This window comes from Plectropomus leopardus, chromosome 15 (assembly GCF_008729295.1).
Source record: "Plectropomus leopardus isolate mb chromosome 15, YSFRI_Pleo_2.0, whole genome shotgun sequence".
Taxonomy (NCBI): domain Eukaryota; kingdom Metazoa; phylum Chordata; class Actinopteri; order Perciformes; family Serranidae; genus Plectropomus; species Plectropomus leopardus.
The window spans coordinates 12,355,345-12,884,219 of NC_056477.1; the positions used below are offsets into that span (position 1 = coordinate 12,355,345).

General features: G+C 39.3%; 7 protein-coding genes across 8 annotated transcripts in view; 4 read left to right on the forward strand and 3 right to left on the reverse strand.

Moving 5' to 3' along the window:
- Nucleotides 1-23,989: 23,989 nt before the first annotated feature.
- LOC121954489 (cGMP-dependent protein kinase 1-like) lies at nucleotides 23,990-138,725 on the forward strand. Its single transcript, XM_042502005.1, has 18 exons — nucleotides 23,990-24,532; nucleotides 33,337-33,503; nucleotides 60,358-60,471; nucleotides 92,404-92,509; nucleotides 98,222-98,285; nucleotides 105,124-105,201; nucleotides 107,878-107,972; nucleotides 119,524-119,589; nucleotides 123,810-123,884; nucleotides 130,003-130,099; nucleotides 130,209-130,348; nucleotides 133,204-133,293; nucleotides 133,417-133,558; nucleotides 134,321-134,484; nucleotides 134,670-134,792; nucleotides 134,897-134,959; nucleotides 135,075-135,141; nucleotides 136,268-138,725. Exons 1-18 carry the CDS (start codon nucleotides 24,129-24,131, stop codon nucleotides 136,364-136,366), a joined length of 2,154 nt encoding a protein of 717 aa, XP_042357939.1. The 5' UTR covers nucleotides 23,990-24,128; the 3' UTR covers nucleotides 136,367-138,725.
- Nucleotides 138,726-141,426: 2,701 nt separating this feature from the next.
- LOC121954910 (dickkopf-related protein 1-like) lies at nucleotides 141,427-143,474 on the forward strand. Its single transcript, XM_042502653.1, is given in 6 exon segments — nucleotides 141,427-141,499; nucleotides 141,502-141,573; nucleotides 141,576-141,829; nucleotides 141,957-142,101; nucleotides 142,253-142,387; nucleotides 142,500-143,474. Coding segments are annotated over 6 exon segments (945 nt in total). The 3' UTR covers nucleotides 142,766-143,474.
- Nucleotides 143,475-188,436: 44,962 nt separating this feature from the next.
- LOC121954395 (protocadherin-15-like) lies at nucleotides 188,437-442,792 on the reverse strand. The gene is made up of 40 exons (XM_042501870.1): nucleotides 442,718-442,792; nucleotides 412,624-412,689; nucleotides 364,242-364,360; nucleotides 346,666-346,731; nucleotides 323,002-323,162; nucleotides 319,245-319,400; nucleotides 316,753-316,872; nucleotides 316,515-316,625; nucleotides 313,064-313,234; nucleotides 308,807-308,915; nucleotides 308,541-308,653; nucleotides 304,872-305,078; nucleotides 304,652-304,672; nucleotides 301,906-302,040; nucleotides 296,474-296,623; nucleotides 294,717-294,910; nucleotides 293,559-293,691; nucleotides 291,030-291,109; nucleotides 283,679-283,772; nucleotides 276,833-276,961; nucleotides 268,354-268,659; nucleotides 266,986-267,216; nucleotides 264,269-264,385; nucleotides 257,763-257,903; nucleotides 255,873-255,985; nucleotides 233,415-233,524; nucleotides 230,140-230,280; nucleotides 223,380-223,507; nucleotides 216,739-216,954; nucleotides 215,456-215,544; nucleotides 212,808-212,984; nucleotides 209,519-209,737; nucleotides 208,077-208,085; nucleotides 206,056-206,175; nucleotides 196,785-196,806; nucleotides 194,784-194,822; nucleotides 194,569-194,642; nucleotides 192,806-192,920; nucleotides 189,457-191,399; nucleotides 188,437-188,523 (listed from the first exon to the last, which is right to left on the reverse strand). The coding sequence occupies exons 3-39, from the start codon at nucleotides 364,330-364,332 to the stop codon at nucleotides 189,480-189,482; spliced, it is 6,528 nt and encodes a 2,175-aa protein (XP_042357804.1). The 5' UTR covers nucleotides 364,333-364,360; nucleotides 412,624-412,689; nucleotides 442,718-442,792; the 3' UTR covers nucleotides 188,437-188,523; nucleotides 189,457-189,479.
- A 24,289-nt stretch (nucleotides 442,793-467,081) lies between these two features.
- plek (pleckstrin) lies at nucleotides 467,082-473,580 on the forward strand. The gene is made up of 9 exons (XM_042502722.1): nucleotides 467,082-467,223; nucleotides 470,275-470,430; nucleotides 470,636-470,817; nucleotides 471,705-471,796; nucleotides 471,904-472,088; nucleotides 472,197-472,301; nucleotides 472,577-472,660; nucleotides 472,781-472,850; nucleotides 472,974-473,580. The coding sequence occupies exons 1-9, from the start codon at nucleotides 467,182-467,184 to the stop codon at nucleotides 473,111-473,113; spliced, it is 1,056 nt and encodes a 351-aa protein (XP_042358656.1). The 5' UTR covers nucleotides 467,082-467,181; the 3' UTR covers nucleotides 473,114-473,580.
- A 19,384-nt stretch (nucleotides 473,581-492,964) lies between these two features.
- Nucleotides 492,965-497,421, reverse strand: prokr1b (prokineticin receptor 1b). Its single transcript, XM_042501585.1, has 2 exons — nucleotides 496,955-497,421; nucleotides 492,965-493,670 (listed from the first exon to the last, which is right to left on the reverse strand). The coding sequence occupies exons 1-2, from the start codon at nucleotides 497,419-497,421 to the stop codon at nucleotides 492,965-492,967; spliced, it is 1,173 nt and encodes a 390-aa protein (XP_042357519.1).
- A 7,401-nt stretch (nucleotides 497,422-504,822) lies between these two features.
- Nucleotides 504,823-517,375, forward strand: LOC121954546 (filensin). Of its 2 annotated transcripts, none has more exons than XM_042502121.1 (8): nucleotides 504,823-505,405; nucleotides 507,461-507,521; nucleotides 508,013-508,108; nucleotides 510,838-510,930; nucleotides 513,267-513,374; nucleotides 514,409-514,629; nucleotides 515,595-515,686; nucleotides 515,920-517,375. In XM_042502121.1, exons 1-8 carry the CDS (start codon nucleotides 505,032-505,034, stop codon nucleotides 516,918-516,920), a joined length of 2,046 nt encoding a protein of 681 aa, XP_042358055.1. In that variant the 5' UTR covers nucleotides 504,823-505,031; the 3' UTR covers nucleotides 516,921-517,375. The 2 variants fall into 2 exon arrangements, with proteins under 2 accessions (XP_042358055.1, XP_042358054.1); XM_042502120.1 differs by having other exon boundaries at nucleotides 504,824-505,405; nucleotides 513,261-513,374.
- A 4,027-nt stretch (nucleotides 517,376-521,402) lies between these two features.
- Nucleotides 521,403-528,875, reverse strand: part of pcsk2 (proprotein convertase subtilisin/kexin type 2) — a 38,528-nt gene continuing 31,055 nt past the window's right edge. Inside the window, exon 12 of the mRNA XM_042502122.1 lies at nucleotides 521,403-522,716. Within this exon, the coding sequence (XP_042358056.1) occupies nucleotides 522,227-522,716 (490 nt within the window). The 3' untranslated portion in view covers nucleotides 521,403-522,226. The remainder of the gene's footprint in view (nucleotides 522,717-528,875) is intronic.

A 528,875-nucleotide genomic window follows, 5' to 3' on the forward strand; every position in this document is an offset into this window, starting at 1 on the left:
CCCTGGTCTTAAATAAATATGTGTGATACAATGCAAATGTTGCTGGATATTTGTAGGCAGATCAACTCTTGAAATTTCCAAGAAATTCTTGGCTTTAGGTTGATGGATAGCTGGCACGTAAGGACAGCACCTATGCGTGTTGCTCATGGCAACCACAGCAGCAGTGTGTGACCTTAAACGTGACTGACACAGGAAGCAATCATTTGCTGCATGACACTGTACCTACAGCACATGGCTCTAAAGGTGTTGATTAGCCTTCTTCATGCTGGTCATTGGACACATTTGCAACTCCCCGTGAAAGCCCACAATGAAAAATTCAATGTGGCTGAAATCAGAAACTGTTCCTCTCCCCATCATTATACACTGAGTCATAATCCCAACCTGATCTGGCTTTGAAAGTCCCATCAGCAGGGAATCAATCAATAGAGGATGATTTTGAAACATGGGACGTCACCTGAAAGCGAGCCTCCCTCCTGATATTTTCTCTTCCTCTGATTATTCTCAGTGGGTCGGTGAGTAGGGCTGATGATGATTCCTGTATTCTCGTGCTTCACATCGAGCCCCGCTGTCTGACTGCACGCGGATCATTTTCAAAAGCTTCAAAAAAGCCAAGAGCCGCCTTTGATCCAAGATGTCATTGTGACTTTTTAGCTTTGGGATGGCATTTGGAAAGGAGAACAAAGCTTTGGTCAGCAGAAGAGGAAATAGTGAAATGTCAAACTATATAGTTCAAACTATATAAAGTCTTATGTAACACTGTATGTGACTGTGACATTAGTTCAGTAAGTTACAGCGTGACCAGGGATAAAATAATGACCATATATAGAGTGATGAGGCTGTAGTGTCCTTGAGCAAAATACTGGAGCAGTGGAGATGCTCTTATGTAGTTCAGCAGAGCGCCGAGCACAAGGCTGAAGAGATTCAACACATCAAACAATCCTCAAGACCACCGTTACTTTCAATGTCTGAATCTGTAATCTTTGATATTCAAAGGAATGTTCTGTAGTTGCTCCATTCAGGGATTTTAAAAAAATGAAAAGTAGAGCCTGTAAAAGCACGTTCAGTCCCCATCTCATCTTTATTGTATTTTCTAAAAGCTGATTTATGTACCTGATCCTCTCAATGCCTCTCTGTTAAGTAATCGTGCTTTTATTTTGGCGTGGGAACATTCCCCTTTTTCTCTGCTATAAAACAGAAAAGGAAAATGGATTTTTGTGACAAATAGAGATCAGATAAAAAGAAATATATGTTTGACATTTAAAGGGGAACTTCAGTATTTTTCAAACAGGTCCCTATTTTCCCATGTTTTTGTGTGTAGGCGACTAATGGAAACATTTGTGAAATTGGTCTGGTGATGAAAGTGAGCAGCTGGCAGCCGCGAAACAATTTGCGTCCACTAATACTCACTTGTTTTTGCCACTGACAGGCTCTGATTATTACTCTAAGCATCTGACAACATTATGTCAAGGATCCCAACTGAGATAGAGCTTTTAATTTAACAGTAAGATCTTATTTGTTTAACCAGCAACAGCCCCAAAATTGTGATCAGCAAACCAACGAAACTACATTTAAATAAAATGAATGAATGTATGAAGAGTTAATTTCAACCAAATCAGAGATGGTGAATGTTGGAACAGTGGAAAGAGAAACAAAGATGTTTTCTGTGATAGTAAACGTGTTTCTTTTAACTCTGTTTGGTGATAGTGATTTCAGAGCTGTTTCTAGTTAAACAAAATATTACTCTTTAACTATCTTTTTTGGGATTCATTATGTTGAACCAGAAACCGGCCAAAAGTTGCCATCACTAATGATTAACAAATGTGGTTTGGTTGAAATAAACCCTTAATTCACCCAGTTAGATGTGAAAACATGCTGGCTCTATACGTGCTTAAACAAATGCTTATTCAAATCGAGTCTGGTAGTTTTGATGATAAGAGAGCAGATGAGTAAGTAAGTAAGTGTGTGTGTGTGTGTGTGTGTGTGTGTGTGTGTGTGTGTGTGTGTTCATGTTCGACGTGACACACTGCAAAACAAGTAAACAGTAGAAAACAGAATGGATAGAGGCCTGTGAAATCTTTATGGTGGTTATTTCTCTTTATATAACCCTTAATTATTCAGTCTCTTTTTTAAACCTTGTACAGATTAATTTGGATCAAGGTAGAGGAGCTGAAATGGATGCGTTCACCTGGGTGTTGTGTTACCATTAATGCAGACAGGAGCCGGAGGCCATAAATACCTGTGACTACTGCAAAATCATTTGACCCGGGATGTGAATGCTGATTGGACACATTCCCATTCCATTAAAAAGCCAATGTTAGCAGGTGTAAGTGTCTTTTTTTTTGTGTGCAAGAGAAATGAGACTTACATGGCAAAAAGAAGCATGCATGGTGGATGTAAATTTTTGATGCACAAATGCTCTCAATGGTAAAATTGCAGTTGTATTTTTGCCTGTGAGCTGCACTGGTTGTACTCAATACTGGACCAATTTCAAAAATTGTTGTACCTGTAAGTCACGTAGACACACACAAAAAAAACTGAAAATAGGGTCCAGATTGAAAGCTACTTAAGTTACCCTTTAAGAGTCAATGGTGGTAAAAATGAGAAAAACACTGCTGCTGAAATCTAACTCTGTATTGGATGTTGAGTGCGTCCACTGAGTGATGCTGTTTGTCTTGTTGAGCATGTACAAGGTCAAAGGGTTTCCATAATGGAGACCTGCACGGCTGATTTACTGCAGCACACACAAATGAAGAGTGATCACGCTTGGAACATGTAGACGAGGAGTGTTTCCTGGCAGCCATGCCTGACTTTTAACCAGATATCTCCAAGCGCTCCTTCAGGCTGACTCATCCACCAGTCTTTTTCACAGCGGTGAACAGTGATACACGCTCATGCAGAAAACACGGTCAGATTTTCACTGGGGGGTCTGCTCATACTGTACGCGTGTAATATAGGCACAGATTCATCCAAGCATCTCGTCTCGAAGAAACGTCTCGCTGTTTCTGTTAATATCTCCCCACTAACTCTCTGCCGTGATATCCAAGAAAGAGATGGCCACTCAGCTCGTACATATTACATTAGCGTGTAGTTGCCTCTGGAGGCCCGTCCAGTTATTCTGAGTGAGCTCCTCTGGCGCCATGTGATGTCGATTGGACATGAAGAGGGCAGCGCTAATACTAGGCAACTGCAACGAAGTGCTAACCAGGAGGAGCCGCAGATAAGATCTCAATCTCTCCTAATATCAATCAGGCTCTTCTTTGTTATGCAAATGTGGAAATTACATTTGCACGTAATCCACAGTGAGCCAGCTCCATCTTGCCGAAGGATGGTTTCTTGAATCAGACATCAAAGCAGATTGGCGCATTCAGCTGCCAAAGAAAATTACCCATGCCTTTTTTAATCACAGTCACTCAAATCTTTTCAACGAAACGACTGGTGGAAACAAACTCAACTGCCACGCACACCAACCTGAACAGGACAACAATGAGAGCGAGACAAAGAGATGGAGGAGAACAAAAGATGTTCCAGTGTGGTTTTATTTCTGTGGTGGAAGAGATCTCAGCTTGGATGTGACTGAGAGTGTGGGCTTTTTTTTTTCACGTTTTCCCACCACGGGCTCCGAAGTGACAGCTGAGACAAGACGCCGTGTCTCTCCTTCCCCCACTGTTAGCACTCACAGACACGGTGGGCAAATGTCTGTCAAAGATGTCAGACTTTTGTTTGAGTTTAACTGCATCCTCAACATCTCTATGTTCTCAGTAAAATCTCTGTTATTTGTTTTGTGTGTATCTTCAAGTATTTTAACAATTACATTATTTTATTTTATTTCTTTTATAGGTTTCAACTTAAGCGTGCTTTTACTGGATTATTGGTTTATCTATCGTTTGGTCTTTTTTGTTTTACTTGTGTGTTATTATCTTTTATTGGTCTATTTATCTTATTTTATTGTATGTTTAGTTCCTTTATCATTTTAATCAATTTGTATTGTCTTTTTATGGTCATTATTATTTTATTCAATTTTAACAATGTTTTTTTAATCACTTCTGACTCATGTCTTTGTATATTTTATAATTTACCTCAGTTACTATTTTATGAGTTTTTATTTGCTTTCTTTGTATCTTTGACTACTTTAACTTTGTATTATTATGTATTATCCTCTTTTAATGGTCTACTTTTAGTATAATTATTTCATTTAGTTTAGTTATTCTTAATTATTAATCTATGAAATTTTATATTTATTTTTAATGGATGTGATTCGCTTTTATGGTCTGCTGACGGCTTTGTTGTGTGCCTGCAACTTGTAGCTCGCACTTTGTGCAGCACATTGCGCTTCAACCTGGAGTGAAACATGCTATATAAAGATTTGCTTCTTAAAATTACATTTTCAATTATTCCTATCTTTTTTTTTTACTACTAGACAGTGTTCACTAACAGGTTCTTTAAGTGCTTACAGACACTATTTTTACTGCACCTTCCAGTTAGGGTGATGGTAAATGGTTTCACAGTGTGGGGGGATAGTTAACCCCGTGCAGTTTGTTGACATGCTGCAGGTGGTGGCCTGTTGAATGTCCAGCTGAGCCAGGAATGTAGAGGCCTTTTAGGTGCAAGGATCGACCGTGCAGACAAGAGCGGATTCTCCTACAGAGCTGATGCTACTACTATATGATATATGATGTATGATAAATCTCCAAGTCATTATTTGGAACACTAAAGCCCCACAGTAGACTTCAGAGCCACCTTGGCAGCCAGGCCCTTACGCCACATGTTGAGAGGAGTTTACTTCAATGACAGGCTAAAGATAAACATAATTGCAGCAAGCTAAGCTACTCTATCTGAGCACCCTTTCTCGTAGAGCCCTCGGGGTCTCCAACTGATTTATTGCGGTCCCCCTGGCCCCCTGTGTCTATCTTTAGCTGCGCAGACTTTTACAAGCTTGTTGAAGTGAAGGCGTGCTGTGACACTGTTGTTGGAGCTCGCTCCAGACGCTCGGGCCGACCTCAGCCGTACGGCCTTCCACAGGTTGTGCAAAGCTTGCTTAGATTGGCGGGAACCCTGCAGAGATAGGCATGTGCTGAGGAATTCAGGAGTCCAGTAGCTGATGTTTTTAGACTTCAGTGGCTCACAACTGCTACTGTCTTCAAGCTGCTCAGTGGTGGAACATAACGCAGCACATTTACTTAAGTTAAGTGAGAGGGTAACTTTTCTATTAGTCAATACGTTGTTTTTGATTTTTTTAAATCCTGCACAGGATATCTTTAAGTGCAATTTTTATGTACTTTTACTTCAATTTCCTTTTCATTACACTTTTTTAGTACTTGACAGCTTTAATTACTGCAATTTAATACATTTAAGGTCCAGTATGTAGGATTTTGTGGCATCTGGTGGTGAGGTTGCAGAACTGAAATTTTCTCCCATATGCCAAGGGTGTAGCAGAACTACAGTGATCAACTTTAAAACGCGAAAACACAACAGACTCTGTGGAAGATTTTGAACTACTGAAAACTGAATAATTTTCCAGTTTGGGATTTTTAGTTAGACATAATTACTTTGGGCCGCATGGTGGACAAGTGGTTAGCCACACAGCGAGCGGGGCTGGGTTCGACCCTGGGGCTTTCTGTGTGGAGTTTGCATGTTCTCCCTGTGTCAGCGTGGGTTTTCTCCGGTTTCTCCTGCTTCCTTCAGCAGTCTAAAGACATGCAGTTAGGTGAAATGGTGACTCTAAATTGCCTGTAGGTGTGAATGTGAGCATGAATGGGTTTCTATCTCTATGTTTCAGCTCTGTGATTGTCTGGTGACCTGTCGAGGGTGTACCCCGCCTCTTGCCCAAGGCAAGAGAGCTGGGATAGACTGAATTGAGGTAAATAAAATGGCATTTGAAGTGCTGTGTGCTGAGGTAGCAAGCTGGCTTCTAAAAGTGGATGTCATTGCTGATTCTGATTTCACGGTGTATTTTTACAGTGTGGTACTGCTATTTAGAGATCTGAATACCTTCTCCTCCACTGTAGCTACATGATACTTTGTCTTCTCCACATGCTAATCAAAAAAATAATGCAGGGTGTTATTGACAGCTGATGATGCAATCCACTTGTAATAAGGCTTGATGGCTGCTTTAAAATCAAGTTAGCTCAGGGATGAATTCATAAATACTTTGAGGATACACTCTAACTGCTCAGAGAGCTTTGAAGTGGGCAACATGGTGCTATAGCGGAGCGGAGCAAGCCTTTTATCTCACTGAAGAGGTATGATGTTCGTTTTCAGATGCTGCTATTGGTCAGAGTCTCAGCACGCCTCCTTTTCATTCATTCATCCATTCATTCAAACAGCAGAGTCTGCTGGAGGACAGCTTAACCTATGCGTGTTCAAGTGTTTAAAAATTAAAATCCTTGTTTCAAAGCTTCATTTTTAGTATTTTTGTCTACACAGATGCAGTGATTTTATTACTGATTTGTGTAGAAATGGTTTTAGACTTTCATCTTTTATTATCATTGTTGACCCATTTTGGTAATCCTGCTGTTGAACATTTTGTGATGAAGCTCTCCTGAAGTATTTATTCTGGTCTTAAGAGCCCCTAACGCCGGAAGAAACTTTCAATTCAAAGACTTAGAAAACTCATTAATTAATAAGCCTGCCTTTCCCCTGTAGTCGCTTGTTGTTGTTTTAAGATCTGTTCTTATTTATACTGTTATGCAATTTATTGTTTGTGCTCATTATTTTTCCACATTCCTGCTGTCTGTCTGTTCATTGTTTATTATTTTGCTTCTAATTTTAAGGTTTGTGAAGCCTTGTGCGTGATTTTTTTCAATTTAAATCTTCTACTTGAATAAAGTTTACAATGTCTGTTAATTTTAATGAGTGGAAAATTAAATGAGATCAAGTATTGACCTTGCTTTTATATAATATATCTCTTGCCCCTGCTGCTTATAGCTATTTTTTTTTTTTTTTTACTATTTTCTGTTTTTCTTTCTCTAATTTATTTATTTGTTGCTAAAGAAATCTAAGTGATATCAGACGTGATCAAAGCTACATAAAACATCTTTTCATAACATGCATTCACCTGAAGCTGAGTAATGGGTTAAGGTGACTGGTGAAAGCTTTAGAAGAGTCTTACTTTTTAGGAGGAACTTTTAACCTGCAGATTTTTTTTTTTTCATTTCTCAGTTTCTTTTGGAGCTAACAACAACAAAAACATATTTTCCAACTGACCACACAGTGTTCTCTGCCAAATAGAAGACATGTCAAAATAAAAGTGAAATAAGATGTTGGAGCTGACTTGTTTTTAACACTTCAATCTCCACAAACATTTTGGGCAGTCGTACCAAGCCCCGTGACCACCGTGCATTTTAGCAATCTCCATTGTTGTGCTTAAAATGTGCTTTGAATCAACATTGCTAAATATTATCATTATCACTCTGAATTTACCTGCTTAGTGATTGATCTAGTAACTTAAAAAAATATATGTATACCATGAAATGACATTAGATGCTGACTAACACTTTATAACTAGAAAACTAGTTTCTTCTCTTTTTTTAACTTAATCATTATAGACTTATATCTGTAGAGCATGTTTTTTTTTTTAATCATTATTAGAGTCACCAGACTTTTTTGGGGATATAAATGAACATAAATGTACAGAACTCTTCAGTAACTCCAAGAAAACTAACCTACATATACGTATATGTAATGTTTTAAATGTATTTTTAGATGGTTTGAGCACCATCGAGTGCCATCTAGTTCCATAAATACTGGAGAGAAGGCCGACATCGGTTGATTTCTCCAACACTCAGCAACTCACCCCAAAAAAACCTGGACTGATGAATAGCGCTATAGGTAAGAGGAAGGTTGAGAGAACCCTTAAATGGATAAGAAATCATCCTAAATCTGAGACTCTAACCAGAGGAATCATCTCACTGTATGTGAAAGCTTAGTGCGTTCTGATTTATGTCCTCACCATCGCAGAGGAAAGCCTGGCATAAAGCCTCCATATGGTATGGTTTACATCAGGGGGACTCTCAAACTAGCGTCCATTAAATGCATTCCTTGTTAACAGCCTGATAACAGCAGGCTTGTAGATCCCAGCTCTCCAGTCATGTGACTCATCAGTCAGGTGTGTTTACAGCTTATTACGCAAGAAAGGGACTCTGGAGGCAGTCGACCCCGCTTTGCAACACATGTTTTCCAGCTCCAAGAAAAAGTCAAAGCAGCTCATACTCTGAGGCAGTTATTCATCGCAAATATGAGCGCAGGTGACGACCTTTTTAAACACTTGCTTTCGCCAACACAAACACAAAGGAAGAGAGATGGAGAGTAAGGCAGCGTGAATGCATGTGTGAGGCTGAGAGGCTCGAGGTGAGCTAAAGATGTCGACGGGGTCATCTCATTTCACACAAAACCATCAATTACACCCCACCTCGCTTGCTTTATTAGTTTGTTGCTTTAGTGCAGCGGCTGCGCGGCCAGCTGGGGAGGGAAGACGGCTATTTGTTGTCTCGCAGGCTGAGAGATGAGAGGGATTCTCCACAGCTTACATAACATGACTCTTTTCATTCAATACATCCAGGCCTTTGTCCATTTCTCTCGATGGGTGTCAGTAATGTGTTGAGTGCAGAGATTTTAGCCTGATGATAAGATGATAAACAAGCTCTGATGACAAAGATGCCCTGAAAATGATAAATATCCATATTTAATGTCCTTCTCAACCGTTTGGTATAGCGCATTTTGAAATAAAAAACCAACCCAAAACAAAACAGTGTTTAACTGAACTCAAGCTGACAGAGCCGTCTCTACCATTTGGTTTAGGTGCATTAAAAGAAATACACTAGATGTCGCTGTGTTGTTAAACAATATACCTTCTCAGTTTGCTTCCTACAAGAAATTAGCAACAAGAAAGTCACACCAGGCTCTGTGTGGTGAGATTTTCAGAGGCAGGCATATTTTTTGACATGTTATAGTTTCAGAGATCTTACTGAACAAATTTTTGTAACTTAAACTAAAAAATTAAAATCTAATTTAGAGTCAAATACTTTTTTAAATACATGTTCTACTTAACAGTTTATTTGTCCTCTTATTGTAGAGGTAGTGAGGCTAAGCTAATGAAATTACAATGAATTACTTGCTAAGAAATAAAAAATCTTCTGATCATTGTTCATTCATCATATAGTTATATTATTATTTTTATTTTTTTTATAGCCATGCTTTACCATGTGGTTGAATTGGCCTTTTAAGGTAAAGGAAGTTTTGCTTTATTTATTTATTTATTTATTTATGTCCTTTAGATATTGAGTGTAATTTCTTTAATACAATAAAAAAATACAAATATTCATTGTTGTTAATACCATATATTTTCAAATAAAATAATAAAACAATATTAGTACTAAGTAATACTACTTATTCCATGGTCACAAATTAAAATATGTTGCCATAGTAATATATTACAAGCATTATAGCAGTAAATTATTCGTAATTTAGATTTTTTTTCCTCTCTGTTTTACAATTACTATGAACATTCATCTCAACCATTTGGTAGAGGCCTATATCTAAAAAAAAAACAACAGGGCATGTCAAAATAATAAACATCAATTTTTGTAACTATGACCCCAAGTACATTAAAAATGGAAAGTAATTTTTCATTGCTTTTTTCTGTAATGAAAACTTTAAGGGGACTTTTACACCACACAATATTGTCTGTAAAATAGGTGAATAAAGCCTGATCATCTTATTTACAGATGAGGTCAAAGCCTCCTCACACGGACACAACCATCAGTCGCCTCAGAGTGGTTAAAGCAAACACACGCAGGAAAGCAAAGAGTAAATATTCCGTCAAAAACAACCACAACCGCTTTTTTTTTTTGCTGCTCTTTGATGTTAAAGTGTCAGACAGCTTGGGACAGACGTGAAAAGAGGCACCTCTGTAACACCCAAGAATTATTACATGGAGGAGCAGGAAATAATCCTGTTTTGAGTCTCCATTTGCTCCCGTAAAATGCACTGATTTAGCAGCGATCTGGAGTGGATTTGGTGGGATGAGGTGAAGGATAAGACGACAATATCTGTCTGTCTTCTCCTGTTACTATGTGTCCGTTCTGTTTATCCATGAAGCAAACACTTTCAGAGCCATTTACTTATCTCAACTAAAAAACATCAGCGGAATAAGTGTGACAACAAAGCAAAACCACAATCTCATTTTCAAATATGAAATTGCTAATACCACTTTGTTTTACATCATCAACACAACAAGCACTGAAGTGAAATACCTACTGTGCTCAAGAAATTAATATTTCATTTCCCCAAACTGTTATTTTGAGTTGACATTTTGTTGACAAAGATGCAACTCTGAGACAAAGCCCCTCTGTCACAAGGTTGTTGTCAGTGTACAGTGGCCCTGAGAGCTCAACACAAAACTAAAGCATGGAAATATACGAAACATGGCAAAATAAAGAACTCATCTTCCTGAATCTGACAACACATATAGCATAACAAAATGTGTGGTTGATAGACAGACACCACATTTTCTTTTGCAACACAAAGAAATATAGAAACATGGAAAAACAAGCTCACACTCAACTACTATGTTTGTATATTTCCTCAGTTTATCTGAACTTGGAGGCTAGTATGGCCAATGCTGGTAAATGGCTGCAATAATGTGAGTCATTAAATCCAAAACCAGGCACTGTTTATAAACGGCACATCACAAAGACTAGAGCGACAGACGCTCAGCAGTGCGCATGTGTCGGCGTTTTGTGTATTTTGTGTTTACCACCAGCTACTCTGTCAAGAGTGGACGGTTTTATCTAGTTTTAAAGCGTTTTCTTATACTACACGTTTAGATCCTGGTTGTTTTACCATCATGTTTTAACGAGATCGACGATTTTAACCCTCGCACGGCTGGATCTTTAGTTTATCTGGCCCACTGGACTCTCTGGACTGCTGCTAGCTTAGCAGGTTTGTTTTTAGCCTGATGGCTAGGCTAGTTGGTCGCTTCTAACGAAACTTTTAAGCTTTTAAGCTCGCACAACTTCAATGGACAAAATGCTAGTCTGATGGCTGAGTGTGGATCCAAGTGTCGGTCATGTCATCTTACACAAAAACCCTCTGGGCTCCTCTGGCTGCAGCAACCGGCGACCAGTCTGAGACACTCGGACACTGATCTCATTCTCCCGTGGAAAGGATCCATCATTAACGGAAACCCGGAGCTTGAGGCTATTTCAGGGCTGTTCGTGGGAGCTGAGACCCGAGCAACGGCAAGTTCGACCCCACGTCAACCGGAGCAAAGGACTGTGGCCCGCCGGGATAAGCACCTCAGCCTCCCGCTGACGGAGAGGTTCAACATCTTGGACATGCAGGATTTTCCTCCACTGGAAGGAGGCTCCAACCTTTCAGCGGCCAAGTCCTCCACGAAGTCCTCCGCTTGAAGGAGGCTGTCAGGAGAAGCTCCGGAGGTCCCACTCGTCCGATGATGGCAGGGGACCCCTCTGCTGAGGACGCCACCGCCGCATCGCTGCAGCAGTCCACGTCAACAATCCAACATCCACAGCCGGTGAATGTGGCGCACAGTGCTACATCCTCCATCAACACTGGTGGTGCGTGAAGTCCAAGCAAACCGTTACCATCTGCTACCCGGTGTTAAAGTCTCCGGCTTAGGTTGTGCCATTCCCCACGTGCTGTCAGCTCACTCCTCTGTTAAGAAGGTGGTTGTCCACTTTGGCACCAACGTCACTGCACGGCAACAATCGGAGATGGCGGAAAAGGAGTTCACTGAACTGATGGAGTTCTTAAAAAACATTTTTATCTTGGGACCCATTCCAACACCGAGTGGAGGGGCTGAATGTTTCAGTAGGTTGCTGGCACAAGTGGCTTCAGGCTCAATGTCGAGCTCAAAACTCATCGACAATTTCATTTTTTTTCTGGCAGCATCCGTTTTTCAGAACAGACGGTCTTCATCCAAGTCGGTTGGGCTCACGTATATTGTCAGCAAACATTTTTCATGGCCTCTGTCCAGCTCACCTGCATGACTGTTTACAATCACCGGCACCTGTGACCTGCTCTGGATACTCACTCCTCATTGGTTATCAGTTCTACGCAGCTATCTATTGTAGTTAACACCGCCCTCCACAGGCAGGGAGGAGACATAACCGCTGCCATTCCTGTTAAAACCTTCACCATAATACATTTATGGTTATAACCAGCATCAGGCAGAAAAAGTATGCTCTCAGCGCGCAGCATCCCTATCTAACTTAACCCCAGTTGTACACCAGCCTCAAACTCTGCCTGATAATGTTTTTAGCAAGCTAAAGTTGGCACCATTAAATACCAGGTCTTTTTGTCAGGCAAGTCACTTTTAGTGAATGATTTCATTATTAAGGAGAATCTTGATTTTCTGTCTTTCACTGAAACTTGATTGAATGAAAAAAAATAGCAAAGCAGCTCTCATCAAATAAGCTCCCCCAAACTTTAATTTTATTAGTGAGGCCAGAGCACCTAAAAAGGGAGGCGGAGTAGTCACCTTATTTAATGATGTCCACCAATGTGAAAAGTTGTCATATGGGAGGTTTGACTCTTTTGAATATGTTGCACTTCAGCTGAGATCCACCTGTCGAGTGACCTTAACAACTATTTATAGGCCCCCTAAATATAATCCACACTTGTTGGATGACTTTTGTCAACTGCAGTGTGTGTTGATTCTGTGTGTTGATTCTGATTGTGATCTTATAGGCGGTGATTTCAGTATTCATACTGACAACCCCAAAGATGGCAGTGCTAAAGAACTCTTATTCATCCTGGACAATTTTTTTCTTTCCCAACATGTGACAAATCAAACACATAACAAGGGTCATATTTTAGATCTCATTATTTCTAAAGGTCTACACATTTCAGAGATGTTGCCCTTTCCGACCTCTACTGTGTCCTTAAAATGACCATCGCTACTGATACCAACAGAATTAAAACAGGGGTTATTAAAAAGCATTACATGAATAAAACACCTGTACATTTGTCAATGACCTTGTTAACCGTTTCAGTTCTAGTATTACGAATGCTATCGATGCCATTGCCCCAATGAAGACTTAAGTTGTCACTGGTAGGAAAAAAGCTCCTCGGAGGAATGACACAATTGCTAAAGCTCAAAAGACAGAGTGTAGATTGGCAGAACGTAGGAGGCGAAAAAAAACAAATTTCAGGTCCACTATGACATCTTTAAAGAGAGAGGAAACCTTTAATCCGTGTGAACTGAACCTTTGAGTTAGCACTTGTGAGGTTTTAACACTGCAAAAACCACAAGTCAGCTCCAGTACCTAAATGAGTGTCTGGATTATCTTGTTTTCTCAGTGTGGTTTTGTTGTTTGTGTTTTCAGCTTGTTTCTTAATGCTATGCATGCTGTTAAATTGGTGGTTGTGTTTCTCAAGTTGCCTGTGTTATATTTCTGTGCTTTGAGCTCTCAGGGCCACCGTACAGCACGACTGAGGTCATTAACAATGTTAGTCATCCAGCACACCTGGAAGATGACGGGAATGCAGCATTCCAACCAGTGACCCCTGACCTCATGTTCGCCTCACAGACACATTTCTCTTCGCTGTAACACCATGACAAGAGTGTATTCTCACACTCACTGTCAGGTCCTCTCCAGATCACAGTCCAGGTTTCTGTCAGTAGGCAAAGTGCGTTGAGTGCTGAGAAAGTTAGTGGATTGAGTAGAATTAAAGTAAATTCATCAACAGTTTAGTCAATCCATTATTTTTTTTAAAAAGTCATTTATTAAACTAAAACTGTCAAACATTTGCTGATATCAGCTTCTCAAATGTAAGAATTTTATTTTTTAATATATTGAGATTTTGGACCGTTGGTTGGAAAAACAAGTGATTTAAAGTTGTGAGCTTGAGCTCTGAAAAATCATGACAGACATTTTACATTTTATAGTTTTTTTTAATAGATGAATGGTAAATTGGTAGATTAATGGGGGGGGGGGGGGTTTCTATGTGGTCTGACCTTTCGTCCACACGCAAACTGCCCTTCAGGTCACTGAAAATAGGTCTTTTGCAAAACTCCTTCACAGTTTTTGGCTTGAGACATCAGAGTGCTCACCATTATCTATTCTGTGAGGCATCACAAACGAGGCAACATTTCATGCAATGGTGGACTTGACCATAACAGGCTGGCCTTCACTTTCTTAACAGTACTTTTTACATGTTTGCCAAAAATGTATATTTACTCTTCTACAGTATAGAGGATCAGAGGCATCTGGTAAAAGCTTTCTTTTTTCAGAATTAGCCAACATCCTCTTCTTCTTCTTTGTGTGATTGGATTATATTGCTGCCTGTTGGTTTGGTATGCTGTTGTAAGCGCATCAGTCTGGGTTTTTTGTTTTTAGTTGGACACATATTGGTTCTCGGTGGGTTTGTTTGTACACACATGATTCACTTTTACTACAACAATAGTGATTATATCCACTTTAAAGATGATTAGTATTCTCTTAAATAATCTGCAAGTCCAGTTGCCTCTGACGAAAGAATCTTCACAGAGATTCACTGACGAATTAATAATAAAAACAACTGTTCATAGCAACCCACCCCAAAAAATGGTTTAATACACCTGGTCCTCACCTATCTGATTCTGATAGTACTACATTATGCAGGACGGCAGGAAGGAAGTATCATCATTGCGTTTGCTAAGTCAATTTCCTGAGCTCTGGTTCTAGCTGTCTCCAGTGTGAGCCGAGTGATCAATCTGCAGCTCTGCATATGATATCATGTTACAATGTGAGACTACATCGATGCGATGTGAAGTCGGCGTATGATATTGGCGCTAAAGTGCAGGATTTGCTGTAGCGTTTTACGGGACTGTAGAGGCTCTGAAATAGATTGCCCCGGGCTAAAGCTTTCTCTCATCCTCATCTCAGGACGTCTTTTTCGCTCCGTCTCTCACCTTCTCCCAGCGCTCACATCACCTCTCCTGGGATGGCAGGCCCAGGCAGGCGGCCAGCTGGTGGTGCCTCACTGGGATGGCGGCAGAGACACTGAGAGCACAGTCAGATGTAGTATCAAAGACATCAGTGGCTCAAGGGGGAAGATTCTCCAGAGACACAGCAGTATAGCTCTCCTGCCATTGCACTTACAGTAATCCCCTCTAAGGTTTTCATACTGGCATGTTCGTGTGTGTGTGTGTGTGTGTGTGTGTGTGTCTGTGTGTCTGTGTGTCTGTGTGTGTGTCTGCAGGGATTTTAGCATTGTGAATGGTAACATAAATCTTTGCATGCAAGTGTGTGAGTGGGTGATAATGATGTGCAAGCATATGTCTGGGTATACCCAAGATGCCTCTCTCTATTTCTTCTGTGTGTGTGTGTGTGTGTGTGTGTGTGTGTGAGTGTGAGTGTATTACAGGAAAACAGTGACTAATGTCTGCCCTCTTCTCTTCCGTAAGCTGATCTGTCCCTGAGGCGAACGAGAGGGCACCAGCTTTTCTCTGCCCTAGAAACACTGCAAAGACAAGTGCACATACTAAACAATCATGAACTCAGTGGTGCCTGTGAACAGCCACTCGCGCGCACAACTCAGAACATCTATCTCCGGGTGCCATGAGGTTAACTTGGCGTCCATTACCTAACCCACAACATCCAAGGGAGATGACCCATGTAGTGCTCAGACAACACAAGCTCAAACTGGTAGTGCAGCATTACTCACTCTGTGTAAACAGGGGAATGGTCGAGTACGGATACACACAGATACACCTATTCGGGCACTGATGCTGATATAGAGATGATGTAATGAGTGTGTATAGGTGCAGGCGCTAATAGTAGCATATTGATTGTGGTACTAAGGTGAGATCAAAGACCTTTTAGATTGACGACATTCTGCATCTTTTTTTGTCCTAATGCATGAATGGCCTTTCCTTGAATAGGATGTCAGTAAGGTGCTTTTTCAGTGCAGCCATATTCTCTGTGGATATAGATAGGGTCGCAGGAGGTGACACTTAATTTACCACTGTCATAATAGGCGCAGTGTCTGCTGCATACATAATTAATCGATCACTGTTTTTCCACATTGATAACGGCCCGACCCGGGTCCTCACCTTGTCTCTGAATGCTGATTGCATTCACCATTACTGTGAGACATGTAACACACTCTCAGAGAGAAGCAGCAGTAAGGAAACAGATTATATGTGTCACATGTTGAGATCTACTTAGATCTAAACAAACCCAAATCCCAGAAAACATGTTGTTGTATTGTTACATTGCACGGAATTATGTTGATATCATGATGTGGTTAACATGTGGCTAAGTTTAGGCATAAAAACCACTTGGTATTGGTAAGGAAAAGATCATGTTTTGGCTTAAAATGCCCAGTTCTCGGGGTACAATCCTGGCATGAAAAGCAGCAATATTTCAGTAAAAAACAAGCATTTCTTTTGCGAATATACCTGCAGATATGTCGCTACAAAACCCTCACATTTGGAGCCTCAAAAGCTGCCATAAAACCACAGATGGGTCACTACAAAGAGACTTATTTGTTGCCAAAAAAGCACCTGCTTTGGAGGCTAAAGTTTGGAGCCTAGAAATCCACTGGAAACACAGCATGTGGTTGCCACTAAAAATTCACATTTGGAGCCTTAAAAAACACTGGAAATGTGACAGGTTGCTTTTAAACAGCAATGTTTGGAGCCTAAAAACAGCTGGAAAAACACCAATGGGAGCAACAAAACAGCTGTATTTGAAGCCTAAAAGGCCGCTGGAAACAGCAATGACTCACTGAAAACAACTAATTTCGTTTGTTGTTTTTTGGTGTGTAACAGTGGTCTTCAGCTTGGCGGGGGTCTCCTCTGTGCCACACTATCCACCATCCCCTCCACCTCCAGGTAACAAAGTCAGCTCACATATCACATCAGAACAGTACAAATGTAACATATTCTTGGTTTGCAGAAAGAAACAATGCCAATATTTTCCTCTGGCTACTTGGGTGTTATAACACTAGAATTGAGCTGGTTTTCAACAGATCTTACATTAGGGTCTACAACTAGTTACAATAGTAGTCTACTACATTTGGAAGAGGACAAGTTTTATAGGAGGAAAGAAAATATCAAATAACGTGTGATGAAACTCAACAAGACCCATAAAGCTATGTTTTCCAGCAACAAGCATTCATCTCTAACCCAGTGAGAAGTGGTTGGAATAATAAGAATACAAGCAGTAGACAAGGGTGAGATGTGTTGAACTACACCAGCAAACTGAAGATCTGTTCACTCTATTTTTAACTCAGAATTTTAATGAAACATCCCCCTAGCGCCCATGAGCTCCCTTTTTTCCCTCAATGAATTCATTGAGTTGAAACAGATTTAGGCAGTAGAATGAAAAATGGTGCATAGAAATGACTGGCTGGGTTTGGAGATTAATATTACAGCAGGAGAAGTGATGATCTATTACTGAACCCTCTTCAGTCCGCGCAGCATACTGAGGATGAAAGTGATGAGCGCTGTTGCAATTACTGATTACTCAAATCAGGAAGATAACATCTGTTGTGTAATTAAGTTTACTTCATGTTGGATGCACACAATAACAGCCATTTTTAATCTTCTGCTACTATGAATCATCCAGTTTTTATGGTTCTAGTCTGGATTTCCCATTTTGGACACTTTTTTTGTTTACCAAATGGAACAGAATTTAATGTCTCATATCCAACTTTGTTATTTTTTGCAAACAAACGTCTTATCATTTGAGTTCAGATAAGGTTGGATCAATCGTATATCACCTTGTTTTAAAAAAAGGTGCAAGTATCCTATAAATAAATGAATCTCCACATCAGTGGTGTGTCTATGGAGTGGCCTGGGGTGATGATTTGCAATCTGCCAATTCAGTTTGAACTGTCTGATGAGGAAACTGATTTTGTTCATAAGTGCAATTCAGTCTTAAACCTGAACATGCAAGAATAATGTCTAGTCTGACTAATTTTACATACAAATAAATTGATACAACCGTAAAAAAAAGTTTGTTTACATAGGCTTATTTAGTTTAATTTTGTTGGCACTTTGTCCTTGCTATTGTACTAATGACATTTAGAGGAACTATTTCTTTAATAAAGCATGGAAGCTTTATTTGACATTTCTGTGGTGTCACTCTGTTGTTGTGACTAGTTGGCCTATTTATATTTTAAACTAAAGTATAAACAGGAATGTAAAACACTGCAATGCTTGCAATTAAAGTAGATATGGTAAGTGGAGACAAGAACGGTGAATAAAAGCTATGCCAACGCGTGTGCCCACAGCACAGTGCCCTCGCTCGTACTTCATGCCACGCCTGCAAAAAGCCCAGTACCCACAGTGCAATTTTGGACCGTCTCAGACAAAAGATGACCAACGTGAAGGAAACGTGGCGAAATCTTCGGTTGTGAAAAGTGAGAGGTATTGATCAAAGACAGCCTGGACAAAATTCTGTCAGTGTCAGAAATTTGAGATGACCATCTCACTTCGTGTCTGCTGTTATGACCTACGTTTTCTAACCAACCAATAGAAATGCAGCATGAAATGACACACCGATTAGCTTAACTCTGCTAAATGCTAGTTGGCACTGAGAAATACTTTGATCTCTCATTGCAAAATTTGCAAACCAAGTTGGCCTCTTTTCCCCAGCCATGACTGCGTCAACACTCTCCTCCTTTACCTCTTCTTCAGATTTTTTTGCCACATATAAATGCTACTGTAGCAAGGGCTCGATCAATGTTTGTTCACATTTTTCTCGCAGCGTAGATAGATGACACGTGCTAATGGCATCTGTCCTTGTGCATTGACGTTGATTAACGTATATCGTAGCCTGTACCCAGCTAGCAATTTTTGGTTCTAAAAACGCTCTGAAAACGGTACAATGCAACCACTGCAACATTTTAGGAACGTTTTCAGGAGAACATTTTCTTTCAGTTCCCAGAACTTTCTTCTTAAAGTTAGTTAGTAAAATTCTCTAAAAACATCAAAAAATGTGAAAAATGTATTGTTTTTTTGTTAACAGATCACATTACATTACATCTTCATTTTAAAAAATGGTCTGTCGTCTCAATTACATGTTCTGAATGTTGCTTTGAAAATGTTCACCCTTTGTTCTCATGTAACATTATGGGGATGTTTTATAATAGAATATTCTATGATCTGTCACTTATCAACATCACCAAAATATCCTCAGAATGCTGCAGTTGTGTTACGTTGTAGTCAGCATTTAACCTTATAGGGACATTATTTGACGTGATAAGCATCCTTAAAATGTTCTTTAAGCATTAAATTAAAATGTTTTTTATTTGCCAGTGTTGTGTGAATGTCCCCCTGCTAGGCTTTGTCATCGTACAGTCAGCATACCTCAAACTTGATGTTCTACCCAAATTTAATACATCCTTGTCACACAGCTTGTACTAAAATGAGAAGATTACTGAAATGTCACAATCTGTAGGAAGTCAGTGCCCTTCTTGGGCAACCTCAGTAAAAAAAAAAAGTCTGGACACCCCACTGCTCCACAGCAACACTGATGAGCAACCTATAAAGCCCATTTGTCTTATTGCTTACACTTCGCTGGTGTGTGCTTCTATCATATATACAATATGGCCATTGCAAACCAGCTATAGTCCCGTCCACTGCTCTATGAAGGAAGAGCGGGTGCGGGACAATTGATTTTTCTGCAATAGGTCGGGGAGGTGATGTGGGGGACTCGTGATTGTGCAGATAAACAAATATTTGACAGCAGCAGCAGCAGCAGCAGCTCTGGGCTCCCTCTGTGGTGTGTTTGCAGTGTGAAAGGCGGTGAACTACAGGAGTTGTCTCCGGCTCTTTAGTGCCCAGTTTGACGGCCTGTCTGCGTCCTCGGAGAGGAAGAGCTGCTGTTATTGGTTTCTCAATGAAGGATCATCAGCGGCTCCCCGGAGGCTTGGTGGACTGTAGCGTAGCGCTGCTCTATCAACTGTCCGCTCCTCGGCTTTAAAAACCGCTTTGCGCCTTTATCCACAAATAAACAAGTGGGTAGTGAAGGGGATTCTCGGAGCATCATCATCATCGTCGTGCGCGTATTTAAGAGGGGCGCTTGTGTGCGTTTTCAGCCTACTGGGAGTTTTATCGTTTTTTTTTCGCGGAGATTCGCGGCAAAGTTTAACGCAGATTTAACATGAGTGACCTGGAGGACGACTTTGCCAAGATCCTTCTGCTTAAGGAGGAGAGGATACGGGACTTGGAGAGGCGCCTGGCGGACAGGGAAGACGAGATTCAAGAACTGAAGAGAAAATTGCACAAATGTCAGTCTGTTTTGCCCAGCGCTCAACTTATTGGACCGCGGACCCGCAGGGCGCAGGGCATCTCCGCGGAGCCGCAGACGCACCAGGACCTGTCAAGGCAGGCGTTTCGGAAATATGCCAAGTCCGACTGGTAAGAGCACTACTTTAGAGCTCCATTACGCCCATGTGCCGGCTTTGTGTCCTATCTTTAAATATCTCTCTGGTGGTTTTTCCTCTTCACTACCAGAAAATACTGTGAACAAGGAAGCTAAACTCTCTTTCTCAACAGAGATGCTCCTTTAAAATCAACGTGCATGTGCTGATAGCAACTCCAAACACACTCAAACACAAACACATAGGCTCTCGTCTTCACTTCACAAAGCTTTTCTTTCTGTTTCCCACCTTCTCTTTTTTTTTTCTAAGTGAGAGATGGAGACGTTTGCCATGAATGGGCGAGCACTTTCATTCTTGGGGCCGATGACGCAGCTCCAATGCGAGCTTCAGAAAGAGCCTCCTAATTGATCAGATCCATCACGGCAGTCCCACGGGACACAGACAGGAGGAAGTGCGATGCATTATTGGCTTTTAGTAGCTGGACGCTGAGGACCCGAAGTGCATGTCTGAGGATATTTAATACTCCATTAGAAAACGCTTTGTTTGACCATATGCTTCCTTCATCACCTTTAGGTGCTCGTTTTAGCTTCAGGGTACAGTTTTTCTGATTTTGAGGGCTTCAAATGAGATCTGGATAATAACCATATAAAAACTGAGCAAAGTGGTTTGATTTCTTTCAAAAACATGAGAAGACAACATCAACTCACCAAGACATGGTCCAAAAATTAAAAACAAACACACAAACAAACACAAAAAAGAAATTAACCTGAACTTAAGGAAAAAAAAGTTTAGAAAGGATTTATTTTATAATTTAATATTTGTTGCAGTAACATTATTTTAAATATACAGTTATTATAATTTTAAATATAGTTTTTTGGATCATTTTCCTATTTTTTTTTTTTTTTTAAAAAAGATCTCTAGTAATCCCCACTCTCTTTTTTAAAACTAATTTCAAGGTGATTTTCTTGTCACCTTCTACTAATTTCTTGCAATATGTGGGACATTTCTTGCCAAGTTAGACATTACCTTTTCCCCTCTATGTTTTTTGAAAGAAATTAAGCCAATTTGCTCAAGTTTCAAAGGGTCAAAAAAAGCTTGTGAAAGGTGTCTGAAACCCAGCACAAGAAACCTAACATTGATCCAGGTTTCAAAGGGTTAATCAGTTAGTAACTCACACTTTTCAATTTCTCCATTGGCTGTAATTACTCCAAGCAAAAAGTTTGACCTTTGTCTTTATCTTTTCTTCTCCATTTCTGCTATAACCATCCTATCAGGATAAATGACTTGCTAATATATTGATACCACACACACACAAGCGGAAACCAATCTGCTGACTCAATTAATGCAATAGACAGTGGGGTTAATTTTATTGAGATGGCTAGACAATTTCCAGTCTTCATTTGCATTAATAAACTGCAGACTGTGACTGGTCCTCATTTGCACTCTTTGAAGGACACACACTGTGCCTTTCATACAAACACAGAAGTCCACAGAAAGAGTCCTGAGGTAAGAAGTGAAACTGAGAATTAAGTACGGAGGTTATGAATGACCCGGGTTCATTGAGAAACAATGACCAATGAGCTGCACTCAACACAAAACTAATAAAGTGTACTCAGCCTTTCCACACTGTACATTTGATGACTTGATTTGATTTTAAAAATCCATAAAAAATTAAGGAAGATCAACTTGTCAGATTTCAGGAGCAGGGCTCATTCTGAAAATGGTCAAATTATCCCCAGCTGTTGAGGCACACTAAGTGCCTGAACGGGCCTTCAGTGGGCAGACTGCACATGGCCGCAGACACTGTGCAGTGAAACTGAAGTAAACCTATTTGCATTTGTTAAAAGCACCGGTGAGATGACGTGACCGGGGGTCCACCTACGCCGCCGTGCCCGCTGGGCCACCACGGGGTCAGAGACTGTGTGACCCCCATTAGAGTCAGGACGTGGCACCAGCCGGCGTCCCGCACAGCTCATCGGATTACCGCAGCATGGAGCAACGGATCCTGTTTCTATTGATCTGCATAGGAAAAGGGCTGAGCTGGATGGTTAGAGAGGTGAAATTTAAAGCGCAGAGGTGCTTTGAAGGACAGTGGGAGGGCCTTTTGATGATCGTAGGGTGCGGGGATGCAACATTGGACTGGAGAACTCTCCAGGCACCTGCAGTTTCCTGATATGAAGGAAAAGTTTGCTGCTGTGCCCTGTGCCCTCCTTCCCTTGACAGAGATAAAAGAAAATATGATGGTTTTTAATTGGCTCAGGGGAGAAAGGTTGGCTTTATTAGCACTTTGCATTCAGAGAAGAGCACAAGAAATCTCTTTTTTTGGAGAAAAAAATAAACAAAGCAATTATTTTAATGACTAAAAAAGACAACTGTTTTTTGTCGAATAGATGCCCCTCACAGTTGCTTTATCTTAAAGTCACAGAAAGCTTTGTAAAAACTCTGTAATGTCTGAAAACAGCATTGTTTGCTAAACTGCCGATGTGCATTTCTTTTTATTGCATATGCCATTTGCAATGATAGGACCAAATGCACATTACAATGTTAATTTATAACATTGTAAGATCATAAAGTGTTGGACATGTTTGCCTACAGAGCAGACAATGATGCTTTGTTGATGTTTGCCTGCTGCTTTCTCCCACCACAAGAGGGCAGCTGAGATCTATTATTAACCCAACTCTCCCTCCTCAGGGTTGTTTACAGGCAAAAAAAGATGCTTTTTACCACCACACCAAAAACACCTATCCTCTCAGCCAAAGAAATGTCCTTCATCCTGCTTTTTGTCCTCTCTGTGTCAGCTGGTGGCTCCTCAACCCTCTCAGCACAGTAATTGCTGCTTTAGCCTCAGTAGCTTCTATCAGATTGTCCTTGACAGTTTATCCTCCTCCGAATTTGTCCAGAGCGCGTGAGGCCAAATGCTGTTCAGCTGAGCTTTCAGATGACTCATTGGGATAATGTGGACAGACACCAGCAGCGCTCAGAGTCAACACACAACACAAGATTAAATGAGGAGCTGCTGTGGAGAATCGTGAGCATCATCAGTGTCTTTGGCATATTCATGTCTGCTGCTGAAGCTGGTTCACAATCTGTGAAATTATCATTTTTAGCACCTTCCCTTGTTCCTCTATGGAGTCTGGCACAAAAATGAAGAGATGCTGGGCAGGAACTTGGGTGAAATTGAATTATTTTTCTCAACTAAAGCTTAATTTTGGGTTTAACTCGCACCTTTGTCCATTGACAAAATACAAAACAAAAGCAATCTCTTTCCCCAGCAGACGTTAAAAACCCGCGTTGTTTATTTTTACACTCAGGTTCATTAAGTTTCCATCACCTTCAACTTCCATTACGGCTCCGGTGCTCATCTATTTGTAACTCAGCCGCCTCGGGGCGATCTGCTGAGGTATGATGACATGCTTCTCCGAGCAGTGGCTCTCTCGCAGAGTCCATTATTCATGTGAGACGCTCTCTCTCTGGAGTGGCAGACTGCTGCACTGTGCCACAGATTCCTGTAGGCGCCCTCCTCGCCATGCGCTCTCTCCAGGTCGCAGCCTGACGCACTCGGGGAGGACGGTCCTCCGCTGTCACATAGCCGAGGGAGGGAGCGAGAGGGAGAAAGAAAGAGAGAGAGGGCAAACTTTGCGTGATAGTGGTTGAGACGCTTTGAGGGCTCACCTTGGCAATCGCGGCCACCACCGAAAATACCTTAAAATTCCCAACATCCGCCTGTGAGGGACAGCGGCGAGGATTCCCCCCCTCAGGAGAGACGGGGACTGCATCCTCTGAAGCCGTTCATGCCGGATAAAGTTTACGAGCAGCGTGGTAGAGGAGAGGGAAAAAGGCTCGACTGCATAGCTTTCGATAAACTTATCGGGACTCGTCGCCAACCAGAAATGGGCACCTTGCGCGACCTCCAGTACGCGCTCCAGGAGAAGATAGAGGAGCTGCGCCAGAGGGACGCGCTCATCGACGAGCTGGAGCTGGAGCTCGACCAGAAGGACGAGCTCATACAGAGACTACAGAACGAGCTGGACAAATACCGCTCCGTGATCAAACCGGCGACCCAGCAGGTCCACAAGCAGAATGAGCTGCACGAGCAGCAACGGACGAAGAGGCAGGCAATATCGGCCGAACCCACTGCCTTCGACATCCAGGATCTTAGCCATGTCACCCTACCTTTCTACCCCAAAAGCCCACAGTAGGTGTCCACACTACAAATCCATCATATTCACCTTTTTCTTAAAACAACGATTATTATATTCTGCACCGGCTGTTGCGCTCCAGCATGAGTTCATTCAGCCTATGTCACCTTTCTGATTCCTGTGCGTAATGTTACTTGTGGCGCAGCAGCAGGTACGGCACCTGTAGCACATATGGATGATGAGATGGTACTCTTAAACACACACACACACACACACACACACACACACACACACACACGTGACATGCTCCCATCAGCCATGTAAATGAGAGCAAACTGTCATTAGTGACACTCATCAATAGGATTATCATAATCCCAGTGATAAAGGCTGAATATCAATACACCTGATCACAACCTCACATGTGACAGAAATTAAATGGCATCAACTGACAGGAATTGTAGGTTTAGAGAGCCGGAAGTGGCAGCTCTGCGTAATGTACCAGTGCCTATTTTATACAAGCTGTGACTCTGTGACAGGCAATCTTAACAGGCTCTCTGCATGTTTACCTTATGATTGGTCTCCAGCTCCTCTCTCTCTCTCTCTCTCTCTCTCTCTCTCTCTTTTCAAACATCTCTCTCTCTCTTTCTCTCTTTTCAAACATCTCTCTCTTGCTCAGCTCAGTCTGTATCATGAGGTCTGGCTCTCAAAGTGAAACTGGCACAAAAATAGCCCTCTGATGTGAAATAATCCAGCCGTCTGTTGGGTTTCTGGTGGACAGGAAGAATACCTACTCTTCTTTCTGTGAGCGCATTGAAAAATAGACAAAATTGAAGAATCTGGTAATTACCAAAAGTAGGTTTTCACATGCAGGGAATTTGCTTTGGTGTATTGGTGCATAACATGAAATAAATCCAGCTTGAAAAAGCACATCTGGATGTCAAATTCTTTAAAATGAGCAGAAACGAGTGTTTAAATTAAAATCATCGGCATATTATCTGCCTTAAAATCCATTATATGAAATATTTCTATCCTCTTGCTGGTGTTTTCAGACCTTGCAGAGCGATGTGTCAGATATGAATGCCATTATTCTCTCGACACGCAAACAAACAAAGCTCCAAGGATTTCATCAAAGAAGATTCAAAAATGAAGGGGATTATTTATCTGAGCAGGGAAAGGCCATTAGTCTTTGTTACACCTGTCAGCTCTGTGCTCAGAAAGCACACTCTTTTCTGGTGTGGTGTTTTTGTTTTCTTTGTCTCACAGAATAAGCGCGAAACCCCAGACTTGGGCTTGGAATGGCCGATGAGGAAAATGCAAAGCATTGACCATTTCATTTTGATAGCGAGCTTTTAATGCATATGCCTGTTTCCATTACGAGATTTTCCAAAGAGGCTTTTAGTGAGGCCAAAAAAATGATCAGAAGTTCAGCTTTTTGTCATATTCTTCCATAGTATTTGACAGATGATTGTACTGAAAAACTTCAATGGCAAAAACATCAAACTCCTCATGATTTCATGATTACTGAGCGAAACTGAAGGAAAATTTCAATGATGAAACTGCGTCTTATCAAAAAGTTGTTTGAACTTCCATCAAAGCCTCTAAACTGCAGCTTGAATGTTCTGACGAGCGTCTGCCACACCTTTTCACAACGGATGGCATTGTGTTCAACTTTCTCTCCTCTAATAAGCGTATACATAAACAAATTATGGCTGGAAAGCAGCAGACTGTTGAATGCAAAGTACGTGTTTGAGCCCTGTTCTCTTATTTGTTCTGCATTGTTATCGTTTTTCAGTCTGTTTGGACATCTGTGCGTGAGCAACTTGCAAAAATTCCTGTTTTTCTCCTGAGTTAGAGCAATTAATTTGAAGTTTTGTTTCTGCAAGACTCTCCTAACTTGTGTTATTGCTCAGTTGAGAACAACAAGGTTTTCTCTTTTAAAAAAATATGCAAGTGCCCTCGCCTGGATGAAACAGCTCCATTACACTTTTATTTTGTTTTGCTTATTGAAGCGATAATGCCTGTTGGATTTGGCTAAATGTTTAGATTTTTTCTCTCAATCTCGCCCACTTTATCTTCTTTACAGGACCCATAGAGCGTTCCTTACTCATTCGCTATCCATCCATCTCCCTCTGCCTGCCTCTTATTTCTGCTAGCCTCTCCCACTTTTCTGCCACCCCTCTCCTTTTTTCCCCCTAAAAGAGCATATTTTCTCCTTTTAAGGAAGGCTGAACTTGCTCAGCCCTAAACTTCACCAGTGGATGAAGGCAAATATATCATCCTCACAAAGGAGAGGCAGGCAGATGTTTTTATAAGGGTCTGGTTGGAGGATGTTGCTCAACGTTGCTATCAGAGGCTCAAGTCGGGGGGTCCAGATCAGAGTTGAGAGAGCCAGAAATCTCGTGTGAGTGAAGCAACAGAAAGAGGGTCAATGGGGCGCATTTCCAGAGGACTGCAGGTCAACTTTGGAAAATAATGGATTTCCAATTTGTTGCTATCTGTTTAGTTAACTATATGCAGAATTCTGCATGCATAAAATGCACAGAAATAAGCCTTTTTAAAAGCATCATTAGCTCAGTAAGGATCATAAGATCAAGATAAACATTATTGTCCCCTGAGGGACATTTATCTTGGACTACAGTATTTCACAAAGCCACATTCACAAGCGAGATGAGACACAGAAAAACAAAAGATAGTCTACACTGATGACAAGAACTGGATGTCAGTTACAGATGAGTAGGGAAAGTTATATGAGCCTCATGTATTGCACCTGCCCTATGATATTGCATCAGCCTCTGCGATCACAATGATAGTGCACAGTATGGTATTGTGCTAAAAAAAGAAATGTAATTGCACAGAGATAAAATAAGAAATAAATCAATGATAATGGCAAAAAGTATCAAATAAAAATAATGGCAATGTTCTTGCGCAAGGATAAAAGTGAAATAAAATCAAATAACGATAATAGCAAATATAGTATTGCAGCTATTACACAAGGACATAAGCATCATCACAGTCCAGGATGGTACTTCAGACCTGTATTAAGTAGAGCTGGTACTACTGAAACAATGCTGGGGTTAGCATTTATTTATTTGCAAAAACACAATTAAATATAAAAAACATTTATTTATCACAGCTGACTGTCATTTATTGATATTTTTACTAAACGTGCACACGTACACTGACAGGGTTAACTATAAGCATCACACAGCTGAAGCTACCCAATGGTTATCAACAGGTTTAACAGGTTTGCCGAGAGGAGAGCTGCACCGAAGACGGCTCTTCAGTGCTGAATCTAACCAGTGGAACAGAAGCAAGTTGTTGGAGCTATTACACTGTTTCTGCTCTTCTGATTCACAACGCTGTGTCAGGCGTTGTTTCTGATTCGGAGCCAGTGCCGACCCGAGCACATTTGGTTCCCTAGGCAAAATTCACATGCCTCAACTAAAAAATAATCATTGTTATCATTATCTGTTATATTTATTGTATTTATTACAAACAAGAGCTGATGAGAAATCCACAAATAAACAACTTAGCCGACACACAAAAAAAGAATGTCATAGTGTCAATGGTGCCCTAAGTAGCCCCCTGTGTCACCTATAGGAAGATCGACCACTTTGCGGAGTCTATTTTCGGAGCCTATTATGGTGCTTATTAATGTAGGTCTTTTATTTATCCATGACAGGGAAAACTGTCAAAAGCTGTTACCATGTCACAAAAAGTGCATGGACAGAACCTCAACCAAACCCCTTGGGATTAAAAAACATGCATAAAACACGCATGTTTTTTGTTAAATGTTATTTTTTAACAGCCCACGCTCCCCAGTCAAAGCTTCAAATATCCGTTGTTGAGTACTACCAAAGCTCCCGAGTCTGAAAAATGCTGTACGGTACAGTCCTATAATTAAAGCTAACTCCCTACAACCCAGTGAGAGCTGTCAATATTGAGTCTAAATCACCTTTTCCTCCTTCTGTAGTTTCTGCTGAAAAAGGGAGGAGATTCAGGAAGATTATAGATTGCGGGACGTGAATTTAAATATAAGTGCAACACTCCAGTCTTCTTTACTCAATTCCCCTGAGTAACTTGTTCTGACTGTCAAGGACAGAATAAAAAATATCTAACAAGAAATCTTTGGATCATCCTGGTTGCTGCAGTGTCAAATCTGTTAAAATCTGGGGGCTTTGCTTGGTACCCCACTGTCTCTTTCATGTCTCTCATATCCAAAGGTAAATACTGAAGAGGCATGTCCAAAAATGACAGGAAGTCTGGCACAATGATGCTGCTGTAGGGAAAATATTGTCTGAAAATCTGAGTTTTATGCTGTGTACACATACATGTAGAAAATTCAATATTCAATATAATATTCTGACCCGTCATTGAAATTAGTATCTCATTCCAGTGTTTTGTATAAATAGCTTAAGTAAGTAATCAGTGTATTCCCCACAGATTGTGACAACAAGCTAATGTTGGTCTTTAGTAATTTAGCTGCTCACTTTCATCCACAAGTATCACTGCTGTGAGAGATTAAAAGCACAGCTGTTTGGGGATCCACAGGCCTTGAAACCCTAATTGAAAATTCACCAGACTGTTGAATGCAAAACACGCATTAGCAGAACCTTGTTTTTGATATTTTAGCATGCTATTTTGAGAAACCAAAAGTCTTCACTCAGCTGATGGTGTAAAATCGGCGATGTGTAGATGCTGGCCAAGGCTGATCATTTATGTGCCAGCTATGTTAGCCGCCTTTTTAGTGCATCGCTGAGTGTTTTTCATCTGAAGGTGTGTGTCATTACAGACTTAATAATGTGTCTCAAGATTTAATGGAGATGCATTTGAGTGACCTTAAAAGTTCAATATAAGCCCTTGAGGAGACCTGAGACACTGACTATAAAACATCACCTTACATACAGATGAATGTGCAGAGGGGTTTGCTGTGCTTGCTGTTTGAAAATCACAGACATGCTCGCGCATACTGCTCAATACATAAATAAAAAAAACAACAAACCCTGGGCACTGCTGACAGTGTATCATGGCAGACACTGAAATTTTGGAGCTCAAACTTTGTGTAGCTCTGCGGTTTGTGCTGCGGGCGGAGAAGCATGTGTGTTATGGGAGCACCGCTTCATAAATGTCTTCCAGGTTATTTGCCCTTTTAGCTTTAAGCTCCTCAGGTGATCAGCGTCAACAATGCGCCCAGAAATCCGTCTCTGAAAAGGGCACAGAGCACAGAAAGGCAAGAGGCAGTTCTTCACTGCCTTTAAATCCTTCTAGCAGGGGATTGAGAGTGCTGTAAGAGCATAAAAGTTTAGCTCCTCAGGAGGGGACTCCTTGTTGGATTAACCTTGATACATATTATTAACCTCATTCGTCCAGCTGACATTCTGTCAAAAACGGCCACGCCACGCTCGCCTGAGCAACTCTGACTCTGGTGCTGACACACTTCAAAGGCGGAGTGACTTTAACTTGATGTTAAAGTTCACCTCAGATTTCATTCCTGTCTCTTGACACTTTGTTTGCTCTTTTGATGTTTCAACTATAGCAGCTAGCCTGGTGTCAGGGTTCCCCACACATTGTAACCAGTTTACAACTTTTCCATAGGCTCAAAATACAACTCTCTGTGTATATGCACTTCAAAATCATATGCGCAAAAAATGTTTTCCATGCACATTTTTTTTTTTTTTTTGCTGCACTATTTTGTTTATTTGTCTTTTTTTGGCACCACTGCTACGGCCATTCTCCTGGATCCGGATTCATTCAAAAGAAATCCAACTAACTTGTATAACTTGAAATTTGACATGGTCACAGTCAGAGTCATTTTGATTACATGCACCAAAAAGGTTTTTCATGCACTGTTTTGTTTTCTGCACTATTTGGTTTATTTGTCCTTGCTTGGCACCACCATCACATCTGTCTCTTGAATCTGTTCAAAAGAAATCCAACATTGACTGCTATAAGATTTTGTTCAAATCTGAAGACATCGTTATTGTGTTATTATATAATTTGAGCTGACTTTCTCTTTAATATTCTCATAAATAAAATAATAAATAATAAAATAATCATGAACAGGACTACAATGAATATTTCAGCAAAACTCTGATGGCAAACATGTTAATTTCATGAAAGATTAAAAATTAGGACATTTTAAATTGTTGTAATTTAATTTGAGCTGACTTTCCATGTGCAGTAATGTACAGTGAGATTAGCTAATATTTTGAGCAGACATCCAATTATTAGAATGTTTTGGTGAGGTTGCATATCCAACGGGAGATTTTATAGATTATGTTTAAAATGTCATTTTTATTTGGTTATTTTTGGTAATTTTAATGAAATGTGAGAATTTATTGCTACATGCAAGTTTTCTTTGTCCTTTTTTCATTGTGTGAGAAAATGGCCATGTGCTATGAGAGAATATGAAAGAAAAGTCAGTAGCCCTGCACAACAAATTTCCTGTAATTAGTTATGTTTACTGGTGCATGTAGAGCTGAGAATTATGTGCACAGCTCAAATTTTATATGCACTACCTTGCAGATATATGCATGTGGTATTTTGAGCCTTTTAACTTTACTTGCTCATTAGACATTTCCACCGCCAACTAGTTGCATATGCCAGAAGGCCAGATTGGCACATACTTCAACGTCAACATGAACATCAACTTTACCATCCCGAAGGAAATTTGATGCACAGCAGGCATCAAGACACAAAAAATACATGAAGGACTACATCAGAAAAATAAATACAGAAAATATAGAAATTCCCCAGCTCAAGTGAAAACAAAGATACTCCTACCAGTGTGAACCAGAAACAGACTGAAAACAGAACAGTAAATAAATGCATCATCAAGTCTAGTACAGTGCTGTGCAGCGGCAATAGATAAAATACAAAGTGATCAATAATCAAGGTATGATAAATAAATAAATAAGCAATAACAATCAAGGTAGGTAGGCACATAAAAGACAACAGGGTAGATACAGGTACTTCGCAAAATTTCAAGGTTACGCTCTTTCTGGGAGATGGAAAACCGCAGAGTCTGTACTTCTGGACTATTGGATTTACTGTAAATGTTTAAAAGTCGGTGTAAATTTATTTCTTGCTAAACAAGGTTTGACTTCATGGATATGTCTAATAATCGTTTTGCGAGCATCTGTGATACATTAATGAATTCAGATTGACTGCCGTAGTCTTCCCCCGTGCAAGTGGATCTATGACCCAACACAATGGTCACAATGTTGTGATCCAGATATGATTAAATGTCTAGATTAGGACACCCTGTAATTCATGCAAATGTATATTTGGTTAAAACAAATATTGGGATGGCACAATAGCTGTCTGGTCTATGTGTATCATGTGATACCAGTGACGTTTCAACGGTTACACAGCGCAGCACTTCATTTTCAATTATTAATACTAGGCACGTATTTTAAGACATCTTTTTTGGATTTTTATGAGCACATTTATTTTCAACAAGCTTTGTATAAAAACAATGCAGTTAGTATGTAAAAATAAACTTTCCTCCATCTTATCAGCGCCCACATCTCCCTGCTCATCTCCCAGCTCAAATCTGCTAGACAAAACGATCTTTTCCTAGGCTCACATTTTCGTATGGCCGCCACCACAGACACAAAGAGCATAGAGGCAGATCGAGAGAGACCCGCCCCTCTCTCTTTCTCTCTCTCAAATGCAGAAAAACTCAAACAATAAAACTATGCACTACTAATCAATTACAAACCAAGATTACGCAACTGCATGGCCTATTTCTCACCTCCAATGTTTTCAACATCTTAGCATGTTGTTTAACTGTAATTTGAGATTGTTTGTTACTAGTCGGCCTCCATATTGTCTCTGTGTCAAACTGAGCTTGCATAATGTCACTCATCAGCGGAAATGTTTATGGGACAGTGTAGGTTTTCTACTTCTTGAGCAAAAGCACCCTGCTTTTTCAGTTTTCTCAGGTGATGTGGCTCCAATTTCTAAAGTGTTTGTATCTTTCTACTGCATAAACAACCTTGTTCTGTGTAAAAAGACGAAACAAAAACATCCTTCCAGCAGTGAAGTAGCCAAAACAATGCATATCTAAAACTTTTCAAAAACATTCTGTGAATTCCAAACCATTTCCAAGCCTGGAAAACAGTTTTCTATGTTCATAACTTGCATGACCTTGGGAACTCTGTGGCTCTCATTTAGCTGTTGTCAACACACACATGTCCTCAGTCGATGGCACATAAATAGCATCTAATGTGTACTCCTTGAAGTCAATGATAATTTGACATAATGTCCCCCCATAAGCCCGCCTGGCAAAGTGCTCTGCGCGCCGAGCTGCACCTTGACGACGGCACATTAGCTTTACAGTTAATTACGTTCTCTCCCTCCCTGGCATAGTCACTGCAATAAATAAATAAAAAAATACTTACCTGTGGAATGCCCTAATGACTGCACAGTCTGAAGGCCTATTTGCTTTCAGAAGTGCACCTATGAATGGAAACAATCTGCTTCCATTACGCATAGATTTTGCTTTTTATTGACTTACAGCCTTTGGAGGGATAAAACAGTTTTACCTTGATGTCTTTGAAATGAAGATATGTTTTTTTTTCCAAAGCTACTGTGCAGTTTGAGTGCGATTTAATTAATTGCCTTAGAAATAATCAGCCTGTTGAACTGGTCAACACTCTTCACTGGATTTAACAGAATATTTCAATCTCACCCAAGGTTTTTGCTCGAGGTGTGTGTGTGTGTATAACATTTCCCTAGTCGTGATAATTTATTTTTGTAATTACCTAATTATGTCTTTTCACTTGAAAAAACCCCAATGCTGTATGAGTTTGTGCTTTTACAGTGATGGAGTTATTGTGTTTTACCTCATCTCCAGGTCCAAGGATCTGATCAAGGAGGCCATATTGGACAATGACTTCATGAAGAACTTGGAGCTGTCGCAGATTCAAGAGATCGTGGACTGCATGTACCCTGTGGAGTATGGAAAGGACAGCTGTATCATTAAAGAGGGCGACGTGGGCTCGCTGGTCTACGTCATGGAAGGTAAAAGCAGACATGCAACAAAGAATGAAAGTTGAATTACCCCAATAAGATGTTTAAAATTACTCCTTTTGAACACTTTCAAGTGGATCTGTATGGCTGCGTCTGGCAAGCTTTAAGAGCACTCGCATGACAATGATAGAAGAGAAATGAAAGGGCATTATTGATGGGTTTCTGCAGGGTGATGAGCCTAAATTCAAAACTTCACTTTGTGATGCTGTATGATTCACTCATGTCCCATTGATTTTTTTTTTTTTTTTGTGATGCTGTGAGACCGCTGAATCTCATTCTATTTTGCGCTATTGTTTCAGTATTTATTTTTTTTTTAATGAGCGTTAGGTGTGAGAGCTCTGATGACAGATGGGATTTGTGAAATGGCATTTTTTGCTACATGATTTGTCACAATGGAAACGGCTGTAAAGAGAGCCATCATTACTGACATTAGATTTGACCTCACGACGGCACGATATAACTTGATTTGTTTTGTTTTCTATACAAAGTTTGAAAGTTTGATCGGGTTCCGTAGGACGCTCAGTGTCACAGAGGCATTCACATAAAATAGTAAACAAGTTCACAGCGCTAACAACGGGCAGTGGTGAAAGAAGTATTCAGATGAGTAAAAGCACTAATACCACCCTGTGAAAATACTCTTTTACAAGTAAAAAACCAGCATTGAAAATGGTACTTAAGTATTGAAAATAAAAGTAACCAATGCAGAAAAGTCTTGCATACAAAACTCTCAACATTATTTTTAATAAAAAAGAGAAAAAACAAAATTAAATTTATTGAAAAAGAATAAATTATCCCAAGGTGAAAATTGTAAAAAGATAAATAAATAAATAAACACCCAAAAAACTCAAAATTACTAAATAAAGAATAGAAAAACACACCCCAAAACTCAAATTTACTTAAAAAAATAGAAAAAGACTTGAATGTTTCTCAGACTAGTTGTCAATTAATAGTCTGTCATTGGACTGATTGATTAATAAACTATTGTTGTGTACTCAGTTGCAAAATCTGGGGACCAAAACATCCTTCAAAGTACACTGCGCAGAAAAAAACGACTGGTAAAAAATCTTTTCTTTGTCTCATCAGAAATAAATTTGCTTATTTGGAGATTACAAAGTCCTGATCTGTTTCTCCTAAACCTCCTTATTAGGAAACAAGGAGTAAAAGAATAAATCAGGAGTTGTATTGTTTTGCTCACATACTTTTCAGAGGTTTTCCAACTCTGTGATCAGATGAAATACACAGATTTGAGACAAATTTCTGACATTGTGCAGGCTCATTTGTAAGCCAATCAAGTTTTCTTTTGGATCTTACTGTTATCTCAAGAGCTGATTACTTCAGACAAATAAAGCTTATTGCAGTGAGAGAGGAAAAAGAACATTTTAAGAACTTAAATTAGGATCAGGCTGAGACAAGAGGAGGGCTATTTATCAAGAGCTGATTTTAAAAAGTATGAGAAAAGGTCAAAATCTAATATTGATGTTATATTGAGCTCAGTTACGTCTAAGAAAAATAGACTGAGGAAAGAAGTGGTCTTATTTTGAACACTTTTCCACCTGAGTTGCATGTGCAAGCATTGAACAGGACTCATGACAAAAATCTCACATACTGGACTCTATGTGAGTTACCTCTGACGATGTCATATATAACAAAATGTTAATAACTTTAAACATCTCTACAACACTGCATTCGAGAAAAGGCAAACTATTTTTTGCTAAGAATGTAGTGTTAGATGTCCTGCCATGCCAGCAGTGGATCCGCTGTGATTGCATCCCTTTCAGAAGTTTTATAATCCAGCCTTGAACTGCAGTGTCTTTTTGTAGACTTTGAATTAAACACTGAATGTCTTGTGCAATTATTTATCAGTTTTCCGATTAAAAATGAGAGTTGAAAAATGTTTAACCTTAGATAAAATGCTGTGCTCGTCACTGTCACCATCCATTTAATCACAGTGGCGGGACAAACACAGCAAAGAACAACAAATGCAAATATACAAGAGCAACACTGCCATTTTCAGTAGGGAAAAGAAACGCTTTGGTGGAGACACTGCCTTATTGAGGAAACACCAGTGATTGTCCAACCAATGAGACTGTGGCTGAACAAGAGCATACCAACCAAATAATCGAGTTACCAACCAGAAGTCTACAGCCCTACTCCAAACAAATAAAAATATGACAGTATCCGAGGACTGTTATCCTGACAAAATTTAAGACATTTCCACAATAAATTAGTGCAGAAAAAAATCACCAGAATGAAGAAAATAGACTGCGTTCCAAATCTTTTAGTACATGCTGCAGCTGCTCTTACAAAGTACAAACTGTTGCATGCCGTATGCACACAATCATAACTTCTTCATGAGATTACACCCTACACTCTGACCCATACATATCCATTACCTTGGAGATAAAACAAATTGCCAGATGGAGGTCAATCCAGCATGTTCTAATAAAATGCAATATTACAGAACAAGAAAAGAATTACAGAACTAGAAGTGGTAGAATTGGAAGGCAGTGAAATGAAACATATTGCATAAATAAAGTGCAATTACTTTAAAAAAAAAGTTAAATAAATAGCACTGCAACCAAAAAAAGGATATTACTGCTTCAAGACCAGTGACACAAAACAAAGCTGTAAATACACAGCATGTTAATAGGCCAAATAGTACAAAGAGCCAAGTGCAATAAAATAGCGTCTGTACCAGAAAAAAGGGGGCTGGTGTGATAAATGAGGCCTTTAACATAGTCTTTAGGTCTGTACTTCAAATTAAAGTGTGTTTTTCACAAACTTGACACATTCATGAGCCACTTGTGGCCCATTTAGAGTGGAACGGTGACCCACTTACGGACCACAATCCACTAGTTGGGAACCACTGAGCTATGCATTTCGCTGTCATTTTTGTTTTCACATTATGTTCTTTTTTTGTCGCCTCTGTTAATCATTATTTTGTTCACCTAAAAAAGTAATATACCAATCATTATTATTGGACTGGTCATCAGTCTCTTGAATACACCGTCATCCGTCAATAAAGCTTCTGTCAGCTGTCAACGAGCTGCCGTCTGTCTGCAGCTCAGTGTAATGTATCTTCGCTGCACAGAGGATTGCAGGTCAGAATATTTAAAAAAGCATGCTGTCTTGCATGCTGCAAAATGCGACTGGATGTTGTAGAACATCCTGATATTTTTGTCATGCTAAATAGTATGGTAGTAAGGGGTATTGGAATGCACAAAAAAGTGTTTGATGCTCAAAATTTTCTGGCATAAGCCCCCAATATGGATTCCAGATATTTCAAGGTGGAAATACTTTCTTTAAAACCTAAACCACATTGCAGATCAACGACAGAGACAGAGACAGAGACAGGGGGAATAAATAAAGTGGTAATAATCTTCGATCTTGTTGGTTAGTTTATACACAGTGGCATTTAAAGGTTAATATTTAACTAGGAAGAACGCTGGTATTGATTGTTGCTCCCATTTTTTCACGTTGGCCATCTACTTTGATTATCGGGATTGACAGACAATACTGGGGTGCACCATTCAGATATATGTTGTCAGGAATAGATCTGCAGGAAGGTACAACTAAAATAATGACAAAAAAATAACTTAAACTTGGACCTTTTTTTAGTTAAACTCTCCCACAAATCTACATTTCTATAGAAACATACTCTGCACTTGGCTCTGATCGAAGAGAAGCAGGTAGAATTTATCACATTTAAAGGGCTCCCGAGACAGGCAGCGTCTGCATTTGGATGCCAGCAGAAGTGTTATGGCTGCTTTCAGTCTTCATCTGGTCTTTAGTGAGTCACTGTATCTGAATTCAAAAACCCTTTTGTGGTGCGTTGAAGAACCGTGACTTTAAATGTTATTGTATTAGGGAGATGACTCAGTCATATTGATCAGTTAGACTGGCAGAAATCTTTGACTGCATTTTGTCGACTAAGACTGAAATGAATACTCCCATCTTAGAAAAACAGATACGTGTAATTATATCAAGTATAATACAGAAAAAGCAGTGGGGTGAGAAGTATTTTGATCCCTTACTTTAGCAAAAGTATTACTCCCACATTGTGAGAATACTCCACTACAAGGCAAAAGTTATGTTTTCAAAGCTTTACTCAGGTAAAAGTATGTATAACCAGCGAAATATACTTTAAGTGTTAAAAGCAAAAGTAAGTGCTTTCTTTTTAAATCTGATGTTTTAGATTAATAATACAGCTGCAATAATGTGTATGTTCATTTTGCTGCTGTAGCTGTTTGAGGTTGTGCTCATTTATCTCCCTGTACTGTTGGGTAGTTAAATCAACAGCATCGTATTCTGTGAAATCATCATTTGTTTGTAGCTTGGCTGTCCTCTGAGAACAACATATCCGTAGAAAGTAAACTTCTCATGATGCCAGAAAAGCCTTGTTTTTAGCTTTATGACAATACATATTCCCGTTGATCCGAGAGGGTTTTTCAAGAGTTTATTCTGGGGATGCATGATAATATCAGCACGTCATTGGTATCAACAGATATTGGCTAAAAAAATTCAAATGTAGGAATCAGCCAACATGCTGATTTCTGCCAATATATCACAAACCCCTATTTATGTTTGTGTGTGTGTGTGTGTGTGTGTGTGTGTGTGTGTGTGTGTGTGTTAACATTGGAAACGTGAGCATGTTAACAGGCGAGAATGGCTGTAGATTGTTAGATAGTGTAATAGTCACAGGGGCCTTTTTTCTGCAGGTGTTAGTCAGGGAGAGCTGAGACGAAAAGTATCAGGGGAACAGTCGCAATACAGACCTTTTTTCTTGTAATATAAAAGTCAGAAAGCTGCTGAGAAGTCCACATGAGGTACACCCCACTATTGAGTCCAAAGCTAAAAATCAGCTCAATCAGAACCAGTTTGAATTACAGTAGAAAAACTGATTTTCACTCATTAAGTAAAAAATAGAAAACAGAAGTGTATTCCAATTTTAAGATCATATTTATTTGTCAAAGTCTGTAAATACATCTAATTCCAACCAAAGAAAATGGTGATTATACACTAAGATGAGTTTGAAGAATTGGAGCGATTTCATAAATCTATTGAAAGAATGATGTCACCTGTTGTCCTTTGACTGCAGAGAGCAGTCAGATATGTGAAGAGTCTAACATGTAACAGACATCATGCAAATTAGATGTAAAACACAACTGGGGCATGCACAGCAGTCGCCTGAGAGGAGAATTTGAATTTGGGGAAGTTCTCGGCACTGTAACAAAATTAGGGATTTAATGTGTTTGGGGCTGCTTGATTATGGCAGAAATCATAATCACAATTATTTTAATTAATGTGGAGCTCATAATTATTTAATCCTCAGAAACACCATGCATTTATTAACCTTAAAAAATGTTTCTTGAACTTTGAATATGATTTAACTAAAAAACTGGCTCAAGGTGAAGTGAGGAAGCTTGTGGTAAAGTGAACATGCCACAGCCTGCTGACAGTGAGTTTGCGCTTTTAGGAGGGAATGACAGCACATCGCTCTAACGCAGAGAAATGCTCTGGATCCATAAAACGACAAAAAGAGAGTAATGCTGCACATTAATCATTTTTATCTCGATAATCGTCTTCTCATGATTGTTGGAAGCCAAAATCTTAATTAAAATTAAATATTATTAATTGTCCAGCCCTAGATTGTGTCTTTACTTCACTGACAACCAATAAAATTAATTTTAAAACACATCAATCAATGCTCAGCAGTCTTCTGTTATCCAGAGGTTGTGGATGAAAACAAGGAAAACAGACTTCCCCAAAAACAAAGGCATGCGCCTCCAGATGCTGAGCCAGTGATCTAAAAGTCTCGGGTCTTTAACACGCATTCTGTAAGTAGTACTGAGCAGATTTATTCTCTCAAAGTCGACTGTACCAGAGGTGACTCGTCATGCAAGGTCGCAAATGATCAAGTGTCCCACAGACATGATGGATAGGAGAGAAAGAGAGAAACAAAAGATACAAATCTGTAAGAGAAATAATTGTTGAGGGGCTCTGTTGAGGGGCTCTGTGATTTCCTCTCTGACAGTGATAGAGGACGTAATTGAAAACAGGGCTTCAGTGCAACAGTGGTCATATGCCGCAAATATCAGATGTTTAGTTAATTGTTTCTCATTTCAGAATCCTGAGGGTAGACTTAACATATTTATCTTCAGCACTCTCTTGCTTCCCCAAACTCCTCTTTCTGCTCGTCTCATCTTTTTTTTTCTCTCTCTTGTCCCTTGCCTGCAGCTTTCACTCTGGACTTACTTTGCATAAAAACAAATGTTTAAAGCATAAGCCCAAGGGTTGACGACTTTGTGCCAAGGTCTGTGGAAGCCCATCACGGTCTGTGACTTTTTAATGTGCGCTGACAGGATGTCTGAGTGCGCTATGCCATGTCAAACACACAGCTGCGCCTGCCCAACATTGTACATCATTTTCCTAGCAAATGAAGTGCTCACTGCTCCGGCACCAGTGTCATTTCTTATTGAGACTTGGCAGGCTGATCATTAACGTTTTGCCACGGGGCTGACAGTGTTTATCATGTAACCATAAGAGGCACAAGTAAACTACACCAATACAAAAAAAAATATATAGCATATGAAGAACTTATTTTGCCGTGGGAGTCCAGACTGATTTTTCAGACAGTGTTCCTGTTTAAACATCCTCGGAGCAGTTAGCTTTTGTTGCAGATGCACTTGATAATTAAAGATCAGACAAAACAGGATCCTGGCGCTGGCTCGCAGCTATGATCAGGCTGCCGCAGCTGCCTTAATGAACATTTCCTGTATTTTGGTCGCATCCACTGGGCTGTAACTGACGGTTCGCTTTAAAAAACACTGATTGCAACTGAGACAAAAGCTCACGTTTCCATGGAGATGAGAGGGGTTTTTTGATTGGATGTGTCGTCCACGAAGACCCGTACAGGTGGCTAATGATGATAATCACATCCAATTACTATCAAGTATTTGCTTGACAGTAAAACCCCCAAGATTTCCTTCATAGTCATCATTCAACTCAATCTAATGGAAGTGTGTATGCTAATGCGCTCTACCTGTCATGATCGTGCTGCAGTCGGAGACACGGTTGACAATGTTACGACTGAGCTTGTTGAAGGTGTAACAAAGACTAATCCTCAGCTTTCAGAACAGAGATTTGATGATTAGCTTGAATTGCATAAACACAATGAAAACTGAGCTTAAACCAAAATGCAAACCTCAGAGGAGAATTTGACCGGTTTGGTTTAATTTGCAATAAAAATGGCGATTGTTGGACCCGTTGGTTGGGGAATTTTGTAAAAATAACTCACAGTAAAAAGTTCAGTGTTGTTAACCAGAAACATATCATATTTGAAGTTTAATTTAAGAATAAATTAAAGAGACGAAGCACATTTAAGTTGAAACAATCCATTGCTCCCCATTGCCTTTGAGTTGTGTAAAGGTGCCTCCTTGACATTTATGTCTGCAAAGAAATTATAGGAAAATGTCTAAAAGCTGCTGTGTAATGGGATGCACTACCAGCAAGGTAAAAACCCAAAACTAAGTTTTTATGAGCTGCTGAACTAAAAAACTGAGCTTTTAAGAGAACAGAAGTGAATACACAAGTGAGGAATCAGCAGAGAGCATTGGGGGAAACTGTGGGCTCTTTAAACTCAGTGTACTGTGAGCAGCAAGTATTTCGCTTATTTGACCAGACAAACTGCGGAGGGTGATGCTGAACTACTACCTTTTCCTCAAGAGCTGCAAAAATAAACCTCTGACATGCTGACATCTAATGTTTTTAGATAGCAACAGGCACTTTGTTAGTGCTCAGCCTTTGTTTGCTTATTGTGGCAACGATAGTTTTCTTGATCAATTGATTAATCAATTTTGTCTACAAAAAACTGAGAAAAGTCGGTTACAATATCAGAGCCTAAAGAAGCTAAAATAAATGTCTTGTCCAACAAGCATTTCCAAACCCCATAATAAAATTCACTAAAGCTGCAAATCCTCACATTTCAGAACCTGAAAATCTTGTTTTGTTTTTTTGGGCATTTTTGCTCTAAAAAAAAAAAAAAGAAAAGAAAAAAAAATATCACAGTAATAGCTAGACTCATCATTATAACTACTTTTAATTACTAATTTAATTCTTTTAAGTCCCTTCATAAAACATACTTTTATCTGAAAGCCTTCCCTGATTTCTAATTGAAGTTCTAATTTCCTTTAAACTGTCTTTTATTTCTTTGGTTTTATACAGTGATTTTTTCTGTTTTTCTGAAATAAAAATGTTATTCTTTTCTTTTATTTGATTTTATGACTTGTGTGTTTCATTTTGATGCCTTTTGAGGCATTTTGTAAAGCCATTTGTCAAAAAATAAAAATATTATTACTTTTGTTGGACAATATATTGCCCAGAGAATAACTGCAATAAATGTTGGTAATTTTAAGACCATTTTATACCACTGACATAATGATAATATAAAAGTATAATGATGCAAGTACACCCTTTCAGAGGGTAACAAACTTAATTTGACAAGAAACGACAGCAAAATGTGACTCAGCATAATTTTCTTTTCTATTAATTTGGCTGAGGTGCTGCGTCCAAGTCTTTTAATGGTTGGGAAACCTGGCTGTTTATTCTGGAAACATGTTGGCGGCTGTGGCTCTGTGAATCCCCAGCTCCTCCTGTCCACATGTCAAGGTATCCTCTGGCAAAATCCTGAAGCCCAAATTGCTCTTGATGGCTGCGCAATTGGTGTGTGAGTGTGTGTGAATGTTTAACTAGTGAGCAGGTGGCACCTTGTGTGGTAGCCTCAGTCACCAGAATGTGTGTATAAATGGGTGAGAGTGACAAGTAGTGGAAATGTGGCGCAAGACTCGAAAGGTGCGATACAAATGTAAGTCCATTTAAAATATTGGTTACATTTCTTTGTAAACCAACATGCATCTAAATACAAGGGCAATACCATGTGATACAATGACATAACATTTCTGCCGACCTTGAAAGGTCAATGATGTAATTATTGATGAAATGAGTATTCATTACAGCTCTAAAAAATATCCATCACACTGCCAAGCTGTCATTCTTAAACTGCTTACTTTTTTCCTCTAATGGTTCAAAACCCAAAGACATTTAATAAACAATCAGAAAAAAATATGGTACTATCAAATATCTCCATTTGAAAAGCTGGAACTATAGACTTGTTTTTACACACATGAAAAATCTTAAATTATAGCTTCAGCTCTAGTTATGGTGAGATTAGCCTTGAGATGGTAAAGTTTAACACTCTGAAGCCAATGTGGAAGTGCCAAAAAATGCAGTTCTTCAAATGGCCACTTGAGACTGGCTCCAAAAGAGCGTCAATCCCTCAAAGAAATAATGTATGCAGCCTGGTGGAAAAAGATTTTTTTGACTCAATAGCTAATTTCATAATCCATGTTAACTGTAATGTGGGGAATTTTTAATAACTCAACTGTTTACATTTCATTAAGGCCCGAAATGACAAATATTTAAGGGTCCTTATTTCTGCATCTCTTGCACTGTCAGTGCAGCTGGGTGAATGACTGTAATAAAGAATAGTACTTTTTACATTGAAAATTCACCAATAATTCACCAATTCTTAACCAAAATTTTCAAAGTGGACATTTTATATGACCCGAATTTGGGCAGAAATAACAACATCTACAAACAAAATAATATGTTTTTCTGATGTTAGCATGTAGCTACATGTAGCTGTGTATGTAATGTTAACATTTTTAGTATTGTGCTTGGAACAGATGATGATAGAAAGAAATCTGTTACAATCTGACATCAGCTTGTCTCAAAAAAAAAAAAAAAAAATTATAATTAATTGCTGGAAACAGAGTATTCGTAACAGTTTTACCTTATTTCAATATTTTAAACGCTGGCCAAATAATACTAATACTAACTACAGACATCGTAACATTATGTATATGACATAAAATAGGGGAAAGCACAACAGATCCCCTTTAACTGAACAGGCTTCTTCTGTGTGACAACTTTCTCGTGACAAATGGATATATGACTAGGTTTCCTGTTGCCAGCTTTTCATTTATATATGAATATTCTGAATATTCACTTAATATTCCTTCTTTGCATTTTATCTTTCACCCTGTGTGAGAAAAAGGTGCATCCAGGAAAAAAAAAGTCTAGCCAGGAGGATGCAGGCATACGTGACACTGACTCTAAATTATGTATTTTTGTCTATTTGTTATCTCTTAGGGAGAAACGAGCTGTCTGCCCTCATGTGTATATTTTCTTAGTTGTACTACGTGTACGGGGAGGGCAGAGTGAAAAGTGAGGAGAAATAGGGGTAATGTTACAGTATGAGTCAGCTCCAAACCCCAAGTGTTCACAGTACATTGACAGTTTCTTTGACAGGTTACCATATTCAATGCAACCATTGACGCACTGTAGACCATTTTATTCAGGTGCAGGTGTTGAGGGGATTTGAGAATATGCTCTAGGATTTGACACTTTCTCAACACAAATTGGATAGAGTCCCAATTATTTTATTTGACCTGCTGTTAGGCAAAGCAAATATAATTGTTTGACAGATTTCCTCAAGAAAACTTGAAGTTTAAGTGCGGCTCAAATAAAATCCTTAAATGTCTGAATATGACAGAAACAATGTGTTGTTTTGAGGCTCACGCTGAACCACTCCTGACAGTCATTTTTCTTTTCCTGCTGCTTTTACTGAGATATTCCTCTGAATAACAATGAACAGCAATGTTTACCCACTGTGGCTCCCGCTAGTTTCACTCCATAAGGAGAGCATTTGATGGATTTTGACTCCTTATCATGTGACACTCAAGACATGTGGTTGACATGATTGTGTGTAACATCGACACTGATGTGTTTACATGCATCTCTAATCAAATATAAACAACATTGGGAAATGAGAGCCACAGGTATCTGTTTATATTTCATTTCATGGCATATTTTATCCAGAAATAATCCCCCTTGGCTTCCACCGGCACCTTATCACCTCTCTGTCACCTTGTACTTTACCTCACAGGCTGAGTTATTAAAACCTGACATGAAAACAGATCTCCACAATGCAAAATTTTATTTGATTCATTTTTTTTTACTTATTAGAGAATCATCTGCCCTGGTATAAAATGTATTAAGTTCTCCCAACTAGCAAGAATATTTAAGGACAGATCACCCGAAAATCAAAAATACATTCAAAGTTTTTGTGAAGTTTGCGAATGGGATCAGCTAGAGATGATTGGTTACTTTATAAGTGTCAACCATTGGGAGCAGTGCTGGTCGAGCATCCCTAATCATTATTGTTTTGTTGTTGTTTGTTTGATGTTTGTTCTTTTTTTGTATTGTTTTTTTTTTCTCGCTGCATGTGTTGTTGTTGTTGTTGTTTGTGGTTGTGATGGACTCTGACTGTTGTTATCCGTGATCTGTGAAACGTACAGTGCGAACATTTTTTCTAACAAGTGGGTTGTGCAGTGACACGATTGGCGGGGTAATAGTTCCGACATAAAACTGCTCACAATACTGTCTGAGGATTATCTTAAGTAACCAGGTCATGATTTCTGGAAAGAGAAATCGCTGTTCAGTTTTTCCAAATGCATTGTTTTTATGCTTTGAGCACCACAAGCCGAATGCCATCTTGTTTAATTATATTTGAAGAATGCAAACATCTTTATGGCTGATATCTCCAACACTCGGCAACTCAAACCAAAACAATCGATATTGATAAAAAGCATTTTGGGGATGAAGCTCCCCTTTTACTAACCAGCACACAGCCAAAAAAACAGCCAGTCTGCCAGCTGACCAAGTATCGAGTTGGCCAATTTCTAAATCAAAATTAATGAATGTGTCAGTGTGAGCCTCTGACAGCATGACTCGTTCTCTCTCCGCTCTATAGGCTGGAGTCTTCGGGGAGATGCCCTCTGTGCTCACTGACCAATGAGGCAGAGTAAAAGGAGATGGGCTCCTCTCTCATCTTAAGCGAGTATAGAGATGTAATCAACAGGAGCGCCTGAGTGTGACTCAGTGTCAGAGGTGTGAAAGGACACGATACGTAAAGCAAATTAGAAGCAATAGCATTATCACTACAACTAATGCAGCCACTGATGTTTATAAACCGATGGGCTGATTATTATTGTGATATATTCGCATATTAATCAGCTAGTATGAAAATGGAGAATGCATTGGGTTACAAAAATGTGAGTGCACAAACCCACTGCAGCGCATTGTTGCCTGGCAACTTAACTAATGCAGCTCAGGAAAGTAAAATGTTGAGGCTCACAGATTTTGGCTTGATTGGCCCCAAAGAATACAGCCAACATTCAATACAACAACTGCTGCCTATTGTATGTTCACAGCACTGTACTGCAGCCAACTGTAGTTTAATAATGAACCTTAACCCTCTGCTGAGGCTCACAGTCACCCCGCAAGCTGAAAAGGCTTCTCAGGGAACTCAATTTCAACTGCTTGGGAATAAAATCGAACACCTCGACTTTGTGTAACATGGCATGCAGTACTATTATGACACAAGAATGAGTCACGTATAGCCGACGCTCTTCAAGGCTATGAGCTCTCATGATAACTCTAATGAGACCATCACTGGAGGTTTATTAAGGTGTCATCTGGGAAAAGGTGAGGGGGTCTGTAATTGGACTGACATTTAAACACTATCCACAGTTATCTCACACAAGCATCAAAACTAACTGTCAGGTTGAGGTGGTAGCTCCGTGTCTGTCCGCTTAAATGTGGTCACCTCCCTCTTTATAATGAAATAAAAGCAAGTACAAATAAACCAGATTGACAAAAGCTGCACGTTATCAAATGAAAACACATGTGTAATGACATTTTCTATGTTGCTGCTGCCTCGAATTTCACAGAGAGATATATATTAATTCACTCAGACCTTGAGAAATGTATACAGCCTGTGCATGTGTGTAATTCTTTTTATACTGACGGTAACTGTGGATGCATCTGGCATGAAAAATCGATAACCGTCAGTGGCGGTTCTGGCAAATTTGTTTTCCCTGGTGGGACTCCCCCGGCCCCCACCACTCCTCACAAAAAAAAAGCTAATAAAAGTTATGGCTAACACAGAAAACAAGATAAGAATATGTACAAATTTGCTTTCAGTAGTAGTTACATGTTATGCATGTGTTACAATAATCAAATAAGTTAATCAATACTCAATAAATAATGTAAATAAAAATTGCCAAAAAGAAACACATACAAACTAACTTTATCAAAAGAATAAACAATAAAATATGTGATAATGAAAAATAACAACTAAAATAAAACAAAAAGAAAAATGCAAATTACATTACGAATTCACTTTCTAATTTAACTGAAATTCTGGGCTGACACGGATACCAATATTTTCACAAAAATTTTGTTGATAGCTTATACAGGTGTTTTCATATTTTTGTGTCTTTTGTTTTTATGTTTTTATTTCTTCTTCTTTTGGGCCTGGGAAACCAAGAAATTTACATTATAAAGAATAACTGAACTGTTGTAAAGTAATTAAGCCCTTCATTACACTACCTTTAAATGAGCACAAATTCAGTGATACACATTTCTGAAACAACCATTAAAATAAATAATTCATTCCCATGGAAAACATTTTATAGCCTACAATGACTTTTTGGCTGATAGATTATTATACAATAAACGGCCCAAAAAAGATTCTTTTTCTCTGGGTGCAATTTTGTCACCCCCCTCGGGATGGCATCCTAGGTGGCCACCTACATAATGTATGGCAAGCGCTGCCACTGACAACTGTGCATTGTTGCAAAAATATTTCCTGCAGGCTGCAGGAAATATTTGTGCGATATGATTTCTAATTCAACGCTGAGATTTAACCAAATGCAAAGCCTCTGTAGATCTGTGCAACATCAGAAATTTATTTTTTATTCATGAAAAAGCAGTGAAAAGAGCAGAGAAATTGCAAAAGTTTTCTTTTGCAAAGGTTAAAACATCCACCTGCATCTGCTGGCATACAATAGCCTAATGATCTGAAATACCTCTATCAAGAAGAATATAACGTCAGCTAATGTGCCATTTATGCATGCGCGTGTTGCAGACTAATAATCTCACTTACGCCAAGCAGCGCACCATCTGCCCCAAACACCAAGAGAAAAAACTCTCTCTCTGGTGACTATCTTTTCTCATTTGCCCTCTCTGCCTCCAAGTTGTTCCCTTTTGTCACTTCCCCTCTCTTTTATTCTCTCCTTTTCACACTGCAGTTCAAGTTATCAATTCAAAATACAAAATCCAGCACGTTTCCCTCCATCACTCCACCTCCCATTTTACCGACTTTGACCCCAATCTGTCCTCTTGTCACCACCTTCCTCCACTTGCTCATCACTTCTTCTCTTCCTCAACTGTCTTCTTTGTTTCTCCTCACCTACCTGTCCATCTCACCTCATTCTCATTCTGCTTTTCTCTTTATATTCACCGCCTTTTTGTCCTATTCTCCACCCTTTCTTTTCCTCTTCACCGATTAGCCTGAGATGGCCTTTTGTTTTTTCTTTCTTACCCCTGAACACAGGAATTGATCTGCATTTTCACTCCACAGAGACCAATGAATGCACCTCTGAGCAAAATTAATGAGTGATTTGTGAATGATCCCTGAGCCTTCATCCCTCCTTTGTGGTTAAAGATGCTTTTGAGAGTTTCTCATTTGGAAAGACGATGAAAGCAGAGTGTGTGTGTGTTGGTGTGTGTGTTGGTGTGTGACATAAGAGGAGCGACAGAGGAGGAAGGAAAGGGAGACAAAAAGAGCTCACGAGCATCTTATGAGGCGAATATTAGGTACGAACTGCACTGTACTGCATGTTTGCTACCATGAGTACATTTTTCTCTGTGTGTGTGTGTGTGTGTGTGTGTGTGTGTGTGTGTGTGTGTGTGTGGAGGGGCAGCTATAGACTTGGAGTGATACTGAAAGTCTGCTGTGACTGGATAAGCTGTGTGGTGTTTGTCGAGGTTCAGACTGAGGATACAAGATAGGGCACGAATGCTACACTGATGGATTAACCCCCGTCACTCCTTGACTGCACATACACATGTTCTGTGTATGAGAAATAGCTGCAAAGAAAAAGAAAAATGTTTGTGTTGTATGCTCTGACGCTAAACAACATTGTTACCTGAGCACAGTGTGACAATGTCAAGCCTTGATGGTCAGAGTTTGTGGCTTTTATTGTGAAGGCCTGAATACAGTGAGCTGAGAAAGGCCAGTTTCATCAATCAGTGTCACTGAGTCAAGGTTTACAGGAGACTTTGAGATAAGGGCTTCTTTTAAATTACTCTTCTCTCACTGCTGACTTTTTTTATTGAGTCTCCTGTGTTAAAATTCATCTCTTTGATCTCTTTTTGAACTTTGATTGCCTCCGCCAAATACTCTCCAGCATGGGAATTGCCACATTTTCTTTTGTGCAAAGTACAAATCTCTCTTATAAGCGGACTTTGAGTGTGCGTTACATAGTGTTGGTGTGCGCAGATGCAGAGGCACATCGCTGTTGTATCTTAATTATCCCCAACCTTCCTAAAACTAAGAGAAGCAGCCTCATTTTAAGCTTATTAACAAAGATTTTTTCAAAATTACTGACAGGAATTTAAAGGGGTTTATAAATTCTTGGCCCGATAATGGAATAATTAAATTCTAGAGCCAGACGCATGAAGTTGCTTTCATTGACTTGACATCATGCACAGCATCTACACACTCTGATACAGTGGGTGGCAGTTTGCAATTTTTTAGTTGGCACTTAAAATTTATTTCCTTTATAAATGAAATGAAATGACATTAGAGAGCCAATTATGTCGCTGACAGTAACAGAGCTTTAGAGGAAGACAACACAATTTTAATTGGCAGCATATTGGGGTTTTTCCAAACAGCAGGTCGGTTCAGTTCAGTTTAGTTCAGTAGGCATTTTTTTGTGATTCCACTGCGGCTGGTTTAACCTCTTTGACCTTTGCAGCATCTAGCGGCAGCTGTAGACTGAGAGAAAAAAATCACTGAGCTGATTACAACATTTTTTTTGGGTGAAAAGTTTGTTTGTAATGTTACTTAGTGACTGAATTGATGACGTCAATCCATTAACAAACCTCAAATTGCAATATGACCACTCTATCTGTTTTTATTACTTCTGTTGGATGGCAGATACCTTTATAGCAATGAATGGATCTTCAAGCGTTTAAAAAAAGGATATTAATTGCGACTGGATTGTGTGAACAGCATATTCTAATCCTCACATGGAGAAAAAAGTATGTGAGCTTCCTTTGGTGTGCTCTGCCAGAACTAAACCCCTGCTCTTGCCTGTCAAGGAGTCAATGCACAAACCCGCTATTTTTAAATATCCAATAGAGAGAGAAACTGTCACTGCTGCCTGCAGCCCCATTCTGTGGACGATAAACTGAGTAAAGACTTCACTCTATATCACTGATGAACAAGGAAATACAGCGAGTGCTGCTGATGGAGCAAGCGAGTGACGACAACCCCGCCCACATGTAGTAGTACTATCTGTGGTGGAAACATTACACAGATTTGGGGTCTATGTACCTCTTCGTAGGGGTTACTTTTGGTTCCAAAGGTACAATACTGAAAGCCTGTGATGGAAACGGGGCTCATGCTCCCAAGGATACCAAGTCCAAGTCTGCAAGTTTTAATGCAACGAATTCTATGAGTTACATGAACTTCACCATAGCAATTAAGATGTATGGAAGGAATACAAAAGTGACAGTGCAAATTCAACAAGCATGTGGAAACTTAAGAAAGCTTACCAGAATCAGCTAAGAAGCTAAAGTAATTAGTGACAAAATCAAGGAATTTATGGCACTCTGTGGTACAAGACCGAGGATTTCACCAGCTAATGGTGCATTTGGCTAAAACTCTTCTACATTCATAGTTCCTTGTTAGTTAAAGGACGCGGGCGCCAGACATGAAAATGACAACTGAGCTAGTCTGACACTAGCAATGGCACCTGTGTTGCGCCACTGTGCGCCGCCTTGCACCGCCCCGCGCCGAGCATAAGATTAAGCCCTCAGTGTGCAAAGGCCATTAGTCTTGTGCACATTTATACTTTTATGCATGTAAATATACATTGTGTATGTTTGTGTAACTAGTTTTGTCCCCATTATTCTGACAACACTGACAGGGAATCCAAATTTACCCGTGAATGCCTCCTCATGTCGGCGGTAATACAGCGAGCGACTGAAATGAGAGCAGGCTGCGGAAATGAGAGAGGCCCATTACTGTAGCACTTCAGATGCCATATTAATCTGTATTCTGATGTTGACGCTGTCTAATTAAGTCTGGTCTGCATAAAAGAAACGCTACAGTATGCGTGCATGTCATGTACACTAACTGCTAATTACAACGCAGTGATTTGGTCTGTGAATACAAAATGATCATTTTCACTGCCCCCTGCTCGGGTTATCAATCAGCTTGTCAACACAAAAGCCATAATCGGAGTTTGATGACTGAGACAGTCGCAGTAAGGGAACTGGGACTATTATAATGTTTTGATGAAAAAAGAGATGAGAAGGGTTTCAGACGAGGGAATTTAACTGTCGTGTCTCTCCTTATTTGCCCTAATTCTCCCGCTGAATAAAAAGTAACCTTCAGAGTGATGCTGAAAGGCTCTAAAAGTAGACATCTGTTTCTACAGTGTGTTCTTGCTAAATCCCTGTCTCTAAGGTAAAATGATGTAAAAAGAATGAAACCAGCTGTCCCCCTGTATCCCATCGACGGCACACTTTTTTGTGTGTCTTTAGGTCTCACAAACCACTTGTACAAACACTGCAATGCAATTTCCCACCGTGCCGATGGCAGGAAGCACTGCGTGAGGTTGCCTCAGTTCAACTGAAAATGATGTGAAGTGCTCTCATCTCAAGTGATAGAAGTGCTCACCTATAGCATCAGGTGTCCGTCCTTGTCTTCCCGCATCTTCCTCCCCTGCTTTCCCTGTTGCTCCTCAGTGCTGTCTTCTTACATCTCTCACCCCACAACTTTCGCCTTCTCTCTGCTTGTTTCTTTTATCTTTGATGCTCCTGTGATAAAAAAAAAAAAGAGAGCATTTGACGTCAGCTAGTTTGCACGAAGAGCCAAGCCGTAGAGCAGTGAATATATACAAAGCTCACTGCTCTTGTCAATTTAGAAGAAATGGCGTGCACTCCAGCCATAACACATGAAAGCTGTGCTCTAAGTCAGTTGGCAAATACTTGACTGAACTTTATTTTGAATCTTGAATCAACTTCTAACTCAAGTTCTAGAGTTGAGGTAAGTTCTGAGAGAAAACAACTGACAGGACAACTAAAAAGACCAGCGAGAGCCCCACAGCATCCTGAATCACAGCTGATCACGTATGTGTCGGCAGAAGGGAAAATGTTTAGCTTCTTACTACGTTAGTGGATTGCCACTGCACAGTACAAGAACTGTAACCTCCCTCTTCCATCTTCAGATTCCTGAGGCTGCAGACTGCTCCACATGTTTGTTAGTGGAAAGCTCACGACAGTCAACAAGCACATTGTTTTGGAGTTGCTGTAGACCTGCCGCTCTGTGGAACGCGGATGGAGGACTCAGGATAAACAGGCTGCCGCCATCCCCCAACTCCAACCACATTATAACGCAGCTAATAGCTTAAGAGTGGTTAGGAGTGTAACACAGTTAACATGGCAATTTTAGCTCATTAATATCATCATTTATTGGCCCTGACTGCATGATGAAACGTGTTGATGCAAGTGTATGTTTATTTTGGAGGCTGCAGTCCTTGCTGTTGTTTAATTGTAACACATACAGAGAGATGTTTCTGTTAGCCAGCCATCATTGATATTAATGGGGTGGACAAAATAATAGAAACACTAGTTAGCAACACAACGGCAACTAGAGGAGGGAAGAGGGATCCTCCAGGACTGACAGACGTGCAATAGATGTCATGTCAAAAAATACATTTTTCAAAGTCAACAGCAGTGTCCCCTCAGCTGATTTTTTTATTGTGGCATCAAAAAGTGTGATAGTTACAATAAACAAGGCGGAAGAGCCGACCTGATGATTTAAAATACAGAACACCAACATCGCAAGGTGACAGTTGCAAAGACAGCAGTCTGAAAATATCTTCACATTTGCATTTCACAAGTCAAAGACACCTCAAACACTCTCTGTCCCTATTTTGGTGGTCACCAGCCATGCATCATCCTGCTGTTTGTATTCTTTCAGCCTGCAGTTACACACACGGGGATTCTCTGAAACAGCTACCCTCAGTGTTTGTCGTTCTCAGTACCAGGGAGCTTTAAATTTCATACAAGTCTCTCCCATTCTGAGCAGCTGGTCTGAGCCGCCCTCTCTGATTAATAACAGAACAATGCTTTTCTCTCCCTTTGTGTTTGTTCTTGCTGTTGGCTCCAGCTTACATCCGTATTTTCTTAAACTCTAGGGTTTGTTTTGTTTTTTACTGGGAAGAAAAATAATGCCTTGAACTTGAATGCTGCAGAGCAGCAAGTTCTCATTATTGAACCGTGGTCACAGTTCTGTGATTGGGAGGAATAACAAGCTGGGTTTTTTTTTTTTTTTTTCAAATTTTGATTAATTTAATAAGCCGTTAATTAGCCTCAAACCCAAACAAAACTATTCCGACATCCAGCCTTTTGAATTTCTTCTTACTGATTGTAAAGCAGAGCAGCTGCATTCATCTTAAGCTCTTTTTATTTTATTTTTCATTTTCTGATGTCTGCACACTGTGTTGATTCATGTGTCTCATTTTTTCATGACTGGGCAGCTCTGAATATTTGTTCTGCTGAAAGTGTTTTTTGAGAGGTCACATTGTGTTCTGTGAGAAACAAGGTGAAAACACAAATAGCTGCTCAGAGCTGAAGCACAATCAAAGGCCACAGCATCAGGGCTATTTATGTCAAACTGTTGAATGAGCTTCAGTTTATGAAATCTTTCAAACCATATCATTTTTTATAAAGAAATAAAGAGCAGATGTGATTTTTTAAACTGTTGAATTTTCTGAACCCTTTTTAGTTCCTAATGAATAGATCCCACGCTCAACCAAAAGAGCTTTCAGCCTCAGTCTTGTTTCTCACACGGCTTCTCCTCCACAAAGCCGTTCAAACGGTCAGACAGAACGTGACTGTTTTTCCTCATAGACAAATCGTTGCTGACCTGAAGTCACTTAAGCAAAGTGTCAACTTCAGTGTTGCACAACCTAAAACCGTCAGTGGTAATGACACCATTTTTTGCCAGTGAAAAAGCAGGATGTAACAATATTCTGCCTGATCTGCTATCAGTGCTCCGCCACTGCTGTAATGGATGGGGATAGGATCGCGTAATCTGACCCGAGCAGCGGCGGAAGAACAAGGCCTATCAAGATGGGATGGTGGTTGGATGTTAGCCCCTAGGGGTTTCGAACTCCCCCACATCCTGTTTCTTGATGTGCTGCCTGAAAAACATAAAAAGTATCAATGAGAGACAAAGAGGAAGATTTAAACTGTGTCCTGCGCCTGACCCATGATACTTAACTTTATTTATAGATGCAGCCTATAATGGCCTCAGTGTGATAGACTCCATGTGGAAATCAACGGATGTCCTTTTATCCAAATTTATTTGGGGGTAATAGAGAGACTTGTGTCACATACAGCTTGCAAACGCACAGTTGAGTGAAGTCATTTAAAAAACTGTCTTTATCTTTAATTTGATTGTGTAAATCGCAGCCATCAGGTTTAGTCTTAAAAGATCTTTCTTCACCAACATGACCATTTGTAAATCAATTAGTCATGCTGTGCTACCTTGTTTTTCTCACATGCCTCCACAGCAAACAGCAAATGTATTGATTTAGGTCTATTAACCCCTTTAACACCTGGATCTACATCAGTTTTACAGCTGCAGATGCCTTTTACAATCATTATAACTTTTGAAACCTGAGAAAGTTGGTTTGATTTATTTCAAAAATATGAGGAAAAACATAACTTGGCAAGAAAATTAGATATTAAAAAACTATATATAAAATGCCCAGAAAACTATAATTAAAATTGTCTTATATTATATTATATATAAAGAATGTCCACGTGGGAGGGCGACAAGTGACGTGAAAAGAAATGGCCCAAAAATGAGCAAGAAGTTAGTGCAAAATTACAAGAAAATCACCAGAAAATGAGAAAAAAAAAAAAATATATATATATATATATATTTTTTTTTTTTTCTCATTTTCTGGTGATTTTCTTGTAATTTTGCACTAACTTCTTGCTCATTTTTGGGCCATTTCTTTTCACGTCACTTGTCGCCCTCCCACGTGGACATTCTTTTGTATGGTTTGGTTAGACTGTAAAATTAAATTGCCCTTTTGGGATAAAGCTGTATACATGTTCTGCTGCTTGACACTATCTGCCTGGTGCTAGGCTGCTAGCACTTATTCAGTGTTTACAAAGGAGGTCCACTTGAATGGAAATGGTGGCACAAATGTAACATGGGAATTTCAAAATGAAGGAAGAGTTTAAAGATGATATCCAGATCTCTGTATCATTACACCACTATCTGTTACATAACAGGTGTACTGGAACTGGTGCTTTGGGATAAAAACATGGAGTAATGTAATGTATAGTAACAGTAATATCCATTTGTGCCGAAGCAATTTGAACCTAGAGTTTATAGTTTGGATTTGAGATTGTAAACAAATATCTTGCCGTTCTTGTACTGTGACTTTTTCGAGCTTTGACAACCAAGTAAGCCTTTTATCCTCTGAAGATTACTTTGCTGTGGCTACAATAATTTGGTAAAATTGTGAAATTTGGCCACTTGCCTCTAGTTGTCTTGGGGCTGTCTTTTCTAAAGTGTTAAGATTTGGCAGACGTACAGAGTTTTAACTTTTTTATGTAAGTTTAGAATTTGGAGATACTTAAAAAAGTGCTTTGGATGATCTCCAAATGTTCGTCTTATATCTTAAAAACTTAAAAGACTACCATTATTGCATAAATCTGCGACTTACTAATACTCTTGTCCGCCCACATCCTAAAGCCAGAGTGACTCGTGCCTAGAAAATGATTTTTAATTTGGTCAGATATCCTTCAGATCATGGAGGATTATTTTAATCACTCCAAAAAGAAGGTTAGTAGGAGCACATTTGCGCTGTCTCCTTATCTGTGAAGTCTTCGGCACCAGTGTGAGATAAAATCCGCCGAAAAGACAGCAGCTTTTTGATTTGGAATGCAGCCAGAATCACATCTGATCTCGAGCCAGAAGGAAGTCTGCTCCGAGGTCTGTCCCGATGCCCCGCAATGTGGAGTGCACTGCAGCGTGCTTTCAAATGGTCAGCCATTAACATTTCTACGGTGCCTCAGAAGACACACTGTGGCACACTGACAGGGAAAACCCTGATGGCAGTCAACATTATACATGTGGTATTTTATGCATTTTGAATTTTATGGCTTTAATTTGCCTTCAGACAGGACAGTAAACAGCTGCTGTTAAATGGCTCGGTGAGATGTAAATGTGCTGTACTTTGATAGCAGATCGACTGCCCAAGGAGAGGGCATGTATTTGCCTGTGGTGTTGCTATTTTAATAAGGTTTGAATAGAACATGCAGATGTGAGTTGAATTATAAGTGAATTTGGAGCCACCATAATAAAGAAGTGCGATAAAGCGGATTTTATTAGACACAAAAACGGGAAATGAGCTGGACCCCGTGTTGGCGTGGATACACGTGAACTTCTGAATAACAGTTTCTGAAAAAAAAAGACCATTACTGGAATTCCAATAATTGAATAATTAGATTACTTAATTTCCTAGCAATGTCCTCACAGCATAAAGTCAGTGAGTTGTCCAAACCGAGCACCATGCTCCCACTACTCGCCTCTTTCAGGGATTAATTACTTGGCCATTCACAGAAAATTATTAGTTATCTTGAGGCGTTTAATTTTTGCTACCTGATGCGTGCTCGTCATTGTTCTTTCATGAACCCGTCCACAAGACACTGTTGTTATTAAACCACAGAGCTCCCTTCATTGCACTTAATGAAGTTTGGTGTCTTATTTCCTTCTGAATGGGGCAGCTATTGTCTGTATTGAAGGACATGTATTGCATCAATTTCCATCTATTCATCACTGCAGAGACGTAATTTCTCCTAAAACTAAAAGTCCATGCTGTAACTCTTTTGCTGATGGACCAAAGCCAACGAGCTTTCTTTGCTTTTTGTGATATGACAAGGCTCAATGGGCACTTCCAATAGACAGTTTTGCAAGAATTGCTTTGCTAGGCAGCAGCTTGGTGCCATATTTACTTCCTGTCAGCTGATGTCTGTCACATACACAGCAGAACAACAGTGCAAAAGAACCCATTTAGAATGTTGAGAATGAATGTTGTCAAGTTTGAAATGTTTCTGCAAACCATGGATATGTTATATTTGTTTGTTTTCATATGTATGACCTGTGTGTATGACATGAATACAAGCTGAGTTTCTCATTACAATGAGCTTGACACCAAGCAAGACGGCTGAAAAAGCAACACAGAGCAGCAGACCACAGCTCTAGACCAACAAAAATGGGTATTTTTCACTGACAGAATATATAATATAATATAATATGCCGGGATAGTTAATAACACCATTGGCAAACGGTAAATGATTTGAAAGAAGATACAGTACATAGTATCCAATTCGATGACAGCATGGTTGTGAATGACACACCACACATGGCAGTCATGGCAAGATACTGAGATTTGAGTGGAGGGGAGGAGCTCTGCTACTTTAAACCAATGCCTCAAACAACAAAAGGTGACGACTTCGCCATCATTTTTAGGAAGCATTTTGAGGGATGAGAGACTGACTTTTTGATATGGCACACTGATTTTCAAGGAAATTAAAAAATTGCACTTCATATCATAAAGTAGCTGACCCATGCCTTAGAATGAGCCATTTTTATCTATGAAGTCGGTCCTTGACCATGGAAACGCCATGTTGTCACACAGTAGTGCAGAACAGACAAAACTTGTACATGCTCGGCACACGGGAGAAGTTGTCTCTTAATCCTATTCACAAGCCAAAACATGACGTTTTGCTTCAACTAACCAAGTGGGTTTTGTAGCTAAACCTGTTATCCATAACACTGTCACAACATAAAATTAAGATGAAAAAAAAACATAATGTTTGCAGTACATGTGAAATGTAAAAATGGCATGCATCAATGGTTTGCAGAAATGCCAAAATTATTCTGGCAGTTTGGTTAAGTCTGCAACTGATGATACTAGTCCTCTTCTTCACTCAGATGTCAACATGAACCCTTGCTACACCCGATTAGATAAAGCTAACAGACACACAGGACTGTCTTTAGTCTTTGAAAAACATAGCAACCATTGGGAAACTTCTTCTTAACAATTCATCATCTATTCTTTATCTATTACACCCAGATTAAACAGTTCATAAAAAAGGGCTCAGGGGCTTTAAGTGGTGACGAGTCATCACAACACCCTGATCATTCGCTGATTCGTCTGGCATATATTTGTAGGGCTCAATCGATTCTCAACGGCTGTTCTTCAGACCTAATTCTTGAGGCGAATTGAGCTCAGTAATTATAGCCTTTATAGACTTTGTACGGCTATCAAAATTATTTGGGTGATACTCGGTTCATGGAACACTTGTGCAGTTGCTCTTGTCAACAAACATCAGGGGTTCCCACTTTCCTGGGAGAAATCCCAAGGTGCACAGGAAGTTGTCTATTGTATTCTCATGAAAGCAACAAGCATGGGCTTGTTTTGGAAACTACAACCTACAATGAGTGTTTTCAAATATGTGCATCAAGCACCAAACTTGAAAAGCACAGCACCGTTGCTGTTTTTATCAGATTTAGACTCAACAAGTTTCTGAAAATGAGCAGTCCGGTGATTACGAGCCATTAATACAAAACTGAAAGAAGCATTTGAGTGAGAGACTTGAAAGAGATTTTTTGTGCATGTTTTTCAATCAATCTAAGGAAGCTCTTATGAATACTTAAGCGGAGAATAATGAAAGCTGCACAAGCACTGACAGCATTGTTAAAAAGCTCAATGAAGACATCCCAGTAAGTTTTTTGATCTCCAGTTGTTTCTTCATTCGTGTGGAAAAATTAAAGAGTGTTGTTGGAAGCTCAGGTACAAAAAAAGTCTGTCAAACACGGGCAGTGAAAACAGCAGGGAGGTAGACAGTAAGCTGAAGATTTTCGCTGCATGTATCATTTCATGCTGAGTGTTAATGGATGATGTATCGTCTACCATGGCGAAAAAGGTGCACCATCGTTCCAATGGGGTGGAAACAAAAATAATGTGGAGAAAATAATTTGTACTGAAACATGGTGAGTTTTTCGCGGCTTTTTGTGAAAGGAGTTCACGGCCCTCTCTAACAAGATAACGTGTCAAACTGTTTCCTCTGTGGATGACTCGCCTGCTTATTATCGCGCCATATTTCATCGGTAGCCTAGAGCCGACTTTAACTGTTTTCTTTGGCTTTTTTGCTCTCTGTGAATCAGAGTTGTAGTCCCGCTGGTATGCTGAGTTTCCAGGAAAGTATACATGCTTGATGAGGCTTGTCTAAACACAGTGGCAGCAGCCATCCCCCCCGACACTGGGGCAAAGAGCCTCTTACAGTGTTAAGAAAAAAAAATGGATTTAATTGCTTGAAGCTGGAAATGCTTCTCCGGGCTGCACGTAAGCGCACAGAGGGTGTTGAGATGCCTTCATGTGTGTTTTTATGCAAGCGATACTAGATTTTGCTTTGGACTCTACATCTGTAGCTCAATCCTATTCTTGTGAATGTGATATCTCCGGCGTTCCTTGAGGGAATTCCTTCAAATTTAGCACAATCGTCCACTTGAAGAAGGATGAACTGATTAGATTTTGGTGGTCAATGCAATGCAATGCAATACAATGCTGTGTATGGAGGCAACAGCAAAATGGCAATATAACTACCAAAAATAAATAAATTTGTTTGCATGCTATATTTAGAAGATTTTTACTGCTTTAACAGTAAATTTAGCTCCCAGAACAAAGGACTTGCTGGTCTAACTTTACCTCAGTGACTTAGTTTGTTTGATTGTGCTACTTTGTTTTTAAAGGGGTAGTTTAAATTTTACCAAGGTAACACAATAACTCAAGCTTAATATCAATAGAGGCAGCAAATGAACAGCAATTCTCGTGTTCTGCAAGGTAAAATAATTTTTTGACAATAAGAGTCTGGTGGCTTTCTAAGAATTCCCTGTTGGAAATCGCTGTCAGACGGCAAGGTAAAGCAGAGAAAATATTATAAATATAGTGTATTTTTAAACTGATACTGATTTTTTTAAGTGGCTCAAATACATTTTGCAGCAGCAACCCCGTCCCCAGCAGTACATCGCTTAGCCACCGTGGTGATACTTCTGCTTGCTTTATCAAACAGGAAGAATGCCGGTAGCTGTCAACTGTAGGTAATACAGTGACTATGGATAAGTACCTCATACAACTAAACTTAAAAAAAATATTGGAAAACCATCCCTTTAAGGCATGGCATACTGTGTCTGAGTTATGGAGTGTTAAGCTTTAATCAGAATTTTTTCACATTGCTACTGCTGCATTGCTATGAAACACGGCCTCGAACAGGCCTGGTAGGAGGCAAGTAGCCCTTGGAAACTCCACATTGCAAAATAATCTTATCTTTTTCCAGCCCAGTGAGTCAAGAGCACTCTGGCTGGGTGCCCCCAAAAATGAAGCAAAAGCCCTCCAACACCTATCATCCACTCCATTTCATCACCGAAACTTTGTTTGCTGCACATATTGAATGTGGCAAGCGGAGGCTTCGCACACCTGGGTAATCAGGCAGGAAAAATTAATGTGCAATTTGAAAAGCATTATGCTTAATGGCTGCATTTCTGTGCATGTTTCAGATGGGAAGGTGGAGGTGACGAAGGAGAGCCTGAAGCTGTGCACCATGGGGCCAGGAAAGGTGTTTGGAGAGCTTGCTATTCTCTACAACTGCACCAGGACTGCCACGGTCAAGAGTGAGTCTCCACAGACACCTGGAAAAAGCATCCCACGTGCTCACATCAGTCTGAATGTTTCCTAGGTGACAGATACTTTGACCTGTTAACACACAAGCACATCCACTAAAATCTGTTCTCTGGGTGAGAAGGACTAAAGGTCTGTCTGTCTGTGAGATAGCCCTACACAGAGAGGAGGATCACACAGTCGCTGTATCACACAGATAATACTGTACCTCGCTCATGATGAAACACTCATCTCCTCTCCTTATTTTCACAACACTCCAGTTAAGTGTCTATCAAGACCCCCCTGTGAGCTGAATGTCAAGGTCTCCTCTTTCAAAGCTCCAGCTATGAAGGATGCACAGTGGGTGAGTAGGTGGTCTTTCAGACTGGCGATTTGAACAGTCAGACAAATAGTGTAAGGAAGAGGAGACTGAGAGAGGACAGGACAGATGGTGGACTATGCACATTTGAGACCTAGTGTGTTCAAGGAGTGTGTGTCAGGATGAAAAATGTGTGTTTGCGTGAGACAGGAAATGGGAAATAGCTGGAAATGTGTCTTTGGATAGAATAATAAATAGACAAAAAGGTGAGATGAGATACGGTCTGGCGAGTGAAAGTGTTGTTGTGCAGATTAAATAAATCAATGTAGGTCAGCGTCTGAGTGAGTGCTCCAATTGGCTCTAACAGAAACATAAATCAGTATAATAACGAATAATTCCACTCACTGTGAGCAGGTTGGTTTTTGCATGTGACCCGTGGATGTGTGAACGCATGAAGGATGGAGGGGGGGGGGGGGGGGGATGCATGATTTGGATTGTGGAGGAAAACCGGGGTTGATGACGATGGCAGTGAGGTTGCACTCCCCTTACTGACCCCTTTCATGTCCTGTGATCCACTACCGCTGACCAGCCAACCTGACAGAAACTCCCAGCTCCCGTTGCTATGGCAACAAGTGCCCACAGGGAGATGAGCCAACTCTTATGGGATAAAATATTCCCCCTTCCCACAGGCGACAGTGTGTCTGTCTTTTTTTTTTTTGCTTTTGTATATTCTTTAGCCTGCCACCAGCCCACCAACATCCTGCTATAGTCCTAAAAGGTGTACGTCAGCGCTTTGCTTGTGAGGTGGCTGCTTCATAAAAAGTCTGCATGGAACAAATGATGTAATTGTCTACACGGGCAGAAGTGTGTTTACAGTCTGACAGGGTCACTGGCGATGCCTCAGAGGGTGTCTCTGAGGGAGGGTTGTCTTGATGTATGTCTCCGTACAAGAATGTGCTGAAGAATTCAGCCACCGCATAGGAAATTAGAGGGGACGGCCTCCGATGGAAATCATTCAACTACCTGATGAGTGCACATGGGGGTTCAGCATCCGATCAACTAATCTAATCTGCATGTAGAACCCTGCAGGAGGATAAATCTTCAGTGTAATTTCAATCTACGTTGTATGTTCTCATAAGTTAGAAGAAGAATAATTACATCTCGAAAGAATTAAGATGATGAACCTGCTAATGTGGACTGTGCACAGCATCCCCCCTCCTTCCTCTTCAGGTAACTCAAAATATAATGACTTTATTGCTAACTGTGATAATGGAGATATTACTGGAGTCTGCCGTCTATTCAGAAAACTCACAGAAACAATTAAGAGCAATTACGTGCAATAACTCATTTAGAGAAATGGCTTGCAGTTGATTTGAACACAGCGAAACCAATCAAGAACAACTCAAGGGTTTTTCCACTACAGAGTGTTTATGCAGCTGCAATAATGGTGGCATTTGCATTGCTTATTTCAATTGTGGCACAGTGTGCAACATGTTGTGGTGATAAACCAGCACAAATGTTTTAAACTTGAAACTTGAATCTTAAAGTCAGCATGAAAAAAGGAGATTTTATACATTCCAGTGGCAGTGAAATGAGCTTGAACTATTGTAGTCAAGCTGCTTTTATTGTAGTCTCCAGTAAGCATATTTTAGGCCATTTACTTTAAATTATTGCCAACCATTTCCAAAGCACACTCCAGAGTTTTGGATTTTTTATTGTGTCTTCAATGTCTTCCTCCAGGCATCATTTGGTTTCATTTTAGAACATTATAAAAAGCACTGACTTGAAACTGGCTTGGTTTCGGAAATTCATCATAGCGAGCATTGTGTCTGTCGGCTAGATTTCCAAATCCATCTACACTTACAAAGAAATAACATGGCTCTGACAACAACGAAAGCAGACACAATGTTCATCTCTATCATGCACTTCATTTAAAATTTTCTGCAAGCTGTTTGTCAAAACAGATAGAAACCACTGATCACCTGGAGAGAAGGTAAAACACATTTTTGGTAGTATCTTTTAGATTGGCAGTATGTATAGTTTACAGTAAAATATCTAAAATACAAAATTAGTGCTGTAGTCTGTTGTATTAAAATAATATATGAACAGAAGGCTCTGTAAATCACATAATGGATTCAATAAATCAACAATAGCTTTTTTTTCTCAACTGTTACAAAAAACTCTGTATCGAACCATTTTATAGTGCAAAAAATGCATTCATTTTTTCAAGTTCATTTTACCTCACAGAAACTGTGATAGTTTGTCAGTAATGCACTTCATTTTTTATTATCTGCAGGCTGTTTGTCAAACTAGGTTGGTATGAATAGAAACCAGTGATTGCCTAGAAAGAAGCCAAAACATAATGTATATATATATATTATATAGATATAATATATATTATATTAAATATATATATTATATATATATGTATATATATATATATATATTATTTATATAATATATCTATATATTCCTTTGGCAGTTATAAAACGAGCTGTATCTATGATTTATAGCAAAACATCTAAAATGAAAAATTAGTGTTGCAGTCTGTTAAATTATATTGATAGGTAAAACACATAATTAATACACCAAATCAGTAAAAACAGCTTAAACTTCTAAATTCCCCGAAAAAACAACAACTTTGTATTGGACCATTTTATGCAGTAAAAGGTGCAAATATTTGTACAACTACACAATTCTAAGTGGATGTTTTTCATGGATGCGACAAAATTGCAAGCTCTCTCTATCAAAAAAAAAAAAAAAAAAAAAATAGAGGTTTGGCTGCATTTGTATTAATTCTTGCATTTCCATGCAAATTTCTGGAGGCACTGACAAGGATATTCGTTTTCCATCAATCCTCCTCCTTTTCAGCCTTCAGGTGATTTCACGTGTGAGCACTTGCTTGAATTCTCCCGAGTGAAATGAAACCTATAAAGTAAGTTGGCCTCGACTTGAGCATTTCGAGCAGCACTTACTCCCGGGCTGAGCAGTGTCCCCAACAAGCTCTGCCAATCAATATGTTATGTTTTGTTTCAGGATACAGACACTTAAGTGTAGAGTTATGAACACAACTGGGGTTTGGCTCGGCCAGTCTTGGCAGATGAGGTGGGATTTCGCATGCAGCCTTGGAGAAAAATGTTGCCAAAGAGTCAGTTTACAAAACGTCCCCTTGCCATCAAATCCATATCAGATCATTTTCACATGACAACAATCGGGGCGATGCTGGCCAAAGAGAAGAGAGGAAGAAAAGGGTGGGAGTTAGAGACAAAAGAGAGAGGCGATAAATAAAGGACAGCAGTGACAGCAAAATGAGGGAGCCACCTCAAGGGAAGCTGGACAAAATTGGTATTTTTTTTGTCTGCAGACAGACAAGAGAGAAGGAGGATGGCCTGTTGCTAGAAAAGAAACACTATTTTATGGCATCAAAATGTCACTGTTTCATAAAGACTTGGACAGCATAACAGGATGCAATTCAGCATGCTGCGACAAAACTGTGCAGCAGCTGACAGTAGTAAGCATCACTGCCCCACTTGACAACAGCAGAAATAATTTAGATGATGTTGTTATGGCATTATATCTTAAAAGTAACCACTTAAGCTTTGGAATCCAGGCATATAGTTCTACACTTCAAAATCATGGTAAAAGGATTAACTTGACAACCAGCAATTATTTCCACGATTGATTATCTGTCATTTGTTTTCTCAACTCTTTGTTTGGTTTAAATGTCAGAAAATAGCAAAAATTGCCTGTAACAATTTCTCCAGCCCACATCGACTCTTCAAATGTCATAGTTTGCACGATCAACAGTCAATAACCCAACAATGTTCTGTTAACAATTACGAAAATCAGAAAAGCAGCAAGTCATCAGACTGGAGTAGTCATCAATACCTGCAGGTATAGTCTGGCATTTTTGTTTGAAAAATGACTTAAATGATTAACCTCTCTCTCTCTGCTAAATACTGTCATCATGTCTATAACTCCCTGTCTGCACTTTTGAACTGTTTACTTCTGCTCATTTGACCAGAGATATCTATCTATCTTATATCATTTATCACTGTAGCAAAAACTGCTGTTGCCATACGGAACGGTTAATGTTATTTCCCTTTTAGAACTTTTTTAATTGTTTGTATATAGTTTACGTACACACACAGCACACTGGTCACTAATCTTACTGTAGTCCGACTAGTTTCTATAGTCTCTGCCAACTGTCCTTTAACTGCAACATGTATGCAAGTCATAAACTTAAATTTTGTTGAAATCTGTCCGTCTGTCTGTCCGTCTATCTTTTTTAAGTTGTTTGTCAAACTACGCCGGTAAGACAAACTGGTGATCACCTAAAAGAAGGAAAACACTTTTTTTTGGAAAATGGTCAGCAGAAATGTAACAAACTGTATCTATGATTTATAGTGAAACATCTAAAATGCAAAATTGTGCTGTAGTCACTTAATTAAAATGAGACACTAACAGAGGGCTCTGTAAAACTCTTAAATGATACACTAAATCAGTAATAACAGTTTACATTTCTAAACAGTTACCAAAAACTTTGTATTGGACCATATTATGCAGCAAAAGTGCAAGTATTCGTCCAGTTACACGATTGTGGATGTTTGTCAGGAATGAGACAAAATTGCAAGCTCTCTCAAATTTTAGGATTGGCTGAATTTGTATTAATTCTTGTATTTTCCCACAAATTTCTGGAGGCACTGACAAGGATATTCATTTTTCATCAATCCTCCTCCTTTTCAGCCTTCAGGTGATTTCATGTCGGAGCATTTGATTAGATTCTCAGAAGTGAAATAAATCCTGCAAAGTAAGTTCGCCTCAACTTGAGCATTTCGAGCAGCACTTACTCCTGGGCTGCGCGGTTTCCCCGCTAATCAATATATTATGTTTTGTTTCAGGATACAGACACTTAAGTGTAGAGTTGTGGATCCTATCCATATATCTATTACTTTGCAGCCAATCTATTCAACAATCAACTGATCAGCTGAGCAGGACACAATAAAGATGGCCAAACATTACTTTACTTTGTAGGCTCTATAATTTTATCTAAACCTCAGAGCTAGCCATTTCTGCTACTGGGGATAATATTTGCAAAGAACTTGCACTGATAATCTTTGGTAAGTGAGAATAGCGTGTGTGTGTGTGTGTGTGTGTCATGTTCGATGTCACAGACAGGCTGGAGCACAGGTAAACAACGGTAGGCAGCCCGTAATTGCATCTTGCTGGTAAAGGGGCTAAAATTTCACCTGGATGTTGTGTTTCCATCAGTGCTCATTGGAGCCAGAGATGATAAATACCTGCAGAGTCATCTGAGGTGAATGCAGATTGTTAACTTTCTTATCACATTAAAAAGCCAGATGTTAGTGGGCGGTGGCTGGATTTTTGAGCAGTGGAAAGCAGCTTTATGGGGAACCAATCTAAAGGCTATCATTATTCTATAGCCATTACACTTTCTATAGCTTTTCACCACATTTCAAGGTCTTTCTGCAAAAAATGACCATGAGATTCAATAAAAAGAATAATTGGACCTTGATCAAAGGTTTTTTGCTTCCAAGGCAGAGAATCAACTTTAACCTTCAAATATAAATCTTTTTATTACAAGCAAATTAAATAGAAAACGAAGGAATAAAATTATAGCTTAAACAAATATAATATGTGATCATGGCACGCACACATAAAAAGCATATTGTTCAATCACAGTGGCTCCAAACGAGTGTCAGGAACCCTGACATTGTTTTGGATCAGTCCTCAGTCTGAGAGTGAGGTCACTGCCAGTCACTACTAACATAATCAGTGAGACTGATTATCTGTGTGCTCCATCTTAATGATAGTGGTGGAAAAAGCAGTCTCAGACGTCATTACAGAACCTCAGCTGTGCTCTCAGTGGGGATCACATCTAATGCACATGAATGCTTTAACATATGTGTAGATTATACTATCCGATTAATAACAATGTCATAATTCATCTTGAGAAGTACCCAGAGTATTTAAAGAGAGATCCAGATGAGGCAGGGGGGGCGCAGCATGTGTTTGAAAGGAAATCCTATTCAGCTCTAACCATCAAGCATACTGCTGGATATTTGCCTGCAGCAGGCACACAAACACACACACATTTCGCACACGTATTTCTCACTTTCAGTCACTCTCTGTCAATCACTCTCTGACACACATACAGAGCGAATGTTGTACAGTGCAGTCATTTTTGACAGGTATTATTTCATGATGATCAATGTCCAATATACGTTGGCTGGTTTTTACACCAGCACGTCTTCCCTGTCACGCTCCCGTGCTCGCTCGAGAATTAGCTTCAGCTGTTTAAAGGAGCGTGGGGTCTGCAGGTATCGGGGAAACACAAGCATGGCTAAGAAAATTGCAGTATTAAATTGGCTGTAAACTAAATGACTGGGGATTAAAATGAGAGCTGTTACATGGAGAACTTTTTTGCCAGCAAAACAAGCCAAAAGGGAGTGTGTTTTCTATATATTTGGAATGATCAGAGTTAAAAGCTTAATTTGTAGATTAAGTATTATCGTTGTCATCCTGGGGGTAATTCAATAAATGCACAGTTAGGTAAAGATGATCCCTATTAGCTGTTTTAGTGGGTTGTTAGAGTATTATGCATCCTATTACTGGAATTATTACAGACAATACAAATGAGAATGTGCACTTTATTACATCAGGACCTAGGACATAACTCCCCAAGAGGGGTTTGTGTCCCTCAGCAGGCCCCTCTGCAGACAGAGTGGCTCAGTTATTTTGTAATTATAATTTACTAAAACAATTTATCAACATATTTGCATTAAGAGGCAAAAATGAACACACAAATAGGATTACAAATTATTACTTTGCTGATTACTATTCCATCACAATAATGGGCAACTAACAGCTATAATTGACCGCCTCATTTGTGACACCAAAGAGTAACACCACATGGTGCAATTAAGAACATGAAAACTGATATAAAGTTTACAAAAATGTCAAAATAAACAGATAAATGATCGAAACACCCAGCTCAAAGTGCTACTTAAAGCAATATTATGCAAGTTTTAGTTGATCGTTAAGTCTCATTTCTAGGTCGCCAAATACAGACACGTTTGGTTGATGGTCGGACCAAATCACCAACCAAAAATGATAGTATATGACAACTTGGGAATGAGGCTCAATCAACTAAAAGGTGCATAATGTTGCTTTGAAGTCACAGAAACACAAATTCAAACTCAATCAAAGCTACTGTAGAGAGACCCAGCCTAAAAAGCAACCCAACGATCACCATGTCATGTTGAACAAAATCCACATTGATATAATTGAGTGTTAAATAACATCTAGATTAAAATTATTTTCAAAAAAACACATTTAGCAGCCCAGCTGCACAAAAAAACCCCACTGATGTTACATTTGTATATATAAGATTCATATCAGTGTTTCTAAAGTGAAGTAGAAGGAAATTGAAAAGCTGATTTTGTCATGGGGAGGTGGAGGGGATGGTGTGACACCAAGGCGAGACATCTGCCAATCTGCACACCATTGTTTGAGAACAATATACAATAACACCGTTGGTGTTTTGGCATCCCTTTGCTGCCTTTCAACCAGTGTTTGTGGCACATAACTTGGGTGTTTTTCACTGACACATCACAGCATTTCACAGTGACAATTGAGCCACCATACCCGGGCTTTTATTGTCAACACATGGCGACATTTCCCAGTGCTGTCTGAGCAGCATTTCACAGCAATTTCAGCCACTCAACACAGGTGATGTTCCACCAACACATCACAGTGTTTCCCAGCAGTGTTTGAGCTATCAAACATGAGAGTTTTCACAGACACCCTGAAATGGTTCCCAGCAGTATTTGAACTATGGAATCTGGTGTTTTTCCTCTGACCTGTCCCTGCTTTTCCAGCTGCTTTTGTGTCACCAAACATAGACGTTTTTAGCCAGAACCTGGTATTTTCCGAACAAGTTGTTTTTCATCTTTACCCGAGTATTGTGAAGAAACCTTAAGTTTTAACGTATATGCTACTAAATAATACGTAAATTAAATATAGCCCTGATTTCTGCACAGAGATAACAGTTTTTCTGGCATTGGTTTGAAATTTAGAACAGGACTGGTGGTCGATGATGGGGCACATCAGACTTGAAAGGTTAAGAATCACTGATGTGTTGCATGTGCCTGATGTACAAATGTATTCAATGCATATTGATTCAAACCTGTCCATACATATAATTATATACTATGCATCAGATATTCATCTCAAATTGACATTTCTTTTCTCGCAGTGATTTCCATTATTTGACATTTGTTCTCTATCTCTCCCCAAGCTAATGTGGACTTGAGATGGAAATTAAAATTAATATGGATGGCATCCATTCAAGCCATGACTGAATCTGTCCTTTATAATAGAGCTCTAAAAGCCTTACTGCCAGGAGTAAACTGGCAGTAAGACTATTATTTTTCCTCAACATGGGGGGGGGGGGGGGGGGTCTGAAAGCACCGTCAGACTCCTTATAGACAGCACAGACATGCATAACTACATACTCTCTAATGTTCGCGCAATAGGCTGCATTTTGCCAGGTGCAGTTATAGAGGTGAAACTGCCTTATAGATGAAACATGACAGCTAGCACAGGGCCAATGCTCGGGCATCAGTATTCATACACACAGGCGTGCTGCTAAAAAAAGACCCTCATATCATGGTATCACAGAGAGAAAATTAAGCCACAGCCACAGCATTGTCCTGGAGACCTCTGAGAATGGCCCTTGTGACAGAGTGATAGCTCAGCTGTTTGAAAACCCTTCCTTCCGCTGGGGAGCGAGCAAACAGTCGTCTTCCTAATCACTCTGAGAGAGGAGAGCGTGCATGTGAGCGTGTGTGTAAATGTGTGAGCGTGTGTGTAGGAGACTACGTCTGCTCAGTCTCAGGAATCACCCTGTTCGCAGTGAGTGAATCTTGTTTTGGCAGAGTGAGATGAGTTACAGGTTGGAGAACAAGACATAAAGTTAAACAGTGAGACTGGCGGAGGATGGCGGCTTTTGCTTGGGGACTCTGTTGTGTTTCGATAACACAATGTGTTGATTGTACAACTGTCAGTGTGCCCTCTGAGTCTCTTACTCTTGAACTCTTGTCACAAAGAAATACAGACTACCTACAAACCATTCTCTCTGCATTTTAACATTTTTCACACATATATACATATTTTTTTCTCTTATTTTCTTATGTCAAATTTAAATCGTATAAAAATAATAATGAAAATAATATTCTGTTGGAGGTGTCATTGAACAACACCAAGTTGGTAATCCTCTCTTTCTTTTTTCCCTTGGATCATTCTTTCCGTTTGTTTTTGGTTATGGAGATGTTCTATTGCGCAACATCCGTAACAGCGCCCCTTACAGTATAACAGGGATAACATCGATTGATCTTGTCAGTGGAGGGGAAAGTGTTAACAGTGCTAAACAGGTTTTGCGGTCAAAATTAAGCTTCTTAATCACCAGGGCGACCTGATGGGAGACCACAGGTTGGACACAATGTTTATTTAACAACATGTTCTGAAAACAGGACATGAATTTGCAAATCCTACTATAGCGTAAGAACGGCCCACTTTACTCTGCCTCTGATTGGCTTATCCTAAAATTCTTAGCCTAACCTTAACACATCCCAGTCCTCTGACCTAAACGTAAACAATGCAACCAACAAAGGCAACAAATACTAGCCACTAGGGATGATGAAAACAAATTGATGATCGTTATGAATTTAATTAAGAATTTAATCGAACATGTAAAATTTAATCGATTAATCACTAGGCCACGAAATGCTGTGAAAGTATATACAATATGTTGCTGTGAGGTTTGACCGACGACAAACGCACGCCTCTAAATGGATGGGTGTGTTTCAAAATGTAGCACTAAAGCTCAATTAGGCAATGTAGAGCCAAAAATGAAAAGCTGCTTTGTATTTCACATCTTTTTTTTTCTTTAAAATTTACCATTTAATTACTGGTTGATGTGTGTGTGTGCATATTAACGTTAAGCAAAATTAACCAAAATTTACATCATTTCTTTGACGCCAGCTTTTATGACTTCACTACAGCGCTACCAAGTCTTGGCCTCCTCTCACTCTCATGTAGGATCTGCAGCAGAATACCAAACACCAGCTATTTATCTTGCCAGCAGAGGAGAAAAGCAGCATTTTATACAATTTGTTTTCAGTGTGATTAAAATCAAGTGAGTGCAGAATGTAAAAGCACCCTCTGAACAAAAGGCCTCACTTCTGTGCTTTTTGAAAACCAGAGTGAGCACTTTCAATTCGCACTTCAAATGTGGCAATTTCCTATAAATCCAGCTGAACGTTATACACAGCTATGCAGCCTCCAACAAGGATAATATTTTTGCACAACATAGCTCTCATTTTAATAATTACCAGCCATCAGCAGCTACATTAGCCACATTTAGCATTCAAACAAACAGCATTATCTTGCTGGTGATATAATACAAGCATAATCATTAGTTTGCAGAAACACTTAGCAGCAGTTAGCTCCTCTCTTGTTCCTGTTCCTGAAAAACATTTATGATGATTTACAATGAGTATACGCCACTTTCTTTAATCAGCTGGAAGGCTTTTCCAGCAGAAAGAGCCATTAATGTAGCCATCAGTGGAGGCGTTTCGGTACAGTAGGCCACTGCGCTCTCTGCTGCCTGAAGGAAACAACCTCATTCTAACTTTACGTTATTCGGTTATGTTCAAAGATTAAGATAAACCAAAGATACAAGAAATTAAAGCCAGTGGAGACAGGCTGTTCATCTTGTGTAATCATCATTTTTTAATTTGAGACTTTGAGACTTGAGACTTGGGACTTTGAGACTACTTTCAAGTCACAGATACAAATGTGCCTAAAAATAGATATCAAAGTTTGAAAAACCTGGAGAACACTTGCAGTATTGTATCAGCTTAATTCATTTTATTTTATTTTATTTTTCATTAAATCATTGAGATAAGGTTGAAAACTGTGGAATATTTCTTAAAATGTACCTAATTTTAGACTGACAACAATGCTATGTTGCTGTAATTTATAAAGATGTGTATAAATATAGTAGTATGTAAAATATACTTCTGACTGCTCATCTTATCATTATGTTGTTACCTTACGTTTATGCAGTTTTTGTCTTTTACTAATTTTTTTAGAGTTGCTACACTTAGTTGACTGATTATCAAAAGAAAATTTATTGTCTACTAATTTCATAATCGATGAATAATTTCAGTCATTTTTAAGAAAAAATGTCAAACATTTACTAGTTCCAATCTAATTTCAATTATTTGTTGTTTTTACATTTTCAGATGTAATTACAATTTTAAGAAATTATTAAATTATTGGGTGCTATAACCCCTGATCTATTTTGACTCCTGCACTATTTTATGTCTTAGATTCTTCATTTTTTATTTGCAGGATTTTGCCTTTGTACATTTTTAATGAGCTTTGTTTAAAGGAGCCTAAGACATAATATTTTTCACTGCCAACACTTAATTGTTGTGCATATGCCAATAAAAAACTGTAATTCCAATTACGCACAGCATATAATAAATGAGAGAAGAGCCATGGTTGCAGGAGAGGGTGCACAGTGTACTGTTGAGTAAATGGACAGACGACAAAGTATTTTTAGTATACATTATTAAACCTGGAGGTTGAAAACCACAGCTGCTTTTAAAAGAAACAACAAATTACTCATTGTTGTGAACCGAAGGTGAGTGTGTGTGAACCGGAGCACCACCATTAGGTCGGGCCTGGCTGTGTAGGGTCGGCGATAAGGGCTCTAAGCTGGTGAGTGCACCTCATAACAAGAAGCACAGAGGCACCATTTACTGTGCTGCTGTGTCTTTTCCAATCATAGGCTACTCACCACAATTAGAGGTGTAACCAAGAGCAGGGAAGTGAGAGACTGACATACATGCAAATGCACCATAGATAAACATGCAAATGTAAAAATGAGAGAAGCGGTTTATGTAGGCATTACTCATCAGAATTCAGACAAGCAATAATACAAACTGAAAAAAGATAACTCATATATCTGAAATTGCACCAAGGAGAGCAAGAGGAATTATTAATTATTGTTAGAAAAACAACGCGCAGTAATTTGGCATTTGCTGTGACTGACGTGTCCAGATATTTTGTTGCCAAAGTCAAAGGCACAATCTTTCCATCACCTCATGCTGCTTTGTGCAGAGCTTAGGAGAACTACATCGCCTGCAGGATGAAAGTGTTTCACTGGATGAGCGAAGAAAATGCAGATCAGGGACAGAGAGAAGAAGAAGAATGGCATTGGTAGATAGAATTCCAGTGGGATGGAGCGAGGAAAAAAATCCTCTCTGTTTCCATGGCTGTCATGGTAACACTGTTGCCAGAGTGCAGCAAGAAATGTGGTGATGAAATGGTGATGGTGGCAGGGAAGCCCCCCACCCAGCTGTCTGAAGTCACGGTTGTCACTGCCTTTGCTTATTTTCTGTAACTTAGTGAATATGGCTTATTTTAGTTGGATGAAGGCATCCAGATTTGTGCTTTTGTGCGTGTGTGTGTGTGTGCGTTTGCATGTGTGTGTGTGCGTGCATCTGGACTGAGGGCCCCTGCTGCTGCTGTTGTCCTGATTCTCAGTCGGAGCGCAGGTGTGAGCCCGGAGCAAGAGGCTCTTCTGGGGCTCTAGAAGACTTGAAAGGTTAAAACACTCGAAGAAAGGCGACATCAGACAGCAGCAGTATACCGTCAGAAAACAGGCCTGCAGGTGAAGCATGAAACAATTGCTTCTCTTGTTTTATGCTAAAAAAAAACTGTGACAGTATGGACAGACTAATAATGGGAACATAAATTTTGCTAAAAGAACTAAAAGTGTCAAAAAAAGGACTCAGAAGTGAGTAGCCCCACCGTTCTTGTTGTTGACTTCAAAAGGTCATTTAGGCATGCTTGATGCGAGTGTTTCCAGGATGCTGGTGGGAACGTTGCTCCATGTGGTGAAGATGGCTACATGAAGGGCATCCACGGTCTGGAACTTTTTTTAACTACCTTTGCCATCCATCCCCAAATGTTCTCAATGGGATTCAGCAGGGGAACACGCAAGATGGTCCAAAAGAGCAACGTTATTCTCCTAGAAGAAGTCCTTCGTCAGGTGGGCATTGTGAACTGCAGCGTTGTCCTCTTGAAAGACCCAGCCATCACGGCACAGACGAGGACCCTCAGTCAAGAGGGATGCCCGCTGCAACATCTCCACATAGTCAGCCGCCGTTTGACGCCCCTACACAACCTGAAGCTCCATTGATCCATTGAAGGACAAAGCACCCCAGATCATGATGGAGCCTCCTCCACTGTGCCGCATAGAAAACATCTCCAGTGGGATCTCCTTGTCTTGCCAGTAACGTTGTAAGCCATCAGGAATGTCCAGGATAAATCTTTTCTCATCAGAGAATGAAACTTTCTTCCACCCTTCATTGTCCCAGGTTTGGTGCTCCCTTGAAATGTCCAAACGGGCAAGTTTGTGGCGTGGGAGGAGATGTCATCTTTGAAGATGTTTTTGGTTCTTTAAGTCCTTCTCTCACAGATGCCATCTTATGGTTATTGGGCTGCAGTCAGCATCAGTAAGGGCCTTAATTTGGGTCAAGGATCGGCCTGTGTCTTCATGGACAGCCCGTTCGGATCCTCCGGCTCAGCGCAGGTGAATTTTTGGGTCTATCACTTGAATTTTTTGTCCCATAACCCTCAGGTTCTTTTATGATATTTAAAATGACTGTTTTACTGTTTCCTTGGCATTGATGGCGTGTGGTGAGAGGCCTTGCTTGTACAGCTCAACAATCCTGCCATGTTCAAAGACAGAAAGCCTTTTTGCTTTTGCCATCAGGAGGTCATGACAGTGTGAATGTCTGACAGAAAATCACATGAAAGCCAGATTTCAGCATGGATTTTGACTTTTTAAGGATATGGTCTTAAGCTTTTGATCAGCTGATGAACAGCCTGTTTGAGTTTGAAGTTTTCAATAAATTGCCTACTTTCTATTTTTTGTCTCTTGCTCCTGTTTCTTCTTTTTGCATTTTGATGCTCTACTTACAACCTGGTTACGATCCACCAGTGCGAAATGCGAATACTTGGAATTTTCTGCTCCGAATGAGCAACCTAGCTCCAAAAATTGAAAATCAACAAGTGGCAGCAGATGTTTTGATCATGGTGAACTGCCACAAACAAATAAATGTGTGGGAAACACTGCTTCTGTTCAAGCTTAACTTGTAACTATGTCTTTTTGCATCGCTGGCAATGTAACACACATCAACGACATCAAATCCAGAGAGAAGGAAGTGCCGAGCCGAATTTATGCTGTTACCAGTAGAGTACTATAGAGAACAACATGGAGAGTGTGACAGAGGAGCTCTGCACCATAAATCGACAGCGAAATGATTTACCACCGTTTGATATGTTTTCCTGTTGGAAAGCTGCCTCAGTGGTGTAGCTATACAGTTACTGACGCCAATGTTGTTAATACAGCAACTGATAAGGATAGGTTGGTGATGTTTGGACACAAAAATACGATCTGATCACTCGCAAATAACAGTTCAGACAGTCTGTCTAAAAGATCTGATTTGAGACATAAATCTGCCTGCGGTCTGAAAGCAGCCCGATGAGAAAAACTATAATCCGCCCTTTACTCCTATTTAAGAAACAAAAGGAAAAGAAAAGCAAACAATATGAGATAAGACGAGATATGGCGAGATAATCCATTATTATTACCAAACTGGGGAAATCTGCTAAATTATTAGCTTGTTAGTAAGTTGGAAATTAGTTAGCTAGCTGTTACAGCTAGTCGTTTCTGTGGCAGTTATGAAAGAGTCTCAGGTGAATGACCACCTCCCTCTCAACTGGAGTAGGGCTTAAACGGATTTGTAAGCAAGTAGATTTGTGTGAAAAGATTGATTACAATCAGATCTGTGATGTGGCCAACAAAGGCCATATATGTGACTAAGTGTAAATAGAAGAGCCCCAAATCTCATCTGGATCTGATGCACAAGACACGTGACATGACAAGTGTAAATGGGGTCTCAGACGCAGATGGTGATGACTGGAAGATATTTCTCGGGAGGAACGTCAGAGTAAATCACCACAGATGAAACGGGAACATGTATGACTCAAACCTTTGGCTTTTTTTATGGACTTATTGATCATTTGAGCTTGATGATCTATCTATGGAAGAGCAATTCTGAAACAAGCTGTTGCTCACACAGTGTGGAAAATGTAGCCCTGAGAATCCAAGTCAATGAGTGTGGAAAAAGGAGGTTGTTAGAGATTAAAATGTGGATTTTAGTTTGAATTTGCCAGTGCAGAGATCACGTAAGTGTTCTCCAGCAGTCTACGATGCATATCATGTAGCCATTTGTTGCCAAAATGCTACACTCACTGAGCAAATCTGAGAGAGAAGGTGCAACTGACCTTTCATTCAAGAAGTACTTATTGTTCTTTTTAAATTGAATGAAAGAAATATAATCAGCAGAACATGCTGTATGTGAGTGCCAGCCAGGACAGGTTTAGAAGAGGAAAATACAATGCTTGATATAGAAGAATCTTTCTAATATGTGGAACGATATTTGCTTCTGTAGGAGTTTATACCTGCAAACTTGCCCACATTTTTTCCTGTCCAACCTGCTTTTGTCACAGTTCTCAAATAAATTTTGTTTAGCCGTTTCTTGTCTTAGTCGACCATGAGGCAGTAACTGACTGAGAGGCAATAAAGTTTCTATTTTCTTACCTCCATCCTCCCAAAACCAATCTTAATTTAATGTGGCATGATAAGTGGATGACAGTGAATGAGTTGCAATTTTTTTTTATCACGTATTTATATACACTATAATTATTCTGCACTCATTATATGTTAAGGCGCAAGCTAAACACACTACTAATAGAGATTAAAGACAAGGGATGGCCTTCAAATCATTGGACTTTTCAGTATCTAACGACTGCAATCGTTCCCTTGCATCAAAGGTGTAGTCTTTGATTCTGGAGAAAGACTGTCACTTGAACTCAACTACCAATCAAATCCCTACCATCAGTGCTCCCTCAGAAGCTCCTGTAATATCTCTGATGTTTTTTTTTTTTTTACATTTTACTTGGTGTAGCTCTGTTCCTTGTGGGAGAGGATGAACAGCCATCATAGTATTGCATGGCTCCATCAGGGCCACCTTTTTTACCATTTAGGCCCAAATCAGACAGAACGCCTTAGCAAGTTGCAAAACGCGAGGCGCACTGCCTTATTTGTTGAAGCTTTCCAGTCAAACAAAGCCCTTTTTGTAGATTTCTTTATCTTTTTCTAATTTATGTACTTAGCTTTAACACTATTTTGCTGTGAAGGTAACCCACAGATCTGTACCTAAAAATATGCGTAAAAATGGACGGGTGGAAGGCACTTGTTCTGGCTCTTATTGTGGGTAAAAGGTTGTTTTCCAATAGTATGTGAACACAAGTTCAAGTTTTTTAAACTCAAGGCTTTAAGGCAATCCTGTAAAAACGCAGGGACTCAGTAACACAAAAGTGGCGATTACAGAAAGCCACCCTAGGCTGTTAAAACACTCTGTCTGATCGGGGCCTTACAGAGCCAGAGCTGTGTGTAAACAGTGGATATTGGTTGAATTGAACAAAAAAAAAAAGTATGGGTTTTGAATCACAGGCCACTCCTTCTACAAAGTGCTTTGAGTGCCTTATTGTAACCATGAAATACATTTATCATACTCGAGTTGCTAAAAGCAGATAATATACGAGCCGATATTGTGGGAAAAACAAATTAAATATGTTGTCAGTCAATGTTTTGCTCTTGCATGCAGTATCGTTTTACAGATATATTCATCAAAAACATTTCCTCATTATGTTGAAAAAAAACATAATACAGGCAGCATTATGTGTCGCCTGAAACCTGCAGTTGAAAAAATATTATTTAGAGACAAAATATAATTTCAGGGAAACAGCGTTGTTCTTCACAGTGGAAGAACAAACAAAGCTATAAGAAACTGAAGGACATACTGTATAATGGTCCAACATGGGCATAAAGAGGGCGGATAAAAGATCCCTGTCAATATTTGCAATGTCACAGATCTGACAAAGCGGTGGGTGTACCGATGTTAAACTACTATGAGACTGTGCTAGTACTAGTTGCTACTATAGCAACTGTTAAACAGAAACCAACTGCTGGTGGCAGAATAAAAACACTTTGTGTGTGCCGAGCACTGGATTGGAGGTAGCGTACAAAGGATTAAGCAGACATTAACACTTTAAAACCTGGAGGAACATCGCTTTTCTCGTGCTTCTTTCCAATTCCTTTCACAAGTATTTAAACCTTTGAACCCATAGCAAATTGGGTTTTTAAAGTCACTTCTTTAAAAACATGGGAAAATAGGCATTCAGCAACTCGGTAAGAAATGTACCACAAATTGTGAGAAATTAATAAATTAAGTAAAAATATATAACATGTTAAATCTAGAGTAAAATGTCGAAGGAAAAAAGCAAAAAAAATTTAAAAAGCTGGGAAAAAAAAGCACTTTCCCCAGTTTTATTTGTCTATTTTTACTTTCGTCGTTTTTGAACTTTTTTTTTTTTTTTTAGATATGTTCTTCTCCTTTTCACTTATTTTTTGCTAATTTTCTGGGTCATTTCTTCTTCCGTTGCTTATTGCCTTCTCCCCATGTTTTTGAAGAAAAAACAACAAAAAAAAAAATATATACAATATTTGAAACATGGCAGAATTGTTTTTCCACACAGGAGCCCCGCACAGAGAAAGACATTTGTAATCTCCAGACCACTCATTGGTTTGATTAATGTTTGCATGGTTATGCATCTTTCCCTCCCATAATGAACACTTTCTTCACAGATTTCACAGAAACAGAACCGAATGTAGGACTCCTGCAGAGTAAAGAGGCCTCCTTTCAGAATAATTGCCGTCTCAAAGGAAAAAAAAAAGAACAACGTTGGCATACACACATATACAATGCGTTTGGGAACTCATGCTGGCGTGCAGTCACTAACTCACACACAGTCACAGAAACATGTATTCATCACATTCTGGCAGAGCAGTCAGGGGGAATTATCACTCTGGCTTCGCGCTGTATTTTTGGGTGCAGAGATTTGATGTTTTTGCCTCGACGGGTTGCAAAAACATCAGCTTTGACTGACAGAACGCCTGATGAAATTCAACAATGACACAACACGTTATTTTTTCTTGTCGTCAGAACAGGAAAAAGAAAACACTCATGTTTTTTTTGTGTATTTTTTTTAGTAATTGTAGTGTAGACAGTGTTCTCATTCAGTAGGGTATTATGTTGAGATATTACAGGGCTAAATCTAGCTGACAATGTGTGACAATGTGTGTTTTTGGCGTATTTGACTGCATGACAACTGTGATTCTGATTTCAGAGTGCAGGTTGGGTCCACAGAAGCAGCTATATAGAGAAATGTGACACCTGATGCAACCAGATACAACCTGAACAAGGGGCCTAAAAATAGCCTACTTGCTGATAAATAGCAAATACACTTCATTTCCTTTCCTCATTTGACTTTCTAGAGCCGGGCAGACAGAAATTTATCAGGTTATTTTAACTGATTTCCTCTGCAGCAAATCGTTTTTGGATGATTGTTTGTAATGATGAGGAAAACAAACAATTAAAATTTATCTCACAAACCAATAACCGAGAAAGCAATTTATGCTGAAAGGTACTTTTTTATTGGTGTTCAGATGCTGCAGCGGATAGCAAATTCAGTTTTCCTTATTCCGCCTATACACTGGAGCAGTTGTCCTTACTATTTACGTCATCAGCTCATGACACCATGAAATGAAGTAAGTGTAAAAAAAAAAAAAAAATCCTTTCAATGAAAAACATGTTGAACAAAAGGCAGGAGCCTGTTGAAAACTGACTGGGATGATTAAGAGCTCTAAAAAAGAACAGTATGTTAACAGAGTTTCGCTTACTACTTTCTTTGATAAAACACAGTTTTTTTGTTCCTTTTCATCTCTTCCATTTATTATCTCGTCCTCAAAGAGAAATTCCACTTTTTTTATTGGCCTATGACCTCCCCTTCACACTGTTTTAGACACTTAGATCCATGAAAATACATGTATTTAACCAGTTTTTACCATCATTCCTTTATTCCCATGATCAGAATAATTACCCACATAAATAGTGTTCACCCATCTTTCCCATCCATCAGAGGTGTAAGATCTGTTCACCGTGCACCATACATTACACCCTGCATCGGTGATGTATGTCAGCACTACTCAAGTCCATTAATTCTGACTCATAAGACTGAATTGCACTTTTCATTGTGTTGTAAAATATATCACCAATGCAAGAACCATATCTCCCGATTTCCTTTTTATATTCCTTAGGCAGTGTTTTCTCCGTCGTATTGAGCACAGACTTCCTGTCTACATATATCCCAACTCTGTTGACCATATGTTTTTACCCCTCTGCTATGTTTCAACTCATATTTAAAACCAAAAGGGACAGTTTACACTGAAATTGCAATTACATAGTTTTTCTCTTACCTGTAGGCATTGGCAGGCGGGAGAGGGGGTGGATGGGTCAAACAAACTCCGAACTTTCACCCAGGAGCTCACTGTTCATGTCCTGCATAAAACCAAAGAGTTATTTTAATAACAGTGTAGTGTGTTAGTATCCTCTGCCAGTGACAATGTCATGTGACGCACTTCACCTGTTGGTGCATTACGTTGATAAAAAATGCACTTCCTTCAAATCAAACCATGATGGTTTTTTTTTAAACGTAATCATCTGGGGTTTTTTTTACCTAATTCTAAGTTTGTTTTATAAAGACGCGTTGTTGTGTTTTTAACAAGCACAATATGAACATTTCTTGTAAAAGTAGATGTTTCTAGTGAGAAAAAAACAAACAAAAACGTGCAAATTGCTGTCCCTGAAGGTCCAGAACTAACACTCTAGGTACCCTCAAGCATCATAGGTTCACATGTAGGGCATAGACTGTATTTTATTTATTTATTGAACCTTTATTCAGTCAGGTTGGTCCCATTGAGATTAAGAATCTCTTTTTTAAGGGAGACCTGGCCAAGACAATCAGCAGTGAAAACACAAAGTTGCAGACAGAGACACACAAAGGGAGACAAAATACAATTCACAAGCACTAAAATAAGCATCAAAAGAGAAGTATCTATCAGTCAAAAGAGTATAAATTACGCCCTTACATATGCATAACCTTGGTCTTATTAAAATATAAATGGGTGAAACAGTAATGTTGAAATAAGCTATAGATGCTAGAAACAATTTTTTTGATTGACCTACTGTTGAAACCAGTCTCAGAGGTTGCTGTTTGGTGTAGAGCCACTGACCAAACATCACTAATTGATGAGTTGGCAGTGAGAATTGTCACCATTGAGGCTGAAAAGTCTCCAGGCTTCCACACTCAACTTTTTGACCGTTATGAGTACACCATCGGGGTACTCAAAGTGCACTGAATTTTGCCAGACTTGTCAGTGCAAACTCACTTATCCACACAAAAATACCAGTGTAACTACAGAAAAATGCAAATTGAGACACCGCAAAATATTCCTGTGCCAAACAGCAACAACCCTTTGATTGACATGATTTGTTGTTATCTGGAGCGTCACATGTCTTCAGTTTAGGTGATAGCGTGTCCTCTTATGACCGCTTTCACATCTCAGTGAATTCAAACGTAGAAAAGTAGCTGGCTTAATCATATGCAGACTCCAGCTGCCAGTTCTGCCGATGTTAGCCCCATGTGGGAGACACGACTCCATAGACTTGGAGCAGCAGCTGCTTGAGAAATATTGAGCTGAACGTCATGCCTCCCGCCATCCACCCACCATGCTCACCAGCGCTGTGTTATACAGAGCACAGAGGATAACCCGTCCTTTTTTATTACAGAATAAAGGATTTCATTGCTGTTATATTTGGTTTTTCCATTCCAGCAGCGGTGATAAAAAAAAGCCTTTAAAACCACCTATATCTAACAATGTCTACCTTAAAAATTAAATTGATAAATGTGTGGGAGTCATAATATTTACATGCATACCTATAACACTGAGCACAGACAGGTTACTCTTGTTAACGTTTGGTTGGAAACTTCCTGTCAAGGGCTGACTGAAGAGCAGTATTTCTGAGAGTGTGCTCCTAGCTTTTCCTGTCTTTCAGAAGATAAAAACAACATTTACCACTCATCTCTGTAACATTAACAAACCTTACTCCCAACCTTTATTCATCAATTATAGCTGATCTTGTTTGGAAGTTCATCATAAACATGCACACATTTAGAAAACTGGACTTTAGTTAGCTTAAATAAGAATGCCATTATTCTGAAGGAGAGAGGTTCATCTAAAGTCAGCTCTGACTGCAGATTTTCTCATGTGACTCATATTTGAAGCAAATCAGTAATCACTGTCAATCTTATGCATACAAAAACACTTTTATTTAAAAGTCAAATTCAGTTGACCTAATCGCCTTTTTTTAGCATCTACTAAAGTTATTCAAAGAGTAGCATGACTAGATGTGCTGTTTTTGTGACAATGTCTGATCATGACCGATTGTCCACAAACATCATTTGCATTAGCCATTACTAAATCTATGATAAAACGGTGTTGTTATCTGAAGTTCATGTTTAAATGGACAGTTTAACCCAAAATCAAAGATACTATTTAGCCTCTCATCTGCAGTACTATTTATCAATCTTGTTTTCTAGTACTATTTATCAATCTTGAGTTGCCATGTGTTGGAGATATCATAGAGATGTGTGCCTTCCCGTGCCCAAAAAAAGGCATTTGGAAAACCCAACAGCTATGTCTCTTTCCAGAAATCATGACCTCATACTGACGCTTAAGAATATCTTGTTTTGTCCTTGTCTTTATGCTGAGGGCCACTGACTTAATGTCAGTATTTGACGAAACCAGGTTGTCAATGGTCACCATTTTGGCTATGACCAGTGATTGTCTGTCTGTTTACAATTTTCCATTAAGAAGAAAAAGCAGCGAAATTATGCTATTGTCCTTTCCATTAAGTTCACAACAACTGTGTTCAATTTGAGACAACACTACTCTGTTGACATTCACACTCTACACAACTAAGTACATTTAGAACACAGTATACTACATGGAGATGTACGAAGTATCGCCAGCATTAGAAACATGGATCAGTGCAGCTGCGTTTACTACACCGTCGTATGATCATTTAAGGTTCAACAATAATAATTAGACCCATAACCATGAGGAGAATTACTCTGTTTTCTTTTTCTGAGGACTGCGTGACACTGTCTGGTTTAAATGACCTGTCCTTCTTTCTCACGCTCTAAAGAGCTCATCCAGATGTAATCAGACTTGGCTGATATTATTAATGACTTAGGGTGAAAGGAGATTACACTCTTCCACCCTGCAGCCCTGACAGCATCGCTCTCTTAACGCTTTCCAAAACAAGAAATGTGGTAGGCCTCGAAGGAGTAGAGTTCACGTGACGATGTGATTTTGTTAAGTGTGTATGTGACTGTGAGTGTATGAGTCTCAGAGTCAGTGAGGAGAGGATGGTTGATTTTCTCGTTTTCTTAGACATTACAGGAAGGAAAATGTTAAGTGCAGAAATTAAGGTGCATGAGACGGCAAGTCACAGATTTGACAGTGAGAAAACTTTTGATGGTGAGAACCAAGCCGAATGCCCTCAAACCCAAACATTAAAAAAATAGCGCAGGGTGACAATTCTTATGGTGGGTGCTCCCACTAATTAGTTCGGAGATGCCGCTCCTTTTCCCAGAGCTGTGTAACCCCAGGTTAATCATCTACAAGTGCTAAAAAGATAATTCACAGCCGAGCACATTCTAATAACCAACATGGCACCAAAGACACATGTTGATTAATATTTCCAGGGTTTTCTAATATATTTTTTTTCCAAGAATATATATGTTGAAACTATGTTTTTACATGTAACACCGGCTAACATGGTTGGTACATAAATCACTTGGATATAGTTAGGAAAAAGGTCATGCTTTAAATATCTGGTTTTGGTGGCACAATCACTGCTGAAAATTTTGCTGATATCTTGCTAAAAACAAGTTTTTGTTTGTTGGTCTCAGACAGTGGTCTGCAGCTTGCAGCCGCCTCACCTAGGTGTCACACTATCTACCATCCCCTCCACCTTACAATGACAAAGTCAGCTCATGTACATGTAATCACAACAACGTCACTTTGGAAACATTGATATGAGCCGTACGAAACGTATAATGCCAACTTTTTTCTTCTGACAATTAGGCTGTTCTTTGCCATGTGACAATGATTTGATGTTTTAAAAGAAACCCAGTCACGAGAAAAAATGTTGGTAGACATGTTAAAATTTTCACATTATTAAGTAGTGGATAATGCTGTGGTTAACGTGTTGTTTAGGCACAAAAACTACCTGATTGTGGTATGGAAAAGATCATGTTTTGGCTTAAAATACCTGGTTTTGGTGGCAAAATCCCCAACAGAAAGACAGCAATGTATTGGTAAAACTCAACCACTTTGGGTGGCACTATTCCTGCTGATGGATCACAACTATACACCAACATTTGGAGTCTAGAGCCGCTGGAAACACAGGAATGACTTCCTAAAAAAATCTGTTTTGTTGTTTGTTGTTCTCAAACAGTTGCCAGCTTGGCAGGCATCTCACCTAGGTGACACGCCATTCACCATCCTCTCCACGTCCCAATGACAAAGTCGGGTCAGTTCACTTTAGAAACGTAGATATGATACGTACGGAACGTGCAAATGCAACATATTTGCAGTTTTCAGAAACGTACAATACCAATATTTCCTCTGGCTACTGGGCTGTGTAACTGTAAGAGAGGAGGATCAACAGAAATCACAACTTCAGACTTCACTGTGAATAACATACTGCATTGTGTCAAAATACACATCATCATCTGTCATGATCTTATTATAGCGGGGCTTTTTGTACTCTGGAAAATGCATACAGACACAGCAGCAGGCAGATAATAATTGCAGATTTCCCTACACCTATTTAACAGATGAACGTGAGAAGAGAGGCAGCTTATTTTAGGAGTAATGTATACACAGTGACGAAGATCGAGCAATGTGTTAATACTGTGTTTGTAACAAATATATTTCTTGCCATCAGAGTGTACAAGTTGGCCTGCACAGTTCACTGCTTGAGACTCTGGTCTAATCTTTATTTAAGTACCACTTTCATGTAGCCCTGTGGTAATTTTGGAGAGGAATGTGGATTTTCTGCAGTGCAAATGGCAGATGCTTTATACTTAAGCTGAATCACTGCGAGCCAGGCATACACTGTTTTGAGTCATTTTAAACCCCACTAAAACAGATAGCACTCACAGCAAAAATCAAGATTACAGTCACAGAAACATATAAGTTTTAATGTTTCCAAACCCCCACGCTCTCTGCATGTAAACTGTCATGACCGGAATACAGAGGAGTAGTGTTGAGCTCATCCTATATTTATATAATTTAAAGAGCCAAAATTAGATTACAAGAACAAACACACATGGAGAATTTGCATAATGCCCTGGGCTGAAATCCAGTTACAATAATTATGACTAAGCCAAAGAATGAGTGATGCCTTGTCCTGCACTTTATCTCGTGGTGACATCCATGTGTATATTATCTCTCACTGTTTTCCTCAGGCTTAAACACAGATCTCCTCTTTTGGGACCTGGCATTTCAAAGGAGCCAGTTGTCCAGTTTTGGCACAAAGCAATCAAAACTATTGATCTTTTGTTGCAAATAATTGGGAGGAATTGAATTGAGAGGGATAACAATGACTGAATCAAGGAGACGGAAAGAAAGGAGGAGTGTGAACAAATAATAACGAAGATGTGCTCAGCTGTGGGCTATCAATAGCCATCCTTTACTCTGAGGTGGGATTACATTCAATTTAGAGGAGATTTCAGGGGCAAAGAGAAATACATGTTAAACAGTTGTAAGCAGAGTGTGTGTTGAGGTTCTGGTAATTTTAATTCAGGGAGCAAAATTTACAATTTTATGTCAATTGCACACTTCTCATGTACATATAAATATAGTCATTTTTTTACAGTAACTATCATCATTGTGATTTTAGATGTTTGAGACAATAAAGCGTAACACACATCTGCTGCATAAATGCATCAAAACACCTGTGCCCACTAAGCCCGCACACCAGCAGGTTGATGCACATCAAGAGGCCACTTTGGCACCATCAATGGGAGCACATTTTCCACAAAAGCAGCAATTTTATCACATTTGCTCCCCAAATCGACACATCCTGGCTACTGAATGTAATACCTCACTGTCTGGATCAAAGCATTTGTGCAAAAAGTGTCAACTAACAAACATCAGGTACTTTAACACTGCCTAACTCTGCCTGTGCCTGTCATTTTTTAGAAAAAGAACAGATGCATATTCATTAAACTTTTCGCCACCATATCCAATGAAATTTGCCAAATGATTAAGATCATGTTTACAGACTAGGACTGGAATATGATGTGTTACCAGCAGATAAGTTACAACACTCTACAATAACAATTCAATTCAATACAATCTGGAGTAGCCGCATAACAAAATATAGATACACTTGATTATCCCCAAATTATGTTTTGTAATATTGTATTGATTCATCAAAACAATGTATTGACTTAGCCTAGTTTACATGCACACATTTGTGGCCAGGGTTTCACTCACATTCATTTGTTTTGCCACGATTCAAACGTCACAAATACTTTTTAGATTTTTGTACCTAGAGAGTTCATAAGGAGCATATTTGGTATTTACATTTCACCACACTCTCAGAGTGCAGAGTGCACACTGGAAATGAATGGAGCAGCATAATGTCAGGTGCAGTTTGCATTTACTCATAAACAGCTGGTCTTCTCATGCAACAAATATGATCTGATCAGCTCTGAACTGAACAAAAGATCAGTTGTCCACCCCATGAGTCACAAACTCCTGCTGAGAAAAAAAAGAACTTATAGAGAACTCTGTCCTCCTCCGTAACACCTATTGCTAGCATAAACACAAAGAACTCAGTCATAAAGATTGCCATGCTAACTGTGACAGTTTACCTGATGTTATATTTTTAAAAATTCCAACTTATCATCTTGCTTATAGTATTGCAAAACATCACATTATTGGATCATAACCCCTGTATTGTGGTATGTATCGTATCAACAAATTGTGGCCAATATACAGCCCTAATGTGGAGCATCTGGCCTTCACAATGCTCAATACCATTTTTCCCATAGGTTACACAAGTGCCCCCCCCCCTTGTGGGTTTGATCTTGCATGCATTTACAGTCCACCACTGCAAGACTGTTAGAGCCCCAGTGCTCATCCCAAGAGAACAACATACTGACCAAAACCTTTCACAGACAACATCCTTGCATCTCTCCAGCACTGCCTGGGGCGTTATGTGCATCCACAAAGCTGTGAAGCTAATGGTCAGCAACCCATGAGCATTAAGACATTCATCTGCGAAACTCACAGGATAACTAGCTCCCCGAGTCTCACTGCAATTTAGTTGAGGCTCCGAATAATACGTTTACCTACTGCAGTGCGCTGCGGGCCCCCTACATATCTTATTTCCCAGTGCCCCACACTCCCACACGCCAAAACACTCCATTGCACACTGTATAGTGACGTCTAACCTCCCACTCTTGTTGCTCCGGGGTCAAATTAAAGGCTACTCTAATAATTTTTCTCTAGACCCATCTCCATATAGCCTGTTTGTTGGGCTCTGAGCTCACATTGGAGCAATTTGTAAACATCAGTCTTAGAGGAATAATCTCTCTGAATAAGTAAGACATAACCAGATCCAGATATGGTATAATTTCTTTATAAAAAAAAAAAAGCCTTGGAAAGCATGAAAGGGGGAAAAAATGAAATATTGTGGAACATGTCTGGTATCTGTGTTCCAATTCACAATGTTTAGTTTTACATTTTTCTTCAGATAGCTGTTTCCTTTTAATTTGCACATGCTCATGTGTACGTGCACAAAGCAGCATGTGTATGTTTACCATATCCATATGTGTACCGGATATCTGTGCGTGCTTGTACAGGATGTCTGCCTATCTGTGTATCCACACATCTTTTTCTGTATACATTAATATGTCCTGCTGTGCGTTTTGGGGTTCCCGCTCCAAGAAAGTGTCTCTCACTAAAAACAGTGTCAGGCTGTGTAATGAGGGCATTTCTCCTGAGGTTTGGCCCTATTTCTAAGAGCTGCCAAACTCTTGGTCTGCAAGGAAAGAATGTGGTGTCTGTGGGAGTGCATTCACCCACTTATGTGTACACACACACACACTCACACACTCACACATATATAAAAACACCTGGAGGATATGAGTTTGCCTGTTAACGTGTTAGCACGGGTGTGCACAGTGTATCAGCTCTAACATTAACCTTTAACTGGTCAGTACCCTAAATTATTTTCATCTAAAGGACTATTTTAAAATTGAAATATTCCCTACTTGTCATATTTTTGTCACTTGAGCAGAAGAGCCCCACATGTTAGTAAAATGATTCCTGGGCAGCCTTTTGTGTTGCATCCTAACACAAAATGGGTTGGCAGCAACAAGGGTTATGTTAGGTTAGGGGTTCAGGCAACAATACTTTTTTATTGTGGACGTCACTAAAAGAACACCTGGCTTTGAAACGCAGGTGGAAAGTAGGGGTGGGGGAAAACTGATACAGTACAGTATTACTATATTTTTGTGTGGCAATTTTGTATCAAAATTGAAACAGCTCTGAAAAATTCTGAGGCCACTCTTATTTTTTCTTCAATCAGCATCGCTACACATAAGACAGCCATTCTATTCCTTTTCATTTCATTCTAACACAAGCACACCTTATTTATTTGACTTATAGAATCACTGAATAGGTGAACCATGTGAACCAAATATTATTTACCAGTTAAAAGTATAAAAACCACTGCAGTAATGTTAAAGACCAGTGGAGAGAGTACAATACTATATGATACACTATGATACAATTTATGAGAAATCATGGTCATTCCACAAGATATTGAGTTCGGAATAAGTTAAATCATTAACATTGTCTTGTTTAAAAATGAATATTAGCTTGTTTTTTTTTTTTTGCATTATTCAAGGTCTGAAAATACTGCTTCTTTTTTGTTGACCATTTATTTTCTTCAAAATAAATGCTCCAAATGACAATATTTTTATTTAGAATTTAGGAGAAATGTTGTCAGTAGTTTATAGAATAAAACAAAAATGTTCATTTTCCTCAAACACATACCTATAAATAGTTAAACCAGAAAAACAGATAATTTTACAGTGGTCTCTTCAGTATTTTATCACTTAAGTATCGTGATAATATTGTATCACTAGGCCTCTAGTGACTGCCACCTCTTGTGGAAAGGCAGCAATGTATTGCTACAAACCCCCCAAGCTTTAAGTGGTAGATATTAACAACTATTATTGTTGGTTTTTGATCTCAAACACCGGTGCCCTTTGGTCAAAGCCCAGTGTTTGTTGGACCCATCCATTTCCCCTCCTGCCCACCCTGAGCGGACGTTCACGCTCTTTCAACAACATCCGTTGCTCCAAGCTTTTAACAATCGCATGGATGGGTTTACATTAGATTTGGTGGAAAGCCCTGTGCTTCTCACAGAGACGCTAAACAGTGCCCCTGGCTTCATTTAAGTGACACTGAAGACACTGTCCACGTGGCGTATTTTGACACCTGTGGGAACAGACTGCACGTGAAGTTTTGACAACTGGCCAGAATCATGTCTCTGTCTAAAAATTATCAAGTAAACCTCTTTTCCCACAAGGATCAAAACAACAGCTGATGTGCTATGTGTGTAAGTAAGTTTGCATTACATTTATTAACTGTAATAGAATCAGTCAGATATACACTATTAGGGAATGCCCATTTAACTACAGGCTGAGGCCTATGACACCTTGATTGCTAATCAGCTGCGGGGGGTGCCTCTCTGTAACTACGCCTGCACTGTGACTCCACTGCTGAGGACACCAAATGAAATATAATTTTACCCATGATCAATAAATACCACACTGTTATTAACAAAACTGAATTTTATCTTTAACTCTGTGAAGAAGTGTCACACTGGGAGGATGAGATGGAATGAAAAGCTTTTGCAACAGACACACACACTCAGACAAAACACCAAGTAGACTGACTCTTATCTGATGAATTTTCTTCTAATATTAATATATGTCCCTGCGGCCACAGAGCTCCTCTGGGATCTCCGGATTTGTTTTGGGGTCAGACTGGAGATTTTCTCTATCTCCCTTTTATTAGTCCTCACAGTCTACTGCATAACTGCACAATTGAGGTTGAAATGAGAGCATTTCTTGCTAAAGATAATGATACTGGGAGAAACCCCAAAGCCATTTTGAAATAATTATCTATGAGCTGCTATTAGCAAAGTACTGAATTCTGAAAGTCACCATACGGTGTGGCTCAGCAAGATGAAATATGGGGTTTTGACATGTTTTGTTACAAAGTTTCTGTCTCAACAACCCAATTTCTTCTAGAAAATGGGGATGAATGTGGAAATATAATGACATTCAGGTGTGGGTTAGAGGTCCATTGCTCTGATGAAATCCCACATAGTCTGGCTTCAACACAGCCGGCTCTCCTCAGCTGAGATCTGTCGAGGTGAAACATATTCTGATCAAAAGTGACTACAGAGGACCTCAGAGAAAGAGCTGTTGAAGCTCAAAACACTGAAAATGGCAAGAAAAGGAATTTCAAAAGACTCAGGCCTCCATCAATCACCAGCCAGGCAGAAAAATGAGGAAAAAAATGGAAGAGATTGAGCACCGTTTCTGATCTTTGAAGAACTGGGTTTTCTGAAAGGATTGCTGTGAGTGAACTGTACATTATTCAAGGAGGTGTCAAAGAGATGAAGCGTTACAGCGATGCATTCTAGGAGCCTCTTGCACTGACTAAATTCAATTAGAGATGTTCCGACACCATTTTTCCTTTCCCGATACCTATGCCTGAACTTGTGTTTTGGCTGATACAGAAGAGTGATCCCAAACCGTAACATTAAAAAAATTCAACAGCTGTATACTGTTAACGCTGTACATGTAGATAGAGCAGCAGAATACCTGGAAAGTGGAATTAATTGTGCAAGATCAAAAAGGTTGCTTTCTCTTCCTCTGTAGCAGCTGCTCTTCTGCAGGAGCTGCTTGATCGACAGATCAATTATCCACCCTGCGACTAAAAACCCTCCAACTGCTGCTGAGGAAAAGAGGCAAAGAACGTGCCAGCTCTACTTGTGCTGCATTCATGAACCTGCAAAAACATCCACAGAATATGTCCCCCTGTCATCACCACACATAGATTTTAATTCTGTAGGAAACACTGTATCATAGTTTGACATTTTGCTAATGGCTAACGTCATACTATACTAGAAATCAATTCTTCTTGGCCATAGCTGCAAGTGGCTGCACAGCAAAACTTGTAACTTGTGCGACTGTTTTAGAGCAGCAAAAATAATAGATTTCTCAGAAAACTCCAAAATATCAGGGTGAGAAACTACTTCAGAGTTTATCAATAAATTACATGTTATCGAATTGGTAGATAGACTTGTGTAGCTGCTGATACCTGATACAGAATTTTAGGCAGTACTGAAGGCATTTTTGTTACTGGTATTAGAATAAATTAAATTTTATCAATCCACAATAAGGAAAACACTAAATATGAGTTTGTAGATGGAAATTTACTACAGAGGAATTGACTGCTTTCCAAAGTACAGCTGCTGGTGTTGTGTCTTTATCTGGACGCTCCACGGAACAATGATCTGACAATGCTATATTTAAAAAAACAAACAAAACAAAAAACTCTTTAACTTCAATCTACTCCATGTGTAGAGAGAATTATAGTTCGGAGTTGATGCCTCGGGGAAAGCGTAGATTGTAATCACTGCTTGAACAACTAAGTCCAAATTGTTTCAGGAAATTGGACGGAAGAATATCAAGGGTAGCTGTTTGTGATTTGAAACTTAACAACTTTAGTCACACACTTTGATAATTGTCCTTAATGCAGAGAGCAATCAGTGACTCAAGGGCTTCAACTATTAAAAAAAAAAAACACAAAAAAAAAAAACTTGAGCATAGTTGAGTCAGACTCCTGACCTTAAACCAATTAAAATGCTGCAGCGTGACTTCAAACAAACCATCCATGCAAGGTGTTCCAAAAACACCAATTATCTCCAACTGCTGAATAAAGACTAATTGCCCAGGATACCTCCTGTTTGCTTTGCAGGCCTGATCGGCAGCTGCATTGGAACCCAGTTACTGCAAACAAAAAATAAACTAAACACAAAGGTCCACAGATTTCACAACCCTATTCTCTGTGTACTGTGTTAGTTTAAAATCACCCACACATGCTACATGCCAAGACACAACTATGATTCTTCTCACATCTCAACTTCAATATCAAATGCTTTAAAGTGCATAGGATATTCACTATAGGCTATCTATACTGTGCATGCATAAAGCATAATGCTGTTGCAGGTCATGTATAATGCGCACATTGTGTTGTTTTATTAATCTGCTTGCCTGAGGGTATAAACTGTCTTTCATGACATTGCTTATGTGCATTCTTCCTTTCCAGCTCTAACAAATGTGAAGCTGTGGGCCATCGACCGACAGTGTTTCCAGACGATCATGATGAGGACGGGTCTCATCAAGCACACAGAGTATATGGAGTTTCTGAAAAGGTGAGGAAGCTTGTAAATTGTCACACAATGACAGAGAAATGGCCCCGAATAGAGCTTTGATCTGAAATGCAATGAATGAATTAACCAAATGATTTCAGCAGAAATATGTGTGCGCTGTTTCTCAGAAGATTCCTTACTCCTCATTTTTTGAAATAAATTATACAACTCAAAATTAATAGCTGGTGCGTCACTAAAGGTGTCATTCATCCCGCTGGAAAAATACCTTTTACCTGTATAATCTTTATTTTATAGGCCTGTCTGGAACAGAGAGCCACGCGCCCTAACAACCGGAAGCCTATTATCACTTAAAAGGCCTGCATGGAGTATAGGATAAAAGCAAGACTCATCAAAAGCCAGAGGGAGATCAGTGTGCAGTGATCAAGATGCATGAGATGCAATTACAATGTAAATCTCTCTCGTCCCGTCTCTGTTCGACGCCCATGATTTCTGTCATCCACTTTGGTCTTCATCAAGTCAATTATGAAAATTATATCGGACTTTCTCTATATTTCATACGCCACTCCGTTTTCTCATGACTTTGTATCAGGGCTGATATCAGAGGCGACTCTATTGTCTTCTCACTTCCTCTCATATACGCACTGCACTGTATTTCTGTGTGTGTTAAAAGTTCTCAAATAAAAGCACACACTCTGCCTAGGATCATTTCGACTGAACTAAACCTCATGAATCACTGTGATCATGATCAGACTCTGACACTATTTGACAGAGTTGTTTCAAGCCAGGCAGGAAACCAGCTTCCCTCCTCCTCATACCTTAACTGCAAAATAGGTCGTATATCAATACCTTCCAAAACGACCTATTTGACTGTTCCAGAAATGACTCCTATGCAGGTTTCTTGATAGGTAACCTTTAAAGAGACAGTTCACCACAAAATTTGAAATACATATTTTTTCCTCTTACTGCTTGTGTTATTTATCAATCTAAATTGTTTTGGTGTGAATTGCCGAGTGTTGAAAAAATTGGACATAGAGATTTCTGACTGTTCTCCAATATAATGGATCTAGATGACACTTGGCTCGTGGAGCCCAAAGTGCCGAGAAGAATACATTTGAAAAACTAAAGAGCAATTTCTCTTTCCAGAAATCAATACTCAAGATAATCCATTGATTTTTTTTGGGGGGGGGGGGGGGGTTTATAGAGGAACTATGTTCTTTCTACCAAACTAAAATCGTCAACAGCATCACTGCGTAGAAGGAAACGTCGAAAGCTTGGGCGGTTTCATGGTATACCAGAGTATTTAGAAATCCAAAAGGTATGTTTTTCAATACCACCATAAAAAAAGCACTCCACTTTATTCTAAACTCATATGTGGTGCACAGCACGCACCACCAGAGCTCAGTCTCTGGTCTCTACTGGTAGAACAGGCAGCTGAGTTTAAAGACATTGCAACACCTAGTGGTGGAGGGATAGTGGTAGAATGTAAATAGCCAGCGGCCAGCAATGGCAGAGAGGGACCATGAGGAATAACAGCATGTTTTTTACATCTAACTTGGTAAATTAAGAATTTATTTTAACCAAACTGGAGCTGCTAATTGCTGGAACAATGGAATTACTAACTAGCAAGATTAGCAAGAGTAAGAAAAGATGGTTTGGGTGTTTTATTTTGCTTCTGTCGTTTGAATGAAGCGTGTTTTATGAAAAGTTTACGAGGCAATTAGGACTCGTCAGGCTTCCGTGACCAAGAGTAAGTTGAATTAAATATGTGTACAGTTGTATTTCTCTTTTAAATCTCTCTTTTTCAGTAAGTAGTGCATCATTTTATATTATCTATGTTGTGCAACTGCTGTTAGGGGTGGGGTGTTCGGTGTGAAATGTCCCTTTCAGGTTAAGCTATAGTTCTGTTTGGGAAATTAAACAATGCAGTTAATAATGGGAAAGATCACAGACATGGTTAACAAATACCAATGTTTACAGTTTTTAGTAGAAAATCTCTGATGTCAAAGATGCCTTTTTACATCCAGCCAGTCACTTCCCTTAGACCTTATGACTGGGGTATACTCAATCAGATTTAGTTAGTTTTGGCAGCAGTATAAGAATATTATACTACTGTTGCCCCTAATTCAGAAACTAGGCTGACATTATTATTCACAGTAATGCAAGATATTGCCACTTAGAAAGACATAAACACAAGTTGTGTTAAGCATTTGACCGACAAAAGCTGTAGTTTTTCTGGTGAGGACAGTCTCCCTGGATAGTTTAACAGTCTGTGACATTTGCAGGTCAGTCACAATAAAGCCTCTTCAGCCTTTGCTTTATCTGCACTACCCTTTCACACGAAGGAAGACTTCAAAGTACCAAAAATATATTTCCAACAAGAAAAAAAAAACACTATTTATCTAACTTTTATGTCTTGAAACTGAAGCAGCTATTTTAGTGATGGCTTTGACTAAAAAAAGACACCCACTATCTCTTTACTGAGTGCACGTACTGCATGGCAGCTCTTACCTCTCAGCAGCTCTTATGTAACAGTCCAACAGATAAGGAAATATTTAACAGATATACATACGTATTGCTTGGTTTGGGCTCACTATGTGTTTGGTTTATAAAAGGGTATCTGGGGGGGATCAAAGATTTATAGCAGCATTTCTTAATTCACAATACGCAGATAATTACATTTCTGCTTTGTTTCTGAGAAGTAGATCTAATAAAAGAGCTGTAGTTAGAGCACAAGAGCAAACACATGCTGGTCCCTGAATCCCAAACCCACTGTTAAACTGCTCTGAAATTATATATTTGCTCTAACAAGGTGGGGAGGAGGAAAACAGATGAAAAACTAACAGAAATCCCATATGGTACAACATGCAGGAAGTGAGTGTGTTTGTGAAGACCTTTTTTCATTACCTCTTGTACGTTAAATCACTCAAATACATTGCTTCAGCAAGAGTGACTGCAGGAGTACTGTCTAATGAACTGACAAGCATCACCTAGGTTCACAAAATGTAACACATTCTTATTCCCAACTTGTCAAATATAGTACTTTAATCTGAGGCCCAATGCTTCAAACTACAAAGCTCTAGGTGCCCCTCTAGTGCCAGTTTTGGACGTGTCAGAGCAAGTGTCAGTAATTTGTGTCATACGTCTATGGCCTGGCACCTTTTCTCCTAAATTTTACCAGACCTCAATGATGGTGGCTTGTCTCGAGTTTCCCTTGCTAGGCTAGTTATGTACTACAAATCCAAAAGTCCCAGTGGAAAATAGAGAATTTAACAGTGGAAAATGTGTGTAAAAAGGATTTGTTTTGCCAACTCTAGAAAGTTAAATTACCAATTAATGATGAATAGCCCACTGTCGAGCAGCCACATGGTTGTAAAACATATTAACAAATACATATTTAGATAAATAATGCTGATAATAATAATGTTGACTTATTTAGACTTTATGGGCTGTGTTACGTTAACTATAAGGCTCAAATATGTTTTGCAGCCCCAGACAGGTTTTTAAAATAATTTTTGGTCAAAAATGGCTCTTTTAATTGTAAAGGTTGATGACCCCTATGCCATACTTTCTTTTTCACGGTCAGTATGTCCATTAATTTTCCAGAATTCCAGCCATACAGAACAACTACCTGACATATGTATAAATACCCATATAAGAGCTTACTGAAATGTTAATATAAGACTTAAAATAAAATAACTTGAAAAAAGATGAGCTAAACAATCAAGAAGTTAATTGACAAGAGTGACTAGAGGTTTTGTGGTAGAGGAAAAGAACTCGGTGTGCCGGGTCTCACCGTAATTAACCAAGCCCACTATCCTCCATCTGGCTCACCGTCGTGGACTAAAGCATCTCTCATCTGTTCTACCAGGAGACCGGCAGTGTGTTGAATATCTTCCTGAAAACATGATCCCTGATGTTCTTACATAACTACTCTGAGCATGCTAAGAGAAGACCGCAACCGCCGTATATCTGGTGTATGCTCTGAAGAGGCAGGGACGCTATTAAAGATTTTATTTATTCATTTGACATAATTCCCACTGGACAACTTTGGATGTTGACATTTTCATGCAACTCTATGTGATGAGGCCCGGGTGCTGTCACCCAGCAGCCACCACATTCTGCACTGATGACGTTTCTTTCTTGTTTCTTGTCGGGGACACAATAGGACGCATTAGTGTTTACACTAATAAAAATATGTGGTCAAATGCATCCCAGACCACCTCAACAAGTTGAGTGATTGTATCACAATTCAACTAGGTGTATTTAGCACTGTCCTCATGTGATCAGATCATCTAAGGTGCACGTTAAAACCAGCTGTAAACAGACTGAGTTTCACACAAACACTGGTCTCTTGGCGAAATTCCTGTGTTTGTTTGACCCAGCGACCATCTTTCTCTTCCCCCGTTTCACAGACCTCCCCACTCTTTATACTATGCCACAGATGAGTTTGCACTGGATGATACTAAAGCTAAAGGGTGCCTTGTGCTTCACAATAACACACCCATGGCCACTGACCAAGCTACCATGTTTGACACCCAGGGAATGAGAATCTGTTGCAAAATGCATATTGTTGTGAATTGTTAAACATTTGCAGGCTATTTTGGTCTACCCACTGGCCCCTTCCAACTCAGATAAAAGTCTAGCTATAAGGCGTGGAATAAAAGCAGACAACCATCTGCCCAACTATTTGTGAAAAGGTACAGGAAATGAGCAAAGGGAAGCATTAATCAAACCCCTTCATCAAAGAAGTGCTCTTTTTTTAAGTTTTCTAGGTGTTTGCAAGATCACCACAGAATTTGCTTAAGATCGTCTTTACTCACAGTGGCACAGTGCCACGAGTGTAATGATGTTTCAAATTATCAAAAACAACACATCAGTGTGAGCGCACTTCCCCATTAGCTTTGTATAATTAATTTCCTGTCACACAATTAAGACATTGGTTTGGAAATTTACCACAACTGAGTCTTTTTGTTTGTGTCAACGGCTTTGCAGATCGAGGGATTGAAAGTCCATATGTTTCATGTAGAGAAGGGTCACCCGTTCACTGCCTAGCTGACTAACTAGTGCCTCTGTCGGAAAAGCAACAACATGAGGATCAACACAGTGGCTTCGGCCGGGGCTGGGGCAGTGTGTTTACTCACAGTGGCACAGTGCCACGAGATGGCTCAGATTACTGTAATAAAGCATGAAAAATGAGGGGGAGAGGGAGATGGAGAAAGACAGAGAAACAGAGTGTGTGTGTGAGAGAGAGAGAGGGAGATGAAATGGTGAGATAAGTCCTTTGTACACCAGCAGGGGTTATTTTCTCTCCTCCTTGATAAACATTGGGGCAGTTTTATTTAGTAGGCTTGATTACAGGCAGATAGTGTTCATTGAGGCTGCCAGGAAGTGAACCGAACAAACATTAGAGCACCATGCTGGTGTATTCAACCTCACGATCTGTTGCCCTGCTGTGTAACTAGACATGCTTCCCAGTTTATGATGAAATATTTAAATGCACATGTTGTAATACAATATATACATGCCAGCTCCCATAGAATAATATTGATTTTCAAGTTTCCTGTTGCCTACATGCTGTTCTCTTTAGATCAAAGGTCTGCTTTGATTCTGGTCAGCTCTTTCAAAGCCGACACTGTGCCTCCATTTACACTGCCTTCTAATTCTTTTTTTATCCGACAATGACAAAAATTGTTAATATATGCAATATGAACCCATTCTTCGATCTAAAAGCCTCTTCTTTTCTTTCTCCCACAGCGTTCCCACATTCCACAGCCTGCAGGAAGATATTCTGAGCAAGCTTGCCGATGTCCTTGAGGAGGTAAGTGTCTTGTTCCAAAGCCTGTGACATCTGCAGCACAAAGCAGATGTCACAAGCCCACTCCACATGTCTTAATGGATTTCCATACATCCACTTCTTCTATGGCAGTGAGAGCAGGGCGCAAGGAGAGGAATGAAGACAAATTTAGTGTGCTCTGAGTGAATGCAGGTGGATTTTTTTTCCTAAAGTGCAAATAGTTGGAATTGAAGAGGAATTGTTGCTTTTTAGTATGTGCACTCTGGTGATGTTGATCTTAATGGTTCAGTGACTAAATGACAGTTAATTTCATAGACCTGTTCAGGGATTCAGTATACTGCTGCCTGAAGCTATTTCAGCTTCTTCCCTTCAGTCAAAAATGAAGGGTGTAATCCATATTGACTAATGCCAGAGTAGTAACTGAATTTCAGCACTATATAGTTTCAAAGTAAACAAAAATATTATAATAAAAACCAAAAACATGACAGCATGCAGGGCTTCCCACGCATTAATTTAATTGTGGCAGCCTGTAACAGTTGAAAAATCTATTGCCATATACTGCTTTTATATTTTTCGAGCTGGACTGTCCATTTGGGGTGCTATTGAAAAACCTTTCCATTACTTTTCAAGGTTCCATGATAAAATGTGCATGACGATTTAACAATGTATAACATAAAGATAGTTCCATCTATAAAATGCAGTACAATTTAAAGGTAGTCGTGGGACAAAGCCTAAGAATGGAAACTTTCCTACATGTTAAATCACATTGTCACAACTTTATTTTTCTCTTATTCAAACATATCAGATTCAAACTCTATTCAATATAATTCCAGTTAGCTGGTTTACATGGAGGGAGAGACAAAACATTGGGAGACAATACAAAAACGTATGGTAATGAAAAACTAATGTTGTGATGCAACAGCATGTAAGAGCTACATCAAGTCAATCGTTAAAGAAGATATTTTGCCATGATGTTACATTATGTAGAAGGTAATCCACATAAGATTGCTCAACAGATCAACAGATCAGACCGCTCCACAAATCAAAGTCCCCAAACAGCTGCTGTTTACAGACCAACATAAACATTAGAATTTAGAGAGAAGACACAAAATGATAAAAAAGGGACACACACACAAATGCTGCTCCCTATCCTCTCTTTACCTTCCACCACACAGAAATACTGCAGGAAACACTGAGCACATATTGCAAAATGGACAGCAACAGCATAAATGGACCAAGACATTCAAAATCATTAGTTTGTCCTTTTAACTGTTTTCTTCACGCTGCTGATTGTGTATTTTGAGATGTGTCTCAATTTCTACCCATCTGCACACCACTTCATTTGATCTTTTTTCCAGCATAATTTAGTTATGCAAATCCATTCTCATTTACACTTTTCATGTGTGCTGCTAACATTTAGGCTTTCAATATGTTGAATTGCATTCCAATATGGCTTTTGGCTACATTTTGAGATTAGTCAGTGTCTTAATGTGCAATTATTTATGTAACACAGGCAAATTAGTTCCACATCCTTATGCTTTTTTAAGAACATTAAGTGTTCTTTAATGTTGAAAAAGGCAAATGACATTTGTTTTTATTAGAAATATATCTTCCATGTGAATGTAAATAATTGCCAAATAAGCAACTGCAAAAAAACTGCAATTAGTTCCTGAAGCACTAAAAAGCTAGAGAAAAAAACAGAAAGGCAGCTCAGTTTGTATGCCATAAGCTGATTTGACAGACCAGGCAACATGACCATCAATCACATTTAGAAACTGGACTGTGCTTGACTGCATCGCATTGTGTATGTGTGAAATATATGGCCAGTATCATCTTCTCATCATATCATCTTTGCATCACATCATCCAAGTGAAACTTTAAGAAATAACATTTGATTTATTCACACAATCAGTGGAGCTCTTAAGTGGAAAAAAAAAGATTGGGCAAAACCACTTTGGACAAATACAAAACCAAAAATTGCACAATTTTACATAATGTACTATTTCACATTTCCCTCACAGTTTAACAAGAGTGATAATCCGACTGGGCACAAAGATTTTTCTGTTTTCCTCATCTTGCTGATACAGTGTTCAATCAACCACTTGCATGTGCTGTATGCTCAACATGGCTATGTTTGGTAATCCTAATTTCACCACGTTGTCCTGTTGGTTTCATGTTTTTGTAATTCTCTCAGAAAAATGCACCTCAAAGCCTGTTCTTAAACAGGCACCATTCCCTCCAAATAACAAATACAGGAAGCCAAAACAGCTTCTTCTCTAAGAAGCTAGAAGATAGCCATTTCTGGAGAGCCACTCAACGTTAAATCTGATTATTGTTACAGGACATTTGGTTTATAACAATATCCTCGGCTGGTAGCCACTGAGGTGTTTAATCTCTCTCCTGTGACAGAGGGCAGACTTTCAAATATGTGCTGAAGAAGATAATCCACATTGTTCATGGTAACCACAGTTACTATCTTTTTTTAGAAAATATACTTCTGGCTACCATGAGCAAATGATGCTAACAGAACTTAAAAAACAGCCCATCAAATTGCAGCATGACAACAGGTAATCAAATTTGTGCAATTTGCTCTAATTTCCAAAGGCTATGGGCAGGTGCACTGTTGTTTTCCCACACTAAGGGCACTTGACATTACAGCTTGAGGCTATCCACTTGTTACAACAGCCTCTCGAGCCTTGCAATTAAAAAAAGCATTTTAAACTATTATTTACGGCCACTGATCTTAAACTGTAAAATAATGATTAACAAAAGCAACAACTGAGGATATACAGTATAATGCTATGCATCAATCCAGAATTACTGCTCACTAAAACAAACATTTTTCTGCAGGTGGGCCTCGGTGATATAAAAAGCTGTCATGTAACATGACTGCATGTTTGATCATTATCACACTGCTAAACTACCAATCCCATGGCAGAATGTTTGTAACTTGGATCATGGTACCATAATCTATTACTTATACGATGGTCAATGATAGATACAATATTTGCAGTACAGAAGAGCTGTGGAGGTCTATGGGGAAACGCAAATGGCCCTATCTAGAGCCAGTGTCTGGTTTGTCTGTTCTGGGCTACTGCAGAAACATGGCAGTGCAACATGGTGGACTCCTTGAAAGAGGACCCACTCTTAACAGCTCAATTTAAGGCAGAGTCTGAAGTTAACTTGTTGAGTCCCCCAGCCAAGGCGGCAGGCAGATGAAAAAAATTTACCCGTCACGCATATTTTACTAGCCAAAGTTTCATTAAGATAATAATGTATTATGTTAAAGGCAAACTTAGCAAATTTATTAAAATATTTTGAACAACTCATCACCGCAGCCTAGACATGTGAACGGTTTCCCTCTGGTAAGCAGTGCCGCAGTGTATCAGTCTAGGGCTCTTATTTTGAAAGGTAAGAATGGAAGAAGTGGAGCTTATTCACCGCTGTTTGACAACGAAAGAGACAAAAAAAGAGTTTGCTGTCTTGGTTCAAACTACGTGACCCTCCATGTTATTATTTCATAGCCTTCACAAGTTTGGGCACAATGCTAGCTAGCAGCAGACTGCCAGCCAATGATAGTTTAGCAGATCAGCTGATGTCCTGAACGGTAAACAGTGCCGCAAAATGAGGAGTGCTCAAGACAGTCAGGTTTAGCTGCACTGGCACAGATTTGTCAGTGCATTTGTCTGGGACACAAAGAGCAGAGCAGCAGCAAAGCTGTGCACCCCAAAACACAGCAGTCACTCTCAGCATAGAGGCTCTAACATGACGACTTCTGTTCAAACACTCACCTGCTAGTGTGGTGGATATTCTTCCAAGGTTTTAACAAACAGAAACTCTACCCGAATTTGGCACTTGGCTTGTGATAATTTTCGACCCTTATTCTAAGGTAATGAAAACACAACAATTCTTAGTTTCTGGTTATTATAGACCAATGAATACTTTTTTTTACATATCATGTTCCATTTCTGCCTATATATCCCCCTAAAGCCAACACGCTGAACCTTTAAAAAGGTAAGCAGGGTAACAGTGTGAGTTCAGTTCATCAGGTTCAGTCAGATGGGTGTTGAAGGCCAGGAGAGCCAAGAAAAGGAAATCTATTAGCCTACACATAACCACCTCTATGGCGAAGGACAACTCTATCAAGGAAAGAAAGAGGTTGTGGAAACATTGGTAGAGGGAGGCTGCAGGCAACGCCACCCACATCAAAACAGTGAGCAGCTGAATTGGAAAGTGTCAAATGGGGGAAAACATGCCTTAAGGGAACTGTGGGTAATGCAAGCAAACATAAAGCAGTTTCACAGATTCAAGACTTCTGTTGGTATTTTAATCTGAAATATTTTGACAACAACAAGCCTGTAACAAACACCGCTAGTGACCCCACAGTCTTATCAGACAACCTTCACATCCCCGTGATCAAATTCTCTTTAAACAGAGTGCAAACTATTTTGCCAGCAATTAAATTAATGAGATAATCATTTAGGCGTTGTGCAGGGGCGACATGTGTAAGTGAGCTGAGGGAATGCACACAATGTTAACCCTGTGAAAATTAGATGTTTTGCATGGCATTCAAGATATGCCTATAAATCTCCACTGATTAATGTGTTTGCACTGTTGACTGAGGGAGATATTAGTGTTAGGAAGTTGATTGAATTTGTGTTTATTAGCTTCATAGACTGTTGATTGCTGCTGCCGCCCCCTAATCAACCAATCAGTGGAGCGTGGTATTTGACTTGGCCTGTCAAAGGTTTCTTCTATTTTTAGAGATAAGTAAACATTTTCCCCTGCATGTGCAGAGGTAGTGTTGCAGCCAAGACCACCTTAACCCAGAGCAAGGCATGACAAAGACCAGAGTATATCAAGACAACCGAGACAAAACTAAGACTTTTCAGCCCAGTTCCCACTGCACAAAAAACCCCCAAAACAAACACCCATTAAAATATGGCTTTTATATTTCATGGGAAAGGTAACAATTGACATTCACACCCAGGTCAAACGACTCTGCAGTAGTCATGGGTATTTATTGGCTCTGTAGTTTTGGAATTACAATTCCCATGCACTAATTTCAGCCCCTTTACCTGTGAGATGCAATGCACACCACCACAAAACACCATCCACCTCCATCCAAGCAGTGCTCACATTAATTTCAAATGTAGCCTGCACTGACTTTGAGCCAGTCTACTGGCAATGAGAAAAAATTTAAGCGATTATCATTAATAGGTGTTCCCGCATTTAAAAAAACCTCACACTCACGCTAATTTTGGTGGCTTTCAGAGGTTGAGACCAAGGCAAGACCTAGACCAGACCCACACTGCATGACACACTTAGGATAAAATATGGAAAATGCATACCATATGCACTCTTTAAATTGTTCTGAAAGCTCCACATTCCCAAAAAAAAAACATCCACAGAAAACAAATTAAGGTGGTAAGAAATCAGTCAAGTTATTGGCTCATTTGTAGCAGTAAGTTTAACATCTAATCGCAGTAATAATGTAAGAAATAAATCAGACAATCAACAGGCAATGTAGAAATATTCCCATAGTCATGGTCTTGACCAGTCTTGAAATAAAGACTGAGACAAGACCAAGTAAAAATGCCCTTCAAAAAGTGGTCTTAAGACTGTTCTGTAGACCAAGACCGACTTTGAGTACAACAACACTGTGCAAAGGTCCTACAGTTTGGTGGTGCTGGGTCCCATAATGCTTAATCCATCATTGTGTCCTGTGTCTTGTCCTCTACTATAATAGATAATCTGGTCTGCAATAGATTTTTGATTACATAGAACATCTTTTTCCACTCACCTTGAGGACATGCTTTAGAAAAAACTACATTACAGAAATAAATAAACCGGAATTTCACGTTTAACTGCAACCTAGTATTAACAAGAAGCTCTGCTTCTGAGTGACACACAGCAGACATGAATTGCACACACGCTGCTGTGTGAAGTACAACTTAAGGTACCATTTCATCTGTGAAACGGTGTGTGAATAGAAACCTGGCAAATGTCATCTGAGCTGTGGAATGTGCTTAAAATCTAACAGGAGGTAGTGAGCTCTGTCATCAGTCTAGACTTGGTGCAGAATATTGTGCATTTTGCTGGAAAAAGTGAAAATCCAACCCTAGACTTGCATTAAGAAAAACACCATCTGATGCATGTTAACCAAAGGTGCTCATTTGGGTTTGTCTATGCTTCTTGTTCTACAGCTCAGTAGATCATTTAAAAGCTTGATATCGTTTTTTCTCCGTGTCACAAGAGGTTTTGCCAATCATATTAAGTTATGTCACATCTTAAGAATCACTTCATCCCTTAAGCAAAGGCATTCCTTATCTGGCACTCAAGGTTATTTTCATCACAAGATGTGAATGTGTGTGTGTGAATGTTTTTTTTTTCTTTCTATCTATGTGTGTTGTTAGACTGGCAACTAGTCCGGAGGTTGTGCTTAAGCAATGCATGCTGGGATAGGCTCTGGCGCCCATAACCCTGAACAAGATTAGCTGGTATAGAAAATGGATTGATGGATGGATTTTATCTTGGAAAGGGGGTCATGATTTGGCTTTAGATTTGATGCAGTAGTATTCAATTATTCACTCATATTCTTTACCTGCTCATTCCTATTCAAGGTCGCAGGACGTATCCAAGCGAGCGAGTGGGTGTGAGGATGACGAGACACCACGATTACAGCTTGCTTGTTGTATGAACAGGAAAAAGCATCTAATTGCAACTTATCTTACTGTAGCCACTTCAACCTTACTTCCTCTGAATAGTGCATTTCTCTCTCTGGCTAGAGACGACTCGCTCCCAAAGAAACATAGCATGCCTGCATAACACTTCTCTTCTTCTCTGTCTCCTCCTCTGACAGACACATTATGGAGATGGAGAGTACATCATCAGACAGGGGGCAAGAGGAGACACCTTCTTCATCATCAGTAAAGGAAAGGTGAGAACACTGCCTCTATAGCCTCCCACCAGATTAATCATCACACCATCGCAATGCAGGGCATCGTGACACCCATGGCAAAAGATGCCTAACTTTGAAGCTAAGCACTAGTATTTTTTTGGGCGGAAGTTGGCTTTCATCAATCATCTGGAGATAAGGGAGAGGCCGTCACTGTCATCATCTCGAGCAGATGCTCTGGGAGCATCTAGAAAAGAGAGTGGAGTCACTTTCATTTCACCTCTCTGTCATCAATGGATCTGGTCTTCACACTGAGCGCAGATGACACATTGTCCAGTCTGTCATCAGCACTGCTGGTGGGCTTTCATGTGCTTATTGTCCATGCCGCTTCTTTTCCACCTCATTTTCTCCCTGCTCATCATCCTCATCTTCTTTATCCTTTTCCTGCTCTTCCCTCTACTGTTCATGTTTCTCATCTACCCCTTTTACCGCCCTGTTATATGAAATGGCATCATGGACATCAACAACATAATTCTTAGTCTTAACCCTTTGAAACCTGGAGCAACACTTTCAGACAACTTTTACAAGTATTTAAAACTTTGAACCTTTGAATTTCTTTCAAAGACATGGGGAAAAAGGCAATATGCAACCTGGTAAGAAATTTTCCTCAAATTACAAGAAATTCTTAGATTTAGAAAATAGATTTTTTTAAAAAAAAAAAAAAAAGCTATGGAAAATTGTCTTGAGGAAAAAAGAAAAAAAGCTGGGGAAAAACTATATTTACAAATGTAATAATAACATATTTCAAAATTGTGTTACAGAATTATTTTTTTTTTGCTTTCTTTTTTGGTTTATTTTGTTTTGCCATTGTTGCCATTTTGTCAACTAATTTTCAGGTAATCTCCTTGTACTTTTTTTTTTTTTTTTTACCAATTTCTTGCAAATTTCTGGAACATTTCTTCTTTTGTTGCTTATTGACATCTTCCCATTGTTTTGAAAACAAAAAAAAAAAATCAAACCACTTTGCTCAGGTCAAAGTGAAAAACAGATTACCTCCTGTCTAGTTCTCTGACCACTGAAAGCACTTTTACACCACAACTCGCACTCACCCATTCACACACACATTCACACACTGGTGGCAGAGGCGACCATACTATGGACAGGCATCAGGGGCAATTTGTGGCTCAGCATCTTGCCAAAGGATGCCTTGACATGCCTACTGGAGGAGCCGGGGATTGAACTGTCAAACTTCCGTTTAGTCTTCATTGTTCAAGACTATTTTTTTTTTTACCAGGAGCCAAGTTATCCACAACAAAGAACGTAGTTTCACAAATCAGTGTCTCTTTGACGCTGTTCTGCTCGTCTGCGACAAGCCACTAGCCCAGCACCTGCTAATGTGTGCTCACTTTTTTCTGCTAACTTACGATCCAGACGTTCAGGAGATTTTTACTGGGAGCGAATTATCCAAAGAGGCCCTTTCCTCTCCAAAACAAACAGACCCGGTGATTTAAACCAGTACAATAACAGAATAAAGAAGTTTCACATAAAAAAGCAGTATTTTTCCTGAAATGGTTGTTGTGGAAAAGCTGTTAATGGTTGCTGACACAAAAATATGAACACCCCTCTCTAGAGGCAGTGTTCGGTCTGTCCGTTGGACCAGTTCCAAAGATTCAAAGTGCTTGCTCTAAGGTTACAAAAACATGCCGATTCTTATTTTCATGTGATTATACACAAATGAAAACTACTTATTACATCTTTTTCCATTCTTGCAAAAACATCCCCCTAAATCCTACACACTAGACACACCCACAAATGGTAAGATCTGTCTCAATAACTTTATCCACCAAATTCCGCCTCAGGTCCCATGATTGAGACAAATTCACTGCATTTTCTAACAGTTCACATGTCCAGGACATGACACTGCAAAGGATGAAGATACATTATGTTTCCTGTCTTTTTTTAATCACTCCTCTGACCCCAACCCACTTCACAAGGTCAGCACAACTACATCAGAAACAAATAATTGGACGCAGACATGAACACACACAGACACACACTGTACAATCCTGACCTTATCAATGCTTTACATACACAATCTGCCCTTTGCCCTACACCTTTTACCTCCTCTAAACCTCTCTTCTTCTTCTCTGTTTTTTCTCTGGTCCCACATGATCATATTACATCATGTATAATCACGCTGTCACTCAGGCGTCGACAGCGTTACATTGTGCCGGTGCTCGATGCGCTGCCACACCTGAGCAGAACTTGACTAATGGACGGAGACAAGATCCTTCATTAGGTGTAACGACCGTCTCCATTCACTTCACCTAAAATCTACTCAAGTGCCATCGCTTTGATTTGTAAAGTCTACCGGCGCAGCGCAGTGCCATCACTCACATGTCATCCAGCTAATGAAGTGGTCAGCGGTGCCTCCCAGATCCTCGCTGAGATGGCAGCCACCTTTTTCTAAAACGGTACCCATGCACGGAGATATCTGTCACAGCGTCTCCTCTCGCCTGTTTGTAATAATGTGATTAACCTGTCATTCTAAGGGCCCATATGCGTGTCACTTTCTTTTGGTATGACGTCTAAATGAAGTGACGCACATCTTCACAGTATTATACATCACCTCTTCTTTTTTCACTTTGTTTCCATCCACCTCTCTGTCACGCTGCTATTCCCTTTATCTCTTCTCTGCCTGCATTTCCTTTCCACCAGGTTAATGTGACCAGGGAAGACTTGCCTAACGGAGAGCCCGTCTACCTGCGCAGCCTCGGAAAAGGAGACTGGTTTGGAGAGAAAGCACTGCAAGGGTAAGATTGTTCCTAATAACACTGCCTCTTCCAATTTAAATCTTCTGTTCTCCTGCTGTTTCGGTCTCCTTCACTGTCACCCAGTTCTCTTCTAATTTTCACTCGCAACCTTTCTTTAATATCCTGGTTCTTGTACTTAACGTGCATCTATCCTTTCTAATTTGTGATCAGCCAGCCTCCAGCTCTTATCTGTCCCTGTTTTTTTTCCACCACTCACTCCTCTTGAGAGGCGTGATAACTTGCCAAGTGTTTGGAAATTCTTAAAGCCGGGGTGCATGTTACACAACTTCAGGCCTGATTTACTGTAGCTGTTCCAGACACATTTTTGAGATGTGACACAAATATTCTATCTCTGAACCAAAGAAAACGTGTTAAGTTTGAGCCGACCGGAAAGAGTCTGGTCTGTCATAGAAATCCAAATGTTTTGGGGGTTTTTTCTTAATCAGATTAGATTTTTTCTGCAACTGGAAATACTGTTCAGATAAGATTAAAGGCAGCTAAAATTTTTTAATGATTTATTATGGAATTGTATACCTAACTGATACAAGATAAGTGGTGTCTAAAGATGCAAGTATTTTACTAACAAACTCCTTTGCAGAAAGTACAAACGAGGGCACATACAATTACTGTGCCTCTTTCCCAAGCTCTACTTTTGTCCCAATCCAAAGAAAAAAAGTGTCTATGTTCAACTGACAGTGGAGATCCCTCAAAACTGCACCAACCCCTCTGTGCTGTATTTTGCACAAAGCTTTGTCCCACAGAAACTACAGGGGGAAAGTCATTCTTTTGAGTCAACTTAATGGCGTTCGACGGTCGTATAGTGTGCTCTCAGCTGGAGACTCATTTCATTTAGACAATATTATCTTCGCCTTTTTCTTTTGTCTTTTCTCCTCACTTCCTGTCTTGGTTGCCAGAGCATCATGATATAAAGGACATTGCCATGCTGTCCTTGACTGCATTAATGAATTTTCACCCTCTTATGAACATTTGTGTTGAATGTGTGAGCAAAGTGGCTGTTACTTACATAGCAGCTTGTGTCATTCCAGATACACATGTAATACACAGATATAAGACAAGTAAAAATAGTCTTCTGCAAGGATGTAAAGGTTTCATTTCAATACTGGGGGACACCCTTTAAAAATGACCTCCCACACATGACTGCAGGAACTCGTTGTTTGCATGATTCTGTTTAAACAGATCTAAAATAAGAACCACAACAGCTAGTGCATTCATTCTTGTTTAAGCAGTGAGCTAAGAGGCCTGTCTTCCCCATCATCATGTCATGACCTTTCCTACCTTTCCTTTCTTTACATGCCAAGAAAACAAAGCATTTGTCGTAATTATGGTGGTGTTTTCCCCTAATGGCCACAGGACTGTATATACAGTATATCGATCTAAAATAAAAACCATCATGGTGTGCACTTATCGCACAGGATGTGAATGTTTCATGCAGCGAGTTTATATACAAAGTCAGTGCAAAGACGCAGATGGATGTGAATTCACACGGGGCGGCATGATGGATGTGTTGGACACAACGCGATGGATGCAAAGACTTGATATTCGTGTCTTTGCGTCCATTGCGCAGATTAAAATTTTTCAACTTGAGCATGAAATTCACAGGACACTGTGTTGCGATAGCCTATACACATTGATATTTACTTATATTCTATATATTCCTATATTCGATATTCTCCTGATGTTACAGAGATTCAGAAATGAAGGATAAATTACATTGTTGTCTGTGGACACAGGGAGCTACACAAAAATACCAATGTGGGCATTGGCAGACCATTTCTGTTGCAGGAATCAAAGGGTTATAGGGGCGATTTGGGGATCCTCAGTGGTCAAGTGTCAAACACTTACTTTTCCTCCAATTTCTGCATCGAATTACATATCTTTAGCTTTGTCAATATTAAAGTCCTTTGCTACATTTAAGTTTTATTGGGTGGGACAAATGCACATGTTCTAAATATTAAGGGGGACGTGTCCCCTACGTCCCCACTGAAATCTATATGGTCCCCAGCAGTACAAACATCTACACTCCATAAGCTGGTGCCAGGGGTTTGTAGCTGTGAACATTACTGAAGCATGTTTGAAGTAACCGTGGTGTCTAAACTGCAGGGATCAGATGATTTACGGCTCCTGGTAACATTCAGTGCCATCTGAGCACTGAAATATTTTCACTGAAAGAACGCTTCAGTGTAATAAAAATATCTTATTCAGTGTCTGGCATCAAAGCCAGTGCCCTGCAGTGATATTTTTGTCCTGTCTTGTCATGACTGTGCGCCTCCATGCCCAATGCATTAGTTAAACCAAGGGAGGGCAGAGATAGAAAATATTCTGCAGTGTATTGTGTCTGTGAGGGGTCAGGTAGAAACAGAGACCATGGGCACTGTAAGAGCACATTTGAATGCATGCAAGCACATAGACAACAGTGTTAACATGAAAATAAATGGAGATGTCGCCATCTTGTGGCTGCTCAATGTGAGAGCCACCTTGAATTAGCTCTCAACCCCACAACAATAAAACCACAAGAGCATAGTAAACACTTAAAAACACAAAGAGACGATTTGAACCAAAGCAGCATCCTGTGAAAAATAAATGCTGAGTTATGTGTTGTCAAAACACACCAGGAATCATTGTTTCTATTTTCAAAAGGAAGCCTCCAGATGCTAGATGTGATGTTAGAGCGGTAGCTTGAATTGCACAGATGGCTGAGCTTTCCCCATATGTTAAAGCTCACAACCATAGGATATCAGAGATGACTGAGCATTAATATGCATGCAGAATATGGCACGGGAAACAGGCTCGGGAAGCTTGATCTCTTGGCAGTGGGAGTAGGTTGTTTCAAACAGAAATTTGATCCCGTTACACTAATGAAACGTAAAAACGTGCTGTTTGATGAATGAGAGCATGACACTAAGTACTAATTTATAACGGATTGAGCAGCTGTGCCGCTTTTGTGTTGAATTTTCCAGGACTTCTGGAAATTATTCGAACTGTTGCTTAAAGGGAGGATAGTAGATTTTCACACTAATGATTTTCCATGTGCTCACACACACACACACACACACACAAACACAAACACAAACACAAACACAAACACACACACACAAATGTACACACAGTGAGCCTCTATACAGGGTTCCTATAGCTTAAGGCAAGTCAGATTTAAGACTTTTTAAGACTTTTTCATGCCAGTCAAAATTAAATTAAAGACCAATTTTACAGAAGCCAAACCCACTATTCATGCTAATTTTGGTGGAAAAGGCATATTAGCTAGCTAGCAACAGCATGCTCTGTCAGTTTGTTTTCCTTTCCCCAAAAAACTGCATCTAATGTTTAGTGTTAAATGGTATCTGTGACAACTTTTGATAGATGCACAAGGCATTTTACAGTGGACTGCTTCAGCAACTAATGTCACATAGAGCATACGATGGACTTCATCTGTCTCCCTGACAGACACTACTTAACCGTTGACTTTACACCATATGACCTTTATGATGCGCCCACTTTTCAACAATCGAATCAAATTCCTCCAACAGTTCTGCATGTCTATCCTGTTTCACTCCGAAATATGTCATGATACTGAAGCTGAATTACTCTCAAACTGCAGTTTTGTTTGGACTTCAAATGTATCCATATATTTACATCAATACATTTGTAGTGTTTCCCAGAATAAAGGTGTGCAGTCTTGAAAAGCTGTTCAAAGCACCTTCAAGAGCAGCACGTTTTGTTTACTCAGGACAACCATATCTACATCCCACTGAAACAAAGTGCTCTCCACTCCTCGGGATCCGCTTGTTATGATCTGTTGTCACGAACTCCTTTTGTCTCAGAGCGTCTTGAGCGAGAGAAGCCTATTCAACTACACCTTTGATGGTGAAGGATGTCTCGCAAATTTAAATGATTGAGACGCTGGCCATCTTGGAAGCAGGGTTTTGATCAGAGGGCTCTTCTACAGGGCCGTCTCTGTAATTAGAAGTTAACTGTGTGTGTCCTTGTTCATGAAACTCAATAGCTCCTACTCAAAGGCTACTCTGTCCATCTGAAGACATCGCCTTTGATCGTTGAGGACAACATATTTACAAATCAAAGACGACTCTCCTGCCAGCCATAATGGTTTTGTTCGAGCTTGTGTGAGTGCTGGTGTGTGATGTGTATACATTAAAGCAGCTGAGAAATATCAGATTACATGTTTTCTCCGAAGGGCCGTACAGCCCTTAATGAAAAGGCTACTCATGTATAGTTTCCTGGATGTTCCAGGAAAAGATGAACTTCCAGTTTGAAACTGTTTGTACGTTGCCAACAACATCTCATGTCACATTCTTCCTGTGAAGTGTGAGCTTTTATTTGAGGTGTAGATCCATCAGTAGCACAGCCGATGTGCAGCCTGACCTCCTCTCCTGTTCGTAATCGTGTATATTTGTTCGGGTGTTCCAGCAGAGGATGAGAGATTGGTATAGAAAAAAAAAGGTGTGATGTCACCGACAGAAATGTGATTGGTGTCGGTGTCAGACAACTTTCAACAGCCCTCTGATAAACCTGGGAGAGAGGCTGTGTCAGTGTGGGCATGTTGCCACAAGTACGAGAGGGAAATAAACAGGAAGTCCACTTTAAAAGGTTAAGTGCAGTGCTTCCCAACTGATCCAAAAGTGAGTCATGGATCAATTCTGAATGAACAGCAGTTGACTCCTGAATGTGTCAAGTTTGTAAAAAAAAAAAAAAAAAAACCCTCTTTATTTTGAAGTACAGTGGATTTCCAGCACAGAGCTTTTATTTATTTAAAGTACCATTTCTGTTTATTCTTGCATTATTTATTTCTTTGTGTTCTAAGCCAGCATATGGTATACACACATTTTCATGGACAACATTTCAAAACTTTCCCATGAGTTTTCAAGGAATACGATTCCTATTTTAGAAAAGCATGCGCTTCAATGTCTCTGCGACACTTGTCAGCCTGGTTATGATGCTTTTCTACGCACATACACACTCAGGAGTGTCTCGCTTTCCATAACAAACACTACCACACTATGTCACATATACGCATAACCTGTCTTGAAGGGGAAGCCTCGGCTGGTATGAGTCACGGAAAACCTTTCAAGTTTTCATCCGGTACCAAGCAGCAAATTAGTTGTTTGACTTAATGTGCTTTACATGACATAGTATGCCCTTAGATGAGAATATTGCACATTGAAATGTTGATGCTGAAATGATAAATCATGCAGCCGTAAGTTGCTGCATATTATGGCTTTGCTATGTCAACAGCTAACTCATTGAAAATAAATTCGCTGTGACATTACGTTATGTGGAAGGTTATCCTCAGAGAATACACACAACAAAATTCATTGACTTTTCCAAATATTTCAATGATTTTTACTAATTCCATGACTGTAAAATGAGATAAAGAGAAATTCCATGAGTTTTCAAGGTTTTTCATGACTGTGGGAACCCTGGGTATACATTTGTGAAATAAAATCAATTATGTGGTAATTTATAATGCGTGGACCTTAAACTAACTGACTAAAGAGAAATCCAGACCCCAATGACTGGATCAGCTGGGAACCAGTGGTTTAAGCAGATTTCAGAACTGCAAAGCAATTCAAGTCTTTTGTGGCATTCTCGTATTGGAGAGAAAAAGAAGTAAAAAATAGAAAGGTAGGGAAAAAGCACTGATGGATTACAGCACAGCAGCCTTCGTCAGGGCCGTCAACAACTTGACGAAGGCTGCTGTGTTGAAACGCGTCAATATCTTCTTCCTGACTTTCTATTCTTTTCTACTTCGTTTTTTTTCTATGACACAAGAGTGCTTGTGACCATTTCAAAAGACCACTCCACCACGTTTAGGTAGCTGGTTCTTTTTGGCTCAGTTTTTTTCATCCAGTTTTTTTCAACCCCGAAATTGTTAACGCGAAAGCTACCAGACTCTGTTTAAGTAAACAATTATTTAATAATTGGAAAACAAGCTTCATTTGAACTTGACAGAAACAAAATAATATTCACAAAAAACATGGTGGCATGTCTTTTCACTGTTACAACAATCAGCTGCTGTGGTTCAGTTGAAATAAACCCTTAATTCACCCAGTTAGATGTGAAAATTTGCTTGCTCTATACACGCCGTGTTCCCCCACTGCTTCTCTGATGTCCAACCGCCTTCTCCCTCCTCTCCTGCTATTTTCAGAGTACTTTGTGTTTTGTGCTAATAAGCAAACATGACATGCTAAACTAAGATGATGAACATGGTCAAGCATCGGCATGTCAATAGCGTCATTTTAACCATGTCAGCATGCTTATGTTCAGATTTAGCTCTGCCTAACAGAGGCGATAGCATGAGTGTGGTAACCTGGTCTGTATGCTTGCACAGGAGTTTTTGGTCAATATATAATATAACGTGCAGCACAATGGTCACATTCACATGAATGCTATGTTTAAGAAGTGCTCGTCGGTCTGGATGTTATTTTATAGAATCATCCAACTCCCTTCACTCAAAGCCATACCCTCTGTCTTTTAATAGCTCAACCCCCATGAGACAAAGCATTAACTTTTGCCATTTGCGACTACAAATCTGTATATTGTCCTTGTATGTTCCTGTCTGTATCCACTGTATATTTTCCTTGTACATTGCTGCTTTATGTTCTGTCTGTATACTTTACTTTGCTCTAAAGCATACCATAGATTTTTAGGCTGAAGACATTTCCTATTATATACAGCTACTGCTCTCAGCTCAAACCATCACAGCATGAAAATCAACAATCAAAGATTTGAAGGGTTTTTTGGAGACGGCTTGAGAAGTACTTTGTCAAGTGAATCCCATGCTGCCCTTTTTGTTTTGGAAACATGCACAATTGTTGTGTTGTGATGCAGTTATGAACAGGGGCGGCTTCTTCAGAATTTCCCACAGGCCAAAAATGTATTTTAGGTGTTGGAACCCAAGAGGGGGGATTGAGGGGCGGGAAAGCTCAAAGCAGCAATAAGCTTTGAGAGTCAGCTGCAGCTATAGAGCCCCAAATTCACAAAATAACAACAATTTCACAAGTGTGCACCATTCTGGCAGACTGATCTGTCACCAGCAGAATGAGAAACAATGAATTCAAACACTGCTACAAAAAGCAACTAAAAAAAAAATCCCACACATGAGAAACACTGGTTCCCAGTGAGTGTTTTTCGCATGTTTGTGGCAAGCTTATACATGCAAGACTTGATAGTGACATTTCAACATTAAATGTTTAACAGTGTGTTCAGGTACTCTACCACGGGGATGCTCAACTTGCTTTGCTTGGGGGCCACTTTTGCAAAATGACAGGAGGCCAGGGCCAGTTGTCAGAGGATGTTAGCACGTTGCTACCATGATGTTAGGAAATGTTAGGACATTTCTAGGATCTTAGAACTTTTTTATGTTTTTAGGACGTTTATAAGATGGGAGGGTACTTCTGAGATTTTTTTGACATTTCTTGAATTTTAGCACGTTTCAAGGCTTTAAGGGAATTTCTTTGAATTTAGGAGGTTTCTAGTATTTTAGGACATTTGTAGGACTTTAGGACATTAGGGGCTTAGCTTGGACCTCTGTGGAGGAGTGCGGGAGATCCTCCGCTGGATCTTTTTGAATAAACAAGCTGTATTTTAATGCCATTTCATGGCTCTATTAAAGTATAAAAAAACAAGTCCTAGCGTGAATCACTTTTATTGTGAATTAGAAAATGGTTGGAGGGCCACCGGGCACCTTTTTGGAGGCCATGTTTGCCCTGCTGGCCATAAGTTGAGTATTACTGCTCTAACAGCATAGCTTGTGACTAAAATAATGATCAGCAGCTAACACTTTCATCTTGGATGTTGTAGCATGTAAAAAAGAGCACAAATGCACCAATCGGGAAGGCTTTTTAAAGCAATGTTAAAGCATACTGTTCCAGTGGCTTCCTGGAAGAGTAGGAAAAACATATTCATGAATGTAAAAATGTCTGGTATGCCTTGGAAAGTGGTCATACTCTGCAGTTACGTGGAAAATTCACAGTTTGTAGTGAATGGGAAAGAGCTGCACAAACACATGCACATTCATTTACTTAAGTACTTCAATACTGACCTGCAATGCGGCTTTCCAGGCCCACTTCAATACCTCTCAGTCACAGAACTGAAGCACAGATTATTGGCTATGTATCCCACAGCCACCTCTTGTTCTTGCCCCTGTCTTGACCCCAGCTTTACTTGCCTCACTGCAGCCCATAGCTACTGCCCTGCTCTCAGCCTCCAAGCCTGTACGTTATTTTCATAACCCCCTTCCCAGGACACCAGATCACTGTCCAATTACCAGGTTCATTTCAACTATCTACTGGAAATCAACACCACAGGCTCCCTCCTGTGCAAGTCCAAAGGACATTCCAGACACAGCATGCAGCTGCTTTTAGTGCGTCTCTGCCCGCGCATGTGTGTGTGCTTGTCTGTTTTCCAATGCGTTTCTTGTTGCGCTGCAATTAACAAGTGCAGAGCCATCTTGGGCTTACTGGATGACTTAGGCTCAGCGGCGTGCAAATAATTCATTCTGACAGATATTGTTTAGCGATTGTGTTTCACGTATAACAGAGCTAGTATCAACGCAATGGCACACTAAGTTGTTTATCTCGTCCACAGCCGAGCAGCAGGGGACAGGTGTAACAAGCTGCTCTCTAATATAAAACCCTTGAGGTCTCTTAAGGATGATCCATGCTTATGTAACCGTGATTCCAACATAGCCAAAAGTGTTGTGTTGTTTTGGTGTACCACTATGGTTAGTAAAAGACATAACACTGCGCACTTCCTTTTATGAGACAAATTAACTGTAACAGGTTGTGAGTGTCGCTGTAGTTTTAGCTCCCCATCACTAATGTGTCTGTTGGATGAGTTGCCTTTTGTTTGAATGTCTTTTAATTAGAAAATGTGAGGCAGAAATTTATTTGAATGGGACCTATGATGCTCATTTTCTGGTTCATTGTATTTTATGTTTCTTCTAAAAAATGTTTAAATACTTTAATGTTCAAAAAATACTCTTTTTTTTTTTTCCTATTACCGGCTGTACTGGAACACCTGTATTCACTCTTCGTCTGAAATGCTCCATTTTAGCGCCTGTCTCCTCTGAAACCTCCTTCCCGAAAAAGCCCTGTCTGCTGTAATTGATCAGCGTTTCTGGTTCTTTTGTATCCTAACATCTCAACAGTGTCATTGCAAAGTGAATGACTGTAACAAAGTGTACCTGCACTTTCTACTATCAAAAACTTTACAACTAGACATGTTTCAGTAGGAATATGAACCAATATCAGCGAGAAATTAACAACATCGGCAACAAAGATTACTTTTTTCCCTGAGGCTGGCATGACGCTACATGTAGCAGTGTACTTGCAGAATGGAAATTACTTGTAAAGCACCCCTTTCTCACATTAAAAATCCCCAATGAAAGCTTCTAAATCATCATCTTCACAATCAAGCATGTTCTAGTAGGAATCGGAGAGAAATGGACAACATCAGGAACCAAGATTACAGGTTTCTGTGATGCTACTTGCAGCAGCATGCCTAGGGCAGATATATAAAGATATGTATCAATCAGTATAAAGTAATAAAGTAAAAAGATATAAAGACATACATGTCACAAGCTGATGTGATCTTTTATCCAATGTAGGAAAAAATGTGGAAACAAAGCATCAAGAACAGTCCATAGATTGAGGTTTTTGGTCACAGGGATTACCTTTACATTCGATTATCTGGTTATTTGAAACTTTGGCCACATTTAATATGAATGTCTGACATTAGGGGTTGAACGATATTGGTTTTTCAGGGCCAATGCCTATACCGATTATTAGTACTTAATTAGACCGATAGCTGACATTTGGAACTGATATGCATTTCATTTACAATAAAAATGGATGCATACAATTAATGAGAAGAAATCAAAAGCTCATTCATGTTACTAGACATGACGAGGTGAATTTGCAAATGTAGTGGTGGTAGCTTTTGAAAAGCGACCTTACAGCTGTTGGAATATCATAAATGTCACAGCTGGGACAGTACAAGTATGTGTGCCTCAACTGACCTCAACAGAGCAAGTTGACTAACTACTCTGCTTTAGAAAATCTGAATAATCATCAAATTAAATCTATGTTTTGGGGGTCTCTTATGCTTCCTTTTATTAAATACACAAATCCAAAACTCTTCTCACCTCAGTGTGGTGTGTTGTTAACCATTGAGGACCCATTCCCACAAACCGTCACTCATCACAACTCTCATTCTCCAAACAAATTATCACATAATCAATATTAACAACCGTGGTGTAACACGTTGCCTTCATCCAGACCGGAACATTTGTTGTTCTTTCACCCATTAACCTGGTTACGAATACTGTAAGTGTGCTTATGTAAATGGTACTGAATGCTGTTGTGGGCAAACAGAGGAACAGGTGGAGCAGTGTTTGCCAGAGTATTGTGTTAAGAGCATGGATGGAGGCCATAGGAGCTTATCAGAGGTGAATGAAATACTGTATGAGCTATGCTAGTGGTGGAGGGCCCCAATAGTCAGTCTGTTAATGTATCCTTTGCCCCTGACAAACACTGCCTCTCCTCTCCTCTCCTCTCCTCTCCTCTCCTCTCCTCCCCTCTCCTCCTCACCTTTCCAAATGTGCTGTTCCCCCACCAGCTGTGACCTTTATCTAAAGGGGTCAAAGAGTGAGGCAGAGTGCATGTGCGTGCGTGTGTGCGCGCGCGTGTGTGTGTGTGTGTGTGTGTGAGCACGAGGAGGGGTGTGTTTGGAAGAGGGAAGGCAGAGGGAGTTGACATAGCATGAGGGGGAATTGTCACCTCAGCTCATTGAAATAGGTTGCTGTATTTCAGACCAGACACAGAGAGTGATTGTCAGCTACTGTTAGCACTTAAAATTGAATCTACTCTTTAGGAATCTAGAGCAGGAGCTTTTTATTCGCTCCCTATCGGGATATTAAATTCAACCAGTGTATGATACTTTTTTCCCCCCTCTTTTTCAAAAAGGATGGGACACAAAATAATCTGCTTAGGTCATTCCCTGAAGAATTTCCTGACTTTTTTGTAATATTTTAGTCTGTGTTAAAGTGGATAACACTACTCTTGGATTGGAGTTTTATATAGAAGTGCGACAGACGTGTCTTTTGTTGGAGGGCTGCCCTGGGCAGTGCGCTGGTTCAGAGCTTATCGCCGTGGGAGTCTGTGTGCAGAAAAATCTTTCACAGTGAAGGATGGATTCTTGGGATACGGACTCAGAGGACTCGTGTGACTGGGGCGACTCCTCAGAAGAATCGTCAGAGGAAGATGAACTTGATGTCAAATATAATAAAGAGTAATGCCAATCATGCAGTGATGTTTGTTGCCTGTTGAGAGTGATGTTTTTATTGTGTGTCAGAGCCATTTATGGAGTAAATGGAGGTGAATAAGACATCACTGATGTACAGATGTTAACGTTCTGACTGTTTCCATCACAGCTCTGATAAAACACTTCAAATGAATAATGATGAATGTGCCAATTTTTCTTTTGTTCCTGACTGTTTTATGATCTTTTTGTCCAGGGAGGACATCAGGACAGCCAACGTCATTGCAGCAGAAGCAGTCACCTGTCTAGTCATCGATAGAGAGTGAGTATCAATAAAGTTATTCCCCTCAGAATAAAATGACTGTTCTACAATGTCAATCCTTTTATTAAGCGTTAAAGTAGTACAAGAGCTGGGATGCACAGATTTATCAGCTGATATTCACCTTGTGGTGGAAAAAGTATTCAGATCCTAGTATTCAGATAAGTACCAATACCACACTGTAAAAATACTCCAAGTAAAAATCCTGCATTGAAAATGTGACTGAACTAAAAGTAAGTCTAATCAATAAAATGTACTTAAAGTATAAAAAGTAACGAACACAAAGAAATAAAAAAAAAGATTTCAAAAAAATTAATTAATTAAAAGTATTTAAATAGAACATCAAACAAAATAGAAATTTATTTTAAAGAAAATCATCCAAAAAACTTCAAGCTGTGCTTGTGTAATCTGTAGGGTGACTTCATTTATAACAGAAAATCATATCTTAGAAACTCTTGTTATTATTTTTATGCAAAAATCTTAACTTGTAAACTAAGTACAGCAGTCAGATAAATGTAATGAAGTAAAAAGTACAATACTTCCCTCTGAAATGTGGTGGAGTAAAAGTGCAACTTGGCGTGCACAGAAAATACTCAAGTAAAAGTACCTCAAATTCATACTTAAGTACTGTACTTAAGTAAATATACTTTGTAACATTCCACCACTGGCCAGCAGCCTATCATTAAATAAGATAATATTCACTGATGCAATGGCCGATGTTTTTCTGTTGTGTCACATCAATTTTGTGCAGGCTAAAAGCAAAGGCTCGAGACTAACAATGTTGTGTCATCCTGGGGAAAACAGAAAACATGTCTGGGATGCACAGAGATCTTCCCTGACGATACAGTAAACTCACACATCAGGGGACGCACCCTATTGTTTTTCTGATAATGCTCTATTGTGAACAACAAATCTGTGTTGACATTAGCAGGAGAAGAGCTGCTATATGATAGCTCTGAGCTGCCGATGGTCGCGACCAAGAGGTCACAGAGTTTGCATTGAGGTACATCATGATGCACTCAAGCTGTATCCACTAAAAAGGAGTTTTGGGCAAAGGTAAATTCTAACATTCTCATGATGTAATCAAATTTAATCTTGAAAAATGTCGTTTTTGGAGAGACACTTTAAAAGTCGTTTGGAGGAGGAAATTGTTGATAATTTCACAGCAATGTAAAATAGTACAATAATGTTTTATGTATTTTACTCACTGCAAAAGTTCACGTACTGATGATATTTCCTTGTTTAAATGAAAAAGAAAAATTACATGAAAAATTATGTACTTCCAGCTGAGCTGATGCGGGAGACACTGTGAATTGCTCTCCGGCATAACCCCCTAAACATGCAATTTTAGACAAGTTAAGTTTTTATTATTAATAATGACTTGTTTTTCTTTCCCTGGCACAAAAGAGGGAATACATAACAACAGTAAAATATCTGTCTGTTATAAGCAGCCTTCCAAAACTTGCCCTCAAATTCAGCCTTGCTCATGATAGTCGGGAAAGGACAATTTCTTGGAACAGGATCTACAAGTACAACTGAAACATCACCATGAACCTTCTTCTACACCTTCTGAACATGGTACACTTTAAATTGTCATTACTTTCAATTTCCAAACTCAAAAAACATCAAAGCTCTCGAGGAAATGTCAGATTTATCCCAAATCATCCATTAAATTACATTTCAACAAATGTAATAAATGTGAGGTGAGAAATAGATGCATTTTCAGGGTCATGCTCCCTGTAAACTTTCCTGCAGCGCCTTATTTAAATGTCTGCTCACAAAGTTTGGTAGTCATAAAAGGCAATCACGTCACTACCGAAAGTCTCGGTCTTTGATTCAGCTTTAAAGTTCAGGACCCATTTAATTCTCATGTAAATGTTTTCCAGACATCCAAAATTAGGAGATTTTCTTGTTACGTGACGCCAAGAAGGCATGTCTTAAATCCTAAATCAACTTCAGTGAAGTATTCAGATTTATGCTAGATTTGTGCAGGAACAAGGGTTATTTTTTTCCACTGATGCTTCTCAGGAGATTATCAAAGAGAGTTAAACCACATTTTCAGCCTTGCGTTGCAGTGACATTAAAAATGTAGATCTAGGGAGGTTTATATCAGGTCACTATCTAAAGAAAGTGTTCGTCTCTAAGCATCCCCGTCTCTAGCATTAAGTCATGGGGTGAGAATAGAGAGACAGATGGATTGGGCATCGGGAGGAGATGGTATCAGCTTACCCAGGGCCTCCCTCTAGCCTCAGGGAGCACGGCAGGCACAAATGGGCCTTCCTCAGAGCCAGCAGAGGGGATAGTGAGTGAGTCATCCAGTGCAGGTGATTACCACTGCCTTTCACTCTGCCTGTCATACAAGCTGCTAATGCTGTCACGGCCCACAAAACTAGCTCACTGCATGTGCGAGTGTCACCCACTCCAGTCAGATCTGCTGCACACTCGAGGTTATTTAAACATTCTGTGTGCATTAATTTATTTTCTATACATCCATGCATGTGTGATGCAAAACGAAACAGCACATCCTCAGACGTTAGATGAGGATAATTGCAGGAGCTGTGCAGGAGGAAAAAAAAGGGAGCAGAGAGACAGTTGGAACGAGATGGGGAATAAAAACAAACGGCAGGGAGTCAGCGACTCAGTGCAATAGACACTGTAAGCAGCCAAACATTTAAAGAAAGGCTCAGCTCGGAAACAGCCGCAGCTTACAGGCATTATGGTCTCAACAGGAGAAAACACCAGATGTATTACATCGTCTGGCTGACAGCTTGATGAGCCTTGCATGAAAACAGTCTCAGTTACTTGTTCTTTCAGGATGTCTGGAGTCTTTTGCATAGGCGGCCATACTTCAGGGAGAAATGAGCTGAAGCGTTATTTTTTATGTCCCCATGAGAACTCTGGAAGGTTATATTTTCTGCAAGTTAGCATATTATGTAGTTTATTATTCTGTAGTCGGCATCTCACTGTGATCTTTCTTTAACCGCCATTCCTCTATGCTCATACTAATGATAATTAAGTAAGTATTGTTATATCCAGTAAAAAAAACTTAAGTTTTATTATTAAAGGAGACCTCTAAACCAAAAATACAATGTTCCTCTTCACATTCATCTTGTGGCCGAAATACCAAAAAAAACCATTTGAAACACTCAGCAACAATGTCTCTTTAAAGAAATCATGACCTAGTTTCTCAAAATTATCCACAGACCTTGTTGTGAGCAGTTTCAAGTAGGAACTAATTTCTTTCTACCGAACTACACCCACATTACCGCACGGACAGAAATGTACATCAACTCATGGCGAGAAGTTTGTGCTTGTGACGGCACGAGATGTAAACATTAGTGGCGTCCTCTACAGCTGAGCTGTAACATTAACTAGCTCAATGGGACTAGCAGTATAGAACTATTTGTTAATGAGTGATTTGGTCTGCAGTTGTAGTTTGGTAAAAAAAAAAACACAAGGTCTGTGGATTATCTTGCATGAGCAGGTCATGATGAAAGAGACATTGCTGTCTGAAATGTATTTTTTTGGCACTTTGAGCACCACAAGCCAAGTGCCATCTAGTTCAATTATATTCGAGAGAAGGCAGACATCTCTACGGTTGATATCTCCAACACTCGGCAACTCACAAGAAATCAATCTAGATTGATAAACAATAATACAGGCAAGAGGAAAAATATGTATAATTGATTTTGGGGTCAACTTTCCCTTTAAGGCCTAAGAAGAACACGGTTGATTCTTGCAGTTAAATGACCTTAACTGACTTTGCTAAGTACAAAAAAGAACAAAAAAATTGTCATGGGGATCTTATGTCTAATGATAACCATAACCATCCTAACTTTTTTATCACTCAGCCCAGTATGTTTTCTGTTCTATAATTCATTCATTAAAACATTTATGCACAGCCTCTACTTTTGTCTCTAAAATTCACACTCATCCCCCGCCTGCTATCACACTATTTTACACCTCTTCGGGGTAGCTCTGTCTCGTCATCTGTTCTACAGTGTTTTTTAGAGGCTCGTCTCTGAAAGCAGACTGATGAATATTTAATAGTAACTGGCAGTGTTTTTTATGGCAATCTGACTATATATTGTACACACTCCTTATACAGATTGCCTGCAGTTTACAAACTGCATTCACTCCATACTGTAAGTGGACAATATGTGCCTGTGCAAAATAAATAGCCTTGGGCAGTTGGATGATATGATGTTATTTCTGTGTTGCAGTTCATTCAAGCACCTGATTGGAGGTTTGGAGGACGTGTCCAATAAAGGCCATGAGGATGCTGATGCCAAAGCCAAGTAAGATAATTCCACTTTAATTATTAAAATACTCACTGAGCAAATTTATCTTTTTGCTTTGTGCTTGCTTTTTGTTTTCGTTCGTCTTTCATCTTTATCAGCTAATTTTGCAAATGAATTTTCGATTTAAATAAACCTCTATAGTGTTGTGTCATATAATGACTGCCCGCCAGCTGCAACTTTTTATCATGGCACATGCTCTGGGCCAACTGTTAATGCATTGTGCCTTTAGGTCTGTTATATAACAACACAATACCCCTGTGGCCGGCCAGTAAGAAGATGCTATGACCTTCGTCTCTATTTCTGGAGGAATTAATATGTTCTCTATTTATCGTCGCTATGGAAACAAGAGAATAGCAACGTAGAAGGCACCTTGGCAATGAGGTGGGCATCTTGGGGTACAAGCAGCTACATATTGGCATAATCTGATACCTCGCTCACACACACGGTGCTATGTTGTGAGTCAAGGTGAGGAGAAACAAGAACCCGGTAATGACAGATTACAGAGAGCAAGAGCAGCTTATCACCCCAGAAAGGGAGAGAGCGACATGGACGGATGGACAGACTGAGTGAGGAGAGGCGGGGAGAGAACAAGATGGGTGACACAGCAAACTAGACTTCTGTCCGAAGCTTTGGATTTCTAGCTGACTGCCGAGAGTGGCAGGTCCGTGGCATTTAGTCAGCAAAGAGCAGACCATAACACCAGTTACTGTGTTGGACAAGGAGGAAAAAGAGAAGACAATGCGGGGGGATAATGGGAAGGGGTGCAGTGGCTAGCCTCTGGCATTAGCGGGATACTTCATTGATTTTCAACCAGCTTTGTATCAAAACAGTGTGGGTAGTATATGTAAATAAACAGCGGTAAATATTACTCTATCTAACCAGTGCCGAGCCCACATATCGCCCTTTCCTCCCCCGGCCAGATGACGTGTTTTGCATCAATTTGAGTCATACCGCGGAGTTCACTGGCTCTCCTGGGCTGTCTCCTTAACTTCAGGCTGTACTTCCGCATTTTTGTATTACGCAAATTTACAAATTTGCTTTTACTTAACAACAAGTGCTGCTCTCATCTATTGATGTGATATGAATGGATCGACAGATCCATTTTCCACATTGTGAGTGACAAACTGCTGTGGAGGAAAAAAAGGCCAGATAAAGAGTACATTTGCGTTGCGTTCAGAGCCGTAAAAACCTAATTATTTAGAGAAAGGACACTGAATGATACAAGGGACACACAGGCAATTAAAATATCGCCCGTCCCCGTCATCTGCTACCACCACACAGACACTATCATTCTGTGGAGAACACTGTCTCGCCTAAAATGTTTTTAGAATCACAATTGTGGCCGGCTGGCAAGTAACGACGCTGTGCATTCTGCGGTACTGTGCATTCTGGCATTTGTAGGGTTTCTACTTCTTGAGGAAAAGCAGATGCCACAGACCTTTTTCTCTGTCTTTTTGCATCTCTCTACTACATAGACATCCTAGTTTAATTAAAAGGCCATCTTTCCAGCAGTGAAGTATTTCTTTAAGCCCTGGCCAGGTCCCCTTTATGGCTTTCTACCACTGCTGATTGCCAGCTAATGTGTGTGATAGAAAGAGACCTGCAGTGTGTATTCTCTACCCCATTCCTCCTGTCACTGGCTCTGTAGGAAAGCTAGATTAAGATTGATTTTATGCAAATGAGAAACGAGTCATCGCCATTGTTTGTAACCTTATTATCAACCCTATTCTCCACAGAAGTTAATCTTAAAATATCGCCACTCTCTCCCTCTGCTTACTGAAATCTGTCACATCTAAGTCGTTTTCATCCTGACTGAGGTAGCTTCGCCGCCGCGTGCTGTGTGTGTCGCCTCCCCACCCAGCAGAGCACATTTGTTTCTTGCTGAGGGGAAGCCTGCCTGAGTCAGGATCCCACGGTGATGGAAACTATCTCTAATTGGTCACAGCGGATAAGCACCACGCAGGAGTACAGTAACTATACAGCAAACTACAGCTGCCCTCTGTGAGGTTGACAGGTCTTTCCTTCAAAGACTACCCCCGTGCTATTTACTAGATATATGTGCATATTTTTGTTGATCAAGCCGCCACTTCTCAAAGCAGAACCAATACATCCCTCTCTGCTGAAATGTGTTGCTTGTATTTCTGCATGCATACACTGATTTAAATATTTTTGGTGAGTGGAAGGCAAGGTGAGACAAAAAAATATAATGCCATAGGTGATATCCCTTATCTTAAATATAGATGCCTACATCTCCAGAACTTTACTCTAGAACTGGGGGTGTCCTGGAGCCAGATGCAGAAACAATTTGTACGCACAAAAACTATGCGCACAACTTTCCACAGACATAAACTGGAATGTATAAACAAAGAATGTGCAGCGGGAATGTGCTCACACATTCCTCAGATCAGGCATGCACATGATTTTAGCTGCAAGCAAAATAATGAGGAGGCAATTAAATATATGTTGAGAGATTAATAATCTTGTTTTCGTTTTGTTTCACTGATTGTGTTATTATTTCTGCGGGCTACACAGCGCTCTGTAAAATGTCAATCAGAGACACACTTATAAAGTTAATTTTAAATTATATATGAGCAACGGGTTTCATCTTTTTTTCTTGTCTTTTACAGTCATCTCCGTGTTAGTGATTACTTAATTTCATCCCGTGAAGTGCTTTGTAAAGTCAGTTTCAACAAAAGTGCTTTGAATGAATCATTGATCCTCCTTCTGTTGATGAATAATAATAATGATTTTGATTATACCACGATGACAGTTTGCAGAAATATGATGAATTAGTGGTAAGGATGCTGCTCTGGCACTGTTGGAGAACCTCGCCAATGTGACGCAGTTTCATTAAAATGCACTTCTTATCAAATTTATTATTGACAGCTTTAAGACGTGCAGGAGTGCACGCACAAGTATCAAAATGCAAACACATATTTCAGAGCATTTCTACATCCATCTATGGCAAAATGTGGGTGTGGAAATGAGACCAGTGCCCGTGCATCCAGCGCCACAATGGTCAAAATTTCTAAAACAGAATCAGGAGTATGTACAGCTTTTTAAACCTGGCAAAAATGTGTACATTTATTTCTGCTTTGTGCACAAGCTAGGGTCGTAATGGTATGATATTTTCACAGTACGATAACCATCTCAGAAAATATGTTTTTTTACGGTATTAAAGAATTATCACTATTATCAGTCAGAATGATTAAAGGAATAAAAACAGAAGGGTTAGATATGGTTGAAGAAACATTTTATGACTTTAATTGAAACGTATAACCATTTTTTGGTAGATGTGTAAAAAAAACTTTTTAAAATAGCTAATGTAAAGGTGGGATTCTCTGTCCAGTTGCATTTTTTTTTTCAATTCCGTAGATAAGCAAATGTACTCAGTATAATAATTGTCAACTTTTACATCATGGTACACCTTAAAACCAGTATACCACCGCAACCCTGGTGCAAACACAGTTTTAGTCGTGAATCTATACACAGAGTTTTATGAATGTGGTTTCTAGTGGCCCCTGGGTTGCAGCTCTGGCCATGACCTGCAACATCCCTGGTTTGTGTCTATACTCAGGGCCCTTGTTGCATTTCATTCTTGAGCTCTGTCTCCCCTCGTGCTTTCATCTGTCTTGTAGGGCATAAAATCCAATAATAGTAATTTATCCTATGTTAGGTCAAAAGCTTCTTTTGTTTTCTACTTTTTTGTCATCAGTTCGGTCTCATTTTCCTTTGAAAGTCTCAACAAAATGTCTCAGACCTCACTTTATGAAACTTCCAGATACACAGTATTAAGTATAAATATTTTACTTTTCACTCACTTCTAATCACAGCCCATCCAGCATGATGAAGACATATGAGAAAAAATGATCCCAGAATGACTCAGCATGTCCCATGCCTGTTGAGCAGGTGCAGGACTTCAATAAGCGAGAATTACTGGTAAATAAAAGTGACATTTAATGAGAGTCAGCTTATAGGACAGAGATGCCGTCTTCCCCTCTCCCTCAAGTCGGGCTAGACCAACGGAAATGAGGACAAAAGCGCACACACTCACACACACACACACACTCAGATACACTCACACACACTCAGATACACTTAGACACATGGGGATTGCATCATCTTTTTATGAGCTCATCCGTTCACTGATACCGATTATCACCCACTGGGGGGCTACTTGACCTGCAGTGGAACACTTTGTCTTGAAGTGCTATAGTTACAGATTTGCCAACAGGAAGTCACATGTCATTTCAACTTCATATAAAGGATCGTACAACAGTGTAAATGCAGCTAAGCTCTGTGTTAGTTTTTATTCAAGGTCATGTTTAAGACATCTATTCAAGGTTGATGTATGGTTCAAGTTCCACTGGGTCCGCTCGCCAGTATCATATCTTTCCTCTAGTGCTTTAGCCGTGTTGTTCTCTACCTATCTGAAAAAAAAGAATCCATATGAGTATTTGTGTTGCTGCTTTAGCAAAAATCTCCACTATTCAGTGGCTCCTAGAGAGCCTATGTGTCCTTGGTTGAGACACAGAGCAACAGGAAATGTTTTTTCTGTAACGAAACTCTCCGTTACAATTCACTGCAGTGAACTGATAACTTCACCAACTGGTTTAACGGTTGTCTTACTGACAAAACACTTAATCTTTCACACAGAATAGAATATTATAGGTTTATTCCCCTACTGCACACTTAAAACAATAGCTTCTTTTTGTGGTTGGTTATCTGATGTTCAACAGCTTTAAGTATTTGCTCCTTGCCATGATACTTCAAATGGAGCAACGCTGCCATCTGGTGGCCAAATTATACTGTTACTTTGTTTTGAAGACCTGCATTATTAAAAAAAAGATCCCCTCATTCCTGACCCCTTTATATCTTAACAGAATTTGCAAGTCCTCCCTCATTATGTGCACTCATAAGTCCATGCATGCACACGTGTCGGGCACCATGACCTTATTAATAATCCTGCCCCACAAGAAGGAATGCATCAGTTACATCTCTCCATCCTCTTGTTAAGCAGAGAGCATTTTGGGATTTGGAGTTAGATAAAAGGATCACCCATGAATCTTACATGCTACTAGTAGTGCCTATTTATACACAAACAACAGCGACTGTCCTAGTTATCTCATGTGTTTCTGAGAAATGCCGTGGCTCGGTTACCTGCCAACACGTGCCCCCACTGTGCCCAATGGTATGCAGCTTAGGGAAAAGCTTTTATTGTTCTGGCTTGCTGTGATGTATCTGGTGGATCTGCTGGAGTAAAATCCTCTTTCCACTGCTCAAATGGCCACACAAGCTGACAGTGAAGTATTGCCATTTTATTTATCAAATTAAAACCCAGAAAAGTACTTGTAAAATGAGTAATTGTTTAACATTTATATAAATCAAGTTAATCTCTGCTACGACACGAAGGAAGACTCCTTACTTATCTCAACGATTCTTCCTTGTAGGGGTATTTTTTGACAAATGTCTGTCTGTCTGTTGGCATACAGCCATGTTGTCTCTGTGCAAGAAAAGGCCTTGACGTTCTGTTCTGACTGACCCAGAAAAGGCTGTCCAGGCTCAGATCTGTCCTAAGCCCACTGATCCAGAGACTGAGCTGATGAAACTCTGTCTGGATCAAACAATAACCAGAGAAGACATGGGGCATCTGGGGATAAGGGGTGGACACGTGGAAACAATCTCGGCTGCCAGCATGTTCAGGTCTGCAATGGCACGTTGAGGTGTTCGATGGCAGAGTCAGTGCATGTCTTCAGAGCCAGCTTAGTAGCAAGCTCATGTGACCAATGTCCCATCTTTGTTTTTTCAAGAGTGGGGACAGGCTGGGACAAATAGTACGTGCTCAAAGAGAGGTCAAAGCGATGTACCAGAGAACTAAACTCAAACACATCCTGTTCACTTGCTCATATTTATACCTTCCACATCCTCAATAACATCCTTAATAGATTACTATGAGATAAATCCCCTAAGATTTACAAACAAATGAGCTCAAGGGGAGACGGATATTTTGTCTCAGGTTGTTGAAAGTAGATTATCTCTTCTTTCATCCTTCATCTCATCTCTAATCCTGTTCCCATTCTGTCTTTTTTTCCCCCCTCTTTTCCGGGCACCGCAGGTATGAAGCGGAGAATGCGTTTTTCTTCAACCTCGAGCTACCTGACTTCAACATCATCGACACTCTGGGGGTTGGTGGCTTCGGTCGTGTTGAGCTGGTAGGGAGCATTGCACTGTGACACTAATGTCTTTACAATTTTCTAACAGGCTGTGCAGGTTCATGCGCAGGCTGACCTTTGCATTGCTGTCTCTTACTTCTCACTGCAGGTTCAGCTCAAAAGCGACGAGCACAAAACCTTCGCCATGAAGATCCTTAAGAAGCGGCACATTGTTGACACAAGACAGCAGGAGCACATTCGTTCAGAGAAACTCATCATGCAGGAGGCCCATTCGGACTTCATTGTTAGGTACAACCTCCTGAACAGCATCTTTGATTAAATAATCTACTGCACTGGTTCCCAACCTGGGGCTCCTGACCCCCACTAGGTGTCACCAAAGCATTATAGGAGTCACAAGGCCTTTCTTTTTATATATATATATACACACACACACTATATGGACAAAAGTATTGGGCCACCTACAGGAGATTTTATGACATCCCATTCTAAATCCATAGGCATTAATATTGAGCTGGTCCCCCCTTTGCAGCTATAACAGCTTCCACTCTTCTGAGAAGGCTTACTACAAGATTTTGGAGTGTGTCTGTGAGATTTTTTGCCAATTCATCCAGATTTTATACACCTGTGGCAGTGGGACTGAATGAATAATAATACAGTAATAGTTAATAGTTAATACTATTACTATTAATACTATACTATACTATTATTAGTAATAACAGTTCAAAAAACATTAATATATATATATATATATATATATATATATATATATATATATATATATATATATATATACACACAATACAGAGACTCCTTTAAAAAGTTCTTACAAATTTCTTAAAGACTCATCTGTGATGCAATATTAACAGGGAATAATCGTCTCAAAATTCATCATAGTTGCTCATTTTACACAAATTTCCTGCGGTTAGGCATTTGGGTCTATTGTACGATTTATCAGTTGTTATGTAATGTTATTTTTATGCATTGAATATGATATGAAATATACATAAAGTACGGACATAGGAGGTAAAGAAAGGAATAAAGAAGGAAATTTGACTCAAGCTGAAGTACAAGTATTCTACTTGAGCATAAGTAAAAAAGTAGGTGAGTTAAAATGTACTCTAAACGTTGCTGCTCAACCCACACTTTGAAAAGAGAAGGGGCACCTTTCGACTACATGGCAATGTATGCCTACACACCATCGGAATAACATCAGCATACCCTTATGTCCACAACAACAGTAATTTTAATTTCTCTACATGGCACTTTGCCACCTGTATACAACCTACTACTAACCAGTCAAGCCTCATTAGAATTAACCATAAAAGAAACACATTTCAGATAAAAATGACCGCCAATGAGTAAAAAGACTACAGACACTGGCTGCAGCCACAAACACTCGCTAGGAAAGCCTGCACAATCTATACACACCACCGCACTGGAAATGCATTGCTATGCAACAGCTTGGGTCTTTATTGACTTCCTGTCACAGCAAAACAGCTCAACCGGAAATACAAACCGAACCATTTAGATCATCAAGTTTGAAAAGTAGCGCGCATGGCAGCGCGTTTTCACATTTTCATTTGGGAAGTGAGTTTAAAAAAGAGTTTGCTGTTGCACTCACCTGTGGCCTCGTGCACCGGAAAGTCCTCCCCAATCTGCTCCACTTTCAACTTCTGCACCTTCGTCCTCAACGCACAGCATTATATCCAGTCCACTCAGTGTCTCTGTCCCACTGTGCTCCTCAAAGGTTAAATGTTGAGCCAAATGCAGTCAAAGAAAACAGAAAGTCCTCACGCTGCTCAATGTAGTCCCGTTGAAGTATCCCGCGAGTACTATAGCATGTTAGGCTAGTCAAGCTAGTCTGCACCTGCATCACAACACTGTGTATATGCGCGTGCTCGCGGAGTGAAGCATTAAATGGACGATTAATTAAGGTAAAGGCAACATTTTTTAAACTATGCCATAACTAATGATAGCCACAGCCCTGGTGCGACCGTCGTTCCAGGTCCTTCCCACCGGTTGACCCGCAGCCCTTAAACGCAAAGATTTCAAACGCTTATATACGGTCAGCTGACCGGGTGCGCTACATATCTGTACGCCGGTGCAACGTTGAACACGTAACGGATACCCGTCATATAGTGTGCAGACGCCGCCTGCTCGGCGCACTGCAGGCGTACGCCAGCGTTCAAATGGTGCAGACCCACTGTCACCTCTTTGTTGCTCTGACTTCCCTGCGGCCACAGACTCACCTGCAGCTTCTGCTTCTGTCTTTTATTTCACTCCCACAGTGTGAACTGATTCATGCAACTTTTGTTTTTACTCGGTGAAGGATGCAACTAGAAATTTAGATTCAGATTCACTTGATTTTTGCACCTTATCATATTAAAAATACAAAAAGAACAAAATATCTTGGGTCTTGCTCCTTTGACCAGCACAATGATGTCTCACACAATACAGTGCTATTGTGGATACAATATACAGTGCACAGTATAAGTGATTAGTAATTTACAAAAATATTATCTTTGAGCCTTAATAGTTATTCAAATCCTGCACTTATATCAGATCCATGGACCGGATTCTTTGTCATGCTACTAAATGTCTCCTTGCACATGCAAATCAGGTATATTGAAACAATATAGATGGTGCCATAAGTGTAGAATGAGTGCAAGTGCTTGTGTCTACCAATGATATTCCTGAGAAACTGACCTATAAGATGTTTCTCCTGCTATCTTCTGATGGAAAATGGTCTAGCATCTTTTTACCTAAAGGAAAATAAGTCTACCCTTAACTCTATATAATGTATATAAGTATAAAGGTCTACTAGAATCAGCAATATAGTACTATTTCTGACCATTTAGTGACATTAAACGGCAGGTAACTGAGGCATTTTATGTAAAAATGCTTCATACACAACATTTTAATTAAATCTTTACATCTGAAAGCATGCATATAGATAAGATTGTAAAATTTAGATTATCTGTGTGTATAATGGTGTCAGCAATCATTCTGTGGGAGTATACTGTATATCAGCTCTTCTTTTGACTTTAAAATATTACTTGATGACACTTCTCCAACCAGATATTCATCAGATATTTTGATATTTAACAGCTGTTTGAGAAAACGTCCACTTTTTTTGTTTTCAGACTCTATCGAACATTCAAGGACAGCAAGTACCTCTACATGTTGATGGAGGCGTGTTTAGGAGGAGAGCTGTGGACCATTCTTCGAGACCGGTAAGCTCTGTTTTACCAGGTCAGATGAATTAGCTGAATTAGCTCTAATGCTAGTGACGCAAGCAGTGACTTACAGTGATAGTTCTAAAACCTCAAGTATCTTTTGTCCTGCTGTGTTTCCAGGGGTTCATTTGAGGACTCAACCACCAGGTTTTACACAGCGTGTGTGGTGGAGGCCTTTGCCTACCTGCATTCCAAAGGAATCATCTACAGAGACCTCAAACCAGAGAACCTTATATTGGACCACAGGGGCTACGCCAAACTGGTAAGAGATCAAAAAGGGCTTACGACCCAAGAAAACCTCTGGACTGCATTTTTTGTGTCTGTTTCTATGATGCTACGATGATCAAACACAGCTTGAACACTTGCCTCATGTTGGCAGTAAATAAAAGTATAATTATAGCATAAAGAAAGTAATTGAGGTTAAGTCAGGTTCTGTGTTTTTTGGGGTGCCGCCATTCCCTCCTCTCCTGCTGGAGAAACCAGTTTGTTGCTTTTGGCAGAGCAGCAACAAGCTCAACCCTTTCTATCAATCATGCCAAAGCATCAAGTGAAAACTGTAATGCTGACATGATTACACAATTTTCCATCTCTGCCAATATTATACATAAGCATGTACATACAAACCCCACTGAGCAATTTAACATTGAAAAGATGCCTAATAAATGTGTAGTATTCTTTAGACGTTTAGATTTCGGTTAGTCAAGGTTTCAAAGTGAAAGTTTAATAAATGTCTAGTGTGAACCGTGATGACAGAGTAAAAAGAATCTGAGTATATGACAAAAAATAAACTTTCATAACTTAAACATGGGTTATGCAGTACTTTTGTGAATTATTTACAGGTTTTATGTATTTTTAATATTCTTCATGATTATTTTAAAATATGGTCTAAAATCGGGCTATATGTAGCCAATAAATCCCAGTCTACAACAGCACTATAGCTTGAGGACAATGTTTTAATGATGTCTCTTGCTCAGCGGGAACAACCAAATTGATACAACAGGAATTCAAAATCCTGCTTTCTCAGGTCGACTTTGGCTTTGCAAAGAAGATCGGGTTTGGGAAGAAAACATGGACCTTCTGTGGGACGCCAGAGTATGTAGCACCAGAGATCATTCTGAACAAGGGCCACGACATCTCAGCCGACTACTGGTCTCTAGGAATCCTCATGTTTGAGCTCTTAACTGGCAGGTACACACAAGTCCGGGCATGTCGTCAAAACTAATATCTTAAGTGTTCCATGTGATGGCATATATGATATTACATACAACAACAACAGCAACAAAAAATAGAAACAGTTGAACGCCACTTGATTCAATTCTGCCACACTAATGCGTTTTTCACTCAGGATTAATATCTTTTCCTTTGTTATGCAGCCCTCCCTTCTCTGGCCCTGATCCTATGAAAACCTACAACATCATCCTGAGAGGCATCGACATGATCGAATTTCCAAAGAAAATTACCAAAAATGCTGCCAACCTAATTAAAAAGCTATGCAGGTGAGTGTCTGTGCTTCCAGCAATAGTTTAAACTCAGAGTAATTTATTTAAGTGGTCTGTGTGGTCTGAGTGGCTGAATCATCGTATGTTTTTTTTCCCTGCAGGGATAATCCTTCTGAACGACTGGGAAACTTGAAAAATGGTGTCAAAGACATCCAAAAGCACAAGTAAGCATGTCTATAACTGAATATAATCCACTTATTTTTAGTCATTTCTCTTTATAGAATAACGTGTTGTAAAACATGATTATGAAATTAAGAAGTCTTGCTGTTTTTTCTTCAGATGGTTTGAAGGCTTTAACTGGGAGGGTTTGAAGAAGGGGACATTGACGCCTCCTATTATTCCTAATGTAAGTAATCACTGCTGATATTTGATGTTTTTTGTGTGTGTTTTTTTGTTCTTTTATACAGGGTGTCTGTGGGTCCTTAAAAACGTCTTAAAGATCCAGCGTGTAGGATTTAGGGGATATATTGGCAGAAATGAAATATATATAATATAATAAAGATGTTTTCTTAGTGTATAATCACCTGAAAATAAGAATTGTTGAGTTTTGTACAAACCAAACACTAGCTCTAGATAGAGACATTCGCTTCTTCAAGTTGGCCACCTTAGTCAAGATTTTTTGGTGAAAAAGAAACCTAGGCAGATAACTCGGTTCCTGGTAAAAACCTTTTCAATGTCTGGATCTGAAGTTATCAGGGGAAAAAAGATGAGCAAACAACTGATCCGGGCAAGCAACCCGTCTGCGAACTACCAAACAGACTGAGAAAACTTATTAGTAACGTATTAAAACTTTTTTGTAGCGTGAAACTGCTTTAATCAGTGTCTTTTCTGGTTTGAATCACCTGGTCCGTTTGTTTTGTAGAGGCAAAGACCTCTGTAGATAATTCGACTCCTAGTAAAAAAAAAACCTGAACAATGAACACTGAAGGAATTCTAAAGGAAGGAATTTCTAGTCTGGTTGCAGTCTGCAATTCTCACCACTAGATGCCACTAAACCCCCTAAATCTTACACACTGTTCCTGTAATATAAGTTATAAAATAGTCTTAAATGTAAATTTAAATTTGTGAAGTTGTAATTCTTGCAAACATTTAATCTTATTTCATTTATCATATTTGATTTCCTTTTGTCAGAAAGAATCAAAATTTTCTGCACAGAGGACTACATTTCTGGTGTTACAAACCTTTAAATATACCACTGAACCTAATACTGTTTTTTTATTTTATTTTATGCTTGTACTTATTTGTTGGCAGAATGTAGATTTTCTTTCTTTAAAAACCACTTTCTTACACAAAGCTGACCTCTGCATACAGACCACTTAACACCTTACTTACATGCAATATTTGGAAAAGAAAAGCCCAAAAATCTGTCTCAAATTTGGTTCAAGTAGGCATAATGTTGTAGTCAATCGCATACTCACAATACATCTGCTTATTTGGTCCTTCTGTTAATGATTCTTCCATCTTTCCACCAGGTCACATCAGCAGTCGACACGAGTAACTTCGACAGCTTCCCAGAGGACAACGAGGACCCGCCTCCTGATGACAACTCCGGCTGGGACGTTGATTTTTGAAGTCCTCCTCTCCCCCTTAAAACCAAAAGAAACTCTTCTTTTGTTGGCTTGGAGGCCATCTCGACATGGACATGGTTGTGTTGTAAAAAAAACTGCTTTAAAAAGAAAGAGAGGAACAAGATAAATGGATGGATGGCAAACCCTCTGGGTCACCGATATGCCTTTATTTCACTGTGGCTCTGGAACAAGCATTTATAATGGGACTGCTGTAGCACTTCTTCAGTGTCGTCTTACACTCAGCTCTAAAGGCAAAGGCAAAGAAAGTGCAGGGATACACACATATACACACACAACACAACAGAGGCTGATAATGGAGCCAGTTTTTTTTTCATGTAACAGGGAAAGATGTTCAGCGGGTGGATGTATGTTGGATAGTTTGTCTTAGTTTCGGTTCTAGGAAAAATAAGAGTGTAAAAAATGTGGACGGCTCGAAAAGAGAGGAGGCTGATTGATTTTTTTCTGTTTTGTTGCTCTGCAATATTTGGTGAAATGTTTGAAGACTTTGGGGGAATGTGAGATGTTACTGCAGTTGCTCCAAGTTTTTTTGACATGCAGCTGTGATACTTTCCAGAGATCTACACACTACAATTTGCAAGTGAAACTGGTATCAAGTGCTCAAGACTAACCTGAATGTGACTGATTTTCTTCTTATTTAACATCCATAAGGCATACAGCATGTACGGTAAATAGTATTTGAATTTCTCACACATGAACACAAAATCGAATACTTAGTACACTTTCTATGAGATTAACCTACCTTGAAAAGCACAAGCACTGTGCATTCAGTGGAAAGAGACGTGACTCTTAAAGTGCCCTGCTAACAAATTTAATGATTCACACACCGACACACATGAAATGTCAGGCTAGTATTTCCATGAAGCAATGTGTCATTATGCACTTAAGACCATTAACTGAGAAAATCAGCAGTTACAGCTAATTTTAAGCTTCAGTAGATGAAGTCACACTGTTTTTTTTGTTCTTTAATACGCTTTTAATCATGCATATGAATGCTTCTCTACCTACATATTTCTTCGTTTTGTTTTTGAGTCACCCAAAATGCCTCGTCCTCTGTTCACCCCTGTATAGTTCTGACATAACTGTGAACATGGTTTCAGTGTCTTTGGTGCTGTTATTGGTAAATTATAATAAGCGGTGGTGAGATGACAGTACTGGTTATTGTTTTTGTAAAGTGATTTTTTTGTGCTTGATTTCTTTGTAACGTACTTGACTTCCTTTGGAAAATTGGAGACGTGTCGATTTGTAAACGAGTGAAAATTAGTTTGATATCACTTGATGACATATTACATTGTGCTGAGTGGTATTGTTAAGGTTTTTAAAAACAGATTCATCCATATAAATTAACCATCCTTCTCCTCTTCTCCACATTCACGCTATCCTAAAACTGACTTAACTTCATTTTATTGATAGTTTTAAATATCTCCTTGGAGACAAAAGGAAAACATATATTGTGTGAAACTTTGACCACTAGCACCATGATCTCTCATCACCTCTCACCTCCAAAAATCAGAGCATAAAATCAGAAGAAATGTAAGTGCCTTAAATCAATGGCATACAAAATTAACATCACAAGTCCTTTTTGATGCTGCATGAACACATATACACCTCAAAAAACGTATGTCCTCTTAGATGGCTGCTTCTCACCCTTTGTTATATCTAATAAACACATTAATCACCACGGAAAGAGAACTTTTAGTCATTTGACTGCTGACAAAACTGAAACTCATTTCCTGCTTAGCCCCTTTTGATTTATCTCACAGGAACATTTATGAACACTGAATTGATACAAATCTATCAGTGGCTGCAATGACGTGCTTTACTCTACATATCTAAAATGGTTTTATGAAGTCAATCACAACTGACTTGAGATAAAGCGAACTATAATTCATGGCTCATAGGGCTCATCCATCACCTCCATCATGAAATCTGAGCATGTAGAGATGGCAAGAATGATTTGCAGTTTTGATCATTTCACAGATTGGAAGACAATATCCCTCTTTACCACTGTTGACAATCTTTGATGGTATGATAGCATTAATCATCCAAATTTTATAACAGCTCATATCTCATCCCAGGACGCCAACACGCTTACATATAAATGATATAAATCATTGAGTGATGTTGATGGAGAGCTAAGAATGAGAGGAATTCTTAGTTCTGCGGGCGTACCATGAGTATTTTTGCTGTATTAAGGGCAGGTTATGTTTATCACAAAGCCTTATGTATGCCATCACTTTACAGACCACTGGTTTTGAGTCTTATATTGACCGCCTTCTGCAATGTTACCTGATATTTGCCTTGTGTTATGTTGTTTATTCTGCTGTAAATTAATTTTGCAGAGTGCCACCTGTAAGATTTTTAAAATTATAGAGTAAAAAACAATACTTTTGAGTGGTGTTTGTCTCTTAGTTATTTTAACCTTTGAAACCTGGAGCGATGTCACGTTTCTTGTGCTGCTTTCAGATGCCTTTTACAAGTATTTAACCCTTTCAAACCTGGATCAACATCAGGTTTGTTTTTCTGCATTGAGATGCCTTTCACAAGCTATATGACCCTTTAAAATCTGAGCAAAATTGGTTTGAGTTCTTTTGAAAACATGGGGGGGAAAGGCAATGACCAGTTTGTCCCACAAATTACAAGAAATTAGCAAAAGTTGGCAAGAAAATCACCTTACAATTAGTTTTTTACAGTCCAGGATTATGAGAAAAATACTGAAAATGAAAAATTGTCCAGAAAACTATATTTATAATTATAAAAAATAAATATTTAACACTATGGTGATATAACAAGCAAAATAAATACATTTTTGGGGGGTCATTTTCGTGTTTGTTTTTGTTTTTCAGTTTAGTTTTTTGTGTCAGTTTAGTTATTTTCAGGTTTTCTTGTGACTATATTTACTAATGTCTTGCTAATTGATTGGTCACATCTTGCTAATCTGCCAACTGTATTATCCTCATGTTTTTTAAAAATAAATAATAATAATTTAAACCGATTTACTCAGGTTTTAAAGGGTTAAACAGTTGAACCTGGAGCAAATTTTACCCAAAGACATGGGTAAAATGAGTAACTTGTAAAGAAATGTTCCACAAACTTACAGAAATTAATAGATTTAGCAAACTAATTGAAAAACTAGGGCAAAATGGCTTGTGAAAATAAAATCTAAGGAAAAACTATATTGATAAATACCACAATAACATATTTTAAAATATGTTGCAAATTATTACAATTATTACTTTTGTTTTGTTTTTTTGTTTTTGTTTTACTAAATTTCAGGTAATTTCATTAAAAATATTTGGATAATTTCTTCTTTTGTTGCTGATTGCCCTTTTCCCATATTTTTAAAGAAAATCACACCAATTTGCTGCTTTCAAAACAGCTTAAAATGAGTGACTGGGGAGACTTTGCAGTAGTCGCCACAGGAGGGAGCTGCAGGTAAGACAGATATTTCTCAGAGCCAGTTGCCTCAGCCTGATATGTGAACTGGTTTAGGTTGCCTGAGATATAATAATCGGTCCTAGAAGTTAATGTCATCCACTTACTGGTAAGTGCGGATGATTCAGCCTCTCTGGTCTCAGTGTTATTCGCACAACAAATCTGTTTGGGGGGACAGGGAAATGGCTTTAGCCATAACAACAGGGTGACACCTCTGGGAGATCAAAGGGGATCAAAGTGCATCAAAGGAGCTCACCTTACCAGCACTGACATTTAGTAAAGTGGAGATAAAAGCCCTACTTCAAAAGACATACAGCAATTCAAACGCGTAAAGTGCTACAGTGTTTGTCAGGTGTCTATGGCGCATCTCTCTCTCTCTGTCTCTCACACACGCATATGCACGCACATCCTCACACTCAAGCGAAACCTAAGTGACCGGCAGATGACGTCCAAGTGCAAAGATGTGACCATAGACGAAATAAATGGCTCGTTTCCATTACTTCAACACCTGTATTCCACTTGTTTCAGTCATTTCTTTAGAAAAAAATAGACATGGAGCAGACCACTGTGTTATTTCACAAAATACAAGAAAACATTCACCAAAACTTGGCTGTTTTCAGGACATTTCTTTCCCCACGGCTGTTATTCTTGCAGTGGAGTTGCCCAAGGGGGTCAGAGATCAGGGCAGATCAGAGAGATGCCTTTAATCTCAAAGTGCCAGTCATCCCTGAAAGGCCTTGCCACGGAAGTCCATTAATTCGGTAAACTTTTCACACCCCTTAATGGTCTGCATATCCCGCACATTGATGTCCGCCACTGGTGTAATCAAGCGCACTTTGGAGGATAATTGCCCCCTTTGCAATCACAAGGATCAAATGAAGTAGTTAATCGACGGCAAGTAACTTCAATCACTGTCTTCACACAGCCAAAGGGCAGTTAGGCTGCTTGAATGTCAAAGAAACGGGAATATCCAAACAGCTTTTAGAAAGAAAAGCTAGTTTATAAAGGGAGAACACTAGTGAGGTTCTGTCAAAATAAATTTGGTTTGGAAGTCATTAAAAAGGAATATATCAATACATTAACTGTTCGCATCAATATTTCTGGGAAAAAATGTTAATTTATATAAATGATTGATTAAATTAAAAAAAAACCGTTTTCGTCTCATATTGAGCTTTTTATTTTAAATTAAGATATCAAAATTTAACATTAGGACTATAGTCATTCTCTCAATGTGGCGAGATTGCTTTACACACATGTTCGTAAAACAGTGTGGAGACAAGCAGGTTAAAGCACAAACCTGGCAAAACTTGACATGAATAACACTCGTTTTATAAGAAAAATAACATATATCATGTATTCACTCCTTTATAATTGAAAACGTGATATCATATCATCTAGAAAAGCCCTTCGGGGTTATACTTTACTTCTAGCATGTGTTACTAGGTGATGGGCATTCAGACTCTGCAGGTCATTATCATTACACAAACATTGTGAAACGCAGTCCTGTCGGGCAGAATAGATGGCCATTTCCGTACAGTGGGGCTCTCTTTGAAATTCCTCCCTCCGCCTTTGTTGTGCACAGCGAGGGGCGGGAAGACAAACAGGTCCACATGTATAAAGAGATCATCCCAGGACTGGGAGTCAGGAGGCTCCGAAAGCATCGTGCCGAAACTCTCTGGAAACTTTTGGAATCGGGATTCAAGGCCGCTTTGGACTTTGTCTTACAGACTCCTTTTTTTGCAAAACAGAGGGATTTTTGTCGTGTTTTTCGTCGCAGAAGAATTTAAAGGGAAGATCATGCAGATACCGCCCGCGCATCGCTTTTTGGCTGTGTATCTCACGCTGTTTGGATACCTTGGGGAGGTCTACACCGGGACAGTTCTGGTGAACTCAAATGCAATCAAAAACTTGCCCGGTGTCACGGGAAGCAAAGGCGTCGACTCTGTCAGTCCAAGTCCACGAACCTCTCCCTCCGGTGGCACGGGGCACAAATCACCAGCAGACACCTTGCAGGTAAGGAACTCTCCCGTGCGTAAAAGTCAACTCCGTGCTTAATGATACAACATGCGTTCGTATACATTGTTATGTGATGTCTCAACACGTAAATGACGCGCTGCTTCTCTCATTCATTACATGATAGCAGTCAGGTGTTTGCACGGATGATGAAGACTGTGGAGGTGATGAATTCTGCAACGACGCCCGAGGCGTCTGCCTGCCCTGTCGTAAGAGCCGGAAGCGTTGCGCACGGGACGCAATGTGTTGTGCAGGAAACCGCTGCAGCAATGGTGAGCAGAGGCATCCTGTTTGAAATAATTTCAAAGTTGGGGATAATACTCTGATACTAAGGAACAGTTTACATGATATATTCATTAATTTAAATCTGCTCTTATGATAAATACAGAGTCTAAATGCATTTCTCTATTCTGACCTTTGTAGGTGTTTGCCAGGCAAATGACATGGATGGTACAGATGCATCCATCACCACTGGCTGGCACAAAAACAACAGCTCCATGGAGCATCATGCCAAGAAACCTCCCACTGCCCAGAGCAATCAGCCTCCTGCTGTTAAAGGTAAGTGTCATGATAAGATTATCAATTTCTCTTCTTGTAACAGCATAAGCAGTTGTTAGTGAGGTCTGTTCAATGTAACATATTTTTATTCCTCTCTTTCCTCTGTCTCCAGGCCAGGAGGGGGATACTTGCCTGAGATCTGCAGACTGCTCCGAGGGTCTGTGCTGTGCCAGACACTTCTGGTCTCGCATCTGTAAGCCTGTGCTGACTGAGGGCCAGGTGTGTACGCGCCACCGCAGGAAAGGCACCCACGGTTTGGAGCTGTTCCAGCGCTGCGACTGTGGCGATGGTTTGGCCTGCCGACCGGAGAAAGGGGAGCAAGATCACAGTGTCAGCAGGACTGCAGCCCGGAACCTACACACCTGTCAGAGACGCTGACAAAAAAGTGTGGACACACATAGACACACACACACACACAGAGAGAGCAAACCCATAAATCAGTCACAGACACTTCAGCCTTGCATACACCAGAGATGCTGACACACACACACAGACACACACAGAGACACCTAACACCTAAGACATCCTTTCCTGCCAAAGTTGCTGACACAAACAGCACCCGGAAGGATAGACAAGATTCCTGGAAAAGTGATACACCCAGAGGGATGCAACAGTGCAAGATGGACTGATCCAATTCCCCATCAACAGATGAGGAGTTGAAACTTAGGAAGTGACATTTCAGAAGTCTTGGGAAGATCAATTCATGTCGTCGGTAATGGCAGAGCTGTTTTGTTTCTCTTTTTATGGAACTTCGAGCCTCAGTTATTGCAGTAAATTACTGTATTGTAAATATTATCCTGAAGGTGGCACTTAAATGAGCTATGGAATCCTGTCAACACCAGTATTATAAAGACATGGTGCTGCATGCATTGTAAATTTGCTATTCTTAGAGCTATATCTGAAGCATCTGGTCTTGCTTTAAATTCTTAGGGATGTCTCGGATGACAGGTGAAACATCTCCAAGAAACTTGAGCAAGTCCACTTGTTGATGATGTAGCACTTAGAATTACCACGACCTGGATGACCGAGAATCTTCACCAACAACATTGTAAATTTGTTATATATAGTATTTTATTAAAAAATGTTATATATATTAAAAAAATGAATATATTTCTTTTAATTAAAGATCATGAGATAACAATACTCCTTTTTTACTGCATCTTATTTTTGGCAAGTTTCTTCTTCTCTTCTTCGTTATAAAGAAATGTCTTTCGGGTTTAAACAGGTTTTAGTCAAAACTATATGTGAATCTAAAATCTCCTGCTAGCAGTAAGGGTGCCTAAAAACCATTAGGTCCAAATTATTCACTTAACAGTTGATTCGAGTGGGAAACGATTCCTTCAAAACAGCAACCATCCCCTTCTGGAAAGCAAGAGTTATTTGAGCAATCACTTGGTGTTTAACTCGAGCGCAGCCCAGTAATTCACAAATTCAGTGGTTGAGCTGAGTGGATGGTTTAAATATTTGGTTTCCCAGTTATGCATCTCAAAAACCATTTACACACAATTGCTGAAATTTGTGCAAACACACTCACGGAAAAACACAACAAATAACACGCTCTGAGTCATTAGTGAGCTTCAACAGCCACATCCTGCTGTGGAAGCAGATGATGGTCCATCAGCACGGATGTCATCAGAGGAACATGAAAAACAGGACAGGATGCTGCTGTATCAAATGATAACTGCAGAGGGGTAATACAAAGTATGTGTGTCCTGGCGAGTGTTTGCATCTAACCCTTTGGTGTTGCTGGCTAGTTTCTAATTATAACTTCCCTGCCTTCAAGTGCAGCAGAGCAGATAGCTAGCTATCGCAAACTAAAACCCTCTAATTACTTCATCTTACTCAATCTACACAAGGATTCATGAAATGAAGGTGCACCGCAGTTTTTGTGATGCAACTTAAATTAAGGATCTCAATCTGCCCATTTGCACAGCACACCCAATTTCCTGGCTGTTGTGCAATGGATGTGCTCTAATGTGTAGGCTATGAATCCACCCAAATACACCTTGGTGCCTGTAATTAGGCCTGTTTAGATTAGAAGATGGCGAGGAAATTTACTGTACTTTCAGCTTGATTCTCATGTCAATCAAAAAGGAGGCACAAGTCACTCTTGACATCTGACCGAGCAGAATAACCTCTTCATCTGTTTACTTCCACAGACATTATTTGAAGTTTTGTCAAAGGAAGACAAGGTGAGGTTTACGCCGACTGTCAATGAGGATCAGTTGTTGAAAAGTCCACTAACGACATTTACTCAAGTGCTGTACCTAAGTACAGTTCTGAGGTACTCGTACTTTACTTGAGTATTTCTATTTTAAGCCACTTCCCACTTCCATTTCAGTACAGTTTAATGGGACACACTGTACTCTTTACTTTACTCTTGTCCATATTCCTCAGCTTATTCAATCTGTGCTTTTGTGTAGGAATATAGATGTAATATCATTGGGAAACCAGCTAAAAATAGGCTATGGACTGCTTTCCCATTGCCCAGAGAGAAGAGCTGTGTACACGGCTCTGCAGCAGACAAGTGTGCATTTTGTGTATGCGTGTGGGGGGTTTGTTTTGGTGTGTCTGGGCGACGTCACAGAAGGACCAGAGAACAAGTAAAGCAGTTACTTCTCTTTGTATATCTCTTACTTATTCAGTCTCTCTTTCAAACTTAGTGAAGACTAATTTAGAGCGATGTTTGACTGTTCTTGGTCGGAGATGGACAGTAATTAGTGGTGGTACATCATTGCATCTTGATCGTTAAGGAACTGACATTGAAACATGCTCACCTGGGTGTGGCGTTCCTTTTAATGCAGATCATAGTTGTAGGCAATAAATACCTGTGTCTCCTGCAGAGTCATTTGACCTTGATGTCAATACTTATTGTACTCATTCTCATAGCATTAAAAGGCCATATGTTAGCAGGTGTTAATTGTTTTTTTGTGCAGTGGGAATGAGGATTTAGACTGGTATTGATTTTGTAGGTAGGCCCTTTTTAGGTGGCTAAAATCTGTTTTATTGCAAACTCTCATCCACGAAAATGCATTGCTAGTGTGGTAGTACTTCCATCTGCCTCTCCAAACTCGGGGCATGCCAACTGCCATATACTGTAGGTAATACAAAGAAAAGAGATAACCTCATACAGCCCCAGTTCAACAAATAAAGGATCTGAACACTTGTTCTACATCTCTTGAGGAAAGATGGATTGACAGGAGGCGGGCAGACATACAGAGACACAGTCCATTTAAACAATTTAGTGTCCATTCTTCAGCGTAATTAAGACTAATGGGAGCATTGTCAGCAGTACAATATACCATGCAGGCTGAGCCAAGTCATGCTTGTGGGGGTCCTGGAATCCGTATGTGTGTGTGTGTGTGTGTGTGCGAGCGAGTGAGCCTGTCATCATTACACCAACCACAGGCTAACACAGGCCACAGGCATGTGCCCTAACTCCAGGAAGGCCGGGGTGTGTGTCACACACTCAGCTACGGTACATTTAGTAGATTCCAGAGAAACAACAGCAACAACAACTGCTTCCACGACAACAGACACACACAACTGTGTCCCCACATGCCACCTCACAGCTATTACACATATACGAACACATTTGCGCATGTCCACACATGTACACACACATTCACACACCCACATAGGGGAGAATCTTGGGGTGTGAGAGGCACACTCACCCAGGAACTGCAATCCTAACCAACAACATTTGGTGTTGTCATACCACAAGAATGAATCAGCAGTTCCACAACATGCGTTTTCATGCTACTGTACACTTCCAGAAACTGGAATCATGTAACTACAGCAAATGTTTATCTTAATAACATGCATGCATGCTACTTTTAATGAAAATACAAGATTAACACTTGTGTTTTATGTGTATTTTAATTGCAAAGTTAGCACAATCCATGTTCTGCTCCAGCTGGATTTATATGCATCAGGTGAAATGTAATATGATAACACTTAATGGGCAATAAAACTCAGAGCTTATTTGTTTATACTGCTGTTTTAAAATATGCTATCTCCCTTGCCGATCTAAGAGGCACAATAAAGCTTTTCTCTGCTTGAGTACCTGGCGTATCTGCCATTGTTATTCTAACATTGCTGCCAAACACTCTTGACAGACATCCCTGAGTTAGCAAACTCATGAGTGAACCATCAGAGATGAAAGGGTGAAGAAGCGAGGCAGTGTACACAGAGGCGATGCATGTTATTTTGTCAGATGAAAGAGATGGCATACTTCTGGAATGAGCATTCGGATCAAAACCAAGCTCTTATGTAAACAAAATTTCACAGGGAGGTGTCAAACTTCTGGGAGCTGGCACTGATGACTATATAGAGAAAAAGCACAATGCTCACTATTCATCTCAGTTGAATGACAATTTGCCTGACTGAGTATTGAGCAATAACGGGAAATCTCCCTGTCCTTGGGAAATAACAATTAAACAAAGGACAACTCATTCAGTACAATGCGTTGAGTGTGTGAATGCAGGTGGAGAACAGGTTTGCTGCACTGATTTAACTTCTGCGTGATGTCAACACAACAGGGGAAACAAGGGATTTCACAAAGTAAGGGGATGACGTATAGTACTTTCATTGGGTCTCATGTTACGTTTCAAGTAATTAATCAGTGACAGTTGCTCCTACGCACCTCCTACGAATTTGTATATTGTATTACACCTCTCTCCCTCTGTCTTTTGCTCTATCTTTGCAAAGATTTAAGCCCAAATGAGGGCATATTTTTTGTTTTTCAGAGTGAGATGTTAAGAACAACAATTATGTCTGTTACGCTGAAAACAAACCGAGCAGCAGTGAGGTGCAGCCTGCAGCAAGCTGCCATGTAATGTCTGTGGAAAGCTGAACTGCAGCAAAGTGCCACCAATCAAAGATCAATCAGTAAACGGAGTCCTGCAACTCCTATGACCCTGAATGTATAAAGCGCTGGAGGCAAGGCCCTGTCATTCCTATGGGAATTGCTCAGTGGTGCATGGATGCAAAAATAGTTCAACTGCCATCTGTAAAATTACCCAGATGATCGGTGCTACATCGCACTGTGTGGCCTATAAAGCAATTGCACTAAAGACCAATACCAGCCGAGCCATCTACTTCTGGTAAAGCCCTCCACTATCTTGAATGGGGATAAAACTATTCAATGTCAGGTTTTCTAGACTTTCTACATGTTATTGGACAGAATGGATCAAACCCTAATTGTTCAACAAGTCATTTTGCAGGGGTTGTGATATTCAAAAAATGTGTCCTCTGATTTATAGACTCCTCTTTCTCAGTGGACTTCTGTGTGTACTTATTACGCTTTAGGTACCCACCTACACATGGTTATGTTTAGGCAACAAAAGTGCATGGTTGGGATTGGGCTACAAAGGCATGGGGGGTTAGCTTCAAGAAACAGAAGCATGCGGTTACTTTAGGGAAAAAAAAATGTTTGACTCTACATTTATAGGGAAGAGTACACCAAGCTCACAGGTGAAGGTCTGGGGTTTGTTGGACCCATCCGCTGCCCCTCAAGCCTGCTCCATTGGGACCCTTGCAATTCTTATATTACGCAGTTCTCAACAGTGTTTCAACCTGATTTCATTCAACAGTGTATCATATGGCCATGACAGGTTCTGTCCAGCTATGTTACTAACAGACACTGCCCCTCCGCACATCATATGGCCACACTAACACTGCAAAAGGTGGCTTTTGGCATCAGTATGTTACAATGAAATCATCGACAAAGCAACAGTATTTGACTATTTTGGAATGAGAACAGTCGGGGCTAGTGTTTCCAGTCTTTATGTTAAGCTAATCTAAGCAGCTGCTGTCTGTAACCTCACCTAACTCAGAAAGAGGCGTAACTTCTGAAATACGTGTATTTCCCAGAATGCTGAGCTATTCATTATCAGCATGATGCTTGTGAAACATTTCCATTTAATCAGAAAACTGCGTGTGGGGCTTTCCATGGGGCGACCACGAGGCCCTGCCCGTCTCTCACTGCTATCCCAGGGACAGGGCCGTGACACTGGTCTCGCTCACTAAGGCAGGCTCATGAATGACTGGTTTGATCCATCCTGGTGTTCCTCCCATCTGCAGCTGACACCTCCTCTGTGGTCTCAGGTCCCTCTCTGATGATGTCATACCATGTTAGAGTCCCCGTTTACCACATCAAGGAAATTCGACTGCTCTGACTTCAGCTGTTCAGGTCCGTGGTTGGTGAGTGTGTTGGGCTAAAACAGAAACAAGTGGTCGTATTATATTGCCTAAGCTGGCTGTTATAGTAACACTGCATGAAAGCCCAAGTAAAGAGATACCTGACCACAGTACCCTGTGTTTTGCTATGCTCTGTTGCCTCCTAGACTCATGTACATGTTTATTTTTTTTGCTGGTGGTTTTTTCAGCAGCCAGCGGTGGAGGCACTTGGGGACCATTCAGGCACTTCACTTCATCCTCCAACACCTGTATCCTTCAGGTGGATTCCCTTACTCTCTCCAGCTCCTCCATGTGCAACATATCCACAGTGCTTACACAGCTGCGACCAATTCAGCGCAAACAAACAATCTGCCCATTGTTTATACAAATAATATCCCAATATGCCATGTCTGCCCACTTTGCCAGCAGATCAGGGAGCGAACAGATGCATAAGGGGGGTGGGCAGAGCTACAGCTGGGGATAAAAATGCCTACTTTTCATTATGGTTGGTCCAGAAGCTTGCTGCTGGCGGCATGGGGCTGGGGCTGGGGCTCGGACAAGGGCCAGGGCCAGAGCTGGCTCAGCTCCTGGCTGCTATGTTAAGTCTGCCTCAGCCACAACCACATTGCGCAAAGCTGCTTCACACATATAATTTACTCATTATTCATGTAGTTTTCGAAAAGAAGTCAAAAAAATATATTGCAGAGTGGGAGAGTTGGTGGAAAACTAACACGGACTGAGTCGCTGTTCAGTGAAAAATAAAGTTATATGCAGTTATATAACATTGAAAGATGGCAGGCTTATGGAGTCACAGTCAATTAGCAGAGCTGATTGAATAGAGTTAACCGCAGAAACCTTATATTTTAAAAAATACCTTATAGTACAGAGGAGAGACAGTTTAACCAATGACTGGCAAACCAAAGTATGAGTGCACGCCATCAGTGGCCATTACCGGTTACCATGCCTAATCCAATATGTTCTATGCAGGCAGACTACATTTTGTGAGTGGCAGGAAATAGGGGTCTCTGAGCCCTCAATTCATTTCATAAAACATCCTCAACAGGAGGTGAGCCTGTCTGTCTGAGAAATGGATGAATATGCCTGTGCTTAAGCGGGCGCATCAAAAAGTCTGAATGAAAAAGCCCTGACACACCAAGCTTATGGTTGGCTGTCAGTGAGTTTCAGTCGCCCTAATTGCTGCAGTGTGTCCCACACAGTTGGCCTTCAAAGGCCCTTGTCTGATTTTTTTTAACCAATTCAGCATGTTGAATTGGTGTTGGAGATGGTGAAGCTTGACAGTGAATGGAATTACTTAGATTGGCATTTCAGGTCAGGAAAAGTAAACAAAGAGCTTAAGTCAAGAGGGAGTGATGTCAAAACAAGCTACATAAAGGTCAAAAAAAAAATTCTTTAGTGTATGAGCTTTTTAGCAGAATCATTTCCCGTTTGTGTTATTGTTCACTGGTGCACCAATACATTCTCATCCCAAGTCATCACATATCGCCACTTTGTGTGACTTCTGCCGCATCTACATATTACACTCTAGGTATAACTTCTGCGTCTGCTGTTGATGTTCTGGGATGCTGCAGCCTGTGCTGGGATGTCAACAAAAACACATGGTTAGGAGTAGACTACAAGGCATGTGTAGTCAGGTTAAGGCAACAGAAGCAAGGGGTTAGGTTTGGGAAAAAACTTCATGGTTTGGCTCTACATTCGGATGGGCAGGAAACACTGACGTCCTGGGTGAAAGTCTGGGGTTTGTTGGATGTATCCTCCGACTCTCCCACCTGTCAGCCCTATAGGCACCCTTGCGATCTGTATCAATCATTACTGGCAGTGTTTCATCCTGATGCTGTCCTGCAGCGTATCATATGACCACGCTAGGTGTCATTCAGCTGTCAGGCAGCGTATCATAACAGCAGGAAAGGTTTCATCCAGCTGTAATACATACTGACGCTGCCTGACAGCATATCATACAGCCCTGCCAAGTGGCTTTTGACTTTCATATGCTGAAAGCACTGCCAAAGAGGCAATATATGATGACTTCAGAATGAGAACAGGGTGGGTGCACGGTAAATATCTTTTTTTCTTTCAACATCGGATTGTGTTCTTAATGGCTAACTAGTGTTATGAAAGTCCTCTGGTTTCCTGTTTTAAATAACAGTTACAGACATCTGCTGTCGGCTGGTATGGAGAGTTGTTTCCTCTCACAAAGGCACAGGTCATATGTGCTTGTTGGTGGTTGGTTGACACATTCGGCATGAGGCTATGCAACAGTCGGCTTCATCGTTACAAGTTCTTTGATGGTGTGTCTGGTCCTTAATAGCATACCCTTACTCAATAGGGAAGCACCCTATGAGACAATAGCACAGTAATGGCTCCAGTAGATCAAGCATTGTCCCATTAACAGTCATCAGGCCTTAATCAGAGCCTTTTTGCCACCTCCTTTCATCCACCCTGATCACCCCCCCCAGTCCATCTCTTCTCCTTCATTACCCAAACTCTTTAATGTCCCGACTTGTTTTCTATCCTTTAAAAAACACTGCCTTTAACCTGGCCAAAGAAAATGGCACAATCTCATTTGTGTCGGGACTTTGCAAAGGTGGAGTCTTTGGTAATAGAAAGAAAAGGAGGAGGCCGAGGCTTTGATCTCTCTAGGGGGCAAATGGATTGGATTGTCTTGCCCCTGCTGGTGGGGCTAAGCTGGAGACAGTATGAGTAGCAGGGGGTCATATCAAAGGTAGTTATCTTCAGAAGGTCTTCTCAGTGGCACATTAGTACACTATCTAAATGTTGATTTGTTCACACCAACATCTGAGGAGCCCTAAATGAGCTGACAAAAGGCAACACCCAGTGAATGCAAATGAGCAAAGTGGTCAAGTTCACTTCTTTCTTTGCACAACTCCTCTCCTCGTAACCCCCAACATTTACTGTTAAACCCACCCCAAGTGGACAACTTAAAAAGTCTCGATGTTAATTCCAAACAGCAAGATTTCCACAAATTACAGCTTGACTGAAATCTGCTTTATTTCCTTACGTAGTGCCTGATTCTTCTTAAAGCACCAAGCTTTAATAGTGCGGCATGCTCATTGTCTATGTTGTGGGTAAGGAAATGATTGGGAACACCCTATAGCCTCAACTAACAGCCATGTTGAGGTTGCCGACTGTGTGTGTGTTCCTCCGTTGTGGGTGGGAAACATCATATTACTGTCACTCTCACAGCTGACATTTTAGAGAAAGGTATAAATCATACATACACACTCCAGCATCCACTGTCAGCCACAGGGAGAGACAAAGGATTACGTTTATTGTGCATGACATCTCTCCCCCTAATTTTATAAACTGTGGACATCAAAACGTTCGCAAATACCCCTGCTGGTACAAACCACAAACTGCATATGTATCTGCTGGAAAATGTCACTGTTTCTTTAAAATCATCCCGACGCCGCAGGTCTCAAATTAGACAAAAGAATAGGTGGATATTGAAGAAAACCGAAGGATCCTTGGAAAGACAGGAACAATTGAAAAGTTTCTTTACAGCTGAGTGACTCAAGATTGAATCATAATGTGAATGCCAAGAGCTCTCAACCTTCAGCGCCGCTGCTGTTCTTCACCAGTAATACAGACGTCAAGGGATATATTTCCATATTTATTATTTCAAAGGCTGCCAGGCTTGTTAGAGCGAATTCTCAGCAATAACTATAAAAGAGGGAAAATTAGACTCCCTGCCTGGTGTCACAGTTCTCTGTGTGCATGGCCCAAAATGTGGGATTGCAAATAAGCATCTCTATTTTTAGGGACGTTAAGACCAGTAGCACCCGTCTGGGTCACTCCATATCATTAGAAACAGCTCCAGAGATGAACAAATTCTCCTGGCACTCAAACATAATTCTGGTCTTTAAGCCTATAGTACCATGAAGTCAAAGCCAAGTCTGAAACCTCCCTCCATACTTGGTGTTATTTTTGAATCTCTACTGAAATTTGGGTTGACACGTTGATTGAAAATGCCCACTATTTTGGTTATCTTGCGCATCAAATGTTCAACTCAGCACATTCCCAAGGGGCTTGAATCGTGCTCTGAAGCCTCAACCCCCACCCCCCTGGCCCCCGTAACTGAAATGTACATTTCAGCCTTTCTTCATACTCGGTCATTAACCATGCTAGCTGTCTTTTAGGCTCTTTTTCTTGTCTTTGGCCGTTTGTAAATATACTCACTTGACGGAGATTGCATTCCAAATTGGTACTCCAGTGTCTCTTTTGCATAATAGTTGTTGCGAAGGCATCTATTGTCTCATTTAAACTGACCACATAGGGTATTTTGGTGATGTCGGCAAGGGTTGGCTTCTCTACAACTCCAATTAGCATTCCTTCCAGATAAAACAATGATCACTTGAATACGCCTGAGCTAAGCTTTGCAGGAAGTGATCTAAAGAGCTGATAGGAACCCGTGATTACCAAGCAACTAACTCCAGTCCTCCATGCATAATGTTTTAATTCAAGATCACCCCCACCCCCCCACCCTGTTGTGTCCCATCACTAATCTTGTCTTAAGTTATCTTCAAACTACCGCTTTGCCTGTGGCTACAGGCCTTATCATTTATTGATTATGTCTCTTAGATTAAAGGACCTGCTTTCATTTCCACAAGAATGTGCCCTACTCTTTGTGTCCATATGGAAGCATTTGCCGGACAGATGGGTTATTTTCCCCTGTAGAAAAGGTCCCACTGGCCAGAAAGGGATTCACAGGGACTTGTAAGTAATGGTGCTGTTGATGTCCAATTGCTCACTTTGAAGTCCAACTGACCACAAGAGAGAACTATGAAAAAACACAAGGAAAAAAAAAACGTTTAAAAAAATCATGACAACAAGACAGTGAAGCTGAAAATCTCAACATTAATCAGCCAGTTTTCTTAATTCCTCCAGACAATTCAGGGCTGTCAAATTGCTGCATAATACACCCCCCCAAACTCCCCCCAAGCCTCCCAGACTTAATTCCATGTGCTGAGAAGCTGAATTGCCTGAATGTGGGTTACACACAAATGACGGACATTTTGTCTTGGGATAATTACTAATATGCCACTGTTGTTGCCCAGGCTGCCTGTATCTGGGTTTTGGTTTAAATGTTGGGTTTACTCTCCCTGGGCTGTGTGGTTTGCAGCAGCTTAATCACAAAGCCACAAGCATCTCAACCATTTTGATAGGAGCCAAGCTGAGACGGCTTCATATGTTACACTGTTTTTTGCTCAGCCTACATATAGCAGCCTTTTCTGCAGAGTCAGCAACAGGGCAGCTAAATTGAAATAGTTCATGTTGACAAATTGAAAATGTGCAAATAAAATTAAAATAAACTCGGGCAGTTATGGACTGTAAAATGTTACAGATTGTAAATCTAATGAGCAAGAGCTGAGGTTTAATTGTGCAGGAATGGAGAGAACATTTTAAAGGTTCAGTGTGTAAGATTTAGGGAGTTTTATTGGCAGAAATGGAACATAATATAATGAGTAAGTTTTGGTAAGTATATAATCACCTGAAAATAAGAATTATTGTGTTTTTCTTACTTTAGAATGAGCCATTTATATCTATAGGGAGCCGATGCTCATCTATGGAGATTGCCATGTTGCACTGCCATGTTTCTAGCCTCGAATAGGTAAACCAAACACTGGCTTCAGAGAAGGCCATTTGTGTTTTTAGATCAGCCAATGTAGTTAGAAGCCCATTGGCAACGGGTGGCGTTAGAGTTACACTGATTTGTAACGTGAGACTGCTTTATTCAGTATACCAGTATATTAGTATTCAGTAAATCATATCTTCATATCACATTCTCATCCTAACTTGTCAAATATCACTGCTTGATCAGCACCTTTCACATCTACATATGATGTGCTAGGTGTACTCCTGCATCTGTTGTAGACATGCAGGGACGATGTGTCAATTTACACCTGTTAAATGCATGTCTTCAAAATGCACTTATACTTTCACAGAAAGTTTCTGCTTGTTTGATGTATAAGTGTTTTTTTTTTTTCTTTCAAAATAAACACATTGTATTTAATATAATAATATAATAATTATAATAATATATAATAATTTGGCTTAGCTTTCATAAAGGGAGGGAACATCGGGCTCTCAGTCGAAAGTCCGGGGTTTGTTGGACGCATCCATTGTTGCTCCCACCTGCTCTATAGGGATTCTCTGGCTTCTTATATGGATGTTACCAGCAGTGCTTCAAACTGATGCGCCGCAGTGGAGTATACTGCTGTGACAGGTGCTGTTTGGCCGCATTATGAACTGACGTTGCTTAGCAGTGTTTCATACTGTATCATACACCACACAAGGTGGCTTTTCACCGAAATCACTGACCAAGCAGTGGTATTTGACATGTTTGGAATGAGAACAGGCTGACAATCCTCACTGCTAGATGCTACCACACCTTCCAAAATATCTTTTACATTTCACCTTCAAATAAACTCAGTGATTTTAATACACTTGGAGTGAAAATGCAAACATATTATTATCTCAGTTTCAAGAATGGTGATTCTAACAGTGTGCTGTGTAATACTGCTGTCCTTTGATGTTGTTATTGGGCAGTTTCCTCTTGTTTTTATGCTTAAACAAATGGAGTCAATGACAAGAACTGGAGCATCTGGAGACAGTTTCCAGATCAGCTTCAGGTTTGGAATAGAAGACAAGAAAGAAACCAAAGCATGGCTTAAAGATTAAAGCAGATAAAGTGATAAAAGATCTCTCAGTGGACAACAAGAACCACAAGCTTCTGTGAGATAACACAGATCACCAGTCTGTGCACAAACACACTGGCAGCTTTTCACTTAAGTGCTTGACTCTTCAGCATCCAAGTGTCCCGATCACATACAATATTTCCCAGCACACAGGTGTTTACCATCCCTTCCAAACAACCTTGTTTACAAAAACAACAGAGTTAAAAAAGGAGTCCAAAAAAAGTTACAGGCAACGAGGCAATTAACGCCTGTGTACCGCGCCGAATGCCTCAGCTCACTACTAATGGTTTGGGGCTGAGTACCAGGCCTGCTTTTTATTGAGCATTCTACTTGCAAGACGTCCAAATGTTGCCACAAGGGAGGTTTTGAAACATTGGCTCACTGGAGACACATAGTCTTTTTTGTTGTGCTGTGCATGTAATTTACAATCAAACTGATGGACTCAGAAAACTTGCTACTGTTGACTCCTGCGGTGCAATCACATAAAGTCACATTTTTTAAACTCGGTGCATTTTGGAGCTGTGAGACATTCAGCACGGTGCCAAGTTCAGAGGTTCAGTTTTTCCACAGAGGAGAATAGCTGATTCATTTGTGAAAAAAACAACTAATGAGTGGCTTGCTTGTGATAAAGCTAAGATAAAGTTGTTTCAAGTTTCTCTCCCTTCATTTTGCCACATGTATTTCAGACACATTCTCATCCTAAGTCATTATGTGCTGCCACTTTGCAGTGGACTTCCGCATTTACATATTACACTCTAGGTATCCTTCTGTGTCTGCTATACATGTTCTGGGATGCCAATACCATGATGTCAAAACAAGCTCATGGTGGGATTACACTGCACGCGGTTATGTTTAGGCAACAAAACCACATGGCGACCCATGCCGGGACATCAAAAAATGCACATGCTGCCATGGATGCTTAGGATTAGGGGAAGGAGGCAAGTTTAGGTATTGGAAAAAAAAGAAAACATATCATTAAGACAGGAAGCAAACACTGGATTCCCGCATGGAAGTCCAGGGTTTATTGGTCCCATCAACCTGCCCCATAAACGCCCTCACGCTCCTCATTTTACATTGTTACTGTTGCGTTTCAACCTAACGTCATTTGGTGGTATATCATGCGAATGTGAATGACATCGCCCGTCCACTTATTAGGCTGCTGTTATAGGTGCTATCCAGCTATCCGGCGGTGTATAATAACACAGCAACTGACTGGTGCTCAGCTGATGCCGAACAGGGGCATATCATGTTGACACAAGAGGTGGCTTTTGGCAACGGAATCATACGCCAAAAGCACTATCAAAGCGGCGGTATTTGACTAGATCGGAATGAGGACGGGTGTGCATTTCCCCTCAAATGTTGCATGGTTGTTCCTCTCATCTCTCTTTTTCATCCTTTCTCGCCTCTGATCTATCGCGCACATTGCGAGGAAGCTAACCCTTGCTCCTCAGAGATCTGTGAGTACATTGTGAGGAATGTGTGTCCTTCCTGACATTACAACGCTCTTTATCAACTAACAAGAGGAGTAGGAGGGGAGCAGAGAGGAAGAGGGGAGGATGTCGAGATGTTAGAAACAGTTTGGGAGCAGGGAAAGAAAAAAAAGAGAGCTCTTTGTGGCCGCTTATCTGACAGGATATGAAGCAACTCAATGGCTTTGGCATTTGGCAAAATAGCTTCCTTCAATAGGCATTCACTACACGAGGCATCCCTTGACATGAGGCCACATATGTCTGAGCAGCTGAGAGAGAGAGAGAGAGAATTTCAGGAAGAGAAAAGACAGCCAGAGGGTGTTTTAGAAGTTCCGTATTTTGTTAATTGCCCTCGATAAGATGCAGCAATTTGCCGGTAGTTGAGATGATTATCGATGGCAACAATTTAACAGATGTTGGTGCACTTTTACACACATTAGTCTTTCCAGTGTTGACTAAAGGACAGTTCTGACAAATGTATGAATTGTGCAGCAGTTCTGTGAGCAGAGGAGTCAAATTTAACTCACATCCTACACGGCACCAGACACACACACACACACACACACAGACACGCCACAATTTCTGAGTATTATTTTTGTTAATGGGATCTAAGGGGACATCGTTTTCCTGATGTGGTGTAATTGAAGCTGCTGTATTAAAGGGTTGTGTTCTCTCCTGCTGCTGAGACACAAAGTAATGCCAACCCCATCCCAGTTATTAACCCAGGAAGTCCCCACGGTGTGCTGCACTCTAATGAGAGAGGCCGATATGTATTTTATTTTTTCTCTCATTTAGATGTTGCCCCTTTGACCCCTGTGAAGCTTATTCAGTGGTGCACCTCTGTCCCTGTGGGAAACGGATGTCAAGATTCTCTTAAATGGTTCTTTTTCATCTTTTTTTTCTCTCTGAGCAAATTAAGAAAAAAAAGAACCTTCCTCTGACTTACTTTTACAGATTTTTCCTTTTCTGGTTAACCTTACACATTAAAATTTGTTTTAAATGTTTAAATGTTAAATGTTGTTTTGGCTGCTTTGAATTGTTAAGTTGTTGCTCTGAATTTGAGAAAACAAGTTGGATCATTACAAAATTACCACAATTTGTCTCCTCAACTTCAGTCAACTTAAAATTTTAAGGCAGTCGTAATTTTTTAAAAGTTAAAACAAATAGATTATTTTTACAGTGTACTTAATTTCGATTTTGGAATGGTAAATATTTGAAAGTGAAAGGAAATAAAAGAGAGACTTTAATGTAGGTTTCAACCCCTTGAGCTACCTGCCACCTGATCAGCAGCTTTACCTTTTGAACTTCATGAGAAAGATACACAGCAGATTTGCTGTCTTCAGGATTAGCCATGTCATCTCAAAGAAACTCGGTAATACCATCTCATTATGTGGTTAGAAGATGATTTGTATCACAGGCAGTCCCCATTCTGTCACTAAGTTACATTTCAATATCAAGATGTTTACGTATTTCTTTCTCTTTCGCCACAAAACACACATTTCTAATTAACTGAAGCTGCGGGTTTACTCAGAGTTTTCTTTTTTAATCAACAAATATTTTCCGTTCGTTAAGTGTTCATTTGCCAACATTTGCAGATAAATCTAGATGCCGCTGTCCACACCCGCTCTCAGCACAATAGGCCTTCTTCTCACAACACAACAGCTCCTTGTCTCTAAACAAATTAACACTAATGCATCTTAATGGGGTTGAAATTACAACCCCATGTTGCCCGAGGGCAATTTCTGACAGGGACTCTTCTTGTTTTTCTCAATCTAGCCGAACATCTGGAGTTTCCCATAATACACATTTTATTGGTCCTCTGGCTTGTTCTTCATTTTTCACCTGATGGCTGCATTTCATACAGTGCACATCCAGAGGAATGCCATCACTGTTGTGTATCCAAAGAAGAGATTAACTCTACAGCACTCAAAACACTCCTGATTTTCTCACACAGGGCAAAAACCAGCCGCAGTCGTATTGTTGCTTTGCTTTGATGTAGGACTTTGAGCCCTGACGGACGTATAATATCATTTACAGTCAAAATCAGGGGTGGTCTTTGCCGGTGTTAACAGCTCACCCTGCTTTGTGTCCCACTGATTCCGAAAGACTGGATTTTTCTCAGGCTGTTGAACGTTCACTGAATGGTTTAATTGCATACAGACTCAAAGAGATGGATTTTTGAATCATGCTGAGTAAAATATGGCTCCATCTGGATTTGATAAGCTCATAAATGAATGCCATCTGATGCTGATTTTACACTTTACACTTCAAACAATTACATTAATTCCAGGGCACCTACTATAGAATGAGTGCAGAGTGAAGAGGCAGTAATCATAGAGTAGACACGTGGTTAGAAAATATGCAGTTTCATATTGCGAATACTTCATACTCTCCAATAAAACTGGAAAAAGTTTTCTAAGAATAGAAAATAAATTAAATTGGCCTCTTTTTAAGTGAGAACCATTTGGATTCATCACAGGGATGGAAGGTCTCACCCTCAGAGAAAAAGGAGTTGAACCGTTTCCACTTTCTAATACCAAAAACAGTTTTTACCCAATGTTTGGAAACAACAAAAAACATTTGCCTAAAGATCATCTGGAATCCTTGACTCAATAACATTAACACACCGATAGCTCTGATCACACAAGTTCAAGAACTATGTGTCAAAACAGGTTGCAGGAGGAAGCATGAATCTATAATTATACAGATGGTATAATTACGAATCAAGCACGTATACAATTCATGGTATAATTATGAACTTCTGCAGCTATAAGCCACTAATGGGAACTGGGAGTGAGGAGTTATTTAACACGCAGACAGCGAATTACTGTGTAGGCCTCGTTAATTGGTTATGCCCCCAGTTTAAAACGCGAGCATGATAAGGTTGGCAGATTTATGGAGCAGCAGAACATAACACTGATGTTTTGGAGAAGCATTTTTCTGGTATCTTTTAACTGTGTTTACCAGAATAGGTATGTGTGATAGAGGGGTTGACCTCATAGCTTAGAGAATTTGGCTGAAAATAAGGAGGTGACGCAAGCCTCTTTTACTGCCTGTTCAAGGAGAAAATATTGTGCCGTTGTGCCGGCTCACTGTTCTGTATAAATGGTACCAACCCAAAAGAAGGGAAAGAGTTCTGTGCCTATAATCGCTAGGGGAAGTGGTAATAGCATCAAGATGGTGTCTGTGTAAACAGGACAGCCAGCAGGATGGGATCAGACGGGATGAGTGTGACGTTTTGATGACGAGTTATGCACAAAACCCACTGCTGAAGATTTACAAAGCAGCCAATAGCAGTTAGTGGCTAACTCCAAGAAGAACAGCGGCCGAAAATGTCTGGAGGTGAGGGAGCCCCTTATTCTCCAAGCAGAGGATCAGATCAGCTGCCATATAACAGAGATGACAAATGATTGTTATTTACACGTTATATTAATGTTATTGTTCAGAAAGCACTGCCGATGTATTTATATGCGTAGACGGTAGATAAAGATAGACAATGCACCCCGACATACCCCCTCTATGTTTAAGTGAAGCTAAAAAATGCTGCAAATGTCTGCTGCCATCTTGTGCTGGTGATGTCCTTTAGACCCATGGCGCATCTTCCATGTTGTCCATCTTTATATACTGTCTATGGTAATATGTTGAACGAGAGGTTGACTCATGACAAGACAGAGGTGTTGCACCTCTTTTTACTTCAGCGATGCTGGCATGCTATCTAAAATCGAACGCTGGAGCAGCCATGGTTTGGTCCTGTGTAAAAATGCAAGGGGGAAGCAAAGGAGGGACCCAGTAGCAGCCCTATAGCGCAACCCCTGAAAAAAGGGCTACAGATAGCTGTGTTGTTTTACCGCAAATGATAAAATCTGCCACCATGTGTGATACTGAGACTTTCATACACAACACGATGAAAAAACAAGCTGTACAGAAACAGCCAAACGATTAGCTTTGTGGTAGTAAAAAAGGAGAGAAAAAAAAGCATTCGGATCACCAAAGCAGCTTGGTTTTGTATGGAAACAACTGTGGCTGCATGTTTGGTTCTCATGGAAGCCACATGACAGGGAGGTCATGAGAGAGACAGCAGGCCCGGCACTGTGTGCGATCTCACCACACTCGTTCCCCCACCGCACTTTTGATGTTTCCCTCCTCAACTTTTATCATTTGCTCCCCGAGAGACCCCGACTCTCACTGTCAGGAAATCTCACACACACACACACACACACGCACACACACACACACACACACACACACACACACACACACACACAGAGGCTCACGCACAGCTTCATCTGAGCAGCAGCTTGGCTACTGCCACCCATTTCCAGCTTCACAAAACTATTTTAACAAGCAGAGAAATCATTTAGCGGACACTTTCCTGGATCATAAAACACCAAATGATGGCTTTGGGATCCTGTGTTTTTATTGATCTGTGCTCCCCGATCAAATGTATACTTCCTGGGCCAGGCCTGGTCAGCATGGAGGAGAGGAAATGGAGAGGGTGTAGAGGATGAGGATGAAGGGGGGAGATGAAGTAGTGCGGGGGTGCTCATGTGAGGCTGAAATGTGATCCGGAGCCTGTGTCGCATTAGCCTTAACGGGCCGTGTGGCAGACGCACTGGCACCACAGAGCGGAGAAGACGGGCGGCGGAGAAGGAGGAGGAGGAGGAGGAGGAGGACTAGGAGGAAGACGAGGGAGGCAAATCGCTGGACACCCTGACGCAGGAAAAGTATGCGCAGCTAAAGATCAGGAAGGAATGCCATCATCTCTACTGGAGGGTTTTCTGGCACCTCCCCCAGAAAAAGAGACAACAGAGAGGGAGAAAGATGCTTATCCCTCGATCTAAGTCACCTTTGCACCCACAGCACACACATCATCACACATCCCCTGTCAGCCTGTCATCCCGCAGGGTCACGGTCAAGCTGGCGCTCCCTCTCTCTGTGTGTCATGTTGTCTCTCTCCTGCTCTGTAATTTCCTTTTTTTCCTCTCCTCTTTCCCGGAAAGAATGTGTCTCCTGTCGCTCCACCAGTCAGTGTCAGGGGGCTAAACAGCCCATTTCGGTGTCTGACTCAGTTGCGGAGTCCCAGAGGTGCCTAAAGGATTCCAAGAATTCCAACTTTTGCACCCAAGACTGTGACGCCACCTCAGGGAATGCCATAGAGATCATACCAGACACTTCCTGCACACACTCGGGATTCATCTCCTAGCAGCAACATGACTCCCTTTCATGTCCAGATGATAAAATTTAAGGGTGAACAACAAATTAGCCTCACATGAGGCATGAGTGGAATATTCAAAACGCTCTTGCACATGCATGACTGTGAATGGAAGAGTGATGATGACAGAGAGGGCGAGGGAGCACCAGAGGAAAGGAGAGACAGAGCCAGAGTGAGAAGAGTGGAGGGGGTAATGACTAGGTCTGCTCAGGACAGAGGAGGCGACAGAGGGGGAAGCGTCTCCGATCGTCTCCTCGTGGCTCCTCTTTGGCGTCTGTGATCCTCGGACCCTTCACGCAATCTCCCTTATTACAAGGCTTCCCCTCTCCACACGGGCACCACTACAAAATGGAGCAATTACATTTAATTAGGCTGCAGAGGGTAGCTACCCTGCCCCATCCCAAAACCTCAGAGAAGCGCAGACTTCAGGTAACACAACGGTCGGGGAGAACTTCAAAGAGATGCAAAATTACAGCGCCATTAGTGGAGCCACCACAGAACTGCTGTGAAGCCAGGGAATCATTTGACCCAGAGAGACAGATTCAAAGGAGTTAAAACTGAAAAGCAGAGCAGCAGAGACAAAAACATCTCAACAGCCAAAGATTAAGGGGCAGACTGAGCACTTCTAAACATTGTTTGTGTTCTATGGGAGACTTGAAAAATTAAGGAGTCGTTACAACGCCTATTAGTCATCCCTTACCCCATAGCCTCACTGGAAGGATGCTCTTTTAGGCTACGTCAAACATTTTGTGGTTTTATTTAAAAAAATAAAAAATAAAATATGTTTTTGTTCCAAAACAAACAGACTGGGATTAAGTGTCCTAATAAGCCATTCAGGCTGTCCTAGAAAGATGATATGCGAGGCAATCCCACTTTATCTGCCTGCTGTTGCCTGCGCTTGATTTTGGCTCACAGAGGGCATGATGGTCCTAAAAATTTTATTGATGCTGACTCACTAGGCCTCCAACCAGAGTGGAAAATTCTGACTTAAAAGCTGTAAGATCATCGTCTGAGACAGGCACTCTTGTGTAAATGCACAACATCCAAACAGGTGAGCTAACAAACAAAAATGACTCATGTTGCATTTTTACAATTTTTCCACTCGGTTGTAATGCGATTAAGGAGGTGAGGAGTGGTGAGTAATTGATTGAGTGGTAAAGTAATGACTCAGGGCTTTTTGCAAAGGCACTCAAAGACACACTCTCACACACACACACACACACACACACACACACACACACAAATTATGGGAAAAACCTGCATAAATGAGCAGAGAAACATAACAAACACAGGCGCTTCCATGCAGGACACAAATAAGATGACTTTCACATTTTGCCTTCACTCCCAGCAGTCTCTCCCAGCACAACATATTTTCACTCTCAACTCGTCAAATACTGACACTTAATCAGTGGCCCTTGATATCAAAATATGATGCTCTACATACCCCTCCAGCATCTGTTATGGACCTTCAGGGATGGTCTGTCAATTTACGCTTTTTACATGGATTGGGTCTTTTGGAAATAAACTTCAGATTTTAAAGAAATGTACAGTGTGTGCTGCATGTATAAAAATAAACTTGAAATAAAGGTTTTTAGGTTTACTTCCTTAGGTTTGGGCAACAAAAATACATGGTTGGTTTAGAATATATCATGGTTTGGCTTAAAATAAGTAAGTTTGTTATTATAACGTAATGTAATGTCAGATGACATAGCGTTGTATGCTACACATACTAGCACACTATGTTGTTATTAAAATAACTCCATCGACTTTTGGTTTCACATGGGACATGAGCAGCCGTTTCCCAGCTCGTGCTCATTCCAAAGTCATCAAATACTACCACTTTGTCAGCATTCTGGCATAAGAAACAGACGCCCAAATCCACCTTTCGTGGCGATATCATACTCTGCCAGGCGACATCAATTTGTAATGCAGCGTTTGTGGTTTTTATGATACGCTGCTGGATGGCTGGACAGCATCTGGCACAACAGTATGTGGACAGACGAAATCAATTGATAATGTGACCGGACAGAACCTTTCACAGCCATATGATACACTGCTGGACATTATCAGTTTGAAACACTGCTGGTAATGACGTAGGAAGGACCTGGTGTTGGAGTGGCTTTATGTTAATTCACAGAAAGTAAAAAAAAAAATTTAAAAAGCCAACAGCCATTGCATCTCATATCACTGCTATAGAGCGCCTTGGTGCATTGCTGTCTGACACTGAGGGCCACTGAGACATTGTGTCTGCATTTGACAGGTTTGTAGACCAGGTTGACCGGCATCAGAAATTTGCGGGAGAAAACACAACCAGCCCAAGCAAACCAATAACATTTCTTGTGACCCTCATGTGGCATCCCCATAACTGCCATAGCCCAGACACAAAGTTATATTTTTGAGGATGTGTGGGTCAGTCACAGCATAGCCCTTTAACACACATTCTCCGCCACCATTAGCAAAACATCAAAAGAGAGAGTATCGTTCAAGAGAGTGTTTTTTATCCTTCCAGTAGAGTTTATAGACTGGTAGGATGTATGTTAAGGAGCACTGAAGGTGTTCTTGTGGCTCATGGTGGCCCAGAACCTTACTAAGACACCAAATGTTAGTGTTTCTCTTAATTTGTCTGTACATAATTTCACAAGCACATATAATGTTAAATTTCTTTCTGCTCCTCTTCTCCTATTTTCTGCCACTGAAACGTTCTTTTGCTTGTGTTAATGTGTCTTTTGTAGTTAACTGTGACTCCATAAAGAAAGGGCCGGGTCCTTTTTATTCCCCCACCACAAATTAGTATCATGCTGCGTCATGATTTACTGTCTCCGTTATAGTAATCACAACCAGATCTGTGCGCACCGTAGACTACAAGCGACTGCTGGAAACTTTGACAGACAGCCAGTCGTACTGTTGTCGCCTGTGTCACCAGTGCTCTGGGTATGAAAGAAACGATAGCCATATTTCAGTGACTGGGCTGATGGTTACCACAATGTTCAAATGTATTCACCCAGTGGGTTTAATATGTTGTTTTCTTCATGTGGTTTACTAGAATTAATGATTATAGTAACATTCCTTTTAAAATATAGTGCAGAAAAACGTACATGGATACTTCAGTTTGAGCTGAAAGAAAAAAACAAGACTATTAGAAAACACTGAGGTAGCTAACAGGCACACTAGCACATTAAAATAAATAGAGCAAGGGGATACTAAAGAGCTTTTTTTCACAACAAACAGGCTCCTAATAGCCCTTACAAGATAACCAAACATCAGTCTGAATAGATATCATAGGAGAAGCATGGTAAGTGCAGCTCATCTTCAGCACTTAGATGACAAACAAACATTTCAGAAAGCTATTTATTATGATGATTGTGAACCATAAAAGTGCCATAATTCAACGCAAAAACACATAAATTAGATGCTCCAGTAGGAATCTACATCTTAATGTGAAAAGAGGCTGTGAAAGCAGCAGACGGAAATGTTAATTTAAAGCGTGACTCACAACGTAGTGCAAACCTTTGAGCTCGAGACGACATCGTGTCTCGCTCGTGCATCGCTCGGGCTCGGCCCACTGTAGCTGGATCGTGTGACAACAACATGATAAGACCAAAAGCATTCCGGTGTTCATCAGCTGCTATCTGAACAAAGCCTGCCTCCACTTTAGACTGCACGAATGTCTTTAAAGAGAACTTTGTCTGATGATAGGTGCAGTCTGTAGATACAGTGAATGATAGAAATCTTTGGATAACGGAAAGAGACACAAATAGATGAGAAGCCAGTGAAACGAAACAAAGACGGGAGCAGTATCTTGTCTCTGAACGATTCATGGAACGCACCACGAAAATATGGCATATGGTGCCCAGCTGTGTTTAGCTCCAAGCAAGTCAAGTTCTTCCTGGTAAAATATATTACTGCTATAAAAGGTGTTCTTAGTGTGCTTCAATGAGAATAAACTCATATATTCTGCTATATTAAACAACAGGCAAAATCTCTCCCTCCCCGAAACATAACCATCTGTGACTTTGTTGTCTAATCCTAACCATCTGTGCCAATATGTGTGTTAGTTGACATCCCAGTGTTGGTTGCCATGTGCTGTTGCCTAAATATAACCATGTGCATTGTCATTCCACCATGTGCATTTGTTGACATCACGGTCACAGCATCCCAAAACTGCAGATTGCAGATGCAGAAAAATACCTAAAATGTAATATTTAGATGCCAAATTCCACTGATAAGTTGCAATATGTGATGACTTGGGATTAGAACATGCTGGTATTTTATTTGGACGAAATTGGCTCCAGGATACTAATTCGTTTTCAGTTTGAAAATTTCTTTATCAGCTGACGGTACATAGCAAGCGTCATCAGATTCATGCATTGTAGCTATGTTCCATGGGTCTGTTGCTGTTTGCTAGTAGCTGATAAGGTTATTTGCAAACCGGCCCCAGGAGTCTAAATGAATTAATTGACGGTATCCACTCAATATAGTATTTTGCTACGTTTGCTATTTCATCCGCTTAAGAATGCAAGCCAACATCAGCGAACATCAGTCAGCTAAAACCACAAAATAACAATACGCACACACTTGTCAGTGTTTTCTCTGGAAGCTTTTCAAGTAGCAAGTGGGAGTCATTAGGGTTTGGGCAACAATCTTAGGGTGAGCCAATCAGAGTAAGGCGGTCCATTTCTTTGCCATCCTAGGATTTGCAAATTTGTGTGGGGGACACTGATATTATGATTTGTGACACTGAATTTTATGAATTTACCGTTAATCAGAACAAAAATGAGACAATTAGCTAGCGCACCTTGTTGTCCTTCCACTTCAGTCCTCTCCGCCTAGAGATGACCTCTGCGGGAGAAACGGGGACAGCAGCTCCATGGATGAACTTTCAGTCAGCAGCTGCAACAGCTCAGATTCTGCCAGTTTAAACCTCAACAGTAACCGAAGGTCTGTCTCTGGGCTGCCGCTGCAAAATGTGAAAACAAAGCAAGTGTGAACTCTGTGTTGTGGTGGGTGCTGATTGTTTATTGATGTTAGCAGACTCAATTTCTTAGCTAATGTTAACCAATGTTGCACCGTGTGGCACTGTTATGGAGCCAAGGAGAGATGCCTGAGTGCTTAACATAGTCCAAAGGCTGTAAAAGGCAAATGAGAAGCTGGGTAAGGTGTCAGTATTTAAGTTACATTGCAATCTGCTCATCCACTGGCAATAAAAAACATACATGTGAAAAGTTACATACAGTACCTTTAAGATGTGGAGTGCGGCTTAGTGCCAAAACCCACAGCAAAACATCCAAACAACTTCTGGCATGCCCCCCCCACAATACGTTCTTGAATGTAAGCAGACGTCTCACCGCCTCTACAGCTGAGAGAGCATGCTGGCACTCACTCATCTATGCAAGCATGTCATTGGTCACATGTGCATGGCATTAACAAAGACACAAACAAGGCAGGGGTGTACCACAACCCTATGATTAGGCTGATTTATGAAGATGTCAGAATGTACTCCACAAAAATATGATCCACTTTCCCTAAAAAGCTAAATGGATGAGCATTTAATCTAGCGGATTTTCTTGGTGACATCAAATTGCAAATTGCTCTGAATTATGGAGGCCGCAAAGTTCTTTAACATGATGGCAGAGTTTGAAAGAAAAATGTTAAAGACGCTCATATTTAAAAATACATTTTACAAACAACAAATCACTAAGGCCACAGAGGTCATAAAACTTTAGGGATCCTCATCACAGCCCAAGTGCCCTAACAATGACATCCGGCCATGACAAAGAGGCCTGACTGCAGCTCTCCATCACATCACCAATCAATAAAATCTAGACAGACACAAAATACACTGTGGGCAGCATTGCAGTGAGGCCCTACTGTATCATAAATCACCATTGAGACCACCATGATACCAAACCGCACCCGACTTAGATTTAGACTACTTTTAATGGCAATCACTTATGCTTAAACCCCTGTAAATGATTAAGAGCTGAGGTCATGAGTGACATTTTACATGTCGACAGCCTCTCGTAGCCTTAAACAGTTTCCTGGAGTTTCAGATGCTGCTTTTCTGCCTCACTTTCCCTGATATTTTGTGGAATCACTCATAAGAGATCCAGAGCGTGTCTTACAGCTGTCCAACACTCCGATGCTCCACTTTCATTCCCGGAAAATTGTCATTCTGTTTGCCACATTTAAGCCACATTTATAGATGTGCAATTTGGTTGCGTGTCAATATACATCACTGCAGGATCATACCCAGTCCTACCTCTCAACACCTCTGCTATTTCTGCCTGCAGACTTTTTGAGGTACCAACTTTAGCCCTGATTGGCCAAATTTAGCCATGGGAACCCTGGACCCATACAGGTTGCATAACTCTCCCTCTCAAGAGGTCTCTCTATTTCTTTTTCTCCCTTGTCCTCCTTTCAGTAAACACCTCTACTTTGACAGGAGTGGCAATTTTCATCTCACTGATTGAAGAGTAAAGCTGCTTCTGGTCCGCCACACAGACTCCTGCCCTGCCCTGCCTTGCTCCCTCTCTCACTTTGTGCTATCAGTCATTTAAAAGAACCTCCCCCATAATCTTAATCCTTCAAGTCTCAAGGCCCCTTAAGAACCGAGTCTGAGCCCTCAGTGTCTCCTCTGGCCTGTTTTCATTTGCTCTTGAGATACAAAGCAGTGCAATTTTAACTTAGAAAAACTTCTTCAGTCACAAAGCTGTTTTTCCAGGAGCGTGACTTCGTGCACAAATCCCCACATGCAAGCTAATAAGTATATTTAGACTCATGGACAAACAAACAAAACTTCACTAACTCAACCTTTAATGAGCTGACTGCTTGCAATAACACAAAGAACCACTTCATTTCTCCTCTCTTAATCTGCCAGTAGCCTGTCCCTTTAATAGCACTGCTTAATTGTAATGACTGTGTCTGTTTGTCTTGGGATGAATGAGGCTCTTGGATAGAAGGGAGGCGGCAGGCCTAGACCACAGCAGCAAGGCTGGGCAGTGGTGACGACTAACAGCTCATCAGTATTGGAGACGGAGGGCACCTCATCAAAGACTGAATCAACTAAACTGTCCCCCCGCAGATTAGAGCCACGAGTGGCCGAAGCCTCGAAGCAATGTCTTTGGATAATCTTAACCTCACCAAAGCATTAACTAATATGAAGAGAAAACACAAAACTAACCACAGATTGTGTCTAGACGGAGACTTAATCTACCCTGATGACTTATTCTAAGAACTTGCAGATGAGGATATTGACATCACTGGTCTAGTTTAGCAGGGAGATTACACATAGAGGCACATGAGTAAAGTATACAAAAATGCTAAAAAAACAAACAACAAAATAAAAAAATGAACTTCACTTTCTAAAATAGTACATAAATAAACAGACAACTGAGAGTAAAAAGGAATGTACGCCAGAAAATTAAGGATCATAGATTGTTGCACAAAAGCATGTCTACAAAAGCTAGTTTTAAGAAGACATACATTTAAGAGCAACAAGTTTTTTTATGATATTGAAGAGCAGATTAAAGACGTTCCTCTGGACCCAAAAGCTCTGCAATATAGTTTAGTTTAAGAAACAAACTTGACTGTGCTTTGACTTGCTATAAAAGTCAACTGGTTTCAAATTGTAACGTCTTTCTCAGACTGAATCTTTAATTTAATGACATTGGTTGCATTATGTTCCTGGTTGTCCCCTTTTGTTACTGTCAGTGCTGTAAATCAATAACACCATAGATAAATGGGTGGAGACATACAGTATGTGTTGTTGGCCAAATTGTTACGATGAGTTTTTGGACAACAGGCTTCATACATAAAAGTTTTCTTTTTTTGCCTTAAATTTGCTTGTAAAAACTAAACAAATTAAAATATAATTAAACACTCCATCTGAGTTATTAAATATGATAAAAAGTAAAAAAAAAAAAAAAAAACAACAAAAAAACAAAACACACAAACAAACAAAAAACACAATTATCTGCAACTTATATTATTTTTGTCAGTCTTACTGTGTTTTGGTAATCATTGTCTTCCGAAAAATAGAAAAAAAAATTTTTCTTAATTTTTCTCTCTTTTTGCAAACAGGAAAATGGTGATTATCAAATTACCATGAAATGTTTTTTTGTTTCATTTTGTTTTGTTTTGTTTTTGCATGAAAAATGACTTACATGAAATAATTAGTTTCCACTTAGCTTTCCAGTTAATCAACTAAATGTTTAATCTGCACTTAAATCTTAATTTGTAAAGTTGTTATCTAATAACAGTAGTGGAGTAAAAAGTACGATAGTGTAGTGGAGTAGAAATGGAAAGTGGCATGAGATTAAGATGATCAAGTAACACTTGTACTTAAGTACAGTATTTGAGTAAATGTACTTAATTACAGTTCAGCTTTGGTCAGCAGAGGGACACACAGTAGCTGAAATTACTGTAATTGGGATCCATAGATGGAGTATTGTAGTATCCCTTGAGCCCTGAAATTTAATAATCAAGTCATTATAAACACTCTAAAACTCCATCTAAATTTGATTAAATAATTATGCATTTTTAAAATGTATAAAAAGTATAAAACGTATTATTTCTTGTGTTGGACAACAATTTGCGGCCTGTGAAAATGAGTTTTCACTTACCTTGGTATGAGTGCTCTGGACCCATGTAAATTCTCTCTTACCTAAGAGAAAAACAAAAATAACAAAAGATTGGTGAATCTCAAAAATCAGTGGGTACTAACAAAATATGAACCAATCCTGGATGCGAGCAAAAATAAGAGAAAATTTTAGTTGCATGAGGCCCAATAATTCTTAGTCTTAAGTGATTATGAAAAGTTTATTATATTTAACTTCTGCCAAAATATCCCCCTAAATTGTACACACTGGACCTTTAAGAAAACACTTCTGAATTCCACAGGTTATTTTTTTAATGCTCTAGTTATGATCACATCTGTATGTATGAACTCTCATGAATGAGGCTCAATATGTTTGACTGAATACAGCTATAAAACATGTTCATATAATTAAGGTAATATCAAATTTAACCTGGCGAAAATAATAATATCACTACTTTATTCCTCATTCTTATTGCAAAAGTTTTAGTTACACAATATATGCAGCATTTCTTTGTGGTTGGAGAAGGTCGACTGGATATGAGTTTGCTGAAAACACTGTTTGTTTCGATGGACAGCAGAGCAGCAACACAATAATAATAAGCTTTAAGGACAACTCCAGACTGCAGCATTCATTACGGCATGTGATGATAACACTATGTGTGATGAGAGGAGCAAAACAACATGCCTCCTTTGCATTTCCCCCCACTGCCTCAGTTGAGGTTCCTGCATGATGAAAGCATCCCATAATCCCGCTGGAATGACAGTGGACAAAACATGGATAAGAGCGGGGAGGAAATTGCAGTACAAACAGCCTGATGAGTGCCAGAGACACGGCCCAATGAGTATGGTCTGATCTGTGTTTGCACAGGACCGAAGCATGCAGATTGAAGCTCAAAGCCTTTGTGTGTGTGTGCGTCTGTGTGTGTGTGTGCGTGCTGCATTGAGCAACAAGTTGAGGTCGGGGTAACAACAGCGAGCGAGGCTAACAGGTGATTCAGGAGAAGACACTTCTGCAGAGATGGATTCCCATGGGATTTGTGGCGGACTTTTTTTCCCCCTGCCTGTTTCCTCTCATAGATCCCAGAGGTGCGATCTGAATGACTTTAAGATCTGTAGTGGATTATTGACAGGCAGAATCTGACTTACAATAAACATCTCCTTTTTTCACACGAATTGAGCAAGGCACAAGCTTTTGGATGATAATCTTTTCTTCCTCTCAGAAAGCGTCTAATTGCATTGGCTGGCAAGCCCACACAGAATGGTATGCAGTTATGAATGGTGTGTTTACGCAGGTTGTTTTATGTGAAGTGTATGTTTGCTCTCATATTGCATATAATTTGCCCAATAACACTCACATCTGCTATTAACTTACCACAAAGTTACTTCAGGCGAAAACACATGGGATTAACCATTTGTGTTCTAGTCTACACAGCAAAAGTTAAAAACAACAACAAGAAGAAAAAAAAGCCAATTTTTCTTCTCTAGAAATTAAATTGTAGGTTTAGAATTAAAAACTCAGCTCTTGCGGAGCACAGACGTCCCAAACATCATATTAAATCGCAGTTTTTTTAAAACTCCACACATAACCAGCCATCCAGTGGCTATTCAAACTGACCCAGACGCCACAGGCACAGATATTAAAAAGACATTCACGTCCAAAATCATTGTTAGAGTGCCTGTAATAGGTGGATAGTGTCTATTCCCATGCTCGCATTGTCCCCCCACACATAGACATGGCTAAATCAGTGGCGCCACAGCCACAGAAGCAGGTAGTAATAAGGCCCTGGATGGTGGCCCATAGATGTGTTAGCTGATGTGTTACTCAGAGGGCCCCTATGAAAAGACCCCAGGCGCCTATCCCAGTGCCTGTCTCCATAGCACTAAGCGACCATTAGGCTGGATTTAAAGGGCAAGACATTTAGGCTGCTGTCATCTTGTGTCAGTCCACCACAGGGACCGCGCCGTGGTTAAACAGGCTCGTAAATAAACACCACACGCATACAGGCAGGGAGCTGGGCTGCGGTGCTTCTACTGCTGGTGGCAGAGGAGCCGACCGCAGGTTTGGACCAAGGCTCCTTTCAACGCCCCTCTCCCCGCCCCCGCCAACAGCTCCACGGATTGCCAGACCTAACCTTCAACTTCATCAGTCATCGACTAGACTGATGGCTCCCCACAAGTCGCTTTGTCCCGCTCTTGCTTTCTCTCCTCCATCTTTCTTCCTCTCTCCCCACACACACTTTGCATCTGCCTCACACTGTCCCCCTGGCTCCGCTTGCAGGCAACACCGCCACTGTGGTGGTGGCGACAGCAGTGATGGAAAAACTGAGGGCTTCTTTCTGAGCAGCCCTGGGGTCCCACCACCCCTCCCTTCCCCCAGTTCCTCACACTCTGTCTCTCCCCTGTCTGTCTTCTTCTGGAGCGGGGACCACACAGATGTTCCAAACCACATCCAAGCAGTCTGGCTGTGATGAGCACATTTGCACACAGAGTGTTAGCTAACAATCTGCCAACAGCTAAAATGTGTCTGACTATGGCCTAGCACTAATCTTAGTCTAAGACAACGGCCACTGGAACTAAAATTGAAGCTGCTTACGTAACGCTGGTAGACTTACTGGTAGACACACACATAATGGCAAATTATCACATGGAATATGGGATGAGCTGTTGCTTTGGAAACAGGGTGAACAACTTAATAGCTCTGGGTTGCCTGTTGAAGACTCTCGACTGTCAGCACTAATGTTTTGATCATCAAAAATAAGACCAAGTATAACACTGTTTGCAGAAAGGCTTGTGCCTGAAATCACTCAAGAAATGGGCGAGAAAGCCACGGATTAAGAATGTATTAGAGTCAGGAACAGCTTAAATGGTGCGATTCAGTCAAACTCCAACGAATAAAGAGGAATATAATAAGAGTTACTGAATGCCACGTCCTCTTTGAGTAATCAGCCATCTTTACCAGCCTCACAGACATCAATGCAAGTATGTCTCAGCCCCTGTCATTTAAAACAGCTACTGTTTTAATGCACCAAAAACTAGTCAAACCCCTCAATTACTCCTCATGTGAATACTGTGTGTGTGTGCGTCTGTGTGCGAGTGTGTGTGGTGTGCATACTCATCTGAAGTCTGTGGTTTGGTATGGTTTGGCGGGTGTGGGAAAGTGTGGTTAGAGCTACACTCACACAAATAGCGGTTTTCAGTGTGAGCAGACAGTGAAATTCTCATTTTAAGACAACAACACAGTGTGTACCTCGAGGCTCGCCGATGGCCAAACCGCACAATGTTTAAATCATTTTGGCTTAATTGCTTTTTAACAAGGCTCCCTACTGCGTTGACATTATACATTAACACTGTGGGTGCTGAAAGCTCGCAGTCTGACAAGTCTGGCCACGTACAGCCGCGTCTGACTCAGAATAACACAAGAGAGGCTTTTTGTGAAAAACTCCATTATATGCTGTTTATAAAGTCATGAACAATGAGAGCAGGAGAAGCATCCAAAAGGCATTAAATTATATTTCTATGCCTCAGGAGCTATCAAAATCTTTTTTTTTCTTTATAGTGGCTTCATATCCTGGAGTAATGTCTCCACCAAGTCTAATAGCCTGAGCTGTCATTGCAGACTTGCACCGCTGGCAGATATAGGATGAGATATGATCTGACCTTGTATCCAGTGATAGAGTGGTGCATGATACATGGTACAAACACAGGACTACCAGTCATAAACCCCTTCATTAGGAGAGCCAGACAGTGTGGAGCATGTATTTTACTACACACCCAACATTTCGGCTAGAATATAACCTTTGGGCGGGATGTCGAAGGACTGGGCTCGCTCTGTGTGTGTGTGTGTGTGTGTGTGTGTGTGTGTGTGTGTGTGTGTGTGTGTGTGTGTGTGTGTGTGTGTGAGAGAGTGTATGACCTGTCTGTCAGTTAAACCTTACTTTGGGTTTTGAGTACATTTCCAAAATAACAATGTGCAGCATAGAAATTATAAAGCACTCAAGATGTACAATATATAGTTATGGAAACCCTAAAAACATCTGAGATGACTTCTAAAATGGCTTTAAGTCAGATGGCACACGCTCCGCGCACACGACGGCCGACGAAGGTATAGAAATGTCAAAACAAAACATTTGGAGACATCCTAATATCCTCGAATTAGTTTGAAAGCAGGTCCCCAGATAGCTTTGGCTGCGGTCATCGGGCGCCTATTTTGGAGAGGCACAGTCTTAAATAGCTGCAGGAAATGAGGAGATGATGATGGACTTGAATCTACCCTCTGCCTAAGCACCGCTCTCTGAAAATAGGAGTGATCTGTTGTCCTCTACATGCCAGAAAGAAAGAAGAAAATAATTAGATTGGAAGCAATGTTCACTAATTAGGTTGGCAGGACAAGTAACAAGTTGCTGGTGTAAACAATGCCATAGCCGTCATATTTATTTATAACAACTCAAATCAATGAATTTTGTGTTTGGTACTTGGTTGCCACAAAAACAAGTGAGCTAAAAATAACAGATAAACATCACTAAAATCTGACAAGATCTGACTGATTGCCTAAAAAATGTATGCAAGTATAAGTAAGTATTTATGTTTATCTTACTGTTAAGTTTACTGACAATTTAGCAATATTTACTTAATTTTGTGAAGTTATTGTAATTTTAAAATGACAAATTTCATTATATCAATCTTTTCTACATTTTGGAAACCCCCAGTAAACTGAGTATACTGTGCTGTATATCAGTATTCTGCTGGTTGCAAACTGTCAATTACATTTGCATATTCTTAAACATGTTAAAAAAAACATAGATCTCTTAACTTCGTTGGCAAAATCATCTTTGTCGTGATCAAAATTAAGTTGGACTAACTTGGTTTTCTGAAGTTGCAAACACAGAAAGAATAAGATAATTCCACTTGTCGTTTTTAAGTTGCAACAACTTCACAAAATTAAGTAAATACAGCTACATTTTGAGTTAACTTAACAATTATATATAAACTAAGGTTATCATATTTACTTTCAAGCCAATCAATTTCCAGGATTATTTTAAGTTGAACAACTTGTGAGATCTTTCAGTGTAATATTAATTGGCTGCCACAAAAACAAGAGAGTTCAAAAAACAGATTAACATCATCAACAAGAGAAGAGAAAAGTGTAATTCAGAAAGACTTCTCAAACATGACTACTTAAAAGCAACAGCTTTTGTGTTATTGATATTTTCAGGCTGCTAGTTTGATCCAAAGTTAATTAATCCGTGTCATCATTTACAGCAAGTCCTCACTTAGTAGAGCAATAAACCCACACAAGATAAATAAGCAGCCACGCTGCAGAGCCTACAATGTCTTCAGAGACTAAAAGTCAAATATATGCATATTTCCACTCCGTCAGTACCGCCACCTCTTTATAAGTAATTTTCTCACTTCATTTGCCCTCTCATTTCACAGGCCTATGTCAAGCCACAGCCGTGAGTTCTAGGCGCCATCTTGTGGTCATGCATGCACAACATCTGTGCTCATATGAGGCTGAAAGTGCAGCATGAATTTATCAGATGGTTTTGCTGCAGACAGACAAACATCAGATGATGTTTTCTTAAGATTTGTGTGGGTTCACTTGATTCTGGTTTCAGTCTTATACAAAATTTGAAAATAAATGGCATTACATAGAGCATATAATTGCAAACTAGTTTTTTTTAATTTTTATTTTCTTAAACATGTTAACAAAACAGAACTCGTAGATATCATAACTTCATCATCGGCAAAATTTTTCATGATCAACTTAAGTAGGACTTTACTGTTTACGGTTTACTGAAGTTTAAAAATTTAAGAAAGAATAAGGTAATTTCACATGTCAATTTTAAATTGCAACAACTTCACAAATTAAGTAAATACAGCTAAATTTCAAGTAAACGTAACACTTAAATATAAAGTAAACAAAGGTTTACATTAATTGTTATATGTACAGTATGTCAGTTTCTAAGAATATTTTAAGTAAAATCAACTTGTCAGATTTTAATGTGTAACATTTTTTTAACTGTCTTCTCCGACAATGCCAAAATGATAGCTAGCCACTGATTTATCTAACAGTGACTAATGTATCATAAGCAAATAACACTACATTTCTGAATCGTCCCAGTATTCATTATCACCTCTCTACCACCTCTCTTTGTATGATGTGAAAATCAAATGTTCTAACTGACGGGAGAAACACCCAGAAAAATAATTAGCATTTCATAACTATGACATTATATAAGTTCACTTTTCAGGAGGAGTAAAGGCAAAGGAAATATACATGAACCCATGGAAATGTTGCTGCTGCCAACAATGGCAGGGTAAAAGAAGTACATGATGCAAGTCCTGCATGGGAACAGCTTGTGAGAAGTGATGATTAAATTCAATTTTGCTGCAAATACTTGGTTCCTTTAAAAGCTTGTGATGTTCTTTCTGGACATTTATCATTTCTCAGGGTGTCTCTCAGAAGGATTAACAGTTTTGGATGCTTCCACAGGGTCATGCAGGGATTCCTAAAGTTATTCTCAGTTGGCTTCTCTTACTATCTCTCTGATCAGAGTTTTCAACTCCACCGCACTCCAGAGGAAATCTAATTAGCAAGCAGTGATGTGCTGAAATGTGAAGAAGCCGGGTTAAGTGTAATCTTTACAGGTGGCTGAGCTGCTGGGCAAAACTAAAAAAAGGTGAGAGTCAAATTGATCACCAGTGAAATTAGTGGCTTCTGAGTGCCCTGCAGAGAATTTGTAGAATGATTATGAATTGGACTTAAGTGTGGTTAATCGAGTTAGGGACGATGGGGAAGCTTTGATGAATTTAGCATCGATCAGTACAGGCCAGAGCTACAACAATGCCATCACTTGTCAACAGGATTAATGAACTATCAAAAGCAGCAAAAACATCAAACTCAATAAGTGTCTCGCTGCGTAAGCAATACAAAGAAGGGCACAGGAACAATAAAATGCAGTATGTAACCTAATTTAGTACTGATGAAGCAAGGACAATACATACCTCTATCTGTGGTTTTCATCTTGAGAATGAGATAAGTGATCAGTCTTAAAGCTGTGTGCACCTTTTCTTATAGAGATCCTTTTAACGTGGAGAGTAGACCACCAAGGTTGGTTGCTTCTGTGGTTTTGAGGTCATGTAGCGTTTCAGAGCCCCTGCATTTCAGAAAATATATTCAAAGATTTTAGACAGATTTTAACTTAAAGGGATATCTCAAAGATACTGACATCACAGCACAGTAGTAGCAATGGGCTTGCTTCGGCTAAGTTCAAATGAATCTCAATTTTCTCCTTAAGAATCCAATTTTTAACTCCTCCCTAACAGTGTCTGAGTCAATAGACTAGCAGTTGGACTTAATTCACCCATCTTCAATTATAATCCATAATTTATTTATTATATTTCAACTGTGTGATCATTTTTTAAGGTGCAATAATTCTTTATACACAGTCTTAACTGCAATAACTGATGAAATAAATTAATTACAACAATCCTCTGTGCAGTTATTTAAACATGGCATATTTTTTCCAACTCTTGAATGTAGGCTATAATTAACATGTTACACGTATGTATATATTGTTTGTGCAATGTAGCATCAAACATATATTTTATATTTCTAACTTGACATATTAAACATTATATTGTAGCATGAAGCACATAGTTTTATATTCATACACAGTTTACACACTCAGCACATTACACATATTTATCATTTTAAATATTTACATTCTAGTGCTAATTGTTTGCAAATATAATTGTATTTCTATTTTTATAATATTCACACAGTAACACACAATCTGCGCATGGTCTGTCCTAATATCCCAGTCTTGTCTTTGGCAATTGTAAGCAGTGCAATCTATAATCCATGAGCTTCCTACACACAAACATGGAAAAAGAACCATCACTATTATGGTTCTGTTAAAGGTACATAAAAATCTGCAGCACTCCCTTCCCTGATCACCTGACCAGAATCTCATTTAAACTTGCAGCTCACATTTAAAGAGAGGTCAAGTCCGAATTAAAGAGAAAAGGATCTGGACTGAACTGAAAGTGCTGTTACAAAGCTACAGGCCCCTCTGGATATAGCTGATTAGAAAGTTATTAGCATATTGATGAGCCGCTTGGCACTGTCTCTGGCTATATCTGTTTCTGTGTGGACACATCATACCAAGAAAACATTTTAAAGTCTGTCAACAAACCTTGGCTGTGAGGGATGCACAGCAAGGGAAACATCATTAGCGCTTTACGCATGCTCACTTGGTTTGACTATCATCATGGATTTTCAGGCTGTTGTTTTGATTTTGCGTGGCATTTAGCATCATCTAGCAACAGAGGCTATAAACATGTTGCTGAATTGTTGCTGAATGGTGATGCCAAATCAAATGACGAGGAAGTCCATCTGACAACATCACAACCAGCTCGAAGGCAACAGGGCCCGCACAGAGCCAACTGAAGAGATGGTCCATTTCTAGCAACTTGGCACAACTCAGCTCATTTTAAGTGATAGTGGAAATGCAATCAACATGGCATGATTACACTCCGTGTGGCCATAAGGGCCATTCCAAAAGCCCTACATGGCTTTACTGAAGACAGTCTTAAGTGACAAAGACGCCAGATCAGCAATAAGAAAGGCAATGCTCTCAAGCAGCGATGCTCATCTTATGACCCATGGGCCAAATCTGGCCCCAGACAGGGTACTGGGTGGCCCTTCCAACCATTTCCTATTTCCCATTTCCTAGAGTACTTAAAACAGCATCAAAATAGAGCTTGTGTATAAAAAAAGTGATAGTGGAAGAACAGCAGCACCTCCAACAGAGATCCTAGCTAAGCCTCTAAAGTCCTAAAATCCTAAAATCAGAAACGTCCAAAAATCATAGAAATCTCTTAAAATCCCAGAAATATCCTAAAATCCTATAAATGTCCTAAAATCTGAGAAATTTACTAAAATCCTATAAATGTCCTAAAATCCTATAAACATACATAGAGCTGCTTTTTTGCAATTTTGCAAAAGTGGCCCTCAAGCAATGAAAATTAAGTTTCCCTGCTTTAGAGAATTATTCAGTTTTATTCACGCATGCATTTATGAATTGCCCATGTTTTACCAGTTGGTATGAACAGGAAGTCAGCTGTCCTTTATCGGCTCTTAAACAATCTTTCAACAAAATCTTAAGCAAGTCTGTGAAACCAGTTGGAAGTTGCGCTTTTTTTTTTTTTTACAAGAAAAGTTATTGTCATCCCCTGTTTTAGCCAGCTGGCATGAATACAAATGCACACCTTCACACACAAACACTTGACCTCCAAACTTCAGCCTCCTAGGGCAAAAGTTGTGGCGGCCAAAGGATGGTCTAACCATGCGAGCGAGTGAGCCACAGAATTGCTGGCTGCAGCTAAAAAGCTCAGAAAAATAAACATAACTTTGTGTAATTTTTCTGGTCCCTGTGCTGTTAATCGCCTGGAGACCCCTCAGATTTGCCTTGCAACACCTATTAGGGGTCTTAAACCCTAGCTTGGAAATGCCTGAGCTCATTGTTATAAGACCCAGAGCTGGTAGTTCAACACGGTATGTCCAATATTTGGACAGATTTGCCATGGTTAACATTTATAAAACTCTATTATCTGGTCTATTGGACCGACAACATAATACGTTTATACATATTTTATACAGATATCAGTTTCTGTTTCAATTGTTACATTTCAAAGATTACAATTCCACCATCTGCTCGTTATTGTCACTGCTGAATGACTTTAGGCCACTGGGAACAGCCTAACATTTAACAGCGATCACAGCATCCTGTACTGTACCAGTGTCTTTATCAAAACCCCAGAATCAGAAAAACTACCAGCATGCACCTTGTTTGAATTCAAAGAAACTCATCAAAGCTTAAACTTGTAAAAAAAAAAAAAAGACCTTCACCTCACAGCTTTGCTGTTTATCAAAGAAATGACCCCTGCACCAGATGGTGTGTTTGGAATAAACAGTATCACACAGCACCCTCTAATGTGGCTCTGCTGTAATAACCAACCTGCGACCAGCCCCAGTCTTCCCTGCAGGATTGAACTATTCCCATCTGTCCCTGTGCTGGCTGCAGGGCAGATCGGATCTAGTTTAATGAGTAAAAAGCCAGAGTTCACTGCACAACAAAAATAATGACACAGCAGATGCATGGCATGAGCTGTAATTTCACCAGTAGCTGTGGAGTTTTCAAAACACACAATTCACTTTTTCTGTATTTTGGTTTAGGATTGGAACATGGTTGATTTTATTTCTTCTCGTCTTTAGCTGCCCTCAACACATCTGGCAAAAGTAAATGAACATGTGACCTCCAAGACTAAAGTAGTGAAATGGATCATTTCATTTTTGAGGAAACGAAGAGTCCTGCCCTCCAGGTCTAGGCATGCAATGAGCAATGGTGACAGATAGGTATTATGAGGAGTTTCTCTTGCCTCCGTTGGGGATTTGTGATAATCTCCTTTCGAATGAGTCATGGGTAGATTACCATATTGCCTGCTGTAGGCCAGGATATCCCATATAGGCTATGCTAATAGGTGAAACTCAGGAGGCTCGCCAGTGGACTTGGAATGAGAACAGTGCTAACCTGTATCTGGGAAGCACATTCCTGAGCAAGTGGAAATGGTATTAATATATTAGCCACTCCTCCTGTGCACACAGAAAATCCAATCTGCATGCCTATGTTATGGCTTCAGCTATCAAACATCTCTTTACACATTTATGACATGCAGTATTTACGTGTGATAAAAGTGGGGCTGCCGTATTTGCTTTTTCACACACACTCAAGAGTAAAGTTCAACAAATGGGGGGTCTACAAATCAAACACTAATCTTATTACTGTGTCGAGTCTAAATAAGCCTCATTTCTACTGCACAAAAAAACCTGCTTATACTTGCTAACATCTGGCTTTTTAATCTAAAGGTAATGTGTACAATCTGCAGTCACACCCGCGTCAATTGACTCTGCAGTAGGCAGAGGTATTTATCACCTCCAGCTGCGTCTGGCTTCGACGGAAACACAACAAGCAGGTGAAGACGTTAATTTTAGCTCCTTAACCAGCGAGATGCAATGACTCCCTGTCTCCATGTAAGCAGAGCTAAAACATCGATCCAAATTAGTCTGCACTGTTTGAAAGGAAGACTGAATAAGAAAGAGATATATATATAAGGAGAAGTAACCACCATAAAGTTTTCACAGGCCACCGTGCTGCTTTTTTACTGTTTGCCTGTTCTCCAGCCTGTCTGGGACATCCAGCATGCACACATATATATATATATATAGGACACCCAGCATGCACACATATATGTCTATGTATATACACACACACACACACACACACACACACACACACACACCCCGCTTCAGAGCAGTGTACACAGCCCTGCTCCACTGTCAATGGGAAAGGAGTTCATAGTCTATTTTAAGCGGGTTTACTTATGTTTAATAAACCTGCATGCACACACTAAATTTGGTGGAAAGGGATATTAATTAGGACTTGTTTCATTCTGGACAGTTGTGAATGCTGTGTTTTGTTGCAGTATTTCCAAGGTTTCAATCAGTGTCCAAAAAATGTTCAATTTGCCTGTGTACAGAAAATGATTCATGACCCTGAGAGCAAAACATACCCCAAATGTGGATATTGTTTTTAAACATTAGTGATGTTAATAGGAGTTACATTCTTTGCAATAGCATCAGGACTACATAACCTTTTTTTGACCCATAGAGCGGGCATGATGTCCAGAACATAATTCATGTGTCGTCAATAAGATGGCATAATACATGCGTTCCAACAATGCCAGCAGGGAATCATTATTCCAATGGGTTGATACACATCAGACCACTGGCACTTGTATATTGTAAAAAAGAAAAAAAAATCTGAATCCCGATTCCTATTGAGCGGATGTTTCTATTTTACATTCACTATGAATATTTGATCATAAGGTGATTTAATATTGATGCATTTCTGTGAAGTTGCTCCCACTTCTTCTTCCTGTCAAATTGAATGTTAACATATCAGGAGCTGTGTGGCTCCGTCTGCTGCTGCAGCGATACTACATCCTCAGCAAGCCAATGAATTTGTTCACTCGTTAAAGAGGGCGTCGGGTGTATCTGAATGCATGCATGAGCTTGTTGCGCTGATTAAACTAAGGGCCAGGAACAAAGCCTCGAAAGACCAATTAGAATAAGCAAACTGTCACAAGTTAGCATAGAGACGGAGTAAGAGTCCATACCATTGTTTGGTGCATACACCGCATTACTAACTTTGAAGACTCCCTGCTGTATGAATAATGGCCCTTCATAAAACCTTTTGAGATTTATGAATCTCTGTGAAGCACAGCAGTATGTCTGTGTCGTGATTTACATCTGCAGGTCTGTTACAGAATTACTGCTTCAGAAAATGACTTCGCATAAACACAAACAATGGCAGAACCTGTTTAGCAGGATGTGTAAATACATTTAAATGAACCCTGAGGTGAAGATTATATGATACAGGGGTATAGAAATACTGCTCTACTACTTCATAAAACTGAATTTCTACATATCTTGTTTACTATGAAGCTCAGATTACTCATAACAATTTACAGACACCAAAACAGAAGGCATATCACTGCAGATGTCACCCATTTGTACAAACTGTCATAATCTCAACAGTACATGTTTGGGAAAATAGGAAACCCACCTGAATAGCTGCATTCATGTTACAACAGTAGTGAAATCTTTTTATGAGGAAGTTCACAGGGACACATTTTCAAAAAAAAACTAAGAGCTTAAAGCCACACTAGCCTCTGTGATGCTGTACTGAGGCACAGCAGTGCTTTGAGTTAATGCCAATGCTCACTTTGCTTACATGTTGAACATGTTTAACAGGTACAATATTGAAATTGTCTTCGTTAAGCACTTTAGTATGCTAACTTTAGCTAATTAGCACCATAGATTGTATATAAAAATGGATGACATGCCAGCTCCCCAAAAATGAAGCCAAAACATCTCAACTGTCCCTTAGTGGTTGGATGCAGTACAGATCATAAACCCTACTCCCATAACAGTGGATAGGATATGGGCCAAACTACAAACACAAAGTACACCTAAAATACATTTTTCCCAAAGATGGTCTCTGTCATTTAAAGTAATTCTTATCACAACGCTATATATTCAAATGTTCATTTTTTTGATAAGTTAAGTTATGGTGAGTTATTTGATGCCATAAAAAGGAGGTATTATGTCAAGACTGACAGCTTTGTGTCTCAGTCTGTGCGCTCGCTATCAGTGGCACTGCTTGTTATTGGTTGGATGTGTATATGATACGCTACTGCACATATCCTGGCTCCAAATGACATCACTAGAGCAAGATCTGGGATAACTAAAAATTGGGAGGAAATGAAGATGCATTACCCATCTTTATAAACAGTGCTAAAAACAAAGTGTAACTGAGGCTGATGAGAAAAGGTGTCATCAGAGTCTTCATGAATCGCTCTTTGTCTGGTCCCTCCCCTGGGACCACTTTGCCTTGGGAGACCCTACCAGGAGCTAACGCCCCCGACAACACAGCTCCCAGGATCACAGGGACACGCAAACCCCTCCACCGCGTTAAGGTGGCGATTCTTGGGGGGGGACGTCCTTATGCTGCATAATCTTAACCATGTGCTTTTGTTGACTATGGCACGTGGTTTCGTTGTCTAGACCCAACAATGAGCCTTTGTTGACATCTAACGTGGGTTGCGGTGTCCCAGAACATCAATAGCAGACGAACCCACGAATGTCAATTCCATAGTGACACTAAAAAAAAGTCAGGGGATCACCAGTCCGTCATCTCAGAAATATTCCTGTCTGTACTACATTTTTTGCTATTCTATCAGGCAAATATTAAAATATTTCACTGGAGAACTGAGAGGTTTGACCTGCTGGTGGCACTAGAGGAAAAGTCAGATGATCACAAAAGTCATTAAGATGAATCCATCGGGGGAGATGGATGTCTGTACAAAATGTCAAGACAAACATCTGTTAGTGGTTGAAATATTTCAGCCTGGACAAAAGTTGTGGACTGACAGTCTGGCATAGCCATTCACAGAGCTGTGTTGGCATGGCTCAAAAACTGTGATGCATCAATGTTACATCTATATTCAATCAAATATCATTACAGAGAAGGTCATAAGAACACATATAAGAGTAAAAAAAGAATTATACAGATAAACTTGCCACAATTAAAACTGAAATATAATGCAACTCCAGTAGGATAACAAAAATCTCTGGCCATTTTCCAAATTACAGAATCTGATCAAAGATACAGTAGGAGACAGTATGTTTCATAACTTTTGCATGTCAAATAATATGATTTGGTCCCACAATTAAGATGGACGGGGAGATGAGAATTATATTTTTGCAACCTTACATGTCAAATACCAAATTAATATTTTCGAGGATGTCTTTGGAACTGAACTGTTAACTAAAGCAATAAGCATCAGTGGCCTACATTCCAATTAAATATATTTTTCTGTCATTTTTCTTGCAAGGCAGGAAATTTTGGCATTGTGAAAATGTTTTTAACATCAAGTTTTAATGGACTAGATTTTGAAGTTTTCTCATCTTGCTTAGCAGCTCTTGCATTATTGGGCTGAATTTAATAAGATTGGATTTTTATTTCAGTAAACTTAATGCCTCCCCACATTTATCTTCTTGTTTTTGCCCAATTACAATCTGTCTTTTTTAAGGTTATTATTAATATGACCTAATTTAGCTTTGATGTACCTGTCCAAAACTTTGTGATGACTGTAGTTTTCTGTAGATCACAGCAGGTCATTGCATTAGGCAAATTATCACTTTCTTTTTCTTGACTCTTGTCTACATGAGCCTATGACAGATAATCAGATTGTTGTAACAATGAACAGTAACTAAACTAATAGATCTGCTTAATATTTTTTTTGGCAGTGTGCAACATTTTATCTTTTGACAACTTTGTTTAAAAATATAAAATGCAAATGACAAATAAATCCCATTTGAGAAGACATTGGATTGTGGGTCCTCTCAAGCCATTCTTAGTGCTGTAATTTAATTTACTAAGTGAAATGATCAAGGTGAAAAAAGTCTTGGGTCATAATCCTGTGACAGATGGAAATCCTCAGTAGAAATGCTTCCATTAGTCCTTCGGCCAGATTTAATCCAATTCATCAGGTATTCCAAAAAGAGATTGGTAAAGTACGTCCTTGTATTTGGGAAGACGAGGGCACGGATGCATTTCATATCTGTTGCTAATTATTTTTCTTTCTGGCTGCTGCTTTTTTGCTCTAATTTAAGGCTTTGTCAAATAATATGTACAATGCAGGTTGCCAAAAATGGCATGATCTGGAGCCCTGAACAGGGTTTCTACAGTGCCGTTCTCCTGTCAGCAGTGGCAGTTCCTTAGAGCATGCAGAATAGAGCAGGTGGCTGTTGATAGACAGTGAACACTACAGAGACCCTGTTCTTGTCTGTGCACACCCAAAAATTAATCTGCACAAGACGTCACACATTTAACAGTTAAAAAAGACACAACTGACAAAACAGGCTGATCTTAATGCTTTTTTTTCAGCTCTTCCTTCCATATTTTGTTTTGCTTCCATCAGCATTGCGCAGAGGTTTGTTTTGATCCTTTAGGACAGCGGGCTTGTTGTGGTGCGAACAAGGTTCCCTCCTGACCTATTTTCTGAGCAGCTTTTCAAGCTACTTCACCCTGGCATTCAGCTCCTGCTCCTGTCTGAACTTCAGCCTCCAAAGAGCTCTGTGAACTTGATTGGCATTCTCACAGTTTGATTGACTGCAGGACACTTTTTGTAAATGTCATTCCGGATGTGTTAGATGTGTCAATCTCCGACAAACCAAGACACAAATGAAGAGAATGTGCAAGGGATTTCCGCCGCCTTTTTGGATGTAATCAATGCCATCTTTAAAAACACATTTTTCTCTTCTTTTTTTGCAGTTTGTGTTGACAGGTGAGAGAGTGGGCTCAAGAAGACTGTCAGTTCCTCAGACTTTCTGGCAGACTTCCCACTGCTTTCAGCGATACAGTAACTATCCATATCCCCATGTTTGGTGACCTGTCATTGCTCTTCCTTACAGAGGAAGCCCACTGCACGGAGAAGGCCTCATTCTGACAGACATCTCTCTGCAGACATCGTATTTTTATGAGCTAACTGCTGAGTTCACTGCTGTGCACTACCTTATATTCAACTTTCATCCATTATGAAATTCAAGGACTGCATCTTCAGAACTTGAGCATTCTTCACATTGTCATAAAGACACACAATGGTGCACTTTAATATTTCCAAAACTGTGAGCTGCTTGGAACATTATGCACACTGTTAAAGCACCTTGACATAAAGGTTATGATGCAGCAGCAGGAATAGTCAAGGCTTGCAGTTATGCTTCACAATACACATAAAAATAGGTTAGAACTTGAACTTTGAATCCAGTACATTTTTTTGTAGTCCTTTTGCCTCATACTGAGGTTCTGATGCATCTGTTAATAAATTATTGTGAATCTGCGTCATGTAAAGGGGTTGAAAATACCACACTCTGTCATTACAAATGTCCATATAAAAACACTATGACCACAGTGTCATACCTCACTGTTGAAATACAGCAGTGACAGTCATGTGGGTATTATGTCTTTAATGTCATATGTTAGATTCTTCATCTCTGTTAGATACAAAATAGACAAAAATAATTTCATATATTCTCCAGAAATTTTTCAAAAACATTGTCAAGTGATCACAACATAAAATAATCAATGACAATCTTAATTATTTGCAAGTAAAATGATATTAGCAAAATAATCTTTTACTTTATCATAGACTCTATAATCATAATTTCTTCAAATGTTCACTGTGATTTCTCTGGAAACATCTTTAGTGAAATGAATGACGATTTCTTTGTGATCTGTTTCAAGATTAAAAATAACAAACCAAGGCTCAGAAAAGAAAGCAAAAAATGGAATCACTCCATAAAAGAGGCCCATCTTCTGTGAATAAAGAATTAAAATTACAGTCAAGCACGGTTCACATAAAATTTCAGATTTCTTTGAGGCACTCATTGCCTTGCAGCTCTGTGTTCCCATCTGTTATAGCCCTGTCTTTGAAAAACACTTGGTACAAGAAAGCTTTAACTTAATAGGGTTAAATAAAATTTGACTATAACACCAATCACTTGTTGTAGACAGTGATTGGAGTTTATCCAGTTGAGGCACACAATCATTTTTTCAAAGATAATTTTCTTCACAAAAAAAAAAAAACATGATAAAAATATGAAAATAACAAAAAAGCAAATTAGTTTTCCGCATGGTCAGTCAGAGTTTTGTCATTGGTATGTGCAGGCTGTTCCAGGGTCCCATCCACAACTCCTCCTCATCTGATAACGTGTGGTCACTGTGGGACTCCAGCGTCTCCCTACTATCCTTGGGGTTGTCAACAGAAGTCTCTTGCTCCTCACTGACAAATGGACCGCTGCTGTTTCTGTCAATCAAAGCCTTGGCCATATTGGTTTTGGACCCAAAACTTTTAAGCTCTGTGATGGTGGATCTCAGGGAGCCACAGGAGGACCGAGTGTTGAGGTTGACGTCCACGTTAGAGGGAACACATGTACCCGTTCCGTTTTCCGTGTTGTTTCCTGTGCCGTCAATGCTAATAATGGGAGGGGGTTCTTCATGAGTCACGCCCAATTTGTCGAGTTTTTTAAAATGCTTAGCGAGCCGGCATGGAGAGCCCAGCTTCAAGTTGTTAGGGTGGGGTGTCCGCCTTGTTCGGACGATAGTGCCGTTCTGTGCGAGGTAGATGTTCCCATTGATGTTGCTGTGACTGTTTGGGAGTCGGTTTCGCTGGGTCTCTGTGGTGCTCTCCTCTCCTGTGGAGGTGGTCTCATTGGTCTCCCGATCTACCACTAGCTTGATGCGCTTCTTTTTGCCAGCCTGAGGAGTACAGAAGGGGTCAAGGTCAATATATTGCTTATTTTCAAAAGGAAAAGTAAACAGGGGAAAAAAAGTATACACCAGGTACCAAGATCACAGAATTCAAAGGGATTTCTCACCATAATTTACTCTCTTGTCCCAGAAAAATACTCGACTATCATGTACTGAAACAAAGATGCCTTCGACAAAACTCATAAACTAGATGTGTGGACTCAAGTCACATGACTTGGACTTGAGTCAGACTGGAGTTACTGTTGTTGTTTATAGCTAAGGAAATGAGAAATAATTTTTATTTTGTTTTTTACTAAATATCTGAGTACAAACTGTTACATTTATGCTTACATGTAAAAATATACACTTATTTTGTTGCAAATGTCTGTTCCTGAAATACTGATGAACATTTTTTTTCCCTGTATTTTGTCAGATCTTCTAGAATAACGCTTTTATAAAAAAATAAAAAATAAATCCCTGAAATATTGTGATATTATTTTAGGCCATATAGCCCACCCCTAGTCACAAAATATCCTCAGAAAACAAGCATAACCCTTATTTATGATCAAGCATCTGCAGTTCTGTCTTAGAAAATAATTTATTGTGAGAAATCCAATTTTTCTATGGATTGGAGTAATGCTATATAAAGTCATCATTTCAATATCCAGGAAAAGATTGAGTCAAAGCAGATAGTATTGCAACATGCAAAATCTCACAGCAGCAACAAGAGCATGATGTCATAGAGAAAGTAAAAGCATGAAATCACACCCAGGAAACATCAAAGAGAAGAATAAGTCAAAGGTGTATTTTGCAGCAGGAAACCACCAAAGTTTTTCCTCGCTTAGGGGAAATGAGGAAAAAGTGGATGTTTGAAACACTCTGTAGTGGAAAGCAATATTTCTTCACTCCCATGCAAGGGTAATTGATTTTATTCACTCTTACTTCGCAGTGGACAATATATCTCTCTAGAAGGCAGTTGAGTTTCCTTCAGACTCTGAATCAGTGTCTGACGTTGCTTCTGTTTCTCCCGAGTCCTTCGATGCACTCTCTGATCCGGAGACACTGGCTGAAGATTTGTCTGAAGAGATGGCGTCCTCATCCACCTCAGTGATAGGGGACAGTCCTCCGTATGTTTCTACAGAGGTGTCACCGATGCTTCTGATCTCAGAGCTGTATGGGGGACCAGTGTAACGGGCAGAGGGCCCAGGGTCTCCAGACAGCGCCCTCGATTTTGCAGGCGATGTGTCATCACTAAGCTCGCTGGCTGACTCTTTGCTCTCATCAGCAGTCTCAGATTCTTCCTCATCCTCTTCCTCACTCTCTTCTGTGATTGTGTCCTCAGATCCGCGGCTCAGGATGGATTTACGGGAATGCCGGCTGCCACCGGTGGACCGAGAACCAGCTGAACTCTCCTCGCTGCCTAAAGAACTCTGATCTGTCATCTGGCTGCCAGAAGAAGACCCTCCACCCGATTCTGACCCAGACTTTGTCCTCTGGCTGGACCCTCGAGACAAGGAGCCTTCACTTTCTGACACTGATGCTGACTCTGCCTCTGCCTCGCTGGCTGTCCCTGTCCCCGACTCAGCCTCACTGAGTTCTTCACTGGACTTCTCTGAGGTTACTGCGCTTCCTGATGATCTGGTTCTTTGTGATGACCTAACGCTTGAGCCAGATAAAGATGCAGCACTGCTGGCGGTACCACTGCCACTCTCACTTGCACTTTCACTTTCTGTGGTACCACGGCTGCTAATACTACCACTCCCACTCCTACTGCCACTGCCACTGCCACTGCCACTGCCTGAAGCACTGCTCCCCTTGCTGGCCTCAGTAACTGACGATCTCATGGAAGAGCGGGCAGAAGACCCACTTTCTCTGGTGCTCCCTGATGCCTCTTCCTCCTCAGACTCTTCATCCGAGTCTCTCTCTGTCCCTGATTCCTTTTCTGTACTTGTCTCCTTCTCTGTTGCTGTGCCTGTTCCTGATTCTGTTTCTTTCTCAGACTCGGACTCTTTTTCAGTTTCTGATTCTCTCTCTGTGGCAGATGACCTCTCAGACTCTGACTCTTTCTCTGACCCTGATTCTCTTTCAGTCCCGGATTCTTTCTCGCTGACAGATTCCCTCTCAGTTTCTTCTCCTTCCGATTTGGACTTGCTCTCCTCATCGGAATCCCCCGGCTCTTCATCTGGCTCTTCCTCGGAGTCCACAGTGCTTTCGTTGGCATCGTCCCGGTCTAAATCTACTTTCAGATAATCTCTGTCAACACTGCTTTTCTCTGAGGACTCCTCATCAGAGCCTTTTTCCTTACTGCTTCCACTTGCTTCTGCCTCTGGCTCACTCTCTGTCACACTAATGGACACTTTAGACTTCTTGTCTTCCTCACTGGCTACTTGTGAGGTTTCCTCATCTCTCTCACTGCCTGTGGCCGAGCCTCGACTCACACTACTCTGCGACTTCCGCCGAAGCTGCAACTTGTTGCCTAAGTTTATTTTCCTGAAAACTTTGCCGAGTTTACTGCGGGCATCTGACTTGCTGTCGATTGGTCCCATAACTGCTGGTCCGCCTGTCAGACTCTCCTGGCTGTCAATACGGCGAGCTGACATCAGTTTGGCGTAATCCTTGTCCTTCTTCCCGGCACCAAACATCTTGAGCATCTTGGCTCTCTTCCATGGAGATGGGCCAGAAGGACCAGCATCAGACGGTTGCTTGCTGGCCGCCAGGAGTTTGCTGAGTTTCATGACAGACTTCAGTTTCTTGGCAGCCTTAGAAGGCTCGCCCCCCTCTGCTGGCTCAGCTTGTTCGATTTCATCCTCTGGCGGCTCGTCCCTAAATGCAACCCTCTTTGGCGGACCTCTACCACGGCCCCTGCCTCTGCCTCTGCCCCGGCCCTAAGACAGTCATGTTTAATTCAGCAACAATTCATGATAATAAAGCCACATTGTTAAAAGGGTTGATACTGCAGTTTTAATAATACATTGGACACACAACTTATCAAAGGTCCCATATTATGCTCATTTTCAGGTTCATATTTGTATTTTGGGTTTCTTTTAGCTCATGCTTACATGATACAGCCTGCTTTGATTGGTTAGTGTTTCTGGATCCTCTTTATCTAATCTCTCAGCATCTCTTCACTTTCATTACTGGACTCTCTAAAAAAGTGGGGTTTCCCCGGGGGTGGAGCCTTACGTTCTGCCTCAAACAGAGTAGTGTGTGCCTGATGCGCATTCCCATCAGCTCGAATTTAGAGCGTCTTGTCAGTTGTCAGTAAAGCTAGGAAAGTTGTGACCTTTTAGTTTATTAACTTGATATGTGCCTTAATCCCATGATAAAACTTACAGGAGGCCTAATGCCCAACTGTAACTTCAAACAGATGGTTTTGTAATTTTTATGATCATCTATTTACAAAGAAACACTTGGCTTTTTGATCTTTGTATCGCTGGCATGATTGAGAGGTCTGTGTATTCTGATATCAGAATAGTGTCTCTCATCATGCCCAGCCCAAATGCAGCAGACTATCACTTTCCGTGTATACAGGTGTGAGACCAAATGTACAAAATTTAAGAAAACATGAATAGTTTATTCTATATACCTTCACAATTGACATTCATCAAATAAACTGCTCTCATATTGTACAGTGTAGTGTAGTATTCAGTCTAGTTTGTCCAATTTTCAAAGTGTTAGAAATAAAAGAAACCCATTCTGTGACACAGTCCAACTTCTTTGTTTGCAAACGAGGCTGGTCAGTGCAAAGTTAGCTTCCTAACAGTTAGATAACATGAGCTAGTCAGTAATTTTCATCCAGTATTTTCATGGCACATTATATGACGCACCTGTAGCACATTTTAACATGACAACATGAAAATTAAAAGTTGTAACCTAAATTACTTTTATTAATGTTACATAACTGTCCCTGAAACTACTATATGTCCTGAAAAAACCACAACCGTCTGGGCGAAACACAGTGTTTTTAGAGAGTCCCGTCATTACAGCTGTAAAATGACTATAAGTGCATTGTAGTGACAGCTTCTCCCTTCATATTGTGTTTTGACATCACAACATCACAGGAGTCCTGATGGCTCATTTAAAGGTACAGTCACTGTAAATAAGATGTGTGCATTTCTCTTGGGTTAAGTGTTTTGATACTTTCACATTATAGATATATGTACCTGCTTTGTAATTAAAAAAAAAAAAAAAAAAGAAAAAATGAAAAAAAATGAAATCTGACTTTTTACAATATGGGACCTTTAAGGCAACACTGAGAGGATAAAAATTCAAATCGAATTAAAAGTATTACCTCAGGGCCATGAGGACTGTAGTAATACCCATCATCCTCCATGATCACTTCCCCATATTCATCATACATGGGAGTTATCAGCCTCCTCCGACTGCCATACTGAGGAATGTCATACCTGAGGAATAGAGTCACAAGAATATGAAAAATACTTGGCTTTCGTTTAATCATTTTTATAGGGAACCAGAAGGCATCAGCAGGAACAAGTTAATGGTTCGTTTTAATAAATGTTGTCATCTTCATATCCTGAATTTTCCTCTACTATATCAGGCTGGCCCCATTCACTGATTTTGTTTTTTTTTCTGAGATTTGGCAATATCTTCCATCAGATAGGCAGTAATTGCTGTGGTGATTTGCTGCACTTGCTAGAAATCGCTTTTTGAATTTGGAAGGATATAATGGAGAGAAAGAAAGTTGCAGAAGCTGATAGAGCGTTTCCAAAAATAAATTTAGTACACATTTGCCCATGTTTGTCGAAGGGGTCTCATAAATTACAAACACATGCTGAGACGAAAACCAGTGGAGTAATAAGTAATGCCTAAAAGCCTATTAAAATACTGAATAAAATCAGGTTGCATAACTCCTCTCCAATGTGCTGTTTTTTATTCCAGAGCATGTTTGGCTATACGGCTTTCATCAGGGGAGTGTTAAATGAGACCATCTATTCAACCACACCCTGCTAAAGAGAGCAGAATGCACTTTTATTCTGTGCCAACTCCCATTAAAATGAAAGACAAAGAAGAGTAGATTTAATCATTTATCTTTTGTTTTTAAATTTCATGCTTTTAATATTTCAAAATATCATCCACCATTAGTTTGTCTACAATGGTGTGGTAGATAGCTTCAATTAGCTTGGATCACTGACACTGAACATGCAAATTATTCTTCTTACTCTACCATACTGAATTAACAAAGATGGCGATGGCAATTTGTGTCCTTCTGAACATGCCAGGGCGACTCACCACACGGTCTGGTGACTGCTGTATTAAAAGCTTGACCGCTCTTAAAGTGTTCCCCTCAGTGAAAACAGAAACACATCAAAGGCACCAGTCGAAGGGACGGTACACTCATCGGCAATAGCAGCTTTTACAATGAACTTAGTGGCATACTATTAAAATATAATTACAGCTTCTCACAAATGAAGACTGGTGTGATTCAGACACCGTGAGCTGAGGTAATTAGACTTAGTAAAGACCACGCCAGGTAAGTTGGTGAGTAACTACAGATGCAATTAAAACACATCATCTTAATATGGACAGTTTTTAACATTTGTCAGATTTTCTCTTAAGCTTGTAAGGTGTAAAAGCTTCTTGTAATTCCCCACAGTCACCTGTCATAGAGTGGGAGCATTTAATGAATAACAATTTCTCAGCAGCTGTTATGGCTTTGAGTTCCATGTTTTTCCTCTTCAGACCATATGGACTATGTAGCAAGCAAGCCAAATCACCCTCTTTCTATTAAACCATGGGAAAACACTTTCACACTCTCAGGTGCCCGATTCAAGGCGAGAGTAGAGAGAGTAAACGCTCAGGATGTTATGTACAGCTGAAGGGGCAGCACAAGTTATGCTCATCATTTTATTTTGAACTTCTTTAAATGCTCTACTTTCCTCAAGGACCCCATAAAATGGGAGCTGGAAAGCAAGGTCACAATAAATAAGTCCTAATGATGTAATTTTTTAGCTTTAAATGAACCGGTGGAGATCGCTTTCATGGATTATTGTAAGACTGATGAGAGATGAGAGGATCAGTAGACTGCATGCTCACCCTTGGTCGTAATTATAGTAGTCTTGTGCATAGTAGTCCTGGCCTGGGTCGATACCTGACTCCATGGAGAGCTCCTGCATTCCAGAGGAAGAGAAAAATTGGTCAGCACTCCTTGGAGGAAGACTGAAGAAGAAGAGCAGCAGCAGCACACAGGGTGAGAATACAGCAGAATTACTACAATCCCTGTGAATTAAGAAAAGCAGGAGTGTTTCTACCTCAGGTCTCAGAAGAGATGGCCTCAGCAGTTGCTGTTGCTGCCAAAGATTTGTACAGAAGAAGGATAAGGTAATGGAAGGAAGGGGGGTCAGGAGAGACACAAACATAAGGAAGCGTTCACTCAACACATTTAAAATTTAAAGCCAGGAACTGCAGGCATCTCTCATGTATATAACCCCTTTTACACAGTTTGCTCAAGGTGGTAATATTGCAATGTTATGCCGCCTCGCCATTTTGTATAAAAGATGCAACTATGGAATGGGGGGACAGAGCTGTCTCACCTTTAAGACAGCAGCAGATATAGAAAGAGTGTTGAATAGAAATCTGTGTAAAAAGGACAGCCAGCAGGACAACACTATGGGCGGGATTAGTCTGACATGTCAGTGCCATGTTATGTGCGTGACCCACCATGGGTCTATCTCAAAAAGAAGAACAAAGACCAAAAATGTAGCAAATTGGGAAAACAATGAGTTTCAGGAGCTCTTTATGCCCAGGACACATTGCATGAGTGAGCAGCACATAAAGGCTACGTCGCTGAACTTCTGAGGCCTACACATGCATGTTGCACACAGACAGCGTTGTTGCTGCGGCATTGCTGCAGAGCAGCCACTACAACTATTGTAGTATATTGTTATTCTATTCTATTGTACAATTAAAAGCTGATACACCACTTATTTATAAAGCCATGTAAGCCACTGTATTGTCAACAACACTATCATGCAAATATTTTACAACAAAAAGCTTTGTATTAACACGTGGCAGGATTCTGTTGACAGAAACATTGTCGGAGGGCTTTTATTTAGAAATGGAGAGGGCTCAACAGAAAAGGTTGAGTAAAACAGATATACTTGTTTGTATTTCTCCATGTCTGTGACAGATATAGACATTGAAACTGGAGTGACAGGCATTGTAATGCCAATATGATTATTAAAGCACCATTTTGCTGTCTATTTTGCTGAAAACCACATGCATCAAAAGGAAAAAAACATAAGACTCAAAATCTCTAGATGTGCTGCAGCTCAGCAGCAGCTGAGCAGCACCTGAGCTGCACCTGAGCTGCACCTGAGCTGCACCTGAGCCCACTGGCAATGTGGCTGCTCTAACCTGTTAACATGGGCACCAAAAAAATTTCAACAGGTCTTGTAGCGCACACATGCTGCTCATGCACGCAGTGTGGCCCGGGCATTACCCTCCAAGCGGAGGATGAGATCAGCTGCTATGTAATAGGGTAGGTAAATGATTGACATTGCCATTTTATACCATTGTTACTGTTTATAAAGCACTGCCGACCTATATCTTACATGTCACCCTGTTATGTTTAACGTCACAGGCATTACGCCTCTTTTGCTTCCAAGATGCCGGCGTGCTGTGCAGGATCACACACCGGAGTGGAATGCTGCTGCTGTTGTTTGGTTCTGCGTAAAAATAAAAAGGCAGCACAAAGAAGGGAAATTGTTGCAGCCCTATAGCACAAACTCTGTGTAAAAGGGGCTTATGCTATACACAAATTCAGAGGAAGGTGAAAAGATTTACTAAATATTAATGGTAACAAAGCAAGGTTAAAGAGGGAAGATGTTAGCCAAGCAATGAAAAAAGGAAGGAAAGGCACCAATAAAACAAACAAAAAACCATCCTGCTTGTGTCAGATGCTGACGGTTCAGAGATTATTTGAAGGTGATGAAAAAATAGTTTAATGTCAAATATTCACTTTGTTTGGTCCCTGATTAGTTTTTCTCCACCACAGGAGAAAAACTCATCGGAATGCTTATCTACCATTTGACAGGAACACTGCAGGAATACAACAGACTTTCGAATCAAACTGAAACTGTAATGTCAGTTTTAGAAGTCCTATCACCAGGATCTCATCTTAATCTCATTCAGTGTTTTCCATCAAGTGAGTTGTAGATAAGAATAATAGGATATAAGCTGCCTCAAGCTGCCTTGAGAGTGACAAAATGTCTCGGTGCGACAAAAAAACATATCACAACAGGAATGCTTACCTGTCTCCCGTAGCCTCGCCTCCTGAGTGCCGCGGAAGGGGGTGGAAAATAGACAAATAATGAATATGGATTGACAGCAACATTTCAAATGCTTTTAGATAAATGAAATGTTAAATCTACAGGACTAGCGGGTCTACATTCTGCTGACCAGTGAGGAAATAGCAGCTTTACTTACTGTGCATTTTTATGTGTTAAATTACAGAGTTGCAGATATTGTTCAGTTTTAAAAAGGGTGCCTAAGGCCACAATGTTATCGTGCTGGTGTGGGCTGTTTTTTCCCCCACGTTATCTCATCCAAACAGGGAGGGAAAAAAAAAGTTACAATAAATGCAAATATCAGAGAGGCTTGGAAGATTGGAAGTCAGTGTTTATACAGACATATCTTGAGCATCTTCTAGCAGATATGAAAAGGACATTGTGATTCAGGGAGGAATTAATAACTCAAAGAAAGTTAGTAAAATTGTCTTTGGTTATCTCGTCATAATGTGCTATTTTCTTTTAGAAGGCGGCAATGTTTTTGTAGTTAGTAAATCTCAGGAATGTCACTCCATCAAGCACATGAGAAATAACTCAGAGCTGATCCTGAGGACAACAGTGCATCTATAGCGCATTCAGTACAAGTCAATGAGAAATGGCGAGTAATGGAGCAGCCCGGCTCAACCCTCCAGTTTCACAAGCGTACAACTGTAACCTGTCTGGACCCATAAATAATGACGACTTTCACACTCAGATATATGGCCAAGCAATGATGTGAGCTTCCTCTGGAGAGCTGTAATCTGTTATTATGAGCAGAGACCAGGGGACAGGGCACAGCCATATGGCCACACCTCCCAGGCAGAGTGGATGATGGGAGTAGGATCTGATGGATGGCCTGTTGGCTTGGCTGCTGGCTGCTGCTGCTCCATGCAACATCAAGAAAAATGGCCCAGTGGACAGCAGCCGTGGGAAGTTTGCACAAGAGGAGACTCGGGGGGAGATTGGTGATAAGGTAATGTTGTAGCAAAAGAGGTGAGAGAGGTGAGCTCAGAATTTAAGCATGACTTGAATTCTAAAGAGCTAGATTATATCTACAACAGTAATGTGATTCTGGATTCATAAATGACTAGCTTTACATTTTTACTGTATATTTTTTAAGTAGAAAATAAAGAGATCTTTAATTATTCTGCTGATGCAAACACCTTAACCAAAAAACAAATGCACCCAAACCATTGTAACAGAAATCAGTTAAAACGAATTGTTCAACATTTTCGGAACTACATTTAACCTTGCTGAAAATGAGACTGCGGAGATTAAGATGATACACATTTAAAGTGTAAATTAAACTAGTGACCAGAGCTAGCTGGTTCTTTGTTCTTTGTGCTACACTAAGATATCGGGCTGCTGGTTATAGCATCATACAAGTCAGTTGCCAGACTGCAAACTAAAAATGTGATATATTTGCATGTTGAATACACCTGAGACACTTGCCAAGCTGCAGACCACTGATTGAAACCAACAAACAGCACCAGTTGTCTTTTGGCGACCCTTCGGGCATTTCCATCAGTGCTCCTGGCCCCAAATCTGGATGTCTTTCACCAACACATTGCTGTGTTTGTGCCACAGAACCTGAGTGCTTTTAGCTGCACATCGCAATGTTCCTCTGCAGAGTTTGTAGCACCAAACCTGGGTGTTTTTCGCTGACACATTATGGCATTTGTGCCACAAACTGGATGTTTTTCACTGACTTAACACAGCATTTCCCAGCAATGTTTGAAGCACTGAACCTAGTGTATTTTACTGACCCACCCCTGCTTTACCAGCATCGTTTGTACCACCAGATTTAACCTCACCTTCATCCCAACATTTTTAAGAAACGTCAAGTTTTATTATACCTGCTAAATAATGTACAAATGTAACTGAGGTTTGCAGAAACATTTAACATAAACATTTTTTCTTGTGATTGATTTGCTTCATATTTACCACACATATGGGAGAAAGGCATTGCTTCTCTCATCAAACTATAAGTGTGAAAGATGATAAGCATATTCCCCCAAATGTTGAACTTTTCCTGTAACAAAAACTAAATCTAGAAAGTGGTGTAAGAGCAGATGGATATTTTCATGCAGCTATGAATCTCTCTGATCAGCATTTTGTGTGTGCATGCACATTAATCACAGCCTAATCTTTTGTATACCATATGGTTAGTATTTTCTTGAACACACCATGCTGAGATGCGGTTTGTTGAGTCAGTGTCATTTTGAGGTTTCTTCTCAAAACATACTCTTGTTGTTAACTTTATCTCAATTTTTGTCATTTTGAGCCACAATTCTGTAACTTTTCTTTAGAAAATTTCTCTGGAAGTAAAGTTTTGAGTTACTTTAATTATTAAACCTAATATAACACTTTAATTCTGTCTGATACTGCACTGCATTATCAATCAGGACAAAAGAGTTTGACAAAAAACTGATGTAAAAATGGAACATAAAGAATACGATCCCTTAAGGCTGTCTCCTATTTGGGTTAAATGAAAAAAAAACAGCATGTGAGCTGCTTGCCTTTTTACAAAAGAGATCACCCCATGTAGTGAACATGGAATACAGAATTAGTAGGCGTTCGATCTGCCCATCAGGGGAACGTGTGATGAATCAAACATTATATTGCTCTGGAAGGGAGGTATGCTAAGACCATTCGCCTTAGGGCGAGGAGGGTGAAACAAACACATGAAGGGTATGTGGGAGAAAGAAAGGATAAAAAACCTGAGCAGAAAAAGGGAGAGAGACGGGGACAGGGGCCGCATTGCAATGAGAGGAAAGAAGGTAATAGAATCTCCCGAGAACCACAAGGAAAGATTAACAAGAAGAGGCCAAGGATTGGAAAGTATTAGAACTAACTACAGCAGGAGAGAGAAACACAGACAAATGGGACAGGCAGAAGGTCAAAGAGATGGAAAAGGAAAGGAGAGGGTAACAGTAGTTGACAGTCCCACCGGTAGCGGCCCTAGTTAACGATTGATTGGTTCTCTAATTAGCCTTTTCGAGTGTGCAGCCGAACATCACAGTGACTACTTTATCATGCTGAGAGGATCTCTGCAGACATGTGAACAGACAGCTCCCCCAGAGGTTGGCTCTCTTCATTCAACATGAGCCTGCTAGGGAACCCAGTCGATGTATTTTTATAGCCGCCGCTTCAACCAACATAAGGAGATCTTTTCACTCAGAAGTGCCTGACCCTGTCGTATCTGCATTCAGCTGTTTCACATATAAATGAAAGGATTTCCAGTTGCCTGCCTTTGTATAATATCCAACTTGTTTCATTTTATGTAATGTGGATGGGGAAATAAATTGTAAGAGGAAAAATTATATTTTATGTGGCAATATTATATAGACACACAAATCTCAGTTATAGATTCTACGAAGATTACAAATACAAACTAAACTTTTCGTAACCTTCTAAATCAATTGCTTTTTTTTCCCACAAGACACATTTTGTTGAAATAAAAAAGATTGAACTGAGAAACTTAATCTTTACACCTTAATAGACAAAACAGATATTGACATTTTTTTCTTTCGGGACAAAATTTACAGTTCAAATAAGATAATACTTTCATTTATTTGTGGTGGCCCACCACAATCAACACATGTGCCGCCACATATTGATTTTTTATTTTTTTTATCTGGATTGGTCATTATGAGTGCTATTGGAATATATATACGATTTGTATATGCACTGCATCACAATCCTGGAGTGCAGAGCATACTCTGGGCACGGACAGAGCAGCAGAACAACAGATGCAGTGAAAGTGAAACTTAATCTTTAACTGCACTGGACCTAAAACTTTGCATTCAATTTTCTCTGAATATCTCATCCATTGATTTTATCTGATCAGCTCCTACCAGATCAACAAAGCAATTATCCACCACATGACTCAAACTCCACAAACTGCTGCTGAGGAAAAAAAAGAATCAATGAAGAATTGCGCCTGCGATGTATTCAAGGACCCACTAAAACATCCAAATTTGAAGAGGAGACACAAAATGATACAAAAAAAAAGAAAGACACAAAAGATTAAGAGAAGCCTGGAAAGTTTGTTGACACCCCTTGTCATCAGCTACCGCTACACAAAGATTTCAATTCTGTGGAGAACACTGTAAAATTGCAATAGTACCATATCTAAAGTATCGTGATATTATCGTATCATGATAATATCATATCCTGGGGCCTTCTGGTGATTCCCACTCCTTATATGTTTATTGTTCACTTATTTTTCCTTTGCTCGGGGGCTGGGTATGACAATTAGTCATTTCAATTAGTCTCTTTTTTTAATGGGATCCTACATCTGGCACATTCATATTTCACATTCATTCATAACTGTGCTTAGTTCCTGTCAAATACACCAAAAAATAATGTCATATATTATGTGAGCTTAAGTCACTGCAACAAAGCTTTAAATATGTTTCATCAACAAATATGCGATCATCCCTCCTGAAGACTCTGAAGCTCATTTCATAGCATTTGCATACCTTTGGAAAATTCTTAACAGTTATGGTAATTTCCCCTCATTTGAGAAAACGTCTAACATTATATTTTTTTTCCTTTTGCCTAATTTGGATTCTGCACGAAGCAACAGCAACCGAAATGTTCATGCTCTTATCTCATGTGAAGAAGTAAGAGAACAAATTTTAAAATCAGCAGTATGCAGCCAGCAAATGGTTCAGGAAACAGACCCCGGGGTTGTGGGATTTATAAATGTTGGTGTTTAGTATAATTTAATTAAAGTAGCTTTGGTCATGAAATGTTAATGTTAGGATTATGAACTGAAATAACATACTTACAACATGATGAAATTACTAATCTATTAACTCAGGGGTACGCTTGACACTATCATATATCTCACAGCAGTTCAGATAATTAAAACATGCAAATGAGCCAAACTGATGCTGTATACGTAAGCCTTTTTATGTCCTAATGCAAGCCTGTAATCATATTGTACAGTGAAAGTGGCAGAGCTGAGTACATTTCTTGGCAGGTGGCACTAAAATTTGATTTCCACACAAAATATCAAGTAAAAAAGTGTTTTGTGTGACATACTCCCACAGTCAAAAATTCTTTGACGAAAGCTAAAGCTTACATAAAACACTACCAACTGTGCAAAAAAAAAAAAAAAAAAAAAAAAAGTATTCTGAAACAACAGACAAACAGGCATGGATGTGTATAAATGGAAATAATGAGAGTGTGGAGACAAAGAGAAAAAGTCAGAACACGGTGGATTGAGAGGAAAAGTGCTCAGTAGTGTTTGGGCTGCTCGAGTTCAATTGGCTTGTCTGTTGAACGTCTGCTGCCATGTTCAGTTCACTCGTTCCATTTTCAGCACAGTTCATACTTGTTGTGGAGTTGATTTGGACTGCAGAGCTGGAGTTGGTTGTTTTTGGCGTGCTCTGCTCATCCCAGGGATCAGAGCTCTGCGGTTTGTTAGAACCCTCTGATTCTTCAGTCACTTGTGGTTTCTTGTTAAACTTGGGCACCTTGCAAGTTTTGTCTACTTGGCTGTACAGGTTGGCAACAGACCTCTCAATGTCGGCGAGATTCTGGATGTTTTTCAGGATCCCTTTGAGCTCCTTCTTGCCGACGTCACTCTGTGTGGGGTCAAGAGGAGGAGGGTGTTTTCGTTCCGAGACGGGGCGGAGCGAGGACAGGGGTGGCAGAGAGGTTGGAACAAACTGCACAACTGGGCGAGACTGGTCGCTGATAGCAGGTGAGGGTGGGGGAGGGAGAGGTGGAGGAGGTGGAGGAGGGGGCGCAACTTGTTTATTGGCAGGAGGAGGAGAGGAGTTAGGGGTATACTGTGGTTTAAGGTGAAAAGAAGGTGAAGGTGGAGGAGAAGGTGGGATGGATGGGGGGGGGGGGGGTGTGGATGGGGGAGGTGGATGTCGCTGTGGAGGAGGAGGTGGCGGGTTTTCCGGTGGGTCCGGTATGATCTCCACAGTGATCTGACAAGGCTGAACTGTCATGTAGCTGGAGATGCTGGTGCTAAACTTCCTGAGGAGAGGTGGAGTTGGTCTCTGGCTTGCCGGAGGCCATGAGTCATCTCCCTGAGTGATGATAATGCTGGGGGGCACATCCCTGCCCACAGAAGTGGGGCTGTAGGAGTAATCCATGACGGAGAGCAGAGTTTCCGAGGTCAGCTCCAGCATGTCATCGCTGTCTCTATCCCGGACAATGATGGAGGACAGGGAGCCCTGGGAGCCTCTGTTTGACTTTTGTTCCTGGAAGGCCTGTTGCTCAAACTGCCTGGCCTGCTCACGGACTGACAACTTGGTCTCCGTGCTCCCACTCAGGTCCAATGTGTCCAAACTCTCCATCCTTTGCCTGCCGCTAATGGCCGCTTGGAGTATCTGAAACTCCCAGTCATCCGGATCCATAAGAGCTTGTCTCCTTGGCGCCTCGTAACTGTACAGCCCGCTGTGAATGCGAGCAGGCATGGACCAGGCACCCTCTGACCTCGGTGAGTGTGAGGGAGAAAAGGAGAACCGCTTTTTAGACGGACTCTCCCCCCGTGTGGGACTGCCGAGGGGGCTGTTGTCCTCATACACGGGATTTTGAGTGGTGAGTGGGTTGCGGTCAGAGTAGAAGGTCACGTTGCTCTCTGACTTGGGCAAGTTGACGTGCAGCGTTCCGTTGCCGCGGGCTGCAATGGCGCGACAGGCAAAGGTGCTAAGAATCCTCTGGTGGTCAACCTCCTCCATGACAGACTTTTTAGCCCTGCCCCAGTAAAAGGTGGAGGTGAAGAAGAAAAAAAGACTTGAAACAGGTGAAGACTGATAGTCTAAGGTTTAGCAAAGTGAGGGAAAAATGTTGAGGGAAAAGCATCTCGGCTATCGTTTGTTCCTGCATCTCAACTGTTTAAGAATCTAAGAGGCTGGATGACACCAACAAGGATTAATTTTTAATTGAATTAAATCATGGCTTACGTTTAAATTCTGTTGCACCAAACTTTAAAACCAAATTAAAACTAGCTTAAATTTAAACCTATCTTTAAATCTCTGTTTGGTTTGTTCTGTAAACCTTGATTAAATTTAATTCGGTTGCACCAAAACTTCAGTGGCTGCCTTTTTGAGATGGATAGGGCAAAACAATCAAGTTCCTTAAAGAAAGTTTAGACAGACTCAACCCACTTGACTTTTGCAATGATGATGATGAGGATGATGATGATGATGATGAGTTTTTGTAAAGATAGCGGTTCAACAAGGAAACCGTTTTTCAGCTGAACAGGAAGATTGGGCCAACTGTCAAACATGGCAGTGACTGACAGAAATGCTGTTGTACGCTTTCTTTTCTTTTGAAATCTATGATTTAGCAATACTGTTTCATTGATTTTCAATGGTGCCACATAGCTCTGATTAATTCTAAATCTGTATTTACTCATTTAAAACCTAGTTTTACTAAACTCTGATTAGAATTAATCTTAGCTTTAATTAATGCTTGTTGGTTCATCCCGGTTTAAGTATTGTAACTGTAGCTCAGGATGTCTGCACAGCTTCAACAGACACATGGCTGTATCTTAAGGCAAATTAAAATGGTGATTGTTTAAATATTTCTTCGTGTATTCTAAAATATTAAAAGTGAAATTGTAAAGTCCCAAGATATGCAGGGTTTTGGTCAGAAACTGTTTAATACAAATAAGCAACACCGACCAGAGTTGGACGCATTAGTGCAGACAGTCACAACACTAAGAGATGTGAAGGTAAGAGCTATCTACAAAAGTATAACAGGTATCTATTGAGGTTCAGTACCTCTAAACAAAGGGTGCTTCACATTTCTAGCCTACAGGGTAGGTAAAAGGTTTCACTAACTACAAAACTTTCCAACTGCTAGCACTTCACCAAGGTCAATTAACAAAAACAGACTTTGCCAATAATCCACTAGGGTATCAATAGTAAAAAAGATCCCACCAAAAGAGTAAAGGCGAAATACCAAAACAGTATCTGTGTAGTCTCTACATACGCTCAGCAAAAGCTATAAGCAAGAGGGGAAACAAGGTTCTGCTCCTGTGCCATATTGGCGAAATAATATTGATCATAGACATCAGATGTCATATGTTTTGGGATTACTTACTGCAGTCTGAATCCAGAGAGACAGGGGAATAGAAATGATAGAGGAGATAGAAACACAGACAGATGGTAAGAAGACTAAAGCAGAAATGTCAGAGGTGTGGCTGAAGCATAAGCTCAAGGGTATGTCAATACTGTACTGATTTATTTGCTGTGTGCATTGGAGAGTATGCGGGACTGTTGGCACAAACACAAACCACACACACACACACACACACACACACACACACACACACACACACACACTGTTCTGCATAGAAAACTTAGTTTACGCATGGCGTTTCAAAGTCCTTTAATGGGGCTATTTACAGGACCAACTCCTCTTGTTCGTAATGCAGACTGGAAAATAACCGCTGTATAAGGGTTGCTCGACACAACACAACAACACAATCCCCACGAGAGCTTTTCTCCTGCTACAGAATCAAAAGCTTCGGCTTGTTTTTGAGTGCTGGTCAACATCTGTTGTAAACATTGCAAAAGCGCTTTACAGCTCACCGTTAAAATTTCCATTTTCTTTCTTTTTTGTAACAGCAATTTTGATGTTAGTAGCACAATTTCTTTAACATGCTGTAAATCACAATTATTAAACCCAGCGGGGCAGCAGTTTCAACCTCATTTAATCAGCGAGCATTAACATTTCATTACACGTTCGAGGTAGCATTTAAAACGAAAGGTGAAATCCAATGGCAAAACACTCTTGATATAAAGGCAAGCTCAGGAAGCATTCAACAGTGGTAATTTATGAAAAACAATTATGAAGCAAAGGCCAGAGCCTGTATATGTTTCTATTACCAAAACACACCCTTACCTTGAGAGAGGGTCATGCGAAAATGCACGTAATTAAATTAGGAATACGTACATGAACTAGAGTCTAATCTCTGCTGCAGCAAGTCAATAATAGGTAGGAAGCCAGAGAGCAGGGCGATCCTTTGCTGCAGTAAGGGGATGACTGAGGTCAACATGCAGAGCTACTGGTGGTTATTTAAGAAGAGTGGAGGGATATAAATGTGAACCCTAGACAGCGGTTGGTGTAAAACGCAGGAAAATACCAGTTCTAGTAGCATTCAAACTGTCAGCATTTGCGTTTTGTTAAGTAATTCAAAGAAAGCAACCTGCAGAGCAAGAGTACCAGCTCATCATGGGTGGGATGGGAAATAGATAATAAAGGGTCAGGGTTGACTCACATGCTGCTGTCGCCGAGCTCCTCATAGAGATTAGCAGTGGGAGCACCCGCCGGAGGTGCTTTCCCTCCCGGTGGCAAAGCCATCTGAATCCTGGCAGTTTTGGCACACTCTGCCTGTCGCCTGTGCAAAGTGTTAACATTTATAGTCACCAAGATCCGGGTTTCTAAACCACATGCAAAAAGATGTGAAGAACTAAAAACCCCACGCAAAACATTAAAAGAAAAATCAACCCAAAACACAAGTCTTTGTTTCTTTCACGTCTCATGTAGTTAAAACTAAACTCTTCTTTTCTAGAACAGTGTGGTTAAAAAGTTAGCAGACACATCACTTATGCATGAAGTCTCTACATAAATTAACCATGTGCTTTCACAAGGCATTTATGTTAAAAAAAAAAAAAAAAAAAAAAGAGAGACACACGATGTTACTGGTGGTAAAACTAAAGTTACTGTTATGTTCAGTCACGTCTAAAGTGATGTTGGGGATAAGAAAAGAATCACATGATATACTGAGATGAGGTAAATGTAGCATAGTTAAGGTCAGAAATAAAATTAAAAAAAAAACTTAACTTAGTCAATGTAATTACCATGTGTCTACTGTATTCGAGTCCAACATTCACTGCCATTTAGTCCTGGCTTGTTCTGCCAACGCCTGAGATAAATACCTGGTCCTTGTTAGCTTGTTCAACTGTCTTAACAAACTACTTGTTTACTCTGAAAGCTGTATGGAGCCACAGGTGTTGATTTTTAACGGGATCGGCAGTACTAGCAACCCTTTCACTTTAAGGTAAGCATTTCTTTCTGTATTACCATCAAAAACATGCTTTAAGCATGAGAACAACTCAAGTTCGACACGAGTGTTTTAAATTGCAGGGGAGCAGTGAAGTTATAACAGCACAGTTTTGTAACTAAGACTGTCTCTTTTGAAGAAAGATACCTGGAATTATCAGTCTCACCGAAAATGGTTACATAGGTCAACCATGCCCCATGTTTATGTTTATAGTGAGGTGGCATTCTCTTATAATTATTACAGGAGCTGAGGATGAAAGGGACATGCTGTAGTATAAAAAGCAACAATGTCCGGGTAATGTTGTCAGTGATGGATGGGTCGAAAAGCACAGGACTTGCACTGAGAAGATCGATTTCTGTGTCCCAAAGTCAACTTCTTTTAATAAAAATGTTGCCTAGAATGCTAAGTGTGTAGCTTGCTAAGCTACGGATGTATATGATGTGTTGTATATGATGCATGTCAAGTGATATGTATTACGTTAGTGAAAAAAGTGTTTATTTATGGCAAACCTCAATGTTTTTTCCTAAACTTAACCAGATAGTTTTGGAGTTCAACGGCTACTGCTTCATAATGTTCAGGATGTGTTTAAAATTGTAAGCGCTAGAATGGTAATATAGGTTGTTTAGGAAGTCAATGACAATTTAACCTATTTTGTCATTTAGTTTTGAGAGAGCGTTGGCACTTCTCCATGACAGTCATACAAAAAGTAGTCTTGAGATTTATCAATTTACGTTACTGCTAGTTAGAAGATTTTGTTTGTTTTCAACTACCTGAATTATTCTTGGCAATTAAACTTTTTTAAGCTAGTAGGTCCAACATTAATGCACATGCAGAACTGATGGGGAACAAGGTTATAACAGAGTGTTAACTTAGAGTTTAGTGAGAGGATATAAGTGCAAAAACGTGTCTTGTTGACTTTGGGTTGATTTTCCTTTTCAATTTCATCAGATTTTCCACATGAAGAGAAACCGTTCCAAACTGCCAAATTAAACATTCATTCTGTAACCTACAAGATGAATCAGTGTTTCTTTATGTCATGATGCTAGCAGACATTTCAAAAGGGTGGCATTAGCTTGTAGCATGCATTTTGTTCGTCATCTTCACACATTCAACTCGTCTTTAAATAACTAATGAATAATGAAGATGGGAGAAACTGTACTTCTCACACATACACACACACTTCAAGCAATGAAAGAGCAATCACTTGTAAAACATGAAGAAGAATAATTACTTACTCTTTGAACCTGGTGAGAGGTTTTGATTTGGAAGAAAGGAGAGGAGACAGAAGTGAGAAAGATAGGAGACAAAAAAAGTCGGGTAATTACATAGTTTGTCAAGAGGGTTACCCCATACAATTGTATTAATAGGAGGTATTTAATGATGGGAGGGAACAGACACTTTAAATTAAATAATGAACATTACAAAGGCAACAAAAGATCTTTGTATAACATGCAACCTTTATCTATTTAACCACAAAACAGGAGAGACAGGAGAAAACTTTTTGTAGGTTCTCTTCAATTTCTATGCAAAGTAGGAAGCACTCAAGCCTCCAGCAGTGACTGCAGGGCTACATGCAAAAGTAGCCACTGCTTTCTCCTTAAGTGAATCTTCTATGCTTCATGTCGCCATGACTTATTCACAACAAAATTCAATTATTCCACATGAATAAACAGATTCATGTTTTAAATATTACGTCCATTCCCAAATTTAGGCAAACAGCAAGTTATGTTGACACGCAGAAAATGATTTCCTAAATCATTTCATTTTACTAAAGTAATGACGCCACCAACAAAGTACCATCTGCTCTGACAGTTTGTGCGTTAGGGCTAATGTCACCATCAACAGCTTTCTGGTGTGTGTTTGGTCTGTGCATTTGCAAAAGGACAACCACTCCACCCATCTGCTGTGAATAAACACTTCCCAAACATCACCGTTTGTGGAACACTTGCAGCATAATGACGATTAGAAGAGATAAGAAGACGACTTCTGCCAACCGAGAGTTCAACCATCTCAAAAATCTGAGCGATGCTTTAAACTAAAAGCATCATATTATTGTAAATTACACAGTGTCTGCGTGAGTGAGAGAGACAGAGCAAGCCAGACACTGTTTATTGTGTGTGCGTCAGGCAGAGATGATTAAGTAGCGTGAAGACGCACTGTGACGGTCACAATTGGCTGTAGATATTTGTCACAAATGAGTGTTAATTAATCTGCTTTCACAGAGCATGAGCAGGGAGATTAGCCCAGCAGAGTGCGCAGTCAGCATGTCTGATGAGAGAGAGAGAGAGAGAGAGAGAGAGAGAGAGAGAGAGAGAGAGAGAGAGAGAGAGAGAGAGAGACACACACAAAAAGGCAACAACCAAGCAAGAAGTGCCCTCGATTTATCTTAAATACTTGACAAATACACTTTTCAACAATGCTGTTTGTGGTTTTGCTGACTCTATTCTAACAGGCCACAGGGTACTGGATGTAAACAATGGTTTACATTCCAACAATAAATATCTGATTTGTCTGTGAGGACCAAACGCTTCTGCAAAAACTGAGTGCAACACAATATCCCCCAAGACAATAGTCTGCTTAATTAAAATGTATTTCCCTCTTAATTTCCTGACAACCGGTTAAAGATGATTAATCGATTACAGAAGCCAGCGATGATTACTGAGGCGAGATTACTCACTGTTTGTAGGTGACCATGACAATGAGGATGGCAGGGATGCAGCAGAGGATGATTATAATGGCCAGGGCCAGGAGAGCTCCCTCTGTGTAGCCCACAGCCTGGGCCGCCTTCTTCACACTGGCCACAATATCTGGAGAGCGGATCTCCAGGATGCGGCCCCCCTCGCCAAGGTATGGCTGGAACTCCTTGTTGATTTCCAGCACATTTCCATCGAGAAATCTGTGATTTGTAACACATAATGAGAATGGGAGATGAAGTGGTTTTCTAGCAGTTATCTTCTTAATCTTTATCATGCAAACTATTGAATATCATATTTAATCTTAATAATAATGTATCAAATGAGTATGTGAAAACAATGACACAGTGACCATGTTTAAACTTGATTTAAAATGCATCTTAGGTGTTCGGATCCCAAGTGTAAAGTATAAGTAACCACTGAGCTGCATTTCGATGGGATGCATTTGACCCCATCCTTCGTAATGTAAACACTAACATGCTCTAATGCATCCCTGACAAGCACCAAACAGGAATTTTATTTCCCTTACTCTTTTTTTTAAGAATATTTATGTTCATAATTGTTGTTGCTTTCTTCTTCTTCTATTCAATATTGAACCCGATATTATTGCTTTGTATTGTTGTATTTGGTTATATGTATGCTCTAAATGGTGAATGAAGGGTTAAGAAAAAAAATGCCATTAAGGCAGGGTGTGGTGGTTGTTTCAGCAAAAGCGCACTAATTCTCTATACCATTCCCATTTAAGGACGAGTTGGACAAAGTGGTGTGTGACCGTGTATCATTTTGCCTTATGTAAAGAGACATGTTGAATCCTGCTGACAGCACGATATCTCCAGCTGTACTGACATAAACCCTTACATGACTGGCAAAAGTGTGCGTGGGGCTACTTGACCCTCTTGCATAACTGACTTAGGAATTAACAAAATCAAAGGGCTGGATCAAAGTGCAGACAGCTGGAAACGCACAATAGATACAGACGTGAATGGATATTACTCAGCTGTCCACTTGAGTTCGAAACACTAAAATACATCTTAAAAACAAGTTTAAACAGGGTCAGTGTGAAAGCGCCGCTCTTAGTGATGAACCTACAGAGAATTAGCTCATGAATCTGCAGCTTGGCTTTAGTGAGCTTTATAGCGAGTTCCAGCTCGTTGTTAAGCTGTTTTGGTTCACTCTCATTGTTGTCGTTTTTATTGCAGCAGGCAGGGGAAGAGCTGTATAAAACACACTGTACACTATCTACTTATTGTAGATGGCAGATAGCAACCACTGATCAGTAAAAAACGAGTGAGATATTCCCCTCAGAAACTGGTAGAGACCCAAAATGGAGCTGCAAGCAAATATTTTGAAATGAATGACAACGCCGATCTGTAGCTACTGAATTCTTAAGTATGATCTTCCCTTAACAAGTGTGCCACGTCAACTTAAAAAGATGATGATATGTCAATGCTGTGTTTACAGCTTGCTCCCCTAAAAAAATCTGCTATTGCAGTATCTCATTTGCTGGGAGACAATCACTTCAAGGCCAGTGGCGTCTGGTTTTTTATACCAATTAGATGTAAATGCAACTAAACATCGGCATACTGCACATAGAAATGTATTTTTATCCCACAGTGCAAGTGATTTGATGAAATACTGTGCGACCTTTGTTTCAAAATGTGTTGATTCAAATGTCTACAGAGTTTCAATTACCGACCTGTGGCAGAATTTGCATCACTATTGTAGTAAATTAAACATGCATTCAAACTATCCGCCCACTATTCTCTCAATGTTACTTTGTAACAATAACCAGTGTGGCTTTCAAACATCTTGCTTCACAAAGGAATGAGCGCTCTGTCTCATCCAATTACTGTCATTTTTGTTCTATAGGTGAATGAATGAGTGGAGATGAAGGTTATCAACTGGCCTTTCTGGCAATCTATCCTCCAGAGAGCTCAAATGGTATAGCGCTGCATTCAAGGTGGCGTAAGGACACTGTATAATGCAAGAATCCACTCACTATGTTGTCTTTCTCATTCTCCCTCTGTGATCTGACAGCAAAGTCGCAGATATATAACATGCAATTACCCCACATTGTCAGACACGTGCTGCATGAATAAAGAGCCTCTCTCCTCTAGCCTTAAATGATTTTCCTGACAGTATCTGTATCTGAGGAAGCAGATTCACATTAAAGCAGGGATGTAGTAAGTCTCTTTTTAAATTAGCTTGCACTCTTAAAAGCTGGCACTTGTGATAACAGCGACAGTCACTAGTTCTGGTTTTAGAAAAAAAACTGTTCTTATGACACTAGTGCCACACTTTCAATTGCTCCAGCCTCTATCCCCCACTTAAAAAACAGTTGAGGTGCTCCTCTGATGGTCAAGGACACTGGGATAATGTCTATAAATTAATTCAGTACATACACAACGCAGTGGAGGATTTCCAAATGAACTCATATTGTCACAATATTATTCCAAAGAGAAGGAGGGAGGTTTCATAGGGAGCCACACACAAAACAGAATTGGCATGGTGAAGGAGAAACAAAGACAGAAGATGGTGTCGGATAACTCAATGTAAGGCAAGCAGGAGCGCAAAATTGGTAGAGAGCTAAGGGGAGGACTCAGAAGGGGGTGTTTCCTATTGATCCATGACTTTAATGCTCTGATGGAGTTGTCGTTTTTAGATTGGTGTCTGATCGCTTTGACAGAAGGGCCAAGGAACAGGAGAAAGGTGAGATTGTCCTCAGGTGCCAGCTAAGGACTTTTTCCCTCTAAGGGGATAAAAAAGTGTCTTGTAAGCTCTTTTTCTAGCTTGTCTTAATAGCGTGTGAACATGGCGTCTCGGTGGCCGAACAGGGTTTTAGCACATACAAATCTCTCTATCTCTGTGTCCCCAAACAAAAGGGATAAAATGTATAGCTGGCATATTTCCAAGCACTTTCAGGCACTGACATGACAGGTTGAATGGACTGATTGAGATATTGCCTGCTTCACTTTCACTTTGTCCCTCCCCTAACCTCCCTCCTCCTTTTCTCCCTTTTATCTGCTCCTTTTTTGTGACATATGAAAGATTTGGTGTACCTGCAGGATAGTCAAAGTCTTATACAGAAAGTAAAGACAGAAAAAAAATGGACACACTGTAGAGGAGGAAGCCACGGGGAGCCTGCTGAGTCACTGTATGGATGGAGGGTAAAGAGAGACTGCAGGGAAGACATGCAGCACAGCAGGGACATTAGGACACCAATTTAAAACAAATGGTGGACTGTACTTCCTGTAATAAAATTCACCCACTCACTTGAAGAGCTCCTTGGGCGAAATGGCCCTGTTGGTGAGCGGGTCAATGGCGTACACCATCAAGTCCGACTTACTGTAGTCCTCTAGTTCAAAGCCATCGCCATGACGACGCGGCCCGATTGATTCTACAATCACCTTGGCACCTGGAATCTGGTCCTGGACGTGGCGCTCAAGAATACTGAAACAAACACAAACCCACAAACTTATTAAAGAAAGCAGTAAGAGCCTAAACACTGAAAAGAAGTTAATGTTTAGACTTATATAAGCCAAAATCTGGGTTCCAACCCTTTCTGGCACCTCTGTGCCTAAAGCAATATGAGAGCCACCAATCTTAAGTACTTCATTCTGGCAATGATTGTCCCGTATGGGTGCATTTTGCCTCTCTGCACTGGGCTCTTGGCCTTGATAATCCCCTTCAGGCAGGGAGAAATCCACACCTCAAATTACAGCCAATAAAGAAAAGCCTTGCTGCCTGCCTTTGCCAAGGTGGATAAACAGTATGAGCACTCAGGTAAAATGGCCCTGGATGATCACCAGCACTGTGAAAAAATCGCAGACCTCTCAAATGAAATCACTGCAAAGAGCTTAACTTGACTAATGTGTGTGTTTTAGCCTAAAAAGTGGTGTCACTTGTGTGACAGAGACACACAGCGAGCTCTTGAAAAACAACTATTAACACCCATTTGCCTTTCAGATTGACTAATCAGACTAAACACTGTGCCCCGAGAGCTCCAAAAGATGTTTTATGAATCTCTATCATTAATTAATTTGGACCAGAAAAACAGACTCTGGAGGATAGATGCAACTATCTCATTGGCTAATCCATGATCTTAATTGATTGGTCAATGGTTATTGAACAACAACAGACAAGTTGTACCCAACATTAATTCTTATTAGTCCCTGTTTATTTGATATTGTCATCTGGAACAGCTGAATCATACTTGTCACTCCTTCGAAAATCATTTTATATGCAAACGAAGGTGCAACCTTGAACCAAGTTCACCTCGTATCATAGCACGGCACAGAAAGATGCAATTAATTTCCCAGTGTCACTTCTACACGAGATCAATTAGCAAAAGGAATATTAGAGGGCAAGGAATTGATATGTTACACGGATGAGAGTGGGATAAAAGATGTGGTAAGCTGCTGTAGGAAGGCTAATATTTTCTGTCGAGTTCACCTTCTTATGACACAATAGCTTTAGGGCTGTCCCAAATACCAGTTTTGGGGCATCAAATCTTCCAGACACTTAAGTTTTTCAACATGCAAGTATATGCATAAAGATGCCACAGGTGGTGAAATTGTTGTGGTCACAAAAATAGGCCTATTATTAAGTTTAGGTGTCTTTGCCGGAGAATACCTGATTAATATTGATGCATAATGAATTATGTTGCAATACTATTTCTTTATTTGTGGGCTATTTGGGATTTTATGGGAAATGGTATAGAAAAATGGAGCACACGACAACTGATTTGGACTATTATTAACAAGGGAATGATTGGGGCTTCAAAGCATTTGGGTCAGCCCAAGTAGCTTGCTTTATATGATTAGATGTTCTTGGTTGTTACCAGCACTGCTACTTAACTCTTAAACAACTTACTTACACAAACAACTACAGCTCAGACATTAAAAACCTTTAAGTTGCCACTAAAGACCCACTTGTTTTTGTTGGTGTATGACTGATTTGACACTGACAACTGAAATTGATTTAATATTTTGTTGTGCCTTATCCTTGATGTGTTGCATTATATTTATTCTCTCCTATGTTCCTATTGCTGCTTGCCTCTGTATTTATTAGGGCTTTCAGCGTAAGCATGTCAATCGTGATGCGATTAAGGTCTGTTCATAACGTGTTTAAATTGCTGGTTAATCACCAGCTGACATTTTGGACTTTAAGAAGTTGTACTGGGCTGAATTTTAAAGCTAGACTGATTATTCTGGTATCATATGAAACTAGACCTGACCTGAATCCAGTGGTACCAACCATATCATGCTAGCATCTCGGACTGAATAATGCTCCAAAGTTAGGCTAAATTTTGTCAATGGACAGACAGCATGGCTATTTCACAGGGGTCCCTTAAACCTCTGACATCAACATATCTGAATGAAAATAGGTTCTGTTGGTTCCCATGAGTTTCCCTTTTACAGACATGCTCACTTTATGCTAGTCACATGGAGTTTTTTGCTATCATTTGATTCCTTAATCAAGATAATCTGCTAAGAATTGCTTTAACTTGTCAATATGTACTTCAAAACTGTTTTTTTTTTTTGTAAGGTAAAATAATGGAATTGAAAACGTGATAAAAATGCAGTTTATGCCTATTAACTATTGAAATTATGGGATTAATCACAGTTTTAAAAAAGTATTGTTTGACAGCCCTAGTATTTACCTGTTTCGTGACTGTAACTTTGGTCAACTGCAGTTGTTTTAAATGGGCTGTAAAAATAAGGTTTGACTTGACTTATTTATACAAAAATGTACATTTAACAGGATAATTTATTTTTTCTGACATATTTCAATCACAGTCTGTGATAGTGTAGTGACCTGTCAAGGGTGTAGCCTGCCTCTGGCCACTGACAGCTGGGACAGGCTCCAGTCCATAATAAATCAATGAATTAATATTTCAATCATAGTAAATGCCGTCTTACTTAATGAGGTCCTCCTTATGCTCTTCCACTAAAGTGGGTGGGACAGTGGACACGACAACTTGCATATCCAATGCGTTGACCACAGAAACCTGAGGGAAAGTAGGATAGAGGGAAAGCGAGAAATAAAGGACCAAGAGATAAGACAAACGGCAGTAAACAGAGATAAACAGCAATTAAGCCAGTGTGCCACATATGTCCTAGTACTGTGAGTTTTGTCAACGGATTCAAATGTCTCGCTGTTGGACCAAATGGACCCTCTAATTGCCTGCTTGCATTGGTGGCATGCGGCAAACTTAACAGGAGTTAATTCTGATGCCGCAGTTAAGTGCATAGGCAACGGCCTCTGTGCTCTGAAGCCAAATCTCCCATGCGGCTCCTGTGAAATTAGGTTTCCCCTTGAAAATTAACGAGCACCATGGTTATGCACTCGCTGCTCTCTCATATCCAGGCAATGTCCCAGACCCTCCTTCTGTCTCGTTAGAGGCTTGTTAGCCAGACATATTTCACTGAAACGAAAAATAAGCCTTCCCACAGTCAGAAAAGATAAGCATTGAATTGAGGGCAAAGCTGAGCCCAATCACAGTGGGTGCGTGGGGAAATTATTGGGAAAAAGAAATGCACACAGAGACAAATTTAGACAAACACACAGACACACAGACAGACAGATGCACATAATGTGAACAACGTTAATACACATGGCTGAAAGAAAGAGTCTAATTGGATCATCAGCCAGTGGCAGAGGCCACATGTTGTGTGTCCTGAACCTACCATGAATAATTCAACAGACTGGAACCAAAACGTTTAGCACTGAGTAAACAAAAAAAAAAAAAAAGCATCATCTCGGCTCATAATGAACAAATTAGTATAAAGAATGCAGAGCAGAGGTTTCGGAATGAATAAACCAAAAATATACAGTCTGTGGTTGTTCATGGCAGGGATCTTTTGATAGAATACAGTGGTGGAAGAAGTATTTAGTTAATATACTTAAATAACCCAGTGAAAATATTCTGTTACAAGCAAAAGTCCGCATTATCCTCTATCAATGAATTATGGATAGGTAACACTGCAAACCAATTCCATATTTCAAAGGACTGTTTTCTGCAGAAATACCACGCAGTGAAGGCCATATACATAGAATCAATATGCTATTGGTGTGCAGGTGACATGTAGGTCAAAGACTAACAGAGTGCTCATCAGTGTGCACACAGACCATTAAATGCACAGTATAGATATTGATCGGCACAAGAAACTGTACTCATACACTACATATACAGGATACTCACCACCACTTCAGCACTGCTGCTGAGTCCTTTTCCATAGTCGTCTGTGGCAATAACTTCAAAACTGAAGTAGGACCTGCGCATATTCCGAAACATGATGGCCGACTTGATGATACCTGTGTAGGACTCGATGACAAAGCTGTCCTGGCCCTCTGCTGTGGGTGGGATAATCAGGCGGTATGCCATTTCACTGTAATTTCCAGTGTCCTTATCGGTGGCCTGTAACATACATTTAGTAGACACATAAAGTTAGACAGGAAAAAATATATGTGTTATACTCAAAACAATAGAATAAGGATCTAACACTCAAACAACAATGTGCTACGGAAAGAAATAGATTAGATTTCAATACAGCCTGAGCCAGCATCCACTGCTCATTGCAGCTTGTGATCGTGATGATGGCTGTTTACTTCTGAGCATGCTGTACTTCAGTGATATCGCAGGATTTATTTGGTCTTTGACAGCCAACGGGAAACACCTGCTGTGACATCAGCGAATCGGGCCGGAAGAGCAATATGCTTGAAAGTCTAAACAGAAAACACTGCAGGCAGGGCTTTCTTGTGTGACCCACCCATGGTGCATCAATCTTCCTGTTATTTATCACACAATCGTTCTGCAGCCATGTGACAAATCAAAATGATTCAATTTGCTCATGAACACAAACCATCAGAGCTTTCTGGTTATAGAACTTTTTTTTTTGAGGCCAGCATTGCCTTTAGTGCATCCATACTTTGCTGCTGTGGTGTTAATATATAAGTTATGTTGTTTAATGATGTCAAAATCATTGACTGAAAACCATTACAACATTATGTCAACTACAGCTGGCTGGAGTGGGAACTACTTACAATGTGTCTTGTTTTTATTAACAATTAACCCTTTGAAACCTGTGAAAACTGGCTTTATTTCTTTAAAAAAGGGGGAAGAAGGCAATGAGCAATTTGAGAAGAAATGTCCCAGACACTGGCAAGAAATTAGTAAAAGGTAAAAGAAAATAAGCTGAAAATTTGTAACAAAACAAGAAAGTAAAACAACAAGAATAAAAACAGAGAAATTACTTGAAAAAACGCTTAAAAATAAAATGATTCTAGAAACTAATTAAAAATTTGGTTCCTTGGATAGTTTTCCTTAGCTTATTTAAATATTTTTTTTTCTAAAGCTACAAATTTCTTGAACATTTCTTGCCTATCTTTCCCATGTTTTAAAAAAGAAAAAAACCCAATTTGCTCAGGGTTCAAAGATTTATTTACTTGTGAAAGGCATCTGAATGCAGCACAGGAAAAGTGATGTTGATCCAGGTTTCAGTGGGTTCACTGACCACAGCAAACTCAAATATGAGTTCGAAGAGTGGAGCTTTAGGTGATTTAAATTTGAGAAGTCTGTTGTAATGACTTTTAGATTTTTATACAACACTATTTCTTACATCAAAACAAGAATATAACCAAGGTAAAAACCATTTCATCATAAAAAACAACATGTAATTTATGAGGTTAATAACCTGCATGAAGCTCGTCAAAGTGCTCTGTGTCACTGTTGGCAAAACCACAGAATTCTCCCATCGACCTCTGAGGCATAAACTCCGACCGGCCACTGAGCTCTCACACAGGCATCAATTTTCAGAGTGCTTGTCTGTAGCGAGTGACACTGATGAATAGGAGCAATCTTTTTTTTCTCCAGCTATTGGAAGAGGAGGAGGGAAAGGGGGGACCAAGGTCCCGATGAAAGGGCTGCATAAATCAGCAGAGTGAGATATCCTCATTGGGTGAAGACAAAATTTACCAAATATGTGTACTGGCATCGTTTATGTGGGGCAAACCTTTTAAAAGTTGTAGTGGACACAAGGGGGGAAACTGTCACTCAGTGCAAGACTAGATTTTATTTCAACATTGCTTGGGACACATATGATTCAGGGGTTTAGCGGTCCTCTGCCAGAGAACTTTGATCATCAAACACCTAATTTCCTTCATTTTGGTGAATTATTGTGTACAGATTTGTGGCTTTTCTGCATCAAATTATGGTATAAATACCTTTAATTTTGTCAAAATAAAAGTCCTCTGCTATTATCATGTTTCTATTCGGGGAAAAATGCACCTGTTCTGGGAACGAAGGGGGACGGGTCCCACACATCCCCTGACAAAGCTACAACTACAAGGTTTATTACATGGTGCCAAAAAACAGCAAGCGAAAATGCATGCATTTCGAAAGTGTACATTAAAATGGAAACAATAAAGGTTCTGCTTGTTGGTCGAAAAACTTTTTTTTCACTGTGTTGAAAAAAACAAACCAAAAACGGCCAAGCAGTCAAAGAGGGCACTGAGAAAAAGTGGCTGTCATGGCTACCCGTGAATGCAATTACTTACTGATTAAAAAACAGGGTCAAGTAAGTGCCACAACGAGCAGGGTGTAATCATGCAATCAGACTTTTCCTCTAAACAGTACATCTTTAACTTCCTGATTAAATATTTTCCATTCAATTTCTCTATAACACTGAGATTAGACTAGCAGCAAATAAAGCAAATGTGTCTGGCACTGAAAAGGTTCATTTACTTGCATAAAAATGTCTGCCAGTTACTGCTTCTGATCGTATTATGTGACTGAACTATTTCTGACTAAAGTGAAAACAGAAGGTCAGAAGTTTCAGTAGAGTAGACCAAATGTTGACCATATTTCTAATGATTATCTCCAGAGGAACGGGCGCTCAGCTTCAGTGCTAATGAAGTCAAGTACAAACACTTCACACTAGCCATACTCCAAAGAAGCCCTGGCCCCGGGGAAATTATAGATAGCACTTGACCCATAATTCTACACTTTTGGTGTCTATTCTGAGTTAAAGGAAAGACAGAAAAAGGGATGCTGAACTGGTCAAGTGGTTGAAGCCACTGGACAGTGTTCAGTCTTTCTGTACATCTAGATCTCTCACACTCTCTCTCTTGCTTTCTCTCTCTCTCACACACACACAATAAACGCAAATTTGCTTTTTCAAAAACATGGAGGGGCAACGAGCAGCTTAACAAGAAATGGCCCAAATTTTGGACTACACATAATTTAGACAAGTATATAATCTTATGTATTTTTTGATAATATCTAATAATCCATCCCAGCTATTTTGTTTTAACATCATTTCCTTGTATGTATGTAGATGTAGCAGGACCAAGGACAAATTTTAATGTCATGTTTTTAAACCATGACTAAAAAATGACTAATAAATCTACCATGTACCTTTTCCATTTTTTTTTTCAGTTTGCAGGACATTTCTTGACAATGGAGCTCCAGCCCCATTATGTTTTCCCCATGTTTTTGATTTAAATCAAACCAGTTTATCAAGTTTTATAGGTTTAAATGCTCGTGGAAAAATGTCTGAATGCAGCACAAGAAAACTGATGTGGATACAAGTGTTAAAGGGATACAAGACATCCTTGCCAGATGTATGTTGCAGTTTGCAAGTAAAATAGACTGTTTTCATTGTACGTACTTTGACAAGTAACAGCAGGAGGAACACAGATGTAATAAAACATCATTTTTGTTTTCAGGTATTGGGTTCTGGTATTGTGCACGATGAGTGGGGGGTTGATGGTGTGGTTTCTGGGACTCTGGCCCTAAATGATTTTCAAAAGCCTGAATCTATGCTATTCCCTGAAGCAATCTAATATAATTGAGCAAAAGTTCTTCTGTTGGCCAAATATTCATTTCGGAGTATTTAAGGCCAAATTTACTTGGCATCGTTGGGGATCCTCAATTTGCAATTAAGAGTAGGCCAGATTATTGTGGCATGGATTCAAGTGTAACAGATTTGTCAGCTGAACATTCATTCTGTGAAGTCCACACCAGCACAGTACTAAAAAAAGGGTTAAATATTAGTAATAATGTTTGTGCAATATTCTTACCATTCCTATGCCACTTTAAAATAGCAACATGAGACAATGTTTGCCTCTTTTTAGGTGGCAGGTGTGAAAATAAGTTATCCACAACATTTGTAGTGTTTTTATTTTCAGAATGATGATGACAGTTGGAGAACAACCAGATAAAAATAAGATATTGGCTCTACAGGATGCTTTTTTCATGGCAGCTATCATATTTTTCCCAGATGATGACATATTATTAGAAAATTATCTGAAATTGCTTGAAATATAGTGCAAATAGCTTCTGTAAATGGGAAAAAACCTCCCCTGAGGAGCATGCCCCTAGAAGTTCGGGAATGTTTACAACGTTTGACTCTGCCACAGCTGGTGTAGCATCCTGGGACACTTGAATGAACCAGATCGATCATTAATGTGATGAGTTACACCTGTGTATTTTCTGCTATGACAAGTCAAAATATCTGCTGTGAAAAAGATCTTCTGGAGCCAGTTCCCTTTTATGAGTAATTTTCACCTCTAAGTTTTCACCTCTGTGAAATCTGATCAAACCTTGAAGACTAAAAAGTCAACAACACACAAGCACTGGCATGCAAAGTGCGATTGAATCAACAGTTTAATGTATTAAATTTTACTTTGATGTAGGTTACATCTGATGTTGAGCTACTGAGTGAGTATTCAAATGACAGCGCTCAGCACTAAAAAGTCTGCATCGCTTCAAGTGCAATCATCTGTCTTGTAAAAACATGCTATGTAATTAGAGTTGTCAGATGCAGTAAATACTGACTGACATGGAATTAGACATTGCATATTATACTGAGCTGTTTAAAAAAATGCACCTATTGTTTTAGTCTTATGTATATTTTTGCTCTTTTTTGGCTGCACTCTTCTAACTTTGTGTTGCAACGGCTGCAAAGCAATTTCCCTTGGGATAAATAAAGTTTTATCTCATCTTATCTTATCTCTGCCAAGTCCTTGAGGAATGTCTCTTTGTCCTACGTGAGCTTTTTAAAATGTATAACATATAGATTAAGGATAAGCTCATTTCCTACAGAAAGAGCAACCCCAGAATTTTATTTGAGACCATCAAATAAAATTCTCTGACTGCCCCTGGTGCCCCCATCTTTTTTTTTCTTTTAGACATCAACAGCTCTTTTGACTGTTCTGTTAATAGGGATGGGGATATGAAATAAGTGGCAGCTCCCTTTTCTCTGTATCCTTTGATAACTTTGGCTGATTTTCACATCTGGCAAAAGTCTGAAATGCTTTTGATGAATCTCCCTTCATGACCTTCATCCTCCTCAACTTGCCGGCTGGATATTACACCTACATCTTTTCTTAGACTTTCTTTAGACACCATTGGTGTCCATTATACTGTAAACAGCTCCCATGTTCCTGGCCAGGTCCCACTTTAATTTAAACCTGCTGGAGTTTCCATTCACCTCAGAAATATCTGAAAAGGTGTTCGTGAAACCCATAAAACATTGTAACTATGTTGTTGCTTGGTGTTGTGACTTTAAACAGGCTACACACAGTTCAAATGGTTTTTAAACAGCATAAAATTCTTCAACAAAAAAATGAAATGACCCTGAGTTTGCTTAGACCACACAAAACAGATGAGGAATAAACTCTGCATAATATTCATTTATATGTCTCTGTTCTGACAGATTTCTTCCTTTTCTAGTTAAGTTGATGATACTGGGCTGAAAATCAGGCTCAAGGTATGGCAAGCTGTCCTACAACACTAATATTAAGCAGTATTGTATATGTTGGTTTAGCCTTGGCCAGGCTACACTAAATCATGTTCTGGGGGATTAAAAAAAGTAAAAAAAAAAACAACTGCAAGATACAGTTTCCTATGTGTTGTGCTCTATGGCACCATTGCCAATACTGTGTTGGCCAGTACAAACTCTGCCTGTAGGTTACAGCACAAGTTTGTGGATTTTGTTTGTGTATTCGCAGATCCATTTTATGTTTGCAAATAATTCTGTGAATTTACAGATCTTTTTTTGTATTTGTGGAAGGTGTTTTATATTTACAGATATTTACAGATTTCACATTGACACACAAATTGTCAATCGGTTCACACAAATAATATTGAGACAAATATATCTCCATAAGGTTGGTAACAACACAGCTAATGGCATTCATAGCAATAAAGAGACCTGATGAGAGGACCGGCGCTTTTAAGTAATCCAGTTTGTGTCATATTACAAAAAAACACACCCTATCAAAAAATCCCAAACTAAAAACATAAACCCAACAAATCCTGAAGGCCTGCCAAATAAACAAATCTGTTGTCATGACATATTGTACATTCAAACATTAACGCGTGACAGTGTGTCAGCTCTGGTGCTGACATTCAAGGTAGGCATTAAAGACACTGGCTCTCGGAGGATTTTGTACATAAACACATGCTTAAGTACACACCAACACTCACCCACGCATACAGAAAATAGACATACAGAGTAGTACACAGGATGACAAAGTGAAAGCTTCTTGGCAGAGCGAGCTGATAATCAGACAGGATGTCCAGCCATGCTTGTGTGAACATACGGGGATTACAGCGCTCAGCTCGCTCTGATCCCACCTGCTCTTGGACAAGGCAGACAGTGGGGAGAGCGAAATTGAGGAAGAGATGCAGAAAGCGATAGAGGGAAGAGATGAAACTGCACCACAGAGAGCACCACGGATGAATTCTCCCACTATGGCTGCAGGGCGAGTGTTGAAGAGGTGGGAGCAGAATAATGCACAAACCAACAAAAACAAATGTGAGAGCCAATGTTTTCTTACCACTATTTTGAGCACAGAGCTGAAGATCTTGGTGTCCTCCGTCACGCCGCCTATATAGAGTTTCCTGGAGAAGACGGGAGGGTGGTCATTTTCATCCAGCACCTCAATGTACACCTTGGCTGTGTTAGCTGCGAAAAACAAATGATACCAGAATTCAATCAAACCAAGTCGAAGGCTTTCACTTATAAATACAGATTTACTACAAGACCTAATTCCACTTCAGATAAAACAAAACAAAAAAATCAATAACTAACGAATAAAAAGCATTTAACTCCAGTTTGTGCACTTCAGTGTACCTAATCAAGCATGAGTGGCACTAAAGGTCAAACACAATAACATTTCAGAAAACACTACAACATTTCAGAAAACATAACATTTTACAAAACACAAGTATATTTCACAAAACAAAACATTACTCCACAAACCACAAATAAATTTCACAACATACAAAAACATTTAACTAAACAACACTACACAAAACACAAAGGTGAACATTTCAGAAAGTACAATGACATTTCACAAAACAACATTCCAGAAAACACACCTTTTTCACAAAAAAAAATGTTTTTAAATGTTGTGTTTTGTGAAAATGTTTGTTTTATGAAATGTTATATTTTGTGAATTGTGGTTGTGTCTCATGAAATGTGTTTTCTGAAATCTTTTTTATTTGAGAAATGCTGTCATGTTTTGTGAAATGTCCTTGGAAATGTTGTGTTTCTGAAATTTTGTGGTGTTTTGACCATCAAGGCCATGGTAGATTTGCTGCATCCGAGAACTGGGACACACACACCCAGAAAGTTTATTTGTCACATCAACACATCTCTGAAGTCATCTGAACTAACATTGATCAAATGTTGCACCATTTAGCCTCAAAATTGTCATGCCAGTATAATTTTTTTCATGGTCATCAGCTGGTCCATAACTTCAAAAGAGAGCTTTAATTCATTTCTGAGAATATTTTGCAAGATAGTCATCACTGGAATCATCACAGTATGTTTTCAAATAATATCCCACTGACCAGCCATCACTAATTTTAAATAAATTAATAGATTTTCTTTAATCATCTGAGGATGGGTGGTTTGACCAACTTTGACTTTAATTTGATATATTTTGAAATTGAGGAAATAGATTCACCTAGCTTTTGAAATATGACTGAATGTGGGAACATTCACTGCAAAAAGAAACGCTCGCTTTCATTTTGATCAAAAGTGGACTTTTAGGAAAATGCCTCTTCATTCAGTAAACTGCACTGCCATGTCTATTTGAAGTGGAATTGTAATTGCACGCTAGGAAGAGAAACATGTTTCTTCAGTCCTTACTCAACCCTTTCTAATGACAGTCTGAGAAGCTATTTTGGTGCAACTCAGAGTCAATAATGAGGAGGTTAATTCTGTTTCTATTAGAGCAAATATTTTGAATTGAGAAAATCCGAGTCTGAAGAGTGTTGATGACTTCTCTCTCACTGCCCTCGATAAGTAGATCTGCAAAACAACTGAGCCAGTTTGCACTCTGTTTACCAACCAAATACTGATAACAATCACACTTTGAGTAAAATATGGCTTTGTGAAATAATAAAAACAATGATGAAATCTTGCCTTCCAAGCCATTATTTTTCAAGTGAGGTCTACCTCGCATAATTTATTGTTGAAGAGTTTGTTTTCCCCACAACCTGGTGCCTGACAATACCATCAATAAAAGGCTCTGAAAGTTCAACAGGCAAGAAATTTGCACATTATTGGGATTAAAACTTAGGGGGGTGCAGCCAATAATCGAGCAGCAAGAATTTCTCTGGAGTAATAGGGAATGCTGTGAGAAAGACATGGAGAGAGGAGGCAGAGAGAATTTGTTTTTTTAAGACTAAATTTCTGGTTAACTGGTGTTTTTTGTGAGGCTCTTGAAATATTCACCCTGTCCCTTTAAAAGGAAAACACATATATATGAGTATAAACATTTGTCCCCCTTGATAATTTGTCACAGTTACACCTATGCAATGAACAGCATAACTATGTACAGCACAAAAAACCTTCCATAACTGCAGTTTAGGTAAAAAATATGCAGTGTCAAGGACCATTTTTCTTCTGGCGGCATACAAAAATGTAAAGCCATGTGGCATTGGAGCTAAGGATGCACCAGGGGAATTGGACAAACAAAAACACAGCACATCAAATTACAGGCACAAAAGCTGGAGTGTGAGGCACAGAGGAAGGACTCCAGGGGATGCGAAAAGAGGTCTGCAGAGTTTTTCTCTCTTCTCTCTTTCTGTAGAGAGTGGCTGTATTCCGTCCTCGCAGTATCAGAATATGAAAACATAAATACAGCCCCCCTCTTCTCTCTCAGTCTCACTCACACTCATAAGGATGCATGAAAGAAAGTGGCCCATTAAGAGGAGGATTTGCTACTAAGACAGCGTTAACTTGAGTGTGACTATGAGTTCATTATCATTTAGAAAACATGTTTAATTAAATCTTGTCTTACTCAAGATAATGATACATGTGCATATGAATCAGCATGTGAGGATATGGACATGCATGTTCAAATAAAGTGCCCTGGTCCGAAGAGTTAAAGGGCCCTGACAAACCAAACTGACATCAAAGAACTAGTGTCGACAACGCCGATTGTTGGGTCGCCCCATGTCACTTGTGTCTCAGCCAAAAAGTTGCACTTCAACACACTGCAAAGACTCCAGGAAATGGCAAGCAAGCTCATACATTCTGCACTTGGGTGAGAGGAAGTAACTCACCATACCAGCAGGTGGCAGTGATCTCTATTCATTTCTCAAAAAGAAAACCAGAAGACCAACCATGCCCCCAGGAGGTGTGCCAGGCTCTGAAGCCAATTTTCATAGCCGCCAAACAGTGGAATTACAACCAGCAAGCCCGTCACATGATGCCACTGGGCCCAAATAAGACTTTTTCCCATCGACTTACATTGGGAAAGAGATGTCTGAAAAACAATGGATATATTTTCTTGAGCGTCACAACTTCCACAAAGTGACTCATAACACTATCGGTATGTGAACCATTCGGTCAAATCACATTTGGAAAGTCTAGAAGAGACACAAGTTTAAATCATTTATCTCCTTTTAAGTTAGCAGGTCGCTAAACCAGAGGTAGCCTGCTCGGCCACCAAAGTCTAGTGCACCTGCTCTATGGGTCCAATGATGCAGAAGCAGCGCCGATCATCCGGGTAATTTACTTTACAATTGTTATCCGGTAGCTGAGTGTTTTTGACTTCATTTGTCACTGAGCAACATTCATAGGTATAAATGGGATCCCGCCTTCAACACTGTATCTAGGTCTCTTAATGCATCCATGAGACGGACAGGACATATGTCAAGATGATAGTTAGCCAGTTGGCACCTTAACATATCCTGATGTTGACAGAAGAAAGAATATTTACAGTGCACTGGTGAACAATGCCACAAACAATACAGGCTGTTTCTGCTAAAGAACTCAACAGCTAAAAACATAATTTATAATTTATAATCTTTTTGGACAGAACCTGCTGCCTGCGAATGAAACGCAGCAGGATATATTAATTTATATAAAAAGTTTGTTTCAATCTCACCATCTTGTTTTCATTCATTCTGCACCGTTCTGTCAGTGCTTTTGGCGTAAGTGCATGACCCAAAAAGGCACCTTTCATGTGTGCATGGAATGCTGCTGAATGGCGTCAGCTGAAAACGCAGCCGAACAGGACCAGTTGTGGTGTTATTATACGCCGGCAAATTGCTGGGTGACATCTGGCGCGTCCGCCCAATACAAGCATTGGAGACGTAACTTGAGAACATGGCTGGACAGAACCTGCTGCCTGCGAATGAAACGCAGCAGGACAGAGACAGGCTGAAATGCTGCCGGTAATGACGTAACATAATGAGTGCAAAGGCACTTATAGGGCGGGTGAGAGGGGTGGTGATGGGTCCCACAAACAACAGACTTTGTTCCAAGATTATGGTGTTTGCTTCCTGTGTGAATTTGATGTTTTTTTTCTATACCTTCCCATGCACCTCCTTCCCCAAAACCAAACCCTCCGTGCCAGCATGTGCGTTTATTGACGTTCCAGCATGGGTGGCCATGCGCTATTGCTGTGTAAACATAACCACATGCAGTGTCATCTCACCATGTGCATTTGTTGACATCGTGGTAGCTGCACCCCAGAGCGAAAATATCAGATGCAGAGGGATACCGAACTCAAAATATCCACTGACAAAGCGGCAAGGTGTGACGAGTTGCAATGAGAACATGATGATCTCACGCCCTCTTGACTTGGCTGTTTACTTTCCTCACCTCCATTTTTCTTCTTGTGCACTCAGCTGAATTGGCAATCAGAGTGATTTCATTCACCGACAGGATCCCCTGTCTCCAATGCTGATTCAACATGCTGAATCAGCCAAAAAAAAAAAAAAGCAGGCAAGGGCATATCAGTGCTAAGGGTGCCACCCACACCACAAAAAACTGAAACGACAAATGCTCAATGGCTGACCGTTGGCCTGGTGTGTCAGAGGCTTGAGAGAAACCTATCTGACAAATCGTTCTAGTAATGCTCTTATTATTTAATGTCAATAAAGAGAAGACAGATATTACCTGTCTTATCTGTAGTAACACAATTGAGACAAGTGACAAAAGAAACAGTTTCTGTTCACTCGGCCAAAAGAGGATGTCAGCCTGTAGATGCCAGGGAAGCTTTCTCTCTCTCTCGTGAGAGAAAAAGAGAGTTCTCTGCTTTACCTACCAGATAAGTGATGTGAGTGTGTGTATGAGTATTGTGCACTTGTAATTGCCATCATTAGTTTGTGAGAGACAGATGGTGCGAGGAGGACAGAGGCAGGTAGAGCAGGTCATCGATTATTCATTGGTAGCTCAAATGGATCGAAGGTGAGGTATGAACCCAACGTGTTGTTAGCACTTCATTTCACAAAACTTTTGTCAGTTCACTGTCCACAAACGAGCTTAATGATTTTCCAGATGAAGTGTGGCCATCACAGAGTGATTTTTGGATGATTAAACAGTGTCTCAATCTTCCTTTCTGATCGCAACTGGACAGGTATGAGGGAAGGAAGTGGGATATTTGGCCGATTTTCATCTTTGAATGAAAAATGTGCAGATTAACTGTAGTAAACTTCCCTCCATTTAACCAGTGTCAAGCTAACCCCCCCCACCCCCAACAGCGAAACTGCTCCAAAGACATATTTTACAGCAGTGCTGATCAAATATAAACCAAGATTCTGTGACTGAGTTTAATATTTCCCACCTCAAATGTTTTCATAAACATGTTTTAGGTCACTGTTTAACTGTATTATGAGATTGCTGGCTGCCATCGCTTCACTTAGACCTTTCAAGTGAAACGACCCACCAGCGGTAGCATCTGGCAAGGCGAAATGCATTCTGGTAGTTTTAGGTTATCTACCTCTTGAGTTCAAGCATCGTTTTTCTGTGTTATCTCTAGTCATGTCGCACCATTTGAATTTTTTTTGTTGCATATTTCTACTGCAGACGAACTAGTTTTATGTGAGGACTCTTTTTGTATCAGTAAAATACTTCCTTAAGTAAAGTACCTCTATCATGAATGCCTTTGAGGGGAGAAAACACACACTTTTATCCCCATTTGTTCAACTCATCGCGCCCAGACTACAAACACAAGCAAATGACACTGAATTTTTGGAAAGACACAGGGAGGCAGTGGGACACAGCCAGAAAAGGGCTGTGACGATGTGGCACAATCTGGTTTTAAGCATACCGAGGCCTTTGGAATGGGAGCACACGGGAGTCGCACTAACTGAGAATCTGCAAAGATTAATGTTTTGTCACCCACCCTCGCTTGGCAGAAGGTCTGGCTAAATTAAAACAAATGGACTATTTCTGATTACTAGACCCTTGCAACAAATTTTAGCATTTTAAGTTTTTATGATGTGCTGCTTTGAAAGTACGCATAGATCATATTTTTAAGGTTATTTTTAATAATCAGCATGACTGACAGTAGAGTCAATGCATGTATTTTATATTTCGACATGTTCATATTCAACTTTAGAGTACAAACAGTTTTGCCGTGACAGTTAGCGCTATAGCGCCCTGCGGGTGGGACAGAGGGTGGTCAAATATTAACCACAAATTTAAAAGCAGTAATAGAAAATACCTGTTGGATCTGCAACATAGTTACTCAAGTAATATAGCATTTCATTTTAGTCTGAGTGTACGAAAAGGCCATAAGGCTCAAATATAGTCAGACAAACAAGCAGATTAGAGAAAACCAGCAAATATAGTATATCCTTAGTCAATTTAAAATCAGCTCTTTGTTGAATCGAGTGAGAAACTGAGCAACCAAACACAGACTGCAGCCAACCCGCCACCAATTATACAAATGGATCAGTGCTATAAAAAACTACAGTGCATAAAGCATACAGCTACTGTGACATATTGTTTTCTTGGTTTTGATCCAAACCTGCAGCCTAACAGTGTAGGTAGCACAAATAGATATAATATGTTAAAGGTGTTTGATAATATGCTTATAGACCAGGCAGAAGTGAAGCTGCAATAATCCACACATATGTATAATATAAGATATAATGCAACATATTATTGCAGTACACATGAAAATAAATACAAAGGATACAAATATAGAATTTATGCAATTGTATTAAATCATAATCTGTCACAGTGGGGGATTATTATGATTAAATATAAATGCAACACCTGGAACCATATGAAACAGGATTTACAACACAACCTCAACATTCACCCATGTATAGGATGCTACATCTTACTTTTGGAAGGCACGCGCAGGTTGGACATGACAATGACCATAGAGTCTGCCTGGACCCGGAGGACGTAGCTGGTCACATTTTCATAATCCAGAGGTTTAGCTGTGGAGATGACGCCTGTCCTGTTGTTCACCTGAAAATGACCTAGATGCAAACAAAATCAGAGCACATGACCAAAAGGGAGAAAAAAAGGACAAAGGTATTTGGAACAGAATGGATGTAAGCACTGGTTGGATGCATACTGTAACTACTGTACAAAGTGTTCTGATCAGAGCTATACAGGCCCATGTAGTGCTTATCAGTTCAGTTTTCCATATAAAAAAACATTTAAAAATTTGAAGAATTTAATTAAATTTTCTAAAATTGTATTGCTTGTTTGTCAGATCAATGTGTAAGGTTTGAAAGTTGTTTTTCTCATTTTCTATTTGTGGAATGTTGGATAGAAAAACTTACACTGGCAAACCAAAAATCTGAGGGTTTTCAGTTCTATTTGTGTATTGTGCTGCCTCAGAGGGCGGGCACTATGCACCGGACTCATCTTATTTCTGATTAGCCAGCTGGGTTGGCTTCATTCAAGGATCACATCTGGTCATGGCGGCACATAGATACCCCTACTGTAGGTGAGTGAATTGTTTTTTCCTTCTACATACACATTTGTCAGAGAAGGCAACTCATGGGGAAGACTCTGGGTTTATGTAAATATACAGTGATTTTTCTGAATGCTATGATGAAAAAAGCTAAGTATGCTATGTAGCTACACCATCCACGATGGACACACTGTATAACAAGGCTTACGGTAGCCAACCTGGCCGGCCAATCAGAAATAAGGCCCAAGGAACCACCCTTCTCACGCAGCAAGACACACAAATAGAAATAAAACACCTGGTTTTCCATTTCTTAGTTTTTCCTGTTCTATCCAGAATTCCGCAAATAGAAAATTTAAAAAAAATGACCTCAAAATGCAGACAAAGACAAAAAATACAATTTCAGAAAACTCAATACTCCAGTTTTCTAATAAATGTTACACAGACCTCTATGGCTTGGCTTTGTTTGCACTCCTCGCACCACTCATCTCTAAGGTCAATGCTGTTTAAACATGACTCTGCAGGTATAAAAACTAAATGCATTCATTCCATTTTCTTTTAATGGCCAATTGGTCTTTATGTGTAAAGCACAATAGAATATTTTTAGCACCTTCCGCAAGAACCTATGACAATGTCGTGTTCAGTTATACAGATGCCCACTCATTTTAAATAGCCATATGTAGTCATCAAAGAAAAAAAGCACATGTTGGAAAATATAGAAATCACACACAGACTGCATGAATTCCAACAGAAGCTTTGTGAAAATTGGATTATGAAATGATATTTGGCAGATGAAAGACTGTTTGGTTCAAGTACTGACAAAAGAAATATCACAGAAATACATCGGGCAGATTTTTTCCTCTTTCAGTGGCAAGGACAGACCCTAACTCCACTGTGGCCATGCAAAAATGCCATGCTTCAGCATGCTATTGCTTTTCCAGAGAATATTACCGCTGGGGGCCTGGTGGTAGATTTATAGCACTTTTATTAGCCGTTGAGCCTGCAATTTCCAGGGGTATGTAAGGAAAAGTGACTCTAGATCATGTTTCTACAAGCCACAGACCACCACAGGAGATCTTGAGGTGCATGGTAGGGAGGTGTTACTGATGGACAGCTTCCTACTACACCTTTCGGCATAGGCAGCACTAGGGCATCAGGTATGGAAGAGTTAAATTAGGTAGGTGGTTGCTGGTGTGCAATTGAAGCCCCAGTGTCCAGTCCAAGTCTGGTGTTCTCTCTCTCCCATTGTGGAAGTATGTTCTTCAGACTTTCAGGGGCAAATAACAATTGGATTGCACAGTTTTTGAGGCCAAGACAAAAAGAAACAGTGTAATTCTCAAAGCACACGCAAATGGTGAAATGCGCCCCTAACTGTGCTGCCAAGCAAACACGTCTCAGCGCTCCTGTCCTACTTGAACGTATTTAAATGAGATAATATGCATACATTTGGTGCTAAATTGGACCCTTACTATGCAAATGAGCCTAACTGCAAAAACAGTCCAATTGACAAAGATCAGCGCTAATGGGAACACACAGTTACAGTAAAATTATATCGGTCTTCAGAGAGTTGGTAGGAACTGAAGTGTGTTTATAAGAGGTGTCACCCACACTTTCCAGTCATCATGGTAGCAGTGAGAAGCGTTTGAGAAGCTTGTAAAACACTGAATATTTTCCAAATGCTCCAGATGTCACCTTGGTAGTAATTCAATTACACATACTGTATGTTCATGGCAGCAAAGTCTAGTGTGCAGACTGTGTTTCCGTCTTTTGCATGATCTTTTTTTTGGTCCTCTATTATAAATTTTGCCATCCTCTTTAACAGTCTGAGGGCATGCTTTTAAAAACACCAACAACACTGACAGACAAGAATATTAAATCCTAAATATAGTTTAAATTCCTTGCTCAAAGTTTTGAGGAACGCTTCTGCACCGCATCAGTCAGGACCTTTAGCTTGCTGACTGAAAATTTAATTTTCTTTTTCTCTCTGCCATTGTTCTGCCTACTGTGTTCTTGGCACAAAATTTATACTTTGCCACATGGATAATTGCAATCAGAGCAAAAAAGGGAAAATTGCTCTCAGCTGCAAAACTTTATGGGTGTGTTTTTTGCTGCACTATCATTGGCACAATATCTTTGGGATCTTGAGAGTAGGCAGATAGCGATTGTAAGTGATCCGCAATTCATAGTGTTATCAGCAGCTGCAATCCATTCTTTGTGAACTCACCGGACTGTGTAAAAACCACTCTAAAGCAGCTAGTGTGGCAAAACTGCCTCCTTCTAAACAAAGACAGGACAAAAAGCACCTTTAGCTTTGATGTGCATCCTGCAATTTTCAAAACAGTCTAGAAGCTTTTCCAGGAGTACTTTAAAAACTGACTGTGCACCTTTTGATGTAAGTAAAATCACATTATTGTTCAGTCTTCTTTAGTATGATGAAAATCTGGTCTGTGGACATCTGCAGTTTTCAGGACAAAAGGCTTTGTAGAAGTTTACACACTGGTGCAAACATATGTTTGTTTCATGTAGAGAGATACGTGCAAGACCAAAAAAAAAACAGGGATTTGTACTTCAGACACTGAAGCTGTGTTGTAATGTGAATGCGTGTGTTTGGCCGGAGAGTTGGGAAACATAATATTGTACAAAAGTTGTAGGCTGAAATGTCTGTATATGAAATATATGATCTGTAGAACATACCTAGTTCATTTCCTGCCACAATGGAGTAGAAGATCGTTTGATTGATAGCAGCAGCTAGAATAGTCCCCACTGGTGTGCCAAATGGAGCCAGCTCACTAACTGGAGGAAACCTGGAAAGACATAAAACATAAACCATAAGACAATGGGTATTAAGACCGGAGGGATCAATTAGGCTGCATATGAATGGTAGAGTATAAAAAGGGTTAAGATGAATACCGAGGTTACCATGGAAGCTACAGTCTATCTTTGTACATCAAAAGAAAAAGTAAAATGTTTGGAATAATTTCAAACTGATTAAGTCAGGATTGATTTCACTCATCATTCTTGCTTAATGCATGAAAAAAATTCAGCACAGAGTCGTTAAAGCACAGAGTAGCCATTAATTACTCTGATTGTGTAACTGTTTGGGAAGTAATTTAACCTTTTTCATAATAATTTATAACATCTTGGAAAGAACTATCTGCCTGAAGCATGGCTTTTGCCCAGTGGTGAAGTTAAGTAGTTAAAATTCTGAATATATGTATTTTATTACCAAAAATATTTCTTTTTCCAGCTTTTTTCCTCCCATTTTTTCTTTGTTTGAGTGGGAGTGTTATTGTCAAGTGTGTATTTTTCAAACCTGCTTTGAATAAGATATAAGTTAAATAAAAATAATTATTCATCTCTATGAAAGTGTTAAACAAAAGCCCAATTATTGCTCAAGTGATTTTGTTTTGCTTTGATTTCTTTACCGTTCACTGTAACTTCACTCTGGTCTCCAGATAACAATACTCCACATTATTTTCTCCTTTCTGGTAAATGAATAAGTAAACGATTTTTCTCTGAGGGAGCGCAATGTAGTTTGTGGGGGGAAAAAATATGACTCATAAATAAATAATCTGCAACAGCTTGGACCGATGCCAAATCTCCCCACATATCCAATAATAACTACATAGTGAGGATAAGAACACTCAAAAGACTGACTCTGGGTTAGGTGCATCAGCAGCAGTAATGCTGGCTTTGTATCTGACTGTGGTGGTAAGGACAGGGCTGAGCTATAAAACAAAGCTCTCATTTTTCTGCTCAGCCTTTGCTTCGACTATGGTTGGGAGCTTTGGGTAGTAACTGCAAAAACGAGATTGAAGATTGAAGCAGCTGAGATGAGGTTTCTCTGCAGGGCGGCTGGTCTCACTCTACGTGATAAAGTGAAGAGTTCAGCGGTTCAGGGGAACCTCTGTATTGAGCTGCTGCTCCTTTGTATTGTGGAGAACCAGCTGAGGTTGTTTGGGATCTAAGTGAGGATGCCCCCAGACTGCTTTCTTCTGGGGGAGTTTCGGAAACGACTTGCTGAGAGGAGACAACAGGGCAGGCCCTGCATATTATGAAAGAATTAGATTTTTTTTTTTCGACTGAGAATGCTGGGGTTTTCACAAGGAGGAGGCTGGAGGAAGTACAAGTAGTTGGGCTAAAGCAAGTTTGGGCTGCTCTGTTTTTCCAATTGCGACTTACACCCTGACCAGGACGAGCTGCTTAAAAAATAGTAAGGAAAGTGCAAATGGATTTAAAAAAAAAATAATAAAAAAATAAAATCATCGCCTATCAGTTATATGCCTATGTGCACCAATCAAGTTGCAGCTACAGTTTACATCTGTGTTTGAGACTACATGGATACTTGACATACATATGACCATTGACAGCAAAGAAAATAAATATAAATCAGCAGATTTTCAAGTTGGACACCAAAGATCAATATAACCAATTCGGTATTTGACCAAATGTCTTCCCCTCTATTCCTGAGTTATATCATAGAGTAAAGTTTGACAACAGTAACAATGTTGAGCTTTGACCTTTTGGATATATAATGTCATTAAAGCATAATTTTATCCTATTGACATCTATGTGACATTCTAATATGATTAGCGTATGAATTAAGGCCAAAAACATGTTTCTCGAGGTCACAGTGACCTTGAACTTTGTTCACCAAATTCTGATCAGTTCATTATTGACTCTAAGTGGATGTTTGTGCCAATTTTAAAGAATTTCCCTCAAGGTGTTCCTGTGAGATCACATTCATGAGAAAGAGACAGATGAAAGGTCACGGTGACCTTGACCTCTGGCTACTAAAATTTAATCACTTAATTGTTGAGTGGACGTTTTTGCAAAATTTGAAAAAAATCTCCTCCAGGCATTCTTGAGATATCACATTTAGAATGGGATGGACAACCCAAAAACATAAGGCCTCCAGCCTCCGTTATCACTGTTGTAGAGGAACAAAAATTCTGTACATGCAGTTTGTGCACATTTATTCATTAATTCATCAATTATTATAATCATGACATTCTTTGGGCAAGTTTTAGCAAAGACATTTTCACCCAAAATCTATCAGTCACGCAGACTATTTATTATCAGATTAAAAAAAATAACATCCAAACAAAAGATTTGATAGCAAATGCATCACAGATGGTTGTGCGAATGTTTTTTCCCCTGATAAGTGAGACTCTGTAACAGCTAATGACTAGGCTTGACTATCAGGCGTACAAGCGGGTAATTATATCCAGCAGATATGATTGTCACCACTCTCCACAGGAATTACTGCTGCCATAAATAGCAGGGAACCCTGTCTTGGCGGTGTGTCGGCGAGGGCTGATTTAAGCTGATAATGTCTTCTCACTGCGACACCCCTCTTGTGATACTGCGACTGCTTTCTCACTTATTCTCTCATCTTTGCATATGAGGTGTGTGTGTGTGTGTGTGTACGTGATTGTGCACGCACGGTGATACGGCTTTAAATGCAGTTTTCATTTAAACTTTTCCTATTATTCACAGCAGCAGTAAGAAATCTGTGACAATGTCGTGGGAGTGATACTCAAACCATAATCTGTGACAGTCAGATTCTATTTTACAGTCAATGTCAGTGTTATGGGATATTTTTGGGAAAATGCTATATTGGCAGTCTGAGTTATTAACATGGACTGGAGGTGATTAGATGCCTCCAGTCCATGTTTATATTACAATGTGTTATTCAATGTCTAGTCTTTGCTGACCCTTCAGTTTCAACACCTTTAACTGCAGAATACAATGGTGCACCCAAGGGGGGTTGGGGGTCGGGGCATGGCCCCCCTGCTGGCAAAAAATAGCTGGAGGCAGATATTACAGTATTTTAAGCCCCATTTCTACTGCAAAAAAACAAAAACAAAACAAAACAAAACAAAAAAAACAACAAAAACAAACATGCTAACAACTGCTAACATAAGTCAACATTTGACTACTGAGTGAAGAAAAAATATGAGTATGTGATTCAACTATCAAGCTATATATACTTCAACAGCATAATCAAATCTGTGAAATACAGTTATGGCTTTTGGTGTTGGCTTTTGGTGTTGGGAGTGCCTCTCCAAGATTTTCAGTATCACCACCTGGCTTTCCCTATGAAATATTTCTGGGTGTGCCACTGAACTGGAGGGCTTCATTCACACAGAAAGAGAAGTGAAAGGATACTCAGGTGTAGAGACAATAAATGAAACCGTCTTCACTGCTGACTGGAGTTAAACATTACAACAGTTAACAGTAACTTTTTAGACAGTTGGTGGGTGTAACAGTCTCCATAGAATATAGTATATGTTCTTGAAGGACATTAGAGCACAAAACATCCATCTTTCCATCCTGGGGGCTACAGTTACTGTCTGTGGAGACAAACAAACCCCAAAGACATCTTGGATTGAGAACAGATGTGGAGAATGGACAGCGGCTGAAATAACACACCATCCTGAGAGATAATATTGTTCTGCTGCAGTAGACTGAACTGCACATGTTCACAAAGCCTTTCATGAAAAATACATTGCCGTTATTGACTCTTGAATGATGTGTTTTTTGGATATTACTAAATCAATTCCGTTCAATTTCCCTTTTGGTCGACCTATGGCCTGTCACTGAATAAATGCGTTTCTGTGGCATCCGGGAGCATGAAGCCACATCATGCACCACATTGATGGGACCAATTCATTAATGTGGTCTACACATAAGTAGATTACCCGTTTGGCTCGGAAACAGGCAGAAAATAACAGAGGAAAAGCCCTTGAACAATGTTAGCACAGAGAGGTGCAGCACAGCTCAACATGTGACTCTGAATCAGTCATATAAATGTGCCACTCATTGGAACCAAGGGTGACACAATGGTTGTCACTAAATCTATATGCCTTTCACTTTTAATGGACTTTTCAGCAATCTAATGTCTGTTCTGGAGATTAACAGCCCAGAGGTGGGGGTGTTATTGGCCAGATGCAATACACACTAACAACTCTCTTGCTGGTACGCGACTGTGGTTGAAACTAATACATATGATACAGTTTTAGAACACAGATTCAACTGGCTATTAACACCTTTTTGGTTGCTGCAATGTTGACACAAGAAATATCAAAGTGGATTTATTGAATTGCTTTTCTTTACTTGGTCAACAAATAAAAACTGTTATGCAAGGATGCATCTTTGGCAACTACACTGCTACTATCGCCCGCTGTACCAGAATATCCCTTTAAAGTACAGCATTAAGAAAAGCATTTTCTTTGATTTCATTTCTTTGCATTTCTTAAGTCCTTGGGGCTAAAATAACAAATGATGATGTTTTTTTTAAACAGACCCTATTGTTTTTTTTTTAAATATAGGCCTCAAATGGTTGAAATGGCTGCTTATGGTAATGGTAAAACACAAAGGAAAAAATCAAAACTGCAAATCATTTACTGTTACAATGCTTGTAATATGTTATGCCAACATATTTCAATTTGTGACCATCAAATTAGTATTACCAGTACTAGTAATGTTTTCATGCATATATTCTTGAAATGAACTGTTAAAATACTTTTAAAACATATCAGAAATGGTAACAAAAACATAGTTTCTTTTATCAAATATATGATGGAATAACAATAAAAATGTGGTATTAACCGCAGTGAATATTCATCCTTTTTTACTTCAGAAAATATGTAAATTTATTATCTTCACATCACTACTTTTACCATATGACACTAATTAAACTGTTTGGTAAAGCATGGCTTTAGCCAGCAGAAAATCATAATTCTGAAATAATTTCACTATATATGGTTAATGGATAACAGTAATTGTGTAATTCTGCTCACCCCATTCTTGCCTAAAAAAAAATTTAGGCCTGAATGTGATGCTGAAATCAGGCAACAACTACACTAGCTGAGATTTACAGATTTTCAAGACCCTGAATTCAGACAAAAATGCCACCAAAATACTTGTTCTTGCTGCATTGTTAATGACACAACCCTTTTCAAAATCACCAGGTGACCACAAATAAATTGTTATATAAGTCACTGAAACCCTAAATTCATCAAGCAAAATACAATCAGCCTCATGCAAGAACATTTTTTTTCTTGTTGTCCTACTCACTTACTTTTTCTGTGAGATTTGGTCTTAAAAGTGTTCCCAGCCCAATTAACCAAAGTCTCTTAACTGCACACACTTAAATTGCTCTTTTCAATCTGATCAGCACCACCTGTTCATGAGGAGGTTTGCATTCATGAGATTTGATCATTAGCATATTTAATGCCTCCAAATTGCAATATAGGGTGAATAGAGCAGAGCCAGTCAACTACTGACAAGAAATGTTACTCAAGAGTAGAAAGAAGAACTTTAAACCTACAGCAGAAGAAACATAAAATGTAGTGAATAGACTGACGTGAAGTTAAATGCTAATGTGGCTTTTAAAGCAAAGCTGTCCATGATGGAAGGTAGTCAAGGGGATATGACAATCAGGGAGATACAATATGATACAGTAGGTAATGTTACACCGTCAGGTGCAAAGAGGATGTTCCCTTAGACAGGCTTGCAAACCTGAAGTAGCTGTCAGAGAAATCATTTTCCTAGTAGCTTATGAACTGTTGTTACCATGCCAAGATACGCCGATAAATCTACAAAGACAAAAACAAACATAAATACGCATTGTGGTAAATGTTAATTCTACAGTACAATTTAATTTAGTTGCTTATTTTTATGTTAATTGATTTCTGTCACATATTTAAACTCCAAATTCATTCAGATTAAGGCATTATATGTCAAGCAATTATTTTTTCTTAGTGAAGAAAGGTAGACTGTGCCTGACTTGTACAACCGGTTCTGGACAAGTTGTAAAGTTTGTTTGTATCTCTTTTTTTTTTTTTTTTAACAGAAATGGAATTGGTGCTTTTGACATATTCTCTTATATGTGTACAGAAGCACACTGCTTTAACAAAAGAAAAAAAATACATTAGACACTTCATAATTACAAGACCAGATTTCAAAATTATGAGGAAAGATCACAAAATTAAGTGTTCACTTTTATAATTATGCAAAAAACTGACATGCATAAATTTATATTCATGACGCATGCCTTTAGCGTACAATGGGGCCATTAAGAAAGAATCAGTTTGTACAAGTAGTTCTTAGATTAGACCCAATGACTTCCATTCTTCTTGCATTTTCCTCAACTACTTCAACACACTAGGACTGCATGATATGAAATACATACATTGTGATTATTTGACAGACATTGCAATTGCAATGTGAGAGTCATGGTTTTAGCAGTTATGGGTTTTTTTTTGCATTTTATTATCATAAAAAAATAAAAGTATGATAATTAAATGATTTTTTTGCTGGGGTCTGTACAAAACAAAGTATGTTCCTGTTTGTCTAGATTATGATTTATAGGCTGGGACATCTTTGTAGCACCACAATGCTCCATTTATATATTGTGTTGTAAATAAAGTATATTGTGACACATTTTACATTTAAATAATTGTAGCTCCATCATTTTGGATATTGCACTTGGCCATATTGCAATTTTGATATTATTTAAAACAACTGTGCATCCCTAGATAACATATTTTCTTGAAGCGTTCAGCTTTGGTGGTTGCAGCTTTGGTAAAACTCCAGTCTGAGGCAGGGCTGAATGACCCGTGCTGACCCATTCAACGGTTTTTCTCATATTGTTCTTTGAGCATAAGTGGCGTATGAGAGGCTGCGCACACAGCTGCATGGTGTGATTGCCAGGAAGAGTCAGAGCAGACATGTTATCACTTCCCTACAAAGTGGCTCTGCCTGAGGGTTGTAAGCTGCTGAGAAATGCCAAAGGGGGTGTGAAGGTGTATAAAGTGTGCAGATTAGTATTAAGGTGTATCCACATGTATTCAGAAGAGATGACAGAGAGGTTAGATACAGTAGATACTGATAAGTAGACAGATAGATGAGCAGGATAAAAAAAGAAATAGACAGAGATACTGTATATACTGTAGCCACTGAAAAGCCATAGAGCAGGGATACTCAACCTACTTTGCATAGGGGCCACTTTTGCAAAATAACAGGAGGCCACGGCCAATCGTAGCAGCCCCATACATGTTTCTAGGATTTTACTTTGCTAGGACTTAAGGATGTTTCTAGGAATTTGGGACATTTCTAGGATTTAAGGACATTTATTCAACTGCAAATGGACTCCGACCACTCAAAGCACTTAAACACTACATGCCACATTCACCCATTTACACACACGTTCAAACAGTGGTGGCTAAGGCTACCATACTCCTGCCACCTGCTACTCAGTAACCACTAACACTCAAATGATGCAGCATCAAGAGCAATTTGAGGTTCCGTATCTTGCCCAAGGATACTTTGACATGTTGACTTGAGGAGCGGAGGTTTGAACCGCTGACCTTTGGATAAGAGGACGACCCGCTCTACCTCTAAGCCACTTTAGGATGGGTCTAGACCTCTACGGGCACTTTTTTAGGATTACCAGGCTCTGTTTTGATGCTGTTTTATGCACTATGGCATCTAATGTCCAAAAGTACAAAAACAATTAATTCCCTGGGTGAATCACTTTAAGTTTTTTTATGAATTAGAAAATGATTGGGGGGGCCACCTGGTACCCATCAGGGGCCAGATTTGGCCCGCGAGCCATAAGTTGAGTATCACTGCTATAGAGGAATGATGATCCAAACAGCTACTTGAGCACAAGCACTCCAATAATATCCGATGATTAAATGGGGGGAGTTACGAGCTGGCTGATATACTGAGACTCGAAGATACCAGGGAAGGTAAATAAGTTGTGTATTCAAGAGTCAAGTAGTAGGCGAATTCAAAGAGCCAATTATGCATAATGCAATACCATGTGCTACTGAGCGGGGCCGAAGCCACTTTTCATTCCTTTCATATTCAGATGAGGAAAAATCCCATCCAGAGAGAAAGAGAGAGAGAGCGCGAACGAGACAGAGAGATAAAGAGAAGGGAAGATGCTGACATGTCTACAGGCAGCAGCAGAGAGTCCTGGTGTCAACATGAGAGAGGCTGAATGACACGCCACTGAGAAGCGCGGGCGGCACACAGGTGTCAGCAAGCACTCTGCCCCAGGGCCAGTGGCGAGTGATGCTTACGAGACAAGGCAGAGGCGTATAAACCTTGTCGTGCGCCACAGGGGCCTCTGTTACCGTGTCTACTCTCTTTCTACCGCGCTTTCCCTCTCTGTTCATGCATCGCATCACCGAGTGAACAAGCGACGACGGAGATGCCAGGAGATACAAGGATTGACCTCGATGTGTGCAAGCCTATGAGTCCTTCTAGTGGATGTGTAGCTGCGGTGCTGCATAAAAGACTTGAACAACAACAGGCAGACATGAGTCATTTAACTGTAATAGCAAACATCTTAAACATCTTTAACAGTGTGTGAATGCGCTTAAACATGTACTTGCAAATGTGTCGCAGCACATTCCTGCCTGATTGCTGTTTTTCTGCATGTTTTGTTCAGCAATTATGAATCAGCTTAATTTGATGAAGGTGGATACGTGCTTGAGAGTTCGTTAGTTAGCTGTTAATGTCACCCTGGTGTTAACTTGTTTGTTCCTGCCTGGAAGCAAATTGGGAGGGTGACAAACAGAAGCTCCTCTGACTTGAAACAAATTACACATAGGAAATGCATTTCAGCTCCTCCTCGAACATAAGCAGACAAAAAAGAAAGAAAAAAAAACACCGCAGTGAATCCAGAGCTTGTGTTCTCGATTAAAACCACAGTTCTAAGTGATTTTGACAGCCAAGGCAAAGTCAGCTCAGTCACACAGCATGATTTACACAGGAAATAGCCTTTTAACCTGAATCTTATGATGGGTTTTCAAAATTCATTAGCTTATCTAACATTCAAAATGACTGGCTCAATACTTAGGTATTGCATATATTGCTTTTCAAACCATGCAACTGAGGCCTTGCAATATGTATATGCTAAATGTCATACTCTGCCTAATGGCTTTTCTTTTTTTTCGCCCCAACATTGCAGTTCATAGAAATAAAAGTTCAAGCTGAAAGAAAGAGTGCACCACCTCTCATTTAATATAATATTATCTTAGGGTTTGAGCTGTACTGTGTTATTGACTGAAGCGTGAACTTTAAAGATTATAGGTTATGTTTGGCAAGACCGAATAGGTGGAGGCGAGAAAGGTAAACGAGAAACAGAGATAAAAAGAGCTATTACAAGATTCTGAAACCACTCAAGATATTCAAAAGGTTTTGGGGAATAGTGCAGGGTCTAACAGTCAGGGTATTACGAAGCTATTTCATTTGTCAAGAGTCAATTCTCTACCTAGAATATAAAATACACTACTGCCATTCTATAAAAAAAAAAAAAAAACACCCAACTGTGAATGCAACATTCACAATGGCAAAGCGGCATAAAGGTTATTGAATAAGTGTTGCCAGAAAATACATATTAAATTGCATAAATACTTCAGAACAGATAAGGCACACATCCTCAACAAGAGCTCTGCACTGCCTACTGCAATGCAAAACTGTTATTGACATGAAATTTAAAAAAAACCATGCACGTTATACTGTAATATGGTGTAAAGTTGGATGTTGCAAAGGTTGTACTGCTATCTGGCATAATATATAGAAAGCTCTTTGTATGAAGTGTGTGTGTTTGTGACTAGTCTTCCATTTTTATGTTTGAGGCTATGTCCAACTAAAAAAAAAAAAAGTTTCAACTGTCCACCATGAAGTCTGTGGATTATCAAGAGAAATAGGAAAACTGTTTCTGCTGGAAGTTTTCAAATAAACGTAGTGATGACAGAAATCTTACAACAGAGGTCTCAGCTTAACTCCTCAGCACATAAAACCAAACCCACTGCATGGCATGATACTAATAAGCATGTGTTAAAAATGCTTTGTTGTGAACTCAACATTTGAAGTAATACTTCATACACAAAATGAACATTTGCATATCAGTTAATCATGGCACGCTACCTCACCCACACGTTTTTCTCCCATGCTTCCAAGGAATATGGTAAATTAAATTTAGACATGACTAATTCACTGATTGGCCACCATGTTTAACAACAGCACAACTATATCGAAACATGCATTTACAAACTCTTACACAACTCATGCAGAATAATAAGACTCCTTCATCCAGTCGTGTACTCAGTCCTTCCAAACCAATGCATCCTCGCTAAAACATAACATGTAAAACTGAACTGAAGGTGAAACTTGTCTTCGGTATCCCTTTAAAGCCAGACTCAAAAAAGTTTTTCTTTTGTTTTTTGTTTTTTTTTAAGTAACAATGCACGTTTGGGAAGTACTGAGTATTCAACTGTAAATGTGACTAAATGAGACTTTGATTATTCTGCATGAATTGTGTGAGAGTTTGTAAATGGATGTTTTGATATAGCGTTTTTGTTGTTGTACATAGTTCCTAATCAATGAATAAATTAATATGTTCCCCATTTCCATAAAGACATGCAAGAAAACCTTTTTTTTACCAATTCGAGGTAACACAGCATGACTAATTGATAAATGGTCATTATGCAGGTGAATTATTAACTACAAATGCTCAGAAGTAAAAACATGGCAGGTGGCGAGGACTGCATAACTATACACTCTACTGTTTATGCATTTTTTTTATATGTGAATGTTTTAACAGCAATGAGGCATACTGAATTTTACTGCTTGTTTTCCTTGGATCAAATTGCTGTTGTGCCTTCTTCCTCTCCTGATTATCTCTCTTGCACCTTTGCATTTAATGTGGTTAGTTTGGACTCACTAAGCTAATAAAATGTTGCTCTTCTGGGATCAGCAGCACTACCAACTCTAGTACACAGAATCATTCGGTTTATTGTTAATATCAAAAATCCTGCTTTCACTGTTATTGCCATGTCCTGTACAGTGATATCAGTGTGGCTTAAATGTTAGGTATTTGATGTTCAGCTTTTTGTAAAAAAAAAAAAAAACAAAAACAAAAAACAAACAAAAACAAAAACCTAAGCAATAACTTGGAACATGCAAAATTCCTAATAAAATGTTTGATCTTTATCTGAGGACAAGTAAAGTACAATAGTAAAAGTTATAATCAACATTGCCAGCTTCTGATAATCACACTGCCATTTATGTCATTAACAGTTTAAGTGATTTTGCCAGGAAGGCTATGTCTGCATATCTTTAGCATTAATATTAAACCAAGAGAATGCCAACTCTCCTTTTCAGAGATAATTCATTCAAGTACATATGATATTGTCTTTATACGTTATAATAAGTTAAACTGTATAACTGCATAAAAACAGTTAGAGATGTGTCACTTACTGAAGTGACTATTGCAGCAATTGTTATTTTATACATTTCAAATGGGAATGTATTTCAAGATATTTCATAATTGTTGAGACACTAAGACAAGGCAATGGCCTTGTTAACGGTAGATGAGGGAGAATTCTTATTATTCTGCATCGGATGCTCATTTAAATTTGGAATTTTGACATGCATTAAATTTGTCCCTCCAGTTTCCCAGCACTGCAGAGCTTATGCTAAATATGAAAGGCCTGCAGCTTTCAAACACATTATCCTTTGCTACGTCTTTTCACAACTATTATTACATGTTTTATCTATACCGATCGAAGCTTCCTCAAATTCCTAAAATACTGTACAAATGAACAATTCATCACCTCCTCCAGCAAATGCTCTCTCAGTTGTAAACCAAATTCCACACTCGCAGATATTAGCGCATAATGTTTACGAGCTGCTGACTCACACTTGCTAAGAGGATTTAGCAAAAATAAAAATAAAATAAAAAAGCTCTGGTGCTCACATATCTCACAAATTCAACACCTCTGACATGAAGTAATGCTTCAGAAAGTAAAAGTATTCACATTAAAACATCATGTTCTACAAAACAAGAAAAAAAAAATGTTTACAACCCCTCGTCTGATCATGTTCCTCCCTAAGCTATTCCTCTGATCACTTATCTTGCCACACCAGACCCAGACTTTCTTTTGTATTCACACTGAGCCATTTTTCTGAGTTTCATAAGAAAGAAAAGGGCTTCAATCAAAAATATCTTCTGGAGGGCAAGATGGAAGACATTAGCAAAGCCGGAGAAACAACATTTACTGTGCAGCCAGAGAGTGGGAGAGCTCTGTGCCAGCTTAGCCATGTCAGCCCACAGGACATCACTTCACATATCATCCACTGGGTCATTTAGCACACAAGAGGAGACCTGGCCAGCGAGTGTTTGGACGCTGGTGGATGAGCGTGTTGTCCAAACTGGCGCAGCTATTGAGGCTTGCAATGTGATATCACACAGCGCCATGTAGGTACTGATGCCATCCAGCATGTTTTACTGTCAAATTACTGCTCCTGCCCAAATTATCTATTCTCCTGCACCAACACCTGGAGGCCTGACCCACAGAAAGACATAAGTACCTCTCTAAAAAGCATAATGCTGCAAGAAATATCATTAACGGAGGCTGTGTGCTGGACTGGCTCTCACCAATTACAGAAATCCTTATTGAATGTTTCCATGAAGGTTCCAGCCACATGTCTCTTTATTTTTAGGGATGGCAGAGACGGGAAAGAATCCAATTTTACAGCATGTGAGCGATCTTGTCATGGATGTGGTTTTATGATTACAGAGAAGGTTGCGTGAAGATTAAAATATTGTGCGTTGGCAATACAATTCCATATCCATTCAATTTTAGTTTTATTACACTGGATTCTGGTTGTTTTTCAGGCAGGTCACGCTTTTAGAAAAATCAGAGTTTTCTGGCATAATTTTGACTTCAATGTGATGTTTACAAGTCTGCAAACACATAAATGACATTAGCTGCAAGAGAAGCCCAGTCACTAGAAGAAAATTTTGGCATTGTACGTTTCTGCAAGCCATGATATGTAACATTTGAATGATTCATATGCCTAGTCTCAATGTGTCTAAAGGGGCGGACATTATCATCAGGAGGTGGTGGCGATGGTGGGTGGTGTGACAAAAGGCCAGACAACTGTCAAGCTGCAGGACATTCTTTGTGGTTCAAAGATGGTGGCACAAAAACGGTTGTTTTAATGAGACATCACTGTGCTGGGATACTGATGCGGAAGGCGGTTGATTTTTGCAGAGACATTGCTGTTTTTCTTGCTTCAATAATGGTGCGAAAAGCTGTTGACGTTCACCAAGACAATCACTGCTTTTCAAGCCATGACTGTGGCGTGAAAAGTGGCTATATTTAACGAGTAATTGATGCTTTTCCTGTCGGGATTGTGGCACAAAAAGCAATTGTTTTTTCAGAGACATCGCTGCTTTCTCTGCTGGCATATTGTCCCCCAAACCAGATATTTGAAGGCAAAACATTATCTTTTCCTGAGCCACGCGTTGTTGATACATCAAGCTTTGACTCACCAATGTAATCTATTCGTGGTTTGCAGAAACACTGACTGCATTGGCGTAGGTTAAGTTGTGCTTTCTCCAAACATTTCATTTTATTTTTCCTTGGTCATTGGTTGATGTAAATTTATTTACAAGTACAGTGCAAAACTTCAGTCATAACATCATGTTCGTCACATCACATCAAAAATGAAATCTGATCTTATATCATGCAGAGCAAAGTAATACTGCGGGTTAAAATGATAAAGTATTCATAGTCAATGTTAATGTTATCCTTTATTTTTGTTTATCGTGTTCCCTTGGTCCTCCTTTTGTGTTAAGTGTCTTGCCTTACAGTGTGTTCATTACACATGTCTGAAGCTCAATTTCTAACTGGATCTCAGTTACGAGGATAGACAGAGCAATTAACTGCAAAATGTGTTTGATGCGTTTGTCACAGACATTGAAATTTGTGTAAATAAAACCGTTAAACTGCACTTGTCCCTCACTTTACCACTGTGAGGTGAGGAAATTATAGAGGAGAAATTACTTGCATGTTACAAAACTTAAGCACCAGTGAGATGTCAGATGTAAGAGTGTACACAACATCTCATGCAATAATGTCCCGCTTCACCATCAGCCTAAGTAGTGTCGGATAACGTAACTGCTGACCCTTCTAGATGGAAACAGCTGTTCAAACATTTCAGATATCCAAATCCAGACAATATAATACATATTAATCATGACAGCTTACACCCATACATTCTGTTCATAGTCGCCAATAATTATCTGGAAAGTTATCCTCTAAGAACAGGTCGCACCGCTTTTCTTCCCTGGCATTCAGCACCGACCTTTAGCTGAAATGTGGGATGTGTGAACTGAGTGTAACTTGGCGCCTGTTAGACAGCCAAGTGATGCCTGCCTACTTAGCAGAGACAAGTGAAAGGTCAGAGCGCTCCTGGTGCTTAGAGGTTCAAGGCTCAGGGCAGCAGATTCAAACCTGTGGCTGAAAATCAATCATGCCCTTCAGAATCATGAAAGCGCTCCACACCTTACTTCTGCTTATTTCTGTGATTCAGAGGAAGAAGGATAGAATGATAGATGGATGGATAAATAGAAAGAAATAGAGAGGGCTGAGATTGCTTTTTTATAAAAAACATGTACATTTGCAGTGAGGCATGACGACAGTGTGTGGGAGAGCACACTGTGGGGTTTACCGCTAACCCTTTAAATGCCTGGCAGTGAGAAGAGATGAGTAGGCCGTGAGGACATCTATCACTTGTGTACACGTCTGGCAAGACAACAGTTGCGAGAAGACTGCCAATAAAAGAGCTGTATGCTGTGAAAGCATGTCATCTGCCTAATTATGTGAGAATTACAGCCTTTTCTGAATTGGAAATATGGATGGATTTGTTTTCTCTAAAAATAATAAATGCTTTTTTTCCTCTAGATGTCAGCGATGGAGGGCATGGAGTGAGTTGTCCTTTTAATTTACCGAAAATTTGATGGGTAATTTATTGCTTTTTTTATTGGTGGCTAATGGCTGTGGAGTCCAGTGCAGCTGGCATTTCAAGCTACAGGATGTGTCTACTTCAGGTACTGTGCAGCCATTTGTGAGTCAGACCGCTGGGAACATTAAATCAATGGTCACACCGTGGTCGGACATCAGCAGAAAATTTACAAAGGCGGTCTCCATGGTCTGTAAACATCAAGAAACTGCAGGAGAGAGATGTGCTGTATAATATTCCACAGTTAGAGCTATTACCTCTGACATTCACTTTAATGGCCAGACTTACAATGTTTAATGGAGAAATAGGAAAAATCTGCCATGGCTGAAAAAAGTTGTACCTCTATTTCATACAAAAACACCTTTAAAAGTGTCCGCTGAAACCAAGAAAATGTTCTTTCTAACAGCATGTGCACACGAAAGAGCAAACAAAATGTCTACACAGTGATTTTAGCATACTGTCACTAATTGTGTAATTAGTGGGGCGGCAGGCATAAGTAGTGACAGCATGTTGTTGATTGTAGTAATACTCAATGTTGACACTGTTTACTATGCTAACAGTATAACTAAGAGCATCGCTCAATAACAGGCTGTGGTGCCAGACTGCATATTAATGCGACAGGTACGGCACAACATCTGCCGTCTGTGACTACAGTGAACTAAGTAATGGACTGATGGACTTTTATTTATTGTGCTGTTGCTGTTCTGTAGTTGTTTTTTGTCTACCTGCACATGGATAACAGATACAAATTAGTGGCTAGCAAATTCTGGAGCCATTACTTTTATGCTGGCTTTTATACTTTTTTTTTAATTAATTGTGTGCTGTCCCTACAAAAATAAACAAAGACAATAAAATAATGGCTACACATGTCACTTCCAAATGACACCTTCCTCGATCACTTAACAGAACAACTTTTGAAATATGTTACAGAGGTAACATATACACAACTACCTCTTGTTATACACTAAGGGATGTAAAAACACAGTGTCTACAGTTGTAAGCTTCTCAGTGTCAGGCAGTGTAGCTTAAAGAAGCAAGCAGCAGGGACTGCAGTATTTGTTGAAGTGACATATTCACGATGTAAACTTTTATGAACAATGCAAAACAACACAAATTGAGGCTTTCGATCTCAAAGAAAAAGGGAGAAGTAGAGACGGAAAATGACAAGACTATCAGTCCATACTGCTCCAGCACTGCTGTATATATATATATTCCCTCTTCCTCTTTTTCAGGGATGAGAAAATAACTTTATGTATTCATTCATTTTTTCCAAATAATGATTAATCGAGTAATCGATCTTTAATTTCACCAATAATTGATCAAGGAAAGTGCTTACAATTTGCAGCCTTAGTGCTAACCTAATATTAGTATTTCTTTACTGTAGAAAGTTATGTTAATTACTGTAGTGCAGCAGGCAGCCTTACAGAAATAAATTAAACTAGGGAACATTAGTCTTGATATGGCTAACAATAATTCATCTAAGGGTTTCCCCACATATTCATTTATTTATACTGCCATGATTAAACTGAGATCTATTTGTGATCTAATTGTGATCTGCCAACACAAATAGATGTTCTGTTTTTGCAGCTGGACCATTCATTAGGAGAGCTGTTGAAATTATTTACCATTTTACGGTTATTTATTGCACCACACTCTTGGAGTGCAAAGTGTGCTCTGGGCACAGATGGAGCAACAGAACATCAGCCGCATTGAAAGTAAAACGCAAGTGTACATTCTTCTGGGTCTAAAAGTTCACTCACAGCAGCTGCTTCTCTCATCCATTTATCCGATTAGCTCTGAATGGATCGACAGACCAAATATCCATCCTGTGAGTCACAAACTGCTGCTGAGGAAAAAAAGAACTCATAAAGCTTTCTGCACAGTGCTCATGGAACTACAAAAACCTCCGACTTCAGAAAGGGGACACAATCGGACACACAAACACACACTCATTTAAAAGAAAAAAAAAGACTTGATAAAGTTTGCTCTTCCTAGCTTTTTGCTTACATCAGCTAACGTGTGATGGGATATAAAATGCAACCATCTTCAAAATGGGATTTTCTTTTTAACATTTTTAATTAGCATATCTGTCAGTGACAGAAAAGGGGAAAGTTTACAGAGGTCTTGCTGTTTTTCTGAGCTTGCTCAACTGTTTTGGAGCACAGAGCTAATAGGGGCGGGACTTGGGAAGGACTAATTGGACTCAAAAAAAAGAACCACTTGGGCCAAAATAGGTTAATGTACAGTAATGCATAACTAATGACTATTTAATTACACCGAGCACAAAAGTTGCATCAATCAAGTGAAGGCTTTATATAGAGGAATGAACACGTATGAGCATAAGCACACAGAGTCACATATACCCACAGAGAAGGAAATTCAACCCCTTGCTGAGGAGAAAATGAAGGGCTACTGACTGTATAGTGAGGAGAGAAGCAAAGGGAAGACAAAGTGAGAAAACTGACAGAGAGAGATATAAGCTGAAGAGAAAAACTCAGGGGAGGTGCTGGCTTGGGGGGCTGAAAGGAGGAGGAGAGCAAAATGACATACTCAAAAGCGGTGAGGCAAAAGTCTCATGTGATTTAGAGTAGATTTAGGAGGGGAAGTGCTACAGGGGAGATAAGCGGCACGGAAAACTGCTCAGACCACAGGTTTCCAATACCGGGCCAGAGAAGTAGCCTAAGTACAAGAGGGGGGAATTCACATAGTGGGACCGTGTTAGATAGCAGCTTGCCTCTCCTCATCTCCAGTCTTCACACATGGGGGAAAATAAATATTCATTTCCTTCCCATGTGCCCAGTGCTAAAGACTTCCCCAAAGGCTTGTGTCTGTGAGCTCCATATAAATGAGGCATCCACAGTAGTTTAATGATAGAGCTACAAAATGTACCCCCCGCCCCCACTCACTCACACACACACACACACACACACACACACACACACTAAAAAAAGCCTGTCCAAAACTTAATATCTTGGTTCACGCACATTAGTTGTAAGTAATTTACATGTTCAATATGAAATGAAAAAAAAATCCATTAAATAATTTCAAAATGAGTTAAAGCTGCATTAAGTGATTTTTGAGTAGTACTTGATGAGGCTGCATGATTAATCATATTCAAATTACCATTGCAGTTGCAGCTACAAAACCTCATTCATAGGTGACCATTTCCTGCTGTTTTTTAATTAATGGATAGGTCCGTTGGTAATTTTTCCCATCAAAACATGACATCGCTTGTTGTCATGTTTTAAGATCTTGGAGGAACTGCTAGCTACGGTGGCTGAAGAGAAAATGCAAATGGCGTATCAAGAGCAAGTTATTGGTTTGTCCGTTCTTGTTTTCCTTAGAAACATGGCGAAGCTACATGAGGACTCCACGGATGAGAACCCACCTCCTATGTAAATATAAACGGCTTTTTAGGTAATGGAAATGCAATCATTTTTTAAAATTTTCAGCTGATTATACACTTAAGAAAACATAATTATTATATTTCTGCCAATATATCTCCCTTAATCCTACACACTGGACCTTTAAGTAAAGATACAAAAAACACAAAGCAATAGAAAAAGACAATACATAATTGAAGCACATAGTTTTTTTAAGGAAAGGAGTGACACAAAATAAAAAAGAAGATACAAAATAAGATAAAACAGAGTTAGAAAAACAACAGTAGAGTAAAAATTGCAGCGCAGTTCAAAATATGAATAAAAAAGCCCCATGTGTAACTTAGTTAATGGAGTGGCAAACAGAAAGTTTTTAAGCCCTAATTTAAAAGAACTGGAAGTTTTCTGGATGTTTGTTTCACACATATGGTCAATTAAAACTGATGCTGCTTTTACGTGTTTCGTTTTGACTTTGAGACGGTAAGAAGACCAGACCCAGACCATATAAGAGGTATCTCATAAAACTAAAGTTGGAGGAGTTGACTCATGAGAACTGCTGTGCTGTTATTTTAGTCTTGCCAAGTTGCAAAACATAAACTCAAGGTTGTGCTTGAATATTAAATCATTTATTAAAAGTGCCTGCCTAACACCTGATGTTTAGTGAAGCTAAATTTAGTATGTTTAAATCATAATTTGACATATTATTTTTTTGAGACAGCACTGAAGTGTGAGTGGCATGAAACTGATATCAGATATCTAACTGACAATATAAATCAATATTCTTACTCATCGGCAACTATGGCAAAACTTGCCAAAATGTATGTGGTTTCAAAGATCATCATCATAATCATTAACATCATCATCATCATCATTATCATATTTCTTTAATTCTGCTTCAATTTATTGCTTTTTCGCCAAAGATTTTTCTTTCACCCTGTTACTTTTCTACCTCTCTTGACCTCAGTAAGATATCTGATATCAGTTCCATGTCACCCACAATCTGTCATCAGTCCTGTCTAAAAAGAATGTAATGTATTGCAAATTACGCTTTTAACACACTAAATTTGGCTTGACATTTTCAATTAACGATTTAATAATCAAGCACAGCCGTGGATTTATTTTTCTAACTGCAACTTGGCAAGACCAATATAACAGCGCGGCAGTTCTCACTAAGTCGACCAGTTTAATGAGCGACCTCTTAGATGGTGTCCTTCCCATCCCCAAAGTCAAGACTAAACATAGAAAAGCAGCATTCAGTTTTAACTGACCACATATGTGGAATAAACACCCAGAAAACTCTCAGTTCTTTCAAATTAGGGATTTTGACTTTTATGTTTGAGACTCAATTTAATTAAGGTAATATGAAATACAGTTCTTAACTCAACTTTTAGATTTGCCTTAATCAAGTTTAGCATATCTGTATCTTCTACTTTATTTTATTTTAATCTTTTCTTTTTTTAAATACCATTTATTTGTGTCTTTATTTGCCCTTTTCTACTTCCTTGTGTGTGCTTTTTAAATAACTTTTATTAATGGCTGTCGGCTTGGGAAGTATTAAACAATCAACTGGATAAATGAGACTTATATTTAACTGCACAAGTTATTGGAAGTATTCAAATTGAAGTTCAGATAAAGCTTTGTTGTTGTTAAATGCAGCCCCTTATTTTTCCCAATTTTCAGATTCTTTCAGCGCAGGCATGCAAGAAGTTTTCTTTACAAATTCAATGCAACACAGGGTGAGTGACTGATATACAAATGTTCATTTGGGGGTTGAGTAATTCATTTAAAACATTAATTTGAATTTTAAACACATAATTTGTATTTCTATAGAAACAACACAAGGTGTTTTGCTCAAACCTTTCAAAAGCAAGTGGTAACATGCTGCTACAGTAACAACTAGGGTATGAGCCATTTATTTTAGCCAACAATGACTAGGAGCCGCTCATTTCCCTCTGACAGATGGAGGGGACCCAACATAAAGCAGGAGCAGAAATCATTAAGTCAGCCAAAGCCCTGCAGAGTTGTTTTAATTGTGTGCTCTGGAGCTGTAGGCATAGCTTACCTGATTGCTGCCATAACTAACTGCCTTTACAGAGACAGACGAGATCTTCTGTGGATGTTTAGAGAGTGATTTGTGTTCAGAAGATTCCTCAGGGAGAGGACGGTGGGGAGAGATGGAGAGTCGAGGAATGAGGAGACAGTTCATCGCAGAGTGAGCAGATTGGACGCTCTCCGCTGGAGAGAGCCTCATCCAGCAGGAGAGGCTCGAGCACCTGGCTAATGCTTTCATGGCTCACAATTTACAGCAGGCCTGCCACTGCTTCTGGCTGGCACTGTCAACGTGACACCCCACAGAGGTCTGCGCCTATGGTCCCGACCTTCTGTGTGTGTGTCAGACAGAGCGCTCATTCAAAGCGTTAATCAATGGCCTTTCAACAGCTTATGCTGCTGCGCCTGTGTATCAATCACTGAATAAAGCTGCGCAGCGGGAGAACGTGAGCACACACACAAAGTGCTGGATTACAAAGATGTATGCAATGCACACACACATGTTCACAAAAGGTGGTGAGATGGGCAGAAAGGCAGATCTGTGCACAAAGAAAAAAAAAACAAAACACACACACACACACACACACACACACACACACACACACACACACACACACACACACACACACACACACACACACACAACTAAACTGATGTGTTGACAGGTTGGACAGGATTTACATTCCCTGTCTTATGCATAAAGGCATAATCAAACTCTGTTACAGAAGAAAATCTGTCAAGATTCCCTACTTTGACTGACACACAAGTTAGGAAATCAGTCCACTTAAAACAAGCTTTACTTAAAATTTCCACAGGCTGCAGGCAACTTCGCCATCAGACCCTAAAGCTTCACAGTCTGGCTAAAATCTCCTGAACACAGCAGACAGGTATCACTGCCTGAACAGTGCCTGAACTAATGCTGCCTTTTTTAATTGCAAAGGCAAAAGTAAAGGTGACATTGAACAATATATTGTCTTAACTCATTTGCAGTTCAAAGTATACATACAATTGCATAAATGCAAAACACTATTAACAAATTCACCTATTAAATAAAACCTAAACCAACTATAAAATCTAATAGACAGCAACTGTTAATGCTAGTACTCACTCATGATGGGTGATTTTTTAAAGTAGCTTCAGCTGTAGTGTTAATAATCCATGTTATTTTTAATTATACATTCCTTCTTGGCCTCCTCCTAAGCCACAGTACCATCAGTACAGACAAACTCCACCCAGCACAGGCCCAGTATAGCTGTATCTCGTGTGTGTAGCAGCCAGTCACCTCAGAGCACTATAGATTATGCTCCCTCATCCGGCATCTCTCTCTGCCCGTTTAACAGTCTAAACACTTAATCTTGTCAAAAGAGACTCTTAATAAACTCAGAGGGAAGCCGGGCTTTACCCTCGGAGAGAAACAAATGTGGTTTACGGCAGTGATGATCTGCAGCATCTACCTCGAAGCTCTTATGCATATTTATACTCAAAACTCATTAATCAGTCATGCACAGGAGAGAGCGTGATAAAGATGGAGATGCAGCATCAAAACTGGGGCCACTTCAGTGGTTGAATACAATAAAGCGGAGATAGCTATCGTTATTACAAAACAATGAACGTATTCAGAATGGTGACTTCAAGGTCAATGGTGGAAGTTCAAGGTAGAATATATAATTTACCAGCGATTAAATATTAATCAAAGTAAAACAAAAGCTGACTGTAAGGTGTGACCACAGATGAAAATGTGTGTCAAGGTGTTTTTAAGATACTTTGTCCACCTTTTCTGGGCTTTTTCACTGTCTCATCCATACTGACACTACAGCCTAAGCTACACTTTGATGTGTGAATTTACAGGCAGAGGCAGCTGCATCCACAGTGTGTCAAGGAGACGTACCTGTACTCTTCCTGGGTGAAAATTGGGATGCGGGAGGGCTGAAGAACAGTGATCTCCACCAAAGTGCTGTTAGTCTTCACCGGCTCCCCGTCATCATAGGCTATCACAAACAACTGCAGTGGGCAGAACACACATAAGCAACACACACATGTAAATACAAGCACAAGATCTTTAGTATTATTTTTTTTAACCACACTACTACTCACTACACAAATAATTCCCTTTCTAAGGTTGCCAGGCATTTTTTTTGCAGACATGTTCGGCATCCTAATAAAGACAGACTGGCAAAATAGGATCTGGCGAGCATCTTGCAAAGCTCCCAGAGAGCAAGTATGAATGTATTGATCTACTTTCATAGACTGTGGAGAATGGAGCCTGGGGGAAGCAAAGGGGAGTGAGGCGGCAGAGAGGGAGAGATAGGCAGAAGGAGAATAAACACAGACAAATGTTTAAAGAAACTGAGAAAGAAAAACAGTGGAGAGAAAAAAAGACACAGCAGATAGAGGTAGCAAGACAACATGGGAGTGTGAGCAGCACATCTGCATTAGGAGCTTATATCTAAAACACCTTGTCCACTTTTCACAACTAGGGAGATGCCTATGTAAGGTCACCTTAAGTTGGTTAAAAATAAATAAATAAAAACAACCTTTGTGAGCACTTGGGAGGAAATTTGCTGAATCAATAAGAAAACTCAACATCACTGGTCATAGACACAAGTGAAGCAATGACATGATCCCTTAGGTAATTTAGTAATAATGCCCAAAAAAATGTTCTTCGATTTTAACAAGTCTATATGCACATTTCGGACCGGCTTATCTTCCCTGCAACTTGTAGCGCACTAAAACATGCAAGACAGAGCATTAAAATAAGCTATAGGAATTGTGTCCATGCAGTGTAAAAAAAAAAACTCCTGTGATTCTTAGATTTATGATATAGACTGAGATCTTCATGATTACAAGAGTTATAATAGCATTATGGCAAGAGCTGAGCAATATGGAGAAAATCAAATATTACAATATTGTTGATACCTAATATCTATTACCTAGATTTCAATATTGCAGTGATATTGTTGGTGTGATTAGGTGAAAACTCAAAATTAAATGCACAAACCAGATCAGAATCCATTAATTTAGAAGCCCAAAAGCAGTTCCTTTTTAAATCTATTAATTCCTTTCTGCCAAAATTAGTGTGTGTATACAGGTTTTTTAAACACTGGAAAACCCACTAAAAGTGTGAAATAAGACTCATTTTCCATTGCCAGTAGACCAGAGAGATGTACATGCTGCATGTGTGGTTTTTTTTTGGAGGGGGGGTCTGATGTGTCTTTTTTAATGCTACAAATGGGCCGGTGTTGTATCAAAATGTGTTCCACAGTTGAATAACGCTTCCCCCAAATTAAAGTGGTTAGGGTTTGGCCAGTCAAAAACACTTTTTATTTTGAGAGCTAATTACCCTACAGCATTAATATATTTTGATAACATTTTTTATTTTGTTGGTAATAGTTGTATCATCACAATATTACACTCAATGGTGTGCTTTCACGTCATTTGTGGCACTTCAGTGATGTTTATGGATCTCGGCCCAAGTGCCTCGGTCCTGACCGCATCTCTGTTGGGCCACAAGTAATGATAAAGCACACCCTCTCAAGTAATATTGCTTAATTTTATTATTTCCCATCAAATAAAAAAGCCAGATGTTAACAAGTTAGGGGAGGGTTTTTTGTGCACTGGGAAAGGTGCTTAACTGTATAGCCATTCATTATAAATAGACAGTTCCTTGACACACTCTTATGTTCCTCTGAATAACATTAACATCTTTAAAGCGACACACTGACATTACAAGCAGCAGCAGCTAATCAACGCCATTGTCATAGTAATCACCGCCACTCACTTTAAAGGTGACACTGGGCTCCTCATTGAGGTTGACCTTGGTGATGACTCTTCCAGACACCTCTTCCACATCAAAGATGCTCCCACTGTACGGTGACCTGTCCTGGTCCACTCTGTAGCGGACAAAACTGGCCGGAGTGCCCTGGAGGAAGGACAAAGAAGAACATAAACCTCATAAATCCAATTATCTGGACACACCATATTTCAATTTTCCAAGGTTTGCAAAATGTATTCACACCATAAGGGTGTAGCAGTGTGGTTTGCTTAGAAATACTAAAACTACTATTTTTACATTTCATTTTCTCAGAGTTGAAGTGGTTTAAGTGAGAAAAGTTGCTCTCCTCTCTGTGTAACCTAAGAAATTACCCTAATGTCTCACTCTTCCCTTTTCTCATCACACTGCCTAATGTAAACGCACTGCTATTCATTGATTCAGACCTTTTCCCTTTCATTTGGAATAAAATAACATCAAACCCATCCCTCTAGTCTCTAGAGTAACACACTTACATTCATTAGCCAGAGCCTGGACTTAAATGTGACCCTTTGATTAAGATTAATCACAGTTCCTGATTACTAATCATCTCTATAGCTTATCTTATTGCAGTTTCATCCCTTCGGACCTCCAATTCAGTCTGATTTTTAATAAGCTTTTTTGAAGCTGTGCTCCCTCGCCTGAGCAGATCTTGCTCCCCAGGGACGGGGGTAAAAACCCGGGGCTAGAGAGAGAGAGGTAAATCCTGTAGTAGCTGTGGATCCCTCGGGAGGCTTACTCACACAAATGTGTCTCTAAGAGGTTACAAAACTATCTGAGTGAATTCACTAAGGGGTTTCTCAGAAAAAAAGGCCTCATCTCTAAAAGCTCTTCAACTTGTTTTCCAACATGAAATGGAAAAGATGTCTGGACAGGGCCATTAATAAAAAAAAACACCTCTTACAGAAGACTCTAATACAGTGGCTTCAGGAGCAAGAGCTCTGCAGTGACTTCGGCAAAGAAAGTTAAAAGTACTTTGCTCAAAGATAAACAAACAATGTTGTCAACTGAGTAGCAGAAGCCAACCTTTAGTTCAGTGGTTCCCAACTGGTAGGTCACAGGTCCACTCTGAATGGACCGCTAGTGACTTGAGATCATGTCAAGTTTATGAAAAACTGGCTTGCTGTGTGTTTTTTTTTTTGTTTTTAACCCTCCTAAAAGCTACGAATATTTTTCTTTGAGCCTCCCTGAGTGACTAAGGAAAATACAAAGTGTTAATACCACATGATGCATTCTAGGACTGTTGGAAATCCGATAATCCAATGAAAAATTATGTTTTGAAAGTTTCTGGCTGAGATAAATGGTGTCATTTGGTGATTTTCCATTTTGGTGGGCCTGTGGTTTGGAGGGCATGTTCTCTTTAAAAATCATTAAAAATTTTTAGAGAAAAATAAACAACCCAAAATTGCCAATTTTTAAAATCACCAAAATAACTTTTTGAAAAAAGACAAAAGAAAAAGAAAAACAATTAAAAAATAGCTCAATGTTTAAAAGACAAACAAAAATCACTTTTTTAAAAAAAGAAAATCTTCAAAAGCAACATGTTTTCTTTAAAAGATGTTGGTTTTTCTTTTCCTCCAAAGGTCCGAGCTAAACTCCAGTGTCCTTAAATCCTAGAAATGCCCCTGGTTTTAACTAACTGCACCATATTCTTGCAATATGTTATATTTCATTGTGTATTAAGCCCACATGTTATTCACATTTTGTCAAATTAAACTGAATATAGGGCAATTTCACTTATGTGCCAACCTTTGACTAAAAACTAAGGAGAAATCTGGACCGAGAGGCTGGACCAGTTTGGAACCATTGCTCTCGTTCTTGTTCTCTCCATTTGTATCGATAGTTTGCCTTTTAAAACCTACATGTCTGACTTAACCATGGACTATCAGGACTATGGGATGCAAATCAATAATAAGACAATTTCCCTTGTATTTATTTAGCAGACTGCACAATTTTGAAGTGATTCATATTTCCAGATTTGAACATTTTCGTGCCACAACTCACAGCAGCTCAGGATTGATGCTTGAAAATGCACTGCATTCACTATTGCTGCAGTTACATCTCAGTCTGTGTCTTTCTACAGACATTTTCAGCTGTACAACACAATTTCTTGTCTGGCATTCGACTAACAGATTATAAATGTTTCATGTCCACAGCTGAAGTGAACTCACTGTGCCATTAACATTGCAGATGAGCTACAAAAAATGTACTTCAGCATCAAAATAATGCTTCCATATTGCAACATAAAGCATATCTTTGTTTTTTTGTTATTGTTTCGGTTGTATTTATTTTTTAAGAATCTAATTCTTTTTACCATAGAATAGCCAGTTCATGAATTAAAGAACAAGCTCAGAAGCAATGGGAAGCACTGAATGATGCTTTAGAGACACACAACACAGAAAAAAAGACTTGGGCTTACGGTGTAAAACAGCAAAGCCAACACATAAATGCTGTGCAAAAACGTGTACTCGTCAATTCTTCATTTTGATGAATAATGCAACAAATTCCATGAGCCTCATTTGTTCTAACTTGGAGATATAAATGTAATTACACCACAAATTTGGTATCAAAGAAGCCTTTGGCAAGGCACATGTGCATGGATGGAGACATAACAAAAACTTACACAACAGAAGTACTGTTTCATACTGTGTTTGACCCACGTCAGTCAGATTCTTGCAATCATCACCTCCACAGACAAGAGTCAGACAAAGTGTGGGTGAGCCTGTTTACACCTGGTATCATCATGTGTCTTGGGTGATCCGATCACAAGTTGACAGCTCCATGTCTGTGTGTTCACACCTGGCACGAAAATACATCTGTACATGCTACTTGAGTGACCACTTGTGATTGGAACTCACTTCCCCACACTTTATGCAAACAAACTTGAATCATTTTTGTTCGTAAAGACCAAATGTGTTGCTGCACACAGCGTTTTTTAAAGTCCCTCCTTGCCCCTTTGTGTTTACCATGAGACAAGACTACGGCTACAGAAGAGTGAGCTCTGTGTTAGGGGAGTGCAGCTGGTAAGAGTACGCCCTGCTGCACACACATGGTAACAGGACTAACTGTAAGCATCACACGGGTTTGACAAGTTTGTTGGGGACGTCAAATCATGCGACCATGGTGTATTTTGTTGATAGCCTAGCAATATTTTTTTTTTTACTTCTGGTGACGACATTTACACTTGAAAAATCCAAAAGTGGTGTTCATTTGTGAAGATTATTTTGCTGAACAAAACATGCAAGTAATATAAACATTTGTTTGCCACACAGCTTATTTTCTAAAATACAATGGAATAATCCCATAGACCTTTTGAAGAGGGAACCAGGGTGGAGCTAATGTTCGCATCAGCCTACAGAAAAATATCATCCCTGGGGCACTTTATTCTCTGCTGTGATGAACAATGCCACAGAAGAAAAATAAATGTTCAAATAATAAGTCAAAAAACAGAATCTGCAATTCGTATGCAGAAAAATAAAGTTTCTCCCTGAAATGTTTGTCTCTATGATGGCTCCTCTCTCATTTAGGGTGATAATAACATTCACAGTATGGAGTCAAGTGGCACTGCCAAAAATACAGTCACCTGTCAAAACCCATTAGTATCACTTCTCCCAACGTGCAGGGGGATAGATAGCATGCCTTCTGTAGAAACAAATAAAAAGCAGGAGAAGGAATGGTCTACACCATTATCACCTTTGGACAAGCTATGCATGGCTCATGTTTGTCACATTATGACTAAAAGCCAGAGCCTCTCTTTCTTTGTGTGCAGGTTTTCTGAGCCTGTGTAATAGAGAGAATGTGTGTGAGCGCACATTTGTGTGTGTATTTAGCGAGTGCTAGACTAAGCCCTGTTCCAGCAGAGGTGTCTATGACAGGCATCCTGTCAATAAAATGCTTTGAGCTCCCAAATCCAGGTCAATAAAGAGACTGGGTTAGTCAGCTCCTGTTAGAAAATCTAATCCCTCTGTCTGTCAAACCACTTTCCCAAGTCACTCCCATGTCTCACTCGCTGCCACTGTGCTCACCAAAACATTACAATGATTTCCTATTGTTTGTACCTCAGCACTGCTGGATGTTTTTTGTACTGTACAATATTTCTCTATGAGAAAAAATAAACCTGTATAAGGAGGAAAGTTCGCATTAAAAAAGAATGATTTCATAGCTGCACAGACAGCGAGGTGGAGAGGGTGTAGGCTGGGAAAGCGGGAGGAGGGAGAGTCTCCCTCTGAGAGGAGAAGTGAGATGTACAGCAGTCATTGTGGTGCTCTGGAGATGTTTCACCACCCACAGCAGGGACTGACAGGCATTCATATCCCTCAGTGTTTACGTGCTGCCGAGAGTACACAAAGCTCACCCAGGCCTGGTGAGATCCCATCAGCAGGAGGGCCACTAATAACAAGCATCAAGTTCGGCCATACAGGACTTCACTGAAAAACACACAGAGCTGGGAGCTATTAGGGCAAGGCAGGGGGTCACTGGGGGATTCCTGTTACCTTTCTTCATAGAGAAAATTTGAAAATAAATTTTGAAATAAATGAAAATATGTTTTGAGAGAAGAAGCTGGTTTGGTGAAGTCTCTGTAAAAAAAAAAAAAAACTCAGCACAACCAAAAGGAAAGAGAAGATGTGAGCAAGAAGACTGCTGACTCACCAAGTGCAATAAAATATTAAGGTGGGTGGCGCTGCCAATAAAAGAGGTTCAGCTGAGGTGAATGACGTGGAACAAAACATTCTCTGAACATGTGCGATCCAAAATATACACCTTATGCATCACCCTGATGAAAAAGGTCATGTGATGCACCCCTCCCCTCAACTTCCAAAAATGTTCTCCTCTTAATCACACCATTGCTAGTCTCAACAGGGTGTCACAATCTCTCTTCCGCATTGTGTAATTTTGTTCCTTGGTTTGCAGACTCCATAAAAAAATAAATAAAAAAAACCTTCAGTCCCAGGAGACCCTGCTCAGATATAGTGAGTTGAAGGAGTCTGAGGAAACATGACGCTGTCTGAGGCAACTGACAGATGAGTCATACAAGGGAAGGAGCTGAACAAGACCCTCTTACAATAAACACACACAGCACTGTAGTGTAGCTCTAATGAGAGCATCGAAGTCCTAAAAAAAAAACATTTTTTAAGGAATACTTAACAGACCATGTATGTGTAAACCAACTGTGGTAAACTTCCCTTCATCTTATCAGCACCCAGCTCTCTCTGCTCATCTCACAGGTCACATCCACCGGTTGATGTGTTTCGAATCATCCAGTGGATTTTCACTGGTTCTAGGGCTGTTGCTCCAACAACCGATTGTATGTCCTCACTTTGAATGCCTATCACGCTGGCGCAAAAAGTGTAAAAGCAGATCGAGAGATCAAACAGTAAAACTAGACGCTACTGATAAAATATCAAGATAATGTTACTGCATTGCCCATTTATTGTCTAGAATCTCTTCTGAAACATACTTTAGCACCACAGACTTTAATAATACACAGAAATAGGACTAAAGATGGCCCCTAATCACTCCGATGGAGTTGCTCACCTGGTGCAATTTTTTTCAAGCTTCCAGGTTCCAGTTTCCCACTGAACATGTGCAGTGGTGTTTCTCACACTGGCCCCTCCTGCAAGTTCCCATGTGGCTCAGACTTTACATTGTGATGACGTCCCAGATTTTTTAATTGCTTTTCTCAGCTCCATGAAAGTTTGACAAATATAAAACCACCACGGCTCAAAAATTGAAAACAGAAAGAGCCATAATTGGTCTTGTTTGCAGTTGGAGGTGTCCTGCCAACAGTTTTACAGATGTCTCTTTTACCTGGTGGCCTATTGGGAAAATGCTTTCTTGGCCTCAGGCAATTTTTTTGCTGCAATACTGCAAGTGCCCATTGGGAAAAAAATGTTGCAAGGCTCAGAGGCTATCCTGGGGGTGTGTTTAGTACACTGTATGACTATAATATGATCATATGTGATCAGAAAGTGGGGGCTATACTGTTTCCTGTATTGTAAAAACAGGGGCTGAAAAGACTGAGATCAAACAGTAACAGCAGTTCTGATAAAATATGGACCAGTATTCTGTTACAGTGCTGACCAGTTGGAGCATTTATGTGGTTAAATGCAGTGCATTCTGGTAGTTGTAGGTTTTCTATCTCTTGAGCAAAAGCAATTGACACAGCCATTTTTCTCTGTTTTTTTTTGTGGTCATGTGGCATTAATATCTATGTAAAGTATTTCTTTCTACTGTACTGGCAGCCCAGTTTTATGAGAAGACCACCTTTCAGTGAAATACTTCTTCAGTGCTAATGCGATAATGCTACATGATGTAGCGAGAAGTTAAAAGTAACCAAGGAAGGCTTTTATCTCTGCTATCTTTATTAAAGACACAGATGAATTGAAGATGATGATTGTGCTTTTAATTTTAACGATCAATGTTGTGTACACTTTGTGCATGTTTTAAGGTAAATTATAAGCATTTTTCATACTCACTGGTGGGTCTTGGTCCTCAGCAAAAACAGTTGTGATGACCGTTCCTTTCTCTGCATTGGGTGCCACCATGCCCTTATACAGGTCTTGGGTAAAGATGGGGGAGAAGTCATTCATGTCCTATAAACAAAAAGAAATAGGTGTATCAATTATGTATTGGTGAAATAAGTACCCACATTGCAATGACATGCCAGTGTAAAACATTGTTGGGTAAGAACAGAACAAAATGTTCAGCTGCACTCCTGCAGAGTAGAAGGTCTCAGAGAACAGGCAAGACAGATATCCCTTCAGATTTGGCATTAAAAGGGTCAAATAAATGTATCAATGTATTCTGCCACCACTTTTGCTGATGCCGTCTGCATGCTGAAACAGTAATATTGTTGCAGTGCAGATTTTGCAGCTGCTGCTTTGTTTGATTTCAGCTAACACTTCAAGCAAGTTATTGTGGATTCAAGCAAAATTTTCCTCTGCAGTTATCCACCATGCCCGAGGGTTTGTCAATGTAATTTAAGAACTGTGCAACTGAACTGGATGTGATCACATATAAACATACACTTTTTCCTGTTATCAAACCATTGCAGATGAAAAGAATCCAAATCCATAAAATTAGTCCCTAATAATGTGAACATACAAAATATTGTAGCCAACTGATTAAAACTAAAAAATACACTGTGTTAATTGAACCAATAGAAGGCTTGTGTTATTGTATAGGTAATTAATCACAGCATCTTATTAAATTGAACAAAAACTGCTACTGCTGTGAAATTTAATCTTTCATAATTAATGCATTTTGCTTTGTGTTGATTTATCTTTACTGATATACACTGCACAGTACCAGATGACTGCCAATTAAGATGACAGAATTAAAAGCTGTTCATTGTTCACTGGGTAAAGACAACACACATTTAATAACAGTTTTATTCTCTCAAGATAACAGAGCCTAAAGGACCCTTACAGTGCACTTATGTCTTGTTAAGATGACAACCACGAGCAAGGTTTGCTGACCTACTTGAACATACAGTCTGACATTTAATGGAAAGTGATCATTCATACAGTCTTTTCTAGCCCTTTAAGCGGTGAAACTGTTTTGTTTCGGTGATATAATGCTCCCTTGAACGTAAGTGGGAACTTAACATCACCATTGCTTTTAATCACCTGTTCCCTGTAAATAATGCACATCAGAGCCCTACCATTTTTATGGACCTGCAAAGAAATGCAATCCTGTTAACTGTGCAGCCCTTGCTTTGCTTTGTGAGAATGAAAACTCAGTAAGCCATTCACATGTCTCTCAGGAATACATTTGCTCTGTAGTATTCTCTGTAGTAACAGCTGGAGCCTGATCTTCTATTCTTTTGACCTTTCTCTGTACTCTCCACTGTTGTGACTCAGCCATGGGCAACAGTATGTGTTCTATAAACTCAGCGTTAGAGGGCAGCCCGAGTTTGATCTATACACAGGTTTAGTATTTCGTAGCAGAAAATCTATGATCCACATCTTACTTTGAACAACAAAGCCTGATTCTTGTGCTGCAACTGTAGGCACACGTGCGTGTGCTTGCTTAAAACATGCATGTGCTACATACAGTATCTCCACACACACCTAAAAACACAAGGTGTATTACATTCCCGAAGTACAAGCATAAAAGAAGTAGTTTTGGAGAGTCATGAGGAACAAAAAACAAAACAAAAAAAAAAGACACACAGGACACTCAATCCATCACTGCAAGGCATCCAACAAGAGACAACAACAAAACAATACAAGGAGAAATCAAATGCAAACAACTTCAAATAACCCTTTGGAGGTGTTATACTAGGAAGGAAATGGAATCAGTGGAATCAGCTCCAACTCTAGTCCCCGAGAAGCCTGCGTGAATCCATTAGGCTCATTCTAATTCATGTCTGCCATTTCAAATAGCAGCCATTGGTTTGATATCAGTGGCTGTGCAATGCCTTATCCTATCAAACGCAGTTCCTGGGTGACAGCACGAATGCGGCAACAAAGCGCGTCCTTATCAGAGGACAAACTCACTCTACAGGTTTGCAGGCCATGCGGCGAGCCTGCTTGAATAAGCTTAGACGCTTCCTCCCATTCAGCGTAATACAGAGAGCTTAATTCTGTAGACTTTGAGTCAGTCACTAGGGCTGGACTGAATTCATACACAGTGATAAATGTGAGTGCACACATTTTAAAAGCGCTGAATTACTCGCGGAGCAAAAACACACACACATGAATAGTGCCACAACATAAGGCGTCTAATCCTTTGGTTGGGATTCAGCTGTTAATCTCTTGAAAGGTTGTAAAGGGAATACAAGCTCCTGAAAAACCTGACATAATTGCTGTCACAAAGCTAATGAGTCATTCAGATCTGAAATAGCACTGTGTGTGAGACAGAAACACCTATCCATCACACTGTCATTGTCATGGTGATGCTACGAGGACAAGCAGGTCGGGAGGCCAAAACCTGTTTTATAAGGGAAATGCATTCAGCTTCAACACTGAATAACAATGAATGTCATATCACAAAAGCAGCACAGGTGCAATACTGTACAATTTGTCTCCAATCCCCTTTTGGACTGTGGCTCAGATGAGCTATTACTACTGTAAAACTCTGCTAATGAGTAACACATATTCACTGACATTGCAGCTGCTCCTGAGGGAAGATGGCTGGAGAAGAGATCACTGAGGGGTTGTGTGGACTCACTACCTAGGGGGGATCTTACCGTTATGCGGACCGTGACGGTAGCCTGCCCTGGGGGCATGACTCCTCCTTGGTCGACAGCTTCAACCTGGAAAGTGTAAGAGGCCCCCATGCCCATAGCTGCCAGGTCCTCAAAGTCCAGGGTCTGCAGCACACCTAACTCCCCCGTGACAGGGTTCAAAGAAAACAGCTGCCTGGCCGATTCAGTCTTGATCCGATATGTGACATTGGAGAAGAGGTCTGCGTCCACCGCCTATGAGAAGGAAGAGGAGAGCAATGAGCAGGAGAAACAAGGATAGAAAAAACAAAGAACAGGTTAGGAGAAAAACTGGGGTGATAGAATTAGGGAAGAGGAAGAGTCTTAAAGTCTGGACCTTACATATACATATAATAAGCGCTGTGGCTGTGGATAATGAATATTAATGTTTCTATTTTAATTCTACGTTTTTATGCTGCGGGGGTTACTTACATCAATCATTAATAGGATTAAATTAAACCACTATAGGGAGTTTAAGTTGGTCCTCATTGCATAAAATCACAACTCTCAAAGCAGATATATGTCATTTTCAAAGGTTGCTGCAATAGGAGATAATTGGACTTCTACCCTCTAATATTCCACCAATTAATTGTCCAATCAGAATAAATTTGCCCCATGTGACCACCTCATTGAGACTGTCCCGATCGGCTTTTGCTGTTTAGGTGTCCTTCCAGCCCCCATTCGTTTAGAGTTGAGGCGAAGTTGTTGAGAGTAACAGTGTCACCGTCACTCCCACCCCTCACCCTCAACCCTAACCCCCTTGCTGCTCATCCTCCCCTGTTGCTTTATTACTCTCTGTGAAATGCCACTCACAATATGCGAACAATTAATCAACCCTCCACTCTGTTTGCTCTGCATGCACATGGTCCCCTTATACATCTTGTCAGTGCAAACGTATGGCAGTATTGAATCTACCCGAAGACCGACTCCGCCAACTTGAAAAGTTCTTCAAAATTTGTGGAGCATCACATTCATGTTTGCCAGGACAGATGGAAAAATGATCCTCCACTAAAGGCTGCTGATGACTTGAAAAATCCAGCTTTAAGTCTTACTCTGTTTGAGTCTAAAAATGCAGAAAGAGCTGTCATGACAGGAGAAAAAAAACACGTGTCTCTCTGCTGGGTATATAAGGCTGTGTATGTTTCTGTCTGTATAAATGTTTCCGTCTGGAAGCATTTGACATTTAAACACTAAATTGCCCGCACTTGAAGTTAAAAGATGCTAAAAGCCTGTTACTACAACCGTTGTATCAAGCACCCCTGCTACTTTATATGAGGGGAGACAGGAGACATTTCCTGATGAAGACAGGGAGAAAACAACTTTGGCAATAAACACACACATAGAAGTACTTACACTTAGCTTCAGGACCAAAGTTCCCACAGGGCTGTTCTCAGGTACATTCACCACATATGTTTGCTGGGAGAAGACTGGGCTGTTGTCATCTATATCCGTAACCTGGATGGAAAGGGTCAAGGTTGTTCGCCGTGGATCCACTGCTCCATCTGAGGCCTCTACCACCAGGTCATATTGGCTTCTAAGCTCGCGGTCAAGTGGCACTCTTGTAAAGATGCTGCCATTAGCACTGATTGTAAACAAGTCTGGATGATTCACGATCCGGTAGCGTACTTGACCATTGACCCCTGCGTCTGGATCTGTCGCCTGGGGAGAAAGAAAAATTACCACAGGGCTTTATTTTGGGTGTATAAATATAGTTGTCTCTGTCTACGTAGTGTTGAAATAGAAGAAATCTCACCCATGTAATGTTTAAGAGATAGTTCGGATTTTTTTAAGTATGTGGTATTAATCCATAGTCAGTGTAGATGGTGGTAGCCATGCTCCCAGTTTGTCCCAACATGGAAGCTAAGCAATGCTAAACTCTTAACAGGGGCAGTAGCAAATCATATTTTAGCCACCTAAAAAAGTCATTATCAGTTTATGTGTAGACTATGTACTATTTATATACTACTATATTTTCTTTGTGTTGTAGTGCGACTTAAGCATTAAAATTGGTTAGTTCAGATTCATCAGAGTCCCAAAATAGCACTAACTAAGTGACTGACTGAGGCAGCTGAAGACCAGCAGCTCCTGTGTTCATAGTTCCTAAATGAATGTTTTTGTCAATGGAATCTGGTGGCTTTGACAAGAGCATGGATGGGGAACTAGAGCTGTTTTTAGCTTTACCATCAGAATAAGCTGTCTGACCGAAAGGTGGAGCAGGTACTCTCACTCTCATGGTGTACATTTAAGCCTTTGAAGCCTGAGCAATAGGCATGATTTCTGTCAAAAACATGGGAAGACGGCAATGAGCAATGAAAGAAAAAAGCACTCCAATATTATCAAGAAATCAGTAAAACGTACATGAAAACTACCTGAAAATACTTTTAAAAGGAAAGAAAAAGAAAGAATGCAAAAACAATGCAAACAAGACATGGTGAAAGAAAGATATAATTCTGCTAAATAATATTTAAAAAAGCAAATATGATTATTATAAATATATTTTTTTCCTATTTTTTCATTTTTCCAGAGACATTTTTCTCTGCCTTTTCTAAAAATAAGCTTTAACTAATAATTTCTTGCAATTTGTGAAACATTTCTTACCAAGTTGCTCATTGGCTTTTTTCCCCATATGTTTGAAAGAAATCACAAAAATTTGCTCAGGGTCCAAGTTTTCAAATACTGGTTAAAGGCATCTGACAGCAGCACAAGAAAAGGGATGTCCCTCCAGGACAAGGGTTTATAGTTATATCCTGCTGTTTTTTCATGCCAACTGCAATCCACTATTTCCATGTAAGACAGTGTGTATGGGTAACTCCCACATACAACACCCCTTCAAAAACATCCAAACTATCCCTTTAATGGGTAGCTTGCCCATGTTAATAAGTGTTTTGTTTGACTTAATTTCAGCTAATCTGATGCCTCACATTTTTGATGATATCAACCAATCACCATTTAATACTGCCAAGCTCCCCAAACAATAAGTGAACTACAATAACTGTAATTCCTTGTACTGGCCTATCTGCTCTTGTTTGAGTTGTGATCTGTGCCAACACAAAGCAAAGAGAGACACTGTGTGAAATATACCCTGGATAATCAGATGAAGCATAAAAGTCATCTAATTTTGCCGTTATCTTACAGTGGACTGTGTGTGCTGGAAAAAATGTGAGTTAGTGGGCTGGCTAAATGAAATGTCAATAAAAAGTCATCAATAAACCACCTTTGCCCCCTGATGCTGCTGAAGAAAACTGACAACCTGTGGGAAACACTGAAAATCCATCAACATACATCAATAATAGCAGAGAGAGAGAGAAGTACTCACCAATACACAGCGTATGAATAAGATGTTTTAAAACTGAAATGCAGAGCTATTTCCCTTGAAGCAAACAGCTGTTGTGAGTTTGATGTGATCCGTTACATGATCCATTAGAGCCTGGCTTTATCCTAACGCCTTACATATTTACAGAGGCTTCAAACACAAAACCATGTGAGCTGCAACCGAGCAGAAACAACTGTCATATGTTTTAGTCTCATTTCCTGCTCTTCATATTGAGATCAGAGTCTTTGTCAAAGACTCATTAGTAATCATTTGTGAGTTCAAAGGACCAGAACCCTTTTTTATGTGAACTCTGCATTGTATCAAAAGGAAATCCTTGAATGCCCAATCTCCCTCTAATAGCTTATATGTCATTCTTTCAATAAAAAGAGCACAATATTAAAAACTGATAAAAAAGAAGTGGTCAGAGAGATGATCTCAAGAGAGGCACGCGATTCTACTCTGTGATGATCCTGCAGGGTTAAAATGAGTTATCTGCTTTACAAATTTTTATTCCCGTGTGGATATGACAGGTCATTATTATGCCTGTTTATATGTGTATGTGTGTGTGTGTGTGTGTGTGTTTGTTTACATTCAACGGTCTCCTGTGTGGTGGTAATTCTTTGTTGTAATTGAGAGAGAGACGAGATTGAGAGAGGAAGGGATGGTGAAAAAAAGACAGAGGGAGATAAAGCCACATTTCATCTGTCTCTTTGGCAATACTTTCTCAACCTCAGTGCAAGTAAGGACAAGGCAACACAAACAGGAAAAAAAGAGGAACAGCGTAAGAGGAGGACACACATACGATTGCTAAAAGCTAACCCTGATATGTTTTACACAAAGTGCCTGACAAATACTCAAAGCCAAGGGTAAAAATTGAACCTCAGCATTAAGCCTTTGCAAAACAGACTATGGCTCATAATGTCAATATGTGCATACGGATCACAACTTCTCTGTAGTGATTACATAACAAACATTCTCACTGCTCCTTTAAAGGGGTGTAATCCAACCTACTCACAGGCAATAAAATCTAATAACAAATCTGCATATTTCTATAGCCCTCAATGCACAAAGTACTATATGCATCATAGAGGTCTGTTCAGGGCAGTCCACAGGTCTGTCTGTAAAATCTTTGGTTTGTTCGCCCATATATCAGCACTGAATTATTTGGCTATTTTCTGAATCATCTATTTCCTCACACTGTAACAGCGGGTGTGGCAAGCTTCCACGTAGTTTTTTCCAATCAAGACTCATTCAGTGAGGGTAAGAGGCATACACTTTGGATAGCTGGTGGGCAGGCTTGGTAAATCGATTGTGCGAGCGAAGGAATATCCTGCAGGTGGTTGAGGCACACAAAGCAGCTTGAGCAGGTGGCTGCGGTGTTAAAAAAAACAACAAGCCCACGCAGACCTCTAATATATAGTACCTGAGAAATGTGTCCTCTTTGTGTGCAGTCGGCTTGGGTCCAGTGTTTCTTTTTTTCTTGTTGCATACAAAACAAGCACATTCATCTCTCTTTGGATGATTAATGATGAGACCTAAAATTTAGTATGAATTGGCCACTTATGCTAGTGGTAGAATGATGTCTCGTTAGACCCTGGGCATAGTATTTGCAAACATAACATTAAACACTGTTGCACTCCTTTCAAAACCAAACACAAAGGGTGACAACTGCCGTGTTTTAACCGAGCGAAATGCAACATGCTTGCAAATGTCTACAGTTACAAGCAAGATAAAAACATCAAACTCATTTTATCGAGGAATCTGCTTGGCAGATATTAAATTGCATTTTGTTTGACAGCCTCTCCAATTAGCAACAATTGCACAAGATGCTTCCGTGATGTGTCTGACATGAATGCTAATCAATTTGTCCTCCGGTCATCTGCATGCTCAGATTACAGCTTCCTGCTGTGAGCAAACAGAATGAGCATATATGGTGTAGGATTTGTCAGTCACAGAACAAATGACTCTATTAGCACAACCAGCAATGCTGTCAATTGTGATAACCAATAAATCATCTCCAGTCGATGTAAGTGTGTGTAAAATAAGAACAGGTGGGAACCAGTTCCAATTACTGTAAGGATAATTCAAAACGCTTTAGGGCTAGCATTAAGCTACTTAATAGCATTATGCATTTCCACTGCAGTCATCTTCACCGTTGGCAATTGCCTGAAGCCTTGTGGTTGACTGCTCTATTACCCCCTCTCTGCAGGGAAATTTAAGTCACTACAGGAAAAAAATAAAGAAAAAGAACTGGTTTTATAGTAGCACATCACATTTAAATGTGAAATAATTGAATAGATGCAAATAGCAGCTTAATTCATGCTGTCTGTTTCTCATCCATGCCTTCATCTGTCACTTGACTTTTACTTGTCAAATCATGTGACAGTAAGCTGTAGGCTACTGTTCTGATAGGGACACACTTTTCTCTAGTAGACTAACTTGTAACAGATGTGCACTTGCACACAAAGCTTCTAAACAAATCTCTGCATCACAAGATGTTACTCAGACCCGAGGAAAGAGAGCTTGCAGTTACAGAACATCTGTCAGCCTATCAGGCCTCAATGACACATAGAACAGTACTGAAGTGGTGTATGTTAAGAGAAGATGCTCTCTAAGAGCTTTGGCTCTGCAACTTTTTGCTATTTTTTTTCTCTGTAACCACTGGCATGTGCAGGTGTATGTCCCTGAGTGTATGAACTCCACAAATCTGAAAAGCAGCATAATTTTTCTTTGCACATCATCCTTTTGTTATTGTCTAAGATTAACTCTATTATATGTTAATTAATCATTCAGTTTTCCTTCTTTGTCGCAACCTTAGATAAGAGTCTGTTATAAACATGAAAAAAAGACCTTCCTTTACCTTTCAGTATGACTTCAAGATGACTTCATGATTTAAGTGAGAGTTAAGAAAATGTGAAAATGTGACAAATTCAGACACATTATACACAATTATTGGCACTTTAATCTAAATGCTATATGTCTTTATGGATGAAATTGGGCACTTTATTAAACCAATAGCCCAGAGCTATTATAGAGCATGAGTAGTCTCTCTCTGTCACCTTTGCCTGCAACTACACATAAGACCTCAGAGAAAGACACTTTGCAGCCATTACAAAATCACTCAACAATTGTGTCATCTATATTGCAGCCCAGTGAAGCCTCACCCTTAGGGTACAATCTTCTCAAATACTGTAAAGTGAGCATGTTTTATGTCTTAAAATTTAAGTATGTGCACCATGCATAAAAATGTCTCCCCACTATGAAAGGATTAAGCAAAGGAGACAAACCAGATAGAAACTGTGGAACAGACGCAACAAACAGGCTTGAGGTGGTTGCAGAACTAGGAGGTTGTAATTTAATGGCATTGTGGCTTGTTTGGTGTGTGTGCATATACACTTGCCTTTAGCTGTATTTTCTTGTTTTGGCCAAAGTATTTTTGATTAAACAAAAAGACATTCTGCACTGCATATTACACTGAGGCAACACAGTATGCTTTACAAAAGGCATAAACATCCTTTAGAACAATAATGTCAATGAAAATGGACAACAAAAATGAAAATAAATTAACACTGAATGAAATAATTAAACGTAAAATCAATTCTAAATGAATGGATTGTGCAGTTGCAGAAAAGTTTCAATGTAATCATGAATTCATCTTATGAAGGCTGAGGGAAGCAAAGTTTGAATTTAGATTTGAAACTGGCCAAAGTTCACCAAGGTCAAGTCAAGTTTTCACCATTTTTATTTTGGACCCAGGCCATGCAGTACTTATAAAATTAAAGCAGCTCTAAAATCTAAATGACTACTTGGAATTTAGTATAATAATTTGAGAGCAGGCATATTGTGCTCAGTTCTCCTTAGTCATGTTACTAGTCTAGCAGCAGCTGAATGGTTAAAAGACCAGACATCAGGCTACAGCGACAATCTGTCTAGCATGAGGGGAATGCATGGGTGAGAATTTGGCACACCTAATTGTTTCAATTTGTTTACATTGCCAAAAGGAATTTTGGGTTATTGCATCAATTTGCAGCTAAAATGTTTGTTTGGTCTTTATTGCAATATGTGACCAAGAACTTTTCCTTCTTGTTGATATATTGAATTATGAATGTTTCTTAGATAGAAATTCTATACTTTTTTCCTTATGTAACTGAAATCACATTCACTTATTTACATGTTTTAAGCACTGACATAGTGAGTCTTTATAGGAACAAAATAAATCTTGGTATCATCTGCGTAGCCATGGTAAGAAGTTTTACAGGATTTTTGTGAAAAAAAGTGAAAATGACAGGTCAGGTTCATGAAATTGTTATGTAATCTATTTTATTCTGATGCTGTGGTCCTGCCTAGATTGTGGGTCGTGGCTGCACTGATGCAGCGGTCCTACTCAACGCCAGCTACTGCCATCATTATTAGACATACCTCCACTATTATTATACACATATGATTATTATTGCCACATGCATATACTACAATATTTGCATATAATATTACATGTTATCAGAACTTACCTTTATGAATCTTTATGTCTGTTACTATTGTATGTATTATATTATATCTGTTACTATTGTATGTATTATATGTAATGTTATTGTTACAATTATTGTTGCTGTGCATCTCTACCCCTCTCTTTCTCTCTCTCTCTTCTATGTAGCATTTTTTATGCTACTGTTACGACATCTATTGCACAACTGGAGGAGGGATCCTTCCTCAGTCGCTCTTTCATTTTTTACTTTGTTAAAGGGTTTTTTTGAGGGAGTTTTTCCTTAGTCGCTGTGAGGGTCCAAGGACAAGGGGATGCTGTATGCTATAAAGCCCTTTGAGGAAAATTGTGATTTTTGATAATGGGCTGTATAAATAAGATTGAAAATGAAATTCTGTTATAGCATCTTTATATTCGTGACTACAACATATAACAAATATATGTTGGGCAGGCTGTGCTTACTTCATGAGATTTTACGAAAAAGTGCTGCATCAAAATAGAAATATGCCACAATCCCTACTCGATTAGCTACAACAGGCTAAGCTGTTGCCTCTCTATGTGCATGTGCATGGAGAGCAGGATTGTGTTGAGCTAAGTACTTTAATGTACTTTTCTTTCAGTCAGAAAGGCACAGCCTCAGCTCGTGTTGGCAAGGTGCCAGCTGAAAACCTTTCGAGGCAGGGCAGAGAGAAAGAGGGAGATGGTGGGGTGGTTTAAGCTCTAATCTAGCTGCTGGCTACATTTGTGAGGACAGACTTGGGGGTGGATCTGAAGTTAGCTTTACCTCATTCATACACCGAGCTTCCCTCACATGTCCCTTTGTCTTATTTCACAGTTCATAAACTCGCAACATTTTCTGTTGGTACATTTTATTACCTCCTGAAAATGTAATGGGATGCCTAACGTTAAAAGTATATCTTCTGAAAGGCAACAATTGAAACAGAATATGAGAGCCCCTGTTTACCTTTTGCATATTTGTTGCAATTACAAGGACATGACAAGGAACTGAAAAAGCACAGAAGCAATCACTCTGGTACAATGTTACTTTCTAAAGTGATCACAAAAATATTTTAAGTTTTCTAAGGTTAAAAGTTGAAATCCACAAACACTTTGGTATCAACCTAAAATGAAGATTTAGATATTTTGGAAAAATCATCACTTTCATAGTGAGACATTTAAGGTTGTGAAATTAAATTATCAAAGTTATTATCTTGTCCAAAATACACTGTTATGTAAAACGGCACAACTCACTAACTCAAGAATTAGCCCGCACAAATTCATTAGATTGGGTAACTCATTATCGGACTAATTACATTCATTTATTAACGTATTTCTCTAATTATCTCGCTGTGGACCACCATTTTTTCCATTTTATTTTTCTGATATTGTGAACCTTCATAAACAACACTTCCAAACTCAGACCAAGCTCTTTAAAATACACAGATACAGAATGATGTATACCCCCAAATGTCTCCTGGTTCACAGTTTTGAAACTGTCCTCCACCACTCTTACTGAACTGTACTGCTTTTCAAAAGTATGCTTCAAATCAGTGACTTGAGGCACTATCATATTTTAAATGGAAGAGAAAAAGAAGCAATAAAAACCAAGAACCTTAGATTTTATTGCCTCATCTGCCACTCTGTAAGCATGCATGGTATGTGCAAAGGATGTCTCCTGTCATCATTCCATTATTAATTCACTGAAACACATCAGGCCAATTAATCTACAGCAGTAATTGGAATAGTGTGACTGCTCAGTGGTGCTGAACCAAGCCAGTCAACAGGGACTCAGCGCTGGGTGACAAATCTGTCAAACTACATTGACCATGTTTGGAAAATGCCAGGTAATTTTTAACGGACAACAAAAAGAACTGAGGCACAGCTGTGACTCAGTGGTCAGTGAAATTTATGAGGAACGGCATGTGGATATAAAACAGCGGAAAAAAATGTGATCAACTGTATGGGTATCAGAGAGGGATATCTGGATGTTGATGAAACAGCAGGTTATTGATTTCTCAAGAACAAGACGTCAAACTTACCCTGACTTGTCCAACAAACAGATTGGCCTCTTCTTCTTGGGCAGTAAAATTAGTGGGTATTGTGAGGTCAAACTCGGGGTCATTATCGTTGACGTCAGTGACGACTATGTTCACAGTAGTAGTGGATGTCTAAAGAAAGAGAAATAAGAAAGAGCAATGCTATTCAGTTTTTTAGTCCATAAACACAGCATAAACCACAGAAATATGGTAATAAATATGGATAATATTGGCTAAAATGTGAAGCCAACTTTTGAATTAATAATTTATGTGATAACTTTGGAAACTTATCTCATGCTCAAGTAATAATTCCAGAAGCATTAGAATTGAACAAGGTCGACTGCTGAAAGCTTACTGATAACAAATAATGATTTTGTGAAGTACTTTTGACCCTGTGGTTTTTTAAGACAGAAAAGGATAACTAGGGTGCTGTAGAGAAACAGTAAAGATTAGCAGCCTTGTTTTTATGAGTGGGGACAAAAATCTTCTTAATGCAAAACCCAGCTCTTCTTTTATTTTACAAGGTCCCAATTTAGAACTGTTACTGTTGTCAGAAGCATCATTTAAGAGAAGATTATTGAGATTCTATTGTTGTTATGCAGTGAAAATGACACTGAAAAGCAGATTAAACACAAAAACATTTTATTAGGAATTCAGGAGGTATTGCCAACTGTGCAAAGCAGTTTTTCCAGGACAATGGTGAGCAGAGGTGGTAAGCTTTAGTTCATTCCACTTGAGGCCCTCTTCTGCTATAACACGCTGCAGCAAACTCTGCAAAGTGCACTACTGCACTCATAATTCTTTGTTTAGGGGAAAAATATACAAAAAAGTCATCCTATTACATAAAAAGCAGAATCACTTGGAATAAAAGCTCAACCTCAAATGGCAAAAAAAGTGTTTTCAAATGTTGGTTGTTAAACTGTTGTGCAAGTCAAACTACTGTAAGGCTTTTTAGTTGCCCTGACATTTTGTATAGGTATTCATAGTACTATGGGGATGAATTGTTTCAACTTTTGACTTTTCATCTCACATCTTCTCAAAATTTTAATTTGTCCACTATTTATCCAACCCAGTACAACCTCACAGAGCTGCTAAAGGGCTCTTGGCCTTGTTAACACAGAGAATACAAATTAATGGCAAATTACTGACATCAACATAGACGGTGTCACAACCCCTGTAAAAGTGAATAACCAAGCCATTAAATGTGTTGAGAAATACTCCCACAAGCACTTACGTACTATCAGCGATTTCAAGTGGTATTTAAACACCAACATTAATGCTTTGTTTGCAGAAAACATAGTGGGCTAATTCAGGGCGTATTGACCTTCTCTTCTAGTGCAGGAGATATTTTGATAGTTATTAATAGCAAACTGTAAACGGTTGTGAGATTCAGTGGCCCAGTATATGGGGTATGAAAGCATGAAAACAGATCCATCACTTTTCTCTTCATCTAATAATATGTTTTTAGAATAAGGACTAAATGTACCAATGAAGCATAATTCCATTACTTAACGAATTTATATCAACACTGGCACTTTTGTTATGGTAGAAGAAAATGTCATAGTTGTGCAGTACAATGTCCATCTACGATACGACCCTTACCTAGTAATGAGCTTCTGACAAAAGAATGAGATTGCAGCATGCACAGGACTGTTTATATCGTGATGTGAAGCAGTGAGTATGAGAGTCAAACAGTCAAAGTCTGAGCCATGGTTTTCTGGGGGAAAACAGTCAGTTGCCCCCTCTGGGTTGGGAAAGAGCTATTGCCTCAAGCTAAGGACTTTAAGTGTCTCTTGCTCACAAGTGAGGGTATATTAGAGATGGACAGGCAGGTGTCAGCAGTGAGTGGGTATTGTGCTGGACCACTGTACTGAAAAGGAAGCTGAGACAGAAGGCAAAGCTTTCCATTTACCAATCCATCTGTGTTTTGACACACACTTATGGTCACAAAGTCATTAACCACGAGCTTTGGTTAATGACCGAAAAAATAAGATTGTGGATACAAGCAGACAAAATGTGTCCGTAGAGAGGCTGGGCTCAGCCTTAGAGATAGGGTGAGGAGCTCATGCAGACATCAGGAGGGAGCTCGGAGTAGATCGAGCTCGGAGTAGATCTGCTGCTCCTTCATGTCAAAAGAGGCCAATTGAGGTGGTTTGGGCATCTGATCATGATGCCTTCTGGGAGCCTCCCTTTAGAGGTTTTCCGAGCATGTCTAACTGGTAGTCGGCCCCGGGGAAGATCCAGAACATGCTGGAGGGATTATATAATTCATCCCGCCTGAGAATGCCTCGGGATTCCCCAGGAGGGGCTGGAAAGTAGTGCTGGGCAATATAAAGATATTATATAGTATCGAGATATGAGACTATATATCATCTTAGATAGTGGATATTGTCATATCATGATATGGGATAATGATGTTTTTCCTGATTTTAAAGGTTGCGTTACAGTTAAGTGACATACTTTTCTCAACTTATCCGACAGTTCTACTTGTTTTAATACTTGCCTTTACCCCCTTAGTCATTTTATCTACATTACAAATAATTACTGATCAAAAATGGAATTGTGTTTATATTTTTTAAAGTTACCAATAGTCATCCCTACAATATTGTCACATCAAAGAGGGAATTCGGTTAAAAAAAATTGTAATGTTCGATTCTTGTCTCCCAGTTCAAGCATTAATGAAGTACTTTTGAGAAGATTTAAATATATCGAGATACATATCGTGTATCGAGATAGAGCCTAAAAATATCGCAATATAATTTTCAGTCCATATCGCCCAGCCCTACTGGAAAGTGTTGCTGGGGAGAGGAACGTGTAGAGTACCATGCTCAGCCTGATGCCCCAGGAAGCTGGCCTTGGATAGGTGGATGAAAGTGGAAGGAGGGATGAAAAGTTGTCAACTGTACATCAGTCATGTCCAAAGTAAATTGATTCAGGATTTGTTTGATCTCAAAGCTCATTGGGAGAAGGAAATTTTCCACTAGCATTATCTGATGTGTTCATTCATTTGCAGTACCAATGTGTAGCAAAGTACTGCCGTTAACCTTCAGACAGAGACACACTACACACACCTATAGCACGCCTATAAATCAGCACAGAAAAATGGCTGAACATGCACACTTTTTTAACTCTCGGTGCACTGGGACGAAACTGTATGCAAATAATGTTGTAAATGGTCTCCTTTGGGGGAGGAAGGATGGGCGTGTCGTGGGAGGAGGTGGCCCTTGCAAGAAAAAATACTTCCCAGAAGACAGCTGTTTGAAGTTGGCCTGGCAGATGAGACACTCAGCAGCAATGTCACAAAGGAAATGACCCAGTTAATGTCACCTTCATGTAGCCATCTGTTGGGAATTTCTCCACCATTGTTGTTTTCTTTGTTCTAACTTCTGAGACGTACATAATCAGTGCTTTCATGAACAACTTGACATTGCAACCCATGCTGAAAAACATCACTCCTCGTGCCTCTCTTGCCTCCCTTTCACTACTAAGATACAAGAGGACACATCAGTGTGATGATGGGGATCTACTTCTTTTCAATTTCACAGAAGACCCTGGAGCCTATTAGCATCTCCATCCTGGCGTGGGTGTTCTTATCAAAGGCAAAAATCCTACCTCTATGACCAGGAGTGTGATTAATGAGCTGCGATTATTTATTTAACATAAAATAGATGGAGCCCTGTGATGTCTCTTCTTCTGTCCTCACTGCCTGAAGGATCCAGAACTGGCTGGTGGTGCTTTTGCCTTGTGACAAACCATGACCAGAAGCCATGCTGCAGGGACTGAAATGATCAGGCTGTTAGTAGTCCCTCCTCTGAGGGCAAAAAGGACATCTTTATCCAGCATCCCTGGGTGAGTTTTGTGAGATCTGGGTCTGCTTGGTGGTTATGATTACAGCTTGTTGAGAATATGCTGAATTGGTCACACAAAATGCACCAAATGCATAAGTTTAAATTCAACAAGTACTGTGAAAAAAGTTTGAGTGTGCATGTGTGTGTATGCCTGCGCAGATTTGACAATACTCAAAGAGCACCAGGGGGGAGGATGTCTTGCTTTGCTCCTTGTGCCAGGTTCCCATGGTTACCGAATATCTGCACTAATTACACATCCGAATCCCTGGTGTCCCCCTCCATTTTCTCTGTGGCTTTCTCCTCTCTGTGCCCTCCTCCTGTGCTTATTTTGATCCCTTCCCTGTCTCCAGCCTTTCTCTCAGCACTTCGTCTCGCTGAATGAGTCCCCTTCTGCAACCCTTTACCCCTCTCAGTCATTCGACTTCCTTCCTGTTGTGACAGCATTTCCTCCTAGCTGTGACATTTAGCCCACACAAGTCAGTCAGTAATTTTCTGCGTGGACGAGATGTTACGTGCGCACACGCACACACACACACACACACACACACACACACACACACACTACACAGGTAAACGGTGTCGACTTGTACAGTCTGTCCATCAATATCAGGACAAAGAGCACCAGCTTGTGGTTACCTCATTCTGTGAGGTGAAGCCCCATCTCACACTCTCTTTACTTATCTGCTCTTTTCTCTCTGACCTTGTCACTGTCCATCTCCTCTGCCCCTCCCACTCTAACTGTCCCCTTTGCACTCCTGGGACACTCACAAACACTAGGACACACCGGCAGCACATATGCTTCTTACACAGCTCCACTTGACCAACTCATGATAGTCTACCACCAGATGAAAAGAGGCTGTAACTCTGAGTGTTTATGTGTGTGCAGGTGAGAGGGGGGCAATCAACATCACTCCAGTGACAGCTCATCAGCTAATGTTCATTATCTATCGCGCACAGCATCTTAAAAAAGAAAACCACGTTTCACCTCTGCCTGGAAGAGAGACAGCTGCGAAAACTGAGCCAACTGAGGTGAAGTCTAATTAAATTAAGAAGGTTTATATGATTATCAACTCTCGGTGGGAGACGGAGCTGCCAGCATTCACTTTTGGTCACAGAGACAGCTCTGTGGATGTAAACACTCAAAAGTTACAACACATGATGACATCCTGAGGGCGGGAGTTTTTAAAGGGGTAATCCACCAATTTTACAATTAGTGATCAGTTTACTAGTTATCATCTTTACTACTACTGAGCTGAAATGATGTTTATAATCTCATCTGTAGCTCTGAAAGAAGTTTTTCAAATCTGATAAAGTAACTCTCATAATGTCATGGTGATGACAACAGAAAGCCGGCATACAAAACTGCAGATGTGGACATTTACTAGCCAATGAGGATTCAAGATCACTGGGACACCATCTGTAAACTTTTAAAACAGTAGTCTGATTTTTTGTATGTTGTGTAGCATTCTGAATGTAACCCCATGTTATTTGCTGTTTTGTCATGCAATGTTTACTTTCTTGATTTTGTTTTGTTTTTCTGATTGTCCTTTGTCTGATTGTCCTGTTACACTTAAAAGAAAAAACAACAACAACAATAAAATTCTTAATACATTTTTTTTAAAAGTATCCAGTGTTTTTGGAGCTCGAACCATGTTAGGAACTAAAAGTCTGGGTATCTCTCTATTAAGTTCTTTATTTAATGACTCACCAAATTTTTACTAAAGTGCAATATAGAATCACTGGATAGCTCCTCTGAGAACGAGCTTTGAATGTGGGATAGTCACTGTGTGTGTGCGCATATTAAGATATTCAATGGCGAGATACAGATGCTTTTTTTCCACTAGTTGGCAGCTATGCATTAAATTTGCTCTTGATACTTTTAAGTGAACCACACCAATCAACTTTGCCTTAAGTATTGTTATCTTAAATGTAGCACATTATCTAAATTATGTTTGATAGGTCACAATCCTTTGGCAATTTAAAACATCACATAACTGTTCTGTCGAGAAAAATTGTGTTGATATCTTAAACTAGCTAAATGTAAAATACACACCAAAATATACGCTTGTGCTAGGTGTAAAATGTAAACAACAAATTTAATTAAAAAGAAGGGCACTCAGGGAGTGCGGACCTCCGCCAAGGCCAAAATGCCCTTTCTTGCAGTGTAAACCAAAGTGAAAAACAACATGTGTCTCCGCCCTGTGATTTGGATTCCCTCCAAAATGTAATGGATACTTCCTTAAACTATGCTACACCCTTTCACCAAGTTTCATGAAAATAGGGACAGCTGTTTTTCCGTTACGCTTGCTGACAGACCAAAAAGATAACTGCCATAAAGGAGGTAACTATGGGCTTTTAAACCTTGTTGTGCAAAATATTTTGCAAACGCATGTAGTTGCAACCTAGCATTTGCCATTTGCCAGTCAAAAACATTAACATTATTGCAGGGTAGAATTTGCCCATAGCCTTTGTAATTGCAAAGATGAACACTTGGTGAGTGAGAGTCACTCGAGTTTGAAAACAGGAAAGGTGACCAATAGACTGTGGATAAAAATAATTCTAACCACTAAACAGTTATATTCACAGCACTCTTTCTTTCAATGGCATTTGTTTATCAGTGAGAAATTTCTACTAAGGAACACATTATCGAATAAAGAAAATTACATTTTCCACTTACACTACATGGATTTAAATGAGCAGGCAGCCCCTATTAGCCTGGTGTCACACTGGTTTGGCAAAAAGCAGTGGCATTCCTGACCTCCAGAGCCACTACAGAATTTATGAAACTGTGACAAAATCACAGGGTATTTAAGTCTGCAAGCTCAAATGCATTATTAGATTTTCCAGGCTAATGAAGCACTAGGGTTCAGCAAGCCAAATTCCCGAGCTAATAAGCTTGTATGAGATGATCTTATTGAGGCATAATGTGTTCAAAATGTTTGAGGATTGCCGACCCCGAGGAATCAGGCCAATAGTTTAATAAATGTGGGTTGTGGCTCACCCCTCCAGGGTTGCCGTCGGAGGCTGTGACAATCAGACGGTACTGATCTGTGGTCTCTCTGTCCAGAGGCTTCCCCAGGAGCAGAAGGCCAATCCTGTAGAGAGAGGTCAGAGAACACACACAGTTACTATTACACAAAAACAACTCGAGACATTGATACAACTTCCTTACTAAAAAGAAAAACAATTTAAGGCTTTGTGTACACTCTTAGCAGTAAGGGTTCCATGAGGGTTCTTGCTAACCGGCTGAGGTTCTATCCAGAACCATTTGCTTATGACGATGTTTTTTTTTTTTTAAAGACAGGGTTCTTTGTAAAAGAAAGGGAACCTTTAACAACACTTTTCATCCAAAGAAACTTAGAAAGAGTTCTTTAAGTAATGCTGAAAGCATAGTTGTTAAAAGATCCTTACCCTCATATATTGAAATATTTACCTTGTGTTTCAAATAGAATTTTTAAATGTAGATGTATCTGAAATTCCCATAATCAGTTCATTTTTATTAGCATTCTGCCATAGTTGATATTTTTACCATCCTTTCATGCCATGGTGTGCTGGCATTTTGTAATTAGTTTTAATTTGTCTCTGATTATAACCCTACTTCAACATTGGAAAAGGCTTTAGTAGTGGTTTCACAAAATCTCCATTTCTCCATGAATAGGGTTGCAACGGTATGAGGTTTTGAAGGTATGACAAACAAAAATATTGCAATGTAACTGTGTCAAGGCATTGCAGAAATGTCCTTTAGTTACAATGACCCTTGAAGGAATGTACGCAAAAGGGCTGCATATTAGAGCTACGTTATGTTAAAAGCTACATAGAATGAATTCTCCATAAAGCTACATTACAGTGAAGGTTATCTACAGAAGATTACTGTTACAATGAATTTAATCAAAAACAGCAACATCCCATGACTTTTTCTAAAACTTTCAACGATTTTACTAATCTCATGACTTTCCCAGGCCTAGAAAACAAGTTTGTGAAATCCATGACTTTTACAGGTTTTCCATGATCGTGGGAACCCTGTAACCCTTTGTGTTGGTTTCCTGTATGGGGACAAGCCAAAGAACCCTGGTGTAATAAGCTCCTTTATCTCTAAGAAGGTTGTCACATTCCCATGTTACTTGACTGTGCCATATGCAGAAAAAACGTTCATCTAAAGGGATTTGTACAATAGTTTTGAATACGTTATCACTGATGCAACAGAGGGTGATGGAAAGGGCTGCACTTCAGAGCTTATTTACTTCCAGATTAGACAGATTTACAAAACGTGGTTGCTGATAGAGGAGGATGAGTTTTGGGTAAAGAGCAGGTGGGATTTTAAATGCTCCCACTCTGTCTCTCTCTCTCTCTGTAGCCCGCCTCTCGCTCCCACAGCACATGGACTACAGACAGAAAGATTCATGTTTCCTTTCCAATGACTGCAGCACACACAGCGGCCCTCCACGCTCGTTCACAAGGTATAATTTGGCACTCTGGCATTCCAAGCACAAAGTGTGGATGCATTCCCAAGCAGAACGCTGAATTATCTTTGTTTGCACACACAAGCATGGAGGACACGTGAGTGCGAGTCCACACACACACACACACAAAAACAGCATGCACAAAACAATTTCACTGCCACACTCAGGAGACGCTCTGCCAGAACCACAAACGAAAGGAAAGACGAATGCATCTGAACGCACTGCTAGATTAATGCCCGTTGCAATTCCCCGCTGTCCCCAAGCTCCTTCACATTTCTAATTTAAAGCTCCTTTGGCCAAACAGTCGAAGCAGAACCTGACCGCTGCTTCGCTCCTGCCTCTCCGGCCCATAAAGTCAAGCTATAGAGCCTCATCTTAACATCTGACAGGGAAATTACAGAAACCTCGATTAACACTGTCTACTTTTCAAAGCACTCGCCTCAAGTTATGGTAAACACACTGCTTTCAATCCAATACACCTCGTGATCGCTGGTTCAAGAGGGCAAACACAGCTTTCTAAAATCACCATAAAAATGCAGCACACCATCCTTCACTGGCCGCTGTGCTCATGTTTATTTATACGCAGGCACGAGAGCTGAAAATAGGCCACTGTGCTCAATGAAGCTGAAGGTGCAGGATGCCTTTGATTTGAATATGATAATGAAGATATACCGTGATAATTGCCATAATCACAGTGATAATGATGATGATCTTGATGCTGTTGATGACAAAGATTAGAATGATTAATGCCACTTTGCCAGCCTGGGGAGTTTATTCCTTACTACATCTGGAGTGCTGAGCCACACTTGAGCGGCGGGGTCTGAGAGGTTCACCGATCATGTGTGATAGCGTCCTGCCTCCTCTCCCCAGCAACCTCAAATGAAAAGATGTTGTCAGACTGACAGGGTGCTGTTAACAGCATCGTCGAGAGTGACAATGATGCAGGTTAGAGGCTATCCATCCCGGTCACACTAAGTCCGATTTTCACTCTGCTCGGATCAAGTCTCTAAATGGTAAATCAGACTTGATGTACAGGACGATAGTGACAGGAGGCATGAATATTCAACCTCAGATACAACAACTTTGATATGTTAACAATCACTACACTCTAGTGATTAAAACAACAGGAAATTAAAGACAAAACTGTGACGTGTTTGTATTTGAATTTGATCATTTTAAATACTTGAGTCACTTCATTTAAAAATGACACTGCAGTGTTTGGTTTCAGAGGGTGCTAAAGAGTGTATCTTCTTCTGAACTCTGTCAATTTCAGTTTCAAAATCACTGTGAAGCAATGACAATTGGCTGCCAACTGGAGACTTGAGCACTGCAAAAAGCTCAACTATCAAAGTTGGCATGGCCTCTAGGTTAGGTTTTTGTGACTTTGACATGCTACAGAAAAAAGGCTTTGGCTTCAAAGGGGATGCTGTCATCAACAAAAGGAGAATAACAGCAAAATCTGTGGATTATAGCCTGACTGGATTTTTTAGGCTGATACTTAAATCAATAGGGTAATAAAAAATAAAATTAATACAATGGCCGATTAATATATATATATTTAAACATAAACACAAAAATATTGACAAACAATCTTAATACAAATCTGTCAGATTTACATATTTAAAATGGTAATCAATAAATGTATTTTTCAATGTAAAAATAAACTTGTCAGTGCTCTCTGGTGGACCAACTATGTAATGATGACACTGTGTCTTACCTTACACCTGGTTTAGAATTTCTGTGCTGCCATTTCTTGTTACCTTTTGGCCCAATACACTGATATTAATACAGCTGGTACCTGCAATAAGCTACTATCAGCCTGGCTGATTAATCTTTCAAACTCTACTTACTCATTGCCACAGTGCAATGTTAAACTGTATAAATAAAGTTCAAACTGTATTGAGGCTAATCCAATATTGACACTTGATAGTTTCTTTATCTTTATTTGTGTGAAATATAGACTGTTATTCATTTTACAAAGTATTCCCTTAAATTGGTATTTTAAAGAATTCTGATAAATGGAGTTTGTTTTGATTGGACATTTTACAGGTGAAATAACTTGTCAATTCTCTCTGGTGGACAAATTGAGACAGTTCTGTTTCTTAATTACTTCCAGCACATCTTTAGTATTATGCAGTGACATTTCATAATTGTCAGCCGACATATACTCTCATACTATACTCTCATAGTTTATCTGCAAAAAGCTATAATCAGCTGTTATATTGGTCCGGCTGACCATGTACTTTACATTCACTGGGCTGTCAGGGGATACTTTTCTAGTACTTGATTTCATTTTGGATCTATTATATCTGATCAAACATAATTTTGTTCCAAAATGACACTGCCCATAATATCTAGAGGGAGTACTGGGTACAGTGATGAATATTATATGCCATTTCTGTCAAAAAAAAAAATGCCCCTAAAATCCTGCACACTGTACTTTTAAGTGATCATCAGTCACATGAGCCCTGACACCTCACTAGAAATACTTGAGACTTCTTTATGATGTGTGAACTGTGATCCTGCCTCTGACGGTTAGTATGTCGTTACTGAACGCGGTTTGTATAGTGGCTGGCGTCTGACAGCTACAGATTCAAGGGTGCGCCCTGCTCTCTACCATAATGGTAAGTAAATCTGATGCATTTCCACCTGTTCCCTCGGGAGAACCTGCCCCATTTATAGGGAGTTATAGACTGGAGAGCTCATTATTCATAATAGCTAGATTGAGCCAGCTCCATATGTAGCCTGAATCCAAACATGCAGCAATGTGAAAATCTCTTCACTGAATCATACTGGAGTTCTGAGGGGTTGAAAAGTGAAAGCATGAAGTAGGGCTCTGTATACTGCACACTCGTCAGGAGCACCAGCTAATCATTCCTTGATTCATCATGTGCTAAATCAGCACCTGCTTGAAGTTATTATATTGCTGGGTTGCTGAGTGCTTGTGATGGAATTGTAATTTTTCTGACATATGGAAAATGTACTGAAGAAGGTGCACCTAATTCAAAAAGATCGCTGTCATATCTGGTTGAAGAGATTACAGTGGTAACGGCAACAATTGCAGCATTATTTGATCGTGTCACCATGTTTTTCTTGCCATTACCACTGAAGTAAACATCCCACCATAAAACAAACAATTTAACACTGGAGCAGATTAAGAGTAAAAAGGAATACATGGCTGCAACCGGGCTTGTCCTTGCATAGCTGGAAGACGGAGGATGCAGACAAAAGAGGCTTTAATCAATTAGTGAGAAACGTGTCTGGCAGGGTCCTGCATTTTCAGTCCCCCCACGTCTTCTCCCTCCATATATGCTTGCTTTTTTCATGGTAACACGGCACTGACCACTTTAATATTTTATGCCTTTTCCTTGCTCCTGACAAGTGGTTGAGTGAGGTGGGTTTTTCAAATGGTGATGTTTATTGTACTAGGTAAGCTTAGATATTTGGTGTCAATTTCCTCTTCAAAAATATTTGGCGTTTTATGTTCGCTCAGACAACAGAAATACTGAGATAAGGACAAAAGAGAGAAGGAGGAAACCAGCTATCAAATAAAGTTTTATTCTGTGTGATTATTTTCACAGAGTTCATCTGAGTCAGCGCTGTCTATCAGCTTCCCGTAGCTCTGACCTAACCGCCCACGCTTGGTAAAAAATCATGTCTCTCCCTGTTTTTTTTTGTTTTTTTTAGGCTTACACACATATCTAAAGCATTCAAAAGATATGAAGAATATGAAGATAGGAACTTTTCTCCTCATCAAACCACTTCTTGCACATATTAAGCAATGACACAGCAGAAGAACTCTGACAGGATACCTCAATTTATGTTGCATCAAATATGCAACAAATAAAGCTAGTAGTAGTAGTAGTAGTAGTAGTAGTAGTAGTAGCAGTAGTTTTATTAAATTCATTTTTTCCATATTTCCTGAAACTGTCACTGCATTCACACAGCACTAAATGAGACAGATAATCTGTGCAGTTAAAAAAAAATCATAATGCTTTGCCTACTCTATTATCTGGTTGCACTTCTAATAGCCTTACCACACATGAATGAAAACAACAAATCAGAGCCGAGAAGTCTCCAACTCAACCGTCAATCACTTTGTGAACTGCAGTTAAACCTTTAAACTATGTGGTGTGGATCAAATATGAATCAAGATTCTGTTACTGTTTGTCCCGCTGTGAATGTTCTCAAACATATTTTAGTATACTGTTTAGTTGTAAAGTCAGAAAGTTGGTGCTTCTGCTTCAGTCGATTATTTCGGAAACAACAGTTTAACAGCGGACTGAAATATAATTCTGAAGACATCTGAGGTAAAATTAGGCAATGCATTACCGGAATCTTGATTCGTATTTGATTAATGCTGCTTAGTTTGACAGTTTGACTGCAGACAAGCAGTGATTGATATGACTGACAGCTGAGTTAGAGGCTCCTTGGCTCTGATGCACAGATTATCCGTCTCATTTCCCTCTTTCAGAATAAAGTGACAGTTCCAGCAAATATGGCACAGCGTTATTTTTCAAATGTCACCAACTGTAACTTTAAGTAATGCACTGAGAGAGGTGCCCCGTAGCCCTTTGCTGCATGCCATTCCCTCTATGTCTCTGCTTTCCTGTCACTCTTCATCAGTAATAAAGACAAAACAGGGAAACAAAGCCTTAAAAAATATGGATGCATATTGGGTCCATATATTATTCTTATTCTTATTATTAGTGTTTTGTTATTTGTCCTATAGTATTTTGTTGTTGTTGTTGTTATGTTGTGTTAATATAATTTCTGTCTACTCTTTGCATCTGATCCATTGCAGGTCTATTCCTCCTATGTTGCTCTTTCTGAGGTTTCTTCCCTTATTTTCCCGTTAAAGCTATACAGATTGTTAATCCCTTTGAGGCAAATGTGTGTTTCATGTTCTTAGGCTGTACAAAGAAAACTGAATAAACCTGACTAGAACATTAGTTTTCATGGACACAAATAAACAGCAGCAGGTGAGTGTGTTTCAGCATGTGTGCTTTTCAACTTGGTTCACTGGGATTCTCAAGAGTGCCAGCAGCCAGCGCCAGTGTTCATAAAACAAAGTCATTTATTGGCTAATAATTAATCCAAAACCAATAATTGGTAAGTCAGCATTTACTCCCTACCATTACAGTCCTTTTCCCTCTCATTCTTTCTTCACTACCACCATCACTTGCTCCGACAGTCTATATCATCAGAGGGAATCTAATGACGAGCCTGCCAGGTTTGTTTGAAGGGCTTCCTCACTGGCCATTACAGCAAAGATATGGACACTGCATCCCAAACATAACGTCACTCTTCATCTATGTATAGCCTTTCACACTTTAGAGCACAAAATGTAACACACAAGCTGTTGGAGACTTTGAAAGCTGTTGTCCTTGATAAACCTACAGATATAAACAACTGTTTTGCATTGTTGCTTAGAAACCTCATCAACTCCCAAACTAATGTCAGTTTGAAAAGTATTTCAACAGGATTTCTGTAGATTGCAGTCCAACTAATGTAATGAGCCCCTGGCAAACTATTATAGTTATATTTTTATTATACTATATTTACTTTAATGCATGCAGATGGATTAAAATATATATACTATAATAAAAATAAAATAGTCTATCAGGGGCTTATTACATTCAAGGAAGCAGAGACCCCCAGAGGAAACCCACATAGACACAAGATAAGCATGCAAACTACACAATTCCTTATTCTTATTTTCATTTTAAATTCATGCTATCAAAGGAACACATGAGCAAACTTCTGTCAATCAATATTTTACTAGCCTTTCCATCTACCCATATATCCACACAACTATCCTTCCCTCACAAGTGGGCCTTGGTGGGAATGCCTTATGGGGCCCGTCTGCACTTGAAAATTATCTGGACTTACGTTTCAGAGAGGTTGAAGACCTTCTGGGAATCCCCACTCACAATGCTGTATGTGATCGGGTCATTTTCTCTGTCTGTGGCCTGGGGGAAGGAAAAAAAAATCAGGATCTTGAAGATCAAATAGTACCATTAAAATTGAAGGCTATGAGATGTGACAGCTGAGCAACAAGGGTGCTGGATGCTGGAGAGTGAGACATGAGAGAAAAGAGAGAAAATGTTTTGTGACCGCAAAACTACATTAAACCTTAACAATCTGCTAAAAATGCCATCAAACTGCTGCAGCATAGTGAATACTGAATGACTGCATTTGTGTCGTGTTTTGTTGTCAATTCAGTGTTAAGTTACTATAGCTGGAGCTCTCTGACCATAAGAGGATCACATCCAGTGGATTTATATCCATTTTTTTCATCTCTTCAGTTAAATTACTGGACATTCTGGTAAAAGGTTCACTCAACTTTATTCAAGCAGTGAAACACCAATGGAAAGAGAAAAGAAACCAGCCAGTGCGCTCGTGTGCTTCACTGGCAAGGACTTTTCCAAACTACGGCCCAGAATATTTCTTGTCAGTGTGTGTTCTCTGTGCAATAAACAAGACAAACTTGAGAAAACAGTGGAAAAAAACGGAGACTTCTCTTCATCTTCCCTTTTTTTTTTTGCTTTATGGAGATGTAGTTTTGTGGATCAATACTAGAATCTGCGCTGCAGCTGGCAGGTTTCCATCTTTTCATAGCAGATCGCAACACAAGCTCTCTGGCTAATAAAGAGGTGAAGGACTCTTTTTTTAACACTAACATTTGCTTATGTAATGATGTGATAGGGATTCTGCAGCACTGTTCTCCTGAACATAGTAAATGGATGAAAACATCCTCACTGGACTCATCTCTGGTAGCAATGAGCCCGCCCACAGGTGAAAGACTGACCACCTGGTAGAGACAACAACTTGGAGCTACACTGCAAAAATGGCCTGTCAAATTTAAGGCCAAACACCCTAGATTTAAGCATACTTGCACTTAAAAGAAGCAAATTTGGCTGCCAGTACAGTAAGCAAATTTTGCTTGTTAAGATGTCTTAAAACCAGTAAAACTGTGTGCACTAGATAATCCATTTATACTTAAAACAAGACTAACTAGATTTTTTAATCTAAATATAAGATTATTACACTTGGTTAGATCGGCAGTTTTTGCAGTGTACATACACTGCACACTCTGAAGACAGTGTAGGTGGTTGTAGATTTCCAACTCAGCCACATTGTCCCCATCACCCTGAGGGACTCCCCAGTAAGTCATTCCACTCCCTGGGATCCAATATCCCCCAGGACCTAGAGTGGGAGCTTCAGCTCCATCACCAAGAAAACACAATGGAGCATGTTCTTTCTATAACAGCTGAGGAAGCTCAACCTGCCAAAGACAGTGATGGTGTACTTTACACCTCTATCATCGAGTCCATTCTCACCTCCTCCATTACAATCTGGTGCTGCTACTGCTAAGGACAAGGCCAGACTACAGCGCATCATTTGCTCTGCATAGAAGGTGATTGGCTGCAACTTGTTGTGCCACCATAACCTGTATATGCTCTACCCAAGCAGCAACCTCCGAGGCTGAAAAATGAAGCCAACATAGAAGTGCCAAAAACTGCAGCTCCTTAAATTGCCGCTTGAGGCAGGCCCCAGAAGCCAGTCAATCCCCACAGACCTTCATGTTAAAATGCCCAACTTTACGGCACAAATTTAAGTGTTTACAGAGTGGTAGAAAAACAGTTTTTCTCTGTAAAGCTAATGTCCCCTGTCATGACATGACTTAATGACTCATCTGTTTACATTTTTTGAAGCCCTAAAGTTACACAAAATTTAGGGCCGCTTTGAGTGACTGTCTGCTGATAGTGCCCACGATTTGTCGCTCAGATCGACCCCTCTCACCAAAATTAGGTCATTCCTGGCTCAAAAAAAAAGCAAACAAGACAGCGATGGCCGTAACGCAAAACTCGAGGCTCCAAAATGAGTCCACAAATGAATGAGTGGCATCACAGTAGCTAGGTCCATTATTTTTAAAGTCTTTGCTCTTGACCTGGACAAAAATCGCTTTGAAACACTCCCCTGTACCAGGAGGCTGTGGTTCATTAGGATCAAAACTTGTGTTCATACCTTTACTTGGGCAATTGTGCACATTTCTGCAAAAAGTACCACTTCTTAAAACTGCACAGCTCTCATATTCATTCAGATATATTGCACATATTTTATAGTAATTTTTCATATTTGTATTGTAATTTTCTGCTAATTTATATATTTAACTTTCTTCATTTTTGCAATGCTTGCTTTTATTTTTTATTACATTTTCTCCAACTATGTTGATGATATGCACAAAAACACAGAGGCAAATTTCTTGTATGTGAAAACCGACTTGGCAATAAACCAGATTCTGATTCTGACACCTCATTAAACTCCACATTTTCCTATATGCATGTGCCTTGTTTGTGTGTGTGTGTGTGTGTGTGTGTGTGTGTGTGTGTGTGTGATTTGTTGTCAGTGACTCACTTGCAGATTGAGTAGAATAGCCCCGATCCTCATGGCCTCGCTGACTTCCAGGCTGTAGGTAAAGAGAGGGAAGCGTGGGGGGCTCTGGTTGTTGGGAGGCAAAACCTCAATGTATACTGTGGTTATGGAGCTCCTGTCAGAAAAGAAATGCACACATCAGCCCACTGACAGCACCACTTTCTCCTTGACAATCTGTTGAGCCGAACTGAAGTACCTTGCCCACAGCAGAGTAAAACATGTTCATATTATATAATGCCACGTCAAACCTCTAGTGTGGAGTTTTGATTGCAGAAAAGAGAAAAAAAACTCAACAGGTTCTGGTCTCATTTCTTTGAAGTGGGATCTTTATCTGGTTCACAATGGCATCGCAAATGTCTCTTTCGTTTTATTCATGATTTTTTCATGAGTGAAAAATCAGCTTGCTTAAAATCAGCTCACTTGTTCTGAGTTGTTCACAGTGGCACACACAAAAATGGAACTGACTGCATTGATTACTCTTTCATTGTCCGAGAAACCTTTTTTTTCTAAATGTTATAAACGTACATGTGAATGTACTTTCAGATGATCTGACATTTGCAGTAACCTTTTTGTGTATACATTTTGTTATTACATCAACCTGTAGCTTCCTGAACAACAGCTTGTTTGAATCCTGGGCAGTTTAAATATATTTATTTAACTTGCTGAAATCAAAGAGTCAGCCTGTTCCAACACCAACTACAATGTCTTGGAGTTTGAGCTGCTAGTTTTTGCAAAAGGAATTATTTGCTTTTTAATCACAAGATGAAGAGGAGACAATGTATGAAACATATTGTACAAGAATTTCCACAGTGCTAGATGGAACAAGACCATCTGTTTTTTGGCTCACAGCAGCTTGTCAGAAACATTACTTCTCCCTAATTCTACTCAGAGAAAACTTTCCGTGTCATTCAGAAGCAAACTTGTGAATCAGTATGAGCATAAATTGAATTAAATAAGACTTGTAAGAAAACACAAGCTACTAGCTGCTCTGCAACCCCAAGGAGGCACAAAAATGAAACTGACTGAGTTCTGAAACAACTTAGGAACAAATCTGCTCCTTATAAAAAATTAATGAAATGCAGACTGTGTTCAAATGTGTTCAAAGATATCCCTCAAAAGAAGAGAGCAACTGTGCAATACCTTCTCTGGATCTCTGGTGCATTGTCAGAGGCCTTGATAGTCAGCGCATAAGATCTTCCCACAATTAAAGTGACACCAGGTGCCACGGTGATGCGTCCAGTGCGATTACTAATGACGAAGTCTCCCTGGGCTCCAGCCAGTATCTCATAGGTCACCAAACCGTTCAGTCCTTCATCAGCATCTGTCGCTGTTAACTGGGAAAATAGAGGGGAAGAAAGAGTCAGATACACATTATAATTTGTTATTTTTATCTTTACTTTGTAGTTCTACATGGGGAGTTCTGCGCAGCTGCCAGCAACATGCTTAATGAACCAGTCAAGCATGAAATATTTCTCGGTAGGGGGTTGCGACTGACTTCAGTCAAGTTGCCAACCCACAGCAGAATACATTTTGGAGCCCTATTATCAACTAATAGAGACATGACCTTTGTTTTATGTAAAGATAGGAACAAATTTTTGGCATTTAGCTAAAAGTATACAGTGCAATTTTTTTTCTGCTGGCTGCAAAATTCTCACTCCTCATGACTGCAGTTTGGTGACCTTAAAGATCAATGAAGTTTAGATTGGACTAAATTAATTCCATGCGACCTTTCATTTGAAATGGATTTATACAGATGATAAGACAGCTGCAAGATAGAGGGATGCAAGATTATATATATATTTTATATATATATATAATTTGTTAGTCTGTTATCAATTAAGCCGCCACCACTCCCTTCAATCCCATTATTTAGGGCATCCAGCTGCTTGTAATTATGAATCCTCATGGTGTAGTTGGCTTGATATCTTTAAGGCCTTGAAACTTTAATCCAAGCTGCCCAGACCTCCTTTTTCATGCTCCTGACGTCGGAGTAAAAGCTGTAGCATCAAATAAGCAGCAGCATCCTCCAGGGGCCTGCAGCTCTCATAAACGGCTTATAAAAATCGGTTAAGCGGTCATACCAGACACTCAGTGACCCCTGGCCTCATTTCAGGGAGGGCGAAACGGCTGTTTTTTTAAAAGACAGATTAAAGTCGACCTTTTCAGCGTCTGACTTTTTTTTTGGAGAGGCTGTGTCGAGAGGACAGATCAAGCAAAAGACAAAAAGATCATGCTCCGACTACCAAATAAGAGACAATGAAATGATGGAACTCCCAGTAATAATATATACTGGGGTTATAGATTTACGTTTTGAACTCGTGCATGTAAATGTGCATGATTTTACACATGCATCATGCATGTGCATAAATGCTTGCTTTAGTCAGTATTAGTGCATGTAGCATGAGCGTGTATTAAAAAAAAAGAAAATTCTGACCTTTAAAGCCAGAGCTCTAATGAAATCAAGTAAACTCTGCTCCTGATTCATGAATCAAAACATAAAATCCTGTTTTTAAAATCCTTTTCATGTGAGGGAAAGAACTGATAAATGGTAATCTATGATGTCTACCACAATAAATTAACTTCAATCATGATCTGCTGTGTAAAAGGTTTTCCAAGCCTGTGCACTGAGGACAAAGAGAAACATTCTCTCTGACTTGTCTGTCATGACTGCAGATGAGACGGAGGGAACTGTTCCAGGAGTTAACCTGTCAACACAATGCACTGGATTGTTGTGGCTATTCACTTTGAGCAACGAAACGACGTATGTGCGCGTGTGTGTGTGTGTGTGTGCGTGTGTGTGTAAGAGAGATTCTGTGTGATGGGAAAAAAAGACATAAAGCAGAGTGCCGGAGAAAGAGAACAAAGAGAGGGAGAAAGGCAGTTGTTGGACTGATTACCTGCAGGACCGTCTCCCCTGGCTGCATGTCCGTGAAGACTTCAACGCTGTAGGACACCTCAGCAAATGTGGGTGTATTGTCATTGGCATCAATGACCAGGATGTTGACAGTTACTGGGCTGCTCTGCTGGACGCCATCTGATGCCACCATCTGTAAACACAAGAAAACAGAAATACGTATTGTAGCTTTAAAAACTGAAGACTGAAGAGAAGTGACCAAAGTCCATCTGTTGAAATAAGGACACATTTTTTGATTCAAGCTTTTGGGACTGTTTTCCTTTGACAAGACAATGTGTCAAACCTCTACCACAACAATTAAAGGGATACTTTCTTTATGATTAATGTATAACCAGCTTTGTATCAAAACATTAAAACTTATCTCCATCTAACCAGTGTTTAAGAATCCCTCCCCCACTGGCGAAACCCTGAGGGATGATGCAAATGTATGCAAAACTTGTCATCCAGCAGAGTTTTGCTGGCTCTCAGGCTGTTGCTCAAACTACAGGCTGTTCTTTCACAATTTCGTTTTTCTCACCACCTATGTTGCCACCGCAGATGTAAAGACTATGGAACTGCATTAAGAGACAGACCTGCCTGCCTCTCTCTCTCTCTTTCATATAGTAAAAACTAGGCAGTGATGATCAAACATAAATCAAAATTATGTTACTGCACTGCCTATTTCTCTACATATTTTAGTGCCCTGTTTGGCTGTTAAGAAAATAGTTTGTGAATGGGAAGTTGGTGCCATACTGGTTTCTCCCCAATGAAAATGGAGGGTGAAAAAACTGGGAAAAAAAGGTAAAACTTAAAATCACTGATCAAATATAAACCAAGATTCCGTTGCTGCATTGCCTATTTCTTGCCTTAAATGTTTTCAGAAACATGTTTTAGCTTACCGTTTAACTGTAATATGGGAGTGTTTATTGGTCTGGTGTGGTGTAGTGCATTCTGGTAGTTGTAGGTTTTCTACCTCGAGCTAAAGTGCCCTTTTTCTCGGTTATCTCTTGTCACGTAAGACCAATTTCAAAAGTATCTATGTCTATTACTTCATAGACATCCTAATTTTATATTAAGGCTATCTTTACAGCAGTGAAACACGTCTTTTAGCCACTTATGCTCTGCCTTTGCATATGTTCATTTTTCATTCCCTTTAACTTGGAAATGTCTTTAAATAGATGAGAAGAGAGAGCTTGTATAAAGCTTCCCTAAATAACTGTTTGCAAACTGATAAAAGTGTATTTTTATTTGTCCTTGGCATCTTTGATCTCCAGTACATGGCAGGGAAGAAGAACTGTGGCAGCAGCAAGAAATACATGTTTGTGTGAGGGGAAATTGTTTTTGCCCAAAAAATTTGCATTCAGCACTGAAATGGAAATGACGCATCTTGTTGGTTATACTGTACATCAGGAGGGTGCCTTTAGTGTTGGCCAAACATTCACAGTGACGGTGTTGTACAGAGACACATGACAACGTACACGACAGCAGCGGCTCTCTCTCCTATCAAACAGAGTCTCTGTTCTCCAGCCAGCCCCCGAAGAGAGACGCCAGACAATTTTGGGAGCCAAGGGAGAAAACAGATTTGGATTTACTGACTCATCGTAACTGTATGTATAGAAACTCCACGGTTTTACACATGTGCCGACACGTCTCTGCACAAACACAAAACAGATGTAAACGATGTCAGTCCTGCCTCATCCCTCTCTATCTCTCTCACACACACACACAAACAGTGACAACAAAACATAAACATAACAATCCTTGAGGGCTGATATTTATCTGAATTGGATCTATGTACTCTCTCTCCTTCTAGACCAGGATGCGCAGAGTAATTAAAAAATTGATTTGATGCTGGCGTTTCCGCAGAAAAGATTTCACTTAATGACAATCTCTGGAACAACACTGTCGTCAGAAAAACAAAAGCAAAACTTTCAAAGCCTCAGTGTCGTTATCTAATGAGCATTATGTTAACAAGCTTAAAGCAAGAGCTCAGAAAACATTGCATTCACTTGTAATGGTTGATAATATGACCAGTTAAGACTTTTTCTCTCAAAAATGCCACGTCTAGTCTTGCAGAACATTTAGAGTTTAAAAAAAAAAAAAAAAAAAAAATCTCAGTCATTAATTAAACTCATTGTGTTGGCTCTTGTACTGTATTGAACTGGTTGTAGGATCTGGGCACAATGGCAGGTTGTGAAATTTCAGTGCAGATTTTGTACACAAAAATGATATCTCGGGTCACTTTCAATTCTATTAAATACTTTTTACCGCGTGTCTGCACAGCCTACATGATAAGCAGCATCATCAGTTCTCCAGGTGTGTAGGTCACCTGCATTTTGGCAGAGCTCAGACCCTTATACAAAACTGCTGACACTATGTATATAAAATAATATAAAATACACTTAAAGCCTTTAAAACATAGTTCAGGTCACAGTTATACGATAAAATCATACTTGGATTATGAGACAATGGGCCCCTAGGCACCAATATGCAAAATGCTCTGTCAGCTCTTCTATATGGAAGCAAGACTCTTGTATGTCTTTATAGACATTATGCATCCTTTTGTGGTCATTTTGCATCTCTTTTTGGTGGTTTTGTGTCTCATCCTGGTCATTACGTGTTAATTTGAGTGACATTTTTACAGGTGAAGGCAAGGGGGGCCCCTGACACTTTGTAGCCCAGATCCTGTGCCCGGTAGGCAACAAGCACCACTTTTGGATCATGGGGCCAATGAGATTCGGAAAAGGGCTTAAAGGACAGTAATCCGGGACAAGGGGGCATTCATGTTGTCCCACACCTGGGATGCTGTCTTCAAGAAACTGTCGGACAACAGGTGGCGGGCTCGTCCTTTGACGAAACATCTTATGGTAAAAAACACCTTAAATTACTAGTCTGTTGATAAAAAAAAAAAAGAATTAGTAAGTTTCAGTGGAGACTAAATAAACTTTTCCAGACTATTGGTTTGGGAAAATCGATACCCCACCTCAATGGACATTGGACACAATGTCAGACTGAAGATGGAAATGAAGTATAATGAGTTGCCCATTCTTTCTGTCATCCAGCAAGGTAAAACCAGTGGCACAACTCAAGTAGAGTTTCCCTGTATGGGCTGATTCATAACTACCAGCAAAGGGTTGCTAAATTAGTACACGCATTTAAGACCTAAGGAGTGTTTGCTCTTCAGTATACATAAAAGGCTCATTACAAATATATCTACCTCAGAAGCTATCTAGCCCTTAATGTCCTCCTTGAAACATGTTCAACGACAACCACTCCGCTCTTCACAAGGTAGTGAGCATCATCTTTTATTCTGGACAGAAACACTCATGGAGGATGTTTCTGAGAGCATAATGTTCTTGATGACCCTGGATGGAAATTTCTCCTTTACATTCGACACTGAATTCAGAAACCATTCGAAAGAGCTGTACTGAACAGTCACTCCTGGAAAACAGAAGCATGCTCTCAGCCCTCGTTGTTGTGCACAGTCAAAGTGGATCTTGAGCATAAAGGCTTTTTTTTAATTTTCTTTTTAGCATCTATATTCAAAAAACACAATCATCTTTTAAGATCCTCATACTCTGAACAAAAGATAAAACTATTCTGGACATGAATTCAAGCACTAAATTAAGCAAAGCTGTCTACGCATGTCTCCACACACACAATAAACATATTATACCTTCAGAAATATCTGATGTCCCAGCAAACCCCGCAAAACCCAGCTACACATCCGAATCTAAAGTGAAGTGGATCCTCCTTGTTCAAAAACTCGCACTCTCCAGGGAACCATTCCCTCAGAGCTCACTGTTGCTTTGCTGATGCTCTCTAATCCAGAAGAATACCCCTGGATAGATAGAGCTACTGTATTTCCCAAGATGCTGCCATCCATCTGAGCAGCGCAGAAACAAGTCGCTTTGGTAAACCAAGCTGTTGACGCCAGTGTGACAGCATTAAAACAGAAACTAAAAACACCATGAACTAAGTTTAATGAATCACTATGAAGATTAGAAGTAATGAACTTCAGAATCCTAATGGAACATTGAGGGAGCTGCAGAGCACAGTGAGATTGAACCGTCTCGAATGTTAAAAGATTAAAGTACCCACACTATACACTCTTTACATATCTCTTTACAGTAATAGTTTGATATTTTGGGACAAGGCTTGCTTGCTCTCTTGACAAGAGCTTGGTGAGAACTTTGATTTGGATTTGTAACACACTTTGATTTTTACTGTATATTTTACAGAGACAGTAGGATGTGTATCTGAAGTGGCCAAACTGCATCTTAAGAACCAAAAGTGAACATAAAGATTAAACACAAGGAAATTGAGAAACACATAAATCATTTTGACAATACATAGGGGACATATAGAAATGTGCTGAAAATACAGAACACATAAGTACAAAACTAAAACTTCTTTCCAATCACAAGGATTAATGCTCAATTCAATTTTTTTCCAAGGTCAGAACTTTTTGCCTGGGCTGTTAACATTCATGTTTGAAGTGACACATATCTGACATCCTTGTGAATCTCTGCCCTGAAAAACGTCACATCAAACCAAAAACGTCACATGCATAACAACAAACTTCTTGAGATATCATGTTTATGAGAATGGGACAGACTGATTGATGGACGTACGGACAACCTAAAAACATAATAGCTTTGGCCAAAGCTGTCCCTAGCACAGAGGTGTTTGCTTTTAATGAGAATGCAGCATAAGTTACAACACAATATAGTTTCCAGGACACAAAACAAATGGTGAGAAGGAAATAATAGCAAAACTCTAGACCCACAGTTAATATTTCTGATAATACTGGAATCATACAGTCAGTGTAATGAGACTAAAGTAAATAGGTTAGCTCTTTTTCAAGTATTCATCAGTTTTTTATTGTTAGCCAGACTTTTTTATTGTGTTCTGTCCAACCTGCAGCACTTCTCTATTTGACCATGTGTTCTGTATTTACAGCATGCTGTGTCTGTGCTGTCAAATCAACAAATGTGTCCATTAATTTGCTTGTGATTTAATTGAAGTTTTATTTGTAAATGCTGCCTTTACATTGTAAAAACTGGTGAAGATGTGTTATTGGTTTTCGTGTGCTTTGTTTACAAAAATAAGATTTATAGTTTTATAGCTCTATATGGTATGAAGTAGAGTTAACATGGAGGAAAAGTCTTTTTTGTAACTTAGGTCCAATGTGCCTTTGGTTCACTTTTGCATGAAATGTATAAATTCAAGTGAACACACTGTTTAACTTCACTGCTATTTGACCACTGATAAAGGTCATACTGCTCTAAAAGTGTCAGGTCAGCTTTGTATCTGCAAGTGCCTCTTGGTATAGAGCTAACCTGTGACTTCTATTAATATACACAGACTAGGAGATGTAGGTCACAGGGTTTTAGAGCTGTCTTGCAGATAGCCACCGCTGAGTATGAGGCCTACCATGAAAGTATAGGCCATCTGCTTCTCCCGGTCCACAGGTTTGATGAGCTTCAGGTAGCGGATTATCCCAGTTGGGGTCAGGCCGAAGATCGTGGTGTAGTCATCCAGGGTAATCTTCACCATGGGGTCTTTGGTCTTCCAACAGAAAGATATACAAAAAGAAACATGTTACCATGGTGACATGAGTGTTTCATCTTTTTTTCTTTTCCAAGGCCGCAGCTGTGGGGCTGAAAAAACCTATCAAACAGTACATTTTGATCTGCCAAAGAGTTGAAAAAGTAATCGGCTTGCAGGTCTCTCATCTGTCTTCAGAAAACAATGGTGCAGGAGCTGCGGACAGAACCACAAACCAATGTATTTTAACATGATGATACCAATAAAGAAAACAAAAAAGGACATGAATTCTGCTTAAACAATGTACACCCATTATAGCCTTTTCAGGGAAAAATATCGACCACATTAAGCAGTTGATAAAAGAATGGGGTTCACAGCTATTGTTTGGATGTCCAGATGCTAACTAAGCTTGAAAACATTTTCTTAAAAAGAGCCATTAACCAAAGATGTGTCATCACCGCTGAGGCTGGACTTTGTTAACAAATAAACCTTGAGTTCATTGTGGTCCATTGCTGCAAGTCGGCTTCGATTCACGTCCATCAATGAGTCCTCTCAAGAGAATTTGGTAAACATCAGGACTGGGTGGCTTATTGATTTTGTTATCTCTGTTTCCACTCCACTTTGATTTGTTAATCTTCTCCAAAGACAGAGTATAGGGATATTTTGAAAGATGAACTAAAGGTAGTGGTCATTAGTTTTAGCTGTGCGTGTGTGTCACTGTGTTTTCATCAATTCAAACATAAATCTATGCAGTTAGGGTATAATTGAATTTAGAGGTCCAATGTGTAGGATTTAGGGGATATATTAACAGAAATTGGATATAATATGATCTTTAGTGTACAATAACATTAAAATAAGAAATGCTGAGTTTTCATTACCTTGGAATGAGCAATTTATCTATATAGAGAGCAGGTGCTTGTCTGCAGAGATTGCTATGTTACACTACCATGTTTCTATAGTAGCCAAGATTAAACAAATCAAACACTGACTCAAGATAGGGCCATTCACATTATGCATCAGCCACTGTAGTTAGAAGCTCCAATGGAAAACTCTCCTAGTTAAAACTCCCAAATGTCTGCATCTTAAGTTGTCATTGAGAAATAAAGTTAACACAAATTAACTAATGTCCTATTCCTGATATGCTAAAAAGTGTTAGAGAAACAAAGTTTTTTAACGTGAACCTACTTCATTCAGTGTTTTTACCAGTGTAAATAATCATTTATTTTGGAGATGAAGAGATCTCTGCTAATAATTTGGCTCCCAGTAAAAACATCCTGATCAAAGGACACTGCAGTGGGAGAAGTTTCAGCTGGTTACAATCTGCAGTCCCCACCACCAGATGCCACTAATCCCCCTAAATTCTCCATACTGCCCCTTTAAATCGTTCTCCACTGTGGTTGGTGAACAAACACACACAGACATGCAAACACAGAATCACACAGTTTGCTAAATGTGTCAGACAAATATGTCAAAACACCCCTTTCAACCAACTACAAACACATGACAATGAATTCATAAAACAAATATAAAAGTCTTTTGAAAAAGCAAAGTTTGGTATATTCAAAGAGAATAATTGCGTAAGTTTAGACTGACTGCAGAAACCACAGCAAAAACACCCATCTGCGTATAAAAAAGAAAAAAAATGCAGCACAGCAAAACACTCCAAACACACAATCCCAGCAGGATACAAAAATCAGTCAGCTAGATTAATCTACACACACCTGTCATTACTGGAGACCTGCGTAGCATTTAATTCACCATTTATGAAATTTTGAAATAACAGAAAACATATAATTTCTGCTGTTGCAAACAGACAGAAAAGCTCGCAAATTGCTGTTTAGGATGTCTCCAGCAGTGATGAGTGCTTTCAGTTTGTTTTCACTGCAAAGTGATGCATGAATTAACAGTAGGGATGTCCCAAGTCGATTTGCAGAGTAGGGATCAAGCTGATCAAGGGTTTTATTTAATAGATGAGTATTGGCAATATAAAGCCTTTCCACTTCTGATCCTTTGTTTATTGTAACTTATTGCACTCCAGGTACGACAAGCTGTCAGAGCCACCCCATTGCAATATGTACAAAACACTGGCACCAAAAATAAACAGCAGACGTCAGTTTCAATTAATAATATCCACACTGACATTGTGCCAGAGCGAGCAAAGTGAGTTCTTTACACCAAACAAAACAAAACAAATGCGTTTAACCTTCAGCATTTTGTTTTAAGTGGAGATGAAGAGAAGTTCCTGTCAAAACTTTCCTGCCTCAACAGCCTCTCACCAACACTTTTCTCTGCAAAGATATTATACAAAAACACTCCAGGATGCTATACGTTAAATATTGTAAGAACCCAATTAAAGCTGTGATGCAGGTTTAATGCAGAGCTGTTAAGCAGTCAAATCCCTTAATTGAATTGGCTTTACTGATATAACTGGAGGCCGACACTAAGCTATTAAGTGCGCACAGTGCAGCTGTATTATGCAGGAAAACATAAATATTGGATTAATCTCTGTATCAAAAGATACGCAATATTCAAAGGACTCACACTGCAGATCTGGAAAAAAAACTCAACCGGGACATCCCTATTATGTGTGTATGTGTGTGCCACTGCATCTAAAAGCAACCCCTTTACCTACAGGTGTATCACCAGGAGCCAGCTACAACAAGGGAGAAAAATACAGCAGAAAAATGACTCATGTGTTTTATGAGTACACAATGCAAAGGAATGAACAAACTTGGACCTCTAATCAATATTTAATGAATACGCTGTGTGTTTGTGTGCACACATGCATGGGTGGACATGTTTAACGTGTAGGCAACAGTGAGCACAGCCTGATAAAGGCACTTTTTTTCTACCTCCTCAATGTCATTATCCAGAGCGATGATTCCCAGGGGGGCAGTGAGGTTGGCACTGGCTGAGATAGTCGTACCCACAGGGGAGGACTCACTCACATAGCCCTGATAGGTGGCAAACTGGAAATACGGTGCCTGGTTGTTCTCGTCCAGGATTTCGATAATGAGGTCAGCATAGGCTGGAAGGGGGTGACCATTGTCCTGTTCAGCCTAAAATTAAAAGAAAAAAGAATTAGAGAGCAAGAAGGTCAGTGTCTCAAATATTCAGCCTTAAAGGAAGTCTACATTTTCTATAAAACACTGATAACTTGTCTGCTGGAAATTTATTAAGAAGTTCTAATAATGAGTCTGATGATGAAAGTAACACACTCAAGAGTAATGCCGTCCCGACGCTTATGCAGGGGCAGTGACAGAAAGGCTTAATTTCTCTGAGTGTCATTTCAATTACAAAAAGCTACATTGACTAAATTTAATCAGGGGTCCACTTAGGATTAGGCCTTAGTAATTACCAGAGCACTTAACGCAAATACCATCATTTGTCGGGGAGAGGCAGTAATTAGTGGCTCTTGCTACTCTGTCCAATGGGTGACCAATGATAGAAGGAGGCTCAATGGAAATATGACTCGCTAAGTCGGTGCCAGAATTAACCAATGAACTAGCAAACGAGGCTGCTAGAACTTGTTTCCAGTGTGGTCTGTCTCCATGAGCAAACTGAACTGAGCTGAACCCTGTGCATCTCTGTACGGGGTCTCTGTTTTGCCTGAAAGCTCAAGTGAACCATCGCAACAGTCTGATATGACAAAATCCAACTTGACAACCTCTTCATCTCTTTGGCATGTTTATATCTTTCTCCAAAAACTGACATGCAGGACCGAGCCAAGAAACGCACCTCATTTAAATGTCACTTTGCATGTTGGGATAAATGGTGAGGTTCAAATTGCTGAATCAGGTAGCAGTCAGTACTTGATAAAACCAACAGTATTCTCCAAAAGTAGAACTAACACCTTGCAGTTCTACGCCTCCACGACAAGTTAGTTTCATGAAAAGTATTGAATCAGTTCATCGTTGAGTCCAAGTAGATGTTTGTGCAAAATTTGAAGAAATTCCCTCAAGGCCTTTTGGAGATATCACATTCACAAGAATGGGAAGGATATACAGACGGACGGGCAACCTGAAGACATAATGCCTCCGGCCAAGGCTATTGCCGGCACGAGGGCATAAAAATCCTACTACATTAAATATTCCAAAATACTAGAGCATGCAGTGTAATTGGACACAATAAATGTTACAATACAGCTTACACAGAAAATCCCAGACTTGTACATTCCCCTAAAAATGCATGAGTGAAATGTTGACTCACCTTCATCCAAACCCAGTTTGTATTTGTGTCACGTACAGTGGAACAGGTACCAAACTGTATCGCACGATCACCAGAATGTAAACATTCCTTCCCCTTCATTTCCGCACAGTCGGCGGGTGACACGACTGCTAAAGTAGCACAGTGCACTACCACAAACCAAAATGTGTGTTGTCCCAGCTATTCAAACTGTACAAAAACCTACAGAGGCTGCACTTTAACCCCAAATGTGACACCTGCCCTGCCAGAAAAAAACAAATATATTGTGGTCTAGGCAGACTGTCACTACAAGGACATATGTCACTATTGGCTCCCACACTGTGAAGCCTCAGAAACATTAAGGCTTTAAAAATACAGATGGAGAGGAGGAGTGAGGCGACATCAGTTTAAGCCATGACCTGGAACTAATTCCGCACATTAGCTCAATTTCACTGGGCTTGTGTTTCAGAGTGCCAATTGCAACAGAGGAATAAAGTTCCTCTGCTAAATGGTAAAGTGCAGCAGCCAAAGAAATGTGTTTTTTTGATTATTGGCTTGTGTTTATTCCCCATAATAATAATAATAATAATAATAATAATAATAATTTTAAAAATCCTGTTTAAAATTTAAGCAGTTTTTGCACATCAAGTTGAGTTTCAATCCATTTCATGTTTTTTTATTGGCATTACCAAATTAGGCGGACTATCTTTCTCAAACATCTTCTACCTTTTCCCTTATCTGAGTGATAATAAAGAACACCCACACCACGCTGACCCAAAGATCCAATCTGCTCACAGAAAACACCCGAGGGAAAAGTGCTGTCATTGACAGACAAAGTGTGTGTGCCTGGATGCTCTCCTCTTCTCTCGACATTTACACACACACATTTTTGTCTGAGAGAGAAAAGACGGGGTGTAGGATTACAGTGTTCCCTGGTGATTTCGCTCTTTAGCGATGTTCCTATTTCTGGGAGGCAGTGCTAAATGACCTGTGCTTCAGTGCTACAACACACACATGCCTACAGGAGATTTACTACTAGCAAAAGTCACTGTTTATCAGTCTTGATTCTCCTGTCTGGACTCCATCATCTTTTAAGTGTCAGCATCTCTTTGCTGTCTTTTTCTTTCCTTTTAACCAGACTTTTTCTCTCCATCTCAATCTACCTGTGTCACTTCTCTTCATTTAATCCCAGCCATCCTGCTGGATATGGCTCTATCAGCATCAATCATGACTTCTGAAGAACAATAGATGTGTTTTTTTTCTAAAACATTCTTGAGATGCTGCAGCTCATTCCACCACAGGTGTTTTTTCCCTCCCACAGCATAAGCTATGTATACCACATGCTGTGCTGCGTCAAAGCACTCTCAAGACACCCAAGTCTAATTCTCACTTTCCTGCCCCTTGGAGTCCTTGAGCAATAAGTTCCTCCCCCTCTCTAAGACTCAGGTAGATAAGTCTCCTAAAGTACCATCCTTCACACTTCTCTATATCTATCTTGGTGTTTTCCTGCTCCCCCTTTGAACTGTGTCCCTTCCCCCTAGCTATGCACAATCCTCCTGAAGACATGCAAAATGCCTCTCATATGATCAATCTTCTTCTTCTCGTGGAAATCAGCTCTTCCTCTCATCTCTTTTCTCCCCACCTATCCCAGTAAGCAGCAGGTTACACAGTGCTCAGAGGTGTCTAGAGGTTAGTGATGGGTGGATGGAAAGTTCATCTGCACTGCTGCAGCAGCAGCACCAAGGCAATCCCTGACTCTGCTCTAAATTAGGATTCAGAAGAGCGCAGCAGCCTATCCTCCTGCTAAGTCCATAAATCATAACATCTTTTTCACCCCCATCTCCAAAGCAGCTAGAGATAAGGTTAATGGCCTTCAGGACTGAGGTTATCTAGGTGGAGTGGGTAAGGGTGCATGCTAAAGTTATCAGGATATGAGTTAAACTTGATGTGGCGCGAGCACATTAAAAATATGAGTACAGAATTGTTTCATAAAACTTTGTTGACCTAAAGTGGAGGCAGCAGAATAATCAATATTTTACCCTGGGCTGAACGCTGATAAGACATTCAAGTTCCATCTGGTTCAGTAAATGCAGCTTTCATACATACAGGCAATGGATGACTTTCGCGTGACTTTAAACCAATTTACATTTTGCGAATTCTGTCTATGCACGTAAAGTATGCATGATAAATGAACCACTGTAATTTCCAAGTAGATTTGCACTCAACAGTATTTTGTGCTGGGGTTAGTTTCAGTCAAAAGTCATGCAGTAAATCTTGCTATCGGGCATTCTGTAACCTTTGATACAATAAAACTGATTCTGAAGTGTATTGTTTACCTTGATGATGAGTGTGAACCTTTGATACAAGTCCCTGCTGATAGGCTGCAGCACACGCAGCTCTGCAGTGGTTCTGTTCAAGGAGAAATACTCTGGATATGTGACTGGATGACCTGCAATAAAAATATGAGAACATTCACAGATTTGGATTCAGTGCACTTTATGAAAACATCAAGAACACCAGGATGGACACTCAGAAGTCGAGTCATGGCATACCGCCTGAGCCAAATAACATTCAACGCAATCAAGATTCGCGATGAACCTACCGACCAGGATGTAGTAAAGAATATTAGGTCTGTCTGATGGGGGCTGTATGTTCCTGTCCATGTCCACAGCCCGGATCACAGGGGTCACATTCAGTGGGTTCAGTTTGCTCTGCAACAAAGGGAGGGGGAGTCAGTCAACAACACTGCAAGACAATTAGATGCAAATCCGTTTATTTTCTGTTTACTGTGTAGTTGTATCCTATAGTCACACGGATATTGTCCCCTAAAATAACATTGAGTGCATGATTATGCAGAGACAGGAATTTCAGTGTCTTGTGAAATGGAAAATTCCACTTAGAAAGGATATCATCAGTCCCTGAAAACATATTGTGTGTGCTATATATCAATATTTGGGCTGCTGTATAATCTTATGTGGCGTGTTGTATATCACTTTAAATTATAATCCTCCAGATAAAAACAGCTCTATAGAAAAACTGCCCAATACTCTTTTCCTGCTTCATTAAACTGATTTATGCTTTTAAAGGGGATGAGAGGAACTTCTGTCATTGGGCATTCTTGAAGAACTAGAATTACTAGCTTGCAGTTGTATGCCTCCGCCAACCACCCAACTTGCACAACAGTTTATATTTATGTCTGTTAAAACATGAATGCTTCACATATGGCAATTCAGTGTCTGACCAAATGTCTCTACTTCTGTTTCTGAGCTATGACACTGGATAACAGCTGTAATGTTTTTAAAGAACATTGTAATACCACAGTGAAGTCGGTCTTTGACCTTTTGTATACAAAATATCATCACTTCAAAAATATATCCTATTGGTCATTTGTCTGAAAATTTGTCATGGCCAAAAATATGTTTTGTGAGGTCACAGTGACCTTGAACTTTGACCTTCCACCATGAAATACTTATCAGTTCATCCTTGAGTCCACATGGATGTGATTTTAAGGAAACTCCCTTAAGGTGTTCTTGCGATATTGCATTCCAGGGAATGAGACATGCGCAAGGTCACAGTTACTTTGACCTTTGACCACCACAATGAAAACAATTCACCCTTAAGTCCAAGTGGACGTTTATGCCAATTTTGAAGAAACTCCCTAAAAGGGTTCCTGAGAATTCATGTTCATGAGAAGGAGGCGGACACAAGGTCACAGTGACCTTTGACCAGCAAGTTCTAATCAGTTCATTCTTGAGTCCAAGTGGATTTTTGCACCAAATTTGAAGATGTTCCCTTAAGGTGTTCTGAGATATTGTGTTCATGAGAATGGGACAGAAGGATGTACTGACAATATGATAACATATTGCTTCAGGCCATGTCCGAAGCCTACACGAAGGCATTAAAGAATATTTCTGATATCCAATAAAAGAGAAAAAAAATCCTGAAGTAGGCCAGTTTCCTTAGCAGTTGTAATCCATAGCACACTGGCCAATTATAAGGATATTTAATTAATGAGCCAGCGCTATTAGATCTATTACTCATCAGCATGCTTCTAAATATGCCTAATAGAGTTGCACATCAAGGATAATCTGTTTGTGGTGCTGTAGGCCACTTCTCCTGCTCATGCATACTCAGACATCATCAGCACTAATTACCCCGCTCTACCGCGACACTTTTGCACATATGGCGAAGTGGGAATATGTTTAGCACATCACATTTAAGAATACCTCTCCTCATGCACAATGCCTCCATATGGCTGATACAGTGGATGTGGCTATGCTAAGAGGGCTGTGCTAAACTTCCTTAGCGGAGACAGGCACATGGCTAACAGCTCTCTGGCAGGAAGAATCCTTCCCTGAGGGGGTATATTTATATCCCCTAGCGCTGAAGTAATCCTTACACCCCTCCCTAATCAGCCCTCTCGCTTTTACAATGTCTGGAGGTGCGCTAAATCAAATCCCCCTAGCTCTGCACAATGATGATTAGCTATAATACCCTCCTCCAGCAGTCATTATCCAGGGGACTCCAGAGCCCACATTATATCCCCCCAGGGCAAAAAATAAATACAGATCAACTTAATAATGCCTGTCTAGCCATTGTGATTAATTACAATACACTCATCAATTATGAGAAGACAAATCTCCCCATGGACAGACATGTTAGTATAATGGTTACACTGCAGAATGGAGAAAAATCAGAGCAGCAAAAAACTGACTGAAAATTGCAATGCAAATGTAGGCCATTCCTAAAAAAAAAAGAAAAAAAAAGAAAGAAATTGAACTGTTTAAGGAAAGTAAAAGAGGGAGAACGGGATGTAAATTTTAAGAAGCAGATTTAATACACACTGGCGATATTCTGTAAAAAACTCTGTATGTAATGTATTATCACTGTAACATCAGACTTCATGGCGTGGGGCTTTGGCAGGATGAAAACGTGTAATGTTCAGAGGGGGAAAAGCAAAAAAAAAAAAACAGGAAGGAAGGCCAACATTTTCTCACACCAATGAAAAAAGCTTTGGTTTGTGCAGCTGGTGCTACCAGGTCCTGCATACTTAGCAGTCTGCAAACCTTTTATCATAAATTATACATTACATGGGCAAACCCTGAATTGAAAGTCTGGACAAACAACTATGACTTACAGTGGCAGCTCCCCTGTAACCACAGCTACACACACACACACACGCATTTCAGTATAGACTATATACATCTTTGTTATTACTCCCTCTCTCCTTTTAGGCATCAATCTACAACCTTTGATTTTCTAAGGCAATCTATAAAGCTCCTACTGTGTCATTATTGCAGGCTTTTGTGTTTTTAAATCTCTCTCTGGTTCAATTCAATTCAACTCCCATGTTCAAAACATGTGAACTGTGTACACTTAACCCCTATTTGATGCAGTCTTTTTTTCAAAACTGCTTGGGAGCAGAAATCTCAGATATGTGTACTTAAATTCCATCATGGTTCAGCTGGTAGCGCTAATGAAACTATAAATTGGTCTGCCAAGCTACAATTAACAAAAACAACAAAAGAACTTGGCACTTATTTGTAAAGCAATTCCACATATTAGAAAAACTGAAACGCTCCGACAGTCATTTTTTCACATTAACATTTTTGACATAAAAATGAGAGAAAATAATTATACCCGCAGGTCTATAAAATATGAGACTTTTTGTTGATCAAGAGCTAAAACACGGACAAGATCATTCACACCTTTGGGCAATTCAGAGTTTCAATTTGCACCTTTTGTACTGTGTCTACTGAACTGTGCAAGGGAACCTGAGCACTCAGAGGAGACCTGTGTGATGAAAACATGCAAACTCTGCACAGAGAGGAGCAGGGCTGAGACTCAAACTACCTACTCTGATGACACCACAATGCCAACCCCAATCCAGTCAAGTCAGGTAAATCCAATCAAATCCAATCCAGACTACTCCAGTCCAATCCAATTCAATTCAATACATTCCACTCCAGTCTAGTCTAGACTGCTGATGAGGACTGTGTTATACTGTTGTAAACCCCAGAACAAGCGAGATAGAAGAGTTGAGATTGTTTTGTCAACTGCTGTTTCCAAGATCAAGAATAAAATGTCAAGCTCAACTTTTATGAGGAGTCCTAGACGTGCTTTGAATCATGAAATGTGTAGACGTTTACAGTTCCATGGCAACTGATCCGACTCCATCTGCTGATCAACATCATGTGATAGGAGCGAAAGCTCCAGAGCAACACCAAATGGATCTTGAAATTAGCTTGTTTTGTCTATTTTAGTTCAATTCAGTAAATCAGAACAGTCCAATTCAGTTCAGATCCTTTCATGCATAGAAATACACAGTAGATATATATTCCTATAGACATAGATAATCTTTTTTATGGATATACATAGAATTTCTATTGGTGAACCACCTTAGACTCTTTATCCCGGCTGCCACAGCATCTCCCTCTATTTTTCTTGCCTCTATGAATTCCAGTGGTGTTTGGCTGTCATCCCAGGTCAACTCAGCCTTCAGCTCTAATTGTTGGTCCAACAGACCAAAAAATGCCCCTGGAATTACCATGCTGAGACACAACAGCAAAGCTTACCCTGCCTCCAGGTGTTGAGGCAAAAACAAGGTGTAAGGGGACAATTAGCCTATTTAACATGTGTGGCACATCTTAACATTCAGCAGGAATGTATATATGCAGCAAAAATGTGACATCACAAGTCTGCATTATGTGTCACAATGCACAAGCACACACAGGACGACAGATAGAACCTCCATGCATGAGAATAGATATATGCACATACTATTAACAAGAGATATTCTGTTAAAATGACCTTGCAGAGCAGCAGCGAGCTCACACTTTCCTGTCTGCCTGGTTCTTACCGGTTCAGTGAATTCAGGGATGGCTACACGGTAAGTGAGAGGGTTGCAGTCGCGGGTGTTGTTCACCAAAATGCAGGGCAGGAACATGGGGCCCAGGTCGTCTCCATCCAAAACGTCCAAAGTCAGAGTTGTTGTAGCTGTTCGCCTGTTGGGGGGGTACGGAGCGCGGTCCTGGAAGACAAACAAATGCTTTCAATTTCAACCTCAAAACTCCCAAACGATTTGTTGCTTTGTGCACTGTGGCTACACACTGCTGGAGCTAAAATCAATATAACATGTTAAACAATGACAGATCTCTGAAGCTGTTCTTCAGTATTTATTACAACGGTGGGCGTTATGGAAGCTCACAGTCATGCATTAATTCAGTTTTTATTCTTCATTTGTTTGGCTGCAGTAACGGGTCCAGAATCACATTTTCGAATGCTTCAAGTAGAAGAGTATTGAAATATTCCCTTTGATAAATAAAAAAAATGATGCTGTCACAACATACAGTGCTAAATCACAATTATTTCTAATGCAATATGGAAAACTTTAGATCATAACAATAGAAAAACACACAACTAAAAAAAAAAGCTTGTAGGAGTGTTTTCATATGAAAAATACAAATGAATAGTTTGTTTACTCCAACTTTAACATTATCAACATCACACAACTTTTTCCTTAAAGCATCATGTTAGATGAAGGAAGCTGGCTGTTCTGCTTTATGCTTTGCTAAATAATAAATTCATATCCCCGGCAAAGACCTTTCAACTAGTACTCAGGTTTCAAGGCTCCCACTTGTCCATGTACTTGAATGCAGGAGATGTTATGATGCAAACAGTATGTCCAACATCACTTAAACCAGATAGAACAGCACGTCTCCTCTACATTCTACAAAACCTTTCCTTCTTAAGGAAATAGATCTAGGCAATAAAACATATCTTTTTTTTCAGATGCTATCCTTAAAGATTCCCTCTTGTGGTACTGTTGCTTCCCACAGTGGTACCCCGAGAAGTGAGCAGCACAGCACTTCAAAGCTTCACGCTGTTGGTGTAATTGAACTCTTGACACAAGCAGCGCAGAGTTCTAGTAAATACCATGTCTTCTTTCTTTCTCTTCTCTGACGTCCTCTTGCAAGAGAAAATGAAATCTCCCTGGAGGACTTCTTGTCAGGCTAAAGGGTTGAGTCTTTTGCTCCCTCATGCAGGAAATGGAGAGAACGTGAGATGAATTGACTGTTGAATTATTATATGGCCGGCAGTACTTCAACTTTATTGTACAGGGTGTAATATTTGACCGCTGCTTGTTAGGGTAATTAATCAGTGATTTGGAAGTGATTATAATGATGTGAATTATGATAACTGTTGCCTTTTTTTGTTAAGAGAGATTTTTTATATTGAGACTCCCAACTTTCAAACAGTCTTTGACGCAGCATTCATTTAAAAATGGGGAACAGTTTCTATGATTAAAGTCAAATTCTTGGTCGGTGGAGCTTGGTCAACAGTCATTGAAGCCCAGTTTCACTGAGCTGTCCAGTTTGGTTTGGTTGGGTTGGGTTCAGTTTTTTACATATTAGGACAGTTATTTTTGTATTTCCATTGTCAAAAATTTTGGATGACATTCTGTACCACAACACTGCAGTCTGTTGAGTGGTCAACAGAAAATCGACTGTAACAGCTGATCCCACACGGACAAGTTTCAATTCATTGACTAAGAAAAAAATAATTTAATTCAATGTGCCGCTCAAAAGTTATCACTGGCAACTACCATGAACTTTTAAGCTGGAATGCTTTTTTACATGTTACTAAGTACATGAGTTGACGCTGTGAACCAATAAACACACCTTAAATGCCAATATGATAACTTTTACAATTCCATTTGTATTTCAAATGTGAGAAACGCAAATATTCTATTCACTAACTTCATTAACTAACTAAAAAAGTGGTGGAGTGTCTTTCCTGTGCACTCTGGCAGCACTGCATCCCTGCTCTTAGCACGCCAGCCTGTTCTTTTTGTTCCAAAATGTTACATAACCCTGTTCTTTAGATAATCAATAAGGCAGAGACGTGGTTGGTGAAGAGTAAATACTGTGAGAGCTGGATAGATCAGTGACCAGTGATCAGTAATCAGTACATTTTATTAATGCCCAAAATTATGCATATTTAAGGGCAGGGCAGCTTGAGTGACAAACTGTCTGTGAGATGCCACCACAGTCTGTGAGTCAAATCCACCCCTCACTCCTCCACAACTCCACCCTCTCACTCAGATGAAGTCACTTCTGACTCCAAACAAAGCACGATGGGGATGGCTGAAATGCCAAAATCGAGGCTTCCAAAGGGCATCCCACAAACCAATGATTATGTAAATGTCACTTTGTCCATCATTTTTACAGTATATGGTCACACTGGCAACTTATGTACTTATGCAAAACAGATCTCTGGCTTCGATACATGTCCGTGCAGATAAGGAACGGTTCTAAGAGTACTAAACCGAAAGTCTGTGTTAAGTACGTGGTTTTACTGCCTAATGGCTTCGTGTAAGAGAAAGAGCCTTCATCGTAACCCATACTGGCATCATTGGGACTATTTGTTTTACAATATTGTCTCAGTCATGTTGCTCCAGAAAGAGTGTGAAGGAAAAGTCCCGCCCTCAAGTAAAATGCACAATAATGCAGCCATAATTATCTCTGATATGCAGAGCTGCTCTGGTATTTACAGACTACAGTCAGTTATCTCAGCGTGTCTTAAAGACATTTCCAATCATTTTAATGAAGAAGAAAAAAAGGGACATTGTAATGAAACTATGGCGGGCTCTATACTCTCATCTTAACATTGCGGACTGTGACCTATCTCTGAATTAGTATTAGTCAAATATGAGTTTAATAGCTTGTTTTTGTGATGTCTTTACACAGACTGCCATCCGAGAAACCTCTAATTGCCCCTTGTTAATATTTGAAAAAGGAACAAGAATCTCATTTATGAATGGTAAATTGAAAATATAAAGGATGGTTTGCTAAATGTTGGGCACATTTTTTGAAAGAAAAAAAAAGAGAACATACACCAGATCTGGCTTTGAAACTGCACTCAGAAATAGAAATTATGCAGTGTAAGGACTTGAACTCATTGAAGCAGCAAACTATTGACTTCATGTTCAAAACATCCGCCTCCTACAACCTTAAAATAACTGAAAGGTTTGAAATATGGTAGAAACACAGTTACTCTTTTAGGCCAAGAAATAGCAGGTCCTTGAGTGCTCTGATTCCACGCTCCAAATGGAAATTTGTGAACACAGCTGCTACAACTGAATACAAAGCACATCCTGAGATATCAGCACAGTGGCATTGGGAGTTCTTTACCCTCAAGGTCAATGCTGAGGTAGACAACCTCATCCGAATGTATAACATCAAGGCCTATTTGTAATCTGTTGATACTGAATTGAAAGTGATTGTGCTTGTGCAGATTAGCTCACTTACATTGGCTTGGACCAAAACTAGGTAGCGAGTTCTCTCCTCATAGTTTAGCCTCTCTGCCAGAATAATGTGTCCTGAAAGGGTGTTTGCGACACTCACTGTTCTGTTCGATGCCTGAAAGAAAAACAGAGTCAATTTAATAAGACAGAAAGAAAGGTGAATGGGAGGAATAAGTCATGGTTGTTGAAGAAATTTACAATGGTGTAGAGGGTGTTTATCATGGCGTGACTTGTCCATATACCGGATCATTGGGGTTGTAAAGGATGCTGTATTCTATATGTCCATTTGGCCCATCGTCGATGTCCGTAGCTCCATTATTTCCTGAGAAGCCAGTGAAAATAGTCGTTCCAACTGGGGTGAGCTGGAGGAAAACATGAGTGGGGAGAACAAAAAGTCAACAGCTCAAACAGCCCCCTGTGAGTACAACATCTACTTACAGCAGAGAGCCCATGCATATAGCTATTACTGTTGCCACTCCAGCCCATTAGTATACAAAAAGAAAAAAAGAAAATCAAAAAGGGGAAATGTTGCAGTCAGCAGCAGTCTGAAGGCTTATGCACACTGCTGACAGAATAATAAAAAGTAAGTATGAGAACCACTGCTGTTCCCCAGAGCCCTCAGCAGAGTCCACAGGACCAGGCAGCGGGCAGGAGAGCTTGTTCAGGGGAGAAGTTGACAGCAACGTAGAATGACTCACTACACTGCTGGGGCAGCTGCATATGGCTATGATAACACACTGTGACAGGAATTTCTAACACGCAATGTACACAAAGTGTGAACAACGGAGATGATGGTTGTCTGGAAATCAGCGGGGAATTATCTCCTTATCTCAAAACACATGACTGTACAGTTAGGAGATGAATATTTTGGAATCATTGCAGGTCTGTTTTGGAGAAAAAAGTTTGTCCTGTCTGGTGCTCAACAGACATTTATAATTCTCCTGACCTGTAAGTTTGCATGAATGCATACCATATCAGTCAAATATAAAAACTTTAAAAAAAGAACACACTTTGACTGTTATCTTATGAGGATGTGGTGCACTAAAAAATACAGTTCTACTCAGCCACAATGAGTGTGTTTACATGGACATGAATAACCTGTTAACAGTCAGTTTTTGGAGTATGCTGTTTATGTGTTTGAGCACCTTATCCCATGCCTAGAAACCTGGATTAGACCTAATCTCATTAATGAGAACCCAAATATGCTCGCTGGAGGAATGGAGAAAGAAACCAGTATATTGTTGCATGTATAGACTTTATCCTGGTTATTGAGCACCGCCGAATACCTACACTGGTATGACTTCAGCCCCATGACACAACGGAGACACATAACATGGCAGCTGCAAAAGCATCCCAGTCCTGGTCTCACTTCTGAAGTGATGAAGAAACTGGGATTTGTCTTTCGGTAATGAAACAAAGACACTGCTTCCCTGTCCTACACAGTGACAGTGACAGGCTGGTGACAGTGTGGAGGAGAGCAGTGTAATTTTAGCTCTTTTCAGAAGAAACGTAATCTCAGCACGTAGTGCTTGCAGTTGCAAGATAAAGAGAAGGGGATCATGGTCGGCACTTAGAGCAGAGAAGAAAATAGCAGTTAAAGGTCCAGTGTGCAAGATTTAAGGGAAATATTAGCAGAAATGGAATATAATGTAATAAGTTTGTTTTCTTTCGTGTTAATCGCCTCAAAATAAGCAATGTTGTGCCACTAAATTGTGTCTCCATTAACACAGAACACTGGATCTACATAGGACATTTTGTGTTTTCATGTCTGCCACTGTAGTTCGTAGCCCCTCTGCAACAAGAAGTGTCAGAAAAACACAGATTTTTTTTAACATGAAATTATTTTATTCAGTGTTTTTATTGGTTGAAATAACTGGGTTCATTTGTTTTGGAGAGAGGGATGCCTCTGCTGATAATTCACCTCCTAATCAATGAACACTGGAGGAATCCTAATCGGGAGCTCAAACCTGGCTCATGGTAGAAGTTTCTGCTGGTTGCAATCTGCAGTCTTTTCCACTAGAGGCCACTGAATCCCACACTCTGTTCCTTTAAGGTTTCAAGTAGTATTAAAGTACAATGTAGTGTCAAAGATCTCCTGTTGCTATTATCTCCCATTGCATCATCACAGGTGCCTGAGCAAATAAACCGCAATATGTAATCAGTAAATGGGTAAGTGGTATTTTTCAACACTGAATGAAAAAACAATTTGTTTGTGCTCATTAAACACCAGTCCCAAATGAGATCATAATCTGGATAACCCCCATAAATGGGTAAATCATGTCAATGTAAACACACACAAAGTGGGGAAAAAATATATTAGAGAATAGTTGTAAAAGACACTTAAGTTAGTTTTATTTCAAATATCAAAAATGAGAAATAACAATAACGTTGAGTTAACTAGAACTAGAAGTTCCTCAACATTTTGACAATCAATTTTGCACCAGTGGGCTCAGATGCAAAGCAATTACGTGCTGGATTTGAGAACTCTGGTGACCCTACTGGCACTGACAAAAAAATATTCTGTGGCAGACAGCAGTACATGTCACTGTGCCCTCCTTTGTGGACCCAGGGACACTGAGATAAATGGACTGAAAACAACACACAGGCAGCACCAATTTCACTAGTACTGGCTCATTTTTCAACATAATAATTTTGATAGATGCCACAACAAACATGAAAATCTGGCACATGTTCAGTTACAAATCCTGCAGAACATAAGGGGTCACTCCCTTACCTCGTTCACTGCAACATAGTAGCGTGGCTGCTGAAAGCGAGGGGTGTTGTCGTTCCTGTCCCTCACAACAATCCGTACCTCGTGCAAAATGACCGTACCAACCAGCTTATTGGTGCACTGGACCTGAACCACAATGGTGGTGATGTAGTTGGGGGGCTGAGAGAGAGAGAAGAAAGACATTTCATTGAGATAATACAACGAAAGTTCTTATTTATGTTCTTTTTCCCTTTCTTTCAACATGCAGACCTTTAGTTGACTGGTGTCATAATAAGCAATTGCATTATAAGCATAATAAGCCATTTTCTTGCATTTTCTGAAGAATTATATGTCTACTTGATCAAAGATGATCAAATGAAAGATGCCCTGACCTTTTACGAGGTCACTGTGACCTTGACCCTCGCCCTTCAACAACCAGATTCCAATCAGTTCATTCTCGAGTCCAAGTGGACATTTGTGCCAAATTCGAGGAAACTACCTTTACGCAAATTTCAGATATTGCGTTCACAAAAATGAGAAGGCTGGAAGATCAAAGTGACCTTGGTCTTTGAACAATAAATTCTAATCAGCTCATCGCTGAGTCCAAGTGAATGATTGTGTCCAATTTGAAGAAATTCTCTCAAGGTGTTCTTCAGACACCGCTTTAACGAGAATGAGATGAATGCAAGCTCAGTGTGACCTCTGACCACCAAATTCTGATCAATGCATCCTTGAGTCCACTTGAATGTTTGCGCCAAATTAGAAAAAATATTCCTCAAGATTTCCTTAAAATTTCGCATTCACAAGAATGTGGCAGACATACGGCCTTATGTACGTACATATGTTCATACGGAGCACCCAAAAACATAATGCATCTGGCCTCAGCTATCGTCAGTGCCGAGGCATAAAAATGTCTGTTTATCAGCATCCACCGAGGCTGAACCAATGTACTTAAATCATCATATTTTTTGGTGAACATTATTCTGATACTGAATTTATCATGATTCATCATAAAAAAACAGCAATAATCAAACAAAATTGCAATTTATGATCACACTGCTTTTAAAGCACAGGTGTAAACAAATCCCGGCTATTGTTGTTTTAATTCTAAACTGAACTGTGCAGCCTGAATTCGCTTTTTGAATATAACATGTAATTAAATATTCAACTATCTGATCAAACAAAGAGCTGTGAGCCTTGTGCCATGTTCTGTTTAAAATGTATATTGGACAACAACAGCTTGTCTCGTTGCCACAGCGACTTGTCAGACCTAATCTGAATTTAGAAACAGTAAATGATGTAATGCACCCCAGTTAGCTTCACCCTCCCCCTCTCTTGCCGAGGTTTGACTTTATCTGTGTGCTCCTCCACTGTTCACTCATTCCTCCTGTTAATTGGCCATATTTCCAGGATATTCTTGTGAGTAGCTTCATGTGTAGCTCCCTCCCCATAGCACATAACCGCACTTCAAAAACAACTCCCTTACCACAGCATTCACAACACTTAACACCCAGTGCACCCCGCACCTTACACCCTATACTGTACCATTTAGACTGATCTGTATTCACAGCAGGTTTGCCAAATACCCTCGAGAGCTGAACATATTACATACAGACAGACACACTGTCTGCATTTATTCATTCACTTACTATTCAGTATTCCGCGCTAAGGGGTGAATTATCATGCTACATTGAAACCACTGACCACAAGCTCAGTCTGATGATAAACAACACTGAAAAACATCATGAATAAAAAATGTTATTAAAAATAAGGAGCAATAGGGTAATGGTAGAGATTAAACTGTTACTGTAAGATCAATGTTTAGTAAGAATCAAGGTTAATTGCCATATTATACTGATAATTTTGACATGATTGCTGTTATCAGTCAAATTTACAGAATGCTAATTTAAGCTATCTTGCATGACAAGTTTGATATATCACCTTCTTTTTCTGTTCACTGTTTGGAAGCATGAAAGATGACAAAGAAGTACTAAAAAAGAAGCACAGTGACATTGCAAAAAGAGGGGATTATATCCGGCTGTGTTTTCCCTATAACTGTGCAGGCCTGGATGGCCATCAGTCCAATGGAAAGCCCAACTTAACCAAAAAAATTGTTTTTGCAATGCCAACATAACACCAATAACGATTACAGTGTTTCCCACTATATGTATTCTGCAGCAGCTGCTTGCCATTAACTGTTGTGTCATACCACCGTGAGTCCATGAACGAGTAAAGGATCTTTGGTTAGTTCATCTGTAATAACTGCAGGACATTTGAGTGTCTGTAATTTAAAATTGTAATTTAAAAGTTAGTTGTAATGTTTACTTAAAGATAATGCTGTCAGTAGGTGACTAGTTTAAAAAAAAGCTCCATAGTGAACAATTAACCTGATGACGCACTTTATGAGCTACCACATGATGCAGTGTTTAAGAGATCATGGCCATTTTTAGAGTTTGTGAGATCACATTGTGAACGACATGCGAACATGCTGACAGATTATGTGTTTTAATTAGGTCTGTCAAACACTTAATCATTTTCAATAGCAATTAATCACAGGATTTCAATAGTGAAGATTAATCACTTTTTTAATCATGTTTTCATTTCCATTATTTTGCATTTCAAAACAGTTTTGAAGTCCATAATGAGAAGGTAAAGAATTTCTTACCAGATTGTCTTGATTAGGAATTAAATGACGGCAAAAAATGCACGTGACTAGCATGAAGTGGGCTTGGCTGTAAAGGGGAGACTCATGAGTAGATAGAACCCATAGAACCCATTTTCATTCAGATATCTTGAGGTCAAAGATCAAGGGAGCTCTATGAAATGGCCATGTTGTTTTTCCATCCCCAAAATTTAGCCTAATTTTGAAGCGTTATCCAGCCCTCCTGCTGAGAAGCTAGCATGACATGGTTGATATCACTGGATTTCTGGGGTCTTCTAGTTTCAAATGATATCACGTCTTCATATCATCGCTCTAGTTTTAAAAGTCATCCCGGTACTGCCTCTTAGAGGCAAACACGTAGGCCAGCAATTAGCGCAATTTAAAAAAAATATCATGATCTATAAGGACCTTAATTGCATCAGGATTAACACGTTAATGCTTACAGCCACAAGTTTTAGATGAGCTAGACCAAAGAACATTTAGGCAAAACAGATCAGTGATGCCATTTTGCTGTCATTGTTCTCCATGTTAATGAAAACTCAACTCCTGGAATTTGCTCCTGGTGTTCTTAACCACTCTAATAACGGAAATATTAGGAGAACCAGCTTTGAAAGTGACATTTTAAAAAAAATAACTGCTGTGCAGTGGATCTAATTTATGCCGATTTAAAGAGTAGTTCATGTGGATTTTGAAAAGCACACAGGTAGGTGGTAGAATGAGTGTTTCTCTGTGTCAGCATATCCCCTCCCCCTCCACTGGCCATCTGCTGGGCCACAACCAGTCAGGTTAGGGGAAAACTGTGCTGGATTCAAAATCGTGTGTGAGTCCTTATTCTGGTTTTGAGAAACCTGAATATGCCAGCTGCAGCACTTTGATAGAAACCGGGATTTTGTGGCATGTTAACACCCCATACAAGAATCTGGTCCTTCTCTGACGTGTGCAGATGCTTCATCAGCTTAAGTTATGTAGTATGTATGTTTGATAATGATGTGCTTCTTCCTATGATATAACTGTTTTTCTTCTCCAAATTATGAGCTTGAGTGTAAACATTTTTAGAACCTCTTAAAAATTTTCCCCTAATGTCTCACCACAGATCACCACCTGTAGTCCTGTACTCACGTCTCTGTCCAGAACGCGCCCAGTGCTGTTGAGGTAGAGCCTCTGCCGTGCTGGTTCCAGTATCACCCAGTAGTCATAGTTGTCCAGTAACGTCAGCCAGATGGTTCTTTCGGGGTCTTGGGCACGGCCATTTATCTGCATGTTTTCTACCAAAATTGTACCTGTGTAGACAGATCAGTCTCTAATTAATAAAAGGCCCTCTTGTTGAACAGCATTCACAATCACACTTTTACTCAGTTTGTTGTTCACTGAAGTAGGTGGTGGAAAATAAATCAAACACTAAATAGTTTTTCAAAAGCCTCTGATTACCCATTGACAAAATGTTTTGTTGTTGTGAGATAATACTAAAAAGCAAAGGCACCAGATGATGAAGGTCATATAATGTCAAACAATCAGCTCAAATGAAAAGAATCCTTTTTTTGTGGCTGGGTCAAATTACAGATCCTGTATTGGTGTTTTTGTGCCAAAATTAAAAAAAATGTTTCAATTACTATTAATGACCAAAAGAAAAGGAAATATTTCAGCTACGAAACACACAGTTTGGATAAAACATGATTTATAAACTGTACACATGCTGTTAAAAAAATAATACTTGTCAGGCGAGTGTGGTACGGACAGAATGTGTATACACTGTTTGTTGCTACTTTTACATGGCGTGCCACACTTAACAGAAAACGTGGGGGTAAAAATGCATCACTTCAATGTGTGATTGGATATGGATATTGGCTGACTACATTTGGACTAAAATAGCAGTCAATGCTGAACTATCCATGTGCTTAGACAGAAAATCTTTGGTGTTTCAACACAGAGTGACAATGCATTATTAAAAAGAGGAGAGGTATATAAAGCATAAAGCCTACAGGAGTAACAGCTCCCTGACAGGCTGAATCATGAGAGCAAAATCACAGCTTCCAAGTATAAAGACACATGGGTTATACAGAGTTCAGGGAATTTTACTCTCTGTATAACCTTAATTCATCTGCTTTGCATTCATCACCTCTCACATACAATCAACAGTATGCTTCAAGTGAGCAGATGATTCTTCAAAGTACAAAGTCCCAAAACTGAGCTTCAAGCTACTTAATTGTATATACTGTCGATGCTGAAATACTGAGAATGACTAAAAGCACTTGACGTGCCTCACCAATCTACCAGCTGTAAAACCTAAGAGGGTGGTGGTGTTTTAATGGGCTTTTTAATTACTGCCCATAACATCTTGAATTTCATCCTTTCATAAAGCAGGTTCATCCATTTTGCAGAGGCACTCAGACTCTAAGATACTCAACAAACAGCACAGATGGAGGTGTGATGGAAGCTTTTGCCTTGTAATTAGAATACCCCAAATTTGTATGCTACTATTAATGACTGGGCACCCTGTTTGCAGCAGTTAGGGTTTGATGCATTTGTGTGTTGTAATCACAAGGACCTATAATTATCTGTCTCACTTGGGCTAAGCTCCATCTGAAAAATGGATCTTCTAAAAATTTAATTTAAAAGTCAAAAGACCCCCCCTGTTGCTGGTTCATTAATCTAAAACACAGCTTTTCATAAATATAGCTGCCTCGGTAACTTGAGTGGTGAGCTACATCTTTTTGAAACTCTCAGGTCGTAAATTACACCACTGATAATATTACAAGGGAGGGCACGGAGAGCCTCCTTTCTTCCTCAAGTTAATTGAACTTTTTGCTGTGACAGCCGATCCTCCCACTGTTTTGGGCACTTCCACTCTCAATCTCAGTCACAAAGCAGAATTGTCCTCATCAGTTAGGAGGATGCCAGATTCTGTCAGACCTACATAAACAAACACTACCCAGAGTTCCACCATGAACTTCATTTCAAAATAAACACAATCTCACTCTCTTTAGTAGCCTGTGGCTCAGTCAGGTTCATCTCTGGTAAGAAGTGCCTCTGATCTGAGCTTCACAGCAGATAAACACCACAGAGACAATACAAAGGCATCACTTTTAGCCCAGATAATGATAATTTTGGCATCCATAGATGATGGCACCTGGTGAGTTAGGAGGCCTGTTTCTGTCAGGACTGCAGGTTTAGTGTATTACCTGCATTAAGTTTTATTGGTATTAGCATGGAGTCCTGTTTGAAATATGTTTTGAGCTTAATCCATGATCTTGACTGATAAAGGTTAGGGCCAGGTGATACAACAAAAATAAAATATAATGATGTTTTTGACCTATGATATTAATATTGTAAGTATATTGTTGTGTTGACTACTTTTGCGTTCACAAAATATTTACACTGAGATTTCTGATAAATAGTCATCAGTAATATGGATTTAATAACTATGTCAGTGAAGGGAAATAATATGAAAGCTAGAACAGGAAGGTCATTTCAGAAAATTACATCACTTTAAGTCAGTCTATAAACCCAGAAAAAGACATCATTTTATTGATTACGCCATCCAAAACCTAAGACAATATCTTGTCTCGTATTATGATAGATATACCACAATTTTTTAAAAAAAGTGACATTGAGTAAAATGTAAATAAAAACAGAATGCAATCATGTGCAGATCTTTTTTGACCCTTAGTCCTTTTGGACAATATACTTAATGGTCAAACTCATGAACTTTATTGTCTTTTGTAAAATATACACTCATTCACTTAGATGCACTTTCAAAGATGTCTCTTTCTTACCCCCAAAATAATTCCATAACCTGTTCCCAATTAACCTGTTTAACTGTGGCTGTCCCAAATGGTGGTTTTTGAGCATCGTGGTGCAATTTTTTTGGGAATGTGATGCAGGCATCATATTCAGAATCATGCATATTTAAAAAATAATGATAGTTTTTCAGTTCGAGAAAACAAGAAAAAAAAAAGAAACAAGAAAAATTTCTTGTCTCTGTACTGTACTCAAATGAATATAGGTCAAAAATGATTTGCTAATCATTGTTTTTATTTACTTTTTACTCAATGTCCCTAGGTTTTCAAAACTGGGGTTGTAATATTGACATATTTCCCAGCCCTAAGAGTTTAATGATGTCACAGGAAAGCAAAGCAGGAGAAAGAAGTTGGCATGAGAGAGTAAAAACAAACTGTTAACTTGTAACTAAAACTTAAAATGGCAACAAGACAAGTGCTGTTGCAAGAGGCTGGAATCAGTCAGTAAAAACACTTAATTGTTTGAAATTAGATGATCATTAAGAAAGCAATTTTTTTTTCTCCTTCAAATGAGAGTACATAATAAGAACATGTGTAGGTGGTATGTTGTTAAAGGATGTGAGTTAAACTTAATTTAGTAAGAAAAAAGCTGCAATTATTATGCACACGTAGCTCTCTTATGAAAGTATGCAGGGTATAAATTAACAATGTCAGTTGAAAGTATAAACACTCTCTTTAAGGTGCTTAATGGTTCTCTCTTCACTTTAATGTGAACCTAGTGTCTGAAAAATCCAGTCTGCCTTTCAAAACTTATCACAGTAGTGAAATTGTCCTTCTGAAGGCAATAAATTTATGATTATAAAGCAGTTGGAATAATGCATTCCTAGGTTTCCTAACATTTGATACAGTTGCAGCATTAGCAGACATACCAGGAACTGGGTGGCCATTACCAACACAGCACTTTACCGAGTAAGTCTTGACTCTGTAAGTGACTGTAAGGGTCACTGCAGAACATCTCAGCTGGGACCCCCTTTTTATATTCCATATTTTCACGCTGCATCTACAACATCTAATTCACACTCCTACATTGTGTTTCCATCTTTATGTGGATGGCACAGATTTACTTGGACAATGACCAAGTATAATGTGCTGTGGCCACAGCTGCCTTTAGGACTTTCATGACTGCCAAAACATTGTGAGATTCTCATAACTGGCCAGCATAACCAAACCACCTGGTTTCTAACCCGCACAGCCCTCTATTCCAGTTTGTTACACAGCAGAGGAAGAATCCTGTAAAACAAACCATGTACAAATAAACCAGTCTAATCATGCTTTTCTCCCCAAAACAAACCTGCAAACTGTCCCTTTTGGATTCCTGTAATTTCCCTTCTTCTGGAAATGGCAAAAAAGTGTCTTTCTGGTACTAAAATGAGAGCATATCCTGATATCACTTCACTAGTTACTTCTTAATTTTTAGAAGTGATTTTAACATCTCACTGATGACTATTAAAGCACAGGGGGAGCTTCCAAATATACCAGCTTTCTGGCTGAGATCCTGTGAAGTCCCTGTTTTAGATGTTCAAAAGTCTAAAGACCAAAAGAGATCAGCCTTTGCAATTCAGGTGCCTACTCTGAAATGAGATAAATTAGCAGATCATGGCCCGGTTTCCTAGTAATGAAGAATTTTTGAGTCAAGTGCCAAGACCATTTCAACTGCCAAGTTTTCATATATGTATTTCTAGTGGTTTCACTTTCTTAGCATTACAGTTTTAAGTGCAACTGTTGCAGTTTGGGAATGTGTTTGTTCAGTGATTGTACTGAAGTGCTTGAAATATTCCTAATTTTTCTTATGAAAATAGTTTACCAGAAGTGCCAGCAGGGAAAATGTTACCTCACTCATCAGCAAGAGGAATTTGATTGTCTTTGACATTTGCACTACTGTTCAAAATTATTTAAAAAAGAAATGTGTCCTCTATGTATTTGGGTCTTTCTTGCCTGCTGTACCGAACTTGCACCGAACTCCTAAACCAGGCTACAAACTGAACCATGACTTTTGTGTAGACCTACAAGTTACCAGTGTTAGGAGTTGCGTAAAAAGCTGAAACACAAGGATACCTAAAATGTCACAGGTTGATGAGGAAGGTTCTGACAGAGCGGCACCATGTGACGAGTTCAGAGTGAGACCGTGTTGGTTTGAGAGAGACAGAGAGATGAAGAAGGTGGACTGTTACACGCAGTGTTTCTTTTAGTTATTAAAACTTACTAAAATGCCATGGTGTCTGTGGGTCACCTGACGTTATGGATGATGCATTAAATGTCGTAAATAGATCAGTCAGCTTTAGAATATCAGATACACAATGGCCAACAGTTCAGGCAATTTGACCTTGCTGCCCTGAAATATGGACATTATTTTTCCCTCCACTATATCAAGGACAAGTTGCAGTCTATATGCAGAATTTGAATAACTGTATAAACCTTTATGTGTTTGCTTTTGTGTTTTGCTAACTTTTTATCTTATTTCATTAGGCCTATCATGATAAGAAATTGTCAAATGTCTGAGAAAAAGTTATTCTACCCAGCCAAGAACTAACTTATGTTGCTTGATTTGAAGGCCTGTCGATAAATAAAATAAATAGACCTCTCAAAACATATCAACTGAGTTGTTCCTCTACTTTTCATCATACTGATAATGGGTACAATCATAGATAAAATGTGGCAGTTGTCTTGTCCCACACTGTGTGTGCAGTAATCAGGTATTTGAAGCAGATATTGTAAACACAATGCACATTACTTTCCATAGTAACTAAGTACCATTGGAGGTAGCAATTGGTAAAGTAATTCACATTTTTTTAAAGAGAAGTATCTAGTTACTGTAATTAATCAGTAATTTTCTGTTATTTCCATAACACAGATCGTTACAACCCCTCTGACAAACAAACTTTAACAGGCATTATCTTAGACAACACTTTAAATAGAGTGCTTAGACAGGACTGGTAAAAGCCCCTTAATGTCAGCTGTCCTGTATGCAGAATTACAAATACCGTTACAAAAACAGAATGTATGAAAAACAGTCAGAACTTATAGCTCTTTGAGTTGCATAGACACTCATGCATACTGTAGAGTTCATCTGCATATGCATAGTAGAATAAAAAAAAAGAAAAAGAAATGCAGAAATTTACTCTGTGTGTATTGAATTTACTATGTGGACTGAATTTAACACCATCTGCTCTGTCCACCACACTTTATTGTGTGTGTAGTGTTTTAGGTGTGTGTATCCCTAACCCCCCCCCCATAGACAAAAGGGGTAATATCTAGGGCATATTCCTCAATAAATATAAAATGAAAGCATACAATGATGCTGCTAAAATAACTAAATATCCAGTAGCCTACACCTTTCTCTATCAAAGTCTGTGCAGTCATGACTGTGGGGCATCTGCAGCGCATCACTGCTGTCTGAGCAATGGTGCCTGACATGACTAAGAGGAGGAGGAGGATGTGGATCTACACCTGAGATATTTTGAAACGGAGTGCATCTGTGTTCTCACAGTGACTGGTCAACCAGCAACAATGGAAACTGTAAAAGCATATTTATAGCGCAAATTAAAAGACTAGGTCGTATGTGTCTCAGGCAACCCTCACAGAAGTGTTGAACTTTCTCACTCAAGCACACACTCATATACACAGAATAAAAACATGCACCAGCTGTCAAGGAGCCTGCTGTGCTTAATACATCCCCAAAAGTGAAATATGTATATTTCATCCACCACAAAATGAGGATGGATGTAATACCGCTGCATTCTTAGCACTCCAAATGCTTAATAACCTCTAATTACTTTTGATATAATTTGACATGAAAAACATCTGTCTGTTTATGCATGTCTGCCAAAGAGACGAAGGGAAAAAAGCTGCAGCTGTTTCATTCAGTAAACAGACATCCCAATAAGTGCTCTGAGAAACAGTGTTACAGCAATCTCTTCCTCTAGAGAAACATAAAGTGTTTTTTAATTCCTTTTCATACTGTGTGAGGTGCATGTATATGCATGCTGGGCTTATATGGGAGCCCTGAGCATAATTTTGTCAATGCAGGGTATAAAATTAACACCCTGCCATTCTTGACAATTGGGTTAATTTCAGCCTGGGTAAAACTATCAACTTTTTCCCATCACTTTGGTAGGATGCTAATTTGAATCAGTGGATTGCCCAGAATAGCCCAAATACAAGCATAATTTTCTGACTGCAAATTGAAGTATAAAAATAACTGTGATACAATAATGCAATGATGTCAAACCTACTTTTTCAACTCTCTCACTATTCTCAGTCTTAAACCACACACTCTCTTTATTACCACATCTCTGAGCATCGTATAAATTTCAATATATTTATGGGGCATTACTGCTGAGAGAGGCCTTAAAACACTTCACACATTCAGTTACAGATAGAAAACCCATATAATTATAATAGAGAAGGTTGCACAAGAAAAGCACATGCATTGGCATACTTATACTTAACAGGGGTGGCACTCACTTTACAATGAGACTACAAATGCAGACAACAACTTCAGCCCTGCATCATTTGAATGAGGACAGTCTGGTGCAGTGGGAGTGCCACTTTTTAGGGATCAGGCAATCAAATTGCAAGGTCAAATGTTTAACTTGGCTCAACTTTTGCCGCAACCCCATGCAGGGTAATTGGCTAAGATGGTGACACATCAAAAACTCCCGGTACTTCTAGATGTGAACAGTGTATTACTACTTTCTACCACTCTATTGTTGTGCGTTGTGCCATTTTGATACCTTTCCATAGTTGTCAAATTCTGTATTAACTCTGCTCTGTTTTGGAGGTGACTGCCCTTTGTTTCCAAGGTTCCAAAGCCTCATAAGTCCCCATTTTTCCGACAGTTCGTTTTCCCAAAAACAAATGCCAATTTCTGCAGTCTTGTTTCTCTGAAAATACACACTCACTACAGTTTAAAAACCCAGTCACCAGATGATTTATTTTGTAATGAATGCTTCTGTAAACCATGGATACATTGAATTTGACATTAATGCTGTGGAGAACACGTGATTAGCTTTAAGCACAAAAAACAAAACAACAACAACAAAAACACCCAAGATTGGTAGCTCATGGCTGCTGGAAAAGCTGGGATGGTTCGGTTTAACAAAACAAACAAAGAAAGAAAAGAAAACAGGTCCAGTGGCTCGAATGCTGCAGGGAAATGCTGTGAAAGGTTGGTATTAAAAAAAAAAAAAAAAAACACATCTGGGACTGGTGACTTAAACACAGAGGACACTGGAGTGATGGGCGCTTTTTTGTTGTTGTTTGTTTTTTTTTTTATAATAATGGGCTCTCTCAGAAATTAGCTTTCGGTTCAATGGGACACTTTGGGGACTAGTGGGGCCTCTGAATTGGGCTGCTGGAATGGCATAGCATTATAAGCCTTCAAACTGATGAATCTGTCACTAAAACTTTCTTGATTGCATTTCATGCCTGCAGGGCTGTTTTGGGTCTAAACATTTGCACATTTGAGTCATCAACAATGGGTGCTGCTCTGTGAAGCTAGGGTACCGCTGAAGCTCATAGTGAAGCTTTGGGTTAATCACTAAAGTAATTATACTAACAACATACTCAAAGTGAAAATGCTAACATGCTGATGTCAGGAAAATATAATGTTCACATGCTCATCATCATAGTTTAGTGTGTTAGCATGTGGACATTTGCTAATTAGCACTGAAAGCAAAAAGGAAGCTATTCCAGAAGTTTTGCAGGTATTTAGTCATAAACAATAATTTCAACCTCATGGCACTACATGTTAAGACAGCTGGTCATCAAAGTGATTACAATCAACAGCCTATCATTATCATCCTTAGAACTACTAGCTAGCATGGCAAAATAGCTGTTCAAAAATTCCAAACAAATGGCAGAAAAAAAATCACATTTCCAAATCTCAGGCTCACTTAATGTTCCAAGGGGAACCAGAAAACCTGCATGAAGTGATTGCAAAGAAGAGCTTTATGTATTCTCTTACAATAAGCCATAGATATGATGCAGCTACACCATTCAGGGTATTGTAAGATAAACCTGACAATCAGCTCCAGCTTCTATCGACTAGTGGAGGTCCACTGCATCTTTGTAAGTTTCCCAGCTGTAACAATTTTTAGCAGCCAAGAACTTCTGATGCGTAATTCACAAAAGCTGGAAAAGAGACTATTTGAGTAATCAAGCATAGATGACAGATACATGTCTGATCCAAAATAACTGATAAACACAATAATTTCTTTGACATCATGCAGCACCAGAAACTTGACTGTCCACCTACAGTACATTCTCTCAAAGGGTTTTGCAATCTTTGAGTGCAGTTTCCAAAGCTGCACCTCACGCCTCTGCAAGATCCAAACCGATATGCAAACGAAAAACATGCTCAGAAGGTTAGAGATAGAGGCTCCTCTTTGGCTAGTGGCCAATTGTACCTTCTGTTGCTTGTTGCAGATTTGTCTCCAAAGTTCTCCATAGTTATAAATTGTACATGTTGTTAAGGCTGGTTTTCAGTATCAATAAATGAGGATAGTGAAAAAGTTAGGGTGCCTGTAAGATTGATTTTATATGCTCTGCTAGACAAATCCACTGGAGGTCCAAGTATGTTTGTAATACCTTGTCAGTTTGTTTAAATAATGGCTGCTTACATTGACTACATTGAAGTTGGAGACATATAAAGGACTTAAACATTTCACACCTAAAATTAATGGATGGAATGGATATGGATATCGGGATCAGATTCAACTTTCTTGGATTCAAAAGATATTAACAGATGTCAAGCTGTAATCAAAATCAACTAATTTGCTAATAAATGGAGGCTATCAGTCCAATCCCTGGACAGACTGACTTGTAGCTGGAGAGATGCCAGTTCATCTCCTGGGCACTGCCAAGATGCCCCCAACCAATGCCTGGTACCCCTAGCTCATGGTAGTGTGCTGTGGTGACCCATCATTCTCTCCACATTTGATGCATGTGTGTGTGTGCATGTGTGTGTAAATCAAGAAAAATAACAAAATAAAAATAATTAAATTTCCCATTGGAGACAAATAAAGTACAATATTATATTGTGTCTACCATTCAAGACGATTCCATCTCTCTTGTGTAATAATGCTATTCCTTTTAAATGTAAGCCAAAGAAGCAGACTGGCCTGGCAAATGACTTTTGACAGTGCAATTTGCATAAATTCATTATAATGTGATGTGGTTTTATTTTGTAGGTCAGCTTACAGTGCAGTGAAAACAGTCAAGGCAGTCACATGAAATAAAGTGGATGGCTGAAATACACTGTACAATAGATGGTCGCATATGCTTAAAACCATCACAGAGGCCAAAGTGTTAGATGATCTACAGTTAACTGTATTTTCATCACTGTAAATCCAACATTTATTGCACGATAGTTACGGTTGTTTTCTGAAGGCTCAAGTGATGTCTTTGGCATAGAGAAAAACTTTGCTGCTTTGTGCAGGAGATTGTGTAATGAAAGGAAAGATGGACAATGCAGACGTAATGATGATGCTGAAAAGTACATTAAACCATCAGCACTGTCTCTAAATAGACAGCAATAAAATAGATAGCAAGTCTGTTGTTGCTTTGACTGCTGAAGAACAATAAAAGGCATAGCCTTTTTTCACGGGTTATTTCTCTTCCAGGTTGTCCAATGGATTCAGCTGCTGCTCAGAATATAAACTAGGGCTGCCCCCTGAAAGTCAAAGATTCAAATCATCAGTTGGTGACCCCTGAGCCAACTGAGATTCTTCTAGTCAAGCAGTTATTTTTTTTTCTCAGTCAGTGTGCAATGTACTTATGGGGACATTTCTGTCCCCAGATTTAGCTGAAGAGTGAGGGCGTCTGACTTTCATGTTGCTCTCCTGTGCAGGCAGCTGCAGACCCAGACCCAGGGTTAGTCTGAGTAACATAGAAAGAGCTGCTTGGAAGAAGAGAGTCTCTGGCTTTTGATTGATATCTACTGAGGTAAAAAAAAAAAAAAATGTAGGTGCACATTTCCAACCTGTCATAGGTAGCACACATGTTTACTATTTTACATGAACATCACTGTCACTCTGAAGGACCAAAAAAAAAAAAAAGGGAACTCATGGTCAAATATTTGTATTGAACAGCCAAATTCGATTCAAATGGCACAGTTAGGCTTATTCTTAAAACTTTTGATTCAAAGAACACTAACTTAACAAAAGATTTTCAAACTAATCAATCAAGGTAGTGACAGGTATTTCCAATCACTAGTACTATATACCTATGTATATAGAGGTAGATGAAGATGGGACAGGACAAGACAGGAAAAAGCAAGACAAACATACAAATATGCAAAAGATAATCAGGCATAATAGTATTATTGCTGTTATTGATATGCAAACTGGTTGTTTTCTATAATATGGGTGGTTATTGAGGTTACTCGTGTGCATGTGTTTAGGTGCATACATGTCTGCAGCTGATTAACAACAGAGGAGGTGCTGAGCAAATAAAACTAGGAGGAAAACACAGAATGTAAGTGATGATAGGAGTAATATATAGCACTGCATATACATATTAATGAAAATGGTAATAATACTATTTTTTTAAAAAAAGTAAACATGAATAAATAAAGAGAGAAATAAAAAGAGACAGTGGAGTTGGTACCCCTTACCAAATATTGTACCATCAGTAGAACTGAGACATCAAGGCCTTGAGCTTTGTATTGAGAGTTTTAATTGGTCGAATGATCCATGTAGCATGTCAAAAATGTAATGCCACAATATGAAATCACTGTTATATATCATATATTCTACACACCGCTGTTTTTTACCACTCCCTCAAGCTCTGTTCTTGTGCCTCCAGCACATGACGGTCACGTTTTATGACTTTTGGTAAGGATGTTATGTATTTGCATACGTCCTTGATCAGGATACTGATGTCACATTGTACATCATAGGTTTAACACATGGCTTTATCCAAGGTTACTAAGAATGAGTATTCCAGGCATTTTGAGACAATAATCTACACCCTTAGAGCCCTTTTAATAAGCTGAATCATTTAAAGAAGAACCTTGTTGCCAGAAAAGAAAAAACATTCATTTCCGTGAGTAACATGAAGTGGTATGCACAACGTACATTTGCTGCTTTAAAAAGGAGGAAAGAGGCTTTAGATCGGTGACAAAAGTCCTATCAGTGCCTAAATACCAGGTAGCTTTGCATCTGTCTACACTGCTATGGTGATCAGCCTGATTACATAAACACGTGTTAAACACATAAGAGAGGGCACTTCTTTAATAGCTGAGCTGAAGAGGGTGCTGAACCGCTTGGAATAACGTGCTCTTTGTTTACGATCGGCAGATTCAGATGGCTGTTTATTAGCATTCATAGGTGCTATTTTACATCAAGAGAAATGGCCAACAGGAGACATAGTAAGATCTGTATTTGATTTAAGTTTCATCAAAGTATTCCTATAGTAAAACTGGACAAGCCTTTAGTCATATATATTCTTTACCAGTAGAGGTAGGTAGGAGGCCACATCTCTCAGTGGGAAAATCTGAAATTTGGGCCACTGAGTAAAGCACCGCTGCATGATGCTGAAGTGTCTGTAACAGGCTCAGTTAGCATCTGAATCTCAAATAAATGCGGTCTGTCCAAAGCTTAAATTTCAAGAACCAAGCTTTTCATCTGTGATGTCATTCTGATTTACAGCCTGGAGCCGCTCCATTGATAATGAATGGGAGACCGACTTTGTGCATTCCTAGAACGTTAGCTTGAAAGATGTCCCGGGTATTGGAACTGACTCCCATCCAATGACTGCCATCATTTTTAAGCAGTTCTCTATGCAACTGTACATTGGGATGACACCAGAGATGGGGCAAACTCATCTCTCTTATTTCTAGCTTTGGGAGAGAGTGATGAATATTCACCAATACACTTCAAACTGTTACAGGGCACAGGGATGACATTTTATTATTCTGACAGATGGATTTAACCCAGGCAATGTTTCCTGATCATGTTAAACGATGTATATCCATATTTGCTATCTACAACTCAAACATTTATAATCCAAAAATGTACACATGTATTCTGATAAAATATAGCACTCTCTAATATGAATACACTACCTGAGAGACGTTCCATGTGGACAGAAATAGCTATGTGTGACACAATTCTCCAGTTTTGTATGCATTAACTGCATTTAAAACTAAGAATGGGATTTGCTTCTCTACATGACTGAATACTGTGAAGTCACTTAGTACTTTTTTTTTCACTCTACTCTACTCTAAGATATTCTGAGTAGCTTCAAGTCCCACCATCGCTTCTTTTATTCAGATGGACTCAGGGCTCCTATCAATGTATGCTCATCAAAAACAAACCATATTCATTCACAAGTAACAGATTAATTGTCAGCAATCTGCAGTTAAATGAGTTCATAAACATGATGTGATATAAAAACAATGTTTTTTTTAATTTGGGGTAAGGTATAACGAAAAACCTGCTACCTTGCCCTGATCTGAACTGGATCATCCAGGATCATTATCTGGAAGGGTTTTTTCTTAGATCATGGAGTAAAAGCAGATGATGATAGTTGATGAGGGATTATCTTACAAAATTATGGTAAAAAAAATGATATGCAAAGACTGCAGGAGACTTGTGTGTGCACCACAAAGCAACGTGAACTTTTTAAACCACCTGAAAAAAAACCCTGCCACAATCTACGATGAATGCATCAAGGCCAAGAAGAAAAAGGTCAATTACTTTACCTCATTGAATCCCTGTCCTTGGTCAGCATCAGCTCAGACATTCATGACAGTGATGCTGAGTGTCATGGTACCATGACTACTGTATGAAAATATACATAAAGACCTACATACAGTGGCGGATATGCATCCATAGAAGATGCATTGAATTCAGGTGAAGAGGAACTTAGTACATTAGCAAGAATGGAGCACAACATTGAAGTTAAAGCAGCTGTTCATTTAAATACAGTGCAATAAAAGTATTTGGCGACCGCGCAGTAACACGTCAAACCGGGAATGTAGTATCTTCATGTCTACATCTATGGTGTTCGCGCCCCCTCATAGCCCTGCACATGTTGATGCCTTTTACAGCCTTCTAGAGATCTTTTTTTGAATGTCAAGGTGAGAGGCACTTCAGCCAAAACTCTGGGGTTTACTTATTGTTTAAGTATTCCAACCTTTATTTGAAAATATATCAAAGCACCACTAGGGAGAAATCTAATTACTGACTAAAGATGGGTTTTATACAAACCAGATTACTGCACTGCATGTAAACTCCAATTTGCTGCCTTAACCTGCTTTCTCCCAGCAGACTGATTTCTTGTGTGCATGCAAACACTGAACAACACTCGCAAAGGAAACAGACACTTTCAAGGTAGCATCTTATCTTCCAGCCTACCCCTCAAACTCACTGTTGTCTTTGTCTCATATTTCATCCCATTCTGCCTCATTTGTAACAAACTAGAGGGACTGTGATTACCGACTATGCTGAACTAACAGATGAAAGATCAAGAAAGCTGGTAAGAGTGGCTCAGCTTTGTCACATAGCAGTGTTGTAAATAGTAAGAAGCACCTTAATGCCTCAGAAGCAACCATGTCATTTCTTTTATCTTTGTAAGATAAGTCTTCAAACGAATTCTACCAACTTTATTGACAAGTGTGAAGCTGTGAAGTAAGAAGAGAAAGAGTCTGCGGCTCTGGAAGGCAGTCCTCATGCACAGTAGCGCTTTACGCTTTGAGCTTAACATCAATATGCAAATTTCTCACAATAACAAGGTCCATATGCTAGGAGGTAATGTTACCATGTTCAGCATTATTTATCATGTTAGCTTGGTCACATTTGATAATTAGCAAGTGCAGCTGAGGCTGATGGGCATGTCATCACTTTTGCATGTAATTGGTCTAAGCAAAAGTGTGGGAGAATGTGAGATTTTGACCTGATGGTGCAATAGAGAAAAATAAGGTATCACAAAAAAGTGCACCTCAACGTGAACATGGATATGAACTTTATTTCATGACAATCCAGCCAATACTTGACATCCTTCTTCTCCAAACTCATATTTGACCAGGGTATTAGAAAACCCTTCAAATATGAAGAAAGCTACAAAGTTATATGTGGATGCTTCAAACATGTCTTTAACCTAGCAACACAGAGGATCTATACAATCAGCACAGTTTCAAGGTGCGTACTAAGGATTGTCACCAATTCAGTATCTCACCAAATGTCTCCCCTTCTTTTCCCGAGTCATAGCGTTGAATAATGGTCAGAGAAGTGTTTTTGCAAAATGTTATGATGTCATAGTGAAGTTAAGCTTTTCATAATTTTATCCTTTTAGACATTTGTAGAAAATGCTGTCATAATTTGGGTCTTGAGTTACGGCCAAAAATGTCTTGTGAGGTCACTGTGATCTCACAAAAGAAAATCCACCAAATCTAATCAGTTCCTCCTTGAGTCGAAGTGGACATTTGTGCCAAATTTGTGGAAACCTTAAGGCCTTCTTAAGATATTATGTTAATAAAAATAACATGGGCCCATGTCACAGTGACCTTTGACCACTAAGATCAAATCAGTTCATCCTTGGGTCTAAGTGGATGTTTGTGCCTCATTTGAAGAAAGGCATTCTTGAGATATAGCATTCACGACAATGGGACAACCCAAAATAATAATGCCTCTGGCCACAACTATCTCCAGCATGGAGGCACAAAACTAAGGGGATTCCCATCAGGCTGCATCCTCTTGGCTCTACAAATGCCTGCACAAAATGTCATGACAATCCATGCAATGGTTGCTGAGATATTTCAGTATAGAAAGTGACAGAACAGCTGATCAGCTTTGTCATTCCCAGGTCCAAGACGCTTCAACATTAGTCAGCAAACTCCTTCAGCCATTCCACATTAGCTTTAAAGGTCAGGTAGGAAAGGGTAATTTGGATGTTGTGTTGTTGCAGAGAACACCTGACAAGCGGAGGCAGCTGTAACTCAGGAGGCAGATGGGTTTGTATGGTAGATGTTGGTGAGGGGGTTAATCCTTAAATAATTAAATAACATTAAATTGCTCTGAGAGTGTGAATATGTGAATAAGAAGCAAACTATATAATGCTTTGTCCAATGAAGGTTGGAAAGCAAAATATAAGTGCAGTCAATTTGCCAGCATTATTTTATAACCATGATGACTGACAGAAATGCATGGTTCAATCTCCACAGCAGCGTGTCTATTGTTGATCAGCAAACATTGTATTCTGTGTGCATATTTGTATTGCTTGAAAATGAGATCCAAACATAAAAAACGAATGACCAATTATTTTAATGTCTGTTCAACCTAATCTGAGGATTAAACTAATCCACAATCTCATTACAATATGCTGGAAATTAATTGGTGAATGCTGCATATCTTATTAAGAGAGGGATGCAAATCATCAGCTGATGCACACAAACAAACCTGATGTTTTGCTTTTAAAAGTGATAGATATTCCCCAGTGTTTTTGTATTTTAAAGAAAACAAACACGCCTCAAGAGCAGGTTTTGCAAAGGTCGAAGCACACACACAGCATATGTGTTTTCCTACAATGCAAAAATCAATGGTTGCCTTCCTTCAATAAACCAGAGCAGCAAAATCCACCAGTAATTCCTACAAGTTCTGGCATAATGCAGAATATACAATCAATATTTCCTAACGAGGGACCATCACAGAGCAAAAACCGTGAGCCATTCTGTTGACAGCGAGCTTTGTGCGACTCCAAAGACTCAAGGAGGTTTTGATTAACCTTAATTTCAATGCAGTGTGAACAGTTATAAGCCAGAAAATGCCAGCATCATTAAAATCACCCAGAGCATCATTATGGTGCCCACAAACTTGGCATCATTGTTTCTGTGGAGCAGCTCCCAGTTCTCTCGACTGATGATGCCATCAATACAACGTTGGCTCTACAGCTTTAGGGGAGAAAAAGTCTTTGAATGTCAAGCGAGTTACAATATAAAAAGGATTTTTTTGTTTAAAAATCACACCCATTACATAATCTCTAAATAATTTTCAGTTTCCTGTGTATTTGCGGGGAGAATTTTACTCTGATGTTGTTCATGCAGAAGCCAACACATTACTTTTTACATACTGCAGTGATCTCTCCACTCGTCTTGCCACAGTACAGTGTGGAAAACTAGCAACCATCATTCTGTTCTATAGTCTCTTCACGTACACAAAGGGGGAGATGCTGCAGTGAAAGAAGACAGGGATTCCCTTAGAGAGATGGAAATAAAAAAACACATATTCTATGACGACACTATTAATCTAAGATGACAATCCCACCATATTCTTGGGAAAACCAGCTGAATAATGCAGTGAGGACAAGTACTTATATATATATATATATATATTATAATAAAAAAAAAACTTTTCTTTTGTCAGATGAAAAAAAAAATATCTGGTGACAGAAAACAAAGTAGCTTGGGTGAATTTAGTGGTCATTTACTGAACATGCTGTTTTCTCTGATCATGCATGGAGCAAACACATTAAAATAAATTAAGCAATTTGACTCAGAGATTATTTGCATCTCAGAGACAGAGCATTTTACACTGATATTTAAACCAGTGAATGTTCATTCAAATAATGTTGCAGTGCTGCGTAACACATGAAAGGCCTGTATTTATGGCATTATCAGGCTAAGTACAAAGTGATTTACAACAGGAACAGGAGTAATTATGCTGACCGTTTATCTCCACAATATTCTATAATTGCTGTCTTTATTTGCACATCAAACATTTACATATGTTTTCCACTTCTAAAGAAAAACAATAGCATTAACAAGACTAGTGGTCTAATTAGGGGCTAGTAGACGGGAGAGTAAAGGCTGTTGCCGGCCACTTTAAATCTGATTAACAAAGACTTTCAGCATTGGGAGACCAGACAGTTTTTACCATAAATTACGTCATAAGAAAAAATGGCTTGTTAGGTGCATAAACCATACAAAAATAAAGTTGGTGTACTGAGCTAGACACAATGCACTGTATAGTGTATAATTGAGCCTCACTGCGTGTCCCACCCTCCCGTTTTGCTCTCTAATCCACATGGAGCAGGTGCTCTGTGCACTAATCCCGCCTTTCAGCTATGCTCTAATTATATATTGATGACCTAGCAATCATCACAACTGGATGTGATCATAGAATTAAGACCAGTGTGTGCGTGTGTGTGTGTGTGTTTGTGAGAGAGAGAGAGAGAGAGAGAGAGAGAGAGAGAATGAGAGAGAGAGAGAGAGACTGAAACACAGATTAGGGAAAAGAGAGGACATGCTAAAGCATAATCAGACATCTGCATAGAATATGATAAAACAAGGTGCTATATGTCCTCACTCACTCACTCACTCACTCACTCACTCACTCACTCACTCACTCACAGTGAGTGCACATAGACAAGCACATACACACACCCTTTTTAAATGTGCGGCTGCGTGTGCATACAGAACAGCAGTGCTCGTTTTGTTTGAGTAACATATTCACAGCTCCACGAAAATCAAATTGGCCACTTGGGTAGCTTCAGCCAGATTTGCCCAGATGTTTCCTCTCCTGCTAAGTTGCAATTATTGAGCAGACTGGGAAAGTCCAGAGTCCTGATCAGCAAAATTAGAGCCAACCTTGTGAGAATATATTTTCAATATGTTTTTCTTTTGAATTGGAGCTGTTAAAAATATAACCTCTCACTAAACCAAATGCACTGAATCAGATATTAGACATAAATTAACTGCACTTTTTCATGTTCAATATCAACTATTTTCGGGTTAGGAAAAGACCACCCAGCTCCAAGGCTTAATGTAAACCCTAGACCTGTGATTCAAGGGTTAGGGTTAAAGATCAGATTAAGGGGTTGACACAGAATACATTTGACTGAACAGCATTTTAGTCTTTGCATCATGTGGACGATGCAACAATGTAGGTTGACTGAAAAGTTTGTGGATTTGGGCTTGGCGATATCTTGAAAATCATATCATACTGCAGAATGTTTCAAAGGTATCACAAGCAGTTTACAGCAGAACAGTAAAGTCCTTGCCTGAGATGCAAATCTTCAAAATTGCCAGTTATGTTTCCTGAGAAACAACTCAAAGGCAACTGGGTGGCCAACAGACAACAGATAGTCAACTGTGTTTACTTGTGGCAAACGATGAAGCTATATACCTTGTGCCGGGATCAAGACTTTTTTTTTTTTACCCAACTTGGCAAAAGGGTTACAAATTATGCCTTTACTTTTTGTACAGTGCTACACTGAAAGCCCCATTTATCAATTTGCTCCCCTGTTGACAACTGCTATTGTTTGAAACCAGGGGAATTCAGGACTATGGGTGTTTGAAGATTCATCATGGTAAGGCACGGGGCTATTTGCTTGGGGGTGTCTAACTGGAGTATTAGCCCGCTGTTTTGCTAACCTCGGAGGACATGTTATTGCCTTCCAGGTGCACCTAATGGAATAAAAATTACAGCCTTTTCATGTCGGCCTGCGGAAGCTCAGTTTTAATTAGGAAAACTGCCCCTTAATTTGAACCACATATTTAATTTCCATGCAGCCAGTGCGTTGGTTCTTAAAGCATGCTGAACAACTTGACTTTTAAAGTCTGATTTAATATCCTCTTTCCAAAGGAAGCATCAGAAATTCTAACATAATTTCTCTGCGTATTAATTAATTTCCATATTTTACGGGTAAGAGGTCTCAACAGGTGCATGACAAATATTCAATGATCATAAAGTGCACATAAACAGACAACATCAAGCACCTATAACAGGCTAGATGTTGTTTCTAGGAATATAGAAAAAAGACGTAGACATAAAGGCAAAGGCTTCCAACAGACGAACTATGCAACATGGTATAAAGCAAAAGAGCATGGGTGAACTAATGACAAGCTCGGCGGAGAGAAACAGTGTGAGGGATTGAATTAACTTTAAGGAGAGAAGCTAATGAGTCCAGGGTGGCGGAGAAAAACCCTCGCATAGGCTTGCTCATCCCATTAATTGTTTAAACCTGCTAACACATTTAAAACTTTCTACCGCTGCCTCTGAGCCCTTCAATCCTGGTGGCAAACCAGAAAACACATGGTCTGGTGTTTTGTTTAGGAAAAAAGCCTGCACAACTATCTGAGAGTTATAGAAGAGAGACTGCATGGTATTTAGCATTTGCACTCCATGTTGTCTCTGTTTGCCATCATTTCAGCTCCATCAAATCTTTTAATGCTGTGTCAAGGCTTCTCTGTGGCCAGTTGTCTTGGGTCTAAAAACAGAAACACAGAGTCTGAGCACAAAGCGAGGAGTTGACAATAGACCAGAGAAACAGCTCAAACAGTGCAGAAGTTTTACGTCGCTCTCTTTGTTTAGTCTTCACGCAGCCCGGCGCAGTTGTCACTTCGCCTTCCATCAGACGAGCTTTGTGTGGTTGACTTTGGTGCAAGTTCAGAGACGAGCGTGAAGAGGCAGAGAAGAGACAAGGATATTGTTTCCTTCCAAAAAGAGGGTACTATCCGTCATGAATGATTGGTCTGAGTGCTTGTAACAACAAAAGGGGCACAAAATGATGGAGAGGTAAGGAGTGCTTCGTGTTGGAGTGCCGCTCTCAGATAAAGTGTTAGTTTTTATCACCATTTTATTCAAATATAGAGTTTTATGTTGTTTGTCTCTTTGTGTCAGCCCGGTGATAGCCTGGTGACCCGGCTCCAGCTCCCCCATGACCCTGAACAGGATAAGCAGTTATGGATATTGAATGAAAGGATAAACACGGCTTAAAAGTAGACATAATTAAGGGCTGGCCACTTCAAGTGACAGGCTGTCTGCGAGGCATCATCCACCCATCGCTCCTCCACCTCTTCAGCCTCCCAAAACCAAGATGGCGACAGCCTAAAATGCCCAACTAAACACTTCACAACAGGAGTCCACAAACCAATGGGTAACATCATGGTTGCTACGTCAATGATTTTATGGTCTATGAGAACAATATAAAATATGAAGCTCATGCAAATAGAAATTGCTAACATGAAGTATTTACTATCCTTCTACTGTACAGTTTTAAGACGGGTGATGACTGCAGCCTTAATGGGAGGCTTATAATGAATTACTCAAAGAGCTTGTCACAACAATTACTGTAAGTCCACTGTAACACAGCGGTTATCGGATGAAGCTGGACAACTGCCCAGGCCAGTACTTGCAATGGACTTCACTGATAAGAGAAATTCCAGCATTACAGAGTTTTATGAATCAATTTAAACCCCAAATGGATTAAAATATCCCATACTCGGGTTCATCTAAGGAGAAAAAAACTCCTGCTTTAGGAGTCACTGTCAAAGCAAATGTGCAATAACCAAAGGGATTCCCTTACCTCTGGCTGAATTGGTTCGATTAAACCACTTGTTGTGGACATTCAGTGTATCCGTGGGGTAATGTTTAAGGTCAAGGATGCATTTCAGTGACTGATTTGCTCACTTGCACCATCAGCCTGTGGAGGATTTTTATTTTGATTGCCTCCTTCAACTGGATGTCAGCCTTCCTCAAGATGCCATGATTTATCAGCATTTGGAGTGGATCTACCTTGGCAGAAACACCTCATAAAAGAATGCTAAATGGACTCCTTTTTAATAAAGCCCTTCAGCAACACTCCTTTCTGATTTCCTATAAGCTGTTGCTCAATATGCAGAGGGTTGAGAGGACCCTTGCACGCCTCAGGCAACAGCTGATACAAATCACGAATTTGCAGAGACAAGATAAAAGCCAGGAGACGGCACGCTCATTTACGGACACACTGATTTCCCACTACTGTTGTCGGAAGCTTTCAGTCACTGAGAAAATACACACACCCTCTCTCTTCCCTCTCTGCTCATATCCAGCTGCCCCTATCCAATGAGATAAAAATCTCTTCAATCTGATTAACTGCTTTTGGATTTAGCTCATAGGCTGAATAAACAAAGGAGCCTATAGAAAACAAGCGTTGTCTTCCCAATTGATATCTACTCTGCAAGTGTAGTGTCTGGCACCTGTCAGTGGGTCTGCAGAAGCAGCAGCTTGTATAAATTAAACATGCTACACTTCATTTGAGCAACTGTGTTGCTATCCTCACGTGACTATCTGCTTCTTTTGAGTGAAAACCTCCAAAATGTAACATAGTGCTCTGAAATGAAAACAAAAGCAAGAAAATGGGCTTATTTCATAAAGTCTAAGCTAAAGCCTATTGTCTTAACTGAGTCAAATATAATTCCACCCCAGACAATCAATGAGCAAGCAGCTGCTGATAAGAGTAAAGTGTCTTGCAAATATTATCGTGTTTCTGAGCAACACCCCACTTCCACAGGGAACCCTAGACTTTCTTGGCTCTTCTGACTGATGTTAAATTAGCTCTTCTGACGAGCCAACAATTTTAAATGTATTTGTTTGTCTATCTTTTTTGACCTCGGCCAAACAAAGCCAGACAGACGGGTGATTATGCTGTTTGCTTTTCCCATTCACTGACATGAATGAATATAAAGGCAAACGCTCAGGAAAGATGGAATCTTATTACGTGCCATTTGTATGGTTTCTGTGTGACAGAAGAGAAGAGATGAAACACATTTAGAAGGATAATTGCTTTGGTCAATAACGGCTGGTTGCCTGTTTTACATTCCATTATGGGGAGGACGGGCTCTGGGCCGTTTCATCACGGAGAGATAAATAAAAGGACGGCGGAGCCAGAAGAGACCCGTATCCCAGGTAAATGAGTGCTTTATGAGGAAGATTAGCGCAAATCCCTCACACACAGAGCATCGACGCATGTGGGCCGAGGGAGGCTTTCGGATGCAGGCTTGGCTACCTCCATCTCACACATTCCCCCGGCAATCGATCAAAGCCCCAAATCACAGCTGCACACACAGAGAGGAAGGAGTAGGTGAGACAGTATGACAGCCTGAATTGGAGGCTATTGCACTGACGAATTGCAGCCTCATCTGACACAGAGCCACCCAATCATACTCTTGGGACACAAATATGCACATAAGGTGCATGCATATGTGTACACACACATTTCTCCTTCACACACCACCCACAAAGCAATGCCCAAAGCACATATTGCAGGGAAGCAGCAGAGCATCTGTGGAATAGTATTGTAATTGTATAAACAAGCTCTGGATTCTAGCTTCAGTCAGAGCTGCTCATTAAACTCTATTAACCTAAAGAACTAATATCTGCAGGGAGAGCTGAGACAAACACACACCTGCTCCATTTAGGGGGAATGCATTTCTCATTCCCTTAATGAACATATAGCCCCGCCCAGAGCAGTAGTCAGCACTCCCCATCACATACACACCAAGTATTCGGACGTACACACAAGCTCATCAACAAAATGCAAATGCTCAAAACTCATAGCAAAGAGCCATGAAGGTGAGAGAGAAGAGAGAGCTGACAAGTGTTTGCAGGTGATGGAGAGGCCAGAAAAAAAGATGGGGAAAGAAGAGAAAAAAAGGGGCAGAATAGCTGCACCTGACCCACTCAAGTGCTGCGTGTCTCCTCTATGCATCGGCGGTTTCCTGTACGGCTGTAGCACAGGAATACCACGGTAAAGACAAGCTGCACGGGGAGCACACAACTCATTAATGGAGCCCCATGTCACATCCGTATGACAAACACCATCTGTATTCACTCACTCAGACATACACACACACAAACACACACCTATGCTTTACCCGGGGAGAGTTAAACAAATATACTCACCCAGAACAACTAGAATTTATTTATCTTTAATTTAAAATACAATCAAAATGACAATCAAATATGTCTGACAAAACATCTCCCACAACCAACCTGCCCCGAGAGATCATCAGCTGAGCGACTGTACTCCATTACACGACAACACCGAGCAGTCCCACAAGGGGAAGTAGTATTAATATGTATTGCATTACCAAAGCAACAGAAAGAAACAATCCCAACAGTGTAATCCACACTACTTGAATGCAGAAGCGTTTACTATACTGAATGTATGATGAAGTGGAGCACACATACGCGAGGAGCATAGGCGGGCAACTGAGGGTACATACCATTGGGGCTTTCCTCGTCAATGGTCACAATGGTTGCAGGGGGGCCTGGCCGGTACAGTTTACACGCTGCAGAGAAAGCCAAAACAAAACAAATTATTATAAAGGACGATCAGTCTCTCTGTGCTGTATTTAAATAATTTAATCCCTAAAGTATACTGTGCTTCATGGCAGCTTATGAAAATAACTATATATTGTGTAGAATCAAATACATTTCAGAGTTAGATATACTTTTTAATCCACTACATTTATTTGATAGCTTTATCTTTTTCCAGATTAGGATTTCACATTCTAAACAGAGCCTATAAAATACAGTATACTTTTAAAAATGGAACCAGACCACAACAACAGCAACAACAAAAAATAACACTTGAGGCCTCTTGTCACATTTCAGATATTTATGAGGTTTTATCCTCTCCTCTAAAGACATTTTCCTCTTAAATTTCTTAGATATTTTCAGTAGTATTTTGAAAAAAAAGTAACAATTTAAGAAAGTTCCAAAATGAATTTAAATTTAAGCAGCAAAACTGTCTTTTGTCTTTTCTACAGCATTAATCCTCCACCAATCCATGGTTTATCTTATAGGCCAAAGCCCTATAGGTTGGAAACCTACAGGAGGCTACGCACGGATGCATTTGTATTTACATTTTAATCATGTAATATGTAAAAATGTATCAGTCACAGGGAATGTTTTTCAGCAAAAGGATTTTTGTTTTTTTTAATTCTGATACTTTAAGTACATTTTGCTGCTAATGTTTGCCTACTTTTACTTAAAGAACAGTGTGGAAGATTTAGAGGGATTAAGTAACACTTCTCCCCAAAGAATCCCTTTAGTGTTTAGTGTTCAGGAGGTTTTAAAAAGGAGCAAAATTATCTGCATAGGTCTGTTCCTCTCCAAAACAAACAGACCAGGTGATGAAAAGTGGCAAAAACAATGAATAAAGCCGTTTTACAAATCTGTGTTTTTCTACAATGATTTAGCTTTTTTCTCTGAAAACTTAAGATCCAGATGTTTAGGAAGATTTTTTTTTTTTTTTTTTTACCAGGAGCCAAATTATCCACAAAGGTCTCTTACTTTCCAAAACTAACAGACCTGGTGATTTAAATCCGTTAAGAAAAAAAAAACAAAGTTAAATTGTTTCCCACTGAAAAATCTGTCTTTTTCTAACTTTTTTTTTGTGTGGATGGGCTACTAACTACAGTGGCGGACGCAAAAACTCAGTGGTCTATCTAGAGTCAGAATTTGGTTTGGCCATTCTGGGCTACTAGAAAGAGCCAGTGCAACAATTTCCATTGATGAGGACACCACACGTGGAAAGAAACGGCTTATTCCCATGCCCAGAAAACATTGCATACGTAAGTGTTCTTTCTTTTACTGCAGTTTCTGTTACACAGTAACATTAAAAGTATAACAGCAGTCATACCAGCAGGCAGCTCTACAGAAGCATCGCATTAACAACATTGTCAGTGTGAACACCATAAGCGTGCAAGATGCAGCAGTTTGGCGAGGTTACCTTCACACGCTGCTCACACATGCAGTGTGTCCTGGGCATAAGGTAACGAAAACAAGATTCTTATTATCAGATTATACTCAAAAAAATATGTAAAATTTATTTAACATTCAATTTCTGCCAAAACATCCCGCCGAAACCCTACACATTGAATCTTTAAAAAGTATTTTAAATGAAGGACTGATATATAGTATTGTCTGACTACAGCCTACAGTAAAGCTAGAACAGCATTGCAAAAAAAAAAAAAAAAAAAAAAAAACCTGACATACTGACAGTGAATATTTCATTGGTCCGAGGAAAAAAACCTTAAAATGTTGTTGCACTGCCTCGCTGTCATGCCATAAGCTGTCAAGTTGACACATCTTTTTTATAGCAGGTGGCATATATGACTGCCACCGCACAAACATCAACGGGAATGGACCACACGATACTGACACCAGACAAACGGGGTGGTCAAAGCATGTGGCAACATCATAAGTAGAGCACTGACGAGAGCGGTTTCACAGATGGAGGTCACAGCAGCTAGATGGTACGAGCACTTGGGACTCAGGTAATGGCAGCTTGACAGACAGCACCAGATGGGGCAGCAGGAGAGGTGGAGAAGAGGAGACAGGAGGAAGGTGTCTAGTGTAGAGGAGCAGGCACTGCGAAGCGATGCGCGCTCTGAAGCTGATTTGAGGAAAGTTCAGCATTAAATGAGAAGGGGAGAGACAGAGGTAGAGGGAAATGGTGGAGGAGAATATGGGCGTTTGAATTGAAACAAAAGGAAAACGGACAACAAATGCTTGCCCTCTTACCCTCATACTGCCAGTCTGAAGGGGTCAGAGGTTAGTGGAGCCAGAAGGAAGCAGAGCAGAAGCATGGAAGAAAAGAAAAGTATGATACAGTTGGTTTAGGAAGAACTCTGGTGTTAGGAGAGGAAAAAAGATCATTATAAAAACAAACAGATATTAGAAAACAGGGGAGAGGAGACAGTTTCAGAGGTTATTCTGTAGAAACCTCCGCTAGAGAAATGGTGTATGTTAGTGAACCATACAGAGGTTTTACAAATATGGCCAGCTGATCACCTCATGCTGCCAGTTGCTGCTGGCTGACATTATTCCACTAGAGATGCTGTGGGGTGCATTACAAACAAGAATCAATTCAAAAACACTCTCTCTTTGTAAATTAAGTGGTATCGTGTGTTTTGGAATAAGAAAAAAACAGCTAAAAGAAGACTGGCACCCCTTTCATCTCTCTTTTTTTAAATCGCTCTGCCTCCATCTTGACATATAATACATCTCAAGCAGCTCTCTATAAGGTAGTGTCCACTTCCATCACATGTAATCAGAGATGGACAGAAAAAAAGGAGACACATGGTTAATGACACCACAACAGTCAGCGTGCTTGGGTTTCACACCCACCTTCTGTTGCCTGACTCATCTCATGCAACTACACACCTGTTGCCAGGTGCATAACAGTGGATAGTTTTCTTGTTAAAAATGCATGCCCCCGAGACTTCACTAATGTGGTGGTTTAAAAGCGCATTTTAATCAGAGATAAAAAACCTCAGGATGTGATGTTGCTGCATTTTTAATCACGGCTGTTTCCAAAGTGCAGATACACACAATAATTAGCAATTAAATGGCAATGAAAACCTGAGGCTAGAGTGCGGAGCATTATATGCAAATCATTGATCCCAGCTTCATCTTACTGTTTCTAATTTAAGTAAGTGTCATGAGCTGGACATCTTTTTTGCCAGAGATTAACATACATGCAGGTGCATCTCACCTTTCTCCATGTGTGACTGGCTGCGTGAAAATCATTTCTCAGAACCAGAAAATATGTTGGGAACCCTTTCTAATCTGCAATCCTGAGGGAATAATTAGTAACACACACTCAGCTTGCACTGCTAATTCCGAAAGTGTACTCACTGTTCGTTTCAAGAGTTCTATGATTCCATAGCAATTAGAAAACCGCTACCTATCTGCAGAAGAAATAGCAGGATGAGGGATTCCTTTAATAGCGACAAAATGAACAGAGCAAGTGGGTCACACCTCGCAATCGGAGACATAAACAACAAGCAACATCAAAATAAGTATGCAAATCTGCTCGGAGAGAATATGCACCGTGTGAAGTAGAAAGAGCGTGCACATGTGTGCGTTTGTGTGTGTGTGGTATAAAAGTTACTTGCACTCATTTTGAGAAGCTTTTTAAGGGATCACAGACAGTCTGCCTTGTTAGTTTTGCATATGTGTGTTCAGTACGAATGAGTGTGTGTGTGTGTGTGTGTTTGGCCCGTGCACGTGTAACCATGCATGTGTGTGTGTGTGTGTGTGTGGCTTTAAGTGGTAGTCATGGTGGTAGGAGAGAGATGTGAAGAGTTTGCTTTGAAGACAAAAGGCAGAACCAAGCAGAAAAAAGAGAATAGTGTCTCCATTTGCAGTACTAACAGGCCTATATTGTGATCAGAGCACAAACGTGTTGAAAGAAGTGAGACAGGCACACACAAACACACACACACACGCACGCACGTGAATACAAACACAAACTAGTAGCAACGAAGTCTGCTCAGTCATGCTCAATATTACATGTAATGATCCCATCCTCCTGCCAAATTTACACCTTTTAACAGCGGGGGATATTTTCTATTGACATTCTGCATCAAGCTTTCCTCCCATTAAGAAGCCTCTGTGAATAATAATTCACTTCCCCCTGGCTCTCTGGGAACACAAGGTTAAACAAGACTGTGCCAAATTGTCCTACCAAATCTCCTGTACCCCCCCCCGCAGCACTCAAGATAATAATGTAGGATGAAACCTGCAGACCCAAACATACATATACAGTGAACATACATGATTGGAAAAGTACTTATAGATTAATCCACTTATATAGAAGACCATGACAAATCCTTAAAATGCTACATCCTTGATTTAGGAAGAAAGAAGGGCAGCGAGAGGGTGAAACTGCAGAGGCGGAGCAAGCTTTTTATAAATATTATACAGATTATATGTACACATGGAATGTAGAGTAATATGGAAAGAGGGGGGCAGAGAGCAAAATGTAAATACTAAATGAATTCTCAATCTGCATAAATGAATGAATGTCTCATGATCGAATGTGATGCAGTTGTTTAAAAGGGTAAACAGTCAAAAGCATGCAGAGCAGAGGAGTGGGAGCTAGATGAAAGACACAGTTGATCACACACATCTGGGAGTGGGGTATGCTGCAGCATAGAGAACACTCACTTTCTGTAGATTTTCAACAAATCTGTTCATCGGGCTTGGGGTTTTGTGTGATTTAAATAAGATTTGAGAATAGATGTGTTCCTTATCAACTATATTTCCTGGGTAAAATGGTATGATTGTAAAAGGGCTGGTGACTTACTGTGTAGGTATATTATTGGAAAGAGCTGTAGGCCTTGGTCTTGATAAAAATCAATAGCATTAGAAAAGAGGAACTAGTGGAGAAACATTATGTGCCAGTAGACAAAAGAAATGTCTTGAATAAAGTTAGTTCGAGGTCAATAAATAAGTATTGTGGTGACTCAATCATAGGCACAGCCACTCAGTGGGTAATAATTAGCCTGATTAGGGACAAAAACATATCTAACTTGAGATGACTAAGACTGGGACACTGGGAGGCAATATGAGATTAAATTAGGAACGCTAATAAATATCTGTTTAACTGTTAACCGACAATACAGATTTTGACCGATTAATAGGCTACTATCTGTTTTGTTTTGTTTTTTTTTAAGATTTTTTTTTTGGGGGGGGGGGCGCCATTTGCCTTTGACAGGACAAAATGTATAGCATCAAAGGAACGAAGAGAGGGGATGACATGCAGCAAAGAGCCACAAGCTGACACTTACATGAGAAAAAAATCCTTCCATCTCCCATTGGATACTAATCCTCTTCACTGGTGCGAAACATCATAAAAATGTATGTTGCTGCCATTACACACAACAGTCAGTTCAACTGCTGCCCAGTTAGCACTAGCTAACACAGCAGTAGTGACAAACATTTGATACTGAGACGTTATATGGTCCCAACAAAATCACACCGCACTGAAGACCCAGATGTTAAAATTGCTAGGTAACATTAGCTGTGTGACGCTAACAATTTGCCCTGTCACTGGGTGGGTGGACGCTCTATCTCCCCAGCATGGTTCTCACACTCCTGCAGCAGTAGAGTCATGGTAAACACAGAGAGAGAGAGCTGGAGAGTGAGAGAGGGGTAAGAAGGCTCTGAGTGAACCAATGCACAGGTCTTTAATTAATAAGATAAAATAGTTACCACCACTCCATTCCCCTCACTCACTGGGTCAATAATCGGTTAACAAAAGTCGACTAAAGTTCTCCGTTAAACATTCAAGACTACTGCATAAAATCAAATGACGCAAAATGAACTCACCTTGTACTTCAGATGCCATATTTTCTTTGAAAAAAGCTGAAGAAACTCACTATTGTACATTCATAAAACCTTTTTTGTATTATTTTTATGTCTGCAGTGTGATAATATGCAGTTTGTACTGCTGACATAGTTACCAACGGTGGCTGACAGAGTTTTTACGGGGGTGTTAATTGTTTTGATTGACCTTTCTTAACAGGGCCAGGCTCTTGCGTGGCATTAAATGTAGGCCTACACATAATAGAGTGCACATTTGTAAGATAAGCAGAAAGTACCACTGACTGGAGAAAAAATACTGACCTAGGAGCAGACTGAGCTGGGTTTAGCTGGCTGTCTCATAGGAGAATGAACATACTCCTTGACTATGAGTAAATACAGTGTCTTATTCTTGGCCAATACTGAGTTTATCTCTGCCATGTTTGCATTTGAAATATTTAAGCACCTGTAGGATCACATCACATACTCAGCACATTGACAAGCCAAGTAGCCAAGAAGACAAAAGTAAAGCCAAATTAATTAAGTCCAGATAGATAAATAGATCGCACACAGTTTTTTTTGTATTACTTAGGGAACATAACTTCAGAGCCAGTTAACTGATTCAACTTCTTTTTATCTTACACAGCAGGAGCATCGCAGACTAACTTTGGTTTGTTGGCATGCTGCACCAAGTTGGCTTCAATTGGAACATTCAGAGCTGAGGTTCTGTGCGTATCCTCAACAAAGCAAACAGCCTCATTATAAAATTGTGTACTTCTCTTGCTGTTATGACTGTAGTGATTCTCTCCCAGCCCTACGCTGATGTTCAACAGGCTTTTGTTCAATAAATCTCAGGAAGCATCTCATTTTACGACCTTATCTCTCTGTTCCAAACGAATTGAGCACTGGGTTTGGGCGGGGTGGAGCCAGAGATTAAAAAGAGGGGAATCATAACAAATGCAACAAGCAGCATTCAATCACTAACAGGTAATTAGGGCACTGTACAATTCAGAGTTTTAATCCAAAGACAATCAAAACCTTCTAATTTTGGCCTCAGGGTAATTTGCTCTCAACTAAAGAAATGTTCTCACTAATCAACCTACCAATGTTGACTTGAAGCCGTAAAACTTCAATTACAGAATGATCACTGCTCATCTCGCAGAGGAATCAGGGAGAAAAACGAGTGCAAGCAAGCTTCAATCAATTTGTAGAATTGTGATTGTGATTCTTCCTTGCGAAACCATGACATTTAGAAAAAAAAAGAGGATAAAGATCTGAGCAGAATTTATGAGACAATGTAAATAAGACAATGAAATGCTTGTTTGTTGTTAACAACTCTTTAACATTTGGGGACTTGTATGCATACTCAGCCTTAAATAAACTTTACAATACAAAATTTTAAAGGAACAGTGATAATGGCTCCATAAATTAAAAATGTAAAGCAGTGTTAAGATCCATTTTGGGGCATATGAAGTGGTAGGAATATATTAACAACTAGAGCAGGCATGTCAAACTGGTCCACAGGGGGGCCGGTTTGACATGCCTGAACTAGAGGGTGTTTTGGGGAATAAGTGCAGTGTTGCAGTCAAGATCACTTAATCTAAGACTAAATCATGACCATAGTTTATGGAGACAGTGACAAGACCAAAATTTTGGTGAGATGAGACCAAGCCCAGACCATAACCAAGGCAGGTGGAGGCCAAGTAAAGACCGGACTAGTTTAATTTTTCACACTGTATGACACACTATAGTAAAATGTGGAAAGTGCAAACCACAGGTGCTTCTCAAATTGATGTGGAGATTCATATTAAAAAAATGTTTTCTTCCACCCCTTGTAAAAATACTAGTGGCGGAAGGAAAACCACAATCTGCACAACATAATTTAGTAGCAAGATATTTTGCATGGCAATACTGTAATGATACATGATCACACATATCTTTTGTTTTTTAACTATATAAAATATTATTGAAAATACAAATCAAACTTTTGGTCGCCTGCTAGAGTAACAAAATCAGTTTCTTTTTTCAGTCCATTGGTTACATTTTGCTGCAATAAAAATAATTAGAGTGAGATGAACAGACTGAAAACTTTATCACATTGGATAAAACAGCTGTTGATGAGGTTTTCCTTTAGGGACATGTGATGTGGCATAATTACACAGTTACAACAGTTAAACAAAAAGACAATAATTTGCAATATATGTTATCAGTACTCATAACATCATAAAACATTTAAAGTCACAACAATATTGCCTTGTGACCTAATTACCATGATAATATGGCACTGCAGAAGTAAATTTTTTGTATGGGAATTTTCCTTTATTTTCTAGTTAACAATATAAACACTAAGGAGCTGAAATTAACTTAACGATCTTTATACAACACTCTTTTTTGCACATGTGATTTAGTGTTATCCCAGCAGTTGTGATGTTGACCAGTCTTGACATAAAATTACAAGACCTCTTCTTTCAAGACACTACAGAGAAAAAATGTGGCTGAGTCCAATACTAGACCTGCAAAAAGTGGCTCAAGTACTCTCAATCTCAAGTACTGTAAAAACAGCAAAAAGTTATGCACTTTTACACTGGAGAAAATGAAAGCTTTATATGCATCACTAATGTGTATGTGTTTTTCTATACATAGGCCTTTCATCATTCTTTTCATATGAGACACAGATGAGATATAGACAACCTCCCAAGAAATTCAAGTCTCTTCAAGGCAGCTCATCGACCCCAGTATAACTGAAGCAACAAGGCAGGAGCGAGATGAATTCTGCTCACTGACATTTAGTTTCAAAAGGCATTTTTTACCTGACACTCAACTCAATAGCCTGCGCTTTCCTGTGGCTTCATCTGCAAAAGCACCTTCTTAGCAACCAATAAATCAAAGTGCTGCTCCCTGGAAGTGGAAAACATATATATATATATATATATATATATATATATATATATATATATAGATATATATCTATATATATATAAAGAACGACTAACCTAACAAGCACTTTGGTGCAAGAGGCTGCTATTTCACAATCAATCCGGCACACCTTCACAACAAACCTACAAGAGATAAGAAGCATCTTATTTAGATAACTAGGAAGAAAAAATCATTTCACATTTATGAACTACAGCGAAACAAGCTTGCCCTCTCTGGATGTGGGCAGCCACTCACTGAAAACTGTCAATGAAGGAGAGGAAAAGAAAAAAAGAAAATGGCAAAAAGAGATTCTCGAGAAAGGGCAGAAGCGACGAAGAGGAAAGTAGAAGCTAACTTCTCATCCTTTAGATGGATGGCAAACTGCCAACTCAACACAATGTTTCTCTCATCATAAAACGTCTCATACTGTATGTCCATATGCAATCATAAATGCTTCTGCCCTTTCATAAAATATCAGACCCTATGTGATGTGATGATAAGGAAATGGAAAGCTCCTTCAGCAAGGACGAGGAAGTCTAGATGAGCTCATTTTTCTTCTTTTAGCCACAGCACCAGTGGTCCACCTAAGGGGGGCAATGTCTACTGACCTCTGGTTTGACAAGCATCTACTTAAAAAACTTCAAGGTTGGAGGTTAGAGTTATCACTAATCCCTGCGGTGGCAGGCAGCCCAGGACGGGGATGAGTGTGGACAGAGCAAACAGGGACACTGTTTTAATTTCCCAGTTGGATTGATAGTTTATTTTGCATGGATCCATGTCCAGTGGGGCAGAGGGGCATAGAGGGGCATTCTGGGACAGGTCCAGTGAGTCCTGGCACTTTGGCAAAGGATGCTGAGACAGACAAAGGGCAGCTGTCCAGTGACACACATTGCCAGGTAATGGCTGCTCATGGGCAGGCAGCAGGTCAAAACAGATGAGCAGTCTGGGTTATAATGAGGGGGAGTCAGGGCTAGTTGTCTATGGGGGTTAGCTGTCAGAGATGTGCATTACAGTTCACATCTTACAGCAAGAGTCCTTTCTTGTTCGGAGTATACTCCCTGGTCATTTCTTTGTCACATCTCAAAGCCTTTAAATGTCTATTGGAGTTATTTTTGTATAGTTCCTATTGTAGATTAGTTGTTTGTTTAAAATGTTATTGTTCTGTGTTACAAGCTTATCAGATAAATGCATCTATTAAAAGTTCTTACAAGTCCATAAAATAATGCGTTCCAAGATGCATTCTCAACAAAAAGCAAACATAATATGTCAAACAAAATATTGTATTTGATTGCGCTATAATGTATAGGTATTTCTGTCACTGATTCCACCCTTTTCATTGTAAGTTTTCCATAAATGTAAGTAATATGTCATGATAGGTCTGGCCTCAAGTAGAGAAAATTGAATCTACAGGCACACTAGAATTACATTTTTTATAGATAAAGTCATTACAGACATAATTTCTACAAGAGAAAAGAACATTGTGTACAATAACATTGTGGACACTTGTGTCTAATTTTATCTTCTCTAGAATGTTAAGTATTTGAGATTGATGAATTCATATACTCTCCCATAAATCGCCATTCAGAAACCAGTATTTATAAATGAATTATAGATTTTAAATAAATATAATTAATACTAAAACTTATTACATAGGCAACAGCCTCCTATATACGTTACAGTGTTAGAATTGGATGCATGTTTTGAAATAGGAGCCTCAGTTCTTTTCTGATATGTAGTGTCTTTATCATTGTGTTGGTCTGTTCATTTATACGTGAAATTGCTATGATTGTGGATGCTGACTGGGAAAAAACCCTGGTTAATACAGCCACCAAAGAGGTAATGTTTTCAGATCAATTTGGTTTTTTGTCAGCAACTGCTAGCCCAATTATCCAGAAACTTAGTGGAAAACTGTAGCATGGGCTCAGGATGAACCCATTATATTTCGGAGTGAATCTGTAACACAGGGCAGATACATACTACTACTTTTGATGTATGTCAATGTTTGTAAAAAACATACATATTGTAAGCCAAACCAAAATGTTTTTTTTGCTTTTTTTACCTTACAATATTCTGTTGTTGCCTAAATCTAAATAGGTTAACCAAAAAAATTTTTATTTTGAAAAAGACTGTATGCATTTAACAACCAGGGACTGTACATTTCCTGTGAAAGCTTAAGTTTACCTTTAAAAGAGACAATGTATGTAAGAAGTGTAAATTGACATGCTGTCCCTGAATGTCCAAAACTGGCACATGAGTGTATCTAGAGCGTTATATTTTGACGTGATGGGCCACTGACCAAAGGTCTGCGTTAGAGAAGTTGGGAGTGAGAACGTACTGGAAATAACCTTTCTACTTGCACACTTGAACAGCAAAATGTATTTGTAAATATGCAAAGAAACAAAAGCCAAGTATCTGAATCATAGAACAATTTGATTCCTTTATGATCATGAAAGTGTTGTGGCTTTGATCTCTAGCCATTGCACATCCCCAGGACAACAGATCTGACACAATTACAAACCAATAAGGACCACAGCAGCTAACAATCCAAGAAACCAAACCCAACTCAAATCAAAACTATCCGTGGATATGTGAGTCAGTTCTGTTTTGTGTATGGCCAAAACTCTTGCAGTACACTCCACTTACATAGACATTCAACCACTCACCACTCCCTTACTTTACAGAAAAGAACAGCTAAATCGATGCAGCCTGCTTCTTCTTGCAGCATGTCTATGTTTGGCACAAGCAATGCAATCACTGCCTTTGTCTCTCTCCATCTTTCTCTCCAAGTCTCTCGCTCTCTCCTAACAAATCATGAGAAGTGTGGATCTCTCTGTGGGGCTGTAATTGTGTGTATGTGCTTAGTTTTAAGGGTCGCAAGTGGCGAAGCATACGTTGGTAGGGAATGGAAAGAAAAATGGAAGACAGGGAGTGAAGGAGGAAAAAGTGTGTAACATCACTGTAACAGTGATGAAGGGTATCAGAGATGGAGCTGGAAATGAATTCCTGCAGCATCATGTTAATCATTAGAGGCTGATAATGGAAGAGAGGAGGGGATTACTTTCTTGATGTGTAATCCCTTTGCAGGAGCTTCCCCTTCTACTCTTCTTCAGACTTCCCTATCTGTGTGACTCAGTGAGGTTAACCACACAGGCAGGAGGGCAAAGGTTGCAATCACACTCCCACTGAACAGTTCAGCGCACACATGCCCAGGTACTGAACCCCAGGCTTGGCCTATTGGTACAGATCCCAGGCAGCACGAGGCCCAGTCTTACCAAGAGTCTCTTTCTCTCTCTCTTTATGTGCTGCCCAGAGCCTGATTACAGCCTACTGGCGGACAGATTAAAACCCCCTCCCCCTGTCACTCCGCTGCTCCCCCACTCCACAGGCTCGTACAGCAGCCAGACACAGTCTGCACATCTGGCCCCTAATCAGACAATCCCAAAAATAGACAAACAATTGTGGGTCAGAATGGATGTGCAGATGGAAAGTGAGGGAGACAGGCAGAGAGATGGAAATAGTGTGAGAGAACGGTGGGCTGATGGCAGGAGTGTCCACAGGCATATTAACTAATCCTCACCTCACACAGAAATACAAGCAAGCATGTTTGCGTGCGAGTGTGTGTACATTTGTCCTACATCTGGATTTAGCGATGGAGGGATTTAGAGGTATGGATACTGTGCATCTGTCCACCCTGCATTGGAGTGAAGTTTGTCCTTTCATTATTTGTGGAAGACAATAAGTGCTCGTGTTCACTTATGCAACAGACAATGGACACAAAGTACACTGTTACACATGTGCTGTCAAAAATTGATCTCTGGGAAAGGAAAACAAACTTCAGGCACTCATGCATAGAGCAGGGACAAATGCAGCTGAATTAGGTTACAAAGCCTCTATTCAGAGCATGGCTATTTGCACAAAAACACAGACGGGTTTCGACACTTGGTTTTCATCGGGGTGCAAAAAGGGAACAAGTACCAAGCAAACAGTTAATAAACTTGGTCCTGGGTGTCACCATATCCTGATTTTAAAGTTAGTTAATTTGGATGACAGTGGTGGATCACAATAAGAGGCCATGTAGAACATGACACGCGTCCCCAAGCATTTAAAAAAAAGATTTTGCAGGAATGGGAAGTAACTAAACAAGCATAAAATGCAATTTTTAACCTAATTAAAATGCATTTGTTTCTGTACACGCATGAATGCCTTATTTTTTTCTGCACGTGTTGAAGCATTCTTCAAGTGCACCTGTGTTTTTTCTTGAGTTTATATGACAAAGACAGTCCCCCAGCACACCACTACCTTTTTTTGATAAGTTTTCAAAAATTAATCTCTGTTGAGAAAGACAACTGAACAGAGGAGTTGCAGTCAGATGATGCCAGGCAAGGAGGAGGACATGAACACATGACACACGGAGGGGAGGATTATTAATGAAAAATGAAAGCAGTAAAGGTGTTAAGAAAAGTACTTAAGGGGGAAAATACTGAGGGAGCATGGGTGGAGAAACACACAAATTAGAGTCCATGATTTTTCCTAATGGCTGCCCCCTATTACTTGAGACCAACGGTCATAGTTGTCTAAAAGATACAGAAATGAATGGTTGTTTTCACTGTGTTATTTTACATGTTGAGTGAGCTATTATATTATATTATATTACTGGAAACTGACACACAGTATGCATAAATACGTTCTGTGCTTTACCTAAGAGTATATTTCAAGAGATCACTGTATTCGCCCAAGGATGGATAATAACACGCTTTTTCAATTAAATCAACTAATTGATTAGTTGATGAAACCCAAATGTTTGTCAAGGTCAACTCTATTCTCTCACATTGTGTCCACTTTCACATTAATTAGCAGTGAGAGCTTCATACTGTCCCTCTGCTAATTGAATAAGGACTTGAGAGACACTGTGACATCCACTGCTGTATGTATCACTTCGCAGCTCAGTGCCATGAAAAATAAATGCCTGGCTGCTTTTTTTTATTTGATAGACAGACAGACAAACAAGATGACAGATCCAAAAGCCAAGGGCGCCTTGAGGTGAGCAGAGCAGGGAGATTTATGAGTGAGAAGATGAGCGATGTGGCGTTGAGGGAGGTGAAAATCCCTCCTCAAACCCAAGTTCGTTCCTGGGTGACATAGCTCGGCGAAGGAAGACAGTGTCCTCCACATTTGCCCTCACCCTTCACTCTGATATTTTCAGTCTCACCCTCTGCTCCCTCATTACAACTATGACACTGTGGGTCTTTCGCTGGCAGACTCTGATCCAATCACAGCTCATTTGCATGCAGGGGAACGATCACTAATTCCTAGCTGCCCCCCTTCGTAATTATTTCTGTCTGCAACCAGTGAAATTACAGGCTGCAGCCACAACTACAATCAGCACAATGAAACCCAGCCATCATGACACACTCACAAGACAATATCAGGACAGTGTCTGATCATATCAGAATGGAAACCATTTGATGGTATAGATCAATGATAATCCATGAGAAGGATATAAATGTGGCGTAATTTGAAAAGCATTGTGCCGTCTCAAGTAACAGAGTTGCTTTAAAAGCCTTATCCTCCCAGCATTTGCATCATTAAGGCATGCATGTTGAGCTAAAAGGAAATAAAAAAAAGAAAGCTGTTAGCTGTGAAGAGCAGTAGTAGCATGAATGAGAATGAGTTTATTGTTTGTTTCATTCTGGAAAACAGCCCAAAGTTAAAAAGACAAACTGATTTAACAACCCTGTTTACACTTACACTAATAATAGATGTTTTGTAAGAAATGTAATGCTGCCAAGATGAAATGTCCTACAAACACAAGAAAATGACAAAAAACAAAACAAAACATATATATAAAATTTTCATATTTCATATTCAAAAGAGAAGATAAGTAGGAATCGGAATGCACAGATTTGATTGGCTGAGTAGCATCATGTGAGACGATTAAACACATGCAATCAGTATGTCAGTTTCCTGCTCCGCAAAATCAAGTGCTACCAATGTTGCACTAGTTAAACGCGGCATCAAAATTCAATAGATCTCAATATTTTTTGGTTAAAGGTCTGAGTTCGGATGATATGGCATCTCGTTCTGGACCCAGGGCTTGGAGTGGGATGGCAGTTAAACAAGGACAACATTCGGGTCATTTTGCAAATAAGAGGGATGCTGTCACCCACTTGCAAATTTGCGTTTCCTATGTTAGCAAAGTCCAGCCACACTTGGTATTATCTGCCTTTGACATGCTTTTCCTGGCATTTTTACCCTAACACTACCAAATCCGACTCCTCTTGTCTGAACCGAAACAACCCAACCAACAAAGACAACGAGACCTAGCCAATCAGAGGAAGAGTAGGTCAGGTCATGCCTTTGCTTTGCTAGGAAGTGAAAATTCACTAACCCTAATTCCCCTCAAATCACCTACTGATATTTTACCTTAAAATGCAACTAGCAAAGCGAATAAGCCATATTAATCAGAACTTTAAGGAAATTGAATCGGTTTTACATACAAAGGAAGAAGTAAGGAGGCATCTCGCTCTCTGAACTGCAAAACAGACCATGTAAAGATGTGTTTTCATTGAACAGAAAACATCATAAATGTATAAAACAAGTACTGTAATAATTATGTCAAGCAACTGCATATTAAGCTTTGGTACACAAAATAAATAATGCCTCAGTATACCAATGCCCTCACAAGCTGTAAAGGAAATTACTAACAAACCCATATTCCACAGGGATGTTCTTGAGATCCACAGCTGTTATGTTTTGGGTCAATGACTTCCACCGTCCACACAACAACACTTATCTATTAATGCGGTCAGAGCCTGGGAGGGACACTTTATCCAAAAAGGAAACCACAAGGCACTCGTTCACCTTCAGAGGATCAGTCAGTCAGAAAGCGAGTCATCTCTCGACTAAAATATCACACAAACCCATGAAGGAAACCTCTCCAAATAAAATCTTAATTCAAATGACAGTAAGCAAAGATTATATTCTTATCTGAACATGCTTTTAACATCAGCGAGCTTGTCAAGGAAGGCTGGGAAGCAGAAAAGGGATGAAAAGAAAGAGGGAAACCACATTGGGATCTTAAAATTGACCTGAATTATGTGCAATATTGCCACACGGGGGGGAAGAGACACGAGTCTCTGTGCATGTGCAGCTTCCCCTCAGTGCTATCTTTAAAGAACTGCCAATCTCATACAGCTGAAATTCACTTTTAACTGGCATCTGCTACAAAGTCAGTGAGTTGAGACTATAAATGCTAAGATTCCCTCAGTAATGTGGGAACTTAAACATGAAAGTACAAGGAGAATCCTCTTAGCACAATCAGTGAACTGTGCAGGAAGAAAGCTGGATTTACGCCCTCTCTTTAACTAATGTCTTTTGAAAAAAAAAAAGCATTATGTAAATTTGAGAGGATGGGAAGAATACTCTAAAAAGCAAACTCATTTGTACAGAAACATACTGCACGGCCTTCAGAGCTCACCTGAGAGCAACGTTTCAAACTTTTCTTGAGTTGACTTAGCGGTCCAGTGTGTAGGATTTAGGAGCATGTATTTGCAGAAAATGAACGTAATAATCATAGCTATATTTTGATTAGTGTATAAATCATCTGAAAATAAGAATCGTTGTGTTTTGGTTACCTTAGAATGAGCTATCCTGAATGCTGAACACACGGGAGAAGTTTCAGCTCGGCCACCTTATTGCTAGATCCCACTAAATCCTACACACTAGACCTTTAAGCAAGATCACATATTTGGACTGTGATGAAAAACAAGAATCCTTAACATCCATCAACACAACATGCTTCAATAGCATGGGCTGATTGTTAGACTGTGGGGCAGCTGGGCACACATAAGCAAAGGGCCCCACCACCTTTCCTACGTAGGAGAAAGACACAGACTTTATAGTGGTTTTGTATCTCTTTTTTGTCATGTGGGTCTCCTTGAGATACATTTGTGTCTTTTAGTCATTTCCTATCTCTTTGTAGTCACATTGTATCTCTTGTTAGCAATTTTGTGTTACTTTCAAAACTTTTTTTGTCTCCTTGTGGCTGTTTTGCACCTCTTTGAAGTCAATTTGGATCTCTTTGTAGCCACTTCGAGCAACTTTTTTGTCTTTGTGTTGTTTTGCCCATTTTGTAAGTATTTTGTTTCTCTCTGCAGGTCCTCTGCATCTCTATGTGGCCTTTTTGTGTCTGTTTGTGGTCATTGTAATTTTCTTCCTGGTCAGTACGTGTGAATTTAAGTGACATTTTGCAAGTGAAGGCCAGAGGGGCCCCTGACACTATGTTCCCTTGGGCCTGTGCGTGTTAGGCCCGTTCAGTAATCCATCCATGATCTTTTGCGATAACAGATCTACACAGGTTAGTGGATGGCAGTAAATATTTCTGTGTGTGATTTTTCAGACAGCATTTACACCACACAGTGTTAAATAGCAGGAAACTCTTTATAGACGTAGAATATAAAATATGCCCTGGGAATAAATACAAAATGTATAACCGTACTTTGCAAGTAAAGACCTTCAAGCTAGAAAATCATTTGGAGTTTTACTTCCAGTCCATTTAGCAAGAGTTTGTGAAATTCTTCAAGTGGTCCACACTTCAGCTTGGCACATAATTTATCAGAAACAACAGTGTTATGCTGTTGTACAAAGGCTTTTACACCATACTGGTCCTTTGACAGTGAAAAGAAACATTGCCTTTTCCACATTACCAGTTTCCTCTTGGCAGTGCAGCTATAGTTAACTGAAAAAGGGAAGGCCTGTGGGTGCTGGCCTCAGTGCTGGCTGCTCATACCTTCTGTGTCCTGGCCCCAGCTGTGGGTTAGCAAAGAGAGGATTGCCATTCCTGTCCCCAGCCATCTGACAAGCCACCACCCCCGTCGCATCTTCTGTCAAGCCTTATTGCCTGCCCACCTGGACATAAAAAAAAAGAAAAAAGGAGAGAGGATTTTTCATTCATGTCTCAGCAAACCTTCCAGGCCTCGCATGCTAAGCTGTGACCGAAACACACGCAACGCACACATGCACAGTCACCCACAGCATTATCATTAGGTTAATATTTTCCAAGAACGGAGTAATCTCGCAATCCAATTTTGTTAACAGTAAATAACATAATCCACTGGATTACCTGAATCAATCTGAATGTGTGCAGTTGCTTTTGGATTACTCTAATTCTAATCGACTGGATTTTCTGAAATGTAACAATACTTTGATCTATCAAACATGCAGATTTGAATAGAACTGCAACAATTTCTAACTTATTGATAATTTATTCCAGGTGAAATCTGTACTGACAATTCCTTGGAGAATTCAAAGCAAGTAATGCTCATTTTCCCCTTATGTAACCCTGAAGGCCCTGACACACCAAGCTGATGGTCAGCCCTTGGTCAATGTCAGGCCATCAGTGGACATCTGTTGGCGCTGGTAGGCTCTTGTTGCTTGTTTTTCATCTGACTAAGCATGTTGAATTAGTGTTGGAGCTGGCGATGGCCATCGGTGAATGAAATCAATCTGATTTGCAGTTTAGCTCAGTATACATAACATTAGAAATGGAAGTGAGGAAAGCAAACAAACACCCAAAATCAAGAGGGCGTGGGAGGGGGAAAAAATTATTATATAAGTTAATATTTCATAGTAGTTAAGCTTTGTAACGGAAACAGTTCATAATTGTTTGTTCTCTTTGTTATTGTTCACCGGAGCATTCACCTGGTGTCTTGAATCCTTCCTATTCTGGTTTCCCTTTTGAATGATGAATAAAACTCCCAACACTAGCTGGTATGAGCTGTTATTTCCTCTGATGCAGCTTTAGAGCTATGTGCTGGTTGGCTTTTGGTTGTAGTCTTTGCATTGTGTTAAAGTGCTTTTTTTGTCACAGATCATACAGGGTGAATAAAAATAATCAAATAATCATAATTTTCATTACTGATTAATCTGCAGATTAATTTCTCAATTAAGGGATCAATCATTTGGTTTAGGAAATGTCAAAAAAATAGTGAAACAGTTTCAAAAAGTCCAAGGTTATGTCTTTGAATGTCGTGTTTCCAAAACCCAAAGATATTCACTGTGATTTACTATGATATAAAACATAGAAAAGCTGGGAAATCTGTGTAATTAACGCTGAAAACAGCATCATCTTAAAAATATTATGACAGGGTTCTCACACATTTCCGCAAATGAATTTTCAAAAAGCTTCCATAACTTTTCCATTAACCTGTTTCCGAGACTTCTTTTAAGTAGTTTAAATAGGCAGGCCTAGATGGAGAAACAGCCATGCAGTGTTAAATGTGCATTTCCCAGGTATTTGTGGATGCACACCTGCTTACTCACTTTGTAGACATTCCTGCCAACAACTATCTGCACAGGCCAATACACCAGACCAAAACATACAGGTACCTGTAAAGTCTTAACCTGCTATGTAACAGCTTTTTTAGCATTTTCACTTTTTGCTCCCAATGTGACAGCGTCTGTCTTTAGCCCACAAGGGTGCACACCCTGGGTAATGATGGAAGAGGGGTCCCATCAATATGCATCAAGCAATGCTAGTGACATTTTAACGTACATGCAGTAAAGCACTAGATTTTAATGAGTAATACAAGAACAATATTTAACTCTAATGTTAGACATGTTTTGGGATCTTTATGACTATAAAACAATGTAAAATCAAAACTTCTCCAAAACATTTGTTTAGTTCCAACCCATTTCCAGGCCTGATCTTTTTTTCTAATTTCTTAACTTTTCCACAAATTTCAGGGATGCAAGAACTAGAGCTAGACCGATATATCTGGCAGCCAATTTTATCTACCAATATTGGCCCCTCACAGTATCAATAACGGTTTGTTTGTTGTTCCGTGTGATCAACATGAAAAGCTTTTTTTCGCAGACCATAATTCAGAAACAAATATTTAGAGTAACTTATAATTATGACATTCTTTATGAAGTTTTCTGTTTCAGTGCATTGATGTCATTTTTCACAATAAAGGTTATTGTTAAAATGTAAAATATCCTGCCATCATTATCTTTTTCACAAGTATTTGCATTGCATAATTTTATTTATATCGGCATCTGCCCCAAAAAGCCATTATCAGTCAGGCTCTAGCAGGAACCTTGTTACTTTAATGATTAATCTATCATTCAAATAGTTGGTCATTATTTTTCTGTCTATCAATTAATAAATTGGTTGACAAATCGTTGCAGCTCTAAACGACCCCATGGTCAAAGTAACCCGCGACAAACTTTTTAAAGTACCTTTCTACAGTGTGTTTACGTTTTACACACACATAAAGGAATACATATCAGGTGGAATTTAAATACTGCACAAAGAAAACATCCTCGTCAGAAGTTATTACCTTGTGTCAACAAATGCACAAGCCACCAGTACAAAGGATCAGTCAGAGCAAACTGCAGCACAGACATTGTACTGTATCAGCCCCATACATTATGATGGCGCCTCAATCCACATGACAGACAGGATTTATAGTAAATACTACTATTCAGGCTCTAGTGGAAATCACAAGCAAAGCAGGTAGGTGCAGATTGTATGTTGGGCTTTTTCATGCGTTGCACACACAAATCCGTAGCACACAGCCTCCACTGTGAGCTGGAGGAAAGCGAGGTGTCAGTAAGAGGAATAGAGGGGTTTCTTAGCTTCTGTCTGTCTGAGCTATTTGAAGTCACACCTTCCTCACAGGGCTTATTCTCAGAGCAGGCGATAAGCTGTGAAATCAGCTTTCATAGCATATGCTAAAGGGACGGGAGAGGACTCACAAGCATCAACACTATCATATCAAAGCGTGTTTGACAAAATCAAAAATCTGTGACTCATACTATCAGCATTTCTTCATTTATCAGTGATTCCCCTCTCTTTCTCTTTCACACACATTGTACAGTATGCATTTACTTGCTTTCTTACAAATCCGTGCAGACGTAAACACCCAAACAAATTCTCCGCCAGTGAACCCAACACACCAAAACAGCAGACATCTTGAACGAACAGTCTGTGTACAGCAGGAGACAGCTGTGTTCTCTTCTCTTACAGTGCAACAAGAGCGATTTCACACTGGTTTCCTATTCTCTCACTGCCTTCTCATCTCTCCTACTCCCAGTGGTGTTCCCTTTTGAAGCAGATTTGATTTCCCACATTCGTACATCTATCTTTCTTAAGAGGGCTGAGTAAGATGGCTTTGATCCCTTTCACATGAGAAAACTCAGACCTGCACAGCCTGCCACCCTGAAGAGGGAAGTCATTTCTTTCCACAGCTTCTTCCAAATCTCCTCTTGGTTGACATGGGAACGCTGTGTCTCATTTACATAGGCTAACAACGATGTTCCTTCAAACTTAATGAACAGGGAAAATGGAGAGATTGCTGACCAAGTGCTGAGAGAAAAATGGCTCCAGTGCTCCGTGTCCCACACAGTCCTCTCAGAGCGGCTCATGAGTCACATCATGAACGGATATCAGTATTTTCAGCAACAATACCATGCTATCATGAAGTGTAGCAGTTCAATTACACTCTGCTCTATCATAATGCATATTTTGCTACTACAATCCTCCCTCCACGTTAAGTGTTTCTGCAGAATAAAAATGCTTGCCTATATGATTATACAGTATCTCTGCCATCACATTTCTGTGTTGAAGGGGGGAAAGTGATTAAACTTACAATGCAGGGGGCGGACAAGACAGAGCAGACAGTGTTTAAGGTAGAGTGGGGAGAGGTGAATGAAGCAATCACAGTTATGGATTACACCGAGAGTCAAGATGCAGTTCTTTATCCCCTAAGTGCAGGGGTTTTGCGCTCCGTGGAAGAAAAAAAAAAACAGCTTGTCTCTCTCTTTCTTCCTCTGTCTGTGTTCCTTCGATCGCCTCTCATCTGGCATCGAGTTCTTTTTCCACCTCTTCCTGTTCAGGAGCTTTGGTGTTGACAGACTGTCAGAGATGTCTCGATAACAGCAATCCTAACTTCTTGTTAACTCTTTAAGGCCATGCAAGGTACCAACAGCAGGAAACATATAATTATTAATAATACACTTCTCCTAAGCAAGTGGACATGAGTAATGATCATTTCATTAATGGCACAGTCAAAATAAGATGGACGCAAGATCACAGTGACCTTGACCTTTGAACATCAAAATCTAATAAGTTCATCATTGAGTCCAAGTGAATATTTGTGTCAAATGTTAAGAAATTCCCTCAAGGCTCTCGAGAGATATTGTGTTCACAAGACTGAACGAGAGGGACGGACAGACAATCAGACGGATGGACGGACAATCAAAAAACACTTTAGCTGATGTGGAGGCAAAAAAATATGGACTTTGCGTGCAATGGCTTAAGTTTGAAAACTCTCTCATTTTTGATTTCTTGTTTTTTTAAGATTATTTTTGGGGGCTTTTATGTCTTTATTTAACAAGACCGATAAAGCATGAAAGGGGAAGCTCGCCATAGTGTGCCCGCATTTTGCATAAAGCATGAAGGCTCCACAAGTTGTCATTCGTCATGTGAAACACACATATTAGACAAATGGTTGTGATTGGCCTGGGCAAGGCCAGGTTGGCTGGAAATTATTATGTGCCAAAGCAAAAAACAAGTGAACTCGCAGATTTATCTGGTTCCCAGGCTAGACTGGACAAACTGCAAATGACTTTCTCATATTATAATCACATCAATACCAATATCCAGAAATACATTTGTTATCTAGGGAGTTATATTACAAGTTAAGAAAATGTTACAAAGTCTTTTTCACTGCTGTGCTCTGTTAATTCAGTGTTTGGAGCAATTAAGAAGAATGGATGAAAAGTACTCAAAGGCAGAAACTTCAGTCTTCCAATTCATCAAACTGTGATCTAGTAGACTAATAAAAAGAAGAGTTGTTATCTGCTGTGTTTGTCAAGGTGTTCCGCCCGATGTGTCATCATACAGAAGGATGCCATCTGAGCGGCAGAGCACCATGACTGCTGGATTCCCTCCTCATGCCCGTTTTCCTGCTGGCAGCAGTGCTATTATAGTCTGAGGTGAAAAAAATGGCTTTGACTCACCGTGCTGGATGACTTAACTGAGAAATAATTATGTGTCTGCCTATAGAACTTTATAGTGTCCTTTTTTGGAGGCATCTAATTTTAAAGTCAATTTCAAGTTATTTTTCAATTGACAGATCTGTCTTTGAAATCAATACTTACAAAATAATTAAGCTAAATGCTGAAGAACTCGCACACAGTGTAGAGACATTTTCTAACATAAACAAAAAAGTCTAACATGCACAGCTTGGACCTCTCCATAATAAGCAACGAAATATTCCTTTCATGTAAAGACTGCTTGAAATCTCGTCCTGCTGCTTTATCCCCATGAATTGTTTTGTCTGTTATTATCTCAAAATAAGTGCATTCAGTTCTACAGGGTGTGGAAGAGAGTAATGACCTAGTAATAACACCTCGCTGCTGTTTTCCAGCTGTTTTGTGGAGGTGTGGAGGCTGCTTCTCTTTGATAACTGACAGCAGAGCATTTTTGAGTGGGTCACACTATTGTCTCTTAAATATGTAACAGTGCAGTCAACCACTGTAGCAGAACAAAACAGACTAGTGGCAGAAGAGCCACAATTCACTGGCATAATCTGACTGATGTACCACTCCAACAATCTCTTATCTTGACTGTTACATATTTCAATGCAGTCTAAATAATAGAGCTGGGCTCTGTGGTTGAAATCATTGTAAAGTATTTACCTGGATATTTACCAATAGATATCCATCATTAATACCGCAAGTGTTTGGAAATCACATCAAATAATCAAACTGATGCTTAAAGCTAAGAGCTGTGTTAGACTGTTATGTATTACAAGAGAACAGAGTCTTCATATGTTCATGTCTTTTAATCACAGTTTGTTCCAAATCATTGCTTTAGACATGAGATGTCAAATAACATCGAGATAAGATTGTGCCAACACAATATGATTCCTCTTAAAGTAAATAAAAGAAAATACTGAATTATACCTCTTCCTAATATAGAGCAAGCAAGAAAACTCTGGCCGATGGAGTGCAAAAAATTGCCTAGATAAGTCACTGTCGACTTCAACACTTGGTATCTATAAGCATGCTCTGTCTTCTTACTTTGACATGAATTGCATTTGTTATTGGGATGCAATAATATCAGCATGTCATTGGTATCGGCCAATAGTGGCTTTAAATTGAAATATCAACCCAAATTATTTTTCTTATTTTGCACAATAAATGAGAAATTCATATTCTAAAAGACTTCATTTTATGTTTTCATCTGCAGGTGGGGCATCACGATAAGAGTGTGCATAATATAATGTTAATTCCATGACAGAAGAGACTTGATGATTTCTAAAATTAGGGTGAAGAAAAAAAGAGGAAATATCGATATCTACAATAGTTATCAGCCAAACAAGTTGTTACATATCGGCATATGCCAAATGCCAAATCCCAAATTTAGTTTGTGTTCTTTTCAATTTTTTCCCTTCTCTCTTTTTTGCTGTGTGTTTACTTTTGTAAGTTGTCTGTCCATATATTGCTGTACACAGACTTGTATTTTTATTATTATTATTATTTTTTATTATGTTGTTTCTCTGTTGTTTTATAATGATTTATATAACTGGTAGGACTCCCTCAAAAATGAGATGGCAGGACTCTAGGGGTTGTATCCTACTACATAAATTTGAACATAAATGACAACAATATTCAGGGAGTATATTAAGCACTGATTGCGCCTAAGGAACAGCTTGCTGTTGCAGTGGTTGGATCGAGGTAGTGCAAAGTTTTGCAAAAATAGATCCAGGGAGAGTGGTTTTTCAACCAAGTGACATGTCCCCTAGCCTGTTTGATGAGGCATGGAGCAGATTAGGTCATTTTCATTGTTAAAAACTGAAATATTCTGATGTTTGCTAATTTGCATCACATCCAGGAAGAGTTCTTCTTGTCAAGTCTTACTAAATCATTATTCCTGCTTAAAAGATTTGACAAATTATAATGAAAAGAATAAGGACCTGAGCATGTCCTGCTAACCTTGTGGTTAATGTGCAAAACACAACTGCAATATTACCCAACCGATAAATAAGCTCATCCATGATGTGGAAAGCAGTTGGAGACACTGGATTCCTTGGAAACCTCAACTGAGCAGAACATTCAGCAACAAAGTGCCTAATGTGCAAACTAACTACAGAGAACAGTCATTTCTCAAGAGATCTGACGCCCTCATCAATCTCATATCAGCCTCCTCCCCTCAGTGCAGGTAATGAAAACTGCGGACTCATCAGTGTAACAAAAGCACCAGATTGCATCTTAAGTGGCTCCTCCCATCCATATTTACAGCGTAGAGCCATGTCATCCGATCGATCAAGTGACCAAATGAAAAAAACAAAGCGCTGTAAATTATACCAAGATGTAAGTCATAAAACCTGGGAGATGCCAGCAGCACATGGCTTCATAAATTAGTTATCAGTGGGTGCTATTTTACCCATAATGCCAGAGTGCTCAAACTAACTGCAACACAAGGATTATTTGTTTAATCACGATGTTTACAACCTTATTACATCCCCATTAGCATCATAATAGCAGCAGACTGTCCTGTCATATTCATATTTAAAACATCCACAGCCAACAAACACTCTTTGCACTTTTGCAGGAACATAGGGAACAATAAAACAAACAATGAATTGTGCTTTGCACCGACAATACAATAGATGAAAATGCTTTAATAGACTGATACTGACTAATTAGAAAAGAGAATAACACATTGGAACAATAAAATGGTGTGAAATGAATGAGAGAAATGGCATAGGGGCTCAGCACTCTTTCAAAACAGCATGACGACTTATCCTTTCTGTGTGTAGTTTGTATGTTTTGTTGTTTGCCAAAGAGCTGCAGCTCTGGTAATGTGGAAACAAACTTCCCATTGTGTGTGTGTGCATACATGCGTGTGTGTGTGTGTGTGTGTGTGCGTGTGTAATATAGTTCTGACTTTTGCAGAATGCATGCTGGCTCCAGCTCGGATCTGCTAATACAGCAAATTGACGATTAATGTCAGCCTTCTGAGAAACATTTTATGTAAAAATGTCTCATCCCCACGTTTGTCAACGCTGCCAGCACTCCCAGGACACTCACTTTCCACTAACCTTTGCATGCAGTGTCCATGCATGTAACACATATTTCTCCCATTAGAAAATGCATTCATGCAGACTCTCTCCTGTCCAGACTGACTGAGTTGGTGCCAGAGAAAAGAGGCTGCGTGTAACTCAAGATATCCTGGAGAAAATAAGTTTCCTTCTCCAACAGATGTTTTATTTTGGGTTAAGTATGCTTATATAATACGTATGATGTATTTTTTGTAAGACATGATGTGACTTTGCTGATCAACATGTGGGTGTGACTCATAAAAGCAGTACCGATGCAGCAGACACACTGTAACGTTATCTCTTTCTCTTTCAACAAGTCATTACATCCTAAATGTAATTATATGGATTTGGTTTTGTTATTGTGTATTCATGCATCTAAATATCACAAAAGGAATACAGGAAAGACAGTACTTAAATAACAATAAGTGACAGCTAGATTGTTAACCATGAGTGTTATTGTGCCATTTACTAATGCAGCATCATATAGCTTCTAGTCACTGAAGTTGTCACTCTGTGTCATTCAGGCAAAATTTACGAAAACACTATTGTCCAATGTATAATTACTACAAAATGTTTGGCTATCTTGCCTTTATGAGGTTTGTATTTGAGGTTGTTCTCATTTTATACTGTAAATACAATCCGTCACGGAATTACATAATGATTTTCGTAAATATTTTTAATATTTTAATTTTAATATTTTATAACATTTTAAACAACCATCGTTTACAAACATCTTTTTGAACTGAAGATTAGATTAGATTTTAATTTTAGAATAGTAAAAAAGATAGTAAAACTGTTTGATCTAATTCCAGCTTCTCCAGTAAGGGTATGTGTAAAATGAACATCTTTGGGTTTTGGACTGTTGGTCAGGCTAAACAAGACCACCTTGGACTCTGTAAAACTGTAATGAGCATTTGTCACTATTTTCTGACATTATGTAGACAAATAATGGACATATCCATCAATAATTAAAAAAAAAAACTACATTGTAACCCTGGAAAATAAAAGCTTGTGTGCTAGTGTATTGCCACTGCTTTAAACTTTAAGACTCTTCATCCACTGAAACCATAGTAAATATGCATGCAATGCACTCTGGTTATTCATTGCACCAAGCTACAACAATTACAATCCAATGCAACAGTCCTGCAATAAATTGTACCTTCATGAAGGTTATAATGTTGACTTTGTTAAAACTGTTTCAAAGAGATGCTGATTCCACTAAATAATCATTTTGGAAGCTGCAGTTTATGGTACAGAGAGGTGTTTCGGTCATTGATAAAATAGGGTCGAGAAAAAAAAATAGAAACACCTGTAGCACCTTTAAAATGATGGTGCATGCATCTCATGAGTTTTCAAGAATTTGATGTGATGCCATCAAAATTGTTCTTCTTGTCCAACCAATAGTCAAAAACAACCCCAAAGATAATCAGTTTACAATGATATACAACACAAAAAATTAGCAAATCCCTACATTCAAGGAGCCAAAACAGGACAACTTTTTGCTATTTTTGCATGCACAGAATATAAAAAAATTCGTTAAAGCACTAACACACAAAATTGCATGGTGCAGCTTTAACTCAGCTTATGTATGATTAGTGCCTAAATGGTAAACTGCTGCACTTGTACAGTGCTTTACAATTTGCCTCTCATTTATACATTTAGACACACACCAACGGCAGTGAGCTACCGTGCTGACCGTTGGGATCAATTTGGGCTTCAGTGTCTTGCAGAGCGCAGCTGCAGTCGTCCCTAATGCAGAGCATGGAAACACAGAGTGGTGAGATACTAAATCAGAAATGGGGAGTTGTGGTCTTATAAAACAGCCACGCAGTGAGACAGTTGATACAGTAAATGACTAAATAGTCTCAATAGGTGACATCACAGGTGAGCCATGTCTTTCCTCAGCCTGTAAGTTAATCTCAACTTGGCAACAGTAAGCAAATTCAAGCCCATTAGATATCTGTAACAGTAATGTAACACCAGCTGCTCAACTCCAGTGTGCAACTTAAGACTAGGTAACGTAAACCAGCCTGATGCCTCTTTAAGCAAAGTCATACACAGACACACGTGCACCAAATTACACAAAAAGTAAACAGGATGATTAATAAACAGACCAAATGTTAAGTCAGTTTGGTTTGGTGTACTAGACCAGTGCAGAGCTATTCATTACAGACAGTGAGATGTAATCAGTGGTAGAGAGGGAGCCTCGGTGCTCTAATGACGGGAGTGATTAGCCCTGGCTAACAAACCGGCCTGCTCATGGCTCACACCCAGTTAGAGATAGCATTCAAATACCAAGCAGAAAGCAGGCTAAATATCCAGGCAAGCAGCTGCTGCTGAAGCCTTATCACTCTGCAGTTCACAGATACTGAGACAATCTATTAAACGACTGCCATAAGGTATCTGATCACTGAGACAAGGAGACTTTTGAGAGGACACTGTAACTCATGCTTTGCACTGCTGGGCCAGACACTCCCTTTACACTCCCCAACAATTTCAGCTGCACAAGGAAACGTTAAGTTTAGTATGAGAACTTAATATTTAAACTGGACTTGACATTGGTAGACTGCACCATGCCTACGTTTACTAATCCTCCTGGTTAGTTATGTTTAACGAAGTGAAACAAAACTAAAAGGATGGCAGACATAAACGATTTGGTTGCCTTTAAGAGGAGGGCTCACTTTTTTACCGTTTAGGAAACAGCTTAGTAATTTGCACATAAAGTCACAGTGAATTGAAAAATGGATTTTACACTTCATTAATTTTTCCATTTTCCATGCCACGATACACACGTATTTAACAGTAAATACCCCAAAATTTACATTTTCCTACACCCAAACGTCAGTAATACTTCCATTACAGTTGATGATGTATCTTTTGGCACAAAACAATTTTCCCACACATTTTCATGAACAAAATTTCAAAACTCTCCATGATTTTTCAAGGACCAATAATCATTTTTCAATTTTTAAAAACATATCAGATTCAAACCCTCTGTACACATAATGTCAGCGAGCTAGCATACATGAGGGGAAAGACGGAAAGCAGGGAGAAAACCAAGAAACATACATATATTACAGGTACGCTATGTCGACAGCTTTAGAAAATAAATTTGCAGTTACACGGAAGGTTATCCATGGGAGATGACTGTATTCATTTCATTACACATTACAAAATTCCAAAGCTTTCAAATAATATTTTTACTGATTTCATGACTTTTTAAGGACTGTACAATGTGATTGTGAAATTCTTAGACTTTTCCAGGTTTTCCTGGAACCCTCAGAACTCTGACAAAAGTACGCCTAACAGATATCAGACTGCTTTCAGCCTGAGTGATTGCTCCCTGCGTTAGTATAGCCTACCCTGATCTTTCTACGCTGGCTGAGAAGTTTCAAATGAACTGCATATCCAAATTCAAAAAACAAAAAGCCACAACTCAAATGCTAAACTCATAACAGAAGTGAGTGTCAACAGATGCTGACAAAGAACAGAGGGAGTGATTTCAATCCACATTGGCTCCAACCTGCACTTAGCGTCGCTGTCCACAGAAGCAGCCGTTTGTCAGCAGCATTCTTGGGTAACTGAAGGGGACAGCAGCCAAACTGCCTTCATCAGGCTGATGGACAGCAGACATTTACTGAACAAAATGTTTTTTATGTCAGATCTATGGGAAGAAATCAACAGTGCCTATTGATTTGTTGATTTTATTTCTCAGCCCACCATAAATAGTGGGGGGGAATCTGCAATTTGCAGACAGTCTAAGAGGTGATCAATCAATGTAGATGCAAGTAGTAAGTTAATAAATACATAAACAGCTTGAAATATATTTGATATAAGCAGGTGTCATTGCAGATTTGTGAAGCTGTTTCATGGGAAAACACCACCTGAAATACAGAACAATTCCAGTGTGTTATTTGCATGGCCTATTAAAGTTCAATCTATATTTTAGAATATGAGCCACTCTCTCCATTTCCCAAAGCCAGAAATCAGAGAAGTAAGTCTCAGAGTGGTTATGTCATCGGGTATAAAGTTTGGAGCTGCTCTACAGACAATGACAGGGAGCCTGATTTTGTGAACCCACAGAGAGTTTTTCTCTTTCATTGCAAAATGACCTTTATTTTATTGTAGTGCTGTGTTCTGGGAGAGAGTTGTTCATATTTACCATTATTTTTTGATGGTCTTAGACCATAGGAATGATACTTTATGTATGAATAATGAAAATGGATGCAGTTCCCCTTTAAATCACACAAATGTCATGTATACATGTCAAAGGCAATAGGTAATGCACTTTTTTCCAAAATGTGCAAAGCCTTTTCGATATGCAAATTCTTCAAACTGTCTCAGCCAGTGCATCATTCATTACAGTATGACAAATTCGGGAAGGCCTTCTCAAAATGTTGTTTACTGACTATTTTAATTTGAACTTAATGCTTCATGAGGGAAGGAACACAACCAGAAACTGAACTAGAGCAAAGCAATATATCAACATAACATATTATGTGGGGCTTCCCAATTATTGTTGTCATTACAAGAATGATTCATCTTTGGGGGGAAAAAAAGTTTAATTTACTGTCAAGTTGTACTACAAATGTAAATGTCAGACTGTTTTTTCTTTGCATGAAACCAGATCAAAACAGAAAAGGCAGCATGCAGCCGAATGAAAGAAGTGTTAATATAGCTGCAACCTCTTAAAAGTAAAGACCAGATAATTGCAGTGTGATCAAAACAAAAACTTGACCTATGATTCAGAGCACTTGATCCAATAAACCCAAGAAAAGCTATAAATGCATGTCAGTGTAAATATCAAAGCCAATCAAGCTTAATTAACTGTGTAAAGCACAACTGTGACCCTATCCTGATAGAACTGTACAATTTATCCTGTTTAACCCCCTTGAAACCTGGATCAACATCAGTTTTCTTCTGCTGTGCTACGGTGCCTTTCACAAGCTATTTGACCCTTTTAAACCTGAGCAAATTGGTTTGATTTCTTTCTAAATCAAAGGGAAAAAAAGGCAATGACCAACTGGACAAGAAATTTCCCACAAACTGCAAGAAATAAGTAAAAGGTGAGAAGAAAATAATCTAAAAATTTTTAAAAAGAGCGGATGAGTATTAGAAAAGTATCCCGCAAAAAGTTTCTCATTGCCTTCTCCCCATGTTTTTTTAAAGAAATTTGCTCTTTTTTTTAATTTGCTCTTTATGCATTTGACCATAAATACTTTATCTTCTTAAATCACCAAAAGTAATGAGTATTAATCATTTGAAACGTGGATCAGCATCAGTTTTCTTGTGCTGAATTAAGAGGCCTTTCACAAGCTATTTAACCAACGACCAACTTGGCAAGAAACATCCCACTAATTCCAAGAAATTAGTTAAAAGTTGACATGACAAAGACCTTAAAATTGTAAGGACAAAGGAGGAGAGGGGGTTAAAAGGAAAATATATTCAGAATTACTATATTACATTTAAAATTAGATTACAGAGAAAAAGAATCAATACATATATTTAAAAATAATTGATAATTAATCATTTCAGTGGGGGGCATTTTCTTGTTTGTTTTTTCTTGTCTTTTTTTTCTTTATTTAATTTATATATTACTTATTTTCTTGTTTTTTTCTGTTTTGTTTTGTTTTGTTTTTTTACTAATTTTTCGTTAATTCTTGGGCCATGTCTTGTAAAGTTGCACATGGCCCTTTCCCCATATTCTTTTGAAAGAAACCAATCAGCCTTGGTTTAAAAGGGTTAACATGATCAATATGGCTAGTATTTGTACTGGTATGGGTAATGGGCTGTAAACCCCCATTGCATTGCAATTAAATTAAATGTCCTTGTTTGTTGTCAATCACTAACACTGCAGGTTCTTTCCTCTGTATGATGATGTAATTGCTTTTTATGAGGAGTGATTCGTAACCGAGTGCTCGTTGTATGCATGAGGCTGTGGGAGAAAGAGTAGCCCTCAGTGCGAACAGTATTCTCAATGTGCACTTGACACAGAAATGAAAAGCTATTATGGAGCTGATGTTCATTCGGCTCCCCTAATTATATAACTTCATCCCACCTCTGTTACCAAGTGCATTTTATCATATTCCCTATGGGGGGAGCGTGCTAAGCTGACGGGTGCTGATTCAAAGCGCAAACATAAAAAGGTTGGGGTGTTTAGCCTGGGTATTTCGGCTGGAAACACTGACCCTAATGGGAGAATGTATAAACACCATTATGTGCTTTTGCAGTGCTGCCAGCAGCAAATGAAAGATTTAATGTGGGCCTCAAGTGCTCTCATGATTATTGTGATGGGCTGAGATGGTTTGAACATGATAAACCCGGTGCACCTGTTTATGCAATGTACTTTCACAGACAAAAATATGCTCGTTCTGAGTAGAGGAACTAAGAGGAAATGAGCGCCCCAGGGTTGTTTTGGTGGTTGAATGTCTGCAGGGAACATAAGGACGTATTCTCAGTTAATGGCAATAGTGACTTAATTAATTAAAATTAAAGATGTGATTTCAGAGGCAAACTTTGCTGATTTTTAACGAGCTTTTTATCAGTTTTACAATGTGGGTAGTGTGTGTTGATGAACCATGGCAAAATTCCTTCCATCGAACCACTGCTTAAATATCCCTCCTGCCCCAGCAAAACTCCACCAGATGGTGCAAATTGATGCAAAACATGTCATTCAGTGGAGTTTCACTGGCTATCCAGGTTGTTGCTTGAACTACAGGCTGTACTTGTGCATTTTAGTATTGCCCACCATCTATGCCGCCATTGCAGACACAGAGTATAGAGGAAGATCTAGGGACAGACCCTCCTCTCTTTCTGCCTAAAACCTGAACTGAAATACAATCAAATTGTAAAACTAGGCAGTGCAGACTGAATAAAAAACAGAATTGTGTTACTATACTGTCTATTTCTTGCCTTAAATGTTTTCAGAATATTTGTGCCATGTTTAGCTTAAACAGTGAGCATCTTTAAACAAGAAGTGGGCGCCAAACTGTTTTCTGCACAGTGAAAATGGAGGCCGATTATACTGCAATCAAATTAAGCAGCGCTCATCAAAAATAACTTAAGATTCTGCTACTGAGTTATCTGTTTCTCACCCCAGATGTTTTCAGAAACATGTTTAAACTCACTGTTTAACTGTAATACAAGATTGTTACTTGCCAGCCAGCTGCTATTGTGTCACGTTTGAATTATGTCACAGAATGTTGGATTGTTTCTTGGTCTGGTACAGCGAAGTGCATTCTGGTACTAGCTGTAAGTCTTCTCCGTCTTGAGCAAAAGCATCTTTTTTCTGTTTTCTTTGGTCGTGTAGTACCAATTTTAAAAGTATTTTCATCTTTTTACTGCATATACATCCCAGTTTTATGTGAGAGCCCTCTTTATATCTATGAAATTCTTCTTTAATGAACAGTATCCAAAACTATATCAGCAGGTTGTGTATAACTGTTCTCGCAGACAAATTATCTGACTGTCACGATCTGGCAGTTTGATCTTCTACTTTTTCCTCCCTGCCATTATTAAAACTGACTGGCCAATTATTTCCCCATACAGTTTTTATTAAACACTGCTAACAAAGCTTTGCAAACTTAGTGACAAATACGCTGCATTTTCTATAGCTGCATTATGGCAGCCTCCCGCTGGTTTTCTAGTGAAAAGTTTTTAATGTGAAGTAGCACATAACTCACAAATAGCAATGTCAGAGTGGAAAAAAAATCCAAACCCCAGAGATTCGGTTAGAAGCTACAAAAGAGTGACTTTAATAAACAGCTCTTGCTCTTTGGTCACTACTGCAGATACACATGTATTGACCAGTTCAGCTAAAGTAAAAGCTTTGGTTAAAAGGAGGAAACTGTCCTATGTTTCTGAAAAGGACCACAACAGCATGGACCGCTTATCTTCTGCTGTGTGGCTACAGTTGGAACACACGTATTCACTGCTCGGTGTAGCACAGCATGACTGCACCAAACCTGGAGGAATACAGCCAAAGTTATCTCTATGAACAGATATATGCATATGTATGCAGAATCCGTAGGCAACAAGACAAGATTTTCCACGTGCAACGCCCAAGAAATTTGGACCAATGGGTTCTGTGATTGAAGCCAGAGTTAAAGCTACCATCAGAGAGGGTCTGTAGTCACACATTATTCCACATTTTGGCTTGTCACTGTATTACAGAGCCATGATCACTTATTTAACATCTGGGGCAGCAATTTTTAACTTATGCTTTCTGCGACCCAACTATCCAGGAGATTTTTAGAAACTCAAAACCTAAACGGACCATTTTAAAGCATTTTATAAACAAAAACTGATTTTAATGTTACAGGAAAGGTTAAGCTGTTTTGGTCACAGACTTAAAATGATAAATGTTGAATGTAATCCTTCAAGCTGTCACCACTGACATTGAGAACTAAAACAAATCCACAAACTGCTTGGTCTTTTAAATGCAGAGGTAAACACTGTATTGCCAAGTAAAAAAAAATTCAATGCTATATTGCATTATTCCATGTATTCCAAGAAAGTGTCCATTCTTACTGATGTGCCTGCCCTATCTTCACCTTCCCTCTCTGTGTGAAAAATCTGGGGCAATCATAAGATTGTCAGTGACTGTTTATTAGGGGCACATCATATCAAATCTTCACAATAATAGTATTCTAATTTTTAATGTTAAGAAAAAAAATCATATTTTGATATTGGCAATATTTCAACTTGTTTTCGTTGGTGTCATACTGTTACACATAGCAACAACAAGTGTGGCTGAAAGCAAAATTGCTACCAGCTACAAGCAACTTTTCAGCATCTATTTACAACATAGCGCTCAGAGTAAACTGTCAGCGGCTCTCTCCCTCTCCTCTCTCGTGTGCACACAGAATTGATGTCATCAGCTAAATGTGTCTGGAGCCTGTCTTAATGTAAACCTACGTGTCGCTCATGGTACGATAAGAGAAAATATATATGAAGGTGTCAAAGCCATCGTAACATAGCAGCCTGTCAAAATAAAGGCAGGTCTGTGCGGTTGGAGGTTCTGATCGTCAACACTAGGTGACACAATTACAGCAAGAAGAATGGAGGAGAAACTCATACAGGTCCAGGTGGAGAAAACAACTCTGTCATGTATATATATATATATATATACTGCGATGTTGTTTATACACTAATGTACTGAGGGATCATTTTTGTTCAGTTTTTATAGAATATTTGAAGGCAAACTGCATTTATGTTGTAGAATACAACTATTACAATTATTTTGGTGCAGCTGTATGTTCTTAAAATTAATAATAAAATATTCTGAGTACTCTTTTCGTATAATCAAGATATGTCATCATTGCAAAAATACCCTGAAATATTGCAATATTATTTTACAGCCATATACACCTCCTCTCTCGGCATAAAGAGAAAGAGTCGTCTAGTTGAATGGGGATGATAGGCCTTTACCTTGTGATATTTTACCACAGTTTCCAAAAATCACATTATTCTTACTCCCCTCCCCCAGGTCACCTGTGACCTGACTCTCTACAACTTCATTTACTCCTTCCGTCTCCCTCGTTATCCACTGAGCCCACAAGAGTCAACATTAGGTTATTTGGTTAAGTATTGAATGCTGTACATATTTGAACTGCATGTGGCTACATGATATATAGTTATATGTTAGGTCACTATAAGCTTTTAGTTTATCCTTACTTATTTGCTATCGGGTGCCATCTATCTTAGCCCCTTTCTCCTCTTCTTTTGCCAGAACACAACAAAGTGAACATGCCATAAGGAGCAGCATTTTGTCAAAATAAGAAACTTTCACAGAAAGACAACTATAAAACTAGTCACTGATGTCTCTGTTCCTTTAGATGGTATTTTTTATGACATAAACAAAGGTCAAACAGCCAAAGGGCAGGAAGTGGGTCCCAAGGATGCAGATGTCTTGCAAGTTTGAGAGACAGCTGGAAGAGGGAGTCAGATGTTGATTTCTGTAGAGCGAAGACACCTCTCACCTCAGCCTCACTTGCTGTTCATCTTTCAAACACTAAAAAAATACTATCTATGGACTACAAATGTGTACTGCTATTCATACTTTTGATAAAACAGTATCTTTTCAGACGCACTGAGCTGTAATTACCGCATCTCTTCCTGAGTGCCTCCTTGCCAGCTGAAGATGGTTTAACCCACGCCAACCTCAGCGCTATAATCTGTTTCACATTATTTTGAATGTTTAACTTGAATAAGACATCTAGTGCACACTTTAAACAGAACTTGCCAAACAAAGAAAGTGAGTGATAGCAACAGTATTCTGTGCAAAATAAGACACAAGAAGCAATGACATATCAAGCAACAATTTCCTCTCCTTTGAACCCATATTAAAATGCATGAAAAAATGTCCTGGAGGTTCACCATTGTGCTGGAAATTAGGCTGATTGGTGCCAAATTGTATGCACATTTAAGAACATGATAACAGTCAAAATGTATATATTATTGGGGTGGGGGGCAATTTGTTATTTTCCAAGTTCTGGGTAGTACTTGTACTTATGTATTGTGATTACGGTCCAGCTGTATTGTCTAATGTCTGGAGAACGGGGAAGGTCAGGATGATACAAATAAAAATCAGTAGAGTGCACTTCCATCTTCTCTTCAACCAAAATTGGACCAAATACAAAAAGCACAAATGGGCAGTGGTGCATACATCATTACAGTGTTCAAAAAGACTATAATTGCATACCATAATATCTCTGCAATTTTCTCTCTCATTTACTTTCGAACAACCCATAACTGGAAGCTGAAAAGTAAACCAACATGCAGTGCAGTGAGCAGATAATGTATTCAGCTGCATCATGTCAACAGAGCCCGGTCATCCACTAAACCTCTCATTTTCTCTAATTCAGAGCGAGTGAGGCACAGATCTCTGAGGGTCTAATCCCCCCGCCTTAGTCATCTCATGACCACATTTTAAATCTCTAAACCCTCGCTGAGCTCCGTCCATGTGGGTGCCACCACCACTCTGCGCTGTCTGCTTAGTATCAACAATGCCCTATCCATGTCACAAGGCACATTGCTCTGCACAATAGGAACAACTTAGCCGCAAGGTCTTAAACACATGCAGCTGATGCCACACAATGGAACGCTTTTTGACTTTTTGTAAATCCTTCACCTCAGTGGGTGACTTTTAACCCGCAGTTAGCTGAAGCACAGCTGAGATTGTCAAAGGGTTTTTCTCCAAGCCTTAACACATAATAGAAAGACTAATCCTTCTACAGAAAAATAAAATCCAAAAGGGAATGTTTAGAATAAAGAAGCATGGTGGTCATTTTTGGTGCACTTATCTAGATTAGCGATATTGTCAAAAAAAAAGAAAGACGCAAAGTAGTAACAATGTCACATTGTTCCCTGTAGAGCTAGACCAATAATCAGCCAGGCTAAAAAATGCCAAAATAGGTTTGAGCTCATTTAGATACCGTGACTAAATTACATAGTTTGTACACCAAAGAGATCTGAAAAAAATGTATTCCTCAACTGTAAAATATCCTTTTCAGTGTGCACCTTATTCACAACATAAAAAAATACATGATAAAATTCTCCTTTTTAAAAAGGGTCTATGAACAGGGTTCCTACACATTTTCCATTTCAAAATCCCATACTTTTCATGACTCAAATTTCCAGGTTATTTATATATTTGATATCTGAATACAAACAGTCAGCTGTTTAGTCCAAACACCCACACAGAAAGTTTGACAATGTTCCAAAGTCAACATCTCTACCCAAAGAGCAAGTAAACCTACCAGTGTACCTGTGTAACTTCCCCGTAACATTGAATAAATAATATTATGTTGTTATCGCTCCATAATTTCAGCCTAACCCTAGACCTAAACTGATAAATATATTGCATTTTTCTATCTGGTCGTCCAAGGTTGGATCAATCACTCAATCCATTTCAAAAAATGATATCTGGCAGCGGCATTATGCCACTTGTAAATTAGCTTCAGCTTCTGAGATTAGACATCTATATTCTTATTATTTATGCTCACCATTATAAGGAATTCCACATACACTGTGGGCTCAGCCAAGATATGCAAAGTAAAACCTACATTTTCCCTTTTAAGAGTCTGCTTAAGTGGAATGAGAGCCCTGACACAACCCAATCCATTCACCGCTCTAACTTCCTCTGACTACTTCAAATGTTTTAAAGGTTTCTGTAATGGTTGGAATCAAAGACAGAGAGTGCCCATTTGTATTGGAATTGGTCTTTTATGTGCCAACAATAAGGAACATTCAGGTGAATATATGTCACAGTGATCCTTCAAAAATGCTGTAAAAGCCCAGTAAAGTACTGCCTGGAAGCTTTAAACGCAAAAAAGTGTCAGTGACCTCAGCTGCATGTCCTTAAGATACACTGTAACACCCGGGTAGAATATTCTACCTCAGAAACCTGGTGATTAGAGGAAGACACTCAAACCACTTCCAAGAATTCTGAAGTAAGTGATCTAATGGTTACAAAGAAATTATTTTGAATGTTAGGTTAAGAACATACTGATCAACCAAAACGCTGAAACCCCTGACAAGGTGGAATGAATAACATTGATTGTCTCATTACAATTTGATCTGGTCCTGGCAATCATCTGGATGCCGTGTGACATACAACACAGGAAAAGGGCCAAGGAGGATGACAAAGGGCTCAAGGTGTCATCTGGCCTTCAAATTCCCCACATCCCAATCCAATTGAGAATCCGTGGGCCGTGGCGTTACCCCACAGCTCCTGTATCCATGCCTTGACAGGTCAGACGCCCCACCAGACTTGGTTCTGACCAGTTGAAGCATTGAAACAGCACCTCTTGGGGTGTCATATGCTGTCCGGCACCAGGGCATTGGTGGCAGATCCTTTGACTCCAGTAGGTTTTGAGGTGGGGTACCAACATGTCCCATGAATGCGTGATTGGATTGAGATCTGGGGAATTCGGAGGCCAAGTTGACACCCTGAGCTCTTTGTCATCTTCCTTGGACCTTTCCTAAGCTGTTTTTGCAGTGTGGCATGGCACATCGTCCTTCTGGGGGGCACTACCATGGGAGTGCTGATACCATTGAGAAGGTGTTCTTGGTCCACAACAATGTTTGGGTGGGTGGTGTGCGTCTTTTCCACATATAGCATGTCTTTGTTTTGACAATAAATTGAAAAAGCTGATTAAAATAATTATGCAATAAAACAGAATGTAAGCAATCTAGGGGTGGATAAATATCCTCATTGTTACGGTGTTAATACATGTGTCATGTAGTTGACCCAAGTGTGAGAAACACAGCTGAGTATAACTTTCAGAAAGTTGGACATACACTGTTGTCACCACCACAGAGCGCCACAGGGTTTAAACCATGGCTCAGGGGAGTTTCTACAGTGGTGACAGGCACCACAGATGTAATGCCAGCCACCCTCTAGTCAACAGCTCACAGCTGGAACATACCCAGTCTGACTAAAGTCACAATAAACAAATAAATAATGCAAATGCCCTAAATTCAACTTTCAAACAGGGTTTTTATCGCTTCTGCTCAGCATGGAGCGAAGCGCAAACTTCCAACGTCAATGTCTCATTACAAAGTAAACTAATAATTGGTCAAAGGCCAAAACATTAATTCATTCTCCAAGCCAGATTCAGCTAAAAGCTCACAGCATCTAATTTGCATTTCCACTAAATGCCTTTCAAGGGAGGAAAAAAATTGTAATCAGATTGACAGGTCGACTAGCTAGTTACAATATGTGATCTGTGATCTACACTTAATTAAAGAAGAGTATGAAATCCCACGCTTCACTGACTTTACAGCTTGGCTTCTGTACAATACCTCCATCTCCAGTAAGCTTATTAAGGCTGACTTATTTTCCCAACACACCGTATGCTGAGTTCTTTAAAGAATCCATACTGCAGTTCTGTTGTAGCCTTGAGATATTACCTCTGTTTAAGCTCTCACTCTGACACTGCAAAGGTTAAATGAGGGCTTGGACAAAGAGCTGACAGCACAATGATGCTGGCACTGATTGACTGAATTAAGCAAGATCATATTGACTATTGATTCATTTCAATATCCAATTATTTTTCTCAAGTGTAAAAAGTAGACTGACATGCAAAACTTGTGACAAACCCATAATTGACAGAAATAAGGACAGCTGAAGAGGGTTGAAAGTGAAAAAAGAGTGATAAAATGGCAGAGATAAAGACAATCTGAGACTAATGGGGGAGGAAAAAAAGATCCACCACTGAAGAGTTGTGTTATTATATCAAATTAGATTCATTCCAACCACTTATGCAATTGCAGAGATCATATCGCCTGTCAATCTCCTGCACCTCTCCTATGCCTTTTACTAATTTCAATGCTCATTGCAGCCTGTTTTACTGGTTCGGTATAATGCTCCCCTTTCATACATTTCATTCCGCAACAGGTGGTGGAGTTTACTACTTCTGATATCTAACACTGAGCTGCTGATCTGATAATGGTGTTCTTGCTGTGCAGTACGTGCCCTTCCCCACATGGTAACAGAGAGGGAGAAGGTGGTAAATCATTACACAAGTCTGCGACCTGCAGCATCTCTTCTGAATCTGTGAAAGAACATCATTAGAAATTGAAACACCAGGAGGAAGGTGAAGAGGAAGAAAACACATTTCACAATTGCCCCTGTTTCCTCTTCCTCTCACTATACACTTGGGCCCAAATCATTTCAGGCATCACTACCCACGAGTCTCTTATCAAATAATACTGAAATGGTTACCCTGAGGTGTCCATTGTGCATATGAATAAAGTCATATTTGCTGAATGATAAGTAAGTTATGATAGTAATGCACTGTAGGGAAAATATTCTTTATCCTATGATGAAATCCCATTTTCATAACTCATCCTGTTTCTTCACTCCTAGAGAAATCTGAGAGAGAAGCACTTATTGTATTTTGAAATGCCAAATCCAAGCCTGCTCTACAATTCTAATGTGTAACCATTCAACTAATAACCCCCTTTCAGATGGTCTTGCCAGACAATATCTAACCAAAGACAAAGGAGCTCTAAGAAATACTTTGATGTGGATCAAAGGACCATATGTATGTGAAAGGGAACGCTCATACTGACAAACCCCTAGCTACAGAGATTTCTGGTGCCTTTCAGCTCTATGTTTTGGTTTTTCTGGCTGGCAACTTTACAGTTTTGGGTCACTCCCACTGCTCTCACCATGCTTCTTACATTGCTTATGCATGATATATAGACATAGCTTTGTTATTGCTCGTTGTGTTTACATGAAAATGTCACCAATATTTATGCCAACATGATGCCAGAATAAACAGCAGGTGTCTCCCCAATCATGACAAGACATGGGCACAGTGGTTCTCCCTTTTTTTTACTCAATACCTTCTTAAGTGCGCAAATCCAATTTAAATAAAACAATACTTCAAAAATGACTCGTCATAGCTCACCAGTAGCCTGCAGATGCACTTTTGCAGTGGAAGAGGCACAGTCCTGATAGATTTTAGCTTGCACTGGCAATAAACCAAAAGGTTCCTCATTTGTAATTATACCCTTCAACAACTTTGTTTTTCTCTCTGTAAATCCACCAGTAAATCACACAGGGACGCACACTCCAGCAGCTGACTGCAGCACACAGGCTGGAGGTAACTGTGGTGTTCTTGGACTTTTGATAAACTTGTCTAATAGTTACAAGATACATCACTTGTTTTTGTTTTAGTTGGCCAAATTTTGTTTCAAGTCTCAAACTGAATAATTTTGGGCCACTCCAAAGATTCTGTAATTATACTTCTTGGATATATTAACAGGTGTTAATTACTTTAAAAAAGACAAGTTAAATATTTTTTATATTCCAATTCCAATGACTAAATATTATTAATAGGGTTTATGTACGATATTATGCTATTATTATTATTTTATCAGTAAAGAAAATGGATGGATGGATGAATGGATGGCTGAATCAATAAAATGGTCTCAAAATGACAATAACATTGCTAATTGCAATTACTTCTGGGGCACTACAACATCCAGCATATGCAGTTATCATAATAGGCCTGTTATTGCAAATTTAAAACATAATATGTCAGTGCTAGGGTTATAGCTTATTATGCTGACCCCAAGGCACCAAAAAATCCATTAATACAGGTTTCTCTCCAAGGTAACCCAAATGGCCAAAAACACCAAAGTGGTCCAAAGAAGCCAAAGAAAATCCATTATTACAAGTTTCTCCCTCAGCTAACCCTTTTTCATTCCATTATTAAAAACATATGCCACCCTCCAAAAACAAATGATTCCTCTCACAAATATTGCCTATGTGGCCAAAGCCTGGCATTAAGTTGCTTATTCCTCTGAGCCATAAATCCCCATTTTTGTCAAAAACAAAACAAAACTGTAGCACACCATTCCCCTGGGTGACATGGTCCCTTATTATGATCAGTACAGGCACTGTTCATCCCACGTGCGTCGTACAGCTGCTGTAAAAACCTGCTTGTGCACCAGATTTGTGACTAAATGTAGTCCCCAACAAATGCACTATCCACTACTAGAAATGACTTGACATGACCTTTAATTAATAAGGAGAAAGTATATATTTGTGGCCTATTTTTAAAGGTTCACATCTTCAGATGGAAGCAGCGGGCTTAGTGTATTTAATGGGATTTAATGACCAAAGAATATTCGCCACCTCAACCTTTAACTGGCAGTGGTATTTGTTACACATTTCTGCAATGCTAAAAAGCCTAAATTTAGACTTTCTTTTTAGCTCCCAAGATTGTTTTCTGCCATCAGTGCTTAGGGGCTGCAAAATTAGTACAGTCTTATTTGTTTCAACACCAGAATGCACTTTGTGTGAAGCGCTGATGCAACAGACAAGATTAGATCATTAGTCAGCCATGGGAGTGTTGCAGCCCTTGTTAATTACCGTTTTATCACACACACATACACATCTGGCTGGTGTAGGCGCATGTAATAAAGAGGTGAAGACTAAATGAATGCAAACTGCTCACCCAAAGCGATACGAGCATGAGGTGCCTTGAGCTGTGTAACTGTGGACTGCTGAGCATTGTATTTCAATATTGAAAGATAATGCTGAGGTGAAATAACATTGAGAGTCATCCCTAATCGAACAAGCTACTAAGAAAAAACTTGAGAAGGCTGACCACCCAGTGGGATGATTACTCTCATTTTGGCTTCCACCTGTACAAGCCACACCCTGAATGCTTTCTACACCATCCTTTGGTATAAACAAAACACTATATTGCTTCTTAGGAGAATTCACCGCTGCCTCAAATATCCCTCCAGGTTCAATTCAGTTACCAGTAGTATTTTAAAACAATTTAGTTCACCCTATTAATACTTAAAGAGAAGATTGCCTTGAGCTTCCCATCTTCCATCATGACAATAAAAATGATATATACCTTTTGCCAGTCCTGTAGCTCGTAGCAGGGGTGAAAGACCTTTCATCAATCAAGCAACAACCACCAAAGCTGAAGTGCAGAAGTACCTTAATATGCAATTCATCCAGTGAACACTAAAAATGGCTCCAAGAAAATCCCAAAGAAAGTTCAGGGTCTTGAAGCTAATTTTATACATTTTGAAAACAACTATAGTCCACTTCCAAGTTTTAAAATCTCCACTCACAAGTTTGACCGATATCAGAGATATGACATCCATTTTTTCATAGCATCTATTGTATTTTAACACACATTATATTTTAACGGAACAGTGGTTAAGATTTAGAGGGATTTAATGGCCTCTGGTGAAAATTGCAACCAGATGAACTTCTCCCGGTTAGCATCCCTTCACTGTTCATTGTTGATGAGGTTTTAACCGGGAGCCATATTATCCACAGAAGTTTCTTCCTCTCCATAACAAAAACAGAAAAAAATCAGATTTAAACCAGTAATAAAACTGAATGAAGCAGTTTCTCCTCAAAATAAACTTTTTCAGATGCTGTTTGTCTAGAGGTGAGTCTTATTATAGGGCGATAATACACTAAAGAAACCACACATATTATACTATGGTCTATTTCTGCCAATACATCCCCTAAATTCTACATATTGGACCAAGCTAACATGGATCAAGTTTTCTATTGTGCTTTTATAGAGATGAGATGCTTAGCCCATAGCCCGTCATTAAAACATAAACCAGCTACTATTTTGATAATTCATGAATCATCATAGGTTGAAATTCTGTGAGCATTAGCTGTTTTTCTTCTATCATAACTTTAATGTCTGTGGGTTTTAAAGAGCAAGTCATTTAAAGACATCATCTTAGGCTTTAGGATATTAGGATTTGCATGTTTCACTAGAAAAGCTAAATGACTTTACCGTGGAAATTAATCGTTAGTTATACCTACTGTATCTCTTTTTACATCATCATGATAATGATGTATTTCATGACATAGTACAATTTCCGTTAATTATATTGCATGACTGTTTATGTATATGAGATAAGAAAGTTTGTTTATAGACAATAAGTCAATTGAATTCCAGACTATTCAAGATGATCCCATCACATTGATGCAAGGTCCCATAAATGTATTGTATTACACAGTTCATTCCACAAATACCTTAGACACTGTTTGTGACATTTTCACACTTGACACTCGTACTAGTCTCTGGTTGGTTGAGTATCTTAAATTGTATCCAGGGCACTGTAACTTTCTATCATAGAATACAAGTGGGCAGCATTTTCCCTTTCGGGCAGGGCTCTTAGCTACCTACAGTTTATACTGTGATTCCCTATAGGCACAACCTCCTGAAAGTAGCATCAAGTACTTTTATGGGATAAAATGTGCACTGCTTCAGATGTTGTGCCTCACCACTTACCCCCATCATCTTAAAACAACAGAAAAACTTGACACTTGTGTGCTAAATGCCAAGGTGTAGAAAAAAAATCAACAGCACACGTAAACACAAAGGGAGCGAAAATACAGTACAGAGGCTATTTCATGTTGATTGTCTAACATGCTGGGGCAGATGTCTAATTACGCACCATCGGCGCAGCATTTCCTGTTAATTAAGAAGCCGTCAAAGCGTCGAAACTACCTCATCTAAACGTGTTGATTATACTGCAAGAGTAAAAGCACCAGCTCATGTGTAGTTTCAGACAAATCTGGGCTTTTCTACAATATTAGTTACAGCTGAAACAGCCACTTGAAAAGCATTGCTCGGGAAATAGCCTGACAGGAAAGGCTTTTCTTTATACCTCCTCAGAGCACATGTTGACTTCATAGATGCCATAGCAGTAACAGCCCAGTTATACCTAAGACACAGTGGGACACATCTAGATGGAGTCCAGCCAGCATTAATGTTGTCACATCTGGGCTTTTGCTGCTTTGACATGTCTGCACAGAAAAATAAATGCCAACTCTGAACAAACATTTAGCTGCAGCACCTAACATCTAGGAAATATGACAACGTTGATTAACAATTGACTATAATTCATTATTTATAGGCTATTCAGGTTGGCTGAATGGCAACAGTGCTGACAGTCTTTGGGCTGATTGTGAGCACGGCTGTTCTGTTGGTAACATGAGATTTCACCTGGACTACTACAGTCACTTAGTCATGTTTGATGTATGTATGAGTTAGACCGTTAGACTACTATTCACTAGAGGTGAGCACAAGTCATTGTTTTGCAAGTCACATGTAAGTCTGCACTCAAGTCTTATGTCAAGACAGGCAAGTCCTGAGTCAAGTCCCAAGTCAAGGCTGATGAGTCCTTAGTCAAGTCCCAAGTCTAGAACTTTGTAGAACTTTGATTTTCAAGTCCTCAACAAGTCATGATGCCCACTTCACCAAATGCAATGCCATTTTTAACAATATAGTAATATTATGAATTTTAAAAAATCAAGAATTCTTTTTCTTTTTTTTGTCTGTAATTTTGGACCCATGTGGTTTTGCATACTGCAATTTTTTTCTTTTGTTGATCTTACCTACTTTTTGTAAGTGAATAAAACTATCTTTGGTATCATTTTTTCCAGCTGTCACTCAGCAATGTAGCATTAGTTCTTCACAGTTCTCTCCAGCAACTTGATTGGATGCTTTTTGATTGGTTTAAATAAAGTGGATCTGGAGAATTAGGTGTCCACTTACTGAGAATGAAAAGTGTTCATAGTCAGTTGATTAAAGAAATGGAGAAATAAATTGAGTCATGGCACAACTTTTAAATAGGGCTCATGTCAAAATAAATGTGTGAGTCATAGGTGTTTTAAGTCCAAGCTGAGTTGCGAATCATTTTATTTTTGTTTTTTTTTATTTTGTCAAGTTGAGTTTAAATTAATCAAATTTGTGACTCGAGTCTGAAAGTCCAAGTCACCGGACTCGAGTCCACACCTCTGTTTGTCAAGAAGTACTCCAATTAGCAATTAGACAACAAAAGGTTTAGATTATTTTATTTATTTATTTATTTTTTTACAATTTAAGGTGAGATGACTGAATATTATAATTTAATAATTCTGATTTACCTAAAACACCTGTTGGGCTCCAAAACCACCAGAACTACTGACATGACTCTTTAATTCTATTCAGGTTAGTTGGTTAGTTGGTTTTATCTCCACCAAAAGACATGGACTTTAAATTCTAAAGTGAATAGATTCTGTAGTAATTCAAGCATTTAAATCGGTTTTTAATATCTAAAAAGGGTACACTTGAGGACCAAATCATCCATGTTACATTTCTTTAATGTAGGCTAACCCTGTGAATAGACCGCGTGAGTGAATGAAGTTTTGAGGGTGCACGCGCCGCCTCCTGCAGCCCAACACTCGCAGGGGGAAGTTATTACATGCCAGTCGTGTTGTCGGTAAAAAAGCTCTTATTGATATGCATATGAGACTAGATACAAGAGTCAGCTAATAAAAAATGCAGCTGGTGAATTGACACACTCATCGAGGTTTCCTCACTGACAAAAAAATGTCGGTAATCACTCTCACATAAACGAATATCTCATTGAAATATCTCAAAAAACAGCCGCAGTCAGCGTTAGCCTCTTCATGGTGTGTCAAACCAATAAATGCATTTTACAGCCAAGCGCAGGCATTGATGGGATGACATCCTTTAAATAATCCAAAGTGAACGCTGATGCGCTCAGTTGAGTGTTTGAAAACTTCACCCTCCAGAGATTAGCGGCACAGATCAGGGCACAGTTGTGCGCCTTGCCAATGGATTACTCATTTCACGGCGGGGAATCGACATGATACGGTGGAAATATTGGCAATGCAAAAAGAGCCCCGAACGAGCTCCTATTCCGCGGTTAAGGAAGACAATTACGCAGTGAAAACAGTGTGCGTATCATAACGCCCATGTGGCGATGAATGCGCCTAAAAAACATCCCAAAAAAACAACAGAAAACGTCTTACCATGTTCTGGCTCTGGGAGTGTGTGTCAAAAATCCCTTTTGGAAAGGAAAAGGAGCCACAAATACCGGCTGGCAGGGCAGCTCCTCACACGAGCACATTAGCGCTCTGCTGCCCTGGTGTCGGTGAGATGTATCCTGGGTCTAACACGAGCATGGAGCAGCCAGCCTCAAGTCTCTCCCACTCCTTCCCCTCTCTCTCTCATCATGACGTGTGAAGCAGGTAATCTTATTACACCGGTCAGTAAAGGTGATCCCGGCTAAAGCTCTGTTACCCCTCCCCCCACCTTATATCTGCCAGATATGCACCTGACCAACTCAGGTTTACACCCCACTGAGACACATACACTGTAAAATCTAAGTTGATTTTGCTTTAAAAAAAAACAAAAAAAAAAAAAACAATGCTTTGAAAAATGTAAGTAAATATAACTTTTAATTTATGCTTGGTTTTCAACTAATTCTTATTTTTTCTTGAAATATAGTTGTATTTACTTGATCTCGTGAAGTTGCTGCATCTTAAAAATAGCACGTTTAATTAAATCAGTCTTATAAGTTTTAGCAACTTCAGTTAACTGAGTATACTGTGCAATGCAATGTATTATGCTGGTTGCAAACTAGTCAGTCATATTTGAATTTTCTTAAACATGTTAACAAAACAAAACTTGCAGATATCCTAAATTCATCTTCCTCTTTGTGATGCCAGATTAACTTGGTTAACTGAAGTTGCTAACACTTGGAAAGAACAAGGTAATTCCACACAGCTACATTTTGAGTCAACCTAATTAGAAATAAACATAAATCAAGATTAATAGTTATATTTACCAAGCCTTTTCAAGGAAATTGGTTTCCAAGATTATTTTACGAAAGATCAACTTGGCAGATTTTATAGTGTACAACCTAGTTAGTAGGATGTCTTCACTATATGATAAACAAGAAGGGAAAGAAAAGTCCCCAAAACCCCTCAAGAAGGTCAAACTAATCCATATCTTATTACAGTTTTTGGACTGCAATGCCACTCTCTCACTGATGTGGACCTGCACTTTCTGACTGAAGGTCAGCAAAAAGCTATTTACTGTCACTTGTCAATTAGTTCAGAGTTAAATCCATTAGTCTGGTCTGTCTGCACCGATTGGAAGCAGAGCTGAGAAATAAAACCACTGGAGGCAGCTAGCTATGATTCACCTGTCACTTTGCAACAATCACTGGCCTTTTCTTCCCCCCAGCTTAACCAACTACAAAAAGCCTCCCATCAATATTCTCTAATTAGATGTCGTGCTGAATAAGTTCCAACTAAAGGTTGCGGGGAATATTCAATAACAACTTCTGCACAAGAGACACAGCGTGGGGTCTCGTTCACAAAAGGCATGTCAACAGCAGTAAATTTCAGACAATTCTCCTGACATTATGAAATTACCTTTCTCAAACGGCACATGCAATTTGGGGAGATATGAACAAGTTGCCAGCATCTATTAAGATTTTTAACAAAAGCACACACCCACAACAAGAGTCATAAAAAACTCAAATTAGGTGCAAAAAGGAAAGATCACAATTATCCACACCAACTGAAATTAAAATGACGCTCTTGAATCCATAAACCAGCATAGTTGTTATGAAAACAGCTGAACAGATTATCGGTTTAAATGTGAACCTACATAAATGTCATTCAAAACTCAGGGCTAACCAGAAGTACTTGTAGGCGGATACTTCTGCAGTTTCAGAAGTGAACAGATTGTGATGTAACTCAACTCGTTTGAAAAATTATGAAGAAAACACTGAAGTTCAGGTGCAGTTTTTAATCAACAGCAGTACTCTAGAGTTGTGGTTAATGTGGAAATTGAGCTGAATAGATCAAAAATATAACAAACATAGGGGACACAAGAAAACAACATGTTGGTGTTAGGGTTCCTGTCCACCAAAGCACATTTTCTGAGGTCACGGTATGATTTTAATTATTCGCAATGGTTTCAGAGAGATTTAACGCTACCCTACAAATGCATGACAAGAGGTTGAGCATCTATTCTGCTCTGAACACTATGGTTTGGCTTTTTTTCCCCCAAGAAAGTGGAGGGAAGGCGAGACAAATACCACATCTTACATGTACAATTTCTGAACACAACAATGGAGGAGAAATATTTTCATTCACTGTATATACACATGAACATACGTTTCCTTTCATGAACCTAAACATACCTGCAGTTCTGTCCACTCTGCCTGTGTGTTTCAACTTTACCTTCAACGAGAGCAAATATTCCACTTTGTGCTGACAATTTTACTTCCAACCAGACACAAACAAAGCATCTTAGCTGAAAAAACACTGCTCCTCCAAAGAGCTCTCAAGTGCTCCCAGCTGGGCATTTCCTGAGGAGTCTCTGGAGTTTTTAAGGGGGGAAAAAGTGTTTTGGCAGACACAGGGCCTTGAGCAGGTCAGGGGGTCACTAAAGTCAGTAAGATTTATCATCTGGTGACCATTAACTTTGTATAAACTTTGCTGGCAGTGTATCCAATAGTTGCTGAGATATTACAATCTTTAACAAAGCACTGGGCCGACCGAAGGGCATTACGATCTATAATGAGCGTTGTTGAAAAAGAAGAAACTAAACCTAAAACTTAAAATATAGTACCAATATCAATATGTTATATAACCAAGTTTAAAACTTGACAAACAGTGGCGGATCTTTCTTACGTGAATCAGGCGGCTACCAAGGGTGCCACCCAGAAGGGGGCAGCAAAACTGACATTGAAAAAATCACACATAAGGGAAATAGCTGAGTGGATTGTATGTGATAAGTATTAGAATAAGATAAATGAAAAACTAAAAGTCATCAGTGGCACTGTACAAGACAAGACCACATTTGCAAACTTGCATATACTCTGTGTATTTGCTTTTTATAAGTCATTTTTAGCTAAATTACTTATTTGTTGCTTGTTTTTTTTTTCTCATTAGGTCTTGTTCATTCATTAAAAAACGTAATAATTAGAATAATAACAAAATTAATACAATTTATGGGGCTGGGGGGCAGGGGAGTCTTAGAGTAGCAAATGTTCTATGTCTAATGCTGATGACAAGTATCGTCAATGACAGGGTATCTAAGGGCCTAAAAATCACTACTGACATGTAGAATTCAGAGTGGAGTAAATGTTCATTCTTGACTTTTGGGAACAGTACGAATCTAAACACCAAGGCCCACTCACTAAACTGCATCTCACAGTATTCGTTGAATAGATGTGATTAAATTCACTTTACCATGAATAATTCAGAACTAAAGGCTCATTTGAGAGGGGATCATGTCTGCTTGTGTTTCAGACGTGCAAAGGTAGCAACTACCATTTAAGAAAGAAAGCAGCAATATACTTTCTTTGTATTTTATTCATGCTGGGTGATATGTAATGTCAAAGACACACAGCACAATTGTAAATGATACACCAGAAACATTATTAGGATGTGAGTCAAGGCAAGATATTTGCACGTTTAGTCGATCATCATTCCGTCTTAAAAATGAAATTAAACTAAAGATTGTATTAAAAAAGCCCTCATGCATAGGCCCTGGATGAGCATGAAGAGCTAATCCGGGTTAAGTCATCTCTACCTCCACTTGGCCTTGCTTGTTTTTGGTATGAGGGAGGCTTTGAGCAGAGGCTCTCTAATAATCAGCCCCTGCCACAGTGCTAATTCTCCCTCTCATCTTGTCTCTGTCGCTGCAGAGAAAAAAAGGGGCCAGGGTTCAGGCAGGAGTGAAGACACTCCACAGAGGAGGGTGATTAAAGGATATGCTGCTCTGGGGAACATGTCTTGTCTCAGCGTCCCAATGAAGTCTTCTTAGTAAGAAATCACCAGACATCATTCATACGCAGGTTTGAGTCTATTAAAGCAAAATATTTGAATGTTCATGTCTGTGCTAGTTAAAATGAGGAAGAAATAATGGAGAAAAAGTGTAGCAATAACTGCAGGCATTTGTCTAATATAGTCTCATAACTATAGAAATTAACAGCCCTTTCACTCTTCATTATTCTATTATTCATAATATCATTTTTCAAATATCCGCAGTGTGCTTGCCCATTCTAATAATGTTTATATAAAAAGGAGTATGGAAATAGTCTTTTTATATTAGAAAGGATCTGTTTCAGTGGTGGACAAGTGATACATAATTCAACTAAAATGTCCAAGCTTTCTCTCTTTAAAACTAATTATGCAGGCACAGAATTCTTTTAACCAGCAGCAGGTAAGTTTAACTTTGAGGTACTGTGTTTTTCTTCTGAGAATGCTAAAAGTTGTGTCAGTGTTTGTGCCTTTTCTGTGCAACCAGGGAAGCCTGAGGGTCCCTTTACAAATGATGCATGCTGCTTATTTGTATTCAGTTGAGGGTTCAATCACTAAGCAGGCAAGTCTTCTTCAGGGAAAATAATTCCTATTAGTGATGTTGCATTAATACAGCACCTTCAGTCATTTCTTTAAAGCTTGGGAAAGTGATTTTGCCTCGCAGATTTTAACTCCCTGCAGTGACAGACAGCAATGGTTTAATTATCCTCAATGAACGTCTTCTTGTCTCTCATTTGGGGGCTGTAAAATGTGTTCATTCAGTCTTTTTTGGGGTGGAAGGTGCATTGTTTACCGATTGAATTTTGCCGACCCATTAAATTGGTTTCGGGGTCATTAAAATGTTTAAATATGACTTGTATTCGAAGAGCGATGGAGTGTTTTCAGACAGAATGTTTGGGTAATTGGTTGCACACCATCTGCGGCATTATTCAGCACAATCCACCAAATGTGGGATCCAAACAACCAGCCAGTCAACACGGAGCTGGAGAGGAAGTGCAAGTGAACTGATGCTTTCTTCTTATTTGAGAATGAGTCAACTGGTGGTGCGAACTCTTTGAATCGATGGTGCCATAAATCATTCAGAGGTTCGTTTCTAGGAGAGCACGGTCATACTCCAATGAGCAGAAAATGAACACAATTCCTTAGATGCCTTCATTCGAAAATCATTTTTTATATTGCTTGGCCTCTTTAAGGTGAGTTCTTAAAGCATATTGTCAACAAACCCATCAAAGCAGCGCCAGTGATGATACAAGCCCATGTGTGAGAGAGAGAGAAATCAAGAGCAGGAAGATACTGGCACTATAAAAAGGCATTCTTCATCTTGAATACGTTTTTTCACTGGGGACAAATTGAACTATTCTTCTTGCTGAAGCGTCATTTCCCTGGACTGTGTCTATGCACTCAGCTGTTCAGTCCCGAAATCCTCTGCCTGTGAGCTCCCTGTAGGCAATCCCATGGGAGTATGTGCACATGCATAAAAAAGCACGTGCGCCTTCCTGCATAGATCTTAAAGCAGCAAAACAGCTGAGAGGCTCAGATCTTAGTCCGGCAACTGAACAGCACTTTGAAGCAAGCAGTGCATCAGTTATTCTGTGATTTTGAGGTTGATAGTATAATAAGATGAACAAAAATACATGAAAATGTCTCCTCTCTCTTTGTGCTGCACCAAATACCACAGGTTGAAAGATGAGAGGACAGCTTCCAGACGTGCTGATGCGTGACACTATGTGTGAGGAAAATCTAGGGTATGATAGGGATGCCTCTTTTTGAGCACAGCCCGGTGAAATGACACATTCTCTCTCTTCCTCTCCCAGTATTTTATGAAGGCATGTGAGCTGGACTTCTTAATGCAGTCTCCAAAAGAAGCCCATCCCTGCATTTACTTAGAGGGCACCCGCCTGACTTTGTAGACAGAAAATAAATTTCTTTTTGGAAAATTTTAGAGCTAAACTTTAGAACTTTGTTGTGTGCAAGCCCCACAACTGAGACCAAAAACATACCAGAGCTCAAACCAACATTTTCCCCCCCAAAATTAAATACTTCTACACACTTGTATGGGGAGTTGGTATGTGTGTGATGTCATCAGCTTTCCATGGTTACACTGAGTATGTTTAAATGCAGAAAATAGTCTGGTTTATGCCCTTATTCTGAAAAACAATATTCTTACCAGCTGTTTACATGTCTAACGAAGATTAATATTCTATTTTGCTGACATGCAGCCGTACTCTATTTAACATGTCCTAACATGTCATATTTCATGTTAAAATATGGAAAAGTAGAAAAGCTAGACTTGTTGGACTATGTCTTTACTTCACCTATTTGAAAAGGTCAGTGTTGTGATATTTCTGCACATCCAAAAACCTGTTGATATCTAAGTCTTTCATAAAGTTCAAAAGGAGATGTGCATCTCCACCCAACAGCCTTCAAACTGTTGGCGAGTTGGTTTGTATATCAAAGACAGTGCCTAGTTGACCATAAATATATGAGAGGCGTGTTGCAAACTGCAGCTTGAAAAACAGTTGAACTGCATGTTACAAATTGTCAAAATAGTGCACCTAAAACCCAAATAATGTCCGGCATGTCCCATCTTAATCAGGAAATTGTCATATTTGGAACAATAGGAGAATATTGGTGTGCATGTAACCGCGGCCAGTGATGAGGGCAGAAGGCAGCCTCCCACACAGAGTGAAGCATTTGAAGCTGTCCATGGTGCTGAAAGAGAGCCTGCTCTGGAGCACTAAAGGCACTATAGGCTCCCAATGGTGAGCTTTCTGCAGTGAGTCCTCATTAGTATGCAGATTATTTCTGAAACAGATTAGTGTTATGAATTTGGCTGATTTAGCTAAGAGAAGTAAGAAAAATGTCTATGGAACGCGCTTGACAAGTCAATATTTGTCCTTGTCAAACTATTTAAAGGATGGTGGGCAGTTAGTTCATATGGTAGAATTGCCAAAGGTGGGTTTAGACAGCTTCCACGGTTGAGTGCGGCCCCCCTTTTAAGGAGACAAACAAAAATACACACACACAAGCACACACGCACACTTAGTTGAGCCCAGGGTGCTTGTTTCTGTGTGTTCAACTTTCCCTTATTCTGACTGCAGGCTTTACACTGGCCCCCACCCGACCCACCAGAAAAATTGAAATTGGCTCTGTGCAAATGGAAATGCCGAAGGGAGTCTGAGTCGAATAAGTGTCAAGGGACATTCATAGTTTGGCACTGACAGCTTGTGTGATATTGAGAGGTCAGAGCAACTGAGACAGCGGGCAGAGGGAGAGAGCGAGAGGGAGGGAGGGTTGTTAGAGAGGGAGGTCAGAGAAAGCCAACGAGACAGAGTGTGAGTGTGTATGTGTGTGTAAGAGAGAGAGAGAGAGGTCAAAGAAAACAAGTGAACAAGAGATAGAGTAAGAAATAAAGGCACATGGAGAGCAGGTGAACACTTTGGAAATGCACCTATCATTTCCAGAGACAATAGGAGCGCAAAAACATCAATACAGACAGTTCTTTCCTATTGTAACCTGCCAATTTGGATAAACACTTGTATGTGAGGAAGAGCTGGACAAAAAAATAAAGAAAAATAGTGTCAATTATCTAATAATTAGAACAGTTAAGAGGTCACAGATTTGAGTTTAGAAGTTTTTCTAACCAAAATAAAAAAAAAGGGTGGGTTTAGGCCAGCGACATGCAGCTGACTCACCAGTTTAGCATAGAATATCCATGGGCTTAAGTCTGCACAGGGGGTGGATTTAAAAATAACTGTGACTAGTTTGTTCAAAATGCCATGTTGTGGTGTTCCCCTGTTCCTTATTGAGGAAGAAAATATGCGAGAATGTGAATTTAAATCCAGGAGCTAATCTGACAATGTCCTATTCAATTGAGTTGAAAGTGCATAATTATGCAAAATATCTAACTGCTCCCAGATTTGAGCCACTGTGCAAAGTATTTATAGCGCAGACCTGAAGTCAATCTATATTTTATTGCTGTCTGAGTTTTCTGCATGAGAAATCAGCCTTGGTGTGAAAAGGCTTTTAGTGTGGTAAATCCTTGAGCAGCGCAACTGTACAGTATGGATAGAGATGCAAATCAAGCGCATAAGGTCAATCTTCACATTCAAACAAAAACAACATGAGCAAAATTACTTGTCTCTCACAGCAGTTTTCTCAGCCTTGCATTCATATATCTTGAGATATTAAACCTAACGTTTTAAGTCACTTGGGGGCAGCAGAAACAAGCTGTGAAAACAACATATCGTCATATCTTCAAGTCAATATGGAAATTCTTTAAACATTTACACATCCAGTAGTTGTAGTTGTGACTCTGGCCACATGGAAAAGGTGCCATGCCATTGTTCCAACAACCCAAAAATGTAGTCAGGAAAATATCACATTGGATTGAAAGCCCATTTCTCCAGCAGCCCATTATCCCAAAAAAAACAAACATCCATTGCTCCAATGTCCTATTCCTCCAAAAATACTAACTTTTTATAATTAGTTTCAGTTACCCAGTAGCTTTTGAGCCACCAATCCCTAGTATTTTTTATCAAACCTTTGCTGGGTTTTTTAACTGACCCACAGCTTTTCCAGCAGATTTTGTGCCACCAAACGTAGATCTTTTAACCCTTTGAAACATGGAGCAACATCAATTTCCTTTTGCTGCTTTCAGACACCTTTTACAAGTATTTACAGTTTGAACACTGAGCAAGTTGGTGATACTTCTTTTAAAAACATGGGAAAAAGGCACTGAGTAACTTGGTATGAGAAGTTCCACAAGAAATAAGTGGATTTAGAAAATAGAAGAGCAGGAAAAAATATTTATAATTATGAATACATATTTACATATCTATCAATACAGATTTAAATACATATTTAAATTTTTGTTACAGAGTTATTAAAATTAGGCATTTTTTCCCAAGCTGTGTTTGCTTGGTTTGTGTTGTTTTTTTTTTTTTATTCTATTTTATTTTTCAGTTAGTTTTTTTATTTTATTTTCTGGTGATTTTCTTGTACATTTTACTAATTTCTTGCTAATTTAGGGTAATTTCTTCTTCTGTTGCACATTTGGAAAGAAATCAAGCCAATTTGCTCAGGTTTTAAAGGGTTAAGTCAATACGCGACCTTTCCCTAACCATGACTATTGTGGAAAAACTTGTTCTCTTGGTCTATTTTCATTTTGATGACAAGTAGAATAAACTCAATGAGCCTTAGTTGATCTTACATGAACATATGTTTTAAAGCACACAAATCTTACATGTAATTGTGCTATTTTGGAGGATTCAAAACAATTGCCTTGTAACTCAAGGTCCAATTGGTTTAACACTTGAGTGTAAACATTTACTAGGTCTTTATCTTACAGTATCTTAACCTTCAAATACTCAGGAACCTTTTCACAAGTTTCATTATCTCTGCTAGAAAATAATTTACAAATATAACATATCGATGGTTTACAGAAACGTACAATGCAAACATTTTGTCTCGCGATTGGGTTGTCTAACTGCGTAGAGAGATACTTTTGGAGAAACAGGACTTCGGATCAATGAGCGTTTTCTTTTGGAGTAACAGGCTGCCGGAGAAATGGGCTTCCAGTCCAGTGAGATATTTTGAAGACTACCAGGACTTTGGAATTTTGGGCCGTCTAAATGACTGACAGTCCCAATGGAAAGTTTAAGTCAGATATGCACTCCTCTTTTGGCTTTGGTTTGTTTTTTTACTACAATTCCTGAGGAAATATTTGGCATTTTAACTGTTAAATGTTCCACAATACTCTTCAGCTAGACACAAATTGGACAGGTAGCATAGTGTACACTCAAGTGGAAAAGAAGTGAAACCAATGTGCAGAAGTGCCAAAAACTGCAGTTAATCAAATGGCCTCTCAAGGCTGGCTCCAAAACAAATTCAGTCCCCAAAGGCAACCATGTTAAAATGCCCAACTTTGCAGCAGAAATAAACATGTTTACAGCCCGTTACGAAAATTAGTTTTGGTCTTTATAGCTAATTTTAACATTCATGACAATTGTACAGGGCTGCATTTTAAAAAAAATATTTTACCTGTTCACATTTTATCAAGGCCCAAAGTTATGCATATTTAAGGGTGGGGCTGCTCAACTGACAGGCTTTCTGCAGAAAGTGTGGCTCTAAAAAGCCAAAATGAGGACTGCCGAAATGCTGAAGTCATGGCTTCAAAACTACAGTCCACATACCGACGTCACGGTAGCTACATCCTTCATTTTAACAGTCTATGTGTACAGTGAGTTGATTTGAGCTTTTTATCAGAACACTGACACCTGCTGTGGCTAAAATATGTGATGAAAGTGGTAAACAGAAAACCAAAACAATCAGCTGAAAGATGCTGAAATGCTCCAAAGAGCTTAATGGAACCGCAAAGGGGATAATCATCTGTTAATGGAATAATGTCTGGTAATTAGTCAAAGTCATCATTTACACTGAAATAAAAAAAATATTAATAATTGCATGGTTATTTCTGTAATACTCTGTAATTCTTTCTTTCAGTTGCCCTGGAGCTATGTGACAGCAGATACTCATGAGACATGATTTCTTTGGGCTGCTCACATGGGCATAGAAGCTAAAGGGCTTTGATAATGGGAACACATGGGGACCAGAGTACTAGCACCAGAGCTGTTACTAGGAATCCCACCGGCTATAGAAACCAACACAGAGGGCTGTAATGAAAATGTTCCCTCTTACTGTTTTTTTTACCCCCTTTCTGCCTTTTTCTTCTTCTCTTCAGAGTGCACCTTGGCAACCTTGGAGAGAGAGCTCTTTTGACAGCTACCACAGGTTATTACTTTTCTGACCAGGGGCAACCAGACCTCTAGAGAGTCCATTAGCAAGTAGAAGAGCAGTTGACTTCTACAGTATAGCTGGTAAGCAGACTTTCAACTTTTAAAAGAGGACGGAATCGAATCAAGTGCTTATTATCCATCAGAACTTGACAGCTTGTGCGAACTAGGATCAATGAAGTGCCAAGGTGAGGGCTTTGTGAGGACACTGATCACTGTCAGGTTGTTTGTGCAGGGGATTGCGTCCTTTATCACAAAGTGTAAATCAATACATACCAAAATAAGACCGTGAATATGCATTTTATCTAAAGGTATGTAGAAGATAAAGAAAGTCTATGAAAAAAAGAACATACATTCATGATTGTAAATTCCTTTTTTCATAGTGAAATGAAAATATTAGAAATATAATTTTACAAGATGACGTTTCATGCTGTTCTACATTAGAGAGGGTGAAAAACAAACCTTTATTTTCTTTACTTTGTGTGAGTACAAAGCTTAACAGCAAACCTAAAGAAAACCTTTGAATCTTTTTTTTCCTCACTCTCTTACATGATTTATTCTACATCTCTCCCCCTTCTTCCTAATTCTGAGAGTCCTGTTCTCCCTTTATCTCCCTCTCTTTTGCACTGCATTTCCTTGTGTCTGGCACTACAGATAAGATGCAGGAGATAAAGAGCGTAGATGCTATCAGGAGATAAGGATGAGATGAGGTGAAAATAGAGAAGTAACGGCGGATACAGGGAGGAGGGGACGGAGAACAAAAGCAAAAAACTCCCCTTCATTGAAAAATGCCCTTGACCTGTGCACCATGGAAGTAGACGGCTACGTCTGTCTCACAGTTAGTGTTCATATAAAAAGACTGTCTTGTCCAACAGGCCCTGACAAATCAGAAGGAAACTCCAGATGAACTGATTCAGCCATATGTGTTTAGTTTACATTGTTCTCCATCTACACTTTATTCGGGCCATTTTATTTCCACCAGTGTAATAGCTGTGCCTCTCAGAGGCACACACCTCATCTATGAAATCAGTCTGTCATTTCCACCTGCAAACACCCAGAGTGGCAGCTGCAACTTCATTTCCGTGCTCACTTCTGTCTGTATCTTGAGTGCACGCATGCGTGCGTGTGTGCACATGCATGCGAGCGATGAATAATATGTAATTTCAGACATTTATAAATGCCATTGACACGGGTGATCAGACAAGGGTGACGTGACAGAGATTGGATTTGAAGGTGGTGGAGTGGGCTGATTTTCAAGAACTCCACAGCCGCAGCATCTAGAATACACTAGAGGCAGAACAGGAGTGGAGACAGACAGCTGTCAGACGAACAGCAAATGAAGTGAATTAGAATCTGGCCCTAATCATAGCTTTGGGCTTAGCAGAAGGGACTCTAATTTATTACTTGTCAGACACTGTGTCTTCTGAATATGCCCTTTCAGCACAGACACACCACCTTATTGACGAGTGGCAGGCTGATTTTCTTTTTTTTTTCAGCATGACTTGAAAATATGTTTTCCTTTCAATAATAACCTGTGAAACTAAGCTGATTTTTTTTTTTTCATGAGCAGGTACGATGGTTACTACTGTAACAAAATAATTTAACAAAATGATTCAAAAGCAATCATTGTCATAATAATAATAATAATAATAATAATAATAATTAATTCAAATACAATAACCCAAAATATCAGCTGGTTTTGTTTTCATACAAACACAACTTAACATTTCGTGATAAAGATTTGTCTGGGTGAAGATAATGTAAAGCAGAGCAAAAAAATAAATACATATACTTCTCCAAACTTGACCATACATAACAATAATTTTAAACATCAACTATTACTCCAATCACATTCATCCAAACTATATTAAAGTTGCTAAAATGCTGTCAATAAAAAATGATTGTTAAAGTGTATGGTTTTGCTTTTTCTTTTTGCACATCTGCATGTCTACATGCAGACACTGATATATCTGTAATGATGGTGGAATAACAGGCTACTTTGGCAGTTTTTTTTTTACCAACTCTGTAACATATTAATGTGTGTAGTGTGTGTAAATGAACTGTGGTAAACATCTCTCCATCTAAACGGCACCAAGATCCCCCTTTATCTCCTTTCTGATTTTCCCCTTTTTTGTCCTTTTTTCTGCTTTCTCTGGTCACAGAACCAAATGCAAAAGTATTTTAGTCTTTCAACTGCATAGGTAGCCCTGTTTTAATAAAATACCATCTTCCCAGCAATTAAATACTTACATAAATCCGCCTGCCACTGTACTGGTCATACTTAATATAATAAACATATGCAATTTCTAAACAAGAATTTTATGTGAATAATGGAAGTCAAGGCCAAATAAACTTTACTTTTCATTGTGTTCCATTGCATTTATTTGTCAATAGTTATAGCTGATGCTTCTTATGCGTCTTTGCAAATAAAAAATATACTGAGTTCATAATGGCAAGGCAAAGACAGAAAGGCGAGTGCTAAATGGTAGTGTGTTTAAATGTGATATCGTAATGTTTTATGTGTATACAGAACCATCAAATCTCTTCCTGTCATACACCCAGTATGACAGCTGTTGTTGTTAGGGACAGCCTCAGTCTCTCACGATGATAATTACAACTCATGCAATAAGATTCGGACTTGGTAGGTTGATAACGAACTGCTATTTCTTTGGCCTTGAACGACATTCAACGGAAATGGCTTTCACAATAACACAGTTCTGACTTTTTTCCCACAGAATTATGCCTTTGGTTTGTAAGGTGTGTAAGTAGAAACACTAGTAGGTTTCATGGAAATTAGAGTTTGATCAATGTCTGTTTTTTGCCAATGCAATCCAGTGTAGGCGTTTAACCTGTCACTCGCTTTGAAAATGTTGCAGTGGTCGGGAATGACTGATTCATGAAGATCAACTGAGGAATAATCTACACAACGCCTCCATATTTCGATACAAAAACACAACACAACAACAAGAGTTTGTCTGGGAGCTGAAAGATTCTGCTGTCATAAATGACCATGCAAATAACAAGCTAGGCTACCTACTGTTGGCAATGTCTGTCTTTCCAGTAAATATCGCAATATGAAATCTGTGTTCTGTTTTAAAAATTTAAAAAAGTGGTTACATATCCTGTCTGATCTTAACTGCACTGCTGATATCCAGTGCTGTAAAGTAACAAACTAATGATACTGTTACAGTACTTGAATTCTTTTAAGAGTAACTGTACTGTACTACAATACATTTCCCCTGAGCATTTTATTACTTACTACAAAATAGGGAAGTATGGGAGGGAGTGACAAACAGACATATGGACAAATGAAGAAAGGAATGGGAGGGAAGTAAAAACCGGAATTTTTTTCTTTAAATAATTTCATTTGTGTAAAAAAAAGACATTGTTTTTTATCAAGAGTAATGTACACTCCATTTTTAAGGGTAGTGTGAAGAAATAAACATCAGAATATTGACTTCTTGCTGTTTAACAGCATTTACTTGTACTTTTATTGTCAATGATGCATTTAAAAGCATAAAATTATTTTGATACTTAAGTACAGTAAATATTATATAAAGACTTTTACTCAATTAATATTCTATTAGGTGACTTTAACTTTTACTAAAGTCATTTTCTTGTAAAATATCTGCACTTTTATTTAAGTATGGCAATCAGGTATACTTCATCCACCACTGCTGATATCTATCTAAATTCACACTGACCCAACCCTAGTGCACATACAGTATATCTTTTTTTTTTCCAGACTTGGCGTGGAAACACCTTCAGTCAGAAATCTCAACTGGACATGCAGCACATGACAACCAGCTCAGCGTATCTTAGCAGCAGAGTATGGAGTAAATACACCTGCTTTTACACTCCACTGTGCATATTCATGAGAAAATTCAAAGAAAAGATCAACATATGGCAACTGGAAATTAATTTTCCATGCACAGTACAAAGTGTGGGCCACCACCGACATACACAGATTTAAACTTTTTTTCACATAATGCCGTAGCGTCACGTTTTAAATCTGTAACACAGCACTGCTTCACAGTGGCATGCACAAATAAAGTATCAAACTGAGTTCATATATTCCAAGCATACATTTTCTGGAATACAAAAAGTCCAGGTGATATTCACCATTTTCTGCAAAACAGCAAACACATCAGCATCATTCCAGCAGTTCAATCCCACCTTGTGCCCTGCACCAACACATCACTTATGTTGTATGTTTACTGAACCCTTTAAAGGCCTACTTCCAGGTGAACCACAGGTCAATATAGCACAGCTAACAGGGATAACAATACACAAACATACACACGCACAAGAAAAAAGTTGTCACACAGCAGCGCAGCCCCCCTCAACTGCAGTTTATGTTCTGCCTACTGGAAACATCCAAATGAAATTGGAGATGAGTGAAACAACAAGTCATAAACATGCCGCAGTTTTTAACATCCCATTAAGGCATGCGAGGCAGGGGAAACTGTTCACTGATTACTGTTTTGTCAGGGAGATGCATTTGGGGCTTGAGTGAGGAGGGAGATTATATTAGTGTTACAGTAAAGCTGTGGAAGAGCGCTGAATTGGATTGCCTCAAAGGCATGCTTTTTCCTCCTTTCTCTACTGATAGAAATCCCACGGAGAGGCAGGGACTGTTTTGAAAGACAACAATGACAAATGTGATTAATGAAGAGTCTCTGGGTTTGGCTATGATCCCTAAACAAATCGCACCTTCACTCACTCCTTTATAAAGCAGTGCACATGTACAATAATCCTTTCATTAAGACCATTGAGCTGAGGAGACAAATACAACCACAGATTTCACTCTCTTACACATATAAGGTTGACTTCTTGTACGTCTAACCTCTGATCCTGATGCCCATCTTATAGCACCATGTAAGCCTGATGTCTGTGCCTGTGCTTGAGCGAACATGCTATCTATGAGTATGACCATGTGAACCCCATCAGCTCTCCTCACGCTCCAACCAATTGCTCAGCGTATATCCCCTCTGCTGTGGTACACGCTCCACTTCCTGCACCACTGCCTCCTTATTTATCCCATCTTTTCTTCTCAGTCTTCTTTGTTTTTCACTTCACACAAACTTTGAACCAGTCACTCAGTATGTCGATTGCAAATAGTCTTACTTTGTGTGTGTTGATGTGTGTGTGTGTATAAGTTACTAGGCCTGTTACCTTTAGAAGTGGTGGACCAAAAGCTAAAGTCAACCCCAGATTCTATTTACACAACAAAGCCATTTAAGATACTGAGAGAGAGTGGACAAGACTGTTAAAGACAGAGACCTGCAAAGAGAGAGAGAGTCTCTAACTGTCAACACATGGGTCTTAATTTACATTTGCAAAAAAATGAGTACTTGCATCTCGCAGCTATGACAATATTTTTTTCTGGAAAAAAATGAGAAAACCTGCATGAATGAAGAGTCGCACAGCTATCTGACATGACACAGATAACAGCTGTAACTCTTTAGAACCTGGTGTGAAAAAGCCATTTTTAAATAATTCCATTATTAATTACATCAGTCTCAGTTTGAGTGTGGCATCCTCCAGCACACAAACACTGTATAAGCTATGTGAGCTGTCGTTACTTTGAGGAAGACCCCCAAATCAACTGATTTCTGGCTTCACTTCTGATACCCTGAGTAACAATGATAATGTTTATAAGCATAAAACATTTATTCAAAAAAGACAGTATCCCTACTAAGCTGTTAACATGGCTAATGAAAATTATGATTCCAATAATATTCCTGTTCACATGCAGCTGTGCATGCTCCGATTACCATGCTCTAATATGTTGTTCATGTCGTTATGGATTATATGGAAAAGTGACACCAATGTCACTGGTGCCAGGATTTTCACAAATTTTACCACCAGTGCCAGACCTGTTCGCCTGTGCCAACACAGCCTCCCTCTTTCATTCCTTTAACCACCTGCTTGTAGAGGTCAGCGTTACAATATTTGCACATATGTTGATATCAAAGTCTTTCATGATGTTTAATAGAAGTTGTGTTTCTCCCTCTGACCAGAAATGTGGGCTTGCAAGGTGCCATGTGTTGCAAAGCGTGGTAAAAACCCCAGTTGAGATGCATATTCTGAATGTACTGCATACATGTCCAAAGAATGCTATTAAACCTGAATAATACTAGCATATCTCACGTCTTAATCGGGAAACCGCAAATTCAGAAAAAAAGGTCTAATTTGGAATATCCAAAAAGAATATGCTGTTTGCATTACCCACATCACATTCAGAATTCTATCACGTTAAGAATAATAGTGGAATATTAGTGTGCATGTAAATGTACCAATTGATTCATCTGTTGGTTATGTTACTCTGGTTTATAACGGATGCAAATGTTTAAAACAGTCAAACATCTCTGTTTAATTAATCTGGGACTAAATTAGGTTTCCTCATGAATTCCTGCTTAGTCAACTGCTTTGTCTTCTAAATTCCGCTCTCGCCCAGTCAATGTGCTGCTGGTTTCTCCTTTTTTTTGCAACAAAAAAAAGCAGACTGAAAGCAAACTCATCGTGGTGAACTGATATTGTATTGAGACAATAACGAATGTGGGGATAAACCATCGATCAAAGACCTGTCGAGTCAAAGTGTCTCAGAAACACCCAAACAGTAAAATGAGAAAACTCCTCAATGTCGAGGCCAAACACAACAGAGCAACTCCACTTCACATATTTCTGATATTGAATAAAAATATTTCCCTGAAACAGTAAATGGTGTCTAGAACTGCGAATCCCACTGGTAATTAACTCCACAGACTGCAGCTTTATGCAGATCTTAGCCACTTTCAGTGTTACTGGTGCCAGACTGTGTTTGAGTCATAACAGCTCAAACGCAGTGTTTGTTTGAAAGTCGACTCTCAGTCCTAACTATATGTATATAAGCTATGCAGTATTTTCTTATAAAACAATGTATAGACTTATACAGTGGTAAACCGTATCAATCATCACTTTTCTGCAGAGACCCGTTTGCCTGTATTTTCTTATTTTCCTCTTATTTTGCTGTGTTCAGGATGTTTTGTACCACCACAGCATTTAGAAAAGGTCATGGCTCTATGAAAAGTTAGTAACCAAAAGAAAAAAACAAATATGGGCTGAATCCCAGTGTTTATTCACATTAACTCGCTCGTAGAAAACCACAGCGTCACTTCCATATATTCAAACGGCACTGAGCAAACTTAGCCTTAATTGATTGGTTTTAAGCCCCCTAAAAAGGTCAACCTAAAAAAACAATATAAGTTTAAGTATATGCTATATTTGGAATATTTTCACAGCTTCGGTTTGAGGTAAGACAGCCCTTAGTGATGAGGAATTAAAGCCATTATATCAAAAACACCAGACTTCACTAAGAAAAACAGTTATGTTACTCCACTCATAAATATTCAAATATAGTGTATACTTACACTGACATTCATTTTTTTTTAGGCGGATAAATGTGTTATGTTTTGTCATCCACAGCACAGTGGGCAGTACAGTTACAACTGTAACTGACAACAGTAATAAACAAATTTTGCCAAATTTACATAACTATACAGTTCAAAACAGTTTTCTACTCAGAAGTGACTTTTTTTGTTAGCGTAGTGTTACAGTGATTTGGTCTAGGGCGAAGCAGAAGGCCAGATGAGAATATATCTGGGTTTGGCTTTCACTTTCTCTTTTTCTGGTGTACATTATTACAAACATTAACCGACAATCCTACATAGTATTCTGTTCCTTTAAAGGTAAGGGTAGACCTTAGTAATCCCTAATAACAGTAAAATTCTTCCTCTAAAGACCAACCTGGGCCTTGGATAGTGGTCAACACTCATGGGGGGACCCCTTAAATATTTACCAAGTGGACCCCAGACAAGCTGTTTTATGATGGCAAGAGATTTACTTGTGACAGAGAGCATCAGCAAATGTCAGGGCGAATCATCTTAAGAACATCAATAAAACATAGAAAAGCAAGGCTTTAAAAACCTCTACGGTCCATCCTGTCCGATTCAGTATGTCTCTGGGATGTCCCACTCTAAGTCCACTAATGCACACATACACCCATGCAACAGAACATGCAGACTGAATATTTTACAGGTTCTGAAAACTACCATAAGTTAAAAAAATCTGAGAAATAAATACCTGATTTGAGTTCCTGTGATCACACCGCATCCCGCCCTTTAGTCAAATTCAAACACGCAAACACACCTGTGAAGCAAAAAGGAAAGTGTTAGTTCCCTAATGCACAATATGTAAGACAATTCATAACATCTACATAGAAAGAAATGCAGAGGCAGACCCTGCCTCAGTCAAGTAGTGCAATCATCTTCTCCATTACTTGTGAATATGATTGAAATCCATAATCTCATTCTCAGATAGTATCCCTTCAGTCTCCCACATTTCCTGTCTGTCTCCATTACATTGTGCAGCGATGCATACAGTAGATGCCCTACACACACCAGAGTTCATCTTGAACAAAAGCCTTGTGCTGTGCAACGTCTTGTACAGGAATGTGGTGGATCCTGGGCAATATTTTACGTACAGCTTTATGATGATTATCAACTTAGCTGGAAAATTGGTATCATCAGTCTGCTTGATTTGCCTGTTATCCAATTCATATCATACTTTTGTCCCAAAGCATAACCCTTTTAGACACATAATACCGTACACTATGACAGAAATGTCATGCTGTTGTCTAAAAGTAAACTGAAAAGGGACAAAGAAAGGTTCCTTTCAGTTTTCTCTGTTGTTTATGAAGTTTAGTTTGAAGCTTAAATAAAGAGTCTGCATGGTTTTATCTTTGGGGAAAATGAACTCAACCTTGAAGTTGACATGATCTTTAAGTAACAGTACAAACAACATAACATCACTTTTTCTGTGGTAGATTAACTTCCTGCTCTTTAGCTTAGCTTGGCACATAAACTGGTAATAAGTAGAGCCAGCTAGCTTAACTCCATCAACAGTGAACCGATACACCTTTAAACAACTCCATCAGTTCCTTATTAACAAAAGGGCCTGATTTAATGATCTCCAAGACTTGGTCTAAAGTGAATTCAGGTGTGTCCAGCTCCACTTTTGCTCATTAAATGGCACATAATCTGGGTGCAAAGTAAAGGGCAAGGGGCAAAGGGGTAGGACATTGTCCCTTCATTAATCATGCCGTAAATAATTTTGTTGTTGTTTGCCTTTTTTTATATGGACAGACAAAGCTTAAACAGAGGAAGCAAGAATATAACTGAGATACAACTGAAGACCTCTCGTCTCAGCTTGACCACATTCAGCATCTCACAAGTCCTGTCCTCTGAGTGGCTACAGCTACAGTCACACCTGCCTGACATTGTTGTTCCTGAATTAAGTCACTATGACAGTTGCCTTCTACCATCGGAGTTTGTCTTGCCTGTGAGTGTGAAACGTCAAATAGGACTAATATACGATCCTGGATCAGTTTTAAATGTCCCTCATGAATTTTCCATTACTCATGCAATGTCAAGACTATTGTGTTGACATTTAAATATTATCTTATTAACAAGTCAGTTTTCAAATTAATGCATGCATACAGTTATCAATGACCTGCACTGTGACTCCAGTCAGTCAAACCTTTTACAGACACATTTCAGACTAGGCTCAGCAATTACCAAATTGTGTTTCTAATGGAGTGAAATGACCTGCAGAGAGCCAAAGAATTCAGGCAGTTCTGTAAGCATGGAGAGACCTTAAGACTTGTTCACCTCATCAGAGCAATCAAACAAATTAAACAGCCATTAGGTGAAACTGCAGAGCCCTACTGAGAATGAAGCAATCTTCTACCCAGATGCTTCACAAACACCACTGCAGGTATTTATAGCCAGAGAAGAAAACGCAAATGTGCCACATGTGCTTTTTTCACACAGATATGAACTCAATAAAATTCTTGATTCATGAAAATAAATGTGAAATGTCAAGTTGTCACCACAAATCCCTATGTGGAATCAGTCATGTCATTATGTCAAGGGGGAAGGCATTTGCTTGCATTAAGGGCGATTGATGGAGGGTGAATTATGGCGCTTGCTCTATGAGGCAGACTGACTAAATTCATCAAGGGCTGCATAAAAGAACATCATGCAGTGTTAGCATTAGAGTGTATGAATGTGAGAGAAAGACACAGTCAGAAGGGAGGAAATCGGAGAGGGGCCATATCAGATTTCAAAAGAAGGTGCATACTGCAAGAAATGCAAGCAACTGTAAGATATAGCTTCAAGGAAACGTGGGAGTGGATAAACACATGTCTCAGATGCTTCGGCAGACGATAGTGTATGCCCCAGTCACGGATTGCTTCCCAAAGCACTCATTTTGCTTCATTTCCCGTTCCATCCTTAGTAATGAATAGCATTCATCACTGCATGGATATGTCTGTGGCTGCATACAAGGAAAAAAGACAGGAGGGGGAGGACAAAGACAGTGGAAGGGCGAGTGATAGTCTTTCTCCTCTACGCTGACATGCTATACTAATGAAACTCAATAATTATAGTCAATAGGGCCCTGACATGCAAATCTTATAGTCTCCATAATTACACCCTGATAGTCTCCTATACATCCTGTCAAGAAATGGACAGTTGTCAAGGTTTAACAATCAGAGCAATAGGCACAGATAGGCATGTTCTCAGAAAATGAGTCACAGCGTTCATCAGCCATGCTGTGTATGTAGTCTGCTGACGGCTTGGAGGATCAAGGCTCTGTGCAGCCATTGTCACTGTCACCGCATGCTGACTATACTTCTGATGCCGCCTCCACCCCTCCCATCCCCCTGTGGTCCCGAGGACAAGATTCTGCTTCGCTGCACTGTGCCATGCAGTTTCAGCCTGGATTTCCCTACGAGCTTAACAGGGAGTGTAGCCCTCTCATTGTTTAGCACTTCAAAGGAAACAAGAGAAAAGAGAGAGGAGCAAGAGAGGGAGGGAGAGAGAGAGAGAAAAGGAAATGATAGACACAGGGTGAGAGAGGGAACATGAAAAAGGAGAAGGCAGAGGGGAAGCAGCAAAGGAACAGAATAGGAGAGTGGGAGTGAGAATATGAGAGAAATAAGAAGCAAAGAGATGGACAGAGTTTGAATGCAAGTAGTTGCTTTCACAGCAGCTGCACTGCCAAGTGCTACATCTAGTACGTCTTTTCAAAAAAGAAAGACTGAGGCACAACACAAAGCAGGTTTTTTTTTGGGTTATATGGCAGCTTTGATTTATTTCAGAAAGTATGGGCCAAGAGTCAAATTAAACAACTGCTCCGTAATTCCTGTAATATTTTGCCAAATATGGATGTAGTCATACCATTTGGTGTTTTGGCCATCTTGCAGATAAACGGTCAATATCTGGAGTGTACGGCATCTCTGTTGAGGCCATATGGTGCTTTTTTCTGCCTCCAAAATGGCTTTTCCCTGTGGCAGTGGTATATGCACCATAGTTGCAGTAGATATTTAGGTATCTTGTCATGAGGCTTTGGACCTAAATTACTAAATTGGGAATTTCAGTGCATTCCAAAGACAACAAAGGCTTTGTAAACTGACAAAGCCTGATTATGGAAAAATCTTATATATCTAAGCCCCTTTAAACATGTTATACTGTGACTTAAGTATCATGATAACAACTTATTGTGGAGCCCCTGATGATTCCCATCCCTACCGATTTTCCCCGACCAGTTTTAATGCTAAACTAAATGCTAACTCTCTGCTGGCTTTAGCTTTCCATTAACAGACAGGTATGAGTATGGCGCGATCTGTACCACATGCATATTTCCCAAATTGGCCATATCCAAGGTTATTCAAATACTGTTGTCACAATGACGGTTATGGACAAATGATTGTCCCATGAGCGGGGAATAAAACACTGCATTATACCACAGGGCAACCCTCCAAACACTTCAGGTAAATACTACATGTATGTGTTAGTGTATAAGTTGAACTTCAGTTTTGATGATTTAGAACAATGCATAAAAACATAGAAAGGACATTGCTTCAGGGAAAATATCCGCTTTGTGGATATAATGAAGAATTATTCGGTGCATGAACTTCACTCCCCATCGCTCTACCACAATCTTAATTACCTGTCTAAGAGCTTGGCTGTTACGACAGTAATAGGGCATTAGTTAATCCATGTAGCATAAACAAAGAATGGCACATCTGCACATAATTACAAATCACCAGCTCCAGGACTTTCACATTCAAAAGTCTAACCTGAGACTGTTGGTTGGCTAAAGAGCATTTTTTCATTTCAGTGATGCATTTTCAGTAATTCTACTTGTGAGCAACACGCACTGCTCTCTAAATTGAATACAACCAGTTACTACCATTCATTCAATCTCGGCAGATATTTAAAAGGATGGCTGTTTATGTTAAGATTTTTATTGCAAGCCCATCAATGCCTTGGTAAATTATTTTCAAAAAACTGACATAAAGGAGTTGGTCCTCTCAAAAGTCTTGCAAACAAGACAAAGACAATTGAAATATTAAAATTCTCAGCCACACAGCGGGGGCTATTGACTTAAAAGTCATATTCATAAAAAGGAAATATGAGGAAAGATTATGTGACTCATCTCTCCTGAGCATCCTTGTGTGTATTGTGCAGCTTTGGCCAAGTTTACATAGAAGCAAAAGAAGAAGAAAACTAAATCCCTATATAACAGCAGAATGCTCATTAGGTATGCACATTAACTATTGCATTGCTCTTTTCACATCTGTCCTCAGTTAAAACACTTGTCAATCTGCAGATATGAGAGAAGGAAATAAACAAACACATAACAATTAAACAGCCAGTGTCTATTAAGGAAAAAAGAATCTACTGCAGAACAAGGTGTGTTTGTTGGCGGGGACAACACACTGTCACTGTCAAAACTGTAATTACAGTATCTGACTCTTGGGAGCCCTGCATGAAGTAAACACTGTATATTCAAAGTCACGAGCATAAATCATAGGAATAACCTAGCTGTAAGCCTGTGAGCTGCATCCCCACATACCAGGAAATAGGTTAGGGATTTTCTAAATGTAGTGGCTAAGTCAACACATGAATTAAATATTTTGTTCAGTCATTGTTTTTCATGTTACAAAAACATTGTACTACCAGCAGTCTGGTGTTAGACAGAAGTTTCTAATGTCAACAATTCACTCAATCCAGCCATGCATATCTCAGTACCAACAGAGATTAAAACTTGTCTTGATGATTTTGGCAGAAACATAGGGGACTTTCTTTCGATGAGATGAATCTCTCAAGCAGTTTCTTGTCTCAGGCTCTCAGGCTGAGATTGGAGCACCAAGAAATTAAAATTGTGGCCCTAAACCTAAGCATTAAAAAGTTATAATGCAAACTATCCAACCTCTTGTTGTTGGACATTGTTGGGATTACCTTTTGTTTTTACATCTACCACCTTTTTTTAACTATCAGGGACTGCAAGTAGGTAACATTTTTTTGTATGGCAGTTGAGGATTTATTAAGTCTAGGTGATGCTTTTGAAACATATTAGATGGCCAAACTACTTGTGCATAGCAATTTTGTAGTGTACTGAACTTCCATAATTCTAAAGCATCTTCAATTACAAAACCAGCTGATGGTGCACATAAAACTCAGTACTGGGACTGTGCAACATCTGGACTGTGTGCATGCTCGTTCACCAACAATAAGTCAAAGCTACAGAGATGCAAAGCAAGACCTGCAAGAATTAATGTGATTGTCGTCCAACAAACATGTCAGTGTTCCAGAGTGGGAAGCCAGTAAGGGAGTACATTCCTTAAAACTGCACTAGAGACTCCTACTGGTTGGCTGGTGCACCTTCGTACAGGTGGGTGGGCTCTGGGAGGTTAAGTGAAAAATTCTGCACAAATGTTGTCCATCACAAGGACTGCAGAACAAGGAAATTGCCTAAACTATACCAAACCAAGTAAGAAAAGCTCCAGTTAGTATATTTATTAGTTGTTTTTTTCATTTACTATGCATTCTGAAATTGGTACAGCTTTCTAAAATGCAACCTTTTCTCATTCTTAACTTGTCAAATACTGCTTCTTGGTCAGTGATTTTGGCTTCAGACACCGACACAAAAGGAACCTTTCTCTGTGATATGATATGCTGCCATACCAGATACATTTATAATATCGCAGGACAACATCAGATGTAAACACAGCCAGTAGCAACATAATATAAGGAGCTGAAAGGCCGTCATAATGTGGGCAGGTCGGGCGGTGGTTGGGTCAAACATACCCCAGACTTTCACACGGGAAACATTACAAAACCTTTCAACATAATAAAAGTGTTACTAATGCCAAAGGCAAGGCAGTAAAAAGAATATATATGTTAGGAAACTAACTTTCTCCCTATATTCAAACATGTTAAAAATACGCCCCCCTTGATATATTGATACAATAATTATAATATGTATACAACCATGCACTGCCAACTGAAATACCATTAGCTAATGTAATAATCATAATAATAGAAAAACGTCACACAATACCATCATTATTACTACTGGTTCTAGTATTTTGGTGTATTGCATTTCTGCATGTGGTTGTCCAAGTGATATTGCCTTACCCCAGCAAAAGCTGTTGTTGGACTGCTGTGGGTCCATACAACAAATGTCAAACACTGTATTGTCTATATTCAATGACTTTTGAATGTATCAAAAAGCAAAAACTAGGATGTAACAAGAGTGTTGAAGTGTCAACCACTGATATTATGCCAAATGTGTAATTTATGCAGTGAGTAGGAGCTTTTATTTATTACATACTTATAGTATAATGTATAGCTGCTTGCTTATTACACCCCCTGAGATGTGGTCCCCCCCATAATGTTGACACATTCACTATGGTCTTGGTCAAAGGTAGACATTATGTAACGTAATGCACAACTTCAATGCACATGAGTTAGGTTTAGCCATCAACTAACAAAGAATCATCTGCCCCCCAAATGTTAGTTTTAACAGTCAATGACTGGTTGGTCACTGCATAATAGCAGTTTTCACAAAGAATCGTTTTTTTTTTAGGTAATCCTCCAAACACCCATACACAAATGCAGTCACCCTGCATGTCATGTGACACCTGACTTAATGGAATCATTCATTAGCACCGCCAGCACTGGGTGCTAAAAGCAGCTCCTCTTTATGAATTCATTCAGCATATGACACTCACAGTCTGACAGCCCTGGACCTGTTGTGGTAGCCATTAAGCTGAGATATTCCTTATTATTAACACGTGTCTCCGCTGATGTGCTTTAATGGACAGTAAAAGCCATTGAGACACTCTCTAGTGAGAAAACAGCTACATTCAAACTGCCACTTTGGAACAGAAGTACAGACAGACTCAATAAATGGGAGTCGGCAAGACGGAGAGATATAAAAGGCAGAGATCTCTCCATTTAGTCCAGGAAATTACAGCAGATGCCATTAAACCCCATAGTCAAAGTAAAAAGACTAATGTAATTCATTGAGCTTCATCTAATCTTTCTCTGAGCTTCCTTTCTCTAACCTGCAACTACTCTGAACTGCCTTCAAACTAGAAAAGTTTACATGGGTTGTTTGACAATTCACATACTGTAAATCTAGAGGGATGTGTGGTTGGCTGACGCCTAGGAGGAAGAAGAGAAGTGATGCGGGACCTCATTGGTATTCATTGTTTTTCATGAGGAAGCTTGGATCTTTTACTTGAACTCTCGCTCTTTCACTTTTCTGCATCCAGAACACGGTTGACCTTTGTGGCACGTGTGCAGAAACAAAACCGAGAGAAAGTTGTAAACCAAAAGTGATTTGAAAGATTAATGAATGCTACGTGGTCCCTCTGTTGTTCCTTTGGGGTGTTTATTTTAACTTTTGTATCCTTTACCCTCAGGTGTACCTTGTCTGTTCTGATTGTTAAAAAGGCTGGAAACTTTAAAGGCTCTCTGCAGTCTCCCTCCCTGCTCCAGCAACACCCTTTCTTTACTCTGATCATTTGTTTTGGGAGGACGTTAAAGGTAGTCTTGTTTTTGTGGCTTTGCTTCTGTTGTGTTTAGTTTCCCTTATCTTTCAGTGCTCTACAGCCCAGTGAATGATTGGCCTGAGCTGGGGCCTCTTCTTCTCAGCCACAGTAGCAGAATGGCTTTAGGGATGGCAATGTTGGGCAGTCCACTTTGCAAACACTGACGCAATAAAAGAGCTTTGTATGTGATGGCTCAACAATAGTTTAGAAATGAAAGTTGTGCCAATGTCCCAGACAATACCTGGTCATCAACTGGACATCCTTACGAAAAATCTTAGCAATCTCTATGTACCCCCTAGTTGAACACATAAAACATCAGCAAGTTAGAATTGCTAACATTGCTGCAGGTCCCTTATCATATTTTACACCTTCTTGTTAAATGTTTACTTTCTCACCACAACAAATTTAGAATAAGCCCTTTTGAACCTGTTAATCAGGTTATGCTTACTCCCATGGTGTCCTTATATAAAAATAAGACAATAAGATAACTCTGTAAAAATATTAACATGACAGCTGCAATAATCAGCATAAGCATTGCCTTATGTGGGTATAATTTAATTATTGGAGTGCATTGAATGTTCCTTTCATGAACAGATGAATGGGCATTTGAATTGCATAATAAGGCATTTTCAATGACCAGAGGACCAGGATTATCACTCACTGACCAGTGATTATGTTAGTAGTAATTATTGTTGACCTTACTTTGCATAGAAATAAAAGACCAAAAACTGCTGCAAAAGCTTAATATGCCATTAGAAAGCCAACAGCACTGCAAAGAGGTCTGTACGCTGATTTCCCCATTTTTTGACAACACCCTGTAGGTTAATGCCAAAACAGGACCTCAGTCTGACCTGCTACTAAATAAAACAGACACAGCCATTAGGTGTTCATGTGGTGCTGTGCCCTGCCCTGGTAAGCACCACAATAAAACCTGTGCTTGATGTGTTTGAGCACTGCTTTGTGTAACATTTAACATACAAGAGTTGCAGGTAAAAATGTCTAGGGTAGAGCTTTTTCTACTAAAACACTTCCAGTAAAAGAAGAATGCCGGCAATTGATTGCTCGTTGAGGCATTGGTGGCCTTTCAAAAGGTGGCCTAGATTTTTCTCTGGGTTCTGCAAATGAAAATCGATTACAGGAAACTATAAACATAAATAGACCATGGCTATTTCTCTTGCACTGGACTACGGTATGAACTTAAGGTCACATAGAAAAACATCTATAAGCTTGGGTGACATGTTCAATTTTGCTGGATAACCTATCATACCGCACAATAAGGTAAGAAACAAAAGCTGCTAAATGGGAACACATTTGGGGGCACAGGAGCACAGAGAATGGGCCACTTGTCAGATACAAATAATTTATGTTGTACATTTGTTATGGAGTGGACTGGCAATATATTCTCAGAAGGACTCCAGTCTAAGGCAAACCTGAAAAAGGCTGACACGAAAAGACAAAGGGTATTAATGTGAAGTCATTTTCACACACACACAAAAAAAGACTAGCATGATGTATGATTTACTTTTAATTCCAAGGGTTTGTCATGCTCTATTTGGTTATGTACAAAAAAAAAGTAGCCCACCTTGAAAGTGAGGAAGAGAGGGCTTCAATTAAAACCTGACATCAGCACAACTCCACATTTCACAGCTAATTTACTTGGATCACAAGGTGTGTATGGCTACTGCACAATCCTGCTGAGTGCCAATAAAAACTCTGGCCCTTTATTCACATTCGAAAAACCCTTAATGAAGCCTCTGGCTGAGAAGAAGCATCTTTACTGTCAGCCTTACAACTGCAAACAAGTGCAACGTGGCACTTTCTTAAATGTCACTGTCATATGTTGCTTTGATAAAGGCTGCGCTCACTATATGTGCTTTTGGGGGGTAAATGTCATCCCTCAGAGGAGTCGAAAGATAACAGCGTTGTATCTCCTCTGAGACCCCTTGATCTGGCAAAACAGTTTGAAGGCAAAGAAGTAAGTTGATTGCTCTGGTAGCCAAAGAAAAATACTTTTTCAAAACTTACTGTGATAAATGTCTCTGAGTATTCACGCTTAACCTCCAGAGACAAGGGCTTTTTGTTTTCTTTGTATTTTTAATTGCTCCAAGCTATTTGGGATTAGTAGGACCTGATAAGTAGTTTTTGAAAAATAAAAAGTTGTCCTTTTTATGGGGACAATGGCTCTCAAGTGTGTAATAAAGATATTAAACTGTTAATTTCAAATCCTGAACGCCATTGTGCAAAAACAAAACTACAAGCAATGCACTATTTGTTCGATGTTTTGTCGTTCCATAGGTTAGGGGTCACTGCTTAGGCCTAAAACTGGCTGTGCCAAAACAAAATTGCGAAGAATGCAACACATCTAAAAGCCTTTTGATGTAACTCTGCACAAATTTTCTTTGTTCCATACTCAAAGGTGGGGATGTCTTTTTGTCTTAAAAAAAAACTGGTACACCAAACAGGCCTGTGAAATGCTGCAATAATACAAAGTCCCAGTTTCCTCAAACAATGATGATGATGACGTTGCAATGTTCTCAAACAAGTACAGCATCTTAACTTTTACTATAGCTAGAATTTGTAAAATCTTTATGCCATATCAAGCTATAGACATTAAGCATGATAAACAAGTTTAAACCATAAAATTTATCAGATTTTGTACCTTGTCCACTTTTTTGTAGAGATTGGCTGTAGACTTCCTTGAGAGACATGACCTGCATCTCTTCAATGTATGCAACTCTTAGGGTTATAGGTCACTGTTCAAGTCTAAAACTGCTCAGAACTGGTTATTTCGATGCCTGAACACAGCTATGCAAAAACAAAATTTCAAATAATGCAACATATCTACGAGCCTATTTGTTGATACTTGCCCAATACTTCCTAATTATCAGCATCTTACCTTGTTTTTTTTAGCTAAGATTTGTCAACATTGTATGCCAAATCAAGCTGTAAATGACATTAAGCATACATAAACAAGTTGCAGTCATAAAATCCAATCATATTTGTTTCTTGTCTTCTTGTTGGTTGGGATCGGCTCTAGACTCACTTTGCAGAGATGGCCGCCATCATGGGCTTTTACTACCAATAAACAACGAAAACGTTTCTACAAACAAGGACAACAGGTTTAAATTAAGCAGAATGAGGTATCAGATGCAGCAAACCCCAAATGTCCTGATATAAGGACACAGGGTTGCAGGAGGTTCAACAAATTCATTATGAAGCCTGCTAGTTAATATATACATGTATACATCATTAAGCCTTCTGCAGTCTTTGCTACTTCTACCAGTTCAGTTATTATTGATTCTATATGCAGTACACTTAACATACACAACATCATGAGGCCTGTGTGGTCCTTGTGTGACTGTGCTGAAGTCTGAGCGCAATCACTTGAGGTTTCAGCTGAGTGCTGGCAGGTTGACAGCCTGTGAGCACGAGGACTGCACTGGCTCCACAATCCCTTTTTTCACCTCAAGTTGCTTATCCATCAGCATGAGCCCTGTCCAGCAGTTGCACTCTGAATATATAGCACAGCACCCGCAATCAGCACAAACAAGAAGTCCTTTTTCTAGTGACTTGTTTTGAAGTATTCAGTGATCAAATTGTTAAGAGAGAGTTTATTAAACAGTAGCTTTGTGTGTGTAAAAGCTAGGACGGATGAGGGCGGGAAAGTTCAGCTCTAATAGGAGTAAAAATCCTGAACTTCATCTGGAGCGACACTGTCAAGCAGTGATGAGTGAGAGAGAGCGTAATTGGTCGTGAAATTGTCATCGCACCTGCTAGACATTCTGAGTCTGCACGGGAAAGTGATAACCTTCACGATGGGATGCAAGGTTACTCAGCCATTTGCTCCCTCGGCCTGCCCACTGAATAAATGCACTGTCAAACTTGAGGAAATATTTGTAAGAGGCCCCTGTTGTGGCTGTTATGAGAATGGTGATTGTGCTTGCCAACTGACTTTAGGATGCAAATGGCAGTTTTGGTGTATAAATAGCCCTCCAGCGTCTGGTGTTATCAGAGTTGTCAGGAGAATTCATAAGGGAGGTGCACAGAGGGAAGGATTAGACATGAGCAGAGCACATTCTGGCAACAGGTTTGATTTGGTGTCCTCTCTAATGGATTTCCTCCTCGGAGCAGAAAGAAGGAAAAGATGAGGACAAGAATGTGGCCAGTGGAAAGTGGGAATGTGACTTTAGAAGTTTGTACTTGAACTACATAAATAAAGCATCAATTGAGTACTTTAAAAAAGGACACATACATATTTGTATTCATGGTAGTCCACTGCCAGGAGGTGATTAATGTTTAAAATGACTCATTCTCTGATGCATAACTGCAAAAGAAAAATAATAATTTAAACTGTAACAAAACATGACAGGTGTCCTGCTGCCTTCTGATATAATGAATATTTTGTTCTATGTGCTGCTGTTGGTGATATTAATGAAAGACACTGACCAATAAATCATACATTTTACAAAGTGGAACACTGTGTGACTATGATTTTAGCAAAACAAATTGCTCAATTGTAATTGTGAAACCATATTTACAGTGCATTTTACTTACTTGCTGCACTTTTTGATTCCAATTCCAATTAAATCTACTTAATATAAAATACACCTAAAGTATTTAGAACATGACCCTGCATGTCTTTTTTTGCTTTTTTTGTCTCCAGTCTCCCAGATTTTCATTTTTCAGAGCCCAGTGTGGCCTTGAGTCTGCACAGATTTATAAAATGTTACACTCGTAATTCAGAGTGAGTCTGCTTCATACTCAGCGTGAGCTCTTGGTCCACCGCCTGAGGTAGGATCACATCTGAAATATACAAGTTGCCGTTTGAGGGTTATTCTAATGGAACAAGAGCTGATGTTTAACTAAATCCATTCTTATTGTAATGTGCATTTAATTCTGTGCCAGGGCTTGAGCAATATCTGCAAATCTGTCCAGTTACTCTGCAGAATCTGCTGAATTACTGACAATGATTTAAATGACAATGACTACAATGTCAGCTCTCTGCGAATAATGTGTTCCCTGAAAAAGTGTGCATATCCTTTGCTGCGAACTTAATTTTTTTATTTATTTTGTGACTGTTCTGGAAAGCTGCATTTCTAACCCACATAGCAAGAAAAGTGTTTATCCCCATATACAGAGAAAAATGCACTTATTTCACTGAACCAAAAAGTCATTTTCTTTATTGAATGTACTACCACTCGCTGGTTAGGTAATGGGCCATGACCATGTGCATTTACTGTATACACTGCTGTCAGCCACTAGTGTCATATCCCACATCCAGCAAAAAATCACCAAATTCTTCTTCATTTTGCAGTGTGAGAAACAAGATGCAGAAGCCCTGACATCGAGGCACATGGGAAGGCTCTTTACGCAAAAGGTTAAAGATTTGTGCTAAGCAGAGCAAAGTGCAGTAAAAATAGAACTTTTTTTTTTTCAATTTAATTGAGGCTCTCACATTAACTTCAAAGCGACAGACAAGTAATTCCCACTCTTTGCTGGTGTTCATTTTCCCAAGCTAAAACCTTGTCCTCTTCATTAAAAGCCCATGCCTTCTCATCCCCTTGAGCCTGTCATGTTCAAACAGTGTTCTCAGCTCCTTGCTAGGCTGGATTAATGAAATATTTGATATAAAACGTCAAAATAAGGGAAAAGCAACGTGGACTAGGGACCACGGTGATTATCGCAAGGAGAGAGAAAAATATAATGAGGTAAAAAAAATAAAAAATAAAAATGTTTCTTTCCCAAACTACAGCCTATTCTGCACTAAGGTGCTTCTTAAAAGTTAAAATATAGATTTTACCAAGAGGAACCCTTCCAGCTTGTCTTAAAGTGCCCTGGTGTCCTCGGATGTTTTTTGCTTCATCATTTTTATGGAGTTTTAAAGATACCAAATGGATTCCAAGAAATGCCTCAGTGGCCATGGATGTCCGTCTCAAGTACTACCTTGAACAGTAAATTGTGGGCCTTTTCCTGTTGCTCCCTTATTTACTGTGGTTACAGTCACAAACAGTGGCTAGCACAGTCGCCTGTAGGCGCCAACTGAAAAAGCCAGTATATTTCAACAGACCTGTTCTGAGCATTTTGCCTAAAGACATGGTCAGACCACTGATCAGAAAAACTACTTCTTTTCAAGCATAACCCCAATGTCTCAATGTCTCAACAGTTAATTGCTCTCACACACTATCCTTACTTATAACACATTCATTATGGTAAAATATTCATGCATAATAACATGCAGAAATAGGTGGGAACACACCTGCATTCAGCACAAGTGTGAGTGAGGTACGATTTAAAAGCATAAATGCCAAACCATCTGGCTTGTGCTCAAGGCAAAATACTGCCGTGCCCTGAATTGGCTGGATTGCTAAAATATGTCTAACACAAATAGCTTAACTAATACTTAGAACTTTGCATCATTTGCGACAATTAAATTTGGAGAAAAACAGTGGAATTGATTTGATTCTTAATATTACAATCCAGACTTATTGCAAGCATGATTAATTGTAAATTAACCACAAAAAAACATAGATGTAGGATAATAAAAGGCTGCTACACATGCAGTGACACTTCTGTGTTGCAGTACAATCTAAAACAAGTAAGTGGAGGTTAGGTACGTCCTGATCCGATCTCAGAGATCAGCATCAGGGCTGATCAAGGCAATTTTTAAGTGAGTGGGACTGACTATATTGAACTACACTGAGCTCGCTCCAATCCTAACTGTCACACAGGTGTTTTAATATGCAAAGCGTATTAAACAACAAGTGCTGCCTTTAACAAGTCTCACACTCTGTCTTTCCTCCACTAAGCTACATGTGTGGGTTTGAGCAGTGCCTGAGCCTCAACTGAAACACCACAGGCCAGAAACACAGCAAAATGCAGTATGACACTGTTTATTTAACTTATTTACCAAAGTTATAAGTTCTCCTTGTATTTCATTTCATTGTAAGTCTCTTGCATTTTGCTGTCATTTATGTCATGGTGTTTCACCACCAAAGCTGACAGCAAAACCAGCCACACTCACCATGCCAAGTGCAACTAAACCCCAGTTCAGAACAAAGATTTGAGACGAGATGTGTTTAGTGAACGCAACTACTTGCAATGCGCCAGTCTGCAAAGTTCTAAAAACCTGCTGATTCAATGAGGGTAGTGACAGTGAGACACTTGCTTGAAACGGCGAAAAAATAAAACAAACTTGAGCTGAGGAATGTGTGTGTGACTTACATGCACATTCAGCTAGCAGCAGCAGGACACAAACCAACACACCATGAGGACCAGGACCGACAAACATGTCTTCAGTGGGTGTTGTTGGAGAATGCCACAGCAACCGAACACGCCATCTGCAGGCAGTTTACTGAGCAGGCCAGCAGACTCTACCATGAACTGATCAGCCGTTGACAAAGGTGATGTGTTTTACATTCTTAAACCAGCCGCTGGTGATTTTACAAGCTGAGTTGCAGGTGAAACCATCAGCTGGTTTGAGATGAGTTCAGACCAGCCAATTCACACTGTTGCAGCCTTTCTTTGCAATGTTTTGTCTTGTCATGAATCTTTGGTCTGAACTTAAATCCAGCGGGTAAAAAGTCAATAAGAGTAATCTGTTAATCTAATCAGTGCATAAGATTTTCAGACAATAAAAATAAACACTCAATGGAATACAGCTCGGACCGTGACTCAGCACTGACAGATACTCAATTCTAAATAATTCAGATAGGGATCGAGGCAACAAACTTGACTGGGACAGAGGTTCATGTTATTGCTTTAGATCTGTGCCAGCTCAGAACCTGCTAGAAAAAAGCGCGCACAAACACACACACACACACACACACACACAGAACACACACAGAGCATCGTTTTTTTCCTTTATGCATTTTTTCAGGCAGTGGAAATAAGTAATTATGTGATCCCCTTTGAGCAGCCACCTGTATTCATAATAGCCCATTGCTGAAAGGCCTGTAGTGGACTCTCATTTTTCAGCGCCAAGGCATGTACTACAGTCTTTCAGTCCTTCTTGAGCACGTGTCTACAGTTATAGAGAGAGAGGTTAATTAGGTGAAGGTGCCATTAATGGACTGGCTGAACCACTTATGACTCGCTCACTTTACCAATTAAGACTTGATGACAGGAAGTCAAGAGTTTTTGTGAAGCAATGAAAAAATCTAGAAGGAATTTCTTCACTTTTTTTCAGTCATGTAATTCAACTTACAGCTTTCCAGACATAATTTATAATGTGTGTCTTCAGACTTTGGAGAACTATTTTCAATTTACAGAAATCTATGCTTGTAGAGCTGCATGGTTGAATTCAATGAATAGCAAGTAAGAAGTGAGGTGAAGGAGGTACCATATCCAAATTTCCAAATATTCAGGCCTTGCTTCACTTAACAAATTATAATTGGATCCTTGCCTTGCACCCCCTTTTTTTTTTTTTAAACAGCCATTACTAATGTAAGAATGTCATCCATGCAATGTGATACACTCACACATGCACATTGCTAAATACACACACTTTTGTCAGAACACATGAATAAAATAGATCAAGGTTTAGTCTACACAACTGGCTGAAAATCTCAAAAGTGTACTGGAGTGGAAAAAATACAGTATGAACCATGCATTTACAAGACTGGACTGCTTCCTAAGATGACAGCTGCTTTTTGTTGGGCGATTAATGGAGTATGTGTGTTACAGATGAGGCTCTGCATTGGTTTTGATCAAGTCAAGCTCTACTTCTTCTGACCTGATTATTTGCAGACATCTAAACAATGATGTCCCCTTCTCATGATGAATTGGTTTATTTTTTCAGGCCACAACAGTCACAAGTATGCTCTGATTAATATTCATTCTGAGACTTTGCTACAGAAGTGGGAGAAGGCCTTATTGAATGACTGATACTGGAATAAAAAGAACGCATTCTTGAAAGTCATGGCTTTTCAAAGAACAATTTGACCCAAAAAGAGCCAGAACAAACCTCACAAAGCAAAATTGCTCTCTATTCAATAGTCCATATCCCAAGGACCCTACAGTGAATAGACCTCCACATGCAGTGTTTCCTCTAGGATTTTTTTCAGCAGCGGAGGCAGGCTCTCCGGGGAGCCGTGGCGGCGTAAACAAATGACGCTTTTTAAAGGCTGAATGTGAAAATAAAAAATAATAACAAAAATTCAACAATAAAATAATAAAAACAATAAATATATCATAATTTGAGTCAGTAAAAAGGCTAATGATACCTGACTAGCGCCATCCTCATCAGGTGTCTTTCTCTTCTTTGAAAAATATTTGAACAAGCTCATCTGAAAATGCAGTCAGCAGTTACATCACGGCGTGTATATCGCTTAATGCTATCAATTAGTTTACTCACGTTAGCGACACTGAGTTGAGTTGGCACCGGGCCCAATTAACTTAAGCTACGTAACCTTAGCTGGCCATCAATATTTTGCGAATGTTTATTTAACTAAAAAATCTATTATACGTTTTCTTAAGCTAATAAGTCTACCTTTTCTCCGGTAAGTTGCACGCTATTTTCAAGCCGACACTCCTCTGACTCTCCGACCTGATGCCTGGATGCGAGTAGCTAATTAACGTCGGCACCAGTTAGTTCTGTTGGGGGGTGGGAGGGGGCGGTGGTATCTACCCCAAAGAGTAGATACGGAGCAAGATAGTTATCTGCCTCAGCACTCGCGACACCCAACGCAGTGCAGGACTGTGCTGTGATGCGGCGGTGGTGCATTTGCAATTTAAAAAAAAAAAAAACAACCAAAAAAAAACGACATTTGGCGGGCCGCCACTCCTAAATGAGTGTAGAGGAAACACTGACATGGATTCTTTGGCCTGAAATTAGGAGGGTCTATTTATTGTCACGCGTAAGTGAATTTAAGTCACTTGCAGCTGAAAGTAATGTAGACTCATGCTTCAGTCATTTTATGCATTAAATCTCCATTTATTGCCCTTTTTAGAGGGTAGAGAACAAGAAAAATTGCTGTGATAAATCTGTTTCTCCTACCTGTCTCACCTGCAGCCTAACTGCTAAGTAATAAATAATCAGGCGGACAAAAGGTGTGATGTTTAGTGTCTTGGAAGTCAAGGTATAACTTATGTGGCTAAAAGGAGGCACACATTTCACAATATAATCTCCAAAGGGTATTTATTTTTGTGTACCTACCATCAAAGAGATAAAAATCGTGTGATGTTTCACTTCAAAAGCTTAATGAAGATAAAACTTTAAAAAAGCTATGTGCTAAGAAGTCCTTCTCTGCATGCAGCAAACAGTTGGATATTATTTCATGCAGAGAAATAGATGGAGCCCCTCCAGCTAGATGATCTTTTAGGACTAAGCAAGAAAAAAAAATAGCAGCACTGGTCGTTTTTTTTTTTTTCTAAACAGCTTGAAACAATATTTACATTCAGTGCCAAGCACTAAAAAGTAAACTTTCATTTTGCCAAGAAAGGTTCCACAGCCATTACTTACAACTAACAGGCTTTGGCCAAGTACATATACTTCAACTTTTGTATAAATATTCATTTTGTTTCAAGTTGGCACTGAGGCACCCAGTAGCTCACCTGGTAGAGCGGGTGCCCCACGTGCAAGGGCTGTGTCGGGGATTCGAATCCACGCCCGGCCCTTTGCTGCATGTCATCTCCTCTATCTCTCCCCCTTTCACGCTAATGAATCTGTCTTAAGGGGAAAATACTTAAAAACTAATGTTTGAAAAAAAAGTGAAATGACGCTATCGCTCAAAACATTTGCTATAAAAGTTTTTTTTCACATCTTGCTAAATAACCAGAGAAAGGGCAAACTAATGTCATTTCCCTCATTTACCAATATGTGAACATAAAGAGTTAGGGTTAGAGTTCATTGAGATAAACAGCTGGAGGCACTAATAACCGCTGCAAAAGAAGAGGGTGTAACAGTGTAAAAAAACAAGATGGAAATGTGGCATTTATGCATGTTTCATGTATTAATGTGAAGAAGGTTACAACAGTCTCCTCAGCGCTCCACAAAAATTTGATGTCTTCCTCTGCCGCTATTTTTAATCTCTTCAGAGAAGCTTAGTGGGTGTTAAAGTCACACGCTTCATGAACATCTCGATTAATTCGCTAAGTCTAATTCCGTTGCACCTTTTCATGTATAGCTTGTATCGACAACTTTTCCATCTCTGCCTAGCACAAAAACGTTCGTTCCCCAATGTTTCAGCGTTTTAATACACAAATTGAACACGCACATACAAAAGGAGCGGATGTAAATGCATTTAATGTCAGATCATTTCTACACCTGCCAAACTGTACCACCGTCAGGACAGTAATACAGCCATAGAAAGTAGGGCTGCGCAATATATCAGTATTATATCAATATTCTGATATCAGACTAGACACAGTTTTAGATTTTGAATATTGTAATATTGTAAGTGTTGTCTTTTCCTGGTTTCATAGGCTTCATTGCAGCAAAGCAATGTCATTTCCGAACTTACCAGACTGTTCTGATTTTTTATTTGCCTTTACCCACTTATTGCTACCCACTGATTATATCCACATTACTGATGATTATTTATCAAAAATCTCATGTGTATATTTTGTGAAAGCGTCGATTGTCAACCTTACAGTATCATCACAATATCGATTTCAAGGCATTTGGACCAAAATATTGTGATTTGTTATTTTGTCCCTTTCCAGCCCTTGGCTAATTCCGTACTGTAGTAAACACGTCTAAGCTTGTGTGAATTTAATTTTCAGCATGGGAGGGTAAATATGATAGCCGCCAGGATTACAACAAGAATACAACAAACTGAAAACTTCACAAAAATAATATTATATTCAGCTGTTTGTAGGTTAATCAGCTAATAGTTACCTGCTGACTCTGACATGATACAAACTTCAAAGCTAACTGGAGTCGCCATGAATATAACTCAGGAAAGACCTGAAATTATGTTATTTTTCGCCAAAAATAGATTTAATATTGTAATGTGTGCACTAGTTCTTGTTAATATAGATCACACAAAGTCAGGAGACCATTGTATTATGTTTGCATTGATGAAGGAATGAGTATTGTAAGAGTTTGGAGGTGTACAGCCCAAAGCAAACTATTTTAAAATTTTAAGAAAAAAAACAACCCTTCATTAACAGATATGTTAGTGACAGCATCCATATTCTTACTTAAATATTTGTCAACAAAAACAGAACGTACTCAGACTACATTGCTCATTTTTGGCCTCTGCATTTTCTTTGGTTTCTGTCCTTCACTCTCCAAAATAACCAGGAGGACAGTTTTAAAAGACTTATAATTATGACAGTTAGATGCGTAATAAATGCATCAAAATATAAATATTATTCAATGCAGTTTAATAAAAAAAAATAAAAAAAAAAAAGTCTAGGAGAAACGTTTCTTGCAAGGAGTGTACGACCAAGACAAAGCCATTTCTCATTGCATGATTACGTTTGGCAAAGTCAACTGACTTCGATGTTTTATGAGCTCTGCTCATGTGGACACTAATTAGCAATATTAATAATATAATTGACTTGCTTTGCATTTGGCATGCAAGACATTTGCAGACAAGTAAACAGAGAATGAACATGTCAGCCTGGTTTCAAAGACTACTTTTAGAGCACAATAGATAGTGACAACGATCTTAAAACTGCTGAGCAATGGTTATAAAAGTGAATGTACAAAAAGAGGCTCATGTGTCAGCTTTAGGTTTCAAATAAATTAGGATTTTATAGAATAACCGGTCCCAGCCAGGATGGTGCCACATAAATCACTAATTCTTGTCTCCATTCCCATTTGTTGATTTGGTGAGAAGCTCCTCGGGTTGACACGAAAACGACAATATTGCAGCACTGCACTATTGATAAGCATAACAAAATTCTTAAACTTTGGGTAAAACACTGAAGCCGCTCGTCACTGTCACTTTTTACCTAGATGTCCAATCACAGTGGAGGAGGGGAAGGAAAAATACCACAGAGGCCAACTGTCACATCGCTGAACCACAACAATTGAGGACAAATAAATACTGAACCCACAGAGACTGGCAGCTCCATCCTCTCTGCCTAATTGCTTTAGCCTTCCCTCCATCCAGAGCAAGTACTCTACCTTATGACATTATTTCTACTTCCCAATATTCTTTATAGTAACCAGATGCGATGAGGCATGGCAAACACGCTGCTCCCCTAATTGCGACTTATTGTCCTTTTATGTTCCTAATTTAACAGAAACAAGTATTAAATTTGTTTTAAAACTGTGTCAACTTTGTCATTTTAAAAAACAACAATGTACCAGATGATAGCCTAAGAATAAAGTGTATTTCTAAAGCACTAAAATCAGGATAAATAAGGCAATTTGCAAAAACCAAAAGTGGTAGTAATGCTGCATTACGTGCTGTTGAGCCACACTTAATCACGGCAGAGGATACTCCCTTAATGTGACAGCCCTACTTTTAACCACGAACATCAAAATGTGTTGATTTTAGTGTGACCTGAGCAAAATCCAGCACAAAGACTGCCATTCATAACACATGTAAGCACATCAGTTTCAGTATGCAGTGCAGCTGGTAGTGACAATGCACACAACATGCATGATTAAAGCATCTTTGTGACACTTACTTACATACATTTAACCGTCACAGTTGGCAACTTTCTCTCCCATATAAATGTGGTTTCTCTATAAGCAAGCTATCCTTGAACCCCTCCCTCATAACCTTTACAAGCGGTGACATTATCAAACACTATTTACCAAAGCTATGCTAAAGATATGCAACTTTTTATTTTAATGCCCTTTGATCAAACTAACACCATAATTCCAAATCAACTGCTTGATTTAAAGTTCTTACAATGGAATTTTTCCCTTTATTGATAGGACAGCTGTAAAATGACAGGAAATGTGGGTGAGAGGGGGGGAATGACGCAGCAAAGGGCCACAGGCTGGAATCAAACCCAAGCTGCTGCAAAGGCCTCGGCATATGGGGACGCACACTCTAGAAGGTGAGCTAGAGGCCGCCCCTTACAATTGAATTTTAAGTTTTTGTCATGAGCAGGCTAGACTACTGCAGTTCTCTGTTTATCGGCCTTCAACTCATTCAGACAGCTGGTGCTCTTTAAAAGACAAAAAATATATTTTCGTTCCTCAGAAACCTGAACTTGCTACCCACTGCTTCAGGAATACAATTTGATCCTCCTCCTGTTAAGAAAAGCACTTGGACATGTCCTCAGCTTAGAAATCTATCAGATCTCTGAGGTCACAAAGGCCAAAGAGATTGCATTTCGTATTTATACAACTAAAGAATAGAACAGCTCGTCCTTCTGAGTGTGCAGCAATCTAAAGAGCCTTCTAGCAAAACTACCGACAAATCCTCAATCTATATCATATCAAATGTATAATTTATAAATAATCCCCTGTAAGTATGTCAAATGCTTCTGGCTAAAGAGTGAGTATGTACTACATGTGTTGCTTAAGAACATCATCAGAATGCATTTTCTTGATGTGCTGCTCTGACCTTAAATGGATGTTTTGTATGCAGGTCAGGTCTTTAATAAGCTGTACTGTCTGGGGAAAAGTTCTCAACAGTCAAATTAAAAGACAGGACGATGATCAGATATTATTGCAGTTTATGTCTCAGTAACAAATACAAATAGAGGTTAAATTTAAATAGAAGGATTTCCTCCGCCAAATAGTTGTAGAGTGAAAAGAGTGATGTGATGATAATACTAATTCATCATCTGATTCATGCAAGATGTTGCTGAATGCAAATAAAGCGCCAAAGTTAGACGCTCTGACTATATTGCTACATTTATTTTGATTTACTGTTTCAAAACAGCTGCAGCCAGCAACAGCTACTCTGCTGGCTAACCGCTTTTTTAAATTATTATTAATTTTTATTTATTGTTCGTCTTTAGCCTAGTAGTGTGATCACTTAGATTGTTTAGTATCTATTCCACAAAAGCTGTGGAAAAATTTTACTCTGTTCCTTATTGTTGAGACACTTGCTTAACCACGTCCAAGTCCCCACAAACATGGCAGAGTAATTATTTAGTAATTAGTAGTAGTAGTAGTAGTAGTAGTAATGATGGTCGAGATTATTATAGTCTACTCAACACACTCTCATCCTAATTCAAATTCCAACGTTTGGTCAGTGGCCCTTCGCATCAAAATATGACCCGCTAGGTACGTTCCTGTGTCCGTTTTGGACCTTTTGGGACAGCATGTAAATTTAAGCTCATGCCATGCATTGTGTCTTTTCAAAAAACACTTGCTTTTTCACAGGACATGTACAGTTTCTGCTCATTAAAGGCATACAGTCTTTTTCAGGATAAAATTACAACTTAATTAAAATATTTCATTTGAAGTTTTACTTTCTTGCTTAAAATAAATATGGTTGCTACTAACGTCATGTAAAATCATGTGGCAAACACCACTAGCATAGCATGCTACACATACTACCTCACTAAGTTGTTATTAAAATAACAAATGACATTTTATTTCACACAGAACACGGACAGCAGGCTCCTAGCTGAAAGTCCAGAGTTAATTTTAAACATCAACTTTCCCTCTCACCCACAATTATGTGGACTTTCTCACTCTTTAAACTATGGTAGTTGCCCACAGTTTCAGAAACAACTGCTGCCCAGTGTGTCTTTGCTTCGGTGTCTGCCGCTGAATAAATCTGACCGGCTGTAAATCAGCCAACTAAAGCTTATTTTTTTACTTCATGTCTAAAACGTGTGTGTACATTTACCTTGTCTCAGTGTTCATCCTGTTAATTTAAGTTAAGCAGCTAAATCTATGTAGAGAGGTTGCTATAGTCAAAACAAAGCCAAAGACTTCTCCTGTAAGGCCACAAGAGTGCAATTATTTTCAGCAAACTGTACACGCTGTGTGAAAGAAAACCAAAAATACCCAACAGCTTTAGGTTCTCTATGACTTAAAGCATAATCAGTGGAATGTCACCCTGGAATCAAATATTGTACTTCCGCAACCTGTGATTGCCTCAGAGCTCCATGGCATTGTGTGCATCTCACTATTTTTAGGCTTGAAACAGAAATTCAAGGAGAGCTGTGTATGTGTGTGTCAGTGTGTTTGAGTGAGTATTCAAGAGAGAGCGAGAGAAAGCAGGAGAATATGGAGATGTTTTATTGGTGAGGTGGGAGGGTGGATCTTATGAGCTTCAGGATTCAACCTCTGAAACTAAAATCTTTCACAGGCCTTACAGCAGGTTGCTTTGGGTGTTGATGTTTTTTTTAATTTGCGTGCTATTGTCAGCAGTGTAACCTAGATGTCTGGAATTGTTGGAATATCTGAATGTAAAAACTGATGGATTTTAACTGCAGCACTGTTATACTGATGGTGCTTCTCCTGGCAAGGCTATTTGAGTGCAAAGCTGAGCATTCAGCTGAGTGTATCCTTGAGTTTACAACTATCCAATGTTATAAAATGAACAACCTGTTCAAAATAAGAGCTGCAGAAGCAGCGGCTTGTTGTATTGTCTGCCCCAATGTCTTATTTTTTTATATTGTGGGTGACTTCACATGATGGCTTTTATCTAAAGCTGCTCAATATTTTATATTTACAGCAGATCAAATGATGATGTGAAAGGGGTTCACAAACCTACTGAGAATTATAACCCAATCCTGAACTTCCTGTCAACGTTATAGTGCCTTTGAGATATTTGTTTTGGTTTTACGGCTGCAAGATGTTTTGATTCACTCTCATTACTCTCATCAGTATTGCTTTCAGCAAAAAAGTTCTGAAAATCCACCCGTAACTACCTACCCAGCACCAAACAGCATAAGAATAAAGTAAGCAACTAGCTGGTAACCCAGCAAAGCAACTAAAGAGCCAAATATTTTCCTGAGGTGATGGAGACCAAAGCAGAGCAAAGACGGGAGTAAAAATTGGACACCAATGAATTGTGATGTTGCTTCAAATAAGCAACTGTTTGGTAACCTGATTGCCATGCTACTTTATAAGGTGACACTACAAAACAGTATGCCAATTTGTGTTTGTAGCTCAATGCACTGCCCCGAAGTGGCCAAAAATTCAATTCCTGCAACTTTAAAAGATTATTTCAAACATGTCCCTTAAAATTATACTGATGCATGTCAAATCTAACAAAATATATTCTGCTGTACTTTTAAACAATCTTCACAAAATTGAAGCTATGAAACCTCCCTGGACCATGGTCCGGACCAACAGCTAAACCCTGGCCCAATGTAAAGAGGCAGTCTCAGTTCAGATCAATCTGAAGTATGGTTCCGTTAGTTTCAAATGTGAAACCATCATTTGGATGGTTGAGACTTTCAGACCAGTTGCAGAAAGTTTTGGCCAGCTAGATGATGGTGGCTATGCTCAGAGCAGACAAATGTTGAACATCCTAGCCTGAGTTTAGAATTTAAGTTGTCAAGTGATGTTAAATGTGCAGTGTAGATTTCAGTTTGTCAATGAGCAACGCAACATAACAGTGAACTGCAGAAGCACACAGGGAGAGGAGGAGATTACTTTATAAAGAAACAGTAAGAAAAACTCATAAAAACTCAGATTCATTTTACAAGAGACTGAGAGAGTAGGGAAATGATGGGAGAGCCAGTCTGCAACCAATCAATCTCAAGTATAGGGAGACGCAGCTCACTTTGTGATGGCAGCAGGACATGGGCATGTCATGCATAGTTCTTTAGCACGCTTGCATTATTGCAATATGATCCCAAAATTAACCAGATAAATGTACAAAAATGTAAACCTTGAGTTCAGACCTTGGTTTGGACTTTCCTTGAACAAGCAATAATCAGAGATATAAAGACAGAACCACTGGTTTTGTCACAGCTCTAAAACCACATCTTAAAACCCAAACTTCTCACACAGATCACTGTTGTTTTGAATCTAGTTAAATTGTTTCTGTAATATATTTCTTGTATTATTCTAATAACCCAATAATCATGAGGTGCATACTGAAGCAAAGTCACAGAGGGTCAATGCAATCATCATGCACAGTAAAGATACAGAACATATACCATATCCTGCCGCACCAGACACAGATAAATACTCTTGCTGAAGTGTGAAATTAAAACATGACCACAATGTTATCTGTGCACACCTACAAATAGTGCAGCCTATGTCAAGTCAAGCTATTATCATAGTATGATAATTCACACCCTTCCTCACTATTTGTTTTTTGTACAGCAGTATTTATTTGAAGCTGGGGCAAATATTAATTCATGCTAATAGACTTTGAATCAGCAAACATATGGACACTTGCAAACTTCCTCACAAATTATAGATGAAAGCAATCTGCATATCTGCTTCCCTCAAACAGTTTCCCCTTTCGAAACTTGAGCTGTCAGTGGTTCCTTGAGCAAAAAATGAAAATTGATAAATTCCTTCCAAGAGCAGCTCCTAAAAGGAGAAGACGCTTAATGTTAACTTACTGGAGCACTGGTTTGATCCTGCTCATTAGATGGACTTTAACTGCAGGGCAAGTAAACAACAAACTGTTTTCAGCCTCCATCTAATTATTGAGTTAAAGGGCAAAAGGCCCAAATATCAGCAGCATGATAATGGCTCAATTTTAGCTTTTGCAGCTGGCATACATGGTAACTCGGTGCTGTAGTTTGACATTCTTCTTAAAACGGGCAATTCAACAAAGAGCCAACACTATTATAAAGCCCCTTTAATACTCTAGTAGACATCTGCTGGGAGCTTAAACACACACGTACAGCTTACATATGTGCACATCTGGAAGCCCACCTGCACACCACTGACCACTACCCTTATCAAAGACACTTAGGTAATCATGTTTGAAGCAAGAAACTTATCTTTAAGACTCATTTCTTTAGAAAGACTAATAACGCTAATCAAAAGTCCAGCATTTCCAAACATATTTCTCTAACATTTCAAGCTTTCTTCTCTCTGCAATACACTGCAGCCCAGTCAGCGGTAGTTACAGTCGTCCACATTCAGAAAGTTAACAACAGCATGAAAGCACTGGAGGAACAAATTGCCCTTCAGGATTCTGTTAGGCTTTACTGTAGATTGTGCGACCTTGCACCCTACCTACTACAATAAGGTCTGCCTGTTAGAGGAACAGGATCCAACATATTTTTAAAAATTACTCCATAAATGTGAAGAAGAACAAAACAGTTCTTATCTGAGATAAGGAGAGCAGCATGGATAGAACCAGTCATTGTGTTTGAGAGTGACAAGAACAGAGATAAAGCAGTGGGAAAGAACAAGAGAAGGATGGCACAGAGTAGATCTGCAGTGCGTCTGTATGCCTGCTTTTTCATATTCAAATCAAGTCCCCTTTCCATTAATTTTGAGACTACTGGTGTTGCCATACTGAGATAACGTATATGAAATCATCTTCCTCCTTCATGCTTCAGTGGGGACTTGGACACAGATTTCTGCTGCAGCTGCCAGCCACGACGGTTAGTCAGGCCATACTAGGACCTAATGCAGCTACAAGCTTTTGGCTATAAATTTACAACACCTCTAGATCAAGTTGATGAAATGTTGCACTCTTGAGCTGGAGGTCACAGCAACGCAAGGTTCCCTCTCAAATGAAAAAAAAGTTCCCTAAATATGAATTTTTCCTGACTGTTTTGGTTTTTTTATTGCCATTTTAATATGATTTAAATATGTCATGAATATAATCATTAACTTGTCTTGTTAAAACTGTAAAGATAAAACTGATTCCTGGGCATAGAGTTTAGAGTTTAAATAGCTAAAATAAAGGTGAGATTCTCCATCCAGATGCATTTGTTTGAAAATGATAGATAAGCAAATGTACACTGTATAACAATCGTCAGTTCTAACATCCCAGTATATTTTAAAACCGGTATATCGCCGCAGCCCTACAGTATGATACCTAAAGAGTGAGGTATGATAATCAGTTCTGAGCTGAGTACAATCCAACTACACTGTAGCCACTTGTAAACTTTAGCACTTCAGTGTGTCAAACTTCTGCAGCACTCTTTAAAAGTTTCTTATTTGTTCGACTGCTCAGATGAATTTCTTTGTTACTCCCTCGTGGTTGCTCTTTTCTGCTTATTTCCTTTTCCTGTCTTTCCCTCCGAAAAGAGAGAGTACGGCCTTGATCACTTCTACCTGACACAGTGCACAGGCAGCCATTAGTGCTCGCTGCTTTTTTGTGCGTGACTCTTCTCTGTTACTTCTTTATTTCCCAAAGCAATGGAGGATCTGTCTCTCTCACCGGCCCTGGACAGAATACTGCAGAGCATTGCAATTTCACGCACTCACGACAGATAAATCTTTCTGCTTGGCTGGCCATGAATCTTCTAGGGCTGAGTGGCCACACAGTGTGTCACTGTTGCACCTGACGCTGGAGAAGCTGCACCCTTTGAAACTTGGGATGCACCTGCATTGCTCGGAGATCCCGTTTTATTTGAATGGCATCTGGGGCGCAATTAGTGAACATTAAAGGGGCCATGGGGGTTCTGAACAAGTAAGGTGTAATTTTGTTAGACATGCATCTAAATGTAATCCTACTGTAAAACAAAAATGACCGTACCACATTAGTTTGGGCTCACACAAAGGTGCATGTCATGGAATACACACTAAACTATGATTAAAAATGCCATATTAGATACATTTTCTGGATTTACTTAATCGTTATGCAATACTCACACATACGCACTATCAGCCTTTCCTGTGAGAACATATCGTTAACCTTCAACAAATGAACCTTTAGTTTCTCTCCGAGCTGGCTTTCAACCCTCGTCCATACCCCTCAATCATCAGATGCTATCCCACTGAGCGGGCCATGACAATGGGCTGCCTATGGAGCAGGACACAGGCAGAATATCAATGGAGTCTGGCTGGCCTGAGCCACGCTACTCTTCATCTCTCATTTCCCAAATGTGAGCCTGGAAAAAAAAACTGGCCAAAACCTAGACTGGTGAAGACATCCTGTAGCAATGCTTTTAAGTATTCCCTGCACACTTCTAGGGCACTACCCAAAACTGTAGCTTTTGGGAAATGTAGTGCATATTGGGTAAAATAACATCATAGAAGACAAGAGAGAGAAGAGTATTTTAAACACTTGTGGTTTTTCATGATGCTCACAGTACTATGCACATATTAGATAAAAACGTATGCGTCTCCAACAACGTACAATTACAAGTATGCAGACAAATTAAGATGTGTGTCAGGTTTGGGCAATAAGTGTGTGCTGCCATGCTCAGGAAGGACTTAATAGTTGACTAAATCTGGCTGGGGTCCAAGTCTAACTGCACTGACCTGATGGTTGCACTGGGATTTTTTAATGCCACTCAATACCAGACGAAACAAATCACAGTGGCTTTTGTGTTTATACATTTGGCCTTCACTTACTTGCTATTGTACTATACAGATCGATGGTCTGAAGTTCAAGGCATGAGACAATGCTGCGTGATGAAATTAGTTTTCTGTGTCCTCAGACTGGCCAGGATCACATGCACTTTAGCTCACCAACTCTATTCTATTTTTAAGTGTTTTCTAAGGGATTACTGCAGTTTTGGTTAACTACAAATTGATGCAGAGACAGTCTCCTCTATAAATGAGCATTATAAAAGCTCATTTTCTTTACAGAAGATACATCAGGCTCTTCATTGTTTCATTAATCTCGTTGATCCCCAAAGTAGTGTGAGTTTGAATCTGAAATCATGTTATACACCTTACGACAAGTAAGACGTCTCGTTTGGCTTCTGGCGGCTGTAGAGCAAAAAAAAAATGATGGCACTGTCCTAGACGATTTAGATCTCATGTTCTTAAATAGTGTCACTCCGAGGGAAGGAAGCACACACTGAAATCATTTTCGATGCCCTGATCAGAGTGGGTCGAGGCATTTTTTAAACAGCTTTGACCCTGCTAACCAAACATGCACTAAAGCACTCTATAACACGGATCCCCGAAGTATTGATCGTCGCCGGTTTGGTGCACATTCTGCAAATTGCATTAGTCTTCATGCGTATGGAGCGTTCAGAGCGCCTGAGTAGGCTGACGTGTTAAGTGTGTGAAACACCGCGCACGGTCCCTGGATGAAGCCATACAACGTGCAACGTGAGGGATAACCCTCCACCAACACCATGCCTGTCAAATATATGTAGATGTCGATGATATTCTTAAAAAGGATCGCGTTGGCACCTGCGCGTAACAGGCTCCGTTAAAGGATGTCATTTTCCAAATACCAGCTGCTTTGCGTTAAGAGTGGATTTAGGTGTCTGAGTTAACTTCACATAATGTGATTCATCTCAAGAAAAGAAAAAATAACTGAGTAATATACAGATAAAAAAAATCCTTACCTTACGGACGCACCCGCTGTACTCCAAGTGCACCAAAGGTCATTGCGCAAATATTCAGAGGACAAGATGTAGCAGTAATGAGAAGTAGGTTAGACTGCACAATGCCTAATCCAGTTCTTAGTGTCCTTCAGACGTCGTCAAACCTCTAATCTTCAAAGCGAGAGGGGGTCGGAGCCTCCAGAGCGCTCAGAGACTCCGTTTATAATCTCAGCACTGCCAGTTCATGCATGTGGCTCACTTTCTCCTGCGCAGCCGGTCAGCCAAAGTTGTCCGCGTTTATTTCACTAATGCAGGCAGCCCTGCACTAAAAAATGTCCACGTTTCCCAGTGAAAAAGTGGGAGAGGTCGGTTCGGTCTTCAGCGATGGAGCGCTGCTACCATTCCTGACAGGTGGCAAGTCCAACCACCCGCTGAAAAAATTCACACATCATCCAGCGGGATGTGGAGACGGCCGGAGCCAGAAAGCCATCCTCCAGGCAGATTAACCCATGAGTTGTGTTGATTTTTTTTCTTTTTTTTTTTTTTTTTTTTTTACCCCCACTTCCTCTTTTCTTGCGCTCTGGCGCCACCCAAAGTTGTCCTGGAGAGTTTTATCCACACGTCGGGATTCCCAAATGTCTTCATGTTCAGGTCCCTGTAACCAGATTTAGGACACTTGATAAGATTGTGATTTGGAGACACACCCGTCGAGATCATGTTTGTTGAATTATATCACTTGCTGCAGAAATTTGATTTAAGTTTCATATTGTTATTCTACTCGGAGCATCAAATGAATTAAACATCAGTGAAATGGAACTAATCCAAGTCTCACTGGAGCCTCACTGAACGCCCTCAGTATACGGCTGGATAACGTTGTGAACGCATGGGCCAAATAACAACACATTTCAGAGTGTGTGCCATGGTTACAGCTAGTTCCTCATAATGCTAATGCTGCCTCCAAGCACCGCGTTTGTCCTCAGTATTTCCTGCCTTTAGCCGTCACGTGACAGTCCCACACACCTGCGCACCTGTTACCAGTTCACAAAACAGCTGCCCAGCTCTGCACTTTGTGTCATGTACAAGCCACACCCTCACTGTTCCTCCCCGCCTCCTTTTTGTCTTTTTGTTAACTTTAGGAAACTTATTTTTAATAATCAACATAGTAAACTCTCCAGCATTCTGTTTTTTAGGGGCATGAATGTTGTTATGCTGTTACAGCAGCATAACAACATTTAGGCCGGTTTAATCACCTGTATGACTTTCCCTTGTTTTAATAAAAATGTTAATAAACATGATTTTGAACTGATGATATGTTTCAGCTACAAAAAACAAAAACAAAAAAACATTACTTTGGTTTGGGGTCTCTCAGAATTTTCATTATTTCCTATAGTATCTGAGTACTTGTTTTTGCAGCCATGTGCCTTCAGAATCTCAAATAAGTCTACTTCTGTTGATTTCTGTCATTTGATTCTTATTCTTATTCTTTCTAATCTTATTCTTATTGTAACAGTTTGTTTACAATGGATTATTAGACAGTGGGGCCCAGGGCACAGGGGTTTGAATAAGGTCAGAGAAAAGGGAAAACTTCTATTCAATAATAGAATCTGTGGGACTCAAAACAATGAGGAAGTAAAAGACAACATTCACAAAACATAATATCTACTGAACTGGGTCTTTACAATGTGGTTGTCAATTTGATATGACAAGTTGGACATTTCCAGGGACCCCTGTTGGTTGGTTTCACATATAAGCACTTAGCTGCCATATGTTGAATCATAATGACAGCTTGTCGAGAATGAGGTAGAGAAAGGTTAAATCAGACTAGAAAATGACTCCTATATAACACAGAGAAATTTATAGCTAGCTGGGAATATAATGACATTAAAGTAGAGTTCATGTTTGAGTAAGAAGGAACTGTGAAGAACTTTACTGTGCTGCGTTTGCAAGTGCTGACAATCTGTACAACATCTATCCATCAGGCAGGATAGGAAAGATCAGCTGTGATTTGTCTATTTGTTTCTGTCATTATTTTAAATCTCACTAAGTAGAGTGAAAACACCCTCAGTGTCAAGCGCATTAGGTGTAAGTGCTGAATCTGCACATGAGATTGTATAGGATAAAGTGCCGACATGTAAAGTCTTACTTGATCTTATCCCACACTGATCCTGTGTAAGCTCTGATCTGCAAATTCTAAACTTCCATGGTGTATGCAATTACATCGGCATCTTTAACAGTTTCTTTTCACAACTCTTTTTTTTTTACTGCAAAAGAGAAGAGAAGATTAGCGTTAACACTCATCTATAAAAGTAAAAAAGGCTTTTTATTCTGCATTCACTTGCTCATCAGATGGTTCCATTTCCTCAACTGGGAAGTTGTTCTTCCAGCTTTGGTTTGTTTATGAGATTTAAGCTGCATTGTGGAAACATAATGGATGCTACAAAGAAGTTTTATATTATCGCTCAGAGAATATAAAGAACATGTTGATAACAGTTTGAGCTTTTTATCACAAAGGGATTTTATCCCACACTTGTTGCTTGAACCAGTACATCCCCTAGAAATAAAACCTGCTTTACCTTATTAATGCTAATAAAATATTTTTCTAATTAATATAGGTCCCTCTACATTGACAGCAAGTAGCAGTTACAGCCCAATGCCATATCACACATTATGTGTGAGCCAAAAAAAAAAGGCCAGGCAATATGTGGAAAAAATAAAAAGTATATTACCATCAACCATCAACAACCATTATTTACTGTTTTCTTAGTCTGTGAGTTGGTGTTATAACTTAAGGGAGTGTTCCCAAAACATTCTCTCTTGTGGCATGTCACATCAAAATAATGATGCTCGGAGTACCCTCCTGCAGCAGTTTTGGACATTCAAGAATAGTGTGTCAAGTTAAAGTTGTTACATGCATTGTGTCTTTTCAAAATAAACTTTAGTTTTCACAGGAAATACAGTTTATGCTTGTTCAATGCATAGTCTTTTTCAAAATACACTTAGAACATGTAAAAAAAACAAACATTGTATTGAGGGTTTAATTCCTTAGATTTAGGTAACAAAAGAAAAAACACCCTGGTTTGGTTTAAAATAATTATGTTTGTTACTGACATTATATAACCTTATGTAAAACACATGCCTAGCATAGTTTTTAACACATTATAGTACACTAATAAAATTTGTTTTACCCATCTACCTGCAATCCCACTCCATGCAGACTTTCTCACTCTTTGTATAATGGTAGCTGCCCAGAGTGCCAACAAATGCTCCTAAAGGTTGCCTCTTTGGGTCCATGTCTGACGCCAACGGGTCACTGACCAAGCATCAGTATTTGACGACTTGGGAGTGAAAGCAGTTTGTATGTTTACATGAATTTTCCAGGTTTGGAGCTAATTTCTTTCCAATTATACAGGCACTATGTGAATACAAGGTTAGTGTCAGAGGGAGGAAAAACACTTTTAATTTAAAAAGAAAAGTATATCATTCATGTTTAATGTTTTAACTGCTCTGATTTTATGCTACACTAAGTTATTATGTACCAAGACTGGTCTAATTATTCCATGGCCACAAGCACTGACCCTATTGATAATTGTGTTATCTATACCAATAACATCACAAGTATTAGGAGGGCAACAGTCAACTGGCCTCTCCACCCTCGGTCAGAGCAATCAGACCTGTGTTGTTATACATATGCATGTAATGAATGGTGTTAGAAGCTGGTAATTATATGAGGAGTTTTATGTAGTCAGTTTGTGCCTTCCAGTAACTAGAACAGTTCTTGTCAATGTGCCGGATGTTGGAGAATAATTGTATCCTACTTATTTCTAGCCTGTAGGCACAAACTTGATTTCTGTTCCTTTTTTTTAAAGAGTGTTATATAACCTTTTCTTAAAACTAGTGTAAAGTACCTGTTTCTTGTAATGCGCTTGTAAAAGTTCAGAGAGCTGCTTCCTGGAATGATGATGCTGCTGTGGACTTTCAGCTTTCTCTAGAGTGCAATAAACATCCCACTGTAAATGATGCCATTTAATCTGTCTATTTGTGCTGTGGAACTAAAGATGACAGGTTACGATTTTACCTGGTTGGGTACCATGGCTGCTGAAACTACCTTTTTTTATTCCTAAGCATCACCTGTCTCTGGATATCAGGGAAATTATGTGCACTGCTGTCAAGAGGATGAATTCATAGATTCTTTACCAAGCCACTTGAAAAGCTGACATCCATTTGCTTCTTATCAGGGTTCAGTTCTCCTCATATATTGTGAACCGTTTCACAGACCAGGGCTTTCAGTAGTTTGTTATTGCTTATTTTCCAAAAAACGATGGCAAGTAAAAAGCAGTTTCACAAGTTCGATAAGTGAATCAACTGTTAAATTAGTTGAAAAAAAATGTCTCTTAATTTGAAAATGCTTTAATATAAATCCTTTCTCACAATACAATTAACCACAAAATATAAATAAAGCAATCAACTGTTTTGCACAGTACCCTGCTAAAATTTAATCATGTAAGACTTTAACTAATAACTCTTGTAAAATACAATCACCAATTAAAACGGTGAGGCTTTATTCATTCAAATGCAAACCTCAGATGCAGGCAAAGAGCAGAACACACTCAACATCTGAAATATACAGAATCTATAAAATGAACATTGAGGAAAATGGTTAAAAAACATCAAACATTTCATAAGAAAGCACTCCTCTGAGACCTGGCAATCTCAGCTGCCATCGCTGTCCTTAAGAGGATGATGTACGGTCCTTTTTTTTTTTTTACTAGAAAACGGAGGGCACCCATTGGGACCAACCGTGTCATACTAGATAGCCAGAAAGATAGTTAATTACCACTACAAAGGATGCATTTTTTAAGGGGCCCGTTGACCTCTCACCTCAAAATATTTGAATGAAAATGGATTCTATGGGCACCCACGGGTCTCCCCTTTACACACATGCCATCTTAATGCTAATCAAATACAGTTTTTGGCAAAAACCATGCAGTGTTTTTGCATGCATTTTAAATACACAAATGTTGTGATTGAATATTTTGGCACACTGAGGTCCCCAAATAGTCCTGAGATTACATGAATGGGGCATTACAGATTCTGAGACTCTTGTGGATTCAATTATCCAAATTGTATTAATGTGCGATGATGTTAGTCCCCATAGTAGCTGTTTCCTTGCAATGAGCCCAGTTTTCTAAACTTCACCTTACTGTATAAAATGACCTTTTGTTATCTCTAAAACAATCACAGCTTCATAAAACTGAACAAACACAAACTAAATACCACAGACTTTCACAGGATGATTGGTATTTAAAGGTATATCGACAATAAGAGGGTTTCTGAGCAATTTTCAGAACGCAAGTGCTCACCATCCAACTAGCGAAAAAAATTATTTTATTTGATTGATTGGCAATTCTTTGAACTCTGCAAATGTCAACCATTTTTAAATACCAAATCACAGCATGGCTTCTTTCTATATCTGAGTTTTGGACCATTTTATCAAGTCCCAAGTGGTCAAAATGCTTACATTTGGCACCATATCTTTGTAACAAATGATATCAATACTGCTATTGGTGCAACTTTTTATGAGACATAATTAAGCATGAAAATGGCCATAATATACTTTCATCATAATGTTCTAAACCCTTTTACACTCTATACTTTAAAGTCTAAATAGGCACCGAAGTGAAACACAATATTTATCACAGATTAGACTGGAAAAACTTCACACGGTGGACCTATTGAGCTGCCTCAAATATCAGTCTTTATGCATGGTGCATGAATTGGAGTGTCTGTCTAATATAATGGATGAATATGAAAATATCACAAAATATCCCTTATTATTAGTGAACACACATCATATGCCATATTACTCTTCTCTCCCATAATAGTTTAAAGAAAGCATGAGGTCAAATGCAAATGCAAGAAAACACATGTACACTGTCAACAAACATGACTTTTGATTACCATAAACCAAAACCTCTGATATGGAATTATTGTAAAGAAGTGGGGCAGCACTGTTAAATAAAACAGTGAATAATGAACTTTTGTCTGGACAAATGTGCTGTGTGAGGTGTTTCCCACCTGTGAACCCTTGGGTGCCTAAAGATTTTCGCTCAATTTCACACAAGAGGGAAGCTGGGGAACTTTTTGCTAATGGATACTTTGTGTCCCGAACAAAGACATGCTTGATGTGACACTAAATGTCTAAAAGATTTTTGAATTTCAGGTTGGAAAGTTGTTAGGGATTAAAAGCCATACTTGAATCTGAGAGAGGCATTAAAGCAGTTTATGCTTCTCTACACAAACTAAATGACTAAGCTCAACACCAGTATTGAATGTAATTAATCACCGGGTAGAAGCTCGAGAAACCTTATTATGCAATGCAGGCTACTTCTCATGAAATTGGCCCTTGAGGTGTCCTTTATCGATTTTCAGGTAGGTTGGAATCATTCGTCCATAAACACTGAGCTTAATCATAATAACTCAATCCGTTTGGTCCAATCATGAGTTTGGCCAACGACTTCGGAGAGATGTTTAATCTAATTAAAATCCATTTGTGGTTGTCTGACAGATCCATTAGCCAACAGATTTAAAGGATATAGTATTGTTGTTAAAGCACAAACAATAACAGATATTTCAGGGGGAATTAGTGCTAAATGGCTCAACATGCAGCACTTGGCCAAACCACAAATCCCCCAGTAAGCTCCCACTGAATAAAACATGTGGATTATATCAATGAAATGTTGAGTTTTTGTCTGTAAGAAGTCACTGTCCTCCCTTGTTATGCAGATAAAGATGTCAGATCTGGGGTCTGCTTTACTGTGCAGTAGCATTTCTTGACATGAATCATTCATAATACTCCACCAGAGCTGTACATCCATCTGACTTCCAGGGCTGCTCTGATTTACATGAAAGATATTACTTTCTGTCATTTTTCTAGCAATTTGAAAACTGTTTTCACAGTCACACTTCATCTTTAGGTGACATGCACCCTATTGGTTCTGTCGTTGTTAAAGTAGCGTATACTTCCACTGTTTCATTTAAATTTTTAAAGCACCTTTGATACGTTACCTGCAGTCAAAAGATATTAGCTAGCAGTTTTATTAGAGTCTAAAAATGGATGCCACCATAATTAAGTCATTCATTAGTCCTCATGACAGCACATCATTTGTCACATTTGTCATATGTGTTGACATCTATTTAATGTCATAGAATGAATGATTATACAAAATTGCTATTATTCAGATGTTATTAAATATTCCCTTGTTTGACCTGTTGCTACTTTCATTAAATATGTTAAAGGAAGATGAACGTATTTTTCTTTCTCAGTGTTCATTTTACAGGAGCAATGTGTAGAATTTAGGGGGAGTTAGTGGGATCCAGTTGAAACCAGCCGGTCATCATTCAGGAGGTTTTGACCAGGAGCCAAAATATCAGCAGATGTCTCTTCCTCTCCAACACAATCGTGATTAAAATTGCTTCAAACAATGAATTAAGCAATTTCATACTAAAACTCAGTGTTTCTGTGATGCTGTTTGGCAAGTCCTAGATGGCCCACTTACCCAGTCCCCGCAAATATGTGCTCACCTTTTTTATATGCTGTCTTACTGTAGGCTCACCTTCTGAATCAGATGTTCAGAAAGTTTTAACAAGGAGCTGAATTATCAGCAGAGGTCTCCTTCTCTCCAAAATAAATGGGTCTGGTGATTTAAACCTGTAAAAACACAGAATAAAGCAGTTTTACATTACAAATCAGTGTTCATTGTATACACTGTTTGACTTGTCTCAGACAGGCCACAAGCCTAGCACCTGCTAACGAGCGCGCACCTTTTTTCTCAGATAATTTAAGGTCCACATGTCAGGAGGTTTTTTACCCAGAGTTGTATTGTAAGTAGAGGTCTCACCCTCTCCAAAACAAATGGACCCAGTCAATTAAACGGGTAAAAATACTGAATAAAGCAGTTTCATGTTAAAAATTGGTATTTTTCTGATGCGCTCATCAAGGAGGGGCTGCCAACCACTGTGGCAGGTGTGTCAGACATGTAAGATATTAAGACACAGAAAAGGCGAAAAACATGAAAAATGTGAAAACGCAAAAATGCAAATGGCCCTATGGCTCTATTTCGATTCAGTGTCTGGTTTATCCTTTCTGGGCTACTGTAGAAACATAGCAGACACGGAAAAGGTCCCACTCTCCATGTAGATATAAATGGCTCATTCTAGGGTAACAAAACAACCACAGTGATTCTTTTTTTTTTCAGGTCATTAAATATTCAAGAAAACATAATTGTCATATTTAATTTCTGTCAATCCCCCTAAATCTTACACGGTGGACTTTAGTAGTTGTACGATAAGAATTATATAAGATGATAAAAATGCTCATTTTTTCATTTTTAAGAGAAGCCATCCTTCAAGATAGTTTTTCTGAAATATTCAGGGATAATTTGTGATGCATTGCTTGTATTTTTCATAATTAATTCACATCTTGGACACTGAAGATGACATAGATATTTCAGCCCAGAACAAAATGTGACACATTTTATTTAATATGCCCAAAGTGAGCGCTCACTGTGTTATGCCTGTGATAAAAATAACCAGTGCACTTTGCCAAATTTGACTCTCTGCCACGAAAAATCTTATGCTTTCCGTAACTGTCTTACATCATTATTGCTGGTGATTCAACAATTTGTCTTCTATAATCAGATAATGAACAATTTAACCTCCCAGGCAGCCCTCTCTGCTTGGTATGCATGAGGCACCATACATGTTGGGAAGGATTTTGAAATGAGGATTAAATCAAACAAGAGCCAGGCCAATGACAGGTGGTTGCCAATCACTGTGTGTCAATGGCAGGTGGTAGTCAGTTATGAATGTGCCAACTGATTTGGCTTCCCACTGCACATTGTTTACAAGGCAACTGTCAGGACCGGAGAACGAGGGGTGACAGTGAAAGCATGGAGACAGCCATTATTTTCATCCGTCATTGTCATTATTGAGGCCACATAACCAGCACAAACTAAATCATTGTAAAACAAATGTTAATCAGCAACAAATGAAAATAAATGTAATAGAAGCAATATAGATGCAATAGTCACTGAATTAGAGGAAAACAACAAATCGATCTGTATACTGACACTAGAGGCAAGAAATGCCCTCTTAATTAAAGAGCAAATGACAGCCAGCATTGGAGAGACACTCCAGTTTATCAACTCAGTTAAACTTCTCATACAATGAGGCATTCTCAAAATCCCCTGTCTATCCCAGAAACTGTCAATGAGAAATTAATTAAAATATGGAATATTTTATTGGGAATGGGTAATCTCTCTGAAGCAATAGCTAGAGCAGAAATTACATTTTCCCAGAAGCAGTGCATCACAATTTCTTCCCAGATGGATGAGAATTTTTGGCAGCATGTTCACATACTATGTTAGCATAGAACAAGAGCTTTGAAACTATATGTTTAGATACTGTGCTGGAGGTTTTATCCAAATCATTTCTAACCCAGTCACAACTTGAAAGGGTTCCTACTCCTAACATTACAACATTATTTGTGTCAGAAGAGCAGCAGACTTCCATCCACTTGAGGGTGGAGCTGCCTGTGCCACTTCTTATCCTGTTAATGGGAGACTCCAGTGTTCTGTTAGCAGCCTATACAGTGGAAAACATACCTCATCAGTGGCCTGTGAAGATTTCTGTATTAATTCATTGCATGAAGCTACAGATTTTTTTTTACTGAAATCAGGAAGCCATTAAATATTAAATTAAGTATTTACAATCAGCCTTTGTCAGAATATAATGTTGGCGTTTTATATTTTCGCAAACCATGGATATGTTACATTTGGACTTTTCTTATGTGTCATTACCATTAGTGACATAGGTCATTTTACAGATTACATGTGTCAGAAGGAGGAGGAGATGGTGGATGGTGTGACACCAAGGTAGCTGCCCAGCTACAGATCACTGTTTAAGATCAACGAACAATATAAGCAGGTATTTTGTAAAAACCCACTGAGACAAGCCCAGCCGTGATTGTGGTGACCAAACTGGTAATTTTAAGACAAAACACAATCTTTTCCTAACCCCATTGTTTTTGTGCCTAAACATAACCAGACACAAAAATGTCACATGTCTGAGTTTTAATTCATCAACATTTATTAACAGTTTTAACTGATTTGTACATGTGTACATACAGTAAATCAAGACAGTGTATAGCTGTTATCATTCAATAACTATCACATATTATATTATTATTATCAACTATATAAAGAGGGTAAAACCTATGTCAGGCACTTAGGGCAGACATCCTAATTACTGTTCAACCTCTTCATAAATATGAGAATTTCAGTTCTACATTGTCTCCTCATTGGTTGCTGCTTTTTTCCCCAGCATAATAAACATGCACTAAGTATAAATGTTATATTGTGTTATCAAGCATATATTACCAATTAATTCAAAAACCATGAATGTGTAATTGGAAAAGTTGTAATTGATGGCAAACACATTAATAAACCCCTTACAGTAATACAGCTACACTATCCATATAATATGATTTAATATACCATTTCATAATGTGATTTTATTAACACTGAAGGCTTTGAAATTACATGTTTATGTTTTGAGTGATACAAGTGTACGACAGAGGCACAGTAATCCTTCATACTGGATTAAACTGGAGCACCTACCTGTTACAGTTTCTCATGTAACAGAACTATAAGTTATGCGGGGTGATGGAGATCACTCTGAGAAGACCTAGTGCAACGTCTCGTAAACAGAAATGAGCTCATCTTGAATCCCAGCGCTCACGTTATTCATCTTGTAACAATTATAAATAATGCAGTGCATGACACTCAATGTGTCAAATACATGTAATCTATAATTTAAAACAATATCAATAATGAATGAAATGCAAATGTGATTGCCAAACAGGAAATGTATAATTGTTGAATGTTTAAAACAGACACGTGTTAGGTTGTGGCCTTTGGTTTCTCAAGTTCATAGTACAAAACATTTTGACTTTTCTGCTTTTTTAAAGCTCACATTGGTAATGCAAAATTATATTATGTGAAACTTAAGAGTTTAACAAGGGTGTTCTGCTGGTGTCTTTCTGTTTATTTGACAGTCTGTGAGTCTCTGTTGAGCCAAAAATACAAAGGCCTGTGATTGACCATTCAGGCTTTTGAGCCGCTGGAGTAGCCATGGGATTTGGATTTCTAATACTGTGGGCCATTAAAACCCCCAGAGGACACCGACTCTGTGTGTTGCGGCCTGCAAGGCCAAAGCTTTGGCACTGGAGTAGGCCATGTGCATAAGCTGGAATACACTAGACAGACTTTTAGTGTGAATAAACCATTTGACAGTTGAATGCAAGTACTGGGATCAAATTATAACACAGTGAATAGGCTTATTCCACAGAAATGCTTGAATATTCCGTTAACAATTGCTGTTTATTCAGCTGCAACAACAACTAAAAAATGTGTCCTTCCACAAACCTCCATCAACAATATTGATAATAGATATAGCAGTCCATGAGTTTTTATTTTTCGGTACAAAGCTAAGTGCAGTTTGATGACCACATAAATGTGTCCACCTTACACTGACTTGGTCTAAAAATCACTCTGAAATAAAGGAAAAACTTCTATAGGCCTGGGTGTAAAGAGTCGTCTTTATAACACGAGGAAGAGGAAGTCTAAACCAATCAATACTTGTTTTATATAGAGCCACAATACGCACCACTGGAATCGCTGCTCGAGGCAAGATCTTGGTGTGTGGGCTCCCATAAGGATTTTGGATGCCACCTTTCACATGCTGTTGCAGTAACCATCCAAAAAGTGCTAATGTATCAGGCTCTTTTCTTATAAGACCAACTGGAAGAAATTCATATCTTTTACTTTCTTCACTTTTCCTGTAGCTGATCATGGGACCAGACAAGACAAGACCAGAGGATGCACTGCTTTTATGGGAGGTTTTCTCTGCATGTTAGGAGGTAGGAGACCCTGGGGCAGACTCAGAGCACACTGGAGGGATCACAGATCCCATCTGGCCTGGAAACCTCTTGGGATACCCCAGGATAAGATGGAGGGCAAGGCTGTAGAGAGAGGCAGACCTTGATAATCACTGGAAAATGGACAGATGCATGGATATCAAATCATTTTGCTGAGTCTCGTTTCAAAGGCTGGCTGCTTTTATGTCTGCATGTATAGATCGAAAACATCAGAGCAGCAGTCAGAGTCCATCAATCCTACTGAAACTGTCTGATGGGATTCAGGTGATGCTTGTCTACTTGTTTAGTCAGGACATACCACATACTGTAACCATGTCATATTTACATTCAATTGGTCATCAATCAAAGTTACACACAATGTAAATTTGGCTAATCAAAGCTGCTAGGTGTAAATATGAAGCCTATTCCACTCCCAACTCATCACGTACTGCCACTTTGTCAGTGACATCAGCGTCAGAAACTGATGCACAGAGGCACCCATTGTGGCGGTATTATAAGCGCCAGGCCGCAGCAATCCCGGACACTGCAGGTAATTACTATAGTATAAATATCATACAGGACAGGTGAGAGGAGAGGTAGGTGGGCCAACCAACTCTGGACTTTCGCCCGGGAGCCCACTGTCTTTTTTCCATGGTAAACCAAAAGTCTATGGCATTAATTTAATAACACAGTAGTGTGCTAGTATGCAGATGCTGATATATCTGCTTTTTTCCCCCACCTAATTTAAGTGATCATCAAGTTTCTTCTGTTGTGGAATTACCGTCATATTATGTATACTCTTATCGTGTTGGCCAGCTAACATGAGGACACATAAAATACAATGCTTGTCAACATGTATTTTCCATTAATGTGCAAAATAAGAAAAACACTTTAGCTTAGGATTGATGTTTTGTCAATTAAAAAAAAAACTTTTTTTTTATCATATACTGATGACGTGCCGATATCGCCATGCATTCCTAATGACAACAATACTTAATAAGCCAAATGCTAGGATGTTTTTTTTTTTTTTTTTTAAACCTAACCATGTGCTTTTGTTGCCCAGACCCAAGGAAGTAAACCCCAAACTGTTTTGACTGCATTGTAAGGTTGTTTTTCTTTGGGGGGTTTTTTAAAGGCTGTTTGTATGTAATGAGCAGAAACTGTATGTGTCCTGTGAAAACAGAAACGTATTTTGAAATAACAAAATGCAAGTGTCCATTTAATTGGCATCTGTGAATGTGCAAAACTAACACAGAAGGGTACTTAGTGAGTCATATGTTGTTGCAAAGGTCCAGTGACAAAGGGGTGGTATCTGAGAAGTTGGGATGAGAACAGGTTGAAATTTGCCACACTGTATAAATATATATATTTAACATTACTCTGTTACACTGTTTGACAGTCGTGTTGTGAAATGTTAAGACCACAATTGTAAAGTGGAATGTCATGTAATTTTGTCCCGCTGGTATTTACACTTTGTCTGTCATTTAGAGGCAGCTTTCTGGTCATAAACTTGAATAGTTTGATTTACTCCCAAATGCACCATGAGTTTAGTCTCAGTGAAGCAAGATTCTCGTTTGGGGAGGCAAGAGCAGGTTTAGGTTTTTTTGTGGCAGCCGTCCTGGACAAGCCCCCAATGTGTCACAAACAGGCCCAGAGCAAGAGACAAAAAGAGAAGTCACACATAAAAGATTTAAAAAAAGACAAAACCTTACCTCCAAACTAGCTGACGGAGGCCTGAGATTAGAAAATTAAGCCACCTAAATGGACTGAGATCCAAGACACTCAGGTGTAGACCATTTCCTAATGTCCTTCCCTTCTCTGCCTCTTGGCCTCTGAACCAAATCACCCACACAACCACAGCAGGCACAGAGGCAGAGACATCCCCGAATCCAATCCCTGAATTTGGACGAGGCTTTAATCTGTGGAGAAATTGCCTTCATACAGAATTATAATTATCGACCGTGCTCCGTTGTTTGATTTTGTTTTTCAGTAAAGATAAAACATATTGTTTAACCCTCTAAACCCGGACACCCCTGACTGATAATATCTCATTATTCCCACAAATGTCTTTCAAATCAAATCTCTAATGCTTTTCATCCTAATTACTATTCTACTGTTGAAATCATTTTTGCATGCTTCTGTTTCCAATGAGTTTTGAAGTCATTAACCTGGTGGCTGAGGTACTGAAGCACCGGCAGACCCCAGAATTCACTGTGTGTGTTGAGTGTGTGTGCCGTGAGCCCTATTGTCTCCAGAGAGATTTGATTTATATCCTGCCTCAGTCTGTTGTTTGGCATCTTCTCACTCCCTGCTACCCTCTGTCCCCTAGAGCAGGAGCGAGCCAGGCCTTCCCTTCAAAACATATTATTTCCATTCCATCACTCTCACAAAGCCACACATATACCAGCTTTTAATGAAAAACTAGATCATCAACAAGAGCAGAACAAGTTTTTTCTCCCATTTTTTACAAGTTTAAATTGAAACCATCAGGAAAGCTTTCCTGAGATGGTTTCTGATGATTTGTGCAGAATTTCTTCGGCTGTGCATACCAATTGTTGTGTGGTAGCATGTGGTTTCTATTGTTTTAAATTTTGAATGTATTTCCCCCACTAGTCTTGTCTTGTACTCACTAACATGGATTTTAACAAATTTGTGACCAACATTTTAGAGAAATATGTCAGCTGAGTTCATGAAAAAGGCTAAAATGTTTAACTCAAACCTGTGAAAGATGGCAGTAAAAACAAAAGTGTTGTGTTTAAATTTTTGTTCAGCATATATCACAGAGTAGGTCTTATCTGCACAGAGTAAGTAAATGGTCACCACAATCCTTTTCTGTTATAGAATGTGTAAAAAAAATAAAATAAAAGTCTAGTATGTTCTCAAAGTTATATCTCAGTGGGTGCAGAGGCTGACTGTGAACTGTTTTTATGTCTCAGACAAAGTGAGATCAAGGCCTGAAGCAAATGAATGCACAGCTGGAGCAATCATCCGTCCCTTAAGAATGAACAAAAACACAAAAAAGACAATTTGACATTTGTACTATAATGATGTGGGAACAATAGCCTAGCCTGGAGCCACATGAATAAATGTCAGCATCAGTTTTAAGGAGCTGGGGTATAACACTGCATTATCTTCTACAGGTGTTGCCAGAGTACCACAGATCAAAAAGAATTCATGTAAGTCAGAGAAATAAAAGCAATCTTCAGGGCACTGAGCCTTAACAGACAGACATATGGATGGGCCTCATCAGTGCTTGGGACTGATGATGGGAAGAAATCACCTCAGTGTCTCAGGGCTGTCAAATCAATACCTTTTAAAGGTTTAGACAAGGCACATGAGGGCACTTAAAATCTTTCAGCGTCTGCGTTTGGTGTTACTACCATGTGGCTGTCTCACTTGTTAAAGGTACCAAGCAATCGTATGAAAAGCCATATAAAGTTTTTGAAGGCATTACCTTGTGTGTGTGTGCACTCAATCGTCCAATCCAAAAATAATGCGCAGAAATAGCCAGAAGCTAAGCAGGTGTGAGGAGAGGGATAAGAGGACTTATCTGCATAAGAGAAAATATACTAAAAAAGATCATATTAGCATAGTTTTGCCCTAAAACTAAACTCTTGAAGGGAGTTGCTGGCAATTGCATGGAGAGATTAGAAAAAAAAATTATGAGAATAAATAAGTGTGCTTGTTCCTCGAGGCTGTTAACAACACGAATGGTGGTGGTTGTGGTGGTGTAGTCCCCTGCAGGGCTCACAGCACCATCCCTCTTTTCTGATCCCCAATGAAACTGTTTATCCATTAATTTCCTCTTCATTTAATTGGCAGATGGAGGAGCCTTCTCCTCCCTCCTAACTAGCCTGCAGGTTTATTAGTCCCACCACAGTGGGCCATCTTCTCAAGCATCTCATTCATTTCACTTTGTTGTCAATTCAGGCTGTGAACTTGATGTCTTTGCCCTTTATCTCTCTTTTTGTTTTACTCCCCAGCAGATGACTGAATCAAGATGTAATTAGAGAAAAAAGAAGAAATTATATAATGATAAAGATCAGAGAAATGTTGACTTCTTTGCACAGACTGTAGAAGTCGAGTCTGAAAATGTGTCCATTTTAGCAGGGAACAATAACATTTTTTACATAGAGATGTATGATGAAATGGCTTTATGACAATATTTTGTCACTTTTTTGTTGATTGACAACAAATTAGGGCTATATAGGAAGATGTACAATATATTATGGTATTTGATTGTAAGTAATTGCCCATTTAAGTTTTTTTTTGTTTTTGTTTATTTTTTTGTTTGTTTATTATTGTTTTTATTATTGTTGTTGTTTAATCACTTACTAAATGAAATAAATTCCAATTTAGTTTCAATATTAAGATGTCAGCAGAACACTTCTTGAGATTCTCCACTGGGATGAAGGAAGAGATAAAGTTAGGGAAAACAAATTGGGATGATTTCTGTTAAAACATTGCCACATCTGCTCATCTGGGAGGAAAGGGAGGTTCAATAAATAAGAGTTCACAGCAATGCTAGTGGCTAATGCTTTTGGCATGCTAACAAGCTCACAATGACAATGCTCACATATGCAAATTTCATGTTGAGTTTATCAGCTGCATTCCATAGACTATATGCTGTTTGTACTATATTTGGAGCCAGCAGTGACCATATTTGGATGAGAGGGTGGAGCTTGCAGAGAACTCGACTTCGTAGTGACTTGTCAATCACAAAGAAGTCATACACAAAAGTATACCCAGGCTTTATCATCTAATTTACTCTAAATGGGACCATTGTTAATGAAATGAACATCCTCTGATAGTAGCGTCATTTTCTCATTGACCTCTATACAATTAGAGTTCATTTGGCAAGCCGTCCCCTCTGCTGGCCATTAGAGCAAATGCGGGTTTAAGGCACTTCTACATTGGCTTCTCTTCTCAGCATGTTTGCCATCTTTGTTTGGTGTGTAAACATGCTAATGTTTTATAATTAGCAGTAATCACAAAGTATTTTGAGTCCAGTTGTGATGTTATGAACTTGGCCAATATTTAGCAATAAACCAATGTAATGGACATGTATGTACGGACTTTAGGAGGGTGCTAAAGTTAAGGGATCACCAATGTTATTGCAATTGATCCTGCAATCCCTCTACTAGTTGAGACATTGCACTGAAACTACACAATGGCACCAGGGGGAAATTCAAGGTATCAGAAAAAATCATTGGAAATAGGTGGAGTGACTGTCTGTTTGACTTTTCAAACCCTTTCAATCAATAAATATATCGTATTTATTTTAATTTTCATTATAAAACTGTTTTCCCAACATTCCTCATGACAGAATTACATTAGATGCTGACAAACCAACACATGGCTTCGCAGGCAGCTCATAAAATGTGTCCTGGGTTATCACACATAAAATCACCATGTGTCAAAATAACTGCTTTCCAATATGCAAAGGATCATTTTTTCAAAAAATCATGATTATGTGGCAGAATGAAAAAAATATTTATCAAAGACCAGTCAGAGAGGTCTTATTACATTTCCCAGCGGCAGAGTAATATTAATTTTTTATTTTACAGAAAAATATATGCCTTATTCATCTGTTATCATGAAAAGTGGGTTTTAAATAAAGGCTTGGCTCAGTGGGATGTGTGGAAACAAGTGTTGTGATGCCCCGAGGGAAGGCCAGTGTCATCTTTGCACCGCTCTCCAGCATAAAAATTTGATTTACATTTCTGTGTGATTCATGAAAACTTGTCAGATTGCATCTTATCAACACATTACTGGTCTTGCTAGCACCATGTGTGAACAAACATACAGTAAGGTGTATTAGCAGTTCTTTCCATGGCATAATGTTTATCGTACTTATTACCTAATTAAATAAATAATGAGTAATTGCCTCATGCATTTTCAGTAACTGATAATACCAATTATTGGGAAAATAGAGTTTTTTAATATCTGATATAATAATGTAAAGTGCTCTGAATTTCATCAACCTGTTACTGTAAAAGGCTGGCATCTTTTCTACATATTTATCAAGCAGTTATTCAATTCCATCCTGCAGTTTTCTGATGTCTTTTGTTAACAGAAACTTTACAATCTTTTCATCAATTCATAATGGCGACTGCTCATGATTTTTTTTTAACAATTTTAAATACACAAATAAAAGCCCTCTTGAAAACCTGTTTCAGCTGCTGAAGTACCTGCATTATGTCAGAGCTGTAAAGGCTGTGTGCCAGTTGTGTGTGCCTGTTGTCCACACAGCACAAAATGATAAACAACTTTGCAGAAGGTCATGTAGTAGGAAGTACAGGGGCACAATGGGAATGGAAGGAGGTAGAGAGATTGAGTATGCCATGGAAAAGCCATCAACTGTCCCCCCCTCTCTCCAACCTCCCCTCCCATTTTCAGCTCAGTGCACTCTTTAGCAGAATTATTGATGGCACTTGTGAGGTACAGAGGACTAGGATGAAGATGTCTAAATCCCTGGGCTGCAAAACAAGAGCTATGGCAAAGGTTGGGACAGCAGGAGGAACAGCGGTATTGCAGTATTTATTGCCTGTGTTCGATATGAGAAAGGAGTGGAAGAAAAATGGAAGTGATCTCAAAAGTGGAGCAACTCAGAACTAAGCCTGTTCTGGTGTTACTGTGGTAGGAGTGTTGTGAAGAATTACAAGAAAAAAGGTAGTAGTGCTGCATTCAAAATGTGACTTAAAGATCCAGTGTGTAGGATTTAGGGAGATATATATTGGAAATAGTGTATAATAAACAATGTTTTCATTAGTGTATAATCACTTCAAAATAAGACTCAGTGTTTCTTGGTTACTTTATGACACGTTCACACTGGATGCGGAAGCGCCACAAATTGAGTAAATTTTCCATGCAATGCTGCCTGTCTACAGTCTACAATCTGCAGAAATAGTATCATGTGTGGTCTATTTTTCCTTGAGCCATGAGCAAATCTGGCAAGAAAACATACTGCTAATCTACTATGAATGATATAAAAGATATATACAGTAAGACATAAATGATCTCATTATGACAAATTATAGAATGCGCATCCCATGCTTTCACATATTTGTCAGTTGTGACTAAACAGAGAGCGAGAAAGATGAGAGGACACAGACACACACATTCACACACAGACGCACAAGCAAACAGAGACAGAGCTTTATGTGTGATTAGAACAGAGGAGCAGAATCGGTGGCTGACCAGCACAGAGCAACGCACTTCTGGTGTGAATAGCCAGGCGACTGCTTAAGCGGCTGCATGACAATTGACATATCAGAGCGCTTCTGCATCAAGTGTGAGCCTGGCGTTAGGATGAGCCATTTATATCCACATAAAGGGCAGGTCCTTTTGCATATAGTCCATCGTGTCTCTACAGTAGCCAAGAACAAACAAACCAAACACTGGCTCTAGGTCATTTGCGTTTTTTCATTTTCCCATCGCACTGTAGTTCTCCTGTAAATCCTACACACTAGGCCTTTAAAATACTCATAATGCAGAATTGGATATATCAAGATGTTATATTAGTTCATATTATTGTATCATCAATACTAATACATGCTCTTTCTTTTTTTTAACTAACTGATCTTTATATAATGTATAATCTGGTAATGGATTGCATGTCGACACGAAATGGAAATACTCAAGAAAAGGACAAACACTTCAGTTTACAACAGTACTTAAACCTGCACTAACTGATGCATTTGGCCACTTTGGAGCAGTGAAAATGAGCTGCAAACACAACACAGATATATCATCACCCTTTGATGTAGAACAGTTGTGGATTCACAGAGTCAGAAAATTCAGAATATTCACTCTCTTTTAGCTCTATGTTGGTCTCCACCAACTCCTCAGGGAAATATCTGGGTCTTTACTGTGTGTTTCTAACTTGTCTGGTTGCATACATTGGATTTATCAAAATGTTTTGTCTGTCTATATGTGTCAGCCCTGTAACCTGTCCAGGGTGTACCCCGCATTGTAAGATGCTAAAAATCTCAGTAGAGATTTGGGGAAACTACACAGTCAGATGATAATTCAATTAGTCACAGTACAATTAGTCATATGATTAGTATGGTGAACACTGTTGCCTCACAACAAGAGCGCTCCAACTTCATGGAGTTGGATTGTTGGCGATGTTATATTGCCTGTAGGTGTAAATGTGAGAGTGAATGGTTATCTGTCTCTGTGTGTCAGCCCTGTGATAGTCTGGTTATCTGCCCAGCAAGTACCTCGCCTCCTGCCCAGTGTGAGCTGCAATAGGCTCCAGTCCCCCTTGACCCTGAACAGGCTAAGAGGTTATGGATAATAATTGAATTAATGATAGTAATTGCGGTTTTATATGCAGTACTTGAGAAAATGCACTCTCTATCCAGCCCTTTGTTTAAGATTTGAGAAATCAGAAATGATTCAATATTGGGAGGAATATTGTAATGATGGACACTGAAAAGTAAAGTGTGACTATTTCTTGTAGATGCAAAACCAACTCTGACTTTGTGTTTTTCATTCAGAATCCGTGGAGACATATCCCCTTTTATTTCAAAGCTTTACAAGAAAAAAGGGGAGAAATCTGGCGATGCAACTAATGTTCCTCACCACAGGGTATTAACCTGTACACCATGTCTATGTTGATTCATCAGGAAGCTGAAGATAACATTTTCAATTTTTAAATATCCTAAACAAACATTAGAGCACATTATAATCCTGGTACATCATGTACTCCTGCTATAGGCGGTTGACAGTAGATGCTCATAGGTCAATTCAGGTCTGAAAAGGGTTTGTGAGATTGGAAGACAGCAGGGGTTTTTTTTTTTCTCATGAAGATGTCCTGTTTCTTCAGTTTCATCATGCTTACAGTACCTTCCCCGTCTCCTCTACAAGCTCAGTGCTAACAGATCTGTTTCTTCTCTCTATTCCCAGGATGTACAGTACATCATCATAATACTGCTCTATGTGCAGATGAAAGGCAGCACAGGGATGAAGAGGAGAGAGAGAGAGACATTATTTCAGTAAAATAAACCAAAAGGACATCTTGATTGTGATTCTCTTTCTCTGAGCTTTTGTTATTGCACCTTTATGTGTCTTATATAAAGACGACCAGGGTTAAGTGTATTATTTTCCCGCAGATGTCCTTGATGGCTGCTTTTTCAATGAGAAATGGCCTCCATCTTTGTTTTCTCAGTGAAATTAACAGTCTATACCTCAAGCCCCTTTTTAGTCGCCACCGCAGAGAGAAATGACTCTTATGTTGACAGTTAATAAAACTCACTGCCCCAAGATTTATTAATAAACTCATAAACACCAGAGACCCCTTGATGTTTATTCATGGGAGAGAGGGACACATGATTCAAGGCGGACACACGTACTGTATGGTCAGTGTCCCTTTTGATAAATAAAAAGAACCTCCCTCGTTTATAGGAATAAGATCATCATTAGAGGGACGCTTTACATTGTATGTTCTTATCATAAAATAACTGCTTGATTAGGATGAAGCAGCTAGTTTAAACCATCTTCCCATTAGGGGAATGATTGAACACATGAGATGGCTCATGAATAATTCTATCAGCTTGTTTTTGCACTCCAGTTGCCTTTGAAATATTTGCAATCTCTCCAAAGTAGTTTCACCAGTAGACTTGAATTGTATTCATATGCTAACTCTTATGAGGTATTCACACATTTCTATCATCACTTTTACGTTATCAACCAATCGTTCCCATCTGTAGCCTTTTGTTTTCTCTCTCATCCTGTATTTAGTGTCGGTGTAACCCCTCAATGCGGTAAAGCTGCTTTCATTCAGCTGATTTTGTTTTGAATGTGTTTGCGACACCCTCTAGAGGAGCATTAACAGTATCACAAGAATGAAGTGTTACTGATTTTATTTGTACATGCCATCCATATTAAACACATTACCAAAAGCAGATCGATTTAAATAGTAGATTTCAGAATCACCATTGAGCTGAATCAAGGCCAAAAAGGAAGCAAATATCTTCACAATAGTATTACATTTTGCTGCTCAGATATTGTAAGGGAAAGCACTATAGTATGTTTGTTATTGTGTCCACCATCTGCATGTTGCTTCACCCAGGTGAATACTGACAGCGGAAATTAACTGAAAGTACAGAAAAAAGTGTTGTTATATTGTGAAGTTTGTTGTTGTCATGTAATGTGGAGCAGCAGGACACAGCAGGCAACTGGCACTCAAAAAGATAACGCTTAATTCTAAGGAGACAGCAACTGAACATCACACGAACAAATCAAGGACCCAACAAAGACTGGACTGAAAACCAGGACTTAAATACAAACTAGACTGACGAGGGGATGAGGTGCAGGTGGGGAGGAGAAAACGAGGAGAAGCCCAGGTGAGGGGAATAAGGTGATGAGGTAGAAAAACAGACCAGGAGCTGGCTGGCTGGCTGGCTGGGAAAACTGAGGAGCAGGGAAGGACATAAGAGACACATGGGTAGCAGGATGAATGAGGGAGCACAGGGGGGAAGAACACAACTGAAAGCCAAAAACTAAGAAAAAACAAACCTCTCAACAATAAGTCAATCAAGTGAAAACAAAGACAGACTTACTAATAAAGGCAACTCAAATGAGTCTTTTATACTCATAACTGTCTTCCCCAAAGTCTGAAGAAATAGGACACAGCAGACTGTGACAGATGTATTTAACAATTTACAACATGCAGAATAAAGTAAAAAGTATTTTAAAAATAAGCACTATATATATTTTTATTAAATCACAATCTTCCAAAATAAGTCAAACTTGCATTCTTTTCACTTTTGTCATCTAGAGAACGAACCAGTCTTTTCCCCTGCCACTCATATGTTTGTTGGAAGTTTGGAGTTTTTCCACCAACGCAAACAGCTGTTTCACTGTGTTCATGAGAGCTGACGCTTCAGATACAAAGACTTCCTTTCATGTCATGAAATGACTGAAGTTTTTTGAAGAAACAGGCTGTGACACATTGAGATAAGGTGTGAGTGAGTTCTGTTGCAACTGAAGTTAAGTGACAGTCCAGCTTTAGACTTGAACTGTGCCATTGTAGTCCTTACTCTTAAAACCATTAGAATAATGGTTTTTAAGAACTAGGACGATAACAATTCAGAGACCATCTTTATCATTAATAAATAGATGTTATGTATATGTTCTCGTGTTTGTTCTGAAAGGAACACTTCAACCACAAACAATCATTTTTATATCATTAATTCATGTTGAATTCGGCCCCATGGTGAAAGAAAGATACAAAATTGAAAAAAAGCAAAAGCAGAGTTCAGATTCATGTAATTTTATTAAATTGTAAGGTTTTAGCAAACATGTATGTTTTTGGACATAACTGCGACTTGGATTATGTTGCACAAGTTGTGGGAGAGTTTATAAATGGATGTTTTGATGAAGTTTTGCTGTTGTTGGATATGGCCGGGGGAATGCAAATGAAATAAGTCAGGAATTCAATGTAACATGGGGTGGGTAACTGATATGAAAAAGATAAATTCTGGGGGGTGAAGTGCTCCTTTAAGTCTTATGGTACCATTGCTCTACTGACTGCTCTGGTGCAACCTTTTTTTTTTTTCTTTTTTTTTTAAGATTATCTTTTTATTCATTTATTCCATAGTACAGGTTGAACTTGAAAGGGGGGGAGGGGGGACTGGTGCAGCTTTTAACATAGATTTTAATGTTAATAAATTAACAACATCATACTTTTTAAAAGTTGTTCTCCCTCTGCTGTTACTCAGCCTGTCCACTTCACTAAAAGCACACAACACTCCAGCCACATTGAGCAATCAGGAAAAGAGGAACCATTGCTTTTCCAGAAATAGACTGTAGTCTGACTCAGGTCAGCTGTTGTGATGTATCAGTGATAACTAAATCATGCACTCATTGTTATTCATACTCCAGCTGAGTTGGGTTTAAACAGTGGGCCAACAAGTTTTTGTGAATGTAAAACTACAATATATATGATGACAGAAGTATGGTTTCTTTCTGCTGACATTCAAAAAAGGCTAATCACCGTACCGATTTTTTTTTAAATAAAAGGAACACAAGTCTGGTCAAGTAAATCCCTAAATCATAGGCACAGAAAAAAAGTGTGATTTGAAGGTGGCTTAATTTCTGTCTGTGCCTCACTGTTTCTTCTAACCAGCTGCCATGTTTAGATTTAAAGTTATACATTTTACTACAGTGACACATCCACAACTTGCATTTGCATTTGCGTCAAAACTGTCAAGTTGCCTTTTGAGAACATTATTACTAACAGTATAAAGCCGAGCAGTAGCTTTAACTAATAATACCACATTGAAGAGGAAGTTGGTTGACCACGCATCATTGTAACACACCCAGCAGTTTAACTTCCTGCTTGTGTGTGTCTGTGTCTGTGTGTGTGTGTGTGTTTGTGGTTTTAACAGAGTGACAGAGAGAGAGAGAGAGAGTAGGTTGTAGGTGGAGTGAGTGGGAAACGTTTGAAACCATCACAAAAAAGTGACCAAAGTTGAAGCTACCGGCAGCAAGGAACAGGGTCATGGAGCCACAACAGATCAGAGAGGGATACTTGGTGAAAAAGGTAAGAATAACAAGAAAATACTATTTACTTCCTCACATTACACTTGTAGTGCTGGAGTGTGGTTGTTTTTTTACAAGCACTTCAGACAAAATAATAGAAGTAAAAACTTCGGCAATGTTATGATCGGTTCTGTATCAGTAGGCGTTTGGCTTTGTGACAACACACTTTGTACCTTTTGGCACGCAATATGTAAGCAAAACAAGAGTGCAAATTGACATGTACATTAAAAAAAAATAACTTCAAAGTAATTATATTGGGATAAAAAGTGTGTGTCAAAGAATACATACAGAATAGAGGACTAACAAGAGGTTTGACTGGTTCTGTTAACTTCTTGAACCAAATGGTAATGAGTACTAATGTGGCAAGACACGCAGTCACATTTAGTGGAAGTTTAAGGTTAGATGCATCTGTCAGAAACAGTGGCGAGAGAAAATGAACATTTCGAAAAAAAAGTCTGGAATTGACAAACAGCGCTGGTTAAGAGGAGTATTGTTCAAAGTCACTCAAAGGTTGCTGCACAGTACACAACTACACACTTCTTTTCAACAGTTGCAACAAAAACTCAAGTTCCTACTTTTGTCCAGAAGCCAGAGTAAAGCATGCAATGTGTTTTATCAGCTGTGTTTCACCATTTATCCCAAATACAAAACATATTTACTTATGGAGAAAAACATAAGAATGCCACGACCTGAAATTAACAGTGTCTCTTTGCAATATATCCTGTGAATATCCTCAAAAACACAACAAAACTAACTGAAACTGCTTTGATGACACATAAACATTTAGTCTGCACAAAATAATTGCAGTACATAAGTCATTTACCACGTGATAAATGGAATTTGTAAAAAAAAAAAAAAAAAAACCCAAAGCGTGGATAGAATGTGTTCGTTTCACACATCATTCTGTACTTCAACCCACGCTCATGTTTTTTCAGATCAGGCGAGGAGTGTGATTTTTTCTAAAGTTTCTTCACACCTAACACACCAAGGAACACAAACTTTACAAACATCATATTAATAATTTCACATTTGATGTTATCCATCAGACATGAATATATTATTCTGTATTTTCTTTTCATTCTATCCTGTATTGTGAAACACTTAATAAACTCTGGTTCGATGTGCAAAACAGTCTTAATCGATCATCTTTTTCTTGTTTGATGATTATTAAGACATTATAACCTGTGTCTTATCATATGAATAATGTGAAGACACTGAAGGCACCACACATAGCCACATTGGTGCACAATGGTCATGCCAAGAGATGGCGAAGGCATTATCAGGGTCCTTCTCTTTCTCACGGACAGATGGGTAGAACAGAAAATATGCAAACAGTCGGTTAATGGTGTGTCTGTGTGTCCTGACATAACATCCTGTCAATGAAAATGCAATCAGAGGCAAAAAGTGGGTCAAATAAAAAACCTTTATCTACAATCAGAAGTTAAGATTTTTGTACAATAAAAGACGGACAAACACAAAATACCTCTTCAGTTGTGTATTTCAAGTCTATAGATTAAAAAACAAACAAAACAAAAGTATTGTCATGAGCTCAGTATTTGATTTAATCCCACATACACCATCCTGCTGCTATAAACCATCAACTGTATTTAGAAAGATGGATGACATGACAACTCCTCAGGGATGCCAAAACATCTCGATTTGCCCCCTGATGGCTGGTTGCAGTAAAGGTCATACATCCCACCCCTCGAAGTTAGCGCATCATGTGCCAAACTAAAAACTCAAAGTACACATCAAAATCATTTTTCCCAAAGATGGTTTCCGTCAAGGTAGTTCTTATCACACTGATGTGAGTTCAAGTTTTAGATTTTCTGATCAGTTTGTATATTCAATGTTTTGGCGATTTTTTTAAGTTGGTTTGACATCATCATATGTGCCAATGTGCCAACAGCCGACCTACATGTTCGCATTCACTGACGCTGCTCATGAATGTCTGCACGGATATGTTGGCGGGAGTTTGACTAGAGATCACTACTGATCATATTCAGACATCACCAGCACAAGATGGCAGCAGCCAAAATATTTAGAGACATTAAAAATCAATAGTGGTTTGACTCTTGCAATGAAATTTGTTAAGAGTAAGAAAAGTCCTGTGTTGACTCCTGTGGGAGTGGATATGTTTATATACAATTCAGTGACATACACATATAAATTTAGAGTGTCAGTACTAAAACTATACAAACTGTATTAAAGAAAGTACAGTCTGCAGTCCAAATGGCTGTTTTCTGCTCACACACTGCAGGACATGAAGGACACAATGGAGAACTACAGCTGCTCAGAGGGCAAAGGCTGATATTCCGACTCTATGTTGTTACATGTGTTTGTTGTTTTATTTATCCCTGCATGGTTGAGTCTGAGGAGTACGCCCACAGCTTTCTTGCAATGCTTGCAGGCATGTGTTTCACAGCAGATATATTTTGGGATGACTTTGTTTCTTACATAACTTATGTAACTTTAAATGTAATAATTTCTCCAAAGCATGCCCTGCTGGGAAAAAGTCGCACTGCTTAAACAGCTTGCTTCTCTTCCCTGAGGAAGTGAAGTAAACGGAGGATAATGCAGGCTTAACGGAGCATGAGAGTTTGTAAAATGGAACACATATATAAGATATATAAACACAAACTAAAATTTTTCAAGAAAGGGCTCGGCAAAGCAGGTAATTTCTTTTCCTTGTACCCATTAACAGAACTCCTAACTATAGATTCATTTCTGCATTTTCATGGGTTAGCACAGTGCATTATGAAATAAGACCAGCCTTCTTTCGTTTCTTATGCCTGTTGGATAACCTTTCACTTCATGTTATAAAACCCTGTCTTTGAAATGAAACACAAAGCAAATGCACATTTACAAAAGGGAAATTCCTGTCAAACTAAATATTCATTTGGTATTTTTAATGTTACACAATCAGGCCAAAAAGTTCCAGTGTTAAAACAGGTACATCTGAAATATTCAAACACATTTTCTGTAACAACTAGATCCTTGATCCAATACTTTAACTCAAGGCCGCCTGTTGTCAACTCTCATTGATCCTCAGGGCACAGTGCTAAACTCCTGGAAGGCAGTGTGGGTAGTGCTGTCAGAAGATGGGGTGGAATTCTATAAGAAGAAAACCGATCAGTCTCCGAAAGGAATGATCCCACTAAAGGGAGCCAAGCTCATCAATCCTTGCCAGGATTTTGGCAAGAGGACAGTAAGTAAATGTCAAAGATAGCTGATGAAAAATCTGAACTATATCACTGAAGGCTTAGATACGCAAATTACATTTCTGAATAATTTCAGACAGCTAATTAAGTATTTTCTTCTAAATGAGTTGCTGTATATGTTATATCTGAAGCAACATCTAAAGAGAGAACAGAAAATGTAACAGCGTGACTGACTAATAATGTTCCATTTAGCTGGTTTTCAAGATTACAACAGACAAGAAGCAGGATCACTTTTTCCAAGCCTCGCACGTGGAGGAGAGAGAGATTTGGGTCAAGGACATCAAGAGAGCCATCACCTGCCTAGACGGGGGAAGAAAGTTTGCCAGGAAGTCCACAAGACGCTCCATTCGGCTGCCTGAGACAGTCAACCTGGCGTATGTGGTAGAAATAAATTGAAAAGGACAATACACTGATGAAAAAACATTTCTAAGAATTGACCTAACTAGGTTAGTTGTGTCCCTCTTAGTTGCTGTTGTCGAGCTGTCAAGCTTTCCGTTCTTGCACTGCATATATTAATAATGGCAGATCAGTCAAAATTTTTGAAACAATGGGCACTTTGGTTTGAACAGAGGCAGACAAAAGCAGGCATAACCTGGTTTGGATTTGTTTATTCTAAAAAATCATACACAGACAAAAGACTGAAGTTAGATGCTGGTAGTGTTTCAAAAGGTATGTTTCACTTATAAAGTTTTAGATAAGGATATGCTTCTTGGCCTTGGACTGTTGTCAGCGTTACTAAACCAGTTAGCTGGACTTTGTGTTATTGTGCAGAGTCTTTGTTTGCCACTGTTTGCAGTGAATCCTTACGCACATGTGGAGAAGCAAGTTGCATTTCCATCTAACAGTTTTTGTGTATATTTTCAATTTGCGCTAAAAAAATAAAAAATCTTCATATATTCATATATTGCACACGGTAGTGGAAAATTTGATGTATCAATAAAAGGTAAATGCGACAAAATGCAGCAAAAACACACTCAACAAATAATGCCACCTGTGTGTATAATTAGGGCCACCTACTGCTTATCTCTATGAACCAACGTCCAATATTGATTCGATTTTCTGAAAGTTTCGTTAGAATTTTGCTTTATTTGGATGGGCACGCAACTATTGTGAGGTGTAACAGGATTGTCATGCCTCTGTGTACTTCTCAAGCTACGGTTAGACAATTACAACTGAGGGCAGGGATTTAGTGAAAAGACTTAGCTTATAGAATGATAGTATGGCAAGACATGTTGACGCTGTCTTCATTTTGTTTTCTTAGTGAACTGTATGCCCAGATGAAAGACCAAGATGACGGAGTAAAAGAGTTAAAACTGGAGCAGGAGAATCGAGTCTTCAACCACTGCTTCACCGGTACTGTTCTTTTTATAAGAGTTTTTATTCAAGTTACAGACGTTTTCTTTTTTCTTTACATTTTAATGTTGCTGCCTCGTTTTTGCGCCTCCCTTATTTTTGCACAGGTGCAACAGTGGTCGAGTGGTTGATCTCAGTGGGGAAAGCCAGAAATAGGCCTGAGGCCCTCATGTTAGCAACAGGGCTCCTGAATGAGGGTTTTATCCAGCCTGCAGGTGACATGTCGAAAGAAGGAGCTGAGAGTGCAGAGCAAACAGCCTTCTTAGATCATACAGTTGCACTTTATTACTTTGTAAGTTTGAAAAAAAAAGCCAATTGAACATTCAATAAGGTTGGGGATGATGAAGCATGATTTATGTGTGTCTGTATTGTGTGTGTATGTGGCTGTGCCTTGTTGCAGGCAGACAGTGGGTTTTTCTGTGAAGGCTACTCCAGTGATGAAGATGTGCTTGTGAAGGAAGAGTTCAGAGGAAACATCATAAAACAAGGCTGTTTACTGAAACAGGTGGATCAGAAAACAAGCACAAGTTTCACAGTGTTTTTGTTTCACTGCATGCTTTTACACTGATAATATAAACAGTGTTGATGACATTAGTTTATCTTGATCAGAGGACAAATTCAGTGTTGGCTAATTATAATACATCACACTTCTGCTTTTGCACACATGATAACGGATGCATACAGGATAAATATAACGTGTGGCTGAAAGTGGGAAAATTTTTAGTTATTGCAATCATGCTCAGCAAATCAAATAAACAGGTGTGTGTTATTTTATCACAGGGACATAAGAGAAAAAACTGGAAGGTACGAAAGTTCATTCTGAGAGATGACCCTGCTTATATGCATTATTATGATCCCACAAAGGTAAATATACAGTCTCGTACACGCTGAAAAAATATCAAGAACATGAGTTTTTTTTTTTTACTCATACAATCTTTTTCATGTCTACTTTCTGCCTTCTTTCATCTCTTTTCATTGTGTCAGGGTGATGACCCTCTGGGCTCGATCCATCTGCGTGGGTCTGTGGTTACAGCTGTGGAATTTGTGCCTGACGGTGAGTGGGACCACAGTGGCAGGATAAACATGCCCTGTTGCTTCACTACTGTGACCAGGAAATATAATTGCTGTTTAGTAGTTTCTCATCCATCCCTTTTTACGCTCATATATTCCATTTCAGCCAAAAAATATGACATTGATGGCAACCTCTTTGAGATCATCACCTCAGATGAGATTCACTACTTCTTCCAAGCTGCTACAGCTGAAGAAAGAAAGGACTGGATCAAAGCGATACAGGCAGTGTCAAAAAGTGGAAAATAACAGGAGCAGTGGGGCTGCCACAGTTGAACCTATTGATTGTAAGATACCACATTTTAAATGTTATTCATTATATTTAGCAGTGTGTCAACAGAGTATTACTGAAATATGATATGTCATTCTAGAGCAAACGTCAATCAACAGAGAAAAAGGCTTATATTACACAGTACATTTCTGCCGACAACAAATACATTACATCTGTACATTATTTTGTAACACATACACTGAAATTTACATTTCCCAGCAACACTGTGGTGAAGGTGTGGCTAAATTTAGGCACAAAAACCAGTTGGCTATGGTTAAGAAAAGGTTGTGTTTGGCTGAAATAATCTACAATTCATGGCATAAAAGGAGCTGAAAAAGCAAGAATGCGGTGATGGAAAATACCAAGGTTTGGAGCTACAAACACTGCTGGTAAATGCAGTGATGTGTTAAAGCTATGCTCAATAAAAATTATTCCGTGACGCAAACGACACTCGCAAGTGCTACAATGTGCTGCTAAAACTACAAAGGTTCTATGATTTCAAAAAACAGGGGTGGTGTTGTTTGTTGGTTTCAAAACTTGGTCTGCAACTTGAAAAGTGTCTCACCTATGAGACACATCATCCAACGTCCCCTCTGCCTCCTGGTAACAAAGTCATCTCATAAATATATATATATATATATATATATATATATATATATATATATATATATATATATATATATATATATATATATATATATATATATATAAAAATAAAAGTCACTCTTCAAACACTGATATGATACATATGAAATGTAAAATGTAAAGTTTCCTTCTGGTGAATGGGCTCACACTATCAAACTAATAAACTAATGTTATAATGTTTTTTTAGTGTATGTATTTCTTTAAAGTTGAATTTAAGAAAAAATAAGGTTATAAAGTACATTCTCCAGTATAACTTTTTAAATACCTTATAACATTTTTTGTGTGCAAGTGATATCACAATTTTACGATAAATGTCAATAATTATAATAGTTAAATTAAATTGCTTGCACTTGAAATTCCAGCTCAGTAACAACAAGATTAAAAAACAGGTAATGTCAAGGTAATATCATAGTATTTATACAGTTAATAACCTTTTAATGTTTTGGTAATAATATTGAGAGTACTTTAGTATTGTATAATAGGGCAATAAAATAAGAGTAATACTGGGAAGACCATATTGATAAAAAAACAATAACAAATTAAAAAATGTATCAGTAAGAAACTTGGTAAAAACAGGTTACAATAGTTAATCTGTTAACAATAATCTTGGTATTTAAGGCTAAAGGTCCAGCAAAAATGGGTTAATATCATGTGATGTAAAATCATATTAGAGATGGAGTGGGTAATGTGGTTCATTGTAATAATAATAATAAAAGTACTACAAATAATAATACCAACACTAATTTGTTAATTTGTTTCCCCATTGTCATCTTGACATATGCATTACTGAAATATTTTTGTGGCTGCCACAATTTCCACATTGTGTAATTATGACGTTGTTGCACAAGTACTTCCCAGCTGTACTCAAGCAATTACCCCATATTATATGAGAGCAAGCGTTATATTGTTTTCATGGCCCTAAGATGGTTCATTCTAGAAATTTTGCAGCTGTTACATCATTTACCTTCCAAAACTCAAAAGCTGAAATACTCTGAATATAAAAGGTTTCACAACAGTAAAGAGTGCTAACAAGAAAATATGTGCTCTGTGTTTTTGGTTCGAGCCTTACTATTCTGCCCACTGTGGTTTATCTGATTTCCTCCTTGTTCTCTGTTTTTCAATAGTTTGAGATAGTTTGAGCTATCATACAGGCACACTCAGTTCCTGAGTGTGAACTAAGTCTGAATCATATGCCGCTGTCACACTTCAGTGCCACTATAAGCCACTTTAAGTGTGGCTTATAGGTCTGCCCTGCATCTGTGAGAGAATTTATCAGTGGCAAAAATGACTGCCTTGAGTTGTATTATGACTACATGGAAAAAAACAGCCTTCAGTTAAGAAGCTACTTAGAGTGATGACAATTGAAAAGAAGATGATTAAAGGATGAAGTCAAGTTTGTGACAACTTGGTGCTTATTTTTGTAATCTTGACCCCTTTTGCATGTCAATTCTTTCACTGGTATTAATATGATACTATGATATTATTATTAAAACATGTGTGTGCAGATTTTAAATAAACCCGCAGGACAGCCAAACATAAGAGAAAACAATGCCAAGTGGTGCAGTCTTTTCCTAAATTATCACAGTTTACAGATAAACCCTTTTGTTCAACTTTCACTTGGTGTACTTGCTGTAGTTGTATTGCTGTAGTCGTAGTTGTTTTCCAGTGGAATAGCCAAAGTTATTATATTAAAATAAACCCCTTAAAGGGAGGCTATCATCTTGTTTAGGGACATTTTGTTGCCTTCTAGCTACTTGCTGTTTTCCTTCAACAAGGCATAATGAATCACTTTGGCAACATTGTCCATTTTCTGTGGTGATTCACCCACTCATTGCTCAGACAGCAGTTTTATTTTCTCTCTGCTCACTCTTGAGCAGCCCAGGCGTCACATGTAACACTGTGAGCTCGAAGGCAGAAGAAAGGAATGTAAATCTCAAGTAGCAATATATATACTAAACTTATGATTGATTGTAAAATGTAAAATGACTAACTGATTGAATTATAATTATTGTTTGATTGAACTATAACAATTGCATCTGAGTGTTTAAACATATTTAACTAATGTCTCTGGTCTGCGTCTTTATAATCTTTTTTAATGTTTTGTACTGTTAAAACGGTAAGCATATCATAGTTTGGGTACATTTCTTTTTTCAGTTTTTATTATTACTTATAAAAAAGACCAAAATGAAGATCAGTCAAATAATGTGACAATGATAAAAAAATTATTCTTTTTTTTTTTTTTTTTTTTTTTTAGAAATCATACGTGCCTGCATACGTGTTTCACTGTTTTAACACAGGGGGGCACTGTATATCAATCTAACCTTCCTGTGAGTCATTGCAAAGTGGGATCCTTCCATTTAATTATTATCACTCACTTTACTTTTCCTCGAAAAGATGGTGAAAAGTTGATCCACACGCTGTGGTCAGTCACCCACATTTAGCATCAGGGCTTGGTGTACATGTTCTCCTCCTGATTAACGAGAATAATTTCATGTTTCTATGAATTCTATTTGAAAGATGGTGTAATGACACTGTGGCAGATACAGAAAGTACAATCAGACCATTATAGAAATTATTATCAGAATACTAAAGTTACAGGACTGTAAATTACAGGACATTTAAATGGCCAAATTATTGTTCTATTACATTTGGGGGAAATGTAATATAACAGTCATCAGACCTGGTTAATGCATGTGTCTCTGTAAAAGCTGTGTTAATACACACTGTTGCAATACATGTGCTAAGCACAGTAATTGACTTTTAATTTGTTGCTGTGCTTTCCACAGAAAAACAGTGAGTCAGATCCAGTAAAGAGTTGAGCACGGATTGGAAAAACAACAACAAAAACCAATGTTAAATAGTGTAACCCCTGTTCAAAACCATGTGGGATGGGAACAGGTGTGTGGGCAACTGGGAAAATAATTAAATAATTCAGTAGAGACGTCATCAGAGAATGGTCACCAGCAGCGGTGGTAGCAGATCAAAGCAGAAGACACAGGAGCTGTTTCAATGCTGTGTAAAACACTGATCCTGGAAATGTAAAAAGCATCCCACATATGCTACACCAACATCCTGTGAGCACAGATGAAAGAGACAGAACTTCTCTTCTGATGTACAGACGCCAAAGATCAACAACAGATACTGAAACAAATAAAAAAAGTGATTGTATCTCTTTTATGTAAAGAAGAACACAGTGCTCTTAATTTTTTATCAGATATGGGCTTCGCGCCTATTGCAGTTGAAGTTGATGAAACTTAAATGAAGATACAAGACAGCTGGATCCATCTGAAGTACAAATGTACTGAATAAAGTGTGTGTTTGTTTGTGTGTGTCTTTAACAAATTGATATAATGGATTTCTAAAGCCCCTGTTTCTAGAAAGTATGAAAAGATAGAGGAAGACAGACCAGAGTCTGTGAAAATTGTAGAAATAAACGGACAGACACAGATAGGAAAACAATCTTTTCTCACATCATGCTCGCATCTCTCCCTCTCTCTTCCCCTATCTCTTTCGCTTTCCTTTTTGACATTATTGTAATTCAACTGTTATTTACTGTCTCTTTACCACTCTTCCTGAGGTTTCTTCCATTTCTTCCCCCCGTTTCAGGGGTTCTTTTTGGGGAGGTTTTCCTAAAGCAGTGTGAGGGTCTAAGGGCAGAGGGATGTCGTATGCTGTAAAGCCCTCTGAGGCAAGCCATGGTTCGTGATAATGGGCTTTATAAATAAATTGACTCGACTTGACTTGATTTATGTGGATCCATTCAAAATAGCTTTTATCTCTCTCTTTTGGCACTCCAAACATTATGCCAATACTACACATCTAAAAATTAGAGAGGAACAAATTTAAATGTATAGTTGGAAAAAACTAGCTTGAGATTTTCACAAATATTTACCAAAGTTGGCCATGTTGCTTACTCCCATGTTTGTGTTGTTACCATTTTTAATTTTAATGTAGCTGACTTCATAACACAAATGTCGTTGACATGCTTCTCTGTTTTCGCTTCCAGCCATCTACACAAGTCTAAAATGGCAATTTGTCTCGATGCAGTATTGACTTATGTATCCTGAGCTTTGCTAAGCAGTCAGGCAGCATTTATTGTATAACTCTCGATAATCTTTCTGTACCATATTAATTTAGTCTTTTGACAGCAGAAGCAGTGAGATGTGCAGAAGACAACACTTCTTCAGAAACGTCAAATAAGTGACCACACAGTCGAAGTCTCACCCTGCTGACACAAAGCACAATTGCCAGTCTTTTTTTCCCCCAAAACTGTCCATCCATAAAGCCACAGAACTTATTGGAAGAGGAACTGCACAGTTTTGATATTTTCCAACTGCCATTAAACTAAACTGGTCGAAACAGACCACTTTTCAAATTTCAAAGTAACATAGAAAATACTCTGAGAGGTCTTGTGTGGATGGACCCGTTTGGTAAATGAGCAGCATTTTCAAGTACATCTGCATTCACATGGAGACGGCATCAGTAGCACCAAGCAGCTTCTGACTCATTCCTGGGTTTGGCCAAACTGTTATTTGAGAGCCCTTTTCTGACCAGCATGAAAGTTTTCCTCACCTTCGACTGGCGACTCCCCTAGAAGAATCTTTTATACGACTCTGCTCTCAAATAACATGGTTTTTCAGATTAGATCTGTGCCCTGCTGTCAGATTGCAGTTCAGCTTCTGCCCAAGAGGAGTAGTTCAAACCTCCTCAGACTAAAAGTCACATCTTCCAAACACAGATACAGAATATTACTGAAAGATGGACCTGTCACCTATTAACAAGGCATACTAATGTTTGTCATAACTTCACAGGCTCTTAAATTTGGTGAACGCAGTATGTCCTGAAGATGACATGTTTTGGTTGTTCCTGTAAATATATGTTTAGGTAACTTCATGATTTAGATACGTTCCATTGTGTAGGGGGGATATACTGGCAGAAATGGAAGATGATAGAATATAATAAATGTTTTCTTTAGTGTATCATCACCTGAAAAAACGTCACCTTAAAATGAGCCACAAACCAAACACCAGATAGAGCTGTTTGTGTTTTTGCGTTTTTTAATGTTTTCACGTCAGCCACTTTACATAGAAATCCCTTTGCAAAGAGAGCGTCTGAAAAACATCTATCTATCTATAAAAAAATATTTATCTATTTATTTATGGGAGAAACTTTTTTATTTTGCCTGTCAGTTGGTTTTGGAAGACATAAAACGTCTGCGGGTAATCTGGCTCCCAGGATATATTTCCTAAACATCTGGATTTTAAGTTGTTTAGGGGAAAAAGGTAAGCAGAGATTAGCAGGTGCTGGGCTAATGGCCTAGCATGCCAAAAAGCATTAGAGAAGCATTGATTTGTAATGTGAAACTAATTTATTTGGCATTTTGCAGTTTGAATCACTAGGTCCATTTGTTTTGGAGAGGAAAAGACCTCTGCGGATAATTCAGCTCTTAGTAATAACCTACTGAACATCTGGATCTCAAGTTAACGATTAACAAAGGTGAGCACACACAAGCAGCATCTCCAAAATTTCTAATAGCATTTGAGAAGCACTGATTTGCAATGTGAAACTGCTTTATTCAGTGTTTAAGCCACCTGTTGTGCAGAGAAGGAGACCTGTGTGGATGATTAGACTCCCAGTAAAAACTTCATGAACAAAGAAAACTGATGATTTTATACATATAAAAAATATTACATTTTTGTTCTATTTCCACAGGACAGAGTCTTTCTATCTTTTCTTCTGCACATCACAATATGAGTATGACATGTAATGTATATGATGAGACACTACCTTTTCTTTTGTGAAATATAACCCACAAAAGAAAGTCATTTGCTTAATAAAAGAGGTGAAATTCGGCAGAGATAGAGGCTGTGCTGAATAGTGTTCACTGAATGGTTTGATGAGTATGAAAAGGATGGGAACAATATGCTGAGGACGTCATATATTGAACATTTATGGGAGGATACAGTATTTGCAGGCTTTATGGTCCTTCTGCTAAACTGGCCTGCATTCAGATAGAGCAGCAGAAAAGCTTGTTTATGGTGTAGGTTTGGCATTGTGACCAAGCTTTTTCAGTTTAGACACAAATGGGGAGAGACAAAGTAGGCCAGTTGCAAAATCAGAGGGGAAAGAAAGAGCATCTGGAGTATTTTGTTTTTTACAGTAACTGGGTCCACTGAGTAGGTTATTCTTTACACAAGTCACGGCTCCGTTTTCTTTTATGACATAAGCAAACATAATTGCATGAAATCTATGTATACTATGCCTTCATTTATATAACAACATGCTGTTGTCACAAACTGCTCATGCGTTTCTCTATGGGCCACCCAAATTCATACATATCCGAAACATTTTGAAACGCTGCAATCGCATGACAAATGTACTGATGGGTGGAAATATGGAAGCAGTATGAAAAATGAAAGTCTGTGTAAAAAAAAAAATGAATAAGATGGAGGCTGAGGTGTTACCACAGCAGGGTTCACAACCAAGTGGCAAATAATGGAGAAGAAAGGTGGGCCTAAATCAGGTAGCTTGCAATCAGAGTGTATGATCAGCAGATGTGTGAGGAGCTGCAGGTGTGTGAGGAGTTCAGCTTGAAAACAGAATGTAATTATATGTTATTTCCTTCCAACATGACTCATACGAAGAACAATGACTTGTGATAGATTTGCCAGCCCTATGGTTAAGTTTATGTAACTAAAACTACTTGGTTAAAGCTAGGGAAAGACAGACAGTAGTTATTATTGCAAGAGGTTGCTTGTCAAAAACATTTTTTCTGAACAGTGCAGTCTCCCTCTGCAGTAATCCACTTTGAGCTGTCATGTTTCATTGTACGACAAACAAGGAGGTGGACAAAAGGTCAGAAGATGTTTGAAATAATTCACACAATTTGTCATTCCGAAGGTCACAGGAGGTATTTCAGTCTGGAGTATTTACTTTCCGCACAGGATGAAATCAACCCATGTCAGATCAGTTTATTCAACAGAACACGAAACTATGTGGTGGAAATGTTTGTATTTCTTCCATACAATCTTCAAATCTGGATATCAACAAAAAATTCCAAATGAAAGCAGAGATCATTGACTAAGTTTATCCATACAGTAGTGTATATATATATATATATATATATATATATATATATATATTTAGAGTTAGAAAATTAAATGACATGTTTTGTATTTGAACAGGATGGCATCTTCACTAATGTCTAGATTCAAAGGCAGATAGATAACCTATTAAAATGTACCACTAGCGTGCATGCGTGTGTATGGCAGCATGTTTTTCTTGTTGTAATAATTCAAGTTACATGGATATTTAAACTACTTATGGCAGCACTCTGGTGCTGTGTTCAGTAACACAAGAAAACATGGCAGGGATTTTCTCCTTATTTTCTTTCTGTCCCTTGGGTAAAAGAGAAGCTATTTCCCAAAGCCGGAAAACGAGAACACTTAATTTTCTTTTACTCTCCTCTCCATGGCATTGGTTCATTGGAGGCTCATTGGATTTGTACTGCATCTGTGGAGGTCACCATAAATAACCAGGACAATTCAGCACAAGGAAAGGCAAAGCCACAAGAGAGTGAGGCAACAACTACACAATTACATGTTTTGTAACAGCACTACAACTAATTTTTATTCAGTAGTTAGTTAATCTTAAACAAACATATTCTTTTATTTTATTTACCTGATTTATTTGAATTTAGGGCTTTTTTATCTCTGTATATAGCGGGCTAAGTGAGATCACAGTGGAGAATATCAATGTCAAACTATAATAGCAAAGTAAAATAGCATCTCTTTCATAAGGATACAGGCTGTTTTTTCTTTTAATAAATGTCAGTAAATTGGTCTGTTGTTTGGTCTGATATGTATCTCCCCCTGCCCAAAGACATCCATCTCCTGTATTTTCACAGTGCCTTCATGTTTGACTATGAACCCTCTGACCCACATGAACAGTAACTGAAAGATGTGATTGGCAAAGGTCTGAAGCCTGCTGGTACTTGAGTTGCTGGGTTTGTTACTGATGGAAGGTCTTGGCGGGAAGTTGATAGGTGATGAGAACTTATACACATGGCCATCTTTGTTTACTTTTCCTCCTCCTCGTACTCTCTGATGTTACGGGGTGGAGAGACTCTGGACCCTGACAGCCTGTCATCAGTGCGCAAGCCCCATGATGAGAGCCGATTCACATTAACAACTAATGACACTGTTATATGGATGGTTTCCTGTTTGATTTCATGCCTGGTGGGAAAGAAGTCAAAAAGGATGTATTTCTCTGTAGGATGTGATGCTGCCTAAAAGATTAGAATGACAGTTCATTATGCCTTGCATCATTAACATGCTCAAATTTTAACCACATTACTGAATATTTATAGCAAAACGTCTTGCATACTGCTTGTTAAGTAGGTACCCAGGTTCATTACTGCATAAACATGTTTTAAATTGCTATTGCTTTACACCTGTTATGTCAAAGGCAAAACAGCACACGGTTAATATATTTACACATATAAGTATGTGAGCAGGTCATACTGTTGCTGCATAGCTCGGCTTTGTTAGCCGGGAATTTCATGATTAATGATTGAGATTTTTAAAAATGGAGCCAATTAGACAACAAGTCTTAATTAGCACAGAGCCCAAAGGATACTCAAGAACAGCAGCCACCCTGCTGCCATCTGGAAAAAGATACAGCAGTATCTGCTGCCAAACCACCAGACTACGGAGCAGCTTCTATCCCCAGGCTGTGAGACTCCTCAACTCTCGACGCCTCTAAAAACCTGTTTTTCAGTGAGACATCTGTAACATTTCAAGTCGTTATTTTGCCACCATGAGTAGTTTTTTTTTTTGCGAGATATCAGGGGTGTTTCAAGCTGTGAATGTGCAACCAAATGTGGGTGTTTCTAAGTGAGACATCAGCTGCATTTCCAGCCATGTTTGTGCCCCCGAAAGCAGGTGATTTTTAGCAAGACATCAGCAGTATTTCCAATCATGATTGTGCCACTTAAACTGTTTTTCAGCAAGATATTGGTCACATTTTCAGCTGTGATTTTGCCACCAAAAGTAGTCACTTTTTATTGAGACATCAGGGTATTTCCAGCACCAAATGCTGGTGTTTTTAAGCAAAGTGTGGGCTGCATTTGTATTCATGTTTGTACAACCAAAAGCATCCAAGATTGTGCCACACTGATGTGGTTTAGCGAGACATTGATTACATTTACAGCTGTGATTGTGCCACCAATTATTCAGCAAGATATCTGCAATATTTTCCAGCCATGAATATGACTCCGAATGCAAACCATTATGTTTCCTATAGTCAAGTGTTTTTGTGCGCAAACATGACTACAGGTTAACCACAGTGTGGCTGAAACTTAAAAAAAACGTCAAGTTTAAATATATCTGCTACACTATAGCAAACAAACGTTACATATCCACAGTTTGCAGGAGGGTACAATGCCAACATTTATTCTGGCAATTAGGTTGTTGAAAGGATTATTCTTTAAAATAAAACACAATATTGTCCCAGTTCACACACTGCTTTTTAGAGGCGCCTACAACACTGTATAACAAAAGACAGTAGACAAACGGGCAGTTCTTCATTTAAGCCGTTAAAGGAGCAGTATTGATCAAATTGTTCTCTAGTGAGCACAAACTGAGCCACAATCATTATTCATGACCAGCCAACGATTTGCTGTCACTGGATGTCTCTTGCCTGCAAAGCTGTGGGCCATGTAAGGGTAGGGAGGTGCAAAAACATCGCATTAAACTGCTATTTAAGAGAGGTGGTGGTCTTAACACCCCTGGAAGGACATCCAGAATTCATTAGTCCGCTGAACATGCTAGCTCCTGGCAAGACCTGTTGATCTAAAGAGGAGATTCTTGCCTGTGTGAAATGGAGGAGTTTAGTGAGTTGAGCAAAATCTATACAACAATGAGCATTTTCTATCTACACATTTTAAGGCTAAGGTGCAGGTTGGTGCACATATATGAATGCATTTATAAAGGTGAATGAGTCACACACCCAGAAACAATTCTCATTACTTCTTTAAATTGTGGAATACAATATTCAAAAGCTAAGAGAAGGCAATGTGTTACCGGCGCCAGACCTAGGGGAAATCTGGACCGGCGGCAAAGGTTACACAGGCAAGGGTGCACTGTGTAGCCCATAAAACAAAAGTCTGGACAACTCAGTTACATCTCAGTCAGGTCAGCTGTCTGAAATATGTTGCTTTAAAGTTCATTTTTCACATTCACACTAAAATAAGTTACACAAAGAAAATCAATGTAAAAATCCAATTGACAATAAACCAGATAAACATAAGGTCTAAAGTAAATTATGTACACATGAATTCGAAATAATTTAAATTATAGGGCTGAAACGATTCCTCGAATAATTCGAGTAACTCGATTACAAAAAATGATCGAGGAATTTTCTCTGCCTCAAGGAATTGTTTAATTTTGCCAGCTCAAAGCATGGTATTTCGCCCGGACTACTTTTAATGCGGCACAACGCGCTGACATCACGCACATAAAGGAATAAAAAAGAGGCGGCGGATATGTTTGGTTTTAACCATGGATGAAGAGGTAACGACGAAGAAGGCGACGAAAGCGAAGAGAAAGGCACAAAGTAAAGGCAGAAAATGTCAAAAGTGTGGGAGCATTTCAAGCTGGACACCGAGGCGAACACTGCTGCGTGTATTCACTGTAAGACAGCGCTTGCATACCACAACAGTACGTCTTCAATGCTGCAGCATCTCCACCGAAGGCCCCCTGTTTACTCCGAGAGCGGAGGACCGTCACCCGAGACAAGGCAAAATTAAGTTAATGTAGCGCTAATTAATGAGATTAACGTTACTGTACCTTGCTAACATAACGTTAGCCCTGCGGAGGGCTAGGTTTCTATTAATTATGACTACTGTCGATGCGTGGCTAACGTGCCTTTCATACAGGCTTTATTTAATCTGTAAAAACACAGCGCTGCAGAGTGATGAGGGTGGAAAATAAAAACATAATAAAGCTAACTGGGTAGTTAAAAAAGGAAACCAATGGTTCATTGTTAGGTGAAATGTCTTATTGTCTCATGTATATTTATAATTGCTCTTTAACTAAACAAAAATATGTTTTATCCGATTACTCGATTAATCGATGGAATTTTCAGTAGAATACTCGATTACTAAAATATTCGATAGCTGCAGCACTATTAAATTATATTTCACATAAATAAGAATTGGCTCAACTAAAAACATGAAACTGTACAAAAATAATACTACTAAAAAACACACATTTACTTAACTCAAATACCCATAGTCACTCGTACTTTAACACATACAATAACACTCATACAACACTGATATAATGGTTACAAAACCTTTGTGCAACATTTACATAACATTGTCTTAGCCTTGCACTTAACTGTCTGACAATATGGCGCGAGGATGACTGTTAACGAGCGACCGGAAGTGAAACTAATTTGCATATCGCGACTCCCGAATTTACTCTCGGCGAACTGGCTTTAACTCATAAACAATGTTTGCAACACGTTTTCTTACGTTACCTCAAGCTAATGTCTGTAACTTACACTTGTGAAAATAATGTGGAAAACAGAAACTCACGGAGGTAATTAGACAAGATGGCGGCCACGGCCAGGACACAAACTGACAAAAACAACCTGTCTGTGCTCAAAATACATCTCAAAACCATATCAAAACTCTACCAAACATGTTTCAATGCACTAGCATTAGATGTTAAGCAAAGCTGATCATAGAAAAGCAAGTTTGAACATACCTGTGGATTAATAAGAGAGAGGACCAAAAGTTAGCGTCTTGCTCCAGCCAGTGCTCGTTTAATACTGAGCCGCGCATGCACAGAGCAAATATCTAGCGTCTCCCTAATGGATCCACAGTGGCGTTACAGTGCCATCTGCTGACATATTGCAGTATTGACGCGATGTCAAAACTGTATAAACCGAGTTAGATTAGTTCACATATTCAACAAAAAAATTAGGGGGGTGTCTGTTTCAATAAAAAATATACATGTAGCATTTTCAACCTACTACAAATGGCACAACACTGAACTACTACATTTAACCATGCTGTAGAGATATTGGCTTTTTGGAACATATCTATCAAGGGCAGAGAAGTAGATTATGCTGCAGGTGTGGTTTGATTCACACCATTGGTGTGAATCCAAGCTGACCACAGCAAATGAGCAAGCTACTTTTATAACCTGTGGTCATTGTGTATTTGATACTCTAAAGATAGATTTTCAGTGGATATTTTTCTTTAAAATAGTTTGATGCACAAATAGCTGCCACACAGCAATAATTCTTACCACCAGGCTATTGTTTCACACACTGAGAGGTGAGTTTTCTTCAAATGGATTTAATATGAGTACCTATAAATGCTAAAGTAAGTTTTGCAGTTATATGAAAAGTAAAATTTAATACCCATTTAGGGAAGAGAAGGATCTCTGTGTAATGAGGAGTGGATCAACATGAAGTCTGATGCAGTATGAGCCAGGAAAATTCAGCAAAGAGGGAAAGAAAGAAAACTGCTTGTTAATGTCAGTTGTGGCTTCCTGGACAGTGTTATTCTCCTGGATCTGCTCCTGATGACAGTCACACTGGTCAACCATTTAAGGGAAACTTTTCAACAAACAAGTTGATCGCTATGTCCATGTTGGAATAGTGTTTATGAAGTCTTAGTAATGTTTAAGCCAAGCACATTCAGGAAAGAGGAGAGGAGAAGTTTGAAAGAGCTTTTCATTTATGTCAGATTTAGTTCTCTGGGTAGAGTCATCTGTTTCTGAGTGCAGGTCAAACTGAGAGTCAGCTGCAGGTCAAGAGGCCGAAGCATCACTGCTCCCACAGATGAACATCACACACACAAAGGTCAGGCTATATTCAGCCTGGTGGGACAATAGGCGAATATAGCCTTTAGGGCTTTCTGTCAGGCATCCCTTTCTGGCAGAGACCTTTTTCCTAAACCCAACCAACAAAGTAATTTTTTGCAAAAGACCCAGAGGCAAACGTCCCCCAAAAGTGGAATTCTCTGGATAATGACTTTAAATGCAGCTCAAATATTATGCAATTTAAAATAAAGTATAGAGAAAAAATATTAAGACATTATAAACTTTCTAGTCACAGACGACTATAATTGTTTGTTTCTGTTGTTATTGCTCAATTTCAGATGATTTGTGGAAAAAAAGAAAGGTAAATATATAATGTGTAGAAGTATTATGAAAATGAGTGTATATTGTTTTTTGTTATTGTTTTGCAAAAATTACTCACTGAAATGAGCAAATAAACCAAATAGGGATGAATGAATGAATGAATGAATGAATGAATGAAATAGCATCACAGGATGTTTCATCAATTTGCATAATGTAAATGGACTGCACTTGTATAACGCTTTTCTAGTCTTCTGACCACTCAAAGCGCTTTCACACTAAATGTCACATTCACCCATTCACACAATGGTGGCCTAAGATACCATACATAGTGGGACCTGCTTCTCGGTAACCATTCTCATGCACTCACCCTCCGATGGCACAGCATCAGGAGCAACTTGGGGGCCAGGATCTTGCCCAAGGATACTTTGACGTGTTGAGTGGAGGAGCTGGAAATCGAACCACTGACCGTCTGATTAGAGGGGCAAGGCTGTTGACTTTGGCAGATTTGAAGTGTCGAGAAGAAGACAGGTTTAGGCAGGTATCCAAAAACAAGGCAAAAACTGAGAAACTGAGAAAAAAATGATTAAGATGAAGTCCGATACAGGATAACAATGAACTGGCGAAGGCTGGAGAGGAAAGTCGCTCTTAAATCACATAGCTTGAAATCAGAGTATATGATAAGCAGGTGTGTAAGGAGCTGCAGGTGTGCGAGGAGTTCAGCTTGAGTGCAGATTGTAGGTCAGCCATGCCCAGGGTAAGACACACACAGACAGGGGAAGCAAAGTGGGGACAATATTAAAGAAGAAGGGAGAGGAAAAAATGAGAAACAAGGGGAAAGAGATCCTAACACTCTTTACTGTGAACTAGACACACCTCAACAGCACCAGCCTATCGCCTAAATATGATCACTTCTGCCCCTAAAAAACCAAGATGGCAATGGGTGAAATACTGGACTCAAGGCTTCAAAACTAGAGTCCACAAACCAATGGCTCACGCAACAGTAGCTACCTCCATTGTCCATACATAACACACCAAAAACACCCTGACACAGCTACATTGGGCTCTAGAAACATGACGTTGGACACTGAGACAAGAAAACCACTTTGTGTTCTGTGAAAACCAGCCCCCTACTGTTCGCACTGATGAAAAGAATAAAACATTAGGAAACCATGTGACTTTATGCATACATCAGGAAATGTATAAACAGCCTAGCCTGACATTATTGCCAGTCAGATATGCTCCTTCATGGCAGGAATTCATCCATATGCAAACATTTTGCCAGCAGCATAATCCCTGGTTCTCTGGGGAAATAAATGTCCAAGATTCATTCCAGGTTTGGCAAAGAAAAAAAAATCATCCCTTAGTCACGTATTCCCCTATTTCAGCATTATACAATATCATTCTCATTTATTTTGATTGGGCCCCTCATGATGCAAACTCTATGACCCCAACTGGTGCTGCATTGTTGCAGTAAGCAACCCTTGAGTCAAATACAAAAATCTCAACCTCTGGATCTCTTTTCTTTTCACTGATGAGAGCTCATTATAGGATCTTGCTGAGTTTTATTTGGACTGTTGACAAAACAAATAATTATACCCATACACTTTTGCATGATGTCAAAAAACAAGTTAAATACAAAAAAAATCTGAATTTGTACTGCCCTTAAAAAAATTCTTAAACCTCAACATTTTACCACCTTTATGTTTGCACTGAGCTGTGACATAAATGCCTTTTTTCCAAGTCTTTTCTGCACATATACTGTATGTATTAGTTTTATGTCAATAGGACTTACTAGTACTGCAGTCTCTGTAATTTCCCCTTTTCAGGTGAGAAAAATATCTGAAATGTACAATAATCACCACTTGTTACACTTAAGCACCACAAAAAATGTTTGTGAAATTGCACCGTGTTAATGCAAATGCCTGTGAAGTACAGGGAAATATGTGGCTTCAAAGAAAGTGGAGAATACGATCTTGTGGAGAACTAGTGATGAGTAAACACTCACTGAGAAATAGCCCATTGGAGCTGAGCTGCCTGTTGACAGCAAAATATATGTGTTGGAAATGTTGTTTATTTGTGAAACCTAATAGTAGGTTCTCCAGGAAAGTAAGGAACAGAGAGAGAAAAAAACACACCTGCATTAACTGACACTTTACCCACAGGGGCCAGAGCACAGAGACTGATGTGGCCAATAAGCAAGGACCCTGATAATGGCAAAATAAACATTTCCCAGCTTCAAACAACAAGCCTGTAAAAAAATTAGCATAAGAGGCGACCATCTTTACAAGCTGCGTACATACTAAACAAGGACTTAATGGCCAAGTCAGGAGAAGCATGGTTATGCTCAGAGTACAACAATAAGAGTGATGCAAACTGTGGAATGAGGCTGATAAGAAAAAAAGGTCAGTGTATGTATTTTGAGGTAAATGTGTTCCAGAGACAATATCTCATCACTACTGTTCCATCATATGGTAAATCATTGTAAATCAGTTACGTGAGCATGTGAAAGACCTTTTTACCCACCACTGTGAGTTTACATAAAGCTGTTATTAGCAGGGAGCAGGTCTCACATAATGGTAATTTATTAATGTGCTCTGGTTCTGCCATTATAAAAGCATGAGGTGGAAAGTAACTAAAGTAACTGTTAACCTTTTGCCTAAATGCACTGCTTGGAACATTCTTGTTAGTTTTACTTAAGTGCTAGAGACTAGAGACCACCTAGAGACTTTAAAATAGAGACCATGTTCTTATGAAATCACACCAGCTGCAAAAAAGTGATCCGCAACTGATAATGAATGTAGGCCAGGGGTGTAAAGTGGGGGCCAATGGTTCCTTCCCTGATTCCTATCTCCCTACTTTTGACCCCCTTGCTTGAACCACACCCATCTTTCAACTCGGCCTTCATTGTGGTCTTACAACAAGTTCTCATCTCAAGTTACAAGTCACATATTGCAGCTTTGTCACTAGACTTTTGTGTCTACATATTACATTTGTAGTATCCTCCAACGTCAGCTGTTGACAAAAACAAAGAAAAACGTGATGGTTTTGCTCTACATTCATATAGGAAGTGAACATCGGACTCCTGGGTAAAAGTCCTCAGTTTGTTGGACCTATCCACCACCCCTCCTGCCAGCCCTATAGGTAGCCAGCATCTAGCTCCTTATATTATGCTGCTACTGGCAGCATTTCCTCAGACCCTATCAACAGTATATCCAGCCTGTTGTCACTCCAAACTTGTCAAATAGGGCTGCTCTGTGGCATACGATCGTAACGCCAAGAACCACCATCTGTGTCCGACCACAATGTGGCTGGATGGCGAAAGATAAAAAAAAAAGCACTCAGACAGAACCGGTGGTGTTGTAATTAAATGCTGGCAGATAGCCAGATGGCACCTGGCGTATCCAAATGCAACACGCACAGGTGACACCACTTGAGAACGAGGCCAAACTGAACCAGTCGTGTGAGGTCTGAATTGCTGTGAAATTTCCTGAATGACATCACAATAGCATTAGTAGTTGCTGATAGGTAGTGTCGTCACCTCCCTCTTTTTTCAGGGAAGGTTGTTCTAGCTTGACCCTTCACTTGCTGATAGCTTGTTCAGCATGTAATGTTTTTGCCCCAATGTTTTCTGAGGTAGCCTCCAGCCATGCCTGACCATTAACAGAACAACAGATTTTCTAACATGTAGATAATTGTCTTCTTTCCCTTTTCAAACCACCTTTGGTCTCTGTTTGTTCTTATGTGCTTTTTGTGGTCATCAGAGAACTGCTGCCTGCCTCCTAATGTAGTATTATAACTCAGGTTCAGGAACAGGACCACACTTCTCTCTCCTTCTAATTCAAATCACCTGCATCTCTTTAATTTTACCACCTGTGCCTCATTAATTCAGTCATCTTCTTTGATTTATAGGTGTGTTTAACCCCTTCTCCCCTGTTCGTCTCAGCTCTCACAACATTCCACCTTCTTCTCCTGTCTTCATCCTCAGCAGGACTCAGCCACTAGTACCATTGCCTAAAAACAAAGTGGTCCCGGCTATGAACCCCAAGGGGGATTGTACAGGGCAGAGCTCACTGAGATATATCCTCCACCCCCGAGTCTCAACCCCTGGTTTCATACACCCTCCAGCTTCACCACCACTCAATCCAAATAATCAATACCCAGGAACCTGATCCCACCTTCTTCACTCTCCTAAACCTCCATTATTCTATCATACATGACCCTGACCAACCTTCAAGTCCCATTCATTCCCTGGCAAACGTCCCCTTTCTCATCCTTCTCTCTCTCCATCTTGCCATCCCATCGAACTCCACCTCCTCCCCATTATCCCTCCTCTCGACCCCCATCATCCCATTGAACTTGACCATCTCCCCATCATTACTGATCTTTCATTTATCCAAATAAAACCTCTTGTGGTGGTGTGCTCTTTGTTATTTGTATTGTGCCTTTGTTTCTGAATGATACCATAGATGCCATAGGAAACTTACATGGAGGAAAGTGAAGAACAGCTCAATAAATTAAAGCAGCTTCTCTTTCCATTGTCTCATTATTTATTACCATAAATGCACATACAATCCATCCATCTACAAAGACAACATGCAATGTATTGATTCTTTTCAAAGCACAAATATTCAAGACATTTTTAAAGACATTCAAGAGGCACGGGATTATGTGTTTGCTGGTTTATCACTTCATTAAATAACCTTTTCAATGCTGTACATTCCATAGAGTGACATACTGACAATACAGTGACATAGTGACAATAAATATCTTGAATATTTTCAAAAAGGAAAAAAGAAAACAAACATAAAATACGAAAGCAATCAATGAAAGATCTTCTAAGTCATTTGACCTTACTAAAAATCGATCAAAAACAAAACACATACCATAAAAGCAATATAAGCATTAGCCTTAGGTACTGAAGTCAACATCATGAATCAGTAAGGGTTGTAACAACTGTTACAAGTATTTCATGTAATATATCTTATACACATGCTACAACATTTCACAATAACTGTGTATTTTCACAGTGTGCACAACAATTACATTCTTATGAAAGTCCTGTACTGTATTTACTGCCAAAGCTTTAGTAATGTTGTCTCTCAATGTATCCTCATACAATGGTTCATATGCTATCTAATGAATGACCACCCCACAAATGACATTACTTAATGTAAAGTTAAGTACATGGGGTAAAGTATGCAAAACTTGACAAATACAATTACTCCTACAATAGTGCTCTAAATAAAAAATAAATAAATACATAAAAAGTTCAGCAAAAAATGCTCATAATAGTAACATAGGCAAGAATCATTGGTAGGTTAGGTCATGGTCAGACTCAAAGCCACCATGTAACCCCGACTCAAGGTGGTTCCTAGGACTCTTTGTTTTGCTTGGTGGGCTGAGGTTGATGCTAAACAGCTTCACTTTACCCAACAGTTAACAAGCAAAACAAGAAAACTTTACCAGGGTATGCAGTGTTTATCCATGGACAAACTGAGGCCTACAGTGAACATTTACTACCACTTAGCAACTTAACTGCTAATTTCCTCTCTCCTCTGGAATCCAATGGCTCTGTGCTCTAAGCGTATCCACCGTCACTCTCTCCTCTCTCTTGTACGCTCAACCACACACTCGCTATGCACATACTTCGTACTATTCTGGGGGGTTGGGGGCAAGTAAAGAAAAGGAGTGTCTCTGCATGTTCTGCAGTGGTTTTTCAGTTAGGTGTCATGTTTTGACCCCAAAAAACAAATAGCTGAAGTATAAATTCTGTCACAAAACTATGGTGACATAGTTGCACACTAATAAATGGATACAGCATATGGAAATGGAGCTTTCTGTGGGTATACGGCATAAACCTATATGTCACACAGACCACAATACTGGTTTGACCTTTCATTGTGCTTCATCTTTTCAAAATTTAATTTAAACACCAAAGAAAGGTTCCATGTCAAAACCAACATTCAACTACATAATTTCTGTATATCAACTGCCCAAATTTAAGTGACTGCTATGACTTTATTCTCTTCATCTCAAATGGATGCATTCAATCTCCTCCGTTACAGGAATGGTGGAGGTCCTAATTTCCATCTCATCCACAGTCTTGTTGGGTGTGTATGTTGACCTCCATCGCAGCAGTACAATCTTCTTCAAGTACTTAACTGTGTTGTTCTTGACACTAACAAAGCAGAAGGTATTGATCATGCTGTTGCTCATGGCAATGCACTCGATGATATAGAAAGCCACCAACGAGTTCTTCTGGCGGGAGATGAGCGTTGGGTGGAAATCTCGCAGGATGGTGAAACCATAGTACGGCGCCCAGCACAGGATGTATGCCGTCAAGATCCCAATCAGGACCATCACAGTCTTACGGCGACAACGCAACCTTTTCCTAATCTGCTCTGTCTGGAAACCTGGAACGTTCTTGAACCAGAGCTCACAGGAAATTCGTGTGTAACACATTGCCATGGCGATTACAGGTCCAACAAACTCCACAGCAAAAACAAAAAGGAAGTAGGACCGGTAGTAGATCTGCTGGTCCACAGGCCAGATCTGAGCACAGAAGACTTTGTGAGTGGTTGGAGTGGCGCCGCCATGAGGATACATGGTCTCAGAGGCAAAGTAGGCAGAGGGAATTGATATCAGGATAGGAACAATCCAGACTCCCATTATCAGGCAGTAGGCGGTTTGGTACTTCATACGAGGCCTCAGAGGATGGACTATGGCCATGTACCTGGAAGAACACAGACATATTATTCATTGAAGAGGCAGGGTATATCTACTTCATAATACAATGCAATCACACCACCCTTTTTAGCATTCTGAGCGCTCTGTGAAGTCAAAAGATTCAGCAAATGACTTTCAGTCACTCATGTAAGATTGAAGTTTAATTCACAATGATTCATAATTCAAAGAACTGGCTTTTTCGTATTGGTAGAAGGTCATTTTTATGGAGTCAAAAGGTATGGATGCTTTTCGCTCCTTAAGGGACAGTGTCTTAGGCATGTAAAGCAAGAGGTAAAAGCATTAACTGACATCAGTACTTTACTCATGTATTTTAGAGTTGTTTTCATCTATATATATTTTGTATATAGCCCAACATTTCCAATCACAGCATGTTAAGAAAGACAAAAAAATATAATATTTTAATATTGATGGGTAAAACTTTTCAATAGAGTGGTGCAGAAATGAGTCCTAAAACTTGGAAATTAGTTTGCCTTTAAGCAGTCCTGGTTCCTTCAACTCAAAGTCAATGGGTTTTTAGTTAGAAAGCCAGTTTGTTAGTATCATAAACTTTGCTTGCCACAGAGCTTATTTTCTGCAATAATCCAGTATACAACGGCAAAACCCCATTGGCTTTTTGTCGAGGGTGCTAGGGTGATGTTAACTTCCCTGTTGCTCTACAAATAATCATCAACATCATCCCTGCAGCACTCTATATAGATACACTTCATCTACTACATGATTTATAGTCAAACAAATCACTTTTAAAAATCCATTCAAAATCCTTAAATGTATAGTTTTTTAATAAATCACTCCATTATTTTTTGTTTGCTTGTTTTGTATGTTTGTTTAAAATCATGTTAATCAGCATTATCATTACAAATATATATATATACTATTTTACATTTTGAAATTTAAATTTATTCTCTGTATCATTCAATTGTTTTTTCTGCTGCAGCATGACAATTTACACTACCTTGGGATACAGAGTACCACCCACAAAGAAGTCAATTATTACCCATTAGCTTGGCAGCAGGCCTGCAGATTATCCATAACAGACTGTGCTCAAAAAGCTGTTTTTATGGTTAACACGAGCAAGCTCATACAAAATCAGAAGGATTATTAACTCAACAATACTTCATACTGATCACTTTCACACACTTAACACTCATTATCCAGCCCTCATGCCACGTTTAAATCTCCTCACAGCTTGAAATTTTAAACATACTTCTTTGTGAATCTGTGGATGTTGTGTGCACTCATGCACACATACACGTGTCTCCCTACATTAATGTATGCACTACAGGGCAGTGCAGTGAGGTGACATTCATGTAGCACAAGGAAAATTAAGGGAGAGGAGGTGGCGGGGGTTGCATTCTGAAGAACTGAGTTCAGAGACTCAGGTACAGGCAATGAACCATTCACTTCAATCAATAAGAGGATGTGGCACTATAGACCATGAACCTGTATAGGTAACATAGTGTTAATGACCTGTGCCTCTCCCAGAGAAATCATGGTGTTTTGCACTATTTATCTTGCTCTGTTACACTAAGGGGCTGTTTCAGTTTATGCATATATCAGCCTTTGTCAAAGCAGATGAGTTGACTTGTCAGCACAGGTGTTAAATAACAATTAACAATGGCTTTATTCTCTGCAAGTGTCCCAGTAAGCCATCACAGTATGAAGGTGAGCCAGCATGCACAACACCAGGAAACTGTAACTGGAACAGCTACATGAAATTCGGCCATAATTGATTTAACCATTCACACCTGTGCTTTCTCTACGGTCTCATGGCAAAATGACACATGAAAGGGGCCTATTGAACATGTGTACATCTGTGCTATTACTTTCACTCTCTTATTAACTGAAAATACTCAGTGATTAAAAAACAAACAGCTGTAAAGTGTTTCTTTAATTAAAGTACACTTTTAAGCATGATGTTAACATTAAGCAGTAACCTCCAGTGACGTTTGCTGCTATGCTAATGCAATCCAAATCTTTTTTACTAGCAGTTACTTTGCAAAGTACTTTAAGTTTAATTTATACACTTAAATTAAACTACTATTTATAATTAAATGAACTTGAAGTCCTTTGTCCTACCAGTGCCAGGAATGCTCATTTTGGTTGTTTTGGAATCTTAATATATTTGGCCTTAAGTCATGAGGACTTTTACAGTATATCATAAGGGATACTGCTGTATACTGGATTGTTTTGGTATGTTAACAGCCTCATTCCCTACTAAACACATCAATGCTGTCTAAATATTTGTGGCACAAGTAGATGAGGATATACTGATTCATCATGAAAGGATATCTACCTGTTGCATACTGAACAGATCAGCTAGAGAATTGTTTCAGGCTAATTAACAATCTTGAATGAATCAATGCATGTTTTCATGGCCTTTGAAGCACTAACGTTAGTGTTTATGCACGCAAATCTTTCATTTTGATGAATTATACATCAAGATGGACCTCAACAGCAGCGTAGAGCCAAATGATGCATTAAAAAGAATTGCATGTATTGATAAAAGTAAACATATCCACCTCAGCACGAATATGACATGAATATGAACCAGCAGGGCAAAGAAACACTGCAACTGAGCTTGCAGAGCCATAGGTTTCATTTTGGGATTTCAGCATCGTGGGGGAAGCTGTATAAATTAAAGGGGGTGGGGGGGTCCTCTGCTAGAGAATATTTAGCATCAAACACTTAATTTCCTGCATTTTGTAATAAATAAATGAATAAATAAAAGATTTCTTTAAAAGTCCTTTGCTGCTTTCATGTTTTTATTGGGGGGAGAAAAATGCATGTTATAAATATAAAGGGGGATGTGTCTCCTGTGACTACCCCACACCCTCTAAATTTACACCTATGCATAGTAGTATATATTTCACCATAAATAAATTCAAATGTGGTTAGTGGTTAGCTTGGTAAAATTAATAGAGAAAAAAGTTTAATATATTTTACAAAACAGACATTTTTATTCAAAGACTGTAACATCTGTTGCCAGCTTTAATCTAGAAAGTTTTTTACTGTGTCTGCCAATAAAAATCTCAACATCAGTGTCTCCATATCTCTCTAAATCTCTTGGATATGGCAAACAATGACTGGAATAAATCCACAAGGATGGACAAAGATATATTGTTTGTGATGTTCTTTGAGAAAAGGAGATATTATTTCCAGATAAAAATATGAGAGCTTTACTGATTCTAAAGTCTGTAGAAAACACTGGAAATTTCCTGCAAGAAGCAGCGTCTTAATGAACTGAGCTCATGACAGAAATAACACACTCACCTGTCAATTGCAATTGCAAGCAATGCATTTGTGGACACATAGAGTGACACAGTCCGGAGATAGTTGACGGAGGCACACAGCACCAATCCATGATCCCAGGAAAGCTGTTTCACCACATAATAGTCCACCAGGAATGGGCAGCACACCACTGCCACAATAAAGTCTGAGATGGCAAGGTTGGCAATGAGCAGGTTGGTGAGGTTACGGAGCTTTTTGTAGCGTGTCAGTGTGGCAATGAATATGAAGTTTCCAAAACCACAGACAAGCATGATGCAAACAAGCACCACGCCAATAACTATGGTGGCCACAAAGAAGGCCTGGCCCTGCGTTGTGTCTGGGATCTCATCAGGAGGGACGCCGTAGTCCATGTCATAGGTGTCCATGTAATGATCCAGCTTGCCTGATGGGAGACTCTCATGTGTCTCTGTATAAACTGCAACCACATGGCTAATGTTGGACTCCCCCATGTCTTCGCACACACTTTTATTTTGGTTTAGAAAGACTTGTGTTTCAGAACAATTTGATCCAACAAATTAGGTGAAAATCAAGAATGCTTTTTGGTACATGGTGCCAACAAGCAGCACATCCTCACCTGAAACAGAAAGTTCTCATGTCAGCATTACTCATGCAGGGTCAGGATTCATGGCGACAAAACATGATCAAAACAAATTACATGATCTCAGTGCTTCATGCGTTGTCATGCGTTGTCATACTGGCATGTGTGATATTTCTGTTACTTTCTGATGAAAAATGTTAGTGGGTGAGGTCATTATAACAAGCTCAATGCAATTTATCAGGACCTTGTCACTTTACAGTAAGCCAATATCACAGACTAGACTCAGTGTGATGACGGGGCATTTGATTTGCTGCAAAAGTGGACACTTGGATCGCTTCGCAAGCATATGAGGTAAGAAAAAGTATCATATAAAACCAATTAGAGGGGGTGGGGGGTGGGGGGACATTTAACCACATATGCCAGGTTTACATATATACAGTGATACCAGGCAATCTGTGTACACAATTATAATGTGGTGGTGGTGGTGGGGGCACCAAAAAAAACATGATCTCAAATAGCTTATTTTTACAGTTGTGATTTATGGGATCTCCATAGAGCTGCTTCATTAAAATAAATGAAAAAAGTTATTGCTTAAGGAAATTAGTAATAATCTATTTTTAATGCAATGCCATGCAAAAATTACTATATCTGCAGAACTAGAGGGAAAATGTACTTTGAATTAGGGCTCTGGGGCAGTTTAGAAAACCTAACTTGGTGTTGTTAAGCTGCAGGGTGTCTCAATTGGAGTATTAAACTGTTGGAGATCATCACACCCTTGAGGAATATCACAGTCTGTGAATTTAAATCAATATAGTAAAAACACTCAAATGTAGAGTCATAGTTGAGAAAGAAACGCTTTCATCTTTATTTTAAGAGACATTGATCTCTCATGACTTTCCAAGGATGAAATCTAGTGAATTAAAACACATTTTATAAGGCACTTACCAGCAGACGTTGCAGTATCTCCCGCTTTTTTTTCTCAGCTCAGTAATTTAAAAAAAATGTAACAGCCGCACTGTGTGAGGAGGAGATGTATTTTCGGGCAATCTTAGCAGCGCAAACAGAAGGTCTGAGTCCGCTTCGTTTCTCACAGAGGCGGAGAGAAAAAGTTGCGTCCGTGTCTCGTCTGCCTCTCCTGAAAAATCCGGGCGAAGTGGAGAAAGCACATGGACGTCTTTCAGGAGGTGAGAGAGAGGCAGGTGCGCGCGTGCAAGAGTTAGTGTCCGCGAGAGATGAAACAGTTGACAGTTTACAGCTGATTGGTCGACCATAAATACAGTGCACACAGAATAATCTGTAGCCTACATGACAGGCTACATTAACTTTTAACATTTCTCACATTTACATGCACTCGCTGCGTGATTATAGCATCCTGTAGGCACGCCTCTCTTTCACCTGAAAGCTTCGTATTTATCACATTGCGCTGCGTGGCATCACATGTGATATGTTCTTTGCTTACATGAATCCAGTAATTATCATGCTATGTCATAGGACAGCTTAATTGCCAGCACTGCATGTTCAAACTGAGTTAGAAGAAACAGGTTTTTTAAAATTTATGTAAACATTACATTAAATCTGCAATAACTTTTTTGAGTCACTGGCAGCTGTCTCTCAAGTGTTTCAAACACCACTTGTGGCTGTTTTCTTCAAAATGAAGCTAATGCCTGTTGTATGTGTTCTTTTGAACTTTGAATGATTACATAAATGATTAACACACTAAACAGTTTTGGATTGAATGAAATAAATAACTATTTAAAATACCTGAACATATCTTCACCAAATAATAGTGTAACGGTGTGCCAGTAATGTATACCCTTAATGTAAGTGCCTAAATGTTTGAAACCATTCTATAACACAGTGTAAGAGCCCATGTTGGTGTGTGTTCCCTTGATTTAAATGTCTTGAGTTTTCATGTAATGCTTATTAAAATGTACATATTTTAAGGTGTCATGGTGTCATATGATCACAAGTGCTCTTCTCTCTGCTGGTCTCAGATTTTTTAAATAACAACACGTTTGATATTCACGCCGGTGACTGCTGCTGACTCTGATTGCAAAGTGGCTTTGGGGAAGGTAATCAATGTGAGAGATGGGACGTCTTGACTCATAATAAACGAAAAACCATTTCATTTTTTTGTTCTGAAAAAAAAGAAATGGTTTAGTTTAGATATTCTTTCAATTAAAAAGGAATAGTAGTAGTCAGCCCTCCATTATGCCGATGAGGTTGATGATAAACGTTCCTTGAAAATGTAATTTCTTGAATCTATGAGACTAATTAGCAATGTGATCTTTGTCTCCTTTTTCTAGGTGGGGGTCAATGTATGGACAGAGCTTCTGAAAGCTGAACAGCAGATAAACAGCCACAGACAGCAGCACTGATGACTTTTTAGAATCAGTTCCTTATTGTGATGGAAAGCTAATGCTGCTGGGGTTTGTATCGCCTCTGACAATCATCTGTCAGCGGCGGCGAGATGGCTTTTTGTGTGCTCTCACATTGAGTGCAGTGGGCCGGCAGATAGAGTCAGTGCACTTTAGATACAATAACGGATAACAACAGACATGAGACATGAGACTAGCAGACAACTCCTATCATCTCCAGTGGACACTGGAAGAGAAAAGCTCTTGTTTTCTTTTCTAGAACTTAAACATATCCACCCCTCAGCTCATAAGAGGTGAGAGAATTGCTTTTGCATGTTCCCATTAGTTTTTATCACCCTCTAAATATCAGGAGCTTCTTCCTCGGCCTTGATAGTGTCTGTCGCTGTAGCCCAAGAGGCCTGACCAGCAGGATAAACACTTGGCTTCTATTTCCAACTCTGGACAGCTCTCTAATCCCAGTCGGGTTTTGGATTTACTGCTGCTCGTAACCAATGAATATAGATGGGAAAAAGACAGTGGTGTGATCCTGGTGTTCTCTACTCAGCCATGGAGAATATGCACAAGACCTGTAATCTATGGCCTCTGCTTGATGTTGGACAGATAGTGATATAGTTTATTGGTGACAGCATTATGGCGGAATAAGCAGCAGTGAAAGAGAATCGATACAAATATATGTATGGGGTTTAAATCAGAACTGAGGCAGTCTGTTTTGGCAAAATGCTGGTTCATTGCGTATTCTTTCAAACTCTCTGCTAGTATTTGACTACACAGCCATTTCTAACCATTCTGGTTTTCACTTTTTTCTTAATCATTTGCTGATACATTCTGTTTCAGGCATGTCCAAAGTCCAGCCGGGGGCCAGTTTTGGCCTGCAGACAGACTTTTAACAGCCCATCTCTTTTAAAATATACTATATATGGCTCATCACACAATATTGGTTAATCAAGCAAAATCACTTTGCATTTTTTGTCTTCACCTCATGATGGTAAGACTTTCATACAGTTTGTAGACATGCACCAAGTGGGAACTGTGCAGGCAGAATTAATGTGTTTTCATAAACAGACAAGAAATTAGCAAACTAATGGACCTGGCAGCAGACATTTTCATTTAGGTAGCACACATGGCCACAGCAAAGACGCGTGAAGTCGACAGTGGGGGCCGCCAATTTCAGGGGCCCTGTGAAGTCAAATATATTTTCATTAAAAAATTAAACAGTTTGTTTGTCTCATTTGTTTGTAATTTTTCAAAATAACCAATATGATGTTATTCAAAAGCGACTGGCCCCTAGGTATTTTCACATTATCTTGCCTCCATTCTGCCATATGTGAATGTATTTGTGTGGCAGCAAGCTGATATCCATCAGGATTTGCTTGCTGCTCTACAGTAAGATGAGTCTATTAGCATGCTTGTGGGAGCCTGTCTTATGATCCCAATCACAGAAAAATACACCTTCGTTTGAAAATCACTTTCAAATCAACCAGCTGCAGGTTAGAGCTGACCTTAAATGCCACGGCACGTTTCCTCCTGCCACAGATCAGGATGTGGGAAAGGATTTCAAAACAATTTCTCACTGAAATGTCAGTGACATACACTTTTCCAATGTATGTCATGCAGTGCGCAATAACTTGTCATATTTCTGTTCTTAACATGAACAATATTTGTGTCCCTATTGTGTAAAATCACTGCACATCGTGAAAATGTCACATGGACACCCTGACAGCTTTAGGAATCACTCCATGACACGAGGACAGACTGATTTATTACTGAAAAGTATGCACGTACTGCATCAGTGACTGATAAAGATCCGTGCATACACCTGGAGATTTACACAGGCACAGAGCTGAGTATCCTCAGAGATATTGCTCATTAGTTGGAGAGAACATCCTTGTCTTGGCACTGTGGGAAAAGGTGAGTGCTGAATGCTAAACAAAAGAAATGCATTGTGAATATCATTTGAAGTTGGTTTCTGTCTTCAGAATAGAGTATGTGTCAACTGCATATTCAAAGACATGAAAAAAAACTGTTTACTTATATTGCCTAATTAGAGAAATGCATTAAGTACAAAACATGTAATTTTCTGTTACTAGTAGGTGGCCCTATAGAGTTTGGGGCAGACTGTACAATATAGAGATATACAAAGCACTTCCTGTTTTGTGGAAAAACATTCAATTTTGACGCTTTGCCAAGGCCAAAGTGTTAGACAGAAACTCCAAGATATCTATTTATTTACATTAGCCTATTAGAGATGTACATGAAAATATAAAACATATAATTTCCTGTTGCCAGTAGGTGACAAAATATAACCATTATCACCATAAATAACCATTACAATATTGACATTTAGATGTCTTCCCGTCAGGACTATCATCAAACATACGAAGTTTGGGGTAGATTGTACCATATAAAGTGGTGATAAAAAGCACTTCCTATTTTGTGGTGAATCGTGGAAATTTGCAGGCCTGTTAAGACCACAGGGTTTGACCTAAACTCAAGCTTTTAGCAGCTTTTCATCTTGAAGGTCTTTATATGGCACACACAAAATTTGAAGTCGATCAGATCAAATCTCTCGGGGGAGTTCATTAAAGTATATATATCTGTACAACTAGTTTTTCTTTCCTTTTTTTGTTTTTTGTTTTACACTTGACTACTGACTTACATTAGCTAATTAAAGAAGGACATCAAAGTATAAAGCATGCCATTTCCTGTAGCCAGTAGGTGGCACCATAACTTTTATAAATACATTTGCACAAAGCTGTCTACAGGCTGGGACTCTTATCAAACATGAAAATTTGGGCAGATTGGAGTATGTATGGAAGAGATACAAAGCACTTCCTTTTTTGTGGCAAAACAAGAAAATGTGATGCCTCGCTAAGAACACAGCATTTGGGAAAAAATCAAGCCTTTAACAACTTTTCATATGGAAGGTCTTTAAATGGCACACACAACTTTTGAAGTTATCCAACCAAATCTTTAGAAGGAGTTTGTTTAAGTATGACCTCTGTAAATGCACAAAAATAGACAATAACTGAATATTCAATTTAAAATTTCTGACTCTATTTTGAGTTTATGGTATGGCTTTGAGGGACTTTTTTGTATGACTTGGGATGTAATATATGTGTTACAATTTTCATATCTTTAGGTAAAACTAGCAAATTTCCCCACTGTGGGACAAATAAAGGATTATCTTCATTGATTTGTAACTTACTTGTTTTCCCTACTGTTTCCTTGTGTTTCTGTCTGTTATCCTTTTTGCCTTTCTCTCCCTGTGTTTTGTTTTGTGTGTGCCGGTGTGGGTGTGGTCTCCCTTCCCAGTTTCCCTGGTCCCTGGCTCTGGTCATCATACTCACCTGTCTTCAGCTCTCCAACTACCAGACTGTTGTTAACCTCTGTGGTAGCTCTACATCCCACCTGAAAGGGAAAGTTCATTATCAGAATATTGCTTCCTTTTTTTCCCCATGCCCTTTGTTAACCTGTGTTTTTCATGTGCTCCAGTATCACCACTTGCCTGCCTGCCAGCTTCACCTGCTCACCACCCTTTCCTTCACCATCTGTGCCAGCCTAATCTAAACTGCCTCCATTATTTTCCACTGACCCCCATTCCTCACCATCATACCCATTCCATCATACTTTGTGCAATAACCTTTTCCCATCATTCATTCTGCCTTGTTCTCAGGTTCTCCTTGTGTTCATACCATTATCAAGTCATTTTTTTATAAAGTACATAGAAGTACAGCAGGACAAGGTCATCACATTTTCTGTTGATACATTTATTTAATTGATGACGGTAACTGAATGTGAAAGAAAAGCATGTAATTATTGTTTGAATGGGAAATCAGCTGAATAGCATCATTATGGCCCTAAAAGTTTTGTTTAGTTGCTATTTCTGTCGCTTACCATAGCAATCACAGTCTGCTCTTGAGCCGTGGGCTTTACTGGAGCCCAAAATCTGCTGAAATGCTGATGTAAAGCCATTTGACATGTGTTTCATTCAGCCATTTTACAGACAGCTCGCTAGATCTGTCCAGAGGGACGTTTGCACTGACCTTGTACCACGGCCTGCAGAGCCAAAGCAGAAGCTCTTCTGTCGCTTCCTCTTTGTTCTGTCACTTTCTCCTGCTCTTATTTCTGCAAAATGTTTTTGTAAGTGTAAAAGAAATAATGTAAATACAAAGAGGAAATAAAGAAATATAGAGATGCCAGCTAAAAGCACCGTGAGGAAAATAACTAGACTTTTTTTTTTCTCGTAATTGAAAAAATAAAGTGTTGAAATATTTCAGCTTTGGAGCCATCTTCCAAACAAAACACAAACATTGCCACCTACATTGCATTTGAAGATGGGCTTTGATTGTTTCTATTAAAGCAAACAACATTTAGAAATAAAGACTGAAACTTTTATGACATATTCAGATCAGGACTGCGCCCAGTGTTGCTCTTTTCAGTTTGGTGTTGTTTGCTACTCGTTTCAGTATTATTTTTCATTTAATTTTGGCTTTAGACAGAAGTAATGGCAAAACAAACATTCAGTCTATTGTATAATCACCCACTATGCCCAATTATGCTCAATACCAATAAAATGAATGCATTTCTGTAATTTCTGCATTTAGGGTGTCTTGTGTTTTTGTGATCAGGAACACAAACACAAAAAACAACTGTTTTCAGCACTCACAGTGTGTCAACACTTAGCCCTTTCTGGCTGGAACAGTTCTCCACAGTCCACACAAACTGTGCTGCACGAAATTTCCCCTATGTCCAGTGGTGGGCCACCATCCAATCTGCCATATCAAACAGGGATCTAGAAAGCAGCTGACTAAGAACCAAAATAATGGTGTGTGACAACCCAGTGCTTTCGCGGGCCAGCCAATTGTTTGTTTTTGTGGTTCTGCTTTGTCATCACCAGCATGGCTTTTCTAATCTCTGTCACAAAGGCCACAATAAACTCTGGAAGGCCCCAGGCGCGCAGCATGCGTGGCCACAGCTAGGGGGAGGTTTTGTGGGCTATTTCGCCAGCAGCCAGTGCTGTGCAGCGTTTAGTCTAGCATGAGACAGCGGAGGGTGAGCACCCGAGTTTTCACACAATAAAGGTGCCGAACGGGACCAAGCACTCCGGGGATACCACCAACCCACGGGAGGGAAGCGTACCACCATGTATAAGCACAGCTACCTGCACGAGGTGCGCAAGGAAAAGTATGAGCGTTCAGATGTCTTCGATGAGGAACCTGCGGACTCTGAATCCTCTGCAGGCATCTCAGCCATCCAGGGCTGGGAGAGCCTTCAGGAGCTCAACAGCCGCTTTGCCCGGTACATCAACAGGGCACGAGTCCTGGAGCAGCGCAACGCCGTGTTCCGCAAGCAGCTGGAGACGCTGCAGCGGATGGAAGAGGCCAGCGGCCTGGAGGAGGCCTTCACAGAGCAGACTGATGTCAACAGGCAGCGGATCCGGGAGCTGTCCTCTGATCACGCCAAGCTGGAGCGAGAGCTGAGAGATGCTTGCCGAATGCTGGATGAATTCACCAGCAAGTAAGAGAGTGGTGAATTGGTGTCGGATGATTCAGAGATGATCAGAAACATATAGAAATGCCCTAAAAAGTAAGAGAAAGTGATCAAGACCCTTAACCCTTTAAAACCCGTGCAAAATGGGTTGATGTCTTTTCTGTGACATAAGCTTAAAAATGAAGTTATTATGAATATAAATATTGTTTCCTGAAACATTTTTTTTCTCAATTTCATGGGTGATTTTCTAATAATCCTCTCCTCTGATTCAAAACAACATTTTTCAGGTAATTTTCTTGTCCCTTTTAACTGATTTCTTGCCAGTTTGGTCATTTCCTTTTTTTCCCCCCATGTTTTTGAAATAAATCAAAACAGTTTGCTCAGTTTTCAAAGGGTTAAATAACTTGTGAATTGCATCTAAGTGGAAACTGATGTCGATCCAGTTTTCAAAGGGTTGAAGAAGTGAGAAGTGAGGTTTTTTTAAAAAAAAAAAAAAAGCAGATAACTGTTACTCCTTTGCAAATCAGTGAGGAAACTTTAAATTAAGAGATGTCAGAATAGATGCAATTTGATCGGTTTACTGCCTTATAAACTGAAATGTAATCACACAAATCGCTAAAAAAATCTGATCATATATATCTGTATATATAGATAGATAGAGAGAGAGAGATTTAAAAAACATGCTGAATAAATACCAAATTAAAGTAATGGTAAATTAAAGGGTCTGTTCACCCAAATCACTGCAAAACCTCGAAAGACAAAGCAAAAAACACACAAAGAAAAACAGACTTTGTTTTTTTCACACAACTAGTAACATCATGCATCAACTAAATGTAATGGAGGTGTATGGTAATTTGTAATGCTCACATTTCTGTAAAGCAGCATTTGAAAACATTTTTAAAAATTCAAATGTGGCATTTCTTTCCAGAAAGAGTCTCAGTGTTATTCTGGGCAATCCACAGAACACAATGCCAATAGTTTTACTATCTGTTCAGTAGAAAGTACCCAGCTAGCAGGGAATGTTCCTACAACATTGGCTAATGTTACCTAAAAGTTGTAATAATGTTTTAACATTTTATTCAAATTCAAAAAAAAAAAAAACTTTAAGGATGTTTATCATTTCAAATGAAGTTGATTTAAGGTTCAATGCTGACTACAACATAACATTATAACAGCAACAGTTTGAGGATGTTTTTGTGATGTTGAGAAGTGACACATCAAAGAATGTTCTTTTATAAAAAAAATTCCCACAATTTTAGATGAGAACAAAGGAAGAACATTTTCAAAGCAACATTTAGAGCATGTTATTGAGGGCTGAAATTACAGACTCTTTTATTGAAACTGTAGTGTTATTTGATATGTTAACAAAAAAAATTGTTAATTTTCTATGGTTTTAGAAAATGTTACCCTAACTTTAATAAGAAGGATCTGTGAGCAAAACTTTCCACTGAACATGTTACTAAAACATTGCATTGGTTGCATTGTACCATTCTCAGAACTATTTTAGAACCAAAAATTGCTAGCTGGGTAGTTCTAGTGAAAACTGCACACAATGAGGTCTGTGGATTATCCGTAGTTACCATTTTTCAATGCTGTGAGCAACAATGAAATTCCATTCACAATTATTTTTATGTGGTGGCAGGCATCTCCTACACAGATGTCTCAAAAGAGAGAGAGAAAGGGTGTGCACGTGTTTGTGTGTGTGTGATTTAGATTATCCAACCTTTAATTACAACTATCTGCAAACAGCCGTATTCAGCCATCAGCAGACAGCAAAGTCTCGCTACATCATTGATTGAGTTTAGCAGAATATTGACCAACTCTGGTCGAGTCAGCAGGTGAAGAGAGCTGGATTTCAACACGTGTAGTTTCGATTTGCAGCTTTAACACGTTACAAACATAGAGGTGTCATATTTCTAGAAAAAGATGAGGTTTTTCTTCCATCCTGTTGTACTGTGAACAAGCAGGTTATGGAAGGTAAGTATTCATGCATCATGGACAGCTGCAGCTTAATATGATAAAAACACATTATACCTCCTCATGTTTTATACTAACACATAATTGAGCTGTTTTCTGTTCCAGATACAGAAATGAATGTGATTATCAAGAACAGCTCCGGAGCACACTGGAACAATTAAACAAGGTACTGTATAGATTAAATAACTGTTATCCAATTATATAAACTGAAATGGATAGCATCTGAAATATTTTTTATTAAAATTCTTCAACATTTAAACATGAAAAAATGTGACATGGTTTGCCGATTATTGTACTTTTTAAAAAGTAATGAGTAGATCAAATCAAATGAGATTTTTACTTTGTTGGTTTTGTTATATTTTAGACATTTTCCAAGGGAAATATATTTTATTTGCGAATATGACAAGGGGTTTTTGATTGCTGAATGTAAAAAATCTAACACAATTACTTTTGACTGATTATGCCACAGAGAGGTTTGTGAATGTAAATGGCCAGTATGACTCTGAGTTGGACACTGAAGGGTTTTCCATGTCACTGTAGTACTGCAGTATCTTATTCAATCCTCTTTGGTCCAAATACACTCTGTAAACTTGATAGTGTTTTTCCCTGGGTCCCTGATTGTTGTTTGTTCTTCTCTCCTTGTCTCTCCCCCTTCAGGAGGCTGACGGTGCTCTGCTGCGAAACCTAGAGTACCAGATTCAATCACAGTTCCTGCAGGACGACATAAACTCCACCAGAGATAGACATAAGAAGGTCAGTGGCATTAATGCTAAATTGCCAAATTAAATACCCGTAAACTAAAAAGGCAAGTCAAGTCAATTTTATTTATCTCGCCAATTCATGACAAAAGTTATCTCACAACACTTTTCATAGAACCAACCTTACAGTGCAACTTCTGGGTCTCAAGCAACTCCTTCAGCACAATCCAGATTTTGGATAATTAAATGAAAAATGTATTTCATTAAACCTCCTTCCAAAGTCAATTTGGCTGTTATCAGGCCATTAATTGACTGTTGTCAGTGGTGATAAGCATAGATATAAGTTAATAGGGGCCTTCCACACCTACTATTTAATGGGCCTATAGCAGCCTTTTGAACCTACCAGTAGGTGTAGCAGACACCTATTAACCTGTATCATGTCTATAGTTTTTGTTCTTGTTAGTTTATTTGTTTATTTGTTTGTTGTCTGTCATATTATGCAAAATACAAGTCTTTCCATTGTACAGTATGTGTGTTTTTAGATATAACAGCTGCAAAGAAACTCTGCGTCCAAACTTGGACTCTGGAGTTCACATGCTGAGTCCTGCCATTGGTTCGGTAACAAAAAGCACTTCGGTTAAGGTTTTTACTAAAAACTTAGATGAATTTTGAACTCACATTAATCACAGTGCCCCAAAAACCTATACTTAAGTACTTATAAGCGAATACTGTAGGGTATTGCAAGAGTGAATATTGTGGGTAAACAAATGAAATCTCTTGCCAGTCAGTGTTTAGTAGAAATGTTCACTTAGAGCATTTTGCAATTTATTAGGTATGTTCATCAAAAATCTTTCTTCAGTGTGGTGATAAGAAACACAACTCAGGTGCCCTCACAATGGGTGCACGATATTGGATATTTTGCTAATATCCTATATGCCGATATATAACAACTCATTTGGCTGATAACCAATACTGATATCGATATATCCACTTTTTTCCCATTTAATTTTAGTAACCATCGAGTCTCTTCTGTTGCAGAATTAACATTATATTATACATACTGTTATCGTGATGGCCCACCAGCAGATGGAGACACAATGCTTTTTAGTGTATGTAATATTAATTTATTGTACAATATAGGAAAAAGCATGTCAGCCGATTCCAACGTTTCTTTTTAAAGCCGATATTTGCCGATACCAATGACGTGCTGATATTGTTAGCATGTTGGCCGATTCAGATCGTTTTAAAATCAATATTGTCTTATACCGATGACATGCCAATATTATCGTGCATTCCTTGGTATTATGATTGTCTCAAAACATATTTTAAATCATAAATAATAATAGTCTATATAGTAGTCTATATACATGGCATCCCTAGGAAATAAAAGTGCACAGAGGGACAGTATTGCAAATTATCTTTGTAAATGATAAAATTATGTGATATTGGTCTATTCTGAGACAGTTCTATAAGTATGTACATTATATAACATGTAACTCTTAAAGTTAGAATAAGTCAATATAACAAAATACTACAGAAACCAGCTGTTTTATCAGTGCCTAAGAGGAGACTGTTTTGAGCGTTAGCAGTGTTCAAATCAATATGTTTTCATTCTAAAGCGAAAATAAAGAGGTGACTTTGAGCTATTGCAGTGATGCTCAGATCATAGTAGCATGTTACTTTTTGATGCCTCTCAGAGTCTGGGCCTTCAAAGGCCACTCTCTGACAAATTGCATTAATAATTTCTTTTAATTGTTCAAAGCAGCTTATGTCTCTGACATATTGCTCTTGAGAGGTTGACAGCATTTAGAAATTGTGCCCGTATTGTTCCTTCTGACAGTTTCCTTGATCTCAGGGTGGTATATTTTGTATGGATTTATTGGATAACTCAAAGTCAGTCAATAAACCTATTCCACAAAACAGAGTGGTTGTAATTCAAAGTGGTATTTTTGACCACAGTGTGTTTTTCTTTCTGTTGCTTTTGAGCACTCTTGACCTCAGGCCACAACTCCTCGAATGACAAGGCACAAAATCTGGCACGGGCGCCAAAGAATGTGTTATGATGTACCAGGGGCTTTAGCAACAATTTACCTTTTGTGATGCGAGTGTGGAAAGGATTACAGCGAAAATGTAACACTGCTTTTCACAGCTGCTGACAAATGACAAGAAAGCCCAGAGGGGAGAGACAAAAACTGAGATGTTCCTCTCTGTGCGGTAGAAATGTCTTGAAGGTTCAAAACAGTGGCCACAGAAACGCTGAGACAAAAGAAAACTAGACCACTGCATAATGCATCAGACGTACGTTCCATAGACTTTCATGCCTGACCATTTTCTGCCCTTTTTCTTTGCACCCAATACTGCTTTTGATGATGAAATAATCAGTGACTCTGCAATATTAAGATAGCATATCAAAGGGCACTGCTGTTACTATATTAAGTGAGAAAGAACAGGGACTCACCTCACATGAATATTGGGCTTATGGTCCTGAGCTTTGAAGTATCCCTCTGGAGAGACAAAATATATTTTTTCTTTATTATTCAGTCTGAAACACTGTTGCACAAATGGATTTTAAAAGAAAATCCCTTTGCTATAAAAAAAAATGCTTGCACCATGTATAACTATTTTTCAGCTAAATGAAAGCCTTTTATTGGACACTTGCACTGTCTCGCCTAAGTGCAAAATAAATAAGCAAGGGGTTTGCAAAATGGAATAACTCAGGGATGTATTTGCTTTTGCTGAGTTTTATATTTTATGTTTTTCTGTTTGCATTATCTTCCTCGACAGAACCTTGCAGAGATCCAGACCTATGTAAACATTTTACAGCAAATCAACCAGACGCTTCCCCTTGTTCCCAATGTGTCAGTGGGCATCTCTGAGGTGAGGTCATTAATGTTGTCACTGTGTGTGTGTGTGTGTGCGCACGCTGTGGTTCCTGTGGGGGAGAAGATGGTGTTTGCATGTGTGTCAGCCCTGGCTACTTATCTGGGGTTGATGAGGTTACTGACTGCTCAGTCTACTTGGTTGCCTGTGCCTGCTTTTGTCTGTGTCTTACTGTGCATACGGGGTGTATTTGCACATGCAGAGTAAAACCAAGACACTTGAACAGTCCAGAGGACACATGAGCAGGCCAGCGGTTTGAGCAGGACACAAAATTAAGCCAGGAAGAACAGCCGTGCAGGCTATTTTTTTAAGAGATATGTTGCCTAGCATTAGCAGCAGATTTGAGTCTTATTTATACAATCATTTCTGAAAATCTGTGCTGCTCTCGGTGCAGTGACTATTTAATTGGTTGAGTTAAATGGGCAGTGGCCATAATAAAGAAAGACATAGCTCTTAGCTGCTGAAATGTAATGAAGATAGGAAACCTAATTGGTGGCCTAATTGGAAAAACATAATGATGAGTGTGGAAATCATGTGAATTCTATAATATGGCCTCAGATCACAACACATTCATACACCTAGACAAGCTTTTGAATAGACATGTCCAACAGTAATCTCCATTATCATCATCATCGTGTAAAGCAATGTTTGCTTATATATCTTTTGATTAGTCGTGGTTTGCAGTTAAGTGTCAGAGAAGGTGCTCTGGACAAAAAGTCTTTTTTTCTGTTGAAACTTATATATATATATTATATATCTGGGATTTTTGCCACATCAGCCCCAAAATGTGTTATTTAGATACATTTCATGTAGATGAGAAATACTCAAAGTAATTATCATTTTTGGCTCTCTACATGGGCCAGACATTGTAAATATTCAGTGTTTACCCCAAAGCTTGGGGAATTCAGGGGCATGCACCCAAAAGGAGATTTTTTTCTCCTATTAACAGCAGACACTTGCACCATTTTTCAAGAATACCTAAAAATCTGTACATCATCTGGGAAAAACACCTCTTGTAGAGCCTACATCCTATTTTGTATCTTCATTACTCTGAAACCATATCACAACACAGGTCTGTATTGGCTGATTTTCACTCATGCCAATCAAAAAGAGGCAAAAATGGTCTGATATTACTACTTTTAAGTTATGTAACATAGGTAGGTTAGAAATTTGATGTAAACAGCATTACTAATCATGAAACAACATATTGTTATTATTCTGGAGGCGAGTTCACAAAATGAACCTTAAGATGACAAATCTGCTGCATTTAAATCCATGCCAAAATAATCCCGGCTGCTCTAATTGCAGATTCTAAGATTCCCAAAAATGCCAATAAATGTGTTCTTCAATACCCTAAATTTAATATTACACTAACACAAGAACATTTATTCAATTATATTTAATCTCTTCAGAGAATAGCATTGATTAAAGGCTTTGGAGAAACATCTGGGGGCTGAAGCCCCAGAAGCCATCTCTTGCTCTGCCCCTGGCTCCCTTGGTCACCAATATTATGTTTCCTGCAGACTAAAGACAAGTTGACCCAGTATCTGTATCACTTCATTTGTCACTGTGAAAAATATGAAACTCTTTTAAACCATATCTGCTGCTCCAAAAAAGTGCTTTACTCATCAGGTAAGGCTAACATTAGCCGTTTTATATATCCTTATATATATCTCCTGACCTCTTTTATGATAGATCCAGCACAGGAATATTTACATTAATGAGTAATATCACAAACTTTATGTTGTTTTTCCTAAATATAGTAGGCTTATGAGTTGATGATTGGGAGATCACAACTTAGAATTAAATTAGCCGTGATGATGCATGTCAATCATGGAAATGAGAATGGGAAGTCATTATTGGATTTTATGTTTAAATTGGTCCAAAACTTAATAATGTTTTTCCATACAAGAACACCCCTGCTGCCAATAAATAAATGAATATACTCTTATGAACTTAAATGATTTGATATTGTGTGAACCATGACTACTTATAACAGATCTTCCAGGTTTAACAAGTAAAGCTCAACCAACAACCACTTATGACACTTTTATCATGATTAACTCTGGCGTACACTGCACTCTAAATGCTCAATAATTCATTTAAAGAGTAGATTAACAGAAAACATAACTCCTTTTAACAAACTAATTGTTGTAGTGCCTTTAAAATAAAACATCAATCAGTGAAGCTTTTAATACAGTGAGACTACAGGAAGAGACTTTTCCGATAGCTCTGTGAGTCTCTGTGCGTGTGGTGTAACCTTCATGCTGTAAAGACACACTCTGCATGTCTGCATGTTCTCACTGATTGGTGCTCTCTATGTGAAGGAACAGGAGAAGCTGCTGGCCCAGAGGAAAGTGCCCTCTCTGCAGAATCAGCTGGAGGAGTATAAGAGCGCCCTCTGTCAGCTGCAGGCCCAGAAACAACGCCTACAGACTGAGGTGGGTCACATGGTCACCATGACAACAAGAGGTTTCATGTTAATTATGTGCAGATTGTTTTTCTTTTAATCACCAAGCCAATAGACAGACACACTGAGGAGGATTTCTCAAAGAAACTAAATATATTTACATTAGAGGAAAGACAGACACCAGTAAAACCACTTCACACCCACATATACACCTATTTTCATTATTGATTAATGTGCAGATTCTCACATTTAACCAAAAAACACTACTGGGAGAAGTTTTTATTTTATTAGCATTTAAGTTGCTGAACCCAGGAAATTTTAATTTTTGAATTAATTTTCAGTTTCATGTGTTTTAAGATTGAATTTTCACTGGGTATTTTCATTTTACTCTGTTTTTTTATTTACTTTGTCTTATAAGTTAAGAATAATTACTGAGCAAGGCATTTAATAGGCTTTCACCCTGCGGTCTCGATAATGTGCTGCAGAAGGACCACTAGATGTCAGCCATGACCACCTTTTGACAGATGGGTGGTTACAAATTTAGTGAAGTCAGTGTTTCCTTGAAGGAAATGTAAACATATAGGACCACTTTAGTTCAATGGAATAAAACACCATAAGTGTTTCTTCAGTTAGCTGCTTTGTTTCTGCAGGTTTTGACGAAAGACATACCTCTGCCATCTGGCCAAATGATGCTCTTCATTCTAATCATATCATTCACCATATATCTCTTATCTATTTGGACCCTATAGAGAGCTATTAATTGCCCTGTTTTACTTAAATAAATATTTGTTTTATTTGTCTGAGAACACTGTTTTTATTTGCACAATTTGCACAAATATTGAAGAGTTAACGCTTGTGTTGACACAAGTTAAATTCAGATTTTATATTTACACATATTTATTATCTTTTCTAGATTTTTCCCCTTTCATAAGCAATACAAACTGCCATAGTGTGGATATTAATGAAATGTGCATTGCATAGTTAAATTTCCTCAAGTGGCTTTGTAATTTTATTTTATTTCATCATAATATCTTAATTAATCCTTGTCTCTGTCTCTTCTTTCAGACTGCAGTGTTGGAGCAATCCATCAAAAGCACACAGGAGAGTTACGATGATGAGATTCAGATGTACAACGAGCAAATTGAATCTCTGCGGAAGGAGATCGAGGAAGCTGAGAGGTCCCTCGAGAAGTTTACCAGTGAATGTCGCCACCTGGCCATGTACCAGACGTCCCTTGAGAACGAGCTGGAGAGGTACAAGAGGATCATCGAGAACGAAGATAACAGGTAGATGACCTTCATTTGGTTGCTGACACGCACTGACACACTTACACAGGCATGCCAGGTCTGACTGAAAAGACTTTTTTGCTAAAGGCTAGAACAACTGTGGGCGGCACAGTGGTGTAGTGGTTAGTATTGTCACCTCACAGTGAGAGGGTCCAGGTTCAAACCTGGGTTGGCACGAGAAGGCCCTTCTTCATCATGACAGGATAAGCAGTTATGGTGAATGAATGAAATAATTGCTGAGAAACAGTCATTTTGACCTCGGGTGAATCCAATATAAAATAAAACAATACATAATGCATTTATGTGTCCTATCATGACCAGGATACTTGGTTTAATCATAAAAATAGCATAAACATAGATCAACAGTTGCGAAGCATTTGTTTAAAGGAGTGTAGGATTCAGTGGCATCTAGTGATGAGGATTGTAAGTTGCAACCAGATGAAACTTCTTCCCATTAGAATCCCTTTAGTGTCCATTGTTCAAAAGGCTTTTACCGGGAGCCAAATTCCCCGCAGAGGTCTCTTCTGCTTCAAAACAAATGAGTAAAAGCGATAAAAACACTGCCTAAGATTGTTTCACTGTACAATTCACTGTTCAAGAGGATCCTCTTGAACTTCTTGATCAGTAAAAATATTGACCCAAATTATATCACAACCAACCACCAAAAAAACGCAATGGGTAATTTGAGTGTAATTGTACAGTGGAAACCCTACCCACTTTATAAACTGTTGTAGCTGGATTAATGTATGATGCAGAATTAGCCAGCAGGTGGCACTATGTGACAACAAACGTTTTCCTCGTTTGCACTACTAGTACTACAACCAACTGTAAGTATTTATGTCAGTTTAGCTATATTTTAGTTATTTAAAGTTACTTGTTGTTTCCTTTTTTGAAAATATAAATAACTAATAATATGAGTGCATGGCTGTTGCATTGGTGACATTTCACTGCTCTCTCTCCTGCAGGTTGAATTCAGCGATAATTGGCACTCCCATTACCCTGTTCACAACTAATTACCGCTACACTCACACACCCACTGCATCGAGCAGGGGGAGAGGTAAGGGCACCATCAGCACATCACAGCTGGTTTACATTGAGAGTCCCTATTTAATCAGCTGCCATTAATAGAAACAACTATACTCGCTCTTTGAGATTCAGTCTTACAAAGCGCTGTCTTTGTCTTTAGCATCCCAGAACACTTGAATGTGTTGGTGTATACAAAAATGTTGTGTTTTTTTTTTTTTAGTTCACCAGTTCCAGTTGTTGACTTGTTGCCTCATTTGTGTCCAGATATCACCCAGGCTATCCAAGATATCACCAGCATCAAGCCTCGCCAGAAGATCCTGGCTAAGAAGGTCCTAAAGAAGAAAGAGCTGACTCCAAAAGATGTGATTGACAGCGGGCTGGAGGAAAGAGGTGGAGCTGCTGGAGATGCTCAAGATGATGAAACAAAGAGGATCCCATCTGTGGAAGTGGAGGAGGAGAGGGCGAAGAGAACAGAGCAGAAGCCTGTTCTCACTGGAGTGTCTCCACAGGATGTCCCCGATGGAGCTCAGATCAGCAAAGCCTTTGACACTCTTTGCAACATTGTCAGAGACAGAATGAGGAAGTACAAGAAGCCTGAGCCTATTGCCGACTTCTACACCAAGGGTCGTTATGTGCTTGTCACCGGCGACGGCAGCTACCCGGATCCATGCTTCTGCACCTCCACACCCTCAGCAGGCCACATCTTCGTCACTATCAGAGACGGAATGATGCCCCCCTATGACCCTTACGCTCCCCTCATACCATCTCCTCAGCCTCCACCTCCTCAGCCCATACCAGACCCCAGACCTCTCAGTCCTCCTCTGCCCGCTAATGGAGGAGGAGGAGAAGGAGTAAAGGACGATAATAAGGGTGGAAAGGGCAAGGACAATGGAGGTAAAGGTAAGCATAAGAACGGAGAACCTCAACCTCTTTCTAAAGATCCGAGCCCTGGCCCTTCACCCTCCGGCCCCAAAGATCCCACCCCAGCTGCCACTCATCCCAAGAAAAGCCAGGATGACAACGGGCCTAGTGGTCCCACTCCAAAGCCTGCACCTCGTGGTGCCAGCACCAGCTCCAGCTCCAGTTCCAGCACCAGTACCAGCACCAGCTCTGCCAGCTTCACCCCAGACGCCATGAGCTACGAGAAGTTGGAAGTGGTGGAATCTGTGGAGAAGTTCTCCAATGGCCGCAAGGTTAAAGGTTATGAGGAGACTTCCATGGTGGTGGAGACCATGATCGAGAAGTCCAGTAAGAAGAAACACTGAAACCACGTCACCTGACATGAAGAGTCAGTCAACTCCACCAAGGTCCTACATGGTTCAGGTCCTCTAACAAGAAGACAATACTGATAAATACCACTGTTCCTCAATATTTTTGTCTCTGAGAAAAACCAACCATGCGTAAAGACCAACTACACATTCCTGCTCTGATATTCAACGCTCTTCCATTTGCTTGCAGTCTCTGGTCTTGCGTCCAGAATACGTTTTGCTGGTTCCATAAGTACTGCTGTTGTTGTTCGACTTAACAACCATGCTCATGCTATGAGTCCTTTACTGTCTGAAAACTTGGGACAATGAAAAGTGAAGCTCCACGCCACCAATGAAAATGAATAAGAAAAGAAACAAAAAACGAAGAAGTTGTGCCACTCCTCTTAACTCTGTCTTAGAACTCCAATTTTCCCCTTTGAGCTCATTTGTTCAATTGGATGCCACTGCCTGCCCTCAGCACAATTTTGCTGTGAATTAATTTGCTTTGATATATTGAATAATAAAAAAAGATTCAAACATCAATTGAAACCTTGTTCTGCTTTTAGACAGACACTATGTACCGCACACACATATTTGATAGGTCATAAAACCACGTTTGCATGCATATGAAAACATAGATTTATATCAAAGTATAATAATTACTCCTAAAAAATGTATATATATTTGGGGTGTAACAGTTTGGTGATCATGTTATCCCTCACACCCTCAATTAAGAGATTAGGAGACTTAATTTAATTACTGTAGCATCCACAGGAAACTCATTAATTTTTCATGTGACCTTGTGTACTTCAAAATAACCCCTGCATTATTGTTCTATCCTTTGTGTCTCTAAAAAGCGAAGAATAGTAATGAAAAAAAACCACCAGAACGACCTCAAATATGAAAGACAGAATGAGCAAAATGTGCCAGAGACGATTTATGATTAAAAATAAGAAATCTTTGATCTGGTTGAGCTGAGCTGCTTTAAACACAATATGTCTGAAAGTCTAAAGAATAAATTGTTGAATGAAAAAAAAAAAGCAGGACGGCTGGTTAGCTTACTCTCCTTACTGTAACAGAGTTGTAGGCCTACTTAGGCTATCTTCGAGTATTTTTTTAAGTTGCTAGCTGGACGTATTTGTTTTTTTTGTTTTTTTTTACAAGTACTGTACTTTGCTACATTTCCTTACAATATAAACACAGTCACACTAAAATCTCATGAAAAACTGTGTGAGGATGGAGCAAAAGAAAAACTGGCAAGCCAGTAGGCTAGCAGGAGATAAGAAGCTGTTTTGGAAGTCTACATGTTGAATGGCTAATTGAGGATTTGTTGTTTAACCATTTGAAACCTGCAGTGGCATCTCTCTCTTGTGCTGTTTACAGAGGCCTTATGCAAGAATTTGAACCCTGAGCAAATTGGTGCGATTTCTGTCAAAAACATGGGGAAAAAGGTAATAAACAGATTTACAAGAAACGTTACAAAATGCAAGAAATTAGTGCATTTTAGAAAAGAATTTTAAAAGAGAAAGGGAAAAACATTTGGGGAAAAAGAAAAAAGTGAAGGAAAAACTATGTATGTTGATGTATGGTCAGGGCATATCCAGAGCCAACCGGAGCCAAGCAGTAGCTCAAAAAGTCTTCTGAACAGCCGGTCCATTCCAGGCCAAACCATCCGGGGGTCACAGAGTTTTTGATTTCTTAGCGGCCAATGTAGAAAATGGCTGCAAAGGCTGAGTTGCTTTCCTGGGAGCCTGCTTCTCAGTGCAGACAGCACATAGCGAAGGCTGTCTGTCACACTGAGCCTATCTACTTTCAATATTCAGGGGGAAACGACTGCCAACCCCCCTCCACCTTATTTGGACCGATCCTTGTCTTTGTTGGAATGTGATTGGCGCAGTCATTGTCGTCATTAAGAGTTTCCACCTGCGTGACGTTTGCCCGGTAAATTAGCGAAAATGGCGAAAACAAAGAAGACCGGAGCTGGAAAAAGTCATGAGTCAAAGAGCTAAAAATGTGAGTGTAAGATGCTAATTGCGACATTTTGAGTGGACTTTTCCATGGTGGATTTGGTGTGGTCACTGTTAGCCTGCCCGTTGATGTTGGACTGCTCTGAGGCTCTCTGTTGCTGTGAGGTAGGTCAGTCTCCATTTGTTTGGGGGGTTTTGAGAAAGTATAGGCCTATATATCTTGGAGGTTGGTTGTTTCTGTCTCCAGATATTTCCTTTCATATGGGTGATAAGCAGGTTGTTTTCATTTCTCACTGAACACACACAAACAACTTTTCTTGGACTGTATTGCAGTTTTTGAATATATTGTTTATTAAGTCACTGAATATGTGGCGTGCATGTATGTGTGAACATTTGTAACTATTTCAGCACTCTACTAGCTGACTCTACACGTTTTCATACTAAAGTTAGCAGTAGTTAGCAGTATACTTCGACTTAGTGTTCTCAAGGTTTTCCTGGCCTTGTCTTGATGTGATTCAGTGAAGTGGTGATGTGTTGCACTAAGTGAGAAGGCAGGTGTCAGCAAGACAGCCTAAAGTGTAATGTTTTCAGCACCATTATCAGATTCTCTTTATCTACAGCACTATTAGTTTTAAATTTTACTGCAAAAGAATGACGTCCCCTTGTTTTAAAATCCGGCATACAGAGCACTCTAATACTTTATACATGGAGAAAAAAAGATATGAAATGTCAGGAAAAACAAGTGGGTTTTAACAGATTTGACAACGCTTCCTTGATTAACCCACAGCACCGAGAGCACCCTCATGACATGTCATTGACTTTTCCTCTCAGGTGAACATTCGTCTTCATGCACTTTTCATAATGTAATGTAATTCTATAATAGGATGACTATAGAAACATACTTAACAGAGTACAGTTCAAGGGTTCTTTTGTGTTCTTCTCCCTTTTTTTCTTGGGAGGAGGTGGATAATGTTCCTCTTTGTTTAGACATCTCAGTGCTGTTTCTTTTTTCTTACTGAAAAAAGTTTAAAAAAGGTCAGTCTGCCCAGAAAGACCTCCAGGTAAACTTCTGCCAGGTGCTGTTTAATGTGCTTGATCACTGGGTGTCAGGGAGTGTGGAAGAGGTTGCATTTGGGTGTAATATTTTTTGATCAAAGTTGACAAAGACATGACCTGCTGTACTCTTACCCTCACACTAATCAAGTTCACTCCTCATGCCTAAACCTAACCAACCCAGCCAATGAAGGCAACAAAAACTAGCCAGTCAGAGGAAGAGTGGTGCGGGTCATCAGGAAGAAAAGATTGACCACAGGGGCCAGGGGCTTGCAGTTAATGAACAGCACAAAAATGTGTAACAGTGCAATAAAGTTAAGAACGACTTCATTAGAGGCTATTATTTTACCTTTATATAGTTAAAAATAAAAAGGTTGCATCTTCTGTGATTAAGCACTGGTTTATTGAAACTCACTGTACAGAGGAGGGTGTCAGCAACCAGTGTGTGTGCCTACATGCTGTACAAAAATTGCGCATTTTCTAATTAAGTGTGTTTGTTGCTGTAGTCACTGTAGAGTTTAATAATATTTATTATAGCCTACATCTCTGTATTGTTTTCCTTGTTGATGTTTTATTCTGATGTTGAAGTGCAGGTTATTTATGTGGCTTAATAATGCCCTCACCACGCTGTCAACAGCTGTTTTTATTTATTGTGTGTCATATTGCCTGAGTTTTGTCTCTTTTGTAATCAATTGTACAGCTATACAGAGGAAGGCGATTGTGTATTCATTATTCATAATTAGTTTGATTCACTGGCTGCTATCTATAGAAATGCAAGTGATTGTTGGTTTGGACTGTAGGGCTTGGTGATAATGTATTAATATTCTAGTATTCTGTACTAGAATTTGAAGGTACGTCACGCAGTGTGGGACAAGGGCGCAATTTTTTAAGGTTTGCCCTCTATCCTGTGCCTGCTTCAGTGGTTGCCTGCTTACCTTTTGTATTTTGTTTGATTTATTGGGCCAAAATGAGGAGTGCCACTTCAAAAGTTTTCATGAGGTTCTAGGAATCTGCAACTTTTAAACTCACACAAAGTAAATTCACTGCAGTGCAAAAAAATGTTTACAGTGTCTTAGTATGCAAGTGAAGGGAATTCATCAGTGTTTGTAATTCATGCTTGGGCTGCCAAGTCAAATGCTTTTTATCATGATTAGTTTGTCCAAATATGTGCAATTCCTCAAAGATGGCACCCCTGTCCAAAAAAAATACCACAATATAATGTCAACTTTACTTTGTATAGTAAGAAATCCCATGTATTTCCTGCAAAATACAGCCAGAAGGCAGCACATATTCTTAAAAAATAGTAAGTCTCTACATGTTTTACAGATTTTTAGTCAATACATTACTTAAAATTGTTATGGCAGTGATTTATTGATGCTACATGTAGCACCTTAAACAGAAACGTGTCTATAAAGTGAACTTGGCATCAGTAGCTCAGGCTCCAATTTTTAGGAGGAGTGTTCCCTTTATTTGACAACACAGTACAGAATCAAAGACACACAGGGAAAGATTGAAACTAGGTGTGTAATGGTTAGGGTGCGTCAGCTTGTGCTCCATTTTACGGACTATATTTTTGAGATGCAGAAAGATTTACTCAGCATCTTCTTTCTTCTGTCATAATTCTTTGTTTGTCCATATCAGAGTTTTGGCCCCTTGAAATGACAGATAATGGCATGCTAGTTTTACTCAATATGTTTGGTCGTGTGTTGCAAATCACTCAAGTGCTTTAATAAACAGCTGAATAGATTTATTATAGCATTATGTCAAAGATTATGAAATATGAACTGAGGACCATAGGCTGCAAAATGAATCACATCTTTCTTTCCTTGTTTATATAAACAGTGCATGTCACATAAAAATATAAACAGAAAGAAGTATCACTGCTCTGTTTGCAAGATATTAAACTTTAAGTAGAATGACACAGAAAATCATTTACAGTCACAAACTGTACAACAGTTGGCAGAAGAGAGGTGCAGGGCAATTAAAGCAAGAGCATGAGAGAGTGGATTATATTTTGTTTATGTACAGTTCTGTTTAGTGTAAAAATCCAGGTTATATAGTTTCTTTCTCTATGTAGAACACATTAGTAAGGGTTACACTTTTATCATGATTGGATTACAAGAAACATTCATCGAAGGCTGGGGGCTAATCGAAACACTTGATAACAAAAAGCAGAGTGAAGAGAGGTAGACAAAAGGGAGGATGTCAAGAGATTGAGAAGAACTGAGGCGAGTAAGAGGAGGATAGAGCGAGACTGCAGGAAGGGAGAAAGATCAGAGAAAGTGGCAACATGCAGATGAAAATCTAGTTGTTTTTACTCAGTAAGCTCTTTAGACTTCTCTCTACAGCCTCATCCAGCTCCTCCTCCAGCTCCTCCTTTTTGGACATTGCAAGTTTGGACTGATAATCACGTACTATCTGGTCTATATAAGGGGCACTTTGTGTTCCATGCAGCATGAGAGTCCACTCCTTCAGGACTCCGCGCTGTGGCTCCTCACCCTGAAAGCCCACCTCTAGGACCCAGGTCCCACGGGGGTCCTCGCCCCAGGTGTGGGTGGTCATGAAGGGCCACTTGTCAAAGCCCACCTTGGCGTCGTCATCACGTGGCCTTCTGCTCAGCAGGATGGACTTAGTGCCCATGGGCGAGGTCATGTTGATGTTAAGGTCACCGCGGCGGCTGGCGTTGACAGTAACCACCGCCTGGACGTGCTCCAGGTAGCGGACAAAGTTGTCCTTCCCCTGACAGGCTTCAGTGGTGATGGCCAGCACCAGTTTGTTGCCAGACTGGATTTTACTGGAGAATGATAGATAGGTTGAGGAAGTTAAAACTACACAGCAGAGACAGAGAAAAGTCAGACGTCGGCTTTAAACATTAGCAGTAGTCAAGAAAAAAGACTGAAATGAAATTGGAAAGAACATGGACACAATATCATCATGATATGACAGCTTTGGGCTTCCCTGTAGAGAGAGCAGGTTAAAGAAAATAACATACTTGACCTAGATAATCAAGCCTTTTTTTAACCTATTCCCTCATCACAGAGATTACTTGTCATGTCTGCTTACTTCACCATGCAATTTATCTCAAGTGGGGGCAATAAAATACTATTTGGCTTTTACGGTACATGGCCACCATTTATATTTGGTGCCACATGTTTGTCACATAATATTCTGGCTGCCACTAGTTTGATATGATTTTAAATATTGCTGTCGTGAAGTCTAAATTAGGGTTTCATACATATTTTCTCATTAACTTAAATATATGTGGCCCAAATCCGAACAGTAGAACAGTTTAAAGTTTTGCTTTAAAGGAAAGCTATGACACTTTTTTTCAGGTTCATACTTGAACACATTAAAAAAAAAAAAACGCTTTATTTGCCTCATACTGTCTGTGCTGGAACACCTTTATTCACTTTTCCAACCTCCCCCCAAAAAAAGCTCAGTTTGTTCTTTCTGGTCAGCGATTACAGTTCTTTCGTACTGTAACAGAGTATAGCAGCACTTACTACTGTGAAGAAATCCCCAGCAACCAAAAAAAACAAAATCTTTACAATCAGACATGTTCTAGCAGGAATATGATTTAAAATCAGGTAGGAATAAACAATACTGGCAACCAAGATTATGGTTTTCCCTGACGCTAGCATGCAGCTACATCGAGCAGTGTACTCACAGTTGGTGAATGACTGCGCATTTATTTGAAATTTTGGCGGTCTTTTATTTGAACATTTGACATAGTAACTTTAACTTTTATATATATGACAGAAAATATGGAAAAACATAAAGATCCCTGTTAAGTTTGGTGCATCATAAGTAAATCAACCAAGGATTATTTTCACTATTAATTAATCTAAAATTAAAAGTTTGTTTGTTTTTTTTTCAATAATGTTTCAAATATTCAAACTAAAAAATCAAGCCAAACACATATAAAACAGAGAAAAACAGCAAACACTTTTGTTTGAAAAACTGTCAATTAGAAACAGCAATTTTACCAAACGCTTAAGTTTGAGCAACGTGCAATAATGCCTCCTAAATTAGATACATATTTAAATTTATACAAGAAATAAGTAGTTTTTGTCAGCCAACTGTAAGTCTGAGGCATTTTGTCAATAAACTCTTCATGTAACATGTCACATACTGGACCACCTCTGAAGTCTAGCTGCTCTTCAGTGCATGAAGAAATCATTTTTCTTTCTATCTCGGTGCATTTGTCCAGAACAGAGTGTAAAAGCAGGCAGATCTTAGCATTGTTGTTGCTTTGTGGTAGGGATGACATACTGCTGTTCCCATCTCTTTGGGTGATGGAAATAAAGAGTGAGAACACAGCAGGGCAGGGGTGATGGCCAAAGGCTATGAGAAGGCTTAATAACATTATTAGAGGCTGAGGCTGCACTGCAGGCAGTAGGGAAATGGGGGTCGAGAGAAGGCAACAGGGACAAGACACAGAAAGTAAGCAAGGGAGACGTGTGGAACAGCACTCAGTTTGAAAAATGATTAATAGAGCACTATGCTGAGCACATAGAGGTGAATGCAGCGGTGATCTGCTGAGGGCTTATGAAGCAAATTACTATTCCCAGAAAAACAGAACAATTCGCAGTGGGGTGTTTCACAGTAAGTTACACCTTACATTGCATGTTGAGAAATTTGAAGTAACCCAACACTGACCTGTTTTTATGCCTCTGCACAGAAGTTAGCTGTGTCCAGGCATTATATTGTTCAAGTTGTTCGCCCAACCATCCCATTTTTATAAACACAACATCTCAAGAACACCTTGAGAGAATTTCTTCAAATCTGACACAAATGTCCACTTGGACTCAGCGATAAACTGGCTAGATTTTGGTGGTCATTGGTAAAAGTTCAAGGTCACTGTGATGTTGTCTGTCTCACTCTTGTGAATGTGATATCTCAATAACACCTCGAAGGAATTTTTTCAAATTTGACACAAACGTTCACTTGGACTCAACAATGAACTGATTAGATTTTGGTGGTCAAAAGTCACTTTGACCCCACAAAAAGTAGGTTTGGCCAAAACTGAAGTGATGACATGATGTTCACATTGCCAAAGGTCAGCTTTACTGTGACAAAATAAACCTCCTTTCGGGCCATTACTCAACGTCATCACTCAGGAACAGTAGGGGAGACATTTGGTCAGATGCTGGATTGATGACACTAATCCTGGGTACCTACCTGCAAACTGTACTGATTGTATAGATCTTCTGTGCTGCTAGCGGGGAAGATGTGTGTGAAGCATCCATGTTTTCACAGACATGGATGTAAAATGTAACTGCAACTTGACTGGTTTGTAGAGACATACAACTGCAAAGTGGTAATTCTAGTTTCTATATACAATACAACCCTGTTAACGATTCTACATAATATGGGTTGTGTAGTGTTAAAATAAAGTATAAAGAGAGGGCTGCAAAATTATTTTACAAACATGCAATTTATTGCTATTAATTTCTCTCCATCTTCATTACCACTAAAAGTGCCATTACTGTCTATACTTAATCACTATTATTAGTTTATTAGAATGTGTGTTTGTGCATCAAACTAAATCTGGGAGTGAATATGTTCAGATTTATACAGTCTGTGGTTGAGATCTCACTTTTGACCCCAAAATGATTCTGTGCGTAGCAAGTGCGCAGTTGCCATCAGATAATGTGCGTAGTAATTACATCAGTTGGTCGTAGGGCAGGGAGAGGGATGCCTCTGAAGGGCAGGACCAGCATAGATTAAAAACAACCCCACACATACAGTGGGGCGCTGTGTGCCAGCTTCACTGATAATCAGAAGTTCTCCTCCAGCTAGGTAAGCCACAGCCAGCCAGAGCAGCTATCAGATCAGTGCTGAGCAGTGTGTTTGCAAGCATGGCTATGTTGGTGTTTATTGCTTTTCTCTGGTGATACACTATCATCAGAGGTGGGCTTGTTGTAATTATATCTCTACCACAATAGAGGCAGCTGAAGCCCTGTGGTGCTACTGTGGAAACAGTGAACTGATGAAAAAACAGAGACTGTATTTCTCCCTCATAAATACCACCTCTATGAGCAGTTATTCTTTCAGATATTTAAGGTTTGAGAAAGAGGTGATGCCACTTTCTGCAATGAAATGTCTAAAGGCACAACCACACTACATAATAGAGCAGGTCCTCTCCACCATTTGCATGTGAAGCCCTCGTGGATGCAATAAAAGCATGTGGCGTGGGGATTCTCCTTTTTTATCTGGCGCTGCATTCAAGGCAGGCACACACAAGCACACTTTCACACCATGCTGTTGACTGCATCGTCTGCAGAGCACTGATTAGAGACTAAAATAAGGAATTGGAGATGTTGATGGTGACAAAAAATACACAGATACACCGTATTCAGTCTGCTTTTTTATCTTCACCCACACATTGACTCTTTGACAATGCATCTAGAAGCTCAGTTTTAGTTCACACATGCACATCACACGAAAACCTCCACCTGGAATCCCTTTCTGGATGTCACTCAGTCTAATTGATAGTGTTTTCAGGCCACGCCATGCTGGACCATTTGTGGTGCTCTAATTAGAGCGAATAAGAGGGCTAGCCACAGGAAACCACCAGGCACAAGGGAGTTCAAAGCCTCAGGATGTAGATGAATGGATGGATGGTGGAGCCCTCATGAGGCATGCACAGGGGGCCAGTGAGAAGGAGGGAAGAGGAGGAGAAAGTGGAACCAAAGAAAAGAAAGTGCTAGCAGTGGATGGAAGAGATATGGAGAAAAGATAGTGGTGCAAGAGAAGATCCTACTTAGTATGAGTGGACACAGGGTGGATAAGAATTAAAAATGGATGGCAAAGCCTGAGGATCTCCTCCAAAGCTGAGGCCAGATGGACTGTTATCAATACACCACTCTATAAGCCTGAGAGCAGGAGCTAACATTAAAGCATTTGAGATTTATCTCATGCTTGAAATCCAGTAATTCTAAAGGAATCCACATCTAATTTACCTGACGTAGTCTCTTTATCAACTACAATAACGCTAGTTGTGCCTGTATGTCTCTGCCAACCAGTCAAGTTGCAGTATACATCCATGTCTGTCCAGACTCATTTGTAGCCATGACCGTTTATAATAAAAATTGATAATGCTGCAAAAAGCTACATATTCAGAAATGTGAATTCTTCAAAAATATCTTCAAACCTCCAGCGCAGAAGGTTTATACAATCAGCATTGTTTTGGGGTGGACACGAGATTAGTGTCTCCAATTCTGTATCTGAGCAAATGTCTCCCCTTGTGTTCCTCAGTCATTGTGTTAAGTAATGGCCAGAAAAGTGTTTTTGCAGAACATTTTGATCTCACAGTGAAGTTTACTTTTGACCTTTTGGATATAAAATGTCATCACTTCATCATTGTATCCTCTTATACATTTGTGTAAAATTGTATCATAACTACCTCATCAATTTTTGTGTTATGGCCCAAAATTTGTGAGCCATCAGTGACCTTTGACCATTAAATTCAAATCAGTTTAGCCTTGCACCGGCGTGAATGTTTGTGCCAAAATTTCACAAGAATGAGACAGATGAATCAAAAACATTTGCCAGCGCAGACAAATAAATACAACTGAGATACAAGCAATTTAACAAGGCATTGAGTATTCTGACACTTGAGTCTTCTTTTTGTTCAAATTAAGCTTATAAAAATAGTATAATCTATTTGGTAAGCTCATGTAGCAAAGATTTTACATAACCATGTGTTTACTGTGTGTTTGAGTAAATCTTTAAAGAACCCCTCCAGATACGTTTTACATGAAAATACTCTGCTTTGAATAACAATTTATGTCTGATGTTTTTTTGGGGTTTTTTTTTAGCAATAAAGTTGCCTACCAATTCTTAAAATTAAATCTACTCTTTCTCCCTTGGAGAATGCAACCTTTTTTAATTAAAAAATGCAACTACCAGACACAAGATGTCTCCTGTACCTCGCTGCAAGGTTCACTTTCAAATACATGGACTGCATGTTTTAAGATTCCACATCACACTTCTGTAAGTTGCATATTGGACCATGATTGTCTTTAAAACTAGTTATGTTGTCACAAACTCACCCTCATAGGTAGACGTGTGGTTTAAAGAGTCATTGGTCAGTGTTACTTTAACTGAACAGCAGCCACTTCAGCTACAAGTTACAACTGTACTATAAAAGCTAATTTACTGTTCATTTGGCTTAAATGCTTTAACACTATTGAAAAGGACTTAAACAGCCAGTGAACTTACTTAGTCATGTACACCAAACAACAATAGTTACCTAAAGTTTGGTGATATTAGTTTAGATAAGCCATTATAAGTTGCAGGGCACACCAGACTGTGCGTGCTATATTGCTTATGACTTTTTTTTTTCATGTTTAATCTGCGGAATATGTTTATTTCTTCTCTAAAAAGTTACAAAGTCTGAGTGTAGAAAACCTTTACACATACATCAGTCTGCAAACAAAATGCCAGAAGATGTCCTCTGAACATCTTTTGAGAGAAATATCCATAATCTATAACACAGAAATCCAATTCAGACGTCAAGAGAGTTGTGCATTAATTACCAAACAGCGCCTGTCAGGATATCAGTCTATGTCATAATCAATCTACAGGACCATCAGACAGACTCTGCAGCTAATCTAAATATTACAGGGTTATGAAGTGGACACTCCCATTGCAGATGTTTTATTGAATTAAGCCTTATTGGGCTTACTCAGTAATTAGATGAGCGTGTCTCTTGTGCTCAGCAGTGTTTTCCTTTCAGTGTCTCGGTGGGGACAGTCTGAAATTGTAGAGCATGTAGTGTATACATGTAAAAGACACGCTCATCTAATTACTGAGTAAGCCCAATAAAACTTAAGGGGGGGGGGGGGGGGGGGGGGGGGGGGGGGGGGGGGGGGGGGGGGGGGGGGGGGGGGGGGGGGGGGTGGGGGGGGGGGGGGGGGGGGGGGGGGGGGGGGGGGGGGGGGGGGGG

Coding starts and splice junctions, on each gene's coding strand:
- LOC121954489 (XM_042502005.1), top strand. CDS start 24,129: ATGCCGGATAAAGTTTACGAGCAGCGTGGTAGAGGAGAGGGAAAAAGG. Junction 60,472..92,403: donor CAGGACTGCCACGGTCAAGA/GTGAGTCTCCAC, acceptor CTTCCTTTCCAG/CTCTAACAAATGTGAAGCTG. Junction 119,590..123,809: donor TGTCTAGTCATCGATAGAGA/GTGAGTATCAAT, acceptor TCTGTGTTGCAG/TTCATTCAAGCACCTGATTG.
- LOC121954395 (XM_042501870.1), bottom strand. CDS start 364,332: ATGCGACGGGGGTGGTGGCTTGTCAGATGGCTGGGGACAGGAATGGCA. Junction 302,041..304,651: donor TGGCTCCTGGTGATACACCT/GTAGGTAAAGGG, acceptor TTCTGTTGGAAG/ACCAAAGACCCCATGGTGAA. Junction 255,986..257,762: donor AGCCCAGTGTCACCTTTAAA/GTGAGTGGCGGT, acceptor TGCCCACTGCAG/TTGTTTGTGATAGCCTATGA.
- plek (XM_042502722.1), top strand. CDS start 467,182: ATGGAGCCACAACAGATCAGAGAGGGATACTTGGTGAAAAAG. Junction 470,431..470,635: donor AGGATTTTGGCAAGAGGACA/GTAAGTAAATGT, acceptor TGTTCCATTTAG/CTGGTTTTCAAGATTACAAC. Junction 472,089..472,196: donor CAGTTGCACTTTATTACTTT/GTAAGTTTGAAA, acceptor GCCTTGTTGCAG/GCAGACAGTGGGTTTTTCTG.
- prokr1b (XM_042501585.1), bottom strand. CDS start 497,421: ATGGGGGAGTCCAACATTAGCCATGTGGTTGCAGTTTATACAGAGACA. Junction 493,671..496,954: donor CTTGCAATTGCAATTGACAG/GTGAGTGTGTTA, acceptor GTGTTCTTCCAG/GTACATGGCCATAGTCCATC.
- LOC121954546 (XM_042502120.1), top strand. CDS start 505,032: ATGTATAAGCACAGCTACCTGCACGAGGTGCGCAAGGAAAAGTATGAG. Junction 510,931..513,260: donor TGTCAGTGGGCATCTCTGAG/GTGAGGTCATTA, acceptor CTCTATGTGAAG/GAACAGGAGAAGCTGCTGGC. Junction 513,375..514,408: donor AACAACGCCTACAGACTGAG/GTGGGTCACATG, acceptor CTCTTCTTTCAG/ACTGCAGTGTTGGAGCAATC.